At 37.3% G+C, this 548,877-nt stretch overlaps 27 protein-coding genes, 6 long non-coding RNA genes and 1 pseudogene across 55 annotated transcripts; 15 read left to right on the forward strand and 19 right to left on the reverse strand.

The window, feature by feature from the left end:
* The first annotated feature begins 2,899 nt into the window (after window positions 1-2,899).
* Window positions 2,900-381,431, forward strand: LOC119629658 (uncharacterized). Its single transcript, XM_062672463.1, has 2 exons — window positions 2,900-2,979; window positions 376,615-381,431. The coding sequence occupies exon 2, from the start codon at window positions 378,044-378,046 to the stop codon at window positions 380,750-380,752; it is 2,709 nt and encodes a 902-aa protein (XP_062528447.1). The 5' UTR covers window positions 2,900-2,979; window positions 376,615-378,043; the 3' UTR covers window positions 380,753-381,431.
* LOC101747128 (homeobox protein B-H1) lies at window positions 46,871-81,691 on the forward strand. The gene is made up of 4 exons (XM_004928530.5): window positions 46,871-47,509; window positions 63,344-63,572; window positions 77,562-77,786; window positions 80,330-81,691. The coding sequence occupies exons 1-4, from the start codon at window positions 47,380-47,382 to the stop codon at window positions 80,559-80,561; spliced, it is 816 nt and encodes a 271-aa protein (XP_004928587.1). The 5' UTR covers window positions 46,871-47,379; the 3' UTR covers window positions 80,562-81,691.
* Window positions 122,584-127,695, forward strand: LOC134200283 (uncharacterized). The gene is made up of 2 exons (XR_009975108.1): window positions 122,584-122,708; window positions 127,401-127,695. It is a non-coding gene; the product is annotated as an uncharacterized LOC134200283 (long non-coding RNA).
* On the reverse strand, window positions 139,603-158,773 carry LOC101737069 (probable ATP-dependent RNA helicase CG8611). The gene is made up of 13 exons (XM_038016009.2): window positions 158,422-158,773; window positions 157,832-158,355; window positions 156,677-156,845; window positions 155,806-155,963; window positions 155,045-155,327; window positions 154,716-154,965; window positions 154,067-154,599; window positions 153,696-153,872; window positions 151,420-151,508; window positions 142,756-142,857; window positions 141,472-141,623; window positions 140,434-140,653; window positions 139,603-139,814 (listed from the first exon to the last, which is right to left on the reverse strand). Exons 1-13 carry the CDS (start codon window positions 158,458-158,460, stop codon window positions 139,685-139,687), a joined length of 2,826 nt encoding a protein of 941 aa, XP_037871937.1. The 5' UTR covers window positions 158,461-158,773; the 3' UTR covers window positions 139,603-139,684.
* LOC101746993 (dynein axonemal light chain 1) lies at window positions 159,576-164,580 on the forward strand. 2 transcript variants are annotated; one of them, XM_038016144.2, is made up of 5 exons: window positions 159,576-160,015; window positions 161,518-161,699; window positions 163,127-163,238; window positions 163,717-163,863; window positions 164,341-164,580. In XM_038016144.2, the coding sequence occupies exons 2-5, from the start codon at window positions 161,545-161,547 to the stop codon at window positions 164,482-164,484; spliced, it is 558 nt and encodes a 185-aa protein (XP_037872072.1). In that variant the 5' UTR covers window positions 159,576-160,015; window positions 161,518-161,544; the 3' UTR covers window positions 164,485-164,580. The 2 variants fall into 2 exon arrangements, with proteins under 2 accessions (XP_037872072.1, XP_021205154.1); XM_021349479.3 differs by lacking the exon at window positions 159,576-160,015 and adding an exon at window positions 161,387-161,447.
* Window positions 172,640-175,314, reverse strand: LOC134200284 (uncharacterized). The gene is made up of 2 exons (XR_009975109.1): window positions 175,095-175,314; window positions 172,640-173,067 (listed from the first exon to the last, which is right to left on the reverse strand). It is a non-coding gene; the product is annotated as an uncharacterized LOC134200284 (long non-coding RNA).
* On the reverse strand, window positions 181,288-197,476 carry LOC101746856 (ATP-binding cassette sub-family F member 1). Its single transcript, XM_004928528.5, has 18 exons — window positions 196,705-197,476; window positions 196,300-196,419; window positions 195,416-195,517; window positions 194,972-195,097; window positions 194,710-194,814; window positions 194,255-194,355; window positions 193,823-193,882; window positions 193,187-193,373; window positions 192,171-192,458; window positions 191,452-191,528; window positions 190,395-190,543; window positions 189,619-189,702; window positions 187,539-187,776; window positions 186,335-186,512; window positions 185,547-185,725; window positions 184,585-184,818; window positions 183,522-183,680; window positions 181,288-182,653 (listed from the first exon to the last, which is right to left on the reverse strand). Exons 1-18 carry the CDS (start codon window positions 196,934-196,936, stop codon window positions 182,552-182,554), a joined length of 2,721 nt encoding a protein of 906 aa, XP_004928585.1. The 5' UTR covers window positions 196,937-197,476; the 3' UTR covers window positions 181,288-182,551.
* On the forward strand, window positions 209,000-215,052 carry LOC101746576 (uncharacterized). Of its 2 annotated transcripts, none has more exons than XM_004928526.5 (7): window positions 209,000-209,204; window positions 209,408-209,592; window positions 210,592-210,690; window positions 210,978-211,396; window positions 212,379-212,513; window positions 212,903-213,145; window positions 213,687-215,052. In XM_004928526.5, the coding sequence occupies exons 1-7, from the start codon at window positions 209,181-209,183 to the stop codon at window positions 213,815-213,817; spliced, it is 1,236 nt and encodes a 411-aa protein (XP_004928583.1). In that variant the 5' UTR covers window positions 209,000-209,180; the 3' UTR covers window positions 213,818-215,052. The 2 variants fall into 2 exon arrangements, with proteins under 2 accessions (XP_004928583.1, XP_012547936.1); XM_012692482.4 differs by having other exon boundaries at window positions 209,047-209,204; window positions 211,032-211,396.
* On the reverse strand, window positions 219,860-225,821 carry LOC101746200 (anaphase-promoting complex subunit 15B). Of its 3 annotated transcripts, none has more exons than XM_062672474.1 (5): window positions 225,684-225,821; window positions 221,682-221,823; window positions 221,394-221,600; window positions 221,017-221,113; window positions 219,860-220,092 (listed from the first exon to the last, which is right to left on the reverse strand). In XM_062672474.1, exons 3-5 carry the CDS (start codon window positions 221,511-221,513, stop codon window positions 219,905-219,907), a joined length of 405 nt encoding a protein of 134 aa, XP_062528458.1. In that variant the 5' UTR covers window positions 221,514-221,600; window positions 221,682-221,823; window positions 225,684-225,821; the 3' UTR covers window positions 219,860-219,904. The 3 variants fall into 3 exon arrangements, with proteins under 3 accessions (XP_062528458.1, XP_012547935.1, XP_021205155.1); XM_012692481.3 differs by lacking the exon at window positions 225,684-225,821 and adding an exon at window positions 224,748-224,889; XM_021349480.3 differs by lacking the exon at window positions 221,682-221,823.
* On the forward strand, window positions 225,073-231,772 carry LOC101746435 (uncharacterized). Its single transcript, XM_004928525.5, has 4 exons — window positions 225,073-225,299; window positions 225,560-225,713; window positions 226,937-227,652; window positions 231,093-231,772. Exons 1-4 carry the CDS (start codon window positions 225,255-225,257, stop codon window positions 231,336-231,338), a joined length of 1,161 nt encoding a protein of 386 aa, XP_004928582.1. The 5' UTR covers window positions 225,073-225,254; the 3' UTR covers window positions 231,339-231,772.
* Window positions 235,542-236,545, forward strand: LOC733032 (DNA-3-methyladenine glycosylase I). The gene has a single exon (NM_001047024.1). It carries the CDS (start codon window positions 235,575-235,577, stop codon window positions 236,163-236,165), a length of 591 nt encoding a protein of 196 aa, NP_001040489.1. The 5' UTR covers window positions 235,542-235,574; the 3' UTR covers window positions 236,166-236,545.
* On the reverse strand, window positions 241,824-253,915 carry LOC101746055 (zinc finger protein 665). Of its 11 annotated transcripts, none has more exons than XR_001139833.3 (12): window positions 253,583-253,915; window positions 253,073-253,243; window positions 252,684-252,981; window positions 252,386-252,508; window positions 251,677-251,820; window positions 250,300-250,458; window positions 249,099-249,402; window positions 247,458-247,548; window positions 246,825-246,901; window positions 246,095-246,252; window positions 245,375-245,692; window positions 241,824-244,330 (listed from the first exon to the last, which is right to left on the reverse strand). XR_001139833.3 is itself a non-coding variant. In XM_012692528.4 (12 exons), exons 2-11 carry the CDS (start codon window positions 253,202-253,204, stop codon window positions 245,532-245,534), a joined length of 1,647 nt encoding a protein of 548 aa, XP_012547982.1. In that variant the 5' UTR covers window positions 253,205-253,243; window positions 253,583-253,915; the 3' UTR covers window positions 241,824-244,330; window positions 245,529-245,531. The 11 variants fall into 11 exon arrangements, 8 of the variants coding, with proteins under 8 accessions (XP_012547982.1, XP_062528451.1, XP_062528452.1 ...); XR_009974985.1 differs by having other exon boundaries at window positions 250,300-250,377; window positions 253,583-253,867; XR_009974984.1 differs by lacking the exon at window positions 253,583-253,915 and adding an exon at window positions 253,356-253,522.
* On the forward strand, window positions 241,840-242,430 carry LOC100101186 (abnormal wing disc-like protein; the record flags this gene model as incomplete). Its single annotated transcript, NM_001099814.1, is given in 1 exon segment — window positions 241,840-242,430. A coding segment is annotated over 1 exon segment (465 nt).
* On the reverse strand, window positions 260,186-263,381 carry LOC101736938 (cyclic GMP-AMP synthase-like receptor). Its single transcript, XM_004928714.5, has 2 exons — window positions 263,325-263,381; window positions 260,186-261,859 (listed from the first exon to the last, which is right to left on the reverse strand). The coding sequence occupies exon 2, from the start codon at window positions 261,853-261,855 to the stop codon at window positions 260,692-260,694; it is 1,164 nt and encodes a 387-aa protein (XP_004928771.2). The 5' UTR covers window positions 261,856-261,859; window positions 263,325-263,381; the 3' UTR covers window positions 260,186-260,691.
* LOC105841995 (craniofacial development protein 2-like) lies at window positions 266,389-267,912 on the forward strand (annotated as a pseudogene).
* On the reverse strand, window positions 269,013-272,112 carry LOC101745913 (general transcription factor 3C polypeptide 6). The gene is made up of 3 exons (XM_004928521.4): window positions 271,882-272,112; window positions 271,045-271,215; window positions 269,013-269,170 (listed from the first exon to the last, which is right to left on the reverse strand). Exons 1-3 carry the CDS (start codon window positions 272,093-272,095, stop codon window positions 269,034-269,036), a joined length of 522 nt encoding a protein of 173 aa, XP_004928578.1. The 5' UTR covers window positions 272,096-272,112; the 3' UTR covers window positions 269,013-269,033.
* Window positions 272,945-273,772, forward strand: MBF1 (multiprotein bridging factor 1). The gene has a single exon (NM_001043359.1). It carries the CDS (start codon window positions 273,045-273,047, stop codon window positions 273,483-273,485), a length of 441 nt encoding a protein of 146 aa, NP_001036824.1. The 5' UTR covers window positions 272,945-273,044; the 3' UTR covers window positions 273,486-273,772.
* On the reverse strand, window positions 276,230-279,016 carry LOC134200179 (uncharacterized). The gene is made up of 2 exons (XR_009974989.1): window positions 277,368-279,016; window positions 276,230-277,315 (listed from the first exon to the last, which is right to left on the reverse strand). It is a non-coding gene; the product is annotated as an uncharacterized LOC134200179 (long non-coding RNA).
* On the forward strand, window positions 279,744-299,504 carry LOC101745770 (probable nucleoporin Nup54). Of its 2 annotated transcripts, XM_004928520.5 has the most exons (13): window positions 279,744-279,972; window positions 280,452-280,559; window positions 281,623-281,718; window positions 281,986-282,215; window positions 283,540-283,693; window positions 285,422-285,578; window positions 286,159-286,267; window positions 287,202-287,385; window positions 288,421-288,509; window positions 289,921-290,088; window positions 293,173-293,292; window positions 297,819-297,906; window positions 299,146-299,504. In XM_004928520.5, the coding sequence occupies exons 1-13, from the start codon at window positions 279,909-279,911 to the stop codon at window positions 299,277-299,279; spliced, it is 1,701 nt and encodes a 566-aa protein (XP_004928577.1). In that variant the 5' UTR covers window positions 279,744-279,908; the 3' UTR covers window positions 299,280-299,504. The 2 variants fall into 2 exon arrangements, with proteins under 2 accessions (XP_004928577.1, XP_062528448.1); XM_062672464.1 differs by lacking the exon at window positions 280,452-280,559 and having other exon boundaries at window positions 279,750-279,972.
* On the reverse strand, window positions 299,929-306,229 carry LOC101745620 (zinc finger protein GLI1). Its single transcript, XM_004928519.5, has 4 exons — window positions 301,326-306,229; window positions 300,998-301,233; window positions 300,761-300,908; window positions 299,929-300,663 (listed from the first exon to the last, which is right to left on the reverse strand). Exons 1-4 carry the CDS (start codon window positions 301,452-301,454, stop codon window positions 299,968-299,970), a joined length of 1,209 nt encoding a protein of 402 aa, XP_004928576.1. The 5' UTR covers window positions 301,455-306,229; the 3' UTR covers window positions 299,929-299,967.
* On the reverse strand, window positions 316,339-350,959 carry FNSI (flavone synthase I). The gene is given in 7 exon segments (NM_001170998.1): window positions 316,339-316,982; window positions 317,896-318,009; window positions 318,717-318,934; window positions 319,241-319,394; window positions 320,349-320,483; window positions 321,192-321,307; window positions 350,890-350,959. Coding segments are annotated over 7 exon segments (1,038 nt in total). The 3' UTR covers window positions 316,339-316,751.
* LOC692934 (ubiquitin-conjugating enzyme E2M) lies at window positions 353,185-357,498 on the reverse strand (the record flags this gene model as incomplete). Its single annotated transcript, NM_001046776.1, is given in 4 exon segments — window positions 353,185-353,674; window positions 354,560-354,727; window positions 356,784-356,917; window positions 357,099-357,498. Coding segments are annotated over 4 exon segments (552 nt in total). The 3' UTR covers window positions 353,185-353,533.
* On the forward strand, window positions 360,233-367,096 carry LOC101745482 (uncharacterized). Its single transcript, XM_004928518.4, has 6 exons — window positions 360,233-360,530; window positions 360,636-362,052; window positions 362,315-362,486; window positions 363,035-363,297; window positions 363,515-363,698; window positions 364,929-367,096. Exons 1-6 carry the CDS (start codon window positions 360,465-360,467, stop codon window positions 366,169-366,171), a joined length of 3,345 nt encoding a protein of 1,114 aa, XP_004928575.2. The 5' UTR covers window positions 360,233-360,464; the 3' UTR covers window positions 366,172-367,096.
* On the reverse strand, window positions 369,932-390,636 carry LOC101736673 (collagen alpha-1(I) chain). Its single transcript, XM_004928713.5, has 32 exons — window positions 390,300-390,636; window positions 389,327-389,560; window positions 388,159-388,318; window positions 387,268-387,430; window positions 386,644-387,007; window positions 385,916-386,028; window positions 385,574-385,705; window positions 384,949-385,143; window positions 383,954-384,028; window positions 383,732-383,842; window positions 383,395-383,655; window positions 383,119-383,316; window positions 382,930-383,046; window positions 382,739-382,829; window positions 382,565-382,662; window positions 381,839-382,000; window positions 381,587-381,631; window positions 376,246-376,452; window positions 375,715-375,966; window positions 375,442-375,622; window positions 375,210-375,352; window positions 374,823-375,039; window positions 374,585-374,745; window positions 373,963-374,232; window positions 373,343-373,504; window positions 372,960-373,175; window positions 372,416-372,680; window positions 371,817-371,966; window positions 371,340-371,503; window positions 370,980-371,095; window positions 370,708-370,810; window positions 369,932-370,166 (listed from the first exon to the last, which is right to left on the reverse strand). Exons 1-32 carry the CDS (start codon window positions 390,367-390,369, stop codon window positions 370,029-370,031), a joined length of 5,334 nt encoding a protein of 1,777 aa, XP_004928770.2. The 5' UTR covers window positions 390,370-390,636; the 3' UTR covers window positions 369,932-370,028.
* Window positions 390,637-395,683: 5,047 nt separating this feature from the next.
* GSTz2 (glutathione S-transferae zeta 2) lies at window positions 395,684-414,478 on the reverse strand. Its single transcript, NM_001046988.1, is given in 5 exon segments — window positions 395,684-395,866; window positions 396,622-396,839; window positions 397,825-397,943; window positions 412,023-412,209; window positions 414,352-414,478. Coding segments are annotated over 5 exon segments (651 nt in total). The 5' UTR covers window positions 414,355-414,478; the 3' UTR covers window positions 395,684-395,742.
* Window positions 414,210-417,386, forward strand: LOC134200178 (uncharacterized). The gene is made up of 3 exons (XR_009974988.1): window positions 414,210-414,270; window positions 416,268-416,317; window positions 416,397-417,386. It is a non-coding gene; the product is annotated as an uncharacterized LOC134200178 (long non-coding RNA).
* Window positions 414,718-472,420, reverse strand: LOC101745341 (uncharacterized). Its single transcript, XM_004928517.5, has 3 exons — window positions 471,147-472,420; window positions 415,766-416,483; window positions 414,718-415,533 (listed from the first exon to the last, which is right to left on the reverse strand). Exons 2-3 carry the CDS (start codon window positions 416,481-416,483, stop codon window positions 415,316-415,318), a joined length of 936 nt encoding a protein of 311 aa, XP_004928574.1. The 5' UTR covers window positions 471,147-472,420; the 3' UTR covers window positions 414,718-415,315.
* Window positions 472,421-472,520: 100 nt separating this feature from the next.
* LOC101745191 (kynurenine formamidase) lies at window positions 472,521-493,725 on the reverse strand. Of its 3 annotated transcripts, none has more exons than XM_038015792.2 (6): window positions 493,577-493,693; window positions 487,925-487,967; window positions 487,579-487,691; window positions 477,975-478,076; window positions 476,773-476,986; window positions 472,521-473,054 (listed from the first exon to the last, which is right to left on the reverse strand). In XM_038015792.2, the coding sequence occupies exons 3-6, from the start codon at window positions 487,688-487,690 to the stop codon at window positions 472,592-472,594; spliced, it is 891 nt and encodes a 296-aa protein (XP_037871720.1). In that variant the 5' UTR covers window position 487,691; window positions 487,925-487,967; window positions 493,577-493,693; the 3' UTR covers window positions 472,521-472,591. The 3 variants fall into 3 exon arrangements, with proteins under 3 accessions (XP_037871720.1, XP_037871722.1, XP_037871721.1); XM_038015794.2 differs by having other exon boundaries at window positions 487,925-488,013; window positions 493,577-493,669; XM_038015793.2 differs by lacking the exon at window positions 487,925-487,967 and having other exon boundaries at window positions 493,577-493,725.
* LOC101736412 (uncharacterized) lies at window positions 481,440-484,387 on the reverse strand. Its single transcript, XM_004928711.5, has one exon. The coding sequence runs from the start codon at window positions 482,333-482,335 to the stop codon at window positions 481,697-481,699; it is 639 nt and encodes a 212-aa protein (XP_004928768.1). The 5' UTR covers window positions 482,336-484,387; the 3' UTR covers window positions 481,440-481,696.
* Window positions 493,726-495,621: 1,896 nt separating the features above from the next.
* LOC134200281 (uncharacterized) lies at window positions 495,622-495,957 on the forward strand. The gene is made up of 2 exons (XR_009975106.1): window positions 495,622-495,654; window positions 495,737-495,957. It is a non-coding gene; the product is annotated as an uncharacterized LOC134200281 (long non-coding RNA).
* A 1,086-nt stretch (window positions 495,958-497,043) lies between these two features.
* On the forward strand, window positions 497,044-510,041 carry serpin-21 (serine protease inhibitor 21). 3 transcript variants are annotated; one of them, XR_009974917.1, is made up of 9 exons: window positions 497,044-497,303; window positions 499,281-499,415; window positions 500,835-501,041; window positions 501,140-501,238; window positions 501,840-501,980; window positions 507,348-507,557; window positions 507,960-508,104; window positions 509,045-509,232; window positions 509,419-510,041. XR_009974917.1 is itself a non-coding variant. In NM_001146242.1 (8 exons), exons 1-8 carry the CDS (start codon window positions 497,247-497,249, stop codon window positions 509,173-509,175), a joined length of 1,125 nt encoding a protein of 374 aa, NP_001139714.1. The 3 variants fall into 3 exon arrangements, 1 of the variants encoding a protein (NP_001139714.1); XR_009974918.1 differs by lacking the exon at window positions 497,044-497,303 and adding an exon at window positions 497,386-497,427; NM_001146242.1 differs by lacking the exon at window positions 509,419-510,041 and having other exon boundaries at window positions 497,247-497,303; window positions 509,045-509,175.
* LOC134200180 (uncharacterized) lies at window positions 502,440-504,885 on the reverse strand. Its single transcript, XR_009974990.1, has 2 exons — window positions 504,220-504,885; window positions 502,440-502,513 (listed from the first exon to the last, which is right to left on the reverse strand). It is a non-coding gene; the product is annotated as an uncharacterized LOC134200180 (long non-coding RNA).
* On the reverse strand, window positions 509,602-526,442 carry LOC101745043 (kynurenine formamidase). 4 transcript variants are annotated; one of them, XM_062672471.1, is made up of 5 exons: window positions 526,420-526,442; window positions 518,359-518,482; window positions 516,233-516,334; window positions 512,681-512,894; window positions 509,602-511,744 (listed from the first exon to the last, which is right to left on the reverse strand). In XM_062672471.1, the coding sequence occupies exons 2-5, from the start codon at window positions 518,462-518,464 to the stop codon at window positions 511,285-511,287; spliced, it is 882 nt and encodes a 293-aa protein (XP_062528455.1). In that variant the 5' UTR covers window positions 518,465-518,482; window positions 526,420-526,442; the 3' UTR covers window positions 509,602-511,284. The 4 variants fall into 4 exon arrangements, with proteins under 4 accessions (XP_062528455.1, XP_037871719.1, XP_062528454.1 ...); XM_038015791.2 differs by lacking the exon at window positions 526,420-526,442 and adding an exon at window positions 525,575-525,741; XM_062672470.1 differs by lacking the exon at window positions 526,420-526,442 and adding an exon at window positions 525,536-525,741 and having other exon boundaries at window positions 518,359-518,529.
* Window positions 526,443-538,361: 11,919 nt separating this feature from the next.
* On the reverse strand, window positions 538,362-540,173 carry LOC134200177 (uncharacterized). The gene has a single exon (XM_062672472.1). It carries the CDS (start codon window positions 539,504-539,506, stop codon window positions 538,724-538,726), a length of 783 nt encoding a protein of 260 aa, XP_062528456.1. The 5' UTR covers window positions 539,507-540,173; the 3' UTR covers window positions 538,362-538,723.
* Window positions 540,174-548,877: the final 8,704 nt, after the last annotated feature.

A 548,877-nucleotide genomic window follows, 5' to 3' on the forward strand; every position in this document is an offset into this window, starting at 1 on the left:
TTTTAACTATTTTTTAATTACGAACGTGCTTAAATACATTTATTTTGTTAATCAATTAGGCTATGGCCGATGCCGACGGCTATATCGGGCTACTGCGCTCGCGTAGGTGGACATCGAGATAAAATATAAATCAAATTATCAGCATTCAAAATTAGGAGCAATGCTTATCTGCAATTAGCATAATCGTTTGCACGCTAATTAGCGTGTCTTCGATAATATCAACGCTTCAATGAATATAAAATTGTATTAGTGCCTTCTCAGATGTGTCCACGTGGGTTTGTTCTTTACTGATTGTCAATATAGGTAGGTGAGGGTAAACCCTCTTCAGTAAATGCTTAGGGTCGCTGATGCACGCTATAAATTTTATGGGGATTTGCTTCCCCCTGAAGACTCTTTTCTAAGCTGGTTTGAAGAAGAAAATGTCAATCGCCAAATAGCGATAATTGAGAAGATCATCTCAAAAAATTGTTATATCCACAATCCAACATACAATACAAAAGACATAAGGTTTTTCTGTAGACCCAAAAGTTTCATATAATTTGTGATATCAGAATGAAGTATCGGAAAACCTAAACGACCTAATTTCATATGAAATTACAATAGAAACGATGCTAAAAACGAAAGGACGGGATGTCTTCAAACAGTTCCTCAGAGTACTTTGCATGGAAACGGTAGAAAACAAAGGTTATAATAGTAAGAGCTAGTTAGTTCTTTGTATCTTTGAGTACAATAATCTAATGCGAATCGGGTTTCTAAGAGTTCACTTGTCGTGTGAAAAGCGTTGACGTCTGTTACAGTTTTTATAGACTACTGTTACTTAGTGACGCAAAAGTAATTGAGCGGATTAGGATGATTTTTCGCTCAAAGATACTTCTAGGATAAGATAGGATACTTCTTACCATGTTAACTGGTAATGCTAAGATAATTAAGACAGTACGCTAGATTGTTCGTGATTTTACATATCAAATGATTGACAAACTAACTGGCAGCCAAATGGACCAAAGAGTGACGCAAGCAGTTCTTTACCCGGAAAAAATACAATGTGTGTGTTTTTATCCGAATTAAAAATTGAATAAAAGTGAAGCCGCGGGCAGGTCCAGTCTATAATAAAACTTATAATTGGCCACTTCTATCTACTTATTACTTTTATAAATTATCATAATTTTTTTCCATAAAATAACATTTATGCCTCAGTAAAATTTAAATAATGAGATTGTTAGGTAGATCAAAGGAATGGGTAATTTTGTATGATTTATTTGCTAGATTCAGAGCCAAGCACGTACCTAATGTTGCAACACTTGGCCTTTGACTGATTTCTACTTCTAAAATGGCAAGTGTTGAATATATCTAAACAGTTTATTTTGTAAAACTAGTGGGAAAGATTCATTCGTCAAACATTATTAATCATAGCTCGCCGCGGGCTTCGCGCCGTCAGACTGGCTATAATTTGATAAAACGCAATTAGCTACCAAAATGAAATTTAATCTTAGAACAAAAACCTGCAGCTTTTTGTAACTCCATTAATAATAGAATTATAAAAATAGATTTGAGCTTATTCCTTGAAATTTGTTATCCTACCCTATACTGAACAAAAGTGTTTTAATCAAATTTCTTGAATGTATTCTGACATGATTCACTTTTGATTTATACCACGGACTTGGTATGAAAATCTCTCAATTTTGTTTTGTTGGAATGTTTTCAACTGTGAAATTTAACATGTCCTGCTTCAGATTTTTAGGCAAGTCATTCCAGTGGCAGTATCAAGTGGAACTCGCACCGCGGGGTCTAATGTCTAATTTACCGCGCTACCAACAGGTGGCAGCAGTGCGTTCTTTCAATTCTGACAGACGCCATTGCTTTTACGTCAGAAGGCTGCGAATAAAATTAATGATGTTCGCGCCTTAATGACGTTTCACAACGCCGCGCTCCATTGTATCCGTAATACAACAATTATTGAGATCATTTATTAAGTTTATTGATCTTTTAACTTAATCTTTTATTTCGTAATTCAGTTGAGTGCGAGAGCGCGAACTTTGTAATAAAAAAACCTCATATGCTGTGGTATTTTTTGGACTATTTTTGTCATTATACGCCGTGATGTGAGCGGGTCTTTGAATGTAGAAGCAATTACTGCCCCGCATGTGGTTTGATTATGTACGACGCCACGGTCCTATTCTATCTACCGAGGAGACTATAAGCGCCGGTAAAAACATTAAGCACCACACCCATCGCAGATACTCATTGTAGAGCATCCGTCGACGGTACGGTTATTTTTAAAGCTAATAGTCATATTAAGATGCAGTGTATTCTTTGGTAATATACTCTTTTTAGAATGTAATCTTGGAGAAAAATGAGATGTAACGTATAAAATATAATAATATTTTTAAGATGTTCAAGTGTTGACGAGTGTCTTGGTAGGAAATACTGAGTTTATCCTTAGTCTGGCTCGTAGACAAACTTTAATTAGTTGTCGGCGAACCCTTTATGCATCAGAAGTCCTAGTATTAAACTTTGTTTGTGAACCTATTTGTAGATTATTCACTGTTTACCCAACACTTGTTTGCTTGCAGCCCGTCGCCATATTTTAATTATTGATTTTAATACTATCATTTAACAATAATCGACCCGTGACGTCGTCGGCTAATGTACGTTAGTAAAATTTGGCCATGACCACTATGACGTAATAATAACGTGACCATTAACGAAGTTTTGGAACGAAGTTCATTATGGGACGATGCGGAGGGGTACCCTAACCGGGGAAAAACGTCCGTAACGTAAGATTTTTTCTATTTAGTTTGTTATCAACAGATGTCGCTGCACGTAAATTCAACAATTTCTGAATCGCGGAGACGAGATGTTACACAGTTGATAAACGTTCTTGTACTTATCTTGCTAAATCATACTTACCTGGCGTATTGGATACCGTGAACATGCATGCGGTTCCCCCAGGGCGAGGCTTCTCCATTGCACTGCGGAGTGGTTGACCCTTGCGATAATTTTTTCAAAATAAATGTATACCCGAATAATTATTTTCATTATACCTTGAATAGAACTTAAAATAAATATTTTTATAATACGGAATTTCGTTCCTCTCCGGTGTCCCACGACACCACACATCTTTTTTTAATTTTATTGGGGCTTATTAATCACATGGCCCATGTCTAAAACATTAAGCAAAGCTGTAATCGTCAGCCCCGGTGAGCTTTAAGCAGTGAAAAAAGATGATCGAAGAACTTAACCCATAACTGGTGTTTTTCAGGTAGGTATATACCGAAGCTGATATACATCGCAAAGTAAATGTGACCATCTATTAGAGGACATGAGGTTGAAGTTTCAATTGTATTTTAGTAGAACGCGATCTCTCTTTAAATCTGAACGCGCTACTGCTTCTATTGTTATTGCTTGGTTCTATGACGGTGCTCACAACTCGCCCTACGATTTTTATCTGGCATACCTAATCTTTTTTTATTTTATTGCCCTTGTAGGCAGACGAACATACGGCCCACCTGATGATGAGTGGCTACCGTCGCCCATGGACTTCACCAATGCCAGAGGCAGAGCCAAGTCGCTGCCTAATCGTTGGTAGCCTAAGGAGTTATTTTATCTACCCTCGGATTGGTAGGGGAGCTCACGGGGATTAACTTGAGAGCATTGCTTGCTTGCATTAGTCCCAGGAATGCTTCGCTGAATCTATCACCGGATTGGAATCGCGAGCCACTGAGAAGATCCGGCGAGAAATACAGTTGGTCCATACAGTCAGTATATATGCATATTATATATAATTTATAGCTTTGATATACATATAGCTAAAATGTTTTAAGAACAACTTTTCGGCTGTTGGTATTAAGCTCTAATTAATATCCCTAGCTCTCCGGTAAATTGATAAAGGTCGTAGGTTTGTAGTTGTCGTAGCCTAAACGATAATATGTCCATCGTTCTTGTTCATATGTCGTAGGCAGGTTAATTTCCTAAAGAAAAAAAGGTTAACTTTCAGACGTATATGACACATGTTCACGCACTACTTCCACGATGAAGTAATAAAATCAAACCCGTAAAATATTTTCTGTTTTGGTACTTATTCGCGGTATTTCCTCGCATGGGCAGGTACCAGGTATTGTGCGTTCTTGTGTTAAGCAAGAGTGGTATAACAGTTATAGAATACAATTGAGAATTCAGCCTCATATCTCAAGGAAGGCGATATTTAAGTTGTAGCGTCTAAGTGCCTCGGCAACACCTAACACTAGTAGGTACTATGAGCTTATTCAATCATCTGAGCAATAGAAAAGGGAACATTCAAAACTTTAAATACTATTTATTATTATACATATATTACAATTGGCTATGACTACATTGTATGAAATATTATAACGTTTCATTTAAAAGTGAAGAATAGGAAAACACGTATACCAAATAACATAGATTATGGTATGTTCGATATAATGGAGTTGTTCAGCGAGATCGAATTCTCGATGTTATTTTCTGTATTCACAATAATGCAGCCGACATTAGTAATTTAGCTACTCATAAGCAGCTATAGATAAATTTATCAGTAATTCTTAGTGATCAAACCCCTACTCTAGGATATCACTGTGTATTTGTTTTATTTTTGTTTTAGTAGTCATATTTATTAATATAAAACGCTTCTTTTTAATTCGCATAGTACACCTGTGATAGGTTTCCATCGTGCGTGCATTCATTTGGAAAAACTTTGCCATCTTCTTTGCAATTTTATTTGAAGAACGTGTTGGAGATAATACTAGTAGAACCTCATCTGTACCGAACGTGGCAAAAAGATTTCCTTAAACGCATCTTTGACGGCTTTAGTCGACTTTAGTGCAACGGTGGAAAAGCGACGATGGGGTCAAACCAAATATTCCTTAAAAAGAGACCATACGATGCTGAGCACAGAGATAATCAATGCAGAACTGGTTTTACATTGAAATAATTACAGAAATCGATCTGAATATTTTAAATGTAAACTTATATATGGCCGTTGCGATTTAAAAAAAAATATCAACGATAAAAAGAGACGGACATATAGAACTACAAGATCAAGGTTCCGAGAGAATGAGATAGAATAATTCGGAAGGCTTACCGCGTGCTTCTAATGGGAAATGGTTTTCAGCTACGTGAAGTACCGTGGTGGGGTCAGAGTACGATGATATTGAACTGAAAGACCAATGAATTTAATAACTATTCTGTTTAACCTGTGGTGAACTATTACGACTTTCTATCATCAGCACCGATATGTTTTCAAAAATTCTTCTGTGTTCTTATTGTTGAATTTGGTATTTTATCTATATATATAAAAATGAATTGCTGTTCGTTAGTCTCGCTAAAACTCGAGAACGGCTGAACCGATTTGGCTAATTTTGATCTTGAATTATTCGTGGAAGTCTAGAGAAGGTTTAAAAGGTAGATACATATGAAAATGCTCGGAATTAAACAAAAATAACAATTTTGTTTGTCTTTAGATGTGTCCCCCGTCGGACGGATTCCTTTTGTTTGTTTTAAGTTTATTTTAAACAAAAGCTTAGGTCTTTTATTTATCGATTGAGGCACTACGAAGTCTGCCGGGTCAGCTAGTTGGTTAGTAAAACTTTACTCTCGGAATGATTAGCATTAAATCTATGAATTCTTTGCTAACTAGTGTATGCTGCACCCTTGGTAGGTGCAAGGACCATGATCGGTGGAAACGAGCGCAATTAGATGCAATCGTATTGAAATTATTGTAATAACAGAAAAGAATCGATCGGTTAAGAGCGCGGTACGCTTCACGATTGGCGTAAGGATCGCCAATGCGCGTGCACACGATCTACCGATCCGGATGATAAGCTAATTACAATAAACACGACCGACCATTGTGCCTTTTATTATTGTTTTTATTAAACATGTTTTCATTACACAAGAATATTCTGCGTCCAGTACATTTTACACGACGAAAATTTGTCTTAATAATAATGCGTACATGCAAATACAAAAATCGTTTATGATCAGAGCAATTGATGAGTTTTATTTAAAAAAAACGTAATTTATCTGGTGTAAAGTATAAAATTTCTGGGGTGCTGCGTAGCCTTGCGTGCCTTAGCTGGCTCAGAACCCTCAGACTATAAGTTGTATTAAATTATGAAAAGTGGAAATAAGTCATACGTTCTAATTAAATTTAAAAAGGAGATCTATAGGAGGTTTTAGCAACAATAATTCAAACGATCTGAGTCTACGGAGAGACTTCAGTTCTCTCTGTGTTTCAGACCGAACATTCCATGTGAAGTTCTTTTATCACTTTTTAAACGGTTTTATTTAATATAGCACCATCCGTCATCAGAGCTGGGTTCATTTATACCGCCTAATTATTGCTGCTACTGCTGCTTTGTAATTCTCAGTACTTTCCAGAGATGATTTTCGCCACGTTTCTTACGAATGAACTCTGCACGTTGTTCCTAATTCAGGATGCTTACTACCCAGAACTGTAGAACAATGTGTGTAGTTTAAAAAAACACTTTGCTAGCAAACTGAACAATTTTTTTTAAACCCTGAACATACCGGTAGTAAAGTATGTAATGTATTTTTTTTAATTTTTTTATTGCTTAGATTGGTGAACGAACTCATACCCCACCTGGTGTTAAGTGGTTACTGGAGCCCATAGACATCTACGACGTAAATGTGCCACCCACCTTGAGATATAAGTTCTAAGGTCTCAAGTACAGTTACAACGGCTGCCCCACCCTTCAAACCGAAACGCATTACTGCTTCACGGCAGAAATAGGTGGGGTGGTGGTACCTACCCGCGCGGACTCACAAGCGGTCCTACCACCAGTAATTTTTGTGGGTCCGTGATACTTATTCAAATATCAAACTTTATTGGACGTCTAAAAATTAATGAAAATTAGGTTGAAAGAGTCCATTAAATAGATAGAGACTAGAAAATGTATGTCAAGAAAACAAAAACGTGTAAAAAAATTCGAATACCAACAGAGCTCTGACATAAATATAATAGAAATTGTAAAAACTAAACACATTCTAAAAACTATTACGTTATTTTAAAATATCGATTCGTAATATGCCTTTGTACTCATTGGGTAGACCACCACGGAGAGCCATTACGGAAATTAAAAAGCGTGTAAGTACAACATCTATACATTTTAATTATTGAAAAATGCTTGTACCAGCTTGAGACGGTCAACGTTTTATGTAAATATCAAAATAACCTGAATAGTTATGATAACGGGTGAATGAAGTTTATTTATAGTTGGTTATGAAACTTTTTAGTATTCCCTGTATTGATTTTTGCCATTTGTATCCCTTTTTACGAAAATTGCGCGAACGGAGGAGTATGAAATTTTCCACACTTATAGTGAATATAGAGAAGAAGTGCACAATGCTAATTTTTTTTTTAATTATGCATAAAAGATACATTAAATTAATAAAGAAAACATTACACACACTACCATGTATTTGACACACACACATATACTCTTTGTTTATTGCACTGAAGTATTGTCAAACTTTTGTTATTGCTTAAAGTCTGTAGTGAAATTGAAAATAGGTTAGTACTATTTATCTTTAATATTACGAATATTTGCCTATAGTGTAGTCTTGGCGAAATATGTAACAATAGGACCATAATAATGTTGAAACTTATAATTTCAATTAATTATAGTCGAATTTCGACTACTGCGGGACCACTAGTTTCAGTTAATAAACGAGTAAAATAAGGAATTTACTATACCTAAAACTACTTTTAAGATTCCTTCTCGCTTTTTTTCTTATTACAAAAATAATATTTCCGACGAATCAAATACTTTACACTTTTCGTGATTCACGGACGACGTCGAGTTTAAATCGAAATTAAATCGTAAAATTTGTTTTAATTATAAAATAGGGAAAGTTCACTTCGAATCAATTATACTTTTTTCCAAATTTTTTTTTCATTCTTTTCAATAGTGGTTGACGGTTAATTACTGCGATCAGTCGAGTGTTGTAATATTCTAAGCATTGATGTGTACTAATTTTATTCTATTGCAATTAAATAGAGTACCGGTACTGATAATTGTTTATTGGAAATAGATAAAGAAATACTATTTTATTTTCTATTGGTAGCAATGGTTGGTCCAAAAACAAAGGTTTCAAAGACTGCACCAAGTCAAGATTTTGCCCTATGTTAGTAGAATAATATACAGTTACGGCATAAAAACAAGTATGTAGGTACACCGCAACCTGAAGATGAAATATCTTTAATAAATATAACATGTAACCGAGTAACGGCCCTTTTGGTAGAGTAGACACTGTCTTATTGTATTTAATTTAAGGGAATGGTCACACGAACTGCCGAACTCTTTAATGCTTTTGTATCAGACCCCGAAAAACCCTCGCATGAATATTTTTACATCTTTGGCGGATGAAACCCAGCTTATACCCGTTACTCAAGCTATCCATTTTGGCTCTTGACCGTCACAGTCACAGGTCAACTTGACCAACGAAGCCATCCAAACTTCACCAAAATACCTACTCTTAATTAGAGCTCTCAATCTACCTAAAACGTAATTGGTTTAGGTGCTGTTGTGCGTTTAAAGTAAGCTTTATGTTGCAGTTGCTATCGAATCGATATCCATAATTATGTTTCACGACAAATGGCATTTTAACAAGAGCAATTCGAATTAGCCGCATGCCAATTTAATGTTGTTTCCCCACAGAAAAACATAATTATCTGCGGTTTCGCCCACCCTTAAATGCTTAGGCAAAACGGACTCGGCCTCTTTTGCACAGAGAATTATAAAAATAAAACTATAGTGGCATGAATATTATGGGGTAATTATTAAGCATTTACAAAATTCTGTGTACGTTTTGAAATGTCGTCTTCCGTCGCCAAGGGCTGGAACAAATGTTCTCTTGTTTTTTATTTGCTTGCTTTAGAACGTAAAGACTAGGTTTATAAGTAAAAATAAACAAAAAATTCAATTCGTTTTATTCGTTTCTTGTTTCATTACTGGCATCACTTACGAAAAATACTTTTTTTTAGTTCATTTTCTTGTTTTAATGAAGACGTTGCATAGTACATTAGACATACCATAGGCGGTGATTCTATCCTGAGTTACAAGACACGCTGTAGGAAAGTCCGCTGAAAATCCACGTAGTACGTACTTACCAGAGGAAAGCAGATTCAGTTAAAACAATAGAAACCTAGTTTGGGGCTTAGTGGTAAGTTTTTTTTATTGCTTAGATAGGTGGACGAGCTCACAGTCCACCTGGTGTTAAGTGGTTACTGGAGCCCATAGACATCTACAACGTAAATGCGCCACCCACCTTGAGATATAAGTTCTAAGGTCTTAGTATAGTTACAACGGCTGCCTCACCCTTCAAACCGAAACGCATTACTGCGTTACGGCAGAAATAGGCAGGGCGGTGGTACCTACCTGTGAGGACTCACAAAGGTCCTACCACCAGTGGTATGTTGGTAAGTTATTTAAGAAACCGTCGATGCCTAAATGATAATACGCCTGGTGTACTAGTTAGTCTCCGGCGATGCTACTACGCTATTATCCAAACCCGCAAAATGAATATCTTTCCTAATTAACAACTGGCAGTAGGACATATTTTACTCTCGCACTTATAAGTACATAAATATATCGAATCTAGCCTATCTTTGCCGCGATGCGTTACCGTCTAAAGTTTAGGGCAGCCTTTAGATAATATAGTCGAGACTTCGACGTGGTGAGGCTCACGTTGTGATATATGTATGTGAACTTCGGTAACCAATTAACTCCAACTGGGCTATGGACTTATTCATCTATCTAAAGAAAAAAAAGCACTTTTAATTTTTTTATTGCAGAGATGGTCGGACGAGCTCACAGCCCACCTGGTGTTAAGTGGATATCGGAGCCTATAGACATCTATAACGGAAATGCCGCCTCTTACCTTGAGATATGAGTTCTAAGGTCACAGTATAGTTACAACGGCTGCCCCACCCTTCAAACCGAAATGCATTACTGCATCACGGCTGAAATAGGCAGGGTGGTGGTACTCACCCGTGCGCACTCACAAGCTCCTCAACGTTCTGATATCGAGTCTCTTCTTTTTCATTTGAATTAAAAGAAACTAGACTTTGAAACGAGCTGTGTGTTTTCTTACAATTTTTATACTTATGTTCTCATAAAGAAGTGTTTACAAACATAAAAATTACAAAAACAAGTTTTCAATCACACAAAAAACATTTTAACGATACAAAATAAATGGAAATTGATTTTGTGAAAAAAAAAAAAAGGTTCTTAAAAAAGTTGTTGTCTTCGGCATGCTCACCCACGGGAAATAATTGGCGTATGAAAAAAAAAAACAGGAAGTCATTAGTGGCAAAGCGAACGGCATCTATTTCACGAGAACTGCCGCCCGTTCCAGCCCGAGACCGACTGTGACACCATAACGTAACAAAACAAAATAAAAACGAAGATAAAGATTTTTTTATTACTGTTCAAACGCTTATGAACTCGAAGAGACAGACCATTCTATTTAATTCTGCCGTGAACTAATGATGCTATGGATTTTGAAGAGTACTTTCCGTTTCTCATTTCTCAAGATAGTAGCGGTTCATGTTGCTCCGTGTAAAGACATTACTGAAGAATTGCAGTCTAAAGACTTAGAGAGACATTGTTATCAAAATCTAAACTCTAAAGACTTCGATAGTAATACTATACGCGTTTATTTGGGATAATAAACAAAATGTAAAGGAGATATTCGTACATTAAACCTTATTTTGTATAAAGAATATGAAACCTAAGTAATTGAGGTTCAATAATGTTATTATATACCTAGAATCTTTAACATTATGGACAATATTTTACTGTCGAACATTGTTCTCATCGGTGTAATTGTTCTCAAACGCAGTCACCACTAACAAACCACCGGACCTCGCATTTCGATATTTCAGAAATTTAATTCATTTTTAATTCGACTTATGAATAGCTCTTTTACGCGGCTTATAGATCATTTTGTGTTCATTAATTCAATATTAGTGCAGCTCGTTATATGTAGGCAATGAATGGTTGTTCGCGGTCTGTGTCGTTCATTGTCATTCTTCATTCGAAATTTGGTACAAACATAGAAATCTTTTGTCTGTTGTTTTGTATGAATGAACGGCTACAGAAAACTGTTAGACGAGTAATTTATAGCAATAAACCTTATCTAGAGCGTGTCTTAATTCATATTTTAAACATTATCAAGCTCTTGATTCTCAGATAATTGTAGTTACTGAACAGTAATTATTTTTTGTAAATTGTTTTCGTTACTGTGTACGGGTCGATTGAATGAAAATGATTGATATTAGTGATCATTAGTTGAGAGAATATTCAAGTGCAGGGTATTTTTGATTACTTAATATAATTACTAAGGCGTAGCGTGTTTGAAGTAATACAACGGATGAGTGATAAGCTAGCAGACCTAGGTGTGATGAGTGATGAACAACAATAAAACATGTTTTATTAATTTATATCCGCGTTTGAGATTGAAATGACAGCTTTAGTATCTGTTTATGCAACAAATGTGTTATTGTATCGAGGAATAGACGACGCTACGTCATAAAGTGAGTATTCAGAAACAACACCCATAAAACCTTTATGATTAGTCAAACCGCTCGCGAAGACGATTCATTATTGACCATTATACGTCGTGTTTATCGACTTACTCTGTACAAGCCCATAAAATAACGAACGACCAAGATAAGGGGACAGTCCTCTAATCTCCGGAACAAGGGACACTAATTCGATTGTGGTTTTGGTCGAGCCTGTTTTGGGTTTACGCCACAAATTGAACTGTAAAAAAAACTACAAATTGGCTTTTTCGAAAGCCATTCATTAGTCCGACGCTGAATGGAGTTTCTTATGTCGATTTTGCTCAATTTGTTAAAAGGAAATTTGTTTCTTTGAACTCACACGATGCCATCTATATAAATCTCATCTCTAATGTGTAAAATAAAGTCACAAATGACGCGTGTCTGTTGTACTGGTTTAAACATTCTAAATTGTAATTTTTGCCACCGAAGTCTGAATCGAATTGTTTAACGGCTGCCCCAACCACCCTTCAATTTGAAACGTATTACTGCGGCAGAAATAAGTCTTTTGTGGATTTTATTTTTTATTAATTTATGTTATGGTTTCCTCGTTACAATCGCACGTATGTGCTAGATGTACAATTTCTTAGACAAAATGGTAGGTACCTGTCTTATGATTCGATACTAACAGTATCATTCGATACGTCTAGACCAGATATCTTATCCGTTGAGCCACAGAGGCTTCGAGCCTGTTTAAGTTCTTTAGTATAGTAATCTTTCGATCTGGTTTAATGATTGTACTGAATTCCGATTCTTCAAGTAGTCCAGCAATCATTATCATAACAAAGTTCCATTGTAATGGATATGTCAATTTTTAGTATTTTTATTGCCCTTGTAGACAGACGACCATACGGCCCATGTGAGGTCACCATGGTCTCATCGTGGTCTTCAGCCACGGCGCTGGGTACCGCTTAGGGTGTATAGTGTTGTGGTTATGAGGTAAGCCTTTCGTTTACTGGCAATAACTCGGTATTCTTTCATATGTAATAATTCAACTCGCATGGATGACAACAGCTATAGTACAGAAAAGTCAAAAAGAGTCCATTCGAATGTAATTTTATAAAGAAATTAATTAAAAAATTGGAAATAATCGTTTATTAATGCGTAAAAATGAAAACGGTAGGAAATTACTTACGGCATTACCATCAATCATTATTCCCAATTAACACGAGATAATGCTAATGCTCCAGTGTTAAAAATTGAACTGTACAGTGCCATCACTAAAAAGTTTACCCTGTTCGGCATGGTTTTTAATGGTAATTACATGTGTAGGCGTAATGGATTAAATTCATTTCTAAAGCGTATTAAGGTTTCGAGAAAGTTTTACCTTGGTGTGATAATTCTACTTTTCTCTACCTTTTTTTTGTATTCTGAATAAGGAAGGAACCGCGACTCATTTATGATCACATACCAAACTAAATTTTATTTGTGAAACTGTCAATTTAATTGAGAGAATAATGCTATGTGCTATTTTAGATAATATTGTCAACAAATAAGTATTTACTTTTTGTATGCTTATGTATTTAGGTAATATTAAGACTATTATTAGTACGATTGTGCAACGTATTGTTTAACATGAAAAATGTTTTAAAATTTTAAATTTCATAGCTTCACAGTTTTATCTGTTTAAAAATAGACGAATTTTATAGTCTTTCAAACATGTTTAATGAAGGGCATTTGAATCTAAAACCAATCACCCACGCAGGTGACCATTGCTCGGACACATCCTTTATATTTAAACCTCCTCTATAGGTGATTTTAACACATTTAGCGTATCGTTGGTATAGTTAAAAGCTGTATAATAGCGTTATCTCGAGGGCCGGTACTAAATTGGGATGTCTCGGCCGAGGCGTGGCGGGCCCTTATCAGTTTTGTCGTGTTCATCTTGAGTTGTGTTAGGCTTTACGGGATATGTACGCCGGACGCCGGGGTGGCGAGCGTGGAGCCTACACGTGACAATGTTGGAAACTTATTGCCGGCGCGAATGCGAAATATCACCTTCTATTTTAAAATAAGTACTGTTTTATTTTAAGATTTATTTTACTTTAAATCGGCTGTTTTGTGTTTATTTTTTTGCATTATAAAATTCAGATGTAATATTGTAACGGTTATGGAACGTTAATTGATTTTAGTGTTTTACGAATTCATTAATTCGTGGTGTTGGTGTCACTGTGACACTAATAGACAAGACAAGTGACGATTCCTTTAAGTGACAACCCTCGCCGGCCGCTCCGCTTGATGAAGCACTCTTTTGATACTTTTTCATGTCGCTTTTTTCATCTTATTGTCCGCGGTCCATTGATAAACCTACAGGTATACGTACTCAGACAGGCGCCAACATTCCTCGCTCCGACCTCACACTTACTCGTTCTTTATAAAAACGGGCACACTTTTTTGTATTAGCACTTTTTGGACTTATTTGCCTCCCTTTGTGTCCGTCGATATTGTTTGTTTTGGTTATTAGAACGGCTGTAGGAAGTGGACGCGATAAACCTATTGGGGCTAAGCGTTTTATTGTCCCAATTTTGGATATCCGTTTTCATTTCACTTCGAGATAGATGTTCGTTGTCGTGAATTATTTATTTTGTGATTACCCAATGATTATTTAAGATCCATTAGCACCTTTAGTGTAATAAAACATAGTTGTAGACGTAGTTCGAGATGTTGGTATATTTCAGCCGAGCGTAAGGTTTTATTTTTAAATGGTTCAGGTGCTACAATACTAAAATTACCAAAATGTGGTTTTTTTTTTAAATGTTTTATGTAAATGACGGTTAATTATAAATTAATTGTACAAGCCAGGCGTGTTTTAGAGTGCTCTACGACGGCTCATACCAGAAACAATGCGGAACTAATCGTATTAGCATTTTTGAATGAGCTAAAACATTGACATGGTCAGATGGAAGTTGATGACACCGACCCGAATGGAAGTGGCGGCCCTGACTACGTGATGAACGACCGTCTGATTTAGAAACAACGATAAAGCAAATTGATTTGTCTAATTGTGATGTAGTCGTGGTGAGTTTAATTAGTAGTAATTAATTAATAGTTTGGGAGAGTAAAAGAGTTTATTGTTTTAAAACTTAAACGTTGCCTTAATATGTAGGTATATACTCCAACTGTTGGAGTCATTTGGAAGGTAAAGTCAAGTTGGCGTCCAAAATGCTGGGAGTCATCAACAGAGCAAGCGGTGCTTCACGCCTCGACACAGACCTTATAAAGCACAAGTCCGGCCTCGCGTGGAGTACTGCTCTCGTCTCTGGGCCTGGGCTCCCAAATACCAGCTTCTTCCATTTTACTCTATACAGAAAAGGGTCGTTCGGATTGTTGATAATCCCATTCTCACGGAATAATTGGAGCCTCTGGTTCTGCGGACGGATTTCGGTTCCCTCTGTATTTTGTACCGTATGTTCCATGGGGAGTACTTTGAGGAATTGTTCGAGATGATACCGTCATCTCGTTTTTACTATCGCACCGCTCGCCATCGAAGTAGAGTTCATCCATATCATCTGGAACCGCTGCCTTCATCGACAGTGCGTTTCCAGAGGTCTTTTTTGCCACGTACCATCCGGCTATGGAATGAGCTCCCCTCCACGGTGTTTCCCGAGCGCTATGACATATCCTTCTTTAAAAGAGGCTTGTCCAGATTACTAACTTGGTCCAGATTACTAACTTGCTTTATACATTTTTCGGTGTATGTACATATGCTTCATATAATGCAATGACACAATCAAGGTAGTTACAATAAAGTCGGTCGGTCGACCTTCGATTCAAACCAGGCGATTAGCGACGTTTATTTTTCATTCAGTCTCTGGTTTAACTAATAAAAAGCGTTTTGTGCCGTGCCGCCATTAATTTTTTGCGACCGACATTCGGCCTAATTTTATGTCCAGATTCACAGCGTTTGGTGTAATTTTGATTTATTTAACAAAAGGATCATTTCCGGTACGAATTTTGGTCAAAAGTTAAATAATAAATTTTCTTTAAAGATGTATGTCATTATGGGAGCTAAAACGTCCGTTTTCTAATAGGTAGGACGCATGTTCATATCGAGGGTTAAGAGACAAGACCAAGTTTGCCAGAGTAAAAAGGTAATAGCTTTCGAATGATTTTGGCGATACCAAATGTGTTTTTTTTAATTATGTAATTGAAGGAAGTGGTTATGGTATGGTTGCACAGTACCTATTTATGTCGCGAAACAGTCAAGTCTCTTGTTCGTAATTGCGGGAGAGCAAGGTACTTTGAAACTTCGACATTATATCTCAGGGTGGCAGAAATGCCTAGTAATTTTAAACTCCAAACAAAATTATAATAATTATTTGATTTTATTCAACTGAAAGGTAAGGCCAGTTTATCTTATGCGATTACTAAATATTGCTAGTTAAACCTAAACCTAGGGCTAGGGTTAGTATCACAGAATAGTAAATTTTCTCGGGTGAGTCCGGGAGCTGACCCACCCGTCCGCAAGAAGCTGGATTAGCTCTTTAGGCTACAAGCAATAGATAGGTAAAAAAAAGTTTTTAGGAAACTACTCTATCCTTCTTCTTCTGGTTCTTATCCCACATTCATAGGGATTTGGCATGAGTTTAATGACCGGCTGCTTGCCTAACGTCAACCCTCCTTGGGTTATACATATCCCAAATAGTATGTCCATCGCAACGTGCCATAGGGAGAGAGACTTTTCTGTTTCTTCATTTGTATTTTTTTACTTCATCCGTTTTTGGTTCTATGATTTGCTTTTTATCATTATAAAAAAAACATTTACACAAATTTTTTGATTTTCAGTTAAAATTTCACGTTTTATTCGTTTTTTATGGGTTTTGATAATAGTGTTAAAATTAACATTATTATGGTAACTAACAATAAAATGAATTTGATTTTAGCTAGTTGGTAGTGTACTACTTGTAACCGTAACGTTTTAGTAACGTGATAGTGTAGATACACTTGAAATCAACATTGTACGTAACAACATTATAACACTAAGTATAATGCACAAAAAATATGTTGGATAATTACAATTAGATAGATAAATAAATAAAATAGATTAATCAATTATGAATTAAAAACAGTGCTCATTAAAATTATATAGTGCGAAAAAAATGCTGAAGGAAGGATCGAAATTCTAAAGCCCAATTCGAAATTCTAAGACACAATTGTTATTTTATTATTGCGAAAAACAAATAGTTTTACATTGGAAAAACTTGGTGGCGGTTTGTTATTGTAAGTTATATAATATTAGATATTACATGCAAGTTAATCTGTTATTATTGTAATCGTTTGCGCATGTATCGGTAATAATTATTTGTTGTTAGGAAAAATCAATTTAAAATCACGTAATTTTCCAAAGGAATTATTGTTATATCGTGATCATATGATACTAATTATTCGTAGTTACCTCTATTTACGTTCATATTATGTTGTGTTCATTGTTGATATCAAAAGGAATACCTAACCAATACCTAATCTACCTATTCAATATTTTTATTTATGTACTTTTTTAATTAAGTACCTATTTGACTCGCGCACTTTGTACCCATTTTGTACCGCGCTAATAAAGGGAGTATTGTCATTTGGTATCAAAAGTCAAAGCAAAGTATTACACAGTCCTTAGGTGCTACATATAAAATTTAGCAGTGTTTTAAGCGTTATAAAAGTTTCTTTTATATTTATAATCCGAAGTTTTGTAAACCTAAATCACTATTAGGTTGAGATGTAAAACTTTTCCTATCTCGATCTTTTAATGTTTTAATTAATTTTATATTGGGTAGACGAAAGACACAGTTAAATGATGTCAAGTCCATAGATAACAAAATGTGAATTATCATGAACACTTAATTCCACTGGAATAGCCGTTATACGGTAGTATTACGGCTGAATTCTTCGTCGCAAGCGACGGGTTCGACCAGTACGATGACCAGTAAATTAGGAATCGGTGATGCAAGATACGGAAAGACCGTGAAGCTTTCTTCCTGAAACTTCGGTTTCGGTTCTGTGGGCGGTATCCTACACCACTGAAAAATGCTTTGGCAACCCAGAAGGACAGTGCTAATATACAGCTCGCTTTTAGGCACATGGGAACACTGATTTTGCCAATTGACGAAGTTTATTTCATGTACCTCTTATATATACAATCATATTATTGTATGTAATTTAATAATGCCCATAGTTATTATACGTGCTAGTCTCAGATAGGATTTGTAGATTACATGTCTTTTTGCCAAACTTGCTAATAGATGGCGTTACTAGTCTTGATAACTTCGGACAGTTTTTATGATTTTGTTACAAATCTTATAAAACAAAGGGAATGTATTTGTTTAGGATGATTTCGTTGTTAAATTAGCGGAGTTTAGAATAACGTTTATCTTGAAATAGCTGACGATACGTCGGTAGGGTTAAGCTATTTGTATAGGTTCACTATCTTTTGCTTTGACATAGTTATGTGACATTTCGAGTTTGACTGCATTTTCGTTGAGTTTAATCGATTTACAAACATATTTTCTTCTGTAACTTAACACGCATCGCTCAATATATTTTTGGTATTAGCATTTATGTAGTGTTGACTATTCACGAGAAGCTAATAAGCATGTGGACTCTTGAAACCGGAATCCATGAGTCTTTGGCAGAAATCAATAATGCACGGATAAGAATACTTGCGCAGGCTCACAATATGGTCAACAACCATTAAAATACGCAAATTAATAAATTCTGTGGTTATACGGATTAAAAAAAATTATAAAAGCCCGGTACAGAGTACCTGTACCTACACCGGGCGTTTTATTATGGGTGGACGAGCTCACCATATTACATAAATCTCATTACTGCCATCACACATCTTGGGACATGAGTTCAATTCGAAACGCATTACTGCTCCACGATAGAAATAGGTAGAATGGTGGTACCTACCTGTACGAGGTTACAAGACGCTCTGCCACCGCATAAAATATGCGTAAAAACGCATAAAGTAAAGACTTCATAAAGTTTTATTTATATGATCTGATTCATTACCCTCCCGTCAAATCCTTAAATGAATATGTCCGTGCAGCCTAGTTTCAACCTACTTTCAGCATTCCACATTGTTTCCTGTGTCAAGGTAGACGCCACTTAGCGAAGGTTGTGACCAAAATCTGTGATATCCATTGAATTATCCCTATCTCTCCATTTACAATACCGTGTGTGATGTCATCCTGCCTTTGAGCAGGTATCATTAAGTACCTTTAACTTGACCAAAATAACATTATGTCTCAACACGTTTACGTAGTTCTTGTTATCTGGGTAATAAGATTAAGTTTTCAATCACACAAGCCTTTCTATGACTAGAAATGTTCAGCGTTTCTTATCTGTATCCCGACTTGTGGCACCTCAACCGGACCGATGTTGGGACTTTACCAATATAGGAGACTTTTATTTCAATATATTTTTATACTAAAATACAAAATGTCTTATTTATCATATATACGGTCCATTATTAAATTCGTCATTTTTTCATAGACCACTGGTTCAGATTTGCTCACGCCTCGATTGGTGTTTGTCAACAGATACGGTTAACTTTTGTTTTTCGAGCAGGGGGCTGAACCTCCTTCGAGGTCCCTACGTTTAACCTAGGGGGCGCGCGGCGTATGTGGACTCCGCAGATGTCGCGAGCGTACCGCATGTCCAAGGGAGCTTAGTTTAGGACCATACGACTCCTCTGCACTCTTTCACCCAACGTTCGACCTTCGCCCGGGGTCAGAACTCGGTCAGAGTAGGGGTTTTCGAGGTCAACACTACAACCAGACTCGCGGCGTCACCTCGGGTAAGCCCGTCTTGGATCAGGCCACCTGCCTTGACATTAAGCCAGATTCTCGATTGGATTGAAATAGCCGCTATTCTCCTCTTTAAGGCAGAAAGCATGTTAAGTTCGCGGATTCACAAAATTTCGTGCAAGCAGTACTTGCTCAAGAAAATGATTTAAGGGGGGGAAAAGCAAGGGGACTCTTACTTTGGTTAACGTGGAAATAGTAGCCTAAGATGGCCGTGCCACGTGATGTGTAACTACTACATAATTATAATCTCACTTTGTCTTATTAAACAGTATTGGACTGTTTAATAAATTTAATAAATAAATAAAAATATGGTCGCAGTTTTAAGCTTTGATCAGAAACTTATTATATAATATATGATCCAGTTAACTAATTTTATTGTCAAGAAAAATCACCAGCGCGTACAAAATATTAATTTATCTCATGATTAGTCTATCTTATTGTATTAGAATATTAATTGTTAAGGTTACAATGTTTGTTTTTATCTAATCATAGAATTCCTCAAAATGTGACGACTGTTAATTAAGTTATATAACGTGTTAATGAAAATATAATTCTGTTACAAATTTATCTCGAGGTATCCTTGTCTGAACGAGCACTCCGTTAAGAGGCGCCAAACCGATTAGGTACCTCCGATCTGATCCGATTAATTTGTTATGGGACTAATAAAGAGTCTAATTAATCAATTAACATTCGACTCGCTCGTAAGAGATCCGATAAAACCAATAATGAGTAAACAAATTGGATTTAAAGTGATCTTAAAACCAATTTGATTTATTCGCTTGGTTCAAAGTTTGTTTATTTAATTGGTTTAAGAATTTCAAGCTTTTGGTGTCGACTAACATAATATTTGTAGCACAATGTATCAAAGTAATTAATATAAAACATTTTTGATAGGATAGGTTTTTAATGGTGTATTATGTAAATGTTAAAGATAAGTATAGCATAAACGACATAATGACATTTAAAAGACTGCATAATAAGACTAAATTGTAAAAACTAAATTAAAAACAAGCAATTTATGATTTATTTAATTTTATTTCACTTACGGGATGATAAAAAATGATTGTAGGTCACCGAACATTCTTTCACGTCCGCCAAATTTGAAATTCTCACAGAAACGAATCATTTAATTATACGAATGGATATAATGCGATTCAAACGATTTTATTTTCCGTGTAAGCACATCACGTACGGCTTAAATGACCGGTCGGAGAACCGAAAATATATTGGAATCGCTCCTATTAGCCTACGATCGGATCATTCGATAGCAATCGAATAAAATCATTTCTTATCCCACAGGGACTCACTCAGGTACTTCGCAAACGGATTGCGATATTATAAAATGATTCATTTTATTTTGTTAGATCGGAAGCAAAAAAAAAATACTGTTATGAAGCATATGTTTCAATCGAATTTTAAAATTTATCTAATCCAAAAATATTTTCAACACGTAATTAGAATTCACTAGAATTCAAGTGTATCTAAATATCGAAGTTTGCCGTATAAAAGCCGAGCTATGAGGCCCGGCCTTGAGAAGTTCAGGCCCATTGTTCCTTCATTACAGTCCTGGTTTCGAAGCTAAATACTACAATCAGACAAGTCTGCAGCTGTTGGTTATCGGCGTCATCCACTAAAATAATATGACACAGCCGTTTCTGGATATCCTTCATGCGCCCAAAAAGGAAAACTATTAATATATGTATAATTAAGTACAAGTACTGGTTACAAAAACCTACTCAGATATTCGGTTCTAACACTGGTTACATTAACATATAGGTACGTAAAGTATTCGTTTGCATTAACAGTAATGTTTGTTTGTAAAGAAACATTTCATTTGCAATCCTAGTGGGAGAAAAAGTGCACGATCCAGTACGGTAATTTTTGTCAACGTCCATCTGAATGAAAACATTAGTTTTAAACGAAAAAACATATCCCGAATTATTTATGATCGATTTTTTATTAAGTTCAAATATGTTCAAATGTTTTAGTCAGCATTTTCTAACATAAATTTAAAATAGAGTAATTGAAACAAATTTTTGTGCGTTATATTTGAACAATAAAACATTAAGGTTTTCTTTGCTATCGTTACACTCATGGATCAGCAGCAGACATTGTAAGTGGTTACCCGTACTTTCAGAGCCTATAATTTGACAATATTTTGTGTCATTTGGGCTTTATTATTACTTACGCCATTACAAGTCTGTGGATATAAGGTTGATACATGAACATCGAAGCCGCTGGGACGATTAAGGGCCACGTAACCACAGGTTCCTCTAATTCAATATTAAAAGCATCCTACGACGTGATCGGCAACTAATAATAGTATAATTTAGTAGAATGTCTCTGAGAAACTGTCGGAATGTCAACGTTTTTCTAATATGATTTTTTGTAGCAGAAACAAAATGATCAGTTTCGATGTATTTATTACATAATATAGCGAAATTAATGTATTTAGGAAACTATACCAAAGTTAATTTATTATAATCTAATTTGTCTATTATGGAACAATAATCACGAGGGTGAAACAATAATTTCAAATAAGCCCTGTAATCGGATGATGGATCTTGTCTGAAGATTTCCTATCAGCTATTTATTTACCTATTATAAAATAATTAAAAAAAAAACAACATTCATAATATTCGATATTCAAAATAAATTCCAACATCGAATTGAAAATATTGAAATTATATAAATAGGTTTATTGTAAATATTTTCTACAAAAGTTGATTGTGAAACTGTAAAACCTTATTCCAATCCAACTATAACAACAATACGAAATTAAGTCGATTTGCATTCAAGTGTAGTGTGTGATCTAGTTGTAAATCGGAACGTCGTTTATGTACCGAAGTCGTATAATGTAGCGATAGGGCTCCGAGGGCGGGTCCCAGCCCATGCATACTAACTCAACTGGTAATAAGGCTGATTCTATGTTTACCGAGTACCCCTGTCCGTCTTGCGCCACCCTTGTAGACGTCAATGAAATATTAAACATAAAAACTGCCTTTTAGAATTGTCACTAAATCATTTTAAACACTATTATTGAAGGTGTTTAAAGAAAACGAAGTAAAACAATAAGAAATGCAATGCGGCTGTTTTATAAGAGATTATTTAGGTATTCATTTTAAGAATGTTTTTTTCATTGCCGTATAGGCAGACGAGTATACTCCCCACCTGATGGTGAGTGGTTATAGAACCAACTACCTACCGTTTAATACTCTCTACAAGCCTCTTTTGAAGAAGGACATTTCATAGCATGACATGTCCACAAGAAGAACATGACTTAATTAAGTTCAATATTTCATTAATATAGAAATTAAGATATGGAACCAAACATGTATTTTGTATGTGTTTGTGTAGACTGGACAATTTATTCATGATACAGACGTCAATAGTTTGAATTAATAGGTATTTTAACGGGAAAATGCATTTTTTTTGTTATTGTGGTAGTAATGTTAGTTTGTTTCTTAGTACTAATACTGGGTGTATCTGGTGTACTGGGTGAATGCCTAAAACGATTACATTAAAAATCATCATATTGTATTGTTTATCATATTCTATTTTTTAACATCACATCGATAATATTATTAATTTTGATCTGCACGCAATGTACTGCAAACAGGCTATTTTAAGCCGACATGTCGGCCTAAAATACGCTTTACATTCAGTAATTAAGTAGCTTTTGATATCAGATGTTATTCATTTATCGCAAAATTCATTCATAAGCAAGTGCTGAGAACGTATTTCCTTCAAAAAATAGGTATCTACCTGCGGGATTTGAACACTCTTTTAGTCATCGCTCGATATAAATATGGCTTTTTATCCTTTGGGAAGGGACGAATTTGTTGTCTGCTTACGATAAGTTTGTAAATTGTTGGGTTTTTCATCTTCAGGAACGACAGTCTTTCCTTTTTTCGTATCGGGAAGTTGAATTGTATGGATCAAATACATATCGTGTGAATACTAGTTTGAGACATGAATTACAACGGATTCCAAATATGTATCTTTAATGAAAACAGTTCCTATAGTGGTCAACGCGGTCATAAAGCAAACCAAACATTAAAACTACCATGATTAATTTCCCTATTAAATTTGTTGTAAAGTTTTATTATGATTTTAATTAGAAACACACGGCACAATTCTTCTGCTCTTCGCTATTTCTGAAAGTGTAAATTGTATATTTTACTTTAAAAATAGTATATCCTGATAATTGCTACAGATATAAATTACAAATGAATAATTAAAATTTCCGTATTCTGTATTAAATCGCTAATTAAGTTAATTACTACATTAATAAAATAAATGTTTTTAATAGCTAAGATGTCGATTAAAATTCTCAACGAACAATCGTACATTAATTAACATTAGCAAAAGTAATACGGATGTTTATTATGCTATTCCAAAGCAGATCTAAAAATAATGTTACCATCAAAAATCTTTAGTTGGAAGTTTCACTTTTTGTTTCGACGAGTTATAACTTTCTTTACCTTCAGAATAGAGTATATTTTGAATTATCTAAAATAGAAGATTCGACTGTTTGAACATAACAATAAAATATTGTCATTATGTCAAAATAACAAAACGATTTTAATCTTTTTTACTGATAAAATGACATTTAATGTACGTTTGATGCCGAATCAAATTCTTATTGCCATGATACGTCATTATATTTATTAATAGCATTATAAATGGAGTTAGATTGTCATAGAATAGGTAATGAGATGGTTTTTGTCGTGTGTCCTTTGCCGAGAGCCGTTATTAGATATGACTTCAGGCTGTGTCGTGCGCCGCCGTGTTTCCAAATAGTAATTTTTATTATTGCGGTTCTCGAGAATCGACTTCTCTAATAACTGGATGTAATATTATGTATTTACACGATTCTGGATCCCGAGTATGGATGTTAAGTTGACTATTTGTAGTAAAAATCCTTACCCATTTTTCTGTTTGAATACCAAAATCCTATGTTCAGGATGACTAAGCGAAATACCATTTTGCCCGTTTCTGTCGCTAAGCAATCATTCGAAGAGTAGAAAAATCGAAGATTAGAGAAATGCTATAAACAATCAGATACAAATGCAATAAACAATCGAAGTCGTCGTGGCCTAAATGATAAGGCGTCCGGTGCATTCGTATGTAGCGATGCATCGGTGTTCGAATCCCGCCGGCGGGTACCAATTTTTCTAATGTACTTAAGGAATCATCACGATTGACTTCCACGGTGAGCACGGTAACATCGTATAATAAAAATCAAACCCGCAAAATTATAGTTTGCGTAATTACTGGTGGTAGGAGGTTTTGTGAGTCCGCACGGGTAGGTACCACCACATATTTCTACCTATTTCTCTACTACCTGTAGGTACTACCTATTTCTACCGTGAAGCAGTAATGCGTTTCGGTTTGAAGGGCAGGGCAGCCGTTGTATTGTAAAAATTGAGACTTTACAATTCATGTCTCAAGGTGGGTGGCGGCGTTTACGTTGTAGGTGTCTATGGGCGACGGTAACCATTCACCATCAGGTGGGCCGTATGCTCGTCTGCCTACAAGGGCAATAAAAAAAAAAGGTTTCTCTAAATCTTCTCCAATCGCCTCACGGCTGATTTTGACATTTGGGCCCTCCTGTTTATCTCCTGTCACAATCACCCCAAGTACACAAATTCCTGCACCACGTCCCCCTTCTCCCAGCTCTCTCATTCATCCCCCCTCCCAGTTCTCCCATCCATCTAAGCAATAAATAAATAAAAAACATACGCACCTCTTAGAAAAACATTATAAATCGTTAGAATTATCATTCAATTGAAGATTGTCCGATCACTATTCTTTATGTACATATTATAGATAATTTAATAATTTAGGACATACATATAACAGAATAGAAATACTGGATCGATTTTGATGAAAGTTATTTTTGAATGATTTTAACACTTTAATAAGTATACCTTCGCAAATATTTCGCGGTGATAAGAAGAGTTGAGAATGTTATGTGCAACTATCATACGAAACCATTTAAAAAACCGAGCTCCCATTTTATGTAAATTCATATTATTATTTATTCGAAAATTTTACAACGCTGAAACCACAGGACACACTTCGTTTACAAATTATTCAACTTAACCTGACTAATTTGGCTAATCTGACTGTTAATCTCTTCACAAATTTCCACCAATTGTTCCATGTTATTTCACATAATCAAGGAGTATAAGCAAAATAATGTAACCTAATCATTCGTCCACATATATAATGTGAAAATGTCTTTGAATATAAATCGAGTTAATGCGCACTCAGGACGGCGTAACATGCAAGTTACTATCATTTAGCACTGAGCTCTCGTCTGTGAAATCACGAACATAGGGCGAATATGAAAGACAAGAGTAAACTTCTCATTTGATGACACATTTTATGTGTTGTATATTTAATAAATTAAATGATTTTTTTTTCTTGAATCTAAAATCTAGGATGTTGGTGCGTTAGTAAATGTTTAAAAATGTTATTAATACGATTTTCAAACAAAACAATTTATTATATAGTATAAATCGTAAGTTAGCATTTCAATTAAAAGATATAAAAATATTTCAGGCGTGCTAAGAAATCGTCGAGATCTGTTTTTTTCAAAAGGAACTTCTAAACTTCGTTAAATTTTAACTGCAAATCCTTAATGCATACCACGCGTCCATCATCGTTAACATTACAAAGTTTAATTAACGTAAAAAGCACGTTTATTGTAGCCGCTGCCTTATCATTCCGATCTGGCCGCTTATAATAACTTTTGTTCATTACTTTGTTGCGATGTAAATGTGTGTACCGTTTCCGGCAGCGGTCTTCCTAAACACCAATTTTATGGTCATGTGACTGTTTGATTCTATACGCGAGCTCTTGGCGGTTACATTTCGTAAATTATTTTAATTAATTTCGAATTGTATTCTGCTTAGCCGTGTGCTCTTTGATTGCTTTGTAAATTATTTCAATCTGATTATGTATTTTTTTAATGGTGTTCTTTACGAAGGATGATATGTGACCTCGAAGTGTCTCAAATATACCAAAACAATGATTAGAATTTTTTATACACTCACTAACTGACAACCTTGTACGTCTACAAAGATAATCATCATAGTGTTTACTTGGTTTTTTAATAGCACCTACGATTAAAACTACACTGAGAAATGGACATTAAGGGAAAGTGAGAAAAAGAGGATAGATGCTCTCGAAATTTGGTGCTGGAGAAGAAAGCTGCAAGCATCATGGATGGAGTTCAGAACGAATTAGTAAATTCCACAGGAATTCGGCATCAAACAACGTCTAACCTCCATCGACCAGGGTCGCATTCTCACTTTTTTCAGGCATGTGTCGCGACGGGGTGACGACTCACTGGAGCGCCGTGTGGTGCAGGGAATGATTGACTATACAAGACCACGTGGCAGAACACCGTTACGATAGACCGACCAAATAAAGGCAGCTCTTAGCGATCCCGTCAACGAGTGTACAAGAAGGACTGCGGTATACGAGGAATGGCGACGCTTTGAGAAGCACACCACCAACCGAAATGATGACCACGACCACCCTGTCGTGCCAACTCTGTCACTCTACAAACGATTGAGAAGAAGAACGACTAAAATATTTAAGTCTCGTAAATACAACTTTCGTTTTCAATTTTTTTATTAATTTATTTTAGTTGCCACAACCAGTCAATTAATCTTAAATATATTTATGTAGTAAAATTTGTGACTTGGATATCAGGTTGCTCATATTGAACCTTAGGCTCAGAAACTTCCACGAACTATATAGTTATATTCCAAAATTTTGCCTGTTTCTCCTGGTGTGATGGTTATTTTAGTTCATTTAACAACGTTCTTGATTGACTAATCTAGTCAATATTATAAAACCATAGAATCCGGTACATTGAAGAAAAGTTGTGAGTAGAAAGAAAGAAAAGAAGAAAAGTGTAAAGAGGATTTTTAGAATTCATCGCGGTCTTTACGTCTTTATTTGTCTTTAGTACTATTGGAATGATTTTCATGTAGTTTTCCCAGAATGTTAAGGCTTTGTTTCATTACAATCGGATATTGTAAAAACATTATCTTCCATTTATAGATTTCTAGAATATACTGTTAAATGTTAGAAGTTACATAGTAAGCATATATTACATATTATTAATACGAAAGTAATTCTGTCTGTTACGTTTTTACGGCTAAGTTATTGAGCTTATTATACTCACAAGACGTCCTACCGCCAGAAATTACTGAAAGCTTAATTTTTGCGGGTTTGATATTTAATATAAGATATTATGCCTTCACCGTGAAAGTCAATCGTGATCATTTGTTAAGTACGTATTTCATTGGAAAAATTTGTACCTGCCGGCGGGATTCGAGCACCAATACATCGCTACATACGAATGCATCGGACGTCTTCTTCTTTAGGCCACGACGACTTTAAGTTCAAGTTGAAAAGTCGAAGCAATCGAAGCTGCGGGCGGAAAGCTAGTACGTACCAAGTACCAATTTTTAATTGTTAGACAACAATAACTAGTCTAAACTTGAAACTGTCTGAACATTTTAGTAATAAAGTTTATTTACGACTACTAAATGGGAAGTTATAATTCTCATGAGTTAATTAATGAGTTATCGTTATATAATTAAAACAATTCATTTAATAACGTTTTTATACTTCCTTTCGAGTCTGTATTCTCTGAATCAACAATATGAATCATAAAATCTTATCACCTATGTACAAGAGAAACACATTTGTCACGGAACACAAAAATCCATCTAAAAATTAAGTGAAATTAAAACAACCGCTGTAAATAAATACAACTAATTTAGCATCATAAAGTGAAATAAATCCGATTCTTGATGTTCGTATTTAATGAGCGTGCATTTTATTACGTAAGTCGTAAGAAGTTTAAATGAAAGCAATTACCCCACGGTCTAAAGAATCAGCGGGCCGATTGTTTAACATTGTCTTAATTGCTATCGCGGTGGTTATTATGAATCAAAAATAAAGAAACTCTAAGATGAACTAAGAACAAGAACTGCTCAATTTGAGTTTGATGATAATAATAAAACAATACTATTGTCTGATTAACGCTTTGACGATAATTTAATACATAATGTGATGTGTGTTAATTCTAGCTGAACTGTGAGGTCGTTTGTTCATATACAATAAAAAAAATGAGATAGATAATATATCGATAAATAAATAAGATACATGGTTAATAGTTGAATCTGTAGATAGATTGATTGGTCGATCATAAAAGCTATGATTTTTCTAATGCTTGGTATCGCTATAGTATTTTCATTAACTATGTTTAATTATGTGTTGCAGACGTCGGCTAAAAAAGGCAACAATTGAAGTGATTGATGTAAGGCGCATAGGTTTTTTTTTTGTGAAACCAAGCAATCCCTATTACAATGATGTTTGACAATTGGCCGGGACACAGAACACGTCATTTTAAATTCATTGTTTTACGTACTGTCTGAGTCTGATTACCCAACAGCTACGAGTATGTCGTGTATTAAAGATGTCGTTGATTTTGATTGTTATGAGAAGAGAATCTTTTAGTTTAATTACGATAGCTAGTTCATTACATTGATTTTGAATTTTAGCATTTTCTTATTATTTCACCGAAAGAACATAATATAAATTAGTTCATCCACTGTAGTAGGGTTGGTGTTCATAAACTTTAATTTTAGAATGTGGGTGTGCTTTTGATTATTGTTTGTCCATACAGAGTAAATGAAAACAGAGTGATCCGTTATTACCCGTCTAACCAAGAAAGAGTTTAATATTTTTCAACTAAGTTCTCTGGCCCCATTGACTTGGTCTTGCATAGACTGGTCTTGTTATAGTCTTTTAATAACGGGAGAGATTGTATGCTAACATTTTAAACATGGCGTCTATGAATTTAAAACAAAGAGAGGCAATAGAAATATTACTTAAATTCTGGATTTCAATATAATAATACTTTAAAATTATCTAATTATAAAGCTGTATTTTAACACTTTACCCTAGCATTTTGCTGAAAACTACGCAATATATACCTATGTTACGGTAAATGTACACTCTTGGGAAATGTACACTTTTACCGATAAATATGCGTATTTGCCAAAAATTTAGGTATATGTGAACTGAATATTATGTATAAATACATTTCCCGGAAAATGTGTACTCTTGCCTTCACGTTTTGGTAAATGTATACTCTAACCTTCATGTTTTAAGAAAGTTGGAAAACAAATAAATTAATAATGTTGTTGCCGTAAAAAAATATTTATTTAAATGAAGATAATACAAAAGGCTTTAATAACGAAAATTATTTTAATTAAAAATGTAAATGACAAACAAAACAGATGTACTTTTCTTTGCATATGATATAATATGTCGTAGGTTAGGTTAGGTTAGGTTGTAGTGGTGAGCATGCGCATGCGCACCACATTACTAGCACTTGCGATTTCGTATTTTGTATGCCATACTCACATTTACCAAAACGACATGGTCATTGTGAGTTCAATGTAAATTTTCCTTCTTTGAAATTGTAAATGTTAGTTGAATGTACATTACCCAAGGGAGGAGGAAAATATCCATATTTACCAGAAAATGTCTACATTTACCGCAATATCTACTTTTACCGTATAACTATGCTTAGGATTTTAGGTTTTAAAAATCAGTTAATTTTAAGAGTTATAAATTATTTTGACAGTTTTATAATCGTTAGTAAATTATTCTGTCATTTCAATAACGATTAATCGTCTTGTATTCTTCTAAATTATAATTTGAATTAAGAGCTGGTAACTCCGAAAGAAGTTAGTTTTGTCATGGCGAGCGAACGTCAAGTCATTCTAAGCTCTGGTCGAGATGATTCTGTGGTCGCAGTTGTCAGATACAAACCCATGGGCTCTAACTCACTAATTATAGCAGGACTTCCTGGTTGCTTAAATTCAACACCGTCCACGGATTCCTGTGCTGACGAATCCGCGAGTCAAAAATTGTATGGAAAATTATTTTATCTGCATTAACGACAACACAGCATATACAGCTAGTCAGATTTTTTTCCTACTGGTGGTAGGACCTTTTGTGAGTCCACACGGGTAGGTACCACCACCCTGCCTATTTAAGCCGTGAAGCAGTAATGCGTTTCAGTTTGAAGGGTGGGGCAGCCGTTGTAACTATATTGAGACCTTAGAACTCATATTCCAAGATGGGTGGCGGCATTTATGTTATGGATGTTTATGGGCTCCGGTAACCACTTAACGCCAGGTGGGCTGTGAGCTCGTCCACCTACTATGCAATAAAAAAACTCTACTACTCTACTTTTCGATTTACTTACCAGTTTCATTATTTTCACTTTTTCATTAATACCAATAAGGTACTTCGGTTTTTCGTGTTGTATAAATTACTTTACGTAATTATGATATAAGGCAAATGGAAATGCTTACCAGTAATGTAGTGCAGTATGGGTGGTGCTGAAACGCTTTGGGTTAGCCCTGACGCAGCTTGGTATGCCCAAGAGTTCAGCAGCATCCCAATTAAACTCCTGGGTGTACTTCGAAAGTGGATTGCAAAAGACATTGGGATAACTGGATGCGAAAGCTTTATTTGTGTGTTTCGGAAACTAGTATACCTTTCAAACTTTTACCAGGGTCGTAATAAACTGAACATTTATACAAGGTCCCCTAAACCGTAACGGGATACTGTAATTCTTTTTTTATTGCCTTTGTAGGCAGACGAGCATACGGCCCACTTGATGGTGAGTGGTTACCGTCGCCCATGGACTTCAGCAATGCCAAGGGCAGAGCCAAGCCGCTGCCTACCGTAAAGACAAGCCTCGCAACTGAAGAACCAGAAGGTTCAGCTTAGCCTTCTTGTTCAACTGCCGATGTAATCTCTGTACCATCTTATTAAACGGTTTGTCGCTAATATTGGAAACTATTATTTGTTTTGTGGAATCAATTAATTTCAATTAAATATAAAGTCGATCGATGGGTGTGGGTAGCACAGCACGGTACACGGTGTTAGTATCGAATCTTCGGGGAAGTTTATGTCTAGCTCTGGAAGTCTGCGGTTTGATGCTGATGATAATAAAGTCAATCATTTAATTTTAAAAATAATATAGATGCATTTTTTTTATTTGTAGACAAAATAAATCAAATTGTGGTATGGTTTTAAAATATGAAATTTTTTTAGTAATTTTATTTGCTTCATAACTAGAAACAAACTGCCAATTGTAAAATGTCGCTCCCATAATATAGAAGAACACATTATATACGTACATAAGTTTATAATGTTCATAAGCAATTATTCATTATTGATCAATGCAGTGTATGAATCTATTAAGCTGTCAAGGAAATGTTTAATAAATGTGTATTGCAGTTACACATTTCCTGATTCAGTGGGTATATTTTTTAGTTCGTAAGTATCAATAATTGGTAAAAGCAGAACATGTGCGTACTATTATAAAGAACGATGTTTTAAATTTTGTGATAAGTATTTTTCGGTTAAGCTATTATTTTTCATAATAATAACTTTATCCTGTAACTTTATTAATTTTTACACATTGTATTAAGCTATAATTACAATAATTTGAGGCAATTTTATCTTAAGCTCTTAATACAGTTTTTCAAATTTCTGTTACTAGGAGATATCATTTCTAAACTAATAATTAATTTTCTTATAACATAAGTCGTCGTGGTCTAAAGAATAAGACATCCGTATATAGTAATACGACTATATCTAAGTTGGAAATACGGTAAGCAGGCATCAACAGCTCTAAACTAATACGTACTTAATATGTGTTTACTAAAGATGAAGAAATTACATCGTGTAATACAAATAAAGGTGGCAAAAATTGTAAATTTACTTTTGTTTGTAGTAGTGTGTGTCTAAGCCGGCCTAGGTAACAAACAACTTGCCACTTTCTGATGGAAAGTAGTCATGCGTTTTGATTTATAGATAGAGTTACTCGCCCGATCTTCTCCGATTCCGATTAGGTGGTATATTCTGCGATTCTGTTCTTGCTAGGGTTAGTATTATCTCTAATTCTCTCTGGTTGAGGCCGTGAGCTCACCTAACCATCCGCGTGTAGCTGGAATAGTCCATTAGGTTACCAGCGAATAGTTAGGGAAAATAAGATTTCGACCTCATGTCCATGTCCATGCCCATCATGAGACATAACGTCGAAGTCGTTTTCTTGGCGGTATTTACGTCGTGATGGCATTTGGTAAGAACAGATAGGTCGTGAATTGTTCTAACCAGATATGGAATAATAAAAAAAAGACTGATATTCATGAAGATTTTTAAAAAACATTATCTCTACCTGCGTCCTGTTTTGAGATTTAACTAACATAATTAAAATAATAATCGTATGACTCATTTAGATATATTATATAAATTGTTTTTCTTTTATGTACGATAACTCATATTAATGTTTTACGTTATTAAATACTAATAAACTTTACCCACCCCACGTTCCGCTCTGACTGTAGTCGACTATCTGAAAAAAAGTGTTGTTACCCATAGCATGGTACACGTTTGATGAAAAAAATATGTAGACTGGTTGGAAATGTTTCCAGAAGGGCTAAAAATAATAACTTTACAAATTTTAAAACTCAGTCAGATAAACGACCCGCAATCGCGTCGAATTCAAACAAGAAAAATATTAAAATTATTTTTCATTTAACTCTTAATCGACCTTCGAAATTTGATGATACCTTTTTTATTTATTTTTTATTGCCTTTGTAGGCAGACGAGCGTACGGCCCACCCGATGGTAAGTGGTTACCGTCGCCCATGGACTTCAGCAATGCCAGGAGCATAGCCAAGCCGCTGCCTACCGATGTATTTATCCAAATATATCTCTGATGTATTTGGTCAAATAAAACACATTTCATAGTTTACATAGAAATAATTCCATATTCATAAATGAGAAACAAACCAAATTACATCACGAACGTAACAATCTTAGTGGAACTAAAAGACAAGCAATTAAATTAGTACTTGTTGAATCCAAGTAAAAACTCTCTGTAAATTAACGCGCGTTGCAGACTTCCTGAAAATGAGTAATTATTGCAATTAGTGTACGGTCAGAATATTAGCTGTCAAAAACATATTATTAACATTTGAAACTAGTGTGCCCGCGAGCGTGCTCGTCTAAATCTAATTCAATTTATTGTAAACATTCAAATGCATATTTGTAACCTTTGTCCGTTTGTTGGGTTTCCGCAGCTGGACAACCATGCGCCATATCTTGGCTTTTTTGGGAGTTTTAACTACTGCCACCCCAACACCTTCCAGAAGTCCATTTATTCTCCGATTAATGTGTGTCTAATAGTAATATTCAAACAGTCATAGTGTTGTATTAAATGGTGGTTTTCAAAAGTGATTAACGTTACATCGGCCAGTTACAATCGTCAATTATTGTTGAAAAAAGTATAATTTTCAAACGATTTTTAATTGTAGTGGTATTAACATTTTACTATCACCGTCATGGAGTGTCACCATATTTACAGATTGCGATGAGTCGTCCAAAATTAAACATTCAGTTATTTGTCGTATAATTACATTCTTTGAACTTTAGTGTAGTTGTTACAACCCTAACTACTGTACAGTTAGGTCCCGAATCAGATTCCAGATCGAGTTACTTTGTTAAGACATTGGAATTTTCCGTTCTTGCGTTCTTGCGTTATACGTGCCAAAAATAAGAAATATCTGGAGTCGACAAATTTAAAGCGTATATTTATAATATATATACGTATATAAACAATTTGATTCATTTCATTTTCTCTAATAATTAATTAAAAACTCGAGAGAGAGAGAGAGACACTTTATTGCACACCAAAACACAATTGACATTCAAAATCAAATCAAAAAAACCAAATACATTTGTACAATAGGCGGTCTTATCGCTAAAAGCGATCTCTTCCAGACAACCCTTTAATTTACAGAAATTCTGGAAAATATAAATATATTGCAGGTATGTTGCTCCCAATTATATATTGAGTTTGTCTTGTAATAAGTACTTTGATTAAATCACAAAAAATCGTATCGAAACACGATAACAAACAAAATTTTGTCACTCCCATTTTGAATATACATATATTTTAGGTGCAATTATAATTAGCTAGTTTAAGTGGGCGAAATTAAAGAACATTTCATTGAATTTAATGTTTTGACACGTGAACGTTACTTACACGAAGAATTATCTGTTTTATTTATGAAGGCGGTCGAATCTCTATGTTTCTACAGAGCTGGGTACAATGATTGATCGATATTAATTGAAGATAATATGGTAATTATAGACAGTGACTATATTATAACTATTTAACAATGTATCGCTTTCGTCCAATTAAAATACGCTGCCTAGTTTTTGAAATAGTTTTTTTCTCAATTCCTTTTCAGTTAATTAAGTTTAACCTATGTTATAGGTTAGGTATAGGGTTCTAGGATGTGTGATGCGTAATATATGGTTATATAACAAGAATAACCACCTAGCCTCTCCACTCCAATCTCCACTCCCACCTACTCGCGGTGAACCCTGTTACGTCGAGTAACCTATCGTTGAGATTGCGGTATCCAATCCCTTTGGAAACGTAGGTCGACAAGCAGACGGGAGGAGAGGGGGACTCCGGTCATTTATAGATACTTTACACCGGAGGTCAGTCGTTGGCAGCAGGGCGTACTGACTACCACAACCAACATCACTGCGGCGCAGAAGGCAAGGGGAAACCACTGCGCTAGTTTTCCCAAGTAATCCTATGAAAGTGGACCAAGTACAGAATGAGATTGTATGCGATCCGGCTACCACCCGGCGCCGTGTCGAGTCCAGGTCACACGGTGTGAAATATGTTACTGGCCACCCTGCTGCGGCTCACCAGGCACAGTGCGGACAGAATGTTACTGGTGACAGAACAGCGGATCAACGAGCACAACTTCGCAAGAAGATGAAAATTGGAACCTGGAATGTCCGAGGCATGCTCCAACCCGGAAAACGAGAGATCTTAGACAAAGAGCAAGCACACTACAACTTGAAAATATTGGGAATTACGGAAACACATATGAGAGGATCGGGCTTTTATACTACCCCAAAAGGCCATACTGTGTACTTCTCAGGCCCAGAAAATGAAAGTAAGCATGGTGTAGCGTTGTCTGTAGTGGCCGATATCAACAAATCGGTGCTAGGATATAACCCAGTAAGTGATCGCATACTGACAGTGAGGATCAATACAAAACCGTGTCGTCTTAATGTGGTTGTAGTGTATGCGCCCACCTCAACGTCATCCGATGCCGACATTGATGAGTTTTATAACCAACTGGACGACACTTTAAGAAATCTGGCTAGAAGAGACATCACTTTGGTAATGGGTGATCTTAATGCTAAGGTTGGTGATACGTCCAGAGAACATCACCTTAAAGATATAGTCGGCACATACGGGCTTGGCATCAGGAACAACAGAGGTGAAAGATGGCTGCATTTCTGTGCTGAAAACTCCCTAACAATAATGAACACATGTTTCAAAAACCACCCGAGGCGACTTTATACGTGGATAATGCCAGGCGATCGAGCGCGCAATCAAATCGATTATATTGCTATCGATAAGAGATGGAGATCGTGCATTAGCAGTGCCAAGACCTATCCTGGCGCTGACTGTGGAAGTGACCACAAACTTCTGGTAGCAGACATTAGTCTCAAACTAAAGAGGTGTAAACGAACATCTCTTTCGACGCAGAGGAGGCTCGACCGCGGTGAACTGGCAATTTTCAGGGAACGTTTCGACATCAAATCGGCCAACACTATTATGGACCATAATGACATTGACGAAAACTGGAACAGATTAAAGGCCCTAATCCTATCGTCGCGTAATGATTCCCAGAAGAAATCGGCAGATGCTCCGAGGAAAGAGTGGATAACAGAGGAGACGTGGAAGGCTATCAGAGAGCGAAAGGAACTACTCATAGGCAATGTCGAATCTGCTATTACAGATTACCGCGAAGCCTCGGCAAGAGTTCAACTGCTCTGCCGTAGGGACTATAATGATTACCTTAACTCAATCTGTCAGGATATTGAAGATCATGCGCAGAAGTTTCAAACCCGAGACATATTTTTGAAAATCAAAAACATCACGAGAGAGTTTAAGGCAAAAACATGGGCTATAGAGACTGAGGAGGGCAAGCTATTGAGTGAGATAGATGAGGTAACGGAGAGGTGGCGATCGTATTGCGAAAAATTGTATGCCGTTCCTGCAGGACAGGATGGAGAATCCCGAGTGCTAGAAATAAACTACCGGGAACCGGAGATTATAGAATCCGAAATCAGAGGTGCCCTGCATAAACTTAAAACGAATAAGGCAGCTGGTAGAGACGATATTTTCGCTGAGGAATTAAAACATTTAGGAGATCGAGGAATTAAGCTGCTGCTTGATCTGTGTAACCAAGTATGGAGGACAGGCAAATGGGTCAAAGACTGGAAAGAATCTCTGCTTATTCCACTACACAAGAAAGGATCAACGCGAACATGTAGTAATTACCGAACAGTGGCATTAATATCACACGCTAGTAAAGTAATGCTTTATGTAATTAACGGAAGACTACAATCCTATATTCAGTGGCAGATCCCTAGTGAACAGGCGGGTTTTGTGAAGGGTCGAGGAACACGAGAACAAATTGTAAATGTAAGGCAAATAATTGAAAAAAGTCGGGAGTTTAACATGCCAATACTCTTGTGTTTCATAGATTACACAAAAGCTTTTGATTGTGTTCGGTGGGACTGTTTGTGGAGAATTCTGCGGGAAATGGGCGTACCTCAACATCTAGTATCATTGATCGCTAGCCTTTACCGGGATGGTGTGTCTATGGTTAGAGTGAATGACGTCATCTCGGGACCTTTTAAGCCAGAAAAAGGTGTGCGACAGGGGTGCATACTTTCTCCTATTCTTTTCAATGTGTATGGAGAATATGTAATGAGGAAAGCCTTAGAGGAGTGGGAGGGGGGCATCTCAGTCGGTGGCATAAAAATTAGCAATCTGAGATATGCGGACGATACCACGCTTTTCGCGTCATCTGAGAAGGAACTTGCTGACCTATTCCGTAGAGTGGAGTATGAGAGTAGTTTAGTGGGGCTCTCCGTTAATAAGTCCAAAACAAAGGTCATGATAGTGGACAGAACCAGTCAACTCTCTAGAACTGGAGAGCTATCAGATCTAGAATTTGTCAGCGAGTTCATATACCTCGGGTCCTTACTGACCGACCGCGGAGGCAGTGAGGGAGAGATAAGGAGGAGGACGCAGATGGCCAAAACAGCGATGACCAAGCTCAAACGAATATGGCAAAATCGCAAAGTCTCCAACGTCACGAAAATGAGACTCGTCCGAACCTTAGTTTTCTCCATCTTTCTCTACGGGGCAGAGTCCTGGACAATTAAGGCATCCGAGCGCAAGAAAATAAACGCATTTGAAATGTGGTGCTGGAGACGAATGCTCCGAATTCCGTGGACGGCCAAGAGGACAAATAAATCTATCCTGGATCAGCTTCGCATCCGAGTCAGGCTCTCAACAATCTGTTACCAGAGGATCCTCAGCTACTTCGGTCATATTGCCCGCCGACAGTCAGATAACTTGGACAAAGTGATTGTGACGGGCAAAGTAGAAGGAAAGAGACCCCGCGGCCGATTACCTAGCCGTTGGTGTGATCAAGTAACCGCTCTAACTGGGTTGCCAGTCGCAACCGCCATTCGAGCAGCTGAGGACCGGACGAGATGGAAACAGCTCACGAGACAGGCAACGGTCGAGTTTCAGGGACACGACCTTCAGTAATGAAGAAAGCGACGAAGAAGAAGAAGATGTATGTACGTATGTATGCCTAAGATTTCTTGGGTTTTTACTCGCAAATGTAACTCAAATTAATTAAATAGATTGAACTGAGAATGATGTCGCCGAAGATTGAGTTATAAAGTGTTTCTCGCGTATTCTTGCATGTCATTCTTGTTTTTAAATTAACGAGAGACACATTAATGGTAATTGCACTTAGGTATTTGTCTTGTGAAATAATCTGCTCGGTGTGATTTTGTTATATTTTTCGTTTTTCTTTTGTTATTATAATTACTAAGTTCGGTCGTCCCAATATCTATCAATGCTGTAGTGTTCACAACAATTAAATTACTAATGATCTGCCTGTCTGTGTACTACTTAGAGGATCTAGGTCCAATTGGCAAATAAACATTGAAAAGATTCGGTTATTAATCTTCTTATATCAATTAGACTATTATTACGTAGGTTCCTTTCACTTTAACATGTGATACGTAGTAACATTTTATCAGATCACCCTGGGAAACTCATAATTTGAGTGGAATCAGTCTTTTGTCCTTGTTGATGCCAATTTGTTAACCCATTACAGCAAGAGGCGAAATGGACTGCGTCAATCATCAAACATACCGATTATATATTTTTGATTTATCAAACAACGTGTTTAATAAGTAAATAAAAATATTAACATCATTAAAATTTGAAATTGAGTCAATTCTCGGTAATCACTGCGTAGATAATACAGCTCGCGTAATATTTAATTCTTGATAACGAAAAAAACACTTTGTATTCAAACAAAGCCGCACCGGAAGACCACAATTTTTTAAAATTACAATTAAAACTAGCAATTCCCTGAAAATCGATAATAAAAAGCGAAATTAGACCATAAGCGGAAACTCTCGATAAACGCTGTACTTTACCGAACTATGGCAGTTTTTATATTGTATATCATAATTAAAAAAAATAGTTTTATTATTTTGAACTGTATACATTGGGGGTCGTCATTTTCAAAGTAGTTTAGGTGCGAACAGGTATTTTTTCGGTACAAACATATGAACGAGTTAAGGAATGTTTCTCAACCAGCAGCTAGCGATTGGGTAGGTACTGAGTGAGTTGTATAGTTAAGTTTCGTTTCAAGGTGAATGTGTTTTTTAGGTAAATATATTAGAGATAGATGGTAAATTTACCGTTGTAGTTAATTCAATTTAAGCTTAAAGAAAACTTCTTTTACGGTTTAATCTTGCATTTTTATTGCGATTAAATGAAAATTAGGCATCAATAAGCAATAATAGAGCGATAGCGCCTTGGATGTGCCCCTGGCATTGCTGACATTTATGACCGACGTATGATCGTCTGCCTACAGGACCTCTTGTGAGTCCGCGAGGGTAGGTACCAGCGCCCTGCCTATTTCTGCCTTGAAGCAGTAATGCGTTTCAGTTTGAAGGGTGGGGCAGCCGTTGTAACTATATTGAGACCTTAGAACTCATATTCCAAGGTGGGTGGCGCATTTACGTTGTAGATGTCCATGGGCTCCAGTTACCATTTAACACCAGTGGGCTGTGAGCTCGTCCACCAATCTAAGCAATAAAAAAAAAAAATAACGGCAATATAAAAAATATATTAAATAATTTAAGGTATTTCCTTTTGTTTTACAAATATTTACACAAAAGTAGTCATTAGTCCGTTTTAAAAAAATCTTAAGGAACAGAGAGGAACAACGCGGTGACCTTTTTTTTTCGGGTCAGGGTCGAACCTTCTGCGTGGTCCCTGCGCCTAGGGGGCGCGCGGTGTATGTGGGACTGGTCCGCGACTGCGAACAGCGGGATGGATGAAGGAAGGATGTTTTTAGGGCCCCACCACACTAAACGACTCTCCTGCACTCTTACACCCGACGTCCGATCTCCGCCCGGGGTCAGAACCCAGTCAGAGTAAGGGGTTTCCTTACTCTGACTGGGCGAAGCGGTCAACACTACAACCTGACTTGCGGCGCCACCCCTAGGACGCTCGACCGATGGGTCATCGAGGCGATAGTCGACGACCAACGACGCCAGTCTCTGCAATACGGGAGTCCTACCTACTACTATATTACTGAGCGATAAATAACCATATTTTTTTTTATTTTTTATTTTTTATTGCTTAGATGGGTGGACAAGCTCACAGCCCACCTGTTGTTAAGTGGTTACTGGAGCCCATAGACATCTACAACGTAAATGCGCCACCCACCTTGAGATATAAGTTGTAAGGTCTCAGTATAGTTACAACGGCTGCCCCACCCTTCAAACCGAAACGCATTACTGCTTCACGGCAGAAATAGGCAGGGCGGTGGTACCTACCCGTGCGGACTCACAAGAGGTCCTACCACCAGTAATTACGCAAATTATAATTTTGCGGGTTTCAATTTTATTACACGATGTTATTCCTTCACCGTGGAAGTCAATCGTGAACATTTGCCGAGTACATATTTTATTAGAAAAATTATTATCGATTAGCCATATTATCGATTAGCGTCCAAAACAAGGGTTATTGCAACAAAAAATATTTTTTTTTTCTTTTTCTTTCATGGTCCCACTGAGCCCCTTATTTTTCAGGCTGTTTCAGCATCTTCTTGATGTGTAGGTGAGCTCACGGGGTTCAAGGCGGAGTGCTGCTAACACTGGCCCTTATCACTGGATAGGAAACGCGACCCACTGAGAAGATCCGGCGAGAAGCTCAGTGGGCTGTGTCTATGGGTTAATTTACTCGTCGAGTGCCCCTTTACTCTCCTATTCTAGGTACTATATAGTTGTCGTTTACGTCATCTTACAAGTGAACGGGTACTTATTGGAATGTTGTTCAGTTCAAATATATAGTGGATATTTCATTTTAATTTTTTACACACTCACTGTCCACCTGGTGTTAAGTGATTACCAGAGTCCATAGGCATCACAATGTGAATGCTGCCACCTAACTTGATACTTGAAGTCGGCCCCCATTGTATAGCAATAACGCAAATTACATATTTTACGGGTTCGTTTTTTATTACACGATATTATGTTATGTAAAGAGTAAAGGTTATCGTGTAATAAAAAACATCAATTAAATGATTTATTAAATCATTTTTACGAACGGAAGTCGTTCGTGAAAATGATGTAGGTAAGTAAGTACCTACGTCGTGTATCATTAGAAAGATGCCTGCGGGTTTTGAATATCGACAAATAGTCGTATCGTTTGAGCTAATCCTTTAAGTCACGACGACTATAAACCGTGAAAAAACCTAAAACAACACTTCAAAGATTACACTAAAAAATTATTTTGTTAAATTTATCGCAATACCACATGTTAAAACGACTAAATAAAATAGTAGAACTACCAAATAAAATACTAGCATACTCTTTATCTAATCGCTACTTTTTCTATTACACTCATTAAATAGTAACAACGCCTTAGTGGTACTTAGGTAGCCCATATAATTTAAAACAGTAATATAAAACTTTTTTTTAAAATACTACTGCTTAGCGAGTGGACTAACTCACGGCCCACCTGGCCTACCGGAGCCCATAGATATCAACAACGTAAATCCCGCCACTCACTTTGAGATATGAGTTCTGTTTCATTTTTATAGCACAATGGCTGACCCACCCTTTAAGCCTTGACGCAGTAGAAATAGGCACCGTAGCAGCCGATTTCAAGGTTTTCCTGCTATTAGGGATATCTGAACCTATAGACATCACAGAGTGAATACCGCCCTCTTGAAACAAGTTGGACGGCGGTGGTAGATACTACCCACCCATGCGGGGTTACAATACGCCCAATCATTACTCAAAACATGTGTGTGTGGCATGATGTATTCAAGAGGGAGAATCTTTCTGAGCAGGGGACACTGCCACTATGGGTATATTGGCAGCCGCAGGCAGCGGGTAGTAGCTTGTATAAAGTAACAAAATAAAAACATGCTCAGATAAGGCAATAGCCCTCTAAGCCCATAAAAGATGAAATGGCCTGATTGCAATCTTTGTTTCCACCTTATCCCACTAGGTGGGGCCAGCATAGCGAATTTTTCTATTCCATTCTCTTCTATCAGCCGTCATCTCAATACTCACTCCTCTCTCTCTCTCATATCGTCATTAACACACTCCATCCATGTCTTGTTCGGTCGACCTCTTTCCCCACTATCTTGCACTACCATCTCTATACATCTCCTAGTCACGTGCATCTCCTCTCTACGCATCGCATCAAAAGGCCTGATTGCAATGTAATCATATGGCTTAGTCTCACCTTTTTTTTCGTTTTATTGCTTAGATGGGTGGACGACCTCACAGCCAACCTGGTATTAAGTGGCTACCGGAGCCCATAGACACCTACAACGAAAACGCCGCCACCCACCTTGAGACATGAATTGTAAAGTCTCACTTTTTACAATACAACGGCTGCCCCACTCTTCAAACTGAAACTCATTACTGCTTCACGGCAGAAATAGGCACGGTGGTGGTACCTACCCGTGCGGACTCACAAGAGGTCCTACCACCACCTAATTACGCAAATTATAATTTTGCGAGTATGATTTTTATTACACGATGTTATTCCTTTATCGTGGAAGTCAATCGTGAACATTTGTTAAGTATGTATTTCATTAGAAAAATTGGTACTCGCCTGTGGGATTCGACCACCGTTGCATCGCTAGATACGAATGCACCGGACATCTTATCCTTTAGGCCACGACGACCTCATTTTTTTTTAATTTATTTATATTATCATTACATTATTTCCGACGTTTCGAATACATCACATCACTTTGACTGTCTCGGTGGTGGAGTAATTAGCGCCCCTGACTCTTGCGCCGAGGGCTGTGGTTTCAATTTCCACAGGGGGCAAACATTGGTGAGATGAATAGGTTTGTTTGTTCCTCGTCTGGGTATTTTTTTTATTGCTTAAATGTTTGGATGAGCTCACAGCCCACCTGGTGTTAAGTGGTTATTGGAGCCCATAGAGATCTACAACGTAAATGCGCCACCCACCTTGAGATATAAATTCTAAGGTCTCGGTATAGTTACAACGGCTGTCCCACCCTTCAAACCGAAACGCATTACTGCTTCACGGCAGAAATAGGCAGGGTGGTGGTACCTGCTCGTGCGGACTCACAAGAGGTCCTACCACCAGTAATTACGCAAATTATACTTTTGCGGGTTTGATTTTTATTACACGATGTTATTTCTTCACCGTGGAAATCAATCGTGAACATTTGTTGAGTACTTGTAGTAAGTATTTATTCATTAGAAAAATTGGTACCCGCCTGAGATTCGAACACAGATGCATCGCTCAACACGAATGCACCGGACGTCTTATCATTTAGACCACGACGACTTTTTTATATTTATACCTCATTAAATATCTTATTTAAGATGCAAGCGTGTGTGCACCGAGATAAAGTATACTATGCTTATGGCATCTTAGTCCACGAGTTCAGTTTGGGTATAATTTCGAAATTTATCAGCTAATTCTCAACGAGGTGTTTTAGATGTAAGTACTACACCTTACTAGCACATAGACACAGCCCATTTAATTCTCAGTGGATCGCGATTCTATCTAGTGGTAGATTCTGCGAAGCACTGCTCTTGCTAGAGCTAGTGTCAGAAAATTCTCTCAGGTTGAATCCATGACATCATCTACCCGTCTGCGCGTAACTGGAATAATCCCTTAGCCTACAAGCGAGCAGGAAGGGAATGAAAACATATTTTTAAGCTTCCTTCCAACTGCGTTTTAATAAACTATATTTCATTGCCATGGGACTGTTCCATTTTTTTATCATGGATAGGCGAGCACTTACTCGGCTCACTTGGACAACAAAACGTATTTTCGTAGTGATATTACTTAGATGAACGTAATAAAATCACAAACTAACAACTGTAAAACTGAAATGGAATTAAATAGAATATTGAAAAATACACTGTTCTCTAAAAGAGATCATGTAAAGAAAGATTTAGGTCATAATTAAAAAAAATAAAGAACATTTTATTTTCCCAACCAAATTTGTACCAAATTTTCATGCGCAGATTTTTCCATCAATATACCTATACTATATTTATTTAAAATATTTTTTATATAATTATAGAATATTTAAATAAAAAGATAGTTATCAAAAATACAATTTTTAAAAAACACTAAATAAAAATAGATTGCCGCTCATGGCAGTGTCTACAACACAAGCCACCAATGCTTAGGATTCCAGAGTGAGAAACCTCCTCATAACACGTGCGGTATCGAACATAAGCGAGCCTTCTGTATCAGGCCCCTAAACCGGCTGGATAACGAAAGTTTCTTAAAGTGTTGATCGAAACTTTTCGCTATCAAACCGTGTACCGACACAACTATAAGAACAATGATGGTTGAATAAACATGCCACATGGCAGTTGTCTCGTGGGCCAGATCTAACTATTTTATAAATTTGTACTTTTCTGCCTTCACGAGACTCTCGTCATGAGGAATGGTGATATCGACTAACATTGCTTGACGCGCAGACTAATCTATTATCACAATATCAGGCTTATTGGTCACAATATACCTATCCGTGATAATAGATCGGTCCCAGTAGAGCATAACACGACCATTTTCAAGAGCCGGTTGAGGTTGGTATTGGTAATAAGTTACAGCAGAATCAAGAAAAGCATATTTCAGAGCAAATTGTTGATGGATAATCCTAGCCACTTGGTTATGTCTATGCAAGTACTCGCCATTAACAAAACGAGTATAGCCAGAAACAATATGTCTAATAGACTCTCCTGGACGATGGCATGCCTGACAAATATCGACCGTCCCATCCTATAGTACATATATATTTCAGGTAGTTGTTCATCATGATAACTTCATCCATAATTGTAAAAATAAAACCTTCAGTTTCCCCAAAGAGGTTACTGAATAGTACTGAGAGGCCACGGAAACTAATTGGTCTACATCAGGCCCTGTAAGAACCCGGTAGAACCTACCGTGTAACTCCTCGAAAAATACTTATTATTATTATTATATACCTTAACATTTCAAGTCATAATCGTCCTCTAGTATGCGGTTTTCAGTTATGTATGATACGATTGGTGAACAGGTGCAAACTGTGACAGTGCTTTAAGCGGTTACCGAGCCCTATTACTCATCATAATCTGAGGCATTACAGCCGCGGGTGGGGTCCTGAGCTTGGTCCAGTAAATCTCTCCAGTTCTATTAATTCGTGTTTTTCCTTTCGTAACTTATCACCGTTAAATTCTTGGTGTCCTGTTCGATGTCGTCCAAACATCTGATCATAGGCCTGCCTGTACTTCTGCGGTCTTCTGGCCGGCCTTCCAAAGAGTATGGGTACTCTAGCTTCGTCTACTCCCACCACGTGCTCTGGTCATGGAGTCCCATAATCGCTACGTAAAATGCCAACACTCATCTTCAGACATGTTTCGATCATATTGCGTTGAAGTAATACTAGTAGTTTTGTCCTGGTGAAACTGGAAAGGTCTCCGGGCCACAAGTAATCTTTCAATCCTAAAAAAAAACTAGTAGTTTTTATTGACTTACTTACGTACTTATTAATTCTCGATTGGCCACGGTACGTCCTTTTGCTGTCCTGTTATCATTGCTGATTTACAATATGCTTGTGTCAGTTTGAAGAATAAGACTATTTTACTTTTTTTTTCCTCCCTATGCTGTTGGCCTTGAGAGGCTATTTCAGCTTCTCCTTGACGTGTAGGTGAGCTCACGGAGCTAAAACCGGGAGTGTTGCTAATACTGGCCCTAGCAAGAACAGTGCTTCGCAGAATCTACTACCGGATCGGAAACGCGACCCACTGAGAAGATCCGGCGAGAAACTCAGTGGGCTGTTTTACTATTTTACTAATGTCTTTACCTGAATTTACTAATAAAGCTTAGCAAGCTTAGCTTAGCTCGGGCTTCGTATAATAAATAATATCGTCGAATAAATAATAAATTTATTATTGTAACGCGATTAACATTTAAATTAAAAACACGATTTTTTATTAGGTTTATCATACGAGTATACTAGCAGACAAGCAACAGTTTTAATTCAAATATTTTTTATGATATGAAAAAAACAATCATAGGTGTATTAGCAGTAAGTCAAAGGTGGTATCGAGGAAACTGAAAACCATTGAGGCCACAGCCTGTCTTGAAGCTGCTATATTTACACGGGAGGCACAGATAATACCGCTGTTCCACAAGTAGGATGTTCCAAATATGAGCTGATTGAATCTCAAACTTCAAAATATGATGAGTCACAATGACACGAACAGTTAGTTATCTAGCGAATGTATTTTTCTTCAATATTTGTTATATATTTGAATGCTTTAACGAAGTGTCAAGGTTTTTCGAAAATAATGTCATCAAAACAAACATTTATGATCGTCGCAGCTTTTGTCAAAACATGAGGGGTGCAAACCAATTACCAGTGAATAGTGTCGCCAACTTTCAGTAAAACGCCATCATAAAGTGCGATAACTCGCCGCGAGAACGCTTTATTTTCCCATAAAAGCGTTTTATCCACGTATAAAAGCTTAAATCCGCACAAGCTTTCTCCCGGCGGCGAGTCGGCAAAAAGAGCATTAGCGCAGGCCACAGAAACATGGCCCCGACACGCCTCGCGCCGCCGTTGGTCAGGACCGCCCCTGCCGCCGCCGGCGCCGCCTCCCGCCCGTCGGACCGGCTCCGGCACAGTCGTGGTCGACACTCCGCCGTGTGTGCTGTGTGCCCATACAACACGATAACACGCGTTCTGCGATCTCGTATCACTAAAAATCATTCCCTCAAATATCGAGTGAGTGAACTTTCAAATATAAAAGAACTTATCCGAGTGTGTTAAAGTGTCGAAATATAAAAAAAAAAATTAACTGTTTAATTTTAAATAATTTAATTCTTCATTGGAAAATTTGTAGAACAAATCTACAAGTCTATTTTATCGGGTGCGGACGGATATTGTGAAAAAGCTATTCGTGGGGCGATGTGCAATTGGAATAGACTACTGAGCAATCACGTGAAACATTCGAAAGAGTCGTGTTGATAGAGAGGATTATAGAGGTGTGATGTGCCGAGTGCGGTGACCGTCGGTGCGAAGAGCAGGCGCGCTGGGGGCGAGCGAGGTGCCTCGGGTGGGTCGGGGGTGGTGCGCCCCGGCGCTGGATGCGGTAGAGGCGGCGGCGAGCGGCGGCGGCGCGGGCTCCGCCGGCGGCGCCGTGGCGATGACGGTGCAGCGTGACGAGCGCGCCCCTCGCACGCGCTTTATGATCACTGACATTCTTGACGCGCCGCCACGGGATCTTAGCGCACATCGGGACTCCGACAGTGACAGATCAGCCACTGATTCACCAGGTAAAACTGCAATTTAACACTAAAAAATTATCCTAGAGGTTTTTTTAACATAACAAACCAAGAAAAAAAAAACAATGGCTTATTAGTTTCTTCAAAATTAAAAAAAAGAATGCCTCAAGGAAAAGACATCAACGCCGCGATAATTAAGTGCGCTTCACACGTATACACACAAAGTGTACCCCGTCTCGACATTATTGACGTTTCTGTGGTAATTTCATTCTGTTGCTCATTACGAAAGTAAAGCACTACAATATGATAATTTGCTCTAGTTCAATTGCTGGGAATTGTGATAATAAACGAGGTGTAAAGTCACGCAACTATAATGGACTCGCCTGGTTAGAAGCAGTTCATTTCAAAGTCATTATCTTCAATATTTGAAGATAACGGATAGATAGTTAAATTACCGTTTCATGTTTTTTATTTGGTTTTGCTTTTCAATACATGTTACTTGTGATTGTGATGTTATAACTTTAGTAAACAGTGTATTATAGATTTTGATTTTTTTAAAACGGGGATTAATTCTCGTTAACATATTTTATTCAAAAACTGAATCAAAAAGAAAAAAATGAGGTGAATTTAATAATGAAAATTGACATTAAGAAAACAAATAACATGAATTTTATTTGTACAAGTTATATGGATTATAAGGGTCAGTTCACCCAGGTGTGAGGTCGGGAGGCTGCAACGCGATCCGACCGAGATCCGAGTTTTGTCACAGCCGTACCCAGTGCGGCCGACCGGCACAAATCCTCAACGATTCGAACCTTAAAACCTTTGTTGTGATTCACTTTTCAACATATCGCTGACAAAAAAAAAGTAATTTTGAAAATTTGGAATTATACTTTTTTTTTAATATTTATTACGCACTCCATAAGTCTTGAACGATTTTTAAAAATATACAATTCGAAATTATACTTTAGAATTCGAATTTTTGTTTTATATTAAATAAATTGGTTGAACATCGCGTTGCCTATATACCTACTACATACTATAATAACGCAGATAAATTTTAGTTTTTAATGCTAATTAATCTTGAAGTTAATTTTGGTCTTGATACTTCTAAATACCCGCTTAATCCAGTTTGTCCAGTCATATCGTATTTGAGATAAAGTAAACGTTTTTAACATGATTTTAACATCGTTTTGATAATAATCTGCCGGTCTCAAACTGCCGGGATCCGAAGTCATTAGTAAATTTAAATGTATAGTTTAAATATTTAGCTCTCTAGACTTCTTTCTTGTTGTTTGACATAGACATGTTGTTTGCGTGCGTAACACGGATACCTATAGATCCTATACCACGCCGTTCAAATAATTAATATTAATTAGCTAAAAATAATATATTACGTATTTCTTGTTTCTAAATCTAAATTTAATGACAACACGCGATAATATTTCCTTTTAAAATTTTAAATCAAATTTGGTTTTCGTTCGAATATATTAAAATAATTTGCTTTTTTTTCTAATTATATACGCCATTTTTATCTTGTTCGTTTTAAGAAACAAGTTTTTTATTTTATATTTATAATCATCTCGCATAAACGATCGAAAATAGAAACATGGAACATACATGAATTTATTTTATTATCCGTACATATTAAAAGCGGCCACGGTAATACCTAACTCATAGTATTACGAGTTTTGAATAATGATGATATGGAAAAAAATGTGTGGGCTATCGTATTAAGGCTGCTTTAACATTAAGCACAAAAGAAAGAGCGTGTAATCACGTCCTTTTTATTATAATTCCTCATTAATGTTTCATTCGGTCGAGTGCAAAACTAATTAATGTATAAGAAAAACGCTCGTTATCAAGATTATATTTACAACAAGCGCAATTAGCATACACAAAGATCTTTTAACATAATATTTTTGAGGATTATACAGTTTCTGCTCGTAAAATGCGCACGGAAACAAACACTAATTTTATATAATTGTTCGAATATGTAGACGATAAAAAACAAATTAGATTCTGACCGAAGCCATTAATAGTACGGCCTCTTTAAATACCAATAACAATAAATTGTTTATTTCAAACAACCAAGACTAAATAATGTTCGAGTTCGGATCGCGTTATCCCATCGACGATTTAATAGACAAGCCGATAAACCCGAGGCGTTAAATAAATTAAATAATAAAACGTATAATGGGTCGCGATAAATACAACCCGTTCGTAACACTCCTCTCCGAGATAAGTAAGCCCTTATAAAACGGACCAAATTAATCCTGGCTGAAAGGACTCTCCACGTTGCACGAGGGAAAAAGAAAAAAACTGACGTCATAATCAGCTTTTGTCAAATGTCAACCTACGTTCGCTTTTTAAATTTTTAAATAGCTCACCGAAATCCAAACGACTTTCTGACACAGTACAATCAGAAACATATTTCTAATAAATTAAAAAATAGTTTTCGTTTGACTAAAGTGAAAGAAAGCTCCTAAAACACCAGGAACAATAATGGGTTTTTATCATAACTATTACCTTATTTCATGAATATACATATCTACCATTTACTGTGTTTAACATTCACTGACGGTAATTAAATGTTTCATGCAACTGTAAATGCCCCTGATAGCGTAAGTAATTTGAAAAACCCACTTACCGAGAATGTGAAAAATTACAACGTTTATAGCAATTAATGCTCACATAAGACAATATAATTCAGCAATTAATTTATGAGTAATGATGCAGTAGTATTCGACAGTTTCCAACGAAACAACTCAACTGAATGTGATTCGTTGATAAATAAATGAGAATATTTGTTTTAAAAATTTCAAGATAACATGGTAAATAATGAAAGCTGACCCCATCACCCTGTGGGGTGAATAGCTAGTAAGAGAGAGAGAGAAAGAGAGAGTTTGTTCTACAATTTTCACAGTTTCTATTTCGCGTTTTCCTTGACATCAGCTAATGAGGACTTATATAAGCTGAGTAAACGAAACGATTAGAGGCTAATAAAATTTATTTATTGCTAGTTATCACGGATTATGCTTTATTGTTTCAAACGGACTCTTGAATTCATTATAAAATATAATTCGTTAACAACGACGTTAACGGCCGACTGGTGTAATGGTAAGTGACATGGTCACTACACAAGGGGGTCGCGGGTTCGAATCCCGCCAAGGGAAGATATTTGTATGATAAATATAAATGTCTTTCCTAGGGTTATGGATGTAAATTAAATATATGTAGGTGTATAATAAAAATCTTACATTTATTTCCGTTATCTGGTACCTGTAACACAAGTTCTTTACGAACTTATCACGGGACCAGTTAACGTGGCGTGACTGTTAGTAAATATCTATTTATTATTATTTATAAATAGCACGATTTTAAATAAAGAACACATTACAACTTTCCCGCTCAGATTGAAGTCCAACGGCGTAATTAACATAATGTTAATGTCTTTGTGAATTGCGTTTTGCTGTCGCCTGTACTTAGCGTTCTGTGCCACTGGTTCGACTCGTTGTTCGAAACGTCAAATGTTACCTCAAACGTTCCATTGCTCGCTAAGCTGCTTACCGTGCTTTTTACGATAGAGCACACGCCAACCAGAAACAAACTTACAGTTTTAAATCATAAAGTCTAAATTTGTTTTTTTGATCTCTCCCTGACTTTTTGGCATCGCGATAAGAAGAGATGAAGGTGACGATTCTTTCATAGTACCAACTTGATAAACATCAACAGTTTTATTGTGACAATAAATAGATTATGAATTCGGATAAAGGCCAGTTTTTGATACTTCCATAATAGGGCTCCCATTCGCGGCTCAATGTCACTTTTGACAGCAAATCCAAGCTGTGAAATCGGGACTCATTTTAAAATGTTCTCAAGATAAATTTGACCGGCTTATTCTATGTAGAGGAATTCGAATATTTCTGTTGAATTATGCCATAGTTTATACACCAAAACAGTAATAATGTGCTAATTAATTCTATGTCATTATATTTATGTATAGGTATACTGATTTTAAAGTACCGTAGATAATTTTTTTATTGAAAAACAAAATTCATTTAAGTGGATAATTGGATACAGGTCGTAATAATACTCTTTTTTTGAATTGTGCTGTTGAATTGTCAAATCATCAATCAGAAAACTTCGCCTTAAACTGGTACTAAGCGTTTCACAAAACCAGTTTATTCACAAATATCCGACTTGTGTGTGTACGAAACCGTGTAATAGGTTTTCTACGTCTACTTGATCGAGATCTCGTAGAAAAATATCGGAAAATGCATAATTTTTCATTCGATTACACAAGAAACGAAATCGATTTTTTCAACGAAAACTATCGAATGGCGTTAATATTTTGACTTGTAAAGATGAACAAAACGCTAACTAACAATCACTTTACATTTGAAACTTACCGAATTAATCGATATAATTTTTGTTTATTTGAAAAAAAAAAGGCTTAAGAGATACGGTTATTCTAGCATAACTGTATTGTCTAACCTACTTAATCTACTCACATAGGCCTAATTATTTACGTTGCTTTCTCACAATAGAGTAGATTAGTAGAGTAGAGTATTATTAGAGTAGGTTCAAGTCTCAATCGTATTGTTTAACGGTTGTCCCACCCTTCAGATCAGAACTAATGACTGGTACACGAGGTGCGAGCTTACAATGCCCCCTAACACTAGTGGCTACGAGAATTGACTATATTGGGAGATCGATTATCATTGCCACCACGACTAAGACAGTTAGCGCGTTCACCCAAACAAATAAAACCGTAACGCATTACTGCTTCACGGCAGAAACAGGCGCGGTGGTTGTACGTGCCGACTCACAAGATGTTCTAAATATAAATAAAATAATAGTTCTAAATAAAATAATAGTTAGTTGGGAACATGAACTGTTTCTTTTAAAAAATACATTTGTATGGCCGAAGATGTGCCTTATGTAATTTCAATAAATAAAAACACACCGAAAGACGCCGATCTTGATAATTCTCTTGAGTTATTTGTACAGGAAATACGCGACAAGAACAAATAAACTCGGACCCCGAATAACAAATATTTTTAACATAGATACTGGTGCTGAACCCGTGATGCATACTGACCACTGATTATTAGGTCAATGAAGAGACCAGAACATCAGATCACAAGAAAAAAACAAAGTATCAAATACCTTTCTAAAATAGTGTTTAAAACGAGCAAAACACGACACGATACAGAATCTCGTAATGAAATCGCAAACCATTAAAGCAGTTGGTAGCGTGGCGGTTGCCATCATTGCGGCGTGTTATGCCACAGTAGTGACATAACTCAACGCGCCAGCAAAGTGCATTGTTGAATGCGTTTGCACCGCTCACACGGACACCCATTGTGCATCATTTCATTAAATCTAGTCACACAACAGTTAGACGATAGCGATTTGATTATCGTAATAAAATATTTAGCTGTACATTAAGTATACAAATATCAGGCACACAAAAAATGTTTTTTTTTTTCTACCTATGCTGATAGCCTTGAGAGGCTATATCAGCTTTCCCCTAACGTGTAGGTGAGCTCACGTAGCTCAAACCGGAGTGTTGCTAACACTGGCCCTAGCAAGAGCAGTGCTTCGCAGAATCTACCACCGGATCGGAAACGCGACCCACTGAGAACATCCGGCGAACTCAGTGGGTTAATTCGCTCGTGGAGCCCTTCGTCGCAAGTGACGGGTTCGACGAGGACGGTGACCGATGCTTGTGGTGCCTAAAAGCACCATTAATGGATCGGGAGGATTCGTAATGACGTATTTTGGGCTGATTTTGTGAATTTCTGCGTAGGTATCGTGCATTTGTTGAGGTTGCTCGTATGTTTAAGGCAATTAATGCTTACAAACCGTTACTTCGGTGTACTTACCAAACCACTTTCATGAAATATTTTAAGCCAACAGTTTTGAAGATTGTGCATTATTATTATAAGGAACTTAATTGGAAGTCAAGTTTCATGTGAAATGGCGAAGCTATTGTACAATTTACAATAGATAATGTCAATTGAATTTTATCTTAAATCGTATATATTTTGCCATTTCAAACAATATTTCAAGATGATATTGAGATTAATTTCTTACTGTTATACAATGTTTATGTGTTAGACAAAATACTTTTCGAGTTCTTCAAAGTAGCTATTTTTATGAGTAAAATATTCAAATTCGAACATACCATTATTCAGTAGCCACATACTTTCGCCTCATTAAGCGCCATTATTTTAGATGTTCATTACATTTCGCTTCCATTAACTTCATTTTACATAACTGTAACCGAAAAAGTAAACAATCTCGCAATTTGTTTGCAACATAAATGATTGACGGCTGAGTTCCTCTTTACTTCCTATGTAGTTTGATATTATCTAAGAGGTTATAACAAAGCGTTCTACAAACGTTAGATTGCATCTAATGTAAATGTGATAAGCTAGATTAACTATAGAATACACCGTGATTCTCATTAATCGAACGATTATATTAATTGTTCGGTTACCGGTGGGAGTGTGTATGTATATTGCAATTGTATTAATCCATTGTGAAATGAGTTTCCTATCCGAGATAAATTATGTGCAATTAAATTTATGCCGATTTTGTTTTATGCGTAGTTTGTTGAATACAAGGAGAGGATGTTGGCTTAACTAACATATTGTTAAGTAAATTTTCATTAATAAGTCAAAGTTTAATTAAGGGTTTTTGTTAGGGTTAGTCTCAGACATATTGAATATCATTATATTATTTCCAACATTTGAATACAGTTTTCGTGTTTACAATTTTATTTTGATAATGTTCTTATTTAAAATCGTGTATAAAATAGTAATAAAAATCTACGGAATCTATGAATATTCAGATTATCGTAACCCGATTCCTGAGCAAATTAATGGAGTGATTAAACTATTTTTTTTTTATCACAAAGTTTTCATACTTAATAGAAATTATTAAAATATGACATTTATTTGTTATTATTCATTTCTATGAAATTATATTTGGTTTATTTTTAATTTATTCAATATGATTTCGACCTTGATCAGTTGTAGAAATACGATGTTCAAACATTACCTTATAGAGAATTTCAGATTCTGTTTAAAAACAAATATGAATTGAGTTAAATGAATAAATAATAATAATAGTCCAAAAATTCAGATACACATTTAAGTCAAAATTAAATTACTTATAGAAACATATAGAAAAGAAAAGAAAAGAAACAAGTAAATAAAACATTTTAATAAACAATAATCAAATAAAGTTTAAGAAGTTTTATGTACCGTATACACTAATTACTTATTGAAAATAATTTGAGACGTGAGCTTTGCCGTCTCGTATATCGCGGCGTACAACTTTGCTTTACATTGCTGGGCCACGAAGCAACTATACTGAGTGAGACCTTAGAACTCATATCTCAAGCTGAGGTCCGGCATTTACGTTATAGATGTCTATGGGCTCCGGTAACCACTTAACACCAGATGGGCTGTGAGCTCGTCCACCCATATATGCATTAAACAATAATAATAAAATTGCAGGTGCTTGTTCTTGTTTATTAGGTATACTGGGTCGTAATGTGGGAATTTATTCTAACTGTTCCAATTTAAATATACCTCATGTCCCAAGATTGGTGGTAGCATTCAAATTGAAATGTCTATTGGTTTGATGACCTTAAGGAATTACATATACGAAAACATAAATAGTTCATAGTTTATAAAATTTTAAAATCATCTTTTGTGAAGATACTGCGAAGGTGCTATCCGAATGTCACCTCTAAGCGAACATTATTCTGTCCGTTGCGATACTCAAACGATCGAGGTCGTTCAATATATAATTTTCAATTATAAATACATTAGCCGACCTGCACCTACGCGCGTTGTTTCATATGCACGCTAAACAGAGGTCGCAGCCGTGATTACGCTGTCAACGTTAAAAAAAAACACAATTATGCCCGGTTATTAAGGCCGTTTTATTTATTTTAGTCGAGGTATAAATACATAAAGCCTATTCTTAAATTAATAGCCGCAAAAAGTTTTATGTATAATTTTTATAAATGAAAAACAAACGACGTTTCCTGCCTAATGTTTTCCAAGGTTGTAAAAGTTATTCGATGTTTGATTTTTTTTTTTTTTGCTCGGAACTTAATCTCTCTTTTGTAGAGCTCAATCGTGTAATCGGTAATACACGTCACTTCAAAGGTCAAAAATGAACGCGAAATAACATTTATTAAAACGTATTTACGTTACTGGCGTATGGAATTCGACTTGTTTTCGCTTTGAGAATCTTCGTCCATGCGTCGTGTTCCTCAGTGCTGAGGGTCGTGACCTTTACGGAGCAAATTTATTAGGACTAAGTTCCTCCATTCCTTCCTGTCCTCCGCGCAGTGAATAGCGACTTTGATGCTGGAGTCCAAAGTCATCTTAATTGGATCAGACCAGCGCATGGGACTACGCCCCCTAGGCCTCTTTCCTTCCACTAAATCTTTAAATCTAAGGATCTGAGAATACCTTTTAATTTAAAATTATCAAACAGAGGTTTAATTCATTTAATTTTTTTAGTAATCTTAAAATATGCCACCTAAATTGCCAAAGTAGACGTTTATGGAGCAAAACTTCCAAAGGACTGTGTACATTATTGCGTACTAATGATAATAATTTTCACGGTCGGGTGAATTTGGCGGTTGGAGCTATTTACAATAAATTAACGGCGGTGTACCCTAATGGGCTTCTCATTCATAATTACGTTGAAGGCTAGTTTCCCTGTCCCGATTATAGATCGAATAAATACTGACCAAAAAGTATTTTAACAGAGCATACGTTATCCTAGACAAGCGTCTCTGTTGCACTCCTAATAAATCTGTAATGTTAATGCAATGAAATAAGTGTCATAATCCGGTACGAACACTATCTTCAACGCCCAACCACCTTCTTGATGTCTCTGTGAAGTTTTTCCAATTATAAAATTGTTTTAATATTACCTTTATAATTTACTAATGAAACCGGGCCACGTTACGCTGTTACTATGACTATGGCTAATTTGTACATGACAAAAACACACGTCCTTACAGATTTATCAGATCCAATAACCTTTGCCTTCAGCTCTAATACTAGGAGCAGGCTTAGGGACCCCAATAACCGTACTCGTCGAACTCGACAAAGAGGTCGACGTGCAATCTAACCCATGGATCAGCTCGCTGAGTTTCTCGCCGGATCTTCTCAGCGAGTCGCGATTCCAATTCGGTAGTAGATTCATTCGCGAAGCAGTTGTTCTTGAGGCCCTCGGGCAGCTGTTAGCAAATCCCACTCCTTCTGGCTGTGCCTTTGCTCGCCTACCTGTCCTGATGAAATTGAAAAGGCCTCCGGGCCACCAGTAATCCTTCAATCATAAAAAAATAATGACAAAAACCTTCTCTAGAATACCAACAACAATTACCAAGTTTCAAATCAATCGAATCGTGCTTTTTCCAATACATAAACAAACAAATATCGATTTTTATAATACCCGTGTTACAAAACCACGCTTTGCTATGAATTTCGTTGAAGGTATGAAAAACTTATGTTTGTTAATAAATGCTGGTGCTCGACTTCCGAACGTCGGTACCATAACAAAAACACCTTGAAGCGTCAACATCAACAGAACTGTATCGTTTAAGTTAATGGAATCAACTACGGGCTCATACATAGTTTATGAACGACAAACATACAGACCTTCATTCTATACTTTATGATATGATATGGTTCGATTATATTGTTATTTGACGTACGATTGATTGTCCGACTTTACAGCCCATTTCGTTATGTTAATATTATAAATTCGTTAGATAGTTTGTTTGCTAAGCTTTCACGTCTTAGCTACTAAATAGATCATAATGATGTCTTGCTTAGACTTAGTCAGGATTACAGAAAAGGACATAGGGTACGTTCCGTTTATAAATCCTCTGGAATAATATTTTTTTACACCAATACGAGTGAAGACGCGATCAAATGCTAGTAATAATTATAAATGATTACATTACTAATCCTTTATGTAGCCTAGTAGACGAATCCGGGGCTTATCAAACACGAAGTAACTCATTCAAGTTATGGCATGTGGTATTGTATTTATGGATTTTCTATTGACATGACTGTACAGAGGTGTTTTTGGCTCATCGAATTATAGAAAACTAACGGTGTCCATTAACATTATATCTTAAATCCTATTAATTTCTGAAGCTGATATGTAGGTGCAACCGATATTAATTGTTAAAAAAACAAACCATTAAATATAATTGTCTTAAACTAATAATGTTATTTACACCAATACCATACTTTTTTTGATGTCCAAGGGCTCGTCAATCTATTATAAGAAAACAGATGAGTTTATAGCCTAACTTTGCGGAAACCGTTTTAGCTCTCCAGCTGTAACTTGACTTCTTTACGACAAAAATAGGCGGTACGAAACATGTCAAATAAAAATTACTACTTTTGATCGTTACTAATTCAAGTGTCAAATATATAGTGGGTACATTTCAACTGTTGGTTGGTAAACATCGTCTCTCATTGGACATTCGTAATGCTAGGGACACATCTGGGTAGCACGCTTTCTGATACCCACAACACAGGACTCAGTTCTAGCTTGCATCTAAGTTCTAGCTTGCATCTAAGTTCTAGCTTGCGTCTAATGGGCTTCTTTATTTATGGCTCATAGATCCAACCTACCCATTACGAATCTTTTTGAATTATTAACAAAAACAACACTAACAAAAACAACTAAGGTTGAAGTTTTTAAACTCAATTTTATTTCATCTTAATTGTTATTTGTATTACATAATTTCAGTAGCAGCTTGTAGGCAGCGGTTTGGCTCTGCCCCTGGCTTTGCTGAAGTCCATGGGCGACGGTAACCACTCACCATCAAGTGGGCCGTATGCTCGTCTGCCTACAAGGGCAATAAATAAATAAATAAAGTAGCATATATATACATCATTCATTATTAAATAATTTAAGTAGCATTTACGTCATTCATTTTTTATATTCATTAATTTTTCAAACTCTTAAACGACTATTATATAGAATTAGCAGCACCTATAACGACTTCGTATGCAAGGCTACATATTTATTCAGACAAAAAATACTTCGTACGGCAGATAAGCATTTAATTCGTTATAAATTACTTATAAATTTGTTTCCCAATTATATATTCCAAATTTTGTTTCGTACTTATGATCTAATATTTTTTATTTGCTGGTGGCAAAGTTTTATTTTAAACGGCACGAGGTAAGTATCATTATACTGCTTATTTCTGGCGCGAAGCAGTCATACGTTAATTACTCCTGGATGTTATTAACCTAGCCCTCGAGGATGCTTTCATGAATCAATCTTTATTTAATATTTCTAAGAGAATGAATGAAAATAGACTATTAGAGAGAAAATAGACCCATAATTAATGCAGAGTTAGGGTAACTATAACAATTTTGAAGTGCGTATGAAATATCGGCGAGCTTTCTAATGGAATATATAAAAATTGGAAATATATACTATTGGATATAAATATTGGAATTGAATTATTTCTGCCTGTGGAGCAGCCGTTGTAAGCCACTTAACACCAGGTAAGCCGCTAGCACGTTCACCTGTTTGTGGAAAAAGAAAAAAAGAAACTCTTTAAAGAAAAGAAATTATGGAAGAAGAAAAAAGAAACTCTTTAAAGAAAAGAAATTTTAATGGTGGTAGGACCTCTTGTGAGTCCGCACGGGTAGGTACCATCGCCCTGCCTATTTCTGCCGTGAAGCAGTAAAGCGTTTCGGTTTGAAGGATGGGGCAGCCGCTATAGATGTCCATGGGCTCCAATAACCACTTAACACCAGGTGGGCAGTGAGCTCGTCCACCGATCTAAGCAATAAAAAAAATCTGATCGTAAATTTTTTTAATCTTCAAAACTTATCATCGACCCCAATGTTACGCGTAGTATTGATATAACTGATCTAGATGTGTGTGTATACAACGTAATATTTTCCGTCGAGGGCAGTTCGTGCACGGGTGGCAAACCACAACCGCGGCCGCTCTCACACATCGCTGCACTAATTCCTTACGCTTTATACGTTATATTTATATCCTTTTCGTATCGTTTTTAAAACATATTTAGCGGTGAGTTTGTTTCTGGCTTAATGCGGTATTATTTAAGATTAAGTTTGATCAGTATTCGATTCAAGCATTTTTTTTCATGTTATATGTTTAGATCATGTTTTTAAGAAGGTATATGTAATTTATATGAAAAGCAGAGCGCTCATAATATGATATTAAATTAATGTCAAATTATGGTTTATGATGCCGCTACCGATCTACTTGTAGGAATCTAATATTTAAAAAAAAAAAAAAAAAAACACTATGTATGTAAATTTGTATAGAATGTCAAATAATAGGTGAATACCTCAACACTCAACGAAGTTTGTTCAAATTTATATAACTGAAAAAATACATTTTGAAACTCGTTCAAATAATATCAATAGAACGAAATAAAATCAACTCAAAACAAAAGCAAGACAGTTCATTTTCAGTTGGTACCGCAGTCCGAATATTTATGTGTATTCCAATTTCGTACTTCAAACAACAACAACAACAGCATTAGACGAATCGTTTTCAAACAAAATCAATAGCAACGGTTACATAAATCTTGAAACTTAAGTCGTTTACGGTAAGCAGCTAAGGGCCGAGTACAAAGTAAGTGATGTCGAAGGAAACTCAACGAGCCGAGGCGACCGCAAGAAACCTTACTGAACACGAGGCTTCGACGCATTTACAAAAAAAAAAAAAAACAAACAAAAAAAAAACTCGTTTCGATTGTAAGGCTTTGGCTTTGTCTTATCTTGTTCTAAATGAAATTTGTGACGGCGAGGAGCACAAAAAATCAACTCCACAATAGTAATTGAAAGGTTTTTTTTTTCTTAGTATCGTAATGGCAATTAAGTTCAGAATAGTTTATAGTCCATATAATAATAAACGCTTACTGTAATACTGGTGGTAGGACCTCTTGTCAGTCCGCACGGATAGGTACCACCGCCCTGCCTATTTAAGCCGTGAAGCAGTAATGCGTTTCGGTTTGAAGGGTGGGGCAGCCGTTGTAACTATACTTGAGACCTTAGAGCTTATATCGCAAGATGGGTGGCGCATTTACGTTGTAGATGCCTACGGGCTCCAGTAACCACTTAACACCAGGTGGGCTGTGAGCTCGTTCATCAAGCAATAAAATTAAAACATACATATATATATAACATACATATCCGCCAATGTAAATTTTACATGAAGTGTAATAAATAAATAAATAAATATATAGACAATGCAAGCTTTGCTGTATATCTAAAACATCTTGAAACTTCAACCATAATAGTTGATATCTTATTTGCATTGAAATACTCGCCAATCTTATATAGTCAAACGGAAACGCATTTGCTTTGGGCCAGAAATCGTCAAGACCGTGTTAGTTAATAGTTAGAGTCCAGCCCTAGACACGTCCTTACGGATCCATCAGATCCAATAACCTTTGCATTAGACGCCTTCAGCTCTAACACTAGGAGCAGGCTTAGGGACCCCGGTAACCGTACTCGTCGAACTCGACAAAGAGTTCGCCGTGCAACCTAACCCATGAATCAGCTCGCTGAGTTTCTCGCCGGATCTTCTCAGCGGGTCGCGATTCTGATCCGGTAGTAGATTCATTCGCGAAGCAGCTGCTCTTGAGCTGTTAGGTCTCCTTCGGAAGCGCTGGGGTAGCTGTTAGCAAATCCCACCCCTCCTGGCTGAGCCTTTGCTCGCCCACCTGTCCTGGTGAAACTGGAAAGGCCTCCGGGCCACCAGTAATTCCTCAATCACAAAAAAAAAAAAAGTTAGAGTCCAACTGGTTCAGAACGTCCTATCATTAGTAATTACAAAAATACGCGTATGTTATGTAAATTTCCTATTATTAAATTAAAATTGAATTAAGTGACAGTACGCTGTATAGTACAAAAAACGTTATAAAATTTAATTACAATGGCGATTTCATTACTAATAGCGATTCATTCCACTCAATCGTAAAATCAAGAATGAAGAAATCCTGGGTTGACATGAAATAATGTTGTAAATAGAATTTGTATTTGTCGTTTATTTCATGATCAGAAAAACTTAATGTAAATACTTGGTTATTTTATGAGCTTTTTAATACACGGGTATAAAATGAATAGTTGTAATACGAACTTTGACATCAAGGATCGTAGAATCTCTTCAAAGTCTCACCGCGTCCTATTAAAATGTTTGATTACATCTTATCGTTTCGATATCCTTAATTCAAACATATTAATTATACAGCAAGCTTAAATTACTATCACTAATCGTTTTGACTGTGATACCCGGATTTTTTAATTGATTAATTGGATCTCAGACTTATTTTTAATAAGTATCAATATTTTTTTTATAAAAACTCGATAAATAAATATTATAATTGTTTGGTAGGCCTAGTTTTAGAATCTCTTTTGCAAAATTAAATAATTGCGTTAGTAAAAAGTTAAATATCAACCAAGATTCAAAAATTTTACTAAAGTAGGCCTTTACGTGCCCATACAAATGCTCATATAACTTTACCTTCTATTCTGAATGCTTTTCTACTACTAAGAATTGTTGCTACTAATTTAAACTCCGTGGTGTCGGTGTTTTTAACAAGTTTTTTATTCGCTTGCTATATATGTATATTTATTTGTATGTAAGGGAATATTCGAACGCCATTTTCACCGACTCAGTATCGAGAATGGCATAGAATAATTCACTGTTCCGACCCCACCTAGGAGACAAAGAAGAAGAAAAATCGTTAATTCGGTTTGCTATTTATGGTTTTTTAGGTGTCAAATTATACGCGTATATCTATATATTAATACGTAAAGCAAAAACTTTTATCCCTTTTTACGAAAATTGCGCGGACGGAGGAGTATGAAATTTTCCACACTTAGAATATAGAGAATATAGAGAAGAAGTGCACAATGCTAATATTTTTTTAAATAATGCATAAAAGATACATTAAATCAATAAAGAAAACATTACACACACTACATACCATGTATTTGACGCACACACGCATGCATACTATTTATTGTCAAACTTTTGTTCTTGGCGTATGTTGTCAAATTGAGAGTAGATTAAATATTGTTTGCCTTTGTTAATATTTTTATAGTGTAGTCTTGGCGAAATTTGTGATTATAAAAGTATAAAATACAATCATAATACTGTACAAACTTACAATTACAATTAATTATAGTCGATTTTCGACTACTGCGGGACCTCTAGTTTAAAATAAACGTGTATACTGCAATTTATGACAACGTTAGTTAATATGAACATTCCGTTGTGTGTGTTTAAGACCGTGTGCTCGTATTTAGTTATTCGACTATACTCGAGTTCAAATTTTCCGACACGTATACATTTTTTCCTAAATAATATGTGCTCATAAAAGACTTTCACAGTGAAGAAATAAAATCTATTAGTAGAGGTTCACCATACTCCCTATTTTATGAACTCATGCCCGTTATCACCATGTAGCCAATTTTCTGGTGGAGTGACCTGAGACTTCGAAATTTTCCAAGAAGGTTAGAGGTAATCACGTTGTGGATTCCGGTAGCCACTTAATGCCGAGTGAGCCGTAATTTCGATTACCCCAAAGCACGAAGAGCAATAAAATTATAATTATAGTGTTTTATTATGATAATTATAATCACCAGAACGTCACTTGTTTTAAACGTAGATATATAAAAAAAAACATAACTTGTCCATTTAAAATTAACTGGAATTAATGAGTTTTATTTTATTTAATTAACTTGGCTGATGCTTTTTTAACTCGTTAGAAGTTAATTTACCTTATAATAGTCGTTAATTAAAATGAAACTGTATTTTGTCCAGGTGTGAAAGATGATTCTGATGACGTGTCGAGTAAGAGCTGCGGAGGTGACGGGTCTGGTCTGGCCAAGAAGCAGAGGAAAGCGCGTACAGCATTTACCGACCATCAACTACAGACCCTTGAGAAGTCCTTCGAACGACAAAAGTACCTCAGCGTACAGGATCGAATGGAGTTGGCTGCGAAACTGGGCCTGACCGACACCCAGGTCAAAACTTGGTACCAGAACCGACGGTGAGTGCTTTCAAGATTTAAATGAAAATTACTCGACCAATCAAATTGGTCAACTTTTGAAGTCCATGTTTTTTTTATGAATGAGGGATTACTGTTGGTCCAGAGGCCTTTCCAGTTTCACCAGGACAGGTAGGCGGGTCCATATGTTATGTCGATTGTCGGTTCATCAAATGAATAAATGATATGCTAGGCAAATCTTTCCTTCCCATCTTGCTGCCAACCAGTTTGTTTATAGATATAATAAAACCAGTTCAAAATCACAAAGATATGTGATTTTATAACGTTCACACGAACATAAACTAAAACTATATAATATTAATTAATTTTACATAAACTCAAGTTACTATAGCACAATGAGAGAGCTTATTATTTTCGCAAAACTCACAAAATAATAATTTACATAATAATTAATTTGAACTAAATAAATGAATACAATAGTGGAAAACGTATTACGATTACCTCGTACTGTAATAGGATTAAAAAATAAACAACAAGAACAACCGTGTAAGAAAACAATTAACTATATTTTGATGTTTGGTCCAAGTTGAAAATGAATTCATGGTTAACTAAAGTTGTCGCGACCGAAACGATAAATCGTACGGTGTACGAACCGATACGATTATTCTATTCTGGACTGATTTATTCATACTAAGACACGCTTGGTATTCTTTGATAGTTATGTCTATTATTATATTTCGAAGCCAAACGATTTCTCTGGTAGCTTCACTGACTGCTACAATTTCAGCTTCCATGGAGGCAATGGCAATTGTTTTCTACTACTACTGCCAGATAGTCAATATCGCTGGTACCAAATTTTCTATGGAAAACGTATCTATCATTTGTACATGAAAAACTTCCACATTGAGGAGACTAACATCGAATTTTAAGAAATAGATTGCAAATTTTACGAATATTGCGCAAGTACTCGTTGACATTTATTAGCGGGTTGTTACCATCACCGTATTTCAACCGCGATGCGTACACAATATATATATAGCGGGATAATCGATAGGGATAATATATAGCGGGATAATCGACAATACAGTTCTAGTTTTTGTGGTAGGAGAGCATCTTGTGAGCCTGCACATAGTAGGTAAGTACCATCATTCTGCCTATTTCTGCCGTAAATCAATGACGCCTTTCTGTTTGAAGTGTAAGATGACAATTGTGGTGTAAAACTGAAAGTTAGAACTCTTATCTCAAGGTGGTTGGCGGTATTTAAGTTGTTGATATCTATGGGCTTCGGTAACCACTTAACACCAGGTGGACCATGAGCTCGTCCACCTATTTAAGCAAAATAAAGTTGTGACTTCGAACACGTGCTTCAAGGTAGCGACATTCACATAGTATTTTATCTGGAATCGAGTTACCACCTAATAATAATCTTGATTGAACAAGACAAAAGTAATTTGTAATAATAAGTATTTTAAATTTTACATAATAATATTATTCCATTATTTAGTTACTCTTACTAGTTAGTTATTTAGGTACTTTCGGTAGGCAGTGGCTTGGCTCTGCCCCTGGCATTGCTGAAGTCCATGGGCGACGGCAATCACTCACCATCAGGTGGGCCGTATGCTCGTCTGCCTACACGGGCAATAAAAATTAAAAATACTCTACGAATATTTTAAGGCATTCGTTAATGCTTCTTGATTTATTGTGTTTATTTTCTTCAATATATTATATCGGATAAAGCTATATAGCTTGATGATATCATGCAGTCCAGTTTCAATAAAATTTAACTCGGAATACCTACTTTGTTTTAAAATCAAGTGATATACCCGTATTACTCTCATGGAATCTAAAAAAACACCAATGCAAAATCATATTTTTCAAATAGTTAAGAGATGATAAATTATTCTAACGGCATAGTTCCTTTTTTTTCTTAGTAAATTAGTCTTGTAGATCATTTAAACATTAGCATGTTTAATTTTAATTTATTTTGTACTCCGACAAGAAAAAGATAAAAACTAAAATGCTAATGTAAATTTTTTGTGCAACCTACGAGTCATTTGAATTATTATTTAATTGTTTTGCTTTTCTTCGAGATAGAATTGCTCACAAACGCTATCAAATCGTTATGTTAGTCTGAAGTACCACCACCGGTAGGTACCACCACCCTGCCTGTTTCTGTCGTAAAGCAGTAATGCGTTTAGGTTTGAAGGGTGGGGCAGCCGTTGTAACTAAACTGAGACCTTAGAAGTTATATCTCAAGGTGGGTGGCGCATTTACGTCGTAGATGCCTATGGGCTCCAGTAGCTCCTTCACACCAACCAGATGGGCTGTGAGCTAGGCCAACCATCTAAGCTATAAAAAAAAAAAAAAAAAAAGTGAACTTCAGTTAACATACCAGTTACGAAAACTCACAAAATAGTGTTTAAGTATCCAGCTGTATTCTCAATTAGTTTATGAAATTGAGGACAACAAAAAAAAACTAATTCATTAATATTGAATAAACATTTTTCGTAATTTTTCTATTTTAGCATTTTGTTAATTTATAAAAGTAAGGTTTAACGCTATTGACTTGGAACAAACCAATAGTTAGCATCGTGAGAGTGTCGGCGACTCACACAAAGCGATGCTGAGTCAGTGGGATCGAAATGTAACTGCTACTGGCGCACACAACCTGGTACACACTCATTTTACGCATATTAAAATATACTTCTTTGTAATCACGATCTAAAACTGCAATGTTTTACAAATGTAGCTTCAGTGGAACAGTCAGTTTGATATCCCATAAAGACCCATTGTTTGGAAAAGTATTTTTGTGTATGTATATATTATTATATACTCTATATATGTATATTCTGTACGAAAGTTTGTCACGGAATTCTTCCTAAGCTGACGTACTCATTGTAATTTTGCGTATACTTGAATAGTTGTCTGAATTATTTAGATTTACAATTGAACCCAGAAGGTAGCCTTGCAATAAAGTTTCTGTTTTTTTTTTCACTATAGGGCAATGTTTGCCTGACTCACTTGTATATTATACTATTCTCGATCAATAGGTAGTTCGGTGCTACTATCTTGCTTAGTACAGTAGCTATTCCAAGAAAATTGAGACTGCGACCACTCCGATTGGGTCTGTGGCCTCTGGCAGCCGTTAGATTTCGGTCAACCTTAGAATATCCATTAGAATTTGATGTAAGTTGGAGAGCGGTAGCATAAAAAGGTCTGTAATTATATATACATTAGATACATTTACGATTATAATAAGAAGTGTCTTAGACATCTTATATTACCTCATAAATACCGAATAAATATTATTTAGTACGTGTCTTAATTAATTCAAGCTCAAAAACAACTGCACTCATTACACCAAATAAGGCACTAATGGTTGATTTTAAATCACTCAGAACCACTTTCGGCGTCTAGTAAGTCAGTTTAACAAATAAAAAATAATTAGGGAGTTATATCGCCGCTTGTACCTGGGGCGGCTATTCCAAAAACAAACGTTTGTAATTAGGCGGCTGCCGCCTTCGGCCGAGCCCATAAAAACTACGGTAGCTAAAAACAAACTATATATTAATTTTCTATTGATCGACTATCCATTTTTAATAATCGAAAGCCCTTATACAAAATCTGAACGTGATGATATTGAATAAAGACTCTTTAGCCTCGTTTCGTTTAGAGATTTGTGTTTTTCGAATTGATTTACTTTTTTTTTTCAATTGATGATTCAAGTAACCAGATCTTTTCCGCCAATTTGAAGTCTTTACGCTTAGCTCATCTTTTTTTGAGAGAAATAGTACGTATATTTATCTAATAAAATTTGTATTTATCATCATAAATCTCTAATTAATTTATTATATAAATTAAAATATCAAAGTTCGTTTCTTTAAAATAATAAGACTCAAATAGTTCTTCGTCGATTGCTTTCAGATTTTGACACAAGGTGCCTTCGAATACGAGTTTTATATACCCAATATAATCATTATTCTTTCCTATTACCCTCTGTTGGGGTGTGGGGCTCGAATCAAATCCTTCCATTTACATCGGTCTTGGGCAGTCTGTTCTAGCTACTCCCACGTTATGCCCAAGACACTTAGGTCCTGCTCCACCGAGCGACGCCAAGTTGCGACCCAATATAATACGAGTAATAATTAATCCATTTGACTAGGCAAAGTCACAGCAACGCGTGGCCTGGTGCAGCTAGTTATAAAATTATTTGCTAGGTAGCGGACACAAAACATCAACAGCCGATTACCTGTCCAACAGATGGTATTCAGCAAACAAAAGACATTTCATATTGCTTACGTTAAAGTAGTAAATTAGCTCGGTGGAGTAACCGAAGTTGCGAGACCATTATCGATCGCCGCTATGCCCAACACCAGCCCTCGGCTCCGCTTTTTGTCGCAACTTTTTGTTGATTTTCTATAATTTCGGTTAAACTAATGTTTGGGCTTCGATTTTTCGGTTCGTGAAAGGGTGTGAAATCGGAGTTAATTGAAGGATGTAACAGCTTTTGTGTGCGGTCACTTTCTTTCGTTTTTATATAAAGCTTCGCTCTTGAATTATTTTACATTTCATGCTTTGAAAGCGCCATGACTGGATAAATAATGTAATAAAATTATACTATTTGTTAAATTTAATGAAGTCATTAACTGATAAAATTTCGTATGATCGTACATGTTGATTTCAAACTAGAATGAATCTCAAGATAACAAATAAAAAACTGGTTTCTGAAAAAGAAAAGAAAAAAACGAACACGACACGCAGTATGACTTGAGAGATACTACTAAAATATAACAATTAATATTATTAATTATCTACCGTAATCTTGGTACTTAATTTTTTTAACCAATAATTTTATGGCATATTAACTTCAACAATTGTATTATATTGCGTAAAAAATAATTATCAATATTAGCATAATGTTCTTTATATTCATATTCTTGCAATTCGTAGTCTTTATTAAATAATTCGCATGTTTGTTATAATGTGATATATGTCGACGTCGCCCAAAACACGTCATTACGGATGCTCCCGATCCATTAACGGTGCTTTTAGGTACCACAAGCACCGGCCACCGTACTCGTCGAGCCCGTCGCTTGCGACGAATGGCTCGACGAGCGAATTAACCCACAGATACAGCCCACCTAGTTTCTCGCCGGAACCTCTCAGTGAGTCGCAATTCCGTTCCGATGCTAGATTCTACGAAGCAAAGCTCTTGCTAGGGCTAGTGTTAGCAAACTCTCTCAGGTTGAGCCGTCAACTCACCTATCCTACCGAGAGTAGCTGGTACCTATAGCCCCTTAGGCTATCAGCATACTATATACATCAAAAATATATATTTACCAGCATACTATGATCGCTAACCGGTATTTACTGGTCGTATGGTAGAAACTTGTGCTGAGATGCCCAATGCCGATCATAATCAATATCGATCCGTGAATCTACGAGCTTGCTATGGCCATCTAGACTATTTCAACTGGCTATTTGAAGTTGTGTCATGGAATGGACGTGACATACGCCGTATGTGACGATAGACAAAATATACAGGTTACTGTTCCAAGCGTTCGTGAATTAAAAGTTCTTACGGGATTTTTGGATATGTTAACTTATTTCAACTAAAGGGAAACAATTTAGCTCAGTTGTTCCATGCCTCACAAATATATAGAACCGACGATGCCATTATGGCTTTTAATCTAAAAATTAAAATAAATTTTGCGATATCAGAATCATACGCAGTCCTGATATGTTATTTAGATAACACGTGTGCTGTGTCGGTACTAGATTAATGTAATGTAGAAATAAATGTACTTTTAGACTATAGATTTGATTAAATATTAAAAGGAAACTTAATTTATAAATCTTTGCCTAGACATCTTTAAATCCATACATTAAAACCGATCATAGTTTCAAAAGTGCAATTTGAAAGTATGAATATTAGATATGCGACGTTATGCCTCTAGTTTCGTGTAATAATATTCACAATAAAGCCTTATAACAAAAACAGTCAGTAAAGAAGGACGTGTGAACGTCGGCTCCCGCCAGTGATCTTGTAGCGCGCAAGTCATCGGCGCCGGCGCTCACCGGTCATTACGAATCCACCGCCGCTGAGATTTGACACTGTTATTTCTACGACCGTGTTTTTTTAACCTCAAATATTAGTCCAAATGGTATGAGTAAAATTGATTTTGGAACTTTATTTTTAAACTAGCCGTATTCGCTCGCTTCGCTGCGCATTTAACATTAACATTATTATTTATTGTCATTATTATTAAGGAGTCCAACACTCATATAAATATTAGCCTATCCATTAACTACATGCATTTTCTACATGGATACCAAGTTTCAAGTCAATCGGATGCATGGTTCAGTAGTTATCACGGAACATCCGTAAAAACCACTGCACATTTATATATTAGTATATAGATACGTCAGTAGAACATTCTGGACAAAATAATAAATAGTCTAGTATTTTTAGTACAATTGAAAATCTATTTTTTACTAGTATTCATAGATGACATATCGCAATTTTTTGGCTTACTTTAATTGAATAAATAAGGCACCTGATAATGTTAGAAAGAATCCGCCAGTTACGGATATGGTGTGATTCATTTAAAAGATCATGTTATTTAAAAATCATAAATGCGTCTGTCTGTCCGTCATAAAACCATACCGATAATAGGCCGAGGGCTCTGAGCAAAATGTCATTTATCGTCATTTAGTCGGCAACAACATCCAATTATGCCAGATTACGTAATTATACATACTATGTTGTTTCGCAATGCTTAGTTTGTTTTTTGCCACTTTACTTTTGAGGACTACTACTCTGTAATCTTCGTAAAAGTTAAAAATAATATTAAGTCATTCATCGAGTGGTGCTACAAAATGCGGTATCATCATTATACAGACAGGATTAAAGTATTACTATAATACAGAGTTTATTAAAATGAAAATCACTAAATTTGTGTTTAATAAATTGGCGGTGAGCCGCGTTGTCCGAATTTTACATATTATTGTTTGTTGGAAACAACTTTCCAGTAATAATTAAAGAATATCATATCAAATATGTATTTTTAATGCTTGGATCATTGCTTCAGATATTAATTGCGGGTGAACAATTTCAATCATACACTTCTTCACATTTCAAATTAAAATTTGAATCACACAGATTTCATGATCGGGCCGTGTTTGTTTTCCACTGGATGTTTTGAATCAGATTTATATACTACATTCTACAACTGCCCTTATTTCAGCCGCGAAGAAATTATGCCTATATGAAGAGCGGATTAAGAGATATTCGAGACGATGAAAATTTCACTGCAACCATTGGCATTTAAATGGTATAGTACGTCCTATACCCGCTAAATACTTAGTATGCGTTTCTTAAATAATGCATAAACAGGTGTCTATAAAATTTAGAGACTGTTTGTGTTGGTACCATAAATGTAGAATAAATATACATACATATAACGCAGTTACACAAATTAACATCAAATCAAAATTATTGAAGAAATTATCGCTGTTTATAACAAATACAACGAATATTTGACCATAATATGTTCGTTTCGGCTTTGATAAATATCATTGACGAATATAATGATTTTTACGTCTTTTTGTTCGACTAATTCGCCTAATGGATTTTACGTGTTTAACAAGGTACAAACAAGACGTCATTTGAGTGAGTGGGGGATATCCTCGATAACATGAACTAATGTTTTGAACATGTTCAATTTTTAGATGCATTTAACAAAAAATAGGATAGGATTATTTAAAAAAAAGTAATGTTATCCAATATTTAAATTATTGAAACAAGAAATCGTGTCAAAATTTATGGAAGCCTTTTAAACATGACGTTTTTTTTTTTATTGCTTAGATGGGTGGACGAGCTTACAGCCCACCTGAAGTTAAGTGGTTACTGGAGCCCATAGATATCTACAACGCAAATGCGCCACCCATCTTGAGACATAAGTTCTAAGGTCTCAGTATAGTTACAACGGCTGCCCCACCCTTCAAACCGAAACGCATCACTGCTTCACGGCAGAAATAGGCAGGGCGGTGGTACCTACCCGTGCGGACTCACAAGAGGTCCTACCACCAGTATATAGGCAGGGCGGTAAAGTTGCAGATAGTGTTCGAATAACAAAATAACATCCTGAAAACGGTTTATGATCCCACTGCGATAATTGAGGAGGCGTGTGAGAGAGATAGAATGCTTTCCCCTAACACTCTTTCTTTTTCAATACATTAAATGCTGCATCACTTTATGTTAATTCCTATGTTGTTTTCATTAAAATGTTGATTTAAGAAACTTCTCTGTTGTAATGCACAATTAAACGAAAAAATGCTCGCACTAAATTATTGATTAAACAGGTTCTGATGTTTTTTCTCGTAACACAAGTGGCATCTTTATATTTATACATACCTTAACTCGGGGCTCACGACATAAAATAACCATTTAAAAGGTAATTAAATACTAAAAATGTACATGCAGAAGGCATATTCAAATCACTACAACTAAATCATTTAATCAATCACTACACTACTGGTTGTAGGACCTCTTGTGAGTCCGTACGGGTAGGTACCACCGCTCTGCCCATTTCTGCCGTGAAACAATAACGCGTTTCGGTTAGAAGAGTGGGGCAGCCGTTGTAACTATACTTGAGACCTTAGAACTTATATCTCATGGTGGGTGGTAGCATTTACGTTGTAGATGTCTATGGGCTCCGGTAAACACTTAACACCAGGTGGACTGTGAGCTCGTCCACCCATCTAAGCAATAAAAAAAAAAGAAAAAACACTACTGGTGGTAGGACCTCTTATGAGTCCACACGGGTAGGTACCACCGCCCTGCCTATTTCTGCCGTGAAGCAGTCATGCGTTTCGGTTTGAAGGGTGGGGCAGCCGTTGTAACTATACTCGAGACCTTAGAACTCATATATCTCAAAGTGGGTGGCGGCATTTAGGTACGTTGTAGATGTCTATGGGCTCCGGTCACCACTTAACACTAGGTGGGCTGAGAGGTCGTCCACCTATCTATGCAATAAAAAAAATAAAAAATACATTATAAAAGTCAAATGCTTAGTGTGCGCTCAAAACAGTATTTGTGTATTACACAGTCCGAACGTTATGAAGAAACTACTCATGTATGCATACAACTCTAATGACATAATTCGCGGTTGCCTTAGCTACCAGGAATCCTAATCGTTTATCCGGAACCCGCGAAATTACACCTCCAGAGAGACACGGGAATCGAAACAAGGACGTTCCGGTCGCGTCGGCCGATCGTTTACACAATAATCACGGTGCCAATGCCATTCTATAGTTTGGTCGGGTTTTATTATCAAGCATTAGGATTAGATTCGTGCCTCGTAATTTAGAATTCATTTGATCGTGATTCATGTCCGTTTTTTTGTTTTATCAGTAGGTACGTATTTCGTGTAGTTGTTCTAACCTAACCTTAATTTAACAAACCTTATTTTACCGAATTAATTGATTTAACTTCATAAATAATGTATATACAAACAACCTAATAAATGAATAAAAATAATAAGTATTTAGGTAAAGCCACTTATAAATAGAAAATCTGCGTTAACTCACCGCCGGTTGGCAGCGTTCCCAGAAGGCTGGCAGCATTTCCACGCTGGATAGCAATGCTAATTCTTTGTGCAAAATACGTACCGGCCTTGTTGTTCTTAACCAAGTATTAATATTATTTAATTTTACAGAATCAGGTAAGCTAGTATAGCCCGTCTACTATTAGGAAAACAAGGAACAATATACTACAACGTGATTGCCTCCATACATCTCGAGACGTGATCATATTTCGAATCTAATGAAAATTCAGTATGACAAATAAAAACTATTTGGAATTAATCGATGTATATATATTATTTGGGTTTTTTTTTTTTATATTATGAAACAAATAAATCTTATTTTTGTACCAAAGTCTCACTATACCGTCTTTTTCACCTAATGGCTATAAGGCGTGTCGTTAGCGCTTTCGGATCATCCCTATTAGGTATGTCTATCCCATCAGTGCTGGTACAAGGACTGTTACTTGTTAGGTCATGGATACTTAAAATCTCATTTTCACTAAACTCATGGTTTTTATTATAGCAAAGAAAAAAATCTAATACTCTCAGTGGAATTCAAATATTGTTATCTAAATTCTAATAAATTCAAATAGAATTAAACATTCAAATATACCTACTTACTAGTAATTAATTCATGCGTTCCGATTCTATAATGTGGATATTTGTATAAAAAATGTAACTGACTTGAACGGGCCTGACCTGATGACACTTGCATACTTTGTATCAACTGAGAATTTAGTTTAATAGTTATCAGTAAACGCGACAATTCACAAGCTGCCCATATATTCCTATTTTATGCTCAATTTGTCACATACCCGATCCTGTAGACCGAATGGTAAACAGTCGACGTCCTCGTCGGCGTCGACGTCGCCCGATCCCGATCCTATAACGGTGTTTTTAGGTACCACAAGCACCGGTCACCATCTTCGTCGAACCCGTCGCTTGCGACGAAGGGCTCGACGAGCGAATTAACCCATAGACACAGCCCATTGAGTTTCTCGCCGGATCTTCTCAGTGGGTCGCGTTTCCGATCCGGTGGTAGATTCTGCGAAGCACTGCTCTTGCTAGGGCCAGTGTTAGCAATACTCCGGTTTGAGCCCCGTGAGCTCACCTACTAGTTAAGGTTAAGCTGAAATAGCCTCTCAAGGCTATCATCAGCTTAGGTAGGAGAAAAAAAAAATCAATTTGTCTCGCTTTAAAAGTGGATGTGGCAAAATTATTTTTTTTAACATAAAAAATAAAATGTTGTATACATAAATGGCAGTCACCATTGTAGAATAAATATTTAATTTTGTGAACAACAAAAATATTAAACGCCGGTAAAAAGTAGATTTTATATCGGACTAAAAATTACGCAAAAAAACATTTATTTTGTTGACTTACTGTGAACTGTACGAGTATAATTTGTTAAAATATAAAAGGGAAAGTGTGTTTATATGTATATTATTAATTTATAATGTTTTAATAAAAAATGATTAAGTAGAACAGATAAGCTATTACTTACTACAGATAAGCTATTACTATTTTATATCTAAAATACTGTAATTCAAAAAAATATGTTGGACGCCCGTTCGCGATTTCACTAATTAATTTTTTATTTATAATTTATCTTCAAGTCAAAATATTAAAACATTACACCTTTTTGCGAACGATTTTATCACATAGTATATATTTTACCTAAAGAAATTAAACAGAGGACCATATTTTTCATTGGTTTGCTTTATCTTTATTGACGAATAATAATTGTAGTAACTTTCAGATAGTAAAAAGCGTTATGTACCAACTCCCAACCCTAATAATAAAAATAAGACATGATGTAACGCTCCGATGTAAAATACAACGTACAACTATAAAAAGTAAACAAATAAAACTCAAATTGGCGAGTAACCATAAAAAGTATTGTTATGAACTGTCAATTTAAAAGTATAAATTAAACTATGATAATAAACCTTATCTATGAAGTTTGACAGAATGTCCGGGATTCTGATTTGCTTTCTGCTTTGAGTTTAAATCGATTCAGTCCCGAGTCTAGTTGTACCGTATAGTTATCAAATGCTCTAGGTCGTTAAAGCAATGAGAGGCTTCAATCTCCCTTCTACATAAGACCTCTCATTATGCGAACTACCTCTCGATTGCTGATTAAGTTGCACGCAATTTTATGTACTTACTGCGCCTTGGTTATTTGTTAGAGCTAGGTATTTTGTCAATGTTTTTTTATAAATCTAGTTTTTACCGTCCGTCAGATTTTTATAGTAACAAAAATGTCATAAATATTTCGAAAACAAATTTGTGGACTTTTGATTATAATATAAATTCTGCTTCTGGAATAAATAACATCGTAAAAAACTACAATGTCTTATTTTATTTGAAAATTTATTGCAATACCGTTAAAGTGTGACGCGATCGGAGTCATACACGTATTACCCGTTCGTGATAATAAAAGCTCTACGATTCCCATATGAACACTCCTACGAACATGTTTCCGAAACTTTCTAAGCGGCGTATAAATAACGTTCGATAAAGCTCAAATTCGAGTCGACGTTTCAGAAACGGAAGGACGTAAGCGCTAACTGCGGCACAAGCTCTTCGGATCGATGAAAGTGCTCTTTGTCTGCCGGATATACAAGCCGAATTCGCATCACGTCTTCGAAAAACTCAAACCGAGAAAAACAGCCTCCCCCGCTGAGAGGTCGTAAGCGCCACCGTTTTACCGGACCATTTTAGTCTTTAACGTGAACGCTTAGAGCGTATTCTCGAGCCGATCTTCTCGAATACAATTGAATCAGTTTACGCAGCATCAAATCACTAAACCATTGGGCGGAGCGTTCTCAGACTCCACCGGGGGCCTGCGTAACAGAGATGGAAGAAACTCGCTCTTGATACTATCCGCTTAAGTTAGAAAGGGAGAATAGTATTGTCTGTTGATAGATCCGGGATCCGAGATACCAAACTGAATTTAAGTGCGCTTTGAGAGCTTTTTGTTCGGACCCCGCGGCGGCAATAAAAAGAATAGTGTCACTGAGCAGATTGCCTCTCATTCACCACTTGACAATTAAATAAGTGCGCTCGAGTGACGTATCTTTAGAATAACCCGTCATAATAATATGATTAATGGGAGTGCACTCGCTTTCTATCGATCACTTGTCAGCTACTGATAAATTAAAGAGTGGGATTTAAATTAGGAGCTTTAATGCTGCTTAAATACTTATTAAAACACCTATGTCTCTAATGTGAAACGGTTACCCAATTAGCGTCAAACTAAGCTTCGGGAATGTGAACATTCGATTAAAAAAACAACATAAATTTCAAGTTATTAATCATTTTACGATAGCACTCAAGAACTCCCCCTCATTTGCATTTAATGAAATTAAATGATGCATTTATAGAAATTAATTAACGAGGTACCCAGTGAAGCGTTTGCTAACAACCGCAGCCCCGCGTTGTCGCAGGGGAACAATGGTTCCCTCGGCAGTATGATAATAATGGCAATGATAATGCTCATCCCAATAATAACTCCCCGCGAATTATTAAAAAAAAAAAACTTCACTCGATGACAATAACGAACCACTTTGGAACTAATCGAGTACTGGAGAACAAAATTAAATTAAATTTTGAAAAATGGGGTTTGTATTGTTTTGTGTTTCTGAGTTTCGGTTTTGTTTGTCTACACGGGCAGTTGTTTGTTTTTCAAAATAATATATATAATATCAGTTTTGTTTTTGTAGAAATAATTTAAAGTTATTTAGTAATCCTATAATTTATCTAACTAGTTATTATAATTTTACAATGTATTAATATTGGCGTATCCAAGACGTATAGTAATATCATGTGTTTGTTAACCATATTATTCTATTTATAAATATGTAATAACGGTCTAAGTTTCCCACCAAATAAAATTTTCAATTCATTAAATCCGTCATGTATCTAAAGCAAATAGAGTAGTCAAAAGATCGTCAACCCCGGGGCAATACAAGTAATTTATACGGGCTCACCCTTTCGCAAACGAATCAAATAAATCAAATTAAAGTACTCGACCACGCTCCGGCGAACACACGAGTGCCCAAGACGTTTTGTAAAATTTATTATTTTATTTATATTTTTTATTGCTTCTATCATTGCGGTGTCCTCATTGTACTCTCGAGTGGTCTGTGACAAATTTGATGACGATCGGGGTCACGGCATCTGTAGGGTTACTACTACTGATCTATGGATTTTGGGGAGCGTAAATGACAATTTAGAAAATTTTAGAGCCAATTTAAGTCGCTAATGTGGCATGAACCGTTGTGTGGAAGAATACCTTGCGGGATTTGTACAAAGATATATATGGTCCATTTGAGAAGTTAACGGAGCGATAATGGTATCATTTTCAATAAATATCTACTTGTAAAAATTATAAAAAAAGCATGTTTTTTTGTTACAGTAACTAAGTTTTTTTTTTGTACAGGACAAAATGGAAACGTCAAACGGCAGTCGGCTTGGAGCTTCTAGCAGAAGCTGGGAACTATGCGGCTTTTCAGCGTCTGTACGGAGGATACTGGGCAGGCGTGCCAGCCTATCCTACCCAACCAGCCCCGGCGACGGCCGACCTTTACTACAGACAGGCAGCCGCCACAGCTGCAGCCGCCGCTTCTGCTAGCGCTAACACGTTACAGAAACCACTTCCTTATAGGTAAATACACTTTTGTTTTCTTGTTTTAAAGTCGTCTTGGCCTAAAAGATAAGACGTCCGTTGCATTCGTATATAGCGATGCAACGGTGTTCGAATCCCGCAGGCGGGTGCCAATTTTTCTAATGAAATACGTACTTGACAAATGTTCACGATTGACTTCCACGGTGAAGGAATAGCATCGTGTAGTAAAAAATCTAACCCGCAAAATTATAATTTGCGTAATTACTGGTGGTATAACCTCTTATGAGTCCGCACGGGTAGGTACCACCGCCCCGTCTATTTCTGCCGTGAAGCAGTATTGCGTTTCGGTTTGAAGGGTAGGGCAGCCGTTGTAACTATACTGAGACCTTAGAACTTATATCTTAAGGTGGGTGGTGCATTTACGTTGTAGATGTCTATAGGCTCCATTAACCACTTAACACCGGGTGGGCAGTGAGCTCGTCCACCCATCTAAGCAAAAAAATATATATATTTTTTTTGGGATAAGTTAAGGCCCGATACCTGGCTGTGGGTGAATTTTGGGCCATATGAAACATACCATTTTTTATATACATACCCATATTACCTATTACATTATATTACATACAATATACCATTATTTTTCTTTTTATTTGATACCGAAGATAACGCGAATTTGAATTTGATTTACTCGTAGTTGGATCTAAAAAATATATATTTAGTGTTATACCTTCACAACCGTTCCAACATGCGCTGACGAAACAAAATTCGGCCGGTTTGTATTTATAATTTTCTTATCTTTTGTTTACATGTCAATTAACAATTATTCTTTACAAAAGTATTCACAATAATTAAATTAAATGATCTAAATCCAACACCTCATTCCCACGTTGTGTTATCTATTGTGTAATAATTAACTTTATAATGTGCTTTGCTGCATAAACACATCTTGATAGATACATAAATATAATTTGAATAGGTTATAACTGTATTTTGTATTTTTTTGTTGTAGTTATTAGAAGTTTCGAAAACTTTTTTGAAGTGAAACTTCTTTAGGCGCATGAGGGTAAAATTTTTACAGAACGTCACGCAGGTATGCAACGGAAGTGACTTCAAAATAATATTGAAATTAAGTACTTGTCAAATGTCAGTAGTAGTAGTTGTTGTATTTTTCAAACTGGAAAGGCAAACGTATCATACCATACGGCCTAATATTTTAAATTTTTTTTGTGAAAAATGTTAATATGAATTGAAATGAAATGAAAAGAATTTGGAACATTAATCAAATAGCATGAAATTAAATTAGTCAATTCAATTGGCAAAATATTAGTCATTTACAATTTAGAAATCTAAACATAATGTGACTGTCAACACTGAGGTTTGAGATTAACATTTGACAGACTTTTGGCGGGAACATATCTTCCTTTTTCCCTTCCTCTAAGTCTCGGAAATCTAAAGTTTTAGATTTGTATAAATATAAGCAAGACTTATAAATTAGTTCACCAAAAAAGTTTCACTTCTGACATGTGTACTTTGTACGCACGCACTTTTTTTTTATTGCATAGATGGGTGGACGAGCTCACAGCCCACCTGGCGCTAAGTGGTTACCGGAGCCTATAGACACCTACAACGTAAATGCCGCCACCCACCTTGAGATATGAGTTTTAAGATCTCAGTATAGTTATAACTTTTTTTTTCTTTTTTTATTGCTTCGATGGTTGGACGAGCTCACAGGCGAGCCGGTGTTAAGTGGTTACTGGAGCCCATAGACATCTATAACGTAAATGCGCCACCCAAATTGAAATATAAGTTCTAAGATATCAGTATATTTACAACGACTGTCTTACCCTTCAAATCGAAACGCATTACTGCTTCACGGCAGAAATAGGCAGGGCGGTGGTACCTACCCGCGCGGACTCACAAGAGGTCCTACCACCAGTAAGGTAATTTCAAACCGAAGCGCATTACTGCTTCACGGCAGAAATAGGCAGAGTGGTGGTTTTAGGCAGTAATTACACAAAAAATAATTTAGCGGGTTTGATTTTTATTACACGATGTTATTCCTTCATCGTGGAAGTCAATCTTGAACATTTATTAAGTACGTATTTCATTAGAAATAGTGGTACCCTCGATGGAACTCGAACACCGGTGCATCGCTCAACACAAATGCGCCGGACGTCCTTAGTTTTAGGCCACGACGACTTCAAACTTTTCTTTACTTTACTAGTTTTCAATTCACCCTCGTCCGTAAAAATTGTTGTAATTATAATTATATTTTCTCAGGTATATAAGTCATAGAAATTATGTAAAAAATAATATTAAGGTTTAGTCTGATTCATTTTATAACGATACTACAATTCTTTAGTATCGGAAAACAACAGAATTGAAATGAATGTTTAAATAAGCAGGTGTAACAGAACTGTTTTTATTTACATTCTCATAAGCCCACATAATATGTCCACTGCTAGAGACAGACTTCCCCTAAGACTCGCCATAATTACTGAACCTGCGCAGCCCGTATCCAGTTTTATTTTATAATTATGATTTTTTTATCTTTTGTTAATTAAATTGTTTGATTACGGCAGGTTATATCCTGGTGCGCCATTAGGAGGCGTCCCGCCACTAGGACTGGGGTTGCCGGGTCCCTCAGCGCACCTGGGTCTAGGTGCGCCGGCGCTGGGTGCGTTAGGGTACTACGCGCAGGCTCGACGCTCACCCTCACCAGACCTAGACCCGGGCAGCCCCGCGCCCCCTCCAGAACCCTCCCTAGAACAACGCTCTGACGATGACGACGACGAGGAAACTATCCACGTCTAACTTAAAATAAACAATAATAAATAATTATAGTGTTTCAAGAAAAGTGAGTTCAGTGTTGACGAGACAATTGACAGTAACGTTGAGACATTGCTTTGAAAAATCTCGAATTAATACGATAATTATAATATGTTCGGAGTTCCGAATTCGACCCTGTTGACATTTGTATTTCGTAAAGGACAGGGATTGTCCGAATATGTGATATTATAAGCGATTGTGTAAGAATGTGTATAATATGAAATTGATGTTGTGTTGATGAATTAGTAATTGTTTTAGAATTTAGGTAGGTACCCAAGCTTCTAAGTTACAACAAACGTAAGTATGTTACGGCCCAGTATATCCCATTAATATTATTAATTTTATTTCTAATTGTAAGAAAGTAAATAGAAATGCTCAGGAATTCGTCAGATAATCTAATGAGTAGACAAACAACAAAATCTCCAAAACTTTTGTTCAAATGAATTTGAAAGTAAAGATTAACTAAAGTCTTATAAAGATGGTTTGAATTTACTTAAGTTTTTTGAGGCGAAAATGAACCACTGAATTTGTATCGATAACCTTTAAAAAATGGTACAGTGCCGCTAATTATGTACATAGACTGTACCCCAAATACGCAGTTTTTGCAATCCTTATTTACGTCCTAGAAGACCATGTTATAAAATCTCCAACGCATATTTTTTAAGCCATTGAATCATTACGATGCGGTTTCACTGTTTAATTTGGCTAATATAGTGTTGGTTTCATTCAAATAAATTAAAGCCTTTGAAGAGTTTCAGTAAAAATAAATAAAAAATATTTAAATGAACGCAATTTTTATTTATTTTATATCTTATTTCTACTACCTATATCTTGACGAGAAAAATGTGAATTTTTATATTAAACCACGTTTCCTAAGCTAAAACATTATTAATGTTTACGTGGGATTGTAAATTATATAAATTTTAGCTGTTTATAATAAATATTACATTGTATGTACTATTAGTTTAAAGCAACTTAAAGTATTAAATTTATGTATTAATATAAATGACGCTAATAAGATACATGGCAGTGTACTTAAGCGTATCGAGATCGGCATTCTATGTCGCATAGATTTTGTGGTGTTTTGTAATTAAAATGTTGTCAATTAAAAATAATTGTTTTATTTTCAAATAAACACAAAAGTAAGTTCAAAAATGTCAGGTTTGTTTTATCTTCTGGTCTTTTGCCAAGCTGTAAAACACAAGCTGTGTTGTCTAAGATGTACCTAAGTTAAAATGAATTGCTGTATTTTCATGAATACGAAAGTTGTAGTTCACTATGTAGTTTAGAGAATACGTTTTTATCACTGGTGGTAGGACCTCTTGGGAGTCCGCACGTGTAGGTACTACCACCCCGCCTATTTCCGCCGTGAAGCAGTAATGCGTTTCGGTTCGAAGGGTGGGGTAGCCGTTGTAACTATACTGAGACCTTAGAACTGATATCTCGAGGTGGATGGCGCATTTACGTTGTAGATGTCTATGGGCTCCAGTAACCACTTAACATCAGGTGGACTGTGAGCTCGTCCACCCAGCAAAGCAATAAAAAAAAAAACCTTGAGATATTTTAATCGTCATTTTTTATTGCTTTTGTTGGCAGATGAGGTCTCCTTTTATTCAGTACTAACTGACCCGGCAGACTTCGTAGTGCCTCAATCGATAAATAAAAGACCTGAACTTTTGTGTAAAATAAACTTAAAACAAACAAAAGTAATCCGTCCGACGGGGGACACATCAAAGGAAAAACAATAGTTTTTTTATTTAATTCCGAGCATTTTCATATTTATTTTAAACCTTTTAAACCTTCCCTGGACTTCCACAAATCATTCAACATCAAAATTAGCCAAATCGGTCCAGCCGTTCTCAAGTTTTAGCGAGACAAACGAACAGCAATTCATTTTTATATTTTGAGATTAGTAATTCCGGAAACAAGAACGAGCCAGCCTTCTTGAGAAGGGAGGTCGAATTCTTGTATGTATATGTTTAATAAAACAATGACGTGCGGCCTTATAAATACGTCTTACCGGAATTTTATTTAACCAACCGTTTCAATAACAAATCCTTTCAAGCCATAAAGATCTGAGCTGATACAGGCGCAATTCTAAAGATAATGAAAATGCGTGCTAAGTGAGAATGAGAAATTGCGAAAATGGCTAATCTGTCTTGACGAATGGAACATTGAGGTAAATGAAAAAAATAAGAATCTCTATTTCATGAAACTATTTTTTTATGAAAGAAATATCTTAAAAAATCAATAGAATGTTGAATGTTCATTATTTTCAATTAATATTATTACATACAATTGTTTACTTTCTTAGCAAAAAGTGACCTCACCAACTTTTTTTTTGTTCCTACCAATGCTGATAGCCTCAAGAGACTATTTCAGCTTCTCTTTGACGTGTAGGTGAGCTCACGGGGCTCAAACCGGAGTGTTGCTAATACTGACCCTAGCAAGAGCAGTACTTCGCAGAATCTACCACTGGATCGGAAACGCGACCCACCGAGAAGATCCGGCGAGAAACTCAGTGGGCTGTGTGTCTGTGGGTTAATTCGCTCGTCGAGCCCTTCGTCGCAAGCGACAGGTTCGACAAGGACGGTGACCGGTGCTTGCGGTACCTAAAAGCACCGTTACATACCACTGTTATTGAGATTTAACACAAACACGAAAAAACAATAACGTTGATTTTTACAATGATAAACAAAGTTATTCTGAATCGTTAACATCGATTGACTCTAAAATATAGTATGGAACATTTTTTATTGTTTATAAAATTTTAAACCATTATAACACATAATCAACTCTCAGTTTGTATTATATCTTCAAACACGATTTTGAAAACATAATAATAATAACGAATAACGATGTTAAAAACACTAATGAAGCAAACGCACGTTTGAAGAAATATATCTTTTTAAACATAAAACCAGATTGCATTCATCAACCATTACATAATGGTTGCGTGCAAAAGGAACGTCTAGAAAGAAACAAAAATGCATTTTGTTCGTTTAGGCACTTAAACAGTTGTAACGAACACCTCACTGGAGTGTAGGGTTACCATAAAGTATGATGAAATTTTAGGGAAACAATTTTTTATAGTAAATCAACTTTATTTTATGCATCCCATTTTTCATATTATGAAACTAGAATCTGCACACAACTTTTTGGATCGCAAAATGCATTTTGTTTTATCATAACCGGTGTTTCTATTTCCTTATCCGTATCTACATGTTTGATTAATAAATTAAGAAGGGGATAACAATACTTTATAATATATAATGTATATATAATTAGATACAAATACCAATTTATGGCATGACAAAAAAATATTAACTTTCGTTACATAAGATTAATATAAGATGAAATCATCAAACCTTCATGCATACGTTTATTTTGAAACTTTTAATCACCAATACACAAACTATTTTTCAAGCGTATGGTTTTTTTATGCTGAAATAATCGATACGTGGTAAACCTACTCAGGTTTCATTACGTAGGTGTACTAACTCCGTTTTGTCACGCCACCAACTCGGTGTTGGCTCCCGGCTAATAGGCTCGCGTTAAATTGTCTGTGCTATCTCCATTTGCAAATGCAGTTCCGTTAGTGATGCGAAGTATTGATTTTGAAGGTACCGATGTCAAAGTAATCAATGTGTTTCTTGTTTATACTGAAAATCGATATTCCGCTAGGAACAAATATAAATGTCGTCCATATTTCGTATTGATATGTTAGAAAAAAAGTGTTTTTTTTTTTATTGCTTAGATGGGTGGACGAGCTCACAGCCCACCTGGTGTTAAGTGGTTACTGGAGCCCATGGACATCTACGACGTAAATGCGCCACCCACCTTGAGATATAAGTTCTAAGATCTCAGTATAGTTACAACGGCTGCCCCACCCTTCAAACCGAAATGCATTACTGCTTCACGGCAGAAATAGGCAGGGGGTGGTACCTACCCGCGCGGACTCACAAGAGGTCCTACCACCAGTAATTATGCAAATTATAATTTTGCGGGTTTCACTTTTATTACACGATGTTATTCCTTCACCGTGGAAGTCAATCGTGAACATTTGTTGAGTACGTAATTCATTAGAAAAATTGGTACCCGCCTGGGATTCGAACACCGGTGCATCGCTCAACACGAATGCACCGGACGTCTTATCTCTTAGGCCATGACGACTTCAAATCGTAATTTAAATAGTGTATATGAGTCATCTATTATCAAAGGTGGCAATCTGTGCATTTGGACAAAAAAATTTTATTGATATGTCAATACATATTTATTTGAATATAACCGTCTCCTTCAAAGAATACGGTTCAAAACCTGCATTAAATAAAGGTTAATAGTTAAGCTGTTATTTATCTAAGATGTCGTTCCGAAGAGTTTTGTGACTGCCAATGGAATACAAAGTCAATAATTCGTTTTTCTGATTTACCAATCATTATCCAAAAGTCAGATTGCCGGCTTTGATAATAGTCGACTCATATATAGTGTAGTTTTGTTAGCTTATGCCTGTCAAGAAAAATTAACGGTTTACTTTAAACACGACCGTCAATTGAAATAAAGTTGGAACGGTAACATTGGGCAAAAATAAACAAATAATTAATGTATTTGAATTTATGTTCGAAAATTAATTAGTTAATAAAAAAGATGATTATTAAACCTCCTTGAAAGTGGAGCAATATAAAATATTAGATGTGCCCTGCGATTTCGTACGCGTTAAATTTGTAATTGAGAACAGTTCTTTATTTCCCTGTCCATAAACTATAAATCGATTGGTAAATCAGTTAATACGTGAGATAATAAACCAAACTGTCGTATTTATTGTAACAGATATATCCGGGCTCATCCAAAAAATTACCAGTAGGTATTAATTGTTCCCGGCTGCAAGCTGTTTTTTGGTGAATTTTCATCCAAACCATTCAGCCATTTTCGCGTGATTGTGCATCAGACATCCAAAAATACAAACTTTTGCTGTTCTAATATAAAGTGCAGATTAGGTAACTAGGAACCCAGCAGTAACTACTTAGCGCTCGTCCTGTACTGTAAAGAATATTATAACGGCGTACGGCGATGGCAAACTGGCATTTACTTGTGCTGTAAGCCTAAACGGGTTGGTATCGCCATCCTGCTTATTTCTCTTGCGAAGCAATCATGCTTGAGGAGTAGGACAGTTGTTCTACAATAATACAATTGATGCTTCGACCTCATGTCTCAAGGCGTATGGCACCCTTCAAATTATGGCTGAATCCGATAACCATATAACACGAATTGTGCAACTAGCGCAATAAGAAAAATAGTTTTGGGAGAATTTCATTTTCATAGATACTCATTATGCTTATTATTAAAACAACTTAAAATTAAAATTTCCGACTAAAACTCATAATCGACGGACGTGTGTTTGGAAGGTAATAAAATAATTTACCAGCAAACCGTAATTATGAATGTATTTAACAGTGGCAGAGATTTGAGACGTTGATATACATCTGTTTATTTTTATTGCACAGAAATGTATGGGCTCGTTGTCCACCTGGTTTTAATTACTTAACGGAGCCCATATACATCAATACTTTGAATGACACCTTGAGGCAAGAGGTGGTGGCATGTCATACACAGTATCTAAATAAGTCTCGTAATACAACGGTGATCTACCCTTTAAACTGGTATGACCGCATCACGACACAAATAGGCAGGGCGATAACATTGGTAGGTGGCTACCCTTGCGGGCTTAAAGTACGCCCTACCACCGGTAATTACGCAATTTTACTTAAATTAATAAAACACGCGACTGGTTTAAGTATCACCGCCACTAATGCTAATAGAATTGCGACTATAATGGTTGAACAGACGGCTGCTTTAATTTAATGAAAAACTGATGATTTAATCGTCTTAAGCTTTCGCGCCTACGTTATAAATACTATTATTTAATCGACTAAAGTGTACCTGTCAACCATGGCGCTTAAAAATCTACCTGTCAACCCTAATAACTCTTATAACGGCTCTGAAATATTGAAAACTGAACCTGTTTTATAATATTGTTTATAATTAGCATCTAATCATGCGCGCTCAATTTCGAACCCACGCCCCTTCTATAATATCCGTTTCCATGTAAAATCCGCTTGACTACGAGAGCCACGAAGGCGTACTTTAGAAGGTTTGAGTGTACTTTTAAGGCTTCTTAAAAGTAAAAAGTGATTAAAACGAATACTGCTTAGTGATTGTTTTACATAAAAATTAAATATCTCGGTACAGTCGCAAACAAATCGGAGTCGGACACGCATCGATAAACATGATAATAGAATAATTAACAGCAAGTGTTTCTGGAAAATTAATTAGCCCATTGTATTATTTACTCTAAATTGTGAACTAAGAACTCGAATACCAACAGTTTAATTTTAAGGTGAAGTAGCAACCTTGAGTCTTTTTCAAATATGTAGTTGTTATGTTGCTGTTTATCAAAATAGAAACATTCGTCTACGATCGTAATAATGATCAGAGTTTAATGTAAAAACTATTCCAGTGCCGCGGCCGGGTATACACGAATGTCGTGAGGGCTTCACGACATTTTTCTTCGATTTTGTCGGAATGATTTTTAGCGAGCATAAAACCTATTTAAAAAGCCATCAGTCAGCGGCCGCTGATTGCCCACGAGGCACGCCATGGGCCGTGTTCACAAAACGGAGCAATTAACAACACCCCACCACGGGCCTCGCCAGTTTCCTTTCCCCCGTCGCTGATCTAATCGCAAAACGATCGTTTTCTAGAATCGCCTCTACAAACTATCGCGTGTTTTTGTATGGTGGGTGGTTAACACAGGGGGGTCACCTAAAGTTCTGTATTACATTGCAATTAAATGAACTAGGACCAATTTAACAACACTCGACAATTTCTCTAAAATTTGTGAACATACTGCTTGTAAAAAAATTACACGTTTAATGTTTTTATGATAATTCTCATGTTGCTCTAAGTTTTGGCAAACATTTTATGACCAGCCGCCTGAATGACGTCAACGCTCCTTGGGAATGCTTTTGTTGACCTTGGGCCTAGGTTGTATTGGCTTTGGTCAGGCTGTGGTAGACCTAAGAAGAAATGGATGGATTACGTGTAAGACGATATGTGTACAAGGCAAGTGAGCGAAGAAATGGTATATGATAGAGGTATGGAAGGAGAAAACATGTTGCGCTGATTCCAAGTGACTAGAAGAAGAGCAGGAGAATTATGATGATGATGATGGTGTTTGTATGATAACTAATTTAAAAAACAACGAAAAACGAAAATCTCAACATTTTTTGCTATAAACAATTCCAGACGGTTAATACACAACTATTTTACATGGTACCTTTAGGCCTTAAAGAATAGTGATATCGAAATTTACAACACTGAAAGCTGCTTCCTATAACACAATAGCAATCCCAGCTGTTAATGATACAGAAATGATTTAAGCAATTAAGCACGCTATTTGCTATTTCTTTTTGCGAACAAAGCAATCCACTGAAATAAACGCGTAGCTTACACGCAATGCACATACATACGCGAAGATGTTGTTACTGAGCGCGAAATTAATTTATTAATGTTATTTAAACGTTGTTTAATCACGACCAGCACGAAGGTTTTTTACTATACGAAGGAATGAAATTAACATTTTTAGTACGCAATTAGACGGATAACTGAAATGAATACAATTTAATTATATATATTACTAGCGACCCGCCCTCGCTTCGCTTCGGAAACATTAAAACACACATGAGACCAAAAAAAATATTAAAAAATAAATAAAAAAGTAGCCTATGTTCATCAGGGACAATGTTGGCTTCTAATGGAAAAAGATTTTTTCAAATCGGTCCAGTAGTTTCGGAGCCTATTCGAAACAAACAAACAAACAAATCTTTCCTCTTTATAATATTAGTATAGATAAGTTTCGATCGGATTGTCGAAAAAATTTACAGATACACATCAATTGTTCGTTGGTTGCATTATAGATGACTCTTCGATCTTATCTGGATTATACTTTTTCTTTTTACTATATTTACTTTTTGGAACCACTGAAGGATTACGAAGTCGAAAGCTGTAGGAATTAATTTAGGTACTTACTCTATGGCTTTAACTGAATTTAGTTTATTATCTCAATAGTTTATAGACCGATGCCTCCAATGAACACTACTCTAACTAAAAATTTTTAAATTTTCGTTTTTCACGCAAATCGCTTCACTATTTTAAACGTATTACAAATTCATTATTGATGGGGTTCGAAGCAAGAGCAAATCAGCTAGTTACACAAGAAAAAAACCATAAATATATCTGCAATAATAAAGATTTTACCAACATTTTTCGTTTAAACTCTTCTCCTGTAAACCTACGAATTTGGAGTTAGAGTAATGTTCATTGGAGGCATCGAGAAGAAAGTTAGCGAGAAAGTTATATGGGAGTTGAGGGATACTTACTATATGATGAATGATAAGAATATGTGGATTGTACTAATAATAGGTTCTTGGGGAGATGGAGTTTGCAAAGTCTTAATTTTAAAGTAGATAATGATAGGTGGCGGATACGTAACCGAAAAAATACCATGATATCAATGAACTAAGCACATAAAGCACAAGAACAATTGACATTAATAAAAGTCATTCTGTATTCCCTTCTGAAGACTTATTACAGTACATTGAAGTTTTTTCCTCTCTCACGTGTACATAACATAACACAAATACTTTCCTAACTTCGTGTATCTAATTTGTTTAAATGGACTACGGGCATACGGACTGCAAATGACAAGAGCTTCGCCTATTCCATTTGACCACGAGATCATATAAGTAAACCCTCAAGATTAATTGAATATGCAATTTCGAAAAGGGCACATCTCTGTAAATGTAAAATGTTCAGAAAATGAAAAAAAATTGATTATTTTCTAAAGCAGTGTAAAATTTAAAATATTAACTTTTCAGATATATTTTAGTGTAATTAGCAATTGAAAATTACTAGAATTATTATCAAATTAGTGTAGGTAAGCCTCAAAACTACATGTATATGAAAAAACGTATTTGACAAAATATGCGACATGTGCCCTTTTCGAAATTGCATATTCAATTGTAAGTTGTCTTCATCTAAAGTCAAACTTTATACCTTTCATAAGCTCCATAGCTTCTGAATCACTAGGAAACAACCAAACATAGCCGATTATAAACTAGATTTTTATTTAAAAAAAAGGGAAAATTTTGTGATATAAGCACATAACATTGATCATTTTAGCGATAGTGAAAATTACGTTACCTAACTTTTTACTTGCCATAAACAACTTGATCTGAATCAGACAATACAACTAAATATGTATAACATTAAAACATTACACAACGTGCATAATATTTACGTTTATCATTCACAAAGCTTATTACCATTTTAATTTTCATCGTTGAAATTACAAGATTCCAGTTCCAAAATGTTTTTAAAGACTGACGCGTAAATTATTTGTGAAATCCACAGAGCCATTCGTTTGTAATAACGAATGAAAATACTTTGAAGATATGGTCAGTTTACTGAAGCGACTTCCGGCCATCGGTAAAGCGATGTTAAAAGATTGTTTAATTAAACGAATTATGACTTTATGTTTCCGCCGCTCACATTATTCAAGCGACCGTGGCCCAATAGGTGAGACGCCTTGTGCGTAGTTGTATGCAGTTATGCCGCGACTCGTATTCTCGGGCAGAAAACCTTTGTTTTAAGGAAATACGAACCGAACACGTGCCTATTCAAGAACAAACTATACGTGAAGGATTTGATATTTGACAGAACCCGCAATATTTATAAGTTTACGTTAACTGTGATTGTAACAGCTGTTTAGTTATCATGGCAAAAACGAGTATGAAGATTACATCTATACTTCCGAGCTGAAACTATGGCGCATCACCAGTGAACACGTAATTTGCATATTGTGTTAGTATCTATCTTATTTACACAATATTATTTCAGTATTATGCGAGTTATACGATAGGAGATAAAAGGTGTTTACTTAGGAAAGCTGCTTGCAGGATTTGAAAACTGGAATTGTCGAAATTTAATGACTATCTTAAATACATATTTTTGAGAAAATGTACATAATATTATTATGGTCTTCAAACAAAACTAAAATTTTTGAAATGCGCCACTCACCTTGAAAAAGCAGTTCATAAAATAATGCAGTGTTTAAATTTGTCAAGCGCATTAATGAATTACCTTCTTACTTTTAACATATTCAAGTATTAATGTCATAGTTATATATGAAATATACGAATTCACACTCAAAAACTCACGGAACGATCTCCGTAAATCAAAACGCTACAATGGGTGATGACTTATTACGAAATAACAGAAGAACTTTATACATACAGACAGATGAAAGATAGTGTTTTCTGCGACGAAATAAATTATATTGATAAATATCATATTTCTTTGTTTATTTATAATATAATTACTAAAAAATAAACAGCTTAATATAAACTAATATATAAATCTACAGTGGTTTTTACGGATGTTCCGTTATAACTACTGAACCATGCATCCGATTGACTTGAAACTTGGTATCCATGTAGAAAATGCATGTACTTAATGGATAGGCTAATATTTATATGAGTTTTGGACTCCTTACACCAGTTGCGGGGGCGTTAATGATGAGAATCTTCGTGGGGATGAGAAATAATAATGTTAATTTTAAATGGCCAGCGAAGCAGACGGGTACAGCTAGTTACTGAATAAGGATAAAAGTAAGCAATGTCTATCATAACGCACGAATTGCTACACATTCCTCTTGGACACTTAAATTCACATCGATTTAGCTTAATACAAATTAAACAGGCATGTGAAAGTGGAAACGTTCCACGCCAAGCGTTGGATATTAAAATATAAATGTTCATTTGCATTTTAATTAGGTCGGCAACATAAACGAATCTAATGGACGCAATTAAAATAGTTAAACAGTTCATATTGTATGCAATTAATGAATTACTTTGAAGATATGCAACTTTCACGGGTACTGAATTCTGCTTTGGGTTTAGACGGTACGGTCGTAAAGTACAGGTGATTTCAAAGTAAAATAACATTTTAAATCTGTTCATTTCAATTTAGTATTTCAAAATGTGATTGTAAATATTAAGTGGTACTTAGTTTTTTTTTTCTTCGTAAAATTGAATTTAATCAAGAATTACGAAAATCTACAAACATTGCTTATAAAAATTTTGTTCTATCTACCGAATAGATTTGAAACTTTCTTTTTTCAACGAGAACGTAAGTCATTCCAGTATTTGTCTTCTGTTTAAATGTTGTTCACACAATTATCGACCTAATGATATTGATATTTAAAATATTTAATAATATTTCTCACTTATTTCCGTAATCGAACTGTTATGATACCCTCTGGTTCTTAGCTTTGCATTCATCATCACCTTGCCCGAATAGTATCAGCACTTATGATCCTTTATTAGAGAACAATCCCCTCCCTAGTCAGTCAGTCCTATTCCTAATTCCACACGGCACGGTTGCCGTCATTTGTCGTCGTGAAATCTTTATATGTTCATTTCGTCAATAAAATCTTTTTTTTAAAAGATATTTTCTCAATTCCGTATAACAGAACGAACATGGTCAAAAGCACAAATAAAATATTTTACTAAGAAATCAGCACACCCATTAATGCTTAGCTTCGTAGGACTCAAACCTCAAATCTGCATACGAAAGTGTAACGTATCGTCATTACTATACTTAATTGAGCAAGCAGAGCAATTTGAATAGCAAAGCGGGGCGATTTTTATTTAACACGAACGCGATACTATCGCGCCCACAGTAATTTAGCTTACCGTTTAGTCCGTACCCGTAAACGATTCAACTGAACGTTTGTAACAAGAATAAAATCGCTATGAATAATAAATTATGCATTACACAAGTACAGTTATACTAAATCGTAATTAAGTACTTTATGAACATTACAAATTTTTATTGCGAGTAATTCAGCGTTCAGCTTAACGGTTGCGTTAAGATTCTTAGTTGAATTGTTCGTTTAACGCCGTCTTGAAAAACACACTTTTATTTCATAATTCAAGAAAAAAGGAATGTGCAGCGATTGTTCTATGAATGGATACAAACTCATCTAGCCCGCAGTAGTCTGGTGGTAGGACCTCTTCTGAGTCCGCACGGGTAGGTACCACCACTGCGCCTGTTTCTGCCGTGAAGCAGTAATGCGTTTCGGTTCGAAGGGTGGGGCAGCCGTTGTAACTATACTTGAGACCTTACAACTTATATCTCAAGGTGGGTGGCGCATTTATGTTGTAGATGTCTGTGGGCTCCAGTAACCACTTAACACCGGGTGGGCTGTGAGCTCGTCCACCCATCCAAGCAATAAATAAAAAAAGTGTGACCCTCATCTTAATTTCCTACCTGTCTCTCCTTCTTATTGCTTCCCTACTTAATAGTTTCAAGGTATGGTAGATCGCATAACTTGGTATCACCGTTCCAACAAATTGGAAATGAAGGTGTCATGCGGTTTCGTCTACTTCCAATTGAGATTGGAACCTCGTATCTCTACGTACGGGGGCGACGGTGGCAAACAAAGACACTGATGAATTAAAAATAATAATTAAGAAACTATTGGCTTGAAAAACCATTTCTAACATCCAGTGAACAACGACATAATACATGCTTTGTTTCAGACTGAGAATCGAGACATAACGTTAATTTTAAAACGTAGTATCCGATGAAACCTAATGGATCCTAAAAGTTCGGAACGCAATAATATATTGCTCTAGATGTGTGGACGTATGACATGTTCTTCTTCAAACGAGACTTGTGGAGAGTATTCAGCGGTAGGGAGCGGCTTGGTTCTGCCCCTGGCGTTGCTGAAGTCCATGGGTGACGGTAACCACTCACCTTCAGGTGGGCCGTGTGATCGTCTGCTTACAACAGTAATAAAATAAAAAAAATTACTTCCCACCAAGCAGAAACAATCATGATAGCCATAGTGACGTCATAAGCCTTCCATAATGGAACTTATGCACTTCAAAAAGTCGAAACGGCTTAAGTTTACGTAGCTAATATTCTGCTGTTTACCGTTGCATACAAAATGAGCACGTAAGCTCATATTTAAATATTGTCATGTTTCCTTTCGTTTCAATAGAAATGATTAACAAAGTGTTGGTTTAAAACGCGCCGGTGTTGGCCGTTTCAGAGATCTTATCACCCTCGGCCACCGGGCAATTAGCTGTTTCATTCTAGTGAGGTTTGTGCTGCACTTTTTTGTAATTAATTATTTTTTTATCGATTCATTCGTTGTGTAATTGATGTTTGTATAATACTGTAATATTCGAATTGTGGCTACGGAACGTCGATAAAGTAAGATATTATTTGTGATATGGAACCTATTAAAACACAACTGAGTGGTATTTGTAAAAACAATGTAATTTTGTGCGATGAAAATTGATTGCTTATTCTATATTCTATTCTATTCTTACTGTTGGTAGGACCTCTTGTGAGTCCGCCCGGGTACCTACCTACTCGTGCGGACTACCAACACCCTGCCTATTTCTGCCGTGAAGAAGTAATGCGTTTCGGTTTGAAGGGTGGGGCAGCCGTTGTAACTATAGTGAGACCTTAGAACTCATATCTTAACTTTTTTGACTTCAGCTTCGTATTTTTTTTAAAAAGGTTGTTTTTATTGTTTCTTGTTTTATTTGCTCTATTTCACACTGAGGCCGTCAGCGCAAAAGTGGCCTAAGCTTACCATAGTTAGTATAGAGATAATGAGATTCGAATTTGCCTTTACAATACATCGTAGGCAAAAAAATACGCGCTAAAATGATGTTTACAAAGTCATCTGTTATCTACGGATGAAACTAGGGATAGGCCGATTTTGCATCAAAATTTGTTATGTTTCAAATAAATTGCAATACATAAGCACGAATATGAGTTGTGGGTTAGGCCACTTTTGCGCTGACGGCCTTAAATTTATTATATATTTTGAACATATAATCGTATCGTTTTGACATGTAATCGCTACCGGTTAAAGATTGTTATTTTTATTACCTAGATACCACGTCACATCGTGCGCCCGCGCATTTTGACAAGCAAATTGGGATAATGCGAGGGAAACGTTGCAAGCGTCATTGTTCCGAGAGTCTCGCGGAATTGTCACTGCTGTTTACGGATATTAATCTGGTATTTTGTGAAATTATGGAAATGAAATGGATGTTTCGCGGTTAGGTGGCCACAGACTTATACTATATGCGGCTTAGCGCGCGCAATGTGTAACGTCATTATGTAATTTCATTGTTCTGACATTGAATTAGTTGTAATGAGTAGCGGCGTATGTCTATGTCGCCACGCACAGCTTTATATGTTGGAGTGATCGTCTGGTTTTCTTATAATAAAGACGCAGATTTTTATGGATATTTTTATTCTATCGGCGATACAATATTTTGTGTCCGTACTCATTGACGACGCAAGAACGAAAGGGACGCACACACAAACGACGTTGACATATATAACAAGAGTGACAGCTGTCAGTTGATATTGACATAAAGATGCGTTTAGGAACTATACAATTCTAACATTATACGTACCTGATTGTAATGTAAGATTGAAGTGCTAAGAATTAATTTCTAAATTGTATTCGTACTAAAATTTGTAATTTAGACAGTGGAATAATTCGTTGATACGTAAATATCCATTATGCGGGTAAGTAGTGCCGGTAATGAGTCCGCGATATCGGCCGTTTTGTACCGCGTAATCGCGATATTATCGCGCCCCCACCCCGCCGGGCCACCGGACCGTGCCACCCTTCGAACAATTGCAACCAGAATACCACTCGCCTACACAATACAGAGCAGACTGCATACATTTCAGTTATGCACATACGAAATATAGACAGTGCTTCAGATATTACACGTTCTGTTTTAAAAATTCTTATTTGTGAATTCTATCAGACAGCTGGAGGATTTGATTTAAAAGTATTAGTTGAATTTTTTAATAAACAGTTAATCTTACGTCCCTCTCTTGTAAATTGATAACTGTTGCCCATGGACATAGACAATGTCAAAATATTGCGAGTGACTACTGCCACTGTAATGAATATTAAAACTAACAAAGAACGATAACATGTAATACGGTAGGCAGCGGCTTGGCTCTGCCCCTGGCATTGCTGAAGTCCATGGGCGACGGTAACCACTCGCCATCAGATGGGCCTTATGTTCGTGCGCACACAAGGGCAATAAAAATTATAAAAAAAAGAAACTCTTATGACATGGAATAAGCACTCGTCATTGATAAAGCTCATATGAACAATGACTTCCCCACAGAAGGCGCTTAATTAACATACGAAACTGGTTTAATTATTTTAAGTTCAAGTTAACGCATCACCATTTTGAAATTATGAATAATGACCACGGATTTTAGGCTACGTTACTCCGTGTTAGATAAGCGGCCATTTGTAATAAAAAAAATGCTTTATAAAACCGATTACGGCTAGATACGATCTCCGTAGAAGCGAAACGTTTAAATTATTCAAAACGCAACTTTTTGTTTGAAGTCTATTGAGTTTAATGGCTAATTAAATCGTTAATTAATGGCTCGATTGGAATAAGAATGTCGTTTGTTTTTTGTAAACACTAAGAGAATCGATGTAAGCGCTCGTTTCTAGGTGCATTAATATGAAAATTATGACATTATAATAAATCGTATAATCAAATAAAAATAATATGAGAAATCGGATTCGCAATTAGACAAAAGTTTAGTCTATTAACTATAACATATATTCTTCAGCACTTTTTAAGACATGATATCAGGGATAAAGTCAAGGGGTCCCTTCTAAATATTCATTCTGGTTCTATGCATAAACTCTGTCATGCTGTAGAAACATTGCTTCTAATGCCTCGTCAGTCTTCAATTGGGCCCATCATCAAGTTGGCGGAGTTCTCATAATAATATCATCTTCGCTCTTATTGTGGTATCTATGGGTGCTGGTGACTTCCTAGGTAGAAACGACAGTCACAATCTAAGCCTTGAACGTCTAAGCCACAAAGTAAGCGAAACTTGGAGGTGCCTTGGACATAACTTTTACAAAGACCCAAAAGTGTGACAGTAGTCATGTTGGAGTCATTAAAATAAAAAACTACTTAAATGTTTTTTTTTATTGCTTAGATGGGTGGACGAGCTCACAGCCCACCTGGTGTTAAGTGGTTACTGGAACCCATAGACATCTACAACGTAAATGCGCCACTCACCTTGAGAAATAAGTTGTAAGGTATCAGTATAGTTACAGCGGCTGCCCCACCCTTCAAACCGAAACGCATTACTTCACGGCAGAAATAGGCAGGGCGGTGGTACCTACCCGCTCGGACTCACAACAGGTCCTACCACCAGTAATTACGCAAATTATAATTTTGCGGGTTCCACTTTTATTACACGATGTTATTCCTTCACCGTGGAAGTCAATCGTAAACATTTGTTGAGTACGTATTTCATTAGAAAAATTGGTACCCGCCTGCGGGATTCGAACACCGGTGCATCGCTTCAACACGAATGCACCGGACGTCTTATCTTTTAGGCCACGACGACTTCAAATGTGAAAAGCAAGCAAAAAAAGCGAGCGACGTCGGTGACATTTTGTAAGAAATACCTAATATTGCCTATGTATGCCTCCTTACTGGTGGTAGGACCTCTTGTGAGTCCGTACGGGTAGGTACCACCACCCAGCCTATTTCTGCCGTGAAGCAGTAATGCGTTTCGGTTTGAATTGTGGGGCAGCCGTTGTAACTATATTGAGACCTTAGAACTGACATCTCGAGGTGGGTGGCGCATTTACGTTGTAAATGTCTACGAGCTCTAGTAACCACTTAACACCAGGTGGGCTATAAGCTCCTCCACTCATCTTAGCAATAAAAAAATGTTTTTTTTATTGCCTTTGTAGGCAGACGAGTGTACGGCCCACCTGATGGTAAGTGGTTACGGTCGCCCATGGACTTCAGCAATGCCAGGAGCAGAGCCAAGCCGCTGCCTACTAAACTGTATTATTGTAACTACAACTGCGAAACTACTTCATAATGAAAAATCAGCTAGTATTTTATTCTTTTTTAATTTGATCAATACAAAATATTTTAAATAACATTTAATCATTATTGAGGATTGCGACTTTAGCATCTGCCTAATAAATTAAAACTTTGTGACCTAACGTGGATCTCACAACGCTACCAGGCATAGTACTGTGACCACAATGCATATGTGCTCCGTGGCTGTGTGTCACTAATTGCCGCGTCCGGCGGAAGTGGCCGGTTCCAAGCCTCTGGTGTCAGGTGACGGCCCCACCTGTGTGCGCATTGTTGAACGCACACACGCACAACTACGAAGGGTTTTCCAACTAGGCCTCTGTAGCACAGCGTCTAGTAAATTCGTGAACATGTTCTTTGTAAAGAGACAATATATGGCTTTTAAATTTTCACTGATTCCAAAATAAATTGAATTTCACTTCGTTTTCAGAACAATGTAAGTTCCGCTGTCTGCGTTTGATACCAGATCATAGTCTTTGTCATTTTCGATATTTGAGGTGAGAGCTTAGTTGTTCTTACAGTTTGATTAAAGTGGTTAAGTAAATTGGGTTTAATAGTAATTCAGAATAGGCCCCCTAATCCAAGTCCCTGTGTCTGCGTTTGATACCAGGTCATAGTCTCTGTCATTTTCGATATTTGAGGTGAGAGCTTAGTTGTTCTTACAGTTTGATTAAAGTGGATAAGTAAATTGGGTTTAATAGTAATTCAGAATAGGCTCCCTAATCCAAGTCCCGGTGTCTGCGTTTGATACCAGGTCATAGTCTCTCTCATTTTTGATATTAGAGTTGAACGCGTAGTTGTTCCTACAGTTTGATTAAAGTGGATAAGTAAATTGGATTTAATTATAGTAATAGATGTTGAATGACGTTTTTTTGTATATTGTGGTTCGTAAAATAACAAATCTTTGTGTATTTCTATTTCTACGCATCATTTCTAATCTCTAATCGAGATCTTGAAACCACCGACTGTAACACACTCATTAATTACAATTGTTCAAATAGCAAAAACTTATTATAGGAAAAAATAAGAATGACAAGAAAAATCAAAAATAAAGAGAAAAAAAAAACTACAGTAGCTTGCACTTAACTTACTGGTAGTTCTTTCTACTATAGCCCTTCTGAATACTGTGTTCACGAGTTCGAATAGTTGTCATGAGTGTGCGTGTGTGTGTATTTAGCTAATTAGCTAGTCCGATTTCGAGATAACACTAATAATAATTAACTTTTATGACGTGCCCATTAAAAAATATGCTAGGGTCTGGTTAGGGCGAAATTCTTTACAAATCTAAGAAATCTATTTGAACTAAACCAGAATGATTTTCAATTGATTTCATGGGACAATTTTAGCGAATAATTCGGTAAACGTTTTTATACAAACTAGAGGTCCCGCAGTAGTCGAAATTCGACTACAGTTAATTAGAATTGTATAATAAGTTTGTACACTATTATGATTGAATTTTATACTTCTATAATCACAAATTTCGCCAAGGCTACACTATAAAAAAATATTAATAAAGACAAACAATATTTAATCTATTCTCAATTTGACCACAGACGTCAAGAACAAAAGTTTGACAATAAATAGTATGCATGCGTGTGTGCGTCAAATACATGGTATGTAGTGTGTGTAATGTTTTCTTTATTGATTTAATATATCTTTTATGCATTATTAAAAAAAAATTGTGAACTTCTTCTTTATATTCTTTATAAGTGTGGAAAATTTCAAACTCCTCCGTCCGCGCAATTTTCGTAAAAAGGGATACAAAGTTTTTGCTTCACGTATTAAAATTATTTAAATAAGCTACATTAACAAGGACATAAAAATAGTCTTCTTGAATCACAAGTAAAATAATTTTACGCTCCAAAGATTATAAACCTTTTTCATTATTTCCCAGTACCCAACATTCAATAATAAAAGAATTAATTAAACTCACCAGGTCAGTAATTACTATACGACGATCTAATGAAGTATTTTAGTCGCTAAAACCATATTTCATGGAGCCTCATGCATGACTTTCAATTTGCGGAAAAAATTATGATCAAGAACTGTCGTGGGCTAATGTGTCGGCGCCGGGAATGCTCGCTTTTTTTTTTCTCCCCCATAATTACGTAATTAGTGACGATGAATTGGAAATGCATTTTAGTGCTATTGCAGTCCCTTTTGTCTGCCTTGCGCTGAGTAAACTTTTGTTTACACAACAGCTGTTTTAACGATACGTAATTTCGCGACTTTCTCGGTTCGCTGATGATTACATTAAAAAACGTTTTTTTTTGTTTGTCTTTATTTGAATAAGTGTTTAAATTATGTCAAAGTTACGAACTTTGATCGAGAAAAACTCCATTCATCGAAATAAAATGAGAATATCGTTAATGTAATAATAATTAAAGTCAGTTAAGATATACATCATTAAGGATAACAAATATTGCCGTTCAGATCTTCATACAATCGGAATGAGATCACATGAGAAGCACCAGCTTTCAAATAAAATAAAAGAATTGTCAAAATTGGTCACCAGGTAGAAAAAACTTTTGAAATACATACAGAAAAAAAGAGCCCAGTTGTGAACCTCCTTCTTTTTTGGAGTCGGTTGACAATGTCCGAAAAGTTTAGATAAACCTCCAATTTCAAAAAACCCATACTATTGCTAGATAATTATCGGCATTATTTTCAAGTCAATATTGTAGAGGAGAAATGAGGTGTCGCAATATAATTCCGGTCTACGAAAACAATGGATGATGTGTGATATTCATTCTACGCGTTGATCAGAAATAAACACGCCACTGCGCTCGCGTTTGCTGACATTTGGCACCAACACAGATTAAAGCTGGTAATAGAATCGACCACGATAGAATCCGATACTATTTATAATAATTATTGAAAAGTCATAACGCTCATGCCTGCAGTAATCAGTACCTACGATGTGAGACATTATTGCTATTATTATGAAAATTGTAGTAGCTATTTTTTTCGAATATTCTGGTAATTTTGTTGAAAACAATCAGATTAGAAAAATCGTACAGCTTAATGTACTTTCGGACGGGGTTTTTTCGACTGCGTCTATTAAACTATATCACCTGAATCTATTGAGAGCGTGAGATGCAAATGGATAAGAAGACTCTTCTACCTAGACAACTCTGTGGTCTTAGTACTAGTACACGGTTGTGTGCGGTCACACGCAATTTGTTCTTGCAATTACTACATTTAATTGACTGATCGTTAATCTACAAGTATGTGGGCAATAAAGGGTATTAATACTACAATGTACGCTCATATTTTCTTGCGAGAAGTAATTCTTTGTATACCCCTTTTTAACCTTACATTAAATGCTAGCTCCGCTTTATCAATGGTATGAAGTAGTTTGGCTCGACTATCTAGAAAGGCAATAAAAAAATTCACTGTACTTATTACGAATGAAAATTATTTTTTGTCCATTGAACCGTAATAATGGGAAATTGTTAACAAAACAGCTGTATTAAAATTACATTCAATTTTAAGAATAAATCTAAAGTTTGGATTGTGTAATCTTCGTGAAGCGTCCGTAAGAAATTGGATGATGATTTACAAGCGCAAACTTTCAACAAATCGTAAACCGACGAACAGTGTACGCCCCAGTTTACACGAGATTTATAGCAGGACGCGCTATGAATATTCCCTTTCAATTAGGACTCAATGAATATCGAGTGGCGTTCGAACGGTTGCACGATTTGATACGCAATATCGGCTTGAACAACCGATGGCTCCATTCATCATTATTATAAATGTGCCACACTCACTTATTTACGGAAATCGATATTTTTTTCGGTATCGATTTTGAATAGTCGGGCTCGACACGTCGATAAACGTGACGGCATTGTAGAGTTGACCCCGTCATTGTTGGCACGACGACCCACAGAGCGAAGCCGGCACCCTGCACGGCGAAAGTACGAACGCGATTAGTTCCGCATCTAGATTAATGTAATTTTGTAATTATTGATTATAACAGGTCACGGTTGTTGCCAGCATTTCGGTTTAAAACAGATCAAATTAATTAATCACCATGTTTTGTGACACCGCTGTTAGTTTCATTATTGTTAACAAAAGCGACTACTGATGCGGAACTCGAGATCGATTTTTCATGTTTCGGGTCCATTAATACGTGTTTTTTTTAATTATTAATATATTTGAGGTTAATTAAGATTATTAACTATAATACACTGGAATTGCGCTTCGATCATCGATCGAAAACATCCGCCTCGAAAAACTGTAGAAAAGATTGATTTAAATGTATCATTTAGAAAAACGTATGCGGCCTAAGAAGCCTGATATATTCATGTGAAATGATGTAAAAGAGTGAAGGTCTTAAGATAATAAAAAATAGATAAATAATCACATTTGAGATGGCAACAAACGACTTCTAAAGTGAAAAATTAAACACCGTGTAGTAAAAAGAGAATATGCAAAATTTATAAGTTATTATTACTGCTTGTAAGACAGATGGATATGTATCAGGTGGTAGGTTAGCCAGGCCTATGTTTGACACAAAAAGTCAATGCAGTATAAGTTACATAACAATTTTACATTTCGCCCTCATGTGGGTAATCGCAATAATATTGTAGTTTCAATCTATTAAACGTATTCGGCCTGAAACCGTTGACAATGGAGGGCGTATAGTCCTAGAAGGGGTAGCCTCCATCACCATCCCATCTCTGCCCGTCGGTGTTGTAAAACACCATTTACAATTAAGAAGTAGTCGTCGTGGCCTAAAGGATAAGACGTACGGTGCATTCGTATCTAGCGATGCAACGATGTTCGAATCCTGCAGGCGGGTACCAATTTTTCTAATGAAATACGTACTATTAATAAATGTTCACGATTGACTACCACGGTGAAGGAATAACATCGTGTAATAAAAATCAAACCCCCAAAATTATAATTTGCGTAATTACTGGTGGTAGGACCTCTTGTGAGTCCGCACGGATAGGTACCACCACCCTGCCTATTTCTACCGTGAAGCAGTAATACGTTTCGGTTTGAAGGGTGGGGCAGCCGTTGTAACTATACTGAGACTAGAACTTATATCTGAAGATGGGTGGCACATTTACGTTGTAGATGTCTATAAAAAAAAAAGCTTAAACCTCGTAATCAACACATTTACCAAATTACTCATCTGATTTTAAAAAAATCTATTAAACAAACATTCCTACCAGACGCTTACACAATATTAGTGGTCAAATCTATAAACGTGGGTGAACTATCACTGTTTCTCATTACACCAGCCGTTGTCCGTTTCAAGCTTCTCCACGTAAATTGGAAGCGCAACAGGCACGTACGAAACTGCGAAGCTTAGCGATCGTAAATGCTTACTAGCTATCTCAAGAAACTAGACTGCAATAAAATATTTATATTTATGAGAAACATTATAGTGTAGAGAATTGTCTTTATAACAGAAGATTCAGATCAGATTTTTCGATTAGTTTTTTGGTATTTTTAAATATTTGTCTATCTAAATTATTGATCCTTAAAAACGTACTATAAACTTAAGCTTAATAAATTACAACATAAATACATATACAGCGTTTGTGACATTTGTGAGCTGAAAAAAATAATCGATAAAGGATAAATATAAAGGATAAGACGTCCGGTGCATTCGTATCTAGCGATGCACCGATGTTCGAATCCCAGACGGGTACCAATTTTTCTAATTAAATACGTACTCAACAAATTTTCTCGATTGACTCCCACGGTGAAGGAATAACTTCGTGTAATAAAAATCAAACCCGCAAATTTTAATTTGCGTGATTAGGACCTCTTAAGAGTCCGCGCGGGTAAGTACCACCACCCCGCCTATTTCTGCCATGAAGCAGTAATGCGTTTCGGTTTGAAGGGTGGGGCAGCCGTTGTAACTATACTTGAGACCTTAGAACTTATACCTAAAGATGGGTGGTGCATTTACGTCGTAGATGTCTATGAGCTCCAGTAACCACTTAACACTAGGTGGGCTGTGAACTCGTCCACCCATCCAAGCAATAAAAAAAAATCTAAAATCTAAACTTACCATACCAATTGCAACTCCGAAAGCGTTCGTGAACGAACGTTCCATTTCATTCCCTCAAGTCTCTCACGGGGTCACTAATACCTAATGAGAAATACGATTGCGCAAGGAAATGATATCGATATAAATTCGATATTCACTCCAAACCTAGCAATCACGAAAACAAATTTGCGTTCATTTCCTCCCGCAGGCTCAAACGTGTAAGCTCCGAGGAGCTATGTCTCGCTGGCAATATCTTTTATAAGGCGGGCGAACGTAATGGAAACCATTTCTCATCAATTTTCTAAATAAAGGCACACAGAAGCCAGCGGATAAAACAAAGCGCGGGCGCTCACGACATAGATTGAGCTGAATTATCGCTTTACCGCAGAACACAATCTGCTTTGCCGTACACATACACACAAACACACATAATATCCGCATAACTGGGAACATTGTCTATAATGACGTAGTATTGCACCACTTAACACTAAAGAACAGGTGCGTATTCAAGTTGAAATGTAGATATTTTTATTTTTGTCCCTCGAATACCATTACAGAACATATTATTTAAATTTTAGTATATTACTCAATTTGATTAGCATCACCGTATTTCCAATTCGTTGTGGTCTAAAGGCTAAGATGCCCGCCCGTTGTACTCTTATCGAGCGAAGCCAATGTGCAGGTGCTTAATTGTAACATACTGGTGTCAACTTTTCTAATGAAATACTTAAATTGGCACATGCTTAATGACTAACTTGTAAATTGCTAATTGATGTTAGTGGTGAACTCGCAATAAAATTGCATTAATGTAATATGGATATCGGAGCCCACCAATGTAAATGCCGCTCCCTGCTTTGAGACATGCGTTCCAAGTCTTAGCTTTATAGTACAACGGCTGCATCACCCTTCAGACCGAAATGCCTTACTGCTTCACCGTAGAAATAGGCTGGATGGTTATTTTCTTGTAGCTTATACACAGCTAATTATTGTCATTTTTATCGTTTGATTACAATTAAAAAGAACTATCTTTCACGCAGATTGTACGTGCTATTTAAAATTGATATTTAGTTACTTTTCGAACTGTCAATTGAAAGCATTTACAAAATATATAAAAAGTACTTTTATTGTTTGTTCATGATCGTGACGTTAATAGGTGTCTAAGCCAGAACTTGCATGCCGCAATCAACATTGAAACAAGCGTTGAAGATCTCAACAATTTTAAAAACTGTTCTTTCATTTACATTTCGAATTGCTAAAATAATAACAGTATCGCAAATAATAATAATAAACTTTCTTAATACGACTCTGTTAACGGTAACACCTTTAGCATTCAGAGCCAGAGCAGAGATAACAAGCGTGAATAATATAATGTAATGTAAATGATTTTTCACTTTTATCAGAATACGCAAACGTAAGAACTGCAAAGTCAACTGCTAAGAATAAAACTGTTAACCAAGCGATTAAAAATTACGGCTAATCTAATTTCCAACATTGGGTTAGTTGGGATCATTAGCTTAGCTTTTGTTGAGTGGTTATAAAAAACATACACATTAAAAGCGAGACATTCACCTTGATATGCTTTATAATAAACTCTACCTATACGAGTGCATAATGTTTTGAACATAATTTTACTACCCCATGTCATTTCTTCTACTTCTTCATCGTTGGTAAGTCGATCGGGGGTACGTTGAAAAAATCTTACCCGCCCCAAAATTGGAACTGTGCTGTGGCAGGCATATTACTAGATAAACAGGACGTATTACAAATTATCTAAACATTTAAAATTAGCAGCGTTCTGAAAGTTTACTAGTTTGCTTAAAATTAAATTCTAATAATAGACCTTTGTCCCCGTTCGCTATCAAATTGCAGGAACGTATTTAATGGAAAATTTAGTATCATTATCCCAACAATGTCGGTAAATAAAAAAATTACGGTAATTTCAACGACGGGAGCAATCAAAATGTCGCGAGCACAAAACCGCCGACAAATTGGGCGAAAGTGTGACGCTAACATTCGTAATTTTTGTTCATATGACAAATGGACGCCATCTTCTGCCTTGTGCCTAATTTCAGGTGTAATGGGAAGCAGATGCGGGCTCAGTGATAATTATTATACAATTAATGATCAAATAAATGTGTATGAATCTCTCTCCCTCTCTCTCTCTCTCTCTCTCTCTCTCTCTCGAATATTTTATGTTCTATATTAAGAAAAAGTATATTTATATGTATTTAGAAATTACAAAACTTTATTTTGAATAAATCTCAGCTCAGTTTTCTAAGAAAACATAAGTACAGGACCATTATCGCTTAGCATAAGGCAAGCAGGCACTCAATGCTAAAAAAATTACGTTCATATAAAAAAAAATTTAAAGTTATCGCTTACTTGTTTTGTCAGTTTGCTACGTTTAGATTGTGAATTCATTACTAGGGTTTTTGAAGGTGAGAGCTCCTTCAAATTGTTTCAAGTTTGTCCGTCTCGTATCGGTCAAGGCCATACATAAGTTTCTGCAAGTCTTTACAATGTCAATAACCGGCAAATACTTTTCTCTCTTTTCTTTTATAGTGAATTCAAATTCGTAAATTTTTGCGACCATATGTCACATACTTTTCAGATTCGGTTGGATCATTCGTTTCTATTTGGATGCCGTAAAATCGAAATAATCACTAAGTACAATTCTGCACTTGAATATTCATAGTCGAAAATCAAAAGGAGGACGAAATGTTATTCGCACGTCACAAGTTTCATTACCTATCGTGCGTGCTCTTTCCCATTAGTTGTGTTGAACCACGCCCGCCTGTCGACCACGGTCGTATGAAAAATAATTATAATCGTATTTATTATAACTAAACAAGTTAGCAATTTCGGACAATGAGGTTTTTTATTTCCCTCTCTGAACCGTTAACAATACTTTGTTTTAGATTTTCTGAGCATCTCACCGAATATAGATATAAATATTTTATTACCTTTTACATTTATACGGTACTAAATATGTTGGCTCGAGAAATAGCCGAAATTTAACAAATAATAGTTATTAATGCCTTTATAATATGTAGATGTACTACAAAAATAGTAAATTCTTATTTATCCCCATAATATTTTACCAATTACAAATTTGTTAATGTGAATTATATCGGACGAACAATGTTCAAACGCATAGAATATGAACGAATAAAATACATAATTACCCCGTCTGGGCGTACCTGGAATAGCCTCTTATGCTATCAGTGAATAGGTAGGGGGAAAAAACTAAATTGAAACAGTTTTTTTTTTTTTTTTATAGCTCAGTCGGGTGGATGAGCTCACAGTCCACCTGGTGTTAAGTGGTTACTGGAGCCCATAGACATCTAGAACGTGAATGCGCCACCAACCTTGAGATATAAGTTCCAAGGTATATGAAGTACTGTAAGTAAAAACTGAAAATTATTCGAAATGTCGAAAATCTCATAGAGGTAATAATTAATGTTAATTAAATAATAATAAAATTAAACCGTAAAAGTAGTCTCAATTATGAATAAAACACATATTCAAAAAAAGTATCGGAACCTAGGTACCTAAGATAAAGGTCAGTGGATATTATTGATAATAGTCTAACAATTAAATCAAAATATATACACAGCCTTGGCTCTTTTTTTTCTTCCTACCTAAGCAGATAGCCTTGAGAGGCTGTCAGCGTAGGTGGTGAGCTCACGGGGCTCAAACCGGAAGTGTATCTAGCACTGGCCCTAGGAAGAGCAGTGCTTCGCAGAATCTACCACCGGATCGGAAACGCGACCTACTGAGAAGATCCGGCGAGAAACTCAGTGGGCTGTGCCTATGGGTTAATTTACTCGTCGAGCCCTTCGTCGCAAGTGACGGAATCAGCGAGGACGGTGACCGAACCTTCCCTTTTTTGAGCTACTGCCTCTACTCTAATAAGGAATCATCTGTCTGTAGTACCTAGCATTAATTGTCTTCACTTTCAAAGCCCTATAAGGAAGAATACTGTCCGAATCGTCAATGACTTAGCTCACGGATCTCTTGGGTCTAGGACTGGCAATCTCTATATTTTGAACCTAAAGTTTCGTCGAGAATATTCCGAATTGTTTCAGAGGATTCTGTCACGTCTTTTTTACCACCGCATCACCAGCTCGTGGAGCAGGGTTCTTGCCAACCCCTGAAAGCGTTGCATTCAACATTCATCTATGGGCTCCTATGATCGTTTCACATCGGGCGGATCGTGAGATTAACTTGGCGGCTAAATAAAAAACTTGTAAGTAAAAAAAACAAGAACCAAATTTATAAAGTTTTGTCATAAAATGCGGTCAGTAACGACAAACGAGCCTGCCTGCCCACACGGTAGCGTGTCTAACTCGAAGACACCTGCGCCCTAATGTCTTACGGAGCCATTCAGGCACTACCTAACGCGGCCGTGACAAAACACTCGCAATCGCTTTACAAGCTTCAAATAAATAGTCAGGAAATGAAAATGAGTTAAAGCAAAATCGTTTTGTATGTGGCGTTAAAAGATTTAACATCTTATAAGGTGTATAGGATTTGTGTATAGGGTTTTTGAAGTTTTCCGTACTATAACAGTTTTTTTTTATGATTGACGTATTACTGGTGGCCCGGAGGCCTTTCCAATTTCACCAGGACAGGTGGGCGAGCAAAGGCTCAGCCAGGAGGGGTGGGATTTGCTAACAGCTACCCGAGCGCCTCCGAAGGAGACCTAACAACTCAAGAGCAGCTGCTTCGCGAATGAATCTACTACCGGATCGGAATCGCGACCCGCTGAGAAGATCCGGCGAGAAATTCAGCGAGCTGATTCATGGGTTAGGTACTATAACAGTCAGCGGTACTCTAGTTCATTATTTACATGTATTATGATAATTAAGTAGTCTCTGTTTTAACTCGTTCGCAAATAAATCTTAAATCTGCTTTTTGTTCTCCTACTTCTGTTACTGCAAATTAAACATATAATAGAACATTCCTATACGTTTTCCAGAAAGTAAATAATTCTAGCATTAACTTAATTGGATTATGAAATTAAAATCGGACGGTAAAATTGTGTTTCACAAGTCTAAAACTTACCGCTTTTTGCACGATAAGATTTTTCACATTTAATCTCGATATTGTTACATATATACGAGTATGACGTTCTATACCTAAGTACTGTTAATGATTAGTTCTATTGACAGTTGAAAATGAATTTAAAAGGTCATTTGCCGCCATCTTGCATCCCCATACTAGTTCTTTTGCATGCTATCATAATAATAATAATTATTATTATATTCATTACACACCCTATAACAGCAGGCATTCGATGTCAAGGAATATACACTTTAAGACACGAAATAGAAGGGTAAGTTTTAAAGTAAAAATATATGGTGTCCCACCCTTCAAACTGGAACACATTCGCGACAGAGATAGGCAAGATGAAAATACAGCCATAACATTAAGACAATATTTACAAGCTATGTCACAAGAGTTAGAGTCATTTTATGAGTTACACACATATTTTATATTTGATTATACATGTAATAATCGTCACAAATTACAGTTAGTAGTTTAATACGGTTAAATCACACAGGACAAAGTCCTAATGTAATCTTGACGTAAGCTGGTAATCATCAAAATATTCCGTATCAAAAAAACAACTTTATTCTTGGCCTTATCACCGGCGTATAATGACTTCCAAGGAGTACAAAACTCCATTTGGACACGTCATTTTACAAATTAAACTACATTTGTTCAATTAGAATATAAAATTCGCCAATTGTCAACGATGCAGAGAAAATATATGTACTTACTACGTTTTGAAGAGAGTTAAAGCTAATAAAAGCGTATTAAAAATGTGGCAATGCACACCATTGAGTCATCAAGCACTGTACTTACATATCTAATGTCCAAATTGATAACCAAATCTTTGAAACATTTCTTAATTCTAACGTTTTTCTTATACTATTATCGAAAATTAAGAATAAGAGGTACATAAGAAAAATCGATTTTAGCAAAGCGATTGTAATTAAATGTATTGTTCATTTGCATTCGCAATGTATTGTTCGAAAGTAATTATTATTCACATTATAACATTCGAGAAGTTTCGAAGATACTATATTTTGTATTCCCAAAAAAATCCATCAGGTATCGGCGAGAAGCATCATCCATCATCCAAGAAGACTAATTGCCTGCTACCTTGCTTCGGCACTCTTATCCGTTTGATACTTCAGCGATCCTATAAGACAATTTTAAACGAAACAGTTTAGTTGTAATTTCTACCCTTTTGAGATGACCAATAGAGTTTACTTCGAATAATTATTGTAAAATGCAAGTTTGCTAATGCAAATTAAGTAGATGATTAAATAAGGCATGTTACAATTTTTCAAAACATTCATTATTGTGTATAAATAGTATTGTGAATGAATTATTAAATGACATCGCAGTATTGTCCTAAATATTCATAACATCATAGTAAAGTAATCTACCCCATAATCGCATATGGCCAATGTCAAGAAAACCTTGCTTGCAACGATATGTCAAGCTAAGCTACGGGTTTGAATGCTGTAATATTTTTTCTCTTAGCCGCAGAATTTAAACACTACTAGGTTAAAAATAAAATTATAGATTTACATTTTTTTGGTAGTTACGTATCGTTGGCATGATAATTTAAACTTATTTCCTATCACACTATTTATTAAGTACGTGTAAACTTTGAGTTTGTTTTTCAATAGGTCATAATATGGTAAATGATCTTGATCTTCTTCTGTTATCGTTACCATATTACGGAGGATCGAAACTTCTCGTGAAATGGTATTTTTCTGTCGGTTCTGTACCATCAGAATCCATCCGCACGGCAAGGACGTTAGACGTGGTGCGTAGGTATTTGATTCAAAACTGAATCCAATATGTCAGGCTTTGTCCAATGGACATATTGATTTCCTTATTGCCTATAGTCATGCGTTTTTTGAGGTATGACTATGCAGTATATATCTAATAAATAAAAATAAAAACGGTTTGATTTTAACAGAATAGACCATAGACTATTAATAAAAAATTCAAGACAATTCTGTCTAAAAATATATATTTCAAACTATATGTACAGTAGAAAATGGTTCCAAGAAAAAACGCTGTGGTAAAACTTCACTTGTGGGACAGAAGTATTATTGCTGGGACAGAGCTCTCCATCAAAAGGGGTAAGTCGATTAAGTGTCGAGTTTTATTTGCCGCAAGAGGCTAGAGGGGACGTGTGAGCCCGGCGCCGCATTAATCATTAACGGAGCCTGCCTAATGACACCACCAAAATGGGCCTATTGGGATGGGATAGCCGTATTATCGATGAATGTTGAGATGTTATCGATAGTAGGTATTTAGTAAAGTTTCTGCAATGGTAATCATGCTTAGAGATTTATATGTACAGTTTTTTTCTTCACATGGTACCTCACCTTTCATTGCGATTGGCAGCACTCACAAAGTGTAGTGTATGAACCCTAACTTTCTAATTAACACAATTTAAAAACCTAAACTTCAAATAGGATGCATTCGACTGATATGAACTACAGTGTATTAAATCAATTCATTAATTTATTATTGTTTGTAATTTAGGTGAAATGGTAAGAAAGGTAATTACCGTAACATCGATAACGAATGTTGTTACATCACTACAACCGATATTAGATGTCGCTATTAACTCCGCAAAACGTAATTAATCGAATAAGTTTATGATTGATATAACCAGTTTGCGGGGTGCTTTAATTCACTTTCCCAATTTCTATGGCTCCGTTCGCCTTTATAAAGTTACATCCTTAAAGGAAATTGATTGGTACTATCGCTACGTAATCGATTTAGTAATGATTCGATTCGATTACGAATGATATACACTCTAATGTTCGAGGAAGCGTTAATAACGAACAAAAATTAATCAAAAGGAAATATAATAAGTTTATGTCATTAATAACGTAACTCCGTGTTGTTTAGTTGGTAATTGAATTATTAGATTATTATTAACACGCAACAGAGGCTCAAAGTATAGTATATAATTTAATATATTATAGTAATAAATCCAGTGTCTCCCTTTTATTCACCACATAAACTATAACGTAACTAAATATAATAAGGCAAAATTTACAATATAATTATTTTCTTTATTTAGTAAAAAAAATTGTTCTCTATTTGAAAATTTTAAACCAAATAATGGATTATTTATTAATGTATTAATAGAAGTTTATGGAGATGAGGCCGGCTGCTAAACAAATATGTACGTTCATTTAACACTGATCGCGCCTTCGATCAATAATAGTACTAGATTAAGGATCAGGAACAAAAATAAGACGCTCCAGTGGCCACGTTTGCAGACACGAAAACATCTTCATTTCTTAGAAAAAAGTTTAATAATGTTAACGACTTCAGTTTATTATAAACCTTAATACTTAAACATAAAGTTTAATTACCATTGCAAAATATATGTATTTAGGTCCTTTCGTCAGAAAAAGAATATTATGGAATAAATTTAAAATGTCACTTGAACATAAAAAGTCATCAGTACAAAAATATTTATTCTAAAATGATACTTAAAGCCTAATTTATAAGGTTAAAAATATTTGTTTAAAATTTCGTGCTTATTGTATTGTGGAACTAGATGTAGTTCTTGGTATTACATTTCAATGCTCAGAACACAGTAAGTATTGAAAGACATAGAGTTGCAGAATATACATATGTATTTGTTTTAGGTTTGTTTTGTATGGTCGCAACTATTTTTGACCGATTCAAAAAAGTAGTAGATAATATTTTACATTGCCGCTATTACAACAAATAAGTGATAAAAAATAAAATTGAATAAAGTAAAAAAAATATGAAAGGAAACACGAAACATATTTTCCACGTATTCTTTATACAGAAGTAATTAAAACAATAATGTAGGTTTTATTACCTTTAAACAGATTCAGTTTGTTATAAAGCTGTCTTTTAGAAGTCATTTTTATATGAGCGGTTTCTTTTTTACAAATATAATGTAATCTTATATCAATGAATTTTTCTATAATCAGTTTAATTTAGGCTTATTTTATGGCTGTGTTCGTTTCCCCCAGAAAACAAATCCTTTTCAGCATATACGCTTAAAATATTTACACATACATATAAAGTTTTTTTAATACTTTTTTGCATTGATTTGCCACCACCATTGAACAATTCTAGAATTTTTATAAGGGTTCTTTATTTCTTCTCCTCTTTCTTTCGCGACAATATATATCCATTGTACACAGCGACAAGGGGCTACTAGGAAATCTACAAACAAAAATAACATTATAAAATAACAAAACTACTCTATGCATTCCCTGTCCAAGAATAGGTGATGTTTGTTACAATAGTTGGTGCCTTGATGCAAACATTGGCCAAACAATTACAATATTCGTAAATTGTGTTTTATTTACAATATAATTGTGTTTATTATTTTATGAAAAACACTTAATAATATAAATTTACCAAAAAAAGATATTCCTTCCAAAACCTTGGTGTTACGGTGGTTTTTTACTCAGTTTTTGAACGCGCATTGCAGCGTTTTGACGTCTTAGTGTTGGCTATGATTGGACCATACTAATTTGAAATAAGACCACAAATTTATTTGTGGTCTTATTTTTCGGGCCGTTTTTGATGCGCTAATCGCGAATCTAGTAGTATTATTGATCGAAGGATCGCGCCCTTGATGTGGTGGCGTGAAAGAGCCTGTATAAAAAATGGAGGGTGGCTGGGGACTGGGGGGGACGTGGGGACGCAATTTGTAATATTTCACGAGCCAGTAGACGCTTATTAACTAGGCGTGCAAAAAATAAGCGCCAGAGATAGACAACAACAAAAATGTGACGTGAAATTTTAGTAGGTTTTTATCATTTTTCGTTAACATCAATTTGACATCAATTGACACATTTGACACAATTTGACATTTTTATTTGAAACTAGAATTCCAAATTAAACGACTTGTTATTTATTTGACACATTATTAATTGACACAATTTGACATTTTTATTTGAAACTAGAATTCCAAATTAAACGACTTGTTATTTATTTAATTTGAGTACGTATGCAATTGCATACATTTGCATCCCTTTTCATCTGGGAATCTGTTTACGGATACCCGGTCGAAGGGGGTAGCTGACCATGTTGTATCGGACTCCGATGCCTCTAGAGGGAGAAGAGAAAGATCGAGGTCCACCTCCTCCTCCAATTCCTCCCAGAAGACTGTGCCTTGAGAAATGCACACATTCGCATCCCAAAATAATTATAATTACTATTTAAATAGCTAAACTAGGTGGTTTTTAGTACCTAAGCCGGTGACAAGAGAAATTAATGAATTTTGCAAATTTTTACATTTAAAATATGAGGTTATTCTGGTCTATACCATCGTCTTGTTTCTCTAACGACAATTCTTTTACAATATAATTTATTACTGGTGGTAGGACCTCTTGTGAGTCCGCGCGGGTACCACCACCCTGCCTATTTCTGCCGTGAAGCAGTAATGCGTTTCGATTTGAAGGGCGGGGCAGTCGTTGTAACTACATATATGTGAGACCTTAGAACTTATATCTCAAGGTGGGTGGCGCATTTACGTTTTGGATGTCTATGGGCTACAGTAACCACTTAACACCAGGTGGGCTGTGCGCTCGTCCACCTATCTAAGCAATAAAAAAAAAAGATTCAATGGTTATGTTCTCAGAAAACCTTTACTGTAATTAAATTGAAACTTCCACCTCATGCCTAAAGGTGAATGAATGGTGGTATTCATATTGTGGTGCCTATGGCCTTCAAGAATCACTTAGAACTAGATTTCCTAAGCCAAGACACGATATTACTAACGACAAAATGACAAATAGATTTAGTCTTCTGATATAATTATACTAATTTTTTAATTGTAACTGATCATAAAATTCAAAAAAAAATTAAAAGACCTTTCATGATTTAAGCTCACCTTACTTATTATCAATATGTTAATTCCGACATTTCATCATCATCATCATCAGCCTTTATCTGCCCACTGTTGGACATAGGCCTTCCCTAATGCCTTCCACATAATGCGGTCCTCCGCCTTCCGCATCCAACGACTTCCCGCCGTGCGCACTAAGTCGTCAGTCCACCTGGTTGGAGGACGCCCCACGCTCCTTGTACCCATCCGTGGCCTCCATTCGAGGACTTTCCTCCCCCAGCTGGCGTCGCTGGCTCGACAGATGTGACCGGCCCATTGCCACTTCATCCTGCTAACTTTGAATAACTAAATTTGGAATACTTCAAATTTTTCGTGGCCACGGACAACTATGGTATTATTCGTCGCTACATTTTAACGTCGACGTTAATATTTATATTTTGTTTGTACTTAGCTACACAATAGAGCTAAACAATAATTTTAATTAATTTGAAAATGTTGACTACACCCGCGTAATGTAAAAACTCGTATCTAGTCAGAGGGCATAGAGTTACTGGGCGGAAAATAACAGGACCGCACTTCTTCATTCTTATCGCTTTTATTTCTACAAACCTTTGTTCACTGTTTAATATTAATCGAACATCATATTGAACAATTAAGAGGTTAAATATGTATAATGAAATATTTTCTAAGCTACATAACCATTTACTGGTGGTAGGACCTCTTGTGAGTCCGCACGGGTAGGTACTACCACCCTGCCTATATCTGCCGTGAAGCAGTAATGCGTTTAGATTTGAAGGGTGAGGCAGCCGTTGTAACTATACTTGAGACCTTAGAACTTATATCTCAAGGTTGGTGGCGCATTTACGTTGTAGATGTCTATGGGTTTCAGTAACCACTTAATACCAGGTGGGCTGTGAACTCGTCCACCCAGCTAAGCAATTAAAAAAAAGTGACACTTTCATCTCTAGCGGTACTATTTAATGACGCTAATAATAGAGATGCCGCGAGATTAATCAAATATTTACGAAAGACTGTATTTACGGTAGGCAGCGGCTTGTCTCTGCCTCTGGCATAGCTGAAGTCCATGGGCGACGGTAGCCACTCACCATCTCACTCCCGCTCTCTTTCCCGCGTTGCAGTGTCCAAATAGTCTAATTGGTAATTAGACTTTATCTTTATTCTTGCTTACAGAAAACTGATAATTTGTTCTTCGTTGTCTGGACATCATTTATATAGACAAAATAAAATTTAGGAGTACTTTATAAGTCTTACTATACAAACGGAAACGATGTGAATGACAAAACCACGCGAAAATAATTAAAACTAATTTTTGGTTTAATCTATCGGATAATTTTATCATTTTATAATTTGCGATGTTCCGAATATATTTTTATAGTTTTAATGGTCACCGGTCGTCTAAGGCGCATTCCCGATCCTGCGGAAAGAATGGAAAACAGTCGACGTCGCCCCAAACACGTCATTTCGGATCCTCCCGATCCACTAACAGTGCTTTTAGGTACCTCAAGCACCGGTCACCGTTATCGTCGAACCCGACGTCGGGCTTGACGAGTAGGTAAATTAACCCTCAGACACAGCCCACTGAGTTTCTCGCCGGATCTTCTCAGTGGGTCGCGGTTCCGATCCGGTGGTAGATTCTGCGAAGCAAGCTCTTGCTAGGGTTCGTGTTAGCAACGTCGTCAGGTTTGAGCCCCGTGAGCTCACCTACTAGTTAAGGTTCCGCTGAAATAGTCTGTCAAGGCTATCAGCTAAGGTAGGAAAAAAAAACGTCTAAGGTCCTTTGGAATTTTATTTTATTCATTAAAGAGAACAGAACAAAACATCCCGCGTATTATACTTTTGGGTATCATCATCATCATCATTTTCCTTCCCTTTTCCCAGTCACCTAAGGTCGGCGCAACATGTTTTTTCCTCCCATACTCCTCTATCATGTACCATTTCCATATATTTTTAAAGGCTTGTGTTTCAAAAAATTTTACTCGTCTCTTACAAGGCGAGATAATAAGTAATATTCTGTGCCTGAACTTAAACATTACGCGCAAGAGTCGTAGCCCGATATTAAGGTATTAATCGTTGACGTTTGAATGTTACGCGTACCACTGTCAATGTTTGTGTAATAAAATGAATAAGAAAGTAATAAATGGGAAATGAAACAGTAAAAGTAATTTTTAATTAAGTCTACGTTTCGTAAGAATTAAAGAAAATAGTAAAATCACTTGCGTTTTAAATTATGCTTCACAAAACAACAGCTTTGTGTAGATCTGTAGTTAAGGTCAAGTATATTTAATATAAATAGTATATCTTTGTGTAACACACACAACACACACACACGCGTAAATAAAAATAGCAAACCATGAGTTTCTCGCCGATTCTTCTAAGTGACGAAACTATGTCACAAAGACCCACTTGAATAAAAACGTTTTAATTTTTATTCAAAAACCAATCGCTTTCTTCAGACCGGAGTAAATCATTGATATAAAACTCGAGTAACTATTCTAAGAGCAAACTCTTTATTAAATTCATTTGCTGCCCTTTTAAATACTGGTGGTAGGACCTCTTGTGAGTCCGCACGGGTAGGTACCACTGCCCCGCCTATTTCTGCCGTGAAGCAGTAATGCGTTTCGGTTTGAAGGGTGGGGCAGCCGTTGTAAATATACTGAGACCTTAGAAGTTATATCTGAAGGTGTGTGGCGCATTTACGTTGTAGATGTCTATGGGCTCCAGTAACCACTTAACACCAGGTGGGCTGTGAGCTCGTCCACATATCTAGGCAATAAAAAATAAAAAATACATTCTAGCGACAAAACGTATTCAGTAAAGACAACTTTTTAAAGCAAATAAAGAAATCAGCTAAAATCAACACGGTTGATCAATAACTTAAACTCAAATCATAAACTTTACTAATATGCCTGTAACATGACACTTGCAACAGGGTTGTAATTACAAAGTACTAGCCTCTGTAAACACGGCCTGTACCAGAATATAACCGTACTATGTATAAATAAACACCTAAATATCTTAATCCGTCCCATAGCAAAGTTAGGGAGATGACTAACCCCTGGAACAGGGGGCGACAGTACCTCAACGCTGTCCAGTCGATAAACACCGCTTTTCACCTATTTTCTACTAAATAAATATTTTCACCTCTCCTTTAGTGTAGCCTCATTCACTCCTGTACCTTCTATAGCTTCAACTTCATGATTCGTCAATGATAGTAGTAATATTTATATATTACTTTATTTATTGATAGTAGTATATTTTACTCTATATGTCCCACTATTATAATAAGTTGAATTTCATGCAACATAAACTGTGAATATTCTCTCCAACAATTTGAATGGTTACAATAAAATATAAGTGATGTGTGAAAATATATATTTTATTCAAATTGTTTGTTACAAAATGGTCTAATTATTCCCGTACGCATCTTTAAAATATCACTCTGTTTAAATTGTCATTGTCATTAAAATACTGAATTTATAAAAAAAATAATTTTACTGATATATTATTATGTAATATTATCTGTGGATTGTCTTTATTAAGGTCCGCTCCAAGTCTATGAACAGTGTAGTACCGCTGTTATAACGCATACAATAATATGCAACGGGAAATATGCTTACGGGAAAAACGAAAGCCCTGCCCATTACTCATAGGTAAAGCGAGTAAACGGAACATTTAACTTATATAATAGACATAGCCTACTTTTATATTGTCAAAGTTCTATACACGTTTTGTTTTATTTCAAGCTTTATGGTGCAAGAAATAAAGTACGATTTAGCTACGTACACCTTAAAATGTCTATGTCATATCAAAGTGGGTAGGGCGGGCCGCCCAAACGTTTAGCAACCGTTTAACTAAGGCTCGAGGTGAGGACACACCCACGAGGGTGCCTCTAGGTTCTGATTCAAGCGATTTTTTATATAAATATTTACCTAAATTTGACCATATACACAAATCATACGTAAGCCTTTAAAGGTTATTTTTTATTTAAATTGCTTAGCCTGTTTTAGACTCAGCGTAAATGTCTAATCACCCCATGCGACCTGAATGGAATACTTTATAGATTACGAGCATTTTCGACAACTTAATAGAGTGAGCCATTATTTTTAGTTTAAAAAACATAAATCTATTATCGTTTGGAGTTTAGTACTTTAGCGAAAGTTATTTGGTATTCTGGGTCTGTGTAGGTACCTACTTGTTTATCTCGTACATGTTTCTGGCACTAATGACAGATTAGAAAATCTACCATCCTGACGCGTTGTATGTGTTAAAATGAAAATAAAAGATGTAAAAATCATGCACTCAAAATTTGAACGGTATTCACATAAATTTTCAAACGAAGATTATTGAGATTCCGTGTTCATAACATAACAGGGTGGCACTTGCTCTCATTCCAATTTAAAATATCATTTATTTGTGCGAATGCAGTCTCACGTCTGCTACACACATTAAATTGAACAAGCTTGATACTTTATTTAAGTACATGACATTTTTATTTAATTAATCAATTATTTATCCATGTTACGTTTTTGTAATATATGAATAATTCTAAAATTTTAGATATTCTCAAAATTTAAATTGGGCTTATTACATTGAAACTGACCCAAGAAAATGAGCCGCCTTCTAAGTTACGATATCAGTGTTTGAATGTTTTTTTTTATCTATTTATGAACCATAGACTTTTAAGCAGCAAAACAACTCAAAAGTGAGAGTATACACTAACGTTTCGCGGATTTAGCCCCACAGTAAAAAGGCTCCACTGATTTACGGCTTTACTTATGGATAGATTTTCCAAAATTTAATTTCAATTCATAAAAGTTTACCATTGGCTTCAATTGTCGAGCTTAAGTGATTCATTTTCTATTTTCAAGAACTTCTTCATCTTCCAGTGCCTCTTCAATCCTGAAGGTTGGCCGTTAGCTTTCTATATTCATTTTTATCTGCAGCCAGCCGGAACAGCTGTTCGACGGAGGTAATACCGGTCCACTCCCGGATATTCCGGAGCCATGATTTCTTTCTTCGCCCAGCAAGTCTCTTTCCGTCCACTTTGCCCATAATTATCAACTGCAGCAGCATGTATCTATCGTTCCTGAGCACGTGGCCGAGATATTCTATCTTGCGCTTTTTGATAGAAGGCAACATTTTCCGGGACATATGAACGCGCTGAAGTACGGTTTCATTCCTGACCCTCTGCGTCCAACTAATGCGTAAAATGCGACGGTAGGACCACATCTCGAATGCCTGTAGGCGTCTTGTAGTGTCCTCTTTTCATTTCAAGAACTAGCTCATTTAACTACTAGCAGTTTGTGTAAGCGTTAGTGGTTTTATGGTGATGTTAACTAAAAATGTTATTTCATTTTAGAATGTTTATGTTATTACAATTAAAAAAAATTGTTACATAATGATAATTCAAGCATGGAAAAATAACTTACTGAGATGATGGTTAGTGCTCAAAAATAGCGTCCTACGGCTCAAATATTCAAAAATGCTCCTTTATTATTCATTTTTCAGCATCACAGCACTAAACCTATAAATGACCAGAGTTTATTGGTTTTTTTTTCTATAACTTTTTTCTAGCATCAAGAAGTAGTGGTCGATGTAGAACTCCGCAGTGTGGGGTGCCGCGACCGTAGCGAGTAACGAAAGCGCGTTTGATATGTTAATTTATATAATTCCTAGCTTCTCGCTGTTTTTGCAAGTTGCGCTTGTGTTTATTAGTTCTTACGTCTCCTCGTATAACTATATAATCTTTATTACGAACGGTACGGCATGCTTCAAATAAATCAACAATAACATTACATAAAACAGTTTTGAGAACTTAAATTTAATAAAACTAAAGTAATATTAAAAAAACTAATTCTAAAAATAGGTTAACAAATGATGGCCCAGAATCATTCTAATTGACATAATTTGTAATTTAAAAAGAATTAATTCGTATCAAATTAAGCTATTGTACTCATTCTGTGTGCTGTGGAAGTTTTGCGTTGGAAGAGAGCGTTTTAAGCGTTAGACCGCCAATAAATAACTTTGTAATTGTTATTTTAAGGTAAACAACTTTTTTACTACTTTAAACTACTTTTTTCTTTCTCGTGGTGTTTCAATAAATTATCTACATACATATGTCTATGTATATCATTTCAAGCATATTATTTTATATATAAAGTATATTCAAAAATCTGCTCTAGTAGCTGATACTTGTCCTAAATACAATGAATGGGCTTTTTATGGAATTCTTCATTCTATTATAAACGAGACGAACATCAGATGACTGATAAAGTAGTTAGAATCAATTTACGACTCACTCGCGACACGATAATCTAATTTTAATATTTAAAAGTGGCAACATTAAACCCACGCTCACTCCTCCACTTCCATGTTCTGAATTCGAAATGAGAACGGGAAACGCGCGAAAAGGCGGCCATATTGCTTTTAGCACCCTTTAATGGAAAACATTCGAGAATAAACTGAACCGTACTGATTAATGTGTAAATGAACTGAATTGATATTTGAAAAGTGTTTGGGGCGCTTGACGACTCAATATTAACGAATGTTTGTACTTGTCACCAATATTGTCATGTAAGAAATTTATTTTACCGTTTTCAATAAAAATCAATTTAGGTTTAGGGAATTTTTCAGTGGTGAGTTACATGAGAAACAATATCGGATTACTGAAACGAAACCAAATATTGTACTTTGTTCATTAAGATTAGTTTTGTTAACTTTATATTTTTGTGGTGTTCAATAAAAATGCGCACAAAATAAAAAAAACAATTTTTGAAGATTTGGTTGCAAAAGGTCATTTGGTAACGATAAGTCTATGGTCTATGATGGTTATTGTTTCACCCATAGACACAGCCCACTGAGTTTCTCGCCGGATCTTCTCAGTGGGTCGCGTTTCCGATCCGGTGTTAGATTTTGCGAAGCACTGCTCTTGCTAGGGCCAGTGTTAGCAACACTTCCGGTTTGAGCACCGGGAGCTCACCTACGTGTTAGGATGAAGCTGAAATAGCCTCTCAAGGCTATTAGCATAGGTAGGAAAAAAAAGATGGTTACTATGATCGGCCAATTGTTTCTTTTAAACCTTAGAAATATGTACCAAGCCTAACTTAGAATCTTCAAAGGAAAGCAAGCGGAGTTCGTGTTACAAATCCTCAATTAGGAGGCGCACAGCTCAGTTTATGCCGGCGTTTAAATTCGTTAGGAGCGGGCAATGTTGTGTTCGCCACGGATTTAACACAGAATAAAGATTATAGAAATACCTCAGTCTTTTGTAAAATCAAATAGCAATATTGTTTAATTATTATATAATAAAACCATATCTTCTTCTCTTTCTTCTTTCTTTCCTATTACCCTATGCTGGGGTGTAGGACGCAAATGAAATTCTTTGATTTGCATCGGCTTTAGGCAGTTTGCTCGAGCTCCTCCCAGGTCATGCCCAAGACGCCCAGTTTTTCCTCTACTGAGCAACGCCAAGCTGTTCTGGGACGGCCTCTCTTCCTTTTACCAGACTCTTTCCAGGTCAGTCCTCTCATGGTTAGGTGGATAGATGGGTATCGGGCTTTCTTAATGTATGACCAGTTCATAGTAAAACAAATATATTATTAACCCAAATTTTAGAGGAAGCGAAGGTATCGCAAAGGATGGTGGTTGCACAGTTCCAGCTTAAATATTGGAAACGAAAAAAAACCCTACAAAACTCGGCTGAAAGGAACTAGAGGATCTTACACTAAAACAATTTCAACTATTTACATATACATATATAAAACACAGTTTTTAGTCCTTAGGTTACTTTTTCATTGAATCATTAAATGCATAGAATAGGGTTATTTATGGAATGCTACACAGGGCTCCACGTCTCTGTTGACATATACGCACTCTTTTGTCGAAAAATTTCTTGATCTTTCTGCCTGATTGTGACTGAATTTCGTTGATATTGTTTCGTTTCGTTTAATTTCCTGTTATAATGCACATCTATGCAAAAAGTCCATAACCAGGTGGTTATATATTATTCAATAATAAAAACACGTTGCTATATCAACGCTCCGTGACAAAACCCTAATCTCTCAACTATAAAAATGTTGTTTTTCAAGGACGCCAATAATTTATTGCAAAAATCTTGCGTTAAATTTTGAACAACCTATTTAAATACCCGGAGAAACGCAAAATATGTAAGTATTTTTAATCAAATCGCTTTTCTAAACGATTTTATTAAAAATATAGTTACTGAGTTTTAAACGAAATATTAATGGGAACTGGGTGCAAGTTTAAATATAATAAATACATCGCGAGTCATATTTTAAGACTCGCGATGTATTATATTTAAACTTGCACCCAGTTCCAATAACTGTACGATCATCAATCATCGCAACAAAAACTTTTATGGCTTCTAGAAAATCAATCAGTTTACTTAATTCTTTTGTTTTAATGAGAATGTACTATTCACAAAGCGTGTTCTTTAAGTTTTTAAATTACATGTTTTTTTGTTGTTGCAAATCTGATGAAAGGCCACAACCCACACAGCCAAACTAATAACTATCGTTAAAATTCAACATTATTAAGTATTCTGTGATTATTACTAAAGCTTTTCGTGTCTACCAATATTCGACTAATCTGTGACTTCGCTGTCAATCGCGTATGTGAGCAGCGTACCTCGCTAAGTGGATCTCCATTTTAACTCCTGAAACAAACCGGTTGAGGCTTTCAGTCGGATCTCGACATTTGCATGATTGGAATTACGTTGATTACGCCTTGTGCCCCCTTCGCTCTGCCGTCGGTTGCCTTTCGAAATTCTTCACTTGAACTGCTACTGTTAGCTTAATAAATGAGAACAAGCAAACTAGTAAGTAATAACTAAAGTAATTTTTTCAGTAGCTGTGGTATTATTATTACTCGTACAGGTGTTCACCACCTATCTGCCCGTTTCTGTCACGAAGCAGTTCTCGCGTTCCGATTTTAATTGTGAGACACCCATTAATCAATTCAATTAAGAATTCGGCATCTTGTGTCAAGAAAATATTAGCGTTGCTATGTCTATAAAAAATCACAACCAAATCCAGCTATGCACAAGAATGATACTTTTGCTTTTAATTAAATATGGATTTTTTTAAAAACGTAACCTTAGAACTTATATCTCAAGGTGGGCGGCGCATTTACATTGTAGATGTCTATGGGCTTCAGTAACCGCTTAACACCAGGTGGGTTGTGCGCTCTTCCACCCTCTAAGCAATAAAAAATATATAACTAGTCAGGTCATAAGTATTGTCACACAGTAAAAACTTTTCTTTTAGAATGCTGGCCACAAAAAAGTTTATTGAATTCGAATTTCGAATTGTTCATGAAAATAAAAATGCTTAATACTTAATACTTTTAGAATTTTACTCATTTTTAAATATGGAGTGGACGCTTAAAGAAGACCGTGTTGCAGTTATTGCGTTGCATCGTTGCGGTTACGCGCCAATTCAAATTTTTAACATACTGAAAAATTTTAATTTAACCAAAAGATTCGTTTATCGTACCATCAAACGATACAATGAAGACTCTAGTGTAGATGACAGGTCAAGAAGTGGTCGCCCTCGGTCTGTTAGGACTCCAGCAGTGATAAAAGCTGTGAAGGCGCGAATTCAAAGAAATCCCAAACGTAAGCAGAAACTGTTGGCCCTTCAGATGGGGTTAAGCAGAACCACGGTGAAAAGGGTGTTAAATGAAGAAGAGGGCTTCGGGCATATCGAAGAAAAACAGGACATCGTTTGAATGCTCGTCTAATGGACCTGAGACTGAAGAGATGCCGCGCATTGTTGAAGCGGTACGCGGGAAAAAAATATCGGGAAATTCTTTTTTCGGATGAAAAAATTTTTACCGTAGAAGAGAGCTATAACAAACAAAATGATAAGGTGTACGCACACAGTAGTGAAGAAGCGAGCAACCGTATTCCGCGTGTCCAACGAGGTCATTTTCCATCCTCGCTCATGGTATGGTTGGGAGTTTCTTATTGGGGCTTAACAGAGGTACATTTTTGTGCGAAAGGTGTAAAAACGAATGCAGTTGTGTATCAAAATACAGTCCTGACGAACCTTGTGGAACCTGTTTCTCATACCATGTTCAATAACAGGCACTGGGTATTCCAACAAGATTCGGCGCCAGCTCATAGAGCGAAGAGCACACAAGACTGGCTGGCGGTGCGTGAAATCGACTTCATCTGGCACGAAGACTGGCCCTCCTCCAGTCCAGATTTGAATCCGTTAGATTATAAGATATGGCAACACTTGGAGGAAAAGACGTGCTCAAAGCCTCATCCCAATTTGGAGTCACTCAAGACATCCTTGATTAAGGCAGCAGCCGATATTGACATGGACCTCGTTCGTGCTGCGATAGACGACTGGCCGCGCAGATTGAAGGGTGTATTCAAAATCAGGGAGGTCATTTTGAATAAACTTTAGTGTCATAAGAATCTATGTTTTGTTAAGTTCATTTTGGTATATGAATGGTTACATCTATACTAATATTATAAAGAGGAAAGATTTGTTTGTTTGTTTGTTTCGAATAGGCTCCCAAACTACTGGATCGATTTGAAAAATTATTTTTCCATTAGAAGCCGACATTGTCCCTGATGAACATAGGCTACTTTTTATTAAACTTTTTTTATTTTATTTTTTTTGTTTCATGTGTCTTTTAATGTTTCCGAAGCGAAGCGAGGGCGGGTCGCTAGTAATGAATAAACTTGTTTCAATTATTTTACATTAAACATGTGACAGAATTTATGACCTGACTAGGTATATTATCACTAGGTGTTAACCGCGGCTACGATCGGGTATTTAAGGTAGTATAGTTTCTCGTGGGAATTAAATGTGTTTTCGGGATAAGAGGTAGGATGTACGAGTGTATATCATAATACCGACTTAAAACTAATACTTTTAAAAAATCATGTCAATCCGTTGCTTCGTTTAGACGTAAGAGAAGGAAAAACAATTCACATTTATAATATTTAAAAAAAGCATGGGTATAGATTTTATTTGAAACGCAGTTTTTACTTGTGGTTATTATACCACATAAGTTACATATAATAATTTTGAAATACAAAATAATTTGTAACCGATAATTTCTCAATTTGCTCTACAATTTTTTTATACACAAAGATATAATGAAAACAGTAAAGAATCTTCAAAATAAAATGGATATAATAATATATATACTCAAATTTTAATTATAGTACCCGAAAAACATCTTTGCTTTCGGATAGCCATTAGACAGTCGTCACGAAGCTGTTAGTCTCTCTCCCCCACCTCCATGTACCATCCCTTTAAAGCTGAAAACACTCCAGAAAGTGTCGTTTATGTACTCAAAGCATATGCAAATAGATGTTTTAAAATTTTAGGGAGCGAACGACATTTTAGTCCCAAAGCACTTGCGAATATCAAAATGTAAATTCACCCTTTTATGTTTACAAATCTTGTAAATGAAAGCATTCGTTTTATTGACTTTGGCCTTTCAAATGAAAGCCATTTCAACTGTTTTTATATACAGTCTATATATCTTTAAAGATTCAATTTTGATAAACAAGAATCACGAGTAATATTTAAGTTCTATTTAATGTGGCCTATTTACAAAATGAGTCTATATACTTTCTCATATGTGTGTAGAATGCATAATGATCGGCTAAAGCATTAATATTTAATGTTTATGTCTTACAGCTTACTTTAGGTCGGGCTTCTATACAATAAATGGTATAGACACCTAAAAACTGTTCCAAATGTACGAGACTCTAGGAATAGTACCCGTTTGCATTGCATTCTTAAGATCATTGTGTACATGACACTTTCATCTCTAGCGGCACTATTTATTAATGCTAATAATAGAAATGCCACGAGATTACTTAAATTTTTACGAAAGACTGTATTTAGGGTAGGCAGTGGCTCGTCTCTGCTCATGACATTGCGAAAGTCCATGGGCGACGGTAACCACTCACTATTCGGTGGGCCGTAGACTCGTCTGCCTACAAGGCCAAAAAAATCGTTATCACACAGCATCGTACGTGCAGATTTATGTTATGATATTAGAATAAAGGTGTTCAAAGTAGAAAAGAAAATGATTAATCATTGACAAATATTGTGCAACGGCATGTTAAATAAAAACAGATTACGTACGTTCAACGTTCGTTCCCCGTTTACTGTAGGTAAAGTGAGAAGTAGGAATAGGAAGAGTGTCGGTTGGGTGCGCGCCGGTCGCTCTCAGCTGATCAAGTTACTAGCTGTATCGTCGTCGGTCATTAAGGGACATTCATAGTTAAATCACTTATAAGTCAATTACCGTGTTTATTAAAGCAAATGAAGCCTATGGAGTTGTTTGGACTATGGACTGGTGGTAGGACATCTTGTGAGTCCGCTCGGGTAGCTACCACCACCCCGCCTATTTCTGCCGTAAAGCAGTAATGCGTTTCGGTTTGAAGGGCGGAGCAGCCGTTGTAACTATTCTGAGACTTTAGAACTCGTATCACAAGATGGGTGGCGCATTTACGTTGTAGATGTCTATGGGCTCCAGTAACCACTTAACACCAGGCGGGCTGTGAGCTCGTACACCAATCTAAGCAATAATAATAAAAAAAATGTGGTATGTATCGCACAGAAAAAGAAATCGAAAAATGATCGGTGTCGATAACGATATTTTTAGTTTTATCCCGTGTACAAGTTCCGAACTACAACATTAAACCACTTAGTCTACCGAGCAAAGACACCTCGCTGCTCGTCAGAAGATCTTCTCTATGTAGTCTCTCTATGGTGTATTAGAAATTAATAATAACAAGTCACTCTCACGATTAAATGAATCAAAGGATTATTTTATGTTTCATCCTTTAAACATATTTTCAGGTTACGTACTGCACAATAACACAGACAGACGCTGAAGAATTCTTTACAAAAATGTATTCTCCTCGCATTTACGATGTTGTTACATGTGATGAATCAAAACTTACAAACAAACAATGATATTATGTTAATATAATCCGATCAAGCTACAGTGGCGAAGTGAAACAAGATATTAGACAAAATTTTAAGAACCAGTTTAAAATCTTATTATTAATTTTATAAGCAAAAATTAAACAATACATTGCAGTAACAATACCAGTAATATAAATTAATAAATTCTGCATTTTATAGAACAGGATTCTTGCTATTCTTTTATTGCGAATACCGACTGCGTACACATGTTAATTTTTTTTTTTATTGCTTAAATGGGTGGACGAGCTCACAGCCCACCGGGTGTTAAGTGGTTACTGGAGCCCATAAACATTCACAACGTAAATGCGCCACCCACCTTGAGATACAAGTTCTAAGGTCTCAAGTATAGTTACAACGGCTGCCCCACCCTTCAAACCGAAACGCATTACTGCTTCACGGCAGAAATAGGCAGGGTGGTGGTACCCACCCGCGGACTCACAAGAGACACACAAAAAAACATATACTTCTATACTAACAATTTAAACTACGACACGTTCGTAATACTAGGTATACATATATCCGCCAGGCGCCTCATCCATTTTAATTTTAATACAGCCTAAGGAATAAACATAGAAACTAAAACATACTCTCACTTTATTCATTAGTATATTTGTAACATAATAACATATCAGGTAATTATTATTATTTATAGTCAAGCACTATATTCTATCCATGTAAATGAGGCTTAATAGAATGGCGCTTGTCGATGAGAAAATTGTCTTAATGCGTTTATTATAATTCTTGTGGTTATTTTTTTTTTTTGTGATTAATGCCTACTAATTTTACATGCCTACTTGTTTTCTCACAATCATCGAGATTTAATACCTACTTTACAGACTATAAAAAGTTATCAATGGTCTTATTCATAATGAGTGATCAGAGCTTCATAAGAAGACTACCAAAAGGTTTCATCTATACTAATATTATAAAGCTGAAGAGTTTGTTTGTTTGAACGCGCTAATCTCAGGAACTACTGGTCCGATTTGAAAAATTCTTTCAGTGTTAGATAGCCCATTTATTGAGGAAGGCTATAGGTTATATAACATCACGGTAAGACCAATACAAGTGGAACACCAATAAAGAATGTTTCAAAATAGGGGTTTAAATAGCTCCTTATCATTCTATAATTCAAAAATATTTTCATTTTCTACGTAAATTAAGTGGGGGGTAAAACTTACCATTACGCTAAAGTAATTATTCCACGCGGACGGAGTCGCGGGCAAAAGCTAGTTCATAATATATGTCAATCAGACGCTATGAATAACACTTTTTTTCAACTGTTTTGAAATACAATAGAAACTTTAAGTTCGTCTTATAATAAGCGATTTGCAAATTGCGTTGTCCATAAGTTCCGTAATAGCATCACATTCACCACATAGATTGCGAGCCTATCAGCTTAACAAATAAACCTGGGTCATGATATCTCGCATATATAGGAAGTTGGAAACGCTCCAGAAAAACAATGCCGATTTGCAGTGATGGAATGACTAAAGTAAAATTAAAAGAAAACCCATTTTTAAACTACGCAGTGTAACACAAATATTCGCGAGCTCATTTCACCTAAAGCTATAAGGGCTTTGCACGTCTTCATCGCGGGCTAGAATTTTAATATTAACCATTATATGATTATTATTGTATTAGTATTAACCTTTATATTAGCCTATTAATTACCTACTAAAAACTCTTATAGTTTGGCTTATCTCTGTAGTTTCGGCTTTAGGAGTCCATAACTTGTATGTAAACCATATTTAAATTACTAATAAGGTATTCCCTGTTTGTTCAGTAATACTAAAAACAAAATCAATCAAACACAATCAAAACAATTAGGTAAAATCTAAATAATGAGCATTAAGCACGACCACGAAATGTCTTCCCGAAAAATTGTAACTTACGTAATTCCCGTCACCCAAACAAGATGTCCACATAAGAACAAAATAATTATGTAAACTATAGAGTAATTAAATTTAAAAAAACGAACACGTTATGAACACAAAGTAAATTACACGTGAACAAAAGTCATCCAGTCGAAAACAGTATTAGGCAACCATTTGAGATATAATGTCGCAATTAAATCTTTCTAAAGTATACTCGTAATAATATTTTAGTTATCGAATATCTTAACATCGAGGTGTTGATTACAGTGTGTCATATTTTTCGTACGTTTAAACTCGTCAGTGATTAGTGAAGCGCAAAACTTACGTTACGCCCCGTGATCACATTTGACAAAAAAAACTATACATATTATCTATGTTTATTAGATTACTTTCGTCAATGAAAATTTACATTAATATTAAAATTTTAATGTTAGAACATTTTGTCTTCAAACTCGCCCATAGGAGCACTTTGAATTACGTACCTAACTCCCCAATTTCTATCTAAGGCACCAATAGAACATGTTGCAATTCGATACGGATACGTTCTATTTAGTAAAATCATGCAGTAGTCGGTTTGAAAGTTAGAACCGTCGCTATACAATTGCTATTGAGGCTACAATCTAATATCTTAAGGTGTGTAGTATCTACACGGATATTGTAAACCTACAGGGTTAGGTACCACCATATTGCGTATTTCGGCCGCTAAGCAGCCGTTCGTTTTAACTCAAAGGACTCGGCAAATAAAGAATGAAAATGTAGTAGTAATAAGTGAACTGTGAGCTCGTTCACTCACCTATCGCAATAAAACAACAAAAGGTTGGAGTCAGCACTGTACTGTGTTGCCAACTCTTGTTTATTGCATTACGTGGACAGATACACTCACAGTGTGAAGTATGTAGTTATCAGTACCCACAAAGTCCCATTGCAAGTTAAATTGCATAGGATACCAAAACGCCTCTTCAATTATTTACAATTTTTATGTAAAAGTTACACTATATTTTTAGAAGCTATGTTGTTATTGCCAGTCACATTCAATGGCAGTTCGCTTTTTTTTTTACTGCTTATATGTGAAATATTTCTAGTTAAGAGTCAGTCAATGCGGTTTTTCAGTGTTCTAAACAGTCAAAAGAGCTCACAGTACACCAGATGCGACGATGAGTTCGACGAGCGAACTAACCCATAGACAAATTCCACTAAGTTCCTCGCCGGATAAGGTTGTCGTTAGCAAATTTTCTCACGTTGAACCCGTGAGCTCACCTACTCGTCCGGATGTAGCTAGAATAGCCCCTAAAAATATCAGCGAATAAGTAGGGGGAAAAAAATACACCAGGTATTACCGCAGCTCACCTTAACATATTAAGGTATGGATTATATTTAAGTTTTGCAGTAGGCAGCGGCCTGGCTCTGCCCCTGGCATTGCTGAGGTCCATGGGCGACGGTAACCACTCACCATCAGGTGGCAATACAAGGGCAATAAAAAAACAGTTGCTTAGAAGAAAACTTACATTCAAAAAACTACTTAATATGAATGAAAATATCCAATGAAGTAGCCCGAACTTAGAATCATTAGTCCCTGCATTCCTGAAGACCACAGCCTGTCCCTATTAGTTTACGTCACCAATGATGGATATGAAACCAGTGGGCTGAGAACCGGTGGCTGCCTCACATACCTACAATATGAGATCGTGTTCACATACTCTATTAAACAGTGATAGGCATCTGTGTGTATCGGATGGTAACCGCAACTTGTACCAGCTTACAATGGTAGCTATCACGATGTTTGATTGATTGGCTATTGTCACTCATTAGAACAGTTCTTTTCCTATCAACTTTCTTAAAAAATATTATATTTGTTGGATACAAACAACAAACCTTCTTGTAGGAGTTTCGCGAAAATCAGACTTCACTTGGTCTTATACATTGCGGTTCGGCTACTAAAAACAAACCAGTTTCTTAAATTATTTCCTATCAATTTGGTTATTGACGTTCTTTTGCATTTTTTTATCATAAAATAAGATAAGATAAGTTAAAAACCTCTTGTTGTAATGGTGGCCAAATGATCTTAAATGTTAAAAGATTTCCCAACCTCACTATATACGGGTACAGAGTTCCAGCCTGCATGACCTAATGTTACTACTTCTCATATCCAGGGTGTTAATATACTCTCTACTACTCTGCTACTCTTCTTTCTTGACTAGACTTGACTAAACTTCTTCATGGCTAAACCAATAAGCCAAATCTTTTTAGTAATACCTACATGTAATACCGGCGACTACGTTGTCGTATTTTCTTTTTTCTTTGCTAAATAACGGTCTTCTGCCGATTTTTTAATCCAACTTTGAGATATGAAGCTTATGTTTTATTTGTATAACGGCATTTCGCGGCAAAAACAGGCGTGATGGAAGTAACCGTGCGGGCTTACTTACGCCCTACCACCAAATCACACGTAAATCACGTAACAGTAAGATAATCTTCTATGTATTAATAGTTAATATTTATTTTAAATCCCCACACTACTCGTAAATATCATTACATTCTTATTTAAATCAAGAGCGAGTGCTGATTGCGGTCTCCGTGGCTCGGTCGGTAAACGCATGTAATATGGACTAAATACAGAGGCTACAAGCTCGGCGCTCTGTGGTAACGATGTATTTTTGAACAGTATGAAGTTCAATTCTTAATAAGCACGTACGAGCACATTATAGAATGTCAATGCTTCCAACATTAAAGTTGTACAAAATACAATATATAAAAACATCACAAAAGTCTCCAAATTAACGATCAAGATCTAAATTTCTATTCTAAGTTAAAAAAAAACTAAGTTAAACCTTTGTTGAAATTATTGACGTTTGTATTGGATTAAATGTCGATATATGATTATGTTAGAGAATTTCACGCGAAATCCACAAAAAAACTTATACCGTATTGATATAATGAAAGTCTGCTTGGATTGGACGACTACTTATTAGGAGTAGCACTGGTAAAAGCTCAGTCAATCGACGGTCCAATCAAAGTGAACTTGAATCACGTTAAACTTTTTATAGCCACTTGGATACCAATAACGCGCAATCAAGTCAGATTGAACAAAGTAGCTGTAATGTGTATAAACCTAAAAAACCGAACCTACAGAGTAGGTAATAATACCCTTATAAGACTGAGCTTATTTTCACATATTCTGCAGAAATTACTAAAGGATTTAAAAAAGTACTTTAACTTAAAAAAAATACAAAAATCAATGGTAAATTCACAGCAAAATATTTTTAAATAATTATTTATAAGTGTTATTAACTTATTAATAACGTTATACTAAATGCGGGCGATAAGACAGGTCCGTCCGTACAAGACGATACCTAATACTTATAATCAAACTACACAATAGTCGGCATCCGTGGCTCCGCACTTATACGCATTAATAGAGAGTCGATATATCGACGGTTCGCACTCAAAGGGTTAAGCAGGGCTAAAATATGTAGTATCCAACCAAGCATATAACTGATTTAAACAATGTCAAATAAATTTAGATACATTTTATGTTACGGGGATCTTGCTTGGATTTTCCTCGGAACAATTAGTATTCCCGATATGCAGATATTCCAGTATTCAAATATATGTAAATAAGCGTTCGATCTCATTTTCAACATGAACCGTATTCACACCTCGTTGTTTTTGGAATTCATTGAAATCATGTGTTAAGTACGTATTTTAATAAACTACAAAAACACTATTATTATAAATTTCTAGTACCGTCATCGGTCCTTGATGCGTGTGCCCGGTCACCGTCCTCGTCGAACCCGTCGCTTGCGACGAAGGGCCCAACGAGCGAATTAACCCACAGACACAACCCGCTGAGTTTCTCGCCGGATCTTCTCAGTGAGTGGCGTTTCCGATACGGTGGTAGATTCTGCGAAGCACTGCTCTTGCTAGGGTTAGTGTTAGCAACACTCCGGTTTGAGCCCCGTGAGTTCACCTACATGTTAGGGCGAAACTGAAATAGCTTCTCAAGGCTATCAGCAAAGGGAGGAAAAAAAAGAAGCGTGTGCAAAATTTAAATTTAATTGAACGTCTTAAGGTATTTTAATTTTATTACGAGTATAATTATTTTTAAAAAATCTGTTGCATAGGTTCAGATCAAGGCAATAAAAGTGCTTTCAAAATAACATCTTATTAAATAAAGTAAAGCTACATAAACGGATCAATTGTAAATCGATATGATCAAGTTAAACTATTGGTTAATGTATCGATAACGTGTAAGGCGATACATCATGCGGCTACCTACTCACACAACGAAAGATACCAGTCGATAAGCACATTAATAACTTTGAGGTATGTCAATACTAATATTGAATGACCAGTTGTTTATAATGAAATTAATTATTTGACCGACATTTTGTCGGTTGTAGGAAAATCGATATTTATAGATTGTGGTATGTTCGTAACTAAGTGTCTTGTGATTCTCGTGTCTGAATCAAAAACAAATTACATTCGATTTAATTTCAAACTTTACTGTCTTATATTTGCTTCCATTTGTTTAAGTCAATTTAAACAAATCTCTACAGTTGTTCTCAAATCCAAATAATGTATTTCTTTATTGGGCGTGGAATTCACATCATTTTCCTGCCCTTTTCCCAATCATTTAGGGTCGGCGCAACATGTTTTCTCCTTCCATACTCCTCTATCATATACAATTTCTTCACTCTTACATATATCGTCTTTCGTCTCTTCCTTCTTTTTTACCTACCTAACCTGATGGTCTGGAGAGACCATATCAGCGTCACCGAGCTAGTAGGTGAGCTGACGTTGCTCAAACCTGACGATGTTGCTAATACAAACCCTAGCAAGAGCCGTGCTTCGCAGAATCTACCTCTGGATCGGAAACGCGACCCACTGAGAAGATCCGGCGAGAAACTCAGTGGGCTGTGTCTTTGGGTTAATTTATTCGCGGAGCCCTTCGTCGCAAACGACGGGTTCGACGAGAACGATGACCGATGCTTGGGGTACCTAAAAGCACCGTTAGTGGGTCGGGAGGATCCGAAATGACGTGTTTTGGGCGACGTCGACTATTTACCATTCTGTCTACAGGATCGTTTCACGGTAACTAACAATTTATATGAAGCTGAATCAGCTAAAACTGACTGAAATTGATGGACATTGATTCTGTTCCATTTATGTATTCGCAGCTTATTTTACAGTACGCGACGATAAAGTATGTAAATACATAACTAAAGGGCAGTCAGTCGTAAGCGAATATATTCCATGTGTTCCATATTGTGATTTAAAACTAGAGATGTGACTTTTTCCTAGTTGTATTACCTCTGGAACAACTTAGCCATGGTATCAAGAAAGAGTATTCCTTCATCAACATTAACGAAACTCTATGTAAGTAAGTATCAGGCAACAGTACAAAATAAAAGGGAGAATTTTGTTTGAAATGCTTTGGAATGAGCTCCCCCTTCCTCGGTGATTCCTGAGCGCTATGACATGTGCTTCTTCAAACGACGTTGTGGAATGTATTAAGCGGTATGCAGCGGCTTGGCTCTGTCCCTGGCATTGCTGACGTCCATGAGCGACGGTAACCACTTACCATCAGGTGGGCCGTATGCTCGTCTACCTGCTCGGGCAATAAAAAAAACTGTAGACAAATGGTGATAATAGTACCTTATAAAGTTCAAAACGGTTATATAGAACGCAAATAACTAGTCGAATTGCTGAATATCAGCGAAATTGCCATGAACGTGTTACGGAATTATGCGCACGCGCAATTTCGCAGTGTTCTGTGTCAGCATGCGACCACAGACTCCGTTCAGCTGACAAACGCATCGTGTTACACACCCCGGGTGAAATTGTTCCGTAAAATACTCTTTGGCTTCTGTCATTGACACGACCGTAGACTTAAGTTTTGGATAAAAGGTAAGTTTAGGTGTATATTATCCTTATTAAAATGCGATCATTGAGTTGAAGTTAGGCGGCTAATATTATTAACATAAAAGTTTTTTTAATTGCTTAGATGGCTGGCGAGCCCACGGCTCACGACCCCGCTGGTGTTTATTGGTTACGGGAACTCACAGACGTCAACAACATAAATGCCGCCCCCATCCTTGGGACATGAGTTCTGTTTCATTTTTATAGTACAATGGCTGGTCCGACTTTTAAGCCGAAAGGCATTACTGCTTCATGGCAAAATTGGGAGGAGAGGTGGTACCTATCCTTGCGGACTCATAAGATGCTCTACCACCAGTAAGTAAAGTACTATTAAAATTTTGATTTATAAAATGACGTTAAATTATTTCCAACTAAAAGTTCTCTACTTTGTGTTAAATCTCTCAAGGTCAGTGCTGTGGAGTATAAACAGTTTGGGCCGACGCTTCGTGTGCAAAGTACACAAACAACACTTAGTTTGATTAAGCACCGGTAATGGCAGTCACAATATCCGTTTTTCTAACATATTCCCCCTCATAACGCGTTTGGCGTTCGATCGACGAGAATTCATCGTAGATATGTATTTACTCATGTAGTAACAAGAGGCAGTTCCATAGACAATTTTTTCAAATAAATGTGATTAAAGCCTTTCTTAACGCTATGCAGTATTCAAAATAAACTATATAACATTTTTAAAAGTTACCTGATTTTATATTCAAATTTTTTATTTCTTCATTATGAAATTGAATTAATTTGTAATGTTTGATATATAAAATTCACGAAAAATCACTCAATCCAAAACCTGAACTGCAAAATTCGTTGTGAACAAGATCTCCTCTCACTTTGACGAACTCTAAAATAGATAATTAGGAAACAAAACATATTTTGTTACACAAACAAAGCTACTTAATCCAATTCCCAGTTAATAATTCGTTCGAATGTCGTTGTCCGAAGACGCAACAATTATAATTGATAACGTTTCTCATTCAATTATATTAAATGGAGTGAATGTTACTCGTTTCCCGGTTTAGAACAATGACGATAATCAGATGGCAACATCTCTCGAACAATGACACTCCGAACGCAGTGTAGTGCCCATGATTTATTAAAATAACAAAAATACGGGATATCCTAGGAACTAAAGCTTTCCTCTAGTACTCTTTGTTCAGTTTTAATACTAATTCAATAGTGATTCATGGAACCATACACTGCTACAATGGATTTAGAATTATAGAAAATATTCATGTTTTATAACTAAAAATATGGGTGGAAATTATTTTAGTTTGTTTTTTAATCGAATTCTTGTTATACTACTTTAGGTTAAAGTAAAAAAAGCTACATAAAACGTTGTAACAAGTAGCAAGACTGTTTTGTAAACTGTGGAAATAAGTACACGAGACAGTGATAATTATCCCAAACACGAACAGCGGTGAGGTTAACACAATATAGTAACCGAATTCCCACGACGCTCTTACTGCTAACCTAACAAACTGTAAGCGGTGCGCCCATAATACTTAAATATTAAAAGTTATTGTTTTATGAAACGTGTGAGAATGTTTAATTAAATAAATGGGATAAACGGAACTAAGCGCTTATTTCCCAACGAAAGTGACGACACTCTGTTAAACATTGTACAAAGAAGCGACTAATTAGATTATGTTATAATACTTTAAGATGTTCACAAGCTAATTAGGCTATGAGTTTTAATTGAATACGTGGACATGTTTTTTGGATATGTAAAATTAACTCTATATCAATATTATATGTATTAGATTTGTTTCATTCGATACTTCCAAACGCTCAAATGGTAATCACACATCACTCATTGTACAAAACAAACAGAAATTAGTTCCACACAAAAGGTGGAGGAGTCGTAAAATTAGTTTGGCGAGAGTTGCACAGAAGCACGCCCCCGGTAGCGTCATGTGCACTCGTCGGACTCACATTAATGAGTTGAGCTACTACAAAAAAATATGTTCTCCTGCACAATACGGCGGCGCATGACTCGCCACTCCGCGATCAATTATTAATAAAAAGCGGGCCGCTTCATTGAAAGGGCGATTAGCTCAATATTTATATGGAATATTCGGTATCAACGGCGCTTTGTGCTCATAATTCGGTGGGTCGTGACGCGGCGCGTTTGATTCTGCCGCTCAACGCATAGACCAACTGCTGCATTCAATTACATAGAAGAGATATTAGATACTTAGAATATCGAAACTAGGTAAAACGTTATTTATAACAAAACAAAAAAAAAACAAGAAGTCTGGTCAGCTTTAACTTTGTATATTCTGTTTTTGGTCTTTACAAAATATGTTTAGTGGTAATTGTTTATAAGTAATAATTTTCATATATAAGGAGCTAATATGTGTGTATGTAAAAAACTAAACCAGAGTACATTAAGTAAAAAGCACGAATGCAATATTGGGCTTCACAGAAGACACAAATGCTTAGGCACTTAACCTGAGATTCGAACGATGCGTTTCCCAGGGAACACATTACCTTACTGCTAGCTGCTGCAATGCCCTTCGCATTGTACTTTCAAATTGACTGCATGATACAGAATCACTCGAGGGTAAAGAACACATTACTCCAATTGAAGTAAGTTTATAATCCGATATAATTTCTCACACATCAATCATACTGCACACCCTGTCAAAAGTTTGGTCTCGTTGTAATTAAATTGTCAGTTTTGCGGAATCTTTTTACTGAATGTGAAGGTGATACTATTAACGTTTTCCCGCGTTCGTTTTGTTCGCTTTACGTATTCGAGACATGAAATTATAAAATCAATAAAGGCAAAATTTAAAGTGCATAAAAAATGTCATCACTTATTTATACGATCGTAAAAATCTCAGAAATGTTACTGGTTATTACTGGATTCTGTAAAAACCTATATATTTACAAAGTAGCTTAAAGGATAAGACGTCCGGTGTACTTCTATGAAGCTAAGCGATTATACCGTAGTTCAAAACACGCAGGCTTTCAGGATTGAGAACCTAATAATTTAAAATGTAAATACAAAACCTGTAAAATTTTACAATTTGCGTAATTACTAATCGGTTTGGTCGTATTTCTAAGCCGGCTCGCGGAGAAGGCATCCTATCTAGTTCTGCCGGAAAGCATTCGTTTGTTCCGGTTTAAAACGTTAAGACACCCGCTACATTATATAATTAATTTAGACTTCGACTTGATGTCTGGTCTCTGGTAACGATTTATAATCAGTGGCCCTTTATCTCGTTCAGATATTTACATATTAAAAAAACGTTAATGATATAAACAAAGGATCAAGATACGTCGATTATTTTTTTCATCTACATATTTTCAAGTAACGAAGACTGTATACCTTATTCATGTCGTTGTATGGATTAAAATCCCATGATTATTCTAAGTTACATCACACAATCATTTAATAGCACCCTCGACTGTTACAAATCAAACATTACGAAGGCTTAATGTAATACAATTATTATTTTCATGTAATTTACGTATATAATGCGACGCCGAATCATAGGCATCGGTTGCCAGAACGATTTTTCAGTAGAGCTGATGCTAATGAAAAGGCATTTTCACGAGGTTTGGCGCCGGCCGACATGCAAATGTGCCGGTTAATGATGCGCGAAGCCGCGCCGCACAACTATATCAGCTGTGTCGGCACAACAAACGTAAATGTTTATTGTGAAAACTCGCACGGAACCCGAGCAGTGGAGCGAGACGATTTTCTATCGCAATCGGCATACCACGACCCCTAATGTTAGTAACCTTTCTGGTCTAAGAACCGAGCATGTTTTACCTCGTTTTTGTAATGAAGTATTTACGATTTAGTAACCTCTCGCTAACGATTAAGCCGTGGTCAACAGAAACATTTTTCATCCATTTATAAAGGACGAGTATCGCCATGAAACCGCCTCACAATAGTCTGTTAATTTGTCATTATGCTACAATAAAAACACGGTAAATGAATACGACAAAAAAAGAACTTGAACGAGCCTGACAAAAACCGCGAGCGGGGGCAGAATTCGCAAATCATTCCGCCGTAATGACGGCCGCTTGTAAAAAAGAATTTAAATATCAAAAGGCCGGACGGGGCACGTTAATGGTTTAAAATCATTTTTCATTCGAGTCACTCGTGAATCAGAATACGGGAGCCATCGGCCGCGCCTCCATTAACTCTAGCCGGAGCGCGATTACAGTTTTGGACGAGGTCCATCTTCGATTCGCCTCCCAAAACAGATCCAACAAAAAAGTACATCTATTATAACGAAGTTCAAATAAAACTATGCTTTTCACGAAGGCAATTTTTATTTACAATCTGACTCATAATTACAAGCTATCGTCGATATACATACGCTTTTATGTGTTCGATCAGTTTTTCTTTTTCTTTTTGTATGAATTTTCAAGTGGGGGCAGTCCGCTATCGAATTCACTGGCCGTGTGCATTGAACTTTGCTTATTCATAACTCTGCTATTAAAACCGATCTTCACTTTGGGGAAGCTGTAACAAAGCCAAAGTTCAACTTTATATTCCTTACACCATACAAAAAAGTAATCAAATATTAATAAATTTAGCATTCATAGTTACGATAATTAGCAACACAATTCCAAATACTTTTTCGCATTTACTTTTCCAGGATTTCAAATAAATACATTTTTTTTGTTTGAAGCTTTTTGAGACTTTTTTTTTAATATTAGTTGTCTGTGTCTATGCCTCTATGGTTTACTAAGAGGTATTCACTGGCCGTAAAAAGAATTACATGAGTAAATTCAATCACTTAAATTTTACAACAGGGAACGAAAGAAAAAAACCTCAAAATTTCCTACTCAAAATATTGTACAAAAAAAGGGCACATCTCTGAAAATGTAAAATGTTCAGGAAATAAAAAAAAATGATTATGTATTTTTTAAAGGAGTGTAAAATTTAAAATATTAACTTTTGAGATATATTTTAGTGTTAAGTAGCAATTGAAAATTACTGGAATTATTATAAAATGGGTGTAGGTAAGCCTCAAAACTACATGTATATGAAAAAACGTATATGACAAAATATGCGACATGTGCCCTTTTCGAAATTGCATATTCAATTCAAGTTTTAACTTTTTTTTAAACCATCATACCCGGGCCTCTTCCTTTCTTCTTCGTCGTGGACTGTAAGTCTGTTGACGGGTCTCTCTTTCTTCAGTTTAGGATCGGACTTAGTTCTCCTGGCGAGGGCCGCAGGGGTGTCTCTCAAAGCGAAGGCTTTGGCCGCGTGACCGAGGTGCAACAGTTTGGGATCCAAGTACTGACGCACGTCGCGAGGGTAGCCCGAGTAAAACCGCACCCATGATGTGTACGCTATATAGTGAATATAAATTTTTTTTATTGCTCCTATTTGTAAACAGCCCTTCTGGTGTTAGTTGATTACCTTGGAGAACTTGGAAATCAAAATGTGAATGCTGCCATCCGTCTTTGGCAACATTCTTATTGTGATTACCATTATTATATAATGCTCGCCGTTTATTGCTAGCAAGAATTTCTCCTAATCATTATCTTACACATTAAAGGTGGGTTCAAATCGCATTTGCAGATGAGACTTCAACCTCGTATTTCAAGATTAGTGGTATTATCGTTTTAGTATGTACGTGTGCCCCTCTAGTAAGTAAGTAGACGCTCTCAACTTCTCAACAAAAGTTGTATTACTAATAACAATGAGAGGTGTGCACGTCCGTGGCCACTATCACTGTTGGCCCTCACGCGAAAGATCGTTTTTTTTTTGTTTCTATGATTGAAGGATTACTGGTGGCCCGGGGCCTTTCCGGTTTCACCAGGACAGGTGGGCGAGCAAAGGCTCAGCCAGAGAGATGGGAATTGCTCACAGCAGCCCGAGCGCCTCCGAAAAAGACCTAACAGCTCAAGGACAAGTGCTATCGGATCGGGATCGCAAGTTCGAAAAAAAAGATTATGCAAAGATTAAAGCATTAACATTCACAGCCTACCTCGTGAGTGGCAACCGCGGACAGTAAACGTCCCAAGGTCGTAGTCTCAAATAATCTTTTTAAAATGGTTGGCAGACTGCAATTCCTTACTTTGTGCTGTTTCGCAGCAGAAATATACTTGATGGTGAAGAATTTTGGTTTAAGCCATTTCAATTCTAAAGGTGCAATGTATTTTACCTCGACTGGCCCTAGCGAGCCATTCCTTTGAGCTGTGCGCGGTGTGTTCGAGGCGGGCTTGTAGCGCGATGGCGGCGCGTTGCACGCTCGGCGCCGCCGGTGCAACGCTACGTAACGCTTCCAGACATTTCGATTCATCGTCTTGCCGCAGCCTAACAATACACGTAAAACCTCCTTTCATTGCATTGAATTAAAACAAAAATCTATATATTAATACGTGAAGCAAAAACTTTGTACCCAATTTTTTGAAAATTGCGCGGACGGAGGAGTTTGAAATTTGCCACACTTATAGTAAATATAGAAAAGAAATGCAAAATTTTAATATATTTTTTAAATTGTGCATGTGTATAATACATTAAATCAATAAAAAAAAATCATTACACACACTACTTTGTATTTGACACACACACTTAAATATTTATACTCTTTGTTTATTGTCAAGCTTTTGTTATTGCAGTCTGTGGTCAAATTGAGATTAGGTTACTAATGTTTATCTTTAATATTATTTGTCTATAGTTTAGTCTTGGCAAAATCGGTGATTATAGAAGTTTTTGACAATAGAACCTTAATAATGTTCAAACTTATAATTTAAATTAATTATTGTCGATTTTCGACTATTGCGGGACCACTAGGAATATTAAAATGTCGACGAATAAAGCCTTAGTCGTTAAAGCGACCACGGATACTGTAAATTAGTCGAAACGTCAGAAATAATATAATGACAATTAACAAAAAACAAGAAACTAATTTTAATTTAGCCTTTCACCCGTAGAAATAGTACATGTAGTATTAAATATGTCGACGCCTCGTGGAAAGCAAAGAAATACCATATTACTCCATTATATTAATTTTAATCTCTCCAATCATGTTTCACATCACGCAAGAATATATTTTAAACTAACTACTAAGAGATCAATTCTGGACGGTCGTTTTAACCTGAAGTTTACCGGTTCATTGATGCAAAATGTATTTTTATTTATATTAATTGATGTTACGCAACGGCTTGATTCTGCCCCTGGCATTGCCGATGTCCATGAGCAACAGTAACCACACACCATCAGGTGGGGAGAATCTTCCTAAAAAAATATGTATTTAATTTTCAGAGTGAAGACGTATGAAAACTATGTGAACTAAACAATTGAATGATGTCTGTCTTGTGTATAATATTTTTTCTGTCTATAAATTTTTAAATTGTCTATAATAAAGAAAACCCTTAGAAAAATTTGAATGGTCATTCATTATTTGTATAACAATTTAGTGAATATTATAAATGAAAGAACTTACCTAATACGTTTTTGTTCTAAATATCGAACAAAATCCGCTTCGTTCGGTAAGAGAAACATTACCGCAGCACCGATACGCGCCGCTCGTCCGGTACGCCCAACCCTTGGGGTTAATTTCATAAAAAAATTAAATAAAAAATTCATAAAATTCAATATATAAAATAATAGAAACGATTTGTAGTTATGTCAAAAAAAATTGGAAGCACTTTTTAATATATTTTTTAAATTCTACGCATTAAAATTTTAAATTAAGAGCGATAAATTGAATTGCTTCAAAACTTTGCAAGTACATACGTACTAATGTGTAATATAAACACAATAATGACGTAATAGCATCGCAAATGGTGTCTCGAAGAACCTGACAAGTAGCAGAACTATTGAATTGCCACTAATTGAATTTAGGCTCATTAAAATCGTCTTAACGATCACTATGCATTGGCTAGTTTTTTTTTTAACTTTAATATAACATGTTATTAATAAGTGTAGCTTTACGAATACAAGTTTAATGCTTTGTTTATTTATTTCATATTTGAGGGTAGCTGTCAACAATGCACAAGACAGTCTAAAGCCGTCATGGCCTAGAGGATAAGGCGGCCGGTGCACTCGTATCCATAGATAATACACATAAATTAGTTATAGATAAGCAACTCAAGCACACGACAAAAATGTTTGCGGGCGTCGGCCACTAGATGGCTTCGTTTCGATTAGTTTCTCATTGCTCCTGTAGATGGCAGTAACATATTACCTATCTTATATTTTATTTTTAATCAAGGATTTTGTAAATTTTCAGAAACCACAAATTGATAAAATTTAATAATTTGTCAACAACAAATAAAGACTTGTATGATTTGTTTATTTTATATTCTATGTTTAGTAATACAATAATTAAATACCTTAACTTTAACAACATAGAAGCTTAGGGGCATCCGCTACAAGATGTCGCTAGTTTCCATACAAAAAAATATTTGTTTTAAAGTATTGCAGTTTTAGGGCCCTGCTGGTATCGAATTACTTCTACTGCTACTATGCCGCATGTTCAGATCCCGCCAGCTGGTACGAATTTTTCATTACGTGAATTTTTCGAATGCACATACATGATGAGGTTTTTTTTTTTTTTTTTTTTTTTTTTTTTTTTTTTTCCACAGGAGAAAATCGCCGGATCCCCACCCGCGCGGCAGGTGGGGTATGTGGGAGTTGAACCTCACTAAAAACTCCTGCCGCTCACAACCGGCGCCCTACCTCGGACGCAGAGCACATTACATCCATCCCACCGTCCCACGGACGCCGGACCGGTGGCCGCCAGCGAAACGACCACCGGTTCCCTCGTTCAGCGGGCCGAGAGCCCGCTTTGATGGCGCCGCGTTACACCTTCCCCCAGAGCGGTCGGGGGAACGCGGTCTACCATCACCCGGCTTCCTATTGCGGGTGAGCGTGCAGAGCACGCCACCCCTCGTCTGGGTCCCTCCCCGCACAAAACGGGTGGGACCCCTAGCTCTTAGGGGGCCAGGTCACGGATACGACCCCGGTCCCGACCCCCTGCTCGGCGGCGGCGGGTTTCTGCGTAGTGAGGAGAGCTTTCCCTCACTCGCCCCGCCGCCTCCTTCTGCGAGATGGTGCACTCGCAGAAGTCGAGCATAGCCTTCCATGACTCATCGCTGCCAAGCATCGACGCCACGACGCCAGGCAGCGACAAGTCAGGTCCTATCTTTGCGACCAGGACACGGCGCTGCACCTCCCAAGCGGGGCAGACAGCGAGCGTATGCTCCGCCGTGTCCAGGTCGTGTCCACAATGGTGACACCTCGTCGTCGGCTCAGCCCCTATCCGGCGCAGGTACTTCCCGAAGCATCCGTGCCCGGTCAGCACCTGCACCAGACGAAAGGTGAGACGTCCCTCGCCACGATTCACCCAGTCATCAAAGACCGGGTAAACCGCCTCGACGGTCCGTAGCCCCCACGTGGGGTTGGCCAATCGCCTCGACCACGACTCGAGCACGGACCGCCGAGAATGGGCCTTCCGCGCCCGCAGCTCACTCTCGGGGACACGCGCCACGCCCCGAGCACGAAGCTCGCTGCGCCACCGATAGTCGGCAGCGAGCGACTCCGCCTCCAGCTCCCATGGCGGCGTCCCCGCCAAAACACACGCCGCCTCGAAGGAGACGGTGCGATATCCGCGGATGACCCTGATGGCAACGGTGCGCTGCGGCCGGCGCAGGAACCGAGCCATAGTGGCCCGGTTGCGCGGCTCAGCCCACACAGGTGCACCGTACAGGGCCATCGATCGCACCACCCCCGCGTAGAGACGGCGCACAACCTGATCCGGTCCCCCAATATTCGGGAGCAGCCGGCTCAAAGAACCGGCCGTCCCCATCAATCGGGGGACCAGCTCCGCAAAGTGAGCACGAAAGGCCCACCGGCTGTCCAACACGAGGCCGAGGTACTTCAACTGCACCCCGACCCCTATCCGGACGCCTCCAACCACGATGTGGGTGTCAACGGGTGGCGCCCTCCGCGGCCCGTGAAACCACAGAGCCTCGGATTTATTGAGCGCCACGTCGAGACCCAGCCTCCTTATCCTTCCGACGACGAGGGCCACTCCCGCTGTGGCGAGACGGGCAGACTCCCTAAAATCATCCCCCCGGGCCACGACCAACGTGTCGTCCGCGTAACAAATAACGCGGAGGCCCGGGAGGAGGGCGCCCCTCAGCACCCAGTCGTACCCGATATTCCACAAGAGGGGGCCGAGAACCGACCCCTGCGGAACACCACGCACGACCGGAAAGCGATGAAGGGTCCCACCGTACCCGGTACATACGACCGACCTGGCCCCCAAATAGGACCCAACCAGCCGGCGGAGGTAGAGGGGCACTCCATGCCTCTCCAGTGCCCCCCCTATCACGGTCCAGGGCAGAGTGTTAAATGCGTTGGCGATGTCAAGAGACACCGCCAGCGCCACCCCACCCCGAGAGACGGCCTCGTCCGAGAGGGACCGCACGCGAAGAATTGCATCCACAGTCGAACGGCCCTCCCGGAAGCCGTACTGCTCCGCCGACAGGTCAGGCCCCACCCCGACCAGGTGCCGAACGATGCGGGCAGCCAGAATACGTTCCAGCAATTTTCCCGCCTCGTCCAGCAGCACGATAGGACGATATCCGGCGGCTGTATCCACCGGGCGCCCCTCCTTCCTCAACAACACAAGTCTACCCGTCCGCCAGAGCGACGGAAACCGTCCCGACTCCAAGCAGCCATTATATAGCTCAAGGAGCCGGTCCCCCAGGGCACCGAGGGCCAAGGCCAATACCCGGCCGTGGACTCCGTCCGGGCCGGGGGCCGTGTCTTTCGCAGTCATCTTGACAACGGCCACCCGGAGCTCTGCCTCCGTAATACGGGGCACCTCAGCAGGAGCTTGGCCGTCGACGATGTCAGACGGCCCGCCCATAGCGGGAGGGACAAAACCCTCCCGCTCCTGCGGGAACAACGCCGAAACGATGTCCCGCAGCTGCTGGGGCTGGAGACGCTCAGTCATAGAGGGGGCCCACGGGCGCAACTTGCCGCGTACCAATTTGTATGGGCTCCCCCACGGATCCGCTTCGAGCGCCTCCAAGAGTCTCTCCATGTTCTGCTCCTTGGCCCGCCTGATGGCCAGCCGCAGGGCGTCCTTCGCAGCGCGATATTCGCGGTGCAGCCGAGCTTCCTCCTCTGCGAACGCGACGGGCTCGTCGCGCCGCAGGCGGCGGCGACGGCGGTGTCTAGTGCACCGGCGGCTCGCCCGAATGGAGACCGCACGCAGTCTTGCAATTTCGGGCGACCACCAGGGCGACTGTCGCCGTCCAGAGTGCCGAGAGCCGACCCGGGGCATCGAGGCATCACATATGCGGTGCATCGCGCCCCGGAACCATTCGGCCTCGGTTTCCACATCGACAGGTTGTGGGCGCTTGGGCGCCCACGCCGCCACCATAGAGGCCTCCACCAGGAGCTCCCTGTTCAGGAGCTTCAGTGCCCACCTAGGGAATGACCGGGATGCACTCTGCGGGGGGTCAACCCCGCGGGCACCTGCAGCCGGCGTCGGCGCAGGGGCAGAAAGATCGTACCGGATATACCGGTGATCGGACAACGATTCCGCCCCCACCACCACTCTCCAGCCGAGGATGCGCCGTGCGACGGGCGAGCTCGCGAACGTCAAGTCCACGATAGACTCGCCCGTCCACCGCACGCAAGTCGCGATCGAGCCCCTATTAACGATACAGAGACCGACCGCGACCGCCCACTCCTCCAGCAGCCTACCACGAGCGTCCGTGAATGGGGAACCCCAAGCGACAGACTTCGCATTGAAGTCCCCCGCCAGTATCACTGAACGGGGAGCGAGGTGACGAGCGATCACCTCTAGCCCGTCCAGGAACCGCTCGAACTCGACGGTAGGCCGATTCGGAGAAAAGTACACCCCGATCACGACGATATTTTCTAACTGTACCGCGACGATCCCGGGGCCCCTGGTCACCATCGCCAGGGGGGGGACCATCGCGGTTCTTCTGATATGTATGGCCGCCAAGCCATCAACGTCCCCAAACCAACAGTCATCCGCTGGGGGAACGAAGTATGGCTCGGCGACCACAGCCACGTCAATTGACCACTCCGCCATGGTCTGGAGCAACATGTCCTGAGCCCCAGCGGAGTGGTTCAAGTTTCCCTGCAGGAAGCGATAGGTGTGATCCATTAAGACTGAACCACATCCATCGCTCCCTCCCCTACTCCATTGCCCCCGCTATCGGGCGCGAACGCCTCAGCGGGGGACAAAGTGCCGGCCGGTGCTCCCCCGGCCAACCGCTTCTTTTGACGCCGCTTAGCTTGGCGGCGCCGATTTCGTTCAGCATTCTTGCTGGCCGGAGGGCAGGCCTTGCCCCCGGCCCGGTGGTCAGCCTTGCGCCCGGCCGCCGCACATAATAAGCAGTGCGGCGCAGCCGAGCACACGGCCGCCTTGTGTCCCGGCTGACCACAGCGAAAGCACAATCCGCTGCGGTCAACGGCACTCGCGCATTTAGCAAGGCAGTGCCCAGTGCTGAAGCATCTGAGGCACCGCCAGGCGCGTGGTTCGAGAAGGCGCACGCGGGCCGCTATCCAGCCCACGCGCAACCTGCCCGGTTCCCCCGACGGTCTCCCGGGCGGAGGAGCAGCCAAGGAGGTGGCCGCCTCTACCGGGCAACGCACCCAAACAGAGCCAGCCCCGGTATAACCGAGGCGCAGCTCGCCTACGGTTATATTCTCCAGGGCGCAGTTGCCCCGGGCGGCAATAGCCGCCGCCACCTCATCCTTAGTGGTGCAGTCGTCCAGGCCGGTCACTCTCAATTCAGCCATTTTGACCGGCCTGTGCACTCGAACCTCCTCCTCAGGCAGAACCGTACGGAGCTTCGCCGCCAGACGCTCCGCGATGCCGGAACTATCGGCACCGGGACACTCTAGTAGCTTGGCCCCATTGGCCGTCAGCCTACAGCGGAGGCCCTCCCCCGCCCCGATCTCGTCCAGATCAATAGCCGCGCACGCCCGGGAGACTACATCTCCGTATGACACGCCCTTGGCCTCGGCGGCCGGCAGCAGCGTTAAGACCACTGCCGCCGACCGCGGCGCGCGCGTCGACTTCTTCTTCGTCTTCTTTTTCTTGGCGGCCACAGGCGCTCGACCCTGTTGGGGAGCAGCCTGAGACGCCGCAGTGGCCGGTGCTCCACCCACTTGGGGAGCTGTCGGTACGGCCCTCTTGGCACCCCGCCGGGCCACCACATTCCACCCCTCGTCCATGTTAGACGGGGGCGGGGGCAGCGGACGGGGTTGAGGCGCTTGCGATGTGCACTTCGCGTTAGCGCCGCCCCCCCGCTTGGCTCTGTCTCGCCCCGGGCCCGCCCTAGTAGCTGGAGCCTGTACGGGGGTGGAGCGGGTCACTGCAGCACCCGACACCGCGGCATGTGTAGACGCAGGCCGTTCAGCGTCACTAGCGACAATACGTTTCGCTTCGAGAGCCGCCAGCCCGCCACCCAGCCTTTCCATTACAGCCTGGACGGTGCGATCGATAATCTCGTCCAGGCTGTAGCAATTCGGTTCCGGCAGGCCCACGATCCGTGGCCCCGCGGATCCCTGCTGCCGCTCGACGGCCGTCGCCTCCCTAGACCGCGGCGACGGGAGACGCGAACGCCGCTGTACCGCGCGCGATGGTGGCAGCACGGGCCACGGGTCGCCAGCCGCCGCTGAGGGACAGGGACCCCGAGGGACCCCGGAGACCAGCGGCGACACCGCCGGCACAGATGCCGGAGGAGTCCGCGACCCAGCGGCACGTGGCAACGCGGGCGACGACCTCGTCGCGGCTACCCGCTTGGTAGCAGCAACCTTGCCATCGGGCCGCTGCTGCGCCTGTAGCTGTGCTCGGAGCCTCAAATTCTCCGCCATCAGCTGCACCACCTGGTCATTGGCGGAAGCAACCGAAGGCAGAACCTTCGAGACTCGCGAGACGACTTCCCGCAGCCTGCGGCCAGCAGCTTTGGTTTTGGCACTGGTCGCCGCATACGACTTGACGGTCTTCATGGCCCTGCCTATGACCAAGGCGGGGTCCCGAAGACCGCCCTCCTCCTCTTCTGTCGTCCGCCCGTCCAGCGAGGCGACAGACATCGACGCCGATGACGGCGCCGGTGACGGTGCGCCCTTCCCCCGAGCGGGTCTCCCTTTAGGGGGCGGCATCTCCTCCGCGGCAGAGGCCGAATCGGAGACTACCACCACTTTCTCCGGTGGGGCATCCGTGTCAGAGGACGACGTTTGCCCCTCCCCTTCGCGGGAAGAAACTCCCCTCGACTTTCTCTTCCGCCTAACTTTCCCTTTCGGGCCAGCCGCCTCACAGTCGCTGACGAGCGCAGAGCGCGTCGAGCCAGCGCTGGCACACCTCGGTTCGACGGGTTTTCCGCTGCCCGTCGCACAGCCCCCTTCATCGTGGCATGCTTTGCCCCCCCCAGAATACGTGGGGCAGCATGCTCCCACCGAGGTGGAAGCACGGAGGGATTCTCCACCTAGAGTGGTACCCTCCTGGGGTAATTTTTTCGTTAAGTCTGCCATCATTTATTTATTCCTTTATTATTTAACCAGGGGTCGGTCCCCTGGGACGGCCCTCACGACTGGACACCCTCCAGCCACTCATCCCATCACCGGGCACGTCACAGGCTTAGGATTAGGGCATTTTTTATAGAGGTTTGCATCCTCGCGGCCCCTACTAGGCAGCGGCCCCCGCCCCCCACCAAGTGGGGATTACGGTATGGGACAACCCTTGGGACTAGACTCCCTCCAGCCATTCATCCCATCGTCAGGTGTCAAAAACTTGGGATTGGGGCATTTTTTATAGAGGTTCGCATCCTCACGGCTCCTGCTAGGCAGCAGCCCCCGTCCCCTACTCGGTAGGGATTGCGGTGTGCTTCTTCGAAGCCACGCCGGTAAACCGGTACCCCCCTTTGGGGGGCCTTCCCCTGTAGCCGCCAAGAGGCAGCCGGGGACATGGCAACCAGCGACCGGAAGGGAGTGCCCTCCGGTTCACTTCTCATCCACGTGGGGTCTACCATTACTGACAGACCCACACGTCTGACCACGGTGTGGCCACGCCGGCGTACCGGTACCCTCCTCTGGAGGGCCTTCCCCTTTAGCAGCCAAAGAGCTGCCGGGGACATGGCCTAGCATCCAAGAGGGCTCCAGAAGGGAGCCCTCTCCCGCTTCACACACACTTTGTCCAGCAAAGGTGGGAAACGGGAACACGGTGTGCAGTCTTCTTTGTTCACGGCACCCCTGTGCAGACAACGCTGCTCCACGGTATCGGGGTGCACGCTTAAGCCCCACCGCCGCGACAAGGCGAGACCACGTTCGGTGGGGATACATGATGAGGTAACTTAATTTTATTGAGGTAAACTAGATACGGGCATTGAAGAACATATTTTATAGTCAAATTAGTTATCAGAAGCTTAAAGTCTTATTTTGCAAAAAAAACTGTTTTGTCTCAACCTCTAGACCAGTGATTCTCAAACTTTTTATGTCGCAGCACATTTTTACGATTTCCGAATTTTAAAACTTGTTTACTTACCAATGATACACTGTTTAAAATTGTTTATAAACTTATACCATTAAACGAGCAATTCTTGTATATTAATACAATATATATTTGTTTTAAAGTATTGCAGTTTTAGGGCCCTGCTGGTATCGAATTACTTCTACTACTACTATGCCGCATGTTCATAATCTGAATCTCGGAAACGGCTCCAACGATTTTCATAAAATTTAGTATACAGGGGATTTCGGGAGCGATAAATCGATCTAGATACGATTTATTTTCAGAAAATGTTGTTTTATTCAAATGTTGTTTTATTATTAACTCTTCCCGACATCTATTGGCGAATAATAATACTATTTTTCTTAATTGAGGGCAACTAACCGCTTTATAGACACAACAAGTCGGCGTTATAAAAAAAAAAAACGGAGCAAAGCTTGGTCATCATTTAGTGATAACTAAATGTCGCGGCGGTTGCTTAAAATCACTGCTCAAGACCAAACTCTTAAATCAATTATTTAATTAATACGTTAAGATCGTACTACAAAATTTAATTGTTCGATATCTCTAACTGCGATGATATCATCATACAAAGTAATGACTAACCTGTGAACATAATCAGTTGCGGATGCGGGTGCGCAGTACTGCAAGACGAGGTCCACTCGAGGCACGTCCAAGCCACGGGCCGCCACATCCTGAATACAATGAAACATCACACGGATGCTTGTTTATGTTTTATACGTAAATTAATTTTAACAACGCCAAAAACAAAAGCCGTCGATAAATTCTTACGGAAATTCAATCGTTTATTCTTAAATTCTTTTATTTAACTATTAACTAGTGGTCCCGCAGTAGTCGTGATTCAACTATAATTAATTGTAATTATAAGTTTGAACATTATTAAAATTCTATTGTCAAAAATTAATAGACTTCCTCATTCACAGATTTCGCTAAGACCACACTATAGACAAATAATAATAAAGATAAACAATAGTAAGCTATTCTCAATTTGACCACAGACTTTAAGCAATAACAAAAGTTTGACAATAAACAAAGAGTATATGTATGTGTGTGTGTGTGTCAAATACATGGTTGTGTGTAATGTTTTCTTATTGATTTAATGTATTATTAAGGCATGATTTTTTAAAAAAATTAGCGTTTTGCACGCCTTCTCTATATTCTCCGCGCAATTTTCGTAAAAAGGAGTACAAAGTTTTTGCTTCACGTAACTATTAATATGTAACTCATTTCATCACAATGATGTTTTTTTTTTTAAATTTGTTAGTAGCTATTTTCACCGCATTCAAAACGAATTAAAATGTCGTATCGAAATACTCATCCCGCTTTTAAAAAAAAAAACGAATCAAATTAAACCACGTGCAAAGGGGCAATACAAAATTATAATTCGCTTCTGGCGTTGAGTAACAATCCGCGCTGTAGGTGATGATTTATCTCCTTCCGAAAGCTAGGTGGCGGCTTGATAGATGTAATAAATACAGATAATAGTATTTAATCGAGACGTATTGTGGCGTTTGTGGGAGCCGCGCCGACAGACGCAGATGAATGGCCGTCTAATACGCGTCGACAACAATGTGCCCCCGTACTCGTGAACGAATTCCAATTGCCTACTAGAATATTATTTTTCAAGTTAAGATTTTGTAATATTCGTGTTTGTACCGGCGTCTTACAAAAATATATTTAAAGCAACTCAGTTGATATCTAATGTCTTTCGAAAAATGATTTCAGTTTAGCTTCACATTTATATGTGTTTTTTTAAGGGATTTTATGACCTGGTAACTAAGACCTTTAGGTCAAGTCTTATTTTTTAATTTTTAATCTTATTTTTATGAAAAATGAAAATATGGAGTGAAATGAGATGAAATGAAATGGAGATAATTAATTTAACATTAATCAACTGGTATGAAATGAGATGAGATGATATGGGATGAAATATAATCTCAGTAAAATGGTGGTTATTTACTGAGATTTTTTCAGTGGACTTTTTGGAGGATTCCAAGAAGTTACGTCCAGCGACTTCGTTTCATTTTCCCACATTTGTGCACAGATATTAAACAGTTAATAAACCACCTTTAATACACATTTAAACCTGAAGAAACACTAAATAGACAAAATAAAACAAATCATACAACTTCACTCCTCGCGTTCCCGCCAAAAAGTATCACATTTATATGGTCTTGATTATACTATTTCTCTCACAATTTAGTAGGAAAATTTCAATTTCATGGTCATGATTTCAAAAAAAAAAAACACGAAGAAATAAATTCGGCATCAACTAAATGAAAATTTTACAAAGTCGTTGAACACTGGTAATGGTGGTAGGACCTTTACTGGTGGTAGGATCTTTTACTGGTAGAAGGACCTCTTGTGAGTCCGCGCGGGTAGGCACCACCACCCTGCCTACTTCTGCCGTGAAGCAGTAATGCGTTTCGGCTTGAAGGGTGGGGCAGTCGTTGTAACTATAGGTACTGAGACCTTAGAAATTATATCTCAAGGTGGGTGGCGCATTTACGTCGTAGATGTCTATGGGCTCCAGTAACCACTTAACATCAGGTGGGCTGTGAGCTCGTCCACCCATCTAAGCAATAGAACAAAAAAAAAACTGTTTCTTGGGCTCTTCTTCGAAAAAGTCAATTAATTTCTCTGTTAGGTCACAACGTTTTCCTGAAAGGATTATTGAACATTGACTAAGACAACTAAGTTAAAAAATCGAGTAACGAATAGTGGTCAACAAATAAAATCCAATAAAAATCCTTTCATTTAGTTAACCAGACACGTACCAACATAATGCTATAAAACGAATTACTAAACTTATGATTGTCCCGTAATAAAATTTAGTTACATAAACAAACACAAACACTCACCGTACAGATTAAAACACCGCTTCTGGCCGTCCGAAACTGTTTGAACACTTCCATTCTCCTTTCGTGCGGCATCGAGCCGTGGAGACTAAACATCTCCAAGTCGACTGGCACTAGGCCGCCTTCGTTTGCCTCTTGATAATCAATTTCAAATTCCGAATCCGACGATTCCGATTTATCCTATAATTTATATGTGGTTAAAATTTAAACATATTTTTTAGTAATATTAATTTTAAGCAAAAATCATTTTACTATTTCCGAATTTTTATTTACTTTTCAAAACAGCTCTGTATTTTAACAGCTCTGTATTTATAAAACCATATATATTCCAAAGGTTCGAAGTGACAACTTTCTTTATATTTACATTCATTTACCTGATTTTCATTATCGTTGGCCTTTCTTTTCTTAGCTTTGTTCTTTTCATTTCCAGATTTCTTTACCTTTACATTGTTCCCAGTTAAAACATTCTCAATTAATTCGGAGTGATAATCGACCATCTCTAGTGTTGCCATAAAAACAATCATTTTACCGCCTTTCTTATTCAGTACACAATGTTCGACGATCAACGAACAAAGGGTGACTAATCGTAGTTTCATTGGGACAATTAAAAATGTCTGATTCACTGTTGCGGGCAGCACTAGTTCATCTTCAACTATTGCAGTCTTTATAGCTTCAACAAAAGTGTTGCCAACTTCCGATGGTTTTATTACGTCGTTTATAGTTTCCACGCTTACTTTTTTCGATTCAAGTTCTTTTTGCACTTTGAAATATTCATAGTCAGAGTCACTATCACTATTTGTTTCGTCTTTAACATCTTTTGTTATATTATTCTCATTTACATTATCAAGTTTACTAGTATTAGAACTTAATAATTCAGAATTATTTATACCGCCAAAGGATTTCAGACCTAAAAATATAATGTTGTCATTAAAATTTCAATCCATCTACGTAACAATTATGCTGAAGATACAAAAAAATTGAAATAAGTCACCGAAAATGTTTTATAAGGTTGATTTAACATACCTCTTCTGGCTTCTAGAGCAGTTTTATTGCCTTCTTCGGACTTTACGGATATTTTTTCTTTTGATTTCTTAATATTAATTTCATTTCCAGTTTCGATCTCTATTGCTGCATTCTTTTCCTTTGATACATCTTCTTTATTAATGACATTGCTAGTATGTAGTTTCAAAGAATCAGCAACTACTGCTTTTCCCTCGGATGTATCAATGAAAACAGGATCAACCATTGTGATTCCTGCTAAATTCTCTACAGCCTAAAATATGTACGTAATTATAAAAAGATGAAACAATTTTAAGAAGCCCTAATCAATCAACTGTTAATTCGGTTTTTACCTTAGTGAGTGTAGCAGATAATAAGATCGTTTGTCTGTCTTTACCAAGAAACACTTCAGTCAAATGATGTTTAGCAACAACCGAGTCATCTTTATTATCAATCTGTTCTACTTGCTTAGACTCATCATCATCTATGATCGTCTTCTTTGCATTTTGTTTAATCATAGCAATAGGATCGTATGTGGCAGCTTTTTTGTGATCCTCAATAGCTTTGACGATCGCAGCTACGTCTTTTTCATATCCCATATCCAAGAGCCTATCAGCTTCATCTAAAATTAAACAACTACAAGAAACAATAAATACAAATATACAAATACCACAGAAAAGAGTTTCGATTGTCAGCATGAGTGTTCATATATTCAAACCGATCATTGTTTTGGTTATGTTATTATTAAATAGTTTTCTTTGTCTCTTATCTGTAATTAATTATTAAATTGTATCAGTATTGTGGGTTTTACAGGAATTTTTAAACTCTACATTTTTAATGCTTGTAAAGCTATTTATGCCACTAAGCAGAAATGGGTTTTAAGGCAGGGGTTAACCATTACAGAATATTGAATTGAAACTTCAACCTCATAGCACAATATCGATGGTGGCATTTACGTTGTGATGTCTATGAGCTGCAGTAACCACTCAAAAAAAAAAAAAAAGGTGAACATAAAATAAAATAATCCTATTAATTTACAAATTTCTGTAACTCAAAATTAAATTGAATTCTATTAGAATTATTCTAATTATCAGACACAAAATTTTACACATACCCTGTTTTATCAAAATTCAGAGACTTTGTATGCCTCAAGTGGTCATTTATCCTTCCCGGTGTTCCCACAAGGATGCTTAATCCTTTTCTTAGCCTAGCTTTTTCTGCTTTCCGTTTTTGACCACCACTTAAAAGACCAGGTACGATCCAGGTAAAAGGCTAAAAAGTACTTTATACATTAAATTGCATTTCATTAAATAATATTACAACTGATACCTAAACATTCAAAATGATAGCTATCAACTATCATGAATTAAAGATAAATAAAATTTACTCTTGATTAAATATAACCTCTATCAAAACTTACAAATGTGTAAAGTTAATCACTTGAAAAGCTGAATCAAAGAACTTTAAGGGATAAAAACAAAATATTGTGCAGTCACAAGCTAGGGAAAAAACAACCATTTAAACATTTAAATCTGGCTTTTGAATGTCATTCAAAATGTGTATCATCTTGGCACAGTCTGGTGACAGTTAATTTTCTAGTCTGGTATAAGAATCATAAAATCATGAAAACCTGTTGGTACTACTTAAAAACAACTCTGATTTCGTTGATTCAATTAGAATTTAATTTTAAAAAGGATGGTGTACCCCAGCATTATGTAACATTTGAATGGAAGGTCGCTTTATGTAATTTGACACAAAATGCTACTTATAGAAGACCCTTTCTTTCATTCTTGTTTGAAAAAAAACTCATTCTAGTTCTATTAACTAGCCTTTGCCAGATGATAATTTTGTAAATTATATATATTTATAAAATATATAAATAACTCTCTGGAAAAAATTATAAAACTTTAAAAACTCAAGCTTTTCTTCATGATTAACAAAAAATTCTATGAATAAATAATCATCGTTATTGCCATTGTATTTACCTTAACAAGCTTAACAAGCAATTCATAAGTTTGTACTGCCAATTCACGTGTCGGAACAACAATGATGGCCCGAATTCCGTCATGTCTATTTATTTTAGGTCTTATCGCCTGAAGTCCTTCTATTATTGGCAAAGCATATGCTAAGGTTTTTCCTGAGCCTGTCTGAGACCTAGTAGCAAGGTTTTATGAAAAAAAAAAAACTTCATGATCTTTATTTATCACTAATTAGTAGATAATAAACAAACAAATAATTTTTGAAATATAATTAATTACTAATTCATATGATTTACTTTATAGTAAAATAAATACAAAATTTTTCCAAATCATATAAAAGCAATGAATAAATTATGTTATTATAAATTTAAAATCAGGTATGAATGCTGTGTATACCAAAAAATAAATGTATGTTAGAAGAGGCTGATTTTTTTAAACATAAATAAGTTAGCAACATGCATATATTTAATTTAATACAAAAATGATTTTTTCAGTTTTATATTAGTACAAGTCTCTTAGTCTAGAAATACAGAGACACAATAGGTTGGAAGATAAAGAAATTTGCTGCATATTTGCATGTCCTGTTCAAATTACCAGAGTATGAGTACTAAGATACCTTTGATTGGCTCTGAAATATTTTCTGAACTGTCCAGAAGTTTACAAGTATATAAATTGAGCTTGTGGACATTGTGGATGTATCATATGCTAGCAAAGACAATGTTCAACAACAAAGTTCATGCAAAACCCCCACTAAATAGATTTTATTAATAGTGCTTCCGGGTTTCTATGACTTTAGGGCGCAAAATACCGAGTGCTAATGAGTATCCTCACAGAACACCATAAAATATATTGGCATATGTGCAAGCTGAAAAGGAGGAAGTGGCTCCACTCCAGATATAGTGTGACAGATTAAGCAGCAAACATTACTCAATCTTGGGAGAGAGCATTCTGTGCTATGAAGTTAATAAAATATGTCTCAGAAGTCTACTATTTACTTCATTTCAGCCTGGAGAAAGATATTTAACACTCAGAGAAAATCACAAAATATCCATGTTAGTGATATTTTAATGGGTATATTTATTGCCCTAACACACTCATATTGCTGAATTGAATTTATTATTTACTTATTTTAACTAAATTAACCACATTAATTCAACTTACCTAATAAGTACATCTCGTCCACATAAAATAACTGGTATAGCATTTTGTTGTACAGTCATAAGTTCTTTGAGACCTAAATTCTGTTGTAAATTTGCAATACTATGAGGATGTATATCTAACTCGGAAAATGTTTTACTAGTAAAGACTTTTTCAACAATTGGTTTGACTGCACGCTGCCCAATACGTGGAACATCAGGATTATTTTTAAAAAGAGAAGATATCCATCCACCTGTTCTTGGCTTTTGTTTCATTTGAATATCATCACTGAGATCTTGATAGTTCTTCCCTTGGAATTTTCCTTTGTTTTCACTAAGATCTCTTAAATTTGTTGCTAAATCACCTGTTTGTGTTTGTGAAGCTTTAAGAATCTTTTTCTTTGGTCCATCATCAACTGATTTAGTATCTATATTCTTCTGCCCGAGGTTTACGGGCCTTTTTCTAGCTATAATTTTGCCAGTAAACGTAGGTTTAGACTTAAACTTATATTCTGATACATTATTTTTCAATGTTGCTTTCTTCTTACTCTGTGAAAAAAAAACAATTAGTCACCAAATTTCGGCAGTAGCATATCTGTTACAAACACAACTTACCCCTTGTGAAACAGATATGTTTAACTGTAAATCATCCATTATAAATTTACATTAAAACGATTCTTTTGTAAATATGTACTTTGTATAGCTTTGAAATTTTAGGTTAGCCCTAAGCACACGTTGATTTGACACTTTTGACAGTCGTTTATATGACACTTATGACAGTCGCTTAGAAGCAAAAATCGTGTCCTTTTTGATTTGTAACATGTTTGTAACAGAAGTTTTTGTTACAAATGAGGAATACATACAATTACTAACCAATTTAAAGTTTCTATTGTAATATCTATACTTCTATACTAATATTATAAAGAGGAAAGATATTTTTGCTTCTTTGTATTGGCTCCAAAACTACTGAACCTATTTGAAAAATTATTTCACTGTTTGGAAGCTACACTATTCCTGAGTGACTTAAGCTATAATTTTTTTTTTTTAAATTAGGGATCCTTTCTAAAACTACAATAATGTAACCCAAGGTGTAAAAAATTTAACTAAAATATTATTTACATCGCATAAACATAAAAATAATACAACGTCAAAGATCGTTTACAGGGAAGCTCTGACTCAATAAACTCAATGGCTTTTGTTTTATGCGTATGATGATCTTTTAACGAAAATTAGAAAAATAATAATATAAAAATATTAACAAAAGAGATAAAAAAAATATCATTTAAGTGAAAATAGAAGTTCATTAAAATAATAATAGTCAAAACTATCTTTATAATTTTCTTTTTTTAGTAATCTGACACAAATAAAAGGATTGATGTGCGCGTATTATGATTTTTAAACTTGATTTTTTTATTAAAGATCCAAGCGAAGCTGGAGCGTGCCGCCAGTATTATTATATACTGCAATTTCCAAAATATATATTGAACATGATCCAATACATTTTATTTAACTGAAAGCTTAGATGAGCGAAAATGGTGTTTAAATTATATCGAATCAACTATTTTTTATTTTATTTGTCAGTATCATAATTGACTTCATAAGTCATAAGGTGTATTTAGAGTCAGGGTCTAGTTATAAAATTTAGATTAATTTCAATTCTTACTTTGTTATTTAAATAATCAGATGGAGCGGAATTGAATGAATGCGATGAAACTGAATTAATGGAAGTGGAAAGAGTTATCATTTCAAAAATAATACCTACCTATTCATTATTTTTAAATGGCGCAGATTTTTTTAAAATGTGAATTATTATTTCAATTGCTTTTTCTTGAATTTTTGTGAGTTGTGGTTATGAGCGAACTAGAATTATTTAAAAGATGTAATATTTACTAAATCTTTTTAGTATTTTATTCAGGTTCAAAATACATAAGCAAACAATATTGTTCAACTATTTTACAAAGCTTATTAACTTTACTACACTATTTTAAACATAGCACGTGCAATAAACGCGAATTTTCGTGATATCACGTGTCGACACGTGCCGGGTCGAATTACTGCTTTATACTGTTTATTTTATGGGGTAGAATAAATATTTGTAACTTAAAAGGCTATGTTTATAAGTGGTAATCCCTTTATGAGCTATTAGTGTTTACATTGTATGTGACTAGGATTGTTGATTATTTAAGCAACAAACAGATGAATTCAAACGGTATGTGGAACATCAAATAATGTATTTATTCCAATTGAAATGCTAGTTTAGTTTTCAGAATTTGTTTCAATCGGAAATGCATAACAATATTATGTATGAGATAATACAAAATGTAAAAATTATTTTAATTATGTTATAAATATTCAATCTAAGAATTTATCTACCTATGTGTTTCAGAATTAAAATAAATTTACTAATGCTTAATTAACATAGATTATATGTAGCTATTTTTCATAAACCAGCATAAATAACGAACTTACTGCTTAATCACTTTTATGCGGTTCCCGAAGCAAACATGAGAACGAAAATCGCTGATCCGCCGTTCGTCATACTTATTATTCAGTAAGCATACAACTTTACACACAATACATGTCCCAAGCATCAGAAGGCAGGTCCGATGTGATTAAAGGAATCCAACCGGCACGACCTTGCAAACCCGATTAGAATTGCTTTTTTTCTATTCTATTCTATTATTTTAAAAGGTGATACACCTAACACATTATATCACTGCAAATCTTTAGACAAGATTGCATTATAACATAAAAGTTTTTATTTATTTTTATTCTGGGGTGTCCATGCAGAGAGAAAATTCTAGACTTTTTGGATTCAATGATAATTTATCCTAGTTACATTGCTATGGTGAATGTTACTGTAATAACTATTCTCTGGCAACAGTTTTCATGCTAATCATTAGTTAGTTCTATATTTTTTTCAAACATAAACCTAATTTAATGTTCTACATTTGTGTCCGGAACAATCTAAATTAATAGGTTTCAAGTCAATTGACTTGAAATTTCAATGGGACATTTTAAGGAGTTTGCGAGGTTTGCATATCAAAAATTGTATAAAATTTTGAAGAAATGTTTCTTACTTATAATATTTCACAAAATCAGCATAAATTAAAACTAAATTGAAAGCCATATCAGCACATACACTTAACTCAACAACATATTATCCCACTAATAAGCTCGGTGCACAGATAACTATCAGGAGTAATCAAAAATAATAGTAGTAAAATAAAAGAGATAACTTAAAGAGTAGATACTATCATAAAAAGAAGAAAAAAAAACATTGTAAACCTGAAAAACTTTTAGATAATTTATATCATCTTGTAACAATTAGGATTTTACAGACACGAGATTTCTTTTTTTTTTTTTTTTTTTTTTTATTGCCCTTGTAGGCAGACGAGCATACGGCCCACCTGATGGTGAGTGGTTACCGTCGCCCATGGACTTCAGCAATGCCAGGGGCAGAGCCAAGCCGCTGCCTACAAACTTCGACTAGTTTTCTATTTCATTACCATTGAGGTCACAGTAAAGCTTAACCGGGTTTGCTTAGTTAAAAAAGTTATCCAAACAAAAAGATTATTCGTAATTTCAAACCGAAAACGTCAAATATCATCATCAATCAATTGATTTGTTATTTAACTGACGTAAGCAATCGATTGTAATACATGAATTAAAATCATCACATTCATTATATAAAGTATATTTTCTTTTTAGTAGTAAAAAGGCATTTACTTTCGAACAATGGCTTTGAAACCTACTACCTGCAAAGAAGCAATAGCTCGTTGGGAAAAACAAAAGGGCGAATCAGCAGCAGATGCGAAAGTTATAGAACTTCAATTTCAGTGGCCTCCAATTGAGAAAATGGATGGCGCGCTTTCCACTCTAGTGAGTTGCGAGTAAGTAAGATGAGATCGATCAATGATTTTCCATGCATATAGGTATCATCGTTGTTATTATTAAGTGAATGTGTTGCATAATCATCATATTTTGCATAAATTCCTTGAATATTCTGGTCATATAATTTGAAGGTTGACGTAGATATACTACATTTACTACCGTAAAATATTGACATCCCTTTTTTAGTATGACTTTGACCACTCCCTTTAAGTTGCGGCTGTGTGATATACTATCCCATACTACTGAACCCATTATACAACTCTACTTTCACCCGAGCATTCGATTCAGCCCTGTGCCATTAGTTTAAATAATATGCTTTTTTTAAATATCCGTTCGCAAGAACTAGACTTTGTATGTAGAATAAATACACAATTACAAAAGCGAAATAAAAATGATAATTTTTTTCTTTTTCTTTTTAAAGTAATTATTTTGGTAATCCCGATCAGAATATACCATTACCGATCAGAATATACCAATCTAATAAAATTTGTAGTATTCTCATCGATTCATGATACGTATGCAAATTATTCTCAAGTTAATGGGAAGTCTCGAAGTTGACAAAATTTGAACTAGATCGGTTGTCGACGAATGCCACGGGCCTACCCCAAATCATGTCACGCTCGAAGATTCAAATTCACAAGTCGAATCAAAATTTTGTTGAAATTACATTAATGAAGTGTTTTAGACGATTATTTATTTAATTAGAATAACCTGTTTACATCGGTTGTGTCATGTGTTAAAAAAAGTATTACGCGCAAACAATTCAGATGAATGCTAACGAATGGCCATTACGTTTTCAATTTATATTTTTTTTTTTATCTCGACAACCTTAGGGCTGGGACATTTAAATCCAATGTTATTTGCTTGACTTTAATTTCGTTGAAACTTTTTATGTTTATTATTGGCCTTACCAAAGTAGATAAGGTTACTGGCGGTAGGACTCCTAGTGAATCGACACGGATAGGTATCACAACCCTGCCTATTTCAACCATAAAGCAGTAATGCATTTCAGCTTGAAGGGTGGGCATCCATTGTAAGTCTACTGAGACCGTAGAACTCATATCTCAAGGTAGATGGCGGCGTTTGGGTTATAGATGTCTATGGGCTCCGGTAGCCACTTAACATCAAGTGGGCTATGAGCGGTGACGCGTTTCACGCAGAGCTCATGTTTCCTCTACGCCTAGTGATAACCGTAGTGAAACAAAGCGAGATTACCTAGTCGTCCTAGTCTGTAATAAAGCTATGCGTTCCGATTTGAAGGGTGGGACAGCTGTAGGCTTATTGCAATTGACACTTCGACCTCGTGTGACAAGATGTGTGAAGGCACCTATGTTATGGTGTATATGAGTGGGTCGTTAGTTCATCCAAGAAATTTAATACAATAAAATAGTATATTAAACTGAAACGAGCATTTTTATTGTCCTAGAAAATTAAGCTTATCGTCCAATATGATCGATAAAATAGCCGGGATTGCGGGAATGAGAAATCTTAAGATATTGTCTCTTGGAAGAAACTACATAAAGTCATTGTCAGGCGTGGTAAGAAAAAATAAGTGTACTGTAATTAAAATATGCTTAAAGAGATCTAAGTGTTCACAATATATTTAAGAAATATTTGGTGTAGAACTCTCAATTTATTTGTACAAAATACGAATGATATAAACTCCAAATTTTTTTCGGATTTAAAAGTAGCCTTTTCGCCAACAACTTATAAAAGATCTCATTGCCAGAATTCGATCCATCGATCCGTCGTTGGGCGAAAGAACGAATCAACAAACACCTACGAATTTATTCTCGTTTACATATTTTGACGAAATTAATATCATCCATCCCTCCTAATTTATTTTCTATCTCTATCACTGTATTTGTTTTAATTTGAATACGTCGTAATAGCGATAAATGTATATTTAGCAAATGCCATGCTACACATATTATCCGTGGCGCTCTGTAGTTGACCAGCATAAAGTTGCTGAAAAAGCATTAAATACATACCTATTCAATTTACATACATGTCAAGGAAACTGTGGCAGATAGCCTTGAAGAGCTATGGATCAGCTACAATCCCATCGACAAGCTGAAAGGTATTGGAGCACTAAAGAATCTCCGCGTCCTATATATGGCCAATAACGCTGTCAAGGAATGGGTGGAATTCAACAGATTACAGGTTAAAAACAATATTTTCACTTTTTTAAATTTGTATGTTGTGTTTATCGATACTTTAATATTATAAATATGAAAGCATGTTTGTTTGTCCTTGTTTCATGCTGAAACAAAGCAATGGATTGACATGATTTTTTAAAGTGATAGTATTAGATCAGGAGAGTGACATAGGCTACCTTTTATTCCGAAAAAAAACACCACTTAATTCTTCAGATAACAGCTAGTTATTACTTAAACAATTATTTTTACAAAACTTATTATTGCCGTAGATTATCGTAGTTCATAGATATTAAAGCATGAATGCAGCCGCTTACTTTGAAATATCATGTCCAAGTCTTAGTTTCAAAGCAATATGGCCTATTCTATCTTTCAGTCAGGTCAGTTTCACGGCAGATCAGCAAATATCCCTTCGCAAGTACAAGGCTGCGACGAGTAGAGAACCAGTATTATATGATTTAAATGCCAAATCTTCTGTTAACAGGAGTGTCCGGCGCTACGAGACTTAGTATTTACTGGCAATCCCATATGCGAAAATCAACCGGACATCGATACATGGCGCGCTCAGGCAGCGAACAGATTGCAACAAATTATAAAACTTGACGGCATACCGATTCTTAGAGATTAAATATTTAAAATGTAGACAAATTAAAATTTACATAATTTAATTTTAGAATTATAATATTCGTTATACACATGCCATTACATGTCAATTACAGAACTATTTCGTGTCGAATTACTTTACCTCGAAATTCCGACTTTTAATAGAGATTGCGTGACACATTCCCAGAGAAAAGCTGATTGAGGACCACTAGTTTAGGCAAGGAATTGAAATGACGATAATAATAGAAGCTAATAGCGTGGCCACATCGCAACGCGCGGTTGAGTCGTCTTGACATTTTTGACAGATTACACTAATAACTACAGCGCACGCCATCTATCTATTAAAATAACGCAATAGCTAAACATAACATTGAAAAGATTGAATTTTGAATTGAAAGACAGATGAGGTTGATGTACTCCTCCTCGCGTCGTTTCCTCACTGCTGAGGGTCGTGACCATTATAATTCTACATGAATTTACTCCTTGTGATGTCCCGCCAGCGCCTCCGATCATTGGCCGCATGAAGGGCGTCGTGGAATGGGATCTCTAGTGTGGTGCGGATTTGGTCGAACCACCTTGTCGGACTGCGCCCGCGCGGTCTCTTTCCCTCGATCTTCCCTGTCACGAATAGTCTTTCTAAGCTATCCGGTGTTTTCCGAGCAATATGACCGAAGTAATCGAGTGCGCGGCGAAGGCAGAGTGTGGACAGTCTAGTCTTAATCTGCAGTTGATCTAAGATAGACTGATTGCTTCTCTTCGCTGTCCAAGGTATCCGGAGCATTCTTCTCCAGCACCACATCTCAAAAGCATCCACGCGTTTGCGATCAGCCGCTTTAAGGGTCCAGGACGTTGATGAACAGATTACATTAAAAATGTACCTATTTGATCGGTGACGCGATAAGATGGATTATAAAGTGTAAAACCATTAATCCGAAGCTACGGGTATCCTAGATTTCTGATACTGCAGAAGCCATAACAGAATCTTAGCTACGATTGACACTCTCCTATTACCATTGTTCATGCTTATGTTACCCTCACCTATTTTCCAATTTAACTGACTGATATAGTATTCTGCCTATTGCTAAGGTAGGCTGAGGATTCGCAGTGCTGATGGCGTAAAAGAAATAAAATCCGGTGAAGGTCTAAAACTCCGAGGAGATACCAAAATTTCTAAAGAATTACGTACTTCAGACGAACGACTTCTACTTCTGCTTCGTTTAGTGATTACCGGGGCCCACAGACATCTACAATGTAGTAAATTGCGCCACCCACCTCGAGACACGAGCTCCAAGGTCTCAGCTTTTACAGTAGACCGGCTGCCCCACCATTCAAACCGAAACGCATTACTGCTTCACGGCAGAAATAGGCCAAGTGGTGGTACCTACCCGTGCGAACTCACAAGAGGTCCAGTAATTACGCAAATTATAATTTTGCGAGTTTGATCTTTATTACATGATGTTATTCCTTCACTGTGGAAGTCAATCGTTAACATTTGTTAAGTACGTATTTCATTAATTTATTAAAGCTGTAAAAAAATATCGTAATATTTGCGATTTTTTACTATATAGTTATTTAGATAAAGCTAAAATAGCGTGTACTCAGGTTGTTTATTACTCTAAACGGAAATGCTAAGTGTACAAAAACTGTAATTGTAGATATTGCGAGCGGGTCAATAAAATGTTCCCCGGAGTGCTGACATTAAAAAGCTGAATTTCCGGTCGCAAATCGGCCAAATCTTTAAATGGAAGTATCTCTATTGTGCGTCCGGCTTTATGATTCGTCATACGTCTCGAACCCGACGTAATAGCCTGCTTAATTCACGCCAAAAGGAAATACGAATTGGCTGGGGGAGTACATCGCCTGCGGAAAAATCCCTCTCTCGTACCCAGATAGATCTCTATTGTGTTACCACTAATAAAATTTAATGATGTAAACAGATAAAGTTAATCCATTTCTGAATCGTGAGAGGAGAACAATAATAAAATTTAAAGGACAGTCAAATTGAAGTGGTGAATTTTATTTTATTTAATGTATCTTTTATATTACATCTATAACTCTTTGTTTTACTTTTTAATATCTTGAATTACATTTATAGACTTGCAGACGGTGATTTTTGTTTATTTAAAAATATGACGTATCTGGTAGTAAAAGCTACACGCTTCCAAAGACACCATAAGATTTAATATTTTTAAGAAATTCTCAGTGCCTTTCCCTCGTGGTTACATGAAAATCGTCTGTATACCATTGTTGTGCGATGCGACTCTTGTCAAATTGTCAATTATTCTATCTTACATTCATAATAATTTAATTTTGTCATTGTTTTGTATTCGCAAGACACAGACTCACCAATGTGTTGTTTTTCTGGCAAATTAAGTAACAATAACGATATAACAAATAAATTATAAAAAAATAAAACATAGAAATAAGAAATAATCAAGTCAGATTAAATCTTACTTAACTTAACCATCTGAGTTTCACCAGTTCCTATTCTCCAAAGAAAAAAAAAATCCCAAGATTTTGAAATCAGACAGACGTAAAATGTGTATGAGGTATAGGTACGGTAGGCAGCGGCTTGGCTTTGCCCCGGGAATTGCTGAAGTCCGTGGGTGACGGTAACCACTAACCATCAGGTGGGCCGTATGCTCGTCTACCTACAGTGGCAGTAAAAAAAGGTAATAAGAAGTATCTCACTTCTAACGTCGCCATACGGAGCCTCACCTGCTACATAAAAATTATTTGAGTCCTACTGCACACCCGATCATTATATATCTCATATTAAAAGCCCATGATTGTTCAGCCAAACAGAAGTAACTTCGTTAATGGTAATAAAGCTCACACCTTCCCCACGCGCTACGAAATAAGCGTGTTCCCTCGTTATACCAACAAAAGCCGCCCAGCGACAATCCAGTCCATCATTATTTAATTATTAACACTACAATCGACCTAATTTTGATTTGTATTTGACATTTCGATTACGCACCAATGCCACATAGCCGCCGGCGGACAGCCATTTTGTGACATCTGTCCTCAAACGTGTTACGAACTATAAAATTCAATTTCCTCAACCGGCTAGCTCGGCACATTTATTATTCATAGATCGGTACTTTTATACCCGGCCACTAAGAGATGTGATCTTTTACATGAGGGAATATCAAAAAATACGACGTTGATAAAATATCACCGAATCTAACGGACATGAATTTAATATGCTATCATGAAAATCCAATTTGTAAAGGGATTCGTAAAAGCATAACGCGTCTTTGAAATAGCCGTTCAGTCGCGTGACAAATCATTTTCCGTCTTATTGGAATTGAATTATCAATGTCGTTATGAAATTTTGACTACAGTATCATTGCACGCGAACGATTTTTGCGGCGGTACTGAATTTTTAGTACTCCGGTAATCAAGTAGAGGTCAGAACATTTTGTTCTTCACCCTGTTGAATGAGCACAACAAAGTAATGTCTGTATTAAGCCTTTACTTTAAAGGCCTAATAGTATGTCTTTAAAATCTGAATACACTTTATATAATTCAATGAAAACATAAATACTAAAATTGATTTTTTCGGTTTTCGCGATTGGTCAGCAAAACATGACAATAGTTAGTTCTTTAAATGTCGTCCAATAGCAGCTTAGTGATCACGATAACCATAAATTATTCGAAACAACCAAAATAATAAAATTAAAATAATAAAAGCGAGATTAAGCAGTAAAAGTAGTTTTAATTATGCTAAAAAGGAAATAGATTACTTAAGCAGGACATAGTCCGCAATAGTTGAGTCATACGACTTGACAAAGCTGGCTAGAGATCTTTAATGGCTAATTTTCTAGCTCGAGAGATGTAGTCCCAGCAAATGGCCGCGCTTACGCCACTCAAAGGCGGAGAAAATGGCTTAAGTGCTTTCTCTATTATGTTTGAGGTCGTTCATGAAAAGGATAATTTTCAACTCTCCAGCGCCCTTGCTTCCAGCGGATGTAAGCAACACAGGGACACTTTATATTTTTTTAACATAATATTATCTATTAATTGAATATAAATATTAGTAATTAAAGTTTAGAATTAAATTGCTTTTAATTATTGTATGCAAAGCACTATAGTTCATGTATAACGACGTATTAAGATTCGACCAATCTAGTTTATTTCTGTACGTTGTGTTCGTAATTTTTTAAGTTAAATTATATAATTATTCTTTAGAAAATCCACGGGATAATGTACATAATAGGTGAATATGACATCAGAGCATAACCGGATTTCACTGGTAAAAATATAGTATATATGTACCTATATATTGAAGTATTGTATTTATCCGAATTTGATTAGTAACACACAGATTGCAGTAAATTTATTGGAGCTAGATTTATTTTAGTATTAATTTCAACAATTAGCTAACCTAATTCAAAGCAAAAACCATTATAAATCTGCTAAGTAAAAAATGGTACACAGCATTAACATAAATTCAAGCATTTAAATCGATTTTAAGTATTAGTATCTATACTTTAAATTACCATTTTTACTTTCAAAATTATTATCATACTATTTTACTTTTATTATATATTAGTAAACAACTTTTAAATTTATCTTTTTCTTTGAATCCGAATATGAAATCGTGAAAAGCGTGCCGCGACATAAAAAAAAACGTTGAGAATCACTGGATTAAATAAATGATCGTGGATATATCAGAATGAAAATAAGTGATTTTATTAAAATATTTAATCCACGTTAAGACTATCGAAGATCGCGATAATATATTTTTAAGTTGGGTAACCTATTGTCGCTTGGCACGACGCGGCGACGCGGCGAGGGTAGCTAAATAAAGCTTTTCCAACAAACAATAGTTCCGGCCCTTTGTCGCGCTCTACGTTGAGTAAACATTAGTAGTTGAGGGCATTGTGAGGGCCCGCCTCCAGCCGCCTTCGTAGCCGCGGCCTCCTCCAAACTTTACGGCCAGATAACTCCCCACTTACCCCGCATTACCTTTTGTTTGTTTGATATATTTTTCTCTTTATTAAGAAGCTCTTTTCTCTAATTGTAACCGCTCGAAGTTGGAATTCTGAATTTTGTATCGTAATGTCTTTGTGAACATAGCTTTTAATTCATTTTTACCAGACTTCAAGAAATAAAATATCACTACGTAAATAAAACACGACTGCGTCATAAATTACTATTGCCGCATTTACACCTACTTTCCATAAAACCGATAAACCAAATTTAGTTTTCATGTAACGTACCCTTATAGCCGCTTATAATGTAATAAGCTATGATCAATGGAGAATAATCCTATTGTGTTGCGAATAAACACAAAAAACCATATCTAAACCGTTACGTCACGCATTCGCTTACTTTTCACTACCATTAACACATCGGATTGTTTGTTAGAATTGTGATGTAAATTATTACTTAGTGCTTAGTTGGAAGCGAATTCATTCTAACTAAATCTAGATGTACGAATCATTACATTATTTTCTTCGTTTTTACGAGTCTCAGGCTTATAATTGAAACTTTTTACTCTGGCATTAACAATTTTAAATTAAAATTTCACAATAAATGTAACTAATATACTAAGCATCAAAAATCGTAAAATTAATTAAAATGCGATTTTTAAAAATATCCTTAAATTAAATAATAAACCTTAAATTTTATTTTATTTTACCTTAAATTTAAATCATTAGAAATACAAAATAATAGTGTGTTTTCTCTGTTGGCAGTACTGCGTAGTGACTTGAGTTCGAAGCGCCTCGGGGCAATAAATTTAATGAAGCGTGGAGATGGGACCATTTTACTTGTATTATTCGTCTCCTGCGGCCTTAGACTGGAGCGAATGTCCATTAGTTCTATTTTAACATGTTAGCGAGGTTGAAACGTTGTAAATGCGATTTACTGTATAGAGAGGGTGGAAAAGTAGCCAAAGAGAATTGGCTGCGATCGATACCCGAAAGCGATCGGGAACTATTGATAATGTTATAAATGTTGCAACTTATTTGACATTCATAGACTGTTTAAAATTCGCATAGTACTTAATGTAGATTTCGATCAGAAACATTCGAGCCGGGATTAAAACAATGACACCACAATTGAACAAGGGCATTTGTTTGAAATGCCTAATGTATTATACCAACGTTGTAGTATAACAATGAACGCATTACAACGCATTAACGGTTAACTGATGATCAACCAGATCGGCACTAGTCAGACGGCAGCCGCGCGTCAAGTTCGCCGCGATAACATCTTAATCCGAAGTCTGCCGCGCCCCCAAACGTCAGCGCTTTGTGCACGAGGAACTACAATTTTACACGATATGAGTTTTTTCTGCAAATAATGAAAAAATACAATATTTAATTTTTTTACCAATACATTTGAATATCCATGTGATTGAAATTGAGTTGGGACTAATTGATTTTAAACTTTTAAATTGATTTCACTAAAGAATTACGATTAAACTCAACGGTTGTTGCCAAATTTGCATTCCTGGACGAACTTTCTTCGCGTAAATGATTATAGTTCTGATATTACTTTATATTAACAATAAACATTAACACCAAAAGTACCTTTAAGCTTCAACAATGAAATAATATCGTAGGCGCTAAACAGTCGCACGCTCATTACGCGAACATTTGCTACCAACATTAGCATATCAAACGCCTTATCTGATGTAACGGCTGCCCGACTGCACTCCACCACCTCATTCACAATCCAGACGCGGTCGTACTTGTAATCCACCGGTAATTTTTTATAGGTATATGTAATTTGAATTTTTATTATTCATTTACAGTCATTTACAGTTACCTACCTACCTTCGATTTTATTCTAATGCAAGCTGGGACGCCGCCTTGGGTCCTGGAGGCGGAGGCGCTCGCCGCTGACTATCAGTGGCGGGCTGACCTTCGCGCACGGGGCGTGGCGCGTCCCAGCCCCAGTGTCATCGGAGCGCGGAGGACTCAATCTCGACGGTCCGTGTCATGGTCCAAGCGGCTGGCCGATCCTTTAGCTGGTCGTAGGACCGTCGAGGCAATTCGCCCAGTCCTTGTAGATTGGGTGAATCGTGACAGAGGACGCCTCACTTTCCGGGTCACACAGGTGCTCACTGGGCATGGTTGCTTCGTAGAATTCCTGCACCGGATCGGAGCCGAGCCGACGGCAGAGTGCTACCATTGTGGTCGCAACTTGGACACAGCCGAGCACACGTCGTCGTCTGCCCTGCATGGAAGGGGTGGCGCAGCGCCGTGACCTCGTTGCAAAAATAGGCTCAGCGACGATAAGTCGTGGAAGGCGATGTTCGACTTCTGTGAATGCACTATCTCGCAGAAGGAGGTGGCGGGGCGCGTGAGAGACGCACAAGCCCGCCGCCGTCGAGCGATGGAAGGCCGGCTATCCTCGACCCACGCTGGTTCTGACCCAGCGGGGTATAACTCATTCTAACCGGCGCCATCTAGGCGGGCTTCTGATAGCCTACCGACCGAGAGGGCCGGTATTCATGGCGCCAACGACCGCCGGTCCGGCGTACCGAGGGGGAGGGTGATGGGACAGATGTGCTTCACATTAAGCGTTTCACTTTCCACCCTTTGCTCTTTCCAGGAGCTCTGGCTCTTGTGAGGTTCGGACGTGGGTTGTTGAGCAACAGAAGGTTTTAGTCAGTTCGACTCCGACATGCCCCGCTCCCCATCCCCATTGTAGGGTAAATGTCCGGCGATTTCATCTTGATCAAAAAAAAATTACAAGCCTAAGCAATCAACAAACATGTTATCCAAACAAAAAAAACATTTAATACGATCCGTTTCTTGTTCTGTAGGTATATTCTTGCGTTGTTTTTTTTTTGAACAAAAAAAGATATACTCCTTGAATCCGTCCCTGCTAAAACCTTGTTAATCTACACATAAGAGACAATAACACGATTATTAGTGAAATAAAATAACCAGTAATAAGAGCATCGCGCAAAGGATTTTGCGGCATTTGTCGATCGTTATCATTTTATTCGATGATATCTTTCAATGGGACGCTACAATGTGTATTAAAGTCCAGTGCTGCCGGCTTTAATGATAACAGATAAAATCTGGCAAATGAGTGAGCGAGACTACACAATGAAAAGATCCGTATTTAGGATAGGTATAGGTATGTACTTAAATAAAGTAATTTATCGCATAATTCTCACCTATGCAGCGTATTGCCAAATAAAACCAGACCAAAAACGACTTCTTTTAATCATTATCTTCAAAAATATGACTTCAAAAATATGAATATGACGTATGAAAAAAAAACCGGAAGCATAAAACATGTGATATTTCAATGGACAGCTAGCCTATAAATGACTCAATATTTCCAAATGACTTTTGATCTAAGACAAAAGCTCGTTACATATGATCCTTTTAAGAGGGTAAATAATATATTATATAACAATATAATTTTAAAACTAATAAACACACTTTAATACAGTTCGAATATTTTTTATCCTGTTCTTCTTTTTAATTCACATCTTGTTTCATTAACAACTAGCAAACGCTTTTCGACATCAGGAACAGGTTCAATTTTTTTTTTCATCTGCCTCGGATCAGTCGTACTTAAGTATTTCGACCACAACAAGATTTACGTTTCGTGAACATTGCTCCAGTAGCCGCTGCGAAAAACACCGAAATTAGTTTTACACGCGAATGATAAAGTTTTATGAGTCCGTTACATAACAACAATGGGCGGGGCTCACCCGAGCCCGGCGGTTTAGTGCGTCCGATTTCCATACAAAAACTTCTATTTCCCGAGCTAAATGGCACGTGAGAGGACATAAAACTGCGGGAAAACTACCCGCGCTGCTCTACTTGACTGGGTAAACTAAAATACAACGGGAATGTTTGAGTTTTTTTTTTCTTCAGTTTATCCATTAATAGAATAAAATTTATTCCTGTAGGTACCGTTCGTCGTATCGTGACGTTTTACACCTAAAAGTGGTACATAAAGTTTAATTGCCTAAAAGATATGTACGTACACGAAGCCGGCCTCTTCGTGCTAATAAAACTGATAATGCCTTGTCATCAGCATAGTAGCATCCTCACTAAGATATAAGTCCCTCTTGATTCCTATTTCGACTATTATAGTTAGTAAGAAGTGTTTTGAATCGACAAGGTTTAGACCACAGTGATGCTCACTGCGTTCGCGAAGCAACCACAAAATCTGTACCGCTTTGAAGATGAGGAAAGCATTGAATCTTCAACATTATGTTTCAGTGTGGGCGATGCATTTACTTTGTGATATCTATGCATTCTAGTAATTTAATATGTTAACATTGGGTGGTCTGTGCCATAAAAAACTTTAAGTCTTATTTTATTTTTATTATATACGTATAATCCATTTTATCCATTATGCTTATAAGGCTGTCTGATTTAGAAAATGTTTAGTGTTAACATTTCGTGTTGCCGTCCGAAATATCGGAATCCCCGACACGTCAACCTTTCGGATGATACCACAACACGGATTGGATCTATCTCTCGAGGAAGTGATTTGTCAATGCCGCCCCCTCTCGATTGAATAATTCAAATAATCGAGGTATTTATATGTAAATAGCAGTCCATATCTCCATACGAAAGGGCCGATCGGTACATAAATTTGGCGAAGACGAGAAAACTACGACGCACCACCGATCTGATTTATTCCCTAAGTTTCGGAAAAAAGTGGCGCGCTTCAGGAAATGTTTGTCTAATCGCATTTATTGGCACGACCCGGGATTTTGCGCCCCGTAGCACATAGGGGTGAATTTGTTTTCATTTCGTTTTTTTGAGAAAACAACTTCAGCCTTTGGAGCAATTTACGATTTCGAAACGACGATAACTCAACCGAAGATACTGGCGTTCTACAGGGGTTCTGTTTTGCCGTATCCAAATCGACTTTTACTGCAAAATCTTCAAATTAAAACTGGAAATCTAACTTTATCTACATTTACACATTAGGCAATTTTAGCAATTAGCAGATTTTCGTAGCGGTAGCTATGACAGTATAGACTATTTGACTAAACCAAGATCGCACTAGCAACATTTTTAAGGAAAGTCTACATATATATAAGTACCGAACAACAACATTCAGATTGTCTGTCTTTTGACCACCTTTATTTTTATTGCTTAGATATGTGGACGAGCTCACGGCCCACCTGTTGTTAAATGGTTACTAGAACCCATAGACATCTATAACGGAAATGCCGCCACCCACCTTGAGACAAGAGTTCTAAGGTCTTAGTATAGTTACAACGCCTGCCCCACCGTTCTAACCGAAACGCATTACTGCTTCACGGCAGAAATAAGCGGGTGTTGGTACGTACCCGTGCGGACTCAATAGAGGTCCTACACCCACGACGGAAAAAGAGACCTTAAAATGTTGACTATCACACTTTAAAGTCGATTTCCACAGCTCCTGCACTCCTCTAGCTTAACAAAATCATCAACACTCAACAGCAGCCGGCTCACAGCCCACCAGCATCGGAGCATCAGCAGGTCCATCACAGCCCATCTCGCTACCTCGCTAAGTCTCGACTGCAAACTCCGAGCCGCAGTGCAAACTAATCTCAGCACGACCACTAATTATTTAGTGCTACAACTTTCAATAGAACAGAAGCTATGACGAAATCTGAATTACGCTAATAACATTTTCAAGATAACTTACCATCAGTTCAAAACAACAATCGGACCCTCTCCAACTAGCGGCATCGGTCCACCAAACCCGTTTATGTTTAGTTTCATATTTACAATATTTATTATTTGATTGTATTTACCTATAGTGCTGTAATTATTCCACTCAAATTACGCCCCTAGAATATGTATTTAAAAAAATAATTTCTTACTGCTCACCTACAATCATCAAATAACCTCTGTACGATATTTCATGTTTCTATAGGTATATATAGGTATATTTGATTTGCACATTATTTGTCAGTCAGTCACTGTTAGAGTTTTATTCGAAGAAGATTCGACTCGATCTTATGCCATATGTGGGTCGACGCAGCATATCCTCTTTATCAATTCAGGCCTATCATGCGTCATCTCTGCACTCACAGCCTTCTCTCGCTTATCCTCTGTCACACAGTTCGTCCAAGTCTTATTAGGACGCCTCATACGGTTAGAGTTTTTATTAAGTAGGTAGATAAAAATTAAGCGTTAGGATATGTGTTGTAACCAGCATCATATCTACTCGTAATTCAATGGTTACGAGTCAGATGTCATACCGTTCATCAATTATATGAGTCGCTTGAGTAAGAGAGTGTTAATCGCTATTACGAATACATTTATTAAATAATGCATTAAGCAATTTGAAATCATTGAAACTTAATTGTACCTAGTTGTTGTTTTATGCATTATTCTATACCTACTTATGAAAGTATGCTTAAAACTTCTCTAAAATTACGGAATCACACTCCTTGTAGCTGGCTGGCAGACTGGCATGCTTTTGGTAACAGGATCATCAGGGTATCACCAGAATGTAATATTTTGTGACGATTGATAGGGGGAATTAACAAAAAAATTACCCCCCTGTTAAGATTTAAAGTGCTAAGAAGCGAAATTCATATGTGAATAATAAACTTTAAATCTATCTATATTTATAAAAAAAATTAAAATAACTTTTTACGTTTGATTATTTTGAAATACTTAAATGCAAAAAATTTAAAAATGTGTGACGTCACATCAGAGGGCGTTCTAAAAATGTGACGACAACCTGTGACAAGGACGGGAACAGGGCTTAAAAAGTCCCAAAACTCGTGTGACGTAGTTTATGGATGGCTCCGAAGGTATGCACAGGTCCGCACTATCGTGCTCCCTATTTCTGCCGTAAAGCAGTCAGACAGCTCATGTGTCGCAATTGAAACTTCGATCTCATGTCTATGAAAGCTTGCAAAAGCTGCTTTTGTTTCTTTAAACTCCGAAAACCGCCTGTCATTCCATCTACCAAAGTTTTAAGTATACTGTTGTCTTCCAGCTTCGTGATTTTCCCTGCTTAAGATGTAACAGAACCGTTGTGGGTATCTTTTTTTATGATTGACCTTAAACACTGTTAGACTTATAGTCTTGTTTATCAATGCGGTGTATAACTATTTGAACGTGTTTTTAGAGTCATTGTACTTAAGAAGAAGATTAGAGAAGAGAGAGGGAAGATTAGAGAAGAAAATAGATATTTTATTGCGTAGATGTGTGGACGAGCTCACGTCCCATCTGATGTTAAGTGGTTACCGGAGCCCATACACACTAACAACGATGCCGCCACCCACCTTGAGACAAGAGCTCTAAATCTTACTTTATAGTGCAACGGATGTTGTTCTACTAGCCCTTCAATCTATATGCATTACTGCTTCAAGGCAGTAATAGGCAGGGTGGTGGTACCTCCCCGTCCAAACTCATAAGACGCCCTACCGCCAGTTATTACGCAAATTATAATTTTGCGGGTTTGATTTTTATTAAACAACAATATTCCTTTATCATTATTAGTAAATTGGTACCTGCTGGATTCTAAAACTGGTGCAGGTTTCATTGTTTGATACGAATGCACCGGGTGTCTTATCTTTTACCATAACACAACGTTTATGTATAACAGTGGCATGTAGTGTGGACAGATAGGCCTTCGAAGACTTGAATAACTAACACAGCTCGCGGCCTTCAGAATAAGTGGAAAAATATTTAATTTACACAGAATGCTCCTTGATTAAGTATTAAAAATTACAAATGTTCGTTCACGCATCGCGATTGTATAATTCTCTAGCTAGCTCAACCCTAAAACATGAAATAAAAAGCGTAACAACACATCGGGTTTTTCACAAAATGAAGGAATAAGTGAGCAACAAAACGCACTTTATCAGGTGGCAGCCGCTTTATCCTGCTAATGACCAACCCCTATCGAGTAATAAAAGTCGATATCAACCTCCGAACTCCGACAGAGAATGAAAAGGTCTTGATACTTTATCTTTATATATAAAAATGAATTGCTGTTCGTTAGTCTCGCTAAAACTCGACAACGGCTGGACCGATTTGGCTAATTTTGGTCTTGAATTATTTGTGAAAGTCCAGAGAAGGTTTAAAAGGTAGATAAATATGAAAATTTTGTTTTTCCATGATGTTTCCCCCGTCGGACGGATTTCTTTTCTTTGTTTTAAGTTTATTTTATACAAAAGTTTAGGTCTTTTATAATTTATCGATTGAGGTACTACGAAGTCTGCCGAGTCAGCTAGTTTCATATAAATTGTATAAGGTACATACGATAGTGGCATTATTTTCTTAGTTTTTCGCCAGTTGCATTCTAATTTGAATGTTTCAATCGACTCCGATGCCGTAGAATTAGTTAAAATTAAACACAGATACCTAAACTACATCTAGTTACCTAGCTACCTGTTCTTCATTTCTCTCTTTAGTTGTAAGGGCACGTTGTGCATGGGTGGATTTTACCATCGTGTTTATTGCTGCTATGAAACAATCATTTGCAACAATTTGAAGGGTAGGACACCCGTTTTACCAATGCAAAAGACTTTAGATTGACGTTTCATAGAAGGCGCCATATAATAGTTTTTATTTTCTATTAACATTGATAATCGTTTAAGATCGCCCGGAATAATAACCAACTTTTAATTAATTGTTACTGTTGTATTTTTAGTGTACAACAAATCACAAGTTACGTAGAATAGACAACTCCGAAATACAAAAATCAAGTCATAATACCAGTAGATAAATAATATCTACCAGATTGGGCGATCATACTTACCAGCATATATAACATATTTTTAAAGTATCAAGATTTGTATATTGACGTCATTGCCCAGCGAAGCGCGGTCGAGAATTAGCAGCGGCGAGAAAGAAAAATGATTGTGACAGTCCGGCGAACAACACTAATGGAGTCTGCGTCTGCAAAATGTGCCCACTTAGAGCTATATGTACATATAGTATCATTTATCTTCGAGTATTTGAATGAAAATTAGATTATTTAATGGCGAGAGTTATAGTTCAATTAGCCTAAAATTTATGAAAATACTAGCGACCCGCCCTCGCTTCGCTTCGGTAACATTAAATTTTATTATTGATAGGCGAGTCCCGCCATGTTGTGCGCGGTACGACAATAACTGCGGGTGACGCCGCGGGGCGAAGCTAGTCTAAAAAGCCTACGTTACTCCTTATATCATCAGCTACCTATTAGTGAAAATCTCATCAAAATCGGTCCAGCCGTTCCAGAGATTAGCCGAAACAAACAGACAGACAGACAGACAAAAATTGTAAAAAATGTTATTTTGGTGTATGTACCGTATATATATTCATATGCATGTAGTAAAAAGCGGTTATTTCAATATTACAAACAGACACTCTAATTTTATTTATATGTATAGATTTCCTCTAAAGAAACGTTAGTAATAGAATAAGGAATAGATAATTTGCGATTTTCAAATAACGGTAACGCACCACTAATACTTTTAGCTCATTGATCAAGATAACATCGACGACATTTGAAACTTCTACACAGTTGTTAACGCACTAATCTCTGGTTTAAAATTGATCATTACAGAGAGATATGACTGTAGAAGGGTGACTATCTGATTCATGTATCTAGTCAGATTCAAATCGTTGAAATACAGAGGGCAATTTGAAACAACTCGGCAAGCAATAACGGGCGCCACCCTAACAATATAACACTCCCCTCACAAATTAAGTGTAAAACAAACCTAATGAAATTTAAATATCTCTCTGGCTTCGCAATAACTGCACAAATAAAATCAAGTCGCTAGGGTGAATGTAATCGCTTCTATTGTGCACACATTGTACCGAATTATTCCATTGGTGAGTTTTGCAACCTTATCAAAGAGAAAAGTGTTCATTCACAAGTTATCCTCCTTTTGGTTTACGAGTTGCCGTTTCAACAAGGTTGTGAGGGCTTTGATATTGAACAAGGGGCGGGCTGTACTCGAGACATTAATACCCTCCCGGGGTGAGAGCAAGCCTCGCATTGTTAACATATTAGGGGATAATTCATAACACTTAGCGGATATGGAATTTAATAGTATCTAACGAAATAATATGTGTTCTATTAGATTAAGACAATTTAATTTCCTCCAATTTCTTCATAATTTGGGCATTATATTATTATGATAGAATGCGCAGGCGTATTTTAAAATATGGTAATTATGGTATGAAAATTAAAACAGCTGTTAAACATTACGATAATTATGTATAAGACAATTCAAATTCGACAATATTTGTTAATGTCGTCAAAATTAATCAAAACTATAGTTTTTTCAACACGCAGTTTTTAAAACCAAATATAAGGTTGAATCAAATTATCATACACATTTATTTTTCATATATTTATCATATAATTTACTATAAACGACACAACCTATAGAATGCATCAACCGCAGTTTATTCAAAATATTTATATTCGTTAAAATTATATTTTTCTTAAATTCTGAATTTGGATTTTAGAAAACTTGTGGAACATTTGTCATTACGTCCGTTCGATTTTATTATTTGTAGTATGTGGATAAATAAAATTCTTGTATCATAAAGGTTTTCTAAATAAAACAACCGTTTTAACCGACTTTGAATTAAACAGAAAAAAAAAGTTTCTAATTACCGGACATAAGCACTACACCGCCGAAGACTGATCTATGTAGTTTGAAGATAGACATGTCATATACTTAGGGAATAAATACCCTGAAGAAGTACTTTCCCGAGCGATATTGCGCGACAAGAGAAGTATCTCTGGTAGCGCATTATTTTAGTTTTTTTAAGTCAAAATTTACTAATTTAAATGTAAATAATATTGCAGTGTGCAAGACATAATTATGGTAACAACAATCTCATCCTAATTATAATAAAATCTGCAGTCCTAGCACTGCAATGTCCATGAGTAAGTAGGCTGAGCAGTGTGTGTCTAAATTAAATTCTATGAAAGTTTTCTTTTTTGTCTTACGTGAGTACCTAAGTTTAACTGCACGTTCTCAGAGTTTTACTTCAATAATGAACCCCAGAAACGTAATTATTCCACCAAATCGACTTGAATATCCAACAGAATGTTTTAAAACACGTTCTCTCGCCCCTCAAAGGGAAGGATACTAATTTTCTTTCAAAAGAAGCTTTCTTTCAAGAAGTGGAAAAAGTTACAATCTGAAAGGAAATTTGCGTTTTAAATCCTCTAATGAAGCTGAGAACTTTGTAATGGAGGGGGCGAAAGGCTGAGAACAAATTGAGGAAAAACTTCGAGTGCACTTGATTACCTTTTATTTTATGCTTACGCTTTGTAAACGGGAAACGGAAGATGAAATAATAAAGTCGTTCGTAATTTTCTCTCGATGAAGTATTCGAAATAGAAAATTGTTTGAAACTAATTCGCAGCTCGGTTTTATTAGTCAACACCTTTACCGTATGTACTTACCTGAAATTGTCTAAAATAAGTAAATGCGTATGTATTGGATTGGATATGACCCAAACTGCACGGACAAAATAATTCTACTTCTACTTCTATTCTTCTATAGTATTAATGAAAACCCCAAATTTATATAAAAATCGGTACGAATATGCTAAAAAAAATCTTATCCATTTTTCTCGCAATTAGACATTCGTGAGGCATTCTTACAGTAACTGATCCTATGTCACATCCTTTGTAGGTCTCAGTTTTCGTCTGTCTCTTTCGATTGTGTGTGGAGCTAGCTTTTTATAAAAAGACTTGGTGGAACTGTTTGTATTGTGATGGATTGTAGTGTAAAATTTTATTTAAATAATAAAACCTCGTGATTATTTTTCGATTAACTAATTTTGCGTTAAATCGGAACTATACTTCTTACCTATCAATTAATCTCCAATGTCGTTAACATCAATTAAATAAAACAAAATTAATTTTGTAACAAAATTTATTTCAATGTATAAATAAAAGTATGTTTTGTTAAAATAAAAACTGTGACGACTACCTATACATTCTGATTTCGTAACGCTCTCATAACAATATTTAAGACTCGTTGCCATTAATTTCCTTGCTGCGATATGAGCTGACAAGCAGACGAGTTGATTGGCCATCCAAAGTTGAGTATTACTGAAGTGCATATAATATAAAACCGCCAATCATTACAGTAACGATTGTCCTAATCTATACATATAAAAATGAATTGCTGTTTGTTAGTCTCGCTAAAACTCGAGAACGGCTGGACCGATTTGGCTAATTTTGGTCTTGAATTATTTGTGGAAGTCCAGAGAAGGTTTAAAATGTAGCTAAACATGAAAATGCTCGGAATTAAATAAAAATAACAATTTTGTTTTTCCTTTCACGTGTCCCCGTCGGACTTATTCCTTTTGTTTGTTTTAAGTTTATTTTATACAAAAGTTTAGGTCTTTTATTTATCGATTGAGGCACTTTCGCGATGGATATAATATGATGTAACTACATTATGTAATAAATTCTGCGCGTTTAATTTTCACCAAATAACATTATCTTCATCGGGGAAGTATATCGTGAAAGTGTCGTACGTAATTGTAGTAAAATTCGATGGCTAGTTATTGCCGTACAACGCTACACTTGATACAGCGGGCGTCTAGCTTGTCAGAGAACGGACTTTTTTTTTTAAATAGCTCACTTTAACAGATTATCTTCTTTAAATACATAGATAAAATATAATCAATTTGAAGTTATGCATAGTTCATCGTTTTAATGCGATCCAACACGCTTCGTGAATCAAAACGCTCAAATATTTAAACTTACGACGCGACTTCATAACGCTTTAGATTTCTTGAAACCAAAATTTAATTTAATTCATTACAAAACCACAGACAAAACGTCCCTTTGACGGGATAGGCACTTTTCATATGCATACACTATTATTGCTTACGATAATTAGCTAAATATAAGTCGGTATGTTCGTAGACCGTGAATCCCGAGCGCATAATGACAGACCGTCCTGTGCTGTCGTTCGCCGGACACGTCGGACACGCACGGGCGTGCAATATGCGCCCCGCTCACGGTATACATGCCGCAATCAATTTTTAGAAGCAGTAATATAATTTATTTACACAATCGAGCAATTAATACATTTTAAAACATTATTCTTAAGCATCTTTCATCATTGAATGACTTTGAGTGTGAGGAAGACCATTCTTTTAACAATATCATTGTTGGACTGCTTGGTTAGCGATGATGGATGGTGAGTTGACCGTTTCCCCGAGGCTCTCGAGGAGCTCCTTACGGTAATCGTCGAAGTCACCGTCGACCTGTGAAAAAGATTCAAAATTAATCTTTGTGATCTGAAACTGTTGTAAAAGGTATATCTTTGTTAGCAGTCTCAAGATTAAAGCAGTGATTATTCGACTCGGACTTTGCGCCTCAAAGCATGTTTCAGAAGGACTGCTGAGGGACTCTGTGACCATTTCAAACTAGCTCACATGTCTGGGTCAGAGCATTTTGTTTATCGACCACAAAGCAGTTCAATCTCTATACATCTAAATAATAAGTTTCATCTTGTTGCTGTTGTGTTACATATGGTAACAAAATTTGTTAAGGTTACAAGAAAAACATAAGAGACAAGTTAATGCAAATTTCGCGAAATGAGCTTACGACTAATTTTTTTTTTCATATCCTCATTCACAGATTCTGCGTATATATCTATACTAATATTATAAAGAGGAAAGATTTGTTTGTTTGTTTGTATTGAATAGGCTCCGAAACTACTGAACCGATTTAAAAAAAGTGACATAAGCATAATGCATTTTTTTTTTGGAAAAAAATAGGGACCCTTACTAAAACTCCGTAACTCAAGATGTAAAAAAAAATACCTAAAATATTATTTACATCGCGTGCCCTGCGAAAACTATTACTACGACTTTGAATTAACGAAAGAATACAATAATGTACTACGACTTTGTAGAACACATTATTATTTACAAAAAGTGTCGCGACAGCATATATCTAACTATTATAATTATGCCGCAAGAAGTGTTCTTTTATTTAAAAAAAATAAATCAACGTCAAAATATATCGTTGCAATTTTTGTTGAAGACCCGAGCGGAGCCGGAGCGGGCCGCTTGTACTTCATAAAATAATTAATCAAAATGATTTAATTGACAATCAATTACGTCATACCTCGTTGATGGTCTGATCTTCGATGACGTAGAGCGCGCAATCCGTCTCTCTGATAAGTCGTTCGTCGTGGGACACTATGACCACGCCCCCCTTGTAGTCGTTGATCGCTTCGGCCAACGCGTCTATACTCTCGATGTCCAAGTTATTTGTGGGTTCATCCTGTTTTTATAAACAGGATGAATGATGATTCGATTATTCGAAGATCGTTTTAGTAACAAGTTTGTAAAGTTAATTATTATAGTAAACTAGTGGTCCTGATAGTCGATTATAATTAATTAAAATTATAAGTTTGTACACTAATATGATTCTATTGTCAAATATAAATATAATCTTAAAAATAAAATAAAATACTTCTATAATCACAGATTTCGCCAAGACTACACTTTAGATATATATCATTAAAGACAAACAATAATCAATCTTTTTTAAGGAATTTTATGACCTGGTAACTAAGACCTTTAAGTCGTGTCTTATTTTAATTTATATTCTTATTTTTATGAAAATGATAATATGGAGTAAAATGAAATGAAATGAAATGAAATGAAGATGATTAATTTGAGACATTAATCAACTGGGATGATATTAACTGAGATGAGATGATATGGGATGAAATATAGCCTTAGTAAAATGGTGGTCATTTACTGAGATTTTTTCAGTGGAGGATCCCGAGAAATTACGTCCAGCGGCTTTGTTTAATTTTCCCACATTTGTGCACTTTCACAGATATTAAACAGTTAAGAAACCACCATTATTACACATTTAAACCTGAAGAAACACTAAATAGACAAAATAAAACAAATCACACAACTTCACTCCTCGCGTTTCCGCCAAAAAGTTCCCATATTCAATCTATTCTCAATTTGACCACAGACTATAAGCAATAAGAAAACTTTGACAATAAACAAATAGTAGATATGCATGCGTGCGTGTGTGTGTGTGTGTGTGTGTGTGTCAAATACATTATAGTGTGTGTAATGTTTTTTTAATTAATTTATGATTATGATATCATATACGATGATTTATTAATTTATCTTAGATTAAAGCGGAGTAAATGACAACGAACCAGAATGATAACGTCGGGCCCCATGAGGGTCATTTCGGCGAGCGCCACGCGGGCCTTCTGTCCGCCGCTGAGGTCTTTCATCTTGATGATGTGCGCGTGGCTCGCCAGCCCGAACGTGCCGAGCGCCTTCCTCGCCTTCTCGTACTGCAGACCGAACAAGCGCTGCAGGTACTCCGCCGGCGTCTCCTCCGCCGTCAGGTGCTCGCCAGAGTGCTGGTCGAATCTGCCTATCCTCTGCAATCACACCATTACCCAGTCCACTACTGTCCCGTGCACTTATATCTCAAGGTGGGTGGCGCATTTACGTTGTAGATGTCTATTGGCTCCAGTGACCACTTAACACCAGGTGGGCTGTGAGCTCCTCCAACCATGTTAGCAATAAACAAAAAATAGTTTCGAGCGATGAAACTATTTCTTCTTCTCAGTCGTACACTCCTGGCGGAGTGATCGTGGTTACTCTTCTCTATGGTCTTAATGGTCGCGGCTTTTGAGAGACTTCTCCATCTCTCTCTATTTGTGGCGGTACGTGTAGTTCAGTATGGAAACACTTCATAGATGACTTAATCAAGTCTGCCCGCCTTGTGGATGATCGGCCGCGAGAGCGTTGACCGTCTACTCTTACTTAAACCACTAGACGTTCCAATGAGCTTTCATTACGAATGATATGTCCAAACATATCAAGGATGAAACTATGCCGAGGTACAAAGGGCATTAATTGAAATATCGCAGTTAAAATATACTTCAACAATAATTAAAACAAATATTCAATGTCTATAAGTTTACATACCTACATTGAACATATTTTTAACAATCAATGTTGGATTCTAACAACTCTACTTTCAAATAATTTCAGTTACTTTATAATAACTGTATTAGTTATTTCACACACCCTGTATATATGTAGTTTTTGATACGAGTTAAATTTTTGCGTACTTAAATTATAATGTTTTAATTATACAAACCAATCTGTGGTTCTTAAACAGTTCGCCGCGTATAGGAGTCAATTCGCCGACGAGTAGCTTCAGGAACGTCGATTTCCCGACTCCGTTGGGGCCCACGATCGCGATACGAGAATTAAGATCGATACCGAAGTTCACGCCCTTGAAGAGAGGCTTCTGACCGGGGAAGTTGAAATCCACGTCTGTGTAACAAAATAATAATTATTACAGGTTTATCGACCCTGGACAAAACGTGGTGTTATTACTGTGCTAAGGAATGTGTATCTCCATGATGACCTGGAGCTTGACTCGGTCATTCAGTATAAAGTCGTCGTGGTCTAAAGGATAAGAGGTCTGGTGCATTCGTGTTGAGCGATGCACCGGTGTTCGAATCTCAGGCGGGTACCAATTTTTCTAATGAAATACGTACTCAACAAATGTTCATGATTGATTTTCACGGTAAAGGAATAAAATCGTATAATAAAAATGAAACCCGCAAAATTATAATTTGCGTAATTACTGGTGGTAGGACCTCTTGTGAGTCTGCGCGGGTAGGTAACCATCACGCTGTCTATTTCTGCCGTGAAGCAGTAATGCGTTTCGGTTTGAAGGGTAGGGCAGCTGTTGTAACTATACTTGAGACCTTAGAATTTATATCTCAAGATGGGTGGCGCATTTACGTTGTAGGTTTCTATGGGCTCCAGCAATCTAAGCAATAAAAAAAACCCTTTGGCTGCGCAGGCGTCATACAATAACTGAGACTTGGACCTCATGTCTCGAGGTGGGCTTGTGTGTCTGCGGCGGCGCGTTACCGTGCAGTCCCAGGATGGGCGGCTGCAGCGGCGACAGGTCGGGGAAGCTGAACTTGACGATGTACTCCTTAGGCCGCTGCAGCAGGGCGACGGGCGCGGCGCCGTCCTCGTCCTCGCGCTGCGCCTTGCTGCGGTTCTTCTCCTGTTTCCGCGTCAACGCATCCTTCTGCTTCTTTTCCTGTTCCATGTTTATGTCATTTCATTAACTGTACAATATATATTTTTTTATTGCCCTTGTAGGAAGACGAGCATACGACCCACCTGATGGTGAGTGGTTACCGTCGCCCATGGACTTTAGAAATGCCAGGGGCAGAGCCAGGCCGCTGCCTACCGTTTAATACTCTCCACGGGCCTCGTTTGAAGAAGACTTTTTGGCGGGAACGCGAGGAGTGAAGTTGTGTGATTTGTTTTATTTCGTCTATTTAGTGTTTCTTCAGATTTAAATGTGTAATAACGGTGGTTTATTAAACTGTTTAATATCTTGTGGGAAAATGAAACAAAGCCGCTGGACGTCACTTCTCGGGATCCTCCAAAAAGTCCAATGAAAAAGTCTCAGTAAATGACCACCATTTTACTGAGATTATATTTCATCCCATATCATCTCATTTCATTTGATTTCATCCCAGTTGATTAATGTCTCAAATTAATCATTTTCATTTCATTTCATCATTTTTCATAGAAATAAGAATATAAATTAAAATAAGACATGACTTAAAGGTCTTAGTTACCAGGTCGGAAAATCCGTTATAAAAAATAAAAATTAACTGTACTATTAACAGTAGCGTTTAGTATGCCCGCACGGGAAGTTACCACTGTCCTAATTCAATCGTGAAACAGTCGTGCATTCCGATTTGAAGCGTGTGAAAGCTGTTAATACAATTGAGACTCCGATCTCATGTCTCAACATGAGAATAATAATAAACTTGTACAAAGTAATATTTGCGTGATGCACACAACGCAATATACAAAACGTCGTTAAATAGCACCTTAGTGATTTGCGATCACTAAAAATTATAACGTATTCGAAGCGTAGCAAATATCACAATGACAAGAAAGAAAGTACTGCTTGCATGGTTTTTTTGTTGTTAAGTAATTAATTTATTTCATTCGAAATTCGCTTTTACGAATGTCTCGTATCTATCAGCGGAGGAGCGCGCCCAGCCACTCTGGACTCGAGCCCCTATAGTATATGGCCTATACTCACGGCTTGCTTCTTGGACTGTCCGTGGGCCTTCAGTTCCTTTATCCTCTTCTCTTGTTTCTCATATTCCTTGATCATCTCCTTTCGTTTCTGTGCGTACATTTTCTTGAACATCGAATAATTGCCTTTGTAATAAAACAATTTCTGTTGATCTAAATGTATGATTTCGTTGCAAACGTTATCCAAGAAAGATTGATCGTGAGATACCACTAGTAACGTCTTCTTCCATCCTTGCAGGTAACTGAAATTGTTTTAAACTATATTCAGATATAAAAATAATAATTTATACTATCAAATACACCTCCTGAATGTAAATTAGTAACACAAAAATCTTAACCAAACGACATTGCCATTATTTATTAGCCTAAGAATAAACATACCTACACAAATTGCACATATGCACTTAATTTTGGCTAACTATTAACTATTAATTATTATTATTTATTTATATTTATTTAAAATCTTATTAATTACATAATATTTTTTAAAAAAGATATTAAAAATACAATTTTTAAAAAACACTATATAAAAATAGATTGCCGCTGATGGCGGTGTCTACGACACAAGCCACCAGTGGTTAAGACTCCAGAGTGAGAAACCTCCTCACAATGCGTGCAGTATCGAGGATTTATTATTATTATTATTATTATACAGGGTGGCCCATAAGTCCTTTGATATGAAAAAAAATTATTAAAATAAAACTAATTACATTATGAATTAAATTTTTATTTACATAAAAAGCTTAAAAAACGGGAATTATTTTTTGAAAATAACATCTCCTAAATGTAATCCGTTGCGATCACGGCACTCTTGCAAACGACGTCTAAAATTGTCGATGACTGCGCGGCACGTCACTGCTGAAATGCTTGTCATTTCTCTGCGGATGTTTTCTTTTAGGGCCTCAATTGACCGCGGGTTTGTGTCGTATACTTTAGCCTTAAGGTAGCCCCACAAAAAAAAATCCATCGGGGTCAGATCTGGACTACGTGGAGGCCAGGAAATGTCTCCTCTCTTAGAGATAACTTTGCCAGGAAAAAGTTGACGGATAACGGGCATAGCAGTGTTAGAGGTGTGAGAAGTGGCCCCATCCTGTTGAAACCACGTCCTGGCATTAAAGCCTGAAAAGTTTTGCAATTCTGGTATGAAAAACTCTTCGATCATAGCCACATATCGCTTACGAGTTGACTGTGTCGGATTTTCGCGAATAGACTGTGTCACTGTGTCTATGTTTTGTTCCGTACGTGACGTCCTTGGGCGACCCAACCGCGGTTTATCTAACGTCGAACCGGTCTCCTCGAACTTAGCAACCCAGTTCTTAATCGTTTGAAGAGTTGGAGTGTCGTCAAAGTTGTGTAAACCTTTGTGTTCTCGAAATTTACTCCGCGCAACGGTTGCCGAATTGTCGTTTTTATAAAACTCGCGCACACAAAACGCACGGTCCGCTCCGGTAAAACGCTCCATCGCGACTAAATTCCCAGAAACCGAAGTTACTCCCCCCGCTTCCCCTGCACCGCTCACGCGCGCCCTGTTCGTTTTATTCAAATTTTACTTTTCAAAGGACTTATGGGCCACCCTGTATTAGATGATGCATGGTGCGCTTCGCTTCTCTTAAAAAAAATCTACATCGGCGACATATACATATGTGTGTGTACATATAAACAAAGTTTCAAACAAAGTTTTAGGCAGCGGCTTAGCTCTGCCCCTGGCATTGCTCAAGTCCATGGGCGACGGTAACCACTCACCATCAGGTGGGCCGTATGCTATATCAATTGGGATAACGGTTCTCAGCTTTTAAGTGAACATACGTACACGCATATATTCCCTTTTATATTGTAATATGTATTTATAATATAAAATATAATATTGTTGACATGTCGCGTCTAAAGCGTTTTAGTGATAACTTCAATTCGAAGCGAAACAACGAACGAATCACCTAAAGCGAAGCGGAAATAAGTGAATATTAAATTGTACCTTAAGTGACGTCATAATCAAGTTCAGTTTTAATTTGTTGTTCGGTGTAATTTATTATTTACCGGAGCCCCAGAGCGTAATAATATTTTAAAATAATTAAACCGCTACTTACTTGTCTAACCAGATCACGGCGTTCAGATCTAAATGGTTCGTAGGCTCGTCTAGTAACAGCAGAGTCGGTTCTATGTACAGGGCTCTGTAAACATAATCATTGAGTAACTATACTGAGACCTTAGAACTTATATCTCAAGGTGGGTGGCGCATTTACGTTGTGGATGTCTATGGGCTCCAGTAATCACTTAACACCAGGTGGGCTGTGAGCTCGTCTACATATATTAGCAATAAAAAAAAAAATACGCAATAAAATTTCCAAAACTAGACTTTCTCTGTGAATACAGTCACGTCTATGATCTATATATTAAACAAATACTCAGAATAGCCCTCCCTAAATTGCACAACTTAATTAGTTACGAGTCAAAAGCTACATACGCTGGCAACCCTATCGATTCTGCCAGTGCCCATTGGCGATGATAATCGTATACCTAGACAAATATTTTTCTCTAATAATAAATTTTTTTTTAGGATTGAAGGATTACTGGTTGCCCGGAGGCCTTTCCAGTTTCACCGGGACAGGTGGGCGAGCAAAGGCTCAGCCAGGAGGGGTGGGATTTGCTAACAGCTGCCCGAGCGCCTCCAAAGGAGACCTACAATAATAATATCCTCAGCTACTCATTTATAAAAGCACTGTGTAAATAAGATGTTACCTTTTTTTTTAACGCTGGGGAATCCATTTACGGATACCCGGTCCGGGGGGTAACGAACCGGGTTATGTCGGACTCCGATAAAAGAAATAAGAAAAAAATAAAAAATTAATAAATAAGATGTTACCTAGCGAGCGAAACTCTCATTCTCCATCCACCGGAGAAGTTCTTGGTGGGTCGATCCTGCATCTCACGGCTGAAGCCCAGACCCGCGAGGATACGGCGCGCTCGAGGCTCAGCCGCGTCCGCTCCTATCGCTTTCAGTTCTGCGTAAACCTGAAATTAAGCATTATGTTTGTAAGCAGTCCATTCTTAAAGTCTAAAAAGAAGATAACTACTCTCATGTCAACAGAAAATAATATTAACTCGCTAAATTAGCTAGGCAGCGGCTTGGCTCTGCCCCTGGCATTGCTTTAGTCCATGGGCGAAAGTAACCACTCACCATCAGATGGGCCGTATGCTCGTCTGCCCACAAGGGCAATAAAAAAAAAACAAGCATAACGCTTCTCATTGTAATTCGATATTTCGTGAATCCGCAATAAATACTGGTGGTAGGACCTCTTGTGAGTCCGCTCGGGTAGGTACCACCACCCTGCCTATTTCGGCCGTGAAGCAGTAATGCGTTTTGGTTTGAAGCGCGGGGCAGCCGTTGTAACTATACTGCGATCTTAGAACTTATATCTCAAGGTGGGTGGAGCATTTACGTTGTAGATGTCCATGGGCTCCAGTAACCACTTAACGCCAGGTGGGCTGTGAGATCGTCCACCCATCTAAGCAATAAAAAAAAAAGAATACGTGACAAAACTTATGAGTCAATAGTCAATAAACTCAGAATCGCTTGGCAGTTTGCGGACGTTCCGGCGCTGTAGAACTCGTGCGAGGTCGTTAACCTTGCGCTACCCTCAATAATTAATTAACCATTTAACACAAAGTCGACCATTTAAATTCTGGAAATAAAGATGTCTGAAAATAACCGAATATTTCCTCTACTGTGATATTTAGACGGAAAACGTAACTTGGGACGCCCCCTGGATAGGTGGTACGATGACCTCCGAAAGGTGGCCGGCAAGAAGTGGATGAGGAGAGATGATGATGATGATGATGATATATAGACACGGTAAAAATATTTTGTGACCACAAACTTCAACGAATTCGAATGAGACATTTTTATTTATTTCGCTTACCTCATTAAGTCTATCCTGTTTGCTGAGGTTGCCTTTCTCTGTTTCAGCTTCAAGCTCTTTGCATTCCTTTAGTAATTCTAAAAACACACAAATAAATACATTGTTTAAGTTTTACTTTGATAGTAAAACCTTTGAGACTATAAAAATTTTAGTTGCTGTCTGTCTTATCAGTCTACTTTTTTTTTAAGAGATTTTATGACCTGTAACTGAGACCTTTAAGTCATGTCTTATTTTAATGTATATTCTTAATTTTATGAAAAATGATATTATGGAGTGAAATGAAATGAAAATTATTAATTTAAGACATTAATCAACTGGGATGAAATTAAATGAGATGATATGAGATGAAATCTAATCTCAGTAAAATGGTGGTCATTTACTAAGATTTTTTCAGTTGACTTTTTGGAGGATCCCGAGAAGTTACGTCCAGCGGCTTTGTTTCATTTTCCCACATTTGTGCACTTTTGCAGATATTAAACGGTTAATAAACTACCATTATTACACATTTAAACCCGAAGAAACACTAAATAGACAAAATAAAACAAATCACACAACTTCACTCCTCGCGTTCCCGCCAAAAAGTCTTATCAGTCTACTATGCGTTTGTGCATTGTTCATCAGAATGAGTCGAAACATTATTAAGATTATTTATTTTTTGCTATAGCACCAAGGAAGTTGGCGCAGGAGTAGTTTCAATGACATAAAAAAAAATATCTCACCGGTTCTCTTAACATCAGATTCGAGGAGCGTATCTACAGCTGACATATCACTGGCCGTCACCTCTTGCTCGCACAACAGTATGTCTATATGGGGCGGGAGCGGGAAGGCGCGTTGTGCTAAATGCCTCAATAAAGTTGTTTTTCCGTGTCCATTAGGCCCGACCAAACCATATCGACGTCCGTTGGCAATCAAGAGATTCGCGTTCAAGAATAAATCTTTTCCTTTCGCACTGATCGAGAAGTTTTCGACTTTTATGTCTACTGCGTTTTCTAGGGCTGCCATTTGACCTGTTGAAAAATATTCACCTTATACTATGTCACACAACGACAACCGAATTTTACTTTGTCATGGTTCCTAATTCGAATAAAATTATGTATATCTTGTAATTGTATTAAAAATAAAATGTTGCATGTACATTTCACAGAAACACAAAATCTTTGTTTTTTTCACACACAACACACAAATGGTCAATTTTTATTAATACAATAATAATAACTTGAACTAGAAGCAACAATTTTACAATACTAAGCCATTGTCAAAGATCGGTTCGTACTGTAAATACTAATGACACCGAGCCCACTGAGTTTCTCGCCGGATCTTCTCTGTGGGTCGCGTTTCCGATCCGGTGGTAGATTCTGCGAAGCACTGCTCTTGCTAGGGTCAGTGTTAGCAACTCTCCGGTTTGAGCCCCGTGAGCTCACCTACACACGTTAGGGTGAAGCTGAAATAGCCTCTCAAGGCTATCAGCATAGGTAGGAAAAAAAAAAAAAAAGACAGCAAATGGAACGAAACCGAAAGTACCCGAAACAAAATGGAAGTAGGTCCCCATTTCATAGTAAAAATGAGGATAAGACTGAATGAACATCTTTGATTATGGCCACTCAAGACTAAGATTTCAATAAGTTCTTATCTTCAAATGCCCCCCAGAATTCGTACGGTTTGTTTAGAGATGAGAAGTAGAGGACTAGTAGGGGAAGGTCAATATGCAAATACTGCTAAGTACATTAATACATACCAGCTGTTTTCTGTGCCTGACTGACCGTGAAGTTTGCATCAAGTTCACTGTGCCCCTGACCACCTTTTTTTGTCATCAATTCCATCTGTTTCTCATACTCCTGCTGTTTCTTCAGTTTCTTCTTTTCTTTGTGGCTCAATTTCTTTTCTACAGAATCTTCTTTTTCTTTTGAAGGCAATTCTGTCACCTGACATGAGTAAAGGATGCATGAAAATATGTTTAGGCATAGTTTGTGTTCAAAAACAATGCCATTATCCAATATATTTTTTTATAAGTTAGGCAGGTGAAAAAGCCTAGCCGTGCAGTTTTACAATACGCACATTAACCTATAAGTACGCAAATTATAATTAATACAGCTAGATTCTTTGATAAATTATGGCCATCAATAATAGCCTAATGGCCACATCATTCCTTAATTATAGATCTCATTGGAAAAATTGGTACCCACTTGTTAGGTTTGAACACCGGCATAGTCGCTCATACCAAGTATGTTAGATGTCTTATCCTTTAGGCCAGGACAACTTCATATTATATAATGAGGGGTTACTCATTATCAGTACCCTTGTGAAATTTATATGTCACATTTACTTTTATTTGTATCTTTATTCAACACAGAAATGATCATGTTTATTTTACCTTATCGTCATCTTTTTCTTCAACAATGGATTCATCTTCTTGTCGCTTTTTCTTTTTATCCTAATGAAGAGAGAACATGTCACATTATTTATGAATATTTATTACAATATATGTTTAAGCATTTACTTATTTACATTATGTTACATACATACATTTACATATAAACAAGCAGATATAAGACAAGAATAGAATCGAAACTGTGAGAATGCACGATCACATATTATGATTGTAGTTTCATGAGATATTCCATCATTACAATATTGATAACAGTACACATTAACATTACAGTAATGATAATTTTATTCTCTAATGAATATCTTCAATTAAATGTACACAATATTTAATGCAAAATTATATAATATTATTAATAGAATAACATTTTTATATCAAGAAATTGTTAATTGTGATAGATGTACAATTTAAAAAACTTACTTTGCCCTTTAGCGATTTCTCTTCATGCTCTGGATCTTTTATTTCAAATTTCTTTAACTCTGCCTCAATATCATCCATATTATTCTTCTTTTTATGTTTTCCTAAAATTGTTTTATTAATTTTCTTAAGTATAAAGTCCACTCTGTAGGTTGGCTTGATGCCAATTAATGAACAGAACAGCAGTTGCAACAATAGGGCTGACATTTTTTTTTAAACTTAGATAATATGTATTAAAAATCTATAATTTTGTTAACTGCTGAGATGGATCAACGAGCTCGCATTCCACCTTATTCACGTTTTTAAGCTTAACTAATTAAATTATTTAAAGAGTAGTCATTACACTGACAACAAAAATAATTTTGTCACCCATCATGAGACAATAGAATGCATGACTGCATTATTTATTGCAAAATAGACTTAGATAGAAAAGAGGTGTTAATGAATTATTTACTCACCTTTACTTTTTACTAAAGGTATGACTAATTCATCATCTTCTGAAGCTTCAATTTTCAATTCTTTGTCACTGTCTTCATCAGGTAAGTCATCCTTTTTACCCTTGGCTGAATTAAATGTGTGACAATATAGTTTAATCATTAATTTACATATATAATACAATACTATGATATAATAAGAAAGAAAAAATAAAATAGAAAAGAAAGGAGAAAAAGAAGAGGATATAATATAATTATCATTAATTAAGCTTGTTGTAATATTCACCTTTAGTATGTTTATTGGCTTTCTTGGGAGCATTACTTGAGACATTGCTGACAACTGATTTTGTGTCATCATGGTCATCATCCTCATCAGATGATTGAGCTTCTATAATTTTCTTTTTATTTTTAGCTGTCAATCACAAAAGTATTAAAGATTTTTTTTGTAAATTTAGGTTTAATATAACTTGAGTTACCTATCAACTGAATTACCTACAAGCTTTAATTTTCATTGCCTGTAGATAATGTGGGACTGTTAATAAAACCTAAGTAGATTTTCAGAGGTTCTAAAAGAATATAAAATTTCTCTAGTTTCAGGGCAGATTTTGCATTATTTTGTTGTTAGAGCAGAATATCACAGAAAGTAACAGACAAAAAAAATTTGGCCCTAACTAGTATTCAATTCATTATCATTCATTATCAACAAGTAAAAATGTGCAATTTCACTTACTTTTCTTCTTACCAACAGGCTTTGCAACATCTTCATCTGAAGCCATTTTGAGATCTACATCACTGCCTTCCGAAGACCAATCATCATCTTTCTTACCTTTCCCTGTGGACATAAAAGCCAACAGAGTGAACATAAAAGAACATAAATATAAAAAGGACTGATAAGGAGTAATATTGTTGTAACATCCCTTTATTGTAATCTAGGAGGTTAATTTAATTTTATCATCTTATTCATTTATAAATATGTGAAGAAGGGCCGGGAGCTAGCACTCACTTACGTCAAAAAAAAAATTTGGGTTAAGGCATGATTTCTGATGATTGCCTTTTTAGAAGGCATACTAAGTATGCATTCAAGTCTTTCATTTCACTCACTAGACTTAATAGCCTGGTAAATATACAATGTTATCAAACACTTCAACTAATAAAAAAAATTGAATTTGGCTCTATACTTACTCAATGTAACACTATTAACCCAGGTTAGATAATTATAACCATACTCAGTTTTAATAAAATAATAATGTTTAAAAAAGTCCAAAAAGGTCCAAAAGAATAAGCTATGAATATTAATTCACTTGAGAATAGTTAAAATTTTAAATTTAAGTATTATTTTAATATACAACAATATGTATTTTATATTATCTTTTATTGTAACAATAGTTGTGGCAGGGTTTACTGTTGTGTTGTTTAATACATTTAATAGTAAATGTATCAAATACTATGGGTGGCATAGATGGGTAAACAACCACTCAGCTCACCTGGGGTCAAATGGATAATACATCAGATGTCATCCTTATGACCAAGACTTATCATAATTTTATTTTATTTTTGTTATTCCAAGTATCATCATTTAATAGCTTTATTTATTTATCTGTTGGTTGTAATTACCTTTTTTCTTTTTTGCAAGTTTAGCTGGCTTTGATGAAACATTTGTTGTATTGTTGATAATGGATTTGTTATCATCCTCTTCATCATCTGACCTATCAGCACCCTTTTTTTTACTCTTTCCTAAAACAGACAGTCTTCAGATATAACAGCCATATTATACGTTACACAATTTAGATATTACAAATTCATCATTCAATCAGATAAAGAGCTGACATATTGTAAAATTATTTAATGTCAACCAATTTCAAGACAACTGGCTCAAAATACAATACACGTAAATAAAAACTTAAGTTTTTTTTTGCGTTTGTGGAGATCCGTCCAAGAAGAAACACCCGACAAAATTTTGTTGTTTACGATTTTGTTGTCATATGGTGTGCCACATACGAATTTTCTAACTTCACCAACCTTTCTTTTGTGACTTTTTGGCAGCCGGTTTCGGGACGTCCTCTTCGTCTGAAACTGGAACTTTCTTTATGTTCTCTTCGTCGCTATCGCTACAATCTCCAGTTTTATTCTTCTTCTTGCCTTTTCCTTTATTTTTAGAGGTTAGTTCTGTCTTTTCATTCACGACTGAAGGCTTTTCATCGAAATCGTCATCTAAATCTTGATTTTTTTTGTTTCCTTTCTTTTTCGACATATTGTGGTTTTCTTTTTTAACAAAATTATTGTATAACAAAATTAAATTAAATTTGAGGATAATTTCAAACCTTATAGAAGCTGCACAGGTGACAAGCAAGTGACAAGTTGACAACGTCCAACAATTCCAATTTTTTTTTAATTTATTGAAAGCATTGGCAACACGGCCATCAGCTTAAACTAATTTTACAAAAAAATAGTACATGAACTAGAACTTACAATAAAAACACAAATAAAAGAAACAAACCAAACCAAGAAACAATTACAAATCATTAAAAACAACAAATTAATGACAAAATGAATTGCAAGAACTTACTATAAAAAAAAAATAAAAAATTACAAGTTTTCTTTCAACAAACAAAAAAAGAACATGAGTCGTTATAAAAAATAATTAAACTTGCACATAAGCAGGAGACCTATGATACATTCATGAATTATACATTCATAGTCGTTCTATAGTGTGAAGTACAAAATTATACACTATTGAGAATAGTTGTGGAAGCTTTAAAATACCTTGAATGGAATTAGGTATAGATTTTAAGCCTGTGTCTTTACATAATGCATTAAACAATAATCTCTGTTGATTGAATTCAGGACAATTAAAAAAAATATGATCTAGATCACACATGCCAGAGTTACAATAAGTACATGCAGCTGATTTACTTAACTTTAATCTAAAAAGATGCGCAGGAAAATGGCCGTGGCCTATACGTAATCTACAAATAATCGATATAAAAGCTCTTCCCGGGAAGAATCTAAAATTATCAAACCAAGATTTAGTACTAGGTACTGGGACTATTTCAGCTAACCATTTACCTTTCGTTTCTCTGGACTTAGACAAGTAATTAGACCAACGTTTCATCATATTTTGTTTAATTGAATAAACTAAATCTGAGTACGGAACTTTAAAATCGGAAATATTTATATCTTTAGTAGATTTGGCTAATTTATCAACAAATTCATTACCCACAATACCAGAGTGACCTGGCACCCAGCAAAATTCAATAAATATATTTCCGAAATACAAAGAACTCAAACAACTTCTTAACTTATAAATTAAATAATTTACAGATGCACTAATACATTTATTTTTAAGAGCTTGCAAGGCGCTCATTGAATCAGATAGAATTAGAATTTTGTCCCCTGCAGAGTAATTTACTCGAATGTGCTCTAAAGCATATATAATACCTAGTACTTCAGCCGAAAAAACAGAGAAAAAATTACTACATTTATAAACTGATCCTATGTTCATGGACGAATCAAAAAATGCAAAACTAGTTCTATCTTTAGTTTTAGAGCCATCTGTATACACTTTAACAAAATCAGTCCTATCTTCAAAGAACTCCAGAAAATCATTTTTAGATTTAAACTTGATTAGATCAACAGCCACATCTCTCAACATGTCATGAAAGTTATATTCGAAGCAAGGCAATAGAGTAGACCAAAATACCACATCCTGAAATTCAAAATTCAAGTACGTTAAGGCACTGGATATGGATGAAGAATTAGGAAGCGGAATTAAATTATAATTTGGAATATTTGCATACTTCAAATACCTGCAAGTTACTTGATTATCACGGCTAATAAGCTTAAGGCAATAATTATCTAATATAAAACTTCTTCGTATGAATAGAGGAACAATACCAGCCTCAACTTCCAAGGAATTAATTGGAGACGACATCATAGCACCAGTAATTATTCGTAATGCTCTATTTTGCACAATATCTAATTTCTTAAGAATAGAAAAATTTGCGTCCGAAAAGAACATACAGCCATAATCGAAATGGCTTCGGATTGTTGCAATGTAAATCGTTTTTAAAACTTTGGGATCAGCTCCCCATTTTATTCCAGTTAGCGATTTTAATATATTCAAACCTAATTCAGCTCTTTTACAAATAACATCAATATGAATTTTCCACGAAAGATCAAAATCTAGAGAAAGGCCAACATATTTTACGAAAGATTGAGCAGGAATAATATCATAATTGTATAAAACTTTAGGGTAATGCAATCCATTTTGGGAAAATAAAATTGCAGAACTTTTGGAAATATTGACCTCAAGTTTTAGGGAATTTGTAAGTAAATCGTAAATATTACGCAAACAACTATTCATAACCGATTCACCACTTTTAATATCATTACAGTTTACATAGAGAACAAGATCGTCAGCAAAGAATAAATGTTTAACAGAATTTGGAATTTTCTTTATGAAACATACTAAACTAAGTATGAATATGAGAGGTGATAAAACGCAACCTTGAGGAGTACCTTTTGTAGAAATTTTAGGACCAAATAAACTAGATTTAATTTTCAAAAACATAGAGCGCTTGTTCAGGAAATTGTACAGCCAGAACAGAACATGTCCTGGAAAGCCTAAAGAGTGTAGACTTTCAATAAGGTAGGAATGATCTATATTATCAAAAGCCCCTTTAATATCCAAAAATACCGCTAATGTAAATTGATTATTATGGAAGTTATTTTTAATATCGCCAATCAAACAGCTTAAGTTATCTATTGTACTTTTACCTTTACGAAATCCGTATTGAGTACTTGGTATTAAGTTGTTATTTTCAGTAAACCACTCTAACCTGTTTTTTAACATAGTTTCGAAAATTTTCGAAAAACAATAAGTTAAAGAAATGGGTCTGTGAGAATTGATACAGTTGGGATCCTTGTAAAGCTTTAAAATCGGTACTACATGTTGAGTTTTCCAAATTGGAGGAATACAGTTGTTTTGCCAGAGATCATTAAATATTTGACATAAAATTTCCTTGGCATACTGGGGAAGATTTTTGATTACTTTATAAGGGATGAAATCAGGACCAGGGGAGGTTTCCTTTTTATTTTCTAACGCAGTCGCAAATTCGCCCATAGAGAATGGGTCTACCAGCCATTGAGCCTCCGGTTTTCCGTGGCTGTTAAAAAAATCTTGTAACTTAGATTCGGAAATTTCATTCTCAGAACCAGCTATCGAATCCAAAAACAAAGATGCATTAGCGGAATTTTGAAAAAAACTTGAAGACGTAGAAATATTATTGAGTTTAGCGTGCTTAAATCTACGAATGTGATCCCAAATAATTTTACTCGAAGTCATTCGATTGAATGATGAACAAAGATTCATCCAGCTTGAACGTTTTATTTCATATAAAGTTCTTTTCTTCAAAGCGTCCAGCTTTTTAAAAATAATATAGTTTTCCATATTTGGATAATGCTTGTACGATAATAAAGCAACTTTGGCTTGTAAAACTACGCGGTCACAATCAGCATTCCACCAAGGAACAGCTTTGGAATAAATCCGTTTTTTGTGCGAGTAACACTTTTTGTCAAAAGTCATTAATATGTCATGTAAAATACTCAAAAACATATTATAATTTTCAAGAGGGTTATCAGCGAAGCTAAAACTTGAAAACTCACTTTCACATAACTTATTAAATTTTGACCAGTCAATCTTATTAAAATTTATGTTAGCTAAGGAGGTATTATCTAGTGTATCAACTTGATTTATTGAGAAGGTGGTCGGGCCAAAGGAAGAAATAAAAGCATCGTTAAAGACTTCAATAAATAGAGGGAAATGATTACTACTGAGCAAATCATCAAGGACAGAAACTGTGCAACTAGAGCTAAGAGCAGGGGATGCGAATACTAGATCCAATACATTACCTTGTTGACCAAATGGAGCAAAGGTCGTGATTGTGTCATCATTTAAACAAACCAACTCAGAACTTTCCACATAATCATGAAGGGCTTTACCTCTTCTATCATTGACTCTTGAACTCCAGGAAGCATGATGTGCATTGAAGTCACCAATTATTAAATAATTATTTGAAACAAATTTAGAACATGAATCTTTCAATAAATTAATAGTGAACTTACCATTTGGTGGTGGAGGAATGTAAACACATAGAATGTCAAAAGAAAAATTATTAATGTAAACTGTAATTAAAATATTTTGAAAATGATATTGAGAAATTGTGTCTATTATTTTAAATTTATACTTAGAGCGTAATGCAATAGCAACCCCACCATGTGGGTGGTTGGAATCTCTTCTTATAACATTAAATCCAGGTAATTTGATGATTTTATGTGAAGTTAACCAGGTTTCATTGAATAAAATCATATCAACACACTTGTCAAGTTTACTGAGGAAATCTTTAAGTTGATCTAATTTAGGAAATAAACTTCTAGAGTTCCAATGAATGATATTAAACTGACCAACAGAATTATGCATATAAGATTGAGTAGAACTATCCATAATTTATGATGTAAAATTTGTTACTAGCATTTCTTTAATTAATTGAGTAGATATAGGTCCAGAAGGGGATTTAGAATCCTTTTTCTTTAACAATTCTATTAAAGTTTTTGTAATGGTTCTGATGACAATTTCTGAGTTGATAATGTCTGAAATTAAAGCCCTACCTTGAGGGGTCTTCGCAGATATAGGTATGTCAGAAGAGGTCACGGGGTTCTTAATAACAGGATTCTTTAGTATGGCTGCATATGATGTTTGCTTGCCGATGATCTTATTTTTAACTTCAGCAACCTTGGCTGCTTTTACTGAGCAAGAGTAAGAAACTGCAGAATGTGGCCCACTGCAGTTGGAGCACTTGAAGATGTTGGGAGTGCTGCACTCCCTGTAAAAATGATTGCCTGAACAAATAGAGCAAACTTGAGTGGCTTTACAGGCACCACTTCCATGTCCGAATTTGTAGCATTTGAAGCACTGTAACACAGGTCTAATATAATCTGAAACAGGCATCCAAATATGCTCGTATGTGACATGATCAGGATGGCTAGACGCCAAAAATGTAACCAGCACAGTTTGCAGTGGCTTGTCACTTCCATCCTCTTGTTTTTTGAAAAATCTTTTTACTCCGAGTATTGTGCATGAAGCTTTTAAATTTACTAAAAGAGATTCTTCGTTCAATTCCACAGGAGCTCGAATAATTCCTTGACTCTCAATGCTATCGTAAGGTATTTTTGCTGTCTAATTGTTTAACTCCATAAAACTTACATTTAATAAAAAAGCGTTGGCATCCCGAGCACAACCAAAGTAAATTTTAGCAAAAAAGTTCCCAGCAGCTTTGACATACTGGACCCCTTGAATATTTTTTAATGCTTTGTTTATTCTTAACAGGTCCATTGGGACTCTGTTATTTGGTTGTGAGATGCTTGATTGAAGAAGCACTGGGTATTCTTTTTTAGTGAGGTCTTCGTAAAGAGCATGGTGGTCTTTAAAAAGACCGCGCTTATTTTTAATGAAAGTCATTTTTATTTTGCGGCTTTCGTCGTATTCAGATGACTTCATTCTTCTTTTTCCCATTATTATGGGAGCGGACACAGGGGCGGAGCTGAAGCCCTCACCCCCGTCGTCATCGCCCATTATTACGGAACACACTTATGAAATATAATTTTAAACTCAAACACAGTGAAAAATTAGGAAACAATGTCGTAAAAAAGGGCTAAAACCAAATAAATTACAATTAAACTTGAAAAAAGCGCCTATTTATTTTGACGTTCCCGCCCTTTTTTTCAAATTAACGCATAACTATCCAACAATTCCAACATAGATAATAGGTACACTTAATAATTAAGATCCAACTAGAAATTAGGTGTAATATTTAGTAGAAAGTAGAATAGGTATGTGATCCACAGGTTAATATATTATTAGAAATGTGGACGGGCTCACGGCCCACCTGGTGTTCAGTGGTTACCGGAGCCTATAGACATCTACAACCTAAATGCCGCTACACACCTTGAGATGTGAGACACGCATTACTGTTTCACGGCAGAAATAGGCAAGGCGGCGGTACCTGATACCCGTGCGGACACACAAGACGTCCTACCACCAGTAATTACGCTAATTACAATTTTGCGGGTTTGATTTTTATAACACAATGTTATTCCTTCACCGTGGAAATCGAACATCGATGCATCGCTTGATACGAATGCACCGGATATCTTATCCTTTAGGCCACGACGATTTGATCATTACATTTTTAAGTACTGATGTGAGTCATATCCCTGGGTGGGTCATATTTACCTTATTTGAGCTAAGTACAGATATGAAACAAGAATAAAACATAATAAGAGTCTAGCGAGTGGCCGTCTAGCGAGATTCAGGCATTTGTCAAATATCTTCGATTCTATGGTAACTACCCTTTACAAGAAAATTGCTACATAATTGCCACCACTTTGTATACAAGGTCGAAGATTGAGGTCTGAATTGTATCGTTTATGGACTGTGGCAAGTCGCCACATCTCTCCCCTCCGACACTGAAAATCGTGTTATTAAGTTTTACGTTGTATGTACGGGCTGAAATTAACTTGCTAGTGCCAGTGCTGCTCGAACCCTACGATGTGTTGAGACTGAACTTGAAAGATACGTAATGCAGAGCAGCCAGAGATGTGTGAACTCAAGTATTGATGATCCAGACGTGAGCTGCAATGGACTGTAGCGGCGTGATAAGGCAGTGAAGGTGCGTGCCATAGGACCAGTAAGCGCGGTGAGTCGGCTGCGATGGTCCTGTTGAGGCTAACATGCTGGCTGGCTATTAATGACTTGTATTTAACTGCGAGAGTGGGGGAACTGTGATAGTCAAAGTTCTTAACGCGCTGATGATAAAGGCTGTATGAAGGCTGCAATTTTGCTCCATTGCAGATCACCAGTGTGGAAGTATATGACAAAGAGAAGATTTTCCACCGAGCGAGTGAAATTACTCGGTAGATGACCACGGACCACCAATTAAGATTATACTGTTATATTATATCATAACAACAACTATCCTATCTTCAGTTTATTTTGGCAGAAATTGCTTCTCCCTTTGTCGTTAAAAACATCCAAAGATGCGCTAACCTGTTTAAGGAATTGTAAGAGAATTACATACCTGATTGAGCCACATGAAGGGTCAACAACAGCACCACAACTAAGTCTAAATATCGTGTTTTGTCATACCGCAACAATTTACCGCCCAAATTTTTGTCATTCTTCTTCATGAATGAAAACCTTACATTGCCTTACTCTTTTGAGTGTGTATAATTTACTGGTTGGATTCTACGTATCTACTTCAATATATCATATTGTTTGTTCTGTCAGTTATCGGATCAAGAACAACTAGAATTTTCTTTCTTGCAAAATATAAAATGTGGGTAAAAACTATATTTGCCTATTTGTGTGTTTTTGAAACAATATTATTGAATACTTCCATATTTTGTTATGCTACTAACGCAAACAAAAGTATTGGTGATGAAAACAGAGAAGACATTGCCGAGACAAACGAAGATTCCAAAGAGGCGTCGCTGGAAATTCCTACAGAAAATTTTTTAAACAACCTCACAGCTTGCACTAGAAGAGAAAATACTCTAATGCACGAAATTCGTACAGCCAAACCCAGTGAGTTTCCGTTTATGGTGGCTATTATGTCTCCTCAGAATCAATTTTTGTGTTCTGGTGTCGTAGTTTCTAATGGAATGATTTTGACTTCGGCTCGATGTAGTCAACAAGCAATAGATCACGTTTTATTGAATACCACTAATGACAAAAATAAGGACAGTTGTATTGCTCTTCGTGTTAAAAAAATTGAAAAATTTCCTACGTATGATGGAGGTGAAATTCATAAAGATGTCGCATTAATATATACAGAAAAATACAATAACACAGTTGTTTCTAAAATAAAACTCGGCAACTACACCGATAAAAAGTCTATTACCGATTTCGAAGCTTTCGGCTATGGGCTGAACGTTGAAGTAGGTGAAATCAAAGAACTACAATATGTAGGACTAGAAAACAGAGAATCTGATGTCGGTGACTACATAACAGGTTACCTTGACTGTATCGATACCAAAGTTCCCACGTGCTTTAAAGATATTGGGGGCCCAGCAGTGTTTGGCAATGAGCTCATAGGTATTGTTGTTAATGGACAAAATGTTTGCCTCAAAGAAATGACTGCTCAATTTGCAATTAACAATAAAGTTGTTGATATTTTACCTATTCAAACGTTCAAAGTTTGGCTTGAAGACCAAATAAAAAAGAATGAAGAATCTACACAAATGACTTTGGTAACTTATCCTGCAAAGCCAATAGTGCCAGACATGTCTCTTCATAAAATGACAACCTCTGGAACAAAATTTGGCGTACAATATTACCAATGCCTACTCCTTTGTCTGTTTCTTCTGCATTAGTGATCGTTTGATTGTCTTCTGATTGATTTGACAAGTTATTTTGGTGGATTAAAAATTCCATTCGCTTTTGGTTAATTCTCTAGATTGTTTGTTTTTTTTATTACGTAATTAATACATCTCAAATGTAATTCGCAGTTTTATTTTTCAAACATTGCCACTTAGTTTTTGGATAACATTTAGGCAGCATCGTAGTTGTTGGATGGGAATAAGTGACGCCTGTTCAGTAAAATCATAGGAATTTATTGAGAGCTTTGGACTTTTTGTAAGAGCTCGAGAAGTCGCGTCCAGCAATTGTTTCATTTTCCCAAACTTATATACTTTCAGTTAAGCTAAGCGATCAATAAACTACCAATAATACACGTTACATTGAATTAATTAAAAAAATGAAACAATCCACACAACTTCGCTCTTCGCGTTCCTGCCAATTATGCTTAAATCTCAGGAAGCTTTTAACTGCGACTGCTTAACATCTGTAAAAACACACAAATGTGGTAAAATATAACAAAACCGCTGGATATTCATAGCTTCTTGGATTCTAAAACGTCTACTAAAAAGTCTCAGTAAATAACATTAATTAACACATTTATATTTTAGTAATTGTATGCATCGTACTTTCTGCTAGGTCTCTTCTGAATTATATAATATGACCTAAATAAAATTCATGAACAATGGCTTCATGTTTCACGTTTGGCTCACGGTGTTTCCCGAGCGCTATGACACGTCCTTCTTTAAACGAGGCTTGTGGAGAGTACTTAACGGTAGGCTGCGGCTTAGCTCTGACCCTGGCATTGCTGACGCCCTTGGGTGACGGTAACCACTCACCATCAGGTGGGCTGTATGCTCGTTTGCCAGTACAAGGGCAAAATATAAAAAAGGAAACCACCTTTTTTTTAAATAAATTAGTTTCCAATTTTTTATGTGTATTTTCTATAAAAGCTTGTTTTTTAGTTTTTTAAATTATTATTTACTAGCTGACCCGGCATACTTCGTAGTGCCTCAATCGATAAATAAAAGACCTAAACATTCGTATAAAATAAAATTAAAACAAACAAAAGTCATCCGTCCGACGGGGGACTCATCAAAGGGAAAACGAAATTGTTATTTTTATTTAATTCCGAGTATTTTCATGTTTATCTACCTTTTAAACCTTCTCTGGACTTCCACAAATAATTCAAGACCGAAATTAGCCAAATCGGTCCAGCCGTTGTCGAGTTTTAGCGAGACTAACGAACAGCAATTCATTTTTATTTAAATAGATTAAATTAATATGGTGTTACAATTAAATATCAACATAGCAATAATGAGCTATTAAAAGTGGTTGAATTAGGCTTTAACAGTATTTATTTATTGAGCTTCAAGCACAAAAGTACTGCGGCGGACTTAACGCCTGAGGTATTTTCTACCAGTCAACCAAGGGTAGTGTAGCGAATCCTGTGGTAGGTGCATAAGTATATCGTTATGTGTATGGCTAGGTACCATTAGCATTATACCGGTCACTCACATTCGCACGAATACGCAAACCCACAAGTGTAGGACGACAATTGCAAATGATTATGCATTAGAACAACACCAAGGTGATGGAGTTCATTGAACTCCTGCAAAACGAATCGACCATATGGGACCCTCAAAAGAAATCCCATAACAACAGATTGGCCGTTAATGACGCCTGGGAAAGAATTAAAAACTATTTTTCTCTTCAATGTTCTATTGACGAATTAAAAAAGAAGAGAAATTCGTGACACATTCGTAAACTAGTATAGGAGGAAGCGCAAACGGGTTCGCAAATTGAGTACCGAACCCATTTGCACAGCCGCAAAGTTTGCGAATGAATGTCTGACGGCCCTTCACATGCGCGCAAAATGACCGGCATTAGCCCACAAACATAATACCGGTCACTCACATTCGCACGAATACGCAAACCCGCAAGTATAGGACGACATTTGCAAATGATTATACAAAGTTTTCGCTGCATTCGCGGTTTTCCAAGCTGTGTCGGTTTTTTAAAGAACATCAAAGCGCGCGAACCGCGTTCATTCGTGTAGTCTCCCACACATTCGTGTGACCAGTTGTTCCCACGATTGCGAAGGTAACGGACGTTTCGCCATTTTCATAGTTCGTGACGTCTACTGTGTAGCGTACCTTCATCATGGATTGGAACAACACCAAGGTGATGGAGTTCATTGAACTCCTGCAAAATGAATCGACCATATGGGACCCTCAAAAGAAATCCCATAAAAACACAGAATGAACGTTAATGACGCCTGGGGTGCCGGCCACCGTCCTCGTCGAACCCGTCGCTTGCGACGAAGGGCTCGACGAGCGAACTAACCCATAGACACAGCCCACTGAGTTTCTCGCCGGATCTTCTCAGTGGGTCGCGTTTCCGATCCGGTGGTAGATTCTGCGAAGCACTGCTCTTGCTAGGGTCAGTGTTAGCAACTCTCCGGTTGAGCCCCGCGAGCTCACCTACAAACGTTAGGGTGAAGCTGAAATAGCCTCTCAAGGCTATCAGTATAAATAGGAAAAAAAAAAAAAAAAAGACGCCTGGGAAAGAATTAAAAACTCTCTTTTTCTTCAATGTTCTATTGGCGAATTAAAAAAGAAGAGAAATTCGTGAAACAGTCTTAAATAAGTGTAGGAGGAAGCGCAAACGGGTTCGCAAATTGAGTACCGAACCCATTTGCACAGCCGCTAAGTTTGAGAATGAATGCCTGACGGCCCTTCACATACGCGCGAACATTCGTACAATGTGCAAAGTGCAAGCTGGAGTTCAATGAACTCCATCACCTTGGTGTTGTTCCAATCCATGATGAAGGTACGCTACACAGTAGACGTCACGGACTATGAAATGGCGAAACGTCCGTTACCTTCGCAATCGTGGGCGCAACTGGTCACACGAATGTGTTGGAGACGCGAAGGATCGCGGTTCGCGCGCTTTGATGTCCGTTAAAAAACAGACACAGCTTGAAAAACCGCGAATGCAGCTAAAACTTTGCATAATCATTTGCAAATGTCGTCCTACACTTGTGGGTTTGCGTATTCGTGCTTTCTTTTTTTTTTTCTACCTAATTTGGTAGCCTTGAGAGGCTATTCCAGCGTAACCTTAACTAGTAGGTGAGCTCACGAGGCTCAAACCTGACGACGTTGCTAACACGAACCCTAGCAAGAGCCGTGCTTCGCACAATCTACCACCGGATCGGAAACGCGACCCACTGAGAAGATCCGGCGAGAAACTCAGTGGGCTGTGTCTGAGGGTTAGTTTACTCGTTGAGCCCTTCGTCGCAAGCGACGGGTTCGACGAGAACGGTGACCGGTGCTTGAGGTACCTAAAAGCACCGTTAGTGGATCGGGAGGATCCGAGATGACGTGTTTGGGGCGACGTCGACTGCTTTCCATTCTTTCCGCAGGATAGGGAATGGGTATTCGTGCGAATGTGAGTGACCGGTATAAGAAGTGTACTATCTATGGCAGTAACTAAATCTAATTTATTAATCTGTGAGACTTTTTGGCGGGAATGCGAGGAGTGAAGTTGTGTGATTTGTTTATTTTGTCTATTTAGTGTTTCTTCAGGTTTAAATGTGTAATTTAACGGTGGATTATTAACTGTTTGATATCTGTGAAAGTTCACAAATGTGGGAAAATGAAACAAAGCCGCTGAACGCAACTGCTCGGGATCGTTCAAAAAGTTCACTGAAAAAATCTCAGTAAATTACCATCATTTTACTGAGATTATATTTCATCCCATATCATCTCATTTCATTTCATTTCATCCCAGTTGATTAATGTCTCAAATTAATCATCTTCATTTTATTTCATTTATCTCCATATTATAATTTTTCATAAAAATAAGATTATAAATTAAAATAAAACATTACTTAAAGATCTTAGTTACCAGGTCATAAAATACCTTAAAAAAATCTCCGACATAGATAGATTTTGATTATAGATTATACACATAATATATTCGAATTTTGATTGAGAGCATAGATTAAACAGCTGCAGCAATACCTAATCGAGAGTCTCCAAATAAATAAAGCGAAAACAATAAATATTTCTTCCTAAATTTAATGAGTAATATAGAGCAAGGAAGTGTGAGTATAATCTGTTAAAAACATATTTTATTCAATTTACTCAGTAAATAATGTTCTAGTTGCAGACTATTGTCATTCCTGTAAAACTTAAAAACCCGTATTGTTTTCACAATTTTTTTTCTCTTCGCTTTTTTTTTTATTGCCTTTGTATCGTATTCGCTTATCACACTTTGTATTCGCTTATCACTATTTTTTTACTTCAGAATGGGGGGGCCAATATTAAACCTGTAGCTCGACCAAGTATTCATTATCACAAAGGCTATTGCCCATTTGCTTGTGGGGAATTCACAATGGATGGGAATAGAGTTTCCAGAAGTATATCACCAATTGGAGAGAATTTGGCTAACACAGAAGGCTATGGGCAAGATGAACTTGATAATACTATCAGGTAATATATATTGCTATGAACCATTGGAATGGTCTTTATTACTAAAACTTAAAACTTTATTATTAGGGTTTTTGAAAAAGAAAAATAAATAATAATGGACATTGTGAAAATATTACTTTGACATTTTTGTAGTAATTATTAAAATCTTCCGGATTATCTTATTAAAATCTTCAGGAGATTAACACAATACAGAATTCTCAAAACCTCTATGCATTACATTATAGGAAAGCACAGTAAAATCCCATATAGACTTGTGATTCCCATCACTCATCTCACTCACTAATGAGTGATTTGTTCTGATGAAATGTTCCGATCACCCTCACACACAATACACTTTGTATATTGCTTTCTCTTACCTTTTACTTAGGTCTGTTGATATTTTACAAATATCCCCCATTTTTACTTAATATTGTTTGTATATCACAATATTATTAGAAATAGGTAATTAAATGTGTAGATAAATCCAAAATAAAAGAGGAATTCCCAACAAGAAGTAAATGATAAAAAAGGTAGAAGAAACATACTGTAAATTAATTAGATCTGTCTTAGATGTCTTATACAATACCCTACAATAAATTTTAATATATATCAAAGAATAAATAATTATAGCATTATTCAGAATAAACCGTTCCTAACACAGTTTACTTTAAACTTCAATAGATTAAACTAAAAAAACTGATTAATAGTAATTTCTATAAATTTTATAATGTATTGTCAATTGTCATACCCTAAAATAGGTATACATAAATTACCATATCAGTTCTTTTTCAAATGTAAATCAATATAAATCAAATGGTCATGAAGATATTTGAACGGAATAAACTTCAGAAAATTTTCCATTGGTGGTGATTACTGTCTATTAGTTGAGATAATTATGGATCAAAAAATCAGCCACATTTAAATTGGATACTATTTTCTGTAGTGATAAATGTTTTTGTCTACTTTACAAGTATAATTAGTATTTATACACCAGTCTAATTCAAATTGCCTTTATTTCAGTAAGCATGCTCATCCAATAGACGTACCTAGGAAGCCCATAACTAGAAGGCAGAGTTCAGTTGATCCCCAAATAGAAAATCGTTTTTGTAAGAATGAGAGGTAATTAATTAATTTTATTTGGATTATCAGCATGTTATCATTTCATCAGTCACACAATTCACTGCTTTGCTTTTAATCTATATTCAAATTATTTAAAACATGTTCCATTAATAAACGAAATGTTTAAGTTAGTATTAGTAAATCTAGTATGTTTACCAAAAAAATCAACAAAAACTGATACACATAGCTATAAATCGTGGCATCATCACTGCTTTTAAGAAATGTAGCTTACTTAAAATGGCATATGGTTAGTAGTGACTAATGATTTGGTAATTTTTTTATTGCAGTGAAATTCTTTCAAAATCTTTACCTGCCTATTTTCCGTCTCATCTTGATTTCAGTAGCAATTCTGAAATGGAAAACAGTGAACTACATTTGAGTAATGTTTCTAATAGTTCATCGAACACTATTAGAAGCAGAAGTTATTTTGATGAGAGTCAAAATGAAACTGGATCTTTTACAAAACATCAAGAAAGTTTTTATCGTGAACAAGAGACTAAGAATAGCTTCATAGTTCAGACAAGCATAGTCATTTCTGCTTTTGTTATGATTATTTTTAGTGTCAATTATAGTAACGTTTTAAATAACAAGAATGAAATACTTCCATCTAGTATTAAGTATGATAAAAATAGTTTTAATCGTGATATGTACAATTTAGGAGAAAAGTACAATGTTGATGAGGATTCAATTCTCCAATTGCAAACAGGTAAGATTATTTAATTTGTAGTTTTTTATCGTCATTTTGTGGTCCATTATGTTTATTTTTTAAGTACAGATTTCATTAGAAAATTTAGTATCTGCCTGCGGATTTCGAATACCTGCAAAATCGCATCGCTCGATACGAATTTAACCAGGTGTCTTTTCCATTAGGCCATGACGTCAAAATGCTTATTAAACTTTAGTCAATGTAGCAATAAACTAAATACCAATTATTTCTTTGAATTTCAAGTTATTGAAACCGCCTCAGTAATTCACCTGTCATCATGTGACCCGCATGCTCGTCCACTTGTTATATTAATAAGTGAAATAAATATAAATTGTGATTGAAATTGCTGAAAATCTAATTACATTTTTATTTCTATTAAATGTATAATACATAATCAAATAGAATAAGTATTCAGATCATAATGTTTTTATTTATTTTTTAGATGGATGGACGAGCTCACAGCCCACCTGGTGTTAAGTGGTTACTGGATCCCATAGACATCTACAACGTAAATGCGCCACCCACCTCGAGATATGAGTTCTAAGGTCTCAGTATAGTTACAACGGCTACCCCACCCTTCGAACCGAAACGCATTACTGCTTCACGGCGGAAATAGGCGGGGTGGTGGTACCTACCCGTGCGGACTCCCAAGAGGTCCTACCACCAGTGATTACGCAAATTATAATTTTGCGGGTTTGGTTTTTATTACACGATGTTATTCCTTCACCGTGGAAGTCAATCGTGAACATTTGTTGAGTACGTATTTCATTAGAAAAATTGGTACCCGCCTGCGGGATTCGAACACCGGTGCATCGCTACATACGAATGCACCGGACGTCTTATCCTTTAGGCCACGACGACGACAAATGTGCATAAACTAAAGCCTAATTATGTGCATAAACTATAGCCTAATTATGTGCATAAACTAAAGCCTAATTATGTGCATAAACTAAAGCCTAATGAAATATAATATACATTTCAGGGATATCATCGATTTCAGAAAAAAAAGACACCGATTCATTTATATTTGTTTATAACAGTAAAAATATGGAATTTGATTCCAATGCCTTCAATGAATTTATAAATGAAGTCGCCTTGGTCTCAGCAAAATTTTTGCGTAAGTGCTTCTTAACAATATAATATATTTTTTTAGTCTACCAAACAAGAATTTCTAATTTGTTATATAATATAATTTCTAATCAGATTACAAATATTTTATTCTGTAAATTTCTATTCAATATCAATTTTTAATGGAATATTATTCTTCCTCTGCCGCGTCCTAGCCTCGCAAAACTGAGAGTAAGAATCCTAAATAACTACTTATTATCATATTTTATTAATTATTTTAAAAAAAGGATCAATATGAAGATTATTAGTCGCATACTTAGCCATTCAAATGTTACAAAATGTTGTCACACAAGAAAGAGCTTCATCAGGAATCACTCGCGTGTTTATAATGATCTAAGAAAAACATCAAAATATAAAAATAAAAAAAACAATTTACAGGTAATGAAAGCTCAACAGTCCGCCACATAGTTGTAGATACTTCCTCTCTTGTGCTACAAGATTCGGCGGAACTTATTACTAAGTATATGGATGAGGTAGCTAAAGACGGTGTAATGTTAATGACTAAAATAGACTCTCTACCATCATCATTAGCTATGGCTTTACACTATTATTGCGATGAATACAATCCTTTAGCTAAAAAAAGTGCTATATTCTTCACATTAGACCTCAGCAATTGTTCAGGTGAGCAAATTTTTCCATTGCCATAGGTTTAATCATCATTATCAATCAAGGGATAATTGTTGATAACAAAATAGTTTCATCAAGAATTTACTAAAGAATCCACTTGAATGGTGTGATGACAAAATAATATTAATGAGTAGGTCAACAGTTCAATTAATTCATTATGTCTATCTAGTGCCTACCCATAATATTAATTCTCATAACTAGTAATAAATAATAATTGCAATTTCTCTGGTGCATAAGGGATTATCGGAAGCCACTTTTTTTCAAGATTGAATACTAACTAAAGACCCGTTTTGTTTTCTAATTAAAATTCGAATAAGACCATTTATTATAATTTTATATAATGAACAGCGAAAAGACAATAGGCGAGTCCACAAAGAGCGAGGAACCTCTCGAGGCATCATTGCGAGGCTGCTGCGCTCGGCAAGTCAGAGCCGTTTGTTCGTTCATCCAGTTTAGAGAGAGAAGAAAAAAAACTTAAAGGAAGACTATTGAACTGGAGTTCCTTTTAAATTTGGTTTTATTGTATTTTTTCCAGATCAAATGCCAACTCATAGTCATGTAGAGAAATGTCTTGCAAGCAAATGGAAGAGTGTCCCATCAGCCAACATCGGTCCCTTGCTAAGTAGAGTTGTTAGCGTACTAATTGATGTTACCAGTACTTTTTAAGCTAAAACCACTATCCAATTGAACTGATGGTAATAAGTAATAATAAATAATATATGAGTGCTGTTCATTTCCTGGTAGTAGGCACAACCATCCAGCCTGTGCCTATTGTGAAGTATATATGCATACAGGTTTGAAAAATGAGATGGCCATGAAATGTGGATAACAACATTAAAGTTTTAATATCTAAAAGTTCCAGCAACAAATTAATGAAAGTGCTGAGCTTATTTTCAAATATTTTGCAGAAATTACTAAAGGGTTTCTTTTGAAAAAAGTACCTTATAAAAAATGCAACTTAAGAAAAACAAAAATCAATGCAAAATTTACCAGCAAAATATTTTAATACTTTATTTATAAATGTTATTAAAATCGTTATACTACAATTCGTATAGGTCAATACCTAATGCCTTTAATCAAACTGCACAAATAGTCAGTATTCTGATGCTTCGAATTTTATACGAATTAATAGAGAGTCGATCTAACGACAGTATGCGCTCAAAGGGTTCAGTTAACTGAAGCTGGTTGGACGATCTATGCAATAGTAGTACTTACCCTACAGGAATGTAACATGTATATTATAACATATTTATGATTGAAAATGTTATTACCACAGTGAACTTATTGGGTATTTGTTACTATTACAAAAACATAATTAAGAAAATTAAATACCTATATATATTATTATGTATTTATTCTTGATGAGAGTGTAGCGATTGCATGTTTCAATGAATGTTTAAATATAGTGAGATTGCTTGTGATATAATTGTTTTGTTTCGAAGCCAAGACACATAATGTTACTTACTTCCAATATAATTTTAGCCTAGTTAATTAATTATTTTATAAATATCTTATTTTAAATTTATTTACTCAGTCAGAAGTGCAAGAATTGTTAGTAAAATAATGTGCAACGAAATTCCTGTTCGATGAAGAGAAGCTTTGATTATTTGCTGGGTGTCAATCTGTTGTTACCAACATTAAACCTTTGTCTTCACAAAAACATTTTGATATTTCTAAAATGGTTGCCCCAGATTTGAATGGTTCTCCAGTTAAATTTAATTTTATGAAAATAATTGTGACAGGTACCTAAATAGAATCATAAATTGATATTAAATAATTTCCAAACTGAGTGGGCAGGGTCTTATTTCACATTGAATTTATTAATTTTATTAATCATGCATAATAAATTGTGATAATTCTTGTTACATTAAATTTTTTGTAAATACATAATTTTGTTATAACTTTCCCGGGTTTATTTCTGCTGCTACTTGCAGGCAGACGTCCTAAAAACTTTTCATTTAACTACAGTGCCACCTACTTAGGTGCAATTATGGAGCTGCTCAAGTACCCACTCAACATAAAAAAAAACAATAAAACCCGTCACCACAGCAAAACCTGATATATGATCACTTTATTAATAAAAACAACATAGAGGCCGATTGCAACGCCACATAGTTTCCATCATTATTTTATTTCGTAAGTACTTTTTAAGTTGCGTAGTCACGTAATGACCAACGAATAGTATTCAAATAACCCCTTGATTCCGTGCAGGTCACCGGTGCCCTACGTAGCGCACTAAAGTAATGATGCCGATTTCTGTTACTAAGGCGCCGGAAGGCCTACTAGACCAGGGCCGAAGTTAGGGGAGGGCAACCGGGGCGAAAGCCCCGGGGCCTCCACAATAGACTGGCAAAAAATCTTTCAAATGCCGACAAGTAAACACTAATACACATCTTTTCCTTACTTCGAAGTTTAATTTCAGATAACTCTTGTCTTCGATTATATTTATGACGTTTGCTAAATACTAAGAGAATCTACGTGCTCTGAGGAATTGTTCGAGATGATACCGGCATCTCGTTTTTACCATCGCACCGCCCGCCACCGGAGTAGAGTTCATCCATACTACCTGGAGCCACTGCGGTCATCCACAGTGCGTTTCCAAAGGTCTTTTTTGCCACGTACCATCCGGCTATGGAATGAGCTTCCCTCCACGGTGTTTCCCGAGCGCTATGACATGTCCTTCTTCAAACGAGGCTTGTGGAGAATATTAAACGGTAGGCAGCGGCTTGGCTCTGCCCCTGGCATTGCTAAAGTCCATGGGCGACGGTAACCACTCACCATCAGGTGGGCCGTATCTGCCTACAAAGGCAATAAAAAAAAAGGTGGTTTCACAATAAAAAATTTAAGTATTCGAAAATCGGCTGAAAAAAAAAGTTCATTTTATTTGGAAAATAATTTGGGACCAAGGGGCCTCCGCTCCTCTAAATGTGGACCTGTAGTAGACTAGGAAAGACGTAACTGATGAAACTGAGAACGAAACTTTTTCTAAGAGACCTTAAAATACTAAAACATACATTAACAAAAAACGGTAAAGTTAGCCGGAAATCTAGGGGTTTAGTAACAGAAATCGACATAATCACTTCAGTGCGTCGCGTAGGGCACCGGTAGCCTACATGATAGACAAAGGGTTAATTATTTACATTTATAAATATAGATTATAATGCGAGTAAGAATAGTCTAAAAATACAAGAAATGACACCGAAAATTGAGTCTCACAAAGTTTATATGTCCTGTAGAGATTACAAAGCATTTAATCCTTCAATCCCATGACGTACACAGTAAATATAGTCGAAAATAAGGTTTATAAAGACCTTGTATATTGTATATGAGCATTTCTCAAAATTATTGCACAATAGACTTTAGCCTCTGTCCCATTTTTTTAACATTTTGTTCCGGCTGATATATTAGATCATTACTACTTTTTATAAATTGTGTAAGCAGTAAAACTACTCTATTTATTAGAAAGGAAAAAAAACCAGACATAAATACAATGAGATTTTTTCATTAAAAATATATATCATAAATCAGCTTCAACCAGTTGTATGAAAAGTGCAGTGTCCTAATCTCAATATCTTACCAAACCATCGATCTTTAGTTGAATGGACATGGGCATTGCATAAATATAAAATATTATTTATTTATAGCCATAAGTCACAATTCATCCTAAACATCCTTTTTAGAATTACTTTATAATTAAATTTCTAATTAATGATTTTAACTTGTCCCGTAAAAAGTTCCACCTAGAAATTCCAGTTTTTGTTACCATAGTTTTGAAGAAATATGAGAATCGATTAATGCAATTATATTTTAGAATAATGGTAGCACTAGCCGGCTTGGCATCCGTCTTGTTTTAATTTAGACTAGTTCTTTCTGGTGCCGGTACGAACGGTAAAAGTCAATATTTAAGCTAGCGGTCAGAAAAAAATTCCAGCTTTGTTACTCAAAAAACATAGGTAAGTGCAGATTTTATTGTTATTTCACTTAACCTACTATTAAAGCTCCCATTCTTGATTTCGTTAATCAAATCGAAATAAGAGTAATCGTGTGAGTTGCATGTGTTTACAAATAAAATAACAAACTATCTACAAATGTTATCTATCAACAATCCTAACAAAATAGGAAATCATTAGGCTGAGTACATATAATATATTATTATTTAACTTTCTGTTTAAAATAATTTTATAATAATTATTGCAATTACAACGGCGTCGATTTCTTTATTTTTTTGTTGTACTATTACAGATTTGTACTATGAAATAGATGGGAGTTTTTTGTTAATATTATTCTATCAGTTTTATTAGTTTATATAAAAACAAATGCGGCTTTTAAATATCTGCTTATTTTAATCTAAAAGTGCGATCATAGTAAAGAGAGAACTACTGCATGACATTCCTTCTGATGTGGTGGGCTAAATTTCAAAAATCTGTTGTTCTGGGTAACGTAAAAAAGGGTTCTATTACACTAACAATATTGCTGTTGGTTAAAAATACAATGATATGCATATTGTTTGTAACCTGCACCGGTTTTGGATTAAACAACAATTATACTGCATTTGAAACCATTAGGCCTCCTTTTCATTATGATTAAAAAAGAAGTGAAACGATATTTTTGTTACCTACTCGTAAATATTCCCAAATATTTGAATAGGGTATTTTATAAACGAAAAATGTTTAAATGTCCTTTGACAGCAGTTCATACTATAATCTACCTATATAAATATAATTATAATTATTTTTAACACGGGTCAAAGTTTATTATAATTTGAACTACATACTTCGAAAACTAGCTTCATAAAATCCTAGTTTGTTACCAGTATTCCATTTTTGTTACTGTACCATAAAATCGGACACGTATTTCTTTTCAATTTTTTTATTTTTTATCTTAAAACCTGCAATTTTTATGAAAAAAGCAAAAGAAGTGTATTGTTATTTCATCTGTGAACGTATTTAAAAATAAAACAACATCAAAACTTTTTTACTGTGATTTTAAAACAAAGTTGTGGGCAAATGGTAACAACGTAAAGGATATATATTACAACTTATTTAAGTAACATTTTGCTGTAAATGTTAACAGTTTTTTATAGACACGTAAAATGATGGTTATGTCGCCCTATTGAAATGCATAAAAGTTGACGAAATTGATTTGGTGTTTTAATTAACGTAATTGATAGACGGTAACAAAATAAGAATATTTCTCCGCCCTTGGTATATTTCTACACATTTCTCTACTTTATTACATATTAAACCTCACAACAAACCTCATATTCAAAATCTTTAGGGTCAATTCCCACTGAAAGAGCAGCGGCTCGCAGCGGCCGTAAGAGCAAGTGACTGAGCGCGGCGCCGCAAGGGACAGTGTGGCGCCGCGCGGGGTAGTGCGGCGCCGCGAGAGGCAGCGCGGCATCCCGAGGCGCCGCAATGAGCTTCCGCGTGGTAGCTTTGAAAACTAGTGTGCGATCTACTTCACTCAAGGAAAGTTGTGTGGCAATAAATATGGTGGATTTGGATTTATGTATCAGCACTGGCTGTAGAAGAAGAACAAGATACTCTAATAAAATGACGCGAAATGCGCAAGCGGCAGGGCGGGCGGGTATGAAATGGTCGCTCGCGCGCAGCCGCGAGTCTGTCAGCTGCACCGCGGTCGGCCGCACGTCACATAGTTTATACACTTAATATGGCACGTCAGCTAGCTGCGCCGCGATCAGCCGCGCGGCGCCTCTTTTGACTAGTCGGTAGAAGGCTCGTGCAGCCTCGCGACGCCACGCTACCCCTCCTTTGCCTTCAAATGACTATGAACTTTTTAATCACGTAGATAAGATTCAAAATAGTTTGTAATATTTTGCCTCAAAAAGACGCTGCCGGCCGCTGCTCTTTCAGTGGGAATTGACCCTTAGACACCTATCTACAAATGAAAACAAAAAATACTTTAGTTTAAGATTTTTATTTTAGTACAGTATTCTATTGGTGGTGCAATTATTTTGAGAAATGCTCATATACATAATATATTATAGATAGACTTTTACTGGTGGTAGGACCTCTTGTGAGTCCGCGCGGGTGGGTACCACCACCGTGCCTGAGCTCACAGCCCACCTGGTGTTAAGTGGTTACTGGAGCCCATGACATCCACAACGTAAATGCGCCACCCACCTTGAGATATAAGTTCTAAGGTCTCAAGTAAGTTACAACGGCTGCCCCACCCTTCAAACCGAAACGCATTACTGTTTCACGGCAGAAATAGGCAGGGTGGCATCACAACAGGTCCTACCACCAGTAATTACGCAAATTATAATTTTGCAGGTTTGATTTTTATTACACGATGTTATTCCTTCACCGTGGAAATCAATCGTGCATTTGTTGAATATGTATTTCATTCGAAAAATTGCTACCCGCCTGAGATTCGAACACCCGGTGCATCGCTCAACACGAATGCACCGAACGTCTTATCCGTTAGGCCACGACAACTTGAATGGCTACCATTCGTATATAGGTAATAATTGACGTGGGAACTCGACTTTAATTTCAACTGTTTAGCGCGGCTTCTAAATAACCGGCTACAACGGTAGCACGCGTTTTTATACAAGCGAGGACAACAGATGTTAAGATGCAGTGCATACCAAGCACAGGCCGCTAGAATCACTACGATGCAGTGCACGCCGATTCACTGGTCGCATTAAAATTGCGCATCATTTATTAATGTGTTACACATCAATTTAAATCTGAAATAATTTATTTATAGTCGTAATAACATTTTAAACTATTGTATAGTCCAAAGGGCCGCAAGGGAGCTTTGATCTGCAGCATTAAGTTCGGGTGCATCATTAAGATCATCTAAACTGTCAGGTTCTAATTCATTGTTATTCCTAGCTGGAGAGTATGTTGTTGGTACATCTTCCTCTTCATCCTCATCATGAGATTCTTCTGTTTCATCTGATTCGTCATTACCTAAAAATATGAAATTAAAGTAAGTAATAAATGCAGTTGTTCCATTTAAACTATCACAAGATATATACAGAACTGCATGGTTTTATTTTCTCAAAATTAACTGCGATGCACATTTTAGAAAACATAGGTGTAAGTTGTCATTAAGACGGTGTTCTGGGGGTGCTATTCCAGGACCTTTGCAGGAAATTCATACTGAGATCCTACTTTTGTAAAACTATAACTGTGCTTTTTGTCAAGTTACTTTGATGTGGCACTTGTGGAACCACTGTTCCAGCTGTGGTCTCTAGTTTATTCACAAAGAAGAGCTTGTTTCCATTAGAATAGTAAATACCCATGTCATCCCCCAAAAAGCTAACTGGGTCAGTGGTGGCAAGGTTTCATTATTACAAAGACTGAACAAGAATAAGGAGAGCAAAATTCTACAGCAGCTTAAATTGAATATCAAACAAGTGCCAACATCAGATTTTAAAAAAAAATTATTCAATAAAAAGTCATAAGATGAGCACCAGTAATTACAGATTTTAAAATTTGATTTTAATTTCATGTTGTTATTCCTTCATCATGGAAGTCATTTGCAAATGTGTGTTGAGTACATATTTTATTACAAAATTTTTGCCCACAGGATTTAAACACCAGCATAGTCACAGAATTACAATTTTCAAAATTACTGATGGTAGAGCATCTTGTGACCCCACATGTATTACCACCTGGCCTATTTGTAATGTGTTTCGGATTGAAAGATGGAGGCAATTATTTACTGTGTGTGTACTTAATAATTAAAAATTAAAATGAAATCTGATGTATTCCTCAATAAATTATTACTGCAAAATAGTATCAACAGAAACAATATATAAAAAATATTTTCAGTAATCTGTACTTTGTATAACGAGTTAAAAAAATAAATAAAAAGGAACTTGTAGTTACCTTCTTCTTCATCGCTATCTCCTTCTTCTTCCATTGGTTCAGGTTCAGTCTTACCAAGAGGGGCACGTTTCATATATTGCTGGCCAATTGAATTCAGCTGCAAGGTATCAAATTAGATTTATAGAACTCTTGATGTTACATTAATTATAATTGTAATGTATAAGTTCTTCTGTATAAATATATAACTTGTTTTTTAGAAGAACTAAGTAAATATTCCAAAAATACCTCGTAATGGTTTATAAAAACTCTACCTACAGTTAAATTCAAATGTTATTATGCCAATGATAGATGACACAAACTTAGTTAAATGAGTTTCTTTGACAAATCGAGGTAAAAAATAGACGAATTAGTTATTTAGTTACAAAATTTTAACATACCCATTGTTGGTTTGCTTGTTCTAAAGCAGTAAGTTCGGCCTCTTCATCACAAGGACTGTCTGCATTGAACCATTTAGAATCGATCAACCGAGGTGTCAATATCGGAAACTGAATATTCATATTTTTAGTTTATGCTGCATCGGTTAGGGCAAATATAATATTTTTTGTAACTACTTTGCCATAGACGCACATATAAATTCAGGCAGCCTGAAACATTTACAATGTCTATAAAAATATATCTTTCTAGGTATTATAGTTAATATTGTTTAATAATTCTTAATTAATTACCTGCTACCTACAACTATGTGCATTCCTTCTGTGAATTTGAATTTTGATTTAAAATTTCTAAGATAAAAATATATTTTTTTAAGAGATTTTATGACCTGGTAACTAAGACTTTTAGGTGAAGTCATTGTGGTTATAAAACATTCTGAAACATTGTAAAAAACGTTCTGAGGTAACACATAAAAAATACTTAAATTCAGAACCTCCTTCTTTTTTGAATTCGGTAAAAAGTACAAAATATCTTGTAACAAAAATGGTGATCGTGTGAAGTGATGTAAATTGTAAATTCCAGTACCATATTTAAAATTTTATTTATATCGACGCATGAAAGGCAAACATGACTAAGCGACAATAACTGCTTTATACATGAATGATAGGCAATAACCATATTCGATGCGCAAAAAAAATATATTTCTAGGTCTATTAAAATCATTTCCATCCTAAAGCTAGATTCGTTAAAATATTATTTTTTTTCAGATATTTCAACTTTAAATTAGTCTACTGTAAAGTTCACGCATTGTCGCTTAGTCACGTTTGCCTTTCAAGCGTCGATATTATATTAGCAATGGTGCAGGTTTTCTTGAAAATAACATTCTACATCACGAGAAACAATTCAATTCGAAGATTTTTATCCACAAATATCATTAATTACTACATGATGGACGGGCTGAGCAAAATATGGAGAAATAGAAACATAATCAATACCACAAAAATTAGGCTCGTTAGAACATTAATATTCTGGATATATCGCTGCTGAGACCTAGACTATGCAAGAAGTGGAAAGGAAAAAAATAGATACTCTGGAGATTTGGTGCTGGAGCAGAATGTTTGGACTTCGTACTAAGATCTCGATAATATTTCTTCGGACACGTTTCGCGACGAGATGGTCGGATCATAGAGCTCCTTGTCATATAGGGAAGGCGGAACGGTACAAGATCGCGTGCGAAGTCACCAGTGCGGTGGACTGACCAAATTAAAACTACACTGGAAACTGCCTTAGAGGAATGCAGTAGAATGGCCTTGAGTAGGAAGAGATGGCGGGACGTCGTGAGACGCGTCAAGTCTGCCCCTCTAACACATGACCATCACGACTAATATTGAGAAGAATGTTACCTGGTGTTGTCAAGAACGGTATTTAAATAACTTATATTGTGAAAAGATATAGGTAGCTTTCTTCTTCTTTTTCACCACCTTATCCCACTAGGTAGGGTCGGATTTTTCTCTTCCATTCTCTTCTATCAGCCGTCATCTCAACACTCACTCCTCTCTCTCTCATATCGTCATTTACACACTCCATCCATGTCTTCTTCGGTCGACCCCTTCCCCTCTACCTTGCACTACCATTTCCATTCATCTCCTAGTCACATGCATCTTCTCTCGACGCATCACATATCCATACCACGCTAACCATAAAAAAATATAAGCATGCACCTAAAATACAAATTTAATCAAAAACTTCATAATATTCGTAATTCACATTTTCAAAAAATACTAACACAGGGTTCATGAGTTCGTGTCATCATCTATACCAGCCAAAATGTATTCCGGCCTTAAGAGTAAGATTAATAGAAAATACACATAATATTTAATTGGTAGAATTGTTGTTATACTGCTTAAATAATAATGCACAGCTAATATTTTAATAATATCCCGTAAATTAGTCCGCCCATCTACACTAATTAATAAAAAAACAATCGAAATAAACAGGCAGGTTTTTAAAAAAAATTGTAATTACCAATAATTGAAACCATTTTCAAAGCCATCATTTCATTAAAACGTTTTAACTAACATTTTTGTTTTTATTGTGAAAAAAGGTGAAAAAGCTGATCAAAATTCAAAGATGTGTAAGTACTATACAATAAACGAACAAAAACTATCTATAAAACGCAATTCATTGATAAAACGGATGATCTATCATAACATTTTATTTGTCCTTAAATCAGTTTCCCTACTACATTTCACCAATCAAGAAGAATTAGGTTGGTGCTGCCTAAAAAATACTATCTTTATTTTGCCTTTTGCTTGTAGTATAAAATCGCGCGTCTTATCGCTGTTAGCGGTCTTAATCAATACCGCCTTTACCATAATGCCGAGTTTACATTACGAAATTAGTGTCATGCATGTTGAGCTCAGTTTCACGAAAGTAGTTTCGATATATGCGAAAGTAATTTCGTTAAAAAATTAGTGTCGCGAAATCCACAGTATCGCAGTAACCATGGCGCCGTTAGCATCAAAGCTATAATTTGCTATATTCAATGTAGCTAAAGAAATGCTTATATACCTATAAACCTAAAAAAAGACTATCAAGAAAAAAAAAGTTGGTAGATTCGAGGATGGTTAACAAGAAGGCATTTAGGTGCAATGAAGTTAGTCTCTGAATTAGCAGATGAAGATCCTGAGAGTTATAAAAACTATTTTCGAATGAGTGAAGATAATTTTGATTTTTTACTATAGGTGTTTCGGGACCCTTGTCATTGATATTCATTAATAAGATCTATATTTTTTTCTGTACTTCATCATAGGTTTGCCATTTTCAACGCTTGAAGCGCGTCCGAACTAACAATACACACGTCCGCACAGCGCAGGCCCTTTCGCGACATTAGTTTCACGTCGCGTTTACACTATGAAATTAGTTGCATGACATTAATTTCACCAAAAAATCGCGCAGGGCACGAAACTAATTTCCATGCATGAAATTAATGCATGCATTACGAAAGTATTAAATTACACGTGAAACTGTTAGTAAAACTAATGTCACGAAATTAATTTCACGCCACTAATTTCGTAATGTAAATTCGGCTTTAGGGCAAACGGGGCCCGTGCCCAGGGCCCCCATGTTCAGGGGGCCCCGAAAGACCGACAATTTCTCTCACACGTTTATTCTCAAAACATTTTTGTCGTGCACATTACAGTTTTTGCACAAATCAGTAATCAGAAGGTATTTACAAGGCATATACTATGCCTATAATGGGAGATTTTGCTCAACAGAAATCCCGAAAGAAACCGTTATCGAAATCGTAACCAAAAAACCAGCAGCATTCTAATATCATTAATGACATATTTGATTACCTATAATAAATGGTCTCAAACTCAGTAAAAAAATGTTATTATAATTCGCTTTTTTTACTTTCCGAAAGGCCTCAATTCTTGTGTGCCCAAGGGCCCCACCCTAGCTTAAGACGTCCCTGGTCTTAATAACATATTAGACAGTGTGTACTGTATTTTTTTAAATTAAATGTTAACGTTGATAATGCTGAAATGGTAAGTTCACTTAGGTAGTAGAAACCGTTGTGTCCAACGTTTATTTTTCCTTTGGTCTACGATCAGCAATTTCAATCAACTCGTTGTCAAGTTCAGCCAAAAAGAGAAGGTACAATTTGTAACTGCGAACATCACTACAAATAGAAAAGAGGCTTGTTAATTCAATGTTGACCGAGTAATTTTCCAATAAGTGTTAAAAATTTTACGAGCGTTTGTTCATTGTTAATTTTAAAAAACAATAATGACAGAACGATTTTTATCAGCAAACTTGTGGTCGTGCATCGGTTAGTTTGATATTAAACTGTTTATGCTACAATGCCTTCATGGATTGTCAAAATACCACTATTATTGATTTTATTGGTAAGTAAATCATCATTCAATATTTAGTTTTAGTTAGAGGGCACCTATTCAAGGTATCACACAAGGTATCAGTTTATTTGACATGCTGCAACTATGTACAAAATAGAAGATATTTAATAACTATTCATCTAAGAAACTCTATAACTGATAGCCAAATTGCTAATGAAATTATTTTTGATTATTCAGTTTCTAAAGCATGATGAAATTTATTTTTGATTAAACCGACTTTCAGTAAACCTACTATAAAGTTTAATTTTCAGATACAACATACAATTCCGATGGCTATGCTGCAAAAACCTTCATATTTTTCATCATATGATTCGAATAGTGACCTAGAAGAATACATGAAAACTAAAAGCTATATTCCAAACGAAGAAAATTTACCGAAAATGCCTTCAGCAGTCACTTATTCAGGTTTGTTTTTGGAAATTTATAACTTGATTTAATGATTTTAAACGTTTCGTTTTGTACTTATGTACGGACTTAATAAATCCACGAATTCATCATTAATATTTCTATCAGAGAGCAGAGGATGTCAAGATAAGTAACCTATTAGAATATTTTCGCACGGGCGCTTTAAAAACGTTGCGTTAAAACTCGGCGTTAGCGCTTTTATAAGGTTCTCGATGTGACGTAATCTGTAACGCCCAACGCTTAGCGCTCAAAATGCAACACTGCGCAATAAAAAAGCGTCGCGTTTTATAAGCGCTGACGTATGAACATATACTAGGAAGTGCATCTGTTCTCTATGAATGCTTTTTTTTTTTAAAAAACTCCCTTGCAAATGAGGCCTTACTCACTATGGATGTCGGTATAGCCTAAGTCCAGCGCTAAAGTGTAGCTCCTATCTTTTTCCTGCTAATCAGTAGCATATACGAATTAGAAAGCCGTTCTACTGAGCGTTAAGTAATTAGTTACGTGAACCGTTAATATTAATTAAAAGGTTTTGTAGGCTAGAAAACATATTTACAATTTATCGGTAAAACTTAAAATCTGATTCTACCTTTGTATAGTTATTTTTATACTACGAATAGTTTAACATTCTACCCGACTCTCTCCTTACACTATGGATAACATATAGTAATTTAAAGATTTTTAAATTGAATCATTTATGCATGATGCACCGGCGCCGTAAGTAGTTTCGTACAAACCAGCCCAATTCGAAGTATATACCTAAATTAACTCATGAACTTAATTTAGTAGGTAACTGTGTAACTTTTACTTCTATTCGTTTCTATTCTGTGCCGTGCGTAAGTAACAAATGATAAATGAAAGAAGAAAATACGGACTGCTTGAACTTTTATTACCAACACTTCTAGTGATCACAATTTATGACGCTTTATAAATTAATTTATTAATTTATCACCAACAACACCTCCCGCCGTAATTTTTACTCAAAAATCAATCAAAGAAATGATAGCCGACAGAAATTTAAACATTTGAATTTTTAGATTTCAAGATTTCTGTTTATTATTGCAATTTTAATAGAATTCTACAAATTTAAATTCCATCAAAAGTATTTATAGTATGTACCTATAACCTAAATTTGTTTTTAGCGAAATTAGTTTAATTGAACTATAATACATACGATACCAGCATAATAATTCTAATATTTACAACTTTACTGTATATCATAGGTACTGATTCAAGCTACGTGTTATCAAAATTGACAGACGAAGAATTGTATAATCTCTTAAATTCACAACCAAAGAAAAGTGAATATGGATTAAGTGATTTAATTAAAGTTGGATATAATGCAGACCGAGATGCACCTAAATATTTTGTTAAACAGAAAGAAGATGTTGATTTCAAAAGCAAAATTGCCAAATTACCTCAAAATCATTTATATGATAAAAGAATTGACAATCAAAATGCAGTCTACAGATTGCAGAACAGGGAAATCGTAAATGCGGCTGATGATCGAAATTATCCAGCGGTTAAGAAATTAACTGAATTACTAAACAATAATGTTCGTGGATGGTACGACGACGAATTTTCTGGAATTGGGGGTGATAAAAAAAGAGACTTACTATTTAATATTTTAGTTGCTGAGTTGAGGTCACTGTGTTGCGAAAAGAACCAAGCAAAATCCATTAAACCATTCGATAGATTAAAAACCTTTTTGAATTCCATAAAGGCAGAAGATGTCGAAAAAAGGAATTCAATTAATAATGAAAAACTCACGAAAACTATTTCAGAACACATGTTTTTAGTAATTAATGACGAACTCAAAAGTAAGGTTAACACTGATGAACTAATGCTAGTTGACCCAGAAAGCCTAGCAAAAAATAGCAGTGTGTTATTACTTGGACCAATAGTGACTCCGTTGACAGATGATCAATTGAAATTAGCTGTAAGTATGTATGTGGTTATTGTCAACAAAACTTGGGAGAAGTACTACTCTATTACTGGTGGTAGGACCTCTTGTGAGTCTCTTGTGAGTCACCCTGCCTATTTCTGCCGTGAAGCAGTAATGCGTTTCGGCTTGAAGGGTGGGGCAGCCGTTGTAACTATACTGAGACCTTAGAACTTATATATTGGGTGGCGCATTTACGTTGTAGATGTCTATGGGCTCCAATAACTTACCACTTAACACCAGGTGGGCTGTGAGCTCGACCACCCATCTAAGCAATAAAAAAAGTACTTGAGAGATAATTGTAAGGAAATCAAAGTTTTAGCAACGCAGTACATTTTTTAAAAATTAATGATTTGTAATTCAAAGTCCATTCAGAAACCAACAGTTCATAGATATAAAAACTGATTCGGAACTGATTAGGAAGTCAAAGATTTGTTACTAAATGGCACTGTGTGGGAGTGAGGCCCTCGCTCTGTGCCTTTTCAGTTTACTGTATATTATAATTTTGTACAGGTACATCTATTTTCATGGTATTTTGTAAAATAAACTTCATTAATACACCAATATAAAAAAAACTAACCCGACTACACCGATGGAAGTTAAAGAATTGATCAAAGATCTACGTCCTCGCAAAGCTCCCGGTTCCGACGGTTTAACTAATCGCGTTATTAAACTTCTACCCGTCCAACTCATCGTAATGTTGACATCTATTTTCAATGCCGCTATAACGAGAGGTATCTTTCCCGCGATGTGGAATGAAGCGGACATTATCGGCATAAATAAACCCGGTGAACCAAAAAATCATTCGACGAGTTACCCGCCCGATTAGCCTCTTATTCAACGTCGTAAAAGCGTTCGACAAAGTCTGGTACAACGGTTTGATTTTCAAACTATTCAACATGGGCGTGCCGGACAGTCTCGTGCTCATCATACGTGACTTTTGGTCTAATCGCTCTTTTCGATATCGAGTCGAAAGAACCCACTGCTCCCCGCGATATTTCACGGCTGGAGTTCCGCAAGGCTCTGTCCTCTCGCCGCTTCTATTTAGTTTATTCGGCAACGATATTCCCCGGTCGCCGCCGACCCAGTTCGTTTTATTCGCCGACGACTCGCCTGTTTGCCACTCGAGTAGAAACAATTCCCTAATCGCAAGGAAACTCCAGAGCACAGCCGTAGCCACAGGGCCCTTGCATTAGACGCCTTTAGTTATAACACTAGGAGCGGGCTTAGGGACCCCCGTAATCGTACTCGTCGAACTCGACCTGCAACCTAACCTAAACAACAGCCCGTTGAGTTTCTCGCCGGATCTCAGCGGGTCGCAATTCCAATCCGGTAGTAGATTCGTTCGCGAAGCAGCTACTCTTGAGTTCTTCGGTCTCCCTTGGAGGCGCTCGGGTGGCTGTTAGCAGATCCAACCACTCCTGGCTGAGCCCTTGCTCGCCCACCCGTCATTGGGCAACTGGAAAGGCATCCGGGCAACCAGGAACGCTTAATCATAAAAAAAGCCTAACCCGACACTTCTCAGGACTGTGACTCTTCTTGGAACCAGCTTCAAAGAAAATGTTCAGTGAAATATAAATTAAAATAAATGATAATGAAATTTAATTGGTGTTCTGATAAATCGTTATCATAAGGTACTCCCGGGCCTGAGCGTAATCTGTTACGCAGACGACACGTTGGTCGTGGCCCGGGGGGGTAGTTTTGCCGAGTCTGCCCGTCTTGCTACCGCTGGGGTGGCGCATGTCGTCGGCAAAATCAGGAGATTGGGCCTCGACGTGGCGCTCAGTAAATCCGAGGCTATGTGGTTCCACAGGCCCCGGAGAGTGCCACCTGTCGATGCCCATATCGTGGTTGGAGGTGTCCGTATCGGGGTCGGGGTGCAGTTGAAGTACCTTGGCCTCATTCTGGACAGTCGTTGGACCTTTCGTGCTCACTTTCAGAGCCTGGTCCCTCGTTTGTTGGGGGTGGCCGGCGCGTTAAGCCGGCTTCTGCCCAACGTCGGGGGGCCTGACCAGGTGACGCGCCGTCTCTATACGGGGGTGGTGCGATCAATGGCCCTATACGGGGCACCTGTGTGGGGCCAGTCCCTGGTCGCGGGGGTGGCGAAGCTGCTGCAACGGCCGCAACGCACCATCGCGGTCAGGGTCATCCGTGGTTATCGCACCATCTCCTTTGAGGCGGCGTGTGTACTGGCTGGGACGCCGCCTTGGGTTCTGGAAGCGGAGGCGCTCGCCGCTGACTATCAGTGGCGGGCTGACCTTCGTGCCCGGGACGTGGCGCGTCCCAGCCCCAGTGTGGTCAGAGCGCGGAGGGCCCAATCTCGGCGGTCCGTGCTGGAGTCATGGTCCAGACGGCTGGCTGATCCTTCGGCTGGTCGTAGGACCGTCGAGGCGATTCGCCCGGTCCTTGTGGATTGGGTGAATCGTGACAGAGGACGCCTCACTTTCCGGCTCACGCAGGTGCTCACTGGGCATGGTTGCTTCGGTGAGTTCCTGCACCAGATCACAGCCGAGCCGACGGCAGAGTGCCACCATTGTGGTTGCGACTTGGACACGGCAGAGCATACGCTCGTCGCCTGCCCCGCATGGGAGGGGTGGCGCCGTGTCCTCGTCGCAAAAATAGGAAACGACTTGTCGTTGCCGAGTGTTGTGGCATCGATGCTCGGCGACGACGAGTCGTGGAAGGCGATGCTCGACTTCTGCGAGTGCACCATCTCGCAGAAGGAGGCGGCGGGGCGCGTGAGAGACGCGCAAGCCCGCCGCCGTCGGGCGGGGGCCAGGGAGGCGGATCTCGCCCAAGCCCTGGCCCTCTAAGGGTTTCGGGTCCCCTTCACATGTCGGTCTGGGGACCGGCGAAGGGGGCCTAAGAAGACGTCGTGCAAGCTGCTCTGCACGCGTTTTACGCAAGAGCATCCGGGTGATGGAAGGCCGGCTATCCTCGACCCACGCTGGTTCTGACCCAGCGGGGTATTCCGTAGGATAGCTCACTCTAACCGGCGCCATCTAGGCGGGCTCCGGATAGCCTGCCGACCGAGAGGGCTGGTGGTCGTGGCGCCGACGACCGCCAGTCCGGCGTCCCGAGGGGGAGGGTGATGGGAGAGATGTGCTCCGCACTAAACGCTTCACTTTCCCCCCTTTGCCTTTTCATGGGTTCTGTCTCATGCGAGGTTCGGACGCGGGTTGTTGAGCGACAGGAGGTTTTAGTCAGTTCGACTCCGACATGCCCCGCCCTTCATCCCCAGGGGAGGGCGGAAGTCCGGCCATTTCCTCCTGACCAAAAAAAAAAAAATCATAAGGTAAACCATAAAATAAACCACATTGTTTATAACACACAAGATACACTAAAAATTACACTGTCGCGAATCACATGTCTTGAATATATATATATGTACCTTCGTTAGTTGAATTATCTAAACTTTAATAATGGTATATTTTTAGATGGATCGTATTTCAAATGAGATTTCGAAACCAGAGTATCTACCACTTCTTCGACAGTTGTCGGCAGGGCAATTATACAATCACAACAATCTTCGAAAAAGTTTCATTACCGGTCCAGAGACAAGAAGATACATTAAGCCACACAGGTGTAATTATCAATCGAAACTCGCAAAGATTTACGGGGGCCCCAAATGGATTGTCTGCACCGGCTACCTTAATTTAAATGAACCTAGTCTGTATGATTAATCATCTAAAGAAATAAAGAAAAATATCTGTGTAATAATTTGTTCATAATTCTAGTTACCTTTTTTTAACAATACAAACTTTTACTTTAATAATTAATAATTTAGACTTGCCAGGCAGCTTCACATGCACTATATTTGTAAAGAAAAAAGCTATATAGTTGCATTTGACGTGATAAAGAATTAATTGTGTTAAACTACCGGTCAATTTGGAAATCCTTTGATACGAAAAATCTGGAATCATCGAATGTTATTTAAGTACAGTGATTAAAATATTTTTATTAAACATATTAATAACAATAATAATTAGTGTTTAATAGAATAATAACGGTAAAAATATTATTATTGTAACCTTGTAATGTTCACTACTCAATTTTAATTTTGAAAAAATTGAAGTAAGATACATTTGAAAATGACTAATAAAATAATTTATATAAATATGAATTATCAATTACCTTAAAAATGCGATATTTATTACTAGAGCAGTTAAATTAATACAATATTAAAAAAGGTTATATAAAGTAAAAGAATATTTCTTCAAAACTTTATACATAGATCTTCAGCTAGGTATCGGAAGTATGCATTAAGACATGTGCAAAATTATATGTTAAATCTTTTGATTGGCCCTTTTTGTGATTACGTTGTAAAAAATTCTATTTATCTGACTAAAATTGATTAAATACTTTTTTTATTGCCCTTGTAGGCAGACGAGCATACGGCCCACCTGATGGTGAGTGGTTGCCGTCGCCCATGGACTTCAGCAATGCCAGGGGCAGAGCTAAGCCGCTGCCTACCGCTAAATAATTTCATTACTTCTATAATTCATTGAACTTTTGACTCGTCGATGAATAAACCAGCCAGCAACGATAAACCAGCTCGCCTTATTTTTTTAATATGTAGGTACACTAATAGTTTATTTTTCGGTATACTTTAAGGTCATGTGAATCAATGTATGCGTATGTATGACAATTCAAAATCTGAAAATTAATTCTGAAACAAGACAATCGAACAAATAATTCAATTGAACGAACAAATAATTCAAAAAATAAAGCTATCCATTAAAAAAAGAACTTGAATTTGAGATATAATGCGCAAACTTGTGAAAATAAATTGGTTTACATTTTAGTAATTAACCAAAAATCGGACCAATATAATTTTTTAACAAACATTTAAGAACAAACGCCGAACAGACGGTTCATAATAATAAAAATTATTTTTCAGGTGCCAGGTTCATTGAAGTTGCGAAGTAAATTGACCTTCATAACACTACAAATCTTGCATACATTCCGGACCTATGCAAGTGTAGTTTCGCTCACGTGGCCCGTTACCTTATTTTTTTACGGGCCTGGGGCCGAACCTTCTACGAGGCGCCTAAGGAGGCGCGCGGAGTATGTGGGACTTGACGATCTGCTGATGTTGGGAGCAGACCGCGGGCCCAAGGAGTTTTAGGGTCCTACCGCACTAAACTACTCCCCTAGTACTAGTAGGTACGCGAGCGTGTGCTCCGCCGTGTCCTTGTTATAGCCACTGCAGAGGTGGCACTTCGGCGTCGGCTCTCTCCGGGCGACGAGGTGCAGGTAGCGACCGAAACATTCCCGCGAGCGCCTGCGTCGCTCGGAAAGTGAGACGTCCTCGGTCGCGATTCACCCAGTCCATGAGAACCGGGTGTATCGCTTCGACGGTCCGTGGAATTGAGCACGGAAACTAGTATGAGACGAAGGTACCACAACCCGGTCGCCTCGATCTCGACACGGACGCCTCCGTTTACAAGGTGGGCCCCCTGAGGCGGCGCTCTCCGGGCCCCTTGAAACAATAGGGCCTGGCATATATTAAGCGCCACCTCCAGACACAGCCTTCGGATCCTGCCGATGACGAAGGCCACCCCCGCCCAGGAAAGAAGGTAAGACTCACGCAAATCCTTCCTGCGGGCCACGACCAAAGTGTCGTCCGCGTTGCAAACTACGCTCAGACCCGGGAGAGAAGCACGAAGGGCGCCCCGCAGGACCCAGTCATAGCCGATGTTCCACGAGAGAGGACCAAGTACCGACCCCTGTGGAACACCGCGCTCGACGGGGAAGCGGAGCACCATCCCACCGTGCCCGGTGCACACGACCGACATGTCCTCGAGGTAGGAACCAATTAGCCAACGGAGGGTATTGAACGCATTGGCGATGTCCAGGGACACCGCCAGTACAATCCCGCCCCGGTCGACAGTCTCATCAGAGAGGAAGCGCACGCGCATTACCGCGTCGATGGTCAAGTGGCCCTTCCTGAATCCGAACTGCTCCGCTGAACGCAGCCCGTACACACATTATCTCTCTCGTTATCCAATCCCGTTTCTGCAGGACAGTCGGAGCGCCGTTGTTTGTGAGATATCTTCACGACGGCCTAATTTTAGAACCGATACGTAAGTATCTTAGAGAAGCATCAGAACGCTACTTTGAAAATTATGATAAAAATATAGTCGAAGTTTTAAATACTTTATTTATATTTTTTTACTACACAAGTCAAATATTTTAATTTTCACACTTGACTCTGTTTATATAACTGCTTTAGTTATCTATCCGTCTTTTATTATCAGATATAATATTTGTGAAAGAGTACGTACCGTACCTAGAAGTAACAGACTGTTCTGTGGCAGTAGGTACGTACCATAGAGTTACTATACAACACTTATTAACTCCATGGTACGTACATAGTACATGCCGTAGGTAAGTACTTCTTTCAAATATATTAAGTGTATAATCTATGGATACTTCTTTTTACCTACTTTTTTTTGACTTTTTTGGCGGGAACGCGAGGAGTGAAGTTGTGTGATTTGTTTTATTTTGTCTATTTAGTGTTTCTTCAGGTTTAAATGGGTAATAATGGTGGTTTATTAACCGTTTAATATCTGTGAAAGTGCACAAATGTGGGAAAATGAAACAAAGCTGCTGGACGTAACTTATCGGGTTCCTCCAAAAAGTCCACTGAAAAAATCTCAGTAAATGACCACCATTTTACTGCGATTATATTTCATCCCATATCATTTCATTTCATTAAATTTCATCCCAGTTGATTAATGTCTCAAATTAATCATCTTCATTTCATTTCACTCCATATTATCATTTTTCATAAAATTAAGAATTTAAAGTAAAATAAGACATGACTTAAAGGTCTTAGTTACCAGGTCATAAAATCTCTTAAAAAAAAAACCTACTTTTTTGGACTTTTTGGCGGGAACGCGAGGAGTGAAGTTGTATGATTTGTTTTATTTTGTCTATTTCGTGTTTCTTCGGGTTTAAATGTGTAATAATGGTGGTTTATTAACTGTGTAATATCTGTGAAAGTGCACAAATGTGGGAAAATGAAATAAAGCCGCTGGACGTAACTTCTCAGGATACTCCAAAAAGTCTACTGAAAAAATCTCAGTAAATGACCACCATTTTACTGATATTATTTTTAATCTAACATCATCTCTTTTCATTTGGTTTGATCCCCGTTGATTAATGTCTCAAATTAATCATCTTCATTTCATTTCACTCGATACTATCATTTTTCATATAAATAAGAATAAAGTAAAAATAAGACGTGACTTAAAGGTCTTTGCACAGTTGCCAGATGGGGGGGATTCCCTGCAAATTCAGGGGGTTTTTCGACCTTGGGGGGGAAAGATTCTTTGGGGGGACATTCGGGGGGAAAAAGTTAGTTGGGAGAATTTTTTGAGTATCAATTTGCAATTACTATTAGAATAATTATAATCTACTATACTATTCACAAGTCAATATTATAAAGGCAAATTATGCAACCAAATAGCAATAGAAACTGCCGAAGCGGTTCTCAGGATTCGATTTTCACTGCCAAATAGATGCATAAATTTTGTTCCCACATCGGACATGATAAATATCTTTAACTTCGAAAACGAGTATGCTTTAAATAATAATAACGAAAGTGAATATGATCGTGATAATTGTTTAGAGATGGTTAAAGTTATAGGGATAGCTTGATTAAAAAATAAAAGAATCCTTTTGGTTTTTTATTTCTTCTTTAAAGTAAGTAAAAACTGTTTTGGGGGTTTTTTTTCTTCAAAAAGCCTATTTTCGGGGGGTTTTCGAAAAAAGTTGGGGGGAAATTCACACGGTCATCTGGCAGCACTGGGTCTTTGTTACCTGGTCATAAAATCCCTTAAAAAAACCTACTTTTTTTCAAATTAATAACTATTGAAATTATTTATCTAAAAAGTAGGTAATGGTAATGAACTATGGGTGACAATACGATTAAAAGATGCGAATGGCTCAGTGACGACCCCCTTTATATAAAGTATCATGATGAAGAATGGGGTGTACCACAATATGATAGTTTACGTTTGTTTGAAATGCTATGCTTAGAAGGACAACAAGCAGGATTGTCTTGGTTGACGGTACTTAAAAAAAGAGAAAATTACAGACAAGTTTTCCATGGTTTCGACCCGTATAAAATATCTAATTTTACAAAAACTGAATTACTTGAACTTAAAAAAAATTCTAGCATTATTCGACATGAAGGAAAAATTCAAGCAATTTTTGAAAACTCTTTATGTTATTTACAACTTGTTAGAGAAGGCACTGATTTTTCAGATTTTATTTGGAGTTTTGTTGGAAAAAAACCCATCGTAAACTACTGGGTTCAAAACAAAGATATCCCTAAAGAAACCTCAACATCAAAGGCTCTTGCAAAAGCTTTGAAAAAAAAAGGATTCAAGTTTTTGGAATCCAAAACATGTTATGCATTCATGCAAGCTTGTGGTTTAGTTAATGATCATATTGTTAGTTGCATATGTCGTCAAACTCTGCAGGAATCTACTATTGATTAAAGCAAAGCCCAATCTCATTCATTACCTACTAAATAAAGTGTAATATTAAATTCGGTTTTTTCTAAATATTTTATGGCCTGGTAATAAATAGCAATATGGGCTATGGTATGGGACGCAAGATAAAATAGTTACTTAATAAAATGTTATAAAATTAAGACTTAATTACACATTTCAAACTATTGATAAGAATTAAAGACTGTTCGATTAGAAAATATTTCCATTTATTCACCCTATTAATACATTTTGTAGCTTTGACAATATGTTTTTGAGATCATATATTGCACTTTCATGTAATAATCACCTTTACTACCAAGAGTGTAGATTATATTACATTTTATTTTCATTTATTGACATTGATAAAATTATAATAGGGTGTAGTATTACACTAAATTAATGACTAACATGGCCAGTAAGAATGTTTTTTGATGTTTGAATAATGAGATCGTATCTCTGAAAATCCAGAAAAAGTTTGAAATGTACCTGGCAGAAAATCATAAGTTGAAATCAGTGAACCGTGTACATTAATAATATGAAATATAATTCTTCTGTTTATAATTTGGAAATTATTTGATGATAGTTTCAGGCAGTATTTTTGTCTGTTATCGTGATAGAGTTACTACTTATTAACTCCATGGTTATCGTCTCATTAAAGGTGTAATATTTGTTCCCAGTTGACTTTCATGGCCCTTATGATGGTTCTTTGATTTATCATATTTATGTTTATGAGTGCTATTTAAAGAACTGTAATCAAAATGGCTTGTTACATTTCTTTTGTTTTTCCCCTATTTATTTGCTGGAAGCTTAAGGGCTATTACAGCTTCGCATGGACTAGTAGGTCAGCTCATAGGCTCAACCTGAGAGAATATGCTAACACTGTTATGTCTTTTTTTTTTCATACCTAAGCTGATTGCCTTGAGAGGCTATATGAGTCGTCTATTATCAAAGGTGGCAATCTGTGCATTTGGACAAAAAATTTTTATTGATTTGTCAATTCAGATTGATTTGAATATAATCGTCTCCTTCAAAGAATACGGTTCAAAACCTGCATTAAATAAAGGTTAATAGTTAACCTGTTATTTATCTAAGATGTCGTTCCGAAGAGTTGTGTGACTGCCAATGGAATACAAAGTCAATAATTCGTTTTTCTGATTTACCAATCATTGTCCAAAAGTCAGATTGCCGGCTTTGATAATAGTCGACTCATATCATCGTAACCTTAACTAGTAGGTGAGCTCACGGGGCTCAAACCTGACGACGTTGCTAACACGAACCCTAGCAAGAGCCGTGCTTCGCAGAATCTACCTCCGGATCGGAAACGCGACCCGCGATAAGCTTAGTGGGTTAATTCACTTGTTGAGCCCTTCGTCGCGAGCGACGGGTTCGACGAGGACGGTGACCGGTGCCTGTGGTACCTAAAAGCACCGTTAATGGACCGAGAGGATCCGTAATTACGTGTTTAGGGCAAAAAATCGTTACAAATCTGACTTACATATTTAAACTATTTTGACATCAAAATAATTTCAATTCAAATATTCAGTTCAATAGGTACTTTAAGCAAACATCTATTTCAAAGTTCTTCAAAACACGTCGTCAATGTATACCGATATATATATTTTTATTATTAAAAATTGGGTAATATATTTTAATCCTACAACTGTAAAAGTGAAGTCCATGGGCGACGGTAACCACTCACCATCAGGTGGGCCGTATGCTCGTCTGCCTACAAGAGCAATAAAAAAAAAAATGCAATTTTTTCTATTCATTTGAAATTACCACCACAAATACTGAATTGCACACTAAAATTGCTCATCAAATAAATCTAATCTAATCTACTGTTTGATCTATAAAGCTAAACTGTTTTACTAAACAACTATTTGTTAACTAAAAGTAAAACTGACAATTCTGTGTGTGCAACAAAATATTTAAATCTTTTTTTTTTAAACCCATCACTTATTAAACTGTTAAGAACATGAGTTATTCTAAATGAAACACCAGTTAATCAGTCATGTTCATCTAATTAAAGTGCACAAAAAATCAACTAAGTGCAATCTTAATATACACTAACAATTGCAAAAAAGTAAGGTAACTCAGTTTTTTTTAACTAATCAATCTTTGTTGTTACAACATAAAAAAAAACTTCTTATTGTATGATTAGGGTAGGTTTTGCTTTCGCTCGGTGGATATTGCCGCCGGGTACCGTCCCATCATGTTGCTGGATGAGGTGGGAACGCATTTTGGCGGCCCGCATCATCCAGCATCTGGTCGGGGTGGGACCCGATCTGTTGGCGGAGCAGTATGGCTTCCGAGAGGGCCACTCAACGATAGAGGCGATCCTTCGCGTGTGGGCCGTTTCGTAGGAGGCCGTCTCCGGAGGCGGGGTGGCCTTGGCGGTGTCGCTCGATATCGCCAATGCGTTTCAGGGAGTTTTGCTGAGTCTGCCCATCTTGCTACCACTGGGGTGGCATATGTCGTCGGCAAAATCAGGAGATCGGGCCTTGACGTGGCGATCAGTAAATCCGAGGCCATGTGGTTCCACAGGCCCCGGAGACTGCCACCTGTCGATGCCCATATCGTGGTTGAAGGCGTCCGTATTGGGGTCGGGGTGCAGATGAAGTACCTCGGCCTCATTCTGGACAGTCGTTGGACTTTCCGTGCTCACTTTCAGATCCTGGTCCCTCGTTTGTTGGGGGTGGCCGGCGGTCTCTATACAAGGGTGGCGCGATCAATGGCCCTACACGGGGCGCCCATGTGGGGCCAGTCCCTGGCCGCGGGAGTAGGGAATTTGCTGCAACAGCCGCAACGCATCGTCGCGGTCAGGGTCATTCGTGGTTATCGAACCATCTCTTTCGAGGCGGCGTGTGTACTAGCTGGGACGCCGCCTTTGGTCTTGCAGGAGGCACTCACCGCTGACTATCAGTGGTGGGTTGACCTTCGTGTCAGGGGCCTTCGTCCCAGCCCCAGTGTGGTCAGAGCGCAGAGTGCCCGATCTCGGCGGTCCGTATCGGAGTCATGGTTCAGGCGGCTGGCCGATCTTTCGGCTGGTCGTAGGACCGTCGAGGCGGTTCTTGTGGACTGGGTGAATCGTGACAGAGGACGCCTCATTATCCAGCTCATGCAGGTGCTCACTAGGCATGGTTGCTTTGTGAGTTCCTGCACTGGATCGGAGCCGGGCCGATTGCAGTCATAAATTCTTCTTTTTTTTGCTTACAAATTTTTCTACATTGGTGATAATTATTTTTTTTGCATGGGCCCAGCACATTTTTACAGTAAATTCTTCACCAAATACTTCTTTAAATGCATTTGGAAAAAATACAATGGTTGTACAGAGTTTGGGAGAAAACTCTGTTGCGAAGAGCTTCAACCAACATTTAGAAATCTTGTATTCGTTCAGAAGTTCAAAAAAACGAAAGAAGTTCAGAAGAACAAAAAGAAATAAAGTTGGGTGATGGGGATTTCAGATATATAAGTAGTAAATTCGTGGAATGTAATTTGATAATGTAAACATACATTATCTGATACAGTTTTAGAAAATGATTTTAGAATTCCGTTGTAAGATGGTTAATTTAGTGTACAAATCAGTATTTTTGTTATGCGGTGAGTAATTTTGTCTTAAAATCGGTATATTAGTGATTTCAGCTAGATTTTCGTTGTAAACTAGATAAAAAAAGGTCATCTGATTTTGGTTAATTTTATACGTGTTTTAACAAAATATGTTTAGGTAATCAAGTACTTAATTTGTTACACAGTCATTTATCTGATATGCAGTGGATTATATTATTAGTTGGGATATTTAGTTTGCATGAATTTTAAACAGAGGAGCAATTAAAAATTCCCCCTAAAAATTGTGTGTCAGTACCATGTCAGTACTGTCAGTCTCGTGACAGATTTTTTAAAGGGATTTTATGACCTGGTAACTAAGACCTTTAGGTCAAGTCTTATTTTAATTTTAATGTCAAATTTTTATATGAAATATGATATTATGAAATGAAATGAATTTGATTATTATGAAACATTGCATGAAATGAAATGAAAACGAAACGAAATGAAATGAAATGATATGGGATGAAGTATAATCACAGTAAAATGGTGGTCATTTACTGAGACTTTTTCAATTGACTTTTTGGAAGATCCCGAGAAGTTACGTTCAGCAACTTTGTTTCATTTTCCCACATTTGTGCACTTTCACAGATATTAAACGGTTAATAAACCACCGTTATTACACATTTAAACCTGAAGAAACACTAAATAGACAAAATAAAATCACACAACTTCACTCCTCGCGTTCCCGCCAAAAAGTCCCCTGGTGACTGATTTTTTTAAGGGATTTTATGACCTGGTAACTGAGTCCTTTAAGTCATATCTTATTTTAATTTATATTCATATTTTTATGAAAAATGATATTGTGGAGTGAAATGAAATGAAGATGATTAATTTGAGACATTAATCAACTGGCATGAAATGAATTGAAATGAAATGAGATGAAATGGGATGAAATATAATCTCAGTAAAATGGTGGTCATTTACTAAAAAAAATTCAGTGGACTTTTTGGAGGATCCCGAGAAGCTACGTCCAGTGGCTTTGTTTCATTATCCCACATTTGTGCACTTTCACAGATATTAAACAGTTAATAAACCACCATTATTACACATTTAAACCCGAAGAAACACTAAATAGACAAAATAAAACAAATCACACAACTTCACTCCTCACGTTCCCGCCAAAAAGTTCCCTGGTGACCGATGTAGACTGATGACCATAGATTATACACTTATATAATTTTTTTCATGGCATCACGTTGTGCGTATTGCCACAGACAAAGGTAAGGAAACATAGTAGTACAGGAAAAGAATTTTACATCGGACGAAATTGATATCGGATAAAGGATAGGATCAGCAGGATAAAAAACTATCTCTAATACAAAATACTACGCTAAGGAAAAGAACAGTAATTAATAAATTAAATCAAATAGAATATTAATTATATACATATGTACTTATAATTGTATATTATTTACAGTAAGAAATAAAATTATACACTTATTACATTTCTGATGACTGAACGGACGGACCATTTTAGTTCTACCCAAAGAGTAATTTTGTCTATGTCTGTTGCCACATATTTTAGCAGCCTCAATACATACCTAGTAAAAATGAAATTCGAGACCTGTTCCAGTGAAAGAGCTCCCAGTAGCCTGTTCCAAAATAACAGCCTGTTGTGTTGCAACAAGCTTAATAATGTTTTAAGTAGAATATGTTCCACATAATGTAAGTCATACATAAAAATTGTTTTAATACATTTTTTTAAATGACAATCCTTCATTCTTTTTTTTTATTTGATTTTTTTAATATTAATGATATGTGAAACTAGTTTTGCCAAAATGCACTTATATTAAAACATTTAATATGTTATATATATAAGTATGTGTGTGCTATCTTTTTCTATTTCTGTACGTGAAAAGGGGAAAGAGCTTGTTCCAAACTGTTTGCAGTGGAGCGAAACAACGCAACATATAGAATATTATGGAACTGTTGTTTCGGTCTATAGACAGCAGTTCCGAGTTTTTTCACAGACGAACCTGTTCCGTTTAACTGTTCTGATAAATACGCCTTATCCCTAATACCTAGTCTATAGTCTGTAGCTGCCAGCTGCCACCTGCCACTTTTTAAATCATTGCCGGCTGTAGTGCACGTGTAGTTAATTGAGCACGTTAGTAATATTTCATGATGGCGGAACAACGTGAGCGTACTTTTATTATGGTTAAGCCTGATGGTGTACAACGTGGTCTTGTGGGCACCATTATTGAACGTTTCGAAAAGAAAGGCTTCAAACTAGTCGGTTTGAAATTCGTATGGCCATCAGAAGAACTTCTCCAGCAACACTACAGCGATTTGGCATCCCGGCCTTTCTTCCCTGGTCTAGTAAAGTACATGAGTTCAGGACCTGTGGTCCCTATGGTATGGGAGGGCCTTAATGTTGTGAAGACTGGCCGTCAAATGCTTGGCGCAACTAACCCAGCTGACTCGCAGCCCGGCACTATCCGCGGTGATCTCTGCATTCAAGTTGGGCGTAACATCATCCATGGTTCGGACAGCGTTGAATCTGCTAAAAAGGAAATAGGCCTCTGGTTTACGGACAAAGAAGTTGTGGGCTGGACACCTGCAAATGAAAACTGGGTTTATGAGTAAATTTATTTTAATCTGTATATTTTGTCTTGTTCTCATAATTTATGTTAAACATTCTGTGATTAAATGAGACATTTTCATACATTTGTCTGATTATTATTATGTCATTACCTTATTCAAGAATTATAACTATTGCCATTTTTTTCTTAATTTTCTAAATTAAAAAAAATCGTGGACAAATCTTCAAATTGCTAATGTACCTTTAAAATCTATATTCATGATACAAGGCTGGTTCATCTACACTTTCCTCCTTTAATACTTATACTTGAAATTTTGATAAAGTGCAGGGAAGTAGCAGGTACATCTATCTTTAAACAAAAAAATATTATTTGTGACTTTCCATTTTAAAACATATAATCTAATAGCTAGTTTTTTAACAAAAAGTTAATAGTGAATAATAATGTCTATATGAAAGAATTTATAGCCAAAAAGTTATCTGCATCTCTACAAGAATTTTAGCCTAATCCATTGCAAGGTTTCTCATTTGCGGTAGATCCTTAAAAACAAACTTCAATAGTAAAAAATATAATATGAACAGAGATGTCCACTGTAATTTTATTATCATTTAAACTTGGAATTTTATTTTCAGTTTGTTTCAAAGATTTCTTAAGCCTATACCTACCAGAAAATTCAAATTAGTCTTGATGGATTCAAATTTAAAAATTAATAATTACATAGGCTAATATATAAATCTAGTGGTTTTTACGGATGTTCTGTTATAACTACTGAACCATGCAACCGGTTGACTTGAAACTTAGTATCTATGTAGAAAATACATGTACTTAATGGATAGGCTAATATTTATACGAGTGTTGGACTCCCTATTCATAATGACAATAAATAATAATGTTAATTTTAAATACCCAGCGAAGCGGGAGAGTACGGCTAGTTATTTCATATATCAATGAATATGTTACATTAAAGCACTGAATGAGATCAATTTCGTTCTAAAAATTTACTGTCTCTCATAGTCAGAAGCGTAAAAGGGAAATTATCGCTTTATGGCTGGCAAGTATTTATCTGATTTTTAGGCGACTTTTTGTGCAGCAAGATACGTAACGGTTGTAAGAATATCTTAATTAAATGAAAAGCGTTATTTCTAGACAATTTTACTATATTTTTATTATTACATTATTATAAACCCTAACTTAACAGAAAACATCATTCTGATGTTATACAAAAATGAAATGAGTTGCACTTATCACATCTCATATTACATAATTATTAATTATTGCTTTTTTACCTACTGTCTACTAACATGACAAGTGCAACACACTCCTAGAGAACCTTTCAGTTATGGATATGCTATAATAAATCACATCTGTATATTTCTATGGGTACCTTAATCTTTTTTTTATTTACAAGGGACACTTACAGAAAACAAATTTGTACAGAAACACTATCAGTTTTCAATGATAACATTCAGTCCACTTCGTTATTAAAGCCTTGATTTAAATCTAAACAAAAGTAACTCTGATCCTTAATATTTTAATGTTTAATCGCCTTGAAATATTAAAAGGCTACATTAGTACATGATCAAATTCAGCAGGCTTATTTAAAATGGGCGGATATAAAACATTTCGTAATTCGTGTAACTTACATTTTAGCTGAAAAGAAAAATGAAGTCTTCAGTTTTGTGACTGAGTCTACCCGAGAGGGAACTTTGATGAAGTTCGAATGTACACAATGTAATTCGACGAATGATAACTTATTTAACGTTGGATCCAAAGCACTACTTATAATATTGCTTTAATTGTTGATTTAATTACCTTTAGCCAAACAAAAAAGTGTTTATTAAATTGGAAAGGTTTCTTGGCCATCACTTACATAAACACAATAAAATTACTCTATTATGAAACCATTTAGTGTTTCAACACGTTGAATGTGTCATGTGATTTAAAGAGCCCCATACGCAGCTGTCCTCTGATGGAGCAGTCATACACGTGTTCTTTCACTCGAAACGGGAGGCGATGTCCAGATTTCTATGGGCATGAGTAAAGATATCCAATCTTGTTACTGGTGGTAGGACCTCTTAGTCTAGTCCGCACGGGTAGGTACCACCACCCCGCTTGTTTCTGCCGTGAAGCCGTAATGCGTTTCGGTTTGAAGGGTGGGGTAGCCGTTGTAACTATACTGAGACCTTAGAATTTATATCTCAAGGTGGGTGGCGCATTTACGTTGTAGATGTATATGGGCTCCAGTAACCACTTAACACCAGGTGGGCTGTGAGCTCGTCTACACATCTAAGCAATAAAAAAAAACTTGCCTCGAAAAGATCTCATACGCACTGGCTGAGTCTTACAAAAATTGTCCCGCAATAAACGTGTTTATAGAACCACCACTGTTTTAATATTTTTTACTAATAAAACATAAACTTCAGAAATGTGGTCGAATTTTTTTAGTATTAATTCTTTTTCAAATGGCGTCAAATAGCACATGATAGTAGTGATTTATTTATATTAAAGGCTTAACAAACTTTTTGGTCACATCTACTTAAATATAGCCAATAAAACATTTCATTTCATATCAGTTTATCGTCGACTGTATTTTTTTTTGTTTAGTCGCAATTGACTTGTCTTACTAATAAACAAATTTAAAACAGTTCAAATTTTTAGCCTTTACCAAAAAATGTAATTATTATCTATACAAAATGAATCTAAATCTTCGGTTTGAGTGATTAAACTCCTAGGACCATATTCTGTAAACGATGATTGCGGAGTGAAGTAGTTTTAATAAATGAATAAAATTTTGACCGCCAATTGTATATTTTTTTATTTTATTTTATGTTACGTATTGTTTTTTTTGTTGTTGGTGTAAAATAAAGAATACTCTCTCTCTCTCTTTTTTTCTCTAAATTTTATAATTTTATTCGATCAACATGTCGAAGTAAATGTTTAAAAAAAAACTAAATGGAGTACTGTGTTAACTGCAAATTATTGCTAATAAGCCCTCACTCAGTTACTAAACTGAAAACTCATAGTATAAGTTGATTTGTATTGAATTAAATGCAGACATTAAGGTCTCACCATTTAACAACTTTAAAAATTTCCTGTGTCAAACTGTCAATATCTTAAAGCAGTTCCATGATGTACGTTGTTATGTGGGTGGGGTATATTTTTCAAATATTTTCAGTCGTAAAACTTGTGTGAAATTAATTACTCAGTCATTATATTACTTTACATTTCAATTCCCTATGCTGACAGTTGTCGTTCCCTGTGGCGTCACGACTACTTCAACACTGGTTTGTGTTGTGCTTTGTTCGTTGTTGGATTGCTGAGATGGCTGAAGAGTTTGATTTTGTTGCCGATCTAAATGTATACTCGAAGGTAAAGGCGCAGTTTGACCTGAACATAAAATATGAAAATCAGTTTCAGTATAAATCAATTTACAGCACATATGTTCCTACGAAATGAAAATATTGTGTGAAAGACGATATGGGTAAGAGGGGAGTGAGCGAAGAAATGGTATATGATAGAAGAGTATGGAAGGAGAAAACATGTTGCGCCGACCCCAGGTGACTGGGAGAAGGGCAGGATAATGATGATGATGATGATGATGTTCCTATAACAAATTATATTGATATAAAGTAACTCCTCCAAAGATTTCAAATTACAAATATGTACAAACAATATAAATAGGGACACCCCATATTGCTTAAAGAACTATTCAAAATATGATCAAGTCGGGATTATCTTGCGTTTTTAAAATGCTTACTGCTTTTCAATTCATTAAGATTATTATTTTACCGTATTTATCATGTATTCCTCTATGTCTCTTCAAGGCAAACCGATCCGCGAAGGCTGCCGTACAAATATCACATTTGAAAGGTTTCTCTCCTGAATGTACTTTCGCGTGATTCTTTAAGTGAGCAGCTTGGCTGAATGCTGATCCGCAAGTTTCACATCTAAAAATAAATATGCCATTTTTTCTTATTATGGATAAATTTTAACTATCTTAATAACATTCTTGAGACAAAAAGAAAAATTAAATCTAATCTCATTGCAGATGGCCACAGATGTTCATTAGATGATGATGTTTATTAGTGAAGCTAATATACAACAGTGAACATCCGTGGGCTGAGAAATAGAAGAACATAATATGATAGATACAAGAAATATATGCTAGGAAAAAAAAGACTGATTCTTTAAGAGCAAAGGTGCGATGTCCAATATGATTAGCCTAATTACATTTTTTTGTCTAAGGCTATTATTTCTTATTTAAAATTATTACATTTCATTTCATTTTAAATACTAAAAGCTTTGAGATTATTGTTTTTGAAATCTTAATAGTGATTCTTATTCTCTTCAGAACCAATTGATACAATTGGAATTAACAATGTGAACTCGCATATAGTTTTGTAATTTTATATATGTATGTAATAATTGCAAAGCAAAACAAAGTGATATAATCTTGTTGCAGTTCTGCTTGTCGGCATTGGTTAAAATTGGATCTAAGAACGCATTACAGTTAGCTCACTTGTATGGTTTCTCTCCAGTGTGTATGCGTCGATGGTTCCAGAGCGTTGCGTGTCGCGCAAAGCCTTTGTCGCAAACCTGTGCAAAAAGTAATTGTTTCAGAATAATTAATAACTCCATTAGACCTAAAAGACGCAGTTTAGTTTAGTGACAAATACTTTTGGACCTTGTGATGTCCATGGGTTTTGTTGATGCTTGATCAACTCACGGCTTACTCTCCAGTCAAGAACCTGGCTCCACACCCTGGTGAACTTGAATTTTTTAACAAATCTAGTTTGGGTAAACGATAAATACAATGGAATTTATTACACGTAATATTTTAAGTGTACAAATTCATCAGTTCTACCTTTTTTAAATGTTTAAATATTTGATTTAAATGTTACGTATAGTTTTCGTGTGGTTTTCAAAAAAATGTGGTTTAGATTGTCTTATCAATGTAATAAGGGAAGTCTGGTCAGATTGTAAATTATATGTGTAGTGTTTTTTTTATTTCATAAAAATGAGCTCCAGTGACTACATAATACCAAGTGGGTTGTGAGCTCGTTCACTTAAAGAGAGAAAAGATTTACATTATCCCTAACAAGACCTAACGCTTTTAGGCTACTATATTATAAAGAAGAAAATAAATTCTTACCTCACAAACATAGGGTTTTTCTCCAGAATGTGTTCTTTCATGGTTTTTTAGATGAGGAGATTGTGAAAACTGCATTCCACAAGTTTTACACCTAAAAATAGAACTTTATGTCACTCTAGTAAAATGCAGCAATGGCCATTATAACCGAGTGTGATTCGTTACATGTCTAACAAAATAACTTGAATGATGATGATTATAGATAGATGAGATATAGATGATATGATATATAGATGATGAGATATAGATGATGAGATATAGATGATGAGATATAGATGATTTTGTGGCAATGTAATGCAACTTTAATTCAGTTTTTTGCTAATTGAGTAATGAACAATAACATTAATTGTCCAATATAAATAGTTTTAATCACATAGAATTTGAAAACTCTGGAAGGAAGGTTTTCTGTTTTATTCCTTTTTTTAATTTGTGGTTCTTTGAAGAATTATTAGATATTATCACATCATCTCTTTTTGATCACGAGCAGATATCTGTCATTATGAAGACGTATCACAATTTTAAGTATTCAGACTATCTTACAATGTAATGTTTCTTTTATGTTTACTAAATGCTATAAGAATTACTCAATATAGATATGTATAGAACACTCAGCACTAGATTTCAGTCTGACTGTGCATCTGTTTGAGCGACGGTAACTATTACCATCTAGTCGATTGTAAGTTTTATGTCTTCAAACGCTATAAACTACTACTACGCTATATACTATTATACTTGAAGACAGTATTATTAGCATTGGGTATTATTATAGAGACCATTAGAATTTCCAACTTAAATTGGCAATACAGTACTTAAGTAGCATATATCTAAAAAAGTTAAATAATTGATGACAGATGCTAGTCTAGACCAACTAATTGAAGTAGGGAAACTCATAGGTATTGGCAGTGCCAACGCTACAGAGAAAGAAGTATCTGCCTACCACTTTCAAATCGAATTTTTTTATTTTATTGTTTTACTAAATAACATTACTTCTAGGAAAACATAGCAGGTGGAATTTGTTACCACCAGGTGCTTCGAAAATTTTGTTTTTATTTTATATTTCTTATATAGATGGACTAGCTCACAGCCCACCTGGTGTTAAGTGGTTACTGGAGCCCATAGGCATCTACAACGTAAATGCGCCACCCACCTTGAGATATAAGTTCTAAGGTCTCAGTATAGTTACAACGGCTGCTCCACCCTTCAAACGGAAACGCATTACTGCTTCACAGCAGAAATAGGCAGGGCGGTGGTACCTACCCGTGCGGACTCACAAGAGGTCCTACCACCAGTAATTACGAGAATTACAATTTTGTTGGTTTGATTTTTATTACACGATGTTATTTCTTCACCGTGGAAGTCAATCGCGAACATTTGTTAAGTACGTATTTCATTAGTAACATTGATACCCGCCTGCGGGATTTGAACACCGTTGCATCGCTAGATACGAATGCATCGGACGTCTTATCCTTTAGGCCACGACGTCATCTTAATATGACAAAATTTAATGTGATATCACTATACAGAATGTACAGGCCTAAAATGTTTCCATAAATGAGGCATTAGCTGTACTCTGAACATAATGGAATCCAATCCAAATATTGCAAGCAAGTCATTAGGTATCATGAAAAAATAAATGTTCCTTACCGGTAAGGTTTCTCTCCAGTGTGTATTCTTGAATGGTTTTTAAGGTAAACAGCTTTTGCGAAAGCTATGCCACAAATACCGCATTTAAAATTCTTCTCACCAGAATGTAATTTCTTGTGGGACCACAACGAAGAATATCTCGAAAATGAGCCCCCACAAATGTTACAATGGAAAGGTTTATCTGCACTTGGCTGATTCAACTTATTTTTGTTTCCGCCGACAAATATAATACCAGAACCATTGCAATTCTGACATTTTGTTACAGATGACAAATTTCTTTTTTTCACAGGATGGTGACCTGGCACTGTAATAAAATTTTAATTACTTAATATGCAGTTCATACTTTCCCTTTATTTCTAATCTGTTATAAAATTTGATTAAACTTTACCACCCTGTCTATTTCTGCCATAAAGCTATGATGATTTTTAATCATTTGAATTTTAATGATTACTTAATTATCTCAAGGTGGCTGACAGTACTCATGTTGTCTATGGACTCCAGTACTCACTTAAAACTAAGTGGGCCATCACCGTGTTAAACTCATCAATGCAATATATTTTTACAATTTTGATCAGCTGTATGTTAAGGAAATATAAAATGAAGGATTTTCTTAATCCAATAATAACATTCTAAATGTGAAAGTGTTTGTTTATTTTTTTTATACGTCGCAAAGATGCTACGGATCATTTTAAGTCAGGAAAGAAGCAACATTTTATTCCAAAAACGAATATCATATTTATAAGAAAACCATGTTTACACAAATTACGTAAATTACTATTAACATAGGCTCTGATTTATGACCAGAGCAGTGTGTTTGCAGATCTTTGGATACTTTTATCATGCTCACAAATTGGGTATTAATAGTGTTACACAACTAATTGAAACAAGGTCGCAGGTAACAGCTAGTTTCCAAATAATTGGGGATTTTGAAAGCTATGTAAAGCATCCTTTAAGCTTTGTTAAGCTTTTAAATTTGCTTTCAACATAATTTCACAAACTTAAAGTTTTCCGCACTTACATTTTCAATGAACTAAATATTAACAATTATTTATTTATTCTGATAGCCATTAACTGGGCTGTGGCTTAATTTTAGGCATTTAAATTTATAAAATATAAAAAGCAAATACTTTAAGATTACTACTATAAACTATGTTAATGTATATAACATGTACGTTCAAAGGTAAAATTCGAGCAAACTAACATGGTTTTTGCTGCTGTTGCTGCTGCTGTTGTTGTTGTTGTTGCACAGGTTGAGCTGTTTGAGTGGTCGAAAGTGGATCTGTTGAAGGTGCATTAGAGTTCACACCACTAACTTCATACTTCACATTCTCTTCTCCAACGAAAATTTGTGCCGGAATCACTGATAAATAATGTTTATTTAGAAATAGTAAAATACAGGTACTAAAAATACTAAGGTCAAATAAAAAGATTATTCCTTTAAAATTTTGTTAATGGTATTCAAAAAACCCAGATACAATTTTTTTTTACTTTGACTGGGTGGATAAGCTCATGGTGCATGTATGTAGTGTTAAGTGATTATCAGTAACGTAAGAGTCGTCACCTATCTTGAGAAAGGAGTTCAAAGTCTCAGTTTTTACAATACAATGCTGCACCACCCTCCAAACTAAAACATTTATTTCTACTTCACGACAGAAATAGACAGGTCGATTGTACCTAACCGAGCAGGCTTACAAGACACCCTAGCAAATTATATTTTTTTTCAGTTTTGATTTTTATTACACAACTAGGTGACCCGGCGAACTTTGTTCCGCCTTAGAGGCAATAAATGAGCATACTTTTAATTTTATCAAGGTCAATTTTATATTTGGATAATTAATGTAAATTAAAAAAAGCAAGTATTTTAATGATACTTTATTGGCCATGTATTTTAGTTGTTATTATTATATTTTCTTGTTCTTCTTCAGTCCTTTCACTCGCAATGTTTCGAACCCTAGTTGCATTACGGCTTCGTCGGGAAAAATTCGATCATGTTGATCGCGGCATGGTTTTCTGGTAATGATTACCTATCTCGGCACAATAAGCTAATAGAAACTCGAAACAAACACATCAACCGGTCTACTTCAAAATTCTACTTTAATTAACCTTAGACTACGTTACGTTTAGCTGTCATTTGCATTTTGTTAATCCATATCAGTTGTGTTTTGTTATACCACGTTGTATGCCACGTCCCACGGGAACGTGATGAAAAGTATCCTATGTCCTTCTCCTGGTTCTAAGCTACCTCCCCACCAATTTTCAGCCAAATCAGTTCAGCCGTTCTTAAGTTATAAATAGTGTAACTAACACGACTTTCTTTTATATATATAGATAATTACTTCATTCAGTTAAGTACAAATTTCATAAGACAAATTGGTACCTGCTTATGGGAGTCACACAAAGGCACAATCACACCAATATAACAGCACAAGTTAGGTTAACCCTTGAGGCCATAATAAATTAAATTAAATTCATTGACTACTGAGTTTCTAATGAGCACCCCTTTACAAGTAGTTTGTAGTATAATTTGTCTATTTTTTTTATGTAATTACCCATTAGAACTTTACAGAGTTGTACTCACTTTGATTTGGTCTATGTTGATCAACAGAGTCTTGTGCTATACAGGTTTCACATCTTATTAACTTGGGCCCCTTTCTTTTTGGATTGTTCTGTATTGTTCCACCACATGATATGCATTTCTGAATTTTGTCTAGTAAAGGCTTGGCTACAATAAATACAAGATTCTTATTAGTCTTAGAAGGAAAGAGATTCTTAAGTAACTAAGTTAACTAAATACTTTAGAGATTACTTTATAATTATATTTTCTACAATGCTTTAAGCTCAGTATAAGTAAAAATAATTACAAACAGTAGACTATCTAAAACATTCATTATCACTGACATTAATGGGTCCTTGATATTTAACGTACACTATATGTATAACTTTCTGGTGCTGGAATTCTTTGGACATATTGCTCGTAAAGAGGGTCACAATCTAGAACAGCTGATGGTGACAGGAAAGGTAGATGGCAAACGTCCCAGAGGACGCAGTCCCACGAGATGGTCGGACCAAATACGATCTTCTCTAAGCATCAACTTCCACAATGCTCTTATGAAGCTAAGGATCGCAGCAGATGGAGGGAAATCGTACGGGAGAAACTGATGCAGCGGGGGAGTCACAACTCTCAGTAATGAGGAAAACGACGCAAGGAGGAGTATAACTTATAATATACACCAAACAATAAAAAGAGAATTTGAAAATTGAAAAATATAGAGCAAAACTTGACTTACTGTCTTGTATTTGTACATGGTGTTGTTGATTTTGTTGTTCATTTGGGTCTGATGACAATATTTGTATATGTGAAGGCATTGTAACATCATTTCCAGCTGTTGCTACCACTGTAATATTGTTATCTGTAAAAATTATTGTAATGTTATTAATTCTGCTTGCCAACACAAAACCATATCATATTATATTGCACTTGACAATTGAAAATATGAACAACACCGCATATCATCTTTGTACTAATCTACCCTCTTAATTTATGTTTGCAGTGTTTTCAAACTTCAGTACAGCTTGTAGCTTTACCTGTATCTTGAGTATGAATCCTTTTATGAGCTGTCAGTAAAGTTAGATGACCAAACATAAGTCCACAAACATCACATTTGAAACTAATGTTTGATATTGTATTTTGTATTCCATTAGGAGCTATTTGCATTTGATTAACAAGTGCATAATTATATGAGAACGGTTGTGCTATATAGCATGTCTTGTCATCGCTTGTAGTCAGTTGCGTTATGTTCACACCCCCTGTTTGACTAGTGTTCGCAGTTCCAATTTTACCAATCATATTCACATTTGTTGTATAACAAAATGTTGGAAATTCCTGAAAAAGATTTATGTCCTCAATTATTATAATATTTTAATAATTTTAAATACCTACTGTATTATTTTACTAATTCAACACAATATATGACCTGTTGTGCCTGTGATTGATGAGCATTCTTTTGTTGTACGTTTTCTATGTTCTTCCCTTGTGACTTCTGAGGATGTTCTTGGTACTGTAGAGTGGGCACTGTGCCCGCTTGAACGTTGTTAGTTGTAAACATTTTTAAAATGATATTCTTTTATCTCATTATTTTTCTCGGCTTATGAAACAAAATAGTCAAAGATATTTAATAAGAATACATTTCGATAATAAAAATTATGATCATTCAATGTATTGAAACTAAAGGTGAAAGTTATAAAATACATATTTACTAAATTTCTGTTCTTTTGGAAGTTGAATATGCCACTTGCCAGGAAAACAGTAAACACAGTCTACTCTCTAGTCACTAGTGAAGAGTAGAGATGTGTGAGAAAAGGATGAGGGAACCATCTAAAAAGTTTTAGTAAGGGACGCCATTGAAGTCACTCAAACCGAACAGACGCCTCGATGAATTGTTTAATATGAACGGCATCTCTCTATAGGTATTTTAAAATCTTACCTCTTATATAATATCACAGTTAAAGTTAAATTTTATATTGTAAGGATTTACAGAGAGAAACACAATAGGATATTTTATTTCTATCTCACTTTCCTGTCTAATTCTCCATCTCACACAAGAAACGAAATGGCGATAATTTAAAATGGCGGGACAGCCCCCATTGTGTTACAAACATTAAAAAATAATAAGAATGGGAAAATGAAACATAACTCTTTTTAAAAAGCTATCGAATTTTTTATTGCGTTGGTGGGTGAATGAGTTCACAGCTCATCTGATGTAATATGGTTACTAGAACCCATAGACATGAATGTCACCCCATCACCTTGAAACATGAAGTCAAAGTCTCAATTACATTATTAATGGCTATTGCCATCCTTCAAATCAACAAATTGTGAAAGCAATTACCCAAATTTAGAAACAGATGTGGATTTGGTATAAAGCGATGTATTACTATATCACGGCAGTCACCCTTGAACATTTATTATGTAATATGTACGTTTTGTTTAAATTCGCAACTTCCTTTATATATAGAAAACGCAAACACCGGCAAGGATGCATTGTGTTGCGCACCAGACCTGCTTACATAGATAGTAAAGGACAGCTTCTTTCTTTTTCTGCGTTCTAGTTGCACATATTAATATACATGTACACAAATACAGTTTCTCGTGGTAATTTACAGTAGATGCTTGTGTCTGTTGAATCATGATATTTGAGTTCTTTGTATGTATCTTCTCATTGTTACGATTCCCCTTTTGCCAGTATATTCTCATGGAATAATTTCGGAAAACAACTGTAAAACTAACTATATCATCAAACTATCGATTAATATTAAGGACGTTACTTTAAAATATTTTGGTAGTAAAAACAGACTTTATGTCGGTTCCCATTGTAATAATGACTAACGATTTGTTGATAATTAATATTAAGTATACAACTGAACTAATATAGAGTCAGCAAGCTGAAGTGGCAGTGGGCTGGCCATATATGCCGTAGGACTGACGATCGCTGGAGCAGACGGGTTCTCGAGTGGAGACCGCGCAGCGGACGACGTAACGTGGGACGCCCCCTGGCTAGATGGTGCGATGACCGGTGGCCGGCAAGAAGTGGATGAGGAGAGCATAGACGTATATAGTAGGGACACCACATACCGTAAAATGGGGCGATTAGGGACAAATTCCAACTTTGTGAGCAATTTTAAGGTAGTTGTTGATGTATATAATGCTATATCAGGATCAAAATGATTGAGTCTTGGGGGCATCTTTGTTGTCTAATTTAAAATTATGCAACTAGCATTCCAGTTTAAGCAAAAAATGCAAAAATAGGTGTAATCCCTATTTACCCGAAAATTGCGGTTAATTGGGACGAAATGAGAAATTTGCTAGGGTTGGCACTACTTTTATTTTTATATATAGTTTTAATTTATTTATTTACTTAGTTGCACCAACAAAGTGATCATCAATAAAAAAAAATGAAAAACTGACAAAAATACATGGCAGACATCACCTCAATTATAGGTGCAATCGACAGTGCTGATATTTCTATCTGGGTTAAGAGATTAGGTGTGTCGGTTATTCCATGGATTAATCAGATGAATACCCCCACTCTGAACAAATTTGAAATATTTATTATTCAAATATTAAATATATTACTTAGACATTTTTGTCCACCTTGAGATTTCATTGATCTTGCTACATGTCTCTGCAAAATCGACTTACTTATATTAAATTGCTTATCTATTTCAACTAAAGACTTATTCTCAATTTCGCTTCGAATATACCACATTTTTAGCAACAAATTTAAAAAATATTGTTATAACTACATAGACAACCCTACAAACCTGTACCTATTTATACTTAGGTCGTTTCCATTTCACGTATTCTCATCCCAATTGACCCCTTATTCGTTGTTATTTGTACCTAAGACGTCCCCAATATCCCCAAAAACAACAGATTTTTACATGTATTTTTATTTAATCAAATACATTAAAACCAATAACAACTGAGACTTACCTTTAATATATATGCTGGTTCAAACACTAAATAACGTTTATAAATCATAGTCGTCTTCTATTATTATCAAATAAATAAAAGAGAGCAAAGTTTCTAGCACTAAAGTAATTACCACCACAGGAAGTTAATTTGAAACGCGATTTTTTATAAGTTAGCAGCTATTATCATGCATATTCAGAGTTGTTTTGTGAACTTTCAACATTCTACTATTAAACTACAAAAAATTGAAGATTTTGCAACGAATATAAAACTTATATTGGGCGTCGAAAGATTTTCCCGGTTTTTTCCCGATTCGCCTCTCAATCCCTAATCGCCCCATTTTACCGGTATTGTTCTTTATCTACTATTGCTTATATAAATAGCACCCATTTTGAAGGCACACACATAAACAAATACCTATCTCGTTCTTACTCAGCACTTTAACTCGCAGGAAAACAATATAACAGTAATTCAGTGCGTACATAAAATGAAACATGAATATACGTAAATGTCTAATGAGGCCGAAAATCCGCCATGTTGAGCGCACCAAATGTCATTGTCACGTCAGTTCGGCCGTCTGTTTTGGGTTGTACATTATTTATTGACCCATTTATCGGTCGGAATCTATTGATCATGACACTAATCATAAATACCTCTTTAAAATATGTCATCAAAACATATTTAGACATTCTGTTTAGATATTTCGGGAAAAAGGCTACCGACAAAATCTCTTCGGAACTATTTAAATAAAATAGTTTTATTCCGCAGTAAGTAAAACACTATTGTAAAATCGTTAAATATTTAATAATTAAGTGATTTTAGAGAGGAAGTCACAAGGAATCACGTTTGTAATTTCATTAACGAATAAATGTTCTGTAGGTGTTTTTTTTTTATCAGGCGGTCCCTTGATATGTTTAAAATTTGAATCACTCTCAAGTGAGAGTGATTCAAATGGTGCGGTGCACCTTCCTTGGGGTGCACTGCGGTAGTCTGTTACGGACTTTAGAGTCAGCAAAACAATTAAAATAGATTGTAATAGTCTAAGAAAAACACGTACTCAAAATACGATAACATTCAGCATGCTAGAAATGGGCTGATGGCACTGTACTATGCCATATCTTTATGTTTTGCGGCAAACGACAACTTTATAAAATCAGTGTAGCAAATTTTAAAAATCGTCATATCGTTTACTTGGAAAATTTGAAGCACGAACTCGTCTTAGATTTCACATAATATCTAAATCACATCATCTTTGCACATAACAATATACTTAATTCCTATTAAAGTATAAATTCTACAAATACATTCATACTCAACAATATTTAAAATAAAATAAGCCAAGAACGTTTATCGATAAAACCTACTAACATTAAAATCTTCTGGGCAGCACTAAAACCGCCATGTTTTGTGGCCAGATGACGTCACAGTGGCACGAATTTTTTGTTGACGTTTCATTTCCATAGGTTTCCTACTTCTGTGCACATAGACCTATATAGTAGGGACACGACATATTGTTCTATACGTACAATTGCTTATATAAATAGCACCCATTTTGAAGGCACATACATAAACATATATCTATCTCATTCTTACTCAGCACTTTAACTCGCAGGAAAACAATATAACAGTATTTCAGTGCGTACATAAAATGAAACATGAATATACGTAAATGTATCCGTCTCCGTCTAATGAGGCCGAAAATCCGCCATGTTTAGCGCGCCAAATGTCATTGTCACGTCAGTTCGGCTGTCTGTTTTGGGTTGTACATTATTTATTGACTTTGATATCGATTTAATATGATTGCATAAAATTTCTTATTTTATCATGCTTAAAACATACAAAAATAATAATTAAAACATATTTTATAGGATCTCAAGAAAGTCGATGCCCCAAAACTATTATCTATATATATTTAAATTCATTATGGAGCCCTCATTCGAAAAATCGGACACCATTTTCGGTCGGAATCTATTGATCATGACACTAATCATAAATACCTCTTTAAAATATGTCATCAAAACATATTTAGACATTCTGTTTAGATATTTCAGGAAAAAGGCTACCGACAAAATCTCTTCGGAACTATTTAAATAAAATAGTTTTATTCCGCAGTGAGTAAAACACTATTGTCAACTCGTTAAATATTTAATAATTAAGTGATTTTAGAGAGGAAGTCACAAGGAATGACGTTTGTAATTTTATTAAAGAATAAATGTTCTGTAGGTGTTTTTTTTTATCAGGTGGTCCCTTGATAAGTTTAAAATTTGAATCACTCAAGTGAGAGTGCTTCAAATGGTGCGGCGTACCTTCCTTGAGGTGCGCTGCGGTAGTGTGTTACGGACTTTAGAGTCAGCAAAACAATTAAAATAGATTGTAATAGTCTAAGAAAAACACGTACTCAAAATACGATAACATTCAGCATGCTAGAAATGGGCAGATGGCACTGTACTACGCCATATCTTTATGTTTTGCGGCAAACGACAACTTTATAAAATCAGTGTAGCAAATTTTAAAAATCGTCATATCGTTTACTTGGCAAATTTGAAGCACGAACTCGTCTTAGATTTCACATAATATCTAAATCACATCATCTTTGCACATAACAATATACTTACTTCCTATTAAAGTATAAATTCTACAAATACATTCACTCAACAATATTTAAAATAAAATGAGCCAAGAACGTTTATCGATAAAACCTACTAACATTAAAATCTTCTGGGCAGCTCTAAAACCGCCATGTTTTGTGGCCAGATGACGTCACGGTGGCACGAATTTTTTGTGGACGTTTCATTTCCATAGGTTTCCTACTTTAGTGTCAGTGCACGAATTTTTTGTTGACGTTTCATTTCGATAGGTTTCCTACTTCAGTGTAGCGATGTGAACCGATTACAATTTCTGGCTCCGGTTTATTACCGGTTTTTTTCTCAAAAAACCGGTTTTTTTAGGTATTTTTAGGTTTTTTCCATAAAGGCTAAATAATCACTAAATAAAACAAATTTACGTACAAACGAAGAGTTTTCTTCATACAATTAATTGGGTGAGCATATTTTATATAGGTTTTTAATGATCATATATATTATCCAATAATAAAAAGCTTTTTATTTTTTATTTAATACTATTGTATTAAATCAAAATTTGGATGCAAGAGGCATAGTTGGTCCACTGCGTCATTCAGAAGCCTGCTCCTTCTGGATGTTAGCACGTGCCAGCAATTTCGGTGTGGTTTTCTGTGGCGGTTTCAGTCTCAATATACATTCGCACTATATTCACTGCAGCCGCCGTGGCGTTCGGAATATCCCGTTTTCGCTAATGCAAAAAATCCAGAATACCAGGCTTTTTAAAATTGTTTGTGGTTTTTTCTGGCTGTTCCGATGATAAAGCGAGAGTTGAAAATTCTTCAAGAAGATTCCCCAGTTCACGATGCACCATCTCTTTTGCAGACAACATGTGCTCTGGTTGGCGAAAGCCATTTCTGATTGTTCGGTGCAGATATGTGGATATTTGGGTCACGGTCCTCATTTCGTACGCTAAAAGTCTACCAACCATATTGTGGTTATTGCACTGTCGTTTTTAAATGTAATGCACGGTAATTTGATTCTGAAACACGGCTTTTTTTATATTTGTAGCTTGTATATTTGATCTGGTAGCACTGGTGTGAACTGTGAATGTAAAGCGTAAAAAACCGGTATTCTTAAATAAAAACCGGTATTTATCGGTATGTATAAAACCGGTTTTTCTCCGGTTTTCTTCGAACCGGTTTACATCCCTACTTCAGTGGAGGAGAGCCGCAGACCGGGCTCAGTGGTGTAGATTGGGAGAGGCCTATGTCCAGCAGTGGACGATTGTGGGCTGTTGATGATGATGATGATGAACTGAACTAAAGCAAATATTGAAATTGAATGTGTAGTATTGTGTAGGTTTTTACAATTTTGTTATGTTTAAAAACTATAGTAAATCGATCATTAATCGACGTATCGATTTCACAGCCCAGTAGGAATCAATAACTTTAATGTTACTGTAGTCCCTGGAGAGAACCAAAACTAACGTACTAAGAGAAAAGAGTGTACTCTCGGAAGTTTTTATCAAATATATTTAAAACAGCGGCCTCTGATAATTGGCTTTAAACTAATTCCATATTCCTTCATACAGCTGTTTTTTTTTGGGCGAGTTAACGAGCTTACAGCCTTCTTAGTGTTAAGTTGATGCCAGAAACTTTAAGCATCAACAATGTAAATGATATCCCCCACTTCAAGACTTGACTTCTACATTTAAAATTCGTATAACACAAATTCCGAATAGTCGGAAAGCACTACTGCTTCGCTGGAGAAATACGCATGGTACTACTCGTACAGGCTCCACACACACTTCACCACCATGAAATAATCATCTATTAAATCAGCAGTTTGTATCTCTGTTCCTGTCTGCCTGCTGTATTAAAGGTAAAATCAATAAATGAATAACCGAATACCATCTTGGCAAAATCTCAATAAACCCACTGAATACCTATGTTGCTGAAACTTTTTATATTTGAATAGTACAAAATATTCTACACGCCAAAGATAATACAATAAACAAAGTTGGTAGGTAGTTATTTTAGAGTAAAATGCAGATATTTTTCAAAAGAATTTTTCACAAAATCATAGACCTATAATAATACAATTTATCACTAAATAGTATAAAAATAATCGGACATACCCTGCCCGCAGTCCTTAAATTAAACACTTTCGGAACACAGAAGAGTTTTCTGCACCAATCCAGGACGTAATTTATATTTTAAACTATGAATATGAAAGACATAATAACAATTGAGAAAACAGTACATAACAAACGCATTTATTTATTTTATTATATTTTCATTTAATAATAATTCAAAATCAAACGTAAGGAAAGTGTTTGTAACCATTTTCTACTCCAAAGGAAAGATCTTCCAATGAGTAAATGTTTTTGGTCTTACAGTGCAACGAAATATCCCATTTTGGGTTGTGGCGATATAGATTTTCGCTACATTTCTTTTGCGTGCTGATAGATTATTAATAAAACAACATTTCTATTATCAAATTACACAACAAAGATACAATTACAATAATTATATTATTCTACAACATGAAACGAATTGGATCATTGAATGCATTTTTGTTTATTTTTATTTTCTTTAGTAAAATATATGTAGACTATTTCTGGGTTTACGAATTTATTTCTGTCTATGTTATTGATTACAATAGATAATTTATTAAACCATGTCTTACATGTTTCCTTTTTTATGTTTTCAAGCAAATTATGTTCTTTACACCAAAAGTTGGCTATTTTGCCTGTGAACAAACATTCGTTCAATCTCTTTAACATGTGTAAAACTAGGAATTCCAAAGCGTTCGACTTCCAAAAATTCTCATCTGTTCTAAAAGATTCCCATAAAAATACAGTTTTTATATAATAACTTGATAAAGTTTTTAAATTTTGAGTATCACGTAAGAGTTTTATAATTTTCAGTGTTGATTTCAAATTATATTTATTATATATATAAAATCTTTCTTGAAATGGAAACGCCAATCGCCAGCTGTAGTCATCATTGGAGGGTTTAGGTACTACAAAGTATTGATTAATTTTTGTTGCGCTTATTTTGTCTAAATCAATTTTGGAATTATTAGGGATCTTAGGTAGCATAAATGAAAGTGAAGGAACCAAATCAATATCTATGACATGATCGTTGTTTTTTAACGTCAGTGTATTGGCAGGTCCAGACAGCCTATGTTGAATTTGAAAAGCATTCCTGTTCTCTTGAAACCCATATTCGTTAACGTCATGAAGATGCCCCAGAGCGATATCTATAACGCTTTGTATCCACGACCTGAATCTTTTGACACTCAGGCGATGATTTTTATCGCACCATAATATAGTGTTTATAAACCCTTTCATAGTCGTCTGTGGTGTTTTTGATAATCTTCGAAACTCTGATGGCATTATCACAAAAGTATATCCGTTTTGTGATTCTGCAGCTTCAAGACTAACTTTACAATAGTTGATAGGTATGGTAAGAATCAAATTTATATCATATTCCGAAGGATGTTTCACTCTTACTCCATCGAAGTAGCTGCCTAAAAATTCGAGTTTTGGTTTCATATTACGAAATAAGCCATTTTTTGATTTCATAGTATTGATTAATTGATTGAGGGCTTTGAATAAAATTTGATTATTCATTATTTTATTTTCCTTTCTTATTCTGACATAAGTACGATTGATGTCTTGAAAACATTTTTCTAAGCTTTTTCGTTCGTCTTTTTTCATTGCTCTGAAAATAAGAATCTGATTGAAGGTTACTTATTATTTTTCGGATGCAAGGGATTCTTGGCGGATCAGAGGTATATCCCAATTCGACGAGACTTTACTAACAACTACCCGCTGCTTGAAAAATCTGAAGCAGCTGGTTCATGAGTTTATCCACCTCACGGTATAACGCCACTGTCTACGTAGGTAATTCAATGTCACACACGTTCACTTACAAGTGTTTCTGCTAGAGTAATAAGCAGCACGGTCGTGGACGAAAAGGGCTAACTGGTAAAGGTGGCCCGATGACATCGTTAATACTGTTACAAGCACATCTATTGGTAGCGGCAACCGTCTCTTGGCTAATAACGGCATTAACAAATGGCCCAAACAGTTGCGTTCCAGACTAAGGTTGGTATATGAGAAGAATGTCCGTCCATGATGTTCCTTATGACTAAGAAGATAGGGTAATCAATAACCATGGAGAGTGGAACAGTGCACAAAAGTAAATCCTCACCAATTCACTGAAAAGTTATTTCAGTTCATCTCATCACATCCAACTATGGTGTTGTTTTACGACACCATGATAAATATAATAACGTTTCATTTCATTTTCATACAAAAGATATGACTAAAGCGTATGTTAGAAAAGATTTGGCTGAATGGGCAATGTTCCCTTCATTTGTTCAATACACGAATGAAACGAAGAAAACATGATTTTAATCTGAGAAATATCAATAAACATGTCAATTGTCAACCAATTTCAGAAATCAGAATTTTCCCGAATAATATAAGATATATTCATCAATAATATACTTTTAATTAAAGATGTCTACTTGGATTTGATCGTTTAAAAATAAAAACAGTGCATTTTATTTCTCTTTTGAAAATGTACTTTGTAAAGATTCTTGTCCTAATCATTTTCAGTACTTGATCAAAATACATATTATGTAGGTACCTACCTAGTTTTGATGAAGTATAAATCAATCTTTAGACCTCTTCTGTTTATAATACCTATACTACCTATGTAATGTATTTAGGCTGTAAACTGAGTGTATTTTGAAAACTAGTTTTTTTCTCACGTTTCCAACAATTTTATAAATAATAACTTGCGGAATAAAGATCGTCAATACTTCACACTGGTATATTCGTCACAATGTTCATCACAGAATACTCCGATTATGATTATAATTTTTTGCACGATTTATTGTAAAGTAAACACTTACTACGCTCACCGAATAGTTTGTAAGAGTGTTTTTATGATTTAGAATTTCATAAAACAATTACAATAACGTACGTATCGCTTTTACAACTATATTACTAACCAACACAAAGTTTTAAGTATGAATGAGCGAAGTGTTACGTATATATATAGATATATGTCTTATTTAAGGCGTTTTGGGAATAACCCGAATAACAAGTAGTCTTGCCAGTAGTCAAATTAGAAAAATATCAAAGTAAACTTATAAGAAACCGAAACATTCACTCACTTATCCACTTTCGTGTGTAACAGCGACGTACACGCAACAGGCTGTGCAAAAAAAATACAGCATCATCTATAAAGCCCACTATCTACATGTAGCGTACATAGGATGCGTACCTACTATTTACATATTTTTTTAGTATGACAATCCGCTTTTTGCAATGCCAACACTTTATCGCTTTTAATTAATTCATATTATTTATTCATAAATTCAATACATAATACTTTAATTATTCATACATTCAATACATAATTACTATGTTATATGAATAATCAAATTGAGCGAAACAAGTTGATTTATGTGAGACAGTCATCAATTGGGATGAAGACGAATGACATCAAATGGAAAGAGACATGTATCTGAACTCCTACTTGTGGAGTTCAGGTACTAAACGGTTAATATACGGTCAATGACCCATAGAGACAGCCCACTGAGTTTCTTGCAGGATCTTCTCAGTGGGTCACGTTTCCGATCCGATGGTAGATTCTCCGAAGCACTGCTCTTGCAAGGGTCAGTGCTAGCAACACTTCCTGGTTTCAGCCCCGAGAGCTCGTCTACACGCTGGGGTTACGCTGATATAGCCTCTCAAGGCTATCAGCATAGGTAAAAAAGATTAATGCTGACTATAATGGAATAATTGGTACTACGAAAAAATATACACTTGCACAAATCATTTCCACGTTGCTATCGTTCACGAAGTACGGTTAGCATGTCAAATCTTAAAAGTTAGAAAACGCAACTTCGTAATTCATGGCAATAAACAGTTTTCAAAGAAACAGCACAGGAAGCCGATTGTGCCGTGTGCGTATTGTGCCGATATAGATCCACTTCGATAAAGCGGCACGACACGAGAATCCTCTCATCGTGGCCGCCGGTAACTACATTCCCGATCCTGCGGAAAGAATGGAAAGCAGTCGACGTCGCCCAAAACACGTCATTTCGGATCCTCCCGATCCACTAACGGTGCTTTTAGGTACTTCAAGCACCGGTCACCGCTCTCGTCGAACCCGTCGCTTGCGACGAAGGGCTCGACGAGTAAATTAACCCTCAGACACAGCCCACTGAGTTTCTCGCCGGTTTTTTTTTTTTTTTTTTTTTTTTTTTTATTGCCTTTGTAGGCAGACGGGCATACGGCCCACCTGATGGTGAGTGGTTACCGTCGCCCATGGACTTCAGCAATGCCAGGGGCAGAGCCAAGCCGCTGCCTACCGCTTAATACTCTCCACAAGCCTCGTTTGAAGAAGGACATGTCATAGCGCTTATAACCGGATCTTCTCAGTGGGTCGCGTTTCCGATCCGGTGGTAGATTCTGCGAAGCACGGCTCTTGCTAGGGTTCGTGTTAGCAACGTCGTCAGGTTTGAGCCCCGTGAGCTCACCTACTAGTTAAGGTTACGCTGGAATAGCCTCTCAAGGCTACCAGCTTAGGTAGAAAAAAAAAAGCCGATGTAGTGCATGCAGATAGCGGAGATGGTTTTGAGCTTAATGCTTCGCCGGTCTACAAAGCGGCATCTATATCAGGAGATTAACACTCTAATATAAATTATGATAATTATTCAAAATGGGTTAATGAAAAGTTATTGCTAAACTAATCTGAGAAGTCAGTTATTGTTATGGACAGCACTTCTTATCACAATACTCTAAGCAGCAAAATACCGACCTCTAATTACAGTAAAGGGGAAATGCAAAAGTGGCTGGCAGAGAACGGCATCTCATTTAATAATAGTTTAAAAATAGATGAACTAAATGATTCGATCAAAAAGATCAAGCACCGTTTTATAACATTTATAGCAACCACATTGTCAACATATACCTAGTTGTCCCAGAAAGAATGGATAATCCTGAAACACCTCATAGTAGAGCTATTGGGGAATCAAAATAAAAAATAACACATAGTTTTATAAAAAAAACGCATTTATAGAAAATCCAACTCAAAATAGAAAATAAATTTTAATAAACTTTATAGTGAGGGGTAGATCTCAGGGGTATTTAAAACTATGGGTTAGTCACCAATATCGAATTTCGAATTTTAATCTTCCTTTATCACAAACAATTTCAATTTTAAACAATAATTACATTTAGACGCGGGCGCACGCTATTCACACTCTAAACGGAAGCGCCCGGAACATAGATTATACACTGTTGAAAAGATCGACATAGATGCTAACTATGTATAGCGAGCGGGCATACGGCCGCGAGAGTGACGTACCGGTCGGTTTGCTACAACTTGAATTAAAAATAGTGTAAGAAAAAAATGATTTTATTGTAAAAAAAAGCATGAGGTGCATGATATCAATAGTTATAAATATTTTAAAATTTATAAAAAATAATAAAAGTAAAATTTATTATTATTAAAATTTATTTTCTATTTTTTAGTTGGATTTTTTATAACGAATTTTTTTTTTCAATTCATTCTTTGTTTTAAATTTTTCAAAAATATCATTTGAGTCAGTCGGTAATTTACCCGAGAAATAGGTGATTAGCACGCCTGGTAGTTTCCCTTCTTGGCCTTGCCACAGACACTCCGGGTCTCAGGAATACAAAAAAATCGCTAATGCTGATTATTCTAGTAAGGATAACGGATCAAACTGATTAAAATATTGAACTGTCATCGGTCCTTAATATGTATGAGTTAATCCGAGTTTTGAAAAGGGTCAAAATCATGTTCAAAGATTCCGTTACATACTAACATACGTATGAAGCTAATAAAAGCGTATTATAAAGAAAAAAAAATATTTCTTGTAGTACCCAAATTACGTATTAAAAAAAAACATTATTTTCCATACTACTGCGCGTTTCTGTAATATACAACAGCTACAAACATAATAAGTCCATAGGGTTTTTGGTGTTATAATATTCTACATGGACTATACCAGTGGATTGCCGTGTGGTGACGGCATTAGAATACTTTTGTCACCACCCCCATTACCATCCCAGGGGAGTCGTAAGAGGCGACAAAAGGGAAAGCATAACACACAATATTTACTAGTGTGAGAGGAGGAAAACTCGAAATTAAACCCTGTACCAACCCGTCTAGCCAGCGTGGTACCAGTAGGCTAATAAACCTCCAAAATGATTGCACACCGCAGAACCAGGCCCCTAGTCCCCGGCGGCCCCGCTAGTCCTGGTTACGGTAGCGGCCATGGTAACGGCGGGGCAAGGGGTGCTAAGAATCCCCGGCAGAGATCCGACTACCACCCCCCTTCACAACGACAACTGGCCCTGGTGACATACAACGTGCGCACTTTGAGGTTGGACGAGAAGCTAATAGAGCTGGAAGAAGAAATGAACAAGTTGCGCTGGGACGTTATTGGTTTATCGGAGATCCGAAGAGAGGGGGAGGATACGAAAACCTTACAGTCCGGCCACTTGTTCTACTACCGGGAGGGAGAACAGAAGTCCCAAGGTGGTGTTGGGTTTATCGTCCACAAATCTCTCATAAAGAACATTATGGCCATCGAAAGTGTGTCGAGTATACCTTGTCCTCAAAATCTCAAAGCGGTATTCGCTGAAGATTGTACAGGTAGACGTCCCATCGACGTCACATCCAGACGATGAAGTGGAAGCTACGTATGAGGACATTAGTAGGGCCATACGTAACTCCCAATCACATTTTACCGTTGTTATGGGAGATTTTAATGCAAAACTGGGCCGTAGAGGCGATGATGAGTTGAAAGTCGGGGCCATTTGGATTTGGGCAGCGGAATCCCAGAGGACAGATGCTGGCGGACTTTATGGAGAAGGAAGGACTCTTTATGATGAATTCTTTCTTCAAGAAGCCGCCATAACGGAAATGGACCTGGTTGAGTCCCGACGGTGTAACAAGAAATGAAATTGACTTCATCATGAGCACCAACAGACAGTTATTCAACGATGTCTCTGTGATCAACAGTGTTAAAACAGGAAGTGATCACCGAATCGTCAGAGGCATGTTGAATATCAATGTCAGACTGGAAAGATCGCGTCTGATGAAGTCAATGCTTCGACCGTCGAATGCACAAATCCAAAACCCCGAGAGCTTTCAACTCGAATTGGCTAATCGCTTCGAATGGCTAATCGCTTCCAATGGCTAAACAGCTGCGCATCAGTGGACGATGTAAACAGCAGGCTGGTAGAGACTGTCCGTACGGTAGGGTCCAAATTTTTCAAAACCCACCGTAAGAATAGACCTCAGAAACTATCCGACCGCACCCGAAACCTCATGGCTAGTCGACGTTTGATGACGCTCCAAACTTCGGAGGACGCTGAGTCATATAGGTAACTCAATAGACATATCATGAAGTCCTTGCGACACGACCTACGCTCCTTTAATACTCAGCGTATCAAAGAGACGATTGAGCGAAACCAAGGCTCTAAAGTGTTCGCAAGAGACGCTTCTATTGGGCAAAGCCAGCTAACGAAGCTGAAGACCGAAGATGGACGTGTAACGTCGAATAGGTCAGAGGTCCTGCGGGAGATAGAGACGTTCTACGGGCAGCTGTTTACCTCGGTCTCAGCTGAACCGCAAGGTTTAGCTGCAGACCCTAGAGCCAAGCTAACCCGACACTACACCGAAGACATCCCGGACATCAGCCTGTACGAGATTAGGATGGCTCTCAAACAGCTTAAGAATAACGAGGCACCGGGCGAGGATGGAATTACTACGGAGCTTCTGAAAGCGGGCGGGACGCCGGTACTGAAAGTCCTTCAGAAGCTCTTCAATTCCTCTTTGCTCGATGGAAAACCGCCACAGGCATGGAATAGGGGTGTTGTGATCCTGTTCTTCAAAAAAGGTGACAAAACCTTATTGAAGAACTACAGGCCCATAGCTCTGCTGAGCCATGTCTACAAGCTGTTCTCGAGAGTCATCACGAAGCGTCTCGAACGCAGGTTTGATGACTTCCAGCCTACCGAACAAGCCGGTTTCCGAAAAGGCTACAGTACCATAGACCACATACATACGCTGCGGCAGATTGTACAGAAGACCGAAGAGTACAATCGGCCATTATGCTTAGCGTTTGTGGACTATGAGAAAGCCTTTCATTCCGTCGAAACATGGGCGGTCCTTAGATCTCTCCAGCGGTGCCGTATTGACCACCGGCCGCAACTACTTCGCAGCCAGGTGTAAACAGGTAATATTTAGGTGTATTTATACGTTCATGACGTATGACGTAAACATGCGTGTTTTTTGTGTTAAATTAAAGCTAATTTTTTTTATATGGTGATACATTGCTGCCGGTGAACAAGTGGCCGCAAATTAAGGTTGGTAGCTATTAACCACTCGAAGTATTCGAGATAAAGTGAAAAAGAGTTAGCGCGCAACGCCATTTGTTAAAAGAGGATGGCGTGTGCCAGCTGTGCGAGTATTTGAAGCCATTGCGCATGCGTCAATAGGTAGAGTTCTCAGTCAGCGACGTTGTCGACACTTCAGCGACTTTGAAATATTTTTCTCATCATTAAATATAATAAAGAATAATATATTAAATGAAATATCCTAATATTTTGTATCAATATTATTAAAAATAAATAACCAAATACATGTTACAAGTTTAACTTCATAGTGGTGTGAGTGTAGATTTAATAGATGGCAATACAATTCTAACCACTGCTTTGACGTTACTTGACAGTATTACTGAATGATTTTCAAATTATTTACCTCATTTTGTTAAGCAAGAAAAACGCTCAATGCAGCTAAGGGAAAAAAAAAAACATTTAGATTTATCTGTTATTCTTTAAATTTAATCTATTAAAATTGGTTCTAGTGTTTTATCTCGGTATTCAGTTTTAAATGTATTTATTGCTTCTTGAACGGTTTTAAAATTGACAGCCTTTACGTCATCATCTATTTTGTTGGATTGATTGCCAGGTACACAGTCTGAAATAAAATGTTTTGTAAATTAAAAATATGTTATGTTAATAAACAACGTAAAGGATTTTTAAGCTATTGCACAGCTTTTATCGCGGGCCTTGAGCGCGGCGACCGAATCTTGAAATTCCGTAACGAAAAAAACCTAACACCCCTCACTCCGCCTATCATGTAGCTCGCGTTCAACACATTTACACGTTGCGCTTGTGTAGTGTTCGTGAATAAGTGCGTGGCGGGACGTCACACTGCATGCGCATCATGAAAAGTCTGCCCATCTCTCTCTCGCGCGGTCTAGCTTATGAGTGTGAAGGGGACAGTTAATGTTTTGCTGTTATTAATGTTTAATATAGCGTGGTCTTGTTTTATTATTGTTTTAATATTAAATTATCATGGTCTAATTATAATTGCATAAGTTGATAAAAAAATGCTATGCAATAGCTTTACCGCGGCAGTTCCAGTGTTTTTATTTATTGCTTAGATGGGTGGACGAGCTCACAGCCCACCTGGTTTTAAGTGGTTACTGGAGCCCGTAGACATCTATGATGTAAATGCGCCACCCACCTTGAGATATAAGTTCTAAGGTCTCAGTACAGTTACAACGGCTGCCCCACCCTTCAAACCGAAACGCATTACTGCTTCAAGGCAGAAATAGGGAGGGTGGTGGTACCTGCCCGTGCGGACTCACAAAAAATCTTTCCGCCAGCTATTACGCAAATTATAATTTTGCGGAATTGATTTTTATTACACGATGCTATTCCTTCACTGTGAAAGTCAATCGTAAAAATTTGTTAAGTATGTATTTCATTAGAAAAATTGGTATCGCCTGCGGGATCCTAACATCGTTGCATCACCAGATACGAATGCTCCGGACGTCTTATCCTTTAGGTCACGACTACTTCGAATCGAATAAACAAATACATAATTGCATTTGAAGCAGTGAAATAAAGTCAACCTGCTTTTTGACAAAATAGAAAGTTAGTATCTTTCACATTGCAGAATAGCTAAAAGTTGACAGTTTACAAAACAGTTTTAACCCTTTTCAATAGTCAAAGCTAAAAGAAGTCATTGAGAGAAACCCAATGATGTTCTCCTTTTTTTTTCACTACTAGATATGTGATGAAACCAAACTTTTTTTGAAAAGATTGGTCACTGTTGATAAAAAGTAGAATAAGATAATTTATGACAACGACATACATCATGAGCGAAGTGCAGTCATGCTTCACAAACTATAGTGAAATTAACATTGACTTGCATTAAGATGGTGCTGTGTATGGTAGTATTGGAACCATAGGGCAGAGCCTTTCATTCAGATCTCTACAATCTAATGGACTAAAAACTACTAAAATAACTGAAAAGATGGCTAGAGTTGATTAGCAGAAGGGTTGTGGTTTTTCATCGTAATATTGCCTGACCATACAGATTTTTGACTACTTAGCAAATGTGAACTTGTTTGGAAAGTGTTAATGCATTTGCCAAATAGTGCTCACCTTACACCCACAGATTTTTCACCTGGTTTGGTCCTTGTTTTTGTTTAATTTGTCTAAATATAAAATATGAAAAACATTATTTAAACAAACAAAAATTATTCACTACAAATTCGGCACACACTCATAATAAAGGATAGTGATCAGTGGTATTTGCACTCAACCATTTAAATACTATTGCCACTTCATTCATAAATCATCGTCAAACTTGCAAGTTCACATTTTTTGTACAAAATATAACTGGTAATAGCTTAATTATGAAATAGTTTTATATATACTAAATATTATGTCTTTGCCTTTTCAATAATTTATCTTTGATATATAATTGACCTTTACTAATGGTAATTTTATCCTTGTAGGTATTAAATTTTGTTAATACTCAAATAATGATTTCATTACCTTCACCCTCCTTAGGAGACACATAAGCATGTTGCATCTGTATACATTTTCTTGTTTTGCAAACGTATTTTAAATTTTTTTCAGACAATCTATCAAACAGTGGGTCATCAGTATTCGGTGATGGATCTTCTTCAAAAAACAAATATGTACCAAAAGGGTTGTCATACTTTCCTGAAAGCATAATTAAGCACATGAGCAGTTTTAACCTATAGCTGATTGTAATGGTTTTGCTTTATTATATTCTAATCACTAAAACAAGTGGTTTCAAATGTTACATGACTAAGTTAAAAAAATAATTTTTTTTTATAACCCTAACATTATAACTAGACTTAAATTGCCACATTTATACTATTTTGTTTTAAGAAGACACTTATTAATTCTATTCATGCCTCTAAGAACCTAAATAGAACTAAAACCTAAACAGAATACAAGTATAACTGAATAATTTAGAAGAAAGAAATGAACTTTTACTGACTTTAAAACTTGGTGTAAGTTGTATTAATTATAAATTAATAAACATTCAACCCTATTATTCCTCTTTGGAATAATTTAACCACATACAGCCATTCAAGCCAGTAAATAAATTATTGCAGAAACCCATTGGAGACTTTTGGTCTTTTCCAGTATTGACAATACAAACTAATTTCTAAAAAAAATTGGTTGAATATTTTACATTTTCGTATCAAGCATTAAAGTCCCTAGATATGAATCTCAGGCATAAAGTTGGGTTGAAATTTTATGCACTGCTTTATACTGCTCTCTCAGAACCTGTGCTTTGAAATCAGCAACTTTTCGGTATATTCATGAAATGTTATTAATGTGATTCAAATATCTTACCAATATAGAAAGTATCATCCATTTGTACAATTGGATTTTTACTATCAATACCCAATATGTGAATATTTCTGTATTTTTCGATATTAACACTGTCCTTGAATTCAAGATACACCAAAATTTCTTCCTCACAATCATCTAGTGCATCATTTTCCATTTTAAGTTTTATGAAACTAAAACAAACTAAACCTTGTCCAAGTTTCAAGTTTTCAACCATTTAATTATTTTTTTTAAGCGATTTTATGACCTGGTAACTAAGACTTTTAGGTCGTCTTATTTTAATTTATATTTTTATTTTTATGAAAAATGATAATATGGAGTGAAATGAAATGAAGATGACTAATTTGAGACATTAATAAATTGAGATGAAATAAAATAAAATGAGATGAAATGATATGGGATCAAATTTTATCTCAGCAAAATGGTGGTAATTTACTGAGACTTTTTCAATGAACTATTTGTAGGATCCCGAGAAGTTACGTCCAGCGGCTTTGTTTCATTTTACCACATTTGTGCACTTTCACAGATATTAAACAGTTAATAAACCACCGTTATTACACATTTAAACCTGAAGAAACACTAACTAGACAAGACCTTTGCCCCTCTCACTTCGCACCTCCTTTTGCGTTATGGTGGAATACTCACTCAGAAGACGAAGATAACCTTCCATTATTCCCTTTCATCTAACCCAACAGCACATAAGATTATAGTTGAATAAGTGCCTTTTCTCCTTGCTACAATCATGACGGTTGCCATATACCTAAGGTGCTTTCTAATCTCACCTCATTGTTTTTTTTTCATTATGCTGCTCTAACAAAAGCAGCGCTTCACCGAATTTACCAATCTACCATCAAGATCGAGACCCACTGAGAACGAAGAACCATTCGTCGGATTCGACAGGTTCACTGAGAACGGTCACCGGTTACAACAAAAATTACTTCGGTTCTTTTCACAAGATATGGCTTTTGGGATATAAGGGCTTTGTTCCTTCGGAACGAACAAGGAACCCACACCATAGATTATACACTTAACCCACAACCAAGTGTATAATCTATGCACAACCAGTCCACGAAAAGAAAATCTCTAACCTGAGTCAGGTTATTAACGTTTAAAACCAATAATAATACTCTTGTTTTGTTTTATCATACCAGTGATCTACGTTGAACATGTCTGACTGGGATACAGTTACAATTCTTCGCAAGAAACCACCAAAAGCTTCTGCTTTAAAAACTGAACAAGCTGTAAATGCAGCGCGGCGACAAGGTATTCCGGTTGATACGCAACAAAAATATGGGGCTGGAACTAATAAACAACATGTTACTACTAAAAATACAGCTAAACTAGACAGAGAAACAGAAGAATTACGCCATGAAAAAATACCACTTGATCTGGGGAAACTTATAATGCAAGGCAGACAAGCTAAAGGAATGAGTCAAAAAGACCTCGCCACTAAAATTTGTGAAAAACCACAGATTGTAAATGATTATGAAGCTGGTCGTGGCATTCCAAATAACATTGTTCTTGGAAAAATTGAAAGGGCAATTGGAATAAAACTTCGTGGAAAAGAAAGAGGCCAACCACTGCAGCCTCCTGGCGGACAGAAATAACGGAATTCCCTGGGAGGCGAAGACTTTACTCCGATTCATTTATTGCATAATAAAAATTCACCTCATTTTAGCTGTTGCATGTACTCTTATTAATTGGTTATGAAATATGATGTAAGCATTTATTTTGTTTTGTCTAGAAATTTCTGTCAGACTGATGTTACCACCATTGAAAATGAACTGTAAATTATTTCAAAATAAGTGGCAATGAGCGTAAATACTTGTAATGTGATATGTAATAAAATAGCAGTTCAATGTAAAATTAAACTTTCAGTCTTAAAGTTTTTTGTAAAAGCTTAATATCTTTTTGATATGAGGGATACAAAATTATCTAAAGTCAGGAGGAGCAAATGTCAGATCCTCTGTTAACCTTTTTAGATTATAATTTGAGCAATTAATTATTGAAATATGAAATCATTACAGATCCATCATACATAAAAATCAATTATAAATTTAAAAGTGGAACTGTATGCTTCAATTCCAATGTATTTTTCTTAACCTCGACATGTCAATGTGCTGTTAACCCCACTGGAAACAAGTGATTATAGAAACCCATAGATAACATGCTGTGAATCAGTATTACCCACTCACCTTAAGGAATAAGGAAATTTGATCTATATTATTATTATTAAATTCTTTATTTCAGATAATGATCCATATAAATGTTAGTAACAGTTATTTCTTAAAAATAAGTTAGTAAGGACAAAGGATATAAAGGTTAAGTTAAATGCATAAAACTTTTTTTTTCATACCTAAGCTGATAGCCTTGAGAGGCTATATTAGCGTAACCTTAACTAGTAGGTGAGCTCACGGGGCTCAAACCTGACATTGCTAACACGAACCCTAGTAAGAGCCGTGCTTCGCATAATCTACCACCGGATCGGAAACGCGACCCACTGAAGAGATCCAGCTAGAAACTCAGTAGGCTGTGTCTCAGGGTTAATTTACTCGTCGAGCCCTTTGTCGCAAGCGACGGGTTCGACGAGAACGATGACTGGTGCTTGAGGTACCAAAAAGCACCGTTAGTAGATCGGGAGGATCCAAAATGACGTGCATAAAACCAAGGAAACCTCCCATAAGTACAACCCTACTTATTGGTTTGGATTATTGTATATTTGTTTGCACATTACTTCAGTTCAGAGCACTTGATACCAGAACTCTAAGGAGTACTCAGACAATGAACCCTTACATTTTGTCAAGATAAAGGGTTGCCTTATGTCACTCTCCAATCCATAAGCTATTAGTCGTTTTGTACATTTGATGGTATGTAAATTGCATACCAAGTAGATTGAAAAGTCTATAATGTAATTTACTGTTATAAAAAAATGGGCTCACTCAGTGGCTAAGCACCGTTGACGCCCTAGACACGTCCTAATCAACCCATCTGATTAACTTGGCGCTGGTGGGCGTTGCCTTTTCTACCTTTAGCAGCACCTGCTGAACATTATAACATCGTCCTGCAGTATCTCACCAAGTCTTCTCTGCAGTCTGGTATACACATTGTTAAAGCTCGGTGTCAGAGCCGGAGCTCGAGGGCGCGGGGGTGGGGGGGGGGGGGAAAGCGGCGACTCGGGTACATTCGCGGCGGCGGCGATAGTTTTTAGGCTGGCCTTATAGGCCCGGAATTCGGACTTATGTCCGGGCAACATTCCCGTACGAATTTTGCGAACATCGCGGGGTCGTCTTCGTCACACATCGTTGAAGAGGTGCCCGGGGGGGGCGTCCCCGGGGCTTAAAGTAACTCGAACCCGAAAGGCGAGTCCCCTGAGTAGGAATTGACCCCCTGCGCTATACTAGCCAGCAGTTAATTGCAGGGGGGGGGGGGTCATGCCTATGCCGTGAAAACGGCAATCAGCTGGGATTGGGGTGAAAAATATGGGAAGGTGGGGCCCCACTAGGTTGTGAGAATATGCCACAACAAGCGCTGAACGTAGTGGGGTTTTTGTCTCGAAAGACAGTTTTTGAAAAAATAATTAAATAAAAATAATAATAAATGAAAATGGAATGAATGAGAATGTGCGTTCGAAGTTTTCATATGCAAAACTATTCAAGACGAAAAGTGCGCTTGCGAGTCAAGTCGCGAGGACAGCGACAATCTTTCGAGAAACAAAGTCGCGACGGCAGCGCCAATTTTTCGTAAGAGCACGTCCGGTCTCGAATAGCGTTGCGGGCGGAATGTCTTTCTTATCAACCAATTTTTCAGTTATTTATACACACATTAAATATTACTGTATGGAAAGCGAAAGGGAGCGGAATCAAATGAAGGTGATTTATCTGAAATTGAAAGGAATGAAATGATACTGGAATGTCTAAATATCATATTGGTTTTTTTCTAAATGGTAGGGTAGCAGACTTTAATTGGCTTATTGGGAAAACCATATTATAACGGAGTTATATCACTTTATCCATCTTATCCACTTTCAACTATGAATAAGGCACCATTATTACTCATTGAAACCCAAAGGAATATTAATATGTAATGAAACAACTTACGTATGTACGGTATTTTACTTCACTTTCTGCGTTCCCGCCAATAACAATTAGCCCACTGGTGTTCGTATATTAAAATCATTCTCCGTTATTGTATTGGATACATACTTTTTAATTTTTTTGGTGAGCCGGGGGCGCATACCCTACGAGGTCTCTGAACCTAGATGGCGCGCGGGGTATATGAGACTGGACTGTTGGACGGTTACATTTGAGGGGATTGGGTCTTTAGGTGATGAGGGGCTATTTAAAAACACAACTGCTTCATTATAATTATATTGCAGATTGCTTGAACACTTTTACACCATTATACAATTATTATCTTTATATTTTTTATATAACTATTACATGTTTGTCTTGCCGTGTCTAGATGAGAAGTCACTGACATTTTCTTACGAGAATACAATGATCTGTTTTTTAAAACATTTAAAATAATTCCAATATTCGAAATCTAATCAAGTGTCAAGTGTTGCCTGCCATTACATTTAATATACAAACTCCAACACACCCCCTCAACACTTGCACACATTTTTCTCCGTCTATAATTTAATACCAAAAAGAATAACGTTAACCTGACCATAAATTAACTACTTTCCATACATACCTTAAAACCTCACAACCACTTACATTCCGTTACTTCCACTTAATCCCTCAATTCAACCAACAACTATTCATTCAACCTTTCAAACTTAATACCATCTTTAATGTCGCTACTTTTAATCCTTTCTTACTCCAACTCCAATTCGATCATACATGTACTCTCATTCAACCACACAACCATTCAACCTTAACTTCCCTCTTGACTCATTATATAAAACATTGACTATAATAGTCTTTAACTCCTTCTTGACTCCCTACATAAACTCTTCAAGTTTATTTAAAACTTTTAACGCCTTCTCAACCTCTTAAATAACCTTAAACGCCTTCTCAACCTCTTAAATAACCTTAAACGCCTTCTCAACCTCTTTAATAACCTTAAACGCCTTCTCAACCTCTTTAATAACCTTAAACGCCTTCTCAACCTCTTTAATAACCTTAAACGCCTTCTCGACTCTAACCTTAAACGCCTTCTCGACTCTAACCTTAAACGCCTTCTCGACTCTAACCTTTAACGCCTTCTCGACTCTAACCTTTAACGCCTTCTCGACTCTAACCTTTAACTCCTTCTCGACTCTAACCTTTAACTCCTTCTCGACTCTAACCTTTAACTCCTTCTCGACTCTAACCTTTAACTCCTTCTCGACTCTAACCTTTAACTCCTTCTCGACTCTAACCTTTAACTCCTTCTCGACTCTAACCTTTAACTCCTTCTCGACTCTAACCTTTAACTCCTTCTCGACTCTAACCTTTAACTCCTACTCAACTCTTTTACCTTTAACTCCTACTCGACTCTTTTACCTTTAACTCCTACTCGACTCTTTTACCTTTAACTCCTACTCGACTCTTTTAACCTTTCAACTCCTTTATCTCCACTCACAAACGACAACATAACATAACAAATAACCTCAGATAGCTTTATTCAACACTCGAACTCAAATATAACTTTTCATTTCCATAACAACCTTTCATTATCTTAATATCTTTCACTTATTAAATTTTCTCACTTTCTTTTACTTATTAAGCATTCAATCATTTAATATAAAAACTAAAACCAAAATAATAAAGTAATATTCCTAACATCTATTATACAAAACCAACAATAAACAAAACTATAAAAGAGACTCAAAAGGATATTAAAAAACGACTGTAAATATGTTTGTATCAAATAATGTGTACTTTTTCCACGGCTAGACTATCTATTTTATTTATAGTATTATTAATAAACAATTATATTTTTTTTTTTTTTTTTTAATCACCCCCTTAATTGTTTATGTCGGTGGAAAGAGAGCACCCCCTTAATTTTTGAATTATCCTTGTCTCTTTTTAGTTATATAAACTGTTGTATATAGCATTTAAATTTCCCTATCAATCTTATAAACTAACCCATTTCTCCCAAAACACAAGTTCACTTTTTTTTTAAAAATGTCTCAAAGTCACTTAAAGTCTCAAAGTTTTCCATGACCAGATTTTCATTTGTTAATCTGCCATCATTTGTTCCATTTTCATTTCATTCTCTATTATTTCGCCTTTCAACAACATCTTCTCGAACTATACGCCATTTCTACTTTATTACACTCCATTAGTATTATTTCCTCTAATATCACCTTCTCGAACTCCACTAACTCTCCATTTCTTCCTATTTCACCTTCTCGAACTTCATTACCTCCATTACTACTATTTCCTCTAAAATCACCTTCTCGAACTCCATTAACTCCATTTCTTCCTCTATCACCTTCTCGAACTTCATTAACTCCATATCTTCCTCTAGCACCTTCTCGAACTTTGTCGACTTCGTCTTCACGATTATTTTTTATTTGTTGTTCTCCCTTCTATTACCTTATCTCATACTCTTATAATTCTGTTTGGTATTTCAGCCAAATATTATAACATTTTCTGTTTTTTTTAATGGTTTTATTTTCATTAAATTCATTTCATATTGGTTGCTAAGAAAAATTTTTACAAACAGTTTCGTTTCCATGGTGAAGTTGTAGGCGTAGGTGATGTTTTAATCAGCAAACTATAATAAATATTACCTTATAAATTCTGGTCTGGGCCCATAACCTGTTGGATGGTTACATTTGAGGGGATTGGGTCTTTAGGTGATGAGGGGCTATTTAAAAACACAACTGCTTCATTATAATTATATTGCAGATTGCTTGAACACTTTTACACCATTATACAATTATTATCTTTATATTTTTTATATAACTATTACATGTTTGTCTTGCCGTGTCTAGATGAGAAGTCACTGACATTTTCTTACGAGAATACAATGATCTGTTTTTTAAAACATTTAAAATAATTCCAATATTCGAAATCTAATCAAGTGTCAAGTGTTGCCTGCCATTACATTTAATATACAAACTCCAACATGGACAATCCGCAAACTTTGAGAGGAGACCGCGAGCCAAAGGATGGCATTTAGATCCTACCCACTAAATTATATTGTATACATACTGAGTGCATTTTTTCCCTACCTAATTGTTGGGAGTCTAAGGGGCTATTCCAACTACGAGCGGACCGGTAGGTGGACTCACGGGTTCAACCTGAGAGAATTCCTAATACTAGCCCTAGCATGAGCAGTCCTTCGCTGAATCTACCACCGGATCGAAGCCGCGATTCATTGAGAAAATTCGGCGAGAAACTTAGTGGGTTGTGTCTATTGGCTAGTTCACACGTGGAATGTAATGTTTGGACTATATTTTTGTAGGTGTGTATGTTAAGTGACGCCCCTAGCAAACTTGAGTGCCGTGCCTGGTATTTTTAGTTTGTTTGCGGTTGTTGGAAGTTCGTGATGCTGTCCACATGTACTTGTCAATGATGCACTGCATTTGAATTTATATTGTGTTCTTTTACTTTTGATGTGCGCTGTCATTATGAAAATTATTTTTCTAATATACAAGTGAACACAATGTTTTCAAGTATTATTTAAATTTTAATTAATTGTTATAGCCACGGAGCTAGTCCACTTTATCAGCAGTAACAAGTCACACTTAACACGATGAAAAAAGACAATGTTTGTTCTCTCTGCGTTCCTGAAGCATTCATGCAATTATATATAAACAAACTATGTATTTCACTTTTCCTCCACATCACTTTTCATCCAACAGACATGAATTGGCGACAAAATAATTAGGTGTATAGACTATATTTCCTTTGCCTATCCAAAGGACTACACTAAAAAAGTCTGATAATTTTGTTATGTTTTGATGGTTTTGGTACATTTCATGAAATGGACAACCTAGAATAAATACTTACCGTTCATATTTTTAAATTAAATTTTACAAGAATCTATAGTTGTATGTTCATGGTTTATAGTTTAATTTAGTTATAGTTTCAATGGCTTTTTCATTTGGTAATACCACTACTACACAAGGTTCGGTTTTTGGTGCTGCCGCCAAACGTGAGTATAATTTAGAATGTAAATGTAACACAAGAACATTTAAATATGTTCTGAAAGTTCTATAACACATATAAGGCCAGAGAATTTTACATGAAATCATCAATGATCAAATTAATGAGCCATTAAATGAAAGATAAGGAACGCGAACTTTTTGAGTTACTGTTATTACTTCATTGTCCGCAGTAATACCTATTCTCACTTACTAGGTTTCAAATTTCCCTTAATTCTAATTTTGACCATTGGTAAGTTGTGTCACATAGTTTACGCAGGCAAGTGGATATCTTAACTGTGATTCTGATACATAATATACTTAATGTAGTGGAGCTACATAATGAAGATTATTTCATCTCCTGGTCACAAAAATGATTAAATTGATTTCTGTTTCATTGTTCACATTTTGCAAATTGCAGGTATTCATGGCAGTCATTCCAATTTTTTAGTTTAAATTGTTTAATAACACTTTCGTACTTTAATTCCAGCGACATTTTCATTTGGTGGAACAAGTACTGCTACAACCACCAGTACTGGGTTTAATTTTGGTACTACGACAACCTCATCGGGCTTTGGCTCCTTTGGGACCAGTAGTGGTAATACTTGGCTTGACTAAGAATATAATTAATTTAAAAAAATATATTTCTGCACTATTATTACAACTACCATTACACATTTCAATTACCAAAAACTATAAAAGAAAATCAGACAAGAGCTATTTTTATATTGACACATTCAATTTTGGTGATTTAATAATGGTGGTGTGAATAGAAAGTTTACCATTTTAAGACTTTACTATTTTTAAAATGAGTTCCGGTTACTACTTTTATTGGCTCCGGTTATCACTTAACACCAGGTGAGCCGTGAGCTTGTCCACCCATATAACCTATATAAAAATGTAGATTCTTTCAAACTATTCTTAGTTAAAAAAGTTTCTTAGACCTAATGATTGAAAACTGTATAAATACACAGTTGTTTATAGTTCAATTAAAGTATACAACTAGTGACCCGCCCTCGCTTCGCTTCGGAAACATTAAAACACACATGAAACAAAAAAAAAAAAAAAAAATTTAAAAAAAAGTAGCCTATGTTCATCAGGGACAATGTCGGCTTCTAATGGAAAAAGAATTTTTCAAATCGGTCCAGTAGTTTCGGAGCCTATTCGAAACAAACAAACAAACAAATCTTTCCTCTTTATAATATTAGTATAGATATATCAATTTACTAGGAAAAAATACGAGTCATTTCCAATTTGTACGAAAAATGTTTAATGTAACATACTCCAAAACAATCATAATTAAATATGACAATTACTAAACATCCGATCAAAGTAGAATGTGGTTTTTGCTCTCGAACTTTACATGCACATGTGGTATGGATATCTTAATTTTATCGCACTTTTAATGTATATTTTATTTCAGCGTATAAATTGTGAATAATAATTTTTTCAGTCTAATTTTATGGAGTTTCTATAGCTCAAATAACACATGAATGATATAGAAGACACATAATTTAAAAACAATATGCGCAGATAGTCAAGGCTACAAAAGCTAACTGTTTAGCATTAAGCTAAATCGATTTGCTCGAGAACAATATGCCACTGCATAATATTCACTGATATCAATTAGTGTAGTAATAATGTAATATCTAATGTTTCAGCAACACCTTTTGGTGGTTTGGGTAACACTGCTACTACAACAACTACTAATTCATTGTTCGGAGGGACTGGATTTGGAGCTGCCAAACCTGCCACTGGTAATATTGATTAAATTTTACTTACATTTTTACTTTACGTTTTCAAATTTCCAATTTACCTTTGATTGATCAGATGTATTATGCGAGTAGTGTTTTTGATGCATACATTCATGTATTACAAAGTAATCACTGATACCTAAAGATTTCATTTTAATTATTAAATTTTCTCTTTAGTTTTGTATTTTGATATTTGAAATATTGAAAAAGATATAATTCCAAATTAATTACTATTAATAATTGACAAAATTATTTACACAATTGTTAAAGGTTTTGGAACAACTGGCTTTGGGACGAACACATTTGGGACTGGTTTATTTGGAACTGGATCCAATACATTTGCGAGTGCAGCACCAACATTTGGTACAAACACTCTAGGTTCCAGCAATCTGAATACAGGAGCTTTCGGTACCGGAACTTTTGGCAGTGGATTTGGTACAAAACCGTCAACTGGTTTCGGTGGATTTGGTCTTGGCACTAATCAATTTGGACAACAACAGGTGTGTTTGATTCAATTACCATACAAGAAGTGAACTAGAAAAACATATATTTTTATGAAATACGTATTAATATTCAGTAGGGCTTGTATATCAGTGAAACTTTTTTTAAATAGATTTTAGTTTTCGACAGTCACACGGCAAACGATGAAACCTCGTAATTTCGCTCTGTAACTCAGACCTTTTTTACTCTGAAGTCATTCTGCAGTAACAAATGGGCGACCGAAATTGCAATAGTCAATATATTAGGGGTAACGCATATAACAGAGCTATGAAAAATAATTGAATGTATCAGCACATGTTTGTACCATGTAGAAGCGTTTTTATTACAAAACGTTAACCTTTGTTGATACAAGCCCAAAACACGTCATTACGGATCCTCCCGATCTATTAACGGTGCTTTCAGTATCAAGCACCGGTCACCGTCCTCGTCGAAACCGTCGCTTGCGACGAAGGGCTCGACGAGCGAATTGACCCAGCCCACTGAGTTTCTCGCCGGATCTTCTCAGTGGGTTGCGTTTCCGATCCGGTGGTAGATTCTGCGAAGCACTGCTCTTGCTAGAGCCAGTGTTAGCAACACTCCGGTTTGAACCCCGTGAGCTCACCTACACATTAGAGTGAAGCTGAAATAGCCTCTCAAGGTTCAGCATAGGTAGGAAAAAAAAGTTTTTTTTTTATTGCTTAGATGGATGGACGATCTCACAGCCCACCTGGTGTTAAGTGGTTACTGGAGCCCATAGACATCTACAACGTAAATGCGCCACCCACCTCGAGATATAAGTTCTAAGATCTCAGTATATGTAGTTACAACAGCTACCCCACCCTTCGAACCGAAACGCATTACTGCTTCACGACGGAAATAGGCGGGGTGGAGGTACCTACCCGTGCGGACTCCCAAGAGGTCCTACCACCAGTGATTACGCAAATTATAATTTTGCGGGTTTGATTTTTATTACACGATGTTATTCCTTCACCGTGGAAGTCAATCGTGAACATTTGTTGAGTACGTATTTCATTAGAAAAATTGTTACCCGCCTGCGGGACTCGGAACACCGGTGCATCGCTACATACAAATGCACCGGACGTCTTATCCTTTAGGCCACAACGACTTCAAATATATTATATCATCATTACACTAAAAACAAGTCCTTTTTATAAATAATTCAAATGTTTTTTTTAAAAATCAATTACAATTGAATTACACTGCTTCTTAGGTTTTCGCCAATTTGACGTGACTAAACTAAGCCTTGATGAATATGTATTTGCGAAAGCTTTCATTCCATAGCGAACCTAACGAGTCCTAATTTAGAGATTATAATCGTAACAGCAACAACAACTACAACAGCAGCAACAGCAACAGCAAGCGCCAGCGACAGCCCACGAGGCGTTAGTCGCGGCCGTGTTCAACTGCTGTGTGTTCGGCGACGAAAGGGATCAAGTTTTAGCGAAGTGGAATTTGATTCAAGCTCAATGGGGTACAGGTATGCGTGACCAGTATAAACTTGACACTCGATGCTGATTAATAAAAATAAAATAACTACAATAAACTTATCGAGGGGTGAAAGGCTATTTGATTTAAGCGACGTTACGCTTAATACGCGACAGTTATATTTGTAATTAAAGGTGCGTTTTATTTTGGTACTAGGGACCCGCCCTCGCTTCGCTTCGGAAACATTAAATTTTATTATTGATAGTTGAGTACACGCGGTTATTGTCGTAACGCGGGTGACGCCGCGGGGCGAAGCTAGTCTAAAAAAAGTAGCCTAAGTTACTCCTTATATCATCAGCTACCTATCAGTGAAAATCTCGTCAAAATCAGTCTAGCCGTTCCAGAGATTAGCCGGAACAAACAGACAGACAGACAGACAAAAACTGTAAAAAATGTATATTGGTGTATGTATCATATATATATATATATATATGCATGTAGTTAAAAGAGGCTATTTCAATATTACAAACAAACACTCCAATTTTATTTATATGTATAGATTAACATCAACAGTTCGATGTTTAATTTAACCTCAATTAAGTTTACTCATTGAAATAGCCGAATAAGTTTTTTTATTATGATATTTCTCCAAATTTTAAACGTTAAATGGCTCTTCTGTAAAGTTGCAAAAATGTCGCTTAAACAAAATAACCTTTGACCCTTCGATGTCGTGTATGGTGACATTTGACTACATACAAAGAAGGGCCGTTCGGATTATTGATAATCCCATTCTCACGGGTCGTATGTAACCTCTGCGGAGAGACCTTAGTTCCCTCTGTATTTTGTACCGTATGTTCCATGGGGAGCACTCCGAGGAATTATTTGAGATGATCCCATCATCTTGTTTTTACAATCGCAGGCGAAAGATGAAATTAGAATTTATTGATGAACTTATAATGAAAAGTTGCTCAGAATTTCTATAAACTCGTAATATCATAGTTACATAAGATCATCGCCGCCATACTAGTTAATGCTAGACGCAGTAATTCCAGTAATGAGTTTGCTTGGTAGTAAAAAGGGCATTATGGAATCTATATATTAATACGTGAAGCAAAAACTTTGTATCCCTTTTTACGAAAATTGCGCGGACGGAGGACTATGAAATTTTCCACACTTATAGAGAATATAGAGAAGAAGTGCACATTGCTAATTTTTTTTTTAAATAATGCATAAAAGATACATTAAATCAATAAAGCAAACATTACACACACTACATACCATGTATTTGACGCACACACGCATGCATACTATTTATTGTCAATCTTTTGTTCTTGACGTCTGTTGTCAAATTGAGATTAAAATTTTGTTTTTCTTTGTTAATATTTTTTTATAGTGTAGTCTTGGCGAATTTTGTGATTATAGAAGTATAAAATACAATCATAATAGTGTACAAACTTACAATTCCAATTAATTATAGTCGAATTTCGACTACTGCGGGACTTCTAGTTATAACAAAATTCCTTTGGCAGTTCCTGTGGTACGTAAGATTCGAACACAGAGCAGCAAGGTTTCTCCATTTACTTAAAAATTTTCTCTTGCACATTGTTATTTGAACTATAAATTCTATAGATATTATATTATTACTATAGACTATAATTTTTTTTTTTTTTAATTACATTAATTTGTTAAATATTGAATATTTAGATTTAAATTCAGAAACAGATTCAAACAGTCAACTTTTATAATGTATGTATGTAAGTATGATTTTTTTCTCGTTTAGGTCAAGCGTACTATAGTCGAAACCATCCGCCTTTGACGTTGACAGAGCAAAATCCGCTCTGTCGTTTTAAAGCAGTTGGCTACTCAAAGCTCTGTGAGAAGGAAGATAAGGATGGACATGTTGCTATGATTTTTAACAAAAGCGAACAAGAAATTAAGTAAGAACTTTATTTTATTTCTGTTTAAGACAACCAGTGTTTTCGGAAATATACTATAAGTATTAAAGTTGTTCTTACGATTGCAAAATTATATTTTTCTTTCTTTTCATTTGGGATCATAAAAACTGATGACATGAAAACTACATGAAATAAAATTATTTTGCATCTAACTTAGATTTTGATGTGACATAATAGATTTACATACAGCCGCGGCAAATTTATTCATTCATTCAAAACTCGCATTAACAAAACCAGTTATTAAGCAACTTTTAGTAAATTTTTTGTTACTCATGTTTGTGGATGAGCTTATCTGGCCCACCTGGTGTAACGTAGTTACCGGATCCCATAGACACACAACATAAATGCCGTCACCCACATTGAGACATGAGTCTCAGGCTTACAGTACAACTACTGCTCATCATCATTCGAACTGAAACGCATTACTGCTTTGCAGCCGAAATAGGCAGGGTGGTAGTACCGGCCAGTGCGATCTCACAAAACGCCCTACAAACCAATAAAGTACTCTTAAACATTATTTTAAAATGTGTCTTCTGATTCTCTAATCTAAATTTTATTTCAGGAATAACCAACAAGGTTTAATTACATCACTACAAGGCTTACTAGGGAACAAACCGAACTTAGCTGTCAATGTTGATTCTGTCAAAGCCGTGGCAGATGACAAAAGTCAGGTATGTAAAAGTTGTACCATATTCGTGGTCTGACGGGACATCGCCTACAATATGCAGTTGAGTAGGCTGAGATTGTATGGTCACGTTAAAAAGAGGACACCAGACTACGTCCGAAATTTGGTACTCCAGCTCAAGGTGGAAAGATGTAGTGTTGCAGGACAAGAGGGATTTTTTTATTTTTTTATTGCTTAAATGAATTGACGAGCTCACAGCCCACCTGGTGTTAAGTGGTTACTGGAGCCCATAGACATCTACAACGTAAATGCGCCACCCACCTTGAGATATAAGCTCTAAGATCTTAGTATAAATACAACGGCTGCCCCATCCTTCAAACCGAAACGCATTACTGCTTCGCGGCAGAAATAGGCAGGGTGGTGGTACCTACCCGCGCGGACTCACAAGAGGTCCTACCACCAGTAAGAATGCAATGTTACTGACAAAGATGTGGCAATCAAAACGAAAATGAGGAGAAAAATAGGGAAAGCTGACCCCACCGCTGTGTCGGATAAATAACTAGAAAAAGACAGAGTTTATTGTCAAATTTAAATAAACTGCGATATAAATCTATATATATAAAAATGAATTGCTGTTCGTTAGTCTCGCTAAAACTCGAGAACGGCTAGACCGATTTGGCTAATTTTGGTCTTGAATTACTTGTGGAAGTCCAGAGAAGGTTTAAAAGGTATATAAATATGAAAATGCTCGGAATTAAATAAAAATACATTTTTGTTTTTCCTTTGATGTGTCCCCCGTCGGACGGATTCCTTTTGTTTGTTTTAAGTTTATTTTATACAAAAGTTTAGGTCCTTTATTTATCGATTGAGGCACTACGAAGTCTGCGGGGTTAGTTAGTACGAAATAAAATTTGCCCCGATTTATTTTATATAACGTAGACAAAGATCTGGATTGAAATTATGTTAAATAATTACTCTAGGTGGTAATATACGTGGTGGATAAGGCCGCGAACAATTCTCACGTTTCTGCGTCAGAGCTAGCGAATTTCTTAAACGCCGGCAACGCTAAGAACGCCCTGAGCAGCGCCGGCTGTTCTGCCGTGAGCGCCGTCACCGCACCGACGCCGCAGATGCTGCAGCAGTACCTTCAAACTCCTCCACCAGGTATCATAAAGAAGCCATACACCTCAACACGCCGCCTTCGTCACCTCAGACTATAAGAATATTGAGCAAAAGGGAATGCTCTGAGGAATTGTTTGAGATGATTCCCCCATCTACTTTTTATCACCGCACCTTCCCGCCATCGGAGCAGAGTTCATCAATATTATCTGGAACCGCTGCGTTCATCGACAGTGCGTTTCCAGAGGTATTTTTTGCCACGTACCATCCGGCTATGGAATAAGCTCTCCTCCACGGTGTTTCCCGAGCGCTATGACATATCCTTGTTCAAACGAGGCTTGTGGAGAGTATTAAGCGGTAGGCAGCGGCTTGGCTCTGCCCCTGGCATTGCTGAAGTCCATGGGCAACGGTAACCACTCACCATCAGGTGGGCCGTATGCTCGTCTGCCAATAAGTGTAATAAAAAAAAACTCAAGTATGCCACCTTCGTCACCTTAGACTATAAGAATATTGAGCAAACCCCACTCTCTGCACTAAAGTCTCCATTCAAAGACTCCAAATAATTTCTACTGCTAAGCAAAAGTTTCCATTTGAATGAAAGGATAGACTGTATTTGAATGCAATTGAGACCTCGACCTCATGTCTCAAACAGCACTAATTGAAATTAATTATTGACAATAGTTGGTTTCAACTCAGCATAGTGACAGGGCAATGCATTACACAGAGTTTTGCGTACCACAGTAATGATAACAATAAAATCGCTGAAGTTCTTAGAGTACATAATTGAATGAAGGGTCTCATTTAAGTATGTTGTTCTTAACATATTTCTTGGAATCTTTAATTGCTCTCGCAGCTACTCTTGCGTCGTTTTGAAGTCCTCATATGTAATGTATGTTTCAATGTGAATTAGCACGATTTTTACATTTTGTGAACTTCGTCAATGAAACTAAACAAATGTTTCTTTTTTATAACCATTCAAGTTTTTTTTTTTTTTTAATGAATTTAATTTAATTTCGTTAATATTACTAGCTATTAAATTAATTTCGTACAAAATAATCAATTTCCTTATTTTCACTATAGGCATGGATATAAGATTATGGAAACAAGCTCAAGCCGACAAACCGGACTCTGCTAATTACATTCCAGTGCCAATTATTGGATTCTCAGAGGTAGGTCAACACAAACTATAACATCTAAAACAGATTTATATAATATACATAAATATGATAAAACTATATCCATCAACGGGATATTCTGTAAAATCTTACAAGCATAAACAAAGTGTAATTATATTTACTGTTAAGCCATTAGTAATATTTATTGTGGGAATATTTTAGTATTGTACGTATTATGTTTAATCGAAGCAGCCTCAGTAGTCTGTTAAACATATCGGTCCTATGGAGCGGCCGTATCGGTACTTTCAATGAACCTGTTACAATTGTACCTATTCCATTGACCTACACGACGACCTGGGCCTCTAATCAAGCCGGAAACACATGAAGTCAGCATCGGAACGGTACTTCGATAAAGCTATGTGTCATGATAATCGCCTTATCGTTGCCGCCCTAGACACGTCTTTACGCAAACTCATAACCATTGCATTAGACGCCTTTAGCTCTAACGCTAGGAGCAGGCTCAGGGACTCCGGTAACCGTACTCGTCGAACTCTGCAATGAGTTCAACGTACAACCTAATCTAACCTAAACATCAGCCGGCTGAGTTTCTCGCCGGATCTCATCAGCGGGTCACGATTCCGATCTGGTAGTAGATATATTCGCGAAGCAGTAATTCTTGAGTTGTTAGGTCTCCTTTGGAGGCGCTCGGGTAGCTGTTAGCAAAATCCCACCCTTCCCCGCTGAGCCCTTGCTTCTCCCACCTGTCCCGGTGAAACTGGAAAGGCTTCCGGGCCGCCAGTGATCACCCAAACATAAAAAAAACGTATTCCATTTTGCCCACACACTTACAAGAGGGGGCTAAGGTGATTTTTGCAAACGGGGCCTATATGGATTAGAGACGATTTCGAGTGATTTCGTTATTGTAGATCAGGGGTTCCCAAACTTATTTTGTCTACTGCTTACTTTGAGAATAAATTATATATAGCGCCCCTATTTTTTCACGTACTTAAAAATCACTATAGCCAGAGCTCAGTCGGTGTCTAAGAGTGCTCCTAGATAAAATTACAAATCGCCTCCCAAGCCTCTACACACCGCCCCCATTTTTTTTCTGGGTCTCTTACCGCCCCCCTTTAGGCCTGCAGCGCCCACAAGGGGGCGTTATCGCCCACTTTGGGAAAGTCTTTACTGCTGGTAGGACCTCTTGTGAGTCCACACGTATAGGTACCACCCAGCCTATTTCTGCCGTGAAGCAGCAATGCGTTTCGGTTTGAAGGGTGGGGCAGCCGTTGTAACTATACTGAGACCTTAGAACTTATATCTCAAGGTGGGTGGCGCGTTTATGCTGTAGATGTCTATGGGCTCCAGTAAGTACTTAACACCAGGTGGGCTGTGAGCTCGTCCACCCATCTAAGCGATAAAAAAATAAAAATAAAAAAGTGCTGTAGTTGAATATTGATGTGCTTAGATAAAGTTCCGAGCGCAGTGCCAGGCGGAGCAGGGCCGGCTGCAGGCGAGCTGGCTGCGTCGCGCGGAGGACACGCTGTGCGAGCTGCGCACGCGCCGCGCCGCCGCCGCCGCCCGCCTGGCGCGCCTCTCCGCCGCTCTGCACGCGCTGCGACATACGCTCCTGCAGGTACTATACTGGGTGTTGGGAGACCGCTTCCGAAAACGAAAACAGACGATAGTACTAAAGACATCAGATGTTTTTTTTTATTGTCCTTGTAGGCAGACGAGCATACGGCCCGCCTGATGGTGAGTAGTTACCGTCGCCCATGGACTTCAGGCAATGCCAGGGGCAGAGCCAAGCCGCTGCCTACCGCTTAATACTGTCCACAAGCCTCTTTTGAAGAAGGACATGTCATAGCGATCGGGAAACACCGTGGAGGGCAGCTCATTCCATAGCCGGATGGTGTGTGGCAAAAAAGACCTCTGAAAACGCATTGTCGATGAACGCAGCGGTTCCAGATAATATGAATGAACTCTGCTCTGATGGCGGGAGGTGCGATGATAAAAAGGAGATGAAGGAATCATCTCAAACAATTCCTCAGAGCATTCCCCATGGAACATACGGTACAAAATACAGAGGCAACCGAAGTCCCTCCGCAGACCCAGAGGTTCCAAACGATCCGTGAGAATGGGATTATCGACAATCCGAACGGCACTCTTCTGTATGGAGTCAAATGGAAGAAGCTGGTATTTGGGAGCCTCGGCCCAGAGATGGGAGCAGTACTCCACATGAGGCCGGACTAGTGCTTTGTAAAGCAAAAATCTTTGTCCAGGCGTGAAGTACCGCTTCGCTCTGTTGAGGACTCCCAGTATTTTGGACGCCAACTTGACTTTGCCTCCCAAATGACTCCGAAATTTTACATCGCTCGAAACGTCGACCCCAAGGATCCCGATACTCCCGGAAGGTTGCAGGGATACTCCTTGGAATTGCGGCGCCATGAAAAAGGGGTCCTTCTTTGCAGTGAACGCGCAAACTTGTATCTTTAACGGTTTGAATTGAACCAAGTTCAATTCACCCCATTTGGAGATTCGCCCCAGAGTTCTCCACTTCAGCCACAAGTTTTGATCGTCTCTCTTGCACCGCGCTCCGAGAGAGACTCTGATGGCCGATATATCGCGCATCCCCCGTGCTGTCATCCGCATAGCAATGCATGCCATCAATAGACAGCATGTCATTGATATACAGGATGAAAAACGTGGGGTAGAGCACCGAACCTTATGGAACGCCAGCGTTAATGGTCATGGTATCAGAACAGTCACCGTCTACAACGACCGTGATGCTCCGCCCATCCAAAAAGCTGGCAATCCACTTGCAGAGACCCTCGGGGATTCCGTAAACTCGATGATGTTAGATGTTTTTTTTTCTGGATAAAAGGTAATTGATCATTGATGAAAGACTATGTCACTGACATTCACATTTATGATATTAGTATGGATAATAATGTATTATGTTGTGTTAAGAGATCACACCGTGTTCATGATACATGCAGTCTTTGAATTATTATCATTGGGAAACAGTACAACAGGAACAAATTTAAAAACTAAATTCGTAATCACCACTTTTATTATTATCACGTAAATCAGTCCAAATATTATCCTGTACCGTCGCTTTAATGGTACTATCGCGATATCCAATCACGGATATACACAATAATAACGGATACACACAAAGATAATAATGAGTCGTTGCAATATGTTCTTTGGACTCTGTCTTAACTATGGAAAAGTTGTGTATAAATTGTTATCTTTGTACACAAAACGATTTACGAATAGCCTTCACAGACTTTGAAGTTATTTGAGTTTTCGGTGTACATTAAAAATCGCTCTTCACCGTCATCCGTATTTAGTAACATACTTCTCATACTAATTTCTATATCCACTGGTTAACCTTAAAAGTTCTGTTAGGCGAAGAAGATTGAGAATCTACACCCCTCCTCGATCCGTGTTTTTTTCTCTCAATCGTTTCACTCGTGACAGTGATAGTGGTCACGAGCGTCATGTAGTGTTGGAGGGGATAGACTCGATGAGTCTCACGATGTCCCGTCATCTCTCTCTTTCCGAGGTCATCCTACTGCATTTATTAAAGGGACCTCCCACTGTAGTTTTAATTTGGTCAGTCCATTGGCGACGCTGTATTAGGCATCAAAAATACATATTATGTCATCGGCATGAACTGTTTATTTGTCGGCATACCCCATCTTTTCTTGTTCGTCCTTTCAAAGGCAACCAAAGGATTCACCGCAAAATGGGCAGCAGCGTTCTCTGAATATTATACGTGCGTGCTGCAATCGATTCCGTTGTGCTTAGTGCGAGTTTTATTTAACCTTCTCGTTAGCGTAAAAGTTAACTCAAATTTGTATGGAGTTGGAACTCCATACAAACAAACGCAAGAACTTTCTACCCCTTTTTACGAAAATTGCATAGACGGAGGAGTATGAAATTTTCTACACTTATAGAAAATATAGAGAAGGAGTGCAGAATGTAAATATTTTTTAACTTATGCATAAATAATATGTACATTAAATCCTTTAAAAATACATTACACATTACTACGTATTTGACTAAGACACGCATGCATACTATTTGACTATTGTCAAACTTTTCTTATTGCTTATAATATGTACATTAAATCCATTAAAAAAACATTACACATTACCACGTATTTGACTAAGACACGCATGCATACTATTTGACTATTGTCAAACTTTTCTTATTGCTTATTGCGTATAGTATAGTGTGATGAAATTGAGAATAGATTAAATAATGTTTGTCTTTATTAATATTTGTGTAAAGTGTAGTCTTGGCGAAATCTGTGATCATAAAAAATAATAATAACTAGCTGACTCGGCAAACGTTGTTTTGCCATATATAAGATTTCTAGGGAATTTCTAGTGTAGAAAAAATAATAATAACAAAACCTCACTCAACCACATAATGCCTCATTATAACAAAAAAAATGTCCAAAAATTGTTAGGGATGGACAACCCTTATCACTGAACATGCATATAAAATTTCATAAAAATCGGCATACCGTTTCAGAGGAGTATGGTAACTAACATTGTGACACGAGAATTTTATATATAAAGATGGTCTTTGACAATAGAATCATATTAGTGTACAAACTTATAATTTCAATTCATTATAGTCGAATTTCGACTACTGTGTTCGGGATCACAAGTAAAAGTAATTGTATTATTGACGTTAAATATAGATTGTCGCGCGTCAAGAAGCCGTCGGTCGTGTTGGTGCAGCTCTTAGTCCCGAAGAGGAAGCGACCCGAGCTCGACTGCACGAACTCGCTTCACAATTAGCAGCGCCTCCACTTTCAAATGTAAGTCAATCATTCATTTATTTGACTGACTCATTGGTCCAGTTGTTAACGTCCCTGACTGTTGCGCCTAGGTTCATGGGTTCTGTTCCCGCATCGAGCAAACATTTGTATGATAAACTGGATTGTTTGTTATTTAATTTTAAAGCTATTGCATAGCTTTTATCGCGGGCCTTGAGCGCGGCGACCGAATCATGAAATTCCGTAACGAAAAAAACCTAACACCCCTTACTCCGCCTACCATGTAGCTCGCGTTCAACACATTCACACGTTGCGCTTGTGTAGTGTTTGTGAATAAGCACGTGGCGTGACGTCACACTGCATGCGCATCATGAAAAGTCTGCCCATCTCTCTCTCGCGCGGTCTTGCTTATGAGTGTGAAGGGGACAGTTAAGGTTTTGCTTTTATTAATGTTTAATATAGCGTGGTCTTGTTTTATTATTGTTTTAATATTAAATTATCATTGTCTAATTATAATTGCATAAGTTGATAAAAAATGCTATGCAATAGCTTTACCGCGGCAGTTCCCGAGTGCCACACGTTTTTTTCCTAATTATTTTTTTATTTACAATTATACCTAAAGCGTCATATAAATGATCATCGTACGTAGTTTCATGATTGTTTGTTTATTCTCGACGTTGCACAGTTGCTGGTACTCACATGGGTGATTCGCAAATGGCAACGACAAATAAATTGTACATTTCTGCTCGTTGGTTAAAGCAAAATCATTCTAATTTTATTGAGGTTGATAAATAACACCTCAATAAATAGCAATAATCTTAAGGCTTAAAAAAACCTCTAAAGTACTTTAATTTTACAACGGTTCTAATCGGGTCTGATTAGTTTTCGTGATTACAGTGAATATAACAGTCATGGTAAATTAACATATCGACGCTGGAAAGGCAAACGTGACTAAGCGACAATGCGTGAACTTTACAGTAGACTAATTTAAAGTTGAAATACCTGAAAACAAAATTTATGTTTACGAATCTAGCTGTAGTAGAATCTAGCTAGTAGCTGTAGGATTGAAATGATTTTAATAGACCTAGAAATATATATTTTTTGCACATCGAATATGGTTAGTGCCTATCATTTATGTACAAAGCAGTTATTGTCGCTTAGTCACGTTTGCCTTTCAAGCGTCGATATAATATAATTGTAAAATTCTAAAATTTTTACTGTATTTACATGATATATGTGTATTATTAATTAATATTCAGTCTTGCGTGACCAAGAAAACTGTAAAGTATTGGAAACATTAGAAATAGTATAATTATAATAAAAACTGCGAGATTAAACCGTAAAAATATGGGTTTCAAAAATCGAAGAAAATACTCTATTGAATATTGATCCAAACGATAGTCACTTATGAAATATATAGATTCAACTACTCTATGAAGCAACTATAAAAAAAGTACTTCAAATTTTTTCAAGTGCTCAAATACAAAGTTGATGATTTACTCCGTCATTATCTGTCCAAAGTTTCGACTCACCTGTCGCTTGCGTGTTTTTCTTATCAGCGTTATCGGCGTTATCGCCAGACTCCAGACGTGTGGTAAAACACATATGGGTATATCGATGTAATGGGTTCTGATAAACGGTTACAGATCGCGGTCAACGAAAAATAAAGAAACATGATTCGGTTACAATGTTGTTTAACGCTTTTAATTATTTAAGTACGCGTGTAATATTGATAATTAAGCAATTACACGTGACATTGCTTTGCAAACTTACCAGTAATTAATTTCAGGATAACTGAGAATGTATGAATATCCAGTTTGAGCATATTTGGTCGAGTAGATTTTTTTATGAACATTACATTAACTTTTTGTACATTCGGATAAAAAACTTTATGCATTTGTCATGGAAAGTAGAAATTAGCCATCTTGAAATGTCGAATTACTGGTTCAATGGTGGGCAAATGGTGTTTTCGTAAGGACATTTTTTTTTCAATTAAGTTTTCGAGGATACAATTTGCAGCTCGGTGTTTTTTTTTTTTTTTTTTGTTGCTTAGATGACTGGACGAGCTCACAGCCCACCTGGTTTTAAGTGGTTACTGGAGCCCATAGACATCTACAACGTAAATGCGCCATGAAAGATCAAATAATTTTCCGAGCGCTATGACATGTCCTTCTTCAAACGAGGTTTGCGGAGAGTACTTTATGGTAGGAAGCGGCTTGGCTCTGCCCCTGGCATTGCTGACGTCCATGAGCGACGGTGACCACTTACCATCAGGTGGGCCGTATGCTCGTCTGCCTACTATGGCAATAAAAAAAAATCGATGTCAACATAAATATTACGCGTATAAATGCGAACAAATATATCGGTACAATGAATTTGTAGAAATGCAAGTCCTTATCTCCAGACGTTGTAATCTTTTATTGCGAAATTAAGCCAGTATCCAGTTATAACTGATTTCGCAACACACGGATTATTCATGCACAACGTGCATGATCATCATGTGTTGTCCGTGTGAAAAAAAAATGCGTATCATTTGTCTATCGCTCGAGAATACAGATAAAGCAATTCATTAACAAGCTATCGATTACGATCTATCTGTCTGGTCCATACGCGGATAATTTTATTTTCGTCATAATTTATCATTGATTCGTGCCGTCATATAATTTAATTGATAAATATTAACACTAATCTCATAAAATACCCTCACTGATAAATACAATGTAACGCTTAAGTAAATAATATGACCCTACGATACCTAAAAAAAAAATTTCTTACAAACTTGTCTAAATTGCACAATTATTAAATGGCATTGTGGTGATTTATAATATTTTTAGTAGTTTTTTTATTTTTTCTATAGTAAAAATGATTTAAAATTACTGTGCTCTGACGAACAAGCACGGAAACATCCTGATATGAGGCTATTTATAGGGTCACGGTCCTTGAGTCATAAGATCAAAAACTCCTTTGTTTTATTGCTTAGATGGGTGGACGAGCTCACAGTCCACCTGGTCTTAAGTGGTTACTGGAGCCCATAGACATCTACAACGTAAATGCGCCACCCACCTTGAGATGTAAGTTTTAAGGTCCCAAGTACAGTTACAACGGCTGCCTCACCCTTCAAACCGTTTAAGCAGTAATCTGCTTTACTGCAGAAATAGGCGGGGTGGTGGTACCTACCAGCGCGAACTCATAAGTGGTCCTGCCACCAGTGACCATACCTCCTGTATAGTACATATAATGGTTGTTATTTTTCAAATCGTATTGCATGCCTGTTTCGTAGCGGACATAGGCACTCTTAAATCAATCATTATATACGGAAATTTATATTATTTTGGGTTTATTATTAGGTACATCGTGTTATTTTATTTGTTACGTACAAATATTCTTGGAATAATTGATATCTCTAACTTAGGGCTTTTAACACGGTCGTAGTCCGCCGAGTAATTCAGGTGCGAAAGGTTGCATTCGGAATTATGAGTTAAAATTGTTATAACTTGTTTTGTTATTTTACGAACCTCGTCGAGTAATTTATTTTTCTATACAATGTTTGGTCCAATGCTTTAACTTATACGTAATTAGTACGTGGTCTTGTTCAATTATGGTTTATTTTATGGTTAGCTTTTTACGTCCCATTACTAGTTTGGTTTTAATGTCTCCGTGAATAATCATGTATTATTTGTTACATGCTACTACTAACTGGGACTTAGTCATCGGTAAGCTATGTGTTGTAGTTTTTTTTAATTTTAATTATAAACAGGAATACTACTATTATGTTCAATTACTGAGCATTCAGCGTGCAAAGAATATCCTTTCAAAGGGAATCCCTGTAAACGAAAGGAAAATTTTAATAGTACTTTAGATTAGTAGATTCGAAGTAAATTGTTCGAATAAAGATGCGCTATAAAGTATTTGATATTTGAATAAGAATTTATATGAAGAGCATTTCAGGAGCTCAAGCACATCTTAGATTCCTAACGTATTTTTACCAGACAAAGCAATGTCTTTGTAAAACGAGTAGATCACGTAATGCTCACCACATATGAGAACAGAAACTGTTAAACCTCCATTCTTTTGCATATTTTTAGTAGTAACCAGACAAACTAGCTATAATTATTCACAATCAGCAAACTGAACATCGCTGAATATCCAGTTCTCGAAAGCGAATCATTAAAGTTAAGATTTGATCAACCCTAAACTGTAATTACATACGAGTAAAACTAAAAATAAAAATACAAACAAAAAAGCTCTATATACTAAATGGATATATGTAATAGATCTTTAAAACGTAATAAACTATAAATAATTTTCTTTTTAAAGTTTGTTTGTATATTGTCGATAATGATTGAATGATTGAAGAATCGCATCGACTTCAAGCATATTATTTAATATTTATATGCAGAACATATATTGTTTTCACGACTTTCATAATTTACATAATCATCAATAATATTTATAATATCATTAATAATATATGTACATAATCATTCATGTTTACATACGCAATGAAAGCAAGCTTGTGTATGTATGCATTTATCTTTATTAGATATTCAAATAAAATAAATGTGTAGGGGCGTTTGAACGAGTTGCTGTGCGCAGTGCGTTTGCAACGTAGCGCCAGTGCGGGAATGGCGCATGAACGATATCAATTAGACCCAGGTGAGTTTTTATTCAAGATGTTAATCTTTATATATATACATATTTCTTCTGTCAGTGTGTTTGTCACCGAACTCCTCCTAAACGGTTGGATCGATTTGAATGATTTTTTTATATGCGTTTGGGTGGCACCCTGGATGGCTTAGATTCACAAATTAGCCCCGCAGAGGGCGCTGCAGCCGGTATCTAGGGTATTTGAATTTTGTCAGCTAGTATTACCTAATTTTTTTAGACAGATATATTAAAGGATGAAAATCTGCTTAATTCTTTCACATTTACTAAGAATAAGAAGTGTGATTTAGCGCTTCTTGTAAATCCTGTTTTGCCAATCAAATGCCGATCGTTCTCAAATAGGGTTGGCCCTAAGTGACCGGTCGTAAAATCAGATAAATATCAGATAACATGCAATATGGACACCGTCGTGTCTACCCACTTAGTAGGATAAAGGCAACATCAATTACTGCTTAAAACACATATTCGTTCGAGTTTTTTTGTTCACTGATATAAAAAAAGCGATGTTTCACTCTGAACTGACTGCCTTTTATTGCCTGAAAAATGCAATGTAAGGCTTTCGATGCTCGGATTGAGTGGCTCGGCCCTAGTGCTCTCGGGTGAAAATTGAGCGACTCATAGCACACGCGAGAGCCTATTCTACGACACCCGCACTCGGTAAAGTCGTGACCGATTAGATAGATATATGCGTCACTTTAATTTATTTTAATCTGTCTTATTATTACATTGAAGGTCTGTTTTGAACGTGGCGAATAGTATAACCGGACACTCATGTCTGGAAGCAAACCGGCCACTGGCCTGCGCTAATTAGTCCATATGTGGGGTTTATATGGGCCGACCAGCTCACGGCCGATTAGTTCTTGAGCAGTTAACGATAGACACCAAGCGTGTATCGATATGTAAACCGAAAATATATACAATAGCGCCAATTCCATTCTTCAAGAAACATCTGTTTTTTTAGCGCTTAGGTAGGTGGACGATCTCACAGCTCATCTGGTGTTTAGTGGTTACTGGAGCCCATAGACATATACAACGTAAATGCGCCACCCACCTTGAGATATAAGTTCTAAAGTCTCAGTATAGTTACAACGGCTACCCTAACCTTCAAACCGAAACGCATTACTTGCTGCACGACAGTGTGGTGGTTGGTACCCGTGCGGACTCACAAGAGGTCCTACCACCAGTAATTAAGCATTGTCATATTTAATGAACACCGTTGCTTGTATATAGGTGCACAAGAAGACGTGAAGCAGTTCTTGACCCTGCAACAGAAGGGCATGGCGCATCTATTGGACACGGCGAGGAAGGACCTTGCCGCACTCAACACCATCGCCGAAGGGATGTCGCAACTTGTTCGAACTTAGAACTTTTTAAATCACGTACGTCCTTTTCAATACAATCAGATATATTCGATGTTCGAATTTTTCAACGTTTTCTAAAATAATACGATTTCGATTATTATTATTATTATTATTATTATTATGTATTACTATTAGGAATGATAACAAAAAAATATGCTCTTAATTGAACCAAATCTGAAGATAGACCCAATATCACGAGCCAACACATTAAAATTTTTTCTATGAATATTAATTGGTTTTATTTATTGAAGTTTGAAAATTTAACTGCCTTCATAAATTATAATATCAAATATGGATGCATAGAAAAGTAGAGCGCGATGTAGACGTATCTTGAAGATGTAGCTTTTGTTTTCACGGAATGAGTTGTATTTTACCTTAGAGATAAGGAAGTAATCTGCGACAGTGTCTTGTCACGTACGATGTTTGCATTGTGATAAAAATTTTGCTGAATATGGTGAATAATGCTAAGCTGTTCAAATATTTGGGTGGCTGTGTTTTTGTATCAGACAGTTCTGAAAGCGAATTATTTCGGTCCGCTAATATTTATAACATAAATAATACGAGCGGTCTCCAATTTTATATTAAATACGTTTAAATGGGCTTAGGAATTGCGTATTTTCGAATTGAAGGCGGAGAAAATAATACGAGGAAAAGCGGTGTTAAATGTTTTTATTATATTATTCAATAAATATTAGCTTTTGGTGCTTAAATCTAAAGGTAAGTCTGGCCGTCTGACTACTTCTTCGATCGGCGCGCGTTCAATAGGTTTAGCGCAGATAAGATTCAAAGGCATTTCATCAATAGATCTATATCTTTTAGGGTTTTCCTCGATATTGGTCATGGAGACGTCTAGACGAGGCTGCTCCTCGTACGTAAATACTTTCTCGTTAATGCTCCGCCTCAACACAGGAAAGTTTACGTTCGAGTAGTAAGTTCTATACGCGTGCTCGTACATTTGCGTGTACTCGATGTAGGACATCTCGTTTGATGGGACTCGTACAGGATAGATCTGCTCGATAGGGCGGAGGTACGTAAATTGATCGACTGGATATGAAATTTGTTGAGGGATTAGTGAGTCCGCCACTAGTGGCTTGTAAGGTACCGTCGGTGACATGCTAGGTGTGCAGTTGATGCACGTTACTGGCGACATCGGCTCGCTCATCACGCTCTCTTTGGGCGAAGTGATGGGACTACGTGAGTCCGATTCTTGTTTGGCAATCTGTTCGGCTGTGTAGTGCTTGTACGTTTTGACGTGTTTCCTTAAACTGGACGGATCTGTGTAACGTTTGTTGCATCCAGGTACTTTGCAGCAATAAGGCTTCTCCACCGCATGTGTCCGCGTGTGCTTGAAACGGTCGCTCGAATTAGAATAGGCTTTACCGCAACCCTGCAGATAGAACAGAAAGTTAATTTTAAAGTACCATAACAGATGAAGAACACTTAAAAGAAAAAAAAAAATGGTCTTGACATTCAAACGTATTTACCTCATATGGACACACGTAGGGCTTTTCTCCGGAATGTGAACGGAGATGAATTTTCAAGTTTTCAGCTCTGGAAAAGCTTTTATTGCACTGGTTGCATGTGTGCGGACGCTCGTTTGTATGTGTTCGCACGTGGACTAGCATTTTGTATCTGTTGATAAGATAATTAGGAAATTAGCGATCATTTTTAACATTGACAATTTACGAACGTGTGCGTAACGCATTTTGCATCGTACAAACCTTGCATTGAAACCTCTCTGAGGTCTGCTGCATCCTCTCCAGCCGCAGTAGAAGAGTCCGTCTGTGTGTGCGATTGCGTGCGTGCGTGCGATGTGTGCGGAGAGTCTCGCGACACTCAAGCACCTCGCACCACACCCGTGCCAACCGCAAACACCTTCCGCCTTTTCGGCGGTCTCTCCGTTGGTCTCGTACGACCGCTCGGGGGATGACCCACCCGACGAATCCTCATCTTCTACCTGGTGGCGAAATAACATTTTGTTAGTACTTCAAGTACTTAATGAAACACGCAGGTCCTATGATCACGGTTTACGATAAAGACCAAACGTACTTGTGGAGGCATAGGCGCTAAAGGCACGGGCCTCGCGAAGTATGGCGCGAAACGCTCGGCGGGCATCCATCGTGGGATCCTGCATCCGTCGCCGCGTATGTCTGATCTCCATTGAGGAAACACCAACATGTTCGCAATTATACTGATGAACTGTCACAAAACAAATACTGGTTGTGGTCACGGCGCGGTCGCCGCGGACAATGATGGCGAGAGCGTGCGCCGCGTACTTATAAAACGTCTCGAAGTGACAACGCGCTGATAAGAGGACGAGTCCCCCGCGAACACACTGTCTGCCTTTTCATAACATTTCCTACCAAATTTACAAAGTTGCTGGTTACATTTCAATTTACGTTTAGTTATTTACCAACGTTTCAAAGTTTTCAATAAAAACAAACGGTCTGTTGGATAAGCGAATTCAGAGTAGTCGTGTGGTGTAATGTTAGTAGCGTTATCGGTAGCCGCCTGCTGCGGCCGATGTCCAGTTTATACCGGTCTGATGATAGACCACAGTTCAATAGGTGACTGATATCGCGATGTCGGAGCGAGTCGACCCCTTACTGGTTCTTATTTACGAACATCGTATTTCTTACGATTAAAAATATGTATTCTTGTACAAAGTGCACTATTTAAACATCTTGTTACTTGAGTAGATCCATTTCATCTGTTTTAGTAATGAAAAATACATATTTCGGTATTTTAATGTCACAACTGTATTTAAAAGGAATGTTGTAATTAACAAAATATTCCATTTAATGTTTGTAGAAAGTAATATTTATGAAATAATGTGTATCTAGGATTTTTTTAGAAACAGCAAATATTTGTGTTGAACAAATAAATGACGAGAAACAAGATTTTATTATAATTTTATTATCAGATATCGTTTTTCATGAGATGTCATTATTTAAGAACTAAATATTAGCGAATAATGAATACATTGTTTCAATAAGCCATCTGCATACGTTACTATATTTATTGCTTTCGAAGGCACCATAAGATCCTTATTTTGATGTGTTTCATTGTGGCTGAGGAGTATAAACCGCTGCCGTCAGGTGAAAATTGTTCAAACCTCGTTGGAAAAAGAACAAGGTTAAGATATGTTGTGAAAAGGAGTTTGTGGATTACAAAGGATGGTACAGGCAAAAATGATCTCTGGAAATACTTGACGGACCGTTTGCCCTACCGAATAGACAACTGTTGTGTTATATTTTCTTTTATTGCCCTTGTAGGCAGACGAGCATACGGACCACTTGATGGTGAGTGGTTACCGTCGCACATGGACTTCAGCGATGCTAGGGGCAGAGGCAAGCCGCTGCCTACCGCTTAATACTCTCCACAAGCCTCGTATGAAGAAGGACATGTCATAGCGCTCGGGAAACACCGTGGAAGGGAGCTCATTCCATAGCCGGATGGTTCGTGGTAAAAAAGATCTCTGGAAACGCACTGTGGATGACCGCAGTGGCTCCAGGTAGTATGGATGAACTCTACTCCTGTGGCGGGCGGTGCGATGGTAAAAACGAGATGTCGGTATCATCTCGAACAATTCCTCAGAGCACTCCCCATGGAACAAACGGTTCAAAATACAGAGGGAACCGGAGTCCCTCCGCAGACCCAGAGGTTCCAAACGATACTTACTACTTACTTCGAGTTTCTCTCAAAAGGCGAGAACAACAATCTACATTTTCAGGAGTGGCTCCTTGTACACAACCTTCCTCATTGGTATGAAGTTTCCGTGGACTAAATACTACTTATGTGAGATTAATAATGTAACTATTTGACGACTCAACCCTTCGACTGTTACCAAAAAGATTTCATTTTGTGGGAAAAGCTTTATAAAATTTTCGATGGATTGGATTGGGATCTCTAGTCCAACATACCAATTGTTTTCTTCGATGTCCCTTGTAACCGTTTACGGGGTATATCAGGCCGGCTATAGGAATATCTACAGATCCTGTTTTGCTTTAAGACGAAACTTTATTTTGCTTAACATAGGTGATGAATTAGACTCTTCCGTAATGCTACCGTAATGTCCGACGTTGCTTCGTCTCTGACAATTTTTAGGTACCTATTCAACATTAAAGCTGTATCTACTAAATGCCCAATCAAGACTTGTTAAGCTATCCTTCCTGTTAAGTGAGATTTAAAATTGGTCATAGTTACATGCTTGCCTACGCTTATAATTAGGCCCCACCGTTGCTCTGCCCCTTCTTAATACTAAGTGCTGCTGTGGTTACCTGTCCCTGCCAACGCCATCGAAGAAAGATTTATCTTTGTTGGATAGTGCAGAGTAGATCGTAAACTCTTGGATGTTATTGAGAATAAAAAGCCTCTCATTAAGATAGCAAAATATGGACACCATGATGGGCCGCCGCCTGTCTTGAGAATGAGGGTGATGTGTTGCTCTCGGGCCAAAACGAAAAACTCAAGGTACAAATAAGGCGGTGGTAATAATTTCTGCGAGTGCAAATATAACAATTAGGGAGAAGATGAGGAAGTTAGGTAAAAAAATAAAGATACTATTACCACTGACGGGACATGAAAAATGAGTAGTAAGTAGATCGAGGTCAGACACGTCTATCTTACGAACAACATTCGGACCGATTATCGAGAATTGATACCATATAATCCCCTTTAAATTTGGTTAGCGTTATTGGATGGAGAAGTACAACGTTAAAGTTATGATGTAATCATTCTTGTTGAGACGTCGGCGAGCTTAGACAGATCTGACTAAATGATAACTATCAGATATGTGTTAGGACTTAGGAAAAAATTACCTGCAGACGATGCGTGAATTGTACTTTGGATATGTCGTGCTATTCTTATCTAATCACGTGGAATCGTCTACCGATTTCCGGGCTCACTAGATGTTACAACTTTGGCGTGAAAACTTTGTGTTTTACGTTGCTTATCTTGCGAGTGAAGGAAACTGAATAACTGCGGAAAAATCAAATATCACTCACGTCTTGTGAAATTTCCCTTTAAGATGTGTTAATAGGAATTAGAAGTTAAATTTTATCAACATCCGAATGTGTGCGGATTTAACATTTTACGGTAATTACGTTGTTGTAAAATCTTATTTCTTCGTTAAATGTTAATGTGATATGATATAATATACGTAATTTGTTAATTTTATATACTATATACAAATGGGTGCAGTTTTTTTATTGAGCCAGCTCAACTACGGATCAAAATGACTGGATGCTTCATATTTCATTAATCGTTCAATCTACATGACAAAGCGTATAACATCACCTATTTAAAAACAAGAGTAAATATACTGCAGAATTATGCGTCATTGGATTACTTTGTTCGTCGAACCAGTGTGGGTAATTGTGTTATCAGCTGGGAGTGTTGTAGTGCGTGTACACACACGTCTGTGTTTGTGACGGAGCGTCGTCGGCCCCCTGCGGCCGGCTGGCGGCGCGTGCGTCGGTTTCAGCCGGTTCTCTTATCATAGTGTTGACTGTTGTTGTCTCGTACCTACTATCTATGTTCACTTTATGAAGGACTCAATAAAATATGACACGTTTCTGGTTTTATGATTGATTTAATGATGACGCAATGACGTGAGTTCATCAGATACTTTCAGCTTTGTTCTAAATCAGGACTTTTCATGGGACACGCACGCAAGCACGTCTAATTAGAAACGCAAAACTATATGCAACGATTTCAAATACAAACTTTCCATAAATTCGGAATATGAAAATAATCAAATTAAAAGACCGATTGTTTTGAGATACCTACAAAATAAAATTATAAAAAATGTGTATACTTTTTTGTGCAAAAATAAATAAATAAAGCTAAGTTATGAAACAGACTATAGTTGGTTAGTTTATATTTACTATAAGGTACATATATTTATTCTACTTAATAAAACTTTAAGTACAATGAAGTGTTTTTTAATGTAAAAGGAATATATTATTTAGTTTTGAGGCATTCGTTAGGTACCCTATCCTCATGTTCAGAAAAAGTTTCTTTAAATTCCATTAATTAAATTTCACGTTGGAAATAGAACTTTGAAAAAATTGCTGGTTATTTATACCTCATAATTGTAAAAAGAAGTAAATATTCATGTTGAATACGATATGTCATTTAACAAAAAAATGCTGACTAACATTTATTTCAAATAAATGTAAAAATAATAAAAAATATTATAAACTTGTAACAGCATAAAGGTTATATGAAAATACTTATTTTTTTAAAAGTTGATCCATAATAGCTTGTTCGCTGGGTATCAGTAGTAGTTAGTGTGGACAAGCGAATCTATCGGTGCTTTCCCGTTATAACCGGTTACTGGTTATCAAAACATTACATGTGTTTCATCACATGATCGAAAGACGGATTTTTATTTAGAATATAAAATGAATAACAAAATAATTAACCAATAACTTAAATAATGCAATTTTAACCGATTCAATTGCAACGTCAGTTTGTCTTGATGATTGATGCTCGTGGCTTCTATCATGTATAATTTTTTTTTTTTTATATTGCTTAGATGGATGGACGAGCTCACAGCCCACCTGGTGTTAAGTGGTTACTGGAGCCCATGGACATCTACAACGTAAATGCGCCACCCACCTCGAGATACAAGTTCTAAGGTCTCAGTATAGTTACAACGGCTACCCCACCCTTCGAACCGAAACGCATTACTGCTTCACGGCAGAAATAGGCGGGGCGGTGGTACCTACCCGTGCGGACTTCCAAGAGGTCCTACCACCAGTGATTACGATAATTTTGCGGGTTTGATTTTTATTACACGATGTTATTCCTTCACCGTGGAAATCAATCGTGAACATTTGTTGAGTACGTATTTCATTAGAAAAATTTATACTCGCCTGCGGGATTCGAACACCGGTGCATCGCTACATACGAATGCACCGGACGTCTTATCCTTTAGGCCACAACGACTTCAAAATCTATCGTATTGTATTTCTATTATATTTGATCGCTTCAGAGTTTGGGTGGCAAATAATGGACAGTCGTTCCTTGATATTAAGCTTCTTAAGTATGAAATCGTTGAAGCGATGTGATATACTAAAGTATCTACTAATAAATTTAAAAAGCATCTTATTCATGTAATTTATTGTGGGTACTTCCATTTTATATTTATAAAAACAATATTTTTGTATCTGTATATGAGCCTATGAGCTCAAGGCTTGTTGTGGGTACCAATACCCTAAATACTATAGTGTATCAAGACAGCGGTGCCTGTCAATGCGGGATTTCAACCATAAGAAGTTAGGTTGAAAAGGAACGAAGATACTGCTACTACAGTTTACTGGTGGTAGGACCTCTTGTGAGTTCGCGCGGGTGGGTACCACCACTCTGCCTATTTCTGCCGTGAAGCAGTAATGCGTTTCGGTTTGAAAGGTGGGGTAGCCGTTGTAACTATACTTGAGACCTTAGAACTTATACCTCAAGATGGGTGGCGCATTTACGTTGTGGATGTCAATGGGCTCCAGTAACCACTTAACACCAGGTGGGCTGTGAGCTCGTCCACCCATCTAAGCAATAAAAAAAAATACAGAAGGATAACTGCAAAGTAAGAGCAGCGGCATATCTCTATAATAACCAGACATACGAGTTTTATTGAGATTAGCAAGACAACGCATTCCGTAGCTCTGATAATATTCTCTACTGTCATTCTGTTTAGAAACATTCTTCATATACATGTACAAATACAGGGTGTATGCGATAATTTAATGTTTAATGTGGTTCTAATTTAGCGATTTGGGACACGAATCTTGAAAATTTTGTAATGGTCCGTCTATACCCGATCATTTTCGATAACCTGTACAAATGTTCGAAGAGTTATTCTGTTGCAGAATAACTCCAAGGACTGGTCTATTTAGTTCTCTACGACACACTGAAGGGCGCTGAAGATAGGGTCTCCCATATAAACTTTCGAAGAAATACAAGACTAAATCATTGTGTATTTTCAGTGGGACTCACGTGTCAACATGTGCGGCGATATTTATCCATAAGACAACGCAACTCTAGTTATTTTCTGTCAACGGTTATCATTAAATACCGACATTAATGTCTTGTGGATAGATTAAAGCTTATATACCTACGTGGGTAGGCTACAATGTGCAAAAGGAGAAGGGAAAGGGTTCATACAAACCACAAGAGGGTAGCTAAAAGAGACTTCCAATGCATCTTACGTGTACGCGTGAGCGGGTGTTATCAGAGAACAAAGCCTCGGCTCATAGCTCATTGAATGCCATCTGACCAACACCAGCTATTCTGAAAACTGTTGCATCGTGTAGTCAAATGCTCAATAGAGAGAGAGAGAGAGAGAGAGAGAGAGAGAGAGAGAGAGAGAGAGAGAGAGAGAGGGAGGAAGAGTGAGAGAGAGAGAGAGAGAGGGAAGGAGAGAGAGAGGGAGAGACAGAGAAGGAGAGAGAGAGAGAATACACTTTATTGCACATCAAAACACAATTTACATTCAAAAAACAGTAAAAAAGCAGATACATTTGTACAATAGGCGGTCTTATCGCTAAAAACGATCTCTTCCAGACAACCGTTTAATTTACAGAAATTCTAGAAGATATAAAAATATAGCAGGTATGTTGCGGTGTACCATAGACAATACATACTAATATACTTACACACATATAATAAATCAACAGTATGGAAATGATAAATGATAATGATGCAACAAACAGCATTAAGCAGATAAGTAGTGTTCCTTCACCATTCTTTTAAAACAGTTTAAAGTTGGAGCACTTCTCACTGCATCCGGCAGAGCATTCTATAATCGAACCGCCTGGACGGTGAATGAATTGTCAAAGAATGATGATGAATGCGCCGGCATTTTCACTCTCAGGCTATCCGATGATCTCAGGGAAAAATTATGCATATCACCTAGGAACTCGAAACGTTCTTTGAGATATATGGGGGGTTAAAGAGAGTACAATATAGTAATGAAAGGACATGAATATTGCGGCGAAGGCGAATTGGTAACCACTTGAGTTTAGTGCGAAATTCAGATTTCGCACTAAACTCAAGTTAGTCTCTTATTGCGCTAACAGGGTTCCGTCTTCATGGAAGACTGCCCACGTCCACCCTATCCCCAAGAAGGGTGACCGGTCGGACCCATCGAGCTATAGGCCTATCGCGATAACTTCCTTGCTTTCCAAGGTGATGGAGCGAATAATTAATATACAACTCCTGAAGTATCTGGAGGATCGCCAGCTGATCAGTGACCGACAGTACGGTTTCCGTCACGGTCGCTCAGCTGGCGATCTTCTTGTATACCTTACTCACAGGTGGGCTGAAGCCTTGGAGAGCAAGGGCGAGGCTCTTGCTGTGAGCCTTGATATCGCGAAGGCCTTCGACAGGGTCTGGCATAGGGCACTTCTGTCGAAGCTACCATCTTACGGAATCCCCGAGGGTCTCTGCAAGTGGATCGCTAGCTTTTTGGATGGGCGGAGCATCACGGTCGTTGTAGACGGTGACTGTTCTGATACCATGACCATTAACGCTGGCGTTCCACAAGGTTCGGTGCTCTCCCCCACGCTTTTCATCCTGTATATCAATGACATGCTGTCTATTGATGGCATGCATTGCTATGCGGATGACAGCACGGGGGATGCGCGATATATCGGCCATCAGAGTCTCTCTCGGAGCGTGGTGCAAGAGAGACGATCAAAACTTGTGTCTGAAGTGGAGAACTCTCTGGGGCGAGTCTCCGAATGGGGTGAATTGAACTTGGTTCAATTCAACCCGATAAAGACACAAGTTTGCGCGTTCACTGCGAAGAAGGACCCCTTTGTCATGGCGCCGCAATTCCAAGGAGTATCCCTGCAACCTTCCGAGAGTATCGGGATACTTGGGGTCGACATTTCGAGCGATGTCCAGTTTCGGAGTCATTTGGAAGGCAAAGCCAAGTTGGCGTCCAAAATGCTGGGAGTCCTCAACAGAGCGAAGCGGTACTTCACGCCTGGACAAAGACTTTTGCTTTATAAAGCACAAGTCCGGCCTCGCGTGGAGTACTGCTCCCATCTCTGGGCTGGGGCTCCCAAATACCAGCTTCTTCCATTTGACTCCATACAGAGGAGGGCCGTTCGGATTGTCGATAATCCCATTCTCTCGGATCGTTTGGAGCCTCTGGGTCTGCGGAGGGACTTCGGTTCCCTCTGTATTTTGTACCGTATGTTCCATGGGGAGTGCTCTGAGGAATTGTTCGAGATGATACCAGCATCTCGTTTTTACCATCGCACCGCCCGCCACCGGAGTAGAGTTCATCCATACTACCTGGAGCCACTGCGATCATCCACAGTGCGTTTCCAGAGGTCTTTTTTGCCACGTACCATCCGGCTATGGAATGAGCTCCCCTCCACGGTGTTTCCCGAGCGCTATGACATGTCCTTCTTCAAACGAGGCTTGTGGAGAGTATTAAGCGGTAGGCAGCGGCTTGGCTCTGCCCCTGGCATTGCTGAAGTCCATGGGCGACGGTAACCACTCACCATCAGGTGGGCCGTATGCCCGTCTGCCTACAAAGGCAATAAAAAAAAAAAAAAAAAAAAAGATACCTACATGATCATATTTCCGTAACCCAAATATGAACCTTATGCAGAAATTTTGTAGCCGCTCAAGTTTATCAAATTGTGTTTCGGTTAGATCCGGATAGCTGGAATCGGCGTAGTCAAGAATTGGAAGAAGTAAAGACTTCAAATTAATCATTGAGAGAAAATGTACATATGTTAATGGCTCTCTAAGGAGTCACCCTGTATATGAAGCTACTTAAAATTTATGAGAATGAAATCGTGGACAGTTTTGAAAGTCATAGACTAACAGAGATCTCGGCGTAAAACTTATAGTGATAATATTAAGTGTTAGTAGATAAGGCACTTTTATCCTTAGTCTGTCCACGCGACATTCACAAAGTGTCACGTGCCGCATGCGTGGTTATTTAGTACGAGTAATCATGCGTTTTCCGCAAGACTTTGCCAAGCATTACGTTGAATTGCTTTGTAAAACCTTTAATATTTAAACTTATATGGCCGGCATTTCGCAGTATTAACGTTCTGTTTTAACATCTTAGCTTGTTGGAAAGTAACGTCTTGTCACTTTATGATTTAAAACGGCTTGGTGTGTTTGTACGAAATCTTTCTTAGAAGTTCGCATTGCACAAATAAGTTATTTACAAACCGTTAATTTAAGTATTTAACGCGTGTGTTACCCGACTGCCGAAGGAGGGTATTGTATTTCGAACGTATGTGTAATTTTAATTCTTTGGTACGGTCTTAGAGCCTTTAATTTATTAACTGATTACAACATAGCATTCATCATTCGTATGGTATTTAGTACCTCTTAAGGTAGATTCGTCGCATTTGTGAGAGTTACGTAGAGTATTTTATTTCAAATGGTGTCCACACAAACAAACTCAAGGTAATCAAATAGCTATAATGCACAAAACAAATACTAGATTTATATTATTATGTATTATAGTATCAATATTACCAAAACTGTAGTAAAGTTATTTGCATAGTACAAGGAAAGAAATTAAATATTTTTGTGTAATATAAGCGTTCCCCCAGTGCATTTGGTTTTATCAAATAATGTACATGTTGACACGTTAAACTCAGTATAATAAATAATATGTTAAGCCCTGGATGATGGAAATATTAAGTATTAATTTTTACAGCAGTTTAAAATTATTCTTGTCATTTTTATGATCCTTTATCGAAATGTCTGTTCCTGATGAAATCCTTTTTTCAATATCGACCTTTTTTATCCTTGTTTCGAAGGTTCATGCTCACCTTTGTTCAAAAAAGTAAGTGAGCTTTTTTAAAATCTGGTAATTGTAATGGTACTTGTTAAATGGCCGAATGGTTACTTTTTTATATTTTTTAATTTTATATTTGAGAGGTTACTGTTGGCCCGGAGGCGTTTCCAGTTTTACCAGAGCAGGTGGGCGAGCAAAGGCTCAGGCAGGAGGGGTGGGATTTGCTGACAGCTACCCGAGCGCCACCAAAGAAGACCTAACAACCCAAGAGTAATTGCTTCGCGAATGAATACTCCCGGATCGGAATCGCGACCCGCTGAGAAGATCTGGCGAGAAACTCAGCGGGCTGATCTTTAGGTTAGGTTGCACGTCGAACTCGGCAGAATTCGACGACAATTACCGGGGTCTCTACTCCTAGTGTTAGAGCTAAAGGTGTCTAATGCAAGGGTTGTTGGATCTGGTGGATCCGTAAGGCTTATTGCTGTCGGACTATAGTATGCTTTTAATTATTTCCTGAGGAAGTGGTGTTCTACATTGTTATTGAAGGCTTCTCTATTCTACCATTTTTTATTGTAAGAGTGTGTAGGACATTGTTGTGTGTGAATAATGGTTGCCAACTTAATAATTAAATTCTTCTGAAGTACGCCATATAAAAAGCACTGAATAGTATTGTTTCAATATGCCGTATTGTGTGCATCTGACATCCATATCCCTACAAGAATTGTTGAAAATATAATAATAAATTCAAAATGACTGTGATCGGAATGGATTAGCTTCTTTAAAACAAGCAATTAAAAATAAAGATCCTATTTGAACATTAATTTATAACACGTAGTCTTAATATTCGCAGACCGATTTTTTCATGCTCAGGTCAAGCCACAAGTAAACGATTTTCCGGATGTGATTGGTAAAGCTACTACTAGAAATCAATAATACCAGCTCTATGTATTTACGGTTACTTTAATTAAATTCTATAAAATGCAACTGATAAAAGCAAACAAGTTAAAAATTTGACTCACCATAACTGCTCGTTTTGAAGGTCGGGCTACCGCTTGTATTTGAGTTGAATCGTTGGGACAGCAGCGCGTGTCCCGGTGGACAGCGCCGACCACTCTGTCTTTTCCCGCCAAAAGCTCATGACGGCTTCGACCACACGCGAACCACGCCAAAATAAAATTTCGAAAATAGCTCACGCGATTATACCGCGGTGAAATTAAAATAGTTTTACATACGTAACGACGCTCGGTGCGAGTGCGTAAAACCGATTTCCCCCCTACAGAGTTTTCATGGGATTTGGGGTGTTTTTAAGATACACCCGACAAATTCATATTGCATATTGCAGAACAATGCTTATTTTAATAGGATTACATTTTGTTGTTTACCTGCAACAAATCAATGTATTCACTGTAGGGTTGTGATTTCTGTGAGTGAATCGGTCCGTAACCCACCGCCTTATCTATTTCAGTAGCAAAGCAAGTCTCTTTTGAAACCATAAGTCAATACTATCGAATTTTCTACTTCAGGTGAAGACCGGGGACCGGGATTTTGATGTCTGCGATCAGACCAGGCGAGTCAATCAGTACACTCATCTACACAAGGTGATTTTAAAACCCATTCCCCTGGTAGAAATACTGAAAGTAAATTTGATTTTTAAATTAGAACATCTCAAGCTTTGTTGTATAGAAATACACTGCATAGAAATACAATAGCTTATTGTTAACCAATATTTAATTAACAACTAAATTGATTGTTCAGTAATACCTACCAGGTTTTCCAGTTCACTGCGAAGAAGTACCCTATTGTCATAGTGCCGCAATTCTAAGGAGTACCCCTACAACCTTCCACGAGTATTAGGATACTTGAGGTTGACGTTGACAAAATGCTGGGAGATCTCAACAGAGCGAAGCGGTGCTTCAGGCCACGACAAAGACTTTTGCTTTATAAAGCACAAGTCCAGCCTGCCGTGGAGTGTTGCTTCCACCTCTGGACCGAAGCTCCTAATTTTTTATTTTTTTATTGCTTAGATTGGTGAACGAGATCAAAGCCCACCTGTTGTTGAGTGGTTACTGGAGCCCATAGACATCTACAACGTAAATGCGCCACCCGCCTTAAAATACTGAGACCTTAGAGCTTACTTATATCTCAAGGTGCGTGGCACATTTACGTTGTTGATGTCAATGGGCTCCACTAACCACTTAACACCAGGTGGGCTGTAAGCTCGTCCATTCATCTAAGCAATAAAAAATATAAGTTCTAAGGTTTCAAGTATAGTTACGACGGCTGCCCCACCCTTCAAACCGAAACGCATTACTGCTTCACGGCAGAAATAAGCAGGGTGGTGGTACCTACCCGCAGGGACTCACAAGAGGTCCTACCACCACCTTAGGATATTTCAAAAGTCATCAAATCTGATTTGTATTATATGCGGTAAAGAGTGATTTTTAGCTATTTTTGAAGACAGAAGAATGAATAGTCCATTTTAAGGTAAGTGGTTACTGCTGCCCACGTACGCTGACAATGTCAGGAGCACAGTCAGACCTCCGCTTACCACTAGCTGTGTGAGTAGCTCACATTAAAGTATCTTCCCTATGTCTCGTTTAATGAGGGGAATGTCACACCATAGTAATTGCGAACAGAATAAATTAAGACGAACTTATTTTAATCGTAGTGGAATGTCCTAAATGGGTTTCCTAAATAAATGAAACAACTGTTGTGTATTTAAGAAATGTTCTAAATCAGCATATTTATTTATGTCATTCATTTAACGTTTTCCGTGAACAATGCTTTGTTAGTTACACGATCAATAACAAAAATCTAAGGTATTACATGTTTTAAGATATACCTAGCTGTTGTTTTAATAGCGACATATCTTTGATGTGTTCTTTATTATTATTTATTCTATAGATGGGTGATCGAGATCGCGGTCCCCTTGTGTTAGTGGTCCTATTGACATTACAATGTGAATGCCACCACATACCTTAAGAAATGAGGTCGTTAAGTTAATTGTATAGTGATGCGACTGTCACTATTCCTTCGCGGCAGGATGGTGGTACCTACCCGTATAGGCTGACCCTATCACCGTTAAATTTTAATTAAAAATAACAGGCGTAACGTATTGATGATCATGTCGATTATGTAACTAAATCTTATACCTTTAAACGAGCAATTCTTGTATATATAGGTATATATATAATCTGAATCTCGGAAACGGCTCCAACGATTTTTATAAAATTTAGTATACAGGGGATTTCGGGGGCGATAAATCGATCTAGCTACGATTTATTTTCAGAAAACGTTGTTTTATTCGTGTTTTCAATAATCAACTTTATTGATATCTTCCTGACATCTATTGGCGAATAATAATACTATTTTTCATAATTTCAAATATCTGCTTTAAAGACACAATAACACTAAAGCTATTTCAGCAGATGGCGTTGTTAAGCCACTTATAAAAAAAAAATCGACCGTTTATTGTCTAGTAAACGTTTAATTGAAGCAATAATCTATTGGTCATATTCAATTATTTTTTTAAATAATTCTACGTAATTATGCATCTATGCTATAACTACATAATGTGGATGTTAATCAAGACCTAATTTATAGATTCAGAATTCGCATTTATGATAAATCCAAGAAATGTTTATGTTAAGAACTTGAGCGATATTTTTTTTTTGTAATTACTATATAAACTAATAATACTCGATTCCATCATAAATATCGGGCATTCGTTTTACGTTTGACACAGAAAACAAGAAAGTCCAAATTTAGGGCAGTTTAGTGTTGTAATTTTTTTCCAATAATTGCAAAACTTGTTGATTGAACACAAAATGGCTACAACAGCAAAAGGGTTCTTCGAAATTCGCTCGAGTTTTTTTTGTTATCTAATAGTTTCATAGCTTAATGGTCTAATATATGTCCTGTCAAACTCCATTCGGATGTCATGAAAACTTTGTTCGAATATTATAGAAATACCTATGAGTCAAATCCACATTGATGTAGTTACAGCCAGCATGGAATTGAAATTATTTTAATAATCATGAAGCATAATTTAAGTAGTTTGATATATTTCTGATTCAATACATTTGTCACATAAAGCTAATAAAGATAGTATATAAAATTTTTCATTTAAATCTAGACGCAACGTAAGTACTCAAAAATTATTCGCACATGAAAATCTAAGTACATACTGAAAATCGTTACATTTTAACTAATAAACATTTTTATATCATCTCGTCCTGCACAGACTTCGATGTTCAAATATTCGTATACTTAAGTACAGTTAAAAATTGAGCTAAAAATTATCACACAATTACAATATAATAACGCAATAAGTAGCCGTGAAAAACAGTTGACAGTTTCGAAGATACTAAGTAAAGACATCAATATATTTTGTGCACAGCAAAATGCAAATACAAAAACAACAAGAGAAAGACATGAGAGAACGACCAACACGACATACTTGAAGCAGGATATTAATGAATTAATGTAATATGCTTTCACGTCGCTAATCGCTAATTGTACCGTCATCGGTCAAGATTTTCTACCCAGCGCTGTTGTTACTCCGCAGACAGACCCTCCGTATGTTGTTCTAAACTTGTATGCACTCAAGCTAATCTTCTAAGTTTCTTGCGGTTCAGATTTTCGTTAAGTAACGTCTATTTTTTGATAACTATCGGCGACATCACTTTAGTATTACACACGAACATTTTTTAATTGCCTACCTAAACTCTATCAATATCATATCGATAATAGAAATCGATTTATAAAGTGACAAACCATAAAATTTAATCCATTTTTCAATATCATTACGTACATAATAATATGACGTCATTTCTTGAGTCATTATAAAAAAAAAAAAAAACATTATCTTGGCAAGCTCGGGTGCCATATTGGATTTCGTAATATCATGTCATCGTAAAATAATTATGAATTGCAAGTAAACTTTACATTCTGTTACCTGTACATGATTTGGTTACGTTTTTTTGTAGGCACTTAAAAATTTATTAGTGTGTAATTTTAAAAATAAAAAGCTTTGAAGCAAAAACTACACAATTAATACAAACAAGTAAGTACGATATCCTTAACTTTTAAATGCCAATTACTCGGGAATGCTAATGTAGTATATATTATTTTTTGAAATAACTATAGTCTTCTGTTCTGATTTATAACCCAGAAATATATAGTATCTTTTTATTTGGGAAAGTTTAAAAATGCATGCTCGAATGTTATATAAATGCTGATTGGGCTAAGTAGTATATAAAAACAAATTTATTTAAATTTTAAACACCCACACCCGACTGTGATAAATTGTAAATTTTAATATAAAAATATGTAAGAAAGCAAAACCCTTTATGTAAAGCTTAATAGGCACTTAATTACCAGTTAATCTAATTGTCGAGGTATGTGTTGTTATTTTTATAAATTCTTAGTTTGAACACAGTAGGGGGAAGACTTTTTTTAAAATATATGTAGAAAGGTATCCGTTATTTACGTATACGTAATATATGGCGGCAGTATAAAATATGGGAATATATATTAATTATCTACCTGAAGTTTTTTTTTCTTGTAATCGTTAATAAATTGGTATTAAGTAGAAACAATCGATAAAATGGCAACACAGTCGCATGTCAAGGTGCGGTGTGACGACGAGACAGCGGCGTTTTCGGTCCGTGTTCATCGTCGTTCGTTTGCACTAGTCACGCGTATGTCTCCTTGAAACGTTTCTGGATGTGATGGGCCGCGTTGAGCAGACGGTGGTGCAGGGTGAGGTGCGGGTGCGGGGTGAAGGCGGGAGGGGCGGGCACCGGCGCCGCGCGGATCGGTAACGCCGGCAGCACTGCGTCGTTGTCCGGGTGACAGAAGAACGCCACGCAATGGCGGCTGCGGGCGCGCGCGTACGATCCCGCCGGCACGACTACACGGTGAACCTGAGCATGAGTTTAAAAATATATATTTTCATATCTTCACTACATAGTATAAAACAAAGTCGCTTTCTCTGTCCCTATATCCCTATGTATGCTTAAATCTTTAAAACTACGCAACGGATTTTGATCCGTTTTTTTTACTAGATAGAGCTTCGATCAACAATAGTAACGATAGAGTGATGGAAGAGGAAGGTTTTTATGTATAATAACATCTATTAAACAGTGGAGAAATCAATAATAAATTACAGTTTCCGGAGCGAAGCGAGGGCGGGTCGCTAGTTAATTTTATAAATATCACACTGGTAAGGTATTCTATGAGCCAGTCGGTACGTCAGCTGCGAAGCAGTAATGCGTTCCGGTTTGAAGAATGGGCCAGACGTACTATAGAACTGGGACTTAGTCTCCTTGGACTTCCGGTGACCATTTAACATCAAGTCGTGAGCTCGTTCACACGTCTACACAATACGAAAATTTTCGTAAGATTTCACAAGACGCGCATTAAAGAAAGATACGGTCAAGAAATGTTTGATATCAATAAAAAACTAAATTGCACGATTTTAAACCTTAAAATCTACTTTTTGTTATTGTTCGATAAGCTAACAGTTTTACTTTGTAAAAAGTAAGCCACAGTAAGTGAAGAAGAAAAGTGTGAGTCCGGCATTTCAAGTTGAGCACCTAGTTCAAGTTTAGAATTTTAGGTAGAAATAACTTTATATCTTTTTACTGTGTTAGCAATGATGAATGTGGACAGTACCTTGCAAGTATACCGACTATTGCTCGATAATACGATCCAGTCCTGCGATCTGTATAGCGATCCAATCAATCATGCCAGAGATGCAGAGAAACATTCAAGCTCTTTCATAATCCTTGATAAGATCGAAACTAAATCTGCCCAACTACGACAAAATAAACTTACCAAAGCGGGCAGAAGATTTGCAGTCCATGCAGCTAAGAACTCCCCGGTCTGAACAAGAATGGCACCAGGGAGATGACCAACGGCTTGCCACTTCTCGCTACCATTCAGCTTAACCTGAAATTGTAACATTTATATTATTATCTATACATATAAATATAATAGGAATGGCTGTTTGTAATATTGAAATAACCGCTTTTTACTACATGCATATGAATATATATATATGGTACATACACCAAAATAACATTTTTTACAATTTTTGTCTGTCTGTCTGTCTGGCTGTCTGTCTGTTTGTTCCGGCTAATCTCTGGAACGGCTAGACCGATTTTGACGAGACTTTCACTAACAGTTAGCTGATGATATAAGGAGTAACGTAGCCTACTTTTTTTAGACTAGCTTGGCCCCCCGGCGTCACGCCGCGTAACATCGCGGGACTCTGCTATCAATAATAAAATTTAATGTTTCCGAAGCGAAGCGAGGGCGGGTCGCTAGTCAGCTATAAGTTTGAGGGTAGATTAGTTTTATTTCTAAAATACAATATTATAACGACCACACATTTGTTTCTTATCTCGTGACGGGATGGACCGACGCGACGTGAGTGCTCTGTTGACATTTATGACGCACTTTCCAAGCGACCGACTTTTCGTGTAACTGTATTATTACGTTGTGGACTCATTTGTTTTTATACAAATAACGGGTGTTTAGCCTTAATCAACCCAAACGAAAGAAGTCTTTAAGATAAGCGTTGTAGAGATAAAAATCTTAATGTATGTATTTGGTAAGTTTGCAAGTAGTTTACGTATGGCTTAAATTCCTTTTACCTCGAGTCCGCCTTCAGAATCCTGTGCGATCAGCGTGAAGGTTCCGTAATCGGCATGAGCGCCACAGCGTGTGTAATGTACCACATCACTTTGGCAGCAAGGACCCTCGTCTTCAGGTGGGACAGGCGGGTAGTACAACAGACGCATGATCGAAGGATTACGCCCATCGCCCTGCATCATACCCGAGTGACAGTCCAAGAAGGTGCCTGGAGGTACTCCTGTAATTTAGAATATATATATAATTATAATAATAATAAATACATAATAATGTTTTTATTCGAGCATCTATGCAGGTTTTTATACAAAATCAATCCAATTTTACCAATGTTTTCTGATTACAAGCATTGTTAATTCTGAGAATCTTATGATTAATCTTTTCGGTTTCGAGCTTCTCTGACTGTCTTACAACGTGAATAATAAAAAGTACAATCAAGGTTAGTTTTAAAATTGCTGTCATCTTATTTTAGCATTGTATAGCAAGTCCTCTACTTCAAGAGTCTGGATTGTATTGTGCGTTCACGTACCGAGAGCATAAGCGAGAGCTTGCAGTAGCACGCGCGACAGTTTCGTCAGGTCTTGGGCAAGAGGTACGGCGTGCTTCGTAAATTCGGGAACTTCCTCTTGTGCCGGCATCGATGCGGCATTCAGGGTCGTGATGTTGAACGAATGACGCAGCTCCTGAAACATTATGTAAATACCGTGTAAAGATGCAGATATTATAATAAATAAATAATAAATATTTACTAACAATCACGCCACGTTAAATGGTCCCGTGCTAAGTTCGTAAAGAACTTGTGTTACAGGTACCAGATGACGGAAATAAATGTAAGATTTTTATTATACAGATACATATATTTAATATACATCCATAACCCTGGAAAAGACATTTTATATTTATCATACAAATATCCTCCTTTGGCGGGATTCGAACCCGCGACCCCCTGGTGTAGTGACCATGTCACTACCACTACACCAGACGGCCGTTAATACATTATACAATTACATAGAATTAGCTAGCAAACAATATTTCCAATCCCTAATCACGTCACAAACGTTAACACCACTGATGTGTCCGCGGAAAGTATTATTAGTAAGTTGTAATTATATTTTTCGTACCTAATCCTTGGCTTACGTTATTTCAACTACGCCCGGATTGGTGTGTCAGGTTAACTATCCGCATTATGAATTGGAATATATTAGCGTCATCCCTGGTGTTATGGCATAAATTCATATCAGTGGGTTTTTCTACTACGAAGCAGACATGGTTTGGAGGTTGCAACAGCAGTTTCCCCAAACAACTGTTGAGTGAGTGGGTGGCCCCATTCACGTTGTTCTGTCTATGTGGTCTGCTAACCACCAAACATCAGGTGGTCGTTGTCTCGTTCACAAGTCATAAGCTTAATAAAAAATTGAAAATAAATTTTAATAATTTTGTCATCGGTCCTTAATAAGTATGCCAAATTTCTAGTTAATCCGATGTTTTGAAGGGGGTCAAAATCGTGTTCAAAGATTCCGTTACAAACATACATATTAACATACATACGTCTGAAGCTAATGAAAGCGTATTAAAAAAGGTGGCCATGCGTTTGTCTACATAACGCAAAAAAAGAGATAAAGTTAGACCTAAATTACCGTTTTAGTATTGTCGAACTGGTCCATGCCAGGACGAACATAGCCATGGTTGCTGACAGGGTTACGAAGATATTGCGCTTGACAGCCCTCGGGAAGTGCACAGAAATTGTCGAGGTCTCCATAGACTGATTTCAGCTGTAATGAAAATGTCAATGTTTTAATGTACTTCTATATTAAATAATATATAAATCTATAGTGTTTTTTACAGATGTTCCGTTATAATTACTGAACCATGCATCCGATTGACTTGAAACTTGGTATCCAAGTAGAAAATACATGTACTTAATGAATAGGCTAATATTTATATGAGTGTTGGACTCCCTTACACCAGTGGTGGGGGCGTTAATAATGAGAATCTTTGTGGGGGTGAGAAATAATAATGTTAATTTTAAATGCCCAGCGAAGGGGACAGGTACAGCTAGTTAAATAATAAAACCCTGACACTGCTGAAGTCCATGAGCGACGGTAGCTCCCAATTCTGAAATGGGCCATGTTCTGATGTGTCTACGTAGAAAGACAAATATATAAACTATTCATTTTATATTATGTGATTATCTCGCGTTTAGTATTTATTTTATTATATGTGCATAATCGACCTTTCGAGCAATATGAGGTTTGAGTACTAAATCTCGACATTGTCACAAAAGTTCCTAACGGTCCAAGTGTTGGGCAGTTATTTGCCTTAGCCCAAATATTAATATACCTATATTATATAGATCTGCGAGCGATAAGAAGAAGATATTTTTGTAAATCATGTCCTCAGGACGTGCTGATTCATATAAAAACTTTTGCATTGCCCTTGTCTGTTCCAACTTTAACTTTTATAGGTATTTGTTGTAATACCTTTTCATCGGCAATGCCGTGGTTGACAAGTACAGCGAGTCCTTTAGTGCTGAGCGCCGTAAAAAGTTGTTGACCGATACGACGCACCACTGATTTCATAGGACACACATCTGTACCTGAAATGACAAAATTAAATTAAAGCATGGCTTATACGGAAAAAATCAATGTCGAAATCATATTGACGACTTTTTTTTTGTTTTACTTTCATAAACAATTAGAGAGAGAGAGAGAGAGAGAGAACATACTTTATTGCACACCAAAACACAATTAACATTAGAAAACAGTCAACAAGCAGATACATGTGTAAAATAGGCGGTCTTATCGCTAAAAGCGATTTCTTCCGGACAACCGTTTAATTAACAGAAATTCTGGAAAAGATAAAGATACAGCAGGTATGTATCAGCGGTGTACTATTACACATATAATACATTATTAAAGAAAATACATACATAAAATAAATTCAATTCAATTGAATATACTAATTCAAGCAATATGTACAACTCTTACTTTTTGTTAGACGATAAAAATAATTATCGTTTATACATATGTCTATGTATCATTCGTGAACGTGTGTCATGTACGTATTTCATTAAAAAAATTGGTATCCGCCCGCGAGATTCGAACATTGGCACAATCGATACGAATGCACCTGGCGTCTTACAGTTTAGGCCACGACAACTTTATTTTATATGTCGATTAAATAAATAAATGTTCCATTTTTGTAATTGTATCATGCACCGCTGCGAACTGTCTTCGATATAAACATCAGACATTCTATTAGTATATCTAGAATACTCTATTGCACAATGTCGACTCTAATCCTTTTATATTGATTAGTTTACGCATTTATCCTATAAAAAACCATATTAAGCCCCTAATTGAATAACTACTAAGTATCTACTTATTTTCAGTCACTGAAATATACATAGTCTTCGTAGTCTTACTTAGATGTTTTAATAGTCATTAAGGTGGATAGCCAGGTATATTTAGTGTAAAACATCGACTATGATTGGTGTTCTGAATCATATTCTTAAGGAATGTTTATTATAATATACTATTATTAAATTTACATTGTTTCTAAAATTCTCAGATTGAACTCTTAAGAATGTCGTCAATGTTCAGTTAATGGGATTTTAATTATAATTACTTTATAAAATGCACGTACATTAATGTATTATCTGGAATGAGTACCGGTTCAAACGATTGCATAGTTGCTCCTTATATGTAGGGGCAATTAGTATGCAATCTAAACGAATTTGTGGAATTCGAAATGAATCCTACGGTTAACAAGCTTTAATTTACCGTAAATACTTGAAATGGAGCCCCCATATTACCTTATCTGGGTTGTGAACAATGTAGATTTAACGTTACGGCTCTTGCTCGCAAAGGGTGAAAAATATATACTTATGTAAATGTGTAAATATGTCTTAATATGAATTCTAAAAACCAAAATGATTTATCAAAATGAATCGGGTAGTTTTGGCTTCTCGAACGACCAAATATATAAACAGAAACATCAAAAACAAAAAAAGTTAATGAATAATGATGTGGTCAGTTACATTAGTGACGTACAAAAATAGATAATTAGAAGTTAATTAATAATGCATCAATTATCAAGCCAATTTGTAGCTGATGGAACGATTGATCAGAAGTACATTTAGAAAATATTGTGTTTATTTTTCTATTCGTTTTATCTAAAATATATTATTTGTGTATTTCTAGGCTACGTGCTGGATTTTAATACAAATTGTTTGTAGGTGAAAATTGGACCGTTCTATCTCATTCTATAAATTAGTGTTGATGTTTTAAGTTAGTAACAAACCATCTATCTTTGCTCACCGTACGATAAATCGCTTGAAATAACGTGAAAACTGAAAAAAATGTGTTAAGTATTTAAAACAAAAACGTGGGTTCACCTTGTCCCGAGCAATGAATAAAATAAAATATACGGCTGTGCATACATTCCGAGTTTGTGAAGGTCTGGCCGTGACATCGTTCCGATGGATATCCACTGACATATATATTACAGGGACAAATCAGGACAGATTTCGAACTGTGACTTTGTATATTTTTAAACGAATTTCGACGAAGACTTGAGTAAAATATAAATTAATAATTCCTCGATTTACATTTATTTAAGGCTTTTAGAACGAAATTTTCGCAATGTTATGTATAGTTTATGAATGCTTGAATTTTAGTAACTATTACGATAACAGCATCTTGCGGTCAAACGTGTTGATAAAGCGACCGTTAACGGTCACCACGTTCGCGTTGCTGACGTCATTACAATCACATAAATATTATTGCGCCACTTTGAGAAGGCGGCACGACATGAGAACCCTCTCTTATCGTGGCGGCTGAAAACTACATACCCGATCCTGTAGACCGAATGGTAAACAGTCGACGTCGCCCAAAGCACGTCATTACGGATCCTCCCGATCCATTAATGGTGCTTTTAGGCACCACAAGCACCAGTCACCGTCCTCGTCGAACCCGTCGCTTGCGACGAAGGGCTCGACGAGCGAATTAACCCATAGACACAGCCCACTGAGTTTCTCGCCGGATCTTCTCAGTGGGTCGCGTTTCCGATCCGGTGGTAGATTCTGCGAAGCACTGCTCTTGCTAGGATCAGTGTTAGCAACAGTCCGGTTTGGGCACCGTGAGCTCACCTACACAATTTCGGGTGAAGCTGAAATAGCCTCTCAAGGCTATCAGCATAGATAGAAAAAAAAAACAATATTACAGTTAGCATTATTAATACGACCGTTTGCTAAATTTAATATCTAGACTTTGCTATCTATCGTAAATCAGGCAAATGGAGATTGAAGATTTTCGTATGAATAACGGATTGTTTTTAATATACATGCATTTGCTTGTTATAATCTAGATTGTAGCTGTTAAAAATAATATTACACTTATCAAAATTAAATTTACCGGACAATTTTGTAATGGGTACTTTTATTTATAAGTTACATTAGGATTGGGATATGTGATAAGCAAGGACCTGTTTGATATTACGAGTATTTTGTTAATTTTGGTTAGAAGAAAACAATAATTCATTTACGTAATACTAATTTTTCGTTAACAATTCAGTTTTAGTCATTTAAACGCTGTGCTAGATATATCTTATTAACTATGTATCTTATTTGGTAATTATGCAAAAAAAGGTCAAACTATTAAAATCTTCGGCACATTTCCATCTATATAATCATGTTTAAAATATTAAAAATAACCTTTTTATCATTATCTTTACGTATGTAAGTACAAGCCGTTCACCTTTTTTTTGTAATTTTATCATGTTTGAAATTTAATTATATTTATTAATTTCTATTACGGTACTTTTTTATTATTATTTTAAGCAAAGTATTTATATCTTATGTTATATTTGCTTCTCAGGAGTGTCCGGTTCAAAGAAATTCAATACCGACTACGGTCAATTTATAATTCATGGAAATAGTTAAGTATTTGCGAATTACAGGAAAGCAAATAGATTTTTGTATATATTAAATTCAAACATTATAGTATTTTTGTCTGCACAAAAATAATCGGATTTGTATAAATAATCTGAGTCTGATTTATACGTTAAATTTCATCAAGAAGTACCTTGCAATTTCTGATTTCTGCACCATAAACCATAAGTACTTTCAAGATAACATTAAATCAAACGCTGACGTCAATGGTGACTAGGTACAACTAGTTAAGTACTTTCCCGTTAAACTGGTTTCCGAATGACAATAGAGCAGTTTGTGACACGTTTTATTGTAGCTTTACTGCTAACGTTTTCAGCTGTTAACTTTTATGATTGTTTTGCATAATTTCGGCATCTATATCTTTGATTATTTAATTCGATTGTTTAGTTACCGTATTGACGTAAACGTCGAAGGACACGGAGTCGGTAACGTCATAGTTCAAGGCGCAATAAAATCGATTAAAATACCGATATGTTGGAATATAAACAAAAAAATTGCTTTGCTGAGTTGTGTCCGAAATCTCACGAGAACAATGCATTACGCCCGCGTTAGTACTCACGTCATCAACGTGTTTTCGAACTGAATTCTGTAAATCCTTCGCTTCCAATATTTACTGTAAAATATGTCTATTTAAAGAAACATAATATTAAATTCTGGAGTTAATAAACTGATTCAAAATCATCCAGGATTCCGGTCCTCAAACAGAAAAGCAACAAAGCCCTTTCAAAAATGACATTTTGTGTTTTGTAAGCTGTTTTGCAGATGAACGCATCGATGATTATCAGATGTTCGGGTTTACCGAACTATTCTGGATTTAGCTTCCGTATTCCATGTTCTGTATGACAAAAATATCCAAGTACACGTAGTTTTATATTTTTCTAAGTCAATTTATATCATAAGCTGTTTTCCGAATGAAATCAATATAGATTTGTCAACCGAATAACGACTTTACTGTTATATCAAATGAATCATTAATCTGACTATCGTAACAAATTTAGTGTTAACGGGGTAAAAGCAAACATATTATCGTTATAATTTAAAGTTTGCAACGTGCAGCAAGCTGACAAAATAAGATATAACAAAACTTTCTGAACTGGTGGTAGGACCTCTTGGGAGTCCGCACGGGTAGGTACCACCACCCCGCCTATTTCCGCCGTGAAGCAGTAATGCGTTTCGGTTCGAAGGGTGGGGTAGCCGTTGTCACTATACTGAGACCTTAGAACTTATATCTCAAGGTGGGTGGCGCATTTACGTTGTAGATGTCTATGGGCTCCAGTAACCACTTAACACCAGGTGGGCTGTGAGCTCGTCCACCCATCTAAGCAATAAAAAAAAAAAAAAAAAAAAAACACTAGCTGGCAGGTAGGTAGACAGGTTGGTAGGCAGCGGCCTGGCTCTGCCCCTGGCATTGCTGAGGTCCACGGGCGACGGTAACCACTCACCATCAGGTGGGCCGTATGCTCGTCTGCCTACAAAGGCAATAAAAAAGATAGCGATCATAAATGAATGTTTAACGTTAAGTGTTAACTGAACTTTTCATTGTGTCGACAAACAACAAATCTATTCAGCAGTCAATTTTCTGTGTCAACATGATCTGGTAACACTAACCGCAATCAGGCTATACCAGTTTTTTAAACGGAACTATGGTTATTTGACATGTTTTTTTTATGTATATTTTTATGCCTTAGAGGAGCGGACGAGCTCACAGCCCACCTGGTGTTAAGTGGTTACTGGAGCCCAGACATCTACAAAGTAAATGCGCCACCCACCTTGAGATATAAGTTCTAAGGTATCGGTATAGTTACAACGGCTGCCCCGCCCTTCAAACCGAAACGCATTACTGCTTCACCGCAGAAATAGGCAGGGTGGTGGTACCTACCCGTGCGGACTCACAAGAGGTCCTATCACCAGTCCAAGCGATTGTGGTGGTAAATTCCATCAAGTCATTTACGGCAGTGACAGTCAAAGGTGAAATTATGTTTTTCCTTGTTGAAAAACTTACAGCCACCTCAAATATAAGTAAACAATCAGTAGTAATTAATGGCCAAGTAAGTTTCCACAAATAGTTTAATGATTAAGCAGTAAGCGTTCAGACCGGCAGAAGCCCTGAATCGCTATCTTAAGATTACATTTATTCTATATTTAGAAGAAGCAATCCCTGAATTGATTACGGTCAATGATGTTTATTAGACTAGGGTAAAATCGTTATATAAATGTATAAATAAATTATTCATCAGGAAACTACAACTAAACTATATTTACTAGAGGTCCCGCAGTAGTCGAAATTCGACAATAATTAATTGGAATTGTAAGTTTGTACACTATTGTGGTTGTATTTTATACAAATTTCGCCAAGAATACACTAAAAAAAATATTTAATCTATTCTCAATTTGACAACAGACGTCAAGAACAAAAGTTTGACAATAAATAGTATGCATGCGTGTGTGCGTCAAATACATGGTATGTAGTGTGTGTAATGTTTTATTTACTGATTTAATGTACCTTTTATGCATTATTTAAAAAAAGTATTAGCATTGTGCACTTCTTCTCTATATTCTCTATAAGTGTGGAAAATTTCATACTCCTCCGTCCGCGCAATTTTCGTAAAAAGGGATACAAAGTTTTTGCTTCACGTATTAATATATAGATTTTGTATAGTTTCGTTTTTAATTATTGGGCCTGTCCGACATTTTGACATTTGCGATCTTTTCTGTCATTCACCTGTTCTCTAAATCTCGTCACCGAACCAAATTTATCTGACATGATCATTTAATTCAGTAAATTGAGAGAAATAATGAAACTATTAATGAATCAATGTACAGTGAACCTTGATCGTAACTCGCAACCAAGAAGTAATTAAATTAATATAATTAACTACGTAAGCACTAGACAGGTACATAGTATTGACATGAAACAAAATATGTATAACGATTTAGATTATGTAGTTAATTTTGGTTAAAATTTGTAAGAAATAAGATTTTTAAATATTTGTTCCATTAGACAAGCAAAGGAAATATAGTCCACAAAGCTAATTTTATTGAGAGAATAAAACGTAGGTATACCTAGTTGCTATGCAAATTCGAAACTCTACTATCTATAATTGAATTTTTTTTTTCTTAATGCGGAACATATTATGTACAGACATAAGAGAAGGAATTTCACGCTTCGTTTCAATTTAGCCCAAAAATTCGTATCTTAAACTTAAGTTTCTAGTTACAATTAGAAACTGAAGTAACTATTAAAACTTGTTCTAAATAAAACAGGCTTTCAGATAGCAACGCTTTGCCAAATTTTGCGTCAGCGTCCACTTGACTTAGTGGATTTGGATTTGAATAAAACATGTTTATATTAGTGCTTGAACAGGCTTCAATGTTCTTGAACATATATAATTTAAAAACCACAGGGTCAATGTGTGAGGCATCATGCACGTACCGTGTGACTGGCATTCTGCTGAATAATCATCATTAAGCTATACAATTACAATGCTTACTTGTTCCTCAGTAAGACGATTTTATTATGAATTGAAATTGTCGTAATTTTATAGTATTCAACGACTCACAACAATTTAGCATTTTACGATAAGTAAATTTATAATACCCAGATAATTGTTACGATTTTTCTTACATATGTTATTATTACCTTTGATTATTCATAAACAAACGAATAAGGATTTCCGAGTTTATTCTTTGTTTTGTTTACTTGTTTTTTGACAAAAATAATTTCGTTGATTAAAATATGGCAATTTTTTTTAAGTATTTGCTAAGTTTGCGTATTTTTTTTGTATGAAACTCGTATCCTCATGCCCAGACGCGTAACTTCCTCCGGCAATTTCGAGTGGAAATCTGTCTATTAGTTCACCTTTTTTAATGTTGTTATTAGTGTTAATGGTCTTATTAGCTAGGTCTAAATAGAGATGCAATATACGTTTCAGCAAGACGCAGCAGATAAAACAGAGATATTTGACAGAAGTAAAATATGCGCTTTAGCCAAAAGGTGTTTTTGCAAACGGTGGGTTGCAGACAGTAGGGCATCAGCCTCGACGAATCATCATTGTAAAGAACCGAAGTAATGTATGTTTTATTTGTTACAATTGCAAGGAAAATGTTTATTTATCTTGAAGCAGAGTATGAGGAAAACCGAAACTGAACAAAACATTTGCACGGGTTTTTACAATGTTTTTTGTTCGAAATCGCCAATGAGGTCGCGATATTTTTTCATCATAAACTTTGATAATCGTAATCTTTCATTTCCACTATTGAGGTTTAGGGGCCACAAACTAAACAAATGCTATCTTTGAAACTTTCCGATATTCATAACAAACGGTTGTTAACATTTTTACTTATCGGTGGGCATTATCGAAATAGGTTCGAAAACATAAACTATTCGATCAATCGAGTTTTGAAACAAATGTTAGAAAATTATTAATTTCTTATGCCACGTTGATTTTTCTTCATTTATGATATGATTTATTTATGTTTCCGAAAACACTTGTTGAATTTTCAGTTATATGTCTAGGGATTCCCCTTAAATCGACAATTGGGTTCACAGTTGTTTCAATATGCCAACCGGCTTCATGTAATGCCATAGACAATTGGTTTGGTATTGTGAATTATTTTTTATTATTGGACTAGCTTTTGCCCGCGACTTCGTCCGCGTGGAATATGTAGTTACTTTGGCATAACGCTAAACTTTACCCACCTCTTCATTTACGTAGAAAGTGAAAATATTTTTGAATAATAGAACGTTAAGGGTTTATTTAATGTACCAAAATCAATATTTTTAACCGACTTCAAAAGAGGAAGGTATCAATTCGACCACAATTTTTTTATCTATGTATGTTCACTGATTTCTCGGGAATGCTTGAACCGATTTTGATAATTCTTTTTCTTTTTTTTGTTCGAAAGGGTGACTTCCCGAATGGTCCTGTAATCATCAAGATCAGATGATGGGATCCTGGAGAAATCCAGAAAAATCTATAATTTTCAAAGGCTATCTTGAAGTGATTTGGGTGTTTCTTGTTATTCTTCTTATTCTGTGCCGCCGAGTACCGGTCGACCGGCGCCTTGTACATCAGTATTACGCGCTTGATCATTATTTTGCTGCGATGTTATTTTAAAACTGCGATATCTTCTCATAGTCATTAAAATACTCATAGCGACATACTCATTAAAATCAAGTGAGGGGAAACTTATTTAAAATCAAATACTTGTAATCAATAACGTATTTATTTGGATAGGGCTTAATATCATCTTCATAAAAACACCTTCACAAATAATGCTTTATTTTAAAACAAAGCATAAAAAACGCTATAGTGAGCCAACCTATAGACATAATATGCTGTCGCGGACTTTAACCGTTTCCGCAGCGCACGCAGCGGAAGCTCTCAAAAGGAAAAAAAAACGATTTGGAAACATTCTTTATTGGTGCTCCGCTTGTATTGGTGTGATGTTATGTAACATTCCTCAATAAATGAGCTATCTGACACTGAAAGAATTTCTCAAATTGAACCAGTAGTTCCTGAGACTAGCGCATTCAATCAAACAAACAAACAAACAAACAAAAAACTTCAGCTTTATAATATTAGTATAGATGAACAGTCTCATGGCTCTCACTTTGTAAAAAAGTTACCGGGGTCTGCTGATATTATCACAACGTGAATACTGCCATTTCATTTGAAACTTGAGATCGAAGTCTCAGTTCCATTGTATAACGGCTTTCCACCCTTCATACTGGAACGTATGACTGATTCAGAGCCGAAGTATTCACGATGGTGGAAACAGTCCATGTGAATAAGCCCTACCGCCAGTACTAATTTTTTTTCCCTACCTATGCTGATAAGCCTTGAGAGGCTATTTCAGCTTCGCCCTAACGTGTGTAGGTGAGCTCACGGGGCTCAAACCGGAGTGTTGCTAACACTGACCCTAGCAAGAGCAGTGCTTCGCAGAATCTACCACCGGATCGGAAACGCGACCCACTGAGAAGATCCGGCGAAAAACTCAGTGGGCTGTGTCTGTGGGTTAATTCGCTCGTCGAGCCCTTCGTCGCAAGCGACGGGTTCGACGAAGACGGTGACCGGTGCTTGTGGTGCCAAAAGCACCGTTAATGGATCGGGAGGATCCGTAATGACATGCTTTGGGCGACGTCGAACAGTACTACTACTGATGATATAGCTGTATTAGGTATTCTAGTGTTAGGAATATTACTGAGTACCACTAATAAATTTTGCTGAAGTTTGTCCATAATTTTAGTATTGTGTATGTAGACTGTGCGTCTGTACTAAGTAAAACCTGAGTCTGATCACTTTAATTGTAAAAAATCGTCGCTAAATCGTGAGAAACGTGATATAGCTGTGTGTAGCTTAGCTTTTCGTATTGCAATTCTCGTAAATGTACCTATACATGTAACTAGTCAGGTCATAAGTATTGTCACACAGTAAAAACTTTTCTTTTAGAATGCTGGCCACAAAAAAGTTTATTGAATTCGAATTTCGAATTGTTCATGAAAATAATAATGTATACTTTTAGAATTTTACTCATTTTTAAATATGGAGTGGACGCTTAAAGAAGACCGTGTTGCAGTTATTGCGTTATTAAATTTTTTAACATATTGAAAATTTTGAAAATAACCAAAAGATTCGTTTATCGTACTATCAAACGATACAATGAAGACTCTAGTGTAGATGACAGCTCAAGAAGTGGTCGCCCTCGGTCTGTTAGGACTCCAGCAGTGATAAAAGCTGTGAAGGCGCGAATTCAAAGAAATCCCAAACGTAAGCAGAAACTGTTGACCCTTCAGATGGGGTTAAGCAGAACCACGGTGAAAAGGGTGTTAAATGAAAACTTAGGGCTTCGGGCATATCGAAGAAAAACAGGACATCGTTTGAATGCTCGTCTAATGGACCTGAGACTGAAGAGATGCCGCGCTTTGTTGAAGCGGTACGCGGGAAAAAAATATCGGGAAATTCTTTTTTCGGATGAAAAAATTTTTACCGTAGAAGAGAGCTACAACAAACAAAATGATAAGGTGTACGCACACAGTAGTGAAGAAGCTAGCAACCGTATTCCGCGTGTCCAACGAGGTCATTTTCCATCCTCGCTCATGGTATGGTTGGGAGTTTCTTATTAGGGCTTAACAGAGGTACATTTTTGTGAGAAAGGTGTAAAAACGAATGCAGTTGTGTATCAAAATACAGTCCTGACGAACCTTGTGGAACCTGTTTCTCATACCATGTTCAATAACAGGCACTGGGTATTCCAACAAGATTCGGCGCCAGCTCATAGAGCAAAGAGCACACAAGACTGGCTGGCGGCGCGTGAAATCGACTTCATCCGGCACGAAGACTGGCCCTCCTCCAGTCCAGATTTGAATCCGTTAGATTACAAGATATGGCAACACTTGGAGGAAAAGGCGTGCTCAAAGCCTCATCCCAATTTGGAGTCACTCAAGACATCCTTGATTAAGGCAGCCGCCGATATTGACATGGACCACGTTCGTGCTGCGATAGACGACTGGCCGCGCAGATGCCTGTATTCAAAATCACGGAGGTCATTTTGAATAAACTTTAGTGTCATAAGAATCTATGTTTTGTTAAGTTCATTTTGGTATATGAATGGTTACATAATGAATAAACTTGATTCAATTATTTTACATTAAACATGTGACAGAATTTATGACCTGACTAGGTATATGCGAAGAATATTATATTATGTTCGCTGATACAATGTACTAACAGGAGAAGAGTAGAAAACTAGGTAGAACTATATCGTACTACTACTACTGCTACGGACAGATGATGAGGAAGTAATAAAAGTAGTAGTAGCTCGTGGCAGCCGGGGTCACAAAACCGTATCTGCTAAATAGTATATGTTTTGTATATAAATGAAGTCAGTTTTGATATTTACACAGTTTTGTAATCGCAAAACGCCTAACAGGAAATAACTATCTCAATGTCTTATCAGATAAGCGCTTTAATTAATTATTTGTTCATTGTTTCTCTTTCTTTATTTTGAAATTATTGTTCCAATACTATAAAGTTATACAAAGAGTTCGTATTTAAATTCGGACTAGTGGAAGCGAGTTCTTCTTTCAAACACAAAAAGGTTTTATTTTCATAATCTATGTACCTACATATATTCGCAATAAGCTCGTAATCGTTCGTAAAGCGTCGTACATACAAGATGGAGTCACATTACAATTTACTCGTAGCTAAGAATTCTGAGAAGTTATTATGTTTGCTTTTTTTAACACATCTATGTACGTGTATTATCCACTTAATTCAAAGTCATCAAGTCAAGCTGATCAATCAAACAATTTGTATAAGCACATACAGATTATGATAATCATTTTCGATACAACGAGGCCCTAAACAAAGCCATTACCGTTTTCAATTGCGATAATATACAACGTACATGCACCTAGAAATGTTTACATTGATCTGACGAATGCTTGCAGCAACAGTGGCAGTTTAAGCACATGCACGTGTACAATCAGAACGTGATCAATATACCTAACAGAGAACAAAAGGTTTCTATTAATGAAAGTCGTCCTTTTTACGCCGTACTGTGGAAATATATTTTGTTTCAATATTATGCGAATAATATTTTATTATTATTAATATATCGGAGAGATATCACGCATAGTGTTCTGGTTACAAACTGTGCTTCCCTGTAATATAGAAACCACAAATTGAAATACAAGGATCTATAGTATGTATCCAAGTTCCGCGGTCGTCGTCGTCGCTGGACATGCTGTGGAAGAGCAACCCGGTTGGTGGTGTATCGCAGGGCGTATGTCTCGTAGGGTTGACCGCGAGAACTCCCCTATCCCTACCCCTACGGTTCTAACCGCATCGGATCGGATATCAGGTGAGACAGTGCAAGGAGAGTCATTTATTGGGTAGAGACCTAAAATATCTTTGTACCCACAGTCTGCTCCCAACATCTACAAACCCTTAAAACCCTCATACCCCACGCGCCCCCTAGTCGCGAAAACTTGCATGAGGTTCGACCCCCGCAATGAAAGCCAAAATAATTGTTTAATTTCAAATGTATTAAGGTATATCCTATTACTCACCACCTAACCTCTGATAATTCTGCACCAGAATTGCAAAAACCGTACCCGTATTATTTCATTTATCGTCTACGATAATTTCAAGATAAGCTTCCATATATACAAGTTCGAACCACAATATTGAGATCGTCAGCCTACCGAGCAATAAGATTTACTCTATAAAAAATTATCTCTTTGTTGTCGATGAAATCTAGAAGATAGGCGCAATGTATAAATTGGGATAGTACAGCTGAATAGTTTAACACGTCTTACTGGTGGGAGGACCTGTTATGAGTCCGCGCGGGTAGGTACCACAGCCCTACCTATTTCTGCCGTGAAGCAGTAATGCGTTTCGTTTTGAAGGGTGGGGCAGCCGTTGTAACTATGCTGAGACCTTACAACTTATATCTCAAGGTGGGTGGCGCCTTTACGTTGTAGATGTCTATGGGCTCTAGTAACCACTTAACACCAGGTGGGCTGTGAGCTCGTCCAACCATCTAAGCAATAAAAAAATAATAAAAAAAAACACGCACTCCGAGATTCTTTAACATACCTACGCTTATCTACCTATGTAATGCGTACACGACCGATAATTTATTTCTTTAATCATGTTTTTGTTAGTAATCTTACCTACGTCAATCATCTCACTGTACACATAAAAATAGGTAGGTAACCAGTAAAAAAAAACTAAGGCTTTCGGACGTGCTCTTCGAAGCATTACATAATTTAATTTTATCAAAATGCTACAAAAACTCAAGTTATTGTGTATATTTATACGCAAAGGCTTGTTAAATTTTGAAGCATTGTAACTAAGAATAGTAGAATTTTGACGTTAATCCAGTCACTTGTGATGGTCACGGTTTTGTATGGACCCGCCTGCGTGCTCTTGACGTACCTGTATACGTGAATTTCTTTAGGCAAAGCTTTTTAGACTTAAGAATCCTCGGCGTTGTCTAAATGGCCTTAAGCGACAACAGTCAGTAGATATGGGGATGCCACCTCAGCCACCTCTAACATCCTACTTCCTGTCATCAGCATATAGTAGTAGTATATGTAGGTGCTACAGTAAACATAAATACTAGTCTTCTCAGCTTATTTTCCTACTTAAATTTAGTGGTGGTGGAATGGGTTTCCAACTTGCATTTTTCGTAAAATCGTTCCGGCTATTTTAGACCTTGTCTTTAGACGGGCGAGCACAATCACGATTAATCTAAGATGGTCTAATGTCGCTGGTATAGATACAAATTTACGAATAATTGTACACGTGTAAGCAACGTGGTCCATATATTAACGCTAGCGAAATCGATCATCCCCAGTCACTGGATTAATTTAAATAAGCTATCACTGATTTTTCTATTGGTATTACTGATTTTTCCACAAAGGTTAGTGTATTTTTTAACAAAGGACATGTTAACTGCTGTTAGTAAAAAGTGAACCATATAGAAGTTGCGAGTCCTTTTCTACGTGTAGGTTATCCCTGTTATGCAGGTTTTATTTTAATTTTCTGTAAGGTTTTCTGAAACATCAAGTATTTATCTGGTTGTGGGGCGTTTTATAAGTCTACATGGGTTGTAAGGATGATGAGGCGGACACTTATGGGCTAAAAGACAGATGTACTTAAGTATTTACCGATATGCTTCTGTTATTTGAGTATGTGATTCAATAAACAAGACCACAGATAAGTGGTTGACGTCTTTCCACTAAAAAAGATTACAGCATTACGTGATTGCGGAAATGGGGAATTTTGCAAAATACTTTATTAATAAACCTACTAGAGATGGTTCGCGGTTTTAATTATATTAAATTTGGCATAAAAAGATATATTTAATGGAAGCACTTGATAAGTGAGCTCCCTAATAACTGCTCCATTAACCATAACATACTGTGATGGGAAAACTTTACTGTGTAAATTGTACTGTGGCCCTCTTTAGGTGCGGTTTTGTAATAGTACATAGTCGGTAAATATTAAAAATAAGTAGAAGAAGATAGATAAAATATGTACAACATAGTACTATGTACATTCGCTTTAAATATTGTTACACAAACTTCACTGAAATTACATGTAAATTGTTTATGAAATGTGTTACGTTACAAATATAAATTTCGACACGTTGTCATGCTGCATGTACATGCATTAGAACATGTGATAACATGTATTATTTATTGAATTTTTACTTCTACTGAAAAAGTAATATGTTGACAACTAAATAAATAAATTGATTTTATTTTGGACCAAATAAATTTTACTTCGTCGAAGACGTCGGAGGTGTACCTACTCGTATTAAGCGATGCTAATAGATCTCGAGTCTGAAGGTGGATGGCGGCACTCACATTGAGATGGGCTGATGTCTATCGGCTGCTTTAAGCGAGTTTCGCTGTGAGCTCGATAAACCATCTGATAAAATAGTATTCTGAAATATGTTACTAAAACATTTGTAAAATTTATTAGTATGACCTTAGTTTACGTTTTGATACGTATGGGTTAGCGATTTAGCGTTAAAAATGTACAATTTTTGCAACGTAATTTTTATTGTATTATGTATGTGTTACATTATCACAATTCCGTTCACTGTGGTTTTATCGGTTCCGAATCTGCATTATCGCTTTATCGAATTATCGATAAGTGATTAGATGTCCACAAGCATGAAATTTTAGTGAATTGTTTTAGCACGTGACAAAACGAATGGATATCTATATATTAATACGTGAAGCAAAAACTTTGTATCCCTTTTTATGAAAATTACGCGGACGGAGGAGTATGAAATTTTCCACACTAATAGAGAATATAGAGAAGAAGTGCATAATGCTAATATTTTTTTTAAATAATGCATAAAAGATACATTAAATCAATAAAGAAAACATTACACACACTACATACCATGTATTTGACGCACACACGCATGCATACTATTTATTGTCAAACTTTTGTTCTTGATGTCTGTTGTCAAATTGAGATTATAATAATATATTGTTTGTCTTTGTTAATATTTTTTATAGTGTAGTCTTGGCGAAATTTGTGATTATAGAAGTATAAAATACAATCATAATAGTGTACAAACTTACAATTCCAATTATTTATAGTCGATTCGACTACTGCGGGACCTCTAGTAAAGTAAATTAGATCAATATGAAGTAGCATTCGGAATAATTTTACACAAAAATAAATTTATTATTTCGATCCGGTATTTTTGTCGGCATTTAGAAAAAAAGCTGTTTGGTTTTTTACTTTTATGTTTAAAATTTTTCTTTATTAAATATAGTTTCTTTTTAGAAAGAAAGCAAACCATTAATAATTATAATATTTGTACAATGTTTTTTTATAATTATCAAATGGCTGTATCTGTCCTTGGAAATTCCTAGTATTTTAGGAATTTCCCATGCCATGATAAAACCGCAGGAGGGTTGAAGTATCCTGTTCGGTCGGAATGGCTATGTAGCTAGTAGATGTCAGTTCTAATGTTAGCACGTTAGCAGGGTCTTTGACATTTCATCGACATCTCCATTTGCACGGATCGCTAATATTAGCATGGTTAGATAGTGAACTACCTAGTCAATTGTTATAAATAAAATCGTTTCCAGGCTGAAATTCGATTTTAATTTTGATTATTTGTGTAGTCAGTAATCAATCAAGTGTTGATTTAGGCCTAAAATAGTAATAACTACTTTTTCTGTTTCCGTGGTTGATTATCCCGCACGGTTAGGTACCATCTCGCTCATTTCTGTAGCGAAGTAGTCGTGGGTTCTGATTTTCCGGTTCGGACAGACGTTATACAATATTATTGAGACGCCAACTACCTGTTTCATACTAGATGGCGGTATTCACGTTGTGATGTCTATGGGCCCCAGTAATCTCTTTATACGAGATGGGCCCTGAGCTCGTATAAAAATACCATAAAAAGGTATACTCCGTAAATTTTAGTTAATAAAAAAAAATGGGCTCGTCCTCCCATTTTAGCGATAAAAAACAATCATTGGTCCAATGTCTTGAAATATATAAAAAAATAATTAAGACACAGATTTGAATTTAAAAAAAAACACCGCATACAGCCATTAATAATTTACTGCGTAATATTGGAATTGAACTGGCACGGAAACTATCATTATTGATTGAAGGCAAACATAATGAGCCCATAGAGGCACTTGTATGGGCTCAGAAAAAAAATCAAATAAGTGGCACGATACGTGCTCGTGTTTCGGAATTTTGAGTTCATTTGTTGAATTAACACGTAATGGATGTCTTTTAATTAGAATTGTTATTCTCGTACCCACCACACCTTTCTTAATGTTGTACACAATCACACAAACGGTTTTTTGTTATATAAACTGTACATAATACTAGCCAAGGTAAAATGGCAAGGATAGAAAGTGAAATCTATTTACAAGTGCCATTCACCGATAGTTTCGGAACGCGTCTAGTTTATATTTATACCTATGAATACTTTTTGCACATTGTACCTACAGTAGACGATATTTTTAAGGAAAATTTTATAGTGACTGCCATTGAATAAGTCGAAAATAGAATGCTTAGTGTTTCAATTTATTTAATGAAGACTAAGTTATATTGGAATGAGTTAATGTTTACATATCATACAATGTAACGAGTCTCGATGCATTTTTGCTTTCATAACTCATACAATAACACACTAATTGGAATACTCCTTTATTGTTTTTTACAGATCGAAAAGGGGCTAACCAGTAATATTCAAATTATTTATTAATTAATTTTTAAACATAGATAATATCTTTATATTTAGTGAATTAAAGCGATATTACAAGTAGATATAGTTATATAAAATTTAGATAATCACGCCAGCTCTGATTAATCATTAATCACAAGCATTCATTCATTTATATCAAAATGAAATTAAAAATAGGTTAAGAAATAAGAAAGTCGTAGGCGTTGTAACTTCATACTAGATAGAGAGAGACATTTTTGATGGTGACGTCAACATTCACCACAGTCGCCATCTAAGTTCCATACCAGATCTCGCATGAGAAAGGGAGAAGAAAATCGTCAAAAACCTTGTTCGACGAAGCCGATTTAAATTGTTTCTGCAATACATGTTTAGTTATAATTGATACTAGACAGCTTCGAGCAGAGTTCAAAACATGCTTAGGTATTAATTGGCCTGCCTGATTTTGGCACAGTCCGTCAAGCGGTTTCTCTAACGGAGAAGCCTGTCTAGCTTCATTTAGTTACAGTTCGCAGTGCAACTGAGTGCAAGCGTTCGGACAAGAATTACGCAGTGTGTTCTTTTAACTTACTTTATATGTAGTTTCACAGTATAACCTATGGGATATGTTTTAGGGTTCCGAACTTCAAAAGGAATAAACAGAGCATTTTTACGATAATTTTTTTCCCTACTATATTGTCTTGAATAACTTGTGTAAATTACGCTTATACCAGACCAGATAAAATACAGACTGCAGTAGTTTACTTAATTCTATGCTGAATTCTTCGTAATTCCACGGTTAGTTACCCACTACAAAGTACCCGTTCTTACTAGTTTTTTCCTGACTTGTTTCTCCGTCGTCCTCTTACCCACTGTCTTCATCAGTTTCCAGCTTTTTTTTCCACATGAAAATATCGCCGGATCCCCACCCGTGCGGCAGGTGGAGTATATGGGAGTTGAACATCACTAAAAATTCTTGCCGGTCACAGCCAGCGCCCTACCCCAGACCGGGCCGGAGCCCAGTCGGGCCTATTGATACGGCGGGACAGGGTTGACGCAGAGCATATTATATCCATCCCGCCGTCCCACAGACGCCGGACCGGCGGCCGCCGGCGACACGACTACCGGTTCCCTCGGTCAGCGGTCCGAAAGCCCGCCTTGGTGGCGCCGCGCGACATTTTCCCCCGGAGCAGACGGGGTAACACGGTCTACCATCACCCGGCTTCCTACTGCGGACGATCAGTTTCCAGCTTACCCTAACCTGCATTATCGCCATTACAATCATTGCTACATGGCAATCGGAAAACTCATACACTTGTATCTATAAGCCTGCCTGTACGACCGTTCAAACGTTTTTCCTAGGGAATTCGTATCAACTTGAAATGAATCTGAATCTAACCAATAGTCCTTCAATTCGTCCCAATCGGGTTATTAAATATATGTGGTTCGTCGAGATGTACATGGTCTGAGAATCAGCTAAATGTCGGCAGCGTGGAACCGGTCATAATGACGAAATTACGAAGAGGTCTATACCCAAAAGTTAACCCCCGCAAGCTGATGATAATGATAAGACATGGCCATTAATGCATTACACTTCGCAATCCACAATAATTTTACCCATCAAAACGAGCAGGGTAGCTATCACAGGGCAAGGATTTACTAAAAAACAATTTAATTTGAATGATTGCCGCTTATCATTTTACAATTGGAGGCCAATTTAATACATTTACAATATCTCACGAGGAATCGATCACGAGTGCACGTGAATTTCTTTAAGCTGAGCATAAATCAATTTGAAACAATATGCACAGATTGCAATGAAGCAGCACTCGACATACATTTCTGATTGATTGTAGTGATTGATCGGGTGTAATATTCGTTCTTCGAAGGATCTTTGTGCTCTAATATTTAGGTATACTGGTGGTAAGTATGAAGTCGTCAAGGCCTAAAGGGTAAGACATATTTTGCATTCGTATCTAGCGATGCAACGGTGTTCGCATCCCGCAGGTGGGTACCAATTTGTCTAATGAAATACGTATTTGACAAATGTTCACGATTGACTTCCACGGTGAAGGAATAACATCGTGTAATAAAAATCAAACACACAAAATTCTAATTTGCGTAATTACTGGTGGTAAGGCCTCTTGTGAGTCCGCGCGGGTAGGTACCACCACCCGTTATTTTTGCCGTGAGGTAGTATTGCGTTTCGGTTTGAAGGGTGGGGCAGCCGTTGTAACTATACTGAGATCTTAGAACTTATATCTCAAGGTGGGTGGCGCATTTACGTTGTAGATGTCTATGGGCTCCAGTAACCAAATAACACCAGGTGCGCTGTGAGCTCGTCCACCCATCTAAGCAACAAAAAAGACCTTCTTATGAGTTCGCACGGGTAGGTACCACTACCACCTTGCCTATTTCTGCCGTGAAACAGTAGGTAATGCCGGCAGTGGGGCAGCCGTGGTACTGTAAATACGTAGATTTTAGAACTCATGCCTTGAGGTGGATGCCAGCATTAACTTTTTAGATGTTCCGGTAACTCCTTAACACCAAATGGGCCGTGAGCTCGTCCGCTCAGCTAAGCAATAAAAAGAAAAAGTTACACTACTTTTAAAGTACAGCAGCAAATGACGTATCGTTGCGTGTTTAGTTCAATCACTAGATGATGACCGAGCTTTGCTCGGCATATTTTTTTTTATAACGCCATCATGTTGTGTCTTTAAAGCAGTAAAAATAGTATTAATATTCGCCAATAGATGTCGGGAAGAGTCATAAAGTTGATTATCGATAAAGTTGATAATTGAAAACACGAATAAAACAACATTTTCTGAAAATAAATCGTAGCTAGATCGTTTTATCATCCCCGAAATCCCCTGTATACTAAATTTTATGAAAATCGTTGGGAGCCGTTTCCGAGATTCAGATTATATATATATTTATATACAAGAATTGCTCGTTTAAAAGTATAAGATACACGGTGACTACAAGTAAGAGTAATATTATAGCTTATATTGGAAATTAGCCCCGCAAGCTTTATGTGACTCGGCCGAGCGCAGCTTTATTATGCGAAGTCATTTGAGGGCAAAATTAAGGACAAGCTATATATTCACTAATGCATGATTTATATGAAATTACGCCATTACTACTCTATGACCACTTTTTAGAGGGTTTCTGGTTACTTATTCTTGTGAAATATAGTGGTTAGATAGAACACTTACATAATCTGTACTTTAATTAGTTTTCTTTTTTTAATTACAAATCGGAGTTCACTATGGACGTCCACGTCGAACAAGTTCATTGAACTCGCGCATCGTTTGATTTTTAAAAGTATAATTTAATAGTCTATACTGCAATATATGTGTAGGACAAAAATCTATTGAATCTAAATCTTTATTGTGGTTTGCATTTTTTACTATAGACGAGAGTGACCAGTTTCTATTAATTGAGTTTCAGGAGCGCCTGCCTTCTGATACAATCTAGATTTTTTTCAAGATCTCCAAAGAAAATATAAAGATATTTGTTTATTTGCATGTCGCAGATAACGACTTTAGTAATATTATGACATTATTCTGATTATTATTTTAAATGATAAAATGTTGTTTTGATAAATATCACAAAAAGTATTAAATGACGGTACGTGGACAGCGTCGTCTCAACCCATAGACACAGCCCACTGAGTTTCTCGGCGGATCTTCTCAGTGGGTCGCGTTTCCGATCCGGTGGTAGATTCTGCGAAGCACTGCTCTTGCTAGGGCCAGTGTTAGCAACACTCCCTGTTTGAGCCCCGTGAGCTCACCTACACGTCAAGGAGAAGCTGAAATAACCTCACAAGGCTATCAGCATAGGTAGAAAAAAAAAGAGTCGTTTTAGTTTCAGTTAGTCAGTCGGTCAGTTAAAACGAGACTGTCGGCTTAGAGTTTCAATAATTAGATACTACTCAAAAGGTTTTATTTTTATTGACTTTTACTACAATTATTCCAATAAACTCAGTTCAACCGATTACGAATGAGACGGTACTGCCGCTCAGCCATCCCTGGCGCCGTCATGTATATGTATGCAAAAGAAACAAAAAATACTTTTTTGATACTGGTGACATCTACTGTGTACCATAAGGTACCATAATTTTTTATCAATTTTATTTAACGCATAAACAACGTTGTTATCATCCAAATAGTTCAACTGAGTAGTACTCGTATTTATAATGAAGTCCAAGCTTCTAATCGACCATAAAATGGATGTTGATACGATTTTCATCATCGTTGTTATTTTCTTTCGTGGAAAGTTGTGCTTAAGTGTCTTGCTTAAAAGTCTGTGTTTTCTTAACACAAAGAAAATTATAGGAATCTTTTAGTTTGGCAAAGTCTAGGAGCTTTAGCACAATGCCCTGTTGCACCCGCGCGAAATCAAGGTGGTTTGCTAGTCAAATATAAATTGTGTTTCTATTGTAAATAAATGGTGCAAATTGAAGCGATGACGTCATATTACGAACAAAGCAAATCATTTTAGTCTTGTTCATGATTCGGATTGACAAATATGTACATGCAAATAGTGTCAGCAATTCAGGTGTACACAGATGGTGTCGGAACACAATGGCGGTCGCGACGCGCGCGTCATTTCGATCACAGGAGGCAAACCTTGTAAACAATGGCTGATAAAATTGCAAAAGAAAATCTCTTTTCACATTCAATTACTTATACACTTTCGTTTATGAAGATTTATTTTCATCTATGTGTAAGCTAATGAAGAGTGGTCGCAAGAACGGACCTGATAAATAATAGAGAACCTTTGATTTATTCTATTGGAAATAAATTCTCATTTGTGTTATAAAATATCGGTGTATAATGCTATAAATTTATTGATTAATGCTATAATATATGTGGTTCATATGTGGAGTGCGAGTAAAAAGTCCGAGTAAAATGGCTGCTGCAGATAATCTATAAAAGTTTCAGTTTACGCAATACCCTAATTAATTTTCCACAAAAATCTCCATTCCATTTTATTACCCACATCAAATTTTCAGAATACGGTAGACCTGATAAAATACTTTATTTAATCATTTATCAGTAATTTTCTGGAATGTATGATTGCAACTTTGATTGCGATTTAATTAAGTGATTTAATATTATGTCACATAATCCATTTACTTTGCGATGTGACACGCGTTCGTTTTCAGAGACAAAACTAGAATTGTTTTATTATTAATTTTCGGAGGCTAGCTAAATAGCTATGATAAAACGTATCTAACTGATTAGACAGGATCCTGTTGCCAATGCAGATTGGACCTTGCGTATACAGGTACATACGCTCAGTATAAACGCATATGAAATGACACAATTAAGTTAATCTAATATATAAAATTCTCGTGTCACAGTTTTCGTTGCCATACTCCTCCGAAACGGCTTGACCGATTTTGATAAAAAAATTTGTGCTTATCCGGTATCTATGAGAATCGGCTAACATCTATTTTTCATCCCCCTAAATGTTAGGGGTAGTCCACCCCTAATTTTTTTTATTTATTTTTTAGACAAAATTTTTAATTTCTATTTTTTTATGATACAGCATATAAAAATACATACAACCCTAAATTTTCACCCCTCTACGATCAACCCTTATTTTTTATTTGCTAATCAAAAATTTTAAATTTTTTTGCTAGAATTTTGTTTTTATTTTGTCATGACGTAGAATAAAAAAAATCATATTACTCTGAAATTTTCACCCCTCTATGATCAACCCCTATTTTTTATTTGTTAATTATAAACTTTAATTTTTTTGCCAAGATTTTCATTTTTATTTTTATTTCGTCATGAATTAAAATAAAAAATCTGATGTTACTCTCAATTTTTCATCCCTCTATGATCAACCGCTATTTTTTATTTGTTAATTATAAACTTTAACTTTTTTGGCAAGTTTTTTATTTTATTTTGTTATGACTTAAAATAAAAAAAATCATATTACTCTCAATTTTCACTCTTATAATTTCTTTATTAATATTTCTTTTTCTATGCACAGATCTGCAATAAGGTTGCAAGATAGCAATAAAATTTTATAATTGTAGTACGATAAATTCTTATTCAGAGTTTATAATTTCAAGTTCCTTTAATTATGATTTTTTTTAAATTGAATTTGATCTCCCGCCCTCGCCGGTCGACTACTGATCAACTATCAATTGATCAGCTATCCCCGCCAGGTGTCACCACTCATCCAGCAAACATCACGTAGTAGGGATGAGGACGAAGCCGGTCTCCTGTCTTACTTACTCACTATACATCATAGATTATACACTTAATATATAATTTGAGAGCTATACAATACTATACATTTTTCAGCCATGTTTTTTTGGTTTTATTTGTGTATCAATAGTATGTTCAGTAGGTCTGAGAATCGGCTACTATCTATTTTTCATACCCCTAAGTGAAAAGGGTTGTCCACCCCAAACATTTATTTTTTATTTTAATTTTTTGGATATTTTTTTTTGTTTATGAGGTATTATGTGGTTAAATGAGGTTTCTACAGTAGAATTTCCCTAGAAATCTTATTTAAGGCAACACAACGTTTGCCGGGTCAGCTAGTTGTCTTATAAAAATATATAAGGTTTTTCATTTCTGATGTTACCTAACTCATGTTTCTAAATGCCTAAAAACTGTAAGTCTTGTTCCGCTCATGATTTGCGTAATTTATGCTTAAAATATTTTAAGGCAACTTTTTTACTGGTGGTAGGACCTCTTGTGAGTCCACGCGGGTAGGTACCATCGCCCTGCCTATTTTTGCCGTGAAGCAGTAATGTGTTTCGGTTTGAAGGGTAGGGCAGCCGTTGTAACTATACTGAGATCTCAGAACTTACATCTCAAGGTGGGTGGCGCATTCACGTTGTAGATGTCTATAGGCTCCAGTAACAACTTAACACCAGGCGGGCTGTGAATTCGTCCACCCATCTAAGCAATAAAAAAAAAGTAATTTCTATGTTCGACTGTATTTTTTGTACTGTACTTTATGTTCATCTCTTGTCCTTGTCATTTGTCGACCGCTGTAAATTATTATTTATTTTATCCCATCAATCATTTTATAAACAGTAGGTAAATTTAAGATATCTGGTGATTTTATATTTGTTTATATTTTTATATTTTATCAGTAAATTTTTTTCTTACTGAACCTTCTTTATCTCATGGTTTCGATTTCGGTAAATTGATTGCTATGATAAAGCTGCCAAATTTTTCTTTAAAATTTGATGTTGCCATTTTATAGGCATCGTATACGTTTAAATATTTATATACACTGCTGTAGTATTTCTATTTACTATTATGGTTACACACAAGCAGGTCACAGGTGAACGAACGGACGATATTCGCAAATTTCTACACCGTCGTCGCGAACAACCGGACTCTTGTTACGAGGATTTAGGTCGAAAATAGAAATATGCAAATAACGAACTAATCCAACGCCATGTAGGGAAAGCTATATATTATACACTGATAGTTTTTCAAGTGACAAGATTAAATTGACGCCATGATGCCGACGCAACGTCAGCTGCTACGTAGTCCTATCTATAATGTTTGAATCATAATCATAAAAATAAAATAAAGTTTACTTGAATTTAATTTCATGAACTATATTGAAAATTATTAATAACTGTGTTTAAACATCAGTGTGGGTTTCATTCGTTAGTTGTTATACATCATTAAAATTCGACAGATTGCAATGACTCATACATTCTTTTTTATTTCGAAATTTAATTAACTGCCGCATTGTAATTAACGCACAGATACAGTTAATAGCGTTAAATTATGTTTCGTGTTATAAAACGACTGACGTGGATCACGCTCGTCAGCCATTAATCCAAGTTGAGATTGGTTTACACAATGTTCATAGTAATTGTTAATTGGGGAGACGTGTCTATTATTTATAGACGTAGACGTAATCAGGAAGAAGTACGGAGGTTTCTTTTGACATAAATAACTACTCGTAATAGTATGTAGGTAACTAATAAGGTGTCAACTATGGCAAACGAATCCATAGTCCACTGTTTTTTTTTTTGTTCGAGGCACGAATTCCACTTTGATAATAACTATTGCGATAGTAAGAGAAGAGACGAAATGAAAATGAGGTTGTTAAGAGAGTGTTAACTATGAATGTGGAAGGATTTAGAGGAAGAGGTAGACCTAAGAAGAAATGGAAGAAATGATATGATAGAAGAGTATGGAAGGAGAAAACATGTTGCGCCGACCCCAGGTGACTAGGCGAAGGGCAGGATAATGATGATATTGCGATAGTAAGAGAATCATGGAATTCATCACTTCAAACAATTACTTACTTGACTTGCCATTTGAATGGACTACAACACAATAGATTCACTCTGACTTAGAAGGGTTCTTCGTAATAGGTCCGATGTAATGAGTTATGGCTTCCAATTTATTGACTACGATTCAGCTTGCCGCGATGAATGGTCGTGATAAATATTCAAACTACGATCAAAATAATTAATGTGTGGTCCGTAAATCAAAAGTTGAGAAAAAATTTCGTTTTCGTCTTGAATTTTTAATCTATGCTACATTAAAGCCATTACTTTTTTTCTAGAAATAAATGTTTGTTGACCGATCCAAAATCCTTCAAGAAGTTCACATATTAGACAAATTTCATTTCATTATTATAAATTGAACTTCCAATATCCAAGATAACAGATTAACAGATGCTGCAGTGCTGGACGACTGCACAGCTGGAAAATCACTGAAGTGCACTGGTAAAGACTCAGATTATTGTATCAAGTTTTGTTTATCTCATGTACAAGTGTATATATAGACCGGAATAGTAATAATTTTGTAGACTATCATATTAATTCATTTGAAGCTATGGTGCCGGTAGCAGCAGTTACATGACGCGACTGTATCCTTAACAATTTCAGAAGAGCCTGCCTTTTTCTTTTCTTACCTATGCTGATAGTCTTGAGAGGCTATATCAGCTTCGCCCTAATGTGTAGGTGAGCTCACGGGGCTCAAACCGGAGTGTTGCTAACACTGGCCCTAACAAGAGCAGTGCTTCGCAGAATATACCACCGGATCGGAAACGCGACCCACTGAGAAGATCCGGCGAGAAACTCAGTGGGCTGTGTCTATGAGTTAATTTACTCGTCGAGCCCTACGCCGCAAGCGACGGGTTCGACGAGGACAGTGACCGGAAGCCTGCCTGCTTGCTATGTCACCCTTTATGGCCAATTGTGTAAAGGAGCCATGTGATCGTGAAGTGAATTCGTCTATTCTAACAATGTTGGGATGTAATTACACGCTTGTTTAAAGGTAATATAATGTAAATTTGCGTTCACTTACAAGCAGACTTCAATTAAATTTTCCAACTATAAAGATGGTGTCAGCTTCGTTCGTTGAATAATGTACCTATGATATATTTTATTTTTTACTTTGGGTTTACTAAGTTTTTTTAATACCATTCTTAGTATCAAACTTTTAATGAGATGTGAACTCTCGGCGGTGTACACGTTATTCATAAAACAAATCTTTTAAATGATATTACTAGTTTTTATACGCGGTTTCCGTCGCGTTAATCTAGAAAATAAAATCTGCTTCACGGGGATTTCAACTTTTCATTCAGATCCCTATGCTATGTCTTTGTCTGTACCCTTGTCTACGTGGATACAAAATTTCCTTACGATCAATTGAGTAGCTAGAAAGCTTGTCAAATTATAACATAGAAAAAAAAAACAATTCACATTCCCAATTATTACATTAGTATGAATGTACATAGAGAAATGGTTTCCTCATCTCCAGTGCATTGGAAACTATCCTTAATCAAAGAGAACGATATAACATATAATCTGTGACTACAGTACATAATACGAATAAAATTGAATTCAATTTTAATCCCCGTAACCTACATAATTGAGTTTTCGAAAAAAATAATGACAACGAGAACGCGCAACTGGGTCAGTATTCAGTGTTCAGCATCAGGACGAACTGTGACAAATTAATTATCACTAAGCTGTACCGTGGAAACGTTACGGTATTTTAGATATTATTATTGCTTAACGGATTTCTTATTACATTGTTAATAACAAAACAGTGAACTGATTTTGTATTTATGATTTTGTCTAAAACTGGCTGACAATATAAAATATATAAAGTAGTGTAAATTATTTCTAGTTGAATTATCAATTAAATATTAGAAAAGCAAAAATAGAGAAAGAAGTTTTTGATTATTTCTATTTGATATTCGTCGTTGGCAATATACGGTAATAAGAATATTATCTTATCTGTGAGTTGGGACAATACGTAGTGACCTTCACGTTACACCGAATACCCGAGACGATTTTTATTCTAACGGCTTGTTTAATTTAAAACAAAGGAGCGGTTTATGAAAAGAACAAAGCAGTGTGTTTCCTACGAAACCGTTAAAACTCTGAATGATAATAATTAGTGATTCATCGAATAATATTTTAATATAATATTATAAAGAGGAAAGATTTGTTTGTTTGTTTGTTTCGAATAGGCTCCGAAACTACTGGATCGATTTGAAAAATTATTTTTCCATTAGAAGCCGACATTGTCCCTGATGAACATAGGCTACTTTTTTTAAATTTTTTTTTATTTTATTTTTTTGGTTTCATGTGTGTTTTAATGTTTCCGAAGCGAAGCGAGGGCGGGTCGCTAGTATTTTAATAAAACTAGAAATACGAACACTGATAAACAAAGCCTTCAATACGCGTTTTAGGGGTGACATTCGAACAATAAAAAATGTGTAAGATTACGTTTTAGTGAGTACAAGTACATAATACACCGGATAGCAACGCCAAATGGTTGATGTGAGAATGATTCTCATAAATTGTATCTACATACTTCAATAAATATGTTGGGAATCATGAATCATAACTTAAATAAACCACAAAAACTGGCAAACGCGTTCCGATCAAAGCTTGCTTCATGTTATGAAAGTATTCAGCTATTACGTATAAATACTTGGTAGTTTGTTAGTATTCGTTCGTTTCGTCTAATAATAAAATTATTTTATGAACATCTCCAAATTCGAACAGGGCGTACTAAGTTTTATCTATATCATGAGTATTGTTTTTTCGTTTTGCGTAAAGGCAAATAGATTTTTCCTCATTAAACTATAATTTAAGGTAGAGTGTATTACAGATTGACTGCGGAATTTGAATGACCGACTGAAATTTTCCAGAATTGAAAATTACTTTACTTTAGAATCCATTTTTTGCAATCATACTGTGATACTTCATCTTTTTTCCGTCTACCTACTCTCTGGTTGTCCAAAGGGCTATTCCAGCTACGTTGTGAGTCTTTGTTTTTTTTATGATTCGAGGATTACTGGTGGCCCTTGCCTTTCACCAGGACAAGAGGTTGTGAGTCTTCGTCCTATCTGGCTTAAGGGTAACGCAGAGGGATTTTTTATAGAAATCAGGACATGTCTAAATTTTCAATTTATTGTGTAAGTATTAGTAGTTCACGCATAATTCAATTGAATAACTACCGAATGTGTATCGCTTGTGTGACTACGAAATATTTATGAAATATTGTTTTTCGCACGTAATGTGTTATTTAAATAAAATCTAAAGGTATTTTCACTAAAGTTCATTGCAATTTTATAGACTTAGAATGTCGTGTGTAGTGTCGTGTATATGTTTCTCTTTTAGTAGGTACGGAAAATTTAGTACTGGGAAAAGTAGTAGCAATGCAAGTAGAACCGGGACTTGATTGGGACTGCTGTTAGCTGTTACGAAGGGCGTTTGGCCATTGCCCCCACATTGCAGACTTTTGTGATCGCTCGCCCCGTTTTAGAAGTTGTATAGTTAATTCTCTAACAAATATGTGCGTGTATATATACTTTAACTAAGATAGAAATATGTACAATCTATGATACAAATATGTATCTTAGTTAAATTAAGGAGGATCCAAAAAATTGGCTTGAATAATTAATGTAGGTTATAGTTATTATTTTCAGGATTGCGACACGTGTAAAATAACTAAACAAAACGAATGACCGACTAGCGGATGACTGGTATGTTTGATTCACTACGACACACGAATGCTGGCTTATTTAGGATCCCACTTACTCATCAGTCCATTGAATTCCGCTCTTTGTGTGTATGTATAGATAATTTGATATTGTTTTTGTATGGACTTTCAATCCCAGCGTCAAAAAAACTTGTTTTTTCAACAAACCACCCGTATCCCCGTGTAGGATTTTCGAAGAATGGGATATAGATATTATTTACTAATCACAAATGTATCGACACATAGCAGCTGTCGGTCTCGCTACACGGAACAGGCCAAGGGGCTGTCTACAATAAGGATCCAGGTAGCTGCCTTCGCGTTTTTACTTGAGATGTTTCGTCTTTGTTTGACCTTAATAATTCAAAGAATAGTATTTTGTTGGTTGCTGCGTCTACCTCTATTTTAATATCACAAGAAATGTAGGTAGTGAACGTTTAAAAATATAATTAAGATTTTGAAGATTGGAGAAAAAGGTTAGTATTTTTAAATAAAACATACCTATGTGCGCTAGGTCTATGATGGGAATCTCGCAGCGGGAGAGCAGAGTTTCCTCCTGCTTGGCCGCCATTGTAGTCACCGGCTGAATTAGCTCTGACAGCTGGTTGTACCGCACTCCTCAAACACCACTCCGACTTGTTATCACTCGTTTTCCACAGTAATTAGCAATTAGCGATCGTGGCTCCGAAAGATAAAAAAAAGGTTGGAAAACAGTTGGAAACAGATAAGCACTAAAAAAACTGAACGGAACACGAAAACATTAAAGTTTATTAAAGTTGTGAATGGTCTTTTGATTACCCCTGGTATAGAATCGTTCAGAACTCATTTGCATAACCTTGTAGTTCCTGCTCGAGGCGCTCTCCGATCTGACGTAGCAGCAATAAGCTATACTGACTTGACACATTAAAAATTGGTTTTCTTAGGACTTGCAGCAAGTAACCGTGGGTAAATGTTATTCCCGCGTGTACGAACCGACGGCGTCGCGCGCCCCCCGTACCTCACAGCTGGCGCGTTTCGAATGTCTCTCGTGAATAAACTGGCTCACCGTGCACGATGAGCGTTACCCTGACGTTCGATGTCAGCTCTCACTTGTATATCATCGCGAGACTTTCGCAACCGAATGCCGTGTCGAAACAGCTCTCTGCCTTGAACACGTTGTCGTGAGGTGAAAGCGTACTGAGTAACAAGCGCGCGGACCGATCGGCGTTCAGAGGGAAACTGGCGGGGCGTTCGCGGTCGGTGCCAGCTTAGCTTAGGTTCTACCTACTGATTGGAGTGACTCAGGCCGACCCTCGCCCGTTGCTCACTTCGTGAAACATAAAACAGCATTTCAAATTCACGTTATGGACAAGTCATTGTATTGTCCAAGTCGTTGTGGTCCTGAATCTAATCATTGCAATATTATTTTACAGAATTCCGCTTGATTAAAATACTTATTAAGTCTCGACATTAGTAAATACTTGAACCACGATGAAGAAAACAAAAATCATTAAAAGAAAATCTTCTTAAAATGAGAGACAACAAAACATGAACTAAGCAACGTTAGGTATAAGTATAGTAGGTAATTAGGTATTTATTCAGTATATTAAATAAAGTTATGAATATAAGTGATGCTTTTTCTGATATTATTAAAAGACTACTTAGTTTTAGTAGTATAGTTTTTAAATATTGAAATATTTTTCGTCGAAGGGCTAGGCGAGAAAATTAATCCTCAGACACAACCCACTGAGTTTCTCGCCGGATCTTCTCAGTGAAGCGCGTTTCCGATCCGGTATTAGATTCTGCGGAACACTGCTCTTGCTAGGCCTTTCCAGTTTCACCAGGACAGGTGGGCGAGGAAGGACTCAGCCAGACCTCCCGAGGTTACCAGCATAGATAGAAAATATAAAATTGAAATAGAAAACAATAAGAAATAATAATAAAAAACACCGCCCGTTTATCATGAACGACGATCCTTGAATTCATTTTACTTAATGTTAATCACCTTTAATATAAATCAAAAAACCGTTTCAAATCTCAAGAACATACATTAATTTTGTTTATCTACATATATTACAGCATCCTAACAAAAACATTAGAATGTGCAGCGCCATATGTGCTTTATTATTACTATTTTTGAATTAGGGAGCGCCGAATTTACATAAAAAGTTTTTATTTGTTATTGCTTGGTTTAATTATGATATTTTAACATTTTTTACTACATGGATTTTTTCACACTTCTTTACTTTGTCATAATTCAATAGGAGATAAGCGTATTAAAATTTAAATTACGAATTGGATATTCAAAAATGGTTTTAAAGTTTTTTCCTACCCGCTGCTATCAGACGGTAATTCCATTTAAAAAAAAAGGAATAAATATTTCAGTGCAAAATTTTAAGCTTTTGTTTGATTTTACGAACGCTATTTGTAGACTTAAAAATTCGGGTAGGTAGCCGCATTCTCAAATGTATTTTTACTAGCATAGATGCCAGATCAGACGTCATCGGTGCCACCTACTAGGATTGGTTTTAAAACATTCGTTTGTGTCACTAAATCAATTCAATCATATCAATTAAATCCTTCCTTCTCTTTTTATCGAATTCTTCACTATTTAGTAAGTATTTAGTGGTTTGTTAGATACTTACAGCATACTACATGCATTTACTCATGTATTGTGTATGCTATCTCATCCACCAACTAGCAGAGTAATAGTTTGGTATATAACTAGAAAAGTACATTTATAGTTACTAGTTACCCATCCGATAAGGATTAGTCAACATCACAAATATACTTAGGTATTCAAATGAAAGAATTGTTGAATGCAGTTCTTTATTTACAATGACCTAAGCGCCACTAGCGACATTTTTTTAAGTTTAACTATGAAGACATAACTGTGTTTGAATTTGATATCAACTCGAAAAATATAGGATCGATCGATACGACTCGTATATTTTGTTATGAAATTATTATAAGAGAAATTCAAGTGAATTAAACGATTTCTCAATATAATAATTGTACTTTAGATATCTTGTTGGGCATGGCATTAGAGATGGCTTTTTTTAAAAACAATATTAAATAAATAAAAACGAAACAATAGAAAAACATTAAAATGAGATTTTATTATTATTTATATGGTTGTTAGCATTTTTTACACGTGTGCAGGTTTTCATTTGAGGCATCGTTCGAAATAAGATGTGCCGACGTAGCCGCCTCGCATAGCTCTCTGAACGTGTTGTTCGAAAAGTCGCCTGTTGCTTTGGAGCTCGTCAGCTGCTTCCTTGTTGAGGGGATCTTCAGGGTTTGGTTCCTAAAAAAAAAAAAAAACAATTCCAATACATGTTTTTTACTGGTGGTAGGACCTCTTGTGAGTCTGCGCGGGGGTGGGTACCACCGCCCTGCCTATTTCGGCCGTGAAGCAGTAATGCGTTTCGGTTTGAAGGGTGGGGCAGCCGTTGAACTATTACTTGAGACCTTAGAACGTATATCTCGAGGTGGGTGGCGCGAGTATAGATAAGCTTTGCTGACAGTTCGTGCGAAGATAAAATGAAAATGATGAAATTTTCTCAATTCGTCAAAGAACTCTCTCCACAGAGAGTTATAGGATACAATTATACAAGACTATACAAGTACACGTAAACTGGATAAAAATAAAATACAATACCGTGAATGAAAGAGAGAGTATGCGTTATTGTACACCAAAATAGATAAAAATGCAATACGTGTGATGACGGACGAATAGCGACTTTCCCATCTAATCTCATTATATTTATCTTTACGAGTACTGCTAATATACGAATATTTTTATAGTTATGATTTTTATCGGCAGCCCTAAGTTTGATAAAAGAGCATTTTGTACAGTAAATTTCTTCAGATTCCGAAACATTCTTGAGATTAATACATTTTTCTAAATTTAATATTACTTCAAACATAAACTTTTTCATCAAACCATAACCAGCAGTTATTTCGTTGGTTTTCGTGAGTCCTACACATAATTAAAAATACTTTAAAGACTCACAGTTGTCGGTGAATACGAAAATTGAAGTATTTGAAAGGTTGAAATAAAAAAAAAAACGAAAATAATCATAATTACACCAAAACTTGTCAATTTCTGGAAAAGAAAAACCAAAAAAAGAAAACTGTTTGATGAGAAGTTCTTAATTGCTATGTCTTTATATCAATTTAGTGGGCTTACCAAGAATAAATACTGGAGACCGTACACTATGGAGTTAACTGTGAGAACAGGTTTCCAATCTTCCCTGAGTATATTCAGGCACACGTTGCCTTCGAGGTCTATGTTAGGATGATAAACTGCTGTTTCACATTTGACTTTGGGCGGCTCGTGAGGATAATTTGGTCCTACCTGAAAATTGGTTAAAAATATTTGTTAGAAAGATACAAGTTACTTACTATCTACTAAAGTGTTTTAGCATTTCTAGAATACTTCAGCTTACGGCCGATATGGTATTATCTACGTAATATTTATCGGAGATAACATAGCGTAAATGCTGCTAGTCACTTGAGACGAGCCGCTGACTTAACTCTCCTCTCACGGTCGTCCAACCCTTCGAACCGAAACGCATGACAGCTTCACGGCATAAATGGACAGGATAGTGGTACCTACCCATGTGTAACATAACATAAGTTTGTAATCTATAAAGATTAGGCTTAAAGAAGGAGAATATAGAGGGAGGGATCACCTTGAAGTCCTCGACAAACCTCAAGGTTCGCCTGGGGTCCGTTTTTAGTTTATTATATCATAGCCTGTGGTCTGAGATTGTATTAATAACTATACTCAAACTGTCTCCTATTTAGAACCGCACGGACCGATCACTGAGTTTGATCAAGTACAAGATGTTAAAAAAATCCAAAATTAGGAGTTATTGCAAAGTTACAATCAAGACCCCAACTATCTCGCTTCTGAACTCAATAATCGAAATGTTTTTATTATTTTGTCTGCAATTTTTTCAAGACACAACAAAGAAGTTCAGCCAACTTCAAAGTCAAAGCTTTTTTTCAGCAGCTTCTCAGCAAAAAGACTGTGGACTTTGTATAATATTAAATATTTATTACTATAAACGTACATATTCAATTGAGGGACAGTTAATTTAACCAATAGTAAAAGAAGTATTAGCTACTGAGCTCCAGCTGGTTAGTATTATTTGAAAACATCCTTTGATAAATTGTTCTGAGTAAAAATGAATTGACTGAAGAATCATTACCTAAGTTCTGCCTCATTGGTCAGGTTGCTAGCGACTACTATCCCCTAGAGTCGATAAAATATATTTGGTTTTCAGGATCTGGGTGTTATTGTCTTCAAGATGTTATAGGCGAAATAACACAGGAGAAAGTTTTTGCTATAGACTGATCAATGTCATAAAAGAATTGTACAAACATGTGAAACCTTTTAATTTTTTTTGTTATGTTGTATTGTTATTATGTTTTATTACTACACTTTATCAATTAATGAAACTTTGTCCTCTTTTGTCTGCACACTTCTATGATGACTTGTGACGTTCACATTGTAGGGTGTGGGGCTCAGTTAAATACTTAATATGCGCAACTGGTTAATCATATGATCCTATGAAATAAAAATAAAAACAGCTGTGGCAGTTATCATCATCAGCGATGATCATCAGTATTACTTCAAAATTTTCTGTTTTTTTAGATGCTCTTAAAGATTCACACCTCATCTACCTATATTAATAGGAACAAGGTAGAATGTGGTGTACCAACATTAGTGCATGAGTGTGTGAGAGAGAGAGAAAGAGAGAGAGATCAATAACCACAAAAAAAATCATAGTCTATCGCAGTCTACCCCATGTATGACCATCAGGCTTCACTCTAATGTTAAATTTGTGGATGGTAATCACAGACACAGGCAGGTTCCGATGGGATCTCCACTATAAGCATCCCTACTGACCAGTCAACAGCGGTGAGGCCATCCAGCCATCCAACACAGACCCATCATGTCGACGAGGACTTCGGCATCAGATGTTCAATGCTTAAAACCAGAATATAGTAAAAGTATTATAGAAGAGATATAGACATGATCACAGGGCTTACCCAGTTGTACACTAACTTTGACCACCTAATACCAAGTCAGAATCAACAGATTAAATTTTTATTCAGACCAGTAAATTTTTAAAATACAATCATGTAATGATGTTTTTTTACAAAAACTAGCCAACTATTCCAAGCCATATGATTTTAGTTTGTAAAAAATACAGATTTTGAATCAGTTCTTATAGTTCCAAGTTTTGCATACAAAGACCATTCGTAATTTTTTTCCTGTACCCAACAATATTGCCATATGAAGTGATTAAGCTCTGAGATAATGAATGTGATCTACTGGTGAACACATCGAAAGTTATCTTAAGGTTAATTATGATGTTAATGAATAATGAACAAAAGCTCACCTTAAAGCTAAATACAAATTTTCCTCCTCTATAAAATCCTTCATCTGGGCATATAATCAATTTAAAATTCAATAGGTCATCCGGATCAGGGAATTCTGTGTTGCATGTTTTCGGTAGATTCAATTCATTCAAATCTGTGGATACATTAATATTGGTCATGAAATGAAGCTTATAAAATCTTATAAAATAACAAGTTAATTTTAATGAAATCTTATTTGTTGCCAATATATTTCTGCCATAAAATACAGGAAATTCATTGGTAATGCTTAATTAAACATGAAAAATCTAGTAAACACTGAAAATATCGCCTAGAACCTTTTGTAATTCGTAATTGGGCTGCTGATGCTTTTTTTTGTGATCCTCCTCCTCTGGTAGAACCCTCTTCATCTTTTTTCTGTTGTTTTAATGAAAAAAGTTTAATCATTTTCCTAACTAATCAATTAAATAGATTAATAATTTATTAAATTCCAAGATCTATTTTGACAGCTTGACTTTTTTGAGTTTTTGTATCACAGATCAGTGTTCGGTGAAATTTTGTTAAATGAAGAGCCAAACCTAGACTTATGATTGGCTAAATAATATACTTTCTCTTTGACTTTTTGTTTTAGCCAATTAGGTATAAGTCAAGCTTCAACAAACACATTCTTCTTGACAATTTCTACCGTTCAATTATTTCAATTTTTAGTTCAATTTAGTTCAATTCTCTGGCGGACCCACACATTATTAATCTGTGGACGAACGCACAAACATCCACAGATCAGTAAAAAAATAGTAGGTACTAGTATATTTTATAGCATAGAAAAAACTAGATTAATAGCTTATCCGAAAAAAAGTTACTTGTGTCAGTTGTATCCATGGAGTTAATAAGTATACTAACTCTATGGTTGTATCACTCTCCGCTCCATTAACTATTTTGTTTTTTTAAGTTTATTTGTAGATCACCAATCCGAAATCATGAATCAGCAAATACACTGTCTCATTTAAAATAGCAAAAATACCGGGTGTTGTTCGATCATGTCATTTACTATGAGTATTATTACGATGTGATTAGGGCAGCGAATCCCTAGATAACGAGCTGCCTATCACTACTGGGGGCGTGCGGCGAAATACAAACGAAACGAAATATAAACTATCAGTACATCAACCAACTAAACATAGCCGTTTGAACAAACACCGCTAACGACTCTCCTTTGTCGGCACATCTTGAGGGCGATACACTGACCGCGAATTTCTTGAGAGGACATTGTTCAAAGATTACCATCACATGCAATACCGTCTTTACCATAAGGGCACACGGGACCCGTTCCCAGGGACCCCATTCTCAGGGGCCCCCTAAGGACCGACAATTTCTCTCACACATTTATTCGGTTTCCGTTATCGTGATCGTAACCAAAAAACCAGCAGTATTCTAATATCATTAATGACATATTATATCATACCGTATTTGATTACCTATAATAAATGGTCATACTGAGTAAAAAATGTTATTATAATTCGCTTTTTTTACTTTCCAAAAGGACCTCAAATTCTTGTGTGTCCAAGGGCCCCAGCCTAATTTAAGACGTCCCTGATCACATGTATTATGTCATGCAGCGAGCGCAAAAAGAGTTTGAGCCCACTGAGTTACTCAACGGATTTTCTCAGAGGGTTGTGATTTTGATCCGGTGGTAGATTCAGCGAAGCATTGCTCTAGAGAGGATGTTTACAAAGTCTCCCAGATTGAGCCCCATGAGCATGCTTATATGTTTGGTGAAGCGAACGCAACAAACAACACTTCAGTTCCGTTCGCGCCGACGCGACGCGCCGTTTCACAGCGAGTGCATTTTACCGCGGTCTGCCACTTCACCAAATATTATTAACTTTCTGCGAAATTTCATCAAAATTATACACAAATCACAAACGTCATTTGCCCTCAAGCTAGGATACCTTCTACTATCGGAAATAGAGATTTAGTTACGTAAATTTAAATATATACACGTTTGCATTTATAATGCTATTTGGGAATATTTTTTGAAAGGTTAGTAATGTCCGACGTGTAGCAATAATTAGTATAAAGTTTTGTAATTGTTGTATTTTGTTACCTTGTTGTAAACTTTTATTTATTAAGGTCTTCCTAAAGTTATTTTTCTGTTTACTTTCTACTTACCTGTAATGTTAATAGTGCAAACTTGTTTACTTTTTGTATATCTATTTTGAATGTATTTTATGGGTGTTTTGTACTGTTCCTTTTTTCCAAATAAATAAATGTATATACATTTAACATAAAATAAGAAAAAAAAAAGTGGTGTCGTGGGACACCAGGTAGGAACGAAGTTCCTTCGGCTAACGTAGAATCGACACAATTTGCAAAAAAAAATCGTGCTCATTTTTATGTTGGTTTTCTTGATTTTTCTCTTAAATTTTGCTGATTAGTTTTTATTTAAGTACAGGAAAGTATTTAGGAAATTCAGTATTTTAGGAAATAATAAATTACGTAAAATAAAAATAAAATCGTAATTCAAATTATCAAAATTATCAATTAAAATAACAAAATATGTCTCTTTAGTTTTGTTTGACAACATAAAATTACATAGAAATAGAAATAATTACAAAATAGAGAGAGAAAGGATGAGAGAACGAAAAGAAAGAGGGAGAAAGAGAAAGGTATTATACACTACTCGCTTGTGTATACGACTGTCGCGCCTGCGCACGTCTCATTTAACGGTTTTATTCCACGCACTTTTTTCCACGGATTTTTCCTTACGGTTTTACTATCACATTTTTTTCAGTTCGGTCGCGCAGCAATATCCCTATCCCCTCCAAGCCTGCCGTAAGGAACTTCGTTCCAATAAAGACAAAAAATATTTTAGGTACACGTACGATTCTCCAAAATGGAATTCCGAACTCACAATTCTCAGCCCAGTAGTTGGGGCGCTGACTACGGTACCCCGAGTCACTCGATGTGTGTACTAGTGTACTATTAAATAATATTTAACTAAATATATATATATATATATATATATATATATATATATATATAGTCGTAAATGTAGTTTTATTTTTATTTCTTCGATGGGTGGTTGAGCTCACAGCCCACCTGGTGTTAAGTGGTTACTGGAGCCCATAGACATCCACAATGTAAATGCGCCACCCACCTTGAGATATAAGCTCTAAGGTCTCAAGTATAGTTACAACGGCTGCCCCACCCTTCAAACCGAAACGCATCACTGCATCACGGCAGAAATAGGCAGGGCGGTGGTACCTACCCGCGCGGGCTCACAAGAGGTCCTACCACCAGTAATAAATTCCATGTATGACTCTGGAAAACCCAAGAATTACAATGGTTTTGTCAATTTAGATCTAAAACTACTCATTTTTTAAATCCCATTTAGGTAATAAAAATGTGAGCCGATGTGGATGTAAGGCGATTAAAATTAAAGATCGATTTTCCAAAAGATCGATTCCGATTGGGCCCATCTATGTACCTACGCACTTTGCCGCGATCATAGATTATACACTTTACGCGATTGTAGGCTTTCGTTGATGCACCTATTTATTTGTTGATATAACTTTCCTTCCTGTTTTATGAAAAAATGAACGTATTTCGCTAGAGTAATGAAGCAAAATATTCCAAGTTTGTAACCTACAAGGTTTATAATCGATTACAAAAATATTAACATTCCCGATTAACATTGATGCAACATGGCAAGCGAAGATGTGATAGAATTAGGTTCTTCAGATGATGATACTGAACCAGCGCCAAAGAAAGTATGTACCCAATTTAATATATAATTAAATTTAGCGCACTTTTGCATATAATATTTGATAGACCACCAAACCTAAACAAGTTGTTTAATTGTTATAAACTTTCAGGCAAAAACTCGACCGAATGCCATGGTTCACATACCAAATAATCTTTGTGGAATAACTATAAAACCCGCAAAGCCGTCTAATAGTGCTCTCCCACTGTCGTTAGTGGGTAGGTCAATTACAGTTACTAAAATCCCTAAAGATGTTAATCCAGTTTCAATGAAATTAAAGAATAATGGATGTGCTATTCAGAAGAATAATTCAGTTTCACCAAGACCAGTTGTTAGACAGTATATCAGACAATCACCAAAAAGTAAGATGACAGGGTGCCGAATTCCAGTCAATTTGGTCAACATGAATAATGCAAGAATAGGGAATGTTCCACAGCAGTATAATAAAAATCTTGTACCGAATCCAATTTTGATACAGAATGCGAAACCAAAGGGATTGTTACCAGCTTCCATAACTGTTAAAAAAATGAATACCATGAAACTAGCCACCCCACATATAACTAACCCAAATATGAAGAAGAAATTAATAAAAATATCACCAAAAATACCAATAGCTAATACAACAGTGGAACTTGATGATGATGATGGTGCTTCTCCAGGCCCTGGACCTGCTCGTCAGTGGTACCTGAGACCCGAAGAGCCGACTCAATTTGAAAATGATATAGGGAATGATGCCTCGGAAATTGAGAAACAAAATAATGCAGAGCCTACTCCATCTGATATGGTCGAGATAACTATACAAGACAGTCCTGTTCAGTCTGCAAGAAAGAGGGCATTTGAAGTTGGAGCTGAGTTTGCTATAACTATTGATGATAGTCCTAGTAAACCACCAGCCGATAGCAAAACACAAGATAATGGTAGTGATATTGAAGATAATGTACAAAAAAAGGAATCAAGTAGAAAAAAAAAATTAGAGTATCCTTTGGAAGTGAGCAAAAGGCAGTCAATAGAAATTGAAATATTACCATTTGAAAGTGTACCAGGAAATAAAAGTAATGATGAAGATACAGGAAACAAACACAATACTGGTACTCAACACAATGAGGTTATTGAAATAGAAGAGTCTCCAGCAAAGTCTCATGACCTGCAAGCAAGCACACCAAAGAAAAAGATTCCATTGGTAGTAGCACTTAAAAATAAAACATTTGATGATCAAGAGAATGAAGTAAAAGAAAATAATGAATTTCATCCAGTATATCAGGAGTTTATAGCATTATGTTTCAAATTGGAACATTCTGATGATATGGAGAAAATAGTTGAAAAAAAGATTAAAGCCTATTACAGACAAGTAGACAAAACTTATACTGAATCAGAAGATTTCATAGAAATGGTAGCAAGTAAAATTATTTCAATGAAGGCAAGCCCTGAGAAAATGTATTTGTACATAAAAGATATTGTTGATGAACTAAATTATAAAAGAAAAATGACAAAATCAGTTATTGTCACAGAAGATTCAACTAAAAGTAGAGGTATATAAAATGTTTGTTTAACCCTTAAGTACTGATCTATTCTCAACAGATTATGATTCATAATCATAGTCTCAGAAATATCTATATGTATATGAGAAGTGTTTCTGCACACATATGAATACTAACCATGACATGACTTGTCATGTTTATGGGCTCCAGTGACTATTTCATAACAGACGGGCAGAGATCTCAGTCACCCAAATAAGTAATAAAAAAGTACATTTTTGTAACATTGGTGAAAATGTTAATTTTATTATTCCAGATGAAGAAAACTTTTTATATGGTGAAAATAGTGAATTTGATTCAAAACGACAGAGACAGATACGTAAACTTGAAAAAACCCTCAAGAAGTTGCACCGAGCCATACAAAAACTTGAAGAACAGGAGGTTGATTTTGATGATGATGAAGATTCTGTTTATTTGTTAACTGAAAGGTAATTCTATTGTGTTTGGGAAGTTACTACATTTTTTTTTAATCAATTGATGGTTTACTTATAATGTATAAATTAATAGAACACTATTGAAACTCTGCCTAATGCATGTGTTAAAACTTGTAACTGAATTAAATTTAATAAGACATAAAAGCATTAATTAAAGATTATTAAAATGGTATATTTGGTTGAGACCTAAATCTTCATAACAATAGTTTCAAGATATTGGCTCTATGTTCAGATTTTTCCTTCTGCACTGGGAAGCTGTCTTAAGAACTTTTACTATATAATAGTATTTGTGGTATGAGCCTAACAAATTTGATTTAAATGTGAGGAAAAGTTTGCAGGGAACAATTGTATTTGGTATTGTGATATGAATTGAAGACTTTCCACTGTTGTCGCAAGACTTAAAGTAGACAGATCATAGGCCCTATATGTTATGTGGAAGTTATTGTTTGTGTAATCCAATTTTCACCAGAGAGTTAATCTAAAATATGATAGGCATCATTACTATGCGAGATCCTCTATTATAGAAAATTTTAAATATGTAGGTACAAGGAAAGAATGGTTCGAGTTCATGCAAAGTTTTGTCAGCTGACCAACACAAAGATGCCTTCAGAGCCTCGCTTACAGATCGAACCTCGACCTGGTCATCCTAAAGGACCAGCCAAAAAATTAGAGAAATGGATAAACAAAAAAATTCCAATAGGCACACCATTACCTTTCCCAGACTTCCACGATGTACTGAGGTGTGTGAGAGAAGCTAACGAAGAAGATGATCTCAGGTGGAATGAGGTTGATATTATGGAAGAAGGTATGTATGATTTAGTCAATTTATAGTTTTCATAAAATATCTTAATAGCCAGAACTGTACAGGAAATGTTCCAAAAAAATTTTTGAAGTGCTTTTTTATTATCTGAAAAAAAAAAAAACTGTTATGATCATTAGTATAAATACTGTTAATGAAAAAAATATATAACACTTATTATCTTCCCAGTTTTAATATTTCAATAATGGTGTTTGATTTTCAGCTCGAGATCTATTCACAAGATGTGGCAAAAAATTACAGAGACGTAGACAAGAAAATGAATGGAGGTTAGCAGCATCAAGACTAGCTGTGGATCTCGACCCTGCCGAAAATAGCACTGACCTTAAAACTAAGTTAGAACATAATAAAGTATTAGCGAGCAAGAAAGAGACAGATGTTTTTAACAAGTAAGTTGATGTTTTGTGTGCAAATTAATCATGTCTATAATAACACTTGAAAAAATGTTAAAGATAACTTTTTCAAGTGTTTGTTTAATTTGGTTTGGTTTAACCACAGATTAAGTAAAATTTAGAAAATTTGACTTGCGAAAAAAACAATTTCGATATCAGTATCCGAGTATATATATATATATATAGGTAACGCAATTTATTAAAAGTGTACAATTTCCAAAAATATTCGAAATTGAGTTAATATGCGGAATCATTTGGTATCACCAGTATTTTTCTCATAAATACTGTCAAAAGAATGTATTTTTATTTTGCCTATGTTTTGACTACTGTTAAAAAAATTAATACATAATTTTATCTTACTTTAAAAGACGTTTAATGTATCTGATAGAAAATAAATGTTGCAAAGATGATTAATATTAAAAATATCACATGTTAAACCTTTAAAACACTTTCCTGTAAAATTAGTAAGTTTTGAGATTATACAGTTTTAATGTGAGAAAACGAAATATGTCTTTGTTATATTAACATAGCAAGGCACACCAATGTCTAAGAGCCTTTATGTAATTCATCGTTATTCAAATCATTTCAAGTTTTTCTATTGCCAATAAAATAGCAGTAATCAGAAACTAGATAAGACCATTCGCAATTGCGGTCTGTGAAAAATTACCGGTTCCATCCACCGCATCTGGCATCTGGTTTCACTTTGTTACTGGATAGTCAAGTAGCCGACACTTTGACGAACAGTCCAAACTTCCGTTTACGGACCAATTTTCCACAATTGAAATAGATATTTTAGAAATAATTCAGTCATTAATCAAACACAACCACCTACCATAACAGTTAAATTAATCAAACACCACCACCCGCTTCTTAAATGAAGACAACTTTTAACGTGATCGTAACCAAAAAACTAGCAGCATTCTAATATCATTAATGACATATTATATCATACCGTATTTGATTACCTATAATAAATGGTCATACTCAGTAAAAAAATGTTAATAGAATTCGCTTTTTTTATCTTTCCAAAAAGGGCCTCAAATTCTTGTGTGCCCAAGGGCCCCAGCCTACTTTAAGACGTCCCTGATGGCAAGTCATCATTTTCTTCTCTACAGGTTTCTGAAGATAGGTCCCAATGCTAGTGCCTCATCTATAACTAAAATTTTAAATAGATTTTTGTTTTTTCTTATACCAAAAACAAAGATTTTTTCAAATTTTCTGTTTCAGGTATGCCGATAAACAAAATCAACTTAAGCTAGAAGCAGAAGAGATAGGTGACAAGGAAGCTGAAGAGTCACCGGACGAGAGTGACGACGAGGACACTGTTAATTTGGAGATGTCTTTGAAAACCAAAGAAAAGAGAAAAGAAAGATTAAAGAGATTACTTCAGGGTAAATCTAAAAAGGCGAATACAACGAATGACACACTCAGTAAACCTGATGACACAGTGCAACTTATTGAAAATAGTGAAAATCCTGTCACAAAACCCACTGACGAAAATGCGTCTGATGAGGTACAGGAAACTGAAACAGTTGAAAGTGAAGATAAGGCCCAGGCTACGAAAGATCGTGACAATAATTCAGACTTCGGCACTTCACTAAATGATAGCAAAGAAATTGAATCGGACATAGACGAACTTCATCTTCTTGAAAAATTGCACTCGGATCAGTTCAATTCGTCAACGTCAAATTCTTCAGATTCAGGAAGTGCCATACAATTATCAGATACACTCGACTCGAGCAATGACGACAATCCTGACCGAGATGTCATTAGTATTGAAGACTCTAGTTACTCAGAATCAGAAACCCAAAAGCAACCAGACAGCTTATTTCAAATAGATGAAGTTATGAAGAATGAAACGGAAGAATCTAAGCCTGATAATAAACTAGATGACGAAATGAAAGGCACTGTTGAAAACGAATTATCTTTTGCTGGAGTCAGGTCGCGTTACAAGACAAATTATACAAACAATGAACCAGTAGACGTTGTTCTTGCTTCCTCCTCCGATGACGAACATATAATGAACAGCAAAGAGAGACCTGAGAATTGTGTAAATTTAAGTGATGATTCTATTTCTAATACTGGCTCCGTTAGTGCTGGCGTTACTGAAAACAAAGTAGAACATGACGATATTAACGAAGCTGATAATAGTGCAGTGAGTAGTTTTAATATTCCGTGCTCTGTTAGCAATTGTGTAGAAACCGAAAACATTGATATTTCGGAGAAAATTTGCGACCCAACCCAAGACGACAACCCAATGAATTGCGAAACGGATTTATCACCTACAATCGAAAATGAAAATAATCTGACAAGTATTAATGCAACTGTCCAAGTTATTGAGAACAAAGAGAAAGGAAAGGAAGAAAACAAATTAAGTGAACATTTATCTTGTGAACTCGAGCATCCCATTGGGTCCAGTACCAATGAAAATGAAGTGGTCACAACCTCACATCACGATCCAATCGACTGAGTAGTGATAAAATAAATAGGAATAGCTTAGTCAGAGAAGTTTAGTTTTTTGGATGGAACAAAAACCAGAGTATAGCAGGCTAACAGTTATTATGTTAATCTCATTATTGTGTGTAAAAGGGTATTTTACTGGGGTCGTTTTTCTAAGCCCCGTGTATTGTATATTGATCAAACAATATAAGTGCTAATAAAGTATTAAAAAAAAAGTGTTTAAAGTTTTTGTGGCCGATGAGAGATAACATTATTTTCTTTCCCTGCTAAGCAGGCAGCAGTGTGCCATATAGTAATGAATGGTGCTTGTAAAACTTGTCGTCACATATTATTTTATATTAAAATTATATTTCTTATTCCTAAGCATATTTTTGTGTTTCTTTATTTGATCAGAGAATATAAATATTCTGTTAACTTTCCTTTTCATTGCAAAAGTAATGAAAGATAAATCAGTAACATTGTAATGTGTAATATGTGACCTGCCTGCTTAGGGGCAAATAATACTGTTGAGCTTTACTTCATTTTAATACTCTTTAATTTGCTATTAGCTATGTGATGGAATTTTTCAACTTCAGATTTCCGATTAGTTTGAAAATCTGCACACGTATCTAGAACCGATGTCAATTCACTTATTTAATATTACTTTGTCCAAATGTGCTGACCACCATTCTCCAGAACACTTTTATTTACTTTGGCTCGCTCGATCTAAGCGTGTTTTTTTGTAAATCATTTATTTATTGTTCATTTACATTTAAATTTATAAAGGGTATTTAAAATTGAAAATAATGATAACGAATTATTTCAGTTTCATTAATACGTATAATATGTTATTTGAAATGTTATTACGCTCAAAATTGAGAAACAATTATTTATTTTGTTTATTTATGTTTTAATTCACACATGATATCGAAAATATATAGATAATTACCAACGTGCTTTTGTGTTTTATTGAAAACAAAAAGATTAGGCACACATTATTTATTTGCCAAACATTATTGTAAATCTAACTTAAATTTTTGTAAACAGAAAATATAAATTGGATCTTTATACTGTTTGAACGATTTCAAGATTCATTGCATAACGTTTTCTATTATGTTGTTTTCATAGAAATAATGTGAAGCTGGAAAGGCCTCCGGGTCACCAGTAATCCTTCAATCATAAAAAAATGTGAAGCTGATTAGGTGGTGTAAATTGCAAAGAAAACGAAAGACGGCTATTTTAGCCGAATTAGGTCGAATAATTTCAAGATTTTTGAGTATCCACGTAGACAGATCTTTTATTTATAATGTGTGCATTGCGTTGTGCATTCTTATTTCAATGCCTGTTTTGAAGTTATTTGGAATATAATAACGATTTTCTAATTCTTTTTTGTAATTTGATGAATTCACGGTTCATATGATGTTAAATGGTAACTTTAAGTCACAATTTAACTTCACTTTCTTGACTTGAGAGTCAGTTCCGTGACTTCAGTGTCACTTTAAGTGGACTGGTCCGCGAATGCGAGACCGCGGGCCCAAAGACGTTTTCAGGGACCTACCCACTAAACGACTGCCCTGCACTTTTCACCCAAGCGTCCGATCCGATCTCCTCCGAGGTCGAACCCGGATGAGGTAAGAGGGTTATCGCGGTCAAAACTACAACCAGACGGCGCAGCTCACCCCAAGGACGCCCGGCCGACGGAGCGGAGACGAATCGAAGGCTCTGAAACGTCGGCCGTCTTAGTACGGCAGCCCGTCAGGCCGCCCATACGGTGCCGCTGGTGTCCCGGAATACCTTGCTGGAACCAGAACTAGCCTGCCGGGTTGGGACGCGATACACCGCCAACCAGTTGCTCTTTCGTATCTCCTTGGCGGCGCGCTAGAGCACTGGTAGTGCGCCGCGCGGCCTCTACTCGTTCAGGTCGCCCCGTGACCTTCACCGGGGGGAAGCTGCCACCTTCAGGGGCCGGGATGTGCGGGCGTAATCCCTCCTCCGGCCCTCGGCTCGACGGCGACGGATCGGTGTGGAAAGGGAAGAGCTCTCCCTCTCTTGTTCCGCCGCCTCGACGCATCACGTATGCTTTGGCAAGCTTTTTTTTTCGGATACGGGGCCGGACCTCATACATGATTACATCGTTTTCGCACATAGGGGGCGCCTGGGTATGTGGGTCTTAACGGCTCGTAAATGTTGAGAGCGGACCGCGGGCCTAAGGGTGTTTTAGGGTCCAACCTCCAATCGTCGTGAAGGATAAGACATCCGGTGCAAACGTAGGTATCTAGCGATGCACCGGCGTTCGAATCCCGCTTTCGATGGCAATTTTTCAAATGAAATACGTACATAACGCATCTAAATAAATGACTTCCATTTTAAAGTATAGTATTTTGTAATAAAAACCCACACGCTATTTGCATAACTACTGGCGGGTGTCTTTTGAGCCCACGCGGGTGTTTTCCACAAATCTGTCTGTTTCTGCCCAGTAGCAGAAATGGGCTGCGGTTTGATGGGTAAAATAGCCATTATACTATACAATTGAGGCATAGGCCGTATAACTCAAACTTGGGTTAGATTGCCGAAGCATCTGTTGTTGACCCAACGGGGTATCCCGGAACACCCGCAACATAGCCCGGGCGGTCTGACACCGCGAGTCTAGTTGTATTGTTGTCCGAAACCACCCTACTACACACGCCCGGGCTCCGAAACTGGATGGAGACTTTTTTATTGATTTATTGCTTACGTGGGTTGACGAGCTTACGGCTCACCTGGTGTTAAGTGGTTACCAGAGCCCATAGACATCTACAACGTCAATGCCGCCACCTAGCTTGAGATATAAATTCTAAGGTCTCAGTATAGTTACAACGGCTGCCCTTAAGTACGTATTTCATTAGAAAAACTGTTGAATGTCTATGGTCCATCGCTCGATTTGAGCTGATTTGGCGTTTTATTCTTTAAGCCATGAAGACTTATTGAATTTATAACATGTGATTAGAAATATGTAGGATTGGGGTAGGTTACTGTGCCTGCGGTAGACCATATACCAGTAAATCAATAAAACGATAGGTTGGGATAGGTGCGCTAGTGGTTTTTTTTATATTTTTTTATTGCCCTTGTAGGCAGACGAGCATACGGCCCACCTGATGGTGAGTGGTTACCGTCGCCCATGGACTTCAGCAATGGCAGGGGCAGAGCCAAGCCGCTGCCTAACTGGTTTTAGCAAAGTTGTTGTATTTGTATTACCAGACTCTTCATATTAATAATCAGTAACTACTCATAGCGAAGCATGGTCGGGAATTATAATTTTTAAATAAATAAAGTCCTTTCTGTCTTCGCTTCATTAAAGCATCACTAGCTTGTTAGTTAAAAGCTGTAACCTAGAAAATTAAACACTACGAGTATTTTATAGACTTGACTAGAAGGACATCTTTTAGACATATCCGGATCTCTGCTACTGCTGAGTGCTACTAACTTTAAGACCAACCTGGGTCATCGTATTTGTCAAAGTAATTAATAATCCACGTGAAACTTAGTCCATACGCCCGTTGAGTTTCTCGTCTGATCTTCTCAGATGGCCGACGTGGTAGATGTATCTGCCAAGCAGTAGCTCTCGGGCTACTAGGCCTCCTTCAGGGGTGCCGAGGAAGTTATTAACGAGCCTCTCTCCTGACAGAACCGTCGAGTTCACCTACTCGTTGCGATAGCGTCCTGGCTTTAGCCATAGTTTAGTTTCTAGTCAAAAGTTAAATATATGACGAAAATGCCGAGTTTCCTTCTGACAACACAGTAAAAGTAGACAATAATTCGTCGTCACATTTATTTACAAATAATATTTACAAAGGTCTGTTTTAAGTACAATGTTTAATTTATCCTTATTAGCTTAGTCGATCCTGTTATTTACGTGAAACAAATAGGTCCAACTTTGAAGCCAAATTGATGTTTTGCTTCATTAAAGCTTAGCGGTTGGAAGTCTGTTATCGGAAGTCTTTCCGTCCTTGACGTTTTAATCTCCAATACGATCTCGCCTGATCCATCCTGCGAATATAATTGTAACTTAATAAATTGAGTTAACAATAATTTTTTATTTCAGATATTTCTTTTTTTGAACAATTTTCCTTAGACTTTCTATTCTTTGTACTTAGTTAGATAATTTAAAATGAATTAATTTTCATATTGAATTAATATCTTTTATTTTCAGGCGAATCAGTTTTCTTGGATTTAAAGACAAACAAAAGTTAGGCTGGTATCATGATTAAAATATGAGTACTTAACAATAATAAAGTAGATAAACTTAAAGAACACAAGGAACAAAAATGAAAAATCTAAATAACCTTTTTATCCGGATAAACCTCAGGATATTAGGCCAAAGTAATAAAATTCTTGTATTGACCCTAGTCCTTGATAAGCATACTGTCAAAGGTTCGCTTAATGAATTCATGAGCTTAATTTATGTTGATACATATGTGTGGAAAATATCATGTAAATCGGACGTGAAGATGCTGAAGTTGTTGAAAATTACATTGAAAGATTATTTTACATAAATATATATTTAGAATAGAAAAATCAATCTTCGTACCTTACATTCGTCTTTGACAATTTGGGGTTCCCTAAATTCAGCAGAGTTGAAACCGTACAGTTTGATATTGCTAGCTCTTACCAAATCCATCGGGATATCAGATCTGGAGATTTAATAGAATTTTTATATTATTAGATTATATTACAAAACATGATTTATTTTATAGAGTGTATGTAGAGTTAAGTCTTTACTTAATTATATGTTACTATTAATTGATATGTACAAATAATTAGTTAAAATTATTTAATTATAAGTTAAAATACAGTAGTCACCTTTGTTGTATTTCGGTATTTACGCAAACATACGAGAAGTTTTGACGGGCTCCTTTTGAAAGTAGCCTCAGGAAACGCAATTGTATGGCTCCAGATCCTTCTGCGTCATAAGATATCTAAGAAAAAAAAAACTCGGATATTTTTGTGAATTTTGTGATATTCTTTATCTTAATCGAGTTAATTTTCACTTTAAGTTATTTATTGTGTACTCGTACAACGAAATGCAAGTAAGTAAAATACAAAGATATTGAAAAAAAAAAAAAAATGTTTTACTTTCACTTTAATTTTAAATTAAATTTAAGGTGTCACTTTTAAAGTTGTCTTTTGGTTTATTTTTTGAAAATAGAACTTTATACTTACCCGGAAACCGTTTTTCATCTGTGAAAACTTATGGGTATTGGCGTCATTGTTGTAAACGCTTTGTTCTTTAACATCCGGATATAAACAAGTACTATATCCTTTGCAGTAGGCTTTGATTGGACGTCCGCTCCCGCTTCCACCTCTAGCATCAATCCAATAATCGCCTACATTAAAAAAAAAAAGATTTACTATGCTTACCTCATTATGCATGACTACAGGATTCAGAAAAGACTACGGCATTTAAAAAGTTTCGCTTCCAGTGTGCTTAGTGCGAGTTTTTTAACGTTCTCGATAGCGTAAAAGTTAGCTCAGATTTGTATGGAGTTCGAGCGTTTGCCTACGTTTGCCGCTAGGGGCGCTGTTCCAACTGCATACAAATTCGAGTTAATTTTTACGCTATCGAGAACGTTAAAAAACTCGCACTAAGCACACAGCACTTTATTTACAATAACTTAAATACTTGGTTAGTAAGCTTACCGTCAGTAATATTAGGAAATGACGTCTTTAAGTCTTTGCACGACAGTGCTGGATTGGTTCTAGTTCCTCTTGGATTTTTAACGGTTTCCAGAGTGCTGCGAGCAACAATTATTCCTGACATTATTTCTTTCACCCAGTTGATGTCTTCCTCTGAAAACGATGATTTTGATTTGGAAAAATCCTTATGGATTGATAATTTTGGATGTAGTACAGACAAAGGCTTCAAGTTCATTAGCTAATAGCAAATAGTAAATAGCTATGATTTGATAACATAGTTCAGTGTCAAACTGAGTCGTAAGACTATAACTAGAGCAACCCAAAGGGTAAACAGACAAACAGTATTGTGTTAATTGTTTTTATCTGCTCTAGTGGTAATTAAAACAAATATTATAGTTAAATTAGGGCTATGGTTCCCGAAAATCGAAGAATATGCTTTAGCGGTGAATTTTTAAGCTATTATAATAGTTTTTTCTCAATTTAAATTTGAATATAACAGTTTGTACTCATTACTTTGATTGTATACTTTAATCACAGAGATTTAAATTGTCTAGGTCAAATTAGAAGGATAGCTTGAGTAAATTTATATGTTATAGGAATACCGTCATCAAAACTGTCTTCAGTGCCGGTTTCAATAGAGGAGGAAATGGAGTCAATACTGCGTTTTCTTCTATAAGATGATAAAAGTTGTTGAGGAATTTGTGGGGCTGGTGCGGGGGGTCCGGGTGGACCTGGTGCACCTGGTGGTCCTGGTAATCCAGGACGGCCCTCCGGTCCTGTCTGGCCTTTCGGTCCTAGAGGACCCTCAGGTCCTGTAAGACCAATCGGGCCCGTATCGCCTTTTTGCCCTGGTGGCCCTATGGGTCCCTTAAACAAATATATTTTATTTTTAATCTTTAAATCTTTATCTTTTATCTTTATAGTAGCATTATTCAAATTAAATGCCTGTAGACCATTATATATTGATGAAGTAATCGTTTGGTAATAATATAAGTTGGCAATATATTATAATAGTAACTTTTTTTAAATAGTCCATTGTTTCTCGTAATTCTGACTTGGAATATGATGAATATTTAGAATTTTTGTTATTTCTGATGTTTAAAGGAATTACAAATAAAATATATTAAATATGTTTAATCAACTAACATTATCGCCCTTTGGGCCTGATGGACCCATTGGGCCGGGTGCTCCTGTTTTTCCGACTTCGCCTTGATCTCCTTTCAGGCCCATAGGCCCAGTATTTCCGATATGCCCTTTAGGTCCTCTGTCTCCCTTTTCACCTCTGATACCCGGAGCTCCAGGTGGCCCAGCCTTTCCAGAAGGTCCCGATGGACCCATTACTCCTGGTGCTCCAACTTCGCCCTATGAATAAGTACAAGTACAGTGATTTGATTATGATATACAAATTAATATTTTAATGTTATGGTATATTCCAATACATTGATTTAACATTATCTTTAAAAAAAAAATCATTAATCGGCTAATATATATATTTCAATATTGTGTGAATACAAAAGACGCTTACTAACATTAGGTCCTGGTGATCCTCTAATACCTCGTTGTCCTTCTGGACCGGGAGGTCCTGGTGGACCATTCGGACCAGGTTCACCTTGAGCTCCTTTAGCTCCAACATCGCCTTTTTCCCCGGCTAATCCAGGACTACCCTGTAGACCTGCAGGACCCTCGGAGCCCTGAATGAGATGTATTTACGTATTTGATAACACGATTAATCACAGTATAATGAATTACATCATATATTTAAAATCAATTTCATTTTAGACTAGCTGTGAATAATATTACAAATAAAATATAATATAAACGGCCGTCTGGTGCACTGGTAAGTGACATGGTGACTTCACAAGGGGGTCGCGGGTTCGAATCCCGCCAAGGGAAGATATTTTTATGATAAATATAAAAATGTCTTTTCCAAGGTTATGGACGTATATTAAATACATACGTGTATGTGTATAATAAAAATCTTACATTTATTTCCGCTATCTGGTACCTGTAACCGAAGTTCTTTACAAACTTAGCACGGGACCAGTTAACGTGGCGTGATGGTTAGTAAATATTTATTTGTTATTTATAATATTATACAATGAACATGTTCTAGAAGTAAGTATTATAATGGACTGTGTTTGATACTTACAGGACTACCGGGCATCCCACTTTCGCCAGGTTTTCCTGTTGGTCCCACAGGTCCGGGTGGCCCTGGTGGACCAGTACTACCCTCGGGACCTTCAGTTCCGGGTTCACCCTTGATACCTGAAGGTCCAGGTTCACCTCGTTCACCTGGTAAGCCGGCAGGTCCGTTGTCGCCTTTGGGGCCTTCCGGGCCAGGTAAACCTTTAGGTCCTGGTTCTCCTTGCAAGCCCACTGACCCGTCATCACCCTTAGGTCCTACTGGTCCAGTTGGCCCCTGTATATAAAAGTAGAAAAATATAAATATCGTCTTCCGAGGTCTAAAGTATGTCTAAATATGTCCTTATTATTCCCTTACACCATCGTAGCGTTTGTATTTTGTTGAAGTTTATACATTATGTGACCGTCACATGTTTATATTTCGAGTCTTGATATATTATCTATATCATTAAAATCTAAAAAGCATTGACCTAGTTGAAACTTAATTTACCAGGGCTTAAGGTGCGGTATTCACGTTGTTATGACATGTCTATGGGCTCTCGTAGCCCTTCACCTTATGCAACATTAAGAATGATACAAGGAAAAATAAATATAAAATAAAATATAGACATGAAAATTTAGTAACTCACTTGTTTTCCTTCAGGGCCCGATGGCCCTGGTTGGCCCGTTGGTCCTGGACTGCCCAATTCTCCTTGTTGTCCTTCTGGCCCACGTGGACCAGGCTCACCTGCTATACCTTTAGCGCCACGTCGGCCCGGCGGCCCTGTTGCACCCGGCTGGCCGGTGGCGCCTTTAAATGCCAATTGCTTAATAATCTTCCCGAGTTAATTATTTAGTATGTATTTAGAAATATATCAAGATATTTACCAACTGGACCTATGTCACCAGCGTCTCCTTTTGGACCCTGTTGTCCTTTGATTCCTTGAAGTCCTGTAGGACCAATTGGTCCCGGAGGTCCACGTGTTCCGTCGATACCAGGAGAACCAGGAAGTCCAATATCACCCGGAGGTCCCTTTTCTCCTGGAAGACCAACTGGACCAACTTCTCCACGAAGACCTTGAATGCCAGGTGCCCCTTGAGGACCCTACAAAGCCCGTAAACATTGACCTTAATTTAATTATATTTTATTAATCTAATGCGTGCTTTGAGATAGCTCTTGAGATAATTATTCTCTACTGGTATATGAATAGGTGTTTCACTTCAAACCAAGCTACGCATTTGACATAATGTGCCATATTAAAATTAATTACTTACCGATTCGCCCGTGGCACCTTTAAAACCTTTTTCTCCGGGTGGCCCTGCTTCTCCTTTGTCACCATCTTCTCCAGGAGGACCTACAGGGCCTGGAACTCCTGGTAAGCCTCGTGGGCCAGTTAAGCCATCACGCCCGATTGGCCCTAGATTGATAATCAATTTGTTTGTTATTTGTTGTTTACTTGTATGAGTAAAATTTTTAAATAATTATATTTTTTATTTGGATGTGTACCTATTGGTCCCTGTTCACCAATTTCGCCTTTTTGACCACCTGGGCCTGTAAATCCTCGCGGTCCTTCACGTCCTTGAGGTCCTGCATTACCTTCATGACCGGGTTCGCCGGGCTCTCCTTTATCACCTCTTATTCCAGGGGGTCCAGGTGGACCTAAATCTCCTTTGCTTCCGGCATTTCCCTAGAGTTTAAAATAAATGAAAACAGCTAAATTTAAAAAAAATGTTATTTCTTAAATGTGAACTATTTCATGTGTTTGGCTCCAATTTTTACCGGTGTTCCTGGTAAACCAGGATCTCCTTGGGGTCCTTGAGGTCCAGACGGGCCCACGGGTCCTTGTTTTCCTTCAGGGCCTGAAGGTCCAGGCGGACCTTCTTTACCAGCTTCGCCCGGAGAACCAGCCTCACCTGGAGTACCAGGTATTCCGGAAGATCCAGTTGGTCCTGGAGGACCCGGGTCACCATTAGGTCCTTGTGGGCCCATTATTCCTACGGGTCCTATTAATCCTTGGGCACCAGGTTCACCCTTAAACAAAATTTATTTATTTCATCAAACGTGGCCCGTGATACGTAGATATTTAGTGCAATAAAAATACGGTCAAGTCGACTACCGATGGTATTAAATGGTTATAGTTTTACTCATATATTTAGAAAGGTTGTGTGCTCTTAGGAGAGCGACCATAGTGCTTTGTTATCCCGTTTGGTTTTGAAATTCACTTTTTATTTCGTCCAGCATTTCTCCAATGGCTTTGTCATTTGTTACACACATTGTACTGTTGTTAAATTAATTATTAATGTGACCTACTGTAGGGCCCCGTTCTCCAGTTGGTCCAGGCAATCCAGCTTTGCCATCAGCTCCCGGAGGGCCTATAGCTCCCGGGAAGCCTCTCACTCCTTCAACTCCTTGAGGTCCCCTTTCTCCTATCTGTCCTGGTGGTCCAGGTTGGCCAGTATCACCTTTAGCACCGGGGGCCCCATCTGAACCACGGCGTCCTCTAGGACCCCTATAACCCTAAAATATATGTAGGATTTAATTATTACTAACATTTCTAATTATTGTAAAACGTTTCTGAACGAGTGAAAGATTCTGAACGCATGATGTGTGAAAGGGACGGATGTAGCGCTAGTTCGCTCTCTCGCACGACGCCGCCATTAGGAGTAAGACGTGTTCTAGACGTGCGCTAATCATGTTCGGAACTGGATTGAACATGACATCGTTCTTTTGAGTGTCGGAACTAGTTCCAGTAAACATGTTCGCGGAACTGTTTAGTTTCACGAACATGTTAAGTCTAGTAGCTGTTTGTAGTTTGTAGCTGTTTAGTTCCGCGGACATATTAAGTCTAGTAGCTGTTTGAAGCTGTTTAGTTCCGCGGACATGTTAAGTCTAGTAGCTGTTTGTAGTGTAGCGAATCACGTATTAAGTTATTATTAATTACACAATATTTTTCAAAAAAGGTATTAAAAATACAATTTTTTAAAAGCACTATATAAAAATAGATTGCCGCTTATGGCAATTATTATTGTAATTATTATTTTGTAAGGTTTTTAGTTTTAGGTTCATTGTTACAGCTGGTTGCATAATTTATTAATGTACTGTAATTACTTTGTCATAATTTCAACTACTCTACTACTTTCATTATTTTTCAATGTAGGTATTGTACGATGCACCGGAAACTATAACCTATCAGTTGTTAATTAAAATACCACGTTATTCTGATATACAACGTAAATTAAGCTCGTTGTAGCCTTACAACCTTTTTCCCATAACCGAGATACCGAATAGCGAAAGTGGTGAATGTTTTAAAATTCTCGAATTTTGAATTATGATTTTCTAAGAAATGGTCCACAAACACTTAAGGTTAAGTGCTCGTAGGAATGATGCATGGTCAAGGTCAAAATCCATAGCAAAACATTTTAATTTATTCAACTATCGACTGTAACACGTAGGTCGTAGAGCATAACTTCAATATTAATAAAAATGTAATATGAAAGAGCTCCACACGCAGTTTCATGCACTCGCTCCATCTCACTCTCTCGTATTCGTGCCATATGTCGCCTTATCTCTTTACGTGGACTCGTGTCGGTTCGAGACTCGTTCGGGTGGACTCGCCGCGCCACGCCTCCGCGCCGCGCGGTACCTATGCTCTAATCATGTCCGCATGTCCTTCATGTTCAACGCATTCGTAGTTCCTGCATAACAGTACACTTGGAATGGAAATGGAACTGTCTGAACATGTTAATTTTGACAACTCGGATTGAATGATATAGTTCCATATGAGGACATAGTTCCAGGAACTATTTAGGTCCGGAACTACGCATGTCTAACGTGTTCAAAGTGCTCTCTAAGAATTAAATAAAAAGTATTGTGAAACCCTAGAAAAGAGTATTTCATTTAGACCCACACCTACAATTTCTCGTCCGGGATACTCAGGAATATCAGGGTCTAAATGATTTAACGTATCTACGCATATTTTACGAAGTTGTCGCGTGGTGTGAACAACGCCGCGGCCGCCATACTTAACCTGCGCCGACGCCACGCCGCCGGTTACATTTTTCAAAGACGAAAGACGCATTTATACGACGATATACGACGATTCTGCACGATGGCGGAGAGCAAAAACGACGATAGCAAGAATTTATTTTACACGATGGACGCTGTGTCAAAGTTCACGGGTGATGACATCACGTACTCTTCTGCGAAGTGGACACAAGATCTCGACGATAATGCTGATATATTTGGGTGGAGCCAGCAGCAGAAACTCATTATAGCGCGACGATGTTTAGCTGGAACAGCAGAATTATGGCTAAAAAGCGAAAAAACTTTCAGAAGTTACGAAGAACTAAAAGTGGCTTTGATGAAGGAATTCCCTGAGGTGATAAACAGTAAACAAATGCATGAGACAATGAGCAGACGGAAAAAACAACCCAATGAGTCGTTTTATCAATATATGCTCGTAATGAAAGAACTCGGAAAAAGAGCTAAGTTTCCGGATTACGTCGCGATTCAGTATATAATCGACGGAATATCTGACTATGAATCTAACAAGTTGTTATTCTACGGGGTAACGTCGTATTCTGTGCTCAAGGAGAAATTAGTATTATATGAAAGTTTCAAAGAGAAGTCCAAAAAAAGTGTTGATACCATGAGACGAGGTCAGCGAGACACGGCGGTAATGCCTAGACAGGTTCATCGATGTTACAATTGTGGTGAAAGAGGGCACCTATCTAGTTCCTGCCGCAGAGGTATCAAATGCTTCAAGTGCAACGGGTTCGGGCACAAGGGTACGGAGTGCCGCGCATCACAAGGTATGGAAGCTAAAAAAGCATCAAATAATTATTATGGAGGAGGTGATGAACAAGATCGGCGATCTATGTTTGTTCGACAGCAGGAGGACGACGAGAAGAACGAGAACGAACTATACGAACGTGAGCAATGCGATTTAAAAGAGCAAGTGAGTGAAATGCCAAATTTTAGTTGTCAACAACTAAATCATATTGTTTCGTCAAATTTATTAAGTGTAAACAAACGTGATTCTATAAACATGAGTGTAAAATCAGTAAAAGTTGGTAACTATGTGACTAATTGTTTAATTGACACAGGTAGCGACTTAAATTTAATAACTTTTGATTTGTTTACAAAACTAAAATGCGAGTACATACCAGAAAAAATGTTGCTTACTGGGTTAGGAAGTTCTAAAGTATTTTCGATTGGTAAGTTCGACACAGATTTAACTATTGACAGTCACAGATATAGTGTTAATTTGTATATTGTACCTACAGGTGGAATACCATATGATGTAATACTGGGTCAACAATTTTTAGTAAATACTATCACAGTTATTGACAAGGGTTTGGTTGAGGTCAGGCCTCCTTGTTATGACATATCGTATCAAAATGCTATCTGTCTATCTTCCAGTAGCGATGACCACTGTACAGCGGTGAGGGAAATTATTGACAGTTACACACCTTTGAAGACTAAAGATGCACCTATCAGGCTGAAGATTGTGTTGAAGGATGATGTACCAGTTTCACAAAGACCAAGACGACTAGCCATCACTGAAGAACAGTTAGTTAAGCAGCATGTTGATGCATTGAGCAGAAACATACTTTTTGTTGATGTCGAGTTACATGCAAGAGTGAAGAAGGCTCAAGCAGATGACGAAAGTTTGAAGGTTATCAGAAAAATCTTAGAAGAAAATGAGTATGAAGATTATTTCCTTGAGAATGGAGTTATTTACAAGGGTATAGAAAAGAAGTTGGTGTTACCTAAGATACTGGATATGGAAATTATTAAGAAAGCACATTGTACAGGACACTTTGGTAAAAAGAAGATAAGGGATATTATAGAGAAAGATTACTTTATTACTAAATTAGATAGCAAAATTGAAAAAGTAATTTCTACATGTGTACCATGTCTATTAGCAAGCAGGAAGTCTGGAAAGAAGGAAGGTTTGTTAAATCCCATAGAAAAAGGAGAATTACCACTGGATACTCTTCACTGTGATCACCTAGGACCCTTAGATGCAACTAAGAAAATGTATAACTACATACTTACTATAATTGATGGATTTACAAAGTTTGTGTGGATTTATCCAGTCAAGACTGTAACAGCAAAAGAAACTGTGGAAAAATTGAGATTACATCAAAAGGATTTTGGCAACCCACGGAGGATTATCACTGACCGAGGTACAGCATTCACAGGCAGTGAGTTCCGAGAATATTGTGAAGAAGAAGACATCGAACATGTTACAATCACTACTGGAATACCTCGTGGAAATGGCCAAGTAGAACGCATGAACAGTATTATTATTTCTGCGTTGACAAAGATGTGTATTGAAGAACCTGGTCACTGGTACAAATATACAAGCAAACTACAACAAGTGATAAACAGCACATACCAGCGGGCAATCTATACTACACCATTCGAACTGTTAACAGGAGTGAAACTTAAACTGAAAGAAGATTTATCAATTTTAGAATATTTAGAAGAAGAAAATAGATTGCAATTTATGAATAGGAGAGAAGAAGCACGAAGAGAAGCCAAAGCTCAGATTTTAAGAATGCAAGAGGAGAATAGAAAGACTTATAATAAACGACGTAAAGTAGGAGAAATGTACAAGGTTGGAGATCTTGTAGCTATTCAAAGGACACAATTTGGGAACGCCCTAAAATTGAAACCTAAATTTTATGGACCATATCGCATCACTAGGGAAATGGGGAAAGGTCGATATGAGGTCGAAAAAATAGACAGAAGCAAAGATGGGCCAGTACGAACTACATCAGCATTAGATTTCATGAAGAGGTGGCCTTGACTCAATCTAACTCTGGTCTGAGTGTTTAGGTGCATTGTAACACTACACTGTTTGTTTATTTTAGGTTGATCTAGTATTTACATTGCTCATTTTGTTATTGAATAAGTAACTGTGAATAATTATCATGCATTGCTGTTCTCTGTGTCATTGTAACTTGTTTGCCTCTAAACTGATAGTTTAAACCTACTGTTTTTGTTGTGTTATGTACTAAGTAAGAGTAATTACTATTTGTTTTTATTAGCTGTGTGCAGAGTTATAGCATGATTGTTTGTAATAGGTAGTATAAGGTTTAACTAAAAATATTTTTGTAGCGTTATTATTGTGTAAAAATGTTTAGAAAAAAAAATTTGCATAGTAGTAGTATTAGGTAAATTAAGGTAAAGTTAGAGATTTTATTTTTGTTATTTTTATTTCATAAGAACTATTTTATTATCTCAGTACTTTCAGTCTGAGGCCAGACTGATGTGCAGGAAGGCCGAGTTGTAGGATTTAATTATTACTAACATTTCTAATTATTGTAAAACGTTTCTGAACGAGTGAAAGATTCTGAACGCATGATGTGTGAAAGGGACGGATGTAGCGCTAGTTCGCTCTCTCGCACGACGCCGCCATTAGGAGTAAGACGTGTTCAAAGTGCTCTCTAAGAATTAAATAAAAAGTATTGTGAAACCCTAGAAAAGAGTATTTCATTTAGACCCACACCTACATATATTTGTTGTTAATAACTATTAAAATAATAAGATTATTTTTTTGGTTTGAAACATAATTAATCGTCATTAATTACTGCATGTTTCCAGAACGTAGTTAAGACTGAGAGGTTTTTGTAATACTTACCCTTGGTCCCATTTCACCACGGTCGCCTGGATTTCCAATAGCACCCTGTAAGTTGCAAATATACTATACAATTAAAACTCAGGTTTACCGCATGACAAACGAGTACAAGCTTTACTGTTTAAATATATTAAATTGACCATATCAATTTCCTCTTTTAAAACCTTTAAAAACCTTTTCGGGGTAAAATAGAACGCAATTACTTAATTATCAGTTTTTGTTTTACATTCTGTCTTTTTAAAATAATCGTAATACCGTATTTCCTTTGTTTCCTCTTCGACCTCTTCGTCCTGAAGCTCCTTTATCTCCTTTTTCACCTTGGGTGCCCGGATATCCTTGAGGACCGAGAGGACCAGTAGCTCCCTTCTCACCTGAAGGTCCAATTGGTCCTGTCTCTCCTCTTGGACCTTCAACGCCCTTGATATAGACAGATAAGAATTTTATTTATAAAAGAGAATTCAGAATTTTTACATGGGCTATTGTAGATATCACTAAGCGATTTCAGTAACAAAAATAAATATTGGCGTCCTTGCACTTAGCACGACAATGGTTGCATTCATTTATTTTTTGGTTAGAAATTTCGCTTGGGTTCTGTGGTCGGTAGTACAGTAAGAAGTTATATTGGTAATTAATAAGCAATACAAAATCAAATTACAAATTAAATAAATAAGCTACATTAGTTTTTTTTGTGACATACATTTAAAAACATTGCTCATATACGAAGCCATGACCGGCTTGTTGTTAAGGGCCTAAAGACGTGTAGGCCATCATACACCTTGTGATATGAGTTCGAAGTCTTAATTTTACTGTATCACGGCTGTTCCACACTTAAAACTGGAACGTATAATTGCTTCGCGGCAGATACAAGCAAGATGCCGGTACATACCTAAGCGGTCTCATAATATACTCCAACACTAGGTTAAATAAAATTTTCGATAAATGATTATAGCAGATATTTTTCCAGTGATGAACCCTACTCACCTTCTGACCTTCAGGCCCTTCTATACCAGGAGTCCCAACTTCGCCAGATAGTCCTCGTTCTCCTTTAGGACCCATGTCTCCTTTCTCGCCTTCAATGCCTATAAATTTACGAACATTTATGTACACAGATTTTGTTGTCGTAACAAATTTAATTTCCACGTGAGTATAGCTAACCCCTTATGCCTTTATCTCCTTTGTCTCCTGGTAAGCCCCGTGGTCCTTCATCTCCTTTTATTCCACGAGTTCCAGGGAAACCTAACATTCCCTGTTAAACAATAAAAGTGATTTGAGTTCAGGATAACAAATTGTCTTTAGTATTTATGGCATATGATAATCCAGTTATTTAAATTAAACAAGAAAAAAACCTGTGGTCCTTGTGGCCCAACTTCTCCTGGAGATCCTTGTTGTCCTGGATTACCAGGGGTACCGGGTACTCCTTCCGGTCCTGGTTGTCCGGATATTCCAGATTTTCCTTGAGGCCCCTGTACATTACAATTATTAACCAACGGCAATTTAGTTTGAAGTTCGATCTATTTTGAAGGACTAAATTATACCTGCAAGCCCGGTATTCCGGTTGGTCCTTGTGCACCTGGTGCTCCTGGAGGCCCACTTATACCTGGTTGTCCTTGCGGCCCGGATGGCCCTGGTTGTCCTGTTGCTCCTTTCGATCCTTGGAGACCCTCGTTCCCAGGTATGCCAGGATATCCTATTAAGCCTGGAAAACCTCTAGGTCCCACAAAACCTCTTGGCCCCTGCAAACGTCAATATAGATATAGTAGAATAAAATGTGATATACATACGTAGGAATTGAGATGTACAAAAGTATTAACCAGTTCGCCAGAAAGCCCTTGTGGCCCCGGAGGACCGTCGTCTCCAGGGGGACCGTCTTGTCCTGGAGCTCCTGGTTCACCCTGTAATCCTGAGATGCCCCGCTCTCCTTTGTCTCCTGGCATGCCTGAAGATCCCGGGTATCCTGGTTCACCCTTTTGACCGAAAGGTCCTGTTGTACCTCTTTCGCCATCCCTGCCGGCATGACCCCGGCGTCCTTGTCTGCCTGGCGGCCCTTGAGAACCTCTTGGACCTGGTGGGCCCTAAAAGTACAAAATTCCATGAAAAGGCTATTGAAAGGTGAAATGGAACCCTAAAATGATTTTAGTAGGTTCTCACTGGCTCTCCTTGTTCGCCCTGTTCACCCTTCGGTCCTTCAGGACCAATTCCACCTTCAGGTCCCGGAGGTCCGGTTAGACCCATCGGGCCCTCAACACCTCGCATTGCAGCCTGGTGGAAAATCATAAGTTATGTTCAAATTAGCAAGTGTATTTTCAGACCATGTGCACAGAACACTAATTAAGGCATTTCGTTAAATTTCTTATGTAAAAAAAAACTCACCATGTGTTGCGTTAACATTTGTCGCAAGGCTTCAGACTGAACATCGGGGCCTTTATCACTGCCTGATTGTTGTATCTGAAAATTAATTAAAAAACACTCGCATCTTATTTAACACGTTAACCTCACGTTGCTTATCGCTTGAAGATCTATGACGTCGCTGAAGATCACACAGCCAAATCATCTTAGTTCGAGCGTCTCACGTACGAGTAAATCTTTCAAGTTGATAGCCCTAAAGCTTCTTCATTTAATTATCGATAGTTAATTTGTCAAAGTAGTGATTTGAATCTTTAGTATAATGTTTGGCTTTAAGACATCTTTTACCGATTATTGAATTCCTGCTTTAAGTATTTACCACGGACAATTTATACACAAATTCCGTGTTGTTTTGAGTAGTTGGTGATTGTAAATACTATAAAGGTTACACTATGTTAATGAGCATTAATTATTTTAATGACAGAAAATTCAGCCAATATTTTACTGAGAAATAGATTAAAGTTACTTGCAAGAGACATTGAGAGGGATGAAATTTATCAAAAGTTTTCAGAATACGTATAATATACTAAATAGTAAGCACTGAATACTCGTAGTACTTAATTAATGAATCTTCTATATATAAGTATATAAAAATGAATTGCTGTTCGTTAGTCTCGCTAAAACTCGAGAACGGCTAGACCGATTTGGCTAATTTTGGTCTTGAATTATTCGTGGAAGTCCAGAGAAGGTTTAAAAGGTGAAAAAATATGAAAATGCTCGGAATTATATAAAAACAAACAATTTTGTTTTTCCTTTGATGTGTCCCCCGTTGGACGGATTCCTTTTGTTTTTTTAAAGTTTATTTATTACAAAAGTTTAGGTCTTTTATTTATCGATTTAGGCACTACGAAGTGTGCCGAGTCAGCTAGTTACTGAATAAATGACTAGCACTATTCAGCTAAAACAACTATGTAGTTAGTGCATAATTTAGTTAGTACATTTTAAAACAACGCTTGACTTACAGGTACGACAAAAACATGTCCAGGCGGACCTTGAAACCCTTGTTGTCCTTCTACTCCTGGTTTGCCTGGTTCACCTTTCGGTCCTCTTGGTCCCTGGGGTCCAGGCGGTCCGGCATATCCTCTTGGACCATTATACGAGCCAGAGCTACCATAATCATAATATGTTTCTGATGAATCATAATTTGATGAGTTATTCTGAAATACAAATATAATTATAGATTTATTTTTGCTAATAAAGTACAGCTTAAGAATTCGATTACGATAATTCAGTTTAGGATTCAGTCTTGGTACATTTCAGTTTTCAGATCTCAGTAGACTTTGGTAACCTCTTAACACCTGGTGGGTCATCCACTCGTTAACCTAAATAGTGCAATCAGGACCCTCAATTTGTGAAGGATTATTCTAGTTCTAGCTTATAAACCTTTAACATCCTACTTATTGTAGAATTCACATGAATTGTTGAACAAAATTTTTATAAATTCAACCTTTTCAGTCATTTGATGAAAACATTGTGAAATACAGTTATCTTAACCTTACCTAACTACATACGTAGCTTTCATAAAATGCGGGACGTATTATACAACGTACATATACAAAGCTTAACGTAATAAAGGCGTTATCTCACTTCGGCTTCATCCGGCGGGTGTGTGAGCCAATTTGTGTCTTCTGTGGTCGTAATAGGGGTGTAGGGCGAGTCTGTTGTTACTAAAGTTACTTCCGTCTCTTCACCGGTCCCTGGCGTAATGTGTGAGGTATCCTTTTAGAGAAAAAATCATTTGACGTTCAAAAAGGCTGCTGTGAAAGATTGCCAGTGGTTTTTATTTTATTATGTTTGGTAATGGAACCCACATAAGCAATCTATAGTTATTTCGTACTTACTACTGATTTTTAATAATTAAATTACAATTATTGTAGCAAACTTAAATTGAGACCTTCCATTCAAATGGTTTTTATTCTATATACTCACAAGACTAGGCGTTATTTCAACAGTTTCAGGAGTGGTCGGAGAGCTATCAGCGTCTAATGAGAGAGCAGGTGTAAATTCGCCATCCGTAAATCTTCCAAATATGCTGTTTTCATCTAAAATTACAAAAATAGTTTATGTGATTTGACTTATTTTTAATTTTTGGAAAATTAAGGAGGAAAAAAATGTAAGAAAGGCACATTTCCCAAGAATCTTAATAGCGCGTATCCATGTAATGAGAACTCATTTATGATTTTTTACCACTAATATAGTCGAATAGGACATATCCATGTACTCATCTACCTCCGAGAAGAAAAATCGGTTTATAAGTAAAAAGGCAATTTAAAAAAAATGCAGTGCGTGCAGAAGTCTATTTTAATCCCACAGATACAGCCAACTGAGTGTCGCTCTGTGGGTCGCGATTGCGGTCTGTGTTAGATTCAGCGAAGCACTGCTTTTGCTAAGGTGCCTGCCTACACGTTCGGTGAATCTAGCATAACCCCTCGAAGTTACTAGCGGTAAGTTGGCAAAAAAAACCTATTTTAAAGTTTATCGTGATTTCACTTATAAACTTTATACACCTTATATACTTATAAGCAATAATATTATTATTAGACTTCTTAGCTAAATACATATTATTATATACGTTATTTAGCTAGTTCTAGTGAATTTGCGCTGTTATACATTTCTAATGATAATGTAACAAATATTAATGTTTTTTAAGTATATACCTGCATCTGTAGAACGTACGAATTGTCCCGTAATCGGATTGTATGACTCTGTGATGTGCCAGTTTGGTCTGATCGTTGTTAATTCTCTGCTAGCGACTTCCCATGGATTATTAGTTTGATTCCTATCAATGAATCTTTCTGTATCGACATTCTCAAATGTCCTCGGCTGCTCTGTAGTTTCAACATTAAAGTCTGTTTGAGTAGTTATTTCGTTGTAATGAAGAGGTCGATATCGGGGTTCTAGTTCAGAATTAAAAATTCCTCCTGCAAAGTAGCCGAGGCCTCTGCAGTCTGGTGCAACTACTGTGCACATTTCGTAGGCAATATCAGGTTTGTCAGCGAACTGTAGCATTTCTATATCCCCCTATAAATAAAGTGGTTTGGTTAAATCAAAATCACTTTTCTGATATATGTATCTTGTTTTTTGTTCGAATGATTTTTAAGTAAATAAAGATTCATTGTGAATAATAAATTAGTTTCATCTATGACTCAATAGTCGTAAAATGAGTAGTTTTGTCGATCAGGATTTTTAAGAATAGTTTTGTAGGTCGCTAAGTTGTTTGAATTTTACAATGGATTACTAACTAATTTATCTACTTGCTTATAAAAGTTTTTGTGACAAACCTCGTAATATTGATCTGGGGTATACTGGACTCCCACAACGATAGCACCGGCTAAGTTGAACGTGCTCCCAGTTTTTCGATTTAGAGGCATTGTTTCTATGTAATCGCAATCCACGATAAGAGTGGCAGAATCGCCTTTTAGGCTGAGTGCTAGACGATGCCATCTGATTTGAAAGAAACTCAATTAATTCACGCCGGTAGCTACAACCATACCAATATGTGATACCATGCCATACCATCATATACTCCGAATTGAAACATAGGACAGCCATTTTTCAATACAGTTGAGACTACGAGCCTAAAGTGGCGTTCGTAATGCCTATGAGATTATATAGCAGATTTTAACGAAGCGGGGTGTGAGTTCATCTTTTCACTTGATAAGGTAACTTATAATGACATCATTGGCATTCACTAGATAAATATTTCGTGTAGAAAATAAGCACATTTTATCGTTGGGACCTTGGACGGATGTTATATTTAGGAATGGCTCCACAATAAGTGTCGTCGTGATTTCAGATTGTACGAAAAGGTACATTGGTAGGTACTCCGGTCATCGCTCTCGTCGAACCCGTCGCTTGCGACGAGGGGCCCGACGAGTAAATTAACCCATAGACACAGCCTACTGACTTTCTCGCCGGATCTTCTCAGTGGTTCGCGTTTCGGATCCGGTGGTAGATTCTGCGAAGCATGGCTCTTGCTAGGATTTTTGTTAGCAACGTCGTCAGGTTTGAGCCCCCTGAGCTCACCTACCCACCCACCCACGTGAGCCCACCTACCTACCTACCTTAGTTAAGGTTAGGCTGAAATAGCCTCTCAAGGCTGTCGGCATAGGAAGAAAAAAAAAGGTAGGTACACGGACCTCTTTGTTTGTTAGTGTACAGGTTAACCTTACCTTCCTTCAGCAATATTAGCGCGATAAGTTAGGAGCTCATGATCTTGAGGGTCACCCCTTGTATCTTCGTAATATAACTCGACCATCTCTCCAACTACCAGTTGCAGTTGTTCGTCACCAGCATCCGAGTACATCACGAATACGGGGTTCTGTTCTGTGCCTGAGGCAAACGTACATTTATGGTTTTACCAAATAAAAATAATTGAATTGAATTTAGATATAAGTATACATTCTTTAATTTTATTTTAAATTTTATTTTAATTCAATTAACTTTTCAATTCAATCAAATATCAATTTTTCCCTTTCTAGTAAGAGATAATAAAAAAAAAAAAAAATAACTACATGTCTAGAGAAACTCTTTATTGAAACGCCACTTAAGTTTCGATTTTGGCTGTTTTATTTGTTGCAGAAATATCTTCTAGATAAAACGTAGAATTGTACAGATATAGTTAATAAAAATATAATAATGTAGTCTACAGATATAATATTTGAGACAGAGATATGAGACTAGAGAAATGAATGGGTGCGTAAAGTAGGTGCGTGGGTTTTAGCTTTAATTTGTTTATGAAATGCCTACGTTGCTTTACACACGTATTTATTAAATGTAAGATTATCACTTCATTAGTTCTAGGATTTATGGACTGTGATGAAATATTGATCTTAACATTGATACAATTAAAATAATTTAAAATATTATTTAAATTATAGGTATATTTTAAATTGCGTTCCAGCTAATTTTCTGTAAGACATTTCAAATATTTTATTTGCTACTCCTGTCCTTTTTTAACCCTTTTGTCGTCTCGAGAAAAGGGTCTCGCTTTAACAAATAAAGACTAAAGAGGCTAACAATCCCTCGATGTAGCCTGTAAATGACCTTTGGGGATGTCTTTTTTAAAACATTTAGAATCCCGGTATAAAATTTAACGCTTCTAGCGGCTTAATCAGGGTGCTGTCTCTTCCGATCTCAATTAGTTTTATAATTTCATTAAAAGTGGATTATAGTTATGATTTTACTAAATTTATTTAACAAACCTTACTGTTTTAAGCGTAAAAGCTAAAAGTTTTCATAGTGTTTCTTTTAATAATTAATAACTAATTGAGTAAAAATAGTTATTTTGGAACGAATCATTGCAATAAGAACTGTAAAAGAAAAACGTTTTCTTCTTACCGTTTGGCATTCTAAGTACGGCCAAAATGGAAAAGTCCTCAGGGAACGTGTTGTAAAACATCCCCGCGGTGAGATGATGTAAGGACGCATTTTCGTTTAGACTGAAGGCGGTGTATTCAGATTTGGGCGTCGAGTAAGATTGGCATCGTCCTTCAGTTCTTGTGAATCCTTCGGGTAGATCACCGCGGCGCACCTCCGACAGTAGGTCAAAGAACGCTACTCCATCGACTACATCTAAATTAATGAAAACAAAATAAACGGTAATAAAGTTTGACATACATGCAATGTAAATAAGAAATAATTTTATACTAGAGGTCCCACAGTAGTCGAAATTCGACTATAATTAATTGGAATTGTAAGTTTGTGATTATAGTATGTGTATACTATAATCACAAATTTCGCCAAGGCTACACTATAAAAAAATATTAATAAAGACAAACAATATTTAATCTATTCTCAATTTCACCACAGACGTCAAGAACAAACGTTTGACAATAAATAGTATGCATGCATGTGTTCGTCAAATATATGGTATGTAGTGTGTGTAATGTTTTCTTTATTGATATAATGTATCTTTTATGAATTATTTAAAAAAATATTAGCATTGTGCACTTCTTCTCTATATTCTCTATAAGTATGGAAAATTTCATACTCCTCAGCCCGCGCAATTTTCGTAAAAAGGGATACAAAGTTTTTGCTTCACGTATTAATATATAGATTTTTTATCTATACGAAGGCAGGCGTGTAATGGTGCTGTGCACTTAGAATCTATTATTAAATTTACCAAGCATAAAAAAAAATTGGTAAATTTAAATCAATTTCTCTAAGTAATTAATTGCTTTTAGAAGCTGTTTTTTCGTTAGACGAAAACAAAGAGAAAGGCTTCGAAATTTGTTTTCGAAATGAATGCGTAGGCATGCGTCGCAAAATCGAAAACGAAGGTATTAAGCAAAATAAACCGATATTTACTTACCGTCCCCGCTTCCTCCACTAAGCACGCAAAACAATATGAATAGAAACTGAGCGCTTGTCTGTGGAGCCATCGCGGCCCGAATAAATATGTTGCAGGAATAATATTATTTAGATTCGGTCCCATCCCGGTCGGTGTTAGGTTAGAGGCTGTGGTGCTGGGGCAGCCTCCAGCAGGCCTCAACGGACCGGTGGGACATGTTGTCAGGCCGACGGACCCCAACTCTATGCTGATTCCTAGGCTCTCTGCCTCATAACGTCACTTCGCATTTAACTATTTTATTGCATTAATTAAGATCAATGAACAATCAGAGTTGCGTACACCTATACTACGCATTTAGCTAATAATTTGTTTTTGAGTCTCTTAGATTTAGTAATACGAATAAAAACGAGATTTCGTGCATTGTTTTATCAAAATAATTACGCATTTGGCATTGCGTCCATGAGCGACGGTAACCACACACTATTAGAGAGGGAGAGAGAGAGAGAGGGAGAGAGAGAGAGAGGGAGAGAGAGAGAGAGAGAGAGGGAGAGAGAGAGAGGGAAAGAGAGAGAATACACTTTATTATAGAATACACACACCAAAACACAATTTTCATTCAAAAAACAGTCACAAAGCAGATTCTATACATTTGTACAATAGGCTTAGGTGGGCCTACAAGGGTAATAAAAAAAAATGGTAATTTAGAATTTCTTTAACTTTATTTTAGTTCACAAATCTGTTTGCGCATAGTACTTAAACTATCGATCTATCGAATGTGTGAATTTGCTGTTAGGATTGAAAGGGTTAGGTACCCTTTTCTACGAACACATACGTATTTGTTCTAGAATTAATCTTATTTGTTTTATTAGTTCAAATGAAACGTATGGAAAATGTTTACGATTTCTGAACTTCATAATATTCAGATCGACGTTACGGATGTTTGTGGTACAAAGCCGTTGGGAGATGTCCTCATTAGAATTGAGACGAAATAACATTCAGTTCCTACGCATAGAAACATTCAAGCTGTATGATGAAAGCACTGAGTTATTTACTGACGTGTTTATTAAGACTGCAAACGTTAGGTATAATAGTACAACGGAGTTGAGTTGTGAGCGAAATATTCTCGAGACAATGAAATTGGTTAGGCTTGTTCAGGAGTTATGATGAGTAATATTATGTATATTAAGTTTTACGTTTTTTTTTTGATGTAGTGATAACAGTTGAGTTGTTATTTGCTTAAAGCTCGTTTATAGAATACGCAATTTAAACTAATGTTATCATTTTATTATTTACTAGCGACCCGCACTCGCTTCGCTTCGGAAACATTAAAACACACATGAAACCAAAAAAAAAAAAAAAAAAATTGCCATGTTCATCAGGCACAATGTCGGCTTCTAATGGAAAAAGAATTTTTCAAATCGGTCCAGTAGTTTCGGAGCCTATTCGAAACAAACAAACAAACAAATCTTTCCTCTTTATAGTATTAGTATAGAGTTTAGATATAGATTGCTTAGATGGGTGGACGAGCTCACAGCCCATCTGGTGTCGAGTAGTTACTGGAGCCCATAGAAATTTACAACGTAAATGCGCCACCCACCTTGAGATGTAAGTTCTAAGGTCTCAGCATAGCTACAACGGCTGCCCCACCCTTCAAGCCGAAAAGCATTACTGCTTCACGGCAGATATAGGCGGGGTGGTTGTACCTACCCGCGCGGGCTCACAAGAGGTCCTACCACAAGTAATTACGCAAATTAAAAATTTTGCGGGTTTGATTTTTATTACACGATGTTATTCCTTCACCGTGGAAGTCAATCGTGAACACTTGTCAAGTACGTATTCCATTAGAAAAATTTTCATTTTGAAAATCTAATACTAAGTATTTCAGAAGTCGTAACTCGTACCTTCTTTTTTATTGTAATATTACATTAGAGAAGAGCACGAGGAAGTACGAAGAACCTTACGGGTCCATCAGATCCAATAACCCTTGTATTAGATACCATTAGCTCTAACACTAGAAGAAAAGACCCCGGTAACCGTACTCGTCGAACTCGGCAAAGAGTTCGACGTGCAACCTAACCTAAACATCAGCCCGCTCAGTTTCTGGCCGGATCTTCTCAGCAGGTCGCGATTCCGATCCGGTGGTAGATTCATTCGCGAAGCAGCAAGCATTACTCTTGAGTTGTTAGGTCTCCTTTGGAGGTACTCGGGTGGCTGTTAGCAAATCCCACCCCCCCCCTGGCTGAGCCCTTGCTCGCCTACCTGCCCTAGTAAAACTGGAAAGGGGCCACCAGTAATCTCTCAAACATAAAAAAATAACTTTGACTATTTTATAGTGATTAATAGTGTGCTGCTAAATATGTAGGGAAATTTTAAAATTATCATATCAATAAACGTCATAGTTTTAATTTCTCTTGGAAAAATAAGTGTTTTGATTGTCGCACTTGTGGTAACTGCTCTTAGTAAAAGTAGGTGAAGATTTTATATAAATCAGTAAACTCTGTGTAAATATCGTCATTATTATCAAAGGCTATCATCAAAATTAACCTCGCGTCCCCAGAAATTGTTGTCGTAAGTTTCAATAAGAAGTTGCGAATTATTATTTTTTATTAGTTAGATAGATTCTAACTAATCTAATTAATTCAAAAAAATGCCTTATTCCTATTTGGTCTTAAAAATACAAGTGATCCAAAAAATATACAAGCTTTGCGAAAAGAAAACTTGTATTTATAAAAAGATTCAAATATATCTTTGCATTTCAAATTATCGTAGGGCACAGACGATTGTGAGAAGGTGAACATTTTCATATTCCCCAACACAAACTCTGAATTGGGTCGAAGTAAATATGTATTATAGGCTTTTATCGCTCGTGGGAAAGATCACAGAACGCGCCCGCATTCAAAAAACTTGTTCATAAAACTTTTCTATTGAACGCAAAAGAGTTTTTGTTGACTGTGGCGATTTACTGCTCAAAGTCACAGTTTGATTTTAGTTTTATCTACTGGCGTATACTGGATACATTACGAAGTGAGTACGATAGAATTATATTCAAAGTTATTGGACTAAGTTTAAATTGCCTTTAGGCAGTTTGGGTTCTTGGCTACTTTCTTTTTTATTTAACATTTAATGCTTTTATTTTGTTTTTAAAGCAATGCCATTAACGACTTGTATTAAAATCAAAACGAGTTATTGTTGCAGATATTGAAACGGACAGTTCATATGGGATTTTACTAAATACCTATTTCATCTTCTCCTATATCTTCGTATTAAAATATAATATAAAAAATATTTACGGGATTTTTAAACTAAAAGGCTTGAATTATTTGTTGCTGTTGTAATATCAGCTATGGTATTCCGAATACAAAATAAAGCAGCGCTAGGAAATTTTCAAATAAATACACAAAAAATGGTAATTGTTGCAAACAAATTAATAATATATTACAAATCCAAATAAATCTTTTACCGGATTCGATTGCCTGTAAATAAAAACCAATACCTCTATCTACCTATCTATAATATATCCAAATACCTTAATCCTGGGGTCGGTTTGTTGTCTGCAGCATCTTTGTAAGCTACTAAATGCAGGAAATAAAAATGGTAAATTAATATAATTGATTTTTATTGTTCGTATAACCAGCCCGACAGAGGAGACAGTTTGTATAATAGTAGGCAGTGGCTTAGCTCTGCTCCTGGCTTTGCTGGCGTCCATGGGCGACGGTAACCCCTCACCAGCAGGTGGGCCGTATGTTCTTCTGCCTACAAAGGTAATAAAAAAAAACAGGAGCTCGAAGTGAAAGCTGTATAGTAATTAAGGTAAACGAATTATTATTTTTTTGTTACTTGGAAGGGTGGACGAGCTCACATCCCATCTGGTGTTAAGTGGTTACTGGAACCCATAGACATCCACAACGCAAATGCGCCACCCACCTTGTGATATATAAGTTCTGAGGTCTCAAGTATAGTTACAACTGCTGCCCCACCCTTCAAACCGAAACGCATTACTACTTCACGGCAGAAATAGGCAGGCAGGATTTTTAAGCATATCTATCATGACCCATATCAATACGCTAAAAGCTAAGCTAAAAAGATTTACAGGAAGTATCGTAATGTATAAGCGGCACAGACACTGCCTTTCTAAGATTTTTAGACGTTTTCATTTAATTAAGTCGATGGTATTATTCTGAAGTAATCCACAGTAGGTACCGTGCCGAAGCTAACTCAATTGAAACCCTCCCATTGAACAGATAAGTGCTTAATTTGGCGCACAAGTTCTTTGAATGGATGAACTTAGAACATTAATCGGTGTCCTCGCTTCCTAAATGAAATGTTTCCCGTTCAATAGCCTATTTACCGAAGTAATTTTATCTTAAGCGTAAACCTTATATCTGGGTCGACTCTCGTATTTGTTTTGATGCCAAACTTTTTGACATATCGACGCTTGAAAGGCAAACGTGACTAAGCGGACCTTTACAGTAGACTAATAATAATTTAAAGTTGAAATACCTGAAAAAAAATCTATTTAAACGAATCTAGCTATAGGATTTAAATGATTTTAATAGACCTAGAAATAATTTTTTTTTACGCATCGAATATGGTTATTGCCTATCATTTATGTACAAAGCAGGTATTGTCGCTTAGTCACGTTTGCCTTTCAAGCGTCGATATGTTGTATTATTAGCGTTAGCGCTGCCAACCGTGAGTTCTCGTGAGCACACTTCACGTTACATGCTATACTCAGAAAAACGTCGAACTTTCCATGATTTAGTATTTTATTTCACGTGGATAGATTGGGATCTCTAGAGAGAGTTTGGTGCTATCCTATACCGTATGTTCCATGGGGGTGCTCTGAGAAATTGTTTGAGATGTTCTCGTCACCTTCTGTTTAGCGTCTTACTAACAGACAGACAGTAGGACAGAGGAGTAGAATTAATTCCTATTAAGTTTCAATCTTTACCTTTGCGACGTGACTAATAAATTTCTGAGATTTTTAGTGGTATGGTCTGCTTCAAACGACTTTGAAAAGACTCTTCAACGGTAGGGACTGGTTGTGTCTCAGGCATTACTGATGTCCATGGGTCAAGTTCTCCATTAAGGGGTTCGTAAGCTGTCTACTTATTTAGTAGAAGAAAGTAGTACCAGAGATGGCGTCTATATCATAGAATTATCTGTTAGCATTACTATAGTTCGGTAGTACGATCAAGTTAGCTTTTTCGATAGCTTAACATAATAACAAGCTCTGGGTCGTGAGTATTCGTGAACACACTTCCCGTTGGTTACGTAACAATCATATGAATTTCAAAAATCCGACGAAAACAGCTACAAGTTTGCTCACTCAGTATTTCTTGACTCCACGACTATTAAATTGGTATCGCTGGTCCTGAATTGAAATAAATTAACAAAAAAAAAAGTTATTGAGCTCACTTGTGTTTTAATAATAACAAATAAGCAACCAATATTTAAGCATGATTTACAAATTGATTTTCAACTTTTCCTTAGTGGCTTTTGGGTGAGTCGCCTGAAATAATTCTTCTTTCAATAAATTCTCGTAAACTTTGGATACTATTGGATACGTCTTTAAATCCAATTTATGTCTGAAAAATACAATAAATTATGTACGTTATTTATTATTTTAAACAAAATGTTCTAGATTGCATGCAGCATAGATGTGAATGTTGCTATGGATGTGTGGAGTAACGAGAATGGATAGAATACGGAATGAATATGTTAGAGGAAGTCTGAAAGTGGCACCTGTGACAGGGAAGCTGAGGAGTGCGCGTTTGGGATGGTATGGACATGTGATGAGACGAAATGAAAACGAGATTGGTAAGAGAGTGTTAACTATGAATGTGGAAGGATATAAAGGATGAGGTAGACCTAGAAGAAATGAATGGATTGCGTGAAAGACGATATGGGTAAGAGGGGAGTGAGCGAAGAAATTGTATATGATAGAAAAGTATGGAAGGAGAAAACATGTTGCGCCGACCCCAGGTGACTGGGAGAAGGGCAGGATAATGATGATGATGATGTTCTTATCGGGGTTGGCCATATAGATTTTTTTTATTGCTTAGAAGGGCGGACGGGCTTACGGCCCACCTGGTGTTAGGTAGTTACCGGAGCCTATAGACATGAACAATATCGCCACCTTCCTGTACATACGGGTTCCAAGTCTCAGTTTTAATGAACAACGACTGCCTCTCTCTTTAAATCAAAATGTATTATTGCTTCACGGCAGAAATAGGCGGGGTGGTGATATCTACTCGGGTGGGCTCACAATACGCCATACAACCAATTAATGACTTTTAGGGTTTCACATATAGATGATATATAGATATAGAGATTCCATTACCTGCTTACTCCGTTATAAATTTGTGGCACAAGACAGATATCAGCCAACGTAATTTGATCTCCGATGCAGTAAGCTCCTGATGTTTTCGCTAACAAATCATTGAGCGTTTGCAGTCCTCTTTCAGTCCAGTATTTTGTGAAGCTAAGGAATTTCTCCTCCGTTCCCAAATGTTTCTTCAGACCGAAATTTTGTAATGGTTGTATACCGGATACAATAGTCTGTTTCGTAAAATATGTCCTTAATATTTAGATTAGACAGATGCAAGGAATAACTTTGCAAATCATATTTAACAAAAGCAGAGTTACAATGTTAATCCTAGTACCTGTCGATTTGATAGTAATAAGAAAATCATTTATTGTTGATAAGATTTTCATAACTTCAGTTGAATTTGTAGTCTTTAATAAAAACTATACTATTGCTTAATTTTATTCTAGTATATTTATTTTTATGACTTTTTTAAAGAATTGAAATAATACATTTATTCTATCAGTTTATAAAATTAAATTCTCTTTTCGTCTAGAAAATGATAAAGTATTTTGATTCTATCGTACCACTTCGATTCTAAAGGTGCGATATGTGATCAAACAAAATATAAAACATTAAGAATAGTATGAAACTGTCCAGGTAGACTCACGTCGGTGATGTTCCGAAGTAAAACAAACACATTTATACAATACTATACTGTACCCATTAAGAGGAAATTAAGATTACAAAAAGAGTCTGCAAAAACTACAAAGAAAAAGAAGCCCATCACATTAATGAGTTTAGAAATTACGGGGTTCTTTTTTATATCCTACCTAAACTCGTAGCCTTAAGAGGGCTATGCCAGCGTAACCGAAGGCGTGGGGTTCTATTAATAGTTTTGTGTTACTAGACTCAGATTTATTGATTTATTACTATAGTACAAACTACAAGCGTATTCTTATATTATTTAAGGGTGGGACCAACTCTCGATTCGCCTGCAAGTTCTAAGCATAGTGAATGTTTTTTTTATGATTGAAGGATTACTTCTGATCAGGAGGCCTTTCCAGTTTCACCAGGACATGTAGGCGAGTATGGGCTCAGCCAGGAGGGGTGGGATTTGCTAACAGCTACCCAAGCGCATCCAACGGACAACTAACAACTTAAAAGACGTGTTGTTTTTTTTTGTACATCACCCATCGTACCTAAAATTCTTATTTTAAATTTGGGCCAAATTCTAACCTCGCATATTTCTCTCATACGGGCGCGTTGTAGTGCTGTGTCTGGCATGAGTTTCGGTTCAGGTCTCGTATCTTCTATGTACTGTATTATCGCCATAGATTCGACTAAGGTGACTCCATCTACACAGAGGAAACTTACTGTACCTATACCTTTTATTTATTTATTGCGGAGTTGAACTAAGCAGGGAGCCGAAATACATCAAGCGTTAATTTCGCTATCGACCTGGAAACATGAGATTGAAGTCTCTCTGGCACTCCTACACTTTAAGCCGAAGCGAATGACTGCTTCGCATGCGAGTTTACAGAGCGCCCTACTACTGGCAAATATTAATGATATTCCATACGAATAATTCGGTCGCTTTACCCATCAGGACGCGGACGCTTCAAAGTTCTAGCAATTTTAAATGAACGAGTGTAGCCATTGAAGCAATAAACGTTAAATATAGAGTTGGGAGAGCGATGACTCGATACGCAAATTGAACCAATGGAGCATAACAGAACAATGAACTGCAATCATAATTTAGCAGGATATTATTAGTTAGATTTTACACAGTATATTAACAAACAAACAAACAAAAATAAATGATGACAGGAGTTGTTCTAAGGTGTCTTGTGTGGTTTGAGTGATGGAACATTAGCTGCACAATACATTTGAGACAACGACCTCACGTTTCGAAGTGGGTAACGACACTCACGATATAATATTTACGGACTCAGGTAACCGGTAACCATAAAATAAGGAATTTTTACGAATTTCATTTCTCTTCTTTCACTTTTATTCCCTCTTTTAATAATAATTAAGAAACAAATGTTTTTTTTACTACTGATCCGTGGAAATGAGTTTTATCGGCTTTTCTTTAAATATCAAAATTAGTAAGAACATGATTATTGTTTAATTCATTGCCTAAAGAACCGCAAACCGTGTCAAATTCGCGGGTGTGGAATTCCGGCATAGGAGCCCAAGTTAAAGTACAGGAGCGAATATTTTTTGATGTCGTTGTCTTTTGAAGAATATTTTGCAAATCCATAATTGAAATATAATTATAATATATCTATATAAATTTCGTGTGATTTTTAATAAGGGTGTGTTAATTTTGTTATACGATTTTCGACAGATTCTGATGCTCTTATTCGAGAGGTTTTAGATCGGGTTTGAGATCGGCATGTTTCAATTGTACTCAATTTTGCTAAAATTATATTTACGGAACTTGAACTGTATGTGTGTTCAAGTGTATTCACGCTTGGCTGCCAATAATGTTGAATGTGAATGTTGATTTTGAAAGAAATGTGAGCGACCATGTGTGCGAAATCTTGAAATTTAGTTGCTGCATAGGTTTTTTAATTATTATATTGTCAATTTACTTTCCGAGGAATACACTACGGCTTTCTGTGCATGTATGCTACGATGCGAACTTAAAATACCCGCCCGAGTTATCAGCGGCTTTCTCCGCTCAGCCTCACATAACAAAAGCAAAGCAAAGTTGAATCGCTCAAGTATTTCGATTAAATATTACAAAATTATTCATATTCAAAATTAAATTCCATGTTCGCTTCCAATCACTGTCTAAGTTTATTGATTTGGAATCAACTGGGATTCGAACCGCGAACACGAAATTGTCTAAATATTTAAATGAATAATGTTTCTCGCCAGTTTCACTTAAAATTTCTCAACAATTCGTATTATATTATTGAATCAACAAACGGCTATGTCAATGTTTTCATCTAAATATTGACTGATGCCACACAACTCAGATACTTGTCTAGTCGCTGATCGAAATAAATTGAGAATTACGTTTATTGAGAGTCATGTACCTTAACAATTCATTGACCTAAATAGTTGGCAATCTATGAGCAGTTTTTCTATAGGCGTTATTAATGTGGCGACATATTTCTTAAATTTATCACAATGTTATTGGTCGGTCTATAGAATCAAACGGTTCACTTGTGTTTAGTAATCAAGGGGTTGTTTTATTTCAATATAGGTACTAACAAATCTGTTGTCTGATGTCAATGGGCTCCTTAATGGACAACTTAACATCTCTTCTTCGACCCGTGTCCACCCAATGCTGAGTGTAGGTCTCTTCGAATGCACCCCATTCTCTTCGGTCTCTTGCCTTTCTCATCCAGTCTCTACCAACCACTTTGACCAGGTCATCGGTCTACCTCGTTGGCTGTCTGCCCACGTTACGACGTCCAGTATGAGGTCTCCACTCCAGTACTTTTTTACAACAACAACACACTACAACACTTACACTTACAACACTTACAAAACGTACAACTTAACATCGAAGCTTATCTTGCAAAAGTCGTTAGTCTGATTCAAGTTTTTGTCATATTTCTCTTCTATGATACCAACAGAGTTTTCGTAGTCCTCCAGTTCTCATACCGACATAACTAATATCTTAAGGTTTTTTTTACGTTTTAAGTTTAATTTTCACAATAAAAAAATCCCAGAGCCTAGATAAATGACAACCATCTCCTTTGTTTGTTGTTGGAAAAATAATATATGTGTGTATAATACAAAAAAAGTATAAAGATTTTGCGTTAGAAAATTAGGCGCATTTTCTTAAAATGTAATTGAAGTCGGTTTCGCGACAAAAATAAGCAGAATCTGTCAAGGTTTTGCCAGAATTGTAATTGTTCAATTATGTATTCTTTTTTATTTATTTTTGCTGAGTGGTTACTGTCGCCCATGGACTTCAGCAATGCCAGGGGCAGAGCCAAGCCGCTGCGTATTTGCGTATCGCGTGATATTAGTTACAAAACTATCATCCTGGAATTTATAATCGAAACTTAATCAAGTTTGATAATCTGCCAGTCGCATTAGCAAGAACATCATTCGGTAGTTAGAATCTCGTTATTTTCATATCTTAGCATTAAACGACCTCCGAGATGTGAGCTATATTGTTTAGTTCTAAGGAGTTTCCCGCTTACGAGTTTTGTTATCGTGACGGACAACGTTATTGCTTTAAACCGACTAATTGAGGTGCTATTTTACTGCAAAATAAAACTCTTTTATTAGATGCAGCAGTATTTCCGTATTACCATTTGATGGTTATAAGTCCGCGAATAAAGTTTAGTATTTTGTGCAGACGATTTATATTTTTACTGTCGGTATTTTTTAAATGTATTCCAGAATTTATTTAGTTATTGGCTGGAAATTTTGCCAAAGTAGAACATGGACTCGATTGACCTGCCCAGTTTAGACAAGTCAACGTTCTCACTAGAACAACAAACAACAAACAAAAACATATTATAGTAGATTAATTTAAAAAAATCTCCTAGCGGTCATATGAAGAATAAAGCAGAAAGCTATTTATAAATTTATAGATAACAAAATACATCCAGCGAATAATAATGTATTCTGATGGTAATGATATGGTGATTAGCAGAGGCTAGAGTGCACTCGATACGGCTAAGGGCCCTTGTGACCCAATGACGAACGAGGCCTCGTCAAACGTGTCGTGCTGACAAGAGAGAATAATCATTTAATAAATAGTGTACTAGTACCTACTGTTAGGTATTTATAAGTACATAATACAAGTTCCACATAAATTATAATAAAGTCTGCTGTCGTGTAGGCTTAGTTGCTACGCATATCCGATGATGTTGATCGTATTCTATTAAATCTCGATAAAGATGTTTAAAACTAATCTAATTACTTCTGGAAATAGATAATAGTATCTCAGATATAATTAACTGAATTTATTTTAACTTAATAATAATTTTAAATAATTGTTCAATTGACTCGGTTGACTTCACTCGTCTAGTGACGTCGATCGCACCACCATTCCGTTGTGGTGGGGCGATCAGACAATATATATTCAAGCACACCGAGGTAGCATTCATTCTCGACAGAGAGTTGAAAGTGTAAGCACGATCACTGTAAATTACTCTGTAAGTGCAAAGTGGAAATAAATACAAGCTGTTTGTGTAAAGTGACGCATTATTTAATCCCTGCTGACCTAAGCCCTTTAGGTCAGAAGTGGGATCAGCAAGAAAATTTCTTATTTTCTTGTCACGCCTACAAACCCGGAAAAACGTAAGTAACGAAATACTATTTGAACTTTTTGTTATAATGTTATGTGATTTTTTTTTTTTTCTTCTCTTCCTTTAATTATCGTGTACATTAAATAAGGCAATTTAGTATCCTGACCAAATTGAAGGAGTGGATTATTACCATGCTACCATGCTACCATAGTTTGATGTAGATTCCATGTTTTATTTGATTATGGGCTCCTAGTTTTAGGAGAAAATTATTACTGATTACTGTTAATTTATTAAATTTTTTCTCTCCTATTTTGCGGAGTATGAATAAAAACGATCTAAAGGTAAAATTTACCATAAAAATGGTATAAAATTAAATCAGATTTTTTTATGCATTTGATTTTGATGGGGGACGGATAGTTAATTTATTTTCACGCAATAAAAGCAGGAGTCGGTAGTCTACCATTATATACAGTGGCCATTGATACTTACACTGTTATTACATATTATAAAACAAGGTTTTTTTTGTTCATGGTAAAAACTACTGAACAATTGTGGTTTCCGCCAGTATAGTGATTAATTGTGAAGGTTTATATATTTAGGTACGCCACGCTTTAATCATCATGCGAAGCAAGGGTGGGCCGCTAGATTTTATTATTTTTACTCATACTGTCTCAATATTGGAATGGTAATAAATCACAATTGACACAACTCTAGTGGTGACGCAGCTCTAATAGTGGTAACCGAAAGTTTCAGGAGAGATGGAAAGAGACGATGGAAATACCCTAGGTGGAGGGTCAGGCTCTAGTGAGGATACCCTAGGTGGAGGGTTGAGCGGAATGAATGACACCCTAGGTGGAGGGTCGATTTCAAAATATGGTGGAAGGTCAGGCTCAAATACCCCAGGTAGAGGGTTGAGCGTAATGAATGACACCCTAGGTGGAGGGTCGATTTCAAAATATGGTGGAAGGTCAGGCTCAAATACCCCAGGTAGAGGGTTGAGCGTAATGAATGACACCCTAGGTGGAGGGTCGATTTCAAAATATGGTGGAAGGTCAGGCTCAAATACCCTAGGTAGAGGGTTGAGCGTAACGAATGACACCCTAGGTGGAGGGTCGATTTCAAAATATGGTGGAAGGTCAGGCTCAAATACCCTAGGTAGAGGGTTGAGCGTAACGAATGACACCCTAGGTGGAGGGTCGATTTCAAAATATGGTGGAAGGTCAGGCTCAAATACCCTAGGTAGAGGGTTGAGCGTAACGAATGACACCCTAGGTGGAGGGTCGATTTCAAAATATGGTGGAAGGTCAGGCTCAAATACCCCAGGTAGAGGGTTGAGCGTAATGAATGACACCCTAGGTGGAGGGTCGATTTCAAAATATGGTGGAAGGTCAGGCTCAAATACCCTAGGTAGAGGGTTGAGCGTAATGAATGATACCCTAGGTGGGGGGTTGATTTCAAAATACATAACCCAGGATGAGGGGTTATGTAAAAAAAAGAAATCCCAAGGTGGTGGGTTGAGGTTACGATATCGAAAAATAAGTGAGAACACGGACCAAGAAAGGAACACAACCGATGAGGATCATGGAACTTCACTCAATGTACGTAAACGGCAATATTTCAAGAAAGGGGTGTCGCGAGCTAAACCAGTCACGACGTCGGTCGATATCAAGTGATGCGGAAGAGTCACTATCTCGGCCACTCATTAGAAGCAGACAATCGCGGACTAGAGACGAGTCTAGTCAGCCAAGCAGGAGGAGGCGGAATACTTGCAGTTCTTCTGCATCTAGAGGTACGACACCATCTCCTAAAAGATCAAAATTGTCTAAATTGTCTAAAAGTAGAGATACTAATCGCGATATTAAGCTTATGGATAGGTTTTTTATCTATTTTAGAAAAGGTTAAAAGCTCAGACAAACCTAAGCTAGCATTTAACGCGAATGTGGTGCCGGAGTTTGACCCTTTATCCAAAGACCAAACTATTATAACATGGATCACCAAAGTAGAAGAATGTGCCGAGATTTATGGGTGGGAAGAAAGAGAAATTATATACTACTCTATGCCAAAATTATGCGGGGTCGCGAAAACATGGTACCAGGGTCTCACTTCGGTATTGCATACGTGGCCTGAATGGAAGAAGAAACTATTAGAATCTTTTCCGTGTAGGGAGGATTACGCTGAGCTTTTAACTGAAATGTTGGCCAAGAAAGTTAAATATGGTGAATCGCTGGAGCATTATTACTACGCGAAGATTAATTTACTAAATAGGTGTAACATATCTGGTAAACAAGCCGTAGATTGTCTTCTGTATGGGGTAGAAGATCGCGCAGTAAAAGTTGGAGCTCAAGCAGCTCAATTCCGTGACCCCAAACAGGTACTTAAATATTTCAAAACTGTTAAAATAGGACAGAGCAGAGATAATCAAGATATCATACGCAGAGGTAGGTTCGGAATCAATACCAATCGAGCGGATTCTTCGAGAACAAATAACCCTGCAATTAAGTGCTGTAGTTGCAACGAAATTGGTCATCCTAGTTTCAGATGTGGAAAAACAGTGGAATCTGTGAAATGCCACAATTGCAACGAGATAGGTCACCGTAGTACTAAGTGTGAAAAGCCCTTTACCAAATGTACTACATGTAATAAAGTCGGTCATCTCACATCTAACTGCTACAAAAATACGGGAAGGTTTTCAATTGAAACCGGTAAAGATTTAACATCAGCTAATGATCCAAAGCATAAACAGGTATCGGAGGTAACGTGCGAAAATACCGGAATAAATAAGTATGTCATGGATATTAAGGTGAACGGGTCTGTGATTACGTGCCATGTGGATCTGGGCAGCCAATGTTCACTTATAAGAGCAAGTGACGCAAGATCTTTAGGTTTAACAATGATTAATCGAGATAATTTACCGACGCTTAGAGGTATAGGAGCCAGCATGGTAAAACCATTAGGAATAGTCATTGCCACTGTAGAGGTTCAAGGTGTAGCAGAAACAATTAATTTATACGTCGTGGATGATTATGTGTTGGTACATCCCGTTCTCCTCGGGCACTCGTTTACGGAGAAACCAGACATTCTTATTATTAAAACTCCGGATTCTATCAATATTCATAGAATGCCTCCAAATAAAATAAACCTAGTAGCCTCACAAGACTATAAAATTCCCTGTTCCGCAACACAGGCAGTACAAGTCTTTACAGACGCACAGTTGATAAACTGTGAGGTGGATGTTAAAGGTACGCTTCACGGCCCCGAAGGCGCCGAGTATTATTTACTTCCTGGCTGCTACAACATCAAGAACGGTCATGGTGCAATTCTGATTTATAATGTTGCGTTAAAACCATTGAGTATTACTAAGGGTACACTGCTCACGCGATCCTTGGAACGAAAGCAAGTTCCAGTCGACGAGATAAAAAACTCCTTTAGCGTCGTATTTGACGATTCTGTAATGAACATTTCCGTAAATTGTAACCCGAAATTAGATACGAATCAGCGGCAACAACTAAAGGGTGTGCTGGAAAGGTATGGTGACCGTTTCTCAAATAGATTGCATGATTTAGGGTTTACAACGATTACTGAGATGACCATAGAATTAATAGATGACGAACCTAATGTGTATCGCCCGTACCGTATGTCGTACGCCGAAAGACTGATGGTGAGTAGCATGATCCAGGAAATGTTAGACAGCAATATAATAAAGGAGTCGTCATCACCCTATGCGAGTCCTATCATCATGGTGCAGAAGAAAACAGGTGATAAACGCTTATGTGTCGACTACAGAGCTCTGAACAGAAAAACTAAAAAGGATCATTACCCGATGCCACGAGTGGAAGATCAGCTGGACTTGCTGGCGGGTAACACTTTATTTACTTCTTTGGATTTGGCATCTGGCTACTATCAGATCCCCATATCGGAAGAGTCTCGACCCAAGACGGCTTTCGTAACACCTGATGGTCAGTTTGAGTTTAACCGCATGCCTTTCGGTCTCGTTAATGCACCTTCAGTATTTCAAAGGACGATAAACAAAATATTGAAGGAAGCTAAAATTAAATATGCCATTGTATACATGGATGATATCCCTAATCCCGTCAAAAGACTTCGAGGAAGGATTGCTGAGATTAGAGGAAGTACTCTACTGAAAGAAGGTGGGTTGACTTTAAAGTTAAGTAAGTGCCATTTCTTCCTCGACACTGTAGACTTCCTCGGATTTGAAGTCAGCGCTGGTGGTATTCGACCTGGGAGTCGAAAAAGTGAAGCAGTCTCCAAGTTTCCACGACCCACGAATCAACACGAGGTACGCCAATTTCTTGGACTGTCCGGTTTCTTTAGACGATTTATACAGGGATACGCCATCATCACTGCTCCCCTAACAGACTTATTAAAAAAGGATGCGGGATGGACCTGGAACGAGGAGCAAGAACAAGCATTCGAAAGGATAAAGGAGTTACTTACAAGCAGACCCATACTTGCTCTGTATGACCCTAGGGCGGAAATAGAACTGCATACCGACGCTTGCAAAGAAGGTCTTGCAGGTATTCTTCTTCAGCGAAACTCAAATGGAGTGATGCAGCCAGTCTCGTATTTTAGCCGGAAAACCACAAGTGACGAACGTAAGATGCATTCATATGAATTAGAAACCCTCGCGGTGATCGCATCTTTGAATCGATTCAGGGTATATCTTTTAGGTATACCATTTAAGATTTTGACTGACTGCAATGCACTTAGGTCTACGTTAGTCAAGAGAGATTTGATACCTCGTATATCACGCTGGTGGGTTCAACTACAGGAATACGACTGCACGATAGAGTACCGTCCTGGCGCACGGATGGCCCATGTAGACGCACTTAGCAGGAATACTGTAGGTAATGACGAAGGTGGAGCGCACATTTTGGATGTCTTGCCTGTAAAAGAACAAGTACAGGCACCGATTCATGACCATGATTGGATTACGACTGTGCAAGCTGCTGATGAAGAGGTAAGGAGGATTAAACAAAGCTTAGCGGACCCGGTCGTTACGGAAGCCATAGACATACACAAAAATTATAAACTCAAAAACGATAAAGTTTATTGTATCGTAGGAGAAGAGATGAAATGGCTGGTACCTCAAGGTGTAAGGTGGCAGGTTCTAAAAATGAATCATGATGACCTTGGTCATTGGGGATTCGAAAAAACCCTTCAACGCATAAGAGATCATTATTGGTTTCCAAAAATGCGCAGATTTGTAAAAAAGTACGTCACATCATGTCTAGAATGTGCGCACCATAAAGCTCCAGGTGGAAAGCATGAAGGCGAGTTACATCCTATTGAAAAGGTAACTATACCCTTCCACACCATTCATGTGGATCACCTCGGACCCTTCGTCAAGAGCAAGACAGGTAACTGCTACTTATTGGTAATCGTTGACGGATTCACAAAATATGTGAATATAAACCCGGTCCGGAACACGAAGTCTTTTACCTCAGTACAAGTAATGAAGAGGCATGTAAGCTATTTTGGAGTCCCAACTAGATTAATTACAGATAGGGGTACTAGCTTCACAAGTAAGACATTCCAGGACTTCATTGGATCATACGGTATAAAACATATTCAAAATGCCGTTGCTACTCCTAGGTCCAACGGACAAGTTGAACGATTCAATAGGACAATTTTAGATGCGCTGTCTACGTCTAATCACGGTAGTGACGATAGGTCCTGGGATGAACACATTTTAGACATACAAGTTGGAATCAACACTACAAAACACAAGACAACACAGAAAAGTCCCTCCGAATTACTATTCGGTTTCAACATTATCAGCAGGACCGAAGGTAAGTTGAGCGAAGTCATTAATGAAGAGTTGGATGAGGTGAGACAGGAAGCAGGAGAGAAAATAAAAAAACAACAAGTAAGAGACGCAGACAATTATAACAAACATAGGAAAAGACCAACCCAATATAAAGAGGGAGACCTAGTACGAGTGGCAAGGCAAATGCCTCACGATGGTAAATCACAGAAATTGGTTGTAAAATATCAAGGTCCTTATCGTGTAGTAAAAATGCTCAACAATGATAGGTTTTTAATTGAAGACACACCTCTGACTCGTAAGCACGGCCGACGATACGAAGCTATCGTAGCCATTGATAAAATGATTCCGAGATAGACGAGGAACGCGAAACAGAAAATTAATATCATAGATGTGTTTTCACTCAGTCTAAGCTAATAATTCTGAACTTGTAAGTAAAACTAATATTATACATGATTTGATACTGCGTGTTTTAAGGTAATTATTTATATAAAAAAATACATTTTTTTTGTTAACATTATGAAACAAATACTATTGTTGAAATTAAATTATTTAAGTCTCACTTAGCAAAACAAAAAAGCGACGGGACTCGCTTATAGTAGGATGGCCGAGCTGTTAGGTATTTATAAGTACATAATACAAGTTCCACATAAATTATAATAAAGTCTGCTGTCGTGTAGGCTTAGTTGCTACGCATATCCGATGATGTTGATCGTATTCTATTACATCTCGATAAAGATGTTTAAAACTAATCTAATTACTTCTGGAAATAGATAATAGTATCTCAGATATAATTAACTGAATTTATTTTAACTTAATAAAATTTTAAATAATTGTTCAATTGACTCGGTTGACTTCACTCGTCTAGTGACGTCGATCGCACCACCATTCCGTTGTGGTGGGGCGATCAGACAATATATATTCAAGCACACCGAGGTAGCATTCATTCTCGACAGAGAGTTGAAAGTGTAAGCACGATCACTGTAAATTACTCTGTAAGTGCAAAGTGGAAATAAATACAAGCTGTTTGTGTAAAGTGACGCATTATTGAATTCCTGCTGACCTAAGCCCTTTACTACAGAGATATATGCTCTTTAAATGATTTTTTATGTTAATAATAGCATTTCGATTCTATTACCTTATAGTATCTGAACGATAAGACGAACTGAAAGGCCAAAGATGTGTTGCTAATGCCATGTACAGTACGCCGGACCAACTTAGCCATTCTGAAAGAGCTTGGTTTTTTTTTTTTTTTTTTTCCCCTTGTAGGCAGACGAGCATACGGCCCACCTGATGGTGAGTGGTTACCGTTGCCCATGGACTTCAGCAATGCCAGGGGCAGAACCAAGCCGCTGCCTACCGCTTAATACTCTCCATGGTATTATCACAAGACTGTCCACTATCTGCTTCTAACGCATTCTCACGTATTTCGGTCAAATCGCTCGTAGAGACCCCGGTAACTTAAATAAGCTGATGGTAGTTAGTTAGGTTGATGGGAGAAGATCACGTGGACACGCTCACCTACCCACTGGTCTGGTCTGATCTGATATAGACGCTAACCGCCCTGCCAATAATCGAGGCTATGAAGACGTGGGGAAGATTGAGTGATCAATATTACAAACTAGACACCTCCTTTAGCAATGAAGAGACCGACTCAGAAGAAGTGGTTATTAGAAATATTTGAGTCACCATTTATCAATTAAGTACTAAATATATCGAGCAGGCATAAACAGGATCAGAAATACCGTTTCATGCTCTGCGAACATTTTCCATATTCATTTATTATCATTATTTCATTTTCTACATAATATGTACATTTAAACATATATAAGTTTCTTTACCGTCCGTGCTTACCTACGGAGCCGAAACGTGGACACTGACTGTGCGACTAGTCCACCAATTAAAAGTTACTCAGCGAGCTATGGAGCGAGCTATGCTCGGTTTGTCATTGCGAGACCGAATACGCAATGAGGTCATTCGGGCAAAGACCAAAATGATCGATATAGCTCGCAGAATTAGTAAGCTGAAGTGGCAGTGGGCTGGTCACATATGTCGCAGAACCGATAACCGTTGGGGTAGACGTGTTCTGGAGTAGAGACCGCGAACCGGCAAACGTAGTGTAAGACGCCCTCCTGCTAGATGGAGCGACGACCTGCGCAGGGCAGCTGGCAGTAACTGGATGCTTAGAACCGAAGATTGGGTTCAGTGGCGAGCTTTGGGGGAGGCCTATGTCCAGCAGTGGACTGCCGCAGGCTGATGATGATGAAGTTTCTTTATCAGTTTATGGCAACTATAACACAGGGAATCATAAATTGGGGCTGGATGATCGTGCGTGATTTGTTCTCAGTTATACTTTTCCTATTTTATAATTTCCGTCGACCTTGAAACATGCATTCTACGTTTCAGTTCTATAGTACAATCGCTGCCCGGCCCCACTAGAACGCTTTACATCGACATTGAGATAGGGTGCTGCTCGCCGCCTATCTATGTTAATGACTAATGGGCTAACAAAACGCCCATTAGTCATTACGCGATATATAATTTTAGGGGATTTGATTTTTATTAAACGACGTTATTCTGGCATCGTGGAAGTCATTGGGAAGTATGTGTTAAGTACTGAATTATCCACTCTCATATTCACGAAGAACTTCTTAGAACTGATTGATACCTGTCTGCAAGATTCTAACACCGATGCAGTCGTGTTATAATAAATCACATAGACCGGTGATATGTATGCACTGGGTATCTAATCCTTTAAGCCATGATGACTTCAAGTTTTTTTTACGTATTAAACTCATTTTAACTGACTTTCAACTGTAAGCTTTCGTCCCGAATACGAAAAAGCTGAGTGCGTGTGGTCTAACTGTGGTGGAACAAGTTTTTTAATTATATTTACCTTTCTTTGACTTTGAATACTTTAAGCTTCTCTTGTAATCGGAATTGTCTGACATCATCTGCTATAATTCCACATCATTAGACTAATTAAGGACGAGACAGACTAAATATTGATTGATGTAAATAGCTAAAATACGCATTCTTCTTTGTGATTCTAAATACTTCTTATAATATTCCTTTATTTCAGCACTTAATAAAATTATTATTTTAATGATCTTTTGAAATGTGAAATGAAATTTATAAATGTCATTTAAGATAAGTATGTCGGAGAAGCCACAATTATTAACACCATCGTCAGACATCGTAGGGCCAAAGAATAGGGTGATCGAGCTAAGAGAAATATTGAGTACACCAATCACGTTTGTTGTCTTAGAACAATTTATAAATCTTCTCTCGACTAGTATAAAAAGGCTAAACCTATAACGTTTTATGGGCGATATTTTAATATTCTAAAGTTGACAATGATTCGATTTAAGGGACGGTTCGCGCGGATACAAAAAAATATCCCTTCGTCTTCGTTAAGGAGCATCCAATTCTCATAATGTAGGGAGTGACAAAGTCACATTCAGCGAATAGCCGAATACTTTTCCCATTTCCTCTCTGACAAACGGATATTTGCGTATTAGCAGCCTTCATGTCAGATGTGGGTATAATGGTCGTGTATTTTCGAAGTTATACTATCGATGATTATGTGACAAAAAGACTTAAGCAGCATTACCTCTTGTGTGTGTTATTATTAGCGTGCTTTACTCGTGTCACGAAAAATGTATGAAATTAATTTTTTTTTTAAATGACAACACACTAACGTATCTTGGTACATCTACCACCTTTTTTGTTTTTTTTTTCTTAATATTGCAATAAGCTACTTGCGATACTGTTTTGGCCAGCATCGGTTTTAATCTTTATTTTTTATTATACTTGTAAATTTATGTACATACTTACTTTGTTATATGAAAAATGAAATAAAGTTGAATTATGTGAAATTGCAATAAATTGGGATGAAATTGAATATGAATAAAATGAGTTGAAATGAAACTTTTTGGAAGAACTCTAAAATTCACGTCCAGCGACTTCCTTTCAACCGCCCACATTTGTCCACTTTCACAGACGTTGATCAGTTAATAAGCTACCATTATACACGTTTAAACCTGAAGAAACACTAAATTAACAATATAAAACAAATCACACAACTTCGCCCCTCTCATTTCGTTAAAGACATTTTAGGTAACGATTGACTAGAGTTATTACCTAATACCCAATTTAGAAATAACAAAACAAAAGAGAAAAATTTGACAAATGAACGTAAATCTAGAGGTGCCAATGATTTCAATTATTGGACGAACACTGTGTCATTTATATCATGTCATGTTTGAAAACACTCATAAACAATGCACCAAAACATCATACTTGATACCCTTAATAAGCATACTGACTCTAACCAAGATTAAAATTCAAATCAATCTAGTGTGGCACATGATTGTCTAAGAGCCACCTGATCAACAAGTCGATGAAGTCATCCTTTTTCTTACCTATCTCGAGAGCTGGTACTTTTTGCGCTGGATTGATGGCTCTGTACTCTTCAGTTAGCTGTTTACCAGTTTTTACAATATCCACCGGACGTTCTTCGAAAGGTATGCTTTTTGCATGTAGCATTGCTCGAACACGCCACGAACACGAAGACAGCCAATAGGCGTGCAAAATCACACGATTTTCAACCTTGCGTAAATAAAACAAAGAGCAAAGTTAATGCATTCTTAAAATTCCTAAAGAGTTGGGCGAATAAGTTAACAGTTCATCTGGTACCTGAATAAAGCACATAGACAACAGAACCTTGAGGCATAAGTTTGAAGTCCCAATCATATTATAGTTGTGCTTCACAGCGGCCCGGTAGTTAGTGATTTAATAATTTTGTACATTTTCACTGATATTTACACATGTATGAACTCGCGTATTTATTTCAATAAATTGTAGGAACTGCTAAGGATTTGAATTATATGTATATGTATGGTTATCGGAATGGCTGCCCGATGAGAAGATTCGTCGAGAATCTCAGAAGGCTAATAGTATGGGCGAAGTGTGAAGTCTAAGTTTTTTTTTTATGATTGAAGGATTACTGTTGTCCCGGAAGCCTTTCCAGTTTCACCAGGATAGGTGGGCGAGCAAAGGCTCAGCCAGGAGGGGTGGGATTTGCTAACAGCTACCCGACCGCCTCCGAAAGAGACCTAACAGCTCAAGAGCAGCTGCTTCGCGAATGAATCTACTACCGGATCGGAATCGCGACCCGCTGAGAAGATCCGGCGAGAAACTCAGCGAGCTGATTCATGGGTTAGGTTGCACGGCGAACTCTTTGTCGAGTTCGACGAGTACGGTTACCGGGGTCCCTAAGCCTGCTCCTAGTGTTAAAGCTGAAGGCGTCTAATGCAAAGGTTATTGGATCTGATGGATCCGTAAGGACGTGTCTAGGGCGTCGACGGTGACTGGCTCCGACGGCTATCCTGCAAAAGCGGGATTGTAGAGATTGGAGGGTGTCTATGTGTGTGCGAGTGCGAACACCACACTCGCGTAAGTCATGACGGGCCTTATGCAAGTTTTGTAAAGTGTCACCTTGTTCCGAAGGGACATTTTACTCCGCTTACAGATCATGGAGTAGAGTCTACCGAGAATAAACGCGGCACGGTCACGGACTGATTTTATATGGGGGCGGAATGTCATCGATGCATCCAGGGTAACGCTCAGGTACTTGACCTTCCTGGCCCAGGGTATGGGTTGTCTAAAGAGAGTAATCGGGGGTGTGAGATTCCTCCTCCTAATCCGGGAGGAAATCCGTGTGGAGCTTCCCCTCTGAAGTATCACAGCAGTGCTTTTCGCTGGGTTGATGTCTATGCGCCATTTTCGGAACCACTGTCCTAGGGCTAGGGCTGCGCTCTGAAGCTTCTTTGCGATTAGGGACTTGTTTCTACTGGAATAGTAAACAGTCGTCGGCGAATAAAGCTAACTGGGTCGGCGGCGACCGGGGAATATCTTTGACGAATAAGCTAAATAGGAGGGGTGAGAGAACAGAGCCTTGCGGCACTCCAGCTGTGGGAGGTCGCGGGGAGGAGCGGGTTCCCTCGACTCGATATCGAAAAGGAAGTCTAAGTCTAGTTCGACGAGTACGGTGACTTGGGTTGTGGTTGCTGTTAGCGTTACTGCTAGGAGCGTAGAAAAATATCAATAGTGGATCAGAAATAGTGCTAGTACTAATAGTTGTTATCTTATGCTAAGCTACCTACAAATTTTCAGCGTCAACCGAGATCAAACGGAAATATAATAAAAATTATTTTCTGGATTCCAAACAACTCTAAAATTCGAATATGTAAGTTCCGAATTATCAGTTCCTTTAAGAAACACCAATTTGAGAAACAATTTTGTATTTATTACATTAAAATTGATTCAACAGCTAGTTTCCTTTAGGTATGTTTTGAGCGATAGATGTGTTTAACTATTTACTAGGTAAATATATTTAAATTGCCATAGATGCTACACTTCATATTACTGTAATCTTACTCTATTCGTGCACAGGCAAAGTACTACTGCCTTCATTTAATTTAATTACATTTCACTCCATATTATCATTTTTCGTAAAAATAATATTATAAATTATAATGACATGACTTAAAGGTCTTAAGTACCAAGTCTTAAAATCCCTTTAAAAAAAACCAAAGTACTAGTCGTCAAAATGATTGAATGTTTAACAACTTTATCATTGAACTGTTTATTTTATCCGAAAATTTTGAGGTTAGTAGATTAATGTAGGAAAAAGGTGTCGCTGTCGTTTTAAACAAATAAAAATGAATAATAAAAATGTTAAGAACTTACCATTGTCGCTTATGAAAGATAAATTAAGCTAAGTATTATTCAACAATTTTTTGCGCCGTTTCTGTTTACGATTGTTTTCTCACTAGAGAGGATTTACACTATTTACTTTGTCAGAATATGATTCGATATATCTTATCTGTCAAGGTCAAAGTAAGCTGTATTTAAATTTGTTATTCAATTGACATTTTTACATTCAATATTGGAGGTTATGAATACTAGATAATAGCCATGAACCAAATGCAAAACAAACACTGGAATCAAATCGTTTTATGATATTAACAGAGATGGCGCTAGCTTCCTTTTGATCAGAACTACCAGACATTAATTATTACCATTAGGTAGCGGGAATTTAAATAAAACATGATAGCTCATATACTTGGTATTTATTTACATGAAATATATAACGACTAGATATATATTATTACGCCAGGAATTCATTAGTACTATACATTCCATTACAATGTTTCATATTAGGTATATTGAATTTTTACAGACACAATAGAAGCGGAAGTTACACGGGTTAACTTGTAAATCTAATAAAAGACTTAAAGCGTTACACATTATAAATGCACAAACGGAGATACATCATACATAATTTAATATTCCTCTACAAAGTTATAAATTCAAAAATACTTATATCAGACAAATGTCTGAGTTAATATTCTTTGGTCGTTTTATTGTTCTGATCAGCTATTTAGCTTATATTATACATGTTTTTATTTCAAATAATATATTTACTTAATTTAGGAACAATTAAAGTACTAAACATTGTCTTTATAATAAATAAATAAAACACAAAATATTTTACACATTAAGTTTTTGAGCCTAATTGTTGTATTCAGTGATTCAGTTTCATGAAATTACATCAAAATATATATTTTAGTTAGAACTTTAGTATCAGTCAACAACTACTTTAAATACTTTCTAAGCGAACATAGACCGAGCAAAGCACGATCATATTTTATCAACCCCATCTAAGCGGAGATCCTGGCGGTCTCATCAATGTGGCCCTGGTTTCAGCAGTTAACACTCCTCCTCCGTCGCCGTCAGGAAGTCCATAGAACGCGTGCAAATGCCGCCTGTGGTGGAGTTCATGGCCTCTGTTATGGTTCAGACCTTGGAGACGACTCCACAGGGAGAATATCCTTTTTGCCACCACTTTATTTTCTTCCATGGAATTTTCTGAAAAATAATAATGACAGCAATTATTATTATTTTATTAGTTTATTTTGCTCATTTCTAATTGTGAGATAAAGCTTCGAATTCAGTGATAGGGTAACATTTATTTCAACATAATTGATAAGTCAATCTCTTGGACTGCTAGCGATATTCACACTGCAGTTTTATTGGATTCACTAATCGTTTAATATTAGACATAAAGCCTCTTTACGTGAAAAAAAATAAAAATGCCCACCTGTATTTTCGGTTTTATCTAATTTATCTTTTAATAAAGCGATTTCGGGGTTTAAATCAATGTTTAGTCGTGCGTTTACATCTTTACGTTCGTTCTTTCGCGGTTGAGTTTCTGATACGATTGCTGATTCAACATCGTCTTTATATTCAAAGCGAATGTCTTTTAACATAGGATCAGCAGAACGGACGTACTCGCCGTCAATGTTTTCATTTAAATCGGCCTTGTTGGCCATTGCTTCATATATTGGTTCTTCGTCTAAAGTTTGTTGCTCTCTGTCTTCGTCTTCAAGTTGTCCGTTGACGTCCAAGCTCCTTTTATCAACATTATAATGTTCGTATAAATATTTGTGCAGTCGATCAAGTTGTCTGGGATAGTTATGCCATTGCTCTTGCCTGAACCCCTCATCATTGTAATTCTCTTTCTTATTGATAATATTCAAGTTCGTTAACCATTCATCGTTTTTAGGGTCTGGGAATTGTAATTCTGATTTTTTTAATTCCAGATTTATATCGTCTTGTACTTCGGACTGCGGGCTCAAATATAGGCTGCCGGGTAATTTTATATTATGAAATTGACTGCTAAATATATTGTCGTTTTGTAGATCATTCAAGTCGAATGGTTCTGTTTCCAGTTGATTTTTGGACAGCAATGGAAGAATGTTGCTGGAAGATAACGCCGCTGTTGCGAGGACTAGTACTGGAATAATGGCTTGCAGCATCTGTAACAAAACAATACTACAGTATCTATTTTGGCTAGCTTATCGCAAACATTTTTACTGCGCTATATGGGTATTCGACATAACAAACCTAAAGTGTTGAGTTACTGAAGTCATCATAACATGATTAATGTTACCTAACTCGAGACGTGAGGTCATAGTTTCATTCTTTTTAGAGAGCCTAGTCTTCAAACTGGAACGTGTGACCGCTTCGTGGCAGAAATGGACAGGATGCTATTTAGCCGTGTGTGTTCACATTGCGTCCAATCATCAGATAATAGATCCGAGTTTACCAAAGCCCACTGCGAACAGCCTAATTTCAGTTTTGATCGATAAATAATTGAAACTAGGTCAGGTGAAAACAATTACGATTGATCGTCATTCAGCTTAATCGGGCAATCATGCCAAGTAACCGGTCTATTGTGTTCAGTGAAAGTGATTCAATCTGAAAACCACGAAGTATTAAGACACGTACGACCATTTAAAGAAAGGTTTTTCCTATTTATCTAACACGTGGCAGAAGATAGGAATTCCTGAAAGGCAATAAAGGTTATTAATGGGATCCGTTCGGTATACGTAATTAAAGACGAATGATGCCCCAGAATACAAGCAGGAAAACGTTACTAGCGAACTGTGGCATATCTCTTGACGTAGAAAATGGGTTAATGAATAATTTATTTTGGTTAGGGTTCGTCTGACATTTGGAGGTATTTTCTGTCAGTACTTTCTTTTTCGTGTACCTAAACAAAGAAAAAAAACCAACAGATAACAACAGATAACGCCTTCATTGAAATTTTGTAATAGATTTCAATATCTTTTAGTTAATCAAATATGTTAAACATGTAATCATCATCAATACTTATTTCTATTGTATTGAAGGAAAGTAATAAAAATAATTTTTATAAATTAGCGATTTATAATATTATTTTTTCTCTAACAAATATATATAGTATCAGTAGCAGTAAATTGTGTTGTAACAATATAAATAGAGTGGGTCAGAAGCCAAAGCTTTGTTTCATTAAAATCAGATAATGCAAAACAGTTATCGTCACTTAAAAAAAATTTATTGCCCTTGTAGGCAGACGAGCATACGGCCCGCCTGATGGTGAGTGGTTACCATGGACTTCAGCAATGCCAGGGGCAGAGCCAAGCCGCTGCCTACCGAGCCAAGCCGCTGGGGGGTCAGTCGTATCGAGGTAAGGCAGTTCGCGGCGCGCTCCTCTAAAGCGCCGATTATTTAGATACTCCTCAAAGAGGTAGGTCTACCTTGTATATCAAATGAATCTCAGCATCAGCACCACGCAGTTAAAGCCGTATAATGCATCAAAGCATCAGCTTACGGACTTAGGTATACTACGTGCTAGCTGTTGACTGTTGCATTACTTATAGCCCTTTTTCATAAAAGTGAATGACTTCATAAAGGTTAAACTAATTTATTAGTCGGTACACGATGAGTCCATTGGTACCGCCACGTACCTTTGCTAGGGTAAGATAATTGTTCGAAAAGGTCGATTGTCGAACAATTATGTTATCCAGTAATAAATGTGGTGATTCAGAAATTCAAACTGTCTATAATTTTCAATTTTTAACATATGTGCTGTGTAAGCAATGTAATGTGAAAATGCCTGTAATAATATAATAGCAAATGTGCAAACGTGTAATATGTATTCACTGATAAGGTATTTGTTTTTATGGAATTGTTTGACGCTTTTCTTTTACAATTAAGTTGATGTAGGTGTTTGATTTTTCTGCGGAAGAATTTCGATTCCCGCGGCCCCGCGCGCACCTGTGGGGAGACACCGGGGTGGTTTTAGCTGGTAGGGTCCGGCACGCCCTTCCGCTTCCCCAGGCGGAGGTAGTCCATGAGGATTTCCCCCCGAAAAAAAGGTGTTTGATTTTTGAGGAGGCAGTCTCTTGCCGGTGATGGTCACGGGGCGACCTGAGGGGGCATAGGCTGCGCCGCACGCTACCGTGACTCTAGCGCGCTGGCACCAGGAGGACGGGAAGACGCGTCGGCGGGTGCTGCCTGCGATGCGGCCCGGTTGGCGGTATATCGCGTTCCGATCCGGAAGGCTGGTTTTGGCCCACCTGGGTATTCCGGAAAACCAGCAGCATCGCCAAGGCGGCCTGGTAGAGCTGCCGTACCGCGGGGACCGGCGTCGTTGGTCGTCGACTATCGCCTCAACGACCCGTCGGTCGGGCGTCCTCGGGGTGGAGCCGCGTCTCTGTTTGTAGTGTTAACCGCGGGAACCCCCCTACTCTGACCGGGTTCTGACCCCGGACGGAGATCGGACGTCGGGTGTAAGAGTGCAGGGGAGTCGTTTAGTGCGGTAGGGCCCTAAAATTCCTTGGGCCCGCGGTCTGTTCCCAACACCTGCAGATCGTCAAGTTCCACATAAACCGCGCGCCCCCTGGGCGCGGTGATCTCGTAGCAGGTTCGCCCCCCGGCCCGAAAAAAAAAGGTGTTTGATTTGTAATTATAGGAACATCTCGTGTTAAGTAATTACCAGAGACTATAAATATCGGTAAAGCAGGAAGACTCTCAGGCGACTGCATACATTCCGCGGACGTGCTCATCGTCCACTCGATCGCCCGGTCTTTGTTCGCCCGGCTTTTGTTAGCCCGGCCATTGTTCGCGCGGCCTGTGTTCGTGATACATCTGCCGACCAAGTGTGTTTCCTGGAAGCTTTTATTTGTTTTGTTTTAGTTATTTTTGTGTTCGTGGAACATTTGCCGACAAAGTGTTTTCCTGCAAGTATTTATTTGTTTTGTTTCTTTTTGTAATTTCTGTTTTGTTGTGCTTTTTCTTTGTCCTGTAGTAATCGCGCCGCATTGCCACCTGTGTTCAATAGAACCGCTCAGGTCCGAGAAGTTGGGGCCTCGCCGCAAGGCGAGTGTTTTCAAGACCCGGGGCCGCCCCACCTGGGTACTCAGCGATCATGGACGCTGTATTCGCGGAATTCCTCCGACTTCGCCACCCACAGCTCGCCTCAGAGTTTCTGGCCTTCAAGGCCAATCACACTGCGAGCCCTCTCGAGGACTCCGCCGCGCTCGCTGCTCCTGCGTCGCCTGTACCTGCGTGCAGAGCTTCTGCATTGAGCACCGCAGCCTCTGTCGTGCCTGCCGCTCCCGTGTCGCCTATACTGGCGAGAAAAGCTGCTGCGTCGTCCGCCGTGACCATCGTTTCAGCTGAGCGATCATCCGCGGCCTCCGTCGCGCCCTCTAAAACACCTACACTTGCTCGTAGGTCGCCTGCACTCGCCTCCTCGTGCTCCGACTCTGACTCGGACATGGAGGTCGATCTCGCCCCCGCCTCATCGACGGATGGATTCACCCTGGTACAGAAGGGTAAGAAGCGTGCCGCGGAGTCTCGAGCTCCCGCGGCCGCTAAAATTAGCAAAGCCGTGAACGCGTCACGCCCCCGCCCTCAGACTCCCGTTGCGCCCCCAGCCCGTGCCACTCCGTCGCCGCGTCCGGTGGCACAAAATAAAACTCAGACCCCTCCCCCGGTTATCCTTCAGGAGAAGGCAGCTTGGGATCGAGTTTGCCTGGCCCTTAAGGCCAAAAATATAAATTTCACGAATGCCCGTAACCTCGCGAACGGCATTCAAATTAAGGTTCAAACACCTGACGACCATAGGGCCCTCTCTTCTTACCTCCGTAAGGAACGTATAAGTTTCCATACTTATACGCTCCAGGAGGAGCGCGAACTCCGCGTTGTAATACGCGGAATCCCTAAAGAGTTAGATGTAGAGCTCGTCAAGGCCGATCTGTTAGAACAGGGCTTTCCAGTGAATTCTGTGCACCGTATGCACACCGGTCGCGGTAGGGAGCCATATAATATGGTTCTAGTCACCCTCCAGCCTACCCCCGAGGGTAAGAAAATCTTCAACACACAGACCGTCTGTAGGCTCTCCGGTATCGCCATCGAAGCCCCCCATAAAAAAGGCACTCCTAGCCAGTGCCATAACTGTCAATTGTACGGGCACTCTTCCCGTAACTGTCACGCGCGCCCCCGATGTGTTAAGTGTTTGGCCGATCACGCCACGGCCCTCTGCGCTCGCGACCAAGAAACCGCGATGGAACCGCCTACCTGCGTCCTGTGTCGAACACAGGGTCACCCCGCGAATTACCGTGGTTGCCCCCGAGCCCCTAAAATAAATCGCCGCGTCGCCCGCCAAAACCGCCTCCGAGCTTCCGGCCCAGACATCAAAGCCTCGGCACCCTCTGCGTCGCAGGCTAAGCCAGCGTTCGTTCCGGCGGCGGTGCCCAGTTTCTCGGCCTGGGCAAAACCGCTGCCGTACACGAACACGGCTACAACTCCCTCCTCCGCGATTCGTCCCGCCCCCGCAACTCGTCCCTCTCCCGCGACTTGCCCTCCGACCGCGTCCGAAAATCTCGCTTTAGCGATCGACTTCTTTCAGTCGATCAACTTTGAGCGCGTTAACGCTTTGGGCGACGCCATTCGCGCTGCCTCCACTGCACAACACTTTATCGCCGTTGTGCAGGAATACGCCGACGTATACGCGTCATTAAATACGTACGTCCTCCCCTCACTCCGCCGGTAATCAATGGCGTATATAAGTAGAATAAAGCCCCTATCCGTAACGATAGGATTTTTTAACGCTTACGGTCTCGCAAATCAACGTGATCAGGTTTCTGACTTTTTGCGTGACCATCAAATTGATATCTTTTTAGTGCAGGAGACCCTACTTAAGCCCGCGCGCCGTGACCCTAAAATCGCGAACTATAACATGGTCAGGAACGACAGGCTCTCTGCCCGTGGTGGTGGTACCGTCATTTACTATAGAAGAGCCCTGCATTGCGTCCCGCTCGATCCTCCCGCGCTCGCTAATATCGAAGCATCAGTGTGCCGAATCTCACTGACGGGACACGCGCCGATCGTTATCGCGTCCGTTTATCTTCCACCGGATAAGATCGTTCTAAGCAGTGATATCGAGGCGCTGCTCGGTATGGGGAGCTCTGTCATTCTGGCGGGCGACCTAAATTGTAAACACATCAGGTGGAACTCACACACCACAACCCCGAATGGCAGGCGGCTTGACGCGTTAGTCGATGATCTCGCCTTCGATATCGTCGCTCCGCTAACCCCGACTCACTACCCGCTAAATATCGCGCATCGCCCGGATATACTCGACATAGCGTTATTAAAAAACGTAACTCTGCGCTTACACTCGATCGAAGTAGTTTCAGAGTTAGATTCAGACCACCGTCCCGTCGTTATGAAGCTCGGTCGCGCTCCCGATTCCGTTCCCGTCACGAGGACTGTGGTGGATTGGCACACGCTGGGCATCAGCCTGGCTGAATCTGATCCACCATCGCTCCCGTTTAACCCGGACTCTATCCCGTCTCCTCAGGATACCGCTGAAGCCATAGACATCTTAACGTCACACATCACCTCGACATTAGATAGGTCATCGAAACAAGTTGTAGCGGAGGACTTCCTTCACCGCTTCAAATTGTCCGACGATATTAGGGAACTCCTTAGAGCTAAGAACGCCTCGATACGCGCCTACGACAGGTATCCTACCGCGGAAAATCGTATTCGAATGCGTGCCCTACAACGCGACGTAAAGTCTCGCATCGCCGAAGTCCGAGATGCCAGATGGTCTGATTTCTTAGAAGGACTCGCGCCCTCCCAAAGGTCTTACTACCGCTTAGCTCGTACTCTCAAATCGGATACGGTAGTAACTATGCCCCCCCTCGTAGGCCCCTCAGGCCGACTCGCGGCGTTCGATGATGACGAAAAAGCAGAGCTGCTGGCCGATACATTGCAAACCCAGTGCACGCCCAGCACTCAATCCGTGGACCCTGTTCATGTAGAATTAGTAGACAGTGAGGTAGAACGCAGAGCCTCCTTGCCACCATCGGATGCGTTACCACCTGTCACCCCGATAGAAGTTAAAGACTTGATCAAAGACCTACGTCCTCGCAAGGCTCCCGGTTCCGACGGTATATCTAACCGCGTTATTAAACTTCTACCCGTCCAACTCATCGTGATGTTGGCATCTATTTTCAATGCCGCTATGGCGAACTGTATCTTTCCCGCGGTGTGGAAAGAAGCGGACGTTATCGGCATACATAAACCCGGTAAACCAAAAAATCATCCGACGAGCTACCGCCCGATTAGCCTCCTCATGTCTCTAGGCAAACTGTATGAGCGTCTGCTCTACAAACGCCTCAGAGACTTCGTCTCATCCAAGGGCATTCTCATCGATGAACAATTCGGATTCCGTACAAATCACTCATGCGTTCAACAGGTGCACCGCCTCACGGAGCACATTCTTGTGGGGCTTAATCGACCAAAACCGTTATACACGGGAGCTCTCTTCTTCGACGTCGCAAAAGCGTTCGACAAAGTCTGGCACAATGGTTTGATTTTCAAACTATTCAACATGGGCGTGCCGGATAGTCTCGTGCTCATCATACGGGACTTCTTGTCGAACCGCTCTTTTCGATATCGAGTCGAGGGAACTCGCTCCTTCCCACGACCTCTCACAGCTGGAGTCCCGCAAGGCTCTGTCCTCTCACCCCTCCTATTTAGCTTATTCGTGAACGATATTCCCCGGTCGCCGCCGACCCATTTAGCTTTATTCGCCGACGACACGACTGTTTACTATTCTAGTAGAAATAAGTCCCTAATCGCGAAGAAGCTTCAGAGCGCAGCCCTAGCCCTAGGACAGTGGTTCCGAAAATGGCGCATAGACATCAACCCAGCGAAAAGTACTGTGGTGCTATTTCAGAGGGGAAGCTCCACACGGATTTCCTCCCGAATTAGGAGGAGGAATCTGACACCCCCGATTACTCTCTTTAGACAACCCATACCCTGGGCCAGGAAGGTCAAGTACCTGGGCGTTACCCTGGATGCATCGATGACATTCCGCCCGCATATAAAATCAGTCCGTGACCGTGCCGCGTTTATTCTCGGTAGACTCTACCCCATGATCTGTAAGCGGAGTAAAATGTCCCTTCGGAACAAGGTGACACTTTACAAAACTTGCATAAGGCCCGTCATGACTTACGCGAGTGTGGTGTTCGCTCACGCGGCCCGCACACACATAGACACCCTCCAATCCCTACAATCCCGCTTTTGCAGGTTAGCTGTCGGGGCTCCGTGGTTCGTGAGGAACGTTGACCTACACGACGACCTGGGCCTCGAATCAATTCGGAAATACATGAAGTCAGCGTCGGAACGATACTTCGATAAGGCTATGCGTCATGATAATCGCCTTATCGTTGCCGCCGCTGACTACTCCCCGAATCCTGATCATGCAGGAGCCAGTCACCGTCGACGCCCTAGACACGTCCTTACGGATCCATCAGATCCAATAACCTTTGCATTAGATGCCTTCAGCTCTAATACTAGGGGCAGGCTTAGGGACCCCGGTAACCGTACTCGTCGAACTCGACAAAGAGGTCGACGTGCAACCTAACCCATGCATCAGCCCGCTGAGTTTCTCGCCGGATCTTCTCAGCGGGTCGCGATTCCGATCCGGTAGTAGATTCATTCGCGAAACAATTGCTCTTGAGTTGTTAGGTCTCCTTCGGAGGCGCTCGGGCAGTTGTTAGCAAATCCCACCCCTCTTGGCTGAGCCTTTGCTCGCCCACCTGTCCTGGTGAAACTGGAAAGGCCTTCGGGCCACCAGTAAACTTTCAATCATAAAAAAAAAAAAAAAAAACATAACATAATATGATAGAACGGAGAAGAAATAAGCTAACTAGAGCAAAATACTTGCACCGATCTGTACCATCGTAGACTTAAACGAGCTGGCACTCCGAGCAACGGGTCGGGAATAAAATTGAATGCATTGCCTAAATGAAATAAAATCAGTGCGACCTTTTGAAACGTGAAAGTTTACTTTTACTTAGTTATTTTAATTAATTCAATGCAAAATGCACAATCAGACCGGGGTATGTGTCGGATGCGTACGGAATTAGGATGAATTCGAAATACATTTTAAAATAATTATTTAAAAATAATACATTCTAATAAATTTGAACACTTAAATATGTTTGTTATTATGAAGTTTTTAGTATGAAGTAGTACTAGACGAGGGACAAGAGCTAGCTAGCGTTAGCCACCATACTTACGCCATCTTGCGCCGATAGACTTCTATTTTTTCAAAAGAGAGACAGTTTTGTGGCTGTGAAAAAATCAATACCCATGAGGTAGTACAAAATGCTTTTGAAGAGTTTATTGGCTCCTGTACCTGAATTCTTCAAGAAGGCTATTGAAAATGTATCACTGAATTGGCAGAGAAGCATTGATATCATGGTTGCATACTTTGATTTATAGAAAAAAGAATATAATTGTATAAAAGAAACGGTTTTCTTCTAAGAACCTACCAGCTAAACTTAAAATTCCTAATTTTCTAAAACATTTGTTCGCAAATAATATTGCATCAACGGATGAAGAATAATTCAATGAAATACATATACTTTTACGGACTAGGCGACTCTCTAATATTTTATTTATTCAACTTGAAACCCAAGTCAATAAGCCAGTGAGTTGGTAAGTTAATGTTTTTACATTTAGTTTTTTATTTAATGCTTAGATGAGTTGACGAGCTCACGATCCACCTGGTGTTAAGTGGTTACCGGAGCCCATAGACATCTACAACGTAAATGCCGCCACCAACCTAGAGATATGAGTTTTAAGTTTTCAGTTTTTACAGTTACAACGGCTGCCCCACCCTTCAAACCGAAACGCATTACTGTTCCACGGCAGAAATAGGCAGGGTGGTGGTTCCTACTCGTGCGGACTCATAAGTCTACCAACAGTAAAACTAAAGTAAAGTTATATTAGATGTTGAACTCCACGTGAAAAATTGAGAATTATCGTACAGGTCAGACGTGAAGGTTCCAACGTAAACGTTTCTTAGAAGCCACAGCTTGTAGCTATCAAAGAAAACGCGTATGGAAGTGAGCTGTGTAGTCTTTTAGCCGAAGCGAACGCTTTGGTTTTCAAATTCAATAGACAGTTGTAGTTTTTATCAAGATTATAGATTATTATCAAGATTCTTTTATAATATTTAAAAAACTAGACCGTAAAAGTCGCTAATTTTTATCTCCTGTGCAAAATATCGCATATTATAAATTTTAGAATGTAAATCTCAAGTTGATAAATATACTGATTCCCTGATTTTGGCTTGGTCCGAATGGTAGGTATAGTACCTACTCTAGGCTCATCGGTGGACCGCATGGCGTTCAACGTGTTAAAATCTCTTTAAAACTAGTGTTTTTGAATTGCATTTCTCCTCGACTCTAGTGCGAATCTTCAGACAAATTTGTCGACACAAGCGTTGCTAAGCAACCGATAACAACATCACACTTTGTATCATGAAATATTCTTGTGTATGCCCGTGTTCGGTAACCGGATTTGCAAATATCCTTGAAAAGATTTATTTGGTTGAGTTTTGTATGCGTGAAATATGTGAAAATACGCGAATAGTGAGTTCACCGACGGAATTTTGTTTCCTGTATACCTACGTATCTATAACATTGAAAATTGGTGATTTGTTCGGAAGTTTTATACTTTCATTTTTGTATTATGACAAAAAAAAGGACTTTTTTATTGCTTAGATGGTTGGACGAGCTCACAGCCCACCTGGTGTTAAGCGGTTACTGGAGCCCATAGACATCTACAACGTAAATGCGCCACCCACCTTGAGATATAAGTTCTAAGGTATAGCTACAACGGCTGTCCCACCCTTCAAACCGAAACGCATTACTGCTTTACGGCAGAAATAGGCGGCGTGGTGGTACCTACCCGTGCGGACTCACAAGAGGCCCTACCACCAGTAAAATACATAAAAATTTATGGTTCTAAAAAAGAATCAACTATGCTAATACAAGAATCAAATGCTAAAATATGTTCTGAATAGGGTAACATTCTGTTTTGGACACTACAAGAAAGTTTCCTTTATATGCGTGTCAGTGAAACCCTGAAGGCGACAGGCAATTTCGCCTTCATCAACTCTATGTAGGTCGTGAATGTCCATGACGAACTCATTAATATGATATGACAACGAAAATTTAATTCAAACAGCAGAACCCACATATATTATAGCGTTTAATAGCTATAGGTTGCGGGTATGCTGTGCCTCTTGCATTGCTCATGTCCCTGAGCATCGGTGACAGAAGCTCGTCTGCCTACAAAGGCAATAAAAAGTTCCCGATATTGAAAAGTAGGTTAGAATAAAATTGTAATTAGCTGTCATTAGCGCATAAATTTAAATTTAATATTATAATTTCGTAATAGAAATAACAATTATTTTGCTTAATCACCTATTTATAAATGCTATTCAAAGAATGCTCATAATTCTCTTTTAAATAAAATATTAGAATTCAATTTGATTTAGAAGTTTCACGAACATTAAGAGTGAAACGAGGAAAAGATTATACATAATATTGAAAATTTGCATTTGTATTATCTCTAGGTCCGTGATTGGTTCATTTATTGAAAAAGTTAGTTGCTATAAAGTTATTCTCAAATGAATTTCGATTCGAATTCGATTGAAATACGAATACCTAAGAAAAATAATAAATAGAGTTACAAATTATTTGCTACTTGTCAGTATTGAGATTATAATACGCAAAGGAAAAACTTTGTATCCCTTTTTACGAAAATTGCGCGGACGGAGGAGTATGAAATTTCCCACACTTATAGAGAATATAGAGAAAGAGTGCACAATGCTATTTTTTTTTTAATTATGGCTAAAAAATACATTAAGTCAATAAAAAAAACATTACACACACTATAATGTATTTGACGCACACACGCATGCATACTATTTGATTTATTGTCAAACTTTTGTTCTTGACGTCTGTTTTCAAATTGAGAATAGATTAAATATTGTTTGTCTTTATTAATATTTTTTTATAGTGTAGTATTGGCGAAGTTTGTGATTATAGAAGTATAATAGTCTTTGAAAATAGAATCTTAATAGTGTACAAACTTATAATTTCAATTAATTATAGTCGAATTTCGACTGGGCGACCACTAGTTGAGACTATTTGTTTATTTAAATAGTGTTAGATGTTCCGAGAACGCCTCCGTTTTGGACTGACCGGACCGGGTGCTTGTTTCGGGAAGTATCGACAAGAGAATTAAGCCGCCCTAGACACGTCCTTACGGATCCATCAGATCCAATAACCTTTGCATTAGACGCCTTCAGCTCTAACACTAAGAGCAGGCTTAGGGACCTCGGTAACCGTACTCGTCGAACTCGACAAAGAGTTCGCCGTGCAACCTAACCCATGAATCAGCTCGCTGAGTTTCTCGCCGGATCTTCTCAGCGGGTCGCGATTCCGATCCGGTAGTAGATTCATTCGCGAAGCAGCTACTCTTGAGCTGTTAGGTCTCCTTCGGAGGCGCTCGGGTAGCTGTTAGCAAATCCCACCCCTACTGGCTGAGCCTTTGCTTGCCCATCTGTCCTGGTGAAACTGGAAAGGCTTCCGGGACACCAGTAATCTTTCAATCACAAAAAAAAAAAAGAATTAAGCCGGGTTGATGGTAGAGTAACATTCCTATGGATACTACTGCTATATACGGAAGAACTTGACACTTTTAGCTGCCGAGCGTTTTGAGTGCGACGCTTGGCAGAAAAAAGTGGTGGGGCGTTAGAGAGACCTCTCTTTTCTCATTCCCGATCCTGCGGATCCTCTCGATCCACTAACGGTGCATTTAGGTACCTCAAGCACCGGTCATCGTTCTTGTCGAGCGCGTCGCTTGCGACGAAGTGCTCGGCGGGTAAATTAACCAACAGACATAGACCACTGAGTTTCTCGCTGGATCTTCTCAAAGGGTCGCGTTTCCAATCCGGTGGTAGATTCTGCGAAGCACGGCTCTTGCTATGGTTCGTGTTAGCAAAAACGTTGAGCGTGAGTTCACCTTCTCGCCCGGTTACGCTGAAATGGTCTTTCAAGACCATCAGTATAGTTAAAAAAAACTCTTTTCTTCCGCATCTACATGTCGCGCCGTGAGGTAGCGGTAATCCAATTGCTGATTGGTATATTCCTACGTCAACTTGAGGACTGATAACGAACACTAAGGAATATGACGTGCATTATATTGTCTAGTGAAAGAGCAACGATGGACTCGCGCAGGTTCCGACCCAGCGATGCCTCTGATGTCCCATTAGATTAAGGAGGCTCCACTCCACAATGATCTTATTGTTAAAGAGTAACTGTTCTGTTCTGTAGCCGTTAAAATATTCGTATAAAATTTTATCACCTTATAACGTTGGGAAGAGGCATCGTATAAAATTCAATACAGCGACTGTAAAATGAAAAATCGTACGTATTGGAAAACATTCGTATCACGATAGCATTCATGCTTCTAAGCACCATTGCTCATACTCCACATCGGCATCTCAATGTGAAAAACTGTGTTGCCATTCCTCAGTTGTATAAGCCGCAATAAATGAAAGAACATTTCAAATAAAATCTGTTCATTATTTTACGGCACAGAAGAGAAATGTAAATAGGAGTATGTATATATTACGGTAATTTTTAAGGCAGAAATACTTTAATAATTAATAGAATTTGTTTTTAAAATTTTCCGTTTTTTGGGTCGAAGGAAAACGGTCTACTCTATCAAAATTTGTTTTGTTTAAAATAATGTTGTTCAGAACGTGTTAGGGGAGCTTATGCTGAGTCTCGCTTTTTCCGTATACATGTTTTATGATAGCAACCGCTACGTATACCTATGTACATATGTAGTGTTATATAAGTGCATATAATTTTCCAGAAATCGTTACGTTGGCAACTCTGTTTCAATATACACTTTTTTCAACATACTGCGTCGTGCCAACCGAACTTATGGCCTGATTTTTCACACAAAGAACATATATTTACATCTACGGCGCAATAGTAGTATGCATTTTGTGAGTAAATTTAGTTATAATCTGAAATGAAATTATTTCATTAATTTGCCTCTAAGTAAACAATTATATGCTTGATATTATTTCGAAAATATTTTAAGCTCATAATGTTGTTTTGACGTCACCGAACATTCCACCAAGTGGTTATCTGTCTGTATATCGCAGCTATGTTTTGAGTATTTTTTTTAAACAAATAGATTTTGGAGTATGTTTTTGGATTTTTATTGGTGTCACAATTTGTTTTTTTTATAGAATAAATAGTTGACCGGAGCCCATAGATACCACATGCTCAATGCAGCCACCTACTCTAAACTTGAGGCAAATGTCTAAGCTGTGTCGTTACCCAAATTCTATTTTTTTTGTGGGATTGATTTTTATCACATCACGTTATTCCTTCACCGTGAAAGGCATTCGTGAACATGAGCTAAGTGTGTTTTTCGTTATAATAGAAAAAAATAGTACCAGCCTGCGGGATTTGAACACCGGCATAGCCGCATCGCTCGATACGAGTACCATTGGCGTCCTATCTATTAAGCCACGACGATTTCGCTGTTAGAGTTCAACGACTGTTTTCTATAATGTTACAGCAACGTAAGCCTAGCAGTTCAGTACGCTGTTTAACTTTAAAAGCGAATTCGATTAATCCGAACAATTCTTTTTACATGTAAAAAGGTTCCATACAAATTTTAATAAAGCGCTTTCACCCCCTTCGCATTCGTAAATTTCTATAAAGCTTTAATGGCTTTATCATAAAGTCGGCCTATACCGCCTGCGTCTGATTGTGTTCTGCTTTTAATGTTTTAATCGTTGAACTTCTAAACGAAATTATAAAGGTTCGTACCCAAGTTAATGAAAAATGGCTACCGAAGTAAGACTCCTATTACTTTCCGATTCGTAAACAGTTCATTCATTCAATAAAGTAACCTTTTATTAACCTAACATTGATGCTGTTGCTTTTGCTAGATACATAAAAGAGGATAAAAAAAGATCCTTTTTTCAATATTGAAACCAGTGAAGGTACATAAGAAATAATTGAGAAACTATATACAAGAATTCTAGTTCTGTATTTTTTTATTGCCCTTGTAGGCAGAAGAATATACGGTCCACCTGATGGTGAGTGGTTATCGTCGCCCATGGACATCAGCAAGGTTAGGGGCACAGCCAATCCATTGCCTACCGTTACCGTATTTATATGAGCATTTGCCGAACTCTGAACTTGAATACATAATTAAACAAAAAATAATAATAATACGTTACAAACAGTTGGCTTTTGAAACCTGCAATCTTCTTATAACACAAATTTTGCCTGATTTGCGAATCGAACCCACTACGGTGCTAACTACAGCATGACTGAGTCAGTACAATGAGACTTCGACTATATTTCTCAAGGAGGAAGATGGCTTTTACGCTGTGTGTGTTTTATACTTGGGTAACCGCTTTAGATAGGCTGTAAAATCACGTTCGCATCTACGGATATAAAAAAATCATGATTCATCTTCCCGCGTTTTCTGATAGAATTGTGGCACACTATCCTGAGGCTTAGTTTGTTTTCCTTGTTAAAAGCTTTCGAGGACTAAGCTTATATATCGAGGTTTCAGATTGCAATACGAGACTCGGGCGAAAGATAAAACTCGGATGGCGTTTGGTGAGCATAATCAGCTTTCTGCCAAAACTAAATGGTATTATTATTCATCGAAGAGCGTGCCATTTGTTTTTCTATAACTATTTTGTTATCGAAAAGCCGTGATAGAAATGTCAGATTTGCCAGACTGATTCCTGTTCTATTTCGAAAGACACATGCGAGCTTATTCACGGTCGGAAAGCTGGATTGACAGTTCATCGATCATTCTGTGACAAAGCCCATTAGTACGAAATCTTTTAAGCGCAGTATTTTTATAATGTTATAATGACAGACGACCATCCGGGCTATGAATTGGAAAGTGGTCAGTATTAGTGGCCTAACAGTGTCGCTTGTTTATAGGAAGGGAATGCTGAAACTTGCGGGGAACTTGACAACTTCAATCTAACGTTTTTAAATATAATACTCAGTAACGCGGGAGAAAAGGCGGGTATTGCGAATTTGTTCGTAAACCGGTGTTTTGTAAAAAGATAAAACAACTATTCCTCACTGTTCACGCTAGAATTTTCTGCTGTGCTATTAGGATTGGAAACATATACACGACGCAACAACTGCTACAAAGACCCCAGTGTGTATAAGTACACCTAGGTTGGACCCTTAGGGGGCGATACGATTGCGATGTCTATATGCGCCAAAAAAAAAAAATGTTAACATTCACAAACGAGTTTAAATATTATTAAATAAGTCATTTAAGTTAAAATCATAACAATATTTTTTGGTAATTTTAGATTATATTTCAGCGTTTTTAAATCAATTTATTTTTAAAGAAACAGTGTTAGTTGAATAGAGGCTTGTGCTACAATACAAACTAATGAGTTACATTGAATATGTATCTGGTTTTGATTAAATCAACTGTAAGTATAGAAACTTATCGAAGTTCATATGACGAATGTCGATCGTATTCCTGAGAACCATTTACGCGTTTTATATAACATGAAATCTAATTTTCTCAGTTCAATTGATGATCAAGAGCTGACCTATGACATTTTCAATGTCCTGGTGTACACATGTGACGTCGTCGCGTTTCACACGAACCCATCGTTGAATGGTCCTGATTGAATAATGTTGCTGTAAATGGATTTTAGGACTATTGAGTTACGGTCCTTAAAATAATTCGATTGGCTCCTTTTACTGGAGACCTGTGAGTGTCTACGCCTCACGGTATTGTATTAATACTATTAATAGAATTAGAGTTCAATTTCCTAGTCAAAAAAAAAACTTAATTTTCGTAAGTTTATTATGTTACAATGTATCTATCATTGGTCTAAATAAATTCGGAGAAAATATATCAACAAGAATGACGATAAATAGATTCTCGAACAATCTCTAATTAATGAAATAAAGGATTTACTTCAACGATTCCACTTTAAATTTTGTAGGGTAACTGTGAACTGCCAAATAAATTCGTGGACTAATAAAGTAATAGTCTAAGGGCGGATTCGACCAAACTTAAATTTAAACTCGAGTAACTATACGAGGAATAACCTATTCCATGATTTTAATCTCGAGTAAATTCATAGTCGTTTTTCCACGTATACTTGCGCTAGGAATAACAATACGCGAATAGCAGAGTGAATGGTGAACAAAAATAAAATCCGGCAAATAAATGTTGTTGTTCAACGGCATAGTGTAAGAGCATACAAATCGTCAACTCGATTTTGCCGTATTTTAGTGTGAAAAAGTAGCTGTTGTGTAAGATATCCAGCTGTCAAACGTATTATTTTTATTTCTTGTTTGTTTGAGGGAATTGTCAAGTTTTGTCGTGTGGTTTTATCTTTTTTCGTTTAAACGTTGCATTCAGACTATTAATAATCATTTAGTGCATTGCGTTGACTTGAAATTAAAACAGAATAAATATTTATGAAATGACAGAAATCAGATGTTGGACTGACAGACGCCATTACTTTATTCTAGGAATAGCTCCGTTATTCCGTGCGAAACGGCGGTATAGTAACAATTCCCGAATAGGCCCACTATTCTTAGAATTGTAGTTGGTAAAACGTAAAATTGATTTACTCTCGATTAACTGACGAGTTATTCTAAGAATAAGATTTACTCTTGTTTGGTCGAATCGACCCTAAGAAAGACACAATAAGAATAAATACAGTTTGTAAAGTTTAAGAAGCAATCCGCGATGACACAGGAGCGCGTAGTGACAGTTGTGTACAACATACTGATGTGTTAAGTACCACGAACTAATAATTTAATTACAATTATGATATAACTAGCTCAGTCCCGCGATGTTACCCGCGGTTATTGTCGTACCGCGAGTTACGCCGCGTGGCGAAAATAGTCTAAAAAAAGTAGCCTAAGTTACTCCTTTATATTATCAGAGCTACCTATCAGTGAAAGTCCTATCAAAATCGGTCCAGCCGTTCCAGAGATTAGCCGGAACAAACAGACAGACAGACAGACAGACATACAAAAATTTTGGTGTACGTACCATATATATACAATATGTTCGGACTTCGATGTCGGAGACTTTATGGGGTTAAAATACATTCAATTTCATCGACAAATCAGCCATCAAATATTTTTTATATCCTACTATTAAAAAATGGAACCCCTTTAAAAACTTTTGTAGCCGAAGCACAGGTGCATGTGTTAATTTAACAATACCTAACCAAGTAGAGGTGTTAGAAACACAAAAGAGGTCTCATATGTTAGCTAACAAAGAAGCCAAAAAAAAATAGATTTAATAACAAGACAAAACACTTGAGTAAAAGATCAAAAAAAAATTACGATGTTTTTTTTCATTTATTGTGTTTTTTTTTCAGATTGTTAACTATTAAAAAAAAACAATGTGCTAACCTATCCGTTTTTTATTTATTTTGAATAATACAGGATATTTGCCAAAAATGCACATTAAAATCTTAGCTCTAAGCTAGATAGTTTAGGAGCTATGACAGTATAAACATAGCCACTTCAAAACATGCGACATGTTGCGTAGAGCGCGGGATCATCGCCCAGTCTTCTTTTAATTTGTTTAATTTGTAAACATTGTTTTTTTTTTACAATTAACAATCTGAAAAAAAAAACAATAAATGAAAAAAAAAATCGTAATTTTTTTTGATCTTTTACTCAAGTGTTTTGTCTTGTTATTAAATCTATTTTTTTTGGCTTCTTTGTTAGCTAATATATGAGACCTGTTTTGTGTTTCTAACACCTCTACTTGGGTAGGTATTGTTAAATTAACACATGCACCTGTGCTTCGGCTACAAAAGTTTTTAAAGGGCTGCCATTTTTTATAGTTGGATATAAAAAATATTTGATGGCTGATTTGTCGATGAAATTGATTGTATTTTAACCCCATAAAGTCTCCGACATCGATGTCTGGACACAATGTATATTCATATGCATGTAGTAAAAAGCGGTTATTTCAATATTACAAACAGACACTCCAATTTTATTTATATGTATAGATTGGATACAATATAATTTGGCGCTGAGGTTGAAGGAGTAAAAGTCCCGTTAAAAAGCGCTTAGATATCCAACTGCGGAAAATATGTAGCTACCCTCAAATCTTCACACTGCTCCAATAGAATAATGTTTTCATTTCCCTTCATGACTTCTCAACTGCACCCTAATTTTCTTTATAACCACTCTTATTTATCACCGATCTTAATTTTGTTTTTTATTATGGACTAGCTGACCCGGCAGACTTCGTAGTGCCTCAATCTATAAATAAAATATCGAAACTTTTGTATAAATTAACTTAAAACAAACAAAAGGACGGATTCCTTCCGACGGGGGACACATCAAAGGGAAAACAAAATTGTTATTTTTATTGAATTTCGAGCATTTTCATATTTATCTACCTTTTACCCCTTCTCTGGACTTCCACAAATAATTCAAGAATAAAATTAGCCAAATCGGTCCAGCCGTTCTCGAGTTTTAGCGAGACTAACGAACAGCAATTCATTTTTATATATATAGATAGATAGATAGATACCGGAAACACTTTGGTATTTCAGCCCGGAACATATACATATTTACATCCACGCCTCAAATAGAAAATATCATTAGCACTGACTTCGGCCGCCGGGAATTCATGGTTATTATCTAGTTTGGTATTGAAAAATTTCTTCATCGTTTTGGACACACTATTGCAGTAGTGATTCATGATTCCCTTGATTATAATTTACGAGAAAATCCTAAGAAATTTCCTTTCTAAATGTTACTAAAAAGGTAGGTGGCCATTCAATTTATTTTTACTATTCAGTATCAAGATGGCCCATCATGGAGTCAGCATTTAGATTATAAATGTTTCAGGAATTGTGAAATTAAATTGGGTGGCAACATTATGAATTATGTAGAAGGCTGTCAGGTGAAGATAAGGCACGTCAACGAATCACATCAATTTAAAGTCTGCTATTTTGATTAATTTACATAGCATAATACAATTGAACTGCTTTGTTTTTAGGGGCCGTTATTTGGATTTTCTTTCAGAAACTTATCATTTTATTGGTGTGCCTTTTTTATAGTGTCCAAAGCAAAAATATTTGGATAAGGTTAAGGTAAATGTTAAATTACTCTGATTACAACGATTCTGTAAAATCTTCTCTAAATTGAATTGATTACATGATTGACCATTTATGTATGTGCCATGTTAACAAACTTAAGTGAATTTATAAATTTTTCTATTCATGTGTTTGCGCGTTTTTAATTAGTTTTGTTATGCCAAAAATGTACTTGGAATTAATTAATTTTCAGAGTCCGTAGACATCTGAATGTAAATACCATCACCTTTAAGTATAGGTCGAAGTCTTATTTATTTCGTAGATATAGACGAAAACACTCCGGAAAGTCGTGCACCTTTGCTTCATAGCCAGAACGACTGCGATAGATGACAAAAATATTAAGACATACATTGAAATACGTAAAAGTTAATTCTCTTAAACGTTTCCCGGTCACGAGGTAAAATAAGTAGCTCAAAGTGAAACAAGCTTACCTGCAGATACTACACGTCCTCACAACACAATGCCGGCATAATCTCTTTTATGATTCGCTCCGAGAGCTGTGGATCCCTTTTAAATAGGCTTTCACACCTTGTTAGCGAATATTCTTTAAGACGAGATCCGTAAGGTATTTTTTCGAACATTATACCTTCCAATGTAACGTTATTTTTGTTGGTAAATTTTGCCGAGAAATGTCTTAAGTTTGGAAAAACGTTTATGAAGTTGCAATCAATATTAAAGACGTGACCGTACCTAAATAGGGCGATCTTAAAATTTTGTCGTAGAATATATTTTATGGTGAGCGGGTTGTGAGCCAGGATGAATTGGAACAACCATCCCAGCTGCGCCTACCACGAAGCAGTCAAACATTCCAATTTGAAGGGTAATAGAGAAATGTCCGTTACATTCTCAAGGTTTTCAATAACTGATTTCTGGAACCCGTGGATGGTCTAGAGAGAAAATTAAAAAAAGAATGAAGCCTCAAATATTTTTTTCTGGCGGAAGGCAAATACGCCTCTTATTAAGGAGTCTACAGAGGTGGTCTATTTTGGCGGCGTCAACATCATTTCAAAAAGTAATTTGTACCTACCGCATGCTTCAAAATAGTTTGCGGAATTCACGTCCGATACCTAACTAATTAACATACTGTGAATCCGGGTGCAGCAATTCTGTCCATATAGTGAGCAATAAAGATGTTTCGAGAAAGAAACGGAGCGGGTGGAGGTATTAACCATCGATGTAAGCTAAATGTCCGACACCTTTTTTTTTTTTTTTTTTTTCCTGCCTAACCTGATTGCCTTAGGGGCTATTTCAGCGTAACCCTAACGTTGTAGGTGAGCTCACGGGGCTCTAACCTGACGACGATGCTAACACGAACCCTAGCAAGAGCCGTGCTTCGCAGAATCTACCACCGGATCGGAAACGCGACCCACTGCGAAGATCCGGCGAGAAACTCAGTGGGCTGTGTCTGAGAGTTAATTTACTCGTCGAGCCCTTCGTCGCAAGCGACGGGTTCGACGAGAACGGTGACCGGTGCTTGAAGTACCTAAAAGCACCGCTAGTGGATCGGAAGGATCCGAGATGACGTGTTTTGGGCGACGTCGACTGCTTTCCATTCTGTCCGCAGGATCGGGAATGTAGTTACCGGCGGCCACGATGAGAGGGTTCTCGTGTCGTGCCGCAATCCGACACCAGTATTTCACATACGACACAGAACTTAAGACGAAGAGTAATATCAAAGCAAATCTATAGGGAGTGGTGTAATAGGTTGACTGCTTTGTATGTATTTGGTGTACAGATATTTATATATGTGATTTATTTTAGCTTTTTGTTTTGTTATTGCCCACGATGGCAGGCAAATGATTTTAAGTAGTCGACTACGTGTTTCTATTTATTTATTAGGAAGGAAATATTTCCTTTTGCTTTGAGGTTTTTCAGTTCCACGAGATAGGAGGGCGAGCACGGGTCAGCCAAGAGGAATGGGATTTGCATTTGCTAACAGCTGTCAGAGCGCTTCCGAAGTAGATCTAACAGCTCACGGGCAACTGCTTCGCGAATGCATCTAGTACGGATCACAATCTGCCGTGAAGCAGAAATGCGTTTCGGTTTGAAGGGTGGGCAGCCGTTGTAACTATACTGAGATCTTAGAACTTATATCTCAAGGTGGGTGGTGCATTTACGTTGTAGATGTCTATGGGCTTCAGTAACCACTTAACACCAGGTGGGCTGTGAACTTGTCCACCCATCTAAGCAACAAAAAAAAACTATCACGACTCGCTGAGACGAATGACGATCGGGCGAAAAACTGGACTAGCTAATGATATGGGCTAGGTTTCACGTAAAACTTTTTGACGATTTCGGCGAGTAAGATTACCATTGTCATTGTAATAATATATATCATTAATCTCAGTTAGTTATAATTATATCTCGAATATGATTCCTAATACGCCGCTCATTACAGAATCCATACGAACTGTCTGAACCAAACAATTAATCACTTTTAGGCGTTTCCAGTTAATAGTTACGACAACTGTACATTATGTTCGTGACACTGGAACAAAGTTAATGAACTGGTTCGTCGTCGTGACTTGTCACTAGTTCCCTAATAATTTACTTTCTCGACGTAATATCATTTGGAACGTGACTCACGGAAACTCACTAAACTCATTAATTCCAATACTAAATCGATCTCGATGGCGCAACTTGTTTCGTTGAGCCGATAAGGTAAGTAAGTGTATTGTTAGTGACGCGAAAATAGTAATCAAAGTATATTATTAAAAGAATTATTGTTGTGTAAAATAACAATAATAACCATAGCAGCATTCAAGAAATCTGTTAAGGAACATTATTTATCCTTACCATCTTAAATAAATTATATATTATATTTGTATAATGTATTATAATATAAAGTAAGTATATGTGTGTATGTTATATATACAGTGGCGTACCTAGAACTTTTGCCGCCCGGGGCGATCTCCAGTCTGCCGCCCTTTCTATTATAAGTCAATCAAATAGTGGTTTTTATAAATTAATACACATAAATAAATTATTAAGTTATTTAATCAAAATTAATTAATACACAGTGTAAATTTTTTAGACTTATTTGTATGCACTCGTAAACATATTTATAAAATATCGACTCTTCTAGCTTTCATACTAGAAAAATCGTGTATAATGCTCTCAAAATTTATATTATTTGTAATTTCTTGTTCTATTGACAATATTGCAAGATTTTGTAGTCTTGATTGACTCATTGTAGAACGAAGATAATTTTTTATCAATTTCAATTTTGAGAAGCTTCTTTCGCAACTAGGGACACTGATTGAAATTGTTAAAAAAATTCTTAACAAAATTACAATGTTGGGAACAGAATTTTCCAACCTATACTGCTGAATAAATTTTAGCAGGTCAAGAGGGCCCTTCTCCCCGTTTTTCCAATGTTTTACCTCTTCTTTTAGTGTAGATACAGCCATAAAAACCTGGATCCCTTTTCTTTCAATATGGAACTGTTCTTTATCAATGTCGATCAAATCATTTATTTGACATTCAAATTCTTCATTTAGTAGGTTACACGGTATTATACACGAATATTTTCTTACAAGACCATGCAATTGATCGAAGCGTTCTTTTATTTCCTTTATAATTCTGTCCATAGATGAAAACATTTCTCTTCGTACTTCTTCTTCTCTAAGGATAGCCCCACGTCTTGCGAATTTTCCCCACTCATATTTTTTCTCCTTCTAACTCGACGCTCTGTCGATATTTCCATCTCTTCACAAATTATTTTGGCAGCTATAGCAGCGTTTTGTACTAGCGTATCTCTTTGTTCCATTAAATGTGTTTGCAAAGAATTTAGTTTTATATAGCATTGGTGGACATTTAACCCCTTTATTTGCAGGTATTTTTGAGCGTAATTAATTTCCAAAAGAACGGATTCCCATAAATGAAGGTAACATAGAAAAGAAAAAGATTGCATAGAATTGAGTAATACTCCAGCATCTGATCGCGTTTTACTATTTTCTTCTTCAGATGTCAATTTTTCCAAAGCGCGTAAAATGTAAAAAAAATGTTTTTTTACTATAGTTACCGCGGCAGCTCTAGCGCTCCAGCGAGTTTCTACACTACGTTTAACACCTTGACCAGTGACCGAAAGTAAAACATTCCATCTATGAGTGAAAACAACTGTTCGATAGTTCCAAAAAATGTGATGGAATTGATAGCTGTAGAAGCTGCGTGCAAACATGCCAGGTTTAAGGAATGATTTGTACATGCTACAAATTCTGCATTTGGATTTATTTCTTTAATGCGAGTTTGAACACCGCTGTGCTTTCCTGCCATGACGGCAGCATTATCGTAAGCCTGTCCTCTGCAATTTTTTATATCTAAACCGTCATTTTCTAATTTCGTTAAAATCATATCTGTGATTTCAACAGCAGTTTTTCCTTTAGTTTCTACAAAGTCAATAAACGATTCTACAACTTTAACTTCGCTACCTTCAATAACTACATATCTAATAATTTGACTGGTTTGATCTTTGTGTGAAATGTCAGGAGTGCTATCAAATATAATACAAAAGTATTTAGCCTGCTTTATTTGATCCATAATTGTTTTTCTGACTGCGCCTCCCAATACCTCTATGAATTCGTTTTGAATCTTCGGCGACAAATAAGAGAGACTATATTTATTACCCATCTTAATTTCTACTACATGTTCTCGTAATACTGGGTCGTACTTAGCCAATAAGTCAACAACCTCGAGAAAATTTCCTCTATTTTCCAGTAAAGCGATGTTTTCCTGATGAACACTTTCACGATGTCCTCGAAATGCCAAATTTTGTTTTGCTAAGAATCTAATTATATCAAGTATTCTTGTTACAATTTCCTTCCATTTTTTTATTTCTTTATCAATATTCTGTTGTTGTAGTTTGTCAATAGTTGCTCCACTTCCAAGTCTTATTTCTAGTTCCTTCCATTTGTAATATGATCGGATGAGCAGCGGACTAACCTCATGTTGACTAATTTTAGGATTAAGTTTCCACCATTTGTTAAAACCATTTTCCGTATTAAAACCTGCTTGACAAAGATTATCAAACAGTTTGTAGCAGAAACAATAAATATTTTTCTTCGATGGTGAATATACCATCCACGATCTTAAGAGCTTTTCGCCATTAGGCAAAATTTGAAAAAACCAGTCCCGACTCAGTTTTCTTGTTTCACCTTTGGCTTTGCTTGTATTATTAGAACGTTTTATTCAAATTTCAAAATCTGTTTCCTTTTATATGGCGCGGCAAGGAATAACGGTTTTTGCGTAGTTTGGTAGATAATTTAACTGAGAAGCAAGATAGTTAAATACAAATAGACCTTAGACAAACAGAGACAGGCAAATTTCAATAAAATAGGGGCCGGGCGTGCAAACTGCCCGTGTCAACTGGTACTTGACATGGACATTTGTAGTACAAAGTCCATGTCAACTGGTAGTTGACACGGGCATATGAGCGGTGCTATTTATCAATCCAAATACAATTCTTCAAAACGGACTGAGAATATTTATCTATTTGCGAGTTCTGAAATTGTAACTTCGTCAGTATTTTTGTTTTGTCTCGTTTAGATTTTGTTGTTTGAAAAAGATAGTTCTTATGCCGGCGCCCTAATGCTTTGCAGACCTAGCAGACCGCCTTCCGCCGGCCCTGCTTTTCAAAAGAAAAATCGATGAATAAAAAAATATTGATATATTACTTCAAAGTAATCATATAAACTTTTCAAAAGAAATGACATTATAAACTGATATAAAAAAATTTTAGTTAGGAAAAATTGCCGAACAAAATCGAAAAGATACTTTTACGAATTCAAAGAATTTTAATGAATACAATAAAATCAAATTATTACCTTGTTCTTGAATTAGAATTCAAAATTTACACTAATGTGCATTTATATACACCGATGAATAATATTCGAAATCATATAGTTAATCATAATTTATATAAATCAAATATTAAACTTATAATAATCATAATAATCATTTATTATTCAAGAAAGAAAATAAATATGAAATGAATAAATTGCTTTATACAACTAAAAGTAAATGCTAAAATGCCGCCCCAGGGTAAGTGCCGCCCGGTGCGGACCGCACCCACCGCCCCCCCTTAGGTACGCCACTGTATATATATGTATGTGTGTGTGTGTGTATTTGTATGTATATATATTGTTTTGTATCTTGTAATATGTATATATTATTATATGTAATGTTTACTGTATGCACTAGGTTTGTGTTCCTAATTCTTCTTTCCTTCTGCGGGCCTACTGGAAGAGATTTCAGCATGAAATAAGTAGTGCCCTTGTACTCTGTATCCTTATTGACGTGTCTTTTCTAACAGCCGTGTGTACAAAAAATATTAAATAAATAAATGAATAAATAAACAATATTAACTATATTATAATATTATCACACTAAAACTGTCACTTTATTTATTGTTTGTATTTTTGTTTTTGTGGTAGGATTAACTAAATAGTACCTATAATAACCGTAATATTGGCAATACATGGGTGATAATTATTATGTATATAGTCTTTAGAAAACTGAAAATTAACTGGTGACGAATGACAAACCAAAATCCAAAATGAAGGCATAAATAACATCGTTGTGACTTCGTTTGCCAATCTTGGTGATTAGTAAATCTAAGTGTATTAAATTAAAAAGAATGACCCTTACGTTTCAATATAGAAAAAACTGAACAGAAATAGTTTAATACAACCTACGGCATTATATTTCAGTGTAACAAGTTTTGTTACTCACTTATTATTATAAATATATCAAACAAAAAAAATTCAGAATCCTTCAATTAGTAAATAAAAACTTTGAGTACCACTCATATTTAACTCTGCGGTGAAATCGGTAAAAGCCATAAATTGTGGTAACGTTCCTCGAAATATAAAATAAACCAATATGACATAAACAAATCATTTGGATCAGAATAGGTTCAGATTATATATTTGGTATCTATCTCAGTGAAAGGCAATAAATGGTTTTATTACTTTTATTAAAATATAATTATTTAATAAGCTGACCAAACGTTTTTCTCGCATTATGGGTTCGAGAATAAACATACGCAAGATAAACAAGTAGACCTAACGATTTACCAAAGATACTGTCTACAACTGGGATTCGAACCCGTATCCCGTAGTTTTTAATTTTTTTTATTGCTTAGATGGGTAGAGGAGCTCACAGCCCACCTGGTGTTAAATGTTTACTGGAGCCCATAGACATCTACGACGTAAATGCAACACACACCTTAAGATATCAGTTCTAAGGTCTTAGTATAGTTACAACGCCTGCCCCGCCCTTCAAACCGAACCGTATTACTGCTTCACGGCAAAAATAGACAAGGCATTGGTACCTACCCGCGCAGAGTCACAAGAGGTACTACCACCAGTAAAAGAACACATAGTAGCTTCTAACAGCTGCTACCCTATTCCCTTAACTTACCTGTAGTGCCTGTTAGGTATTATTCAATGACTCATGCACTTCCAGGAGGATCGGGGATCGCCAGAGTGTATATAAGCATTGCACGTAAAAGAGACACTTTGTTATTGAATTGAGTTGTGAAGAAATCCCCGCCTTTCAAGATTCGAGTCCGCTGGGTTGGCTTCATTTATATTACACTAGCTTGTTTGCCCGCAACTTCGTCTGCGTGGAATAGTTCAAAAATAATGCTTTATTTTAGAACAAATTTGGTCAGCATAAAAAAACGTTATAGTGAGGCAACCTTAACATATAGACATATGCTGTCGCAGACTTTTTTTAGATCTTTTAAAGGGGAACAATTCTCTCATAAATTATTTTAGCGAAACTTAACCGTTTCCGCAGCGCACGCAGCGGAAGCTCTCAGAAAGGAAAAAAAAACCCGATTTTGCAACATTGTGTATTGGTCCGTTTGTATTGGTCTTAGCGTGATGTTATAGCCTTTCTCGATAAATGGGCTATCTAACACTGAATGAATTATTCAATTCGGACCAGTATTTCCTGAGATTTGCGCGTCAAATAAACAAACTCTTCAGCTTTATAATATTAGTATAGATAGCATCCATCCGCTCTCCTCGTTAGGGTAGAATGTTTTAATATCACATTGAGGCTTCCATCTTTTCCGGTTTTCGTTTTGTGATTTCATGTTACAATTAGCAGCTCGTAAAAGCAACTCTTTTGTTGCATTACACAGGTTCTTGACTACCCACCTTGCGACATAAGTTCGAAGGCTGAATTGTATTTGTATGACGAAAACACCATCCTTCAAGTTTGAACGCAAGTCTGTTTCCGTGCAAAAGCAGATAGGATGATGGTATATGCCCGTGCGGTTTTATAGCACCACATGTAACCACCGACTAATCACTTCCATACATCTCACTTGCATTGTATGATTACATATTTTATATGTGACTTTGAGTCATAAAATGCAAGGCCTAAGGCACGAGACCCCACCGACTCAGAAAGATATCTAGCGGCCAGTATAATATACTCTAGCATCAACATTATTATAATGATGATGATAATGGTCAAAATAAATTAATTATTATAATGAAGTTATTTTGAATACTCCAGGATATGTTTAACAAAAATGAATAATAAGCAATATCCGTGCGATAATAGAATGTAATCGTGCTGTAATTATGCATCAACCCTTGTCAACGTCACGGCTGACATTTTTGGGTTGCATATTTTTTGTAGGGCTTAAACTAGTTTTGCTAATAAGATTAACACATATTTTGTATATTGTTAGTTAATCTATACTCGCGAAGCTCAAAATTAAAACAGGGCTTTCTAGTATCTTCCTCAAATGAATAATACAGTAAATCGGGCACATTGCCAAGAATGATGGAGACCATTTTGAAAAACGGATGATTACTGACAAATTTGGAAGTAAAAAGATCGCGGGAGCGCTGTTCAGTGCGTTGGTCTGAGCAGGTTCGCGTTACCCTCGATTCTTCCGTCTATGATACTCTCAAAGTAGCTGAAGACAAGACGAGATGGTATAACATCGCGAGGACCAAATTCATACATGAGGAACATGACTGAAGGAGATATTGTTAATAGAGATAATAAACGAGCTCATTGCTTACCGGAGTCAATGGGCAGCGACGCGTCGTGAGGCTGTTCACCTTATGATATAAAATCGAATACTTCACCTGGCCATAATATAGTCATATACCTTCCAAACTAAGAATTATATTTTGAAATCCATAAATGTGTTATAATTGTAATTACGAGTATATAAACACTCACTTCCTAATATTGAAACTAGATTTAATCAGGTCAAGTGTTAATTGAGCTAGTTCCTTCCTAGCCAGGTTAATGAAATACAAAAACCATGTCCCTACGCAAGTTTTGGATTTACAGTCCGAATTCAATTGGTTTGCAATAATTTTATTTAAAGTAGCATCGTCGCGTGCAAATTGAGTGTTTAGTTAATTATAGAAATCCGATAACATGAGAAACTGGACGGCTTTAACCTTTGATGTTGTCGTACCAACTTAACGAAGCGTAAATATACACAGACAGTCTTTTACCGTCAGATTTTATGTATAATTTGTCGCTCTGAGAGGATTAGGTTTTAAGTAATGTCAGCAAAAAAGCAAGCATTTAAATAAAATTCTATTCCCTTTGATTTCCACCCTCGATATAATGTGATGTTAACAAGTATATGTACAGTTTTAAGAGGTTTGACTAAAATTAAAGTTAAGTTTCCTTTTAATTGATAACTTGTCGCTGTTAAATTAAATTGCCTTTTCTGTTAATTATAATTCGAAGCTGACAATACTAAAATACTGTACGAAGTTGGAAGCAATCCAACATTTCGGTAAACTTATCCCCCAGCTCACGAGCGGGAGACCTAGGTTATTTTCAAGGGATAAGCGCATATCTCGCAGAAAGAGGCGGCGGAACGGGAGAGCGAGAGCTTTTCTTCCCTTTCGGCGCCGTACCGCTGCCGCAGAGTCAGGGGTCGGACGAGGGCGTTCGATCAGCTCTGGTCCCTGTGAGAAGGCATTCTCCTCCCGGGGATAATCACGGGGCGACCCCAGGGGATCGAGATACGCCGCACGCTATCGTCACTCTAGTGTCTTGACAACAGGAGGATGGGACGGCGCGTCGTTGGCTGCGGTCCGCGTTGCCATCACTGCTGTCGTCGAAGAACGTACTGTGGAAGAGCAGCCCGGTCGGCGGTGTATCGCGTTCCGACCCGCACGCTGGTTCTGACCCAGCAGCGTATCCCGGAACACCAGCAGCATTGCCCGGGCGGCCTGATAGGCTGGATGGACGGACGACCCGTCCGCCGGGCGTCCTAGGGGTGGCGCCGTGAGTCTGGTTGTGGTGTTGACTACGGGAACCCCCTACTCTGATCGGGTTGTGACCCTGGGTGGAGATCGGACGTCGGGTGTGAGAATGGAAGGAGAGTTGTTTGGTGCGGTAGGGCCCTAAAAATATCCTTAAGCCCGCGGTCTGCAACATCTGCAGACCGTAGGAGGTTTGGCCCCGTGCCCGAAAAAAAAGGGACTGTAAACGTGAATATTAACTTATTTGTAAGTAATTGTAGCATAAACGGCGGTAATTGGTAAAAGTGTGCTTAATTATGTTATCTAACTAAAATCGGCAATTTTAACAAAGCTATTATTGAGTACTATTTACTAAAATAGGTTGCTACACTAACCTGACATTGTAGAAATTGTAAATCTGCAAATAATTTTTTTATCGTGTAAAGACGTCGTACTGGTAAATTCAAAATTTCTAGTATGATGAGCTAGACTATGTATAGGCTGGCTATATATGATGAGCATGGCTATCTTGCAATGCGCTAAATAAAATTTAATATTTAACATTTTATTTAGCAGAACGAACATTACCGCCGTACCTTGATTACGAAGTTCATGTCAAATCAATATATTGCGATGCTCCTATGTTCGTCCGTCTGTAAAAATTTAATGCCCTAGTACACTATCGATCTCCAAGTATGACAGGGGCCTTCACAGTTTGTTAAACAGAATACGAGTGCTTAACTACACGTTAGATTACCTTTCAGTATTTAATTTAAAAAATTCATTAAACCTTTCAGTGGGTAATGTGGTAATGCCAACTAAGTCGTGTATTGTGCTGTATTATTCAATAATTGTTTTATGTTTTTAGGATATTTTTTTCCTACCTATGCTGATAGCCTTGAGAGGCTATTTCAGCTTCGCCCTAACGTTTGTAGGTGAGCTCACGGGGCTCAAACCTGACTACGATGCTAACACGAACCTTAGCAAGAGCCGTGCTTCGCAGAATCTACCACCGGATCGGAAACGCGACCCACTGAGAAGATCCGGTGAGAAACTCAGTGGGCTGGGTTTTTAGGAATTTGTAGTCTAATGCGCTAAATGCTTAGTGTGCTAGTGTCAACTTATGTAAGGGTGAACTGAATTTTTTTTGAAAGAGGTGCTCGCTTACGGCTTCCGCGATGAAGGAATGTCATTAGGTTATAAAAATGAAGCAAGCTAATTTTCTTTTGTGTTATTGCTCGTAGTAGAGCTGAGCTTGCACGGATGAGTGCCGTTATTCCGTTAATTTCTGAAACGAATTTTTCCGCTCCAGTTAAAAGAAGGCTATCTATTAGAGAATAAAATTTAAAAATCTACCTCGTGTCTGAAGGCTCGGGAGTATTCATATCGGGATGTATAATACATTTCTGGTTCTGATAAACACTTGACACTAAGTGAGCGGTGAGTCGCTCCATCTACAGCAAAATCTACAATGCTTACAGCAGAAAATAAGCTCAAAATTTAAAATAAACAACGTGCTTATTTTTAAATATGGTAGTCAAATTGGAATCTGGTAAATTTTGTTTATCTTGACGCGATAATCATATTTCGAACACTGACATTACGATTATCCAAATATAATAAGAATAATAACATACCTAATTTATTGCCTGTCAGACAAATTTAGGACACATTGCTTTGGGAGTTATCGGATGTTTTAACTTTGATCCATTGAATAATATTATCGTTTACAACATTCTTTAGATGACATTTTTATTTATTACATTACTATATTAAAAACGCGATTAAAACAGCACATTGTATTATTAGAATTTCTAGGTATTTAAATAGATTTTTTTTTAATTTTTATTGCGAATTGATTTGCATTTTTAAATGTTTAAGCGTCAAATAATTTAATGGGGTTTTCAATAGTTATTTTAAATCAAATTAAATTCTTTACATTTCGAACCTTAAAATAAAATCGTTAACATTATTTATTAATTGTTTATTTAATACAGTGAGGCGCTATTATTAAACCAAATTCACGGTGAAATGGAGAAATACCTCTGAATTCAGACGTATGAGTTTTTGAACAATACGCACTCAGTCAATTTAGAGGAAGTCTGAAAGTGGCAAATGTGACAGAGAAGCTGAGGAGTGCACGTTTGGGATGGTATGGACATGTGATGAGATGAAATGAAAATGAGGGTGTTAAGAGAGTGTTAACTATGAGTGTGGAAGGATTTAGAGGAAGAGGTAGACCTAAGAAGAAATGGATGGATTGTGTGAAAGACGATATGGGTAGGAGGGGAGTGAACGAAGAAATGGTGTATGATAGAAGAGTATGGAAGGAGAAAACATGTTGCGCCGACCCCAGGTGACTGGGAGAAGGGCAGGAAAATGATGACGCACTCAGTCAATGCCAGAAGGATTTGTACGAGTCATTTTGGAAACTGAAGAACACCTCCACAAGATAATCTGGCTGACGACACAATATGGTGGTGGAAACTATGCATCACATATTTTGTGTATAACGCCTAGCAACGACAAGAATGAACTTCTTGGGTATATTAGTATACTATCCATAGGCTCATATTTTTAATTCCATTTTTATTGCTTAGATGGGTGGACGAGCTCACAGCCCACCTGGTGTTAAGTGGTTACCGGAGCCCATAGACATTTACAACATAAATGCCGCCACCCACCTTGAGATATGAGTTCTAAGGTCTCAGTATAGTTACAACCGCTGCCCCACCCTTCAAACGCATTACTGCTTCTCGGCAGAAATAGGCGGGGTGGTGATACTCACCCGTGCGGACTCACCAGAGGTCCTACTGCCAGTAAAAAACATATCTCTAAGCGCTATTACAAGATTCATGTAGACGGTATTTGAAAATGTCCCGTAGAGAATAATGACAGAAAAGATCCCAAAGGTTGACGTTTCAGGCAGCTGTGTTGCCCAGCCCTTAAATACAAGATAAGATAACGGCGAAGGCTTTTCAATACATTTAATTTTGGTGCCATAGTTGGGTGTATTGTGGTCTCCCGCGGGTTCGACCACAGCGCTTTTCCTATATGTTGCGCAATCGGTCTGAGATAGAGGGTAGGCATAATGCTCAATGCAAAAGTGACTTCAATCACTCTACAAATCAGCTGAGATGTCTGGATTAAGATGCATAAAAATATTTAATTGCGTCTTTAGTATTTTTTTTTATAAAATATACGCTAATTTTCTCAATTTATAAAGCTGATTTAAACTTCATTAAATATTCACTGTAGTTACTTATTTCTTTTTAACATTTTTTTTATTAAGTAGCTTCAACTTGTACACTTAATTTCGATGTTTATTGCTTAATTTTGTTTTTTAAACTCATCTATGTTTATATTTTACAAAAATTCAACGGAGGAAAAATATTACTATTCTGTTAAACGCTCATCGGGAACACTAGACTGCTAATAAATATCAATAAAACGTGCGTATATATGTATGTATATACTTTTATCAAAAATAAAAAAGTACCTACTCGTGGGCCAATTATTATACTACTATTAACTACTAATTTACTATTACTACAATTAATATAACTACTTTCTTAATATCATTTAGTTAAATTCCTTAAGCTATCTCTTGGCTCTTGTCGTAGATTAGATAAAGATATCAAAAGCTTTAGATGTATATAACTACAAAAATAACCAGGATTCTTCGTATGTACAAATGCTCAGGTCACAATCGTAGAGGCACGAACATTTTTAATAAAACTGCGGAGATATGTAGATGCGGCTCATACTGAAGGGTTCTTTTTTATTAGGTACCTGACGGTATGTACAAGGGTACGTTGAATAATAAAAACACACTCCCATATTTTGACCTTAGCTCGTTTATGAAAATCCTTTTGAGTTGATGCCCTATCGACGCAGGACGATCTCTCATCCTTAGACCCTTTAATTCCATCCGAGTTCTTTGAAGTGGACATTAGACATCTTTTTCCGAAGCGAAAAATGTACTAAAAACTTTTTTCGTTTTTTCGTCCGAACACGGATTTCTAATCGATAATATTTCGCTAAATCGATGTTAGGAATGAGCGCAATATAATATGAATTCAGTAAAAAAGTTAGGTCAGTAAAAAAGGGAAAAAACGTTCAAGAGAAACACAAAAATCGATAATATTAAATGGTAGTTAGTGACTTGACTAAAACAAACAAAAACCGGCTTCGACAATTTAAAATCAGAATATCATCAATGTGATCGAAGTTAAATAAATATGCATCATCAAGGATCTCAGAAACACGTAACATCTAGATAAAATTGAAATGGGACATTAGAAGCTAGTTTTAAAATTAAAAAAGAATGCTTAAAATCGGTTTACGCAGAAAAAAGTTCACACTCATAAAAATACAGTCGAATTGAAAACTTCCACGTTTTATCGGATGAGTGTCCTGACGATTTTGGTTTACTAATACTGGTATCCTTCCCTCTGTTACAAACTTAGCGATCTCTAATACATTAGCTGATTTATTGATGCCATGTAAATTTCTTTTGACAATAGAATTTCCCGTCAAAAGACAAAACTAAAAAATCTGGTGTTGGTCATAAAAATTTCCTCGGATTACACAATGGACTGATGCTGTGTCAACTCTGCTTAGTAAAATAAGAGAAAGAAGACGAATTAACACCAGTGAGAACCGAGGCTTAAATACGCCTCATCTGTATATCCCTTACGATGGGCTAAATAAAACCTACACTTCTCTGTCGTGCGGATGCCGTAACGTCTATTTGATTTAGTGTAGAAAACAGATGAATATATGTCTTAAGTTGTCCTAATAAAACAATTCTCGCTGTGAACATGCTATTGAGCTTAACGATATTTTAATATTTTTAAGGGATTTTCTGACCTGATAACTACGACTTTTAAGTCATGCCTTATTTTAATTTATATTTTATGAGATTTTTTTCAGTGGACTTTTTGGAGGATCTCGAGAAGTTACGTCCAGTGGCTTTGTTTCATTTTCCCATATTTGTGCACTTTCACAGATATTAAACAGTTCATAAACCACCGTTATTACACATTTAAACCTGAGAAACACTAAATAGACAAAATAAAACAAATCACACAACTTCACTCCTCGCGTTCCCGCCAAAAAGTCTGATATTTAAACGTATTTTGAAAGAATGCTAAAATCTGAAGAAAAAAAACCAGTTTATTTTCTTAATGTAGAGTGGCTTCACGGTATGAGTCGCGCCGCGTAACGCAGTTAGACGCAATCTCAAGTAAATAAGATTGTAGCCAATCTCATCAAGTCAACTCATTTATTTGTGGACATGGAGTTGTCTGATGCGCGGAGACTTTTAAACAATGTTTTATTCGCTTACTTAGTTACCGTTCGAGGAATGTTTTATCTCAGACATTTTATTGTGACGTTGGAATTCTAAATGACACAAGTTATAGTTTATTAGCGTTCTCAGCTTAATGGAAGAAAATTTTCTTTCGAAAAATTTAATTAAATTTTATTGCGGTTTCAACCGTGGCTTATTGGATTAGACGACCTGTATATTTGTCGAGTGATGTGAGGTAGGCCAATTGCCCTTACTGGTAGGTACCATCCTGCCTATTTCTGGAGTGCGTTTCTGTTCGAAGGGTGGACCAGCCCTCATAGATTGCAATTGAGACTCTTGGTGGTGATACTGTTGTCTTATTTGCAGCTGTGATCTTATTTGACAATTTAACAGCAACAAAAAAATATGTACAAAGTAAGCGTAAAATTAGCGTATAGGCGATAATTTAATGAAAACCCAAGTTTAATTTTATGAATTTAACGATTAAGAATAATGATCATTACAAAACAAATCATAGTACAAGACAAGTCATATTACTAAAAAAAATCATTACTAAAGTTAGATTTAGTGTAATTAAAGTTGGTAGATAATAAATTTATTAAATGTCTACGTCTGTGAAATATTACAATTGTTGATGGGAGTTAAAATATACTTGATTTCATTACACAAAGAAGCTAAAAACGTAATAGAACACAATAATATATTTTAGTAACAAGATTTATTGTTGGTGACAATATTATTAAAGTGCGTACGATTATTGTCTGGGCCTAAATGCTTACTACAAAGAAAATGATAATTAAGATACAAAAAATGAAAGAAGGAAAAATATTCAAAGAGTCCATTTCCTGAAAGGTTCTGATTACGAGCAATTACTTTATTTCGTGAAGCGAGGAACACGTCGGAATCCAATTTAAAATAAAGTGTAAGCGTTGACAATCGACAACAATTCATATTTCGAAATGCCTTTGTTATATTTTGAAGTAGACAAATTAGACAACATGATCATAATACTTCTGAAATGATTAAGTTCTCATTGTGTATTAATACTCGTACTAGAAAAGTTTTGAAGTTTTAGTAAATTTTTATTTGCAATACTATATGTACGAATATGTAATATAAAAAAATCCTAGAAAGGTTTAACACTTTTTCGAAAATTCCAGTTGTTAATGTGTGTGCAGTGTACATAAAATACATAACTTACTATTAGCAGTTGTGTTCGAGGGTGTAACTGACTTTTTGTTTTGTTGCAGTGATTGTTATACCGCAAGATCTTAATTATTTATCGAATCAGTCTCTATTTTTCCTCTTCTTGATTTTTTTGTATAATCAAAAAGTTTATAACTTAATAAGTTCTATTGTATACTCGTAAAATATATAAACGATTACAGTGCAACCTTAATATAACGAACCTCAATATAACGACGTCATTGATTTAACAAATTTTTCGTAATTCCCTTGAATTGTCTATAAGAGTCAATATAAAATGTACCTTTACATTGCGAAGATTTCTTGCGAACAATCTCTTTATAAGGAATTTTCCAGTATAAAAAAAGTGTCAATACCCTCTAATTAACGAATTTTGTCAACCCAAAACCTCTATATAACGTTCCCACCATCTTACCTAAACATCAGCCCGCTGAGTTTCTCGGCGGATCTTCTTAGCGGGTTACGATTTCGTTTCGGTAGTCAGTGATGCCAACTCCGGGGTTTTCCCCCCAAATTTAGGGGATATATAAATAAATACAGGGATTTTTTTAAGGGGTGAAATTTTTTGGGGATATTCTTAGGGATAAAATTTTATTTGTATTTTTTTAAAAATTTCTACGTACATCAACAAAAATAACAATTTCGTAATGTGATGAAATTAAAGAAAAATACTTAAAAATACTAAATAGCTATTGTTTCCGTGATTGGGGAGTTTTGTTTTGAATTTAGTGTTTTTTTTGGGGAGTTTTGCTTTGAATTTAGTGGTTTTTAAAATTGCTTTAGGGGGAAAGTTTTCAAACAGTTGGCGACACTGTCGGTAGTACATTCATTCGCGAAACAGCTACCTACTGTTGAGTCGTTAGGTCTCCTTTAGAGGCGCTCGGGTAGCTGTTAGCAAAGCCCATCTCTCCTGGCTGAGCCTTTGCTCGTCAACCTGCCCTGATAAAACTGGAAAGGCCTCCGGACCACCAGTAACTTCTCAAATATAAAAAAAAAAAAACGTTCCCACCAATATGACCCAATCCCATAGTATGTGAATCCAGTCTCGACAGGTTACGACACGTTTTATTTGTAAAACAATCAGTGTTTTGTTTGATGGGACGTAATGTAAGCAGTGCTGTTCGTTGTTGATTTTTTACCTTTAATTCGTGAGTTTAGTTGTGCGAATTTACTGCATTTACTTTTGATTATTTATTAACCTAAGGTAAAAAAATTGTTGCCTACCTATTTGTTTTTAAATAATAATAATACATACAGTAATTTGATAATAATGTGTTATCATTTATTAGTAGAACTTGTTCGCTATAACAAGATGAGTACGTTTTTTTTCTTTTTTTTTATTGCCCTTGTAGGCAGGCGAGCATACGGCCCACCTGATGGTGAGTGGTTACCGTCGCCCGTGGACTTCAGCAATGCCAGGGGTAGAGCCAAGCCGCTGCCTACCGTCACCTCAACGTAATGTTGAGGTGAATAAAACTATATTTTTTTATCTCGTTATAAAAAAGGGTAGACCACCCTAACCTTAATATAACAAACCTCAGTTTACCGAATTACTTCATATAAAGAATATTTACTTCCTCCCTTCCGATTTGTCATATCGAGGTTGCACTGTATATTTTAAAATACAAGGAGCAATTTCTTCAAGTGGGCAAAATGGTGTATCTGAAATTTATTGTTACTTTTATATGGAATATTCTTGGAAAAGGAAGCTTCATATATCTATCGTTAAATTATAATTAAATATGTAAAAGTAATACAATAGACAATCTTGAGTTATATATTTTTCACGCAATTATTCAACTTAATTGGAGACCAATGTTACACAGATGTGTTTAACATTGGTCTCCAATTAAGTTGAATGATGCTGTCATCTATGTTATGTTGTTTGTATCTCATTAAATAAATGTTAACGAAATGAAAAAGTTGAGGCAAAGACAAAATCGATTTCTGTAAAATGGATATTTGTTATTGGGTTTTTTTATTTTAATGAAAATACATATACGTCATGTCCACTTTTTTATATAGCCTCAATTTTTTTTTCGTCAACTATTTTCATTGTAGGTATATAGTAATATTGTTACTACTGTTGTTACGGTACATTGAAAGTTTTAATACTATAGTATTGAAATTTCGATGATGTTCTACATGAATTGGTTCCTTTTTAGTTTAGTTTTCATTTATTTCATTCCCATTGAAGTAATTTTAAAGAAGGACTATATGATAGTGAAATCGTTTGGAAATGGGAATTTGCTTAGAAAGTAGGGTTGCCATTGTCCCGTATTTCCCGGGATGTCCCGTATTTTAGGCTTAGTTTAAAATGTTCCGGCGGGACTGACTCGGTCCCGTATTCGAACCGTACGATAATAATAGTATTGATTTTTATAAATATAATAAAAATATGTTAAAACTGACTAGCTCCTCAGAGAAATAACAAAAAAAAAGAAAAAAAAAGAATGTCACTATATAATTTTGTTTTTTTATTTAAAACGGGTAAAAAAATAAGTTCCCATATTTTTTTGCCTATTTAAGCATTTGCCTATTGTAGGCTGAAAAAAAATCTGGCAACCTTATTAGAAAGTATTGTCACCTTTTAGTAATAGGGTGCACCCAAACATTGCGTAAAGTATTCTAAATCTACTAATGTTTGAAACAAAATATTGCACAAGGGTTTTTCATTATTATATTTTATTATTTCATACATTAGCGATATATTTAAGAAATTAGTAAATCCTGTTGATCTACCATATTATTATATACTACGAGATCATCAACTTCGTTAAAACCGGTCATGCATTAAAACCGATCCTTTTAAAGTGGAACTCACAAAAATGTTGGTTTGGGTCAGTTATAACTCGATTGGACCCTCATTAAGAAACATTCGAGTTTATTTTTGCATTTGTGATTTATCCTCTACTAAGAAGTCATTTTTGGGGATTTTTCTTACATAACATTTAACCTTAAAATTTTGTTGAGAAAAAATGGTTGCTAATGTTTTGATATTAAACATTTTTTTTATTATTATTATTAATTAATGCTGTCATTGTCAGTTATAAACGTTATAATTATCACCTGTTTCAATATTGTGTAGTTAGAATTATTATTTTACTAAAAATTATATTGGCATTCTAGAAAAAAAAAAATTGTCTTTGTAAATTAATAAAAATACTTGTCTTTTGAATAATAAAACGTGTCGTACAGCTTTTTAGACCCAAACCTCGGATAAATATTTTTTGAAATGAACTCAAATTGTTTATTATCATTCTTTGTAATTTTTTTTGTTTGAATTTGGTATTTATAACATATTTACTTTAATTTTAATTAATTATTTATGCTATACTAATCAAATATTTATCATCTCGTGTTGTATTTTTTATTCTTAATAATACTTTTTGTATTTGGTTTATTCCTATCTCAATACTCTGTTCTAATATACAAAATGAATATTTTTACGTTTGTTTTCTGTGCATTCTTGTTTTGGGTATCTGAAGGGACCTTCAAAGGAAATTCAATGATTTTCAATAAAAAAAAAATGGTTACTTGGGAGCAATCCGAAAAAAACAATCTGATAAATTGATATCGAATAATGTGACTATACCCAGGTGTAAATCTTGGAGGTACTATTTATTATTTTAACGCATACTTAAGGCGCGATGACGAACGACTTGCAAATTTAAGAAACAACAATATCAATTTTATAAAAATCTAACGCTCATAATTTAATTTTTTATTTTAGCTCGGTAAACCAGCGTAAGACCTGCGTGGTATTGAGCGGTTACCGGTGCTCATAAACGCTAATTCCGCTAACCCCGAGGTATGTATTTGTGGCAAGCCTATATTTCCATGCTGCATATTTCTAGTGCATTATATAGGTAATAAAGTTGGAACTTCGACCTTATTTTTCAATGCGATTTGGAATATTCTCATTTGACTTCATTAATCATTTAACACTAGGTGAGCTTTGAGATCTCCTGGCATAGAGAATAGCTGTGGTCATAGCGATTCGGGGCCAGGATTCCCACTATTATATGATACAGACAATGGCGTAGCTGATCGTAATTAATAACTATTCCAATAAATTCTATATTTCGTATTTCAATTTGTTTAAAGTTCCATGAACAAACGCGAACTATATAAATTTAACTTTAAACTATCGAAATTCTCTTATTGTTTTAAGTCATTGACAAATTTTAACACGTATTCGTACTTGTGAGTTCAGAATTTATAATTGGGCACGCGAATTCAAAACAAACTTGTTTTTGTGTCTAAATAGTAGGTAAGCTAAATGGCAAACGGAGCCTTTCGGTTTATTATTCAATAGAAAAGTTTAGTATCAGAATTATTTAACGCTGTCCGTATTCTATGGAATCGATACAAATATTGATCTGATTATTGCTAACGATGAAATTTACGGAATGTAGGTATTTTGCAATTTTTGTAAAGGAGTACCTAGTTGTAAAAAAAGACCCTAAGGATTGGAACGTTATTTTTTTTTTTTTTTCTTATGAGATGTATGGAAATGGTAGTGCAAGGTAGAGGGGGAAGAGGTCGACCGAAGAAGACATGGATGGAGTGTGTGAATGACGATATGAGAGAGAGAGGAGTGAGTGTTGAGATGACGGCTGATAGAAGAGAATGGAAGAGAAAAATTAGCTGTGCCGACCCCACATAGTGGGATAAGGTGGAGAAAAAAAAAAAAAAATGGGTGGACGAGCTCACAGCCCACCTGGTGTTAAGTGGTTACTGGAGCCGATAGACATCTACGACGTAAATGCGCCACCCACCTTGAGATATAAGTTCTAAGGTCTCAGTATAGTTACAACGGCTGCCCCACCCTTCAAACCGAAACCGTAATAGTTTTTTTTTTTATTGCTAAGTTGGGTGGACGAGCTCACAGCCCACAGCCATTTGTTTGAAACTTTTAATTTACTCGCTGTAATATTGTGGCATATGGCTACGTAATCTGCTGTGTGAAAGCTGTGCAATTATACGCAGCTTATTAAGTCTGTTTCAAAAGTTTCGAACTTCATTCGAAGCAATTGCCAACGACCTTTCTTTCAACCGATTTTTCTTGTAGCTATTCACGCCTTTTAGTGTAAGCAATAGTAATTTTGGAAATAGTTTGGTTTTTCTTTAAAATGTTCATTAGAACAAAAGAGAAATTGATAAACATAAAATTGTGCTTAAAAAGTCTTGACATGTCATTGGTTATGATGGTTCGTTTCGTTAAGATCAGTAGTAGTTAATGTAATTATTCAAAATCGTTTCAATGGTCTAGTTAGTGATTAACGCACTGAACCTCTTGTTTCATATTTGATTTTCAGCTGTAATCAGTGTCTTTTTTTATTTTTTATTGCTTATATGGGTGGACGAGCTCACCTGGTGTTAAGTGATTACTGGAGCCCATAGACATCTACAACGTAAATGCGCCACCCACCTTGAGATATAAGTTCTAAGGTCTCAGTATAGTTACGACGGCTTCACCACGCTTCAAACCGAAACGCATTACTGCTTCACGGCAGAAGAAGGCAGGGTGGTGGTACCTACCCGTGCGGACTCACAAGAGATCCTACCACCAGTAAATGTCTTTGATTGTAGCTGTTGTCTGATATATATGTTTGCGGTAAGCACAGGAGAAAGCCTTAGTACGTTGGCTCCAGGGGCCGTCATGATTACTAGCGTCGAAACCAGCGTCGTGCCTTTTTGGGTGGGAAGCATTGTCGTACAGTCCAGAGGAGCTTAGTCGGGACGCATAAGCGAACTCGAGGGCTCATCCAGGAGGAGAAGCTTTCTAACAATTACATGAGCGCCTCCCGAAGACGCCTAATAGCTTAAGGACAGCAGCTTCGCGAGTGAATCTACTATCGGATTGAATCAAATCCATCCCCTCGGAAGATCAGACGAGAAACTTAGCATGCTGATACTGCAGGCTAACCTTCACGTGCAACTCTTCGCCGAGTTCGACGACTGTGGTTACTTATGCTTTGGTTGCTGCTACCGGGTCGGGAATGGAGCTGGCGACGGCCTCACTAAGAAGGTTGTAATTACGATAATCTGCTGACCTGTGCTAGTAGAAATCTCTAGTTAAATAAATGAAAATTCAGCTCATTATATATGATGATGTAGATATGTAAAACCAGACGCCAAATCAGCGAAAACCAAGTTTTGCTGCCCTTGCCGAAAACATTTAATGAATGTACGAGATTCCACGTAAATTGCGCAGAGCACCCGTGGAAGTAATAACGCGAGAGAATGTTTTAATTATAGCATAATAATCGTGAGACAAAGGCGAGGTCAACATTACTACCATTGTCATTCATCGTATATCTTGGAGGCGCGTGGGACGGAATGCTGGCACCCAAATTTCACACAGGAGATAAATAGTTTTTTGTTTTAGTACGGCGCTTAAGAAAGCTTTAGACGAATATACTAATTGTTATATACATGTTACATATTAACAAATATTTATACAAACGAAAACTTTGAACGTGAGCGTTATCTGAATTTAAAACCAGGTATTTACTAAGTTCAATAATGGTACCGGTTGCATACCAACAGCTGTTTACATTAGATGAAATATTCAATAATATTATTTCCTAACGAATATAATGCTATTATCTTCTCTGGCTCTTCAATTTACTAAAATGAAAGAGGACGTTAAAATATTTTCGTAACGTCTTAACAAATAAATACATACTTCAAAGTTTCCGTAAATATTTGTACTATAATTTTAACGTGTTGTCGAGTGGAATGTAAATGCTTAACCGTGGCGCGAGTGAATGATTTTACAAGGGCCCAGGCGTAATTTGGACGGATAAAAGCGAGTGGTTATATTGTCTTTTAAGCCGCCGGCAATCTCTGTACTGAAATCGAAAATGTCAAAAATGTAAATGGTACTTTAAACTTATTATAAGGTGTTATTTTAGGGCCGTCATCGAAATTCTTATTTTTCAGATACGATCTACTGTGATTTTTTGATCTTTTGAGTGAGACCACTATTGATTTTTACTTTCGCAATATTCGTCTGATTTCCCCTGAGGAAAGCTATAATAATTGTTCAATCATTGCTGATTGACATGGATTTCGTGTATAAAAGAAATTTATGAATTTCAAGTTTTTTTAGTCTACGTAATAAGTATTTTTGTTTTAATTCTAAGTTTAGGGTTTGAAACTGCTGAAAAAAAAATATTATATTGTCTTAGATAGAGATAGAATAAAAGTTTTAAATATACAATGAACTGTCGTAAACCAGGGCTCTCTTGTATGTATTACATACTAAAACATAAATCGATAATACAGATACACGTAAAACACATATCTTGAATCATGATGACTCCGTCGACATCTATCCCCGAATTCTGTCCTACAAATAGTTAGATCCAAACCAATGAGGTCATAGTCGTCGTGGCCTAAAGGATAAGACGTCCGGTGCATTCGTATGTAGCGACGCACCGGTGTTCGAATCCCGCAGGCGGGTACCAATATTTTCTAATGAAATACGTACTCAACAAATGTTCACGATTGACTTCCACGGTGAAGGAATAACATCATGTAATAAAAACCAAACCCGCAAAATTATAATTTGCGTAATCACTGGTGGTAGGACCTCTTGTGAGTTCGCACGGGTAGGTACCACCGCCCCGCCTATTTCCGCCGTGAAGCAGTAAGGCGTTTCGGTTCGAAGGGTGGGGGGTAGCCGTTGTAACTATACTGAGACCTTAGAACTTATATCTCGAGGTGGGTGGCGCATTTACATAGTAGATGTCTATGGGCTCCAGTAACCACTTAACATCAGGTGGGCTGTGAGCTCGTCCACCCATCTAAGCAATAAAAAAAAAATATACTGTTACGAACACAAAATATTAAATATCGCGATTTCGTAATAGATTCCCGTTAATCAAATAGATGATTAGCAAAACTTTATTAACGCCAAGTCGGTATCGGTTACCGATTAAGGAGTATTTTTAGACGGTGATTAATCGGTAATTACCGCTCGAGTATCCTGTGAATTTTTCACGGAAAGAGGCCGGCTCTTTTAGCGACGACCGCGCAATGGTATTTAAAGGTTTGACTGACAATTTTATGAAGTCGTCGTGGCCTAAAGGATAAGACGTCCGTTGAATTCGTATCTAGCGATCAACCGGTGTTCGAATCCTGCAGCAAGTACCAATTTTTCTAATTAAATACGAACTTATATTCACGATTGACTTCCACAGCGAAGGAATAATATCGTGTAACAAAAATGAAACCCGCAAAATTATAATTTGCGTAATTACTGGTGGTAGGATGACGTCTAGTGAGTCCGCACGCGTAGGTGCCCCACCACCCTTCCTATTTTTGCCGTGAACCAGTGATGTGTTTCGGTTTGAAGGGTGGGGCAGTCTTTGTACTGTAAGAAACTGAGACCTTAGAGCTCATGTGTCAAGGCGGGTTGCAGCATTTACGTTTTAGATGTGTATGGGTTCCGGTAACCACTTATCAGGTGGGCCGTGAGCCAATACCGTCTTTACCATAAGGGCACACGGGACCCGTGCCCAGGGCCCCCATTCTCAGGGGGCCCCGAAAGATTTTTTTTTTTTTTTTTTTTTTATTGCCCTTGTAGGCAGACGAGCATACGGCCCACCTGATGGTGAGTGGTTACCGTCGCCCATGGACTTCAGCAATGCCAGGGGCAGAGCCAAGCCGCTGCCTACCGTTTAATACTCTCCACAAGCCTCGTTTGAAGAAGGACATGTCATAGCGCTCGGGAAACACCGTGGAGGGGAAGACCGTCAATTTTCTCACACGCTTACTCTCAAAACATTTTTGTGGGGCACATTACACTTTTTTCACAAATCAGTAATCAGAAGGTATTTACAAGGCATATACTATGCCTATAATAGAAGATTTTGCTCAACAGACATCACGAAAGAAACCGTTATCGAAATCGTAACCAAAAAACCAGCAGCATTCTAATATCATTAATGACATATTATATCATACTGTATTTGATTACCTACAATAAATGGTCATACTCAGTAAAAAAATGTTATTATAATTCGCTTTTTTACTTTCCAAAAGGGCCTCAAATTCTTGTGTGCCCAAGGGCCCCATCCTAGTTTAAGACGTCCCTGCCGTGAGCTCGTCCGGCCATCTAAGCACTAAAAAAAAACAATTTTGTTTTTCTTTTGTAGCAGGTACGCTGTTTAGAAAGCTAAAATGAGAACATTATTGGGGGTAGGGCGTATTGTGAGGCATCCGCTCTTAGCGATAAGACTGCTCATTGTACTTTTTTTTATAAAATGTTATGGATTTTATTTATTTTGTGTACAATAAATCATAGTCTCTTTCTGTCTCTCTCTCTCTGTGCCTTTCTCTATCTATCTCTCTACCCGTATAGGTAATTAGGTTACCAGCTTAGGCAGGAAAAAAGTATCAAGATGGGTAGCGATAATTACGTTTCTTTGTTGTTAATGAGCTTCGTAGCACCCATACAATATCAAATCACCCATAGGAATATCAAATGAATTTTATAAGAACAAGTAACACCTTACTGGTGGTAGGACCTGTAGTGAGTCCGCACGGGTAAGTACCACCCACCACCCCGCCTATTTCTGCCGTGAAAAAGTAATGTGTTTCGGCTTGATGGGTGGGGTAGCCGTTGTAACTATACTGAGACCTTAGAACTTATATCTCGAGGTGGGTGGCGCATTTACATAGTAGATGTCTATGGGCTCCAGTAACCAATTAACACCAGGTGGGCTGTGAGCTCGTCCACCCATCTAAGCAATAAATAAATAAATAAAATATACTGTTACGAACACAAAATATTAAATATCGCGATTTCGTAATAGATTCCCGTTAATCAAATAGATGATTAGCAAAATTTTTATTAACGCCAAGTCGGTATCGGTTACCGATTAAGGAGTATTTTTAGACGGTGATTAATCGTTAATTACCGCTCGATTATCCTGTGAATTTTTCACGCAAAGAGGCAGTTCTCTTAGTGATGACCGCGCAATGGTATTTAAAGGCTTGACTGTCAATTTTATGAAGTCGTCGTGGCCTAAAGGATAAGACGTCGGTTGAATTCGTATCTCGCTATCAACCGGTGTTCGAATCCTGCAGCAAGTACCATTTTTTTCTAATGAAATACGTACTTATATTCACGATTGACTTCCACGGCGAAGGAATAATATCGTGTAATAAAAATGAAACCCGCAAAATTATAATTTGCGTAATTACTGGTGGTGGGAACTAGGATGACGTCTAGTGAGTCCGCACGCGTAGGTGCCACCACCCTGCCTATTTTTGCCGTGAAGCAGTAATGCGTTTCAGTTTGAAGGGTGGAGCAGCCGTTGTACTGAACCTTAGAACTCATTTGTTAGGGTGGGTTGCGGCATTTACGTTGTAGAGTCTAAGGGCTCCGGTAACTTAACACCAGGTGGGCCGTGAGCTCGTCCACCCATCTAAGCAACAAAAAAAGGCCCTCTTTTGAGTTGGTATGGATAGGTACCACTACCACCTTGCCTATTTCTGCCGTGAAGCAGTAATGCCGGCAGTGGGGCAGCCGTTGTACTGTAAAAACGGAGACTTTAGAACTCATGCCTTGAGGCGGATGGCAGCATTTACGTTTTAGATGTTCTGGTAACCACTTAACACCAAATGGGCCGTGAGCACATCCGCCCATTTAAGCAATAAAAAGAAAAAGTTACACTACTTTTAATGTACAGCAGCAAATGATGTTATACCGTTGCGCTAAAAAAAGCACTAAAAAAAGCAATTTTGTTTTTCTTTTGTAGTAGGTACGCTGTTTAGAAAGCTAAAATGAAAACATTATTGGGGGTAGGGCGTATTGTAAGGCATCCACTCTTAGCGATAAGACTGCCCATTGTACTTTATTTATAAAATGTTATGGATTTTATTTATTTTGTGTACAATAAATCATAGTCTCTTTCTGTCTCTCTCTCTCTGTGCCTTTCTCTATCTATCTCTCTACCCGTATAGGTAATTAGGTTACCAGCTTAGGCAGGAAAAAAGTATCAAGATGGGTAGCGATAATTACGTTTCTTTGTTGTTAATGAGCTTCGTAGCACCCATACAATATCAAATCACCCATAGGAATATCAAATGAATTTTATAAGAACAAGTAACACCTTACTGGTGGTAGGACCTGTAGTGAGTCCGCACGGGTAAGTACCACCGACCACCCCGCCTATTTCTGCCGTGAAAAAGTAATGTGTTTCGGCTTGATGGGTGGGGTAGCCGTTGTAACTATACTGAGACCTTAGAACTTATATCTCGAGGTGGGTGGCGCATTTACATAGTAGATGTCTATGGGCTCCAGTAACCAATTAACACCAGGTGGGCTGTGAGCTCGTCCACCCATCCAAGCAATAAAAAAAATATATATAAGAAGCAAAGTATAAATAATTTGTATTTATTCAAAAAGTTGTGTAACGTTTTTATCTCGTGTAATAATTATTTATTTAATGTATCTTACTGATTGATATGTTGCAATAAAAATACAACTAAAGGCCAGCGGATTTGATCCATTGCGTCCAAGTTCGACATCATTCAGCTATTTCAAGAGAATGATAACAGTATTTAGTATTCAAATTTATTAAGTTAAATTATATTTCATCTCACCCGTTTCCGAATTTGGTCCAATTATAACACTCACGAGAAAAGATCTTTTACTAAAAGGAATATTTTTAATCAAGATTTTATTTTTAATTTATTTTTTACATCGATGGGTGTACGTGCCCATGGGCCACTTTCTAACCGGGATGCAAGACTGCTTCGAGGCAGATATAGGCAGGAAGGTGGTACCTACCTGTGCGGGCCTACAATCAGCCTTAGCACCAGTGAATACCGGTTAGCGATCGCAGTGCGCTGGTATAATAGGACAAGGACAATACTACCGATTCTCCAACGGATCTCTGGGTCGCCTTTTACGACACCCATAGATAGAGATGGAGTGGTGTATTATACACCAACACCACACAGCCTAAGTTGATTGGTTGAGATTTCGCAAAAATATACTATTAATTTATTTTTATTGCATTGATAGGGGGACGATCTCATGGCTCACCTGATTTTAAGCGGTTACCGAAGCCCATAGTCATCTAGAACGGAAATACCGCCACCCACCTTGAGATATGAGTGCTAAGGTCTCAGTATAGTTACAACGGCTGCCCCACCCTTCAAGCCGAAACGCATTACTGCTTCACGGCAGAAATAGGCAGGGTGGTGGTACCTACCCGTGCGGTCCTACCACCAGTAAAGATTTACGTTAACTGGAAGGCGAAAAGTGATTCCTAGCACGATCCAAAATTGAAGGAGACAAGAACTATTTTGTTTCCTAAATCCATCGATCGATGCAAATCACCTTGTCTATTATATATTTATTTCTATGACGATCGAAAATAAAATCGTAAAAGCCAGTGGAGTATCATATTGAGTTCTGAATGTAAAAATAAAATCATAAATGTACTTAACTTTCGTAGTAACAAAATCAGGCTCTTGGTCTAAAAAAAACAGTACTGCGGACAATTTCAGACGCAGTTAAACAAAATGTTACGGCAGCACATTGACTTGTGGTTTACTCAAACGTTCCTTTATGCCTCTGACTTTATTGACTACTCGAGATTTACGGCTTACTTGTAAAAGAAATGAATTATTGAAAGGGATGCTACGTCTAATCTTGATTCGTGTCGTAGAGAGATCGAACAGATGAATAAACATTTTCATTTAGGTTAATCTTGCTAGTTTCTTGGCAGTTACCGACGCTAAATAAGATGTTTGAAATTTTTTGTTAACTATTAATTAATTAATGCACAAGAAATAATCACAGGGTATTTACAAAAGCGCGAGCGCCTTTAGATGTATCTAGATTATTTTAGTTCTTATGATTACTTTATTTTTTACTGGTGGTAGGACCTCTTGTGAGTCCGCGCGGGTGGGTACCACCACCCTGCCTATTTCTGCCGTGAAGCAGTAATGCGTTTCGGTTTGAAGGGTGGGGCAGCCGTTGTAACTATATTTGAGACCTTAGAACTTAAATCTCAAGGTGGGTGGCGTATTTACGTCGTATATGTCTATGGGCTCCAGTAACCACTTAACACCGGGTGGGCTGTGAGCTCGTCCACCAATCTATGCATTAGAAAAAAAATGGACCATGACGTGTTAACTGCCCCAAATAAAAAAATTGGAATGCATGAATATTTTGCGGCAGAAACAAACTTTAATCTATAATGTCCAAATCCTAAATACTCTTACCAGTAAAACTAGATTCCATAACGTTTCGGTTTTTTTTTTTTTTTTTCCACAGGTGAAAATCGCCGGATCCCCACCCGCACGGCAGGTGGGGTATGTGGGAGTCGAACCTCACTAAAAACTCCTGCCGCTCACAGCCGGCGCCCTACCCCGGACCGGGTGGGAACCCAGTCGGAGTTATTGAGACGGCGGGACAGGGTTTACGCAGAGCACATTACATCCATCCCGCCGTCCCCCAGACGCTGGACCGGCGGCCGCCAGCAACATGACCGCCGGTTCCCTCGGTCGACGGGCCAAGAGCCCGATTGATAGCGCTGCGCTACACCTTCCCTCGGAGCGGTCGGGGGAATAACGTTTCGGTAGCATTATTTAGCCAAACTAGCAGTTCAGGTAGCAGATTGTCGATGAAGAATATTGTTACATTAATGTTTATACGTCTAATCAAGGTGGGGGTGTGTCTTGTCTTGTCTCAAGGCGGGTGGCGCATTTACGTTGTAGATCTCTATGGGCTCCAGTAGCCATTTAACACCAGGTGGACTGTGAGCTCGTCCAACCATCTAAGCAATAAATAAATAAATAAACATTTAATCTGATTTATTTGTGAAAAAAAAACTCGTAAAGTTCATTTTTAACATGACTACTCTGTTATTACTCTTTAATATCGGGACTCCCGATTACCTACCGATTTTTCGACTACAAAAATCGTGCCAACCGAATTCCAATTATCTGTTTGACATTTGAGTGATATAGAGGTTACCTATTGGCTATCAGTGGATCCGAATATAGAGGTGTTAAATTGAATGGTTCCTGAATTTACTTTCCGCTTCCTATTTTTATATATGTATAGATATACGTTAAAAATATTAACTAAATATTGTAACTTTAGATTCTAAAATCGTTTCGTAAGCTCTGCTGTCCTGCTATTGTCTGAGAATTTTGATATCCTTTGATTTTTGGTTTTGATTACTAAAAAAAAAATCAAAATTGAAAACAAAACCTGTGTCAAAAATTGTATTTATAATATTCAATAACAGGACGTGAAACAAGAACTTATATAATATTATAATGTTTTTTTTTTTAGATTTTAATTTCGAACTTTTTTTATTTATTTAAATCATATGAAAACACAGTTGTTATTTCCAGTCGCACCTATTTAATAATACTTACATAAAGTTAAAGTGTAAGTAATATAAAGTAAATATAATAATATACAACTTACATTTATTATAATTTGTACCTAATAAATAACAGAACATATTGTATGCATTGTTTTCGTTTTAAGAATTCATCGAAAATTGCTAAGATGTCCCTGGTGTTTTTACCCGGCAATATGTCCGACGATCGAACAATAACAACTAGTCCGGGTTATGACGTATTCTATATATTAATACGTGAAGCAAAAACTTTGTACCCCTTTTTCCAAAAATGTACCATGTATTTGACACAGACATACATAAAAATATACTCTTTGTTTACTGTCAATTGAGAAACTTTTGTTATTGTTTAAACCACAGTCGAATTGAAAATAGATTAATAATGTTTGTCTTTAATATTATTGATCTAACTAATATAATAGTGTTTGACAATAGAATCATAATAATGTTTAAACTTATAATTTCAATTAATTATAGTCGAATCTCGACTACTGCGGGGCCACTAGTTCAAATAAAAACTAGGATATTTCTTTTTTCGTTTGTGTATTTCGTAATGTATGAATCAAATTCCGGGCTCGCCAGGTTCACACGGATTTTGGGATTGTGATCTTTTATTATATCTTTCTATTCTCTCTCTTCTATTTCTATCTCTCTTTCTATTTTCTTCTTCTATTATATTCTCTCTTTATCTATTTTGCGATTAAAAGTGGACTGACGCTCGAAATCTACGATCTGATAAAAGAGGGTGAGACCGAATCCTTTACGTCATTTTCCGTATACAGTAAGTAAGTAGTTTTTACCCTACTCCGACCTCGGAAATGTTTTCTAAACAACCCTTATATGGTGTAAAAGAACCGTTCACGAAACCGAATCGACAGTGAGCTCCCCAATATAAGCGAAAAACAATATTTATCCAACAAGCTAAACATAAATACTTTGCTTAGGTTTCGTCAACGGATGAAGGTCTACTCTTACAAAACTCAGCGTCACCACAGTTTACAAAAAATTAAATTGTGTGCTGTACCAAAATATATTAAATTAGTGATAATATATTAAACATTACTCTAATATTATATTGCTAAAACTATTTAAAGATTTGCAGTTTTAAAATTACTTATTTTCATTGCTTTTACGTATTTCTTTTAGGGCTTCGTGGGCAAACTCCTCATGTTCATGTGTTTTTTGTTTGCCTTCATGCCATTTTACTGAATAATAATAACCAATTAATTGAAATAAAATTTATAGATCCAGTTATTCCTAGAACCTTTGTGCAATATTAAACTTACAAAGAAAAACAATTCGTTTTTAGAAGACACACCAATAACTCGACACATGATATGAAAACATAACTACAGTATTGATTACTGGATGTTAACGTGCGAATTTTTAATTAGATAATAATATAATGATTGATATAATGATTTGAAATTGGATTCGACTAAGGAACTTCTTCATCGAGCAGGAAAACGTCTGAGACTACTTTTTTACAAACACAATTGTGCCATAACTATGTAATATATTTGAAGTGTCAACGAATCAACAAAGACAGCCTTGACTTACTTCTAAAAGTCCGACTTCATACGTTATTAGGAGTTTCTGACTTTGATTGATTGTCACATAACAGAAAATAAAACGTTTCTTTCGGCCATGCCTTATTCGTTTCACGAAATTCAGAGTGTCTTAAAGTGGATTTCGATACTATGCAGTCAGGGCGACGACAAAATTTATTCCGAAGTTGTTTTATAAGCTTATTAGTAGGTACTTTTGTTTTGGGTCGGTACGGTTTGTTCTCTTTATTTTTATTTTATTTTTTATTTTTATTTATAGATTTCATAGTATCGTTTGGGTTGCTGCATGAAATGTTTTATATAATAATAACTAGCTGATCCGGCAGACTTCGTAGTGCCCTAATCGATAAATTAAAGACCTAAAAATTGTAAAAATTAAACTTAAAATAAAAGGAATCCGTCCGACGGGGTTACACATCAAAGGAAAAAACAAAATTTTTATTTTTATTTAATTCCATGCATTTTCATATTTATCTACATTTTAAATCTTCTCTGGGCTTCCACAAATAATTCAAGAGGAAAATTAGCGAAATCGGTCCAGCCGTTCTCGAGTTTTAGCGCGACTAACGAACAGCAATTCATTTTTATATATATAGATAGATAATAGAATAATAATGATATTGTTTATAATTTAACTTTTATAATTAATGCATTAAACCTTTATAGACTTCTCTGAAATGTTCGGTAATATCACATGTTTAATTAGCTTAACCGGTTCTTGAGGTAAGTTACTCGAAGCTGGATTCTTTATTTTTAGATTTCATCATAGAGTAGACAAACAACGGTCAAATCTGTACGTGATAAAAACAAATTTCTTGATGCCAATCTCCATTGCAAGCAGCGCGAAGTAACAGTCATGATATGTTGCAGCTTTATTTTTTATTTTTTTTTTTTTTTTATTGCTTAGATGGTTGGACGAGCTCACAGCCCACCTGGTGTTAAGTGGTTACTGGAGCCCATAGACATCTACAACATCTACAACGTAAATTCGCCACCCACCTTGAGATATAAGTTCTAAGGTCTCAGTATAGTTACAACGGCTACCCCACCCTTCAAACCGAAACGCATTACTGCTTCACGGCAGAAATAGGCAGGGCGGTGGTACCTACCCGTGCGAACTCATAAGAGGTCCTACCACCAGTGATTACGCAAATTATAATTTTGCGGGTTTGATTTTTATTACACGATGTTATTCCTTCGCCGTGGAAGTCAATCGTGAACATTTGTTAAGTACGTATTTCATTCGAAAAATTGGTACCCGCCTGCAAGATTCGAACACCGGTGCATCGCAACAACGAATGCACCGGACGTCTTATCCTTTAGGCTACGACGACTTCAAATCTATCCCGATCTCTATGCCGATCTCTGCCGCGAAGCACTTATGCGTTCCGGTTTTAACAATTGTGGTTTAAGCCATGAGCCATGTCACAACGTCGGTTGTGGTATAAACATTGTTTGACTAAAGGGCAATGGTAGGACTTAACTTAAGACGGACTGTGAGTTTGTTGACTATAAAATTAAAACTAATCGATAAAGGGCCGCGATCGATTTTGATAAGCCGATTTGTTTTCTTATTTGTATTTGAGCGAGTATTTGGATATCGTCAAATTCCATCAAGTCGTCGAAACACTTCCCAGAGTATGTTGACCAATAGTATGTAGAGTATGTTTCCGCCTATGCTTGACGTCATGTCCTCGACTCGAGAACGCTTCCATTCATTCCAAGCTATAGTATTTATTGTATCTTCATTCTGATGTTAATAAACCTGTTTCACCGCGTTGTATTGGCGCGTTTTGAATCATGGTCTTAAACTGGAGTTACATAGCTCATTTTGTAATAACATCTTGATGAGATGATAATCCGATTCTGATCTATCGTAGGGTTCAAGTCTCCAAGTTACTATCTACTTTATATCTTGTATTTTTTTTTCGTGCATAAAAATAGAGAAAGAAACCAAAATTAACAAAATTAAATCAGTTTTTGCTGTTTCATATCGAGTTTATTTAATTAAATATTCAATACCTTCATGAAAATAAAAAAAACGTGAGATTAAACTTAAGAGTAGTTTTAATAAGGTCTACGCGTTTTGAAAACCGAAGAAAATACGAAAATTAATAATTTAATTATTTGTGTGTGCAATGAGGTATTTGAGTCTATTTTAGATTTGGTTTTGTATAGTAAATGCTTTCTTTTTTGTGGAATTTAATGAATCAGTAGTTCTTGTTTGTATAAATGTTGCCAGTTTAAATTTTCCGAAACAGTTTTAATTCTCTTTGGTTTCTTAATAAATCTCTTTGGTTTCTTAATTTAGGAACATGATGTTGTGTGGTTTTCGCTGCTTTAATTTAGTTCTTAACAACATTTAGTTTAGAAACTAAAAGAGCACTATTTGATGGCAAGCATAGCGATTAAATTAAAATAATCAATTTTAATTCTGGTGATACTGACATTGGGTCAAATTAAGAAAATTATTGTATTGTCATCAGTTCTTTGTACGCATACGATTTCCATTAAAACGAACGTCTTGAAGTTAGGAAGAAATTATTTTGAAATATTCTGTGAAATATGTATGTTGGACAAACTATTGGACGCAGGTTAAAAATTAATAAAAATTAATTTAAAATATTCACATATTACGTCTTTGCGTTGTTATCTGTCACTCATGCACTCATGCACTGTTTGCACATGTTTTTATATTTAGTAAGAGACGATTGGCTTTTTCTTTCAATTTCAGTTAATTAAATTCAACGAACCAAGTCAAGTTTGTGATAAATTATTTATATTAAAATTTTATGCTTATTATTATTGTGTAACCTATGTTTAGCAGTAGTTAGGAAGGAAAATATACCGTATTTACGTTAAACTTACCTTGAAAATTGTTAGTAGACGCCAAGCACAACAGTAATTACAGCTATCGTAAACACGTTACAAAGCCTGAGCTACATCAAACTTCTAAAACTGCTTTAAAAACTTTTAATACTAAGGAAAATATTAAATATTGCTCTTAGTCGAACGACTTAGGTTTAATACGATAGTTTAATACTGTTTGTCGAGTTAAAATTCATTAGTCCCTACGAGTTTTAGCGATCGCATTCTGGTGGTTCACATCATGCGAAGTACCGCGGAGTGTGGCCAGCGCGGCGTCGCGTAGCGTTCTGCCGCCAGTACGCCATACGAGGTACGGCACTACGCCGCTTGGCAATATCCAACTTTTAGTCAACTTTCCACGCAATTCGCCATTGAACACACACGTTTTCACGCGTTTTCACACCAGCGTAAAGAGAACTTTGGCCGAAACGGAAAAAACGTTAACGCTAATGTTAGCGTAAAACAATATTCATTTATAATAACAAGTACGTTAATGCCCGTAATGTAACTAGCTACAAGGTAGTGGGTAGGCGCCCTCCGCCTTTCCTCGAGACCGTGTATTCCACCGGTTATTTGATTTTTATTTTTAATACATTGCGTGCAATCCAAAAATATTGCTTATATTTTTTTGCATTTTTTTTAATGCATATCACAGCCCACCTACTGTTATGTGGTTACCGGAGCCCATAAACATCTACAACGTATGCCGTCACCTACCTTGAGATATAAGTTCTAAGGTTCTCTTACCGTATGTTCCATGGGGAGTGCTCTGAGGAATTGTTCGAGATGATACCAGCATCTCGTTTTTACCATCGCACCGCCCGCCACCGGAGTAGAGTTCATCCATACTACCTGGAGCCACTGAGGTCATCCACATTGCGTTTCCAGAGATCTTTTTTGCCACGTACCATCCGGCTATGGAATGAGCTCCCCTCCACGGTGTTTCCCGAGCGCTATGACATGTCCTTCTTCAAACGAGGCTTGTGGAGAGTATTAAGCGGTAGGCAGCGGCTTGGCTCTGCCCATGGCATTGCTGAAGTCCATGGGCGACGGTAACCACTCACCATCAGGTGGGCCGTATGCCCGTCTGCCTACATAGGCAATAAAAAAAAAAAAAGGTCTCAGTATAGTTACAACGGTTGCCCCACCCTTCAAAACGAAACGCATTACTGCTTCACGGCAGAATATTTAGTGCCAACAATCACTTGCTTTACTATCCAATGCAGTTTTCTAGAATATTTCTAATACATTCTGTATAAACTCATTTGAATCAAGGGGTGAAGAGAAGAAGAATAAATGAAATGTGGTGTTGGGGACTTAGATTTAGCAACCATGCACTAACGAATTTCTCTGGTTGAATTAAATACAATCACGTTAGTTGAAACAGCTTAGGCAATGTTTATTGTATTAATTTACATGTAAAGCTATTTAAATATCAATGTACTTTAATCGCAGAAACTGTTTGATATAAAAAATTTCAAGTAATTTTCAAGTTCTCCGAGCGCTTCGACTATGTCGAAATGATCCAAGTTTTCCATAATGTCTAGGTAAGCATTCACACCGAAATTCGATTGCAGAACTTTCCAAAAATCCCTGGACTGCTTCTGAAATGTGGGACTGTCATGTTTTCCGACTATGATGTGCACCCGTATCTTGTCAAACACATCACTGTCCCGTATGTGTTGATAATTGCTTAGAATCGGTGAAAATGCGGCAGCCGTTGTTTCATTCAATTTTAAAGGAGCATTTACAGTTGTCTTGATTAGATCACGTAAATCGTAAACTCCAGAGATGAGAAATACACCATGGAGCCGATTAGAGCCGGAGGTATTCTGAAGTAATTCTGCGTTATCAAGTATTTTCGAAACGAGGTGAGCTCCAGCCGAATGCCCAGCAAAATATAAGCCCCTGTGGACAAATCGAGAGTAAATTCTACGTAGGGCGTAGTTTAGTAGCAATTCTAATCGTTTTACAGCGAACACTTATAGTTGACTATATATTATTGTAGAATAGCGATCGCAGCGCATAAAATAAAACATCCACTGTTTCAAAATCTTCTGTTCTATAATTATTATTATTATTTTTATTATTTTTTTATTGCTAAGATGTGTGGACGAGCTCACAGCACACTTGATTAATTGGTTACTGGAGCCCATAGACATCTACAACGTAAATGCGCCACCCACCTTGAGATATAATTATACCTAGTCAGGTCATAAATTCTGTCACATGTTTAATGTAAAATAATTGAAACAAGTTTATTCATTATGTAACCATTTATATACCAAAATGAACTTAACAAAACATAGATTCTTATGACACTAAAGTTTATTCAAAATGACCTCCGTGATTTTGAATACAGGCCTTCAATCTGCGCGGCCAGTCACTATCGCAGCACGAACGAGGTCCATGTCAATATCGGCGGCTGCCTTAATCAAGGATGTCTTGAGTGACTCCAAATTGGGATGAGGCTTTGAGCACGGCTTTTCCTCCAAGTGTTGCCATATCTTGTAATCTAACGGATTCAAATCTGGACTGGAGGAGGGCCAGTCTTCGTGCCGGATGAAGTCGATTTCACGCGCCGCCAGCCAGTCTTGTGTGCTCTTCGCTCTATGAGCTGGCGCCGAATCTTGTTGGAATACCCAGTGCCTGTTATTGAACATGGTATGAGAAACAGGTTCCACAAGGTTCGTCAGGACTGTATTTTGATACACAACTGCATTCGTTTTTACACCGTTCTCACAAAAATGTACCTCTGTTAAGCCCCAATAAGAAACTCCCAACCATACCATGAGCGAGGATGGAAAATGACCTCGTTGCACACGCGGAATACGGTTGCTCGCTTCTTCACTACTGTGTGCGTACACCTTATCATTTTGTTTGTTGTAGCTCTCTTCTACGGTAAAAATTTTTTCATCCGAAAAAAGAATTTCCCGATATTTTTTTCCCGCGTACCGCTTCAACAAAGCGCGGCATCTCTTCAGTCTCAGGTCCATTAGACGAGCATTCAAACGATGTCCTGTTTTTCTTCGATATGCCCGAAGCCCTAAGTCTTCATTTAACACCCTTTTCGCCGTGGTTCTGCTTAACCCCATCTGAAGGGCCAATAGTTTCTGCTTACGTTTGGGATTTCTTTGAATTCGCGCCTTCACAGCTTTTATCACTGCTGGAGTCCTAACAGACCGAGGGCGACCACTTCTTGACCTGTCATCTACACTAGAGTCTTCATTGTATCGTTTGATGGTACGATAAACGAATCTTTTGGTTATATTCAACGTTTTTCAGTATGTTAAAAATTTGAATTGGCGCGTAACCGCAACGATGCAACGCAATAACTGCAACACGGTCTTCTTTAAGCATCCACTCCATATTTAAAAATGAGTAAAATTCTAAAAGTATACATTTTTATTTTCATGAACAAATCGAAATTCGAATTCAATAAACTTTTTTGTGGCCAGCATTCTAAAAGAAAAGTTTTTACTGTGTGACAATACTTATGACCTGACTAGTTATGATTGAAAGATTACTGGTGGCCCGGAGGCCTTTCCAGCTTCACCAGGACAGGTGGGCGAGCAAAGGCTCAGCCAGGAGGGGTGGGATTTGCTAACAACTGCCCGAGCGCCTCCGAAGGAGACCTAACAACTCAAGAGCAATTGCTTCGCGAATGAATCTACTACCGGATCGGAATCGCGACCCACTGAGAAGATCCGGCGAGAAACTTAGCGGGCTGATGCATGGGTTAGGTTGCACGACGAACTCTTTGTCGAGTTCGACGAGTACGGTTACCGGGGTCCCTAAGCCTGCTCCTAGTGTTAGAGCTGAAGGCGTCTAATGCAAAGGTTATTGGATCTGATGGATCCGTAAGGACGTGTCTAGGGCGTCGACGGTGACTGACTCCTGCATGATCAGGATTCGGGGAGTAGTCAGCGGCGGCTACGATAAGGCGATTATCATGACGCATAGCCTTATCGAAGTAACGTTCCGACACTGACTTCATATGTTTGCGGATCGATTCGAGGCCCAGGTCGTCGTGTAGGTCGACGTTCCTCACGAACCACGGAGCCCCGACGGCTAACCTGCAAAAGCGGGATTGTAGGGATTGGAGGGTGTCTATGTGTGTGCGGGCCGCGTGAGCGAACACCACACTCGCGTAAGTCATGACGGGCCTTATGCAAGTTTTGTAAAGTGTCACCTTGTTCCGAAGGGACATTTTAGTCCGCTTACAGATCATGGGATAGAGTCTACCGAGAATAAATGCGGTACGGTCACGGACTGTTTTTATATGCGGGCGGAATGTCATGGATGCATCCAGGGTGACTCCCAGGTACTTGACCTTCCTGGTCCAGGGTATAGGTTGGCCGAAGAGGGTGATCGGGGGTGTGATATTTCTCATTCTAATGCGGGAGGAAATAAGCGGAGAGTTTCCCCTTTGAAATAACACTGCTGTGCTTTTCGCTGGGTTGATGTCTATGCGCCATTTTCGGAACCACTGTCCGAGGGTTAACGCTGCACTCTGGAGCTTACTCGCGATTAGGGACTTGTTTCTACTTGAGTAGTAAACGGTTGTGTCGTCAGCGAATAAGGCTAGCTGGGTCGGCGGCGACCGGGGAATATCATTGACAAATAAACTAAATAGGAGCGGAGAAAGAACGGAGCCTTGCGGGACTCCAGCCGTGAGTGGTCGCGGAGAGGAGCGGGTTCCCTCTACTCGATATCGAAAAGAGCGGTTAGACAAGAAGTCCCGTATGATGAGCACGAGACTGTCCGGTACGCCCATGTTGAAAAGTTTGAAAATCAAACCGTTGTGCCAGACTTTGTCGAACGCTTTTGCGACGTCGAAGAAGAGGGCTCCCGTGTAGATCGGTTTTGGTCGGTTAAGTCCCAGGAGAATGTGCTCCGTGAGGCGGTGCACCTGTTGTACGCATGAGTGATTTGCACGGAATCCGAATTGTTCATCGATGAGAATGCCCTTTGATGAGACGAAGTCTCTGAGGCGTTTGTAGAGCAGACGCTCATACAGTCTGCCCAGAGACATGAGGAGGCTTGAGATATAAGTTCTAAGGTCTCAGTATAGTTACAACGGCTGCCCCACCCTTCAAACCTCATTTAAAAATTAATTAACACTATTATTACGCCTTGCTCATTTTTTAACCGTCTTCCTTTTCTCTGTCATTCTCTTTCCCCTTTCTGTTTTCTCTCATTCACATCTTAACGTTCCGTTTCACACTCTTTTCATGCGTTCCGTTCTTACCAATCCTACATTATTATACTTATTATATTATACTTATTGTTGATGTTATATTGTTAAAAAAAACCCTATGTTTGGTTTGATGTTGCAAAATTAATTTTAATATTGACATTTGATATGAGACTGTGGAGAGGTTAAACATCTTTATCAAAAGCATTTACAATACTATATTACAATAATAACAGATTATCAAAAGCATTTACAATACTATATTACAATAATAACAGATTATAATTCTTTTTTTTTCCACTTATATTGGTTCTTCAAAGCCGATCACAATAACAAAAAAAACAATCGCTTTTTGCAACGTCAAAAGCATCGAGGCTATTATCGATCGTTCACGGGTCATTAGTCTATAATCTAACCGTCTCATCTCACCTAGAGTTCATTTTTTCAGCGTATTCGAAGACGTATTTAGCAGCATTCTGTATCTCTTTGATGATCTCTCCGAGCGTAACCGTAGGGCACAGGTCATAACCTATAATTATCGTTTTGATTCCACCTCGATAAAACGGTTTCACTGGATATCTGGATATTTCTCGGGAAAGTTCCTGCCAGTATCCACCGTGGACGTAAACGAATATCCGAGCATCTACAATGAAAATACCCATCTGTATTGTAAGGCCTACTGAAATCTTCAAGTTTTTATTATTGCGCGTTGTATTGTTTTATGAAATCAAATAAGACTACGAACACATAAAAATACTGGCAAACTTTGTCGATACCTTTATTCAGTTTCATTTGATATTGTCTAAAATAAACAGTTTCAAGTTTATGTGCAATCTTTATTAAAGTTTACACTGAATACTGGATTATTTGAATAGAGTTTGTATTAAATAAAGCGTGGGCTCACATCTAAATCCACTGGGACCTTTTCAAGAGATAATTACATTTAGGAAACATTTTCAAGTCGATATCAAGTCGAAGCGTCTTACTTCTAATGTCCTATTTTAAGTTAATTACGAGTATTACTCGCATTTGACACGGCTATTAGACTTGAAAGAAAAATGAAGACTATGGAACTCTAATTGCCTTTATATTTCATTAATATCGTGGACGATCATGTGCCCTGCTTGGCTTTTTTAATTCCTTTATCGGATGGACCAACTCACGACCCATCTGGGTCTAAGTGATTACGAGAGACAACTTCTGAGTTACGGATATGGGCCAAATGTATTAATTTCTATAAAACACAATATTGCTTCATCGTAGAAGTCGTTCGTCAACATATTTAAATTACATATTTCATTACAAAAATGCCTGCCGGTGATTTTTTTCCTACCTAAGCTGATAGCTTGAGAGGCTATGTCAACGTGACCGAGCGAGTAGGTGAGCTCACGGGGCTCAAATCTGGCGAAGTTGCTAACACTGACCCTAGCAAGAGCAGTTCTTCGCAGAATTTACCACCGGATCGGAAACGCGACCCACTGAGAAGGTCCGGCGAGAAACTCAGTGGGCTGTGTCTGTCGGTCTGTGAGATTACAGCACCCCATAGTAGCATCGCTCGATACAATTACACCAAACGTCTTATCCTTTAAGCCACAGTTGTCTTCAAATTGTTATCAAAACATTTGGCTTACCATTTGGAAGGTCCGTTCCAAAAATATCAAGTTTCTGTCCAGATGTGGGTCCATATTCTATATCCAGTTCATGAGGTATTTTAATGACTGCATCTAGGCTAGCTGAAATAAGATTTTAATCTTAGTAAATTCTTCACTATTGACTTCCACGGTGAAGGAGTAACATCGTTTAATAAAAATCAAACCTGCAAAATTATAATTTGCGTAATTACTGGTGGTAGGACCTCTTGTGCGTCCGCGCGGGTAGGTACCACAATCCTGCTGTGGGGCAGCCGTTGTAACTATGCTCGAGACCTTAGAACTTATATCTCAAGGTGGGTGGCGTATTTACGCTGTATATGTCTATGGGCTCTAGTAACCACTCAACACCGGGTGGGCTGTGAGCTCGTCCTCCCATCTAGCAATAAAAAAGAAAATTATAATATGGTAATAAGAGCGTTAGCGTGGTGTGCGTTGTTTGATGTCGTTTGAAGTTAAAAGGATAAAGTGCCCAGACTACTCGTATCAAGAAATGTGACTGTGCCTTTGTTCAGATACTCCAGACAAATACTTTTAGTTCGTAGATCGATTAATAATTAAAGGCTCTAATGACTGATTCGGTGGTGCAGTAGTTTGCGCCCCAGACTACTGTGTCGAGGGTCATGGGTTCGATTCCCAGATCAGGCAAACATTCGTGTGATGAACAGGTTTGTTTTCTCTTTGTCTGGTCGTGTAATATCTATTTATGTAGGTATTTAGTCGTATATAAATATGTACATCGATATCTGGGTCCTATCTACCTAGTCAGGTCATAAGTATTGTCACACAGTAAAAACTTTTTTTTTAGAATGCTGGCCACAAAAAAGTTTATTATAATAATAATAATAATAATAAAGATCATTTATTGCCTTTCACATCATAAAATGAAATACAAAAAAAAGAAAAGCAAAAAAAAGAGAAAAAGGCAAAAGGAGGTGGCTCAGCTATTGCTGTTCAAGGTTGATAAATTGAACAGCGCTGATTTTCAGTCACCCCCGTTTCCCTTTGGTTCTTTGCGGGAATGAAGACTCCGTACGTGTGTACATACTCAGAATATGATATAAATTAGTAAAATTAGTAAATTATAAAAATTTAAGAAAAAACAAAATAAAAATCAAATTAAATGGTGAACCCGAAAACAAAACCAAAAATTTAAGAAAAAAACAAAACAAAAATCAAATTAAATGGTGAACCCGAATACAAAACATAATAAGCACACAGTAATAACAACCTGTGGGCAGCTTAAAAAAAATATAAAAAAAAATAAAAATTTAATAAAAGGAAGTTTTCACAAGCTAGGATTAAATTAGTTACTATAAATACTATAAATTAGATTAGTTTTTGTGAGTCCAAAAGAAATGATTTTAAACGATTAATAAAGCCATGCTTTGTTACATTGTGACGAATAGGTGGAGGGAGATCATTCCAGCAATGCGTAGCTGCGTATTTAAACGCTCCCGAAAAGCAGCTGTTCTGTATTTGGGCGTCAACAATGGCTTAACAGTAGCTCGTGAGCCATACCTGTACTGAGTACTTCTCCAATCCAACTTCTCATACAAGTACCTAGGTTCATGTGTCGAAATCACTCCAAATAGTAAGACTGCTAAGTGCAACCTTCTTCTAGCTGCCATTTTCAATATATTGTGATCATTTAAATAGGGCGTTATGTGTCCTCTCACGGGAATGTCAAAGCAATACCTGGCACAGGCATTTTGAATGCGTTGTATTAATTTTTCAGTTCTCGAGAGTAAACAGGGACCATAAACAGTATCACAGTAATTTAATTTCGACAAAACTAGACTATCGATAAGCAACTTCCTAATGGGTACACTGACGTACTGTCTAAACGAGTACAGAATCTTCAGTCTGTAAAAACAAGCTCTTAAGTTCTTTGTAATATGGGCCTCGAATCGCAATTCGGGATCAATTGTCAAACCCAAACTGCATGCTAACTCCACCCGATCAATTTCCTTACCAGAAACAGTCACCTTAGGATCGAGTGATAAAATCTTTGCTATCTGAGATTTACTGCCTAGTATCATGTATTTAGACTTAGAGGGGTTCAGTACTAAGGAATTCTGTTTAGACCAAGAGACAATCCTCTGCAGATCCTCATTGATAAAACTGACAGCAGAAGGGGTATCTCCAACATCAAAAGAATGGTATAATTGTACATCGTCAGCATAAACATGATATTTACAATTCTTGAAACACTGAATGATATCTGCACTGTACAAAATAAACAACAATGGTCCCAGGACAGAACCTTGGGGAACGCCTCTAGTAATCGGCTTAGAAGTAGAGGTTAGTTTAGTTCCATCTTCTTTCCGTATTTGTACAAATTGCGTTCTACTCGACATATAACTGCTAAACCATTCCACAGCATTATCAGAGAACCCGTAGTGAGTTAATTTTGCTAAGAGTAAGGCAGTGTTAATTGTATCAAAAGCCCGTGAGAAATCCAGCAGCGTCAGTATCGTACCCTGGCTCCTGTCCCGAGCCTCGAGAATATTACCCACAATGTCAGTAAGAGCAGCGGCCGTTCCTCGGCTTTTTCTGGAACCCGATTGAAACTCTGGAAGAATGTTATTTGATTCGATATATGCCGCTACCTGTGAGTAAACTACCTTCTCCAAGATCTTGGACAGAAAAGGCAACACACTAATAGGCCTAAGATCTTTAAAAGCTTGAGGGTGCGTGACTTTCGGAATAGGGCTAACCACAGAACATCGCCACTGAGCAGGAAATGTATTTGTATCAATGGACTTATTGATAATGCTAGTAATCGCCTCCAATGTTGAAGGCAGTGAGAGCGATATCATCTCACCGCTTATCCCGTCAGTGCCTTGAGCGTTGGATTTAATGCTGTTAATAATCTTAAGAACCGTATCCTGGTTGACAGTTTTAAGCGTAAACTTTGGAGATGTGTTAGAATACTCAAAGAATGAGTATCCTGAAACGTCAGAACTACAGACCCCGGGTACATCCAGAAAAGCTTCATTGATAGCATTAGCGTCATTAAGGTGTTCAGGCAATGCTTTCTCCTGATGTGACGGAATCACATCAGATTTCAGATTTTTCCATAACTTTTTAGGGTTTCCGAAGTTGCTATTAATATAATTATTGTAGTAGGTCTTTTTTTCCGATGCTAAGACGCTAGTTGCCTGCTTCTTAAGGTCTAAATAATACTGCTTATGACTATGAACCTGAGTTACATGTGATCTATAGCGTGCAGCATCTCGCAATTTAAACAATAATCGGACATTATCAGTAATCCAAGGAGTGGAACGTGTTTTGAATTTCAGGGTTTTGAGCGGAGCATGGAGATCGTACAGGTACAGAATAAACATAGAAAAGGTGTAAACCATCGTGTCAACGTCATCCAGGAGGGCGATGTTCGACCAGGGTATTATATTTAGATCCTGAGTAAAGAACTCCTCCAAGATATTTTTAAATTGACGGGAAGTTATCATTCTAGACATTGGTCTTTCCTTTCGGATCAAAGTCTCACATGTGACAAAAGCATGGTGGCCAAGCTCGGGAATATAATCAACCCCGACATCATTAACGCCAATGTCAGTACAAATAACATCCAACAAAGTACTACTACCACTCATAAAGTGTGTTGCAGTCCTTACTATTTGCGAGAGACTGAAGTGGCTTAGAAATTCATTTATTTTTTTTGTTCTACATAATAATTTTTATCAAACTGTATCCGGGCCAAAATGCTTCTCCACGTCGGCCTGAACTCTGATTCTGAGCGCAGGAGTACCATCACCACGACGAATATAAATTCGTCCGTCCTTGGTCCAGACATACTTCCAACCTTTATCCTTTCCCTTTTGACGGGTAGTACCAAACAGCTTGCGGTTATATGCGGACAAACGTTCATTTAAATATACATTACGGACGGGGCCAGGTACATCTAAATCAGTAGTGGAGAGGTTACGGCGCACGCGGGCTCCCTTCAATAGTGCATCGCGAACCGAGCGACGGGCCAGTCGTACTGATAGTATACGAGGACGATTGTCGTTGCCCTCAATGAAATTGCGTCTTACTGCACCAATCCGCTCCGCGTGAACTATGTCGCGCATGTCAAGTTTCACTCCCAGTTTTACCGCCACAACCTGGACTAAATGACAAGTGCTTTCTTCACGAACTTCCGGCAAACCAATGATGCCAATATCATTCCTGAGCAAGTCCTGATCGCGTTCACGCAGCTGAATGCGAAGTTCAGCCACCGTGGCGACGACGACGAGCCTCAAGACCAAGCACTCGGGCTTCCACCGCGTCGATGCGTCCATGACAAGACTTGAGGAGCTCCTTAAACTCAGCGATATCATTTCGGCACTCTCTCAAGTCAGTTCTTAGGCCCACCAGCTCATCCTTAAAAGATCGGATTTCTAAGCCAAGGTCGACACGAGACTCCAGCGACCGATTCATCGTATCTGCATCAACATCTCCCTCGCTCGAAGTGTGATGCACCCCGACAGCTGTCAACCCTCGTACAGGAGTTGCCGTATTATCCCCACGAGGTACTTTCGCTGAGCAACTAGGGCAGATCCAGCCCCGAGGCGCAGCGCCCGTAGATGGGATTGACACGCATCCTTTATGGAAGATGTCACTGCATTTACTACAACGCGCACAGTCCGCGGTTGACACATGCTCCACACTTTGCCATTGTCTTGTGGTTTACAGATGGACAGCAGGGAAAAATTGTATTGTAATTAATAACTTGTGTGATTTAATATTTTGAACTGAATATATAAGAAATATAAGTATGCTTTTGTTTTTTTCTTGGTGTGGGTACCAAAACTTTGTAGTATTGAAACTAAACAGAACTTTAGGTTCGTATGTAAGTTTCACGATGAATATCCTTGTTGTAAACAGTCACAAACACTATATTAATAACGTTTCACACTATTAACGCAACTTAGCCACAATAAACACCAGTTTTACCATTTATTTAAAAAAGAATTACAGAGCTAATCAGTACGCTTAACGTATCTTGGGCGATGATTGAATTCGAATTTCGAATTGTTCATGAAAATAAAAATGTATACTTTTAGAATTTTACTCATTTTTAAATATGAAGTGGACGCTTAAAGAAGACCGTGTTGCAGTTATTGCGTTGCATCGTTGCGGTTACGCGCCAATTCAAATTTTTAACATACTGAAAAATTTGAATATAACCAAAAGATTCGTTTATCGTACCATCAAACGATACAATGAAGACTCTAGTGTAGATGGCAGGTCAAGAAGTGGTCGCCCTCGGTCTGTTAGGACTCCAGCAGTGATAAAAGCTGTGAAGGCGCGAATTCAAAGAAATCCTAAACGTAAGCAGAAACTGTTGGCCCTTCAGATGGGGTTAAACAAAACCACGGTGAAAAGGGTGTTAAATGAAGACTTAGGGCTTCGGGCATATCGAAGAAAAACAGGACATCGTTTGAATGCTCGTCTAATGGACCTGAGACTGAAGAGATCCCGCGCTTTGTTGAAGCGGTACGCGGGAAAAAAATATCGGGAAATTCTTTTTTCGGATGAAAAAATTTTTACCGTAGAAGAAAGCTACAACAAACAAAATGATAAGGTGTACGCACACAGTAGTGAAGAAGCGAGCGACCGTATTCCGCGTGTACAACGAGGTCATTTACCATCCTCGCTCATGGTATGGTTGGGAGTTTCTTATTGGGGCTTAACAGAGGTACATTTTTGTGAGAAAGGTGTAAAAACGAATGCAGTTGTGTATCAAAATACAGTCCTGACGAACCTTGTGGAACCTGTTTCTCATACCATGTTGAATAACAGGCACTGGGTATTCCAACAAGATTCGGCGCCAGCTCATAGAGCGAAGGGCACAAAAGACTGGCTGGCGGCGCGTGAAATTGACTTCATCCGGCACGAAGACTGGCCCTCCTCCAGTTCAGATTTGAATCCGTTAGATTACAAGATATGGCAACACTTGGAGGAAAAGGCGTGCTCAAAGCCTCATCCCAATTTGGAGTCACTCAAGACATCCTTGATTAAGGCAGCCGCCGATATTGACATGGACCTCGTTCGTGCTGCGATAGACGACTGGCCGCGCAGATTAAAGGCCTGTATTCAAAATCACGGAGGTCATTTTGAATAAACTTTAGTGTCATAAGAATCTATGTTTTGTTAAGTTCATTTTGGTATATGAATGGTTACATAATGAATAAACTTGTTTCAATTATTTTACATTAAACATGTAACAGAATTTATGACCTGACTAGGTATACTAATATATAAATCTACAGTGGTTTTTACGGATGTTTCGTTATAACTACTGAACCATGCATCCGATTGACTTGAAACTTGGTATCCATGTGTTTTTATTTTTTATTGCCTGGATATGTGGACGAGCTCACACCCCACCTGGTGTTAAGTGGTTACTGGAACCCATAGACATCTACAACGTAAATGTGCCACACACCTTGAGATATAAGTTCTAAGGTCTCAGTATAGTTACAGCGGCAGCCCCACCCTTCAAACCGAAACGCATTACTGCTTCACGGCAGAAATAGGCGGGGCGGTGGTACCCTGGTGGTAGGACCTCTTGTGAGTCCGCACGGGTAGGTACCACCACCCCGCCTATTTCCGCCGTGAAGCAGTAATGCGTTTCGGTTCGAAGGGTGCGGTAGCCGTTGTAACTATACCTGAGATCTTAGAACTTATATCTCGAGGTGGGTGGCGCATTTACGTTGTAGATGTCTATGGGCTCCAGTAACCACTTAACACCAGGTGGGCTTTGAGCTCGTCCATCCATCTAAGCAATAAAAAAAAAAAAAAAAAAAAAAAACCTACCCGTGCGGACTCACAAGAGGCCCTACCACCAGTAAAATACATGTACTTAATGGATAGGCTAATATTTATATGAGTGTTAGACTCCTTACACTAGTTTCGGGGGCGTTAATGATGAGAATTTTTATGGGGGTGAGAAATAATAATGTTAATTTTAAATGCCCAGCGAAGCGGACGGGTAAAGCTAGTAATATAGATAATCCTAGTGTAGGCCCAGATGGCTGTATGTCACTTATTTTCAGTTATTATATTAATATTATTATTGTTACTAATAAAATTTGAAAGTTTTTCTTAGATTTTTTAGTCAGTTCCGTAATAGGTTTTCGTCGATAAAATGTGATTTGAGCTTACTAGTCGCTAAGAATAATTATATTGATCAGCAAGTAATGTTACACTGGGCAGCCTTAAGGTTACCAATCGATGTCATAGGAAATTAAGCGGATCTGCAGTGATATTAGTAATAGAGCAGCTGCATATCGAAAGTGTTCTATTTCCGGAAGATCTAAAAATAGTTGGTCTAATAATAATAATTCTTAAAAGAAAATTACATTAAAAGTAACGTGTTGTGATACTGCTCGCATCTATAGTTAAAACAGTTCATGTAAATGTATCAAATATATTTTATAGGAAATACATTGTAATAAATCGATTTGATTTGACGAACTGGGAAACTAGTCCTTTTGTCTAATTTCGTTAAAGTATTATAGGCATTGAAATATGAAAAAAACAAGTTGTTTCTTTCTATATTGATTTCTCAGAGGTTTCTAGCTCAATATTAGAACATAATTGATTAACCGACAGATTGGATGATAGCGGTATATGTGGCCCGCTACTGCCTTTTTTTTAAGTCAGTGGGATATAACCAGACTCCGCCTACGTGCGAAGACGGCAGCTGCGACATTTAAGATTCGAAACCTGATAAAAATCAGGTCTCTCAAAATCCCACATCGGAGCTTTTGATGAAGCAGAAAACGTCTGAGACAAGGCGAGTGTTGCTAGCTTGTTGTTCGAATTATTTAAAAACCGAACCTTCACCGTGAAAATTGACATCTGAAGTGCACTCATTTTTAAGAGTCGAGGCACGGCTCAGGGTTTTCTACTGGGTCCCCTGTATAGCCGTGGATGACACTAGCTTTTTCTGTTTGCAGCCCCATTTAGATTCTCTAACGAGTTGGTGTCATATTGACGACTTCATACTTAATTAAAAATCAATTTATTCATTATTGAATATTTCAGACCATTCCATGTACAGAGCTTAGTAGCGCTCGACCATGGATAATTATTATGACATATAAGCTACAACTGTCCATTGGTAGATATTGTCAAGTACTATAACAATATGCTCTAAGGTTTATTATGGATTAAAAGTTTAATTGCAGCATTCACACCGAGCGAGTTTGCAATAAACTTAACTAACCATAATTTTACAATACAGTCGCTTTGATTGTAGTTACAAATATAATTTTTATGCCATTGCTGCTGACTATATGTTTTATTACTACTGTTAATTTTACATACAAAAGCATTATGAAATCAACCGAATATTTTCTAATTAATAGGGTAGCCCATTCAATCAATCATCATAATAAATAAAAAATAACCTCCAGTACCGAATGAGGGTAGTTTTTTCACAGCCGACACAAGCATATTAAACAGGCCAAATAACTTTTAGTTCTTTTTATAATTGACTGAATGTAAAAATAAAATAATGTTTTATTGTCATACATAGATTACAGCCCACTTTGTGGTAATAAGTTACTATGCCCACAGAGATTAAATACGCTAGAGATACAGCTATGTCGGTACCTACCGGCTCTTTTGGTTCATTCCCAAGTCTGAGGGTAGGTAGCAAAAATTACGCACTGTTCAAGAACGCGATTCCAAATTATAGGGATGAACTTTGCTTAGGTGACGTATGGTATGGTAGTAAAGGAGATATGGTAGGAGGATCATGTCAATTAATTAATTCCTCAACGCTCAATTTAACTGAATCTTTAGATCATATCTTTCTGGAATGCGCTCTTAATGATGAATTTAAAAGTCGTCGTGGCCTAAAAGATAAGACGTCCGGTGCATTCGTATCGAGCGATGCACTGGTGTTCGAATCTCGCTGGCGGGTACCAATTTTTCTAATGAAATACGTACTCAACAAATGTTCACGATTGACTTCCACCGGTGTAGGAATAACATCGTGCAATAAAAATCAAACCTGCAAAATTATAATTTGCGTAATTACTGGTGGTAGGACCTCTTGTGAGTCCGCACGGGTAGGTACCACCGCCCCGCCTATTTCTGCCGTGAAGCAGTAATGCGTTTCGGTTTGAAGGGTGGGGCAGCCGTTGTGACTATACTGAGACCTTAGAACTATATCTCAAGGTGTGTGGCGCATTTACGTTGTAGATGTCTATGGGCTCCAGTAACCACTTAACACCAGGTGGGCTGCGAGCTCGTCCACACATCTAAGCAATAAAAAAAATTGCCCACCACTATATTGTTTACTAGCTAACACTAACATCCCGTTCCCAATTAATATGAACTATCTCTTAACATTCCCTAATCCTAAAGTTGTAAATGCATTAGCTTATTTTATTTCCCGCAATAACATTAAACTGTAAAAATATTTACAAATTTTTCTCCAGTTCTCATTCATCTCATCTGCTACCATCTATCTATATCACTGATATTCTATACCTGGTACCTGAGATTGGCAGAGTCATTCGTCAAAGAAGAGACTCGAGCCATAAAAAAAAATACCAATAAATACCTTCGGTAACTAATTTTACGTGATTTTGTAATACTTGTTCTGGGGTTGAGAATCGTTGTGACCAACAACTCGGTGAATATTCTCGTTCAAAATCCAAAACTTCCTCTGACATCCTGTGAACAGTGTTGATCTGTTTAAAGCTGATTCAATAAAACAGAAATCATTATTGTCAAAATCATTGTACTGGAATGCGATTGAAGTTGATTCGAAAGAAATAATGCGACAAAGAACCATTACTAATTTTATTTATTTACTAATTATTTTTTTGTAGACATACGAGTGTGCCTCCGATCGAATGGTAAGTGATCAGTGCGGCTGATGGACCTATGGAATAGTAATATCTCACCTCTTCTAATTTCGTGTGTCCTCAAAGTCGGCGACTGTATTCACTGTAAAATGTCTTCTTTAAGTATTAAATCGGCCGAATCACATGCACTGAGAGTAGAGAATATTTTAAGTCCTCATTTAAATCATTACATTTCTACCGTGAAGGAATCATACGTACATTTCAGTTTGAAGGGTGGAAGAGTCTTTGTAAAATTGAAAGATTGACTGCATGTGTCAAAGTGGATGGTGCTTTCCTTTTGTGATGCCACGAACCCCCGTAACCGGCTAATAGCAGATCTTAATACCAACCATCTATCTAATTATAGTATCTAAGGAAAGAAGACCTAGGAAGTGGGCGTGGCCTGCTGACGTAATATAGCAGCGAGTTCAGACTGGTCGGAGTTGAAGAGGGGAGTTGAGGACACCACTAACATATTGCCTCGTTCACGGCCTCTTTCTGATCTCGGCACCAGGGATAGGCGGACGTTGTACATTCGCGTGTCAACTGAGTTACCCACATTTTGTCATTAGTGTTTAAAATCAATAATTGTTGAAAGTTGTATTTTGTATTGTTCTAATTATATTTTTTTAATATTTTGAGTCGTGATTTCTAATTTCAGAAGTGGGATTCCTATTCCATTATCTGCCTTGGCTTTTCTGACCGTTCTACTTTAGTTTTGTCGATTTTTGTGTTTGACAAAAGTGAAATTTTATTTTTGTAAATATGTCTGATCGAAGTAAGCGTAGGAAGCGCGAGCGTGATCGTACACCTATCCCTGGTATGGAGAAGCGACTTCAAAAGATTTTGGATCGTTTAGACACTTTAGAAAGTTACAGGTTTCGCAATGATACTGAAGGTAGTACGACAACGCCGAGTGCGCGGTGGGCGCATGACGGCGCCATCGCGGCGGCAGCTGTCGCGTCGGGTGAGCCGCCTGCACCAATTGCTGTTTCAACAAACGTCGAGTTGTCCGATGCAAGTTTGAATTTATCCGTGCCGTGCTCGAGTGCAACGATCAACGGTTCGGGTACGGGGGTATTGAATGAGGTGGCTGAGAAAATTGCTAATGCGATTGGTGCAATTCCGGTAAGATCGAATCATATTTTTGTGTCGAGTTTCGATCCCTCTTTGCACGATTTTAATTTATGGTGTCATGAAGTAGACCATCTAAAACAAACTAATAGATGGGACGATCTTGAGTGCTTAGCGAGGGTAGGCAATTGTTTAAAAGGTGACGCTAAGTTATGGTTGAATGAGTGGGTAAGTAATGACCGTAGTTGGTCAAATTTCAAGCGCGAGTTTAAGACTTTGTGTCCCAAGCGGTTAGACATCGCCAATATTTTGTTCGACATTATGAAATCGGACTCTGATAACTACCCTACATATGCCGAATATGCAAGGCATTCGCTTCTGCGGTTACGTATTGTGAACGGATTGAGTGACGAGTTAATTGCGGCAATAGTGATACGTGGCATAACAGACACTCAAATTCGAGCTGCTGCCACTAACGCCAAGTTACTGCCTGATGATTTGGTTAATTTTCTATCTATTTATACAAAGCCCACTAGAATCACATCCGTTTGTTCAACCGATTTAATTTATAAGACTACTACGAGAAAACGAGAACATGTCGTCACGAAAATTAAATGTTTTTCATGTGGAGCTTTTGGTCATAAACAGATGACGTGTCCCAAGAGTGTAAAGCTAGATAGAACTAACGCTAATAATTCACCTTTAGTAGCAACAAATTCAGATAAACTCTCACAGAGAGCAGAGACGTGTTCTTTTTGCAAGAAGGTTGGTCACAAGGTTGATGATTGTTTTTCAAAACAACGTGCCGAGTTTCGCGGCAACTCTAACTAATAATTATAAACAGGATGACATTGCTACCGCGGTTACTCAAGGTGTTTCCGTAGATATCCTCATAGATAGTGAGTGGACTCAATGAGGATATCTATTTCATTGATTTCTGAGTCTGTGAATTTGAATTTGACGTGTCATTGTCGTCAAAAACAATTACCGAGGGCTTGTAAACGCTCCGCGAGGTCCTTGCAACTCTGGCGGGTTTTTCCATCAACCTGAAAGTGTAAATTTCTCACGACTGAGGTGGAGTATTTGAGTAGGACAATCAGTAATGGTCAGGTGAAGCCGAGCGAACACAAGGTTGAAGCTCTAGTCAATGCACGAGTACCGAGCAATGTAAAAGAAGTAAGACAGTTTTAGGTCCCTCGGGACATTTTAGGCGTCATATCTCCGGCTAATCAGTTCAAGCGGCATGTATTGCAAATCTAACTCGCAAAAAGTGTACATTTCATTTGGGGTGAAGATAAAGAAAGAGTTTGAAAGGTCATTGAGCGATTAACCAGTGAGCCGGTTGTTTCTTCAAGACTATGACTTTGAGCTTGAATATCGTAAGGGGACCGCGCTATCCCATGCAGACTACTTTAGCCGAAATGCAGTCAACGTTTATGAGATACCTAAACCTTTAAATTGGGCTCAGATAGCGCAGGCCGCTGATGATGAAACATAAAATTTGCTACAAAAATTGTGACAGATTCGAATGAGTTCAAATATATAGTTCTAATAGATGTGTTACAAAGTATTGTCTCATGTATCCCATTCACAGACAAGATGCGACGGAGTTAAAGAGAACTTTTGAAATGGCAATGTCTCTTTGTAGTCCTTCAAAATTAGGGGTCGGATGTATGAAAGTAACACCTTTGTTAATTAGATTAAAGAATTATGTTGTAAATATACATCTCATTACACCTGAAATGCACCAAAGTAGTGGTCAAGCTGAGCACTACTGCTGAACTGTAATGAATATGATTCGGGTCGAGTCTAACTTTAGACGAGAACATTGTTCTGACATTATAATATGAAAGATACAGCTCACTTTGAACATTACTGTGCAGAAATCAACCAAATATTCACCTTTGTATTTGTTAGTTGGCAGTGAGAGTGCAACGCCTGTCATACGATCCCTGGTGCGCGATGTGGCTCTGGTGGCATCGAGTCCTAATCGTGAATTCCTACGTGAACTCGCCCGACAACAAGCTTCAAACTCGCTGGATCAGAACCGTACTCGCCAGGACGCTTATGTTAACGAGCGCCGCAATACAGTGCGCTCCTTTCAAAATGGAGATCTGGTGTTCGTGCGTAAGACAAGCCAAGCTACGGGCAAGTTGGACTCAGGAATGCGAGGGCCAAGTCACTGGCTCCTATGGCAATACAAGGCAGGCGGCCGCAGAGTATATAATTCTATGGCGCGGCGAGTGGACACCAGTATAGGTTTGTAGTGTTGTAATGTATTTGTGTAACCTGAGGGCTCTACACTCATACAGCGAGCATCCCGAGGGCTCTGCTCTACAGACACTGCAAGCTCCATGTTCTTATGGTATTTGTTCGTAGTGTTGTAATGTATTTGTGCATCCTGAGGGCTCTGCACTCTTACAGCGAGCATCCTGAGGGCTCTGCTCTACAGACACTATGTGATGTGTTGTAATGTATTTGTGTACCCCGAGGGCTCTGCACACTTACAGCGAGCATCCTGAGGGCTCTGCTCTACAGACACTGTGTGATGTGTTGTAATGTATTTGTGTACCCTGAGGGCTCTGCACACTTAGCGAGCATCCTGAGGGCTCTGCTCTACAGACACTGTGTGATGTGTTGTAATGTATTTGTGTAACCTGAGGGCTCTGCACACTTACAGCGAGCATCCTGAGGGCTCTGCTCTACAGACACTGTGTGATGTGTTGTAATGTATTTGTGTAACCTGAGGGCTCTGCACTCTTACAGCGAGCATCCTGAGGGCTCTGCTCTACAGACACTGTGTGATGTGTTGTAATGTATTTGTGTAACCTGAGGGCTCTGCACTCTTACAGCGAGCATCCTGAGGGCTCTGCTCTACAGACACTGTGATGCGTACTCGTGCATTCCTGAGGGCTCTGCACTGTACGAGGACATTGAATAATCCGGCTCTGTTCGATGTTGTGTATGTGAAGGCCATCCTGAATGGTAAGCCTCCACGGTAGTATGGTGCAAGGTGAGCGCTCTGCACCAGTACTAGAGGACTACCTGATCAGTACTCCTCTGTTGTGTATCCTGAAGGCAATGCACAACGGGCATCCTGAGGGCTCTGCCACGCTCACAAAAAGGTGACTGTGGTCATCTTGGTTATTCTCGAGAGCTCTGACCGAAGACGCCAGAAGTATACGTGTCACCTCTTACTTTCGATATCCTAGTTCTCAGTTGCTAAACGAATCGAAAAATGTCTTACAGGTGACGAGCATCCAGTTAGTGAGGCAATTGATCATGCTGAAGCTGTTGAAGATCCATTCTCCGACTCTGATCGAATAACGGGCGAGGACGCACCGCCGTCAGGAGAGGCCGTCTAAGGAAAGAAGACCTAGGAAGTGGGCGTGGCCTGATGACGTAATACAGCAGCGACTTCAGACTGGTCGGAGTTGAAGAGGGGAGTTGAGGACACCACTAACATATTGCCTCGTTCACGGCCTCTTTCTGATCTCGGCACCAGGGATAGGCGGACGTTGTACATTCGCGTGTCAACTGAGTTACCCACATTTTGTCATTAGTGTTTAAAATCAATAATTGTTGAAAGTTGTATTTTGTATTGTTCTAATTATATTTTTTTAATATTTTGAGTCGTGATTTCTAATTAGTAATTATTTAAAAATAGTCGCATTATACTAGGTCATCCTGCTCGTTTGCTCAACACCACAGATACCTAACAACTGTCTTAATTACATTTTTTTGGAGTTGGAACAAGTCAGAATCCAAATATAAATAGGAAGTGTAGAATAGGAAGAAAACAGTTAAGTACAATTGACCCTTTTTTTCGTTATCCGATTTTCTTTCTTTTTAGTAGCTATCGAAGAACTTTAGTGTTAATCAACAAAATACTTCGGAGATATTCAGTTATTTTTTTTTAGAAAAAGAAAAACATTTTCTCTTTTGTTTGTCGATCGATTATTTATTTTTAATAGCTATTGACACACTTTAATTGTATCAATAAAACGTTTTTGTTACTCAGTTTTACAATAAGCAGTTTTTATTTTTTAGAAATGTCATTAACAACATAAAAGAAAAAAAATCAATACGTAGAATAAATTAAAATCTTGACGTTTCAGCAATTGTGGTCATATTTCGATCATTGGGCTAAAAGATAAACCAAAATAAAAAATATTTGATAAACTCACAAAAAAAATTAAAAATAACATTGTGTAAGTTGAATATGTTGAAGTGAAAGATATAAAGTAAGTATTGTACTTTTTGACGAAGCGTGTTGCTGATAACTCTATTTCTGTAATCTGACGAAGCGTGTTGCGGATAATAACATGTACTTTTAAGTTATTTAGGAATATTATGTTCTTTCTTTTATAATAAATTAGATTTATAAATCAAAATCATCAGCCTGTTAAATTGTAAGATATAAAATATTTATTTCCTGTCAGACAAATTCAGTAAAGCCGGTTTCGGCCGGTTTCAGCCGGTTCCGGTCGGTGGAACTAGTTTTACTCGTAATTGTTAATTCCTATAATTTTTCTTGTCTAGCATCGACTCCAAAAAACAGAACATTACAATATCATTTTTAATTGTTACGAAGATATAACAAACAACATTAATTCAAAATATTTGAGAAGTACTTACGTTAATTAAACAATTAATTTAAACGATAACGTTAATTAGATGTTTCCCGTGCGACTTCGACGTGCTTACTGAGAGTTCGCTTACATTTCGAGCTGTCTTCTTAATACTACGAACTTACTTGACACATAACCATAGAGTTACTGTTGTAGGTACTTATTAACTCCATGTACATAACTCAGTCACAGACTATATATGCACAGATGCCTTTTTTTTGTATCGTAGCACAAGCGTGCTTCCCACTTGCGGCCGGTCTCAATAACGTATCCTCGATCTTTTTTCAGTGATCTCGGATCGAAATTTCAATCCAAAAATTACAAAACTGTTTTAATAACCAAACCACAGATTGCTTTGGAAATCCGAAAATGCAATCTATATGCCAGAGGGCGTCAATCCATTTCTACCACTTTTTGGATCGCCCTCTGTGGGAAAAAATCTGTGGTTGGCTTTCAATAATCGATCTTTTGACTTTGACAAGTCTACCATCAGGTTACCGGATCCCGAAGCCACTACAACCAAAATGCCATCTTGAGACATAAGATCCTAATCTCAGTTGTATTGTTTAATTCATATGCTCTTACTGATGATTACTTCTCGGTAGCAATAGGCACGATGGGGGTTTCTACTAGTGGATGCTCAAACTAGGCCCTACCATCAGTAATTACGTGTTACAAATGATGTGACAATAAAAACCAGCAGCGTAACGACAAGTTCTTTTATTTGTGCGAGAATGCAGAAAGCAGGTAGAAATGGCTGGCACGGCTTGTTTTATTAACACTATCCCCCCTTCGTTGGCTTTGGCTGGCGGCGGTGGCGGTGGCTGTGGCGGAAGGGGGCGTGTTAATATGGCTTGGCGGCTTGGCTGGCGGCAGGGCATGACAGCTGACGTCACATCCGTTACATACGAAAATAATATAAAATTACCATTTTTTTTTTTGCATAGTACGTTGAAGTCGTGCGCAGTTTTAAATACGTATTTATTCGGGAGCCGATTACGCTTCATAAGAGTACATCGTGTGTGTTTGAACTTTAGATTACTTTGGACTACAACGACCTTAATACATATTTTTATATATAATACTTAATCGTATGTTCTACATTCTAATCTACGTATTCTAGTGTTCGATGTAACAGAGGTTAAGCCGCAGCTACTCACATTACACAGAAAATCAAGAGTAGGATTACAAATTGAAGGATTGAACTTTCTTTGTTATTGAATTCACATGAATATTCTTCTTATGTTATGTTTGCCATTAAGGCAGGAATACTGCAAGTATTTCGTTTGAAAGTAAAAGTGTTAGGAAGAAAACATGGTTCCACTAAAAATCAAAGGCATAATGTTGAAGGTTTCGGTTGATTTTAATTAGCTTTGTACAAATGAAATACCTAATATTAACAATAACAATTTTTAAACGTTACATATGTCGTTGTTCTTTATAAAATTCAAGGTCAATTCAACTTCATATTAAGATTAATTGAAATCGTTCAAGATGTTGTTGTTATTTGTAAATGCGTGTTATCAAGAACACAAAATTATTCCAGTAATATGCGTGTATATGTATTCACTAATTATAGCGGTTATATTAGCTGGTTATTTTTGTCGATTGGGATACTAGTTTGACAACGTACATATTATATATACTACGTGCTAAATTTAAGACACGTGTCGTCTTCTCGCATTAAAACTGTATAATCTCAAAACTGACTAGTTTTACAGGAGAGTGTTTTAAAAATTTAACATGCGATATTTTTAATATTAATCATCTTTGCAACATTTATTTTTTATTTTTTACCAGTTACATTATTTGTCTTGTAAAGTAAGATAAAATTATGTATTAATTTTGTTAATAGTAGTCAAAACGTAGGTAAACTAAAAAAAACAAAAAAAAAACTATACTACGCTCTTTTGAACAGTAATTATAAGAAAAATACTGGTGATACCAAATGATACCGCATATTAACTCAATTTCGAATATTTTTGGAAATTGTACACTTTTAATGCGAAAAGACGATGTGTGCGTACATGGGTATAAAATGGAAGGCAGAATATTTTATTACATATGAGTCGTCTATTATCAAAGGTGGCAATCTGTGCATTTGGACAAAAAATTTTTATTGATATGTCAATACAGATTGATTTGAATATAATCGTCTCCTTCAAAGAATACGGTTCAAAACCTGCATTAAATAAAGGTTAATACTTAACCTGTTATTTATCTAAGATGTCGTTCCGAAGAGTTTTGTGACTGCCGATGGAATACAAAGTCAATAATTCGTTTTTCTGATTTACCAATCATTGTCCAAAAGTCAGATTGCCGCCTTTGTTAATAGTCGACTCATATTTAGCTTTAGGATAAAAAGCCCTATAAATGTATGCTATGCGATGCAGAGTTGTTTTTTTGACAATGTCTAATATTCTTTCTCCTCTCCACATATTTGAATAGCAAATTTATTACTAGAGAAAGCTTCTGCCGATTAGCTTGGTTTTTTTTTTGTTCGTAATTTTTTTTTGTGAAGATTAAAATTAAATTTCGTGTTAGTTGAAAACTGATATATACTTTGAAATGAACTAACTAAAGTAGGTACGTTCATTTATGAATGCTGATAAATGATTTAAACATTTCAATGTACTCGTATAAAGCGATGCGTCTATGCCGGCGTTCAAATCAGGCATGCTGATAAAATATTTCGTAAGGAAATATGTGATTATTCCGTGTTCTCACGAACTACTTTCCCGATGAAGTAATAAATAACCGGCATTATTATAACTTTTATCATCCTACTAGCTGACCCGGCAGATTTCGTAGTGCCTCAATCGATAAATAAAAGACCTAAACTTTTGTATGAAATAAACTTATAACAAACAAAAGGAATCTGTCCGACGAGGGAAACATTAAAGGAAAAACTAAATTGTTATTTTTATTTAAATACGAGCATTTTCATATTTATCTGAGGCTTAAAGCCTTCTCTGTCTGGACTTCCACAAATAATTCAAGACCAAAATTCGTTCTCGAGTTTTAGCGAGACTAACGAACAGCAATTCATTTTTCTATATCTATATCTATACTATCTATACTAATATTATAAAGAGGAAAGATTTGTTTGTTTGTTTGTTTGTTTCGAATAGGCTCCGAAACTACTGGACCGATTTGAAAAATTCTTTTTCCATTAGAAGCCGACATTGTCCCTGATGAACATAGGCTACTTTTTTATTTATTTTTTTAATTATTTTTTTTGGTTTCATGTGTGTTTTAATGTTTCCGAAGCGAAGCGAGGGCGGGTCGCTAGTATATTATATAGATATTTGGGGCAAATCTTTTTTTCGGTTTCAATGGTACAGCCAGCCGTAATATATATCTTCACACTAAGTACTTTCAAAATGTAGGGCAGCGATCTAATTTTTACCGCTACTGTTTATTATAGTAATGTTTGGCCTTGAGAGATCCCCACTTTTTGAGCGTGATTCACTGTTACGTGCGCTGACCGGTCGACGTCGCGTTATGAATGTTATGATGTCATCAAGAATACACACGTTAATACCGCGCGTTGTTCGTGCCGGCTGTCTGATGGCTGCCATCTACAATAACATTTGCGGCCACGCAAAATAGTTCCGTTGTACTCTCTTAACATATTTAGTTTTATTTTAAAGAAAGCGAACCAAACTGTGGTCGGTATGGATACGAAGTCGTTCTCCTCGACAATAGCAAAGTTCTCAGTCAAGTTTTGCAATGTGAGTATGATGATATGCTTTAATAATATTATATCATCATATTATTGTGGTGTAGTGTCAAAACGTTACACAATTAATGCTCACAGTTATTTGTTTAATGTTTCCTGTTGGTGGCAAGGTTACTGTGAGTATACGAAGACCTTGACTTTGATCGTTTTGTATCTACGATGACAGTTCCGTCAGATATTTGTGTCATAGTTTGTGGTTGTCTGGAATAGATCGTTTTTAACGATAAAACCGTCTATTGTACAAATATATCTCTGCTTGTTGACTGTTTTTTAATGTTAGTGGTGTTTTGGTGTGCAATAAAGTATATTCTCTTTCTTTCTCTCTCTCACATAATCCGACACTTAGCGATCTTAAAGAGATGAAGCTCACATCACAAACCAAAAAGAGCTTAGTATTTTTTAATTTTTTTATTGATGAAACTTGAGCTTTATGCGATTGAAGAAATTTTGGAAAAAAAAATATGATTGCCTTTTTTATTTCGACTGCCGTCACAATAAAAACGGTAATACTTTTTACAGTTTCAATATTTGTCGTCGCTTCGGGCAATTGATTTGTGATCATCAAATCAATCAATTTGAAAGTAATTATAGCGCCTGAAACAAAACAAAAAAAGGTCTATTCTGAAATTTTTCCTTTTCACTATCTCAGTTTATTCATCATCAGTCTGCCTACAGCATATATAATACGATATCGAAGTCCTGATAACCTGGAAGGGCTGATGGAATGTGGAAGAGTATAGGGCCAAGATGCACAAGGCCAACATGTTGGACAGGTCAGATATCCCACCAACTGGCTATGGACCTGTCAGCGTTGCAATTCACTAAGCGGCTGATAGCATCAAATGGTGTCCTATTGTCGAAAGAGTGCTACAGTAGCGAGGGAATGATTAAGAAAAAAAAGTGTGCCTACCTATTATCTATGAGTTCAATGGTTTTATTTTTTTAGCGTGTAGACAGACCAGCGTACGCACCACCTTATGGTAAGTAGTTAACGTCGCCCATGAACGTCAGCAATGCCAGGGGCGGAGCCAATCTGTTGCCTTCTGTTAAGTTCTCTCCACAAGGCTCGTTTGAAGAAGAGATTCGTTTGTATAGGCGATCTCTTTCTTTAATTCACATAATTAATGCAATTTAAAATATTCGTAATATGATATTAATATGATATTCGTATAAAATATTCGTAATATTTTAAATTGATAAGCCCTGTTGTCCCCGCTCACTTGGCGACCTTAAACAACGTTTATTCAGTTCCGGCAATCGTTTAATACTGTGATATTCCCATATAAAAATACATAAAACATCACTTTAATATTGAGTTCCGCCAAGATATTGTTACGCGCTGAGGTTCGGGATAAATAATATTCTACCGAAGTACAAATTAAAAACTGTATTAGCACTTAGAATACTTAAAACACTGCACAAACACTTTAAAATTCTCAATTCGCTTCGTCCGCTTCGCTTCAGATGATCCGTTCGCTGTTTCGCTTCGAGTAGTTCCGATTACTAACCGACTGGGTGTCATATCTGCAACGCTTTTATAGTCGATGCGACATCCCTAAAATTGTCGAGAACATTCCTCACAAGTCGAGTATTTTCTATGTGTGTTTCCGCTATCTGATAATAGATGGCGTTGTACTTCTCGAGCGTTCTAGTTGTTACTAGATCCTTTGATATTCGTTTCAGCTATTCGGCAATAGATGGCGTTACTCTTACGGGTGTAACAATATATATGAAGCTTAATGTTTCATTCGTGAAAATATACATTACGACATTCACATAAAATAGCAATATTTACTGTAATTACGATGGTAATTGTTTTATCTTAATGATTTGCGCGTAATATATGGATTTTCGAAATAGTTTCGATTGGTCATTGTATCGTCATCATAAATTAATTTATGAATGCGCAAATTTAGTAAATAACTGTCCAGAAGATTGTTTTGTTATAAGTTCAATATGGCTTCAACAGGAGCTAAACGGTGATAAAGATGTGGTCTCGTCACCGTTGTCAGCGGAATACTTATTGGCGCTGATAGCTTTGGGTTCAACGGACACCGCACACGAAGAGCTCTTAACAAGCCTCGATTTTCCAGATGACAACACGGTACGTATCTTAATCTATCGTAATTAGAACTAAGTGCATGCTTCTGCTCATCACTGCGCTGCTATAGAGAATTTGTTTTATTTTCATATTTATTGCCCAAGCTGAGCCCAAACGAGATCACAGCCGGCTGATATTAAGTGGTTATCGGAGCCCGTAGATAACGCAATGCAAATTCGAATCACCGTAAGCGGGATTTGAACACTGTCAGAGTCGCTTCGCTACGATATGAGCATAGCGAGCCATCTTTTAGGCCATGACGACTTCTGTTGCATTCAGCATAATGATGAGACCTAGGGGGTAATCATTCTAGTGAAAAATTCACACCGGGTCGTATGTCAGCTCATCTGTCCATCTGGAGTGTCGCGGTATCTAGGATAGAATTTAAGAATTTGATAAATCCTCATACCGATGCTATTTGGAAAAAAATGCATATATACATAATTATACACACAAATATTGTACAATAATTTTCGAAACATCGATTTTCCGAGCAAAAGCAACTTTTTTTTTTATTGCTTTGATGGGTGGAGGAGCTCACAGCCCACCTGGTGTTAAGTGGTTACAGGAGCCCATATACATTTACAACGTCAATACGCCACCCTCTTTGATATAAATTCTAAGGTCTCAGTATAGTTACAACGGTTGCCCCAACCTTCAAACCGAAATGCATTACGGCTTCACGGCAGAGGAAGGCAGGGTGGTGGTACCCACCCGCGCGGACTCACAAAAGGTCCTACCACCAGTAATTACGCAAATTATAATTTTGCTGGTTTGATTTTTGTTACACGATGTTATTCCTTCACCGTGAAAGTCAATTGTGAACATTTGTCAAGTACGTATTTCATTAGAAAAATTGGTACTTGCCAGCGGGATTCGAGCACCGGTGCATCGCTAGACACGAATGCACCGGACGTCTTATCCCTTAAGCCACGACGACTGCAAGTTCTTCTTTTTTTATCATTTCCCACCAGAGCAATAAAAAATGAGTATCGTTACAATACTCATAATACATATATATTCATTAATTTTGATTTTGAAAACATTGATTTTTTTCCATATTCCCAAATTAGAAATAGCAATTTAGCTTAAAAATAGATATATTATTGCGGTAGCTTCATTTTATAAAAGATTGTTCTTTGAACAAATAAATCAAGAGATTAAAAGAGAGATCCAAGAAAATGTTCACTTCTCTTCATTTCGTGATATGAATTTTGTCGGATAGCCTGACCATTGGACAATAAACTTCCTGCGTATTATGAACACTCAATAAATATTCAGTATTCTTTGATGAAGGCGTCGCTTTGACCCTTAATCTATTCTCGATTCTTGGTAAATTTTGATCTCAATGTAGTGTATACAAATGCACAATACGACAGATTTTGTATGTTTTTTTTAAATATTTAATAAGTGTTTTTTCAGATACGCACGCTTTTCACTGCGGCCTCTGCTAAATTGAAAACTATTAAGGGTATTAATTTAAGTTTAGCAAACAAGATATACGTTAAATCGTGCGATTATGAACTCAATTCGCAACTGAAGAAAGACGCCGTGGACGTGTTTGATGCGGAATTGGAGAAAGTCGATTTCGGAGACAGCGCTGCTGCTGCTAAACTGATCAACGGCTGGGTAATGGTCTTCACTTCACCTTGTTACAATGAGATTCGTATCGACGATAACTGGATTCATTTTATGATGTTTTAGGAGTGTGTATTTTTTATGTACAGGTCGAAAGTAAAACAAATGAACGAATTAAAAATCTGGTTTCCAATAGCAGCCTCAATTCTGACACGCAAGTCGTTCTGATCAACGCTCTCTACTTTAAGGTAAGACTGTTATTTTAATATATGTATGGTACACGTAAAATAATTGCAGAAAGTTACTAATTTTACGTCCTAAAGTTACTTATTTAAAAAATCATGTTCAAAGATTCCATTACATACTAACATACATACGTCTGAAGCTAATAAAAGCGTATTAAAAAGAAAAATATTTCTCTCGATTTTATCAATGAGTTTTACATTGCACTCGGCACGTATTTAAAATTGTTGTTCAGCACCAATGAAGGTCTGAAGTTGATTAAGAATTACATAAACGAAATATATTTGTGCGAAAAACTGAGTAAATCAAGACAATATAGTTCCAATAACACTGAGGTTTTTTTCCGTTTCGTTGGTTTTATGATGGTGAATTTTGTAAACGTAGAAGCGGGTAAATTATAACTTTTTTTTTTTCAGGCTGGGGAATCCATTTACGGATACCCGGTCGAGCGGGTTATATGATACCTGTGAAAGGTAAGGTATCTTACCATACTTCTCGCCATCGTAGGAGAGCTTATTTATTCCACCGAATTCTTTTCACGGACAGTACGTTTCCAGAGGAAGATTGTTTATCGTACAATAAATAATTTTAAATATTATTTTGAAGGGTTCATGGAAAAACCAATTTAACCCTAAGAGCACCGTGGAGCATCCGTTCTATATTAACAACGAAACATCTGTGAAAATTCCCATGATGTACCAAGAAGACAAATTTAAGTACGACAACAACACTGAGCTCAACGCCCAGGTACATATTTCGATTTTTTGTCTCGTTTAAATACTGCAAAGTAATCTATATATTTATGTATATATAAAAATGAATTTCTGTTCGTTAGTCTCGCTAAAACTCGAGAACGGCTGGACCGATTTGGCTAATTTTGGTCTTGAATTATTTGTAGAAGTCCAGAGAAGGTTTAAAAGGTAGATAAATATCAAAATTCCTTTTGTTTGTTTTAAGTTTATTTTATACAAAAGTTTAGGTCTTTTATTTATCGATTGAAGCACTACGAAGTCTGCCGGGTCAGCTAGTTTTGAATAAAAATTATTAAAACCAATTTAATTTTAATGTTTATATTTCTTATAATTATCTTCTAATGGTACTAGTAGTTTTAGAAAAATGAAGAAATGAATGAATAAACTTACAATGTGTGGTACTTATATTCAGTACAGTGGTATTATTAAACGGTTTTATTTAGCTCGACCTGTACGGAATTTGTTTTTTATTTATTTGGGTCAAAATTAGAAATTGAAATTTAAGCACCTTCCCGTTGTCAGATTGATCTGAAATTTGGTACACACATTTAATTTAGATGACAATACAATATAATAAAATCAATGACATTATAAATCTAAGATGGCCGCCGATACAAAATGGCGGATTACATATTTTTCCTTAAACCCCTCAATATGGGTATCAAATGAAAGGGCTACACTAGTAAAACACGACGATTATGTCAAAATTTAAAATTCAAGATGGACGCCGTTCCAATATGGCGGACTAGGTACATATTTTTCCACAACCACCACAATATGGGTATCAAATAATAGGACTACACTAGCAAAATACTGTCATTATGTCAAAATTTCGTATTAGGTGTTACAAGTTACAAAATGGCGTATTAGGTGGGGGCATGATTAGTCGTGTCGAGAACAGTTGCGTCCAAGATTGTGTGACGTTAGCGGGGCAGATAAAAAAAAATAGGTAATTAGATACCTCGTTAGTAAGCGGTAGCTATACCACCCAAGTTAAGGTAATAGGTTAAAACGTGCCGAGGACTGTATGGCATTAGGGTGGGTAAAAATGTAATGTCGTCAGCGCTTCCCCCTCAAGATTGGGCGCATCTTGTTGTATATTAAGCCTTGCCCCTTTGCTGGACTTCTGGCGGGGTCGACCGTCAAAATGCCCCTTAATCGTGGGAACAACATGGTAACAATAAATAAAAAAGCAAACAAAAATAAAAACGAAACTGCTACAAAACGAAAAAGAAAGCTCGAAAAGGCAAAAGAAAGGTATAGAACGAAACGTGCAAAGGAGAGTGAAAATGAAACCCACAGTTGACTACAGAAACGAAGAGAACGGTTAGCAACAGAAACACCTGAGCAACATGATACCAGGTTAATAGCACAACGTGAGAGACAAAGGCAGCTGGTAGAGTCAGAAACACCTGAGCGTCATGAGTGCAGGCTAGCATCACAACGTGACAGACGAAGAGAGCTAATAGCGTCAGAAACACCCGAGCGTCATGAGTCCAGGCTAGCATCACAACGTGACAGACAAAGAGAGTTGTTAGCATCAGAAACATCTGAGCGTTATGAGTCTAGGCTAGCATCACAACGTGACAGACGAAGAGAGCTAATAGCGTCAGAAACACTTGAGCGTCATGAGTCCAGGCTAAGATTACAACGTAACAGACAAATAGAGCTATTAGCGTCAGAAACACCTGAGCAACATGAGGCCAGGTTAACAGGACGGCGTGAGAGACGAAATGAGTTAGAAGCTTCAGAAACACCTGAGCAACGCCACGACAGGTTAAATAACCAACGTGAGCGTGCACAGCAACGCAGAGCTGAAAATCATGTACAAGCGTTTGAAAATGCCATTAACACATCGTGTATACACGTTTGTGACATTTGCACGAAGCATTGATATCCTAACCAAATTCATACTGTACGTTACAACACAGCTGTATTAGGATATCTACCTGCAGAACTGTCTTCAAAAACAACATTACTTTTATGTTCGCGCTGCCAAACACATGTGACCAGTAATAAAACAATAGCACCATCAAAGGCGTACTGGAATAATCTGGATCCAGGTTTAATACCAGATGAGATTCAAGCGCTGACGCAAGCAGAGCAGCGATTGCTGTGTAGAATCATCCCGCTTGTTAAAATCGTAAAATTTACTGGGCTATACGGGCAGTACGGTTTCCGCGGACAAGCAGTGTTGTTTGCCCAAGATATCTTTGAGGTCAGTGAAAGATTACCTAATATGCTTCCAAGATCTTCCAGCCAGGTGGGTATCGTTGTAGTTACAGAACGTTTGGAGAATTTGAACATCACAAGAGAGTTCACAATATCTCGCGAAAAATTCTACAGCGCTTTAAGATGGTTAACTAGAAATAACCCACTTTATAGAGATGTACGCATTGACAAAAATGTCCAGATTAGTGAACAAGACTTAATACGACTTAGTGTGCTAGATATACCTGAAAACGGTGAACCTGAAAGAATTGAAATTCAAAATGTATTCATTAGTATTAATGACGTTGCTAGAATTATTCGGGCTTCATGGCATCAAGGTGACCACAGCGTTTTCACTTCGGGATTTGCCGGCGTGCAATGTAACGGCATGCACGTTATTTACCCTAAAGCCATACAGTTTCCAGCAAAATTCAATTATGGTACGGCTGAAAGAAGGATGTTGCCCTTAGTTTTGTCATGGGCATCCACCGTCCATAAAATGCAGGGCAGCACCGTCGACCATGCAGTAGTATATTTAGGCTCAAAATTGTTTGAGGAAGGACAAGCATACGTGGCTCTAAGTCGAGTCAAGTCTCTGGAAAGGCTGTCTATGTATTGAGAAATTAGATTGTACTAAATTATCAGGTAAGAAACCATGTAATAATGATGCACTGAATGAATTAAATAGAATGAGGAATATTCGGTAGACAATTTCACTAAATACTAAAAACAAGAAAATAAAAATCGGTAAAAAAACTTTTAAGTTAAACGGTTTTATTTTATGTGCTCTGAAAACTACAAAATAAATAAGTAGTTACTTACCTATCAACCTACGTAGGTCATCTCGGTCATTAATATCTCTGATGGTAGTGGTTGTCATAACATGAACCATGTCAGCGGCCGAAAGGCAGTTCATGAAAGAACACTAACACCAGGGTTTGCTTGGTAGGTAAACTAAGCAGCCCACACTATAACAAGTAGGTATTTTGACCTTCCAGTTCAGAAATATTTTAGTACTAGGCAGAATAGCTTTTAGGCATATTAGACTAAAATAAAAACGTGGGGCCCCTCTGAAATCATACCTATGGCAGAGCATATCTTATACTTTGGTAGATCATGAGCTCGGCGTTCGCTGGTGAAGCCGCCACGGCTGGTTATTGATGGTCAAAACCTCCAGTTACGATTATAGTAAGTCGATTCAGCGGACGCTGGAGTCAGGAGCTATGAGGTTTTGGATGCGACCGGGATAAGCCGCTAGGATGATGATGATGACGATTATAATAAGTCGATACAATCCACACTTAGTATAGTAGAAAGTAATACAGAAATAATAATGGGCCCCACGTTTTTATTTTAGTCTAATATGCCTAAAAGCTATTCTGCCTAGTACTAAAATATTTCTGAACTGGAAGGTCAAAATACCTACTTGTTATAGTGTGGGCTGCTTAGTTTACCTACCAAGCAAACCCTGGTGTTAGTGTTCTTTCATGAACTGCCTTTCGGCCGCTGACATGGTTCATGTTATGACAACCACTACCATCAGAGATATTAATGACCGAGATGACCTACGTAGGTTGATAGGTAAGTAACTATTTATTTATTTTGTAGTTTTCAGTGCACATAAAATAAAACCGTTTAACTTAAAAGTTTTTTTACCGATTTTTATTAATCTATCTACTGACAAAATAAGCCCGGTAACCGTACCTGTCGAATTTGACAAAGAGTTTGACGTGCAACTTAACCTAAGCATCAGTCCGTTGAGTTTCTCGCCGGATCTTCTCAGTGGGTTGCGATTCCGATCCGGAGCAGATTCATTGGCGAAGCAGCTACTCTTGAGTTGTTAGGTCTCCGTTGGAGGTGCTCGTGTAGCTGTTAGCAAATCTCGCCCCTTCTGGCTGAGCCCTTGCTCGCCCACCGGTGCATCGCTAGATACAAATGCACTGGACGTCTTATCCTTTAGGCCACGACGACTTCGACAAAATATAATCTAAATATAATTCCTATATTGCACTAACGGCCTGGCCACGGGGATCGGCGGTGCGAACAGCGAAGCGGTGGACGAGGCGACCATTCGCGCAGCACCGTTTGCAGGCCACGGGTACTCACGTTCGCCGCCGCGACTAGTAAGGAAGTCCGACAGCGAAATGTCTATATCGAAATTATCTCGATATTGCTTACAAATTAATCGTTTTTTGGTTCAGGACCTATTATTTGGAAAAGATTGTGAAGTACATGATTTGAATAAGAATCGGAGTATACCTATAGATGGAGAATTCCACAAGAAGTACGAGAAATACTTTGGGTGGCTAGACTTCCAAATAGCTGGTCTAGCTAGTATTTCAGCTTTTTTTTTTATTGCTTAGATGGGTGGACGAGCTCACAGCCCACCTTGTGTTAAGTGGTTACTGGAGCCTATAGACATCCACAACGTAAATTTCCACCCACCTTGAGATATAAGTTCTAAGGTCTCAAGTATAGCTATAATGGCTGCCTCACCCTTCAAACCGAAACGCATTACTACTTCACGGCAGAAATAGGCAGGGTGGTAGTACCCACCCGTGTGGACTCACAAGAGGTCCTACCACCAGTAATTACGCAAATTATAATTTTGAGGATTTCATTTTTATTACACGATGTTATTCCTTCACCGTGGAAATCAATCGTGAACATTTGTTGAGTACGTATTTCATTACAAAAATTGGTACCCACCTGATATTCGAACACCGGTGCATCGCTCACTCAACACGATTGCACCGGACGTCCGTTAGGCCACGACAACTTTAAAAATATAAAATAAAAAATAAATAAAAAATTTAAAAATTTCGGCGTTAATTTTTCGCGGCGAAAACAACTAAACTCATTTAATCACTGTACTATTCGCCGCGACTACCGCTCGACTCCGTGGCTCGCGCCGTCCGTATTCATGCATTTGTTTTGCTCGCCCGCCGCATCGCGCGATTCGCTCGGTACATTTCGCCGGTCGCTTCGCCCGCGCCGGTGCGCGTGGCTTCATAAGTACATTTCTATGCGCTTGTTTTAGTCGCTAGACGCTTCGCCGTTCGCACCGCGCGAATATTCGTATCGGCGAATGTCCCGTGGCCAGGCTGTAAGTGTGAAATTTTTAAAAAATCTATTTTTACCGTTTTTTTAGATCTTAGAAATGGCGTATGAAGGTAACGAGGCCAGCATGGTAATTGTATTACCGAACGAAATTGATGGCCTTGATCAAGTCCTACGGAAACTAGCCGACGGCTTCGATCTCATCGCAGTATGGGAGAAGCTGATCTCAACAAAACTACAAGTCATAATACCCAAATTCAAGACTGAAACTGAAATAGACCTTACGCATGTTTTCTCAAAGGTACCTTATCTACATATAGAATTACTTTTACTGGTAGGACCTCTTGGGAGTCCGCACGGGTAGGTACCACCACCCTGCCTATTTCTGCCGTGAAGCAGTAATGCGTTTCGGTTTGAAGGGTGGGCCGTTGTAACTATACTTGAGACCTTAGAACTTATATCTCAAGGTGGGTGGCGCATTTACGTTGTATATGTCTATGGGTTCCAGTAACTCCTTAACACCAGGTGGCCTGTGGGCTCGTCCACTCATCTAACCAATAAAAAAAAAATTAAAAAGTACGCGTACCCATGCTTACTATTGAACGTAAAAAAAAAAAAATGGATTTAAAGTACTTTCAGATTTGTACCTGCATGTAGTTGCCAAATTGATATTAGAACTTCAAACAAGCTAAATTAATTTTAGTTGGGCATTAATGCGATCTTCCGTCGCGAAAATTCTGGTGTGTCGAAGATCTTGGATAACAACGAGTCGTTGTATATCTCGAAGGCCATACAAAAAGCCTTCATTGAAGTGAATGAAGAAGGAGCCGAAGCGGCTGCTGCCACTCGTAAGTACGATTTAAGTCTGAGTCCTAAGTCTTTAAGAAATACTTAAACAGTCTTACTAATTTATAACATTTTTGCTTAGATATGGTCACGAAGGTGGGACTTGATATTTCCGTAAAATCCATTAAAAATCACATAATTTGTGTCATCACAATCACTTTTACAATCGTCTACGTCAATTTTATTGTAGATGTAAATTGTATGACTTTTTTTATTGTTGTCTAAAATAGATATTGTGCTCGTAATTAATGCCCTTTGAATTGAAAATTCAGTGTTATAGTGAGCGGTAGGTCTCAGGGGTATTTTATTCAACAAAACTATGGGTTAGTAGTCACTAATATCAAATTTCGAATTCTAATCTTGTTATGTACACAAACAATTTTCGATTTAAAAGGACAATTACAATAAGACGCGGGCGCACGCTACTCACACTTCAACCGGAAGCTCCCGGAACATAGATTATACACTTCTCTGTCACCGAATGGTAAACCGTCGACGTCGCCCAAAGCACGTCATTATGGATCCTCCCGATCCATTAACGGGCTTTTAGGCACCACAAGCACCGGTCACCATCCTCATCGAACCCGTCGCTTGCGACGGCTCGACGAGCGAATTAACCCATAGACACAGCCCACTGAGTTTCTCGCCGGATCTTCTCAGTGGGTCGCGTTTCCGATCCGGTGGTAGATTCTGCGAAGCACTGCTCTTGCTAGGTTAGTGTTAGCAACTCTCCGGTTTGACCCCCGTGAGCTCACCTACAAACGTTGGAGTGAAGCTGAAATAGCCACTCAAGGCTATCAGGATAGGTAGGAGAAAAAAAAATCTCTGTCAAAAGACGGACATAGATACTAAAAACTATGCATAGCGAGCGGGAATACGGCCGCGAGAGTGACGTACCGGTCGGTTTGCTATAGTGTTTTTTTTTTATTGCTGTTCACATAGATATGGTGTTAAGAAAGCGGCGTGCTCATTATCCCGCTCCGATCGTCCGGGCTGATCGACCTTTTCTTTATTTCCTCATTGGGCCTGATCACACGATGCTGTTCGTCGGTCTGTACCAAGGACGTACATAACTCAGCCTTATATTTGGATGAGCATCTGTTCCCCGTCCATTACTTCCGCTTTTAAAGGTAATCTAATTAGCTTTTTTGTATGAATGCCAAAAATAAATTTTAAAGATGTACATAAATAAATCTTCGGAGTTGTGAGTGTTGCAACTTTTTACTTAAAAATTTCAACTATCCTCTATATTCAAATTTTTGCATTTAAACTCGTGAGTTTTTCCATTTTTCCTCAATTTTATGTTTTTCTTTTAGGTATCCCAGTGTCTTGTCCTTCTACATAATAAGAGGTGGTAATAATACTTCTGGAGTATTTATTTGGTATTTATCCTGTTTGAGTATTGATACTGCGACCGCTTGTAAAAAATTAGAATTAGCCTGTTGACAACAGAGTGATGAGTATGAAAAGAAATTTGTATTAAATAATAGAAATATGTGTTTAATTTATTATTTTATTTAGAAATAAAAGTTTTCTGTTTGCTGTAAATATCCTATTATATCATAATATATGCTACATTCGTGAAAAAATAGACAATATTTCATTTATATTAGTTTGTACATTGAAGATATTCACGAACCCTATTCACGGGTTTTTTGTTTGAAAATTTTGTTTTTAAAAATCTTTTACAACACCTTTAACTTCAACGACAATAAAAATATACACAACGAAATCAAAGAAGCTTGTATTTCAGAGAATCTCAAAGTTTTGCAATATTCAATGTATTCTTAAACAAAAACAAGTCTGCTGGACTTGTGTTTAACACTAACTTAAATTAATAAATGTAATCAAAATTAATAAAAAAAATAATATGTTAGTACTTAAAAGTTACGTTATTAAGAGATCCATTATCGACATTAAATAAATGTTTTTTCTTTAATATTAGTATCAATTGATTTCAAATTTATATTACTTTGTCAATTTCAGAGAAAAAAAAAACAATAATTTCAGCAAATAGCGTTGATTTTAAATTATTATTTTTTTGTACGAAAAATATGACATGTCTACCTAATGGTGAGTGGTTACCATTTCTTATGAAGATCGTTACTCGAGGAGGATTTTGTTCAAATCGTACCCAAGATACGCAGTTTTATTCAAGAGCAGTATAGTATATGTTTTGATACGCCCTGTAGAATGAGCTCATTGCTGCCAGACAGTACTGATGGTCTGTGCTCCGCCAGGGCGAGGTGCGATTTTATGGTAAAATTGAGATCATCACAAACTATTACTCAGAATTGCTTATGTTTTGTTGTAATTGGAATGCTTCATACTAAATTTGATTACATTTTAAACACAATACGTGCTAATGCGAAAACCTATGTAGAAAACATCTTCCTCTTCGATAAACGATAAACTAAATAATCTGTCTACTCGTAATACGAATTTACCAAGCGTTTATAGCACGATCGATTTAATCCAGCAAAATTAGAAGGTAAAGTAAATCGAAATTTCTATGATATAATTAATTACTATATTCATAAGTACTATTCCGAATATTTGCACTGTTCATAATTCTTATTTTACCATTAGGTACAATGCTTGTTCATTAATCGAGTAATAGATTAATGAATATTTTGTTGTTGTTAATTAGATGTTGCGCAATGGATGCTAAACGTTGCTCGTTTCAGACGATCCGTTATGACCAAGGTGAGATATAAAACCATAACCTACAACGATTTAGCTCAGTCCTCTGCATTTATTTTCAAGTTTATCCCATGCTATGAAAGCAAATAAGTCATCTATTGGTTATATCCTCATTTGGGTTAATGTTAGTATGTATCATTGTATGTAGTCTAAATAATTGACCAGAGGTAAAATATAGCAAACATATGGGCCAGCCTTTCCCAAATTGGGCGATAACACCCCCTTGCGGGCGCTGCAGGCTTAAAGGGGGGCTAAGGGGGGGGGTAAGAGACCCAGAAAAAAAATGGGACGTGTGTAGAGGCTTTGGAGGCGATTTGTAATTTCTAGGAGGGCTCTTAGACACTGACTGAGCTCTCGCTATAGCGGTTTTTAAGTAGGTGAAAAAATGGGGGCGCTAAAAAATAATATTATTCTCAAAGTGGGCAGTATACAAAATAAGTTTGGGAAACCCTGATATAGGCTGTTAATTTAAAGTCGCGTCATATGTGCTTACGAATATCATGAATCAACAAGTTCTTAAGGTAGTTGTTGCTGTTCGCGAAGCACTCGACTATTTCGTGATGATCCATATCGTCTTTGATCTCCAAATACATGTTCTGCATCAAGCACGTATTGTGTAAAAGCTCATAGAACTCTCTCGATTGCCTCTTGAAAGTCGGGCTGTCGTTTTGGGCCGCAAAAATGTAAATTCTGATCCTTCGCGACTGTAAGTGGGAGAAACAATCGAATTGCGGGGACAGCGGCACCGCCCACTCGTGAGGCAGTTGCACGGATCTGTTGACTGATGTATTTACGACTTCCCGTAAGTCGTACAGTCCTGAAATAAGGAAGGCTCCCTGGAGGTGGTGTGAATCGGGCGTGTTTTCGAAGAATTCGGAACTGGCCAGGAGTTTCGCTACCAGATGCGCTCCCGTTCCGTGTCCCGCGAAGTAAACGCCTCTGAAATACGATGAGAATTCCGTTTTGTTAGGAGAACAGTAAAACAGCAAAGGATGCAACGGTGTTCGAATCCTGCAGGCGGGTACCAATTTTTCTAATGAAATACGTACCCACTTAACAAATGTTCACGATTGACTTCCACGGTGAAGGAATAGCATCGTGTAGTAAAAATCAAAACCCCCAAAATTATAATTTGCGGGTAATTACTGGTGGTAGGACCTCTTATGAGTCTGCACGGATAGGTACCACCACCTCGCCTATTTCTGCCGTGAAGCAGTAATGCGTTTCGGTTTGAATGGCAGGGTAGCCGTTGTAACTATACTGAGAACTTAGAACTTATATCTCAAGGTGGGTAGTACATGCGCTATGGTGTTGTAGATGTTTATGGTGTCCAGTAACCACTTAACATCATGTGGGCTGTGAGCTCATCATAGATAGGTAGGTATCTAAGCAATTAAAAAAAAACATTAATTCAATCGTCAGATATTCGTTTAAAGCAGTAATGTTTTTGTTTATTTAATGTTATATTCCATCTTAGACAAAAAATAATAATAATAGTCATACTATTAAAAATAATTACTAATTATCTTTTAAATACTTTGGACTAATTAAAACTACTTATATGATTAAGACTCACGTGGTCTTTCGTTACCACGAGGAGTAAAATGTATTCGGAATGTCCAAAATAATGAAGTTACAATAATAAACACGAGGTTACAATAATAAACACCGTAGAATTGCCTTTTATTATTTACGACTTGCGAATCCTGAAGTAAATTTAGTACATACTTACTTACTTACCAACCCTGCACTATTCAAAAAGCGGGCTCATGAAAGTAAAGAATGAATGTGTTGACTTTAGACTATTTCCTTGTGCATAACGGTTCCTATTGTGTCAAATTCTGCATACAGTAGCTTTTAATTATTTTTCCTCACCTAGAATTCATCTTCTCAGCGTATTCGAAGATGTATCTCGCAGCGTTCTGTATCTGATTGACGACCTCAGCAAGCGTGACCGCGGGACAGAGATCATAACCAACAATTATCGTCTTAACGCCGGCGGGGTAGAGGGATTTTGCTGGATAACGTGATATTTCACGAGACACGTCCGGCCAGTATCCACCGTGAATGAACACGAGAATTGGAGATTCTGCGAACATAATGCGTAACTAATATACAAAAATGAATGTTTATGTGCTTTATTTGACGAATTCATTCGCGTTTGGTTTACACGATTTCTTTGGAATTTGGTACACTAGTTACGTTTGGTACAGGATTTTTTCAAACGACCATCAATGTAGCACACGCAGCGCGTACCTATTTCATTAATTTTATAGCCAAAAGTATGTATATAGTGTATCAGTGTAGTTTTTTTTTATTTATTGCTCCTGTAGCCAGACGAGCATACGGCCGTCGCCTATGGACTTCAGCAATGCCAGGGGCAGAGCCAAGCCGCTGCCTACTGCTTAATACTCTCCACAAGCCTCGTTTGAAGAAGGACATGTCATAGCGCTCGGGAAATACCGTGGAGGGCAGCTCATTCCATAGCCAGATTGTACGTGACAAAAAAGACCTCTGGAAACGCACTGTGGATGACCGCAGTGGTTCCAGGTAGTATGGATGAACTCTACTTCGGTGGCGGGCGGTGCGATGGTAAAACCGAGATGATGGTATCATCTGGAACAATTCCTCAGAGCAATCCTTCGCATCAGCTCGAGCAGTACTTCGCATGCATAGTTACTATAAAAAAACATCGGGAACAAGAATTAAGATTCTATGAAAATAAAATAAACTACGTGTACTTTTAGTATTTAAATTATTATTTGGTTTATTGAATAGGATACTGATGGTATGGCGTGTTGTGGTCCTCCACGAGTAAGCACTACCACCCTGTCTCTTTCTGCCGTGAAGCAGAAATGCCTTTCGTTTTAAATCTTAGCGCAGCCGTTGTTTGGTAAAATTGGGACTTTGAACCCAAACCTCTAGGTGGCTGGCGGCATTTACATTGTTGATGTCTATGTGTTCCGGTATCTACCTAACACCAGGTGAGCTCATCCACTGATCTCAGTAATAATAAAAATATTGAATAATATTATACATCAACATTACAGACTATTAGTAGTACAAGATGACTCGACAAGACGCCACGCAAAGGGCGGCGACACCAACTGGTGAGAGATATACTCGTATGTATTAAAGGAGTCATAAAGCACAATATAAAAGATATTGGACATTCATATTTATACAAACATATTTAATCTGAACATAATAATTTTAGGGTAGACAGGCGTTACAGTATCCATGCCATTAAAATAAAGATAAAGATACCAAAAGTGAGTTATACGCATTTTTGTTTATTCACATTAGTTGTTAATTAAAACTTTCTTAATAAATAAAAAAAAGGTAATGTATATGTAGAAACCAAGCAATTACAAGATAGTTCCGACACTAGACAGCATCGAGACAGAATCAGAAATGAGGAGATTCGTAGAAGAACCAAAGATGCTGATATAGCCCGTAGGATTAGCCAGCTGAAGTGGCGGTGTCCAGGCGACAGAGCGCGAAGATCGGACGGCCGGTAGAACAAAATGTTTCTTGAATGGAGACCACGTACTGGCAAGCTCAGGCCAGATCAGGCCAGCTCACGCCAGGATCGATGACTAATGAAAATGGCTGGGTCACGTTGGATGCAGATAGCAACGGACCGGCTGCACTGGAGATTTATTGGAGAGATCTATGTTCAGCAGTGGACAGCTATAGGCTAAGGTGATGATTGACCCTTCTAGCTTGCACGTGTTCTTCTGATTCACCTTATAGTAACCGCTTTTGACGAAATACTCATTATAAATTTAAATTTTATTTATAAAGTTCTTGACACGATTTTTAGTATTGATGAGTTTCCGATATCTCGGCACTTTCTCAAGGGCCATGCCCGCGAGTAGACTTGTGTTTCAAATGTAGTGAACCGAGGAATTTCGACATTTTTTTAACTTGAATCATTACAGCTTCCGTATGACTCTTGTGTGATTATAGAGACGTAAACAAAATTTAAATATGATAGTAGTTATTTAAATATAATATTATCTTACGAGATGATATCCTAGTATGAAAACAAAACGCATAACGCGGAAGAATTTTAAGAAAATAAAGTATTCTCTGTATTGTTTTTCGTAAATAGTGTTCCGAAATAATTTCCTGTCTATAAATACGTACTCTATAAAGTAGGTAAATATTTAAGATATATTAAAATAACGTAAACATACTTAAATAGATATTAACATTGTGTAGTTCCGCAAAAAAAGATTTATGTACGTATTTGCGTTATGAATCTTAAATTAGTGAGAAATAAATAAAGACACTTTTTATATTAACTCATATAGTAATTTAACAATGTTGACAAATTTAAGTATTTCTTGCAAATTATTTTCTGCTGAAATTTTATATTTAACTTGAATAAATAATATTGTTTTCGTTTCGGATACGCTTTTGTTTTAAGTCAATGGTGAAGCAAATATGCATATACAGAGTTTTTTTTAGCGGAATTGCACAAATTTCTAAGTACACTACTCTTTTTTTCTGAGAAAGTACCAGCAGTAAAAATAAAATCCCTGAATACATGAATCGTTAACAACCAATCAATAATCGGTACCATCTTAAGCACCCAAAACCTTGACCCGTTCAAGACAATTTGCACTCCATTACTCCTTGTTTCCAAAAGGTTTGAAGTGCAGTCGGGCGGCTATCAAAGGGTTAATCCGTGCCTTCTATAGTCTGGATAACTTAAGAACGTAGCATACATATTGAGTGGTCTTTACGCATTTTGTTTCTTGCGGCTTCAAGCCAATATTGCAAGGACGGTGGAAATTAATTTATTAATTGTTTAGATGGGTGGACGAGTTCACGGCCCACCTGGTGTTAAATGGTGAGTCCATAGACAACGTAAATGCTGCCACCCACCTTGAGACATGTGTTCTAAGTTCAATTTTTACCCCCACCCTTCAAACCGAAACGCATTACTGCTTCAAGGGAGAAATAGACAGGATGGTGGTAACTACACGTGCGGACTAAAAAGACGTCCTGAAACCAATAATAAAGACGCTGTGGTGTCTATGGACTTTGCTAGCCGCTTAATGGCAAACAATCGCGAGTATGTCCATCGTTGTAGACTAAAAAGAAGTATACAAAATACATTGTACAACTTTAAATGTAGGAATTAAATTGTTCAAACTTTCAGACTTCATAACGGGTTTTCAATAACCTACCCTATAAACATACTATGATGAATGGACCTATCTAAATTGTCATCAATCTATGTCGTCCGTGACCAGAAAAAAAACTGTAAAGTATTTGAAGCGTCAGATAATAATAAAATGAAAATAATAAAAGCTAAATGAAAATCGTAAAAGTAGTTTTTATTATGTCTGCGATTCGCCAAAGCCGAAGAAAATACTGTATTTTAGATTGAACGAAAATAAGTTTTACACTTACCATTCGGGAGGTCGGTACCGAAAATGTCCAGCTTCTGTCCGGGCGTTGATCCGTACTCAATCTCCAATTTGTGTGGAACGTTATTTGTGGCTATTTCGCTCTCTGAAATAATGTAGATTGAACAGATTATTACGAACATATCGAGTCTATTTATACTTGGGCGTATTAAGAGATTAGTTTGAACGAGACAATGCATCTACTGAATACTCTAAGTTTGTTCAATTTCAAACTTTAATGTTATTTTAAGCTCTTACGCGCCCAAGAATGCACGTAAGCAGATTTGGCTTTACAAAGATTACTGTATCGAATTTCGATCTTTAAATACAGCTTATTCATTATTCTGATTAAGGAGAAACCCTTTGCAGTAATATAAATGATATTCTAAACGGCAACAATTATGATGACACGTGAGCATCGCGATTCACCTTGGAACGTGGGGTCCTGATGAGAATTCCAACAAGCTCGTTTTGGTACATCGTAGCTACATATGAGTCGTCTATTATCAAAGGTAATCTATGCATTTGAACAAAAAAATGTTATTGATATGTCAATACAGATTGATTTGAATATAATCGTCTCCTTCACAGAATACGGTTCAAAACCTGCATTAAATAAAGGTTAATACTTAACCTGTTATTTATCTAAGATGTCGTTCAGAAGAGTTTTGTGACTGCCAATGGAATACAAAGTCAATAATTCGTTTTTTTGATTTACCAATAATTGTCCAAAAGTCACATTGCCGGCTTTGATAATAGTCGACTCATATATTTAAAGCTAGTCTTTTGTTTTTAGCGCAAAATCTTTCATTCAATACGCATATAAAATATTATAATTCTGATAACTGTTAAAATTAAGTTTATTAATTAAATGTATAGCCATACTCCAATTAAAAAGTTTATCAGCAAAAAAAAAAGGTGACTTGTATATTTCAGCATTTTAAATTTCACTTTATCGTCAATAGGTTACATGCATAATTATAGGTATGTTAGTGATGTACCTAACGTATTTTATTTCCATGGGTGTGAATTCCGAGTATTTATTTATTTCTTTTTGTTATATGACGCTCAAAATCATATTTCCAAAACGATCATCTTGATTTGTTCTAATAAATTTAGATTGTTTTTGTTAATTGAGATTCCGTGTTAATTTTGTTATTAGTCTATAATTTGTTCGATTGACACTTGGCTAGTTTATTCTGCATCTTTTTTACAGTTTTAATTGTTATATATATATATATATAAAATTACGTGAACATCATGGAGTTGTCGATTTTTTAATTGAATATGCAATTTCGAAAAGGGCACATGTCGCATATTTTGTCAAATACTTTATTTTCATATACATGTAGTTTTGAGGCTTACCTACACCCATTTTATAATAATTCCAGTAATTTTCAATTGCTAATTAACACTAAAATATATCTTAAAAGTTAATACATATTTTAAATTTTACACTGTTTTAGAAAATAATAATTATTTTTTCATTTCCTGAACATTTTTCATTTTCAGAGATGTGCCCTTTTCGAAATTGCATATTCAAATATTTTCGAATGTTTCAATATTTTAAGTCGTCGTGGCCTAAAGGATAAGACGTCCGGTGCATTTGTATCTATCGATGCAGCGGTGTTCGAGTCCCGCAGGGGGGCATCAATTTTTCTAACGAAATACGTGTTTACCAAATGTTTACGATTTACTTCCACGGTGATGGAATAACATCGTGTAATAAAAATCAAATCCGCAAAATATGATTTGCGTAATTACTGGTGGTAGGACCTCTTGTGAGTCCCGGCTAGGTACCACAAGCCTGCCTATTTCTGCCGTGAAGCAGTAATTCGTTTCGGTTTGAAAAGTGGGACAGCCGTTGTAACTATACTGAGAACTTAAAACTTATATCTCAAGGTAGGTGGCGGAATTTACGTTGTAGATGTCTTTGGACATCGGCAACCGATTAACACCAAGTGGGCTGTGAGATCGTCTAGCTACATAAGCAACAATTTTTTTTTTTTTTTTTTTTCGCATATTTTTTCCGACATTTCAAGTATATTTGCAAAATAAAGCCGGATTCGATACAGCACTAGTGCACTTGTAACTGAAAAGAAATTACTAAAAGAAAGAAAATGTCTTCACCTGCTGTTACAAGGTTGATGTGCAAGTTGAGGCGATGCTCCGGGGTATATAACCGGTTCGACCACAACACCGGTGTGTATTCTCTTTCCAAATCCACAAATTCCATGGTGACCGTCCCCTGTATCTAAAATACGAATCCATAAATATTTGTTACTTAAATTTTTTGTTAATCTATTTGTTATAATTATTAAATATATTTAATGTTACAAAACGAAATACAGTAATGATTTGTATTTGTTTATATCTTTAATTCAGTTGTTTTAATTTTAAGATTGTTGATCTTACAACGCGTAAGTAATTTGAAATTCCAATTGGAATTATCTTTTGCCGATAAATCCAAATTGAGTTATTTCTGTTAAAGGAAAAATACGACTTTGAATTATGTTTTCACAAAGAAAGTTATTTCGGAATGTATATAATAAAATAAAAAGATTTTTTTTTTCACATAACATAATACCTGAGCACAAATTTTACCTCATCCTCTTTCGCGTCGGAGCGAAGGTGTTTTCTTCTAAAATAGGTATATCTCAAAAAGTCTTTAAATTTAATAGTGATTTTTGTGAAAGGATTCATTTTAACACGGAAACTCATATAGTATTTCAAGTAAACACGACCCGTGTGAAAGACAACAGTGCACAGAGTGGTTGACGATTAAACAAAGCGGAGCAATCTTATCATAACGAGTTATATCATTAGATGTTATTTTATAACCGGAGGACCATTTATCTAATCGTGAATATAATAGATAAATTATACCAAATATGTTTATTAATACAAATTATAAACGTGTTAATAAATTTTCTTTCGGTGCTCAAATAAAAAAATGTAATACTGCCTTTAGAAGCGTGGAGAAATTTATGTGAGTAAAAAAACAAATTAAACTTAAAATGACATTAAAAAAATATAAAAAATAAATAAAATAATTTAATAACTTTTATATCATGGTTCAATAAGAAACTAAAACGAATCTTTAATTATTTTTCTATCGTAGTTTTAACAGGAAACAAAAATGCCAGAGTCAATATCTTTAGTACCGATACTTGCTAGAAAGATTAAAGTAATCTTATCATGACATTGTATTGCATGTGACTAGATATAAAATTCAGGTAATTTAGTTACATCGTAAATGTTTTTTTAAAGTTTTCACTGCACTATTACAAAGACGAAACGCACTATGAAACACAAAAAAAAAAAATTAAAACCAAAAGATTATATCTTTTGAATAAAATAAAACCTATTTTTTATTTTAAATTATGAGAGACGCCTTCTGTCTTTGTTCAACAGTCAACTGTATTGATCTTCATCGTCACCTAGTCTATACTTTTATACAGCCAGCTCACTTTTAATTAGATGGTAAATTAATGAATTTGCCATTGAATTAATAACTCAAGAAACAATGATAACGTTTATTTATTTAACTTTGCTTCGAATAGTTTTGCAAATTTGAATGTTGTTGTCGGTAAACTGATTATGCATTATTGAAAATAAATTTTATCACAATGGAAACTTAATTAATGAGGTTTGTTTTGTTTTAAATGAAATTTTAATTTGTCAGCATTCTTTATTATTTTCATTCATTTCATTTTTTTACTTTGTTTAAATGGTCAGACGAGGTTAAGGACGTACCGGCGTGACTGGTCGAGATATTTCAAAATTATATATTTTTTATTGGCTTTTATTCAAAACACAGGCAAATAATTCATTTTAATTTAACGGTTAAACATAATAAATCCCCCTATTTCTTTCGCAAAGCAGTAAAACATTCTAATTTGAAGGTTAAGTTTGAGTTAAGGTTAAGTTAGTTTCTCAAAATTTGCGTAAATACTAGTGGTAGGGCGTCTTCTGAGCTCACTCGGATAGGTACCACCACTCCGCCTATTTCTGCCGTGAAGCAGTAATGCGTTTCGATTTGAAGAGTGGGACAGCCGTTGTACTTTAAAAACGGAGACTTAGCACTCGTGTTTCAAAATGGGTGGCGGAGTCTAGGCTGTTGATGCTACGTAGCAACGTGTTAACACCAGGTGGGCTGCGAGTTCGTCCACCTTACCAATAAAAAAATAAAAACTTTTTCGTCAAATTGATTGTGGTGTTAACGCTGATCCTATTGCATATATTAAACTAAACATTTTGCAATCATACGTTATGAACACTTTTAAACCTTTTAAACATGTACTACAGCATACTATCTATATACCCTTTTTTGGGTTTCGATCGTCTTTGTCGATTTACATGTCATTCAAATTGATTATAGGTTTATGTGCTCACAAACAAGAATAGTACAAAAAAATAAGTAAATAAGTACATATTATTCAAAGCTAACGTAACAATGGCTTGGAAATGCGTCTTCATTTTAAGGAGATTGCCTTCGAACGAAATATTTATTCTTGTTAAAGGATATAAAGAAAATTTTGTTAATAGCTGCTTTATCATACAAATAAATATACGAGCATTTTTAAAGAAAATACTTGAAAAACACTTAACATTTCTTATAAATTTAGTTTCTTAATAATTAATTTTGTAGGCAGCGACTTAGCTATGCCCCTGGCATTGCTGAGGTCAGTGTGCGACGGTAACCACTTATCATCAGGTGGGCCATATGCTTGTCTGACTATAAAGGTAATATTTTATTATTATTTCAAATCTAATGATGGAGGTTCATCGATTTATGATTATTTTGATGAGTAAACTCATATGTTTTTTATACTCATACAAACATATACGAATATCCAAAATGGATGGTGGCTATATTCTTTATTGGTTAACTAGTTTATTATGATATGTTTAACTATTGAAGTTAGATACTGAATAACTTATAGCTTCCGTTCGCTTTTATTGTTTTGTTGACAGTGCTCATGATATTTGTAAATAGGTCAATTGTATTGGCAGTAAATCTGATATAGATACAATAAATTATGCATGATTACGTGGTATATTTGCTTAGAAAATATAGCATTATACTATAGCATTTATACGAAAAAAAAAAATGAATTGGATTGGTCTACGTAATAAAGTCGTACTTATTTTTCCGCACTTTGTTCAAGGAAATAATTAAATTTGATCTCGTAGCGACCGGAAAACTTAATAAATTTACTCTTTTAAAGCACCGATAAAAATATTTTAGGGTTAAGTGCCTTTTAAAGCTTAAGCAGCTAAAATTCTGTCGCCCCTAAAAACTTACTACTAGCTTTAAGTCCAGGAATTGTGAACCTAAATATGTTATTTTCTTAAAATTAGTGTTTTGTTTCGTTTATTTGCTAACAGAAAAAAAAGGGTTCATTAGTGTTAATACATGCAAAAAATCTCACGTGTAACTAGATTTTCACACATTATGGTACTTAAAATGAATTTTCTGTTAATAATGCTCCTTTTGAGCGGTTGTAAATTGTATCTATTGTATATTTGTTGTATCTACAGTATCTAAGTATTATCATGAGAAGAAGGTTTTGCATTATCAGTGTACACAAATACATAATATAAACTTGTACACTGTATGTTTAATTTAATGAACGTGGTATTTAATAGATATTTCTATTTATAATTAGATATTATGTTTTTTTTTTATTGCCTAGAAGGGTGGACGAGCTCACAGCCCACCTGATATTAAGTGGTTACTGGAGCCCATAGACATCTACAACGTAAATGCGCTACCCACCTCGAGATATAAGTTCTAAGGTCTCAGTATAGTTACAACGGCTACCCCACCCTTCGAACCGAAACGCATTACTGCTTCACGGCGGAAATAGGCGGGGCGGTGGTACCTACCCGTGCGGACTCCCAAGAGGTCCTATCACCAGTGATTACGCAAATTATAATTTTTTGAATTATAATTAATAATTGTTTATTAATGAGTTACACTAAAAATCTTTGTCTCTAATTGACACAGCTGAGAAATCCAAGTTTCTCAATAAATATATATACAGCAGTTTCCAGTATTTCACATGTTGGTTGACGACTCAAGGTGATTACCGCCACCTTGATTACCGCCACCTACCTTGAGTCAAAACGTCGAATTAATTGAATTGTATAATGGATGTGCCACCGCTTAGACTAGTACGTTCGACTGCTTTGCTTTAGAAATGAGTCGTCTATTATCAAAGGTGGCAATCTGTGCATTTGGACAAAAAAATGTTATTGATATGTCAATACAGATTGATTTCAATATAATCGTCTCCTTCAAAGAATACGGTTCAAAACCTGCATTAAATAAAAGTTAATACTTAACCTGTTATTTATCTAAGATGTCGTTCAGAAGAGTTTTGTGACTGCCAATGGAATACAAAGTCAATAATTCGTTTTTCTGATTTACCAATAATTGTCCAAAAGTCACATTGCCGGCTTTGATAATAGTCGACTCAAATATACTAACTACTTCGCCTGCACCAGTATAATGTTGTACGCAGTTTATATTTCAATGTCAATTTGAAAGTGCGATAAACTTTAGCCTTCATTCGATAAAAACGGCCTAAAATTTTTGTCTATATTTTCGTTATCGTCGAGACAAACTAACTCAGTAACAAAAACTATCTAAAGTATCGATCGATTCGGAATTTTTGTTTGGATATTTCTATCACTGAACTCGGACTAAACGTAACAAATTTATTGAGAAATTAGAAAAATTTAATTCTTCAAAATAAACAAAGTCTGTATGTATCTTTAATAATAGAAATAAAAATCTTAAAAATAGAAATAATGTAGGTATTACTGGTGGTAGGACCTCTTGTGAGTCCGCACGGGTAGGTACCACCACCCCGCCTATTTCCGCCGTGAAGCAGTAATGCGTTTCGGTTTGAAGGGTGGGGTAGCCGTTGTAACTAACTATACTGAGAACTTAGAACTTATATCTTAAGGTGGGTGGCGCATTTACGTTGTAGATGTCTATGGGCTCCAGTAACCACTTAACACCAGGTGGGCTGTGAGCTAGTCCAACAATCAAAGCAATAAAAAAAAAGGTACGGAAACATAATATTGTGTAATGTATTACGTATTCATATCTTTTATTTTTACTGTGTAATAAGATTACTGTAGTGATTGTTTGTTATCGATAAAACTTAATGAGCGTAAAAAATTGCATACATATTTGCCTAGAAGGTATTTATTTATTGGTAACATTGTTTTGCGGTCGACACGTGTGGACGGACGACACATTTTACCTGCATTTAATAATCGATTAATATTAATTAACGACGCATCCAAATGATGGAATACGAAAGGCTATGTAAAAAAATAAGTTAAAAGTCTAAAGAAAAGCTATGTAAAAAAAATAAGTTAAAGTCTAAAAAGCTCTTTAGACGACTCGCGTATCAAATATTTGTACGTGCCTTTGCTTATCATTCTTGGATTAGGATAAGAGGGCAGGTGCCGAGTTAGACAAGGCATATCACCGAACGCGTTCGTTTTAAATAAAATATCACTTCAAAGGTAAAGTCGTGTGAGGATGATGTATACGCGCATGGATGGGCGTATACTATTTAGTTTTGTTCATAGTACTGAAGCTCAGAAACACAAGGGCCCACTGAGTTTCTCGTCGGATCTTCTGAGTGGGTCGCGATTCCGATCCGGCGGTAGATTCTGCGAAGCACTGCTCTTGCTAGGGCTAGTATTAGCAAATTCTCTCAGGTTGAGCCCGTGAGCTCATCTACGCGTCCGGACGTAGCTGGTATAGCCTCTTAGGTTACCAGCGAATAGGTAGGAAAAAAACCCCCACCATAACGTGAATTTCGGCACAGTGTGCTCAGTGCGAGTTTTTTAACGTTCTCGATAGCGTAAAAGTTAGCCCAATTTTGTATGCAGTTGCAGCGCCCCTAGCGGCAAACGTAGGCATTTTTTTTTTTTTTCCTACCTATGCTGATAGCCTTGAGAGGCTATTTCAGCTTCACCCTAACGTTTGTAGGTGAGCTCGCGGGGCTCAACCGGAGAGTTGCTAACACTGACCCTAGCAAGAGCAGTGCTTCGCAGAATCTACCACCGGATCGGAAACGCGACCCACTGAGAAGATCCGGCGAGAAACTCAGTGGGCTGTGTCTATGGGTTAGTTCGCTCTTCGAGCCCTTCGTCGCAAGCGACGGGATCGACGAGGACGGTGACCGGTTGTAGGCAAACGCTCGAACTCCATACAAATCTGAGCTAACTTTTACGCTATCGAGAACGTTAAAAAACTCGCGCTAAGCCCACAGACCTTAAGACATAGCGTCGAAGTCTCAATAGTATCGTATAATAGTTGTTCTAACCTTAAAGTACTTCGTCGTGAGCTCCGACTGACGGTCTTAAAAAAATAATTGCACATCGTGCTTTTATTATTTAATAAATACAATAATTTACGTAATAAATAAACACGTTAGATATATGTATCATCAGTCAGACCAACAGGTGGTGTTTGAAGTTCGTTGTATTAATAATTATAAAATGATATTTAAGTCTCATTTTTCATATTTATGTCTGTGTAGATAAATTTTAAATACTGTTTCTGATAAGTGCATTCGAACCACTCCAGGACGGCTGTACTGATTTGGGATTTTTTACGTTCGTATGTAATGATATTAAAGAAAGAAAAATATAGAAAGATGCCCGTAAAATTTGGAAAATTCTATAACAACAAAGAAATGTAATTAAATTTCAACAAGATTTTTTGCTGTCGCTAGTGTTCTATCCAGATTTTTGCCTATTTCCTCTTCCTTCATCCAGATTATTATCACTAAATAATAAATATGTTTAGTAACAAAACATAAAAAAAAAAAATGTTTTATTACATTACATTTTACTTTACGTTTTACGCTGCACAATAAAGTAGAATAGGCCTCATGCCTCAACGAGGTGATGGCAATGGGCTGCGGTAACAATTTAAGGCCAGTGGTGTGTTTAGTGCGAGTTTTTTAACGTTCTCGATAGCGTAAAAGTTAACTCAAATTTGTATGGAGTTGGAGCGTTTGCCTACGTTTGGCGCTGGGACGCTGTTCCAAATGCTTACAAATTTGAGTTAACTTTTACGTTATCGAGAACGTTAAAAAACTCACTCAAAGCACACAAATGATCCTATTTAAATCCAGGAGAACTCGTTGACCCATCGCATTAATTACATAAAAACACACACACACACACAAATTTAAAATATATTTAACGATCTTTATTTTAAATATTAAATTTTTTTACTCACACAGATAAACAACGAAAATAATTATACAAAGAACGCATTTAAAATAAAACAAACAAATCAACCTACCTTTCAAAGTACTCAAAGGTTAAAAAACATATAAAATTGAAGGTCCAATCTTGTTTATAAACAAGCCTGGGTCGGTCGTGCGCGTGCTCACTTCAAACTCTTGTAAAACGCACGGCAGACAGCCACAGACTGTTTAGATTGACTACTGGTAGTCCAATGCGCTTGAAATCTCATTTCGCTTTGTTATAAATCGTTAAAACCGATGTCTTTTTGTTTGTTTATTATTGTATTCACGTTCGGGAGCAGAGTTAAAATTTGTTAGCTCGTAGATTCATTTTAAAAGCAATTTATTTAAGAAGGAATCTATGTACATATAATAATATTGAAGGTTTTACTGTGCTAAATTTTTTTTTATTGCTTGGATGGGTGGACGTGCTCGCAGCCCACGTGCTGTTAAGTGGTTACTGGAGCCCATAGACATCTACAACGCAAATGCGCCACCCACCTTGAGACATAAGTTCTAAGGTCTCAGTATAGTTACAACGGCTGCCCCATCCTTCAAACCGAAACGCATCACTGCTTCACGGCAGAAATAGGCAGGGCGGTGGTACCTACCCGTGCGGACTCACAAGATGTCCTACCACCAGTAAAACATAATATGTAATTAAATTTTACGCAATGTCGCAATGTCAATTTTGAAGATATTTGTAATTAAAGATTTTAACAGAAGTCCATGCTAATCCGCCATTGACAATATTTTTAGTACGAACATTCATGAAAACTATTCGAGACATAAATATAACACATGTACATCAGGTACACGTGAAATGGATTAAATATAAGTATGTACTCAAATGTTATAAGTAAGTACGCGTTGGAAATTAGAGAATTAAAAATATACATACCTACATGTATCACGCAACACAAGATACGTATGATAATTGCAATATACATTAAGCTCGTTCATATTCGTTGCGTAGATAACACGGTTTATTTATGTCAATATATAATAATATGTAGTTATTACAAAACAATGTTTTAAGTTTTTTTTTTTTTAATTTTTTTTTTATTGCTTAGATGGGTGGACGAGCTCACAGCCCACCTGGTGTTAAGTGGTTACTGGAGCCCATAGACATCTACAACGCAAATGCGCCACCCACCTGGAGACACAAGTTCTAAGGTCTCAGTATAGTTACAACGGCCACCCCCTTCGAACCGAAACGCATTACTGCTTCACGGCGGAAATAGGCGGGGTGGTGGTACCTACCCGTGCGGACTCCCAAGAGGTCCTACCACCAGTGATATCACCTTATTACATTATTGATTGAAGCTGTACAATAAAGATGTCCTGTTAACTGTGTATGATTCTTATTAGTTTATACGGTATATTTTGCTGATTTTTCTCATCTATGTAAGTGTGCTCCTAAAAAATATTTATGTAGTAATTAAAAAAAAACCTTATCATTAGAACATTAGGAACGCTACTCTTGCGTGCCGTAAAATAATATATTTTATTCAAACTCTAGAAGAAACAACGCTTCTTGTATATACGTTGACAAATTATTTAGTTACGATCCGTTGAATCCAAAAAGGTAGTTACATATTTTTGAAAAATTAAAACAAGACGCATGTATAAGGAGTCATAACACAAATATTATTAAAGTGAGACGTCATTACGTTATCAAAATCCTGTGCGTGTTTTTAATAAGTACATATTAATATCAACAGAGCCTTGAATATTTTTTTTTAGAATCACGGTCACAATGAACAAGTTCAACACTCTGACCATATAGTTTTTTTTATCGATTATTTTTGTCAGTATCAGGAATTATTTATACCGCCGATTACCGCTTGATTTAATTTTCGGGTTTAGTTTGAATACGACTTGTATTGAATTGGCTGTTAGTTTATTGTTTACTGTAACAATAAACTAACTTTATGCTTAATGTCAATTAATAACGTTGGATCAAAATGGAGTGATGTCATTCAGATGTATAGGTACTTTGAAAATATGTAGATATAATAATTTTATTAGCATCGATTAAGAATCATGTGCGACTACTGGATTCAGTCAATTGTAACACTGTGGAGGTTGATAGGAATATCATTGAAAGTTCATATTATATTATATCTCCAAGCAGATTATCTTCTTGTATTGTATAGATTTGAAGAAACCGATATAGATTTCAAGATACCTTGTTAATATATGATTTTACAGTTGCCATGACGTCCTTCAGAACATAATCTCCGATAATGTTATTGTGGTAAAATTTTTTTTATAGCTTAGGTGGGTAGACGAACTCACAGGCCACCTGGTGTTAAGTGGTTACTGGAGCCCATAGACATCTACAACGTAAATGCGCCACCCACCTTGAGATATAAGCTCTAAGGTCTCAAGTATAGTTACAGCTGCTGCCTCATCCTTCAAACCGAAACGCATTACTGCTTCACGGCAGAAATAGGCAGGGCGGTGGTACCTACCCGCGCGGACTCACAAGAGGACCTACCACCAGTAGAGCAGAGCATCTAAGCAGAGAAGACCTAAAAGTTGTCGGATCAACTATATACATACGTGTGTGTAATCCTCAGATGTTTTATAGCTACAAGTCATTAACAGTCAAATGATCAGACAGATACCATCATTTAAATTTCTATTTATATCGAGGAACATGTCAGTTATAGCGTCCTGTTGAATGTTCCTGACCTGATCCACTCTCAGTGCGATTGGGAGCTTCCGGTACTAACGCCACCAGAAACCAGAGCGTCAGTAACGAGGCTCATCGAAGAGCTTGAGATCACACTTAATCCATAACCTCAGTCCACTGAGTTTCAAGCCGGATCTTCTCAGCGGGTCGCTATGCCGACCCAGTAATATATGAATTCGCAACGCAGCTGCCCTTGATTTCTTAGGTCTCCTTCGGATTGTTATTAAAAACCCCACCTCTCCCCCAACAAACCTTGCATAACAATGTAGGTTAAAGGTTTTAGTTCTTCTAACTATGAGCATTAAAATAAATGTCAATCAAGATAATAAAGACAAGTTTATGAAAATAATATTATTGAAGATTGTGCACTCGCAACCATAGCAAATATGTTGCATATGGTTACAACCTGAACAAATAAATGGATAAAATAGCATGTTTGATATGTGTATGTGTACATGCGTAGGTATTAATACAAATATTTTGATATGTGTACATACATAGGTATTAATTCTTAATACATACCGTCTACTAGTTTAAAATTGAGTAACCCATAATACTTCTTACGAAAAAAAATATGAATGCGTACGTGCTTTGAGTCACTGAGGCAATAAACCTCCATTTCCCAAACATTTTAGATAAAACAGATTGAAGTGAACGTGTCATAGGGAATGTTTATTATAGCAAAATAAAAAATATATTTTTATTTTATACTAGCTGACCCGGCAGACTTCGTAGTACCTCAATCGATAAATAAAAGGCCTAAGCTTTTGTATAAAATAAACTTTGAACAACCAAAAGTAATCCGTCCGACGGGGGACTCATCAAAGGAAAAACAAAACAGTTCTTTTTATTTAATTCCGAGCATTTTTATATTTATCTACCTTTTAAACCTTCTCTGGACTTCCACAAATAATTTAAGACCAATATTATCCAAATCGATCCAGCCGCTCTCGAGTTTTAGCGAGACTAATGAACAGCAATTCATTTATATATATATATATATATATATATTTAGATAGATAGATAAATAGATGTCAGTTCTAATACAACAGAACAGTGATGCATGCATAGTGTTTTTTTTTATGATTGAAGGATTACTGCTGGCCCGGAGGCGTTTCCAGTTTCACCAGGAGGTGCAAACATGGTGAGCAAAGGCTCAGCCGGGAGGGATGGAATTACCTAACAGTTGCCCGAGCGCCTCCGAAGGAGACCTAACAACTCAAGAGCAGTTGCTTCGCAAATGAATTTACAACCGCACCGGAATCGACACTTCTTTTTCTTCTTGCCCTTGTCCGTACATTATGTGGGGTCAGCGCAGCATGTTCTTATCGTGGAATCTGGTGGATCCGTAAGGACGTGTCTAGGGCGTCGACGACTGGCTTCTGCGTGATTAGGATTCGGGGAGTAGTCAGCGGCGGCAACGATGAAGCGATTATCATGACGCATACCCTTATCGAAGTAACGTTCTGACGCTGACTTCATGTGTTTTTGGATTGATTCAAGGCTCAGGTCAGGATTCAAGTCGACGTTCTTCACGAACCACGGAGCTCCAACGGCTAACCTGCAAAGATGGGATTGTAGGGATTGGAGAGTGTCTATGCGTGTGCGGGCCGCGTGAGCGAACATCGCACTCGCGTAAATCACGACGGGCCTTGTGCAACTTTAGGGTAGATTTTGCTGAGAATAAACGGGGCACGGTCGTAGACTAATTTTATATGTGGGCGACATGGTATGGGTTGGCCGAAAAAGGTAATCGGGCCTTTTAGGAGGCTAATCCGAGAGGATATCCGTGTGTAGCTTCCTCTTTCAAATAGCACCGCCGCTGAACTGATGTTTATGCGCAATTTTCGGAACCACTGTACAAGGGTTACGGCTGCGCTCTGGAGTTTTCTCGCGATTAGGGACTTGTTTCTACTCGAGTAGTAAACGGTCGTGTCGTCGGCGAATAAAGCTAGCTGGGTCGGCGGCGACCGGAGATTGTTATTAATAAGTAAAATAAATAGAAGCGGAGAGAAGACGGAGCCTTGCGGGACTCCCGCCGTGAGCGGTCACGGCAAGGAGCGGGTTCCCTCGACTCGATATCGAAAAGAGTGGTTTGTCAAGAAGTCCCGTATTATGAGCAAGAGACTGTCCGGCATGCCCATGTTGAAAAGTTTGAAAATCCAGACAGATTGTGCCAGACTTAGTCGAACGCTTTTGTAACTTCGAAGAAGAGGGTTCCCATGTATAACGGTTTTTATCGGTTAAACCTGTTGTACGCATGAGGGATTTGCGCGAAATCCGAATTATTCATCGATGAGAATGTCCTTCGATGAGACGAAGTTTCTGGGGCGATTGTAGAGCAGACGCTCATACAGTTTGCCGGTAACTTGTCGCATGATTTTTTAGTTTACGGGATTTATGTATTTACTGGTAGTAGGATTTACTGGTGGTAGGACGTCTTGTGAGTCCGCACGGGTAGGTGCTACAACCCTGCCTATTTCTGCCGTGAAGCAATAATGAGTTTCGGTTTGAAGAGCGGGGCGCCCGTTGTACTGTTACAAGTGAGACCTTAGAACTCATGTCTCAAGTTAGGTGGCGGCATTTACGTTGTAGATGTCTATGGGCTCCGGTAACCACTCAACATCATGTGGGTCGTGAGCTCGTCCACCCATCCAAGCAATAAAAAAAAAGTATACCGATAACGTCCGCTTTTTTCCATATCGCGGAAAAGATCATGCATAATTTGTTTAGAGTTGCCGGTCTTCGATGCTAATGTAATATAATATGTATCGAAATGCAGTAATTTTTAAATTTCGTAGTTTGTTTTGGTAATTGAAACATGATATAGTTTTTTTTTAAGAAGTACTTTATCATAGTACCATCGACGAACGACTGGCGGTGCCCATGTAATTTCAAGAATCGTATGTATATCACAATAATCACAATTTAGTCGGTATTCATTGATTACGTATGTGACAATAGATTGAGTCCTTTATATAAGTCCTTTTTACTGGTGGTAGGACCTCTTGTGAGTCCGCGCGGGTGGGTACCACCACCCTGCCTATTTCTGTCGTGAAGCAGTAAAGCGTTTCGGTTTGAAGGGTGGGGCAGCCGTCGTTACTATACTTGAGACCTTAGAACTTGTATCTCAAGGTGGGTGGCGCATTTACGTTGTGGATGTCTATGGGCTCCAGTAACCACTTAACATCAGGTGGGCTGTGAGCTCGTCCACCCATCTAAGCAATAAAAAAATATATATAAGATGATATTATGAAACATCAATACGCCGAAAACGTGTTCTTATTGCCTTAATACGCAGACGAGAATACGGTCCATCTGATGCGAGTGGTCATCCATTTTATTTTTTAACTAAGCTGATGGTCTAGAGACCATATCAGCGTAACCCTAACTAGTAGGTGAGCTCACGGGGCTCAAACCTGACGATGTTGCTAACACGAACCCTAGCAAGAGGCGTGCTTCGCAGAATCTACCATCGGATCGGAAACGCGACCTACTGAGAAGATCCGGCGAGAAACTCAGTGAGCTGTGTCTGTAGGTTAATTTACTCACCGAGCCCTTCGTCGCAAGCTACGGGTTCAACGAGAACGATGACCGGTGCTTGGGGTACCTAAAAGCACCGTTAATGGATCGGGAGGATCCGAAATGACCTGTTTTGGGCGACGTCGACTGTTTACCATTTGGTCCGCAGGATCGACTATGTAGTTTTCGGCGGCCACGATGAGAGGATTCTCATATTGTGCCGCTTTATCGAAGTGGTCATCCATCGATCACTTCTCATGGACTTCGTTAATGCTAGAGCACACAGTTGAACCGCTGCCTTGAGGATGCAATCTTTTCAAAATGTAAAAATTTAAATATTTCAATACGATTGATAAATGAACTCAATTACTTACTGACTTACTGGCTCTTGCGGTATTAATCACCAAATTGATTAATTACTAAGAGTCGTATTGAAATACTTTTGGAGGTATTTTCACTAATGGATTTTTAATAATCTTAACCAATTCAATGAGTGATAATGGTTTAACGATAGGACTTTGGGTATCTGTGTTTTGTGGCGGATGTTTTTATTTTATTTACTAATTGTTTAAATGGATGGACGAGCATACGGCCCTCCTGGTGTAAAGTGGTTACCGGAGCCCATAGATATTAACAACGTAAATGCTACCACCTAACTTGAGACGTGAGTTCTAAATCTCAGTTTTTTATAGTACAACGGCTGTCCCGCCCTTCAAACCGAAACGCACAACTGCTTCACGCAAGGGCGGATCCAGCTTTGGCGCCAGGAGGGGGTCACATAGTCAAATTTAGATGCGTTCGTTCCCAAACGTTTGCCATTATACAAAGTTATTATATTATACTAAATTAATTAAATATTGAAGGTATGTAGTTACATAAAATCTGTATGGTGACAAAATATATAAATAAAGTCATTATATTCAATTAGTGGTTCACCTAAGTCCTGGAACCAGCTCAGGGGGTGGTCATGACCCCCATGACCCCCCCCCCTGGATCCGCCATTGGCTTCACGACAGAAATAGGAAGGGCCGTGGTTACTCCCCGTACTGGCTCACCATTAATAATGCAAATTATATTTTTTGCTGCTTTGATTTATATTATACGATGTTGTTCTTACATCGTGGAAGTCGTACATGAATATTAAATTTGTTCAGTACGTATTTCATTAAAAAAATTGGTACCCGCCTGCGGGATTCGAATACTAGTGCAGTCGCATCGCTCGATACGAATGCATCAGGCGTCTTGTCCTTTAGGCCACGACGACTTCAAAACATTCCATGTACCATGGGAAATAACAATTTGGGAAATCGTTTGAGACGAACTTACACAACTCTGTTTTACCATCGTCACCGGAATAGAGTTGAAAACGCTATGCTCTCAACTAGTGCCTTAGAAGGTGCTCAAACAACAACTCAAAACATAAATAGTAAAATTGTGTAAATTTTTTTAATTATTAGGAACTGATTGATAAAAATCGTATTATTACCAAATAAAGTATTTTATATAATCAATTTCAGTGCTGAAATAAATTATAAATTATCAATTTGATTGTAAATAGCGAAACTCTAATTATTATTTTTAATTCTAAATCATTTATCCCAGTATCTAAGAAGTTTTGCCTAGAAACTAGAATCATTGAAAACTTACATCATTGACAGGTTATCAGTATTTACTTTAATAGTAAGTCAAGTGCATTGATTACAAAACAAAGCGCGATACAACTAACAATAATTCTAGTTTGTGTTATCTGTAGGCAATGAATATTAATTAATTATTTTCAGACAAATTTTAACTTTGAATTCTTCCATAGAATCGTTTCTCAAATTGTAATATTGTTCAAGGTCAGTTTTTATAAAATGGAGCAAGCTATTGTAACAAGGTGAACATTAAAATGATTATTTGGAATCTAAATTACCATAACTTACTTGACTTTAAGTTGGTATTTAAAAAAATGTGTGAGCTGTATTTTAAGGTTTTTTATTCAACAAAATTCAAATGAAATTTAAAATGGTCTATTGAATTCTTAGATGGAGAAACCTTCGATAGTCAAAGTTTATTTTGAACACGTCTAACATACATTTTACATTATTTTTCAGCGATGCTGGTAATTTTAAGCTATATGCGTTGTTAGCTGTAAATATAACAGGAGCCGTCGGTTGTATATGTTTAACCATTCTTCTGGTTTTATCTGCACTTGGTTAGTTATTTTATAATGTTTTTTTATTTATCAAATCTGCCATATTTCCTTACAGATTGCAGCGGTTCAGTGATGTTAATCATGTCCCATACATAATTTGGTGCATCACAGGGCATACTGAAGTTATGGTCTTGAAGTTGTGGTCTCATTACAAGAAATTTTATTGATTCTTATTTTGATCGATACGAAAATCAAATCCTTATCCAACTATAACCGCTGAGCTATCACGCAATTTTCATCTCCTTTTACAGCGGAATTATTGACTATGTACTCGACTTCCATAATGAAAATAACCATTAATTTACGTCACTTAAAATTCAACACGAACAAATAAAAAGTGTCCACGTTCAACACCCCAATATTATTTTCTCCTATAAATACTAAAAATATGAGACAGAACCTCGTGGTATCATAGTTATTCACTAACCCCTGAACCTCGAGCTCACTCACCTTCCCTGGTGTAGATGTAAAGTCCTTTTTTTTCCTACCGATTCTAATGAACTCGAGGGGTCATACTATTAGATTTACCGAGCGCGTAGGTGAGCTCACGGGGCTTTAACCAGAGGACGTTGCTAACACTAGCCCTAGAAAGAGCAGTGCTTCGCAGAACCTACCACCGGATTGAAAGCGCAGCCCGCTGAGAAGATCCTGTGAGAAACTCAGTAGGCTCTGTCTAGTGTCTATCGGCTAGTTCACTCGCCGAACTTTTCATCGCAAGCGACGGGTTCGACGAGAAAAAAAAACAGCTATGAAAGCGAAGAACTAGCGAAACGATCAAAGACATTTCATAACACTGATTGACTATACAATGTAACTTCAAAACAATAGGATAAGGCAGGATGTGAATTATTGTATTTATTTTGTGTGTTATATTACATATAATATTATGTACAATAGAGGTTATTGTTAGCTCTTTGCAGAATTGGGTTCTGAATTATAATAGCTTTCATTTATACTCTAAACAAAGGACAACAGTTGCTATTTGTTATGTTACAAAGTACGTTCTAGATTCGAAGAATTGCATACTATGCTGTTATCAATTTGTGCCGTTTCTGCGTTAAATAACATTGTTAACTGACTCATTGTTGAATAATAATTATTTTGAATTACATTTCATAAGTACGCAATAATCATAATTATGGAAAGTGTACTTTTACAAAAATGATGGGTATGTATAATTTAATGTTTATGCTACACAGACAGAGATAAGTCATAAATAAATACGAACTGTATGATTATGTATACGTCAGCAATAAAATTATATAGTTTCTAATAGGTGTATGCCTACTGCTGTTTCAATATATTCATATTTGAAATAAATAATTGGAATGTACCTTCAAGCTTGAATTAGAAGGTCACAGAAGTAATTGTAACACTTTATTTTGTGTTATATTTGAGTCGACTATTATCAAAGGCGGCAATCTGACTTTTGGACAATGATTGGTAAATCAGAAAAACGAATTATTGACTTTGTATTCCATCGGCAGTCACAAAACTCTTCGGAACGACATCTTAGATAAATAACAGGTTAACTATTAACCTTTATTTAATGCAGGTTTTGAACCGTATTCTTTGAAGGAGACGATTATAATCAAATAAATCTGTATTGACATATCAATAAAATTTTGTTGTCCAAATGCACAGATTGCCGCCTTTGATAATAGACGACTCATTTACGGTGTCACGCGTGCCGACATAAAAATAGAACAGCTTTTAAGACTAATCACAAAAAATCGTTCCGTACTCTTTTTTGTTCGATAATCGAAGAGAAAAAACACGAATAGATCAACAGAAAATGTAAATCGGTAATTTGTGATCCAAACGCATTAACCTAAATTTTTTTTCTCAATACTCTGACTGTACTGGTATAATGATTTATCAAGAAGTTAAGAGCCAAATAGTGAGTGAACCAGTGGCTTAAGCAGACCCGTCACCCGTGCTCTTTACAATTTAACTATAAGTATTGCAAGCGTTCAAGTTTTATCTCACGTAAACCCACTTCATCTCATTCATGTTCCTGGTTCCCAGACATCCAGAGTTGAATACATACTAGGTAGATAGATTGGAAGCTGCGACCTATCGCATGGACCCGTATTGCAAAATACATGTCGAGGAATGCCTTTATTTTATCACAATTTAGATAATATGTAAACTTGTTAAATACTCTTTTTTTATTGCTTAGATGGTTAGCTTAGTGGACGAGCTCATAGCCCACCTGATGTTAAGTGGTTACTGGAGCCCATAGACATCTACAACGTAAATGCGTCATCCACCTTGAGATATAAGTTCTAAGATCTCCGTATAGTTACAACGGTTGCCCCACCCTTCAAACCGAAACGCATTACTGCTTCACGGCAGAAATAAGCAGGGCGGTGGTAGCTACCCGCGCGGACTCACAAGAGGTCCTACCACCATTAATTACGCAAATTATAATTTTGCGGGTTTCACTTTTATTACACGATGTTATTCCTTCACCGTGGACGTCAATCGTGAACATTTGTTGAGTACGTAATTCATTAGAAAAATTGGTACCCGCCCGGGATTCGAACACAGGTGCATCGCTCAACACGAATGCACCGGACGTCTTATCTCTTAGGCCACGACGACTTCGAAACATACGAGTACATACGAATACATGTGACACTTAAGTTAAATATACTAGGTATGTCAATGTATTTTCTATTGCATTGGTTGCTAACGAGCTCACGGCTCATCTAGTGCTAAGTGGTTACTGGAGTCCATAGAGGCCATAGATATCTACAACGTAAATGCGCCACCCACCTTGACGTATAAGTTCTAAGATCTCAGTATAGTTACAACAGCTGCCCTACCCTTCAAACCACTGCTTCACGGCAGAAATAGGCAGGGTGGTGGTACCTACCCGTGCGTCCTACCACCAGTAAATCGCCACCACATTGCCAGCGCAACCACGACCGCTCTGATAAGAGTGTCCCACTGAGAAGAGAAGAGAGTAGAAATACGCAGGGTACCTAGCTACCCATGCAGACCTTACAATACGCGCTATCACACTGTGATACTATCCCAAATTCAATAACAGAAAAATATTATCTGTTACTCTTTGTTCGCTAGGTGTGATTTTCGAAGAACCGGACATTGCACCTATTATATTGCAATTTATCGAAAAGTATGAAAATTCAACACTAGCACTGAACGAAGATCTCGAAATTAATTGGCTTTGGGCTTTAATGGAATTTTGATGCAGATTTTCGCTTAAAAATAAACTTTTATTATTTCATTCTTTTGTGTTCTTGTATCTCAAAACAATATTGACACTAGTGTTAAAACACAATTAACCACTTTGACAACTCTTTTTTTTTTTCTTACCTATGCTGATAACCTGGAGAGGCTATTTTAGCTTCACCCTAACGTGTAAGTGAGCTCACAAAGCTCAAACCGGCTAGGGCCAGTGCTAGCAACACGTCCTTCCCTGGCCTTTGCAGAATCTACCACCGGATCGGAAACGCGACCCACTGAGAAGATCCGGCGAGAAACTCAGTGGGCTGTGTCTATGGGTTAATTTACTCGTCGAGCCCTTTGTCGCAAGCGACTGGTTCGGCGAGAACGGTGACCGGTGCTTGAGGCACCTAAAAGCACCCTTAATCGATCGGGAGGATCCGTAATGACGTGTTTAGGGCGACGTCGACTGTTTACCATTCGGTCCACAGGATCGGGTATGTAGTGACAACTCCACAATGCTTCAGTCCACGATACCTTCCACGCAGCCGAGGATAGACTGAGCGTACCAGAGGATAGCGTACCAGAGGCCACGAGCCTCGGCACCGAGGTCTATCGACTCAAAGAGGAAGAACAAGATTTGACAAGGTGAACAATGACACATATATTGAGGCATGAGCTCGAAATCTTATATTACTGACCAAAATAGACAGTGTTATATATAAATTAAAATAATAGTAATAATAAATAAATAAATATTTACTAACAATCACGCCACGTTAACTGGTCCCGTGCTAAGTTCGTCAAGAACTTGTGTTACAGGTACCAGAGAACGGAAAAAAATGTAAGATTTTTATTATACACATATATTTAATATACATCCATAACCCTGGAAAAGACAATTTATATTTATCATACAAATATCTTCCCTTGGCGGGATTCGAACCCGCGACCCCCTTGTGTAGTGACGATGTCAATTACCACTACACCAGACGGCCAGAAATAAATAATAAAGATAATAATAATAATAAGCCTTTTATTCCATACAAATAGTAGGTTGCATACATATTTTAAACATAATAAAAAAAAAATAAAGAAGAAAAGAGAAGAAGAAAAAAAAGTACTGATGATATTACACGTGTTTCACTTAATTTGCTTCCCTTCTCTCTCCCTTCCGTTTCCTTACAAAAGTATAAATCTAGACAACGTTTTAAAAAATATATAGAAGTTTGTTTGCATGGACCCCTCCTCAAGTGAAGGTGAAGGCCTCCTCTAAAGAATAACAGCTGTTTTATCATTAAGTTCTGACGTTGTAAGTTACTATGTAAAGCTGATCTTTCTTCTCTTTAGTTGAGTGAAATATTTCTTGGGTTTGTGTTCCATTTTCTTATTATTGAAGAAGTTTGAGATATCTTCCTTAGAGGGTTATGGTCTTGATCTTCCACGGTGACCAGCCGGATTGGAAGATGGTTTTTGTTGCTTCGTTGAAATTAAATGAATGTTGCATCGTTGAGGGAGGGCGCAGTTGGTTGCTATGAATGTAAGTTATTGGTTGTATTGTCGTTGGTTTGGTTATGTGGTGTGTTGACGTTATTGCTTACTAAAATAGCTTAGAATACTAGGTTTTAGAACTCCTTCTGAGACACTGTTTGATCTAGGTATAGATGGGTTTGCTTGTTTTATTTTGCTTTTCTTAGTGGGTCTTGTTGTACTTTTACGAACTAGTGCTTGAGAATTGGGATCTGACTCTGGTGAAGTCATCAGTGTTCTTTTGTTGTTTGATTTTAATAAAACAAGTTTATCGTATTTTATCGTGACTTTATTTCCTTTCTCGCGCTCTCTATTTGCTTCTTCCTGTAGTTCTTTCCTTTTTTCTAATATGTATTTAGGGTAATCTTCGTTCAAGTAGTATTGGGTATCTATTAATAATCTTCTTTGCTTGAGAATGCTGACCTTTGAACCAAGGGTAGAAAAGGTTAAAATTATTGGTCGCGGTTTATCACATTTTTTTCCCACTCTCCTTATTTCCTGAATATCTCTACAATCCAATTTTAAGGACAATTTTTCACTTATGAATTGCAACATATTTTTCTCCAAATTATGATAGGATGTCTCACTCTCTTCGATACCGAAGAAAATTATGTTTCTTTGTCTTGCTTGTCTTTCCATAAATTGAATCCTTTTTTCTTGTTGTTCAACATTTTCTTTCAAGGTTTGATGTTTTTCTTCCAATATGGTAAATTTCTCTTCTAATTTGTTGGTTATGTTGAGTGTTACTTGTTCTGTCACCTTTTCGCCATTTTTCAGAATTTCTATTTTTTGTGCGTTCAGTTCTTTTTGAATATTTTGTAAGGCTTTCATAATTTCCTCCATAGTGTCTGTTTGTTTTGTTTTGGTACTTGTTGCGTCCTCTAGTAGAACTAGATATAATTTTTTGTGTGTAAATCGAACGTAATTTGCCTTTTTCCTAATAGATGGCGCTGTTTCGCAGTTTATTTTCTATGACAGGCGAAATTGCAGACTCATTCAGGAAAGAAGTTATGTTTTTCCAAAAAAGGAATAACTTACGCGATTTTCATTTATTTGCACTCCGGAACTTTCATAGATTAACACTAATATAATTTAAATTCCTGGATTCGCGAGAAAAAACTGGAAAAGTTCTTAGATTGTCGTTTGTTAAAACTTCATTTTTTTTAAGTATTTTGTGTATTATTCGTTAACTTGGGACCTTGTCTTCACTATATAGTCATATTCACTAGTTTATTTGCCACTTGTACGATTTTTTATCACTAAATTCACTTTAAATTATATTTTTAAATAACTTTTTTACGGTCTATGTTGTTACCGCGTCTCAGTACCGCCTACCCTCGTATCGATCTGTATAATAAAGATAACATGACTTAAATATAAAGTTCAAAAGCTAAAGTTTTGCAATGCGAAAATCAATCGCACATTCCGCAATAATTAACAATACTGACGTCGAAACCAAAATGGAACTGCTTTATTAGTTTCATATCGCACGCTAAGTGAATTCATCCTGATAAACCATCCAGCTCTGAATTGAAACAATACGATAACCCGTGTGCGAGCCACTTCATAACTAAATGAGCGTCGCAGAATTAAGTTGAGTTTTTGTTTCAACGAAAATGTTTTGGATTTTTCTCTTCATTCTCGTGTTTATCACTTTAGCAGGTAACATTAAAAATGCATTCTTAATAATTATACAATATTGTCGGTCTGCCCATAGTATTTATGTCATCATTCCGATAGAGGCACCCGTCACGTGCGGACGTGCTCATCGTCCACTCGATCGCCCGGTCTTTGTTCGCCCGGCTTTTGTTAGCCCGGCCATTGTTCGCGCGGCCTGTGTTTGTGGTACATCTGCCGACTAAGTGCTCTTTCTGGAAGTTTTTATTTGTTTTGTTTCCTTTTGTTGTTTCTGTGTTCGTGGTACATCTGCCGACAAAGTGGTTTCCTGCAAGTATTTATTTGTTTTGTTTCTTTTCGTAATTTCTGTTTTGTTGTGCTTTTTCTTTGTCCTGTAGTAATCGCGCCGCATTGCCACCTGTGTTCAATAGAACCGCTCAGGTCCGAGAAGTTGGGGCCTCGCCGCAAGGCGAGTGTTTTCAAGACCCGGGGCCGCCCCACCTGGGTACTCAGCGATCATGGACGCTGTATTCGCGGAATTCCTCCGACTTCGCCACCCACAGCTCGCCTCGGAGTTTTTGGCCTTCAAGGCCAATCACACTGCGAGCCCTCTCGAGGACTCCGCCGCGCTCGCTGCTCCTGCGTCGCCTGTACCTGCGTGCAGAGCTTCTGCATTGAGCACCGCAGCCTCTGTCGTGCCTGCCGCTCCCGTGTCGCCTATACTGGCGAGAAAAGCTGCTGCGTCGTCCGCCGTGACCATCGTTTCAGCTGAGCGATCATCCGCGGCCTCCGTCGCGCCCTCTAAAACACCTACACTTGCTCGTAGGTCGCCTGCACCCGCCTCCTCGTGCTCCGACTCTGACTCGGACATGGAGGTCGACCTCGCCCCCGCCTCATCGACGGATGGATTCACCCTGGTACAGAAGGGTAAGAAGCGTGCCGCGGAGTCTCGAGCTCCCGCGGCCGCTAAAATTAGCAAAGCCGTGAACGCGTCGCGCCCCCGCCCTCAGACTCCCGTTGCGCCCCCAGCCCGTGCCACTCCGTCGCCGCGTCCGGTGGCACAAAATAAAACCCAGACCCCTCCCCCGGTTATCCTTCAGGAGAAGGCAGCTTGGGATCGAGTTTGCCTGGCCCTTAAGGCCAAAAATATAAATTTCACGAATGCCCGTAACCTCGCGAACGGCATTCAAATTAAGGTTCAAACACCCGACGACCATAGGGCCCTCTCTTCTTACCTCCGTAAGGAGCGTATAAGTTTCCATACGTATACGCTCCAGGAGGAGCGCGAACTCCGCGTTGTAATACGCGGAATCCCTAAAGAGTTAGATGTAGAGCTCGTAAAAGCCGACCTGTTAGAACAAGGCCTACCAGTGAATTCTGTGCACCGTATGCACACCGGTCGCGGTAGGGAGCCATATAATATGGTTCTAGTCGCTCTCCAGCCTACCCCCGAGGGTAAGAAAATCTTTAACACACAGACCGTCTGTAGGCTCTCTGGTATCGCTGTCGAAGCCCCCCATAAAAAAGGCACTCCTAGCCAGTGCCATAACTGTCAATTGTACGGGCACTCTTCCCGTAACTGTCACGCGCGCCCCCGATGTGTTAAGTGTTTGGGCGATCACGCCACGGCCCTCTGCGTTCGCGACCAAAAAACCGCGACGGAACCGCCTAGCTGCGTCCTATGTCGAACACAGGGTCACCCCGCGAATTACCGTGGTTGCCCCCGAGCCCCTAAAATAAATCGCCGCGTCGCCCGCCAAAACCGCCTCCGAGCTTCCGGCCCAGACATCAAAGCCTCGGCACCCTCTGCGTCGCAGGCTAAGCCAGCGTTCGTTCCGGCGGCGGTGCCCAGTGTCTCGGCCTGGGCAAAACCGCTGCCGTACACGAACACGGCTACAACTCCCTCCTCCGCGATTCGTCCCGCCCCCGCGACTCGTCCCTCTCCCGCGACTTGCCCTCCGACCGCGTCCGACAATCTCGCTTTAGCGATCGACTTCTTTCAGTCGATCAACTTTGAGCGCGTTAACGCTTTGGGCGACGCCATTCGCGCTGCCTCGACTGCACAACACTTTATCGCCGTTGTGCAGGAATACGCCGACGTATACGCGTCATTAAATACGTACGTCCTCCCCTCACTCCGCCGGTAATCAATGGCGTATATAAGTAGAATAAAGCCCCTATCCGTAACGATAGGATTTTTTAACGCTTACGGTCTCGCAAATCAACGTGATCAGGTTTCTGACTTTTTGCGTGACCACCAAATTGATATCTTTTTAGTGCAGGAGACCCTACTTAAGCCCGCGCGCCGTGACCCTAAAATCGCGAACTATAACATGGTCAGGAACGACAGGCTCTCTGCCCGTGGTGGTGGTACCGTCATTTACTATAGAAGAGCCCTGCATTGCGTCCCGCTCGATCCTCCCGCGCTCGCTAATATCGAAGCATCAGTGTGCCGAATCTCACTGACGGGACACGCGCCGATCGTTATCGCGTCCGTTTATCTTCCACCGGATAAGATCGTTCTAAGCAGTGATATCGAGGCGCTGCTCGGTATGGGGAGCTCTGTCATTCTGGCGGGCGACCTAAATTGTAAACACATCAGGTGGAACTCACACACCACAACCCCGAATGGCAGGCGGCTTGACGCGTTAGTCGATGATCTCGCCTTCGATATCGTCGCTCCGCTAACCCCGACTCACTACCCGCTAAATATCGCGCATCGCCCGGATATACTCGACATAGCGTTATTAAAAAACGTAACTCTGCGCTTACACTCGATCGAAGTAGTTTCAGAGTTAGATTCAGACCACCGTCCCGTCGTTATGAAGCTCGGTCGCGCTCCCGATTCCGTTCCCGTCACGAGGACTGTGGTGGATTGGCACACGCTGGGCATCAGCCTGGCTGAATCTGATCCACCATCGCTTCCGTTTAGTCCGGACTCTATCCCGTCTACTCAGGATACCGCTGAAGCCATAGACATCGTAACGTCACACATCACCTCGACATTAGATAGGTCATCGAAGCAAGTTGTAGCGGAGGACTTCCTTCACCGCTTCAAATTGCCCGACGATATTAGGGAACTCCTTAGAGCTAAGAACGCCTCGATCCGTGCGTACGATAGGTATCCTACCGCGGAAAATCGTATTCGAATGCGTGCCCTACAACGCGACGTAAAGTCTCGCATCACCAAAGTCCGAGATGCCAGATGGTCTGATTTCTTAGAAGGACTCGCGCCCTCTCAAAGGTCTTACTACCGCTTAGCTCGTACTCTCAAATCGGATACGGTAGTAACTATGCCCCCCCTCGTAGGCCCCTCAGGCCGACTCGCGGCGTTCGATGATGACGAAAAAGCAGAGCTGCTGGCCGATACATTGCAAACCCAGTGCACGCCCAGCACTCAATCCGTGGACCCTGTTCATGTAGAATTAGTAGACAGTGAGGTAGAACGCAGAGCCTCCTTGCCACCCTCTGATGCGTTACCACCCGTCACCCCGATGGAAGTTAAAGACTTGATCAAAGACCTACGTCCTCGCAAGGCTCCCGGTTCCGACGGTATATCCAACCGCGTTATTAAACTTCTACCCGTCCAACTCATCGTGATGTTGGCATCTATTTTCAATGCCGCTATGGCGAACTGTATCTTTCCCGCGGTGTGGAAAGAAGCGGACGTTATCGGCATACATAAACCCGGTAAACCAAAAAATCATCCGACGAGCTACCGCCCGATTAGCCTCCTCATGTCTCTAGGCAAACTGTATGAGCGTCTGCTCTACAAACGCCTCAGAGACTTCGTCTCATCCAAGGGCATTCTTATCGATGAACAATTCGGATTCCGTACAAATCACTCATGCGTTCAACAGGTGCACCGCCTCACGGAGCACATTCTTGTGGGGCTTAATCGACCAAAACCGTTATACACGGGAGCTCTCTTCTTCGACGTCGCAAAAGCGTTCGACAAAGTCTGGCACAATGGTTTGATTTTCAAACTATTCAACATGGGCGTGCCGGATAGTCTCGTGCTCATCATACGGGACTTCTTGTCGAACCGCTCTTTTCGATATCGAGTCGAGGGAACCCGCTCCTCCCCACGACCTCTCACAGCTGGAGTCCCGCAAGGCTCTGTCCTCTCACCCCTCCTATTTAGCTTATTCGTCAACGATATTCCCCGGTCGCCGCCGACCCATTTAGCTTTATTCGCCGACGACACGACTGTTTACTATTCTAGTAGAAATAAGTCCCTAATCGCGAAGAAGCTTCAGAGCGCAGCCCTAGCCCTAGGACAGTGGTTCCGAAAATGGCGCATAGACATCAACCCAGCGAAAAGTACTGCGGTGCTATTTCAGAGGGGAAGCTCCACACGGATTTCCTCCCGGATTAGGAGGAGGAATCTCACACCCCCGATTACTCTCTTTAGACAACCCATACCCTGGGCCAGGAAGGTCAAGTACCTGGGCGTTACCCTGGATGCATCGATGACATTCCGCCCGCATATAAAATCAGTCCGTGACCGTGCCGCGTTTATTCTCGGTAGACTCTACCCCATGATCTGTAAGCGGAGTAAAATGTCCCTTCGGAACAAGGTGACACTTTACAAAACTTGCATAAGGCCCGTCATGACTTACGCGAGTGTGGTGTTCGCTCACGCGGCCCGCACACACATAGACACCCTCCAATCCCTACAATCCCGCTTTTGCAGGTTAGCTGTCGGGGCTCCGTGGTTCGTGAGGAACGTTGACCTACACGACGACCTGGGCCTCGAATCAATTCGGAAATACATGAAGTCAGCGTCGGAACGATACTTCGATAAGGCTATGCGTCATGATAATCGCCTTATCGTTGCCGCCGCTGACTACTCCCCGAATCCTGATCATGCAGGAGCCAGTCACCGTCGACGCCCTAGACACGTCCTTACGGATCCATCAGATCCAATAACCTTTGCATTAGATGCCTTCAGCTCTAATACTAGGGGCAGGCTTAAGGACCCCGGTAACCGTACTCGTCGAACTCGACAAAGAGGTCGACGTGCAACCTAACCCATGCATCAGCCCGCTGAGTTTCTCGCCGGATCTTCTCAGCGGGTCGCGATTCCGATCCGGTAGTAGATTCATTCGCGAAACAATTGCTCTTGAGTTGTTAGGTCTCCTTCGGAGGCGCTCGGGCAGTTGTTAGCAAATCCCACCCCTCTTGGCTGAGCCTTTGCTCGCCCACCTGTCCTGGTGAAACTGGAAAGGCCTTCGGGCCACCAGTAAACTTTCAATCATAAAAAAAAAAAAAAAAAAAAAAAAAAAAAAAGTATTTATGTATGAATCAACACTGAAAGTAAAATAATTTACTTCTGTCGTAACGACCACGTCTATTGAAAATAGCTTCTAAATTCCGTTTATTAGGCAGAATTCAACAAACCCGCTGCTTATGAGCGAGACAACCCCTATAGTTTTTCAACTGTGATACGGTGAGGGGTGTTCAAATTTAATTTTAATTTAGTTTCTTGCGCATAACCATCTAAGTCTACCAACTTATGATTAAAGTAGCTAAATTCATCAGAAACATATTTTGTTTGGTAACATTTAGGACATTCTTTGTCATGCAATTTTTCAGCACGTGCGCGAACGTTGTCCTTATGAGTCGATAAGTCGGACCGGTAGATAAGCATTTGTGCTTCACACAAGACCTGGTCATTCGAAAGCAGCGTAGATGCCCGGGGAACACATACAAATTGAACATGGATCCACGTTGCTAAAAAATCTTCTGGTCCGTATGTTAATGACAATGGCACATTAAAATTAGAGAGTATCCTCAGTATGACATTTTGTCACATAGTAGTAGACAGTAAACTTCTAATCGTTAGGAGGCGTTTTCGTTTTGTTATTCCGGTTAAATCAGTTAAGAGTATTCGAATTGCTTTGTTCCAGCCTCGCCAGGGCCAATGAAAGACCGCATTGAGCACGGGAGAAATTCTGCGCCAAATTTCACTGGAATCATGCAGAACATATTCGAAGCATCTATTTTTACTATCCTTATATGTGGAATATTGATTGGTATGTTTGTATGTCTGATCAAAATACATTAATCCTTTATTAGTGTTGTGACTTTTCTTTTCGGTATGACCGTGAAATTGAAAACTGCGATAGATTACTACTAATTTTTAGTGGACATATCTGAATCATCTCAAGTTATACAATTAGGTTTTTCATTAGTGAGGATCCAACAAACCTGCCCTGAAAAAACCATGCATAAATTGTGGCGCTATCTACGACACAAGGCACCATTAGTTAGTACAACCCGCAGCGTTGTTCCTTCAGTTCGAATAATTTGTATTTATATTAAACAAATAACAACAAATAGGACAACCGGTTAACCTACATTACATTTTTCAATCTCCTCATGTGATCGCCGCTGTGGATCGGGGCTAAAAACTAAAAAACAAACTAATCAGAGTGAAGGATGGATAAAAAACTTGTCTATGCAAATGAGCGGTCTATTCACGCTGGTAAACTAAAAATTTCCAAAAGGAATGTAACTGTTTGAAATATCTCATATCCAGTATCTTAAACACAGCCAAAAAATACAACTCCACTTACCCCACGCAAGGGCCGCCTTGTCATTGAACTTGGAATATTTTTAACTGTCTAGCTGCGTAAACGATGTCATATTTCAGTGTGCTTAGTGCGAGTTTCGTATTCGAATGCGTGTCCTACAACGCGACGTAAAGTCTCGCATCGCCGAAGTCCGAGATGCCAGATGGTCTGATTTCTTAGAAGGACTCGCGCCCTCCCAAAGGTCTTACTACCGCTTAGCTCGTACTCTCAAATCGGATACGGTAGTAACTATGCCCCCCCTCGTAGGCCCCTCAGGCCGACTCGCGGCGTTCGATGATGACGAAAAAGCAGAGCTGCTGGCCGATACATTGCAAACCCAGTGCACGCCCAGCACTCAATCCGTGGACCCTGTTCATGTAGAATTAGTAGACAGTGAGGTAGAACGCAGAGCCTCCTTGCCACCCTCTGATGCGTTACCACCCGTCACCCCGATGGAAGTTAAAGACTTGATCAAAGACCTACGTCCTCGCAAGGCTCCCGGTTCCGACGGTATATCCAACCGCGTTATTAAACTTCTACCCGTCCAACTCATCGTGATGTTGGCATCTATTTTCAATGCCGCTATGGCGAACTGTATCTTTCCCGCGGTGTGGAAAGAAGCGGACGTTATCGGCATACATAAACCCGGTAAACCAAAAAATCATCCGACGAGCTACCGCCCGATTAGCCTCCTCATGTCTCTAGGCAAACTGTATGAGCGTCTGCTCTACAAACGCCTCAGAGACTTCGTCTCATCCAAGGGCATTCTTATCGATGAACAATTCGGATTCCGTACAAATCACTCATGCGTTCAACAGGTGCACCGCCTCACGGAGCACATTCTTGTGGGGCTTAATCGACCAAAACCGTTATACACGGGAGCTCTCTTCTTCGACGTCGCAAAAGCGTTCGACAAAGTCTGGCACAATGGTTTGATTTTCAAACTATTCAACATGGGCGTGCCGGATAGTCTCGTGCTCATCATACGGGACTTCTTGTCGAACCGCTCTTTTCGATATCGAGTCGAGGGAACCCGCTCCTCCCCACGACCTCTCACAGCTGGAGTCCCGCAAGGCTCTGTCCTCTCACCCCTCCTATTTAGCTTATTCGTCAACGATATTCCCCGGTCGCCGCCGACCCATTTAGCTTTATTCGCCGACGACACGACTGTTTACTATTCTAGTAGAAATAAGTCCCTAATCGCGAAGAAGCTTCAGAGCGCAGCCCTAGCCCTAGGACAGTGGTTCCGAAAATGGCGCATAGACATCAACCCAGCGAAAAGTACTGCGGTGCTATTTCAGAGGGGAAGCTCCACACGGATTTCCTCCCGGATTAGGAGGAGGAATCTCACACCCCCGATTACTCTCTTTAGACAACCCATACCCTGGGCCAGGAAGGTCAAGTACCTGGGCGTTACCCTGGATGCATCGATGACATTCCGCCCGCATATAAAATCAGTCCGTGACCGTGCCGCGTTTATTCTCGGTAGACTCTACCCCATGATCTGTAAGCGGAGTAAAATGTCCCTTCGGAACAAGGTGACACTTTACAAAACTTGCATAAGGCCTGTCATGACTTACGCGAGTGTGGTGTTCGCTCACGCGGCCCGCACACACATAGACACCCTCCAATCCCTACAATCCCGCTTTTGCAGGTTAGCTGTCGGGGCTCCGTGGTTCGTGAGGAACGTTGACCTACACGACGACCTGGGCCTCGAATCAATTCGGAAATACATGAAGTCAGCGTCGGAACGATACTTCGATAAGGCTATGCGTCATGATAATCGCCTTATCGTTGCCGCCGCTGACTACTCCCCGAATCCTGATCATGCAGGAGCCAGTCACCGTCGACGCCCTAGACACGTCCTTACGGATCCATCAGATCCAATAACCTTTGCATTAGATGCCTTCAGCTCTAATACTAGGGGCAGGCTTAGGGACCCCGGTAACCGTACTCGTCGAACTCGACAAAGAGGTCGACGTGCAACCTAACCCATGCATCAGCCCGCTGAGTTTCTCG

This window comes from Bombyx mori, chromosome 15, assembly GCF_030269925.1.
Source record: "Bombyx mori chromosome 15, ASM3026992v2".
NCBI classification, from domain to species: domain Eukaryota; kingdom Metazoa; phylum Arthropoda; class Insecta; order Lepidoptera; family Bombycidae; genus Bombyx; species Bombyx mori.

Bases quoted from the DNA above. Each gene is read 5' to 3' on its own strand.
- LOC101737069 (XM_038016009.2), bottom strand. From the start codon at position 158,460: ATGGATGATTTACAGTTAAACATATCTGTTTCACAAGGG. The intron at 158,356-158,421 runs GTAAGTTGTGTT...TTTTTTTCACAG, and splicing joins ACATATCTGTTTCACAAGGG to AGTAAGAAGAAAGCAACATT. The intron at 153,873-154,066 runs GTAAATGAATGT...TATAAATTATAG, and splicing joins CCAACGATAATGAAAATCAG to GATAAATCGGAATCGTCGGA.
- LOC101745770 (XM_004928520.5), top strand. From the start codon at position 279,909: ATGGCTTTTTCATTTGGTAATACCACTACTACACAAGGTTCGGTTTTT. The intron at 285,579-286,158 runs GTAAGAACTTTA...ATTTTATTTCAG, and splicing joins AAAAGCGAACAAGAAATTAA to GAATAACCAACAAGGTTTAA. The intron at 290,089-293,172 runs GTACTATACTGG...CGTTAAATATAG, and splicing joins TGCGACATACGCTCCTGCAG to ATTGTCGCGCGTCAAGAAGC.
- LOC101745913 (XM_004928521.4), bottom strand. From the start codon at position 272,095: ATGGTTGAAAACTTGAAACTTGGACAAGGTTTAGTTTGTTTTAGTTTC. The intron at 271,216-271,881 runs GTAAGATATTTG...TTATGCTTTCAG, and splicing joins GGATGATACTTTCTATATTG to GAAAGTATGACAACCCTTTT. The intron at 269,171-271,044 runs GTAATGAAATCA...ATTTTATTTCAG, and splicing joins GTCTCCTAAGGAGGGTGAAG to ACTGTGTACCTGGCAATCAA.
- LOC134200177 (XM_062672472.1), bottom strand. From the start codon at position 539,506: ATGGAGGAAATTATGAAAGCCTTACAAAATATTCAAAAAGAACTGAAC.
- LOC733032 (NM_001047024.1), top strand. From the start codon at position 235,575: ATGGGTGACAATACGATTAAAAGATGCGAATGGCTCAGTGACGACCCC.
- LOC101746200 (XM_021349480.3), bottom strand. From the start codon at position 221,513: ATGAATATTCAGTTTCCGATATTGACACCTCGGTTGATCGATTCTAAA. The intron at 221,114-221,393 runs GTATGTTAAAAT...GATACCTTGCAG, and splicing joins AACAAGCAAACCAACAATGG to CTGAATTCAATTGGCCAGCA. The intron at 220,093-221,016 runs GTAACTACAAGT...TCATATTTTTAG, and splicing joins AGATAGCGATGAAGAAGAAG to GTAATGACGAATCAGATGAA.
- LOC101745341 (XM_004928517.5), bottom strand. From the start codon at position 416,483: ATGCTGCAAGCCATTATTCCAGTACTAGTCCTCGCAACAGCGGCGTTA. The intron at 415,534-415,765 runs GTGGGCATTTTT...ATTATTTTTCAG, and splicing joins AGATAAAACCGAAAATACAG to AAAATTCCATGGAAGAAAAT.
- LOC101746856 (XM_004928528.5), bottom strand. From the start codon at position 196,936: ATGTCGAAAAAGAAAGGAAACAAAAAAAATCAAGATTTAGATGACGAT. The intron at 194,815-194,971 runs GTGAATATTACA...CATTTAATTCAG, and splicing joins AGCCAATAAACATACTAAAG to CCAAGGGTAAAAAGGATGAC. The intron at 182,654-183,521 runs GTATGACGTAAT...TCTTTTTCACAG, and splicing joins AAGATCAGACCATCAACGAG to GTCGACGGTGACTTCGACGA.
- LOC101736938 (XM_004928714.5), bottom strand. From the start codon at position 261,855: ATGAAAAAAGACGAACGAAAAAGCTTAGAAAAATGTTTTCAAGACATC.
- serpin-21 (NM_001146242.1), top strand. From the start codon at position 497,247: ATGGATACGAAGTCGTTCTCCTCGACAATAGCAAAGTTCTCAGTCAAG. The intron at 501,239-501,839 runs GTAAGACTGTTA...ATTATTTTGAAG, and splicing joins TCAACGCTCTCTACTTTAAG to GGTTCATGGAAAAACCAATT. The intron at 507,558-507,959 runs GTACCTTATCTA...AATTAATTTTAG, and splicing joins TTACGCATGTTTTCTCAAAG to TTGGGCATTAATGCGATCTT.
- MBF1 (NM_001043359.1), top strand. From the start codon at position 273,045: ATGTCTGACTGGGATACAGTTACAATTCTTCGCAAGAAACCACCAAAA.
- LOC101746576 (XM_004928526.5), top strand. From the start codon at position 209,181: ATGAGTAATATAGAGCAAGGAAGT. The intron at 211,397-212,378 runs GTAAGATTATTT...TATACATTTCAG, and splicing joins AATTCTCCAATTGCAAACAG to GGATATCATCGATTTCAGAA. The intron at 213,146-213,686 runs GTGAGCAAATTT...TATTTTTTCCAG, and splicing joins AGACCTCAGCAATTGTTCAG to ATCAAATGCCAACTCATAGT.
- LOC101736412 (XM_004928711.5), bottom strand. From the start codon at position 482,335: ATGATATCGCTGAGTTTAAGGAGCTCCTCAAGTCTTGTCATGGACGCA.
- LOC101745191 (XM_038015793.2), bottom strand. From the start codon at position 487,690: ATGTCAGAGGAAGTTTTGGATTTTGAACGAGAATATTCACCGAGTTGT. The intron at 478,077-487,578 runs GTATTTATTGGT...ATCTTATTTCAG, and splicing joins CGTAAAATTAGTTACCGAAG to CTAGCCTAGATGCAGTCATT. The intron at 473,055-476,772 runs GTGAGATGAGAC...ATTTGTCCACAG, and splicing joins GCTGAAAAAATGAACTCTAG to GGGCTTATATTTTGCTGGGC.
- LOC101736673 (XM_004928713.5), bottom strand. From the start codon at position 390,369: ATGGCTCCACAGACAAGCGCTCAGTTTCTATTCATATTGTTTTGCGTG. The intron at 385,706-385,915 runs GTGAGTATATAG...TTTCTCTAAAAG, and splicing joins TTGAAATAACGCCTAGTCTT to GATACCTCACACATTACGCC. The intron at 383,317-383,394 runs GTTAATACTTTT...TGACGTTTGCAG, and splicing joins AAGGGCTTTCTGGCGAACTG to GGGCCAAGAGGTTTTGTGGG.
- LOC101745482 (XM_004928518.4), top strand. From the start codon at position 360,465: ATGGCAAGCGAAGATGTGATAGAATTAGGTTCTTCAGATGATGATACT. The intron at 360,531-360,635 runs GTATGTACCCAA...ATAAACTTTCAG, and splicing joins CTGAACCAGCGCCAAAGAAA to GCAAAAACTCGACCGAATGC. The intron at 362,487-363,034 runs GTAATTCTATTG...TTAAATATGTAG, and splicing joins GTTTATTTGTTAACTGAAAG to GTACAAGGAAAGAATGGTTC.
- LOC101746435 (XM_004928525.5), top strand. From the start codon at position 225,255: ATGCCTTCATGGATTGTCAAAATACCACTATTATTGATTTTATTG. The intron at 225,714-226,936 runs GTTTGTTTTTGG...TGTATATCATAG, and splicing joins TTCAGCAGTCACTTATTCAG to GTACTGATTCAAGCTACGTG. The intron at 227,653-231,092 runs GTAAGTATGTAT...GTATATTTTTAG, and splicing joins ATGATCAATTGAAATTAGCT to ATGGATCGTATTTCAAATGA.
- LOC101745620 (XM_004928519.5), bottom strand. From the start codon at position 301,454: ATGTTGGTGTTTCCTCAATGGAGATCAGACATACGCGGCGACGGATGC. The intron at 301,234-301,325 runs GTACGTTTGGTC...TTTCGCCACCAG, and splicing joins TAGCGCCTATGCCTCCACAA to GTAGAAGATGAGGATTCGTC. The intron at 300,909-300,997 runs GTTTGTACGATG...TCTTATCAACAG, and splicing joins CAGAGAGGTTTCAATGCAAG to ATACAAAATGCTAGTCCACG.
- LOC101746055 (XM_012692528.4), bottom strand. From the start codon at position 253,204: ATGTTTACAACTAACAACGTTCAAGCGGGCACAGTGCCCACTCTACAG. The intron at 247,549-249,098 runs GTAAGGAACATT...TTCTATTTTTAG, and splicing joins ACTGGAGAGAAACCTTACCG to GTGTAAAACTTGTGGAATGC. The intron at 245,693-246,094 runs GTAAAATAATAA...TTTTATGTTCAG, and splicing joins AGGAATACATGATAAATACG to GTCAAACTGCGCCTTTACCT.
- LOC101747128 (XM_004928530.5), top strand. From the start codon at position 47,380: ATGACGGTGCAGCGTGACGAGCGCGCCCCTCGCACGCGCTTTATGATC. The intron at 47,510-63,343 runs GTAAAACTGCAA...TATTTTGTCCAG, and splicing joins ATCAGCCACTGATTCACCAG to GTGTGAAAGATGATTCTGAT. The intron at 77,787-80,329 runs GTAAATACACTT...TGATTACGGCAG, and splicing joins CAGAAACCACTTCCTTATAG to GTTATATCCTGGTGCGCCAT.
- LOC119629658 (XM_062672463.1), top strand. From the start codon at position 378,044: ATGGCGGAGAGCAAAAACGACGATAGCAAGAATTTATTTTACACGATG.
- LOC101745043 (XM_038015790.2), bottom strand. From the start codon at position 518,949: ATGAGTTTCCGTGTTAAAATGAATCCTTTCACAAAAATCACTATTAAA. The intron at 518,483-518,832 runs GTAAAATTTGTG...TTCGTATTTTAG, and splicing joins CCGACGCGAAAGAGGATGAG to ATACAGGGGACGGTCACCAT. The intron at 511,745-512,680 runs GTGAGGAAAAAT...ATCGTATTTCAG, and splicing joins GCTGAGAAGATGAATTCTAG to AGGCGTTTACTTCGCGGGAC.
- LOC101746993 (XM_038016144.2), top strand. From the start codon at position 161,545: ATGGCTTTGAAACCTACTACCTGCAAAGAAGCAATAGCTCGTTGGGAA. The intron at 163,239-163,716 runs GTAAGAAAAAAT...ATACATGTCAAG, and splicing joins TAAAGTCATTGTCAGGCGTG to GAAACTGTGGCAGATAGCCT. The intron at 163,864-164,340 runs GTTAAAAACAAT...TTCTGTTAACAG, and splicing joins TGGAATTCAACAGATTACAG to GAGTGTCCGGCGCTACGAGA.